At 45.9% G+C, this 487,587-nt stretch overlaps 1 protein-coding gene across 5 annotated transcripts; it reads right to left on the bottom strand.

Annotated features, from left to right (window-relative positions):
• Positions 1–418: 418 nt before the first annotated feature.
• Positions 419–465,480, bottom strand: PPL (periplakin). Of its 5 annotated transcripts, XM_078662907.1 has the most exons (24): positions 465,246–465,480; positions 434,958–435,016; positions 311,186–311,286; positions 135,672–135,771; positions 132,901–133,055; positions 131,428–131,551; positions 114,899–115,030; positions 109,642–109,683; positions 108,955–109,116; positions 105,953–106,060; positions 93,285–93,380; positions 59,136–59,258; positions 57,672–57,818; positions 56,267–56,418; positions 52,618–52,715; positions 34,239–34,399; positions 29,723–29,901; positions 29,491–29,629; positions 22,967–23,160; positions 21,504–21,654; positions 14,182–14,265; positions 7,438–7,554; positions 6,824–6,916; positions 419–6,457 (listed from the first exon to the last, which is right to left on the bottom strand). In XM_078662907.1, the coding sequence occupies exons 4-24, from the start codon at positions 135,768–135,770 to the stop codon at positions 3,791–3,793; spliced, it is 5,223 nt and encodes a 1,740-aa protein (XP_078519033.1). In that variant the 5' UTR covers position 135,771; positions 311,186–311,286; positions 434,958–435,016; positions 465,246–465,480; the 3' UTR covers positions 419–3,790. The 5 variants fall into 5 exon arrangements, with proteins under 5 accessions (XP_078519033.1, XP_078519035.1, XP_078519031.1 ...); XM_078662909.1 differs by lacking the exon at positions 434,958–435,016 and having other exon boundaries at positions 465,246–465,435; XM_078662905.1 differs by lacking the exons at positions 311,186–311,286; positions 434,958–435,016; positions 465,246–465,480 and adding an exon at positions 270,571–270,896.
• Positions 465,481–487,587: the final 22,107 nt, after the last annotated feature.

Here is a 487,587-nt window from a genome sequence, read left to right as displayed (position 1 = left end):
GTCCTGGCTTGCATAATTAAGGTACATTTGGTTATATACTTATGCTAAACCTAAAGAGTTACATCGCAGGATGCTGGTTAGAGCTGTTGCCCTTCCTTGCATTCTAGAACGTGAATCCATTGGTAAAGCTGGGGTGTTTCCCAGGCCTGGATACCAGCTACTTCCTACTTGCCTACTAACACGCACAGAGCAGAGATGTGGTGAAGGAGAGAGGTGTGCACGGCCGAGAATGATACTCTGAGTTCTCAATGAGGTCGACTAGGCACTTGTCGAGTGGTAAACCTACAATTGATTATTAGTAGGATCTCTGTTTACTCTGAGGAACACAGTCAACGGAACCCTTTCGGCGAACACCTCCACAGTCATTCTTTCAAACAGGACGTAAACTGACAAGACGAAAAACACACAGAGGCTTAGATGAGTGAACCCACTGCACATTTATTTGTATATTATAAATATAATATATTTTCAATATATTTCCCATGTTCCCCATGCCATAGATCATTAAAAGTTATACAAAACAGAACCAGACCAGAAGAAAATAATGTATAAAGAACCCAGTGTTAGACTTCTGCCATCTTGAACCATGAGATAAGGCAATAGAAGGTGAACAGTGCTGTAGCAAGAGTATAGGAGCATCACGGTTTTATTAATTATCAAACAAGTTTCTGGAATAAAAAGACAAGGAGTGTGCTTCTCTTTCCTCAGCAGCATAGACTCTTTTGATAGGCTTAGCACTGCTAAAATTGCAGACTGCTACTTCGGGGAGCCTGTGTTGCATACCCTGTCCTCTTAAGGCATTTTGAGTTATGAAATGCCTATTATGCATAATATGTCTGTTAAAAGGGCTTTATTTTACATACCAATGTGTTATTTTCTAATTAAGGTAAGCACAAATGTATGTTTCTTTAACCTAGCACTAGGACAATTTCTTTTGGAAGCTCACTAGCGTTTAGTTGGGGTACCGCTCCTCTAGCACCCCACGTCTGCTTCCAAGTGCATACTGAAGGGGGATAAAGTCGGACCTCACAGAAGGTAGTGCGAGGGGCAACTGACTGAGACCTCATTCATTGCCACTGTGTTCACGCACAAGGGGTCCGTTCTACCCAGTACTCCTAATGGAGGCAGGGAGTGAGCATATAATGCTCATGCCAGATCAAAGGCCGCGATCAGTTTGAAATAAATTGCGCTTCAGGAGTCTGATCTTGTCTCCACCCTTACAACTTAGTCGTAGAGGAGGCCGTGCTTTCTCTCATTTGGCCTCTAAGATGTGGAATTGCTTAACTTCCTCTTTGAGAAGCACCCTACACGGTTACTTTAAGGAGAATTATTTTTTAAAACACTGCTCTTTCAAACCATCCAAGACCGGCCCAATGTGTTTAGTGCCAGCAACTATGCAAGGACCTGCATGCTAATCAGAGGCACATTGGTGACGTGGTCCTCTCGCTTCATGCTGGGATGTTGCATCTTGTGTGGGTTTGTACTCCCTGGACTTTAGTTAAGTCTTGGTTATTGATCCCTTACATCGCATTACAAGTCAGGATGAAGAATCAAAGGATGGATAGTTTTGTCCAGTCACAAGCAAGCCTGACTGATACACATGGAACCACTCTGGGAAACAGAAAGTTTCTTTCTAATCCCTAACTTGTGACTTCTATGACAGGCATGACCGCTTGTTGTGGCTTACTACGGACATCTCCCTTGTGCAATCACTGCCCACTGTTGACGCGTCCTGGACTGAACGCATTGCAGCCCACATGTCCAATAGTAGATCGTGTCACAGAGGGAAGGGGTTGGTGGGTTTTATTACAAATCGTTTTCAAAGACTGACTTAAGAGATTAGGAAATCGGCACAGTTAGTAAGATGTTTCTCAAGTCTGTGGCAGGTAAAAAGAAGAGCTTAACAGTGTGGAGGCTGGAGTTTGAATACAGGTACTGAATAATTCCCTCCAAACTACACACAAGACAGTAAAAAGCGGCTTGCACTATCATTACCTCACATCACTCATGCTGGTTGTACAGCCATTTATTGCCTTTTGGGAGGGCGTTATTCTATAAACACACTGGTCAGTCGAAAATTTAGATTTCCCAAGGTTAGTGACTCTTCATGCAAGTAGAGCATGAAATCTCCCAATTTTACAACAGACCAGCACTTCCTCTACCTAGTATTACCTTGTGTGGAAGAGGTGTGGGGCAGCGGCCAGGGGAGCTGACTCCGGAACACCAGGGCTCACGGTTCGATCCCCTGGGCCGGTGGCAGGTTAGCCCAGCACTATGTGACTCTAGGCATTAGCTTGTTTAATCTTCCCGATGGCCCCCGGCACCTTGACACTCTTAGGGGTAATTGTTCGCACTTATCAAATACTGGTATTTCATTTTAGTATGATGTATAGCACAACTTTACTGGCTATAGGCTATCAAATACAGTTTAATTTTTAACAGATGGCCACAAGAGAAAATCAGCCATCGGATTTTGACCAGAATCTTCCTCCGTTATCACACCTCTTTAGTAACCCTTATAAAGTTGTAGTGTGTGATCAAAGCACCAGCAGAGTATGTAAACAAAATGCCAAGCTAGTGGATGTAATTTTGCCACCTGGCAAATACAACCACCTTCTTATATTCTGGATGCTATTACTGCTACAAGGTATTAGACAACATTATTCTATAGAAGAATCATAGTACAGCACCACAGATCACACTATGTCCAAGGTAAGTCAGAAACACACTTTTGGATCACCTCCCTCCTAAAGTGTCACAATGTGGTATCCCTGTTGTGTTGATTGCTTTCGGTTTTTGTTTTTTAATTAAAATGCAGTGCATAGAATTCTGAACTCGCCATTTTTTCTGGAGTTGTTCACTGATTGTCTAAGCATGTCTCATACAAGAGCAGCTACACCAAGCTCCCAGCAGCCTTCCCGTGAAGCGGTGACAATAGGTTCGGCATGTTTTCCTGTGCAGGTATTTTCTTGCAAAGATAGCTTGCGGAATGGCTCGACATTTCTGAAACATTCCGGGATCTGCTGTAGATGTCGTTCCAAGATGGATTTCTGCAGTTTTGATGGCCATCAACTACTTGGTGTATGCCAGTTGGTGCAGTTCGAAAACTGACAATTGTGTCCTGGTTTGTTGCATTAAGCACAGTGCTGAAATTGTTTTCCACATTTGAGAGCTAGAGGACGCTGAGAGCGGAATGTGCTGATATTAGCCGTTTGTGTGTTCCTAGCCACCTTTGACGTTAAATGAATAGCACATGCCGCTTTTGCATTTTTTTCCAATGAATGCAAGCGAGAGACATCAACTACTTTACTCTTTGACAAGAAAGCTGCTGCAAAACTTTGAAAAAAACTCCTCCTGGTTTGCTGCTACTTGAATCATCTTGGAAACCTTTCAGAACAAGTTTTGTTTTTGTAAGGCAGAAGATAGGTAATGTTAAACCTATAGCTGAAAAGCACCTTTGTTTACCCAGGACTGCACTCCAGCATAGCACACACAGATTTCCAAAAGGGGATGCCCGTTGACATTTTTATTTATTTTTGGACCACTGACTTCTCCAGTGTGCTAGGTATTCCTCCAGTGGGTGGCAGATTATCTGAGTTTAAGGTATTATAGCAGTGTGGTACAAACACATATGTATTGGACGAACTGTGCGAGCTTTCATACCAGCCAAAATAGGCATTCATTGATAGCTTTGTCTAACTGGAACATTTGGCTGCTTTGAGTCAGTAGTCTTATTTTTGTATCTCTATGAGGCCTTTTGAATTTTCTGTCACCTGAAAAAGTCTTTTACCTATTTCTTTCCAGACACCAAGAGAGCAAACTCTTGGATGCTCATCTCCTTGTTGAGGTAACTGTCATATTGCTGCCTAGAGATTCTTCCTCTTTTCAGGGCATCATCAATGTTGAACTGCTTGCCTGATTTCCTGTCATGGATCACAGATGACTCCCCACTTGGCCCTTTAATTGTGATTTCCTCCCAGTCGCACTCCTGATTTTGCAAATTGACAAACATTTTCCAGTCAATAAGGCCAAGCTTGTGGGCTTCTTCGGGGGACATTTCTCTGCCAGTGTCTGGGTCAATGACCACAATAGAGCGGCGAAGGTGGTTCTCTCGCTGTTCCCTCTTTATTGCTAAAGTTTCCAGACGTTTCTGCAGTGCCTCTATTTCAACGTCTTTGTCCCGGGATATTTTCTTAAGGTCTTCCAGTTCTTTCGCCAACGACTGGAATCTGGAGTCAAGATCAACTCCTCTGTCCACTTGAGTCATGTTTCTCAGATCTCGAGCCTCAATCACACTGATGTCGATCTCTGATTGCAGGTGTCTAATCTCCAACTGTAGGCTTTGCTTCTCCATCTGTAGTTTGTGGGTTTCTTCCCGTAGATGATCCAGTTCCTTATTAATTTTGGAGTTGTTGAATTCCAGTTCAGAGAGCTGTGCTTTCAGCTTGTCCACATTTGCATCCAGTTCCCTCTTACGCTTGCTTTCATCCTCCAGACTTGTTTTCAACCTCTGAATTTCATGTTCTGTCTCAGCGTCCCTTTCAACTTCTACTTTTTCTGTGAAGACCAATCTCTCTTTAACCTCTGTTTTCTCCAGGGATATGAGCTTCTTACGTAAAGCTTCTACATCAGTTTCCAGCATTTGCCTTTGATGCTTCTCTTCTTCTAGCTGGAGCTTAAGGAGGTTGTGCTCCTTCTCCTGCTGTGGGTCCTGCTGGAGAACCACCTTCTGCTTTAAGGTCACTTTTTCCTTTGTGTCCAGCTCCCTCTGTTCCAATTCATTGAGTCTGAGTCTGAGTCTTTGAATTTCCAGTTCTGCTTCTCGACGAGCCTGCCTCTCCCTCTCCAGTTCTTCCAGTTGTCGCTCCAGTTCAGATTTACGCCGCTGCAGCTTGCGTAGTTCATCTTGCAATAAATCTACTTGTTTCAGCTCATTCTCAATACTCTGGGAGTAGGAATTGACTTCTGCTTTCAGTGCTGGATCCTCCTCCAGCTTCACTACTTCTTGCTGAATCACTTTCTCTTTCACCTGAGAAAGCTCCCTCTCTTTCTGTCTGATCTTCTCTTCCTGGGACATCCTTTCCTTCTCCAGGTCTAGGCGTTTCTTTTGTTCCACAGACAGTTGAGCCTTCAAGGATTCCACCTCATCTTTGGTCTTTGGATCTTCACGGTACTGCAACACCTCCTGCACAACCTCCTTCACCTGGACTTGGGGTTTGGTTTCTTTCCAAGTTTGAATTTCCTGCTTCAGTTGGGCTACTTCTAGATCTGAACGTTCAATCACGCGGGTTTTGTCCACAATTTCCTCCCTAAGTTTCTCCAGCTCCTTCTGCACTTCTGGGTCTGTTTTATGTGTAATGACTTCCTTTATGATTTCTTTGACCTCCACTTGAGTCCCCCTATTTTTCAATGTCGTTAGCTCAACCTTAAGTGTATTTACATGATCCTCAGAACTGCGATACTTTCGCTCTTGTTCTAGCAGTTCCAGGCGCAGGTTAGCCACTTCACTTTCTGCTTTTGGGTCTGGGCGAACAATCTCTCGCACCTTTTCCTGGATAACTACCTTGGAATTCTCTTCCTCCAGTATTTGGATCTTTCGGATGAGTTCATTTTTCTCTCTCAGGGTGATGCGCACATTTGAATTCAACTCCTCATATTGCCGTCGGAGATCAGCCACTTCCCTCTCGGACGCCTGGTCTCTTTCAACTTTCAGAACTTCCTTGACAGTTATTTTTCCCTCAGCCATGGCCCGTTCCTTCTCTAGGCGCTTAAGCTTCTCCTGCAGCAGACTGAGTTCCTCCTCTTGCTTCTGCCTGAGATCACTTTCCATCTTCATGCTTTCCTGTAGCATCTTGAACTCTGTGGCCAGCTGTGGGTCATTCTGAAGCTTCACCACCTCCTTCTCGGTGATCTTCTCCTGTTCCCTATTCTTCTCGTTGGACATCACAGTAATACGTTGTCTCAGCAGCACCAGCTCATTCTCCCTGGCTGCCTTCTGCCTCTTGAGCTCCTCCAGCTCCTCTCGCAGCTTTAGGTATTCCTCCTGCTGGTTCTTGTCCTTCTCTATTCGTGTAACTTCCTTAACCACATACTCTTGGCCACCTTCCTTCTGCTCATGCTCCAGAGACCGGATTTTCACTTTGAGGGCTTCTAACTCACTTTGTAGAGACATATTTCTTCTCTGCTCCTCAGCTACCTTCTCCTGAATTTTGTAGTATTCATCCTCCAGCTGAGGATCTGGGACTTTTTTCACCAGCTCTTTCTTCACAACAGTTTCCTGAGGCTTCTGGTTTTGCAGTAGGAGAATTTCATTCTGGGTGGTCTTGATCTCATTCTCCAGCTGGTTTCGGCGCTGGACTTCATCCTCCAGCATCTTCTCGATTTTCCATGTTTCTTCTGCAGGTCTTTCTGACCGGATGGTTTGAGCGGAAGACAACATAATTTCTTCTTCAGGTTGCTGTAATATAAAACAAAAGTGAAATACATTTTTAGAAAATTATATGTCACTGTAAGGTGCCACCTACCATATTTTAACGATGGAAGTAATTTTCTCAAACGGAGTAGGGGACAGACTCTCCTTGAAACAATTATGTTGCTTTGCTGAAGTGTAATAGGGGAATTTTGGCTATGTTTCGCTCTTCCCTTCACGTCAACCCACCCTTAAAGGGAAACTCTGATCCCAACATGCAGTGTATCTGCTGTAAGTATTTGTTTTCATAGAGTGTTGTAGAATGCAGTTTCTAAATTCTAAGCTTTAGATTTAAAGCAGATGCTTTCATTGAATTATGAAACCACTGTTGTTGCAGCAATCTAGATTACTCACCTGCCGGAGAAGAGACTGTGCAAACTCTAGATTTTGCATCCTCTGCTTATTCACTGCATTCACCTCGGTGAACCTTCCAGCCAAGGCGATCTCCTGTAACATAGAAGATAGAGAGGTATGGGTTAAGGTACAGAAAGATCTTCCTATAATGTTAGACATAAGCTCAGAAACGGTTCCAAGCAGCACAGCCCTGCTGTTTAGTGGGATGGGATGTTCTGTATATTAAAGACAGCCGAGATCAGTAATGAGCGTAGATCATGACAAAGCACAAGACGAGCTGAGTGACATCCCAGATCTGTTCCTAGGAGTCTCAAGGCTGTGTTTCAAAGTTTTGAAGAACTGCTCTTTCTTGTATTGCTAGAAACTCCAGGAGAGGACTGGCCTTTCTTTCTTATCTAATTTTTCAAAGCTGCATAGACATTACGCTCTATCTGAATACTGTCTTTATTACTTACTTAATGAGGTCCTGGACATAAACAAGGATCACCTTAGGAAAAGTACTTGGTCTCATTAGTAGTGCTCAAGTCATAGCTACAAGCACTGGTAGACACTGTTCTCAAAAGTGTTTGAACTCGGAGATAGAATTCAGGAACATTTAACTTTAATTCAATCACCTCTTCTTTCACTTTGGCAGCAGGGGACTGAATCTTGGGTCTCTTCGGGCTGAGGCCATTCCGTCGGTTTTCCAGATCCATTATGGAACGTAGCTTATCAGCTTCAAATTCATAGTCCTGAAAGAAAGAAGGCACTGGTTGTGAACACACCAGTAAGGAAAACCATGTTGCCCATTGATTCAGTAATGAGAAGTTTCGGATTGAAGGAAAGTACCTCACATGGCTCTTTCAGTGCATGCCAGTTTTGACAAGTAGCTACAGCTTATTCTATTGGTGGCACCCGCACATTCGGCCAAAGCACCTCAAACCAGACTTCCGGGATCCAGTATCAGGCTCCCCCACACATAGCTTCTGCACTGTGTCTTATTTATTGCAAACACAATTATGTCCTGCACAATGTTCAGCTATTTCAGTACTGAAATCTCTATATTGCTTAGTTGGTGCACCCAATCGTGCACCCCAGTTTTTACTCCTAGCACTGTCTGCCATTTCAGTTTTGAGATTTACTCTGCTTTGCACCGGCACCTGAATCCTTACCTACAGACCCCTTACTATTTATTCTACTGGTAACTACATATATAAATGGTGACAGCATAACTCAATCCTGGGTTGCAGAACATGCTGCTATTCCAATACTAAGACCCACTCCGAGTGCTGAGAATGCACCTCATGCTTGACCTGAAGCTCCTTAGTTTCGCTACACGGGCCCTCAAAGAGCTTCATCCATGTTACTCAAACATAATCATTTAACACTGTGGTTTCTTTACAAAGTTCTGTCAAGGGATTAGTTAGGTGACCTGTTGCCTCTCCAATTTTGGTGCATAGGTCTTTCAATGCACCTGAAGGCAGACCATGAGTATTTTAAGAATTTTAAGTTCTAGAGCCATTTCAAGTCTTGAATAAGGAAAATGCTACTTACCCAGTAGGCATCTGTTCTTGGCATGTAAAGCTGTAGAGTCACATGCTGTGCATGGATCGCCATCTAGTGTTGGGTCCAGATATTTGCACTTTGCTTTTCTTCGAAGAAATCTTTCCAGTCACGAGGTAGGTGACTCCTCCTTTCGGTGATAGTACGCATGGGCATAAACTCCATAGTTAGATTGTTTACGAGGTAGGTGACTCCTCCTTTCGGTGATAGTATGCATGGGCATCAACTCCATAGTTAGATTGTTTTCCCGCAGAGGGTGATAATGGAGTTAGTAAGAGTAGTAAAAAGAGATGTCCATGAATGCATGTATCTAAGTAAGTTGTCACTGCAACAGGTATAGGTACCCGGGGAGGCGGGTGGGTGCATGTGACTCTACAGCTCTACATGCCAAGAACAGATGCCTGCTGGGCAAGTAGAATTTTCCGTTCGAGGCATGTGAGCTGTAGATCACATGCTGTACATAGACTAAAAAGCAGTTATCTCCCAAAGCGGTGGCTAACCTGTAGCTGTTGCAGTGGTTTGAAATCGTGTATGTAAAACTGCTTGGCCCACACCAGAATGCTTTCTTGCTAACACATCTACTCCATAGTGTTTTGTGAATGTTTGAGGTGTAGACCATGTTGCAGCTTTGCAAATATCATCTATGGGTATGTTTCCTAGAAATGCCATAGAAGCCCCTAGTTTGCAAGTGGAGTGTGCTCTAGGGGGAATTGTTAAAGTTATTTTTGCTTTTGCATTGCATATTTGAATGCATTTGAATTTCCACCTTGCAATTCCTGACTTTGAGATTGGATTGCCTTTATGTGGCGGAGCAAAAGTGACAAATAATTGTTTTTCGGCATGGTTTTGTACTTTCTATATAGTAAAGAATAGCTCTTTTAACATTTAAGGTGTGTAAAGCACGTCCTGCCACAGAATCTGGTTGAGGGAAGAACACAGGCAATTCAACAGATTGGTTGATATGAAAGGCAGAAATGACTTTTGGTAGAAATGTAGGGTTGGTCCGCAGAACCACTTTGTTTTGATGTATTTGTAAGAATGGTTATTCTATAGTTAGTGCCTGAAGCTCGCCCCACTCTTCTCAGAGATGTGATAGCTATGAGGAAAGCTACCTTCCAAGTGAGAAGTTGTATTTCACATCTATGCAATGGCTCAAAGGGTGAACCCATTAGCCTGGTGAGGACAATGTTGAGATTCCACACTGGAACAGGTGGAAGTCTTAGAGGAATGATTCTTTTAAGTCCCTCTATAAATGCTTTGATGACAGTCACTCTGAGACAGATGTTGTCGTTCTGTAGTATGCAGCTAGTGCAGCAAGAGGTAAGCGTATGGAAGAGTATGCTAAATTGGAACGCGGCTGATGTAGTAAATAGCAAATTATGTTTTGAACTGAAGTCTCCAGTGGATCTACTTGATTGTTATTGCAGTATATCACAAATCGCTTCCACGTTGCTGCATAGCATGCCCTTGTGGTAGGACGTCTAGCCTCTTTGATAATATTCAAGCAGTCTGACGGAGGATTAAGGTAGCCAAACTCTAAGATTTCAGGTGCCAGATCGCAAGGGTGAGATGGCTGGGATCTAGATGTCTTATCTCTCCATGGCTCTGAGTGAGAAAATTGAGAGTGAGGTGTAGTTTTTGGTGAGGAACTACTGAGAGCTCTAACAGGGTTGTGAACCAAGGTTGTCGGACCCATGTGGGAGCAACTAGGATTAATGTCAGGGACGCCTGTCTGAGTCTCCGAACCACTAGTGGAATGAGTGGGAGAGGCGGAAACGCGTGGGTAAATATCCCTGACCAATTCATTCATAGTGCATTGCCCTTGGACAATGAGTGTGAATGTCTGGATGGGAAGCTTGGCCATTTTGCGTTTAGGTTTGCGGCGAACAGATCTATGTCTGGAAAATCCCACAGTTGGAAGAATGGGAGAAGAACTTGAGGGTGGAGTTCCCATTTGTGGATCTGTTGTCTTTGACGATTGAACAGATCTGCAATCTGATGGTTTACTCCTGGAAGGTGTTCTGCAAGGAGAAACATTTTGTGACATATGGCCCATCTCCAGATGGTCTGTTCTAGTTGTGACAGCTGGAGAGGGTGCGTGTCCCCCTGTTTTTTGTATGTAGTACATTGCTGTCATGTTGTCTGTACGGATCAGGACAGCATTGCCTACTAGATGAACTTGAAACGCTTTGAGTGCTAGAAAAATCGCGAGCAGCTCTAGATGATTTATGTGAAGGGGCTTTTGCAGGCTGCTCCACATGCTCTGAATTGTAAACTTCTGGAGATGAGCTCCCCAACCAGTGAGCGATGCATCTGCTCTTAGTACTGTCTGTGGAACCGGGTCTATGTAGGGCTGCCTGTTTTGAAAGGTTTTGTGTATTCCAGCACTACAGAGAACGATGGGTGTCGCCGTCCAGAAACATTAGATCTGATAACAGACTCTGAGCTTGGTTCCACTGACGTGCTAAGCACTCCTGATGAGGATGCATGTGAAGTCTTGCATAATGAACTATTAGTATGCAAGACGCCATCATCCCTAGTACCTGCATGAACACTCGAGCTGGCAATGAGTGTTGAGGCTGAAACCGGCAGAGTAGAGTCTGCATGTTGTGGATTCTGATCGGATTGGGGTAGGCCAAAGCTTTTTGTGTATCTATTGTGGCTTCCAGATATGCATGTGTGTTGGATGGCTGTATATGGGACTTGGACAGGTTTACTGTGAATCCAAGATCGTTGAGCAACTGCACTGTTTTGTGAGTGTGACGGAGACAGCTTTCTTGCGAGCTGGCTTTTATGAGCCAGTCGTCCAGATATGGGAAGACGTAAATGTGTTGTCTTCGAAGGTGAGCTGCGACTACTGCCAAGCACTTGGTGAAAACTCTGGGTGCATCCTTTAAGTCCAGAGTGGACAGAAAGTCGCCTTGTTGAAGGTGTGGGAGCAATTGCTGGAGAGTCACCATGTGAAAGTGGTCTGACTGAGTGTATAGATTTAGTTCTCTGAGATCTAGTATAGGCCTGAGAAAACCGTCCTTTTTGGGAATCAAGAAGTACGGGCAGTATACCCTGGTCCCTTGATGTTTTAATGGGACTGGTTCTATCGCTTTCTCCAACAGAGAGACAACTTCTTTTTTTAGAAGGGTAAGATGTTGCTGTGACATTGCGTGTGATCTTGGAAGAATGTTTGGGGGAGTGTCTGTAAGTTCCAGGCAGTAACCATATTGAATAACTTGTAAAACCCATTTGTCTGAGGTGATAGTGTTCCAGACAGGGAGAAATTGAGCGAGACGTTCCCCTACAGGAGAGGAATGATCGGGGTAGCGGAAGGAAGTCACTGTTTGTTATTTGCGGGGGAAGTGCATGTGGAGTTGCCTCTGCCCTTACCTTTGTTTCCTCTAAAACCTCCTCTAAAATATCCTCTTGAGGAGGGCGACTGGTTGTTTCCCTTGTAAGAGGAGGAGGGATTTTCTGTGGTAATATTTTTGGAGCCACCCCTGTAAAAGGAGCGCCGAAAGGAACCCCTACTTGCAGGTAACTGTAAAGCCCCCATGGACTTTGCGACCTCAGTGTCTTTCCTCATTTTTTTCAGCAAGATGTCAACTGCTGGACCAAAGAGGTGTTCCTCATCAAAAGGCTGATTGAGAATGGAGGCCTGAACCTCAGGTTTGAAACCTGAAATGCTCAACCATACGTGTCAACATACCAGTACGCTGGTGTTTGCTGCACGCGCTGCTGTGTCTGCTGCATCTAATGCACACTTGATGGAGGTATTGGTGATAAGTTTGCCTTCCTGGATGAGATCATTTGCCTTAGATGTGTGCTCATCAGGCAGAAATTGCATACGTTTTTCTAGCTCATCGTAATGTGCCCTATTATATCTGGCTAGGAAAGCCTGAGCATTAGCAACGCACCAGTGATTAGCTACCTGTGAGGCTACCCTTTTGTCAGAGGCATCAATTAACTTAGACTCCTTATTAGGAGGAGAGGCCTCACCTGTGGTCTGTGTGTTAGCTGTCTTATTAGCATTAGAAACCACAAGAGTCTAAGGGTAGCTGACCCTTGATGTAGGCACTGTCAGTAGTTGCTGGCTTATATTTCTTCTCAACTCTGGGCGTGATGATTCTTGCCCTTCCAACCTTATTTGTATGCTTAAGCATCCCCTTAAGCATTGGTAGTGTATGTGTAGTTTTCTGAGTGGAGCTTAAGGTCTCAAACAAGACGTCCTCCTCTAAAGCCTCCTTAGGTAGTTCCACCCCATGGCAATCAGCAGCCCTATTAAGAAGCTCAATGTAGCCTATATTGTCATCAGTTGGTAATGGCCTGGACGGGTATAAGTCAGGGTCAGTATTTGTGTGTGGATCAGTATCATCATCCTCCCATGGGGCAACATGTTGTGGCCTAGCCTCATCTCCATCCCCATCATCCTGTGGGTCAGGTGATGGTGGTGATGGTGAATTAGTGGGTGTGATGAGTAATTGAGGATTAGTAGGTAAAGGAGGTGGCACATAAGATGGTGACGGGTTTGTACCCACATTCCTTTTATTCAGAGGCATGTTGTGCTCATCCTGTTGGTCCAATTTCCTTTTTTCAGGCAATTTGGCATGATGGGTTAATAACCAGTTCTTTTTGTTTTGGATCCGAAAATGGAACATCGGACCGAGGCTCTTTTGTGGGAATCTTTTTATCTGTACTCGCAGTTTTTGGCGTCGAAGGTTTCGTCTCTGAACTCTTCGGTAACGAAGATTTAGGCTTCGACAAAGATGGAACATGGACCAGGATGTGCTTGCATTTTGGCGCCAAGGATTTTGACTCGCGCCGGCACGGGTTGACTCGAGCCCGAGCCAAAAGGCTTTTTTTGGGTTTTGGCGCCGGGCCCACGGGCGAGGTGCTTGAAACTTTTTCTCAGTGCCGACCTTAGCCCTTAGCAGAGGAACGACCGGAGCCTTTTTTGTCTTTGGTTGTTGGGGCAAGGGGGTTTCTGTACTCGCGGTACGCTGACCCGGTGTAACTTGCTCCTCTTCTTCCATGTCGAAGTCGGCTTCGGACACTGAGACATGCTCTTCTTCCTCGGCTCCTTGAGCGTGTTCTTGGTCTCCGAAGATGTCCGGTACGGAGCCACCATGTTGTTGTATTTCATGACGTCGAGCCCGACGGTCATGGAGTGTCTTCTTCGATCGAAACGATCGGCACGCGTCACAGTTGTGCAAGTCGGTGCAAGGAAACGTGGTGCGACACCCGGGACAGAGCTTGAATGGAGTCCCTCCATCGACTGCTAGCGAGCCCGGCACGGGTACGCCCAACGGTCCTCCACGAGTTTTCCGATCGAAGATTCTTGGTTCGAAACAATACGCAGAGAATAGGAAACGCAATCGAAAAGTGGTAGTGGATTGCGCGTCGAAGGGAACCTGAGAAACGGTGCAGCACCGGAGCACAGCAATTCACATCCGAACCCAATGGCGGAAAAAAACTATCTAACTATGGAGTCGATGCCCATGCGCACTATCACCGAAAGGAGGAGTCACCTACCTCATGACTGGAAAGAAGAAAACAAAGTGCAAACATCCGGACCCAACACTAGATGATGATCTATGCACAACATGTAATCTACAGATCACATGCCTCGAACAAAGGGTTTTCGTGACAGTGTGTAGGTGTCAATACGTGGATCAAAGACAAAATTCAAATACCACTGTGTTTAGTATTTGGAACAAAGGCTAGCATTTCTGACCAGTCATATTAACCACCGGCCTCAAGTGATGGCTGTTAGCCATGCTCTGAAGAAAGCCTTGTGTCCCATAGTGCCTGATGTATATGCTCACCTTCACCGCCTGCTGGTACTGCTGGGCATTGTTGGACACTTTTTTAAGGTCTTGTTCTCGAGCTGAAATTTCACTCAGCAGCAGCTGCAGAAAACACAGAACAGCATGACTTTTCTAGGGAGAAACACTTGCAGCAACATTTTCATAGGTAGTATTGTAGTTACGCACTAACAGGTAGATTCATCAAGCATTTTTGCGAGCGCAAAAGGTGTGAATCCCAAAATTCGGCCGTTTGCGCCCGCAAAAATGGCATTTGAGATTCATCAATGGTTCATGAACTCGCAATTTGAAAAATCGCAAATAATTGCGATTTATCAAATTGCGATCGCATTTAAGGAATCTCAATATGAGATTCCTTAAATGCTATTCATGAACCTTTTAAAAATGGCGAAACCGCTATTTTTGGCCGCTATTTACCGCGAAGTCTGACTTTGTGGTAAATAGCGACAACTTAGAAAAATGCACTTTAGTGCATTTTTCTAAGTTGTATGTTACACACACACATGTCCTTTGGACATGTGTGTGCGCAACATCAGCCTACATTTACATTTCAGGGGTGCTACAGGGTGTCCTTTGGACACCCCTGGCACCCTTGCCATTGCATCCTTATTTGCGATTAGCAAATTGCTAATCGGAAATAATTAATGACTCCCCATTCATTCCTATGGGCCTTTAGGCCTTTAGGCCCATAGGAATGAATGGGGAGTCATTCCTTATTTGCGATTAGCAATTTGCTAATCGCAAATAAGGAAGCTGTAGAAATCGCAAATAAAATTGCGATTTCTACATGAATCCCGTTTTGCGAGTCTTTAATAGCGATTCCTTAATAATCGCTATTAAGGACTCGCAAAACGGGACAATGATGAATCTGGGGGTAAGTCCGTGAGTCTGAAAATGGTGTCTTTTATTTTAATCAGTGTTATTTTATGGGGTTGTCTATCATAGGCATGACTCAATAGGTTTCGATTCAAAGCTCCACATTTCATACCAGATGTCAAAATGTTTATTCTATGCCACTGGGTTAAAAAAAAAAGAAGTGTAACATGAAATAAAACACACATCCGGTAGCCCAAACAGAAAGCAAAGAATACTCATGCCCACATCACACTACACACGAAGCATACATTTCTGTCACCTAGTTCCACATTTGTACGCATGGTGGCAGCCAGCCTCCATTCTCATATATATCTCATAGTGGCTGAGTCAAAATTTCTCGAACAATGTCTTGGACAAACATTTTTTATTTGAAAATAGCAGAAGAAAGGACATTAAATGCATATCGGGGCTAGGTTCCTCTACGACCGCAAAGTTTGACAACCCCCTGAAACAAGCATTTACAATGCAATGGTTTCGCCTTTGGAAAAATTAGAGCTATTGGCATTGTAAATGACAACATTTGTATTTATGTGTTGGTTTTGAAAACAGATAAATAAATGGCATTGTCATTTACATTGCCAATAGCTTAATCTCTGCAGTCACTCTGCAGTCCCTAGCACTCCATAGCACTCCCTAGTCACTCTGCACTCCCTAGCACTCCCTAGTCAGTCTGCACTCCCTAGCACTCCCTAGTCACTCTGCACTCCCTAGCACTTCCTAGTCACTCTGCACTCCCTAGCACTCCCTAGTCACTCTGCACTCCCTATTCACTCTGCACTCCCTCGCACTCCCTTGCACTCTGCACTCCCTTGCACTCCCTAGCAGTCCCTAGTCACTCTGCACTCCCTAGTCACTCTGCACTCCCTAGTCACTCTGCACTCCCTAGCACTCCCTAGCACTCTGTAGTCATTGACATTGATCCGGCAAATGATCAAAACATGGCGTCGAAAACAAAAAAAATAACATCCGCCCACAGTCGCATGACGTGCGTTCCGGGCGGGCACACAGACAGCGGGAGGGGCCGGTGCGCAACCCCACGTAAAGCGCTAGGATTCAAAGAAAGGATTTGTCACCCGCTACAGAAGAGCTGGTGAGTGACTCCTCAACTACCTTACAACATCTGTCTGTGCACCCTTGTCTCCCAACTTTACTCAATCAAAGCTCATTGAAATCCGTAGGGCCTCGTTTCTGATTATACTCGACTGCATTTAGTGTTTCCTCACACAGCACTTTAAGAACCACTAGACTGCTTCTAGGCGCTTGCTGACCAAAAAAGCACTGTGGAGCTCATTGGGATTGTTCTAGCCAGAGAAATTCTATAAGGAGCTGCTCGAGGACCGCGGCTAAATTTGGCACGTGGATATCACGAAATAAGTGAAATTTAGATTTGCATTTCAGCCAATTTTAGCTGCCCAGTTTAGAACTGTGGCCGTGCTGCTATGACAGTATTCTTATGGGAGACTCGTCTTCCCCATACCGACCACTTCTGCATGTATATTTTGCGTGTACTTTAAACAGCACCACCTTTTTTATGCGTGTACGTTGTGAGTTTTATGTAGCGCCGCGTGAACTGCGCTCCCAAAGCGCACGTGAATATTCCAGCAGGGCACAGGCACTGTGAACGCATGCCAGGTACATTTAATTGTAAGTTGTTCACTTAGTGCAAGGCAAGGCAAGTAAGAGCGGCGCTACTCAAGGTTGGAAGTATAGGCACTGATAAGGTGGGCTGGGCTTGTCTTTGCTGTTCCAGAGAGATCCAGCCCTGGCCCAATAACCCTGCCGGCTCTCTAACTGGGGATGGCGCGTGGCAGCAGAGGCTGTGTGGGATACTGCTGTGCTTTTACCAGAGATATACTGCCAGTTTCACGTGCACATACAAACTTCGCCAACCTAGAAATTAACACAAATGGTCGCATGTTGGAAGAGTGAGCGGCGGAAGTTTTCTTGGTTTAATTTAATTTTGGCCGGACCCCTGCCTATCAGCATATATTTTTTGTTAATATATATATACACCTCTAGACCTCGGATAGCCGCTCTTGCATCTGCAGTGCACGTAACCCTGGTGCCTCATTGCAGGTTTTAGAGCCCAGATGTACATGTATATTGGTCCTCTCAGCTCTGTGCCCGCACTGTGAGACTAGCTGCGTCTGTGTACCTGCAGCGCCAACAGATGCACCGTTGTGAGGCGCTATGTGCTCTGCGCCAGTCTGTCCCCAGAAGCAGGGCAGGGCAGAAGCAGTCAGTCATGCTGCCGATGCCCGTGTACCCCCGGGGAAGACACTAATTTGGGTGGGAGCACCGAACCCCTCTCATTACATATCTAGCACTTGTGGGATGTCGGTTCTGCAGAGAAAGTTCCCCTGCCCGTGAGTAAGGAAGGTAAGTGGCCGGGGGTGTTATGTTCATTAAGGTGAGGGGGATCTGGAGGGGGCGCATTTTGTCTAATGTGCATAGATCCAGGGCCAGGTGAGAACGAGCGTGTTGGGCTCATCCCCAGGACTGAGACGCACAGAGAGTGAGGTTTGGCCCGCCTGTGTCCCGCGTGAAGGGCGGGAGTACTGCGAGCAGGACTCACCCTGATCATACTCCAAATTCTCCTGCTCTGGAATGCGCCTCCCTCCCTCTGGCTGCCCCGCTCCTTGCGCTGCTCTCCAAGGCACAGGAAAAGAAGAAGAGAGAGCGAAAAAGTTTTCAACAACCGCGGACCGGGGCAGGCTGGGGAAGAGAGGCCTTCTCTGGGCACGGGGCAGCTTGGAGCCTGGAGGTAACGAGCATCCCGGGACCCCGGCTGTACAGGATCAGAAGGGAGCAATGGTAAGCAGCCGGAGGGGGGCTGGCAGGGAGGCACACTCCCCTGGCCCGCTCGCCCGATCTCACCCTGTTTCTCCTTTACAGGCTGCCTGAACGCGCTGCTGCTGCTGTCTTTACAAGAGGAATAATCTATTCGGCCTCCCTGGCCGTCCGCATAGCGCCCAGAGGCTGCGGGGAGGCATGAGGGGATAATCGGTGGGTTGTAGAGTTTCAATCCCCACTGGCCTGAACATGGTGGGGGCTTTCCTTGGGTTGGTGGGGCGGGCTGGCACACGGACAGCGGGAGGGGGGCGGGCGGGCACACAGACAGCGGGAGGGGGGGTGGGCAGGCACACGGACAGCGGGAGGGGGGGCGGGCAGGCACACGGACAGCGGGAGGGGGGCGGGAACGGGCAAACGGACAGCGGGAGGGGGGCGCACTCACCTGGACATTGATCCGGCAAATGATCAAAACATGGCGTCGAAAAAAAAAAAAATAACATCTGCCCACCGCCGCAATGACGCACGAAAATGGGCGGGATGAGTAAAAATCTCGGGAACGCCCACGAATTTGCTCGGGGAATGAGTGACGCATCTCTGTTCCAATGGCTAGCCTCCATTTATGGAGCTAGCCAATGGGACAGAGGCGGAACGAAGCCCCATACTTGTAAACAAAAGTTTTTCGCCTTCGCGAAAGTCTGCTTGCGCAGCCTTTCGGCGAGGCGAAACCTAAAAAGGAAGAGGAATACTAATTGCAATAGACAGTGGTTCAGCCAGCTATTTTCTTTAAACTACCTGATGATTGTGCACTTCTCTGGACTCTAGGTAGTCAAAAGAATGATAGTGAAATACCTGCTACCAAGAAGATGCCAGATCTACAGCAGATTGTTTATAAAGCGCGGTATGAGAACTCAAACGTATTTAGGCTGCAACACAGAGGGGAAATAACTTGACTTAATCAACTGAGTTAAGGAAGATTCACTGGAAACGAGGCTCCATATCATGGGGAACGGTTGTACAGTAGAGCAGACCACATGGAAGGATAGGGAAGGGACGAAAGGAAAGGAAAAAAGGAGAGGAGGGAGATATAGAAGACAATATTGGTGATAAGAGAGGTGAGGGGCAGAAGTAAAACCAGAGGAAGGAGCGAAACAAAACACTATAAAACGGGTGTGACTGTAAAGATGAAAAGAAAGAAGGGGATCAGGACAGTGAACGAGAGACAAGGATGACAGCAAGAGAAAGTGACAGAAAAAGAGCAAGTATAAGAAGAAATTGATTTAGGGATCCATTCTTGCAAATTTGCTAATGACTACAATAGGCTTTGGGGGCAGCCGACCGTAGCGAGGTGTGCCCTCCGGGGATATTGGGAGAATAGATCAACCCAGGGTACTTATGGGCTATAATTTTCAAATTTGAAGCCCAATATTTAAACAGTCATTTTAAGGTAACAGCCACCATTTTGGGAAGGTGACACGGTGGCCGGAGCGTAGAGAGTAACATTTCGACTTGAGGTGAATTACATATTAGTTAGGTTACATCACAGACATGAAAGATGCACGTGTGAGAGAAGCCATGCGACTGCTAGCAGCGGCAGGTTGCATTGATCTCTGAGTACCCAACATGTGAGTGTGTCGCAGCCTGACCGGCGCGTCTGGTAGCAAGCGAAGTGGCTTCAGTGGTCCTCGCATGTTCGCCACCGTACAGTTTCCAGGGTGGAGGCGATGAGGGCAAAGGTAGGCACCCAGGGCTACTCAAGAGGCAGGAGTATGGCGCCTGTGTCTGCGCAAGGTGTGCACAAAATGCCCAGTAGAATTGCCTATGATCTTGAGCCCGACCAGCGAGGATTAGCTTCAGCATTCACGTAGATGTCCTGATAAAAGTGGCAAATTTCACATGTCCATGAGGTCAGCCATGCTGTCTAATTGTCCCATGCTTAGGGTGTCTCTCCTCTGGTAGGTCAATCTGATATCTTTAATTACAGATAACGTTTTTATAACATACCTCCATAAGGAACTGGCCTAAGTAAACGGCTCTTCACTCAGAGCTAGTAATGAACACCTACATACACAGCTCTGTGCACATAACATGGGTATTTTACATCACACTTATGTGCATATTTTATGTGCAGGAAGGGTCACCTTCCTGCACATAAACAATCTTCCCCTACAATGCAGTCACCCTTGCACTGTGGTGCAAGGGTGCCTGTGTTGGCACTAGGCAGCTAAAATTAGCGCCAGCACGGGCGACACTCAGGGCAGCACCGGATCCTTGTAAATACAGTGCAGCCCTGCGTTTGGAAGTGGTGGAGCGCAGCATTAAGCCAAGGTGGCTAACGTCCCGCTCCACCACTTTCTCATAAATAAACCCCAAGGTGAGCATGAAGGAGTTAGTCGTTTTCCATTTTGAAAACCAGACGAGTCAATTGGATAATGCAATACGAATTGTAGTGGCCAACCCTGCAAAGCACACATTACTACCTACTTACACTATGTACAATTTGCAACAGTAGTACTATTGTCCACCCAGCACGACACTCATTTTATCAACCTCAGAAGGAAGAAAGCACAAGCCAAATGTATAGTTTGCAAAAAACACCACAAATCTCAGCGGCAGGTGCATGTGGAAGAGGTGTGGCGCAGCGGCCAGGGTGCCTGACCAAGGACCACGGGGTTCACTGTTCGATCCCCGATGCTGGTGGCAGGTTAGCCCAGCACCATGTGACTCTGGGCAATAGCTCGCTTAATCTTGCCGAGGGCCCTCAGCGCCGGGACACCTCTCCGGAGGTAGCTGTGCGCTTTACAAATGCTGGTATTTCATTTCATTTCATTAAACCATTGAGTTAACTTGCACGCCTTAAAAAAGTAAAACTACATTTTCCCTTCAACCTTAACTTTTGAGTGAAATAAATAACTCCTGAACATCCTGTTGGTGGAATCCAATGTCCTTACTGAGATGTGGAGAAACACACCTCTCAACGTTTTTTTCCCAAATCTGTACATGTGATCGCTCTGTTGCTTTCTCTATGAGTAACATTACGATGTCAGAGAAACTGACTGCAACAGAGATGGTTATGCATGTTGTAAGTATGACAAATATGAGGTATTTGTGTCAAATGATGAGCCTGCAGTCATGGCTAACGAATGAATAGTAATCTGTAAGGCCTTTCCTTTGTGAGAGGTGCTACGTCATGAATTGATAGTTAACAGAGCTGGGGGCATAGAGCGGCTTGTGAAGGGATGTATGACATTACAACGCATGCTTTTACATCGCATGCTTTTACATCGCCGTTTTTACAACGCATGCTGTTACAACGCATAGCGCTTTGGGGTGCTGGATAGTGAATAGTTTAATTTACTATTCCAACTCCAGTCCCCGTGGATAGTAGGGAAGGTGTTGGATAGTAAATTAAATCTGTTTCCTATCCTAGAGCGCCCCCTGCGCAATGCGTTGTAATGTTTGCGTAGTAAAAGTTGCGATGTAAAAGCACTGCGTGGTAAAAGTTGCGTTGTAAAGGATGTTTCCCCTTGTGAAGCCATGGTAAGCGATCCCCAGCTTAGCACGCGGACTCTTAGATACCAATCCACAGACCTATGATTCCACAATGCTTTTCATCTGAATGATAGCTGTTGGCGCTGATGAGGCAGCCGACTTACCCGTTGCTGCTTCAGTTTGGTCTCCACCTGCCTGACGCTGTCGGTCTCGCGCGGCTCGTGGTTAGGGATGACTGAAAGCCAGTGGTCGAGGTCATCGTAGCCACCTCGGTAGCTTGAGTAGGAGGTTTTCGCTTTCTGCAGGCTCTGCGACCTACCAGAGGGACAGCAAAAGGCCATCAATTTCATGTTTGGGGCTGAGCAAATACTACACATCACTGCTGCTCAATTCAGGGACTTTTTAAGATACCGTAATAATATATTATATATACATTAGTGGGATGCAGAAAGGGTACAGTGGGGGCTGATCAAATACAAGGTAGATTTTAGTTGGGGGCGGGGTGGAGTCAATGTAGGTTTCTATGGAACGTATTATTTATGAGGTGTACATTTGATAGAATACTTTGGGATCAAATCGATGGTTAGGCTGTTAATCAAACGGTTAACACCATTAATGAGGTTCAAAGTTGTACAGCTGTTATTACAAACGTTATTGGTATAAGTATGTTTTATATGGGATTGTCAATTCAAGTGCCTTCCACCAATTACGTGAATGTTAGTTAAACATTTGAAAAATAGTATTCTTCAAAACATGGTGTTGTCATTTTTAAAAAAATACATGTTTTTGTGTAAAACGACACATTATGTTATTGGAATGTTAAGAGATCCATTGAGCACAGTTGAATTATGGACTACCAATAATGGCCTGTAGCTCCAATATTTCAATATTTGTCTTTCTGTTTGTCTTTCTATTTAATTTAGAACATTCTGCTCACAGTAGGCAGAATGTTCCAAAAGCAGTAAAAAGCTTCTGCCTCATGCTTTTGGGTTGTCAAAGGCCCTCACCCTCGATAAAGGCCTGAGCCGCAATAAATCTGATAAAGGACCTTTACCATATGGAATAGCCCTCATCCGTATGTTATATGGCTATACAAGGTCAATAATCGCTCAAGTAGCTTAATCTAACTACATATGAGGTGAAAAACAGGCACATAACCTCACTTTCCGCCAAATGGTGAAAAGTGTAAGGGAAATGTTCCTCTATTTTTGTTACTGACAAGGAGAAAAATAAATTCAAATTGTCTAAATATCTGATCAGTTTCATGCAACTTTGGGATTGCTGAGCTGGGGCTGGTACCATTTGTGCTTAGTACAGAGGCTGTGCAAATAAGGAATGAGGCAAAACATATACTGAGACAACCAAGTGTACAAGACATTCTTACTGGTTAGAAAGGGTAAAAATGTCTGATGCTGAATAGTTTTGAATAGACCCCCCCCCCTTGATGCAGATTACCCTGTTTGCTCAGCTGGTTGCTCGGTTTGCGTGGACGCTTATAAAAAGACATTCGATGATGTAATGTGTATGTCTCTAATTGTAAACTTTAAGGGTACCTTTGACTATTATATAAGCTTTCTTTAGGAAGTGGTTGTGCTTGGTAACTGGTGTGTGTACTGAGGGTTCTGACCTGTTCTGGATCTGCTGGTTGAGGTTGTCATAGCGTTGACCAAGTTTCTTGACCTCAGATTCCTCGCGGTCAATGTCAGGGCAGTGCTCTTGGAAGCGGCTGGCCAGATCACTGCAGGTTTTCTTGCTTTTCTGGAAGTTTTGTTCAGCCTGTGTGAGAATGCCCTTTTTGGACTGGAGCTCAGAGGCGATAGTCTTTGAGCAGGTCAATGGAAAGAAAGGAGGGAGATAAAAAGATGGAGGGGAGTGAGAGAATTAGAAGAGGTGCTACAAATCGGTCTACTCAGAGCAAGTTTCAAACTTACAATAACTTGGTAACTGTTTCCTCTGAAAAATAGGAACTGTGCCTTAAAGTTCGGGTAATGAAGTCAGGAATTGGTATCTGGAGCAGAGCAGGAGACTCCAAGCAAGTGGTAAGCCACCATGGTTAGTATGCAGTGTCTGCAAATCACCTCTCGTTTTGTCAAGATAGTCATCATCATAAGGAAATTGTTACTTACCCTGTAAGCGTCTGTTCGTGGCATGTAGTACTGTAGACTCGCATGCAGTACATACTCCTGCCATCTAGTGTTGGGCCCAGAAGTGTGCAAGATATTTTTCTTCGAAGAAGTCTTCTTGACTCACAATGTGGTGTGACTCTACCTCTTGCTGGTAGTGCGCATGGGCATCGGCTCCATTGTTAGATTGTTTTTCACACGACGGCTGAAGATGGAGATGGACCAAAGGGATACAGGAGTGACAGGGATGGCCATGCAGGAAAAGTATTAATGATCACTGCAACAGCCCGAGGCTTCCACAAAAGAGGGTGGGCGCATTTAAATCTACAGCACTACATGCCACGAATAGATGCTTAGAAGGTAAGTAACATTTTCAGTGTGGCTGCAGATATACAAGCTGTGCTTAGAATGTAAAGCAGTCCTCTCATACATGAGCCTGTGAGTATTGCACTACACTGAAAAAGCACAGCCTGGCCAACATTGGCTAATTGGTGTGCTAGAAGATCCACATAATAGTTTTTGGTTCAAGTATGTGGGCAAGACCAGGTAGCAGCTTTGCAGATGCCAGATATGGGAATGGTCCACAGAACGGCCATAGAGGCCCCCTATTTGTGTGTTGAAGTGGTTCTTGGAGGAATAGGCAAAGCCCTCTTGGAATGCCACATTTAGATACATTAGGCTATGCCTGATTTTGAGAGAGCACACTCTTTATGGGGTTTAGAAAAGGCAACGAAAAGCAGCCGTTTTTTTTAAAGGGTTTTATTCTATCTATATAGTACATTAAGGCTCGCTTAAATTCTAATGAATGTGGAGCCCGTTCTGCAATGGAGTCAGGTTGGGGAAAGAAAACCGGGAGTTGTATAGACTGGTTTAAGTTGGTGGGTGAGACCATCTTAGGGAAAAATTTAGGGTTAGTGCGAAAGACCATCCTATCCCCGTGAACCTCAAAGAAAGGTTCTTGCTACGTTAAAGCCTGGAACTCACCCACACGTCTGAGTGAGGTGAACACAACAAGAAAAGCCATCTTCCAGGAGAGGAATTGAAATGGGTAGGAATGGAGGGGCTTCAAGGGAGGAACCAAAGTCTTGTGAGCACAATATTGAGATTCCACACTGGGTCTGGGGGGATCTGTGAAGGAATAAGCCCTTGGAGAACCTCCATAAAAGCTTTGATCACTGGAATCCTGAAGAGGGATATGTGTTGTCCATTTTAAAGATAGGCAGCCACTGCAGCAAAGTGGAGTTGGATGGAGGTGAACGCTAGTCCACAGGCCAGTAGCTATAGGAGGTAGCAGACACTGTCCTGGATGCTAGCTTCCAAGGAATGAATGTGTTTCGATAGGCAGTAGTCAACAAACAGTTTCCATTTAGCAGCGTAGCAGGCGCGAGTAGTAGCCCTGTGTGCTTCATTCAGAATATTCATGCATTCCAGAAGTAGGTTGAGATAACTTACTTTAAGACTTCAGGAGCCAGATCACAAGATTGAGCCTCCTGGGGTCATGGTGTCTGAATTCTCCATGGTTCTACATGAGAAGATACGCCTGCTGGGGATCCTCTCATGCGGAACTGTGGAAAGCTCGTTGAGTGTGGTGAATCAAGACTGTCTGCCCCAGGTGTGAGCCACTAGGATGAGGGTGAGAGAGGTTTGCCAAAGCCTCGGAACCACAAAAGGAAGGAGAAGGAGAGGTGGAAAAGCATAGGCAAATATCCCTGATCAGTTCATCCATGGTGCATTGTCCATGGACTGTGGGTTTTGAAATCTGGAGGCGAAGTTCGGGCATTTTGAATTTTTTGCCATGGTGAAGTGGTCCATGTCTCGAAATCCCCATCGCTGGATGTACAAGAGGAGGAATCATGGGTGGAGTTCCAACTCATGGACTTGTTGCTGTGTCCAGCTAAGGAGGTGTGGAAAGTCATTGTCCACTCCTGGAAGGTACTTCACAACAGATGGATCCAGTTGCAGAAAGCCCAGCGCCAAATAGTCTGGGCTAGTTGTGAGAGCTGGGGAGATAAAGTACATCCCTGTTTCTGTAGGTACAACATAGTTGTCATGTTGTATGTCCGGATCAGGAATACCTTGCCCACAATGTGACAAAGGAAGGCCTTCATCGCTAGATGGATGGTTAGGAACTCTAGATAGTTGATGTGGAGACCCCAGTGTCTGGGTTTCTAATGGCCTTGAACAATTAGGTCCTATAAATGCGTATCCCACCGCGTGACGGATGTGTTTGTTGTAATGGTATTCTGCTGACCTAGGTTGAGAAAAGGCCGACCCTGCAACAAATTGTTGGTTTTCCACGACTGCAGAAAGCGATAGGTGCGGTAGTCAATGCTAGATCGTCCCAATGGTCCCCCGCGTGAGTCCATTGATGCGTTAAGCATTCTTCTGGCGGCCGTATGTGTAATCTGGCATGGGGGATTATGTCAATGCAGGAGGCCATCATTCTGAGGAGGAGCAAGACTGTCTGTACTGTGAGCTGTTAGCCTGGCTGAAAAATAGGGAGCAATGCATGGAAGGACTGCACCCTTGCAGGGCTGGGATAGGCCATGCACAATTCTGAATTGAGGACTGCCCCCAGATAGAGTTGAATCTGAAGGGGTTGAAAGTGTGACTTGGAGGCATTGATGGTAAACTCCAGATCGTATAAGAGATTTATTTGTGCCTGGAGGTGTACACGGCACAGTTACTGTATTGCGCTCTTTGTTAGACAATCGTCCAGGTAAGGGAATACATGGATGACCTGTTGACACAGGTGCATGGCTACCGCTGCAAGATATTTTGTAAACACTTGAGGTGCGGTGGTGACCCCGAATGGCAGCACCTTAAACTGACAGTGTTTGCCACAAACTGGAGGTAGCAACAATGCACTGGATGAATCGGGATGTGGAAGTAGGCGTCTTTGAGATCAAGTGCTACCAAAGAGGTCGCCTTGCTGTAGCAGTGGAATGACATCTTGAACAGTGACCATGTAGAACTGATCTGACAGGATGCATTCATTGAGGGGCAGGAGTGTGGCATTTAATAAAGTAATGACTTGCCCATGGGGCAGATTGCTTTATAAATCTATTTGTCCTGTAACAAAATCTACTTGCCCTTTTCGTGCCATGTAGTACAGCGACAAAGTATGACAGCAATCTCATTAAATAGGAGCTCTGATGTTGCCTTTCTGAGTATGCGAGGGTTCATACTAAAGTAGTTTGAATTCTAGCAATTCCCTTATTTTGCAACCCTTCCGCACATCTACATACTGAGGCTGAAGGTAGCGGTAAGCAATGATTCCAGGGTTGGAATGCCCTTTCGAGTCTGTGCAAACCTGCTAACTTGCATGTTTTAAGAGTTTTCACCAGATCTTCTCTAATCTGTTCCCATACTGAGAAAGGCTGGAAATTTACTTCTGACAATGGAAGATATATAACATCTTCCAAAGTTGGGAAAAAAGTAGTTGGAGGGAAAGTGAACTTGTTAACGCTATATAGATTTTCACAAGAGCAAATCTACACATGCATATTTACTCGTGCTAAAATGCAGTTCGCAAATATTGTCTAGTAGTACAATTTCTTGGCCTACTTCTGTATATTCTTGTGAATTCATGACATTCATAAATCTGCACTAATGCAACATCATATACCATGGAAGCACTTTTTAGACTTTCTTTAATAATTGGGCCCTTAATTAGGTCTAGCGTTAACCAAGACCGTTTGTGTTTATTAAAATTCAGTCTTGCTCTCTATAGGCTGGCTTCATTGAGAGTGACAGAATTCTGCTCTTTCACAAGGAGCAAATAGGCACACAAAATAGTTTTGTTCAGTGCCAGGAACTACTGTGGTAATGTGTGCTTTTTGAGACCCAAAAATATTTTTGCTTTTTGTCTATATTTTTTATAATGGTGAAGGCCTGGCAGCTCCAACAACAAAGACATTTTATAAAAACCATGCCAATACAAGATACGCATTGAAAAAATCAAAAGGCTGATCACCAAGGACCTCATGGTAGGAGGTAGTGTCATCTGGCAGGGAGGGAAGGGCATAATAGAGATCAGGGTACGCATCTCCTGGAGGGTCCCCATCATAAGAATCATACTGTGGGGGCATTTAAAATGGGTCCCCTGTCCTGTGATTTCCATTGTCAGTGTGGTGACTCCTGTGGCGTGGGAGGAAGGGGGTCAGCAAGGAGAGAAGGTGGGTAAGGTGAGGGCTGAGGCCGAGAGAGGAAGGATAGGTGACTGAGGCTGTGGAAGAGGACTGGTAGTCTTCATGTGCCACTTCTGCTGCTTAGGTGGTGGGGAAGCTCAAGAGCCTCCTTGAAGCTGGGATGCCTCTTAGATGTCTGTGTGGAGGATGCTGGTGGCTGGGCAAGGATCTGTCCAATGTGAAGATGTATTATAATGTGCAGCTGGCAGTTATTGAGTTCATCCTGCAGCTTCGTGAGGCTAGGTTCCACAGAGCTGACAGAGGATGCCGGATTCGCCACTGAGAATTTCAGTGCTGTTGCATGGGTCATTGGTGCTGAGTGAGTCTTTGATGCTGAAGGCTTTCGTTCCAAAGGGCGTTCCGGTTCCAAGGAGGAGGCAGTTAGAGCCGAGTGCATCTGCTTCAAAATCTTCTTCGACACTGAGCCATAGCTAGGCATGGTGTCCGAAGCGGATGTTCGATTGCTGACCATGTCCAGAAGGCAGTGGTGGCCTGGAAGCCTGTTTCTGAGCTTTGAGAGCAGCTGTCTGGCCCTAGAGGAGGGGAAGGGGGGGGGGGGGTAAGCTACTCAGATTGAGTGCGGTTTTGAGGGTGTTGAGGAAGACAGACCATATTCACGACCAGTTGAGGGGGAGGAAGGTCTTCAATCTTCAGGTCAGGTGAGGTGGCATCCTCCTCTGCTTCTGACGGCTCTGGTAGTTGATCGTCCTCAAGGTCCTCGATGCCAAAGAGGTCTGGTGTGTCAGCTCCGCTTCTGTGCCTCATTTCCAAGTGATGAGCCCGGCTGTCTTGGAGAGTCTTTTTGGAATGGAAGGAGCAGCAGGCATTACAGGAGGCCTCAAAGAGCTCATGCAAGAGGCAGAGGTTACAGACCTGTTAGAAATCGTCCCAGAGGTATTTAGCACGACAACAAGACAGTAGCGAAAAGGTGTCTGTTATGTCATAGGCAAGGCATGGCGATCACAGAGCAAACAGACGAGGGAGGCCCAGAAGGGCGAGACCACTCCAGGGGGGGTTCGAAGTTGGTCTGATTCCCGCACCGAACGAAGCTGCGCGCAATGAGGCAATGCTAGAAAAAGAGGGCGCAATAGCACACAATACCAATGGAAGGGAGAGGAACTGAAGAGAACATTGAGAATGGATCAATCCAGAGCTCGGTAACACATGTCCAAACCCAACAGCGGAATGAAAATAATCTAACTATGGAGTTGATGCCTACATGCATTTCTAGCAAGAGGTGGAGTCACACTACTACCTTATGACTCGAGAAGACTTCTTTGAAGAAAAACAACATGCACACATGCAGACCCAACACTAGATGGCAGAAGTATGCACAGCATGTGTATCTACAGCCAAACATGCTTCATACCAATATTTTATTGAATTAGTTTATTCACTGCATATTGAGTGGTCTGAGGCATAACTTACACAGTTAGCAATGTGACTGGGTGAGTGCGAGAGGAGGGGAAAAGTGGGCTTACTCCTTTTTTCCATGCATTCATAGTAAGTGCTCTATTGCACATCAAGTTATTGGTTTTGGAGGTGGCTGTTTCATTTTTGATCCAAATATCTCAGCCCATGCCACCAATATCAGTTAACGTACGGAGACCACAGACACAAGGTAATGCCTAAATAAATGACATCCACCCTGGACAATCTATTCCCCTTTCCATGGTTAGGTTTGGATCTATTAAAGAACTGACCCAAGCTTGCCTTGTCTTGTCAGTGGTTGGGATACGTTTTGTTGAAACAGTTGCTTGAGCTCACAGTAAGTGCTCCATGCTATATGAAACAAACTATACATTTATACAACCCAATATAACCCAATGGTCACTTACCACCAGCTCTTGCTGTTTTTTCTCCACAGAGCGCAGATCTTCTGGGACTGTGTCCTCCTGAGCCAAGCGGTTCTCATATGAGGACAGCAGATCCTTGCCTTCTTTCAGGCTGCTCTCCAGGCGGTTTGCCCCTTCCACCCTGTAAGTACAAAAAGAGTTAGGAAATTCTGCGATATCCAAATTACAAAGAGGCATTCCCTACTTACGGATTCAGAGAAGCAGGCCGACTTACTTCTCCTGGGCAGAACTCAGCAGTTGGTTGACTCGTTCATGCTTTTTCCTGGTGTCCCCCAACTTGCTGTGTAACATTGGGGCACTACTGCTGTTCGGTACATCTACCAGGTAATCCTCGCTCGCTTTAACCTGACGGTTCATCTCAGGTTCTATCCGCCGAACCTCATTGGTGATGTTCTGCATGAGGAGGGAGAACCAGCGTTATTTTTTTCAATTGCGCATGAAACTGTGACTCCAGTCTACAATGTGACCAATCACCATGAGGTCAGAAGGCTAAAAGTAAGAGATGGCCTGCAGACAGAACACTTGGGGGCTTATAGCACAGATCTGCCATGTCGTAGAAGGGGGCAATTCATTCCATGCTTTCACCTCTCAAAACAATCATGTTTTATAAGGGAGATGCCACAGGGCAGCAAGGTTTTGATCAATAGCTCCAGAGTATGGTGTGCAACCTTAATTTTTATACCACATAGACAGCACACATGCCTGTCTTTAGGGCTGTTTTTGCCATTCACTTTTAAAAGGTACTCTTCGTTTAATCGCAACAGCAAGCAACTGTATAACTGATTTGTATGCTAGTATGTTCACAGTGATTATATAGCTTTAAATCAGCTAGAGACAATGGAGCACAGTATAGGGTCAAAGGTAAAGAATACAATTAGAGAGAGCTTCCTGGGAGGAGCAGAAGGGGCTTGCTGTGTCCGGAGAATTGAAGTGTATATCGGGGGTCTGTAGCTCATTCCTGAATTCGAGGAGGATTGAGGGGGTTCTGATTGAAATAGGAATGTCTTTCCAAATCCTGAGTGCATAGAATGGTAAGACCTCTTTTTTTGCATGTCTTCATCTATGTCTTCTTGCTGCAGGAGTGTCAAGTACCTCTAGAGATGGTGACATTATCAGCTAGATAAACGAAGATTCTGGTCATGATAATATTTTAGATAACGCAGAGCTGGTAAGGGGAGCCAGAAGAGTACCCTCAACATGGGGTTGGTGTGTTTGAAATTCTGCAGGCCCTTTATGACTCATGCTGCAGTGTGTAGGATGCCTATCTGGTAAGCCACTGTGGTGCCTGAGAGGCTGCCAAGCAGGTATTTACCACCATCCAGATGTGAGAGCTTGGACAGTAATTCTGATGTTGCTTTTTGGGAGGATTTTTTTCACTTTCCTAGTAGAGAGACCTAGTATCAGACTGTCTTGGTCTTCTTGGTGATGTGTTTCTTTAGGAAGAGGTCAGTGTCAATGGTGAATCGGGATACCTTGGTGCTGGCTGATAATTGTGGCTTGAATACATCCAGTTTGAAGTCAATGGATCAAGTATGGTCTACGAGTTGGCTGATATTCTTGGCAAACAGGAGGAATTTGTTCTTGATGGGGTTAAGTTTCAAATAGGTGGTGGATATTTAGGACAGGATAAGGTGCGTGTAGAATATGAGATGTTGGAATTTTTACAGAGGAGATTTTCATGTAAAGTTGTGTATTTTCAGTTTTTTTTGCGAAATTCGGCACTGTTTTCTGAGTGGAGTTCCAAGTGGGACCTTGTAGAGGTTGAAGGTGATGGGGGACAGGAAGAATCCCAGGTGACTGATCAGGTGACATGAAACTTCTACAATCTAACAATGCCCATGTGGATGAACTGTAATTGCTTGCATTGGTAGGAGGAGGAGAAACCATTGGGGACACTGCCAGTGACTCCAATTCGGGACGTCATTGAGGGGTTGATTTTTGGGATGATAGGAGTGATCTGTGGCCAGGAGGGTGTTATCTATGATTTGTAAGGTTGCTATTTCACTTCGGCAGTGTTACCTGAAGCCACATTGGTAGTCATACAGGAGATGGTTAGCACTAAAGTGATCTTGTAGTTGTGTATAGATTACTTTTTTGAACATTTTGCAGATGAATGGTGGATGGGTGATTGGCTGGTAGTTGGTGAAGTTGTCCGGTTCCAGGGTAGGTTTCTTCAGGAGAAGTGGAAGGACATTGACTAACTTAAGGCCTTTCAAGAAGATTACTCAAGTGAGAGAGACACTAATACTGGGGATTAGTTGGGAGAAAGCTTCTCTACAGAGAGCTTTCATAACGGAGTAAAACATAGCCACTGGCTTTGAGGGACTAGAGAATGTCAGCAAGGTCTGTGGGAGGCAGGAGGTTGAAGAATGACCAGTGCAGGGTGCTGTGTGGAGGGATGTAGGCTTGGTCCAGTCAATGTACTGTAGCATCTTCTGTATTTTCACACGGAAAAAGGGTTTGTTGGGATTGAGCTTGTCTATGGTATGTGTGATTGGGTGGTCAGGGAGGTAGCTGCTGCAGTGCTTGATTATCCTAAAGGGTGTTTAGCTTCAATTGGCTTTTTCAATGGTGGTGTAATATTTGGCTCATGTGATGAGATGACTTGTCTACATGTTGTGTGAAAGAACTTTCAAAGTGTGAAGTTGTTGGGCATCTGATTTTCTTTCATTTTCTTTTCTGTGAATGGTCAGTTAGTTGTTGCTAGTGTCAGTACAGTACTAAAGTGCTAATTAATAGTTTAGGCTTAGATATGCATGTTTTTCTTGATGTGTGGATGTTTATGTAATTTTCCACAAATTATTTGAATTGTTGTAGAGGACACTGATGTCATATATTGGATGGGTTGGGATGGATTGATAGTGATGGGGGGGAGATAAGTTTACTGTAAACTAATGATGAAGAAGCGTTTGAAGGATCTGAAGGTTGTTTTTTCTCTTTTGGGTTGACATTGATGTGTTGGTTGGACATGAAGCAGTGAGACTGGGATGGTGAAACGGTCTGTCAGGTCCAGGGGTAGTTAGCATTGGATGGTTGATGATGTTGAGAGGACTAGATCAAGGATGTGGACTTTGGAGTGGGAGGCTTGTGTGACATTCTGTACCACTTTTCGAGTGTCAATGAGGTTGAGGATAGTATTCCTACTACTTTTAATGCCTGAGTTGTCTATGACGTTGCATTCGCCATGGAGGATGCACAGGCATATTTAATTCATGTGGTGGATGCGGAGGTTCGGCGGTTCATGTATGAATTCCTTTTTCTGTCTAGCAGGTCTGTAGACGAGGTGGAGAGTTTTGAATAGGGGTATAGAACGTTGTAAGTGGCATGTGAGGAGCTACATGAAGTTGAGTGTTGCTTGATTTCCAAGGGTACAGGACCAGGAAGACTTGCAGATGATGGTAAGATATTCCCATATGGTGTGCACAATCTGCATGCAGATGTAGCCTGACTAGGACATTGTTGAGGATGTGGGTGCAAGCAATGTTTCTGTGATAGAAATGACATCAAGGCTGTGATATATGATGAAATTTGCGATGTCTGGAATATGTAGTACTACAGAATATGCACTAATGAGAATGGACTGGAATGTGTTTGCCAATCTGTGGGTGTTTGGTGGTTAGATGTGGTGCAGGATTTGTTTCGTATGAGTCTGGGTGTGATTGTAGGGCTCAATCAATCAATAAGGATTTATAAAGCGTGGCAAATCACCTGTGAGGGTCTCAAGGCGCTCGAGTTGCTGGCTGCTTCATGGTGACTAGGACTAGGTAGTGTAGGCTGTCATCTCCCACACAGTACTCCCTCTCAACATTAAAAATGCACACTGTATTTCTCCCAAGATACAAATTCTTCAAAACATTTAACTGCAATATCTATGGGTGTAATATTACGTGACTATCTTTACTTTTTATATATACTTTTTTAACAACCCTTATTGCTGGATTAATGTTCTGCTAATTACACTTCAACTTTGCCCATGTATTATACTAAATATTGATATTTAGTTATACATTTGTATCCATTTTAATTTTGAAATCATAGAACTGGTTTCACAGCGATGACAAAATCATCTTCTTATATCACAATCCTGACCAACATCTTAAAATGTTATGGTTGCGGGTCCTCTCCTGGCAGACACATTTATACTTTTCAGAATGCTATGCTTCTAAATACTCATACCTACCAGTCTGTCGGGTTCTCTGATGTGCAGAGAGATTATGTAGGAGCCTCGAAGAGTAAATAATGCACCCTATTTATACATTCAATCCATACATTCTCTTTCGATTCTCTTCATGACATTCTCTTCTAATTTCTCTTGTTACATTCTTACTTAACAGTCTCCTACCTTCTTGAAAATGTTAGAAATTCTCTCCTTACATTCTCCTCTTAGGTTCTTGACCTAGGTTCAGATGTATGTCATTTCCTCTTTACATCCTCTTTGTAACTGCATTTGCTTGCCATTTTATCTCTGCAATCTCTATTTAATTTAAGAAGCAAGTCATTCCTTTGTCACATTAACATTGTAATTTCAGCTGTTAGTCGTTTTTTTTACATTATAAACCTTATTTTCTTACCTTCAGAGGTTAAAGACATTTTCTTCCTTTAGACTATTTGTCTACCCTATTGTTGTTGTAACTTTCCTTCTATATATGTGCTTCTTAACTTTAGATGATATCCATATTTTTCCTTAGCTTTCCGTCTAACCCCAGATGTTATAGTCATAGTCTTCATACCTTTAGAGCTTTCAACCTTTCGGCACTGTCTTCTACTGGACGACTCTGCTCCAGTGGAGGCCTGAGCTGGGAGGTGATTGCTTTCTCCTGCTTGTCTAGGTCACTGCAGATTTTATCCAGTCCAGAAAGGAACTGCCGTCCCTGGGCATCCTTAGCATCCGCTGGTTGTGAAGAGACAATATTGGGAAAAAAGGATTTTGTTGTTACTGAGCACTTTCCAAAGAGTCCTCCCGTTAACAACATAAATTCCCTTAGCACAGGGAGAGATTAAATAGTCCCCGAACCTTAAATAGTCCCCAAACCTTGTACTCAGGTACCCGAGGCTTGTAGCATGCCCCCTTCAGGAAAGTTAGAATACATACTCAGTTGACCCAGATCAAAGCCAGACATCTTGAGCTCAGGTGAAGGTAAAAACAGGGTTATAATAAAATCAAGTATAGGAAATCAATTGGGACAGCCCATAAAATCATTTTCGAGGCTAAACTGAACTTTTATGGGAAAAAGATCAATGATGCCACTGTTTTCAGATTATAAGCAACCTAATATCCCCACAACATTTGGAAAACAGGCCCATATGCATCTTTTAAACATCAGCAAACACAATATCTCCTAAAGTATCCTTGTGGTTGGTTTAGCTTAGAGTTTAGTCTTAGGATCACAACCCATCCATAATATCGTCCACTGTGTTAGCAGTACCTCACGGTACAATAATTATTAGGTGTGGAATTAGTGCCCCATTATACATTTTCAAACTTGGAATGGGGAATAACCAATGGAATTTGTGTTTTCACACCCATTTCTGCAGAGTTTTCTGCCACTGTGAGAATTTTTCCCTAGATAAATTCTGCATGCTTTGACATGCAAAACTTGGCTGGGGAAACCCCCAATTATTCTGGTTTTACCTCACATCTCATAATCCGGATCTGGATTGAACTCCTGCTCTGCCAGAACTGGGATTTATGGAAAACTTATGATGAGGGCCTTGGTGGGGCAGCAATTAAAAATAAACTTAAAAAAATAAAGAACTTAGGGTCAAAAAGAGGTCAATGTGAACAGTAAAACAAATCCAGACTTATTATCAATTTATATTGCTTATAGTTCAGGAAAAACAAAATAGATACAATTTGAGAAAAATATGATGAATAATTTTCAAAATACGCCACTGAGACTGACTGCTGACATGAAGGAATGATAAGTCTATTGAAAACGGTGGAGAAGTCAAGAAAAACTATGGGTCCTTTTAAGCATGACTGGGTGAAGCGTCAGGCCTTGTGAGATTACCTTGATGTTGTTGGGATTGTGTCCCATGGAAAAGATTACTTTCTAATTCATGAGAATGTTTAGATACCAGTCGCTGTCAAAAGCCTAATTCTGAATACTATATCTTGCACATGTTTGGTAACAGGGTGCAGAGGTTGTGCTTGTGCTAAAGTAGGCTGAATCTCAGGACGTAGAAAAGGTACCTTAGCAGCCGAGGCGCATTGATAGCTCATCCGATGCCTAGCTTCTGTCATTCTTGTTCCTGTCACCGTAGCTGTTTTACACGCTAAGAAACAGGAGACTCTGGCTCGCTTCTTAGATGGGAGTTGGGTTTAGATACCCAGCGGGTGCCGGTGATTACATCACTAGCATGAGACTCGTATGAAATTTGGACAAGTACAGGTGTGCCTTATATAGGAAGTTCGTCCTGACTTGTGTGATACTTGGGAACTATTTTTACAACATTGGACGTCCATACCCCTATTGGTTTTGTTATTTGGATAATAACATTTGGATCATTTAAATGTATTTTGTTGCCCTTTGTCCTGATGAGGCCTAAGACTAATTGAAAGGCCGAAACGCGTCGACAGTTATTATTAATTTCGGCACCTGTTTTTGATTTGGAAACTGAATGGATATATTTCCCAGGAGCATCATTGGGTGTTGAAGCCAAAAAATCAATTGGGCTTCATTTGCTTCTTGTTATTCTGGTGTCCGAAAAAGGAAATAAGGCCAAGAAAAGACAATGCCAATTTTTCCTTGTAAATAAACCATCGGGCTTCTTACACAAACCTTGGATTAAGGGTCCACAACTATAAGACATTTGGACCACCTGGATTTAGATTACAAATTTTGTTTTTTGGAATTTCACATGTCATTCCTTACAAGATTAAATATTGTTTGGTCGACTGATTTATATTTGGAATGTATAAAATGAAAAAAGGATCTTTAAAACAATTCACAAACTGTATTACTGTTTTGTTGTGTGGTTTTATCTTTATTTATTTGTACTTGTAATTTGATAATAACCATCGGATGAACGTCTTAACAGATGAGAGATATATATCATACAGCTTAGGTTGTGAAGAGACAAATAATTGACAGTTTTTGTTCTCAGAATTAACTTTTTTTGTAGTAAATACCTTGGCATCACCTTTTTTGTAATTCACCGGTTTTACAGGGCCTGAATTTCTTCATCTAGCGACGGACACAAGGCTGAGGCCAAACAAGGTTCTGTGGTGTGGACTCGGGCTTACAGATGAGCTCAGTGAGCAGGTTTTGCAGCAAAGGCAAAGCTTTGAAAGGGATCAGGGCCCCACACAGTTTGATAATATTTGATGCAAGGCAGCGCAGCAACCAAAGGTGATGCGCTTGCCTTGCGTCAACGGGAGAGAAAAAACTCATCATCTCTAATAAGATACAGCACATTTTTCTCTCCCCTAGCATGGGCGTACTTTTGGCTGCCATGCACCAACACACATACACCCTTGCGCCCTAGTGCAAGGGCGTGTATGTTCTTTAAATATAAGCGCATAGATTTATTAACATTTTGCGCCGTGGTTGTACCACTTTTCTGACGTCGCCACAACGCAAAATGTTTGACCAGATTTACAAAGCCACGCTAGTCAGATTAGTGTGACTTTACATGGGATTTTTCCCCAAAATGTAAAGTTAGCGTTGGAGTGGTGTTCAATGGGTAGGGTGTGGGCATTCCATGCATCCACCCATGGATTATGATGCAATCCCTGATTTAATAATGTACGTAAACCTTGGATTGCACCTAAATGCTATGCCTCCCTGTACTGGTCATAACAAGGAGAAATATCTTTATTTTTCCTTGTTACTTCCTCTTTCTATGTGTGCTGCATTCCACAGCACACATAGAAAGAGGGAATGCTTCTAAGGTTTGTTTTTGTGCAGGAAGGTATCCTTGGTATTCCCCAAATGTATTGGCATTGACGCTAGGCATCATTCAGTGCGCCAGTGCTAGGAAACACCAGTAATGCAACATATCATAGTAAATATGGTGCATCTCTGCTCTCTCCCATTTGCAATGCAGTGCCGCGACTTTCCTTACTGCCCTGTATTGCAAGAAACATTAGCATATAAGGGGGACCGGGGGCGCTTATAGGTACAGCATACATGCCCCTAAAGTATATGTATTACAACAAAGGTATGCAGTTCAGGAAAGGTTGAAGGGAAAAGTAGATGACTGGTCAGTATAGATTAATGTCCAAAAGGGGAAGAGGGTGTCTGCGACTTTAGGAACTGGGGCCCTCACACACCTGGCTCGGTGTCATGCTTCGTCATTGGGCATGCTCCTCATCAGGCCGGCGCTGCAATGCCTGAAGGCCACCCTATTAGGGGCTCTTTGTCGGAGATCTTTTATTCCCAAAGCTGTTGGGTGGGGTGTGAGTATAGGGACTTGTGGTGTAGATGAGTGTCAAGGGTTTAGGTGAAAAGTGAAGGGGATTATAAAATGGGACCCAGTGGTACTTACAATTAATTTTAATCAGCGAGTCCACTTGTCCCAGTTAAAACAAGAATGGCGAACTACTGATGTAATGTTCAGCGGTGGCTACAGTATAGAGGTCAACATGTTTCTTGCCTAGGTTGTCACAAGATCAATTGGCAATTCTTCAGGACCGGAAAAATAATATAACTATCTACACAGTAGTTGATTTCCTAATTAGTATCCAGGGTAAACCAAATACACAACCAACCTAACAGTGAGGTACGAATAGTTTCTTACCTGTCGGTGTAGTTTTGCATATTGAAGAATTTTCTGGATTCACATGCTGTGCATTATTCTGCCATCTAGTGGTTGGGTCCGGAACTGTAGAATTTCTTTCCTTTTTTTTTGTTGTTGGTGGGTGTCGACATACCACCTTTTGGTGTCCTCTGGTGACGTCAACAAGCTCTGGAAGCTCCCACCTTTGGTCGCCATCTTTGGGTTTTTTTTTCCTTCTCCTCCTATTCTCATCCTTGCTGGCGGAGGAGAGTGGGTTCGCTAGTGAACCCAGAAAATTCTTCAAGCTGCAAAACTACACCGACAGATAAGAAACTATTCGTTTTGCAGCGTGAATCTTTCCTGGATTCACATGCTATGCATAGACTTTGTAGCGGTTTGCTAGTCTTGTGGCAGCTGGGTGGAAGATGAGCTTTGGCTTGTGAATAGATGTTGTAAGACCTTTTGTCCTAAGTGTGCTTCTTTACTCATTTGAATGTCCACACAGTAATGTCTTGTGAATGTGTGCACTGAAGACCTTGTTGCAGCCATGCAGATGTCCTGAATTGTAGTATTAGCTAGAAAGTCAATAGTTGCTCCTTTCTTTCTTGTTGAGTGTGCCTGCAGGGTACCTTGTAAGGTCTGTCCAGCTTGCCTGTGGCATAACTGTATGGCTGGCGCTATCCATCTTGCAATGGTGTTCTTGGTTGCTGGTCTTCCTAGAAAACTGTTTGCAAAGGATACTAAGAACTGTTTTGTTTTCCTGTATTCCTTGGTTCTTTCAATGTAGTACATGACCGCTCTTCTTGTTTCAAGTGTGTGTAAAGCTCTTTCTGCTTTTGTCTTTGGGGTTTGAAAGAAACTTGGTATTTGTATACTCTGATTTATGTGGAATCTTGATACCAATTTTGGTATGAATTGAGGATCTGTCCTCATGACAATCCTGTAACTATGTATTTGGAAGTACGGTTCCTGTAGTGTTAGTGCCTGTAATTCACTAACTCTACGTAAGGATTTTATTGCCACTAAAAATGTAGTTGTTAGTGTGAGCATGTTGCGTTGCTTTGTGCATTGGTTCAAATGGTGCTTTCATCATTTGTTCAGGTTCCATGTGGGTTCTGGCACCATTTTTGGAAGTGCAGTTCTTTTTGCTCCTTCTAAGAACCTTTTGACCACATGTGAAGTGAATAAACTTTTCCTTGTTTTTCCTCAGGTATAAGCTACAATTGCTGCTCAGTGCACTTTCAATGATGTATAGCATCATTTACTTTCTAGTAAATGTGTCAAGTACTTTAGTACTGTTCTCTCCTTTGAAGGACGTCTTATAAGACACCATTGTGTATAGCTCTTCCACTTCGCTGTATAACATTTTCTTGTTGTTGGTTTCCTAGCTTCTCTTAGAACAGCCATTGTGACTTCTGGTAGATTGAGATGTGCGAATTCTAAGTCCTCAGGAGCCATGCCGCTAGGCCTAAGCTTTCTCGTTCTGGGTGAAGTACTTTTCCATTTTGCATTGTTAGCAAGTCTTTCTCTTTTGGCAGAGTGTGCATTGTTCCTTGGGACATCTGCATTATTTCTGAGAACCAAGTTTGCCTGGCCCACTGTGGTACGATGAGAATCATTGTCAGTTGGCTGATTTTGCATTTGCTGATCACCTTATTCATCAATGGTATTGGGGGAAAAGCGTACGTAAATATAAATGACCAGTCTATCCATACCGCATTCCCTAGGGACTGACTGCAAGGTCGCCTGGATGCGAAGTTTTGGATTTTTGCATTGTGGGGTGTGGCAAATAGGTCTATTTGAGGTGTCCCCCACTTCCTGAATTTTGGGGGGAGTTATGCTTGATTTAGTTCCCACTCATGGGATGATGTTGTTTGTCTGTTCAGTCCGACTGCTTCTACATTGTCCTTCCCTGGTAGGTGTACTGCTATCATGTTTATTCCCCTTGGAATTGCCTATCTCCAAATATCTTGAGCTAGTGTTGAGAGTGCTACCGACTGAGTTCCTCCTTGTTTTTTTTATGTAAAACATTGTTGTTGTGTTGTCAGTTGTATCAACACCCTTTTCCTGTATAGCTCTTTCTGAAAGGATTTTAAGGCTAAGAATTCTGTTTCCAACTCCAAGATATTGATGTGTTTTACTGCATCCTGCTGTGTCCACAATCCCGTCACCTTGAGGTTGTTCATGTGTGCTCCCGATCCCATTAGGGACGCCTATGTTGTTATGGTTACTGTCGGGGATGGTGTTGTGAAAAGTCTGCCCTGTGCTATGTTTGTTTTGTTCCACCATGCCATCTCTTGATCTGTCTGCGTGATAACCACTAGATCTTCCCAACTCCCTGTTGCCTGTGACAATGGCTGCTGAAGCCATTCCTGGAACGGTCACATGTGTAGGCGAATGCTGGGGACTAAATGAATGCATGAAGCCATCATTCCCAGCCATTTCCTCACTGTCATAGCTTGCCACCTGTGGTTTAGATGTGTCTCTTTCAGTAGTGCTAATTTTTTCCTCTCGCTTGGGAACACCTTTTCTAATATTGTGTTGATTTGTGCTCCTAAGAACACCTTCTGGTTCTGTTGATGATTTGTCCCAGTGTATTGAAAAAACTAGTTGAATTAGTGTTTCAATGACTTGCTGTATATGCTGTTTGCATGCATTGTACTAACCATTTGTGTATGTACGGGTAAACATGAATTCCTTGTCTTAGGTGAGCGGCTACCACAGCTAGGCCTTTTGTGAAGACTCTTGGTGCTGATTTTAGCCCGAAAGCTAGCACCTTGAACTGGTCTTGTTCACCACAAATCTTAATAGACTCTTGTCTCTTTTGTTCATGGAAATGTGCAAGTACGCATCCTTTAAGTCTATGGTTTCCATGTAGTCTCCTGTTTGCAGCTGAGGTATTCCCTCTTACAGTGTTGTCAGCTTGAATCTTTGAGTCTTTATGAATTTGTTGAGGAACCTTAGGTCTAGTATTGGTCAAAAAGTTCCATCCATCTTTGGGCTAAGTAAGTATGTGGAGTAAATGCCCTTGTTCCTTTCCTTGCGTGGTACTTGCTCTATTGCATGTTTATTCAGAGGTTCTTGTACCTCTTGCAGTAATTGAGATAATTCCCTTTTGGAATGTTTTGTCTTGCTTGGTCGTTTTCTTTGGCGGTTTCTTTGCAAGCGCTATGCAATAACCGTACTGTATTATGTTTAATATCCATTTGTCTGAAGTTATCTTTTTCCACTCTTTGAGGAAGTATGTTAACCTGCCTCCTACTGGTGTAATATGTTGCAGGAACTGTTTGCTTTACTGTTTTTTGGTTTGCCTTGCTTTTCTTTTGTGTAGCACACTCTGTGATGTCTTTGGAGCGTACACAAGTCTTTGAGCGCAGTCACTTGGTGATTGTTTGTGGTCCCCCTCTTTGTGGCTGGCCTCTTCACCGAGGGCGCCCTCGAAAGGATTGCCTCCGCTGTTGGTATTGCCAATTCTGCTGCTGTCCTTGTTGTTGTCCCTGGCTTACTCCTTAGTAAGTCTGTTGAAAAGCTTGGTGCGAGGTTGTAAGTCGGTGGTTACCTCTGCCCATTGGTCTCCATAAGGATGTGCCTCTAAGCATGCCTCCGAACTGCAGTGCACCTATAGACCTTGCTGTTTCATTGTCTTTCTTTAATTGGTTTAGTTTTTCATCCACCACACTTCCAAATATCTGGTTTCCATTGAAAGGTGGGTTTACAATGTTATTTTGCACTTCTGGCTGGAAACCAGAGAGTTGCAGCCATGCATGCCTCCTTTCGGTGATGCTGATTACCATTTGTCTGCTGGCTTTTTCAGCAGTGTCTAGGGCTTATTTTAACCATGTTAAGTGTTTTGCCCTCCTTTGGAATTTCTCTGGTAGTTGTTTTAACAGCTCTCTAATTTCTTCCCAAAGTTGATATGCATGCTTGTTGATCAAAGCATTAGAATTAGCTATGCGCCATTGAATAGCCGCATTTCTCTCAACCTTTCTTCCCATGAGATCCATCCTTTTGCTCTCTTTGTCAGGTGGAGGGCCCACATTAGTAGGTACATTAGCTCTCTTTCGAGCCGTAAAAGCTATAATTGAGTCTGCTGTCACTGAACCCTTGATATACACAGGATCCTTAGAGGAATGCTTGTATTTTTTCTCTCCTCTTGGTGTGACTGCCTTGCATGTGGCTGTTTTTTTAAAAGTTTCCTTACCTTGATTCTAAAACACTTGGCAACAAGGGAAGGAATTGACTCCTTGTTTGGGTAGGTAGTAAGGTTTCCAACAGAAAACACAACTGGGGTTTGTTCTTCCAATTGCACTCCATAGGTGTCTGTTGCTTTCTTTATGACTTGGTTGTACAGTCCAGTGTCATCTGGTGGTGAAGGCCTCGATGGATATGTCTCCACTGCTTCTTCGGGTGATTCGGCGTCGAGATCTTGCCATTGCAGGTCTTGAGCCTCCGAAGTCGCCGAACCCAGATAGGTTAGCTCCTCTTCCTCTACCCTGTCTTCGAAGAATTCTTCTTCTTCTTCGTCTTGTGGTTCGGGAGTTGTTGGCGGCTGTAATTCGTCGACATGTTTTTCGACATCAATTGACATTTTCTGTGGTATCTTGAAAAGTTTCTTTTTGTCAAAATCTTTCTTGAGTTGCAAGATACTTGCCATTTCTGCTTCGAGTCTCTTTTTCTTTTTCTCCATCTCTGACACATGAATTTCGGCGTCAAGACTTTCCACCTTTCTTTTTGAGCTTGACGGCGCCGATGCAGCTGTCGAGGCCTGTCTGGACCTCCCTTTTTTGGACGTCTGAGCGTCCTTTTCGTGACTGTCTTTCGACGTCTTTGAACTGTCAAGGGTATTTCTTGCTGTCTCAGGCTCCTTGTCTAAGGAATCCACTGATTGTTTTGCCTTGGATGCGCTTGCGGACGTTGAGTGTTTCGACGCCGAGGCTCCTTTTGAGGGCTCAGAGTCAGTTTTCCTGGACTCGCTTATCTTTTTCGAGGTCGACAGTTCCCTTACCTCCTTTGGAGTTTTCTTCTCGACCTCAACGACTGTAATGTCTGTTTCCCCTTCAACAACGTTGTCCTCGTCTTCGCTGGAGAAGCCCAGGTTTCGAAGCAATGTTGGTCAGTCTTGACCCTGCATGTTATAATTGGCTCTTCTATGCCACTTTCTTGCTCTCAACGTCTTTGGGGTGAAAGCTAAACATGCGTTACAATCGTCGCTTCGGTGATCCAGTGGCAGGCAAAGGTTGCAGACTGGATGCTGGTCTTTTTGTGCGTATTTGTGGTGACAATTGTCACAGAATTTGAAAGGTGTTTTGTCCATTACTGCGCACAAGGAAGCCCCTACATGCACATTCTTCGTGTTGTTGAAGTTTTGCTTCTCCCTCTTCGTCACACTCCGGCTTGTAGGAATGAAGTCCGGTATGTGGAAGACTCTTTCCTCCTGTTCTTTGGATAATTTTCATTATTTTTTTCGCCAACTCTTCTCTCCAACCTTCTGGAGCTCCTCCGTCTTGATCCAGACCCAACAGCGGAAAAAGAGAATCTGAAGATGGCGACCAAAGGTGGGAGCTTCTGGAGGAAGCCAATGGACATCACAGGAGGACACCAAATGGTGCTGTCGACAACCACCAACAACAACAAAACAAAAAAAAAGGAAAGAAATACTACAATTCCAGACCCAACCACTAGATGGCAGAATAACGCACAGCGTGTGAATCCAGAAAAGCTTCATGCTGCAAAACCTTGTTTTTAGACCAACCCATCTGGGGTGGTTCAACAGCTGCATCGATTGCTGGTAGAGGGAAAAATAAGGATTTCCTAACGTCGGTTGAGCAGCAGCTCAGTAGCCCTTTGACTTACCCTGCTCCACCTACTCAGCAGGTCTAAAAACAAAGTACCTCACTGTTAGGTTCTGGCGCAATCTGAATCTGTAAATTGGGTGCTGTGATCTTGTTCCAATTCATTTTGTTCAGTTCATCAGAGGGCTAGAAACTCAGAGGCAGATTTACAAAGGGCTTACGTTGCCCTTGTGTAATGTAAGTCATCGCAAGGCAACGCAATACCTTTAATGGGATTACTAAACCACGCAAAGCCACCTTGCATGTCTCTCCATGGTTTACTAAATCTAAAGTGATGCAAGGCAACACATATCAATGCCTTGTGTTACCTTGCAGCAGTGAGGCATTCCATGGGTTGAGTAGGAGTATTCCCACACACCCACCCATGGATTTTGTCACATTCCCGGTTTACAAAGAGTTGTAAACCTGGGAATGCATCAAAAAGGTACGCCTCCCAAACCCAGATGTTATGAGTAGAAATAGGTTTATTTCTTCACGTTACTTCCTTTTTCTGTGTGCTGCATTCCGCATCACACATAGAAAAAAAGAAAACATCTTTAAGGATTGTTTTTGTGCGTGAGGTGTCCCTTCCTGCACAAAAACAATTCCGCCTGTAACACAGGCACCATGGTGCAATGGTGCCTGCGTTTGCGCTAGGCAGCCTCAGGTGTGCCAGCGCAAGAAGGGAGCAGAAATGGCCCATTTCTGATGTCTCCCGTTTACGCAACGCAGCAAGGCAACTTTCCTTGTTGTGCTGTGTTATGTGAAATGTTAGTACATCTTTCCTCAGCCTTGTAATAATGCCCTGTATATTAAAGATAAATGTCTGCAACCCTAAGTGAGCTCGGCAACTGTTTTCATTATGGCTGATTCTAGTGATGCCCTGCAAATCCCTCCAATTTCGTCTCCCCTCAGCAGTCATCTTAGCAAGCATCAGAAACTGGCCCAGGCCTACAGAGAATATGTCCCATGTTCACCTACGACATTTAAAGGTTGCCTTTGCCCCTTGCTACCTCGGGCACTGCTCTTGCAACCCCTGGCCTTAGTGGTCGCAAAAGCCTCAACAGATACAAATTAGCTGGACTCTTTAATAGCAGAAAATAAATAACTTGTGTAAACTTCATTTATTTCTCGTTTATGTAAAAAACATAAGGAGGTGCTCCAGGCTGGTGCTGGCTGGTGACAGGAAACATGCTACTGTTTCAGTTTGTCAATAAGCAACTAGCCCTTCAAGGCCTTGCAGTCCCCAAGCTCCTCTAAGGGCGGTGTATGTTTACCCTGCAGTGCAAACTAGGAATTTTGATGTTTTTCCCCCACTTGTCTTTAGAAATTAGAAGGACGTGTTTCTTCAGTAGGCTTTCCTGTTTTTTCAGTTCTGGACCCTAGATGTCATTGTGGGCCTGTGATTTGTATTGCCAAAAGTTTAAGAATGCATCATTTTTAAAAAACTGCAAAATGTTCCAGCATTGAAGACATTCACAGTTAGGGCTTTCATTTTACTTTTTCCATTTTCTCTAGTGTTCATTTATGTTGGCTCCTTCAGCACTACGTGGATGCCAAGCCTTCATGTTGCTTATTTGTGTTGCTTCCTTACTTTCAGTTTGCTTATGTGTGAGATTTTAATGTCTTCTATGCGAGGTCATTGACATTATGAGTCAATGGAAAATCAAACTATGCAAGGTGGTTGACTAAATAATTTTTCGATCTGTTCTCAACAACGTAATTTCCAGAGCCACTGTGTCAATTTTAGTTTCCAATGCTTGGCATGAATCAGTGATTCATTTGCCGTACATGGCTGAAGAACGCCTAGCGATCCTCCATGGTCCCTGGCAGCAACACCATCTGCACAGCTGTCACTATGGATACTGCACTATTTTATGCGCTTACATTCTTTTTCTAGCTTTACCCTTTACCATGGCAGAGCCCTCAGCAGAAGCCACCTTCCAGAAACTATGGGGATATTTACAAGCCCCTTGAGACGCAGGTGCATCACATTTAACATGGGAAAAAGTGACATACCGGTGGCGCAAGGGGCTTGTAACTAAGCCCCTTTGTATGGGGGCACTTTCTCATCAGTGTCTATCTGTGGGAATGAATAAGAAATAATGCCACTGGGCCGGACAGTGCCCGTGCATGTGAATGGATGACGCTTCATGTAGAGGTAAATTTCCTCCCCGCCCCCCATCCCGCAATGTCCTCACATGGCTGGCACCCTCCCACCACAGCAACAACATTTTTTTTGCCCCTCTCTTCTAGATTCCACTCTTTTTCAGGGGTGCCCAAAGCATTCCACAACAGTTATTCAGACGAGGGGCAGCCCCCATAAAGTCAACACAAGACCAAACCCCCTGCTGCGCGGATACCTGCGTTAGTTGCGCAGCCCAGGGCCCCGACGACAGGCAGTCACATGAATTTTGATGACTTCATTGACTATTCTCCTGCCACAGGTACTCATCCAGAGGCAAAGGAGAGATTTCACCCATCCTCATTCCTGGATGGCGGTGGTTGGACAGGACTTTAGCATGATTTTTGTCTGTGCTAACCAGAAGTGTCTCGAATTACACTATTTTACCATTTTGCTGGCCACGCCCCTAAGGTGGGTTGTATTTAAAGTGGTGGTCATTGTTCATTGAGCCATTTACAAAGGTTTCCATGGTTTTATTGTATCCAAGTTCAGATGGGGTACATCTTTTCTATCATCAAGATCAAATCGCCAGTCTCTTGTTATGCCCAGCCATAGAACTGTCACTGTTGGGGTCCGCTTTTATTATTGCTAGTTCTAAAACATGGATTTCTCCTGCTTTGGAGCTGCAAGTGGACTCCTTCCTAAATCATTTCAGGAAACTCTTTAAAAATCACTTGATAGAGGTCAGGACTTTGTCTTAGTGTCTGGTTATTTAGCACCATGACACTATAGTGTATATGCCCGTTACAAATGGCATTAACATACTATAGCCCCCTACTCTGAGCTACTGTCCCTATTAAATGGGCATACTAAAACACTTGCAATCATATGCTCTTTGGCTTGTCTATGTGGTTTCAGATTTGCCCTTCCTTCGTGAACTCATTTGCAGTAATCTCATGCCATGCCCCTGCCATCAGTCATAAATGTAGTAAACGTTTTCAGACGGAGTTCAGTGTCCCCTTCTCTGGTCTAGAATCCAGTGATCCCACCACGTCCCTCTCTCAACAGGTAAGTAGCCCTTCTTGTGGGTCCTGTGGCAGGCAGTCGTTACACGGTAGTATCCTGTGTGGGAAAAGTTATTTACCACTTGTGTCCTACAGCCACCAGAACTATTGTGCCCTAATTGGTTAACCAAGTTCCTCCCTTTGGACACTTAACTGTCAAGGGACAGTGAATTACAGCAGTCAATGCTTACTGTAAGAATGAAAACGTGTATAGCCCGAGATATATCACACACTAAATAATAAATCAATGAACACACTGTCCAGTTAGTTGTAGGAAGCTGGCTCTGTATATACTATACCAAAGTAAGGTATAGTGTGAACAGAGTCCAGTAGAACCCCAAAGGTAGGCAGAGGTAAAAGTAGATAACACCGTACTCTCTATTTGTGGTAGTGTGGGCGAGCAGTAAGGCTTTATCAGAGAGTGGTGTTGAGCATTTATTGTACAGACTCAGGCAAGAAATGATGTCACACATTCAAAGACTGAACTCAGCCAATTTGTTTGTCTAAAATATTATTTAGTTATTTTATTTCTAGAACCAAGCCAGGCCTGGTGCATGTAAGTTAACTAATACTTTGCAATATTTATGCAGAACATTACAGTTGAATGCAGGTTCAAATGCAGTTGGTTGATTTACAGGTAAGTCAATAATCAGAATTACTTTTCAGTTACTTTTTAGATTACAGTACATGTTACTTCTTGCATTACTTTTTTAGTTACTTTTGCTAATCAGTGTGAAATGCCTAGATATCACATTGAGACATTTCCTATACAAAAGGTAAGTAATTCACTTTTTACACATATGCAGTTTTTCAAGGTTTCATACAAAGCAATTCAATACTTTAAAGAATTTTCAAAGAAAAGCAGTCAATGCAATCCTATGGGAGGAAATGAAGTTATCGGTTAACAGGTAAGTACTTATTTGTGGTAATTGGGTTTCTGGGGTTAGAACCAGTGTTCCCCCAGGGTCAAGGATGCACTCTCAAAGCACCCTCAGCGGCCCTTGGGTGGCCGGGTGCAGAGTGCTGATGCCCAATGTTATCCAATGGGGGATAGGGACCTCCGGTTGGTGGCTGCTCACGAGCAGGCCACAAGGTTGTGCAAAGCTCCTAGGGTTTAGTTTAGGGCAAAGGGGGATCCGAGTTGGCACACACGGTGCACCCACAGCGGCACAGGGGAGGCTGGATGCAGAGTGCTGATTTGGAGTCAGGTACCCTGTTGTTTTCAATGGGAGTTGCTGGTTTTGGATTTTGGCTGCATGCTCGGTCCAGGAAGACTTCTGGGAGGAACCAACAGCTGGGCAGGTAACTTGGAGGGCTCAAGAACAGGGTTCCCTTCTGCAGAGCGCAGGGCGGCTGGATGCAGGGGTGTCTTTTGAGGTTGGATATCACCTTACCAGGCCATTTACAGTTGGGGGGTCTCTGTGCAGAGGCTGCAGGTGATGTCGGGGAGTCCTGGAGGGGTCAACCCACAGTGGACACGGACTCTAGCGCTGGGATATCTCGCTAAGACCAGTGGGCCACTCGGATTCGGGCCGTAGGCGTCAGTGCAGTGGTGGTTCCAGGTGTCAGTTTTCTTTGTCCTCAGCAGGCTCAGAGTCTGTCTTGGCAGTATCTTTTTAACAGAGCTGCTGTTCACAGGAGATCCGGTCTTTTTTTTTAAAGCAATCAGTCCTCCCAGGGGTTTTGGAGGTTGCCGGCTGCAGGACAGAGGACTTTTGGCGCAGGATTTCTGGAAAATGCAGATGGGCCGGTAGGGCTGGGGCCAAATCAGTTCTTCTCTGCAGTCCCCTCTGCTGGGCGACTTCTTTCGTCCTTCTTCTAAGGTTGCGGGAATCTGGCTTCTTGGTTCAGGGCTGACCCCTAAATACTATAATTACGGGCTGTTTTAGGGGTATTGAGGTCAGTAGCCAATGGGCTGCTGACCTTAGGGTGACTACACCCTTGGTGTGCTCACCCCACGTGGGGGAGTGGGCACAGTCCCTAATCCTGATTGGAGAGTGCCTGCCATCTGCAAGATGGCAGGCACTGAAGAGTGGGCTTCACCTCGTCTCCCCCACCTGAGGGGTGGGGTTGGCAGAGGTGGGCACACATTCTGGCCGGTTCTACTTTTTCCCCGCCTGTCCTCCCGCCGAAAAGGAGGAGAGACAGCAAGGGAGTCTGCTCCTGATAGCAGGAGGCTGGGGGTCGCATTACAAAGGCGGCAAGGCCTTTAAAGCTCCCCTGCCACAGATGGCTCTTGCTGACACCACCAGGAAAGGCTTAGTTCTGGGCTCCCACCCTAGGGGTCCCAAAACATGTCTTGTGGTGGCAGGCCGGTGTTTACCAGTCGGGGAACCCAGCAGAGGTTGGTAGTTTTTCAGGGGACATCCCTAAGATGCCCTCTGAGTGCATTGTATAATAATTCTCACACTGGCATCAGTGTGGGTTTATTATGCTGAGAAGTGTGCTACCAAACTTCCCAGAATTCAGTAAAGCCATTATGGTGCTGTGGAGTTCGTAATGACAAACTCCCAGACCATATACTCTTTATGACTTTACTGCACTTACAAAGTCTAATAATGGACGTAGACACTGTAGGGGTACAGTGCTCATGCAACTGTACCTTTACCAGTGGTATAGCACACCCAGCTAGAGGGGTGTCTTACCTATACCATAACCACTGGGTTGCAGGCATGGCACACAGGAATGTGTGCCATGTCGACTCTTCACTTCTCTCAGCACCAAAATATGCAGCCTGCAATTGTTGCGTGTGTGTTAAGGTACAGGACCTCTAAGGGTGGCACAATATGCGCTGCAGCCCTTAGAGGCCTTCCCTGGTCACAATGCCCTTGGTATCCATGGTGCCTTTTGCAAGGGACTTGCATGCAGCCAGAGAGGTGCTAATTGGAGTAAAAAGGTACAGTTTTGTGACAGAACACAGGCCCTGGGAACCTGATTGGCAGGGATCCAGGGGACATCAAGTCAAAGTGCATCAGAAATCTGGCAAAAAGTGTTAGGGGGTGTGGGGTGGGGGGGTTACTGCAAAAGAAACCCAGCTTCCTACAGTAGTGCTACATCTTAATAGAAAAATTGGATGTTTATGTACTGTCCTGTAAAATATGAAGACAGCAATAGGATACATATTGTAATCCACAATGTGCTAGCACATGTTAGAATTTCTTTCACTGTCCCAAAGGCCATTGTAATTATATGAAGACATACAAAGTCTAAGTCAATGGGACCGAGGCGCAGGCAAAAAATGATGCAATGTAGTAATTGTGCTATGATATGTCTCTTCCTCTGTAGAGTCTAGCTCGAGGTTCAACACAGGGCACATTATTGGGCTGAAGCACAGTTTATGAGGTTCCAGTCACAAATATAAAAAGGTCCTTGTACCCAAAAACCCAACACACAAACAACAAGGGTCCCACCCAAGAACAAAGTTCTGTTTTTTTTCAAATTCAGACCTGCTTGAATTAGTCTGTGTTATGAGAGTCCTAACCAGGCAGGGCCCGGAACTGGCCACCACTGCGGGGAATCGTCAGCAAACATGCATAGTGGTGGTCAGTGAATTTCACTCTAGGTGAAATCTACAAGAAATGGAGAGGAAGCACCATCCAACCCGAGAGGATGTTTGACAAATATATGATTTGGGAAAAAAAGTATAACAATTTGAATTCAATTTTATGGGTTTCATAACAACATCTGTACACTTTCCAAATTGTGTAAAGATAAGAACCACCACAAAGAAGATAATGAAATACAGTTTAAATTAGATATTAAGTTTAAGTCACATACTGACTGTGTGCGAGAGGGCATCAATTCCAACACAAAAAGGTCATGGAAAATTTGAACATTTCACTCCCCGCCTTCGTTAAGAACTGCACATGCCTCAAACTGCTTCCGATCACAGAGAACATTTCAGGGGTACACTTCTGATAAACATGCTCCCCAGCTATGTACCACCATGCATGGCTAAGGCAAGGCCTCACTCATATTATAAACGACCGAGGGCCAGATGTAGGACACCAAATACCAGTCGGTAACGGCCGATTTCGGCCGTTACCGACCGGTATTTGGTGTTTGAGATGTAGGGGGCCCAAATTTTAACGATTCTGTAAATTTACCGATTCGGTAAATTTACTGATTTGGTAAAATACCGAATCAGTAAATTTACTGAATCGGTAAACCTGGATGTAGGTGACACTGAAAACAGTGCCACAGACCCTTAAGAATTCGTTATTTACCATCAATTACTATTTGATGGTAAATAACAAATTCCTGCGTACATGCACATCTGTGCATGTTCACCTGTGCCATGTGGCACACATACATGCCCTAAGGGCATGTATGTGTGTCACATGGCACACAAGCCTGAATCAGGGGTGCAATTCGGTAATTTTACCGAATCGGTATTTTACCGATTCGGTAATTGCCATTGGTTCCTACGGGCCTCAAGGCGAACCAACTGTTTGAAGCTCAACTCCGACAACACAGAAGTACTGTTCTTCATCAACAAGACCTCCATATGAGTTTCTTCATGGTTGCCATTGGAGTTAGGACCAATACCCACACCCACAGACCATGCAAGAAATCTAAGGATCCTCCTAGATGTCAAGCTCACATGACAGCTCAAGACAACACAGTGTGCATCTCCTGCTTCCACACCCTATCCATTCTGCAAAAGATTTTCAAATGGTTACCTCAGAGCACCAGACGGACCATCACACAAGCACTCATCACCAGCAGGATGGACTACACTCTTGATGTCAGAAGCTCCAAACAACTCCTACACAGACTCTAGACCATCCAGAACGCAGCCGCAAGACTCATACATGACCTCCCATGCTGCACCCACATCACACCACAACTCAGGAAGCTTCACTGGCTCCCCATTCAGAGTGCAGCCAATTTAAACTTATCACACACACATACAAAGCACTACACAATATAGGACCAGAATACCTGAACAGCTGTATACACTTTCACCAACACACCAGACACCTATGCTGTACCTTACTCTCACACACACACACACACTCACCCTGAATCCATAAAAGCAAAACTGGAGGTCCCTCATTCTCCCACATCGAACCTAAGACATGGAATGACCTCCCTCAACACATCAGAGCCTCCTCCTCACTTATTGTGTTCCGCAAGAAGCTGGAGACCTGGCTCTTCATGTAAGTTCCTTGGGACTACACATCTACACACCTTGCCCAAACACATGGATACCCTCTCGGGTGATTAGGGCACCTTACAAACCAATACTGCATGTTGCGCACAAAGAAACGGATTCTTCTTCTGATGGAATGAGTTTGTTGCAACAACATTCCTTACGAGAGCACATCTGCAAGGATATCTCGCTCTCCCATTGATTAGGACTTACCTCCACTCTGATCCTTCTTCAGATCTTCGTATCTGCGGACCAGAGCATTTTTACCTCCAGCAGTCTTCTGCTTCACAGCACGGTGCTGGCTCGCAACACTGCAGCAAAAGACAAAAGTAGCTATTTTACGTAGATATTTCAATTATATCATCTGCCAACAAGCATACAGCATGGCAACCATCAACCAGGGAACCTCTTCCTATCATCTGCTGAACAGTAGACTTCTGTCAAAAATCACTATTGTGGGCACAGTATGCCACACAAAGTGGTAGCTTTATGGGATGATCACAAGCAGCAGATATTCTCTATCATTTGGAAGCTTGTTATTGTTTTGATGTTTCCTAGATTTTTATGAGTTTAAGCTGCTAAGCTAGATCAGAACAGGTAATGCACCACTTCTGAAATCTGACTTTCACCTCAAAGCCACAGGATGGAAACTTAGTGGATAATATAACCATCAAAAGGTAAATCTGCCGTATTATGCGCAATATCAATAGTAAATACTATATTATTATTTGCTGACAGCACCCTTACAAAAGAGCAATTGAGCTCACCTATTCTGACCTATAGGTGAACTCACCTATTCTCTCAGCAGAAAAAAGTCCAAGAATCAGAGGAGATGGTTCCAGGGACAACACCTGCTCTTGCGCCTAAAGTACTGCACTTCAGAAGCCTGTGTGCCAAGTTTGATCAATGCAGCTAGATTCCTGTAGATGTCCCTTATAGTCACTGCATATTCATGTCATTAGGTGATGTGAGCTATGCCTATTAAAACAAAATGTGTGGCTTTTATCCCTCTGTACTGCTTGAGGTGAGAAGCAGTGTCTTTGTAATGGATCTCTATCCTCAGGATACCCAAGCATGGTAAAATGTGCATCTTTTTCAAGGCTGTAAAATATTTGGAAAAGGCTGTGGAGCATTGATATTCTACAATTTAATTTTTGAACTTATTTTTATTGCAGCGTTGCACAGAATCACATCGCATATTTTGCCATATATACACGTTACACTTTATCTTGAGCAGTCTAATGTTAACACAGTATATTCTGGCAATCTGTTAACGTTTTCATATGTCCCACTCAACAGTTTCATTAACTGGGCATATCTATGGCTATTACAGGACTTGAACACTTTCCCACACCGGAGTAATGTGTGCAACAACATTTGTCTGAACTGTGAAAAAGGAAAAAAAGAAAGAAAAAAGAAACAATTTAAATAATAATACAAAAGGAAAAAAGGGAAAAACCTTGGTGGCAACTGGTGGCAAAAAGTATAAATCTTCTAGGGCTGGCTATGTGGAATCTGAAATTGTGTTGCCGGAAGGTCGGGGGAATGCCTATTTCTGCCCTCCATTGGATATTCTACAAGTTACATAGAAAACCAATCACTAGGGATCTGGGTTGTCCTCATTTTACTCCAAAAAAAGAAAGTAGAAAGCAAATGAAAGAATATGTTAGAGTATACCAATGGTTCTGCATTCTGTTATGGGTCATACTTTTCCATGTTTATCATACTCCTGTGCTGTAGTTCAACACTGAATAGTTTTAACACACCTTCTTGGCATAAGATAGAGTTTCCTTAACAAGGCACTGCTGTTTAGACAGTAATCCTAGCATCTGTCTGACTCACTTGCATATATATTTTTGTTGAGCCAGTGTGATCTCAAAGGAAGTTTGGGTAGACCTATTTGAATCATTAACAGATGAGAACCTGCAAACTAGTGTAACCGATCAATGACAATTTTTTCAACATCAATCTTCTATTGCTTAGAGTAGCTGAAAGAAAGTTGGATTGGTATTTAAAAGATTGTTTGCCTTAATCTATACCTAAGTGCTACATGCTTACTTGAGATGCTGGGGTAGTGATTTTAAAAGGTATGTACAGAGAGCCATGTCTCTGTCTTACTAGGCTCCACTGAGGTTATGATGCTCAATAGCATTACAGTAGCTTAGTAGCTTGTTGTCCATAGTACCTTTTGATGTACTTGTAGCTTGTTGTTGACTGTTGACTAATCAGCAGCAGAATCTTAATGAAATGGTGAAACAACCCCTAGTAATCTGGGAGTCCAACTGGTGAATGAAGCACATCTCAGTCCTAATCTAGCAGTGCCCCCCTCAATTACTTCTAATGTGGTTAATATGCACAAACTTAGCAGATGTTGGTGTTTACAGAGATTTTGAATGCAATGTCTATCTATTGAATGCAAAAAGAACAATTGATGGACAGAGTATCAAACAATTTCAAACATTCACCCCAGTCCAGACATCTTGACCTAAATCCATAATGTATTTGCTCCCAATGCCATATGCAAATCAGTCTTGTTTTTAAATAATATATTTATTTTTAAAACTGAACACAGACAGCGCAATACAAGTTTGCATGAGATCTCCACAAAATCATAGTCACGAAGCAATACGTATATTTTCCCACCAGCACCAGGTTGTCTCTCCCTCCTTTCCTGGGATTCATGTAATGCAAATCAGTCTTGACTCTGCTCCCATGGGAACAGTCCAGCCCGAACTAACAGGCAGGTTCTCCCTGAACTGCAAACAAGCATCCTAGGACTGGTTTCGGAGTATCACCCCTGATCAGCCATGTTAGCTTGACTCCAGTGGCATACCCCTTCTACTCAGGGTGACAAATGCTAAAAGACACATTGAGGAGCAGGGTATAGAAGGATTTGCATATGGCTGGGTCGAAACTGGGGTGGCATGGTGAGCAAAAGAACGATGGATTGACCCTAGATCTTTGTTACTAGGAGTGAATGTTTTCATTTTTCAGAATACTGTCCATCATTTGTTTTTTTTGCTTTTGTCGCTCTAAGTGGGAAGGGTATGTCCAGACCTGGGTCCCCTGCACACTGTGCACCTGGATTCAAGCTAGCCTGGCTGATATGGGGTGATACCCTAAAAACGGTACCAAGATGCTCGTTTCTGGTACAGGGATGACCAGGCTTGGCAGTTCTGGCAAGAATGTTCCCATTAGGAGCAGGTTCAAGACTGATTTGCATATGGCTGGGTGCAAACTGGGGTGTCGTGGTGAGCAAAAGAACGGTGGATTAAACCCAGATCTTTGAGACTGGGGGCGAATGTTTGCATTGTTCAGCATTCTGTCCATCATTTGTTTCTTTCACTTATGTCTATCTAATGAAACACATTTAATATTACTCCTGTTAAAGGCAGGAGTAAGTACTTTCCAAGTATGAAAAGACAGGAATTCATCCTATATTCAACAATGTGTAGAACTACTTTTTCACCAGAGAAAGCGATCTCCTCTCTGGAGATAAAAGTAACCAAGTTACATATGCAAAAGATCATTTGGTCATCATTCATGCATACAGATTTGCACCTAATGGAAAAACCAAATAAGCACATCTTGCGCATCTGGAGTACTCCAGGACATGTGCTGTAGATTTTCAAGAAGAAAGCTGTAACTCAAAAAACTATTTAGTTTTTAAGAGTAAACTGACATGAGTAGATGCCTGACGGTCCATAGTTTGACTTTGATAAGCATGTCAATTGTTTCATGGTTGGTCCATGATGCACCAGTTCTACAGTGGCCTCTCAAAGCAGTATGATTTTCACTTGGATTCTGCGAATTGGAAGACCTTGGCAACACACACCCCAAAACGAGCTTTAGACGAACCTACCTGTCGGCCAAGGCAATGGATTCGGGGTCCGTGGGAGGGATGTTGAAGCATACACCAGGTGCATTGAATTTCTTCCCAGACCCATCAGTCACTTCCCACTTCTCTCCCTTGTTGGCCTTCAGCGTGTAGCGTTGTCCACGAGAAATCTGTCCCTGGAGAAAACATAGAATAAGACGAGCAAATCCATAAGTTGCTTCCATCTCGTTTGGAATTAATGGAAAGTGGTCTTTCCTTCACTTGTTTTTAACGAGCTCCCAGTTTCCTAACAAAAAGGTAATCAGCTACAGCTTCTAACACCACCAAAACATGTACACCAGTGCGAAACTGTATATTGAAAAATACTACAGGCTAAAACCATCATTTCAAAATAGTGCATTCCTGGAGAGGTGAATAATGAAGCAAAAAGTACTACTAATATGTCAATGTGTCTGCATTTCCCCTTTTGCAACACCACTCTTACTAATACTCAAGATACTATGGAAAAAGCAATGCTAGACAACTCACTGGGGTATACCAGCAGGCGGATCTCAAATAGAACCAGAAAATAGTCACAGTTGCCAGGGGCACAGTACAAAAATGGAACTCCATCTATAGTGCCAAAACTCTCTGCAACAGATCTAATACTAAGCCCTACCCTACCACTACCATTGGTATTAACACTAATCATGTTACTGCTATAATTACTATCCTAGTACCACCACTGATGCTATCGTTATGCATGGCTTCCAAAGGTAACCTTAATGAGAACAGCCCAGTTATTCCCCAATCTGATGTCGTAATCCTGTGATCTCTCCTTGGCGGTGATCTTCTCCCTCCTGAAAGGGGCAGAGAAAGGTAAGTGACTCTACTACACTACCAACCGCAGGCTCCTCCTCCCGATGGAGCTGCTGTAGATCCACATTGATGGGGAAATGGAGGCCGTGCTGACGAGCGCTCTTCTAGAGTAACTTTCAATAATGCACCACCCTCTACGTTCTCAACGTGGAAGCTGAGAAGGCGGCTTCAGGTTGTGGATTACAGATCTCAAAATAAGCAAGGTCAAAAAAGTAGGATCTGCGATGGCAAGTGCTAAAACTACTTATATTTGGGTTGGTACTACCACTACAAGGAACTACTACTGGCACGAATTCTAGGATCTCTTACGGTCATCGCGACTGAATATTCATGACCACCACTCCATCCAGCCAACTCCTGCACTACTCTTCAACATATAACACTCTTTTGTGTACTATGGTGAGTTAAGCTTGCACGCCTGGGACTCCGTGGAAAGAGACAAATCTACTGCTTTTCTACTCCTTGCAGGTGCCCCTGCTCGCACATTTCAATGTGGCTTTCCCTCTATACCTGCACCTTGCTCGTGTCTTGCTGTTCTTTCTCCACCGCATTTGCGTCTTCCAAAGCTTACCTCATCACAATCGAAGTCGCAGAGAGCCTCCACGGGGATGGGCTTCAGTGGCGTCTCCCTCCGATACTTCAGGGGAACCACCTGCTGACTACGCTTCTGCAGGGACTTCACCACCTCATCATACTTATCCAGGGCCTTCTCCTGCTCCTAAAAGCCGAGCAGCAAACATGTGGACGGGGAAACAGTGAGGCAAAAAGGAAGAGAGAGAGAATGAGGAACAATTAGCAAAAGCAAAAGAATAAAGTAGATTCCTGATTGAGCAGTGGTAAGATACTAATCACAATAGGTCTTCACAATAGAAAGCTAAAAGGTGCCTGTAGACGATATCTAAAAGTTTAAGGGAAGTGAGTGGGTGAGAGGATGGTAACATAGATTAAACAATCATTGACAAACCCAATAAGTCTCATCTTTGATACCTGTTGGCTTGGCCAATGTCTTGTAGCCATGCTGTACAGCATCAACAAGACCCTTTACAGCAAAGCGAAAAGGTATAATTAAAATAAAGTGGGAAGATATAGGGCTGCGGCTGTGTCATTTTGTATGTGCACATGCTCTAGTACCCATGTGTACCTAGAAAATGACATGGGCGGCATTCGTTTTATTTACTGATGCGCAATGGATAGTAAATAAATAAAAAAAGGAAAGAAGTAGCGCAGTCTATCCTCTGGCCCCAAAAATCTGAATCCTTGTAAAAAAAAAAAATGGAAGGAGACAACAACTGTGAGCTGGGGCAGCAAAATGGAGCAGGATGATGGGCGGGTGAAACAGTACTTGAGGGGGAAGAGGGATAGGTGGTAGGGGGAAGCAGCACCCAAGAGAGAAGCACACAAGAAAGCATTTTGGGTGGTCGGGAGAAGCACATGATGGCTAGTGCACCACTAATTAGGGCGGGGACAAAAACACCCAAAAGACAGCTGGAAAACTCATGCAGTCTTGTGCAGTGCTTAACCAAAAGAAATATGTAGTGTCTGAAAAGTAAGCAGTGGATAGACATAAGTAATAAATCTATGCTCCAGGGGCGGGAAAAACAAAAGAAGAGGAAGAAAAGCCCACATAAGCTAAGGAATAAAAAGCAAGTAAATGAGAGTGAAAATAACGCCACCCAATGGTAAGCAGTGGGCATGCTCTAAACCCACGGTAAGCTGACAACAGGTCTTTTTGGAAACAAATAGCGTGCGCTGTCTAGTAGGCAAGACCTAAAATAGGCATTGTAAAAAGTAATTACAGCTGACGTGAATGCAAAATTAGTGCACCCCATGTTCACTGCTTAAGTCACCAGAAATGAATCCTGTTTTTATGCTTTCCCCTTGGCCCCTTTCATTGATCCCGGAGACTTCGATTTCCGGTCTATTCAATTACCCCCCCCTTTCCTGATCCCACCACTCACTGTCTACTAACACTCCCCACTGTCTCTGAACATGCTGCCTGCTCTCTCAAAGCAGGTCAGCTTCTCAATGGACTCACATCCAATTCCCGCTGAAGAGATTCAATCTGATACTTGTCCTTGAAGTCAGGGTTGTATTTTTGATCAAGGTCCATGTCCACCTTCTTCAACAGGTCCTGGGCATCCTTTGCATCTTTGTGGAACTGCAGCAGAACAAAACAACAGTTGCATGTTAGATCGAACGTACTGCAATAACCTTGATGGTAAGCCCATGGACTAGGTGGAGAGCAGAACCCCTGCTTGCACTGAAACAAATAAACTTTTTTTATAAAACCATTGTCCACCTCAACATTTTTCCCACGTGGCTCTGCTACAAAGAAATGTACTATTTTATCATTTATAAATAGTGTGAGAGTCACATCAAGCTATTGCTTTAGTTTAGAGCTGATATTAATTGGAATCCACTAAAATTGCCACTTTAGTTGCAGTGAGGTGCAGAAAATATGTTTAACTTCTGCATGTGTTCAAAAGTATCATATATTAAGTTTGTGGCTTTTGGGCATACTTTAGAATGCTTACACCAACCTGGCCTTTGCATCTGGGTCATTATACCAAAAAGCCACTACAATTTCCCATGTGCAGTGACCCGACACAGAGTACCATTTCCTTCTGGCATGAAGTCCATGAAGAAACGATCCTTTACCTATCGGCCTAGGACCTCCTACCAGACTCCACTGACTTTGTCACAACGTGAAAGGTAGTAGCCCATCCAAGAATCGTGCATCCTGCCCCATTCACAATGGCCGAAGAGGTAGAGTTCCTCGTGACCTAGAACCATCCACCAAGTTCAGTGAGGAGAGAACCAACAGGAAAGGTGTACCTCTGACACAGAGCCAGTCACCAGGCAAAGAAAGATACTCACTTCCCTGCGTGCCAGGCCCAATCAATGTAAGGGATAATGTGTGAAGACTTTCCTTCCCAATCCCTTGCACACAAGGGCATTACTTCTGGAAGCAGAGGGAATGCTTCTCCTTGAAACTCTGAGGTATGAAAGTAACCTGCGATACTTCCAGCTGCGTACTGTGCACATCATGGGCTAAGCGTACCCGCGCCGAAAGCCCAGGGTGACATCAGGTTAGGAAAAGTGTGTTCACAGCTGGTATGATAGCTACATTGGATGAGCACCCACCAAGATGCTTGTAGGTCATGCGTTTCAGTCCTGGCAGAGCTGGCTCAGCAGGTGACTGTGTTATGTGCCACTGGCGTCCGAGTTGGTATTTTTCCTCTGGGCCTCGTTTCCTATTAACAATCAAGCCTATGCCATTGACTTAGTTTGCAGGTTACTGCTCTCTTGTTGGCTGAATGCAGACTTCTCTCTTATGCAATGCACACCATGGACAAATGATACATTATTGATATACTCCACCACCATTCATCCCTTGCACTGTTATTGCATACCTCGGTGTAGGCGAAGTAGTATAGTTTAGTCTTTTATGGCACTTTTGGGAGTGCCATTAGAACAAGGTTTTATTTTAGAAACAAAAGGTGCACAGCTCTCAGCCCCTGCTTCTTCATACGACCAGAGATGCAAATTGGAAAAAGTTACTCAGGAAACTCACGAATTGTGGCAGGTTTCCTAAGGCTAGAAAAAACAGGCAGGGCCACAAGGAGCGAATTTAATGACAGCCAGCCTATGAATTATTTTTGGGGAGATTAAACCACCTTAGAAATTGACAACAGCTGACCACAAACATACACCATGTTGTGATAGCCTAGGAGGGTAAGGCACATGCTGCAAAAACAATACTAATGTGAATTCTCACACAGCTCAGAGAGCTTTGTGTTTACTGCAGAGTACTGCATGTAATGTGTAGGCCAGGGGGTCCTATACGATGTACAACAGAAGAACCGGTCAGGCTTTTGTTGGAATGCCCCTTGTTTCATATGCAGGGCAGGGGATGGTTAGGAGTCCTCCGTATCCTGTCGGTTCATGCTTGCACCGGATACATCATGTCATAACGCCAAAAAGGAGTGTTCGGCTGAAAATGGGGCATGGCCTGTATTTTGGTGCTTATTGCAACACAAGCAACACGGCCTTTTTCACCTGGTAAATATGTGCACGTGTCACACTCATAATGATGACACCTGTGCAAACAGAGGTTTGCGCAGGTGATTGGCTTTAACCAGCCACTCGTAATGAAGGCCTTATTAATATGTATCAAATAAGCAGTTTGTCTTATGTGCTGAATACATTATTAGTGTAAGAATACATGGTTCCACACACGGCACAAAAACACCCGACAATCCATTTTTTCACTATGTGTTTCTTATGATTGTTCAAACACGGTGTAGTAAAGAGAACGCCACTACTAAAGAAGCAGGGCACACGCAGTAAACGTGAGGGTAAGTCGATGCGGGTCGAACAAAGATGAGTTCAGTGCACCATGAGGCGGTATCACCTTCCATCAGTAAGGCGTGTTAAGTGAACACCAGACAGGCAGCAGCAATGACTCGGACACCCTTACTTTCCGGGAAACTAAGAAACAGAATCAAGCAACGAAACAATATGACCTGCGAGATTTGGGAGCCTGGGGGTGCAGTTTTCGCAGCTATGGGGAGGGGGCCAGTGAGGTAATGGTGCCAGCAGAGAGAGCTGCGAGAATCACATTCAGAGCAAAGTCATCGTAGATGTGCGTACAGCCTCCCACACTTCCACAGATGAGGCGAGGGCCGCGCCCCACCGATCGAGGTACCCCCTTCCCGGCCTGGCAGCCAGGTGACATTATGAAGCTGTTTATTGGGAGAAAACGCATTTCTTGCGGGCGTGTGTTCTCTCTGGTTCCTGGAAGGACGCAAGCAGCGTGTCCCACCCCTGTGCGAGGGCATGCTCTCTCAGACCCGTGCCCTCTTCCTGCAGCTGCACTCCATGCTCTGCCCCAGCCCCGACATCTGGTAGACGCTAGGCAGTAGCCTGGGGTTGCAACCGACGCGCTTCGCTATTATGAAGGCAGGGTCTCCGAGACAGGTTCTAATACTGTCTTTGGGATCGGCGGATGAGCCCCAACGCGCAGACTAACCCTGGGCGTAGGACTACGCAACGCTCGCGGAGCATGTGTAGTTTGCGCCACGATGCGCTAAGCGAATTGCACGTAGCACAGTGCAAAAACGCGTAGCGGACATTTTTTGCTTGCTCGCGGTCCTCAACATCAAGTTGGAGACCGCGAGCGAGCAAAATCAACATCCTGGTGAGACTTTTTCCTCGTTAGCCATCAGCAACATCAAGTTGCCGATCGCGAGCGTGGAAAATAAACCTCCCGGCAGGATTCTCAACGCGTGGAGGTCAGGTGTCTCATTGCAAGTGGTCGCGTATGCTCGCGACTGCTCGTGATGAGAAACTACAAGTCCGCGTCGAGAAAGCTGCCGCTCTTGTACAAATGTACTCGAGCGGCAGAAAACGACCGCTTGCACTGTGCAAGATGCCGTTTGCAATGATTGCACAGTGCGGACAAGCATCCGGCACTGTGCAATCAGTGCGAACAGCATTTTCCCTACCGCACTACGCAGTTTGCGTAGCTACGCGTAGTGCAAAGTGCACTTCGCGTAGCTACGCGTAGCACTACTATGCAAACTACGCCCAGGGTTAGCGCAGACCTCCAGCTACAGAGTGCAGGCAGCACTGCCCGTGAGGCTGCCAAGCTGAGATGTGACAGCATGCCAGGGAGGGACGGGGCCCTAACATGGAGAATATGGGCCAGTGTGCTGTGCAACAAGGGCAGCAGGAATATATTCATTCAGTTTAGCGGGGGTAAGGTGGGCAGGGCCCTATGGAGGACAAACAATCATGAGCGTTTCTGGTGAGCTTCTCAGGGTATGCCAAAATTCTGAGCTATTTCTCCTCCAAGAGTGCTCTGCTGAAATCTGCTTCCCCATTAGCCTTCATGTCAGAAAGGGGCACCCAGGTGTGTTTAGCAAGGCCTCTAGCTAACCCTCACATTAGATGTCTAACCTGTCCCAACACATGTCGGTACTGAAGGACCGCGTGTTGTGGTGGTTCCTCCGCATCAATAGCCCAGTCCCAGCAGAGCACCCGTGCCAGAGTATTGTACACAAGGAGGTGACCTGTGGCTATGTCATAGTGATCTGTGATCTCAGCATATGGAAGGAGAATTCAACTGTCGAAAAGGTCCCTGAGGGAACCAGCCCCCCCATCGTCCGGTGGCACAGAAGGGGCGCTGCCAACACAGTGCTGGGTGCGCTGTGCGCTGGACCGAGAAAGGTGACAGCCGGAGCATATGGGGAGGTCAAAGCTTCAAGCCACAATCCTCTCCTGAGCAATGCATGTGCCATCCTAGGCAAGAGGGGTCGAGGCGGCCTGGCTTCCTTTGGGGTGAGAAGAGGAGCTGAAGCGTTTCTAGATGTGGAGGGGCTGTCATGTGGCCGTGTACACCAAGTGGAGTTCAGCAAGCCAGCGGCAAACTATTTGTAGCTGGAAAGCTGAGTAATAATGTTTGAAGTTGGGAGCCGTTAGACCCCTCTGCTCGGTCATCATGACCATTTTCGAAAGCAGGATCCAGCCAATACCTTTAGTGTCTAGGTCTCCTCCCTCCTGCATACCTTCGATGCACTCCGACTGCCTAGGAAGACAAGCTTAACCAGGAACAGGACCAGGACTTCAAAAATGGAAACCACAGGCCTCCATCACTCTGCTTCGCTTGTAAGTACAATGCATATACTACAATAGCCACACACACACACACACACACAAACGCACAACATACAACTGGGTAGGATTAGGTGACAAAACAGGGTATAAATCTGACCTTGGCAAGACACACACAGCCAATGCCAAACAATGACGACATAGCATACTGGGAGGGGATCACGCGTAGACTGGAAGCAAGCGCTCCCAACGAACTGATAATTATGGCAGATGACTTCAACCTCGCATTAGATTACACCCTAGACAGGCAATCACGGGCACGCCCCCTGCCGCCACCATCACACACTGTCCTAAAGAACATCTTTAACAGATTCAACCTGAAAGATCCATGGAGACTCCATCATCCCACCACCAGAGATTATACTTTCTCCTCAGCACCACATAACTCATACAGTAGAATAGACTAAATTCTCATCTCAGGCTCGCACGCACACCTAATTAAGCACACGGATAGAGTGGCTAGAACAGTATCAGACCACTCATTCATCAGCCTACAGCTAGAGGGGCGTCACAATGAGAATCCCACCCACAGATGGCGATACAACAATGTAGTCACGGCATGACAAGAAGACAAACACAACATTGAGCAAGCCATCAAGGACTACATTACAGATAACGACATACCAGACACAGACCCAGAAATCCTATGGGACGCACTCAAAGTGCCAATTAGAGGGAAACTTATAGAGATCAAGGGGAGGCGAGACAGAGAAGCAAGAGCAATGATAGAGCAACTAGAAGTAGACATCAAACGCCTTGAAGCGACACACATTAATGACACCAAGAACATCAGTACACTAAATGAGCTCACAAGCAAAAAGTATGAGTACAACAAAATCCTGAGCGAAAGGGCAGGTCTGTGGATAAAAAAATACAAGCAGATCAACCTGTGCGAGGCAAACAAGGCGGGGGAAATTCTAGCTTCATATCTTAAACACAAATAGAGGCAACACTCCATATCCTCCATTACAGACTCAAACAACAAAACACACACGCAACACAAGGACATTCTACACACATTCAAGGAATTCTATCAAGACCTCTATAAAAGGGACGAGACCTTAGACTAGGAAGGTTGCGAAGCCTATCTAAGAGAGCTAAAACTACCCAGGATCTCAAGCGAGGAGGAGCATAGACTTGGTCAAGAAATAAGCATGAACGAGATAGAAATGGCGGTCAAGTCCCTTAAGGACAACAAAGCCCCAGGACCAGACTGTTACACAGAAACCTTCTATAAAACCTTCCGAACCCACCTACTCCCAACAATGAAAAAGGTCTTTAACCACTGCGAGAAAGAAGGCACAATCACAAAATCTATGATGGAAGCAAATATAATAGTCATTCCGAAAGAAGGCAAAGACACACAGCGCTCCCAAACTACAGACCAATCAACACTGATTGCAAGAGTTATGCCAAAATCCTAGCCACAAGACTGAACACCGTTCTACCACAGCTGATCAACAATACACAAGTAGGCTTCCTGAAAGCACGTATGTCCCATGACAACACTAGACTACTCTGCCATGTACAAGAGCGTTCCTCCAAATCTAACAACCCAACAGTAGCAATCACGCTTGATGCAGAGAAAGCCTTTGATAGGGTGTCCTGGAATTTCCTAGAACAGGCCATGCAAGCTTATAACCTAGGGGAAAATTACATTAGGAAGGTAATGGCAATGTATAAGGCACCCAAAGCACAGTTATCTATCAATGGTACGACCTCACAGCAATTCAATCTCCAACGAGGGACAAGGCAGGGATGCCCGCTATCCCCTGCACTGTTCCTCCTGGCACTTGAGCCCCTGATTAAAGATGTAATAACAGACAGGAAGATAGCAGGAATCACAATCAATAATGTGACAGCGAAAATTGCAGCGTATGCACATGACATACTCATAATTACAGAAGAAACAGAAATCTCTATTAGGGCCCTAATGGACACCATAGCGCGGTACTCGGCGCTCTCAGGATACAAACGGAATAGGGACAAGTCGGAGTGTATGCCACTCAATGTACACACACATAAAGAGGTATTGGAGATTTAGGACTAGCCTGGCAACCCGGGTTCGTCAAATACCTGGGGATCCATTTCGGGAAAAGCCTAAAGGCCACTCTCGAACACAACGAGAAACTAACCCTAGCGAAGATCAAAGTACTACTAGAAAACTGGTCTCCCAAATATATCACATGGTGGGGGAGAATAGAGACCGTAAAAATGATGGTCACCCCGGTGGTCAACTACCTGGCCAGCATGTTACCACTTACCCCGTCGGACGTGTTCCACCGCAAGATAGAACAAATGATAAACATCTTCCTATGGCAGGGCAAAAAACCAAGAATAAGCCTACAAAAACTAAAATTGGAGAAGAAAATAGGGGGGCTAAACATAGCGGACTTTAGGACATTCCAGACAGCCTTTATAGCCAGACAGGGTATGTACTGGATACTTAACAACCAGGCGTACACGCCGACATGGCTCAAACTCGAGAGGGCCATGCTAAATAATACGGACCCAATAACTCTCCTCACCGCAAGCATTCAGACACAACCGAACAACCCCATACTCAAAAACACTAGAATAGCGCCACTCAAGGCAGACCGGAAACTCGAGCACAGTATTAAAAACTCAAATTGGGAATCATTATGGTGTAACCCCAAGATAAAATATAGAGGTAAGCCCCTGGACATAGAACACTGTGAAAGACTGGGACTCGTTCCCAGCCCAACTGGAAGACGGGGACAACCCCACACCTTCAATACTCTAAAAGCAAAACATAACCTTCTGGACATAGAGCTTTATAACTTTCTCAAAATTAAAACAGCCCTAACAAAATCTAAGATAACAAGACACAAACCCTTGATTATCCAATACAGGGAGAACTTAAACAACGTGGGCCACATGGTCTCCCACCTCTACATACTCTTACGACCCAAATCCTCAAAACTGAACCACAAAGCTTGCATGTACTGGGAATCACAACTTCCCTCCACACTCACTGAGCAGGAAAGGCACACAGTCTGGACCTCACCATTGAAAAATATGATATCCCCGACCCTAGCGCAGACAAAATTCTGGCTATTGCACAAGATATATTGAACTCCAGCACGATTAGCAAAGATGGGGCTGAGAGAGAATGACCGCTGTTGGAACTGTGGTATAGAGAAAGGGGACATGGCACATCTTATCTTCCAGTGTACTAAAGTTAAAAAAAATTGGAAAAGAGTACTAGCTTTAATTAATAAGACACTAGGATGCACACTCAAGGAGGAGTTCGCCACAATCGCTACGGCTCTTATAACTGCAAATGTAAAATCAAAACAAGACAGCTACCTCATTGATTTCCTACTAACAGTAGCAACAAAAATGATACTCTCAAACTGAAAAGACACAGCCAAAGCCACATTCAAGGGTTGGCTGAACTGGGTGACCTACCTTAAAGGGGCTGACATGCAAGCGCTAAGAAACACGCCCTGGAAGAACCCCATCAGAGAGATGTGGACAAACCTAGATAGATCCCTAGATCACTACGAACCCCCATGAACCAAGGATAAAAAAATAGGAGCAACTAAAAAGAAGCAGGGTAGTGGAAAGAAAGAGGGTGGGGTTGGGACCAATCCCGACCAACCAGAACATGATGTACATCACCTCTAGAACTTATACCAGCAAGCATTAGAGGGTACCTGACGCATTTCCTAATCCTATTATGACCACCACACTCCATTTGTTTAGTGTTATATGTTGCAACAGATATTAGCAAGGAAGCGAAGCAAATGTAATGTATAACTGTGTACTGATCCTCCAGCAGCCACCTACCGGAGGCTGGGGGCCTTGTATCAAAAAACCTGCGAAATGTATATGTTTTGTGTATATGTGTATATGTGTAAAAAAAAACAATACAAATATTTAAAAAAAATAAATAAATAAAAGGGCTGCCCTAGGCTTGGCACTTAAAAGGCTAGGGCTCTTATGGGCGCATTTATCAAACAAGCATTAGGAATGCATTAGGGCTCGGGTTTGTTTTAAGTTAGAGATAATGGCATTGTAAATGGCAATGTGTTTTAGGCACTCTGCACTACCACTCTGCACTCTGCACTACCCATCTGCACTCTGCACTCTCAATCTGCACTCTGCACTCTCAATCTGCACTCTGCACTCTCAATCTGCACTCTGCACTAACAATCTGCACTCTGCACTACCACTCTGCACTACCACTCTGCACTACCACTCTGCACTACCACTCTGCACTACCACTCTGCACTACCACTCTGCACTACCACTCTGCACTCTGCACTACCACTCTGCACTACCACTATGCACTCTGCACTACCACTCTGCACTCTGCACTACCACTCTGCACTCTGCACTACCACTCGCACTCTCAATCTGCACTCTCACTCTGCACTACTACTCTGCACTCTCACTCTGCACTACCACTCTGCACTACCACTCTGCACTCTGCACTACCACTCTGCACTCTCACTCTGCACCACCACTCTGCACTCTCACTCTGCACTCTGCACTACCACTATGCACTCTGCACTACCACTCTGCACTCTGCACTACCACTCTGCACTCTGCACTACCACTCGCACTCTCAATCTGCACTCTCACTCTGCACTACCACTCTGCACTCCGCACTCTGCACTACCACTCTGCACTACCACTCTGCACTACCACTCTGCACTATCACTCTGCACTACCACTCTGCACTCTGCACTCTGCACTACCACTCTGCACTACCACTATGCACTCTGCACTACCACTCTGCACTACCACTCTGCACTCTGCACTACCACTCGCACTCTCAATCTGCACTCTCACTCTGCACTCTGCACTACCACTCTGCACTCTCACTCTGCACTACCACTCTGCACTCTCACTCTGCACTCTGCACTACCACTCTGCACTCTCACTCTGCACTACCACTCTGCACTCCCACTCTGCATTCTGCACTACCACTCTGCACTACCACTCTGCACTCTGCACTACCACTCTGCACTACCACTCTGCCCTCTGCACTACCACTCTGCACTGCCACTCTGCACTACCACTCTGCACTCTGCACTACCACTCTGCACTCTGCACTACCACTCTGCACTACCACTCTGCACTACCACTCTGCACTCTGCACTACCACTCTGCACTACCACTCTGCACTCTGCACTACCACTCTGCGCTACCACTCTGCACTCTGCACTACCACTCTGCACTACCACTCTGCACTCTGCACTACCACTCTGCACTCTGCACTCTCAAACTGCACTCTGCACTACCACTCTGCACTACCACTCTGCACTACCACTCTGCACTCTGCACTACCACTCTGCACTACCACTCTGCACTACCACTCTGCACTCTGCAATACCACTCTGCACTCTGCACTACCAAACTGCACTCTGCACTCTCACTCTGCACTACCACTCTGCACTACCACTCTGCACTACCACTCTGCACTACCACTCTGCACTACCACTCTGCACTACCACTCTGCACTACCACTCTGCACTACCACTCTGCACTCTGCACTACCACTCTGCACTCTGCACTACCACTCTGCACTCTGCACTACCACTCTGCACTCTCAATCTGCACTACCACTCGCACTCTCAAACTGCACTCTCACTCTGCACTACCACTCTGCACTCTGCACTACCACTCTGCACTACCACTCTGTACTCTGCACTACCACTCTGCACCCTGCACTACCACTCTGCACTACCACTCTGCACTCTGCACTACCACTCTGCACTCTGCACTACCACTCTGCACTACCACTCTGCACTCTGCACTACCACTCTGCACTCTGCACTACCACTCTGCACTCTGCACTACCACTCTGCACTCTGCACTACCAATCTGCACTACCACTCTGCACTACCACTCTGCACTACCACTCTGCACTACCGCTCTGCACTGTGCACTACCACTCTGCACTCTGCACTACCAAACTGCACTACCACTCTGCACTACCACTCTGCACTCTGCACTACCACTCTGCACTACCAATCTGCACTCGCCAACAGACACGGCGGACTCGTGGAAAATTAATGAAGTGACCTAGAGGGTGAGGATGGGATACTCCGCTACCATCGAGTTCGTAGAAGAACAAGATTACATACGAAAAACAAGCAGCACAGAAAGCATCACTTTCGCGATCGCAATTGTTTAAACAAGCAGCACAGAAAGCATCACTTTTGCGATCGCAATTGTTTAAACAAGCAGCACATAAAGAGATCACTTTCGCGATCGCAATTGTTTAAAAAAAACCAGATCTGATGCATGTGATTCTCTACATTGCTGGCCGGCTGTTCATGCGCGCACACAGCTGAAGGGAAAAAAAACACAGCAGTGCACACGCTCCCAGCACCATCTGCCTTCAATTACCGGCACCTCGGACAGCTGGTAATTGAGGATTTATGTATTCTTCTGCGCGTGTCCGAACACTTTATGCAGGAAGTGGACATTGACAAATTCCTAAGTCCTATGGCGTGCTGCCTTACTTAAACACAGCCTTGCCTGGACCAATTACCATGCACATGGCAAAATACCACACGCAAAAAACGCGCGCTTTCTGGAATGTGGCAGCCCGGACCCCTTTCAGAATTCTTTTTTTTTCTAATACATAAGAGCTCGGAAACTCCGCCCCCACTTCGTGGTGACGTAGGCCCAAGCCCTAAAAAGCACCCAGCGTAGACCAGCAAGCCACCTTACTGCGCTGCGTTATAGGGAAAGGACAGGTATGCACCTTATTTAACATTATACAGCACATTCCTGTGTTTTCCTTGCGTTGGCACACAATGTGCTGTCTAGTGCCAACGAAGGCACCCTTGCACCATGGTGAACACATGACTAGCAATTATCAAAAATGTGCAGCCCACTCTGGTGAAAGGCATTTGAGTTGGTTGTGAAAATTATGGATTTGCCACATAATCCATCCTCTGCTGCATAATCTAGTTTTAAACTTTTTTTTGTTCTTGTGTCTAGCTCAAATAGATCAAAAGTTAATAAAATTGCATCAACATGTGTTTCCACGCAGTGGAAGGCCCTATGCAGAGGTTGACTGTTCTCCTCTTCATTGCTTACTACTTTATTTGAATGGTTAACTATTATTAATCAGGTGAAACCTTTGCCCAGACAGTTTTAACATGTAAAAATGACAACATTATGTAGTAATACGATCATAAAATGTGCCACATTCCCTTGATGCATAATTTAATCAATCCTACCATATAATTTGGTACTTCCCTGCCACATATTTACAGTGACGCTGAGTTTAGCCCACATGATATAGATCTTTTATCTGATTTAGGCTTCTTTGGCTTTGCTGGAGAGAGTTTCACTTTATCAACCAATCAGCCACACAGTGGTACACACGAATGAACTGTTCCATTAAATTATGTGCACACACCACTGTTAGACATTTTATAAATGTTCTTGGCACTGCATTTATCTCACAAGGTAACACTTTTAGCTGTTAATGGATCCTTCCCATCATGGACCTGGGTTATTTGCGGTACCTTGATGCTTGGAAATACGGAATATGACAGTTTCAAGTCTGTTGCTGCCAAGATGTCTTTCTCTTCCAACAATATGATCACTTCCTGCAATTCTGTCAACTGAAAATTTTGCATTTTTACAAACTTGCTAAGAAATTTTGGGGCATATTTAAAAGCCACATACACCACTGGAGCATCACTTTTTCTGAAGCTCCAGTGGTGTTGTGCCACTCCCCATATTTACAAGGTGGCGCTAAGCCAATTAACGTGGCTTAATGCCACCTTGTAAATATGCCCCTTTCTGCCGCAGTCTGCTGCAGCAAAGGGGAGAAGAATGGGTGTTGCCATGGGCGTTCCACCGCAACACCTATTGCTTTTTGACACTACCCCGGTTGACAAGGCTAGGGCAGTGCCAAAAACTAAGGCCAGGTAATACCTTGTCTTAGAATGGTGATAGGAGGAGAAAGTATTAATTTCTCCTCATTTTTTTGCTCAATGTTTTGTAAATATCCCGATTTAAGTCAAGGATTGGGTCTAAGGTTAGGTCCTGCTTTAGTATGAGAAAGTGCACTTAGTAAATGCCTTCGTTTCTGACCTTTTATGGGTAATCTTTTAATTGATTATTTGAACAGAGTTCTTGCATCTCTTAATGTAGCAGAAGTAGATGGTCATTTTTGTAACCTTGGTGTTTTGGTTTGATTGCCTGTAGTTTCTTCACCAGGTGTATACAGCTACAAATCTTTATTAAATTTAACGTCTACTTGTCTGAAGGTATGCACTGCAATGTCCTTTCATAGTGCTCGTTTGCCCTCACGAGTGCTCTGGGACAGGATGATAAAGTCATGTTTGTTGTGGCAGAACCTCTTGAAGTCTGACCCCTCCCACTTCCTCTTGCACAAAAGGACTGTTTGGTGTATTTAATGTTGCCTATTGCCATAATGCTTGGAACTCGCTGAGATGCATTCTGTCCTTGGAAATGGGGCGGTCTACCTAATCCTAGTAAGAATTCCCACCTCTAAAACTGCCTCTACTTTGTAGAGCTCTCACTGCATTGGCAGATGTGCTTGCCTTGTTCATACTTTCAAGAAAATTGTCTACTGTTGTGTCAAACAGGTGTTCTCCTGGGAAGGGTGTGCCAATGACTTTAGACTGAAGGTCTGGATTAGATCCACAAATGTGTAGTCACGCATGCCTGTTGAGTCTGATGATGACATCAAATAAGTGTTAGAAATGGTTTTCCATTCTTCAATCATGGCCTTTGCTATGTTTAACACGAGTAAGGAACATGTTGACGACCATTGTGGCGTAACTGTGCATTGGAATTAGCAATACACCATAGCGTAGGAGCATCTCTTCCCATCCTCCACCACACTACATTAGACTTTTGCTTTCCTTATGCAGGTGGAAGTGTAGGTTTCGGGTGACACCAGATTGTTTGACCTCTTTCTTATAGTATCGAGGAGCAACGTTTTACATGGGCGATTTTTATTACGTTATTTCCTGACGTGACTTTCTCATCAAGTCATAGCTTTAATAAAGGCCAAAGAACTAATAGGAGGCTTGTATTTTACTTAGATATTGCAGTATTATCAATGTAGTACATTGGGTTGTAAAGCACCCTCAGGTAAAGTTCATATTATCACTTAAACAGTGCAATGCCACTATCAGGGCTGAGCCACTTTCAGCCTGCTGGGAGGTTATTCTGGGGGTACTATATGCACTGTTTCCCTTTGCAGGAAGTGGGAATATTATGGACCATCAGTAACTACTCTTCGGCCAAACCCGAGAACTGAAACAAGGTGAGGAAGTAAATATTGGAAGGGGCCACAGTGTTAGACCATGGAGAAAAGGCAAAGGAATGCATTTTAGAGAAGAAAGGGCCAGATGTACTAAGATTTCACGCAAGGCAACTCGCTGCACTTTGTTGCGTGGAGTGGAGAATGCAGAAATGTGTCATATTTATAAAGATATGGCCCATTTCTGCTGCCTCCTAGCGCTGACGCACTCTGTGCTGCATAGCGCCAATGCAGGCAATCCTGCGCCATGCTGCAAGGGTGCATTCTTTATAGGCAGGATTGTTTTGCGCAGGAATGGATACCTTCCTACACAAAACTATTTTAAGATAAATTTTCCTCCATCTATGTGTGCTGAATTCTGCAGCACACATAGAAAGGATAGGATAGGATAGTATTTGTAAAGCGCACTTATACCTGAAAGTGTCAAGGCGCTGACCGGACGAAGGCAAAGAGAGATGCGCTATCAACCGATTAAGAAGAAACTAGCCATGTTTTCAGAAGTTTTCTGAAGATCGAGAAAGAGTCCTCATTGGAAATGAAGGGGGGAAAGGAATTTCAAAGCTTGGTGGCAGCTACAGAGAAGGAGTAGCCACCCCATATGGACCTGCGAAATCTGGGCGAGACCAGTGTTTTCTGTGTGGATGAGCTCAAGGTCCTCCCAGGAATGTACCATTGAAACATGGTTTTTAAATGAGGCGAACCTTTAATATGCATTGCCTTGTATACCGTGCTCAGGACCTTGAAGGAAATGCGCTTCCTGATTGGGAGCTAGAGCAAGGTTCGAATCCCCTCCCTGGCGGACTGATGCTTAGGAATGTTAAGGATCAGCCTGGCCACTGCTTTCTGTATCACCTGGAGCTTATTCAGGGATACTGCATTGATGTTAAGGTACAGACCATTGCAGTCATCAAGACGGGAGGTGATCAGTGCAATGATGGTGGACTGATGCAGTTCAGATGGAATGTACGGTAGCACCTTTCTGAGATTTCTTAAAATATAGAAACAGGTGCTGACTGTATGGCTGACTTGGGTATCAAAGGTCAAACCCTCGCCAAAAAATGACCCCCAGATTTTTCGCTGTCCTAACCGGGACAGGAAAGGGACCTTAGTCTGCAGGCCACCAAACATTAGTCTAGGTGGAATTCTTTTAACCGAATACTAGCACCTCCGTCTTGCCTGCATTGATCTTTAATGAGTTGCCCTTCATCCAGCAAATAATGCTTGACATACACTGATTAGACTTCTCTGCGACTGATCACAAATCATTCGAGATGGAGACAATGATTTGTGTCGTCTGCATAGGAGAGCACCTGGAATCTGAATTATCTCACAAGCTCGGCAAGAGGGGTCATATAGAGGTTAAAAAGAGTAGGGCTTAGTGAGGATCCCTGAGGGACTCCACATGGAAGGCCAAAAGCCTTAATTCTGAAGCCTCCGCAGCTGACAATATGCATTCTACCTGTCATATAAGAGTGGAGAAGTTGCAGGGCCTTTCCCATAATCCCCACTTCCCACAGGCGTGGAACCATGTGCACTGGGGGGACGGTGTTGACTACTGCCCCACTTCCCACAGGCGCTGAACCATGTGCACTGGGGGGGACGGTGTTGACTACTGCCGACAGGTCGAGCATAATCAACACCGCCGAAACACCATCAACCTGCAAGCGAATACAATCAGTAGCAGCGATAAGAGCAGACTCAGTGCTGTGACTGGCACGGAACCCGTTCTGGGAGTGATCTAGGATTTCCTGGGATTCAGCATATTTCATCAGTTCAGTATTGACGAATTTCTCCAAGATTTTAGCAGGAGCGGGAAGAAAGGAGATAGGTTGAAGTTTTTCAGCTCAGAGGGGTCGGCATTCGATTTCTTGAGGAGCGGTGAAACAATGGCTTCCTTCCAGGTAGCCGGGTAGCTACCGGATAAGAGTATTTTTATTGAATACCTTGCACAGAAAGTTAGCTACTAGATCAGGCACCAGTCTAAGTGTGAAGGGCTTACAGGGGTCTGAAGGAGCGCCGGATTTTAGGCCAAGTAAAAGTTATTTAGTTTGTTGAACCGTGATTTGTGGAAAAGAGGAAAATACATTCTTCCCAGAAGCCTGGAAGAGTTCACCAGCAACCAGTTTAACACCATCCTCCGCTGCTTCCTCACTAACTGATTCATGATCTTCAGTAGGTGTAAACTCGTGGAAGATCTTAAGGACTTTGCCCTGAAAGTAGATTGCTACTCTGTCACAGAAATCTTGGGAGGAGTTCAACAGCTGTGTCCCTGGTGGCTCAGAAATCTCCTTTATTACACAAAAAAACATGCTGGAGGAATTGTCTGCAGACAAGATCTTTTCAGTTAAGAAGCGGGATTTAGCTTGTAAGATGGCATGTTTATATTTCCGCAGAAGCGGTATCTGCTTGGCTTTTTCCATGGGGCAAGGGTCACCACACCATTTAAGTTCTTGTCTGCGGCATTCACGCCTCAAGGACATGACCTCTTCCGAGAACCATGGGGCTGAAAGTTTTGTTCTTTTCATGGTACAATTTTTGAAAGGGGTACCTATGTCTAGGCCTTGTTGATCCAGTTGCAAAAGCCCTCTGCCGCTGGAGGGTGAGTAATGTGCCTCCCATCAGAAACCGAAGCCAAGGCGGCCTCCCAATTTGCAACTGTGATTTTATTCAGTCTTCTGCAGCGTAGATGCCTAGGGGAGGGGCCCTCATTCACCTTGATAGGGAGTGGGAAAGAGACATAAACTCAACTATCCAGTGTCAACGCAGCTGAGGGGTTGAAATGCCTCAATCACTACGTAATTGTGGTTAGTGAAAACGCCATACAAGGTGTGACCGGCAGTATGGGTTGGAGAGCGAACCAATTGCTCGAACCCCAGAATAGATAAGATCTATAATATGAGCTGAGTCATTATGCTATTTTCAAGGTGAAAATTGAAATCCCCTAGGATGGTGTAATGAGAAGAAATGAGATGGTGTAATGAGAACAAATGGTTCAAGGGTTTTACACCATATCTTTGCTACTTGGCTCTTTGCCCTGGCGGACAATATACCAGAAGGCCTGAGAAGTTATAGTTCTCAGGCCCTATCCCCTAAATCCTATCCCCTAAATGCCCTAGGATGGTGTAATGAGAAGAAAAGAAATAGTGTAATGAGAACAAATGGTTCAAGGGTTTTACACCAGATCTTTGCTACTTGGCTCTTTGCCCTGGCGGACGATATACCAGAAGGCCTGAGAAGTTATAGTTCTCAGATAATTTAATGCTGAATGAAGCTGCTTCCAGTATAGAACCAGGAACACCTTCCACAGCGTTACGGAAACATCTGAGGGAGTCCCTAACCACCAAGGCTAGGTCACCTCCTCTTCTTTCAAGGCGGTTGTATCTAAGTATAGAGTAGCCCAGGGGGACAGCGTCAGCCAAGTTGGGACCCGAGCAATCCCTGTCCCACGTCTCTGTGATAAAAAGACAGTCCAGGTTAAGTGTTTGAATAGTCAGGGCAATTTCGGTTTTGTGTTTGTGCATGGAGCAGGCATTTATCAATGCCCCCCGGTATGAGTTGGACCAGAGCTCCGCCTTGCTCTTGGTCCTTATCTTCTTCTCTACTCCCTGGGGCAACCAGAGGGAAGCAGGGAAGGAGGCCAGACCGTTAATGGGGCTGAATTTACAATGCTGTGAGTGTAATGCCTCCCCTTTAATAAGGTCAAGCTTATGCATGCATCCCACATGCGCTGCAGTTGTGTCTTACGAGTAGGTTCTTGCCAGGGCACCCTTGTTCCCTGAAAAGAAAAGGGCAGCATGCCTGGCCACTGGCGCCGTCCAGGAGAGGGCAGGCGTAGATGGGCTTGGCTTTGGCACGCCCGCTGCATGCGCTGAGCAATTGGGGTTGCATGTTCTTTAATGCCCCCGGACCCGTAAGTACAAAACAAGCTTGACCGCCAACCTCAAAATGGCAGCCGGCTCGAGGTCAAGGCTCAAATGAAGAGGGACTCTCTCGCAATCAGAAAAACCTGTGGCGGACCGGAGAGCCCAGGAGATATGACGCAACAGTCCCCAGGAGCAGGGGAGAGGGAGCACAACTACGGCAGAGTGACAGTAAAAAAAGACAGAAATACAGAAATAGACGGTGCTGCAGAGCAAAAATTAAAACATCATAAACCATAGTTGAAACTGAGTAAAAACAGGTAAAAAACCTGCGCTCACAGGGTAAGATTAACAATTAAAAGCAGAGGCGTGCTTTACTAGTGCATGCGAGCGAGGAAGTAATGTGGAGAAACAAAGATATTGTTATGCCTGTGTTAGGGAGGCAGAGCATTTTGGCTCAATCCCAGGTTAAGTGACCTTACTACATCTGAGATTGCATCAAAATTCATGGGTGGATGCAAGTGGAGCAGCGTAATTTACTCTCCACCCTTGCACGTCACGGAACTGCAATTATATACGTTCACCTGACATTATATTCTCTATGTGGCTTAATTTCATTAACGTGAGTGAAGCATTTAAACACATTACTGAAATGTATTAACTGTAGAAATTATATTTATATATGTGTATACATAATGTTAAGTTTAAACTTGATGTATTCCTTATTACATTTGCACTTACATTTCAAATTATATTGCATATGTAAATGTATTCTTTTTCTCATGTTTTTCAGTCCATTCAAAGTTATATGTGTGTATGTATAACCATGTAGTCAAAGTGCACATTGAATGCTCATTTAAGTTAACCTGACTACTGGCCTTAGTTGAAATGCTTTTTGCTTCACTAGAAAGTTTTCCTTTTTTCCCTTGCAGGTTCATTATGATTTACGTTAGCTATGAAAAGTTTACTGTCTATATTAGACGGCTGAAAGAGAGGCCTGGGAGACTTGCCAGTGAACGTGGAGGTACAATGGTCGAAAAGAAGCATTCTGTTCCCCGTGTACCAGAATGGCAAGGTTGTTCAAGGCTGAGCCTTTGTTGATGCGTTGGGAACTTAGAGTAATGTCGCAAAAGCATATGAACAGCGTTCTGATTGGATGCTGCTAGTGTGAACCGAGGTAACGTACATTTCAATTTCATGTTTCTTTTATATGGGTGTTCTCATAGCTTTGAGTTAGTTCTGGTGTAGTTAGGCTTTAGGGAAGATTCCTTTTAGACCTTGAGAGGTACAGACCGCTCTGCTTGCCCTATTTTTGCAAGTGTGTAGCTTTACGTTAAACACTTATTTCCTTTTCTTTCAGACTTCTACTGAAGTCTGATCATGCTGACACCTACCTATTGTAGTGCTCCCGAATTAGAAACCCTCAATAGATGATTCTATACATAACTCATGTAAAAGTAGAGAAGGGAAGTTTCTTTATGGAACACCTGTTCACTTTTATTTGCTATTACATGTGTGTGTCTGTTACAATTCTATATCTTGTGTTATTGCTTCTCAAACGAGATATTTTACTTTGCCCGTTATACTAATGTACGTATCGAATCTGTGAATGGCTTGCATATTGACTGGATTGATTGGTAATCCAAAGAAAACCCTTTTAATCATATTCATTGATTCCTGGTCCTCATTGTAGAGTCACATGGGCGTCGAAGGTTAGATTGTACTGTTGATGTTTTCTCCCTTTCAATGCTTCATGTCAGCTATAAAGGTTCATTGAATCTATTGAGTACAATCTTTGATGACGTAGTTGAGAGACCACTTTTGTAAAGCCCAAAACACTCCAGCACAATGGGAACGTCCATGCTCCACCCATGGAACGCGAACCCCAAGAAAATATACCGCAATGCAGTGCAAGCAGCTGTGCTGCGTTATATTTCATTACAAAGCCAAGCAAAACAATGCAAATTGGCCCTTGCATGGTTTTGTAAATCACAGTTAAGGACTTGAGTTGCCTTGCATTGACTTGTGTCACGCCCGGACAAAGCCAAGTCCTTAGTAAATCTGGGCCACAGTGTCTAAATAATCCTCGTTATCAACAAAAGGAGCTACTCATCAAGGACACAAATGGCATAAGCCCATTGGACTAGATTCTCCTACTGCATGACTTGGCTCAAGCCATGCTAACCAGAAGGAGGCTTCTTCGACCGGTAAAGGAAGAACTCACAAACTTTCAATGGACTTTCCCATGTGGGATCCAGTTTATGCTAAATTGAGAATATTCTCATAATGCATTATTGAAAGAAGGAATGGGCATTTAACAGATACAGTGCCCCAGTGAGGCGAAATGACATTGAGCCAAGAGCAATCCAAAGCTGAAGTGAAGGACACATGGCAGAAACGGAGAGGGCTGTCAAAAAAGTGGAGGTAAGTGGAACATGTTAAAGGTTTACCAAACTGGAAAGTCCATCTGACTAGATTATACCTATTGCTGAATGTTGGGGCACTTAAACATGATGCTCCCTACACCGGCAGCTATGAGTGAGGGAATTATTCACAACCCTTTAGTGCTTTGTGTATGTGTATTGGCCTGGCCATGGTGTCTCGGAACAAGAGATAACCACAGGAAATTCTTATGGAACTCCGTTTTCAAAAAAATGCTTAACTGTCTCTAATGTGTTTCTTTATTTATCCTGTTATTGGTTTAAGTGTGGTGAGTTGGAAGAAAGTTCTTTATGAGAGTGGGGAGCATTACACGTGGAGTTGCTGATATGATGCTTCACACTCAAAGCGATATATTACTGAAATACATTTCTTACATTTAACATCAAGGAATTGAACTCTCCTGTCTAGCTGAACTTGAAAAGCTGATTTACTGCTTTTTTACAAAAAAAAATCTAAAGAAGGGAGAGTCAAAACACTGTAGCATTCAGTTACATGCAATAGCAGCCACCAAAACGTGGGGTGGTGATATTAATTTAACACATGATGGGGGCGCTGATATTGGAATTCTCAGTGGACAAGGATGGTAGCTATACGATGGTTCAGTCCGGGTTTATCTAAAATAGGCAGACATTTGATAATATATGGAGAACAGCTCGTCTTGTCGAAAAAATCCACCAAATCAAAGTTACAGATGGCTCTTTCAGTGCTAGGCATGGAGGAAATAGCTTTCAATGGGCGAGACAGACGTTTTGAGAAAAGTAACACCAGTCTTCCGCCAAGAAGCTTGGAATACCAAGGGGTACTTGCCATGGTGCTCAATGCCCCCCATCTTGTATGTTGTGACCACTGAATCTCTTGAGATGGCAATAAAACAGTCAGAGCCCAAAGGAAACATTCGCAAAATATAACTGATGCCACCCGAGAGCTGTCTTGCTTTGAGAAGTTAGTGCCGACAATGGAAGGCATCAAAGGGGTCGTTTTGTTTGTTGCGTTCAACAGCTCCAGGGACAAGTGGATATGTGCAGAAGTGGGAGTTGATGCTAGACAGGATTATATTGAAGGCCACTGGAATTATACGATTCTGCGGCCCCAGCATTTTATTGCATCAAGATTGATTTGCCGCATATGCTACACAATCCATCATCTGCAGCATAAATTGCAGATTTTACTCCCAAAAATGTTTGTTTCTAGCTCAAACAGTTCAAAAGTTAGTGAAAATAAGGTGACACGTGTTCCTGTGCAGAGGAAGTCACTTCGCCAAGATTTACTTTTTACTTTTCTGTTGTACATTGCTGTATTTGGGTGTTACATTAACATTAACGAGGTTTCAGCTTTATCCAGACAATGTTAAAATGTGTAATAAAAAATGTGACATAATAATGAACTGATGTTATCACATATTGGCTGCGTTATACTGCATCATTTAAAAAAGGTTGCTGCATAATTTAGTAAACCATGTCGCATGATTTGGTCTTTCCTTGCCACTTAATTCCAGTAGCCGGATTATATTAGACAACTCTTGTAGAATCTTTGGAAGGACATAATGTTCATTACAGGCCTACATAGGCAATCATCATATTAGATAATGAGGCACTGGTAACTGGTGCTGGACACATTAAATGGCACATTCCCAGGCACCGCGGGTCGATGCTGAAAGTCATTTGGGGGAGTGTACGCCGCTTCATAATCGATGGGGCTGCCCCAAACGTTTGGTTTTCAGGGGGGAAAGTGCTAACAAGCATTTGGGAGGTAGCGCATTCCTTATTTCTGGAAGTCCACAGTTGACGGTGCTGGCTTCAGAGTGGACACACAGGAACATTGACTGGACAAGGAATGGTCGCTGATCCACCAACCTTTGGTGGCTGCACCAGCACCGATAGCACGACATTGGAACCGGGCCAGCTCCCCATCCCTGGCATATTAAAATCTGGGACACGATGGCAATAAAAAGACCAGTGGGGCACCTACGTTTTGTCGGTGTGCCTACCCAGTATTGCCTCGTATGGGGAAGGAGTGCAGAGAGTACACCGGTTCCCACGATTAAGGCCTCTGCACTTGTTGATTAAATCTTTAGAGCTACCAACGGGAAGTGAAACTTACACAAGGGAGCGGGGAGAAGCAAAGCGAGGCCGCGTGCAAACTAGAGGGCATCGAAGGAGGCTGGTATGGTGGGGTGGGCGGCTGTTGTGAAAGTGATGCCAAGGTGGAGCGGCTTCCGACTAGGGTGAAGTATCTGAAAAAAGGTGACGTTGCTCTTGGCGTGTTAATCGATTAAACAATAATAGGAAAGTGAGATTGCATCCTGCAGAAGGCCTCTGTGGTAGCTCGGCTCCCGGTGCTCTCTCATGCGCCCGTTCCCCTCATTAACGGCCGGAAAGGGGCTCTGCTCCTCGTCTTGACTGGCATCGACCTCGGAGTCCCGGAGCCTGCCCTGCGTCCAGGCTTACTTGCTGGTCTTGTATGTTTTACGCGACCTGATTCTTCGCTGCTCTTCTACGCTTCGAAAAGGCCCCAACCTGCCCGGCCTCGGCGCAGGGGGAGGAGAAGGGGGCTGGGACCAACTCCGCCTGTGTGTCCCTTCGACAGGACCCTGCAGCTGCCAGCAGGCGCCAAGGACAAGTACTAACCTGAATATCCTGCCTGAATACAGGAGTGTGCAGCATTACATGCCGCACTCCGACGCTGGCTCCCGCGCACAGCCCGAAGCTTGTATCAAGGACCGAGCTGCCCTGATGCCAAGATCAGGGAGGACGACTCTACTCGGAGAATGCGGGAGGCCCGCGGTCCCTGCAGGGGACCCCATAGGAGGGCAAACCCCGTAGTAGTGCGCAGGAAACCGCAGGCCCGCCAGGGGGAGGGAGGGGGGGCGGGGTCGGACATGGGTAGGCCACCCCCCTTTCCCTTGGACTGATATGGGGTGCACTTCCTCCCCGGCGCCCTCTTTGCTGCTGCCCCCTTCCACTGTCGGTCGCTCCAGGCTGTCCTCGCCAGCCTCAGACATAGGCCCCGAGCCCCCTCCTTCCCCCTCACTTCCCCCCACGACGCCGGACACGAGGCCCGCAATTTCACTCCCCTCCCTACCGCTCACCCGCTGAAAGGGGGGAAGTGGGGAGGGGGGAATATTAATGATGTTTTTGTTTTCCAGGTTGCAGGAGGAGTTACAAGGCGACCCCCATGCAGGACAGGCGCAGGAACAGGACCTGAAGCCACAGTGCGAGAGGCACAATACTGAGTCATACATAAGCCAAGGGGCCCTTCTTGGGGACTTGGTTCAACGGCACCCCGTTAGTCCTCAGGGCGGTTGTAAGCCTGAGCAACCGGGGGTTTGCTAATAACGCCCCTCCTGGCTGGGCAAGGTGTGAGTTGACTCTCCCTGGTTCAGAGGTGGGGGGGGCAGGTGCTTGATGCAACGAGCTCCAGCGGCCGGACGGGTAGAATGTAGATAGTGGGGCAAAGAATATAGTTGCATATTCTCGTCAGGGCAGCAGCATCGATAGCGTGCTTGACCGGACAACAATGGAAGGTCCCATGCACCACAGAGACACATTAGCGGGAAGGGGTGTTTTATGCAGTCACGGGTGCCAAGCCCCCCCCCGCGCCGTGTACGTGTGCCGCTTTTAGGCGCCAGCGCTTGAGGTTTGTAGGCACACAAGGGGAGGGGTATTGCCCCGTCCGTGCAAATGTGCCGCTTTTAGGCGCCATCACCCCCCTCACCCCGGCCGTGTAAATACGCCGCTGTTAGGCGCCATCACCCCCCTAGGGCCCGGCCGTGTAATGCGCCGCTTTCAGCCACCATCACCCCCCCAGTCTGTGCAAATGTGCCGCTTTTAGGCGCCATCATCACCCCCCTCGCCCCGGCCGTGTAAATACGCCGCTGTTAGGCGCAATCACCCCTCTAGCCCCGGCCGTGTAAATGCGCCGCTTTCAGGCGCCATCACCCCCTCGCCCGACCCGGCCGTGTAAATGCGCCGCTTTTGGGCACCATCGCCTACCGTTTGTGGCGCTCTAGGGGAGGGGCATGGAAAGGGCGGCGAATGGCCGGTTTGGCCTGAGGAAATCGCGACCCGGGCACAGAGTAACGCTACATGAGTTTCACTAGTAGGCCCCCCCCTACCTAGAGCGTCAAGTGGCAGCCATGTCTGGAACCTTGTTACACCCTTGCATTGCAGTGCCCCCCCCCCCCCTTGTGAACTCATGAAGGTCACTGCTCCTGCGCGTGCACTAGCAATTGTCACGGTGCACGGTAGTAATAGTATGGATGAGTTAGTGGAAGGCGCTCTTCATGTCGAGCCAATACATCCAATATGTGTGAGTCAGGGGAACGAATGTAATGACCTAAATTGTATATTCCTGTGGCAGAAGGTGCACGCCAAAGTTAATTACATCCAATATGTGTGCTTAAGGGGAAGGAATGTCATGAATAAATTGTATATTCCTGCTGCATGTTATAACTGCGTGTTCCCCCAATTCCAGGCAACTAAAGATTGCGACATACCGCGACGGGAGTACAGTGCACCCCCCCCCCCCCCTTCAAGCGGAAGGTAAGAGCCACAAGGGGGGTTGGCCATTGAAGGGGTAGGGATATGCATCCTAGGGGGCCGGTGTTCATGGTCCGGTCCTCCTGGTTTTTGTGTGACGGTGGTCGCGGCCGGGACCGGTGCTTTGGCCTGGTTCTACAGGCCCCCATCTCCGAACAAAGGTTAGGGCTAATGAGAATGGTGTTTATATCAATATTTACAGGGCCGGGACACCCAACAGGCATTGCATCGCTACGTCGTATTCGAGGAACAGCGTGGCCCCCCTCTTTGTTTTAACAGTTCAAACTCAAGTAAGTATTGGAAGATGATGAGAGTGTTAATTTCGAAAGGTCGAGGATACATATTAGGATAGGTCCAGTAGTCACGACGTTTTTCTTTGCAGGAAGCGGCACGATGTCAGAAATAAGACCAGCTGTTGCAGGAGCAGGGACGGCCGTTACAGAAGCGCAAGCGGCACACGCGGCGATCTTCCTGCAGTTAGTCGAGACGAACGGTGTGGCGTGGGCCACCAATTTACTGAAGGGCAACACGGCGAATTCATGTGTGAACAATGACATTATTGCAGTCGAAGACGAGGATAACAATAGTACAGGACACGTTAGAGCGTCCAAAAGAGCTAAGGTGCCCACGAATAAAGACTTCCCGCCACCTCCTAAAAAGAAGGGCACTGTTAACACCGCAGTCGCTGTAGTGCATGACGTACCGGGCACTTCGCACTTGTCGACTAGGGCCCAGGAGTTCCCTGGCCCATCAAGCTTGCCTGCTAACAGTCCCCCGGCAGTGGAATATGCTACCAGAAGCGATCTGGGTAAGATGATGTCCACACTGGAAATATTCATGAAAGAGATGAGGGAAAGTGTGAGGCCTGGGCCCAGCGGGGGGGGGGGTCTACCATCCAATGTGTGGGGAGCCGGTGTTGTTGACCATAATACATCGGGAGATACTGGGAGAGGGCAAGAGGGCACCGGCATATCCAGCATTTCACCCGCACCTCCGGGGGCAGGTTCGGCATATTCTGTTGACCCCCCGGGACCGCACGTTACGCCAGCGACCCCGGCAGTGCCCGCGCCCCCGGCACCACAGCCACCAAACTCGATAGCTCCGCCAGCGCCCCCTTCTAACACAGCGACACCCGCTTCCACGCCACCACCCCCCTCCCCAGCGTTGCCAGGCGAGGATGATGTGCAATTCGACGCCCCCTTACTATCAGGTCGCTCTTGCTTATCTTGGGAAGTCCCACAGGCAGCAAAGGAATTAATATGGAGGCGAGAATTTTTAGATATCTTCTCTTTACTGATGCTGGGTCAGCAGGGGGCAGATGCACGCAAGGCAGGTGTGAAAGAAGACGAAAAGAAAGTGAGATTCCAGCCTTGGCCAGAAAAGAGTATTGATAATTGGTTGGAGGCCTTTGCTATACTGTCCTCGGTCATTATGGAGAAGTTTAGCGACCAAGGACCAGCGTTGGTACAGTATGGGAGGCTCATGCATAACGAAGCAAAAAAGTGGGGAGGTGTAGGCTGGTTAGAATATGATAGGGAGTTCAGAAAAAAGATGTCTAGATCTCCTAACATGCGTTGGGATCATAAAGAGGTGCAGTTGTGGATGGACCATATGGGGTCCAGGGCGCTCCAAGGGGTGACGACCAACAGTAAGGTACAGGAAAGCCAAGCGTTGCCTATTGACAAAAACAGCTCTACAGCCCAGCAGGAACATAAGATGCCGCCCTTTCGAGGGGGCCACAGGGGGAGAGGTCAAAAGAGGGGAAGTGGGAAGCCTTCAACAGGGTCATCTCCAGGGTCATGTAGACTATTCAACGGTGGACATTGCCATTGGGGGAGTTCCTGCAGATTCACGCACAAGTGTAGCAATTGAGGAGGGCAGCACCAGGTGGGAGCATGTAGGTCTAACAAAGGACAAAGACAAGGTAGCTATCACGGGGGTAGGGGTGGGCAACACAAGTAACTCACCCGCATCCATAGCGCGCCCATGCACCCCTCCCTGCCCATCCCCCTTCCCCCCCGGCATTCTGCGGCTTAACAGAACACCCACTGCCTGCGCTTCCCTAGGATTGCCGCCAGATTCGCCAGAGTTAGGCGCTGCGAAAGGGCCCTCACCGATTAAACTGGAGCGAATGGTGCCATTGCTGAACAAATACCCCAACAAAATTGATGGGAGATTGCTCCTGGGGGGTTTTGCTGAGGGTTTCATTATTCCATACGTAGGAGCCCCTGCCGCCAGAGATGTAGACAATTTGAAGTCGGCTAGGGACAACCCTGAGGTAGTAAGAGCCAAAGTTAGCAAGGAACTAGAGCTTGGGAGGGTTGCTGGCCCTTTCCCGCTACCTCCACTAGACAACTTCGTGGTATCACCGCTGGGGATAGTACCAAAGAAAGAGCCTGGATCATTCAGGCTGATCCACCACCTGTCATACCCGGAGGGAGAGTCAATTAATCACAACCTAGAGGAAGGGGTATGCTCTGTCTCATATTGTTCATTCGATGTGGCCATGGACCTCGTGCGTAGAGCCGGAAAAGGGGCCTGGTTAGCAAAGGCGGATATTGAGTCTGCTTTCCGGCTCCTGCCAGTGCACCCCAGCAGCCAGAACTTACTGGGCTTTAGGCTGGGCAATGAGTACTATTACGACAGATGTATGCCCATGGGTTGCTCCATTTCCTGCGCTTTCTTTGAAGCCTTCAGCACATTCTTACAATGGGTACTGCAAGGCGTGGAAGGTGTACGAGGCGTCACCCATTACCTGGATGACTTCCTGTTTGTAGGCGAAGCAGAGTCAGAGGAGTGTGCAGAGGCATTGGCGAAATTTCAAAGAATGACTAAGTATCTTGGAGTGCCTCTGGCTCCTGGGAAGACCGTGGGTCCAGCGCAGGCCTTAGTTTTCTTAGGGATAGAAATTGACACGTTAGCAGGTGAGGCCAGGCTCCCAGCAGATAAGGTCACAGAGCTAGCGGCTCAAATTAAACAGGTGCTAGGGCAGGACAAGGTATCATTAGACGACATCCAGAGCCTGCACGGGAGATTAAGCTTCGCTACAAAAGTGATACCAGCGGGCAGGGCTTTCGCGCGCAGGTTGGCCAGGACAGCAGCAAAGATCAAGCGCAGGCACCACCAAGTGAGGTTGAGTTTTGGGGTCAAAGAAGACCTTAAGGTGTGGGGGGACTTCCTCGAACATTTCAACGGATCAGTGATATGGAGGGAACCCTGGACTAGCAGCCAGGAACTGACGTTGTTTACTGACGCGTCAGGAAGGGATGGCTTTGGGGCAATTCTGGACAAAGATTGGTGCGCGGCGGGGTGGCCCAATGCTTGGAGGAAGAAAAAGATTACCTCCAACATAACAGTTTTAGAACTATTCCCGATTGTGGTGGCTTTCCACCTCTGGCCGGCCCTACTGTCTGCGAAAAGAGTGGTTTTATGGTCAGATAATATGGCGGTAGTCCAAGCCATCAATACCCAGTCAGCGTCTTGTGCACTTGTGTTATGTTTATTAAGGGAACTGGTCAAAGTGTGTTTATACAACAATGTGGAATGCAAAGCTAAGCACATCCCGGGAGCCTTAAACACGGCTGCTGACGCACTTTCACGTTTCCATTGGCAGCGGTTCCGAGAGGCGTGGCCCAGGGCGAGGGAAGAGATGACGCCTTTCCCGGCTCGGCTATGGCACCTGCTGCGGTGGCGCAGCGCATCAGAGAACTAGGCGAGATGTCAGTAGCACCTAGTACGATGAGGAGATACCAAACTTGTGTGAGGACATTCTGCGAGGTCATGGGCCCTTGGGAGCGGGAGGACTCTAGGCAGTTTGAAAAAGTGCAGGCATTCATGGTCTGGGCGAGGGATGAAGGGAAGAGCCACTCTTGGATGGCGGGGCATTTGTCCGCCATTGGGCACCATGCTCGATTGTCAGGTCAGAAGGACCCCACGACAGAGTTCACAACAAGGGCGGCACTCAAAGGTTGGGCGAGAGTGATGCCCAGATTGGCAGATCAGAGGGCCCCCATTGATTATGACACCCTGAAGAGCATGATAGATGCCTTGCCGACAGTTACACACTCCGCTTATGAGGCAGCCCTCTTTGCAGTAATGTTTAGCTTAGCATTCTTCGGAGCATTTAGGATCAGCGAACTAGTGGCACGGTCCAAAAAAGAGTCCAACTCCAGGGCCATCTCGTTCAGGGACATCCGCACAACGGCAGAGTCAGTTGAGATCTTCCTACACTCCTCCAAGACAGACCAGTCAGGCAAGGGTAGGACCATCACATTACAGCGCTTGGGGAATGACAGTTACTGCCCAGTGGCTCTGCTGGCCGCTTTCCTGCCTCGCCGCCCTCAGTCAGACGGCCTGCTACTTATCCACTCTGATTGTTCCCCGGTCACTAAGTATCAGGTGGACCATGTGATGCAGGGGTGCTTATTCCTGGCGGGATACAAAATAGAAGGGGCAAAGTTTAGCACGCATTCCTTTAGGATAGGCGCAGCCACCACGGCTTTCAGGGCAGGCCTCCCTGACGAAACAATAAAAAAAGTGGGTCGTTGGGATTCCAACTGCTATAGGAGGTACGTCAGACCTCTAAGCGTGATACTCCCGGTGAGCAGACAGGTGGTCAATGATGTGTAAATAATGTATATAATAATAGTCATGACATAAGTAAACATGGTGGTTCACATTTCGGTAGCCACGTGGTGTGTGTTTGTCATTGCAGTGCCTTTTAAGTGTGTCAATAAAATACATTTTACAACACACTGTGTTTTATTACAGGGAAAGAGGTATGGGTGTTGGGGCACTCCTATGTCACGAGACTGGCGAGATGGGTGAATGCCAACACATGGAAGCACGGGTTTAACAACACCAAGATATCATGGTTCGGCTTCCCGGGGATGCACTGGGTTGCACTGTTAGGGACGCTGCGTAGATTATTGAGGGAACACAAGCAGAAGCCAAGCATACTAGTGGTGCACCTGGGGGGGAACGACCTGGTGGCATTAGGCAAAAGGCGTTTGTTAGATACAATGAGGAAAGACTTGAGCATCCTGAGCGGCGAGTTAGGACAGTGCAACATTTACTGGTCAGAAATTTCCCCCAGACCAATTTGGCATGGTGCAATATCACGGGAAGCATTAGAAGTCACCCGCAGGCGCGTCAACGCGGCAATGCGCAAATTTAGCGAACAGAGAGGCATAGGTTTTATCAGGCATGGCTTGCTGCATGCCAAGTCTATTGGTTGCTGGGAATCCGACGGGGTGCAATTTGTCCAAAGTTGGGATGGCGATTTTCCTCTTAGACTTGGGGGAAGCGCTAGAAAGAGCCGGATGTAGATAAAGAAGAGAACTAAAGGCTAGGTAGTGGGGGCTCTGGGCGCAGCGGGTGCCACGCCCAGGGCTGTGGAAAAGTACAAGGCGACCCCCATGCAGGACAGGCGCAGGAACAGGACCTGAAGCCACAGTGCGAGAGGCACAATACTGAGTCATACATAAGCCAAGGGGCCCTTCTTGGGGACTTGGTTCAACGGCACCCCGTTAGTCCTTAGGGCGGTTGTAAGCCTGAGCAACCGGGGGTTTGCTAATAACGCCCCTCCTGGCTGGGCAAGGTGTGAGTTGACTCTCCCTGGTTCAGAGGTGGGGGGGGCAGGTGGACGATAGGTCCATCGGGGGGAGGCTTGCCTCCCAGGTCGACACGTGGCCAGGGCCACTAGTGTCTGCTTCATTGGCTCTACTTCAGGCGCCCTGCAACAAGGGGTTGCGGGGTTGCGGGGTCGCCTGTCAGTTAACCCGCTCTGTTATTTGTATCACAAATAAACCTGCAACTTTCTATTCCCAACATACTTGTCTGTGTATCATTTGGGTGGAGGGTTGTGGGACAAGGGTACCGATGCAACTACTATGCGGGAGGCCCGCGGTCCCTGCAGGGGACCCCATAGGAGGGCAAACCCCGTAGTAGTGCGCAGGAAACCGCAGGCCCGCCAGGGGGAGGGAATGGGGGCGGGGTCGGACATGGGTAGGCCACCCCCCTTTCCCTTGGACTGATATGGGGTGCACTTCCTCCCCGGCGCCCTCTTTGCTGCTGCCCCCTTCCACTGTCGGACGCTCCAGGCTGTCCTCGCCAGCCTCAGACATAGGCCCCGAGCCCCCTCCTTCCCCCTCACTTCCCCCACGACGCCGGACGCGAGGCCCGCAATTTCACTCCCCTCCCTACCGCTCACCCGCTGAAAGGGGGGAAGTGGGGAGGGGGGAATATTAATGATGTTTTTGTTTTCCAGGTTGCAGGAGGAGTTACAAGGCGACCCCCATGCAGGACAGGCGCAGGAACAGGACCTGAAGCCACAGTGCGAGAGGCACAATACTGAGTCATACATAAGCCAAGGGGCCCTTCTTGGGGACTCGGTTCAACGGCACCCCGTTAGTCCTTAGGGCGGTTGTAAGCCTGAGCAACCGGGGGTTTGCTAATAACGCCCCTCCTGGCTGGGCAAGGTGTGAGTTGACTCTCCCTGGTTCAGAGGTGGGGGGGGCAGGTGGACGATAGGTCCATCGGGGGGAGGCTTGCCTCCCAGGTCGACACGTGGCCAGGGCCACTAGTGTCTGCTTCATTGGCTCTACTTCAGGCGCCCTGCAACAAGGGGTTGCGGGTGGAGGGGTCGCCTGTCAGTTAACCCGCTCTGTTATTTGTATCACAAATAAACCTGCAACTTTCTATTCCCAACATACTTGTCTGTGTATCATTTGGGTGGAGGGTTGTGGGACAAGGGTACCGATGCAACTACTAGGCCCCAGAGTTGGATGTGGGTGGATCGTTTATTGTGCACAGGAAGGGCCCACTGGAGCAACACAGTGGCAGCAGGAGGATGAAGTAGGGAGGAGTAGGGTGCAGATTATTTCTCACTCCCTTTGTGGGACTGAAAACAAACAACGAAGGCTCACGGTGCTCCAGCTAGACGCCAGGCCAAGCAGACAACCACTGCGATACCTGCTGCCCAACGGCAAGGCTGCAGGCAGAGCTCCAGCATCTGGTTAGTGTGAAAAACCACGCAGCTCGCCATTAGCCCTGCCTTGGAAGGAAGCAATGAAGTCTGACACCAAAGGCCAAGAACTCCTCACAAGGTCGACCTGGGCACTCCCGCTACAGGTATGGCAGATTCCGAGGGTCAGAGGGGGTGCTCATCTGGAGCCTGTCCGCGGGGGCGCGGGGGCACGGCGGCGGCGCTGGGTGCCCTCTCCCTCTACAACATGAGCACCGGCAGCGCCGATCGCCTGATCCGGGGCAAGTCTGCGCGCTGCGGGCTGACCCTGTCCGTAGGCCGCTACTACCGCTGGATGGTGGACAGCCGGGTGGCTCTGCGCATCCAGGAGCAAGCCGCCATCTACCTGACCGCCTGATGGAGAGCCTCTTCAGGGAGCTGCACCGCCGGCTGCTGCAGGCTGGGCCGCGGCCCCCCGACTAGGAGGACGGGTAGACCCCCATGTTTACAGCCGAGGCCGTGGAACAGACCATCAACAACGACTCCGAGTTCTGGGGGCTGCTGCAGCCGCACCAGCACCTCATATGCTGCAAGAATGCCGCAGTTACCCTTCTGTGCACGAGCAGTGAAGTTTGTTTTAAAGTATAGCGCGTCTTTCTCCCCGACCCCCTCTCTGCCATTTTGATACCAAACACATTCAGAGCTGCTTCTGGACTGGAAACACGTGTGCACCCCGCCATTTTGGGACCGTCTCCTGTTGTCGCTCCTTGGTCCACCATCTTGCGAAACAGCAGACATTCTACTGCCCTCCCTTAATGCTGTGACTGCGTCCCCCCTACGACCTCACTTAATGGAACTCAGCTCTCCTGTTTTTTTTTTTTTGGGTCTTGACCTGAGAAAATCTACTATGTGTATATATATATATATATAGAGATAACTCTAATCACTAGTATATGCAGTAGACCTTTGTACTCTCTACCATTCCTATGTGACTCTTAGTTTATCCATTTGTAACTCTTCCTTGAGTGACTTTACAACTTGTACATTTGCATTTTTTTTCTGTTTCTATCTCTTCCTTTTGTGTCTTTACAACTTGTACATTTGCAATTTTTTTCTGTTTGTATCTTTTATGTAACTCATGTAATTCTAAATCCTTATGTATCGCAACTGGTTCTTATGTAAAGCGCGGGTAATGTGCGCGCTATATAAAATCGCATTAAATAAATAAATAAACATCATGTCTGTTGCACCACATGGCGACACGGCCTCTGCTAGTAGAACAAAAAGGTCATACAACCAAGGCTTTCTCTGGAAACCCCCTCACAGACAGAGGCAAGAAACCCTCTTCTACAAGGAGAACTCTTCACTGCCCACCACACCGGGGGCAGGCACGGTGACTTTCATTGGATGACCATGCTAATAGTCATGGGCACTTATTTCGACATGTGTGAACTCTTCCTTCACAACCTATTCACAGCTTGCGTTCACCCATGTAGGGTTCCTAAGAGGAGAACACGTTTGTATCCCACGACACACACCCCTCCATGTGTTATCTCTCCGCTCATGTTCACCCATGTAGGGTACCTGAGAAGAGAACACATTTGTATCCCAGGGCACAGACCCCTCCATGTGTGAACTCTCCAATCACAGCTCACGTACACACATTTAGGGTACCTCAGAGGAGAACACATTTGTATCCAACAGCATTGACCCCTCCATGTGTGAACTCTCCATTCACAGCTCACATTCCCCCATGTAGGGTACCGGAGAGGAGAACATGTTTGTATCCCACGGCACAGACCCCTCCGTGTGTGAACTCTCCACTCACAGCTCATGTTCATACATTTAGGGTACCGGAGAGGAGAACATGTTTGTATCCCACGGCACAGACCCCTCCGTGTGTGAACTCTCCACTCACAGCTCATGTTCATACATTTAGGGTACCGGAGAGGAGAACATGTTTGTATCCCACGGCACAGACCCCTCCATGTGTGAACTCTCCATTCCCAGCTCACATTCACCCATGTAGGGTACCTGAGAGGAGAACACATTTGTATCCCACTGCATTGACCCCTCCACGTGTGAACTCTCAATTCACAACCCATTCACAGCTCACATTCATCCAGGAATGGGACCTCATTTGATAACACACTTGTAGTTCATGGCATATACTGCACCACGTGTGATCTCTCATACACAGCTTATTCATAGCTGGCATTCACCCATATGTGGTACCTTAATGAAGAACACGTTTATAGCTCCCAGTGTATGTTCCTACATATATGATCTCTCGATTGCCAACCTATTTACAGTTCACATTCATCCATGTGTGGCACCACAAAGGGCAACACACTTCCAGAACATGGCATCAATTCCTCCGTGTTTAGTGATCCCATTAAACCTTCCGCCATACCTGGTGGTAATCCTCCATGTATTTCAGATGACTTTCCTCACAAATCAGCAGGTTGAGGTATTCTTTCCAGTCGGCGTGCACTGCTTCCATGTGAGCCTGCATTCAAAGGAAAGGAGAATCGGTGTGAATTGGGGTTTTGGGGCAGTGAGTTCAATAGTGAGTGATGTGGTGGACTGTCAGGGTTAAACTGGGAAAGAGATATACTGTGACCCAAATTCCCTACTTTTATGGGTTATATTTAAAGAATCTGTATGCAGTGCACCTTATTAAATATGGTATATTAACCGTGTTCAATATAGCGCATCCTTTACTATTACAAACAGCCCTATTTAGAGTTTTGTGGACATGTTAAAAGGTGGGGTTCTGCCTTATTTTCTGTGCCACTGAATAACATGCCAGACGGAACTCCCATCAATTTTTTGACATAGTACCCACACTGCCAAATCCTAAAGTCTCCACGCACTATATTTTTAGTAGGCTTTAGACTGCAAATGTGGCTTGTTCAAAGAAAGATCTCCATGTGGAGGGAGGCGTTCAACGATGCACTGTTGCATGCAAGTGTAGATGGTTTGGTTAGGAGGGTAGTCCCCACAGTAATGTCCGGATGGATCATCCCATCAGAAACAAGACTTATATACTTGTGTGACATCTATTTTGACATGTGTTGGAGTGTATGTGCAGTATTCCAAGAATATGTTTCTTGCTGGAGGCGTTTCATTCCTGACCTCTGACCAGATGTGCCTAGCCCATGCTGGTTGCTAATTCCCTTTTCTTTATGCATGATACATTTTCTCTTCACCGGTCTTATTTTTAGGGTGTCTTTAACGGTTGATGCATGGCTCTTGTGTATGAGCATGCCTTACCCCATCTTCCCAGTCCGTCTTTTTTTTATTTGGGTGGCAGAACCTAACCTTGAATTAAATATTTAATTGATTTAAATACATTGAATTGAACTAAAATTGCTTTTTAAAGACTTACTTTTTAAAAAACCCACCTAAAGTAACATGTTTGCATTTGCTAATTATGGGTTCAAGAATACAAGTTACATATAAAATTCATTTAAATAAAAAAAAAAGTAAATTTATTTCTTTTGTTATGCATATAGCATTAAATTACATATATATATATATATATATATATATTTTTAATTTAACGCTACATGCATAACAAAATAAATACGTTATGATATAATATTTTAATAACATTTTCAATTAAAAATAAATGTAACTTTAATTAAAAAAAAATAATTCATATATATATATAAAGCAGTCCCAGATAACGTGCTGTGAATGCACCACAAGGACACAGACTCAGAAGATATGTGCTTTTTCAGATGGTATTTATTGCATTGACATGGCGGTTACACACACACACACACATACACACACATATATATATATATATATATTTTTTTTTTAAGTTGAAATAAATGAATTTATTTTAACAGCATTTGCTACTTCGTTCTATATTAAGTCCATGGCTACATTAATTTCAGTGGGGAGGTGTTGCAGTACCAAGTGGTTGAACATGTTTCGAGCTGGACTTACTCCAGGTCTGATCAACTAATGTTTTGTGTCCTTTTTGGTTGTACTAACTTTAGACTCATAAATGTGACTCCACCCCCTCTTTCAGGGGCTGAAGCCATGTCTGTCTACTCGTCGGAGAAAATTTACACTTGAAATGGTAAACAGTCAAAAGCAGAACATTTACTACAAAGTCTATGTGTGAATTTACACCAATAGATTTACTTGTGCTTAAATTTATCTTTGTGAGCAATCCTCAAAGCCATTTTTGTGTATATAAAGTAGTGCGCCTGTAGTAGTCTTTTACGTACTCTTACTTGCCTTAGTGAATTAGCCTCAAAGCATCTAAAACGGGAATAAACTGGATTCAGGGAATATTGATATAAAAATTAATACAAATAGAGAAGACCATGCCCTCTTTGCACTTTTATTAAAAAGGAGTTGGGCGTTTTAGGACCAATCCACAAAGAAATGTATGAGTACGAATACAAGTACTCCTGTAGTACTAACCCATCTTCACAAATACTTCTACGAATTGGTCTGGGAGGCTCTAGTCTAGTCCCATACGTTTTAGTTTTTTCTTCTTTCTCCGACTGTTCTTTTGGAATATATGACGTTACAACAATAAGCATTATTTACTTCACATGGTTTTGGCCATAGAGCCGCCCAAAAAATGGGCACTACAGTTCTAACACCATCCGCAAACAATTATTTCATTTTTAGTCGTGTCCTCAGATGCTTTTGAGCATCTGGCCTGTGACATGTCAGAAGTTTTTCCAGCCAGTGTTAGGTGCTGGGTGGTTTTGTGGTGGCCTGCCCTCTCGTTGATGAATTCCTCTCTCATGATGATTCACAATTATAAGTGGGGGTCACCTCAACGTGCATTGTCAGGACGCTGTTTGCAGGATGGGTAGCGAACACTTACATTATCCACCTTTACTGGGTTTGAAGACTAGGGGGCAGGGGATCTGCATCCTTCTGCCCCCTCAAGCGCTCATGAGGCAAACACGGTGTCAGTAGGGGCAATAAAGAAGAGTCCAACTCCAGGCCACCACATGAAATCAAACTGAAGTTCGTTCGGCCAAGAGGAGGTCATTAATGGGGATGCTTGACCATAATCTGATCAGAAGTAGGAGGTAGGGATGGTCACCCCTCAAAGCCCTCCATACAGAGGTTTTCACTTCTGAGCCTTGTAGTCTTTTGTTGGTGTGAGATCTCTCAAAGAATGTGCTGCAACCAACGCAGACCTATGATAAAATATCCCCCCTTACAAAGGAGAAATGTATTATCTACTACTTGACAATATACAGCTGTGGCCAAGGGGTTATGTTTTGAGGCCGCTCAGACACCAGCCGTCATCTCCATGTAAGCGCTACTCTCACCAGCTGCATCACGCCCTTCTCTCACTCCAGCTATCAGAAGAGGTGTTTCTGCTCCTGACATCCTCAAGCCGACCATTGGTTACTCACAGAAGTTGTCATACATGAGGTGTTAAATTGTATCTGAATGAGTTACTGAAATGGTAGCAATAGGGAGCTACTCAGACTAGATTTGCCTAAGTCCCAACTGTGGACATGGGTAAACATAGTGTAGGAAGGTGGCTACCTGACTATGGTTACCCCAGATTTTTTGCCTGTGTTTAGCTGGTTTTTTGACTTAGTTGACCTGGTTCCCTGCTAATCAGGGCCCCAGGCCATCTGCTCTCTCTGTAAAATGGATTCCATGTACCCTAGGTACATACCACAATTGGAAATGGACTCCTTTCAGCCCCTGTATAATGCACTATAGGTGCCCAGGGCATAGGGGCCACCAAGGCCTACCAGGGGCTGCAGCATATCTTTTGCCACCCCTGGCTGGTTCTTAAATTGACACAACTGGCTGATCACTCAGCTGGGGTAAGGTGGTGTAATCACCCCTTGCTTAGATATAGTATACCTATATCTAAACCTATATCTGGACACATATTAACCTGTGAGCCACTCCTATGGAAGGCCTCACCAATCCTGGAGGCAGAGTGCGTGGTTTCATGTGAGATGGAGCTCTAGCATGAGCTGAGCCTGTCTGCAGCTGTCGGGAACAACCCCCTAAGCTGTTTCAGGATAATGCCATACCATATACTCTTAAGTGCCTTATAATCCTCGCGGTTAAATAGCAACTTTGGTTTGGCTTTATCAAAACATGTCGTGTAAGGTGTCATACGATTTGGAATACCATCCCCTCGCCAGTTCTGGCGACGGGGATGGCATTCCACCCCTCTAGAGGGGTAAGACATGTTCCTTTACTAAATGCGGTTAATTTCTCCAAAGACCTTAAGATCCACAAAATGGATGCCTCTGCCACAGACATATGTCTGGACCCCTGCAGTTGACCGAAACTCAGCAGATGGGGCCTGGACAAAGGGTTTCCTGTCACAGGAGGGTGTCACCACCCTCCAGACAGGAGATAGTGGATTGTAGCAGGGAGGTTTGAAAGAAACCAGACACTGCCTGGGGCGCACAAGGCTGCCCCTTGCATAATCCGGCCAAACCGGTTCTGGGGCACTCCAGCCCTCGTGCCAGGGCGGCCTGGATCAAAGGAAAGGGGTGTATCCACCCCCTTCCTGGGTCCCACCCATAGGGAGGGACCTAGCAGGTAATCACGCCCCCCAGATTGGAATAAGAGTGGGAGCAGTGCCAATGCACATCAGATTTCCTGGAAGAAACATTAGAAACGAAACTCTGGACCCTTGGACCTCCATCTCAACGTGGAAGCCCGAAGAATCTCCCTTGTGGTCAAGAAGTGACCACCCTGCAGCAGCAGGCACCATCCAGCCCTCGACGTCTACTTAGTTGCAGTTCCCGCCGGAACTCGAGCGACTGAGATCGACGAGATCAAGCTTGCCTGCCTTCCAACAGCCCGATCCACAGTCCCTGCAGAGCTGGGACCCGTGGAGGCGACCGGAAGCGTGGGGCACGCCATCTTGAATTGACCACGAGACGCTGACCGTGCAGCCCACGAGTGACCCTCGAAGCTGTGCACCGGGGTTTGAGAAGCCCCCACCCTGAGCTGCTCCTGAGCCGAAGTTCAGCCCTCCACACTCGACGAGTGCTGCGTGGGGCCCTTTGGCTCTATTTGGCTCAACGCGTTGGCCCGATCACTTGCCAGCTGGCTAGTGGTCCCTGTGCCGACGAACTACCTAAGAAGACTCGTGAATCTGGTTGCTCCAGATCCACACCAGCTCCCCTGAAAAGGAGCCCCGACTCTGACCTTCCTGGTCCAAGTGAGAAGCAATCTTCCGATCCCGCGTGGATTGCTCTTGCCAAGGCTTGTTTGCTCCAAACTTGAAGCCGACTGCACCGACGGTGAGAGCCTGCGTGGGACAGATCGTGACCTGCTCCTGGACGTCGCAGATGCCCCAGAGCCCACGTGACAGCGGAGAGAAGCTCCTCGACGACCACCTGATTGCGCCCGACATTGCCTGGTTCCGTCCTGGTTCCACCCTGGTCACTGCTGAGTGACCCAGACTCTGTCCCCTCTGCTTTCAGGTACTCTACAACTTGAGTCCACCCTTGGACTCCACCGGACACTTCATCTTTAACCCGCCTGCAGCCCTTTCAGCTTCAAGCACCAAGAGCCTGCGTGTCAAAACCCGACGCCACTTCGACCCTGTGCACCCACTTCCTGTGGGTGAGGTAACTTTGCTCCGCCGGTGTTCCCACACTGGTGCACACCTCTAGGGTCTGTGTGTTAAGTTTTGTTCCTCTAGGTTCAGCGGAAGTGTCCTTAAACTTTAACTCTATGACTTTTACGCACCATTGGTTAACATTGGTGCATGCGTGCGCTTTCCGCACATCTCCCGAATCCCGAGGGCCATTCCCGACTTCAGCATTGCTTGTCCTGACTGCTCCCAGCGATTCCCTAGGCCCTAGGCCTAACCACTGTTCGAGTGGCCTTTCTTATACCACTTGTTTAGTATATGGTTTGAGTGGCCACCCGCCCTCATCCATAATTGTGCAACTTGTATGTTTAAACAGTGCTTTTGATTTAACGCTTGTGCCCCTTTATTCATAAAGAATACTGGGGATTGTTTTTAGTAATAAACACATATATTTTTATAATATATACTTGTGTGGTGTCCTTTCATTTGGTATTACAGGATTGTATGTGGTAAAACAGCTCGCTTAACACGACCTCTTAAGTTAAGCCTTTAGGCTGCTTAGTCCATGCTACCCCTAGGATAGCTTGTCTAATAAGGTTGACTTACAACCAGACACCATAAGGGATTGTTTGGTCAGGTAGTAGGTGGTTCCAGAATTGGAAACATCCCCTACCAGGCCAACTTCTCACATTGGTGAGCAGCGGTGCGGATTTGAGCTTGCTGTTGTTTTACCATTGCAATCTTTATATCAAATTGAAAGATCACATCAAGTACCTCTAGGTACATATAAATCAAAAGCTTAGCATATTAAGTTCTACTGAACTTAGTAGTTGTAGATAAAAGGGATTAGCACACCCTGACTACAACTCACTAGCAAGGTACAGTAGGAAAACACTTAGTGTAGGTAAGTGCACCACTTACACCTCACTAGTAACCATGTCTGACACAGGAAAAGCCTCAGGGTCTAATCCTGTGACAGTTGACCCTACCCAGGCAACTTTTGGATATGACAAGTTAACCCGTAGAGACTTGATTGCCTTGTGCAAAGCAAGAGGGTTAAAAAGGGGCAGAAGCCCCACCTGCCAAATCCTGGTAGAAATCCTAGAACAGGATGACTTAGAGAAGGCAAAGGCAGCTTCCCTAGACACAGGAAATGGAGGGAACCCCCCTGAAACTGATCCCCCTCAGGAGGAGGAGGATGATGATGACTTAGATGAGGACTCAGATGTTGAGGACTTAGAAGTTCAGGATCAGGGTAGCCAGGTTCCAGTTGCCAGGCTTAGCCAGGCCAACTTGGACCTACTGGGGAATGGAGAGGGCCAGCACCTCCCCAGAACCCAACATGTTATTCTCCCAGGCAACAGAAGAGTGAGATCTCCCTCAGGGGACTCTCATGTTTCTAGTGCCTCCAGAGAATCACAGAGAGGCATGAGTGCTTCTCAAAAGCTAGAGCATAGGGCCAAAATGAGGGCTGTCAAACTCCAGATAGAGAGGGAGGAGGTAGCCTTGGCTCAAGCTAGACTTGCCTTGGCAAGAGAGCAGAAATTAAGTGGCTTAGATGTCACTAGTGGCAGCAATATTCCTAAAGAGAAACCCAGGTCCTATGATAGTAGAAACCTGACAAAGATTGTGCCCCCCTACAAGGAAGGGGATGACATCCACAAGTGGATAACTGCTCTTGAGAGAGCCTGCATGGTACAGCAGGTTCCTGAGGAACAGTGGGCAGCAATCTTATGGTACTCCTTTTCAGAGAAAGGGAGAGATAAGCTCCTCACTGTCAGACATGAGGATGCAAACAATTACAAAGTCCTGAAGAGTGTTCTGATAGATGGGTTTGGCTTAACCACTGAACAGTACAGGTTGAAGTTCAGAGACACCCAGAAGACACAGACTCAGGACTGGACTGATTTTGTTGATTGTGCAACTAAGGCTCTGGAGGGTTGGCTACATGGCAGCAAAGTACATGACTTTACAGGATTGTATAATTTGATTATGAGGGAGCAGATCCTAAGTAATTGTCAGAACCAGCTCTTACACCAGCACCTGGTGGACTCTGATCTGACCTCTCCCCAAGAATTGGGAAAGAAGGCAGACAAATGGGTCAGAACCAGGATTAGGCCTAAGAATCAGGACAGTAACCAGAAGAAGGAGTCTACCAAGCCTCAAGATAAGGGTGGGGATAAAAATAAAGAAAAGACTTCCCTAGGGCCCCAAAACTCCAAGGATGGGGGTGGGTCCCAAGACACTTCTTCAACTGAGAAAAAGCCTTATTGTTATGCCTGTAAACAGGTGGGGCATTACAAAACAGACAACTGTTGTCCCAAGAATAACAATAAAGAAAATATACCTCCAAAGCCAGCTTCAACACCTCCTGTTACTGTCAGCAGTAATCCCCCAGGAAGTGGAAGCACACCCAGGAATCTGGGTGGGTTTACTGTTGGAGCTCAGGTGGACCCTGGCCTATCCAGGTCCCCATCACCCAATGATCTTGTTTATGAGACTGGCATGGGGTTTGCCAACTTCTCTGCTTGCCCAAATACTTTGAGCAAGTATAGACAAGAACCCATCATCAATGGTTTGAAAGTTGAAGCTTTTAGAGACACAGGGGCTAGCATCACCATGGTGGCTGATGGCATAGTCCCCTCTAAGCAACTTTTACCTGGTGCCACATACCAGGTTACAAACATTGATGGAATCCAAACAAATCATCCCATGGCAGTAGTAAGTCTCAGCTGGGGAGGTGTCATTGGCCCAAAGAGAGTGGCAGTGTCACCAAACTTGCCTGTAGACTGCCTACTTGGTAATGATTTGGAGATCTCAGCCTGGGCTGAGGTTGAACAGGAAACCCATTCTAGAATGGTAAATTCCAATGGAAAGGTTAGTGGGGCTGTAATGGCTACAGCCCCAATGCAAGATGTCCTTCCTGAAAAGGTTGGTAGGGCTGAGAAACTCCCTGCCCCATCTTTAGCAAAAGCTCTTCCTGAACAGAATAGCAAAGCTGTTATGGTAACAGCAGAAACCCAAACTGAGTCTCCTCCTGAAAAGGTTGGTGGGGCTGTGATGGCCACAGCCCAAACTCAAACTGATATGTGTGTTGTGAAACCTGAAATGATGGATAACTCCACACAAACTGAGAGCATGGAGGAGGAAGAGAAATCTCCACCTCACCAGACTTTAGGACAGGATCAGCCTCCTCAGGGAACTGATCTTACCCCTGATGAAGGAACTGCCCCAGAGGTTGTTAGGCCTGGCCTGACAGAGCCTCTGATGGCGGGGGACCCTTCTCAGGTGGAACCCAGTCTGGAGCAGGTAACCTGCCCCTCTCTCCCTTGCCTTAGCCAGCCCAGGGCTGCAGAGGACAAGAAGGACAGTGAGACCCAGAGGGACCCCTGTCAAATAAAGCACCCCCATCAACAGATTAGGTGCACCAAAACTAGTAGCCCTAGTGAGGTGAAAACTTTAAAAACTCCTGAGGGAGCCCCCTTAAAAACAGTTAGGGACCTCCCACAGATGGATTCTGTTGGGCACAGCCAAACCTGGGACCCAAAGGGCCCAAACCTGAACTGTCCCACCAGCAAGCCAAACAGAGGGACCCAGCCTCCAGCTTTAGGTAGCCAGAGGTTGACCCTGAGAGCACAGTGCAACTCAGTTAAAGAAAGAAAGGCACACATGGTGGAAGATAATTGGAGGAAGCCAAGCCCTAAATTAGTAGAGCCTCACTTCAATACTCCATATCCAAACCAGCCTTTAACTTTGCATAAACACACCCAAGGTAGTGATTCCCTATGGTGGAGACCCTCTAATACCCAAAGGGTGAGGGACTGCTTAGTGGACCATGAGACAGGGGGTACCCATGCTAGTGCAGGTACTTCCTTATATGGCCACTCAGGCAATATAGGCTTACCTGGCCAAGGATAGCCTTATCTCCTTTCGTTTGGGGGGGGGTTATGTAGGAAGGTGGCTACCTGACTATGGTTACCCCAGATTTTTTGCCTGTGTTTAGCTGGTTTTTTGACTTAGTTGACCTGGTTCCCTGCTAATCAGGGCCCCAGGTCATCTGCTCTCTCTGTAAAATGGATTCCATGTACCCTAGGTACATACCACAATTGGAAATGGACTCCTTGTCAGCCCCTGTATAATGCACTATAGGTGCCCAGGGCATAGGGGCCACCAAGGCCTACCAGGGGCTGCAGCATATCTTTTGCCACCCCTGGCTGGTTCTTAAATTGACACAACTGGCTGATCACTCAGCTGGGGTAAGGTGGTGTAATCACCCCTTGCTTAGATATAGTATACCTATATCTAAACCTATATCTGGACACATATTAACCTGTGAGCCACTCCTATGGAAGGCCTCACCAATCCTGGAGGCAGAGTGCGTGGTTTCATGTGAGATGGAGCTCTAGCATGAGCTGAGCCTGTCTGCAGCTGTCGGGAACAACCCCCTAAGCTGTTTCAGGATAATGCCATACCATATACTCTTAAGTACCTTATAATCCTCGCGGTTAAATAGCAACTTTGGTTTGGCTTTATCAAAACATGTCGTGTAAGGTGTCATACGATTTGGAATACCATCCCCTCGCCAGTTCTGGCGACGGGGATGGCATTCCACCCCTCTAGAGGGGTAAGACATGTTCCTTTACTAAATGCGGTTAATTTCTCCAAAGACCTTAAGATCCACAAAATGGATGCCTCTGCCACAGACATATGTCTGGACCCCTGCAGTTGACCGAAACTCAGCAGATGGGGCCTGGACAAAGGGTTTCCTGTCACAGGAGGGTGTCACCACCCTCCAGACAGGAGATAGTGGATTGTAGCAGGGAGGTTTGAAAGAAACCAGACACTGCCTGGGGCGCACAAGGCTGCCCCTTGCATAATCCGGCCAAACCGGTTCTGGGGCACTCCAGCCCTCGTGCCAGGGCGGCCTGGATCAAAGGAAAGGGGTGTATCCACCCCCTTCCTGGGTCCCACCCATAGGGAGGGACCTAGCAGGTAATCACGCCCCCCAGATTGGAATAAGAGTGGGAGCAGTGCCAATGCACATCAGATTTCCTGGAAGAAACATTAGAAACGAAACTCTGGACCCTTGGACCTCCATCTCAACGTGGAAGCCCGAAGAATCTCCCTTGTGGTGAAGGAGTGACCACCCTGCAGCAGCAGGCACCATCCAGCCCTCGACGTCTACTTAGTTGCAGTTCCCGCCGGAACTCGAGCGACTGAGATCGACGAGATCAAGCTTGCCTGCCTTCCAACAGCCCGATCCACAGTCCCTGCAGAGCTCGGACCCGTGGAGGCGACCGGAAGCGTGGGGCACGCCATCTTGAATTGACCACGAGACGCTGACCGTGCAGCCCACGAGTGACCCTCGAAGCTGTGCACCGGGGTTTGAGAAGCCCCCACCCTGAGCTGCTCCTGAGCCGAAGTTCAGCCCTCCACACTCGACGAGTGCTGCGTGGGGCCCTTTGGCTCTATTTGGCTCAACGCGTTGGCCCGATCACTTGCCAGCTGGCTAGTGGTCCCTGTGCCGACGAACTACCTAAGAAGACTCGTGAATCTGGTTGCTCCAGATCCACACCAGCTCCCCTGAAAAGGAGCCCCGACTCTGACCTTCCTGGTCCGAGTGAGAAGCAATCTTCCGATCCCGCGTGGATTGCTCTTGCCAAGGCTTGTTTGCTCCAAACTTGAAGCCGACTGCACCGACGGTGAGAGCCTGCGTGGGACAGATCGTGACCTGCTCCTGGACGTCGCAGATGCCCCAGAGCCCACGTGACAGCGGAGAGAAGCTCCTCGACGACCACCTGATTGCGCCCGACATTGCCTGGTTCCGTCCTGGTTCCACCCTGGTCACTGCTGAGTGACCCAGACTCTGTCCCCTCTGCTTTCAGGTACTCTACAACTTGAGTCCACCCTTGGACTCCACCGGACACTTCATCTTTAACCCGCCTGCAGCCCTTTCAGCTTCAAGCACCAAGAGCCTGCGTGTCAAAACCCGACGCCACTTCGACCCTGTGCACCCACTTCCTGTGGGTGAGGTAACTTTGCTCCGCCGGTGTTCCCACACTGGTGCACACCTCTAGGGTCTGTGTGTTAAGTTTTGTTCCTCTAGGTTCAGCGGAAGTGTCCTTAAACTTTAACTCTATGACTTTTACGCACCATTGGTTAACATTGGTGCATGCGTGCGCTTTCCGCACATCTCCCGAATCCCGAGGGCCATTCCCGACTTCAGCATTGCTTGTCCTGACTGCTCCCAGCGATTCCCTAGGCCCTAGGCCTAACCACTGTTCGAGTGGCCTTTCTTATACCACTTGTTTAGTATATGGTTTGAGTGGCCACCCGCCCTCATCCATAATTGTGCAACTTGTATGTTTAAACAGTGCTTTTGATTTAACGCTTGTGCCCCTTTATTCATAAAGAATACTGGGGATTGTTTTTAGTAATAAACACATATATTTTTATAATATATACTTGTGTGGTGTCCTTTCATTTGGTATTACAGGATTGTATGTGGTAAAACAGCTCGCTTAACACGACCTCTTAAGTTAAGCCTTTAGGCTGCTTAGTCCATGCTACCCCTAGGATAGCTTGTCTAATAAGGTTGACTTACAACCAGACACCATAAGGGATTGTTTGGTCAGGTAGTAGGTGGTTCCAGAATTGGAAACATCCCCTACCAGGCCAACTTCTCACACATAGCATCAGTCTTGACTCAAAGGCTGCATGAGTCCAGGGCTAAGTGTTGCACGAGTAATGACTTGAAGGTTACAGAGTCATGGGTGAAAGGGTTCATGGGCATGCGTCAAATAGTGTTTAGGTATCTAGCTTAGGTCTTGAATGAAAAGGTGTGTAAGCCACGGGGCAAAGGCTCCATGGACACTGAGTGAAATGATACAGCATAACCTACTTGTTCAAATAGTTCAATACATTCCGTCCTACTGAAATCTGTGTAATTGCTGGTTCATTAGGCTGAAATGTTGACACTGTTTTTAACGTATACCTTGCAAAAGTAGATGATTACATAATCAGAGGACAGAAAGAGAATCAAGTTAAGCCTGCTCCTTGGTCGCGGGGTCCTGTGCGATGCTGTCTGGTTTACATATAGTCCGGGTTTTGAATGTGTGCTCTGCAGAGAGGCCAGCGACTGGATGTGAATGCAGTATACACACCCTGGCACTGTGAGAACCCCCCACTGCCTTCAGTCTCAGTTTAGAGCTCTCGGTCAATCACTGTCGCCAGTATCCCCCCAAGGCCTGGACTCGGTACAAAGTATGCTCTATACAAGAGTCAAATGATACATGAAAATATGGCATAAATACAACATTTTGAAAGAAGCAAACGGGAATGAAGCTTTTGATAAGTAAAAAGGGATCGTAACATTGGCAGTAAATGCATAAATGCTGTAACAGTCACTGTTGAGCATTTGAGCCTCCCTTTTATAAATCTTGGGTTGGAGGAAATATGAGATACAAGTTTCCAAGGGATCGCAGTGCATAGCTCAGTTGATCTGTTACCTCAATTGCATTGTTGCCAGGGTGACCAGATGCCACCAGTTTTTCTCCTTCGACGTGCAGTTGGTTCACACTTTCTTCTTTGGCTTCTAAACTTCGGTTGATGAAATTCTAAAAATAAGACGGAATGAAGACATCTGTTTAGCTAAAAGTGAATTCAACATGATCTTTCGCTCTGAACATAAAACATAACTCAGAAGATTTTCGTCCAAAAAAGAAAAAGTGGATCGGTATGAGAGAGATATAGACGTGGGAGAGATGGAAAGGAGAATCTGATATATTTTCCAAAGTCACTGGCACAGATGAGGAACAATGCCCTCACAGACCCTGTGCACATAGGGTTTCATACAGTCAGGCAGGCAATGCTATAGACTGTCTGACCTGTGTTAGTGGCAGAGGAGAGAAAGGGAGACGGAGAGACATGACTAACTCTCTACAGGGCAGGGTGAATAGGTGCAGGTGTCCAGTCTAAGCAGAAGAGCATGAGGGTGATCTGACCGGGGAGCCGAGGCCCTTAGAAAGAGAGTAGGCAGCCATTTGCCACACCCGGCCTAGGTTTATGAGTAGCAGCTTAGCAGGCCTAATGACCACATACCCTCCAGTCATGACAAGGGTAGAGGCGGGAAAGAGCATTCTGAAAAAACATTCATCCGAGTTCTCGAGCTCTGTGGAACTAGTTGTGGGTGGCAACCTGAGCAGAGGATGTTGGGTGAGCCAACGTTGACCTGCTAACTCCTGAAACCGGTCCCAAAAAGATGCTTGTTTCTGGTCCAGGGAAGACCTAGGTTTGCAGTTCAGGCTGGACTGTTCCCATATGGAACAGGGTCAAGACTGATTTGCATATGGTTGGGTCTGAGCTGGGGTGGCGCAGTGAGCTAAAGAACGATGATGGATTCAATCCAGATCTGTGACTGGGGGTGAGTGGCTGAGAAGTTTCAGTGCTCCGTCCATCATCTCCTTGTCTTTGCTTTGCTCACTCCAGTTTATGAGCAGGCATCTCGATTGGAATGTTCCAGCTCAGTCCACGTGTGACCACGGAAAAAGAGGTGGAAACATGTTCATGTACTTACTGGAAAAAGGACGGGGCCCCTGTAATGAAGCATAATACCCTAACAAGGAAAAAGCTACTATGGAAAAATAATCGCACTGGGCAGAAGTGCTACTGATACATGTGTACAGTCAGCTATAACACAGATATGCGAACAAGGGAAAAATTAATCTAGACACACATGGTGTACAAAAAATATATATCTTGTTTATTATTTTTATAAAAGATTTTTTGTTTACTTTTATGTTTCACTGGTTGGTCATTACTTTCAAAAAAATATTTTTAAACTACATTACACACAATAAATCATTGATAAAGTTAATCAGAGACAAAGCATTGCTTAAATCTCCCTATGATTTGATGTGACAGTTTGTATAATGAGGTATGACCACAAAACAAATGGGAAAATCAAACAGAGAAAAGAACAATAATATGATGACAATGACAACAGAGTATCAGCAGATCCTGGGATGTGAAATTGGAGATAGATGCTGATATCCAAAATTCATATAGAGAAAACACCGGTTGAAAGACATAGATGTCACCAACGCGTTTCAGTCATGGACCTTCCTCAGGGTGAATTTACCAGTGGCATACTAGACTTCTCTGTGTAGAACACTATCATATGATGGGTTCTGTAATTACTGGTACTGTTATCCACTTTCAGAATAATGCTCCCAATCGAAGATATTGTGCCTTCGTGTTTTGGTGTTTTTTGGGCAGGATTGAAGAGCAACAGAATCACGTCTTTTTAAAAAAAATGCATACAAGCATGGAAATGAAAACCTCTCAGTTTAATGAGTGAGATCACCTGGGGATAACCGGCGAGCTCAATAAGCCAGGGTGTCTGGACAAAACGGAGTTTAGGTGGTAATCAAGGATTTGGTACAGGTCAGGATAATGCCTGATTTAAAGGCAACGAAAACGTTGTCTCAGAGACCCGGGGCAATGATATCCCAAATGGCTCACTGCCAAATGAGATATCATTGCCCCGGGTCTCTGAGACAACGTTTTCGTTGCTTTTAAATCAGGCATTATCCTGACCTGTACCAAATCCTTGATTACCACCTAAACTCCGTTTTGTCCAGAGACCCTGGCTTATTGAGCTCGCCGGTTATCCCCCGGTGATCTCACTCATTAAACTGAGAGGTTTTCATTTCCATGCTTGTATGCATTTTTTTTTTAAAAGACGTGATTCTGTTGCTCTTTAATCCTGCCCAAAAACACCAAAACACGAAGGCATAATATCTTCGATTGGGAGCATTATTCTGAAAGTGGATAACAGTACCAGTAATCACAGAACCCATCATATGATAGTGTTCTACACAGAGAAGTCTAGTATGCCACTGGTAGATTCACCCTGAGGAAGGTCCATGACTGAAACGCGTTGGTGACATCTATGTCTTTCAACCGGTGTTTTCTCTATATGAATTTTGGATATCAGCATCTATCTCCAATTTCACATCCCAGGATCTGCTGATACTCTGTTGTCATTGTCATCATATTATTGTTCTTTTCTCTGTTTGATTTTCCCATTTGTTTTGTGGTCATACCTCATTATACAAACTGTCACATCAAATCATAGGGAGATTTAAGCAATGCTTTGTCTCTGATTAACTTTATCAATGATTTATTGTGTGTAATGTAGTTTTTAATTTTTTTTTTGAAAGTAATGACAAACCAGTGAAACATAAAAGTAAACAAAAAATCTTTTATAAAAATAATAAACAAGATATCTATTTTTTGTACACCATGTGTGTTTAGATTAATTTTTCCCTTGTTCGCATATCTGTGTTATAGCTGATTGTACACATGTATCAGTAGCACTTCTGCCCAGTGCGATTCTTTTTCCATAGTAACATGTTCATGTGCAACAGCCTGTTTCTGTACATAAATGTAAGTATCCTAATATGTCTGCCTCTTTGAACTGGGATGATCACAGGCAGTGGCCCCATACCTCATACTGCCGCCTCCGGCTGGGGTAGTCCAGGTTGCGGTCGCTCCAGTCGTACTGCATGCGGTCCTTCTCCTGCTGGTCCAGCCAGTAGAGCTCATTGGTGCAGCGCTGCATGTAATCTTGCAGGGAGTTGAGGTCCTTCTGCCGCTGCTGGGAGCCTGTCTGCATGGTGAGGAAGAGAGCACATGTCAGCACTACCCTTCTGTACAGCCAAAGTACAGTCGTTCCATCTTTATTCAAGAGCCTCAGAGGGACTTTACCGCTCTGAGGGAGATACCCATATGCTTCCTCTGTACTAAAAACGTTAAATATCACATAGCCTACCCTTCTCCCTCCCTCGCTCGCTCTCTCTCACACACACAAACAAAATCAATGACACTCACTCACTCTCTCTCACCTTCCACTATGGATGCTAAACACGTATGGTTTTCTCAGACTGGCATATATTTATTTCTGAGTGACTATTTAGCATCACTCACGTTCTGCTTGCACTCTGCCTTACGAGGGGGCTTTTCAATATATCATTGAGAAACATGCGTTCCCTGTGTGTGTGGGTCCATCTAGCCCACAGTGGCTCCCTTTTGACCAGAACCCCTTCAACATGTTGCGTCACTTCTGTCTCTGCCCCAGCCCACACGTCTGCAAAGGCATCGGAAAAGTAGAGTAATGAAAACAAGCAGGCCTTACCAGTAGTTTGTTGTATTTCACCTGCAGGCCACTGATGTAATCCTAATAAAAACAAAACACCAACATTATTGTTGTTGATTATTTACTTTCATTCTGCTCCATGACTACAAAAGCTGGCAATCACCTCAATCCTACAGGCATTTCTCCACACATTTTCTTCTCAACATTCGTATAAGGAGGTCGCTTTTGCTTGGGGAAGTTATTACTACATTATGTCATATATATTCTATTCAGTAGTTGACGTCCCCTTAGCATAAACATATATATATTGTTTGAGATTTCCGTTGTGTGCTTGGTACTACCTTGGATATTTTCCTTACCATGGGACATTCAGGTACATGTTTTGCCTCTTTTACCTTTTCAATTCCTAGTACTTTCTTACCGACTTTCCTGTATTCTCGCATGCACACCAAGTAACTTCTAAACGGTGGTTCTCTCTCACAGAGAGTAATGGACGTGACACTCCGGTCACTATTCTACCACTTTTACTACTGCTACTCGGTTGGTCCCTTACAAGAGGTTACTATCGCTTGACTTATACCAACAACTTGACTCACTTCTTTTACTTTTTCATAGATGACACGTTCCAATACATTATTATACAATTTTAACTAGTGTTTTAGATTATCTCTCCTGACCTTATCACTATTATATGGGTTTTGTTACCCATTAACACCATCTCCAAATTCTTTATGATAGGTTGTCATACACTGATATGTATGCATATGTGCTGCAGACTTGAAAAAGTCCAACGGACGAAACACGTGTCGGCTGCTTCTGATTGTACATACCAGCTATCGTGGGAATCAACAAATGGAATAAATAATTCACAAAAAAAGAAGAAAGATCTTGATGGACTTTGTATTTTTGACTACTTTTTTACAAAAACCTTTATTGAACTGACATCTTGTGTGTGCTTCGGTACTTATCATTGCTCATAATCACCTCAATCTAGTCTGTGTCCTCGCTCCCACAAGCTTTCATTTGCAGGTTTCTCATGTGCATTAAGAGTTTGATATGTTTAATTCATTCCTCCCACTTGTATATGTCCCTGATGGGCTCCTTGGTGTATCTTGATGATCTGGCTGTATGTGACCGTACACCGCTGGGACCACGGAGGAGATTCGCTTTAGGAAGGACAACATTATAAATGACGAATGCTTCATTCTAACGAATACCCAAATTATGTTTGTTGACAGATAAAAGACAACACATGCCTGGTTTATGTAGACAAAGTGGCCACTGAAGGTGTAAAGGCCTACCAATATTTGGGGCTGTGCTTTACCTCCACTCTTAATGGGGATGCACATCATACCCGAAAGTTTCATTGACTAGGTCCTTCTACAGATTAAAACAGGATCTGTTTCAGATATACCTTCCGTGGGTAATGTAAGAAATCACCCAACACCTCTAGATTTGATTGCTAAAAATGTAACACTTGATGCTTCCTTTCCATATAAGTCTGGTCAGGACTAGCCTGTTTCTGTTATAACGATGATCACAAACGTGATTAAAAAGGCAGGTACAGGATCATTGCATGATATGCTACGATCAGCTTTACGTCAAAATGGTAACCGGAATTAATGGTATATTTTTAATATGTAATTTGTGGCATCATAGGAATGGTAAGCGTTTCAAAATCCAATCTTAAAAACCAGTTATTAACTGTTTTAGGATTAGCCGGCTACCAAGGTCTGCATTAAGGGCAGCACTAGCATAATCATAATGATGAAACCGCAGCTGTTAGCCAGCCACAGGAAACGTTCTTTTTAACAAAGGCTTTGTTACCAAAGCCTTTAAAACTAAAGCGCCTTCACAACGGAGTCATTACGTCGAACCGTTGACTAGCACGAAGGGGTGGGTTTAGGGCTAAGGGAAGGGGCTGTTTTAGGTTACGGGAAGGGGCAGTCTTAGGTTAAGGGGAGGGTTGGAGTTAGGTTAAGGGGAGGGGTACTTTTAGTTTAAGGGGAGGGGTGGATTTAGGTTAAGAGGAGGGAAGGCTTTAGGGTAAAGGGAGGGGTAGTTTTAGGTTGAGGAAAAGGGTGGGTTTGGGTTAAGGGAAGGGGGAGTTTAGGTTAAGGGAAGGCACGTTTTTAGGTAAAGAGAAGGGTCGGTTTTAGGTTAAGAGAAGGGGCGGGTTTAGGCTAAGGGAAGGGGCGGTTTTAGGTTAAGGAGAGGGGTGGTTTTAGGGCTAAGGGAAGGAGGGTTTTAGGGCTAAGGGAAGGGGGCAGTTGTTGGGGTTAAGGGTGTGGAGGGGTTTAGGGGTAAGGGGATCAAAGGGTAAAGGTTTGGCACCACTGCCCAAAACACTAGGCGACATCCCTGAGGAACAGTGGCACCGATGAGGCAGGAGCGACAACCACCTTCCATGACTCAGATGGCGGCTGAGGCATGGACCACGGCCTGTCCTGGAGTCTGGCCTGCAAACCAGACTGCCCGTAACACCTGCAGACACCGGTGAGATCAGGGCATTCATTGATATTCTATGTATGATGAACAGATGAACTTAGTTTGAGAAACTGGTGTGATAATGCCAGCTTCGAAATAAGGCTTTAGTAAATAAAGTCTTCAGCCTAATGACTGTCGTACTACCTATCTCTAAAGCAGGAATTGCAAGATGGATAGGAAAATGTATATAAACTTGCTACCACAAAGCTAAGCAATTGCTACCTGCAACTCCAAGAGCTCACTCTACAGGTACAAATGGAGCCTCTTTAGCTTTCCTAGGAAATTTTCCACTAGCAGATATCTGTAAAGCAGCTACACGGAATAAACCACACACAAAACACTACCGTGTTGATGCCTTAACTAACCAACAAACTAGAACGGGTCAAGCTGTATTAAGAACGCTTTTTCAAACATCTACATCAACTATTACATAGCTACAGCTTTTTGGGAGCACTGCTTTACATTTGATGTAAAGCATTTGAATCTTGGCCAACACATTGCACAAATGGAATATGTTACTTACCCTGTAAGCATTTATTCATCACATGTAGTGACGTAGATTCATATGCACGTACTCTCCTCCATGGACGCTGACAGCGTCCGTACACACCTCTATACTGAAACACTCAGACTTTTCTAAACTTTACTTGCATGTCCATCCTTGGTGTCACTCTGCCGCTCCTATCCAAAGCTCACGCAATGACCCAAAAAATAGTCTAACAAAGGAGCCGATGACGAACCGCAATACAGACCATACTTGTGATTTGAAAGACTTCTTAAAGGAAATCAAGTTGCAAACGTCTGCGCCGAACATTAGATTACAGGAGACAATAGATGTCAGGAGTATGCTAAGCATATGAATCTATAACACTACATGCTACGAACAGATGCTTACAGGGTACGTAACATATTCCCTCTATCACATTTTCCCATATGTTCCAATTTTAGGATTTCTTTTTCTGCTACCATTCAAAATCCATTTGTCAATTGTCTGTTTGACTATTTATTTTCTTACAGTTCTCTGGAGTTTATTTATTTTCAGTAAGCAGTCCCACAAGTGTTGGACAAAGGTCCACTTCCGTGCTTCATGTAGCATTATGGGTGGGAATATACGTTTCTCAATCTAAATGGTAGGAATGTAGCAGCTTCCTAATTTAGAGCCTTTATGACATGATACCATTCTCTGACTTTATGATGGAATAGGTTAGCCACCTTAAACCGTTGCTTTTTGTTACCTGATTATTGATATTTCTTTTAAGAAATCTGGTTAGGGTTTCTTCTCCCTATGAGGTTCAGGGCATTTACCATTTTTACCTTGATTCTTCTTACATATCATCTTCATACCCTTGAATATGTTGTTTCTATTATTTTCATGTTTTATTTTCACTGCTATGTGTCTGTCACTCAATTTATTCGAAAGCCTTGATTTTTTCAGTGTTTTACTATCCAAATCTTTTATTTATTTCTAATGCCTGGAGGCAAGTACAGATAGTAGACACTTAGAAGCATAACACACAAGAACTGTAAGAAAATAACAAAACAGACAATCGACAAATGGATTCTGAATGATAATTAAAAAATGAAAAGAGGAACATATAGGAAAACTCAGTTGAGAAATGTCTTCACAAAAATATAAATGCATTATCTTTCAGAATATGAATAATAAGCATCCAAACATTTATGGACTTTTTGGCTCAACTTTTTAATGTACGTTCTCCGCATCAAGTACGAGCACTTTTGAATAACACGGAAGGGACTACAATTCCCAGAATCTGAGGGACATGCGGTGTATGAGGCATTCACAATGTGGCACATAAGAACTGCACACTTTGATGTCAACATCCCATGAACAAAGCTACATTACACCAAAACGTGACAAGCTTTTTGTTTTCCTATTGTGTGAATACATATCTGAATTCACCTTCAAACAAGTGCAGAAGACTTATCTGTTTTTTTCGAAAAAATATTGATATTGGAAGATATAATATATATATATATATATATATATATATACACATACACACACACATACATATATGCACATATATGTATTGATTAGATACATATATATTTTTAAAAGCTTGAACAAATTCATTTTAGCATTATTTCCTATTAGGATAAGTTTGAAGTCTCTGCCTTCTTTGTGTGGATGCTGCAGTACCAGTAACTGGTCATGTGTGGTGCTGAACTTACTACAGGTCTGAGCTGCAGTACGTTTGCTACTGTTTTGGGTCCATTTCAGCTGGAGTAACTTTAGAAATGTAGCTTGTGAATGGAAATTGTCTTACTCTTTTCTGTGTGCGTGTCTGTCCCTCCCTAAACCCCTCATTTAACCTGGCTAAAGCCCTCCTTATACCGCCCTAAACCCACCACGGTCCTGCCAACATTCATTACTAGGTAGGGAGCTTACGTATGTGAGGCTCTCCCAAAGAAAAGATAAGACAGATATAGGTAGAGAACTACACTTGTAGATTTGAAATTGTATCTTGTAGTAAGTAAGTAGTATTACCATAATACTACTTGGTGTACTGCAAAATGCAGCTTGTAAATTGGGTTGGCTGTGCTATCCACCATTATAAGACGTGAAACTCATAAAGCAGAGGTATTGCCCAACCAAGTAAATTCTACAAACAATTTCTGTATTACTAGGAAGGGTATTAGCTTCCTGAAAAATTGGGATATTAGAATGAGGCTTTGGCATAGAGACACAGGGAAAAAGCGGGCGGATCCAATATCAGGATAGAGAGCAGGGTTTAAGTTGAGAAGCGCAGTATAAAATGCTGAGAAAAGAAAAGTAGAGGGAACATACTGGGTCGCTTTCTCTTTCTTTGTTGATGTGATCTCCGATGGTCTCCACCTCTTTCTGGAAAAGATTATGTTCTTCAACTTGTCTGTCGACTGAGGGGAGATCATTGGAAAAGCCCTTGCTGCTGAGTGCCATCTGCAATGGAGAACAAAGCGTAGGATAGTTAAGGAACTGAAGTCATTACCCAATTTTTTAAAAACAGAAATGTGGTTCAGCCTACCATATATACATACATTAATAGTGAGCTTCATCAAAAGTTTTTTCAGTAAATTCAACACACATTTATCTCACTTTTTGCACCTCACTGCCCCATCCCGGTCTATCACTCCCATGAATTATAAAATCAGAAATTAGATCACCATTATCCAGTCGCTAAAGAAGACAGTCATAATGAACCAGAACTTATAATTCAGCCCAACATTCGTAGTCAAAAAGGGAAACTGCAGCATAAGTTCATCCCTCAATACCACCAGTGCTGTGCACTGAAATCTGCATAAGAACAGAAGCTTGCGCACTGTCAGTAAATGTTATGACTAACTCAAGCCACAACAACAATACACCACACGGCTACTTCACCAGAAGACCATACATTTGTACCCAAACCAAATCACTAGAGAACCACCCTCACCAACAACAGATGCATTATCATTAGACAATACATACTAAAATCAATTACATCACAAGAATTGCCCTCCTTAAAACATCAGCTGCAGACCTCCCAACGGAATGCCAGTCACATACTTGGTAGACTACCAAGTTCAAGAGCACAATATTCATGAAAGTGCAAGACGATCATCGGTCACACAACTAGAACATCACACCCTTGATGAGCAATGCCACACAACGACTGCCACAGGGAATTATATGTTGGGTCCTCAGACACCAAGGGCCATATGTATCAAACTCTGATTTTGCGAATCTCGAATTGGGATTTTTTGCGAATCGCTATTTCAGAATTGCAAAACACTATCAGCCTGATTCATCATTCTCCCGTTTTGCGAGCCCCTAATAGCGATTCATAAGGAATCGCTATTAAGGACTTGCAAAACGGGATTCATGTAGAAATTGCATAAAGAAATGCGATTCCTACACATTCCTTATTTGCGATTAGCAAATTGCTAATCGCAAATAAGGAATAACTCCCCATTCATTCCTATGGGCCTAAAGGCTCATAGGAATGAATGGGGAGTTATTCCTTATTTGCGAATAGCAATTTGCTAATCGCAAATAAGATAGCGATTTCAAGGGTGCCAGGGGTGTCCAAAGGACACCCTGTAGCACCCCTGAAATGTAATCTACATTGGTGTTGCGCACACACATGTCCAAAGGACATGTGTGTGTGTAACATGCAACTTAGAAAAATGCATTTAAATGCATTTTTCTAAGTTTTCGCTATTTACCACGAGGTTTGACCAAAATAGCGATTTCGGTATTTTAAAATGGTTCATGAATTGCATTTAAGGAATCTCAAATAGAGATTCCTTAAATGCAATTCCTCGCAAATATGCGAATTCTTTAATAGCGAATTTTGCATTTGGGATGTTGAATCCCAAATGCTAAAATTGCACTCGCAAAGGGCCAGATTCTCAGAATCTGGCCCTTTGCTAGCGCAATTAAGCTTGATGAATCAGGCTGTTAGTATTTAGGATTTGCAAATAATTTTTGCGAATCCTACATACAATTGTGAATTGCAATTGCGATCCGCAATTAAGGAATACCTCCCCATACCTCCCCATTTATTCCTATGGGCCTAGAGGCCCATAGGAATGAATGGGAAGACATTCTCAATTTGCCATTCTCAATTTGAGAATCGCAAATTGAGAATGCAATTTCAAAGGTGCAAGGGTGTCAAAAGGATACTCTGTTGCACCCCTGAAATGTGCATGTGTGCACATGTGGCGCATATACATGCCCTAAGGGTATGTATGTGCACCACATGGCACTTTGAAAAATACAAAAAAAGTGCATTTTTCAGAGAAATCGCAAATTTGCGATTCCTTAAGGCCAAATTGCACTTTTTCTGTGTTTCTTACATTGCATTTAAGGAATAGCAATTTGCAATTCCTTAAATGCAATCGCAAAATAGGGAATCGCAAATTTTGCGATTCCTTATTTTGCGAGGCAGTTTTTCTTTCATACATACCACTGAGCCCAATTGCAATCGCAAACGCCAAAATTCTGCGAAATTCGGCTTTTGCAATTGGAATTTGGAATGATACATATAGCACCAAATCTGGAAGGCAATGATAAAGGCAATCACTAGATTGTGGCCAAATAACACAGTATAGGTGAATTATTCCAACGTGTGCTATTCTTCCAATCAACTACTCAAATTCTTAAACAGTTACTCTATCAACGATCATCTCCACTGGTAGCTCTTGTATGAAATTTCAAGGAAAATCCTTACTATCCCTTACAGTCTGTTTTAACTTTATTATGCCGGGTACACTCACAGATTGTATTATCATTATACGTATCAGCCTGCTATCTATTCTGAACTAAAAATTCTGACTAATTTGCATCAGTTGTAGTACATGAGTCTTTTTCAATGCTTGGTAACAAAAACCAGTATACGATAAAGAAGGTAGATGATGAAAGAGTACACAATAAAATGCATTGCGGTCCTATTAGTCCTCACAGTGATGATGACATGCTTTGTCCAAGTAACAGTGGTTGTAGTGCACAGAGGTAATAAGCAACTGGGGAAGATGTCTGGCTGGTTTTAAAGGAAGGGTTAAATCTTAGGGTGAGAGTTTGAGTGGAGGGTACTTGGGGGGAGGGAATCATCTAAATCACTAGGCAGTGTGAGATGACGAGTGTGTTGGGTTTGCCGGGTACGTTTAGCTGTATTTATTAATCACAATTCAGTCAGCTAAAGCTCATTGAATTGTGGTCCATAAATACTGCTGAAGAGATTGCCTGAATAAAGCTGAAAACCTTACTCGTGACTCATTGAACATTCTATCAAGAGGTTGACTGCTGAGCTGAGGGAGTATTCTGTGAAAGTTGCTCACAGTAGCAGATATCGGATTTCAAAATGATGAGGAGTGAATGGGGCAACTCACAGAGCTGCGCAAGAGGTAAAATGAACATAATCATACCGCTACACACCATTTTGCAATGGGTGGATGTTCTCTAAGGTGTTCTACCTCAAGTTAAGGGTAAGGTTTTACTCCGACAGGGAGCCGGCAGATAATCTGCAAATAGGAAGTGAACGCCTGTAATTGCTAAGGGCTTGAGTTATGTGCAGGGAGTTGGGCGTGGAGATTTATGGAGTGAGGAATCGTGCCTGACAATCATTAAGAAAAAACTATTTATTTTCAGCAATCAATCATCATTGAAGCATCAGAAGGAAGCACATATATTGAGACATGGAACCTTAGCAATAGGAAAACCCCATTCGTTGTTGTTGATGGTAGGAAATGAGGATGCAGAGGAGCTTGGGTTGTACTCTTTCCAAGTCAAGCCAATGGCAAAAGGCTAACATCACTCTGCAGACAATAGGGTCAGTATGACATTTTTACACTAATACCAGCTGTGGCATGATAATCAATTCCTTTGTCATCCTGAGGGACCTCACCCGCCAAATTTAGAGTTTTCAGCTGACCCTGCAGACAACTCTCTACATTGACAGGAAGCGCCTTTATGGCAGTTCCTGTCAATGTAGGAAAAATGTGATGGACGGTCGGTCATCCAAGATGGTCGGCTGTCAAAGTTTTCCAAAACAAATTTCTTCTAAAAAATAAACTCCTAAAGCAGGAGATTGCGTTTTAAAAACAAAAAACGAATGGCCCAGACACCCTGGGAGTTTTCCCCTCGGGTGTGAGAATCATTATTGTTCTGTTTTTTCTTGTCCCTTACCTCCCGATTTTTCCTGGTGCTGATGGACAGGAACAAAATACTTCACACCGTCCATACTAAATAGAGTAAATGATGTAAAGTCCTTCTACTAGGGCCCCTACTCTGTCGGGCTATCAGAGGAAATAGGCCCATTATTGGCCTAAACTAAAATTGTGGTGTCTGAGATCATAACTAATACAACACTGTCTATTTATTTTTACGTCTGGAAAGACAAACATTGTGCACATTTATTATTCTGGCTGTGACAACTGCAAAGTGTGCCAAAGCTTTTCAAAATGTGGATGTCTACCAGAACTCCCAAGTACACAAGGAAGAAAAATAATTGGTTTTCGCAATGAAATAATTTAGGATTATAATACTGACTGTTACTATACAGACAGGACACACAGGCACTGTTTCGTTCTCATTCGATTACATGGAAGGGAAAATAAATGCTATGACAATAGCTTCTGCATATACCTGTTCTGCTGTAGAGCAGTCTCTTGGCGCTAAGGCACATATGAAAAGAGTAGAGATAAAGTGACTGTGATCAGTAGAGCTCCAATTAAGAGTGCGGAAATAGATGTTTTTAAAGTTTGCGGCTGAAATGATTGGGCTCTAATACTTCTTTCAGGGGCAGAGGAAGTCCATTCCACAGTTTTACCACACTAATAAGACAATGCATAACCACCCCGTGTAGACGGTGTAAAGACAGCGGGCATTAATAGACAATGCATGACCACCCCGTGTAGACGGTGTAAAGACAGCGGGCATTAATAGACAATGCAGGACCACCCCATGTAAACTGTAAATGTAGAGGTCTGGAGCCGAAGCTGATTTGTTAAGCACAGAATTCGGGGTAGTTTGCATCTTTTGAAGCGTTGCTAAATGAAGATTTCCACAAAAAAAGTATTGTGTACTAAACAGAGCAAATTAAATTGGACGTGCTCTTTCACAGGGAGCCAATTATAAGACGGTTATCAAGCTGCGCCGACATAACCATACCAGTTAAGGTGCAAAGCAAGTGCACCCTTGCATTCTGGAATTGTCATATTCTGAGCAGCAAATAGAGACAACCTCCTAGACTGGCACGGTTTGTAGTCCTAGACCACTTCTAAACGCGACGTGTTGAATAAAGAGAACTAAATATTTGTCTCTTCAATTAAATGGTATACATCCTTTACAACCCAACTTTTACCACGCAGTGCCTTTACAACACAACTTTTACAACGCAAACCATTACAACGCATTGCGCTGGGGGGCGCTCTAGGATAGGGAATATGTTTAATGTACTATCCAACACCTTCCCTACTATCCACGGGGACTGGAGTTGGAATAGTAAATTAAACAATTCACTCTCCAGCGCCTAAAAGCACTCTGCGTTGTAATGGTATGCGTTGTAAAAACCGCGTTGTAAAAGCATGCGAAGTAAAAGCATGCGTTGCAATGTGTATACATCCCAATTAAATGCTTCACCAAGGTTTTCCAGAGGCAGAGTTAGGTTTGTTGATGGAGTTTAGACAAAAATACCGTAAGTGGCTGGATTTTGGCGCAGGTGCATGGGCACCTTTTATGTTGGGTGACGCCGTTCTATATTCTACAGCCAAAACTAAGAGGGTGGACGTATCGACTTATCAGATTTTCTGAAACCAAGTCCGGTTTCTTTTATTCTTGAGAACGTGAATGCTAATTACCTCCTCGTCCCTCCCTCGTTTCCATTCCTTATGCATTGAGGCATCCCTGCCTCACCAGACACCCATACCACGTGATTTATCATGCGGGGACTATAAGTAGCCCCCACCCCCCCTCAAACCTCCTGTTTTTCTCTTGTCTCACCTGTTGAGGCGCGCGAACCACGCGCTGGCCGTTTGCGGTGCTGCGGTCTTCTTCTTAAGTTCTTCGTTTGTATTCTTTGTGGGAGGTCCTCTCCCTCGTTGTTCTCTGCCTGCGGGGCCTGGTGGTGCTGGCCTGTGCAGCGCTATGCCCTCCCTCGCCGTGTCTGGAGTAGCGGTGGAGCGGGCTGGGTCCGGCTGACGGAGTCGACGATCCTGTGTGGCTGGGGCTGTCTTTCCGAGTTGGAGGCCGGAAGGGAAAGCGGCAGTGGTGGGGACGGCAGGATTCCTCGGCTGGCTGTTTCTGTCCCTGATTACAGTAAAGGCCTCTTGTGAGGCAGTTTTTTTATCCTTTATTGTGGGTTTTCTGCTTGGGTTGTGTTTTTTAAACAACTTTGCCTCATTTCTGTACCTCCCGGTTGTTCGGCTCCCTGTTTGATCCGGGACTCGATCTACGTTGGCGGAGCACCTGGGATTGGCAACTGGACTCTGCTCAGTCTGTCTCCACAGTCGCCCATGGGTTCAACCCCCGCCCCACGCCTCCCAACTCAAGGACTCGAGACACGAGGAGGGGGGCACCTTCCGAAGTAACATCACCCGGAGCCTGCTCACATTTCCATCATGTGGTCAGGAGGCGCAGCCACTGTCGGACAGCTGTATTAATGAGGTTCTCTCTGCTGTGCTTCTAGTGTTTGTTTCGTTCTGGCAAAGCGTCCTTCCGGACGCAGTCTTCTGAGGTACTAAATGGACATGTTTGAGGTTACTGTGGCTCGCGCTCTGGGAGCCAAGGTCCCTGCTAAGCGCTGGTCTTCTCATTCTGGGGTAGGTCCGGTTGACTCGCCCTCTGAGGGCTCTTCTTCTTCGGGAGCTGCCAGGCCTTCTACCTCTTCCGGGCTGTTTTTTCTTCGGGAAGAGGTTCCTGCAATCCTTCGACCCTTTAGGGAATGCTTGGGGTTTACGCCTTTCTCAGCTCCTGAGGGGTCGATGACGTATTTCCGCTGTGTGTTAGGCCCCGCGTGCTCGCTGTGCCCTTTCATGGACGCATGCTCAGGGGGGTTCCGGCAGTGACTGTACTACCGAGTGGGGGGGGGGGGGGGTCTCTCTTCCTCACTCTGTCATGGCTGGCTTCATTTGTCTTCTGCGGCGCAGTCATTGGTGTCTGTCTTTGGGTGGCTCACCATGGCTATTCATGGGGTGACGGACTGCTCAGGCTTGCTTGTCCATATGGTGCAGCAGGCCATTCTCCTGGCTGCCGTCTCTTCGGTTGTGCTTGGGTCCCTGTGGATGCGTGACTGGAGGGCAGATTCTTCGGAGGAGTCTTCTCTCCTTGAGTTCCCCTTTGTTGGCTTGATGATTTTTGATGTGCATTTCTGGATTCTGCTCTTTTCTCAGATTCTTCTTCCGGTCTTCCCAGTCAAGTCAAGTCAAGTCATAAAATTTGTATAGCGCACTACATACCCAGAGGGTTTCAAGGCGCTTAGGAAGAGGAGGAGGATTATTTGTCAAATATCCACGTTTTAAGCTGCTTTCTGAACGCTAGGTGGTTCTGGGTGAGGCGGAGGTAAGCGGGGAGTGAGTTCCATGTTTTAGCAGCCAGGTATGAAAAGGATCTGCCTCCCATGGTGGTCTTGTTGATGCGAGGTACAGTGGCGAGGGCTTGGTCGGAAGAGCGTAGTTGGCGGGAGGGGGTGTAGAAGGACAGTCGAGAGATGAGGCAGTCTGGTCCGATGTCGTAAAGTGATTTGTGTGCGTGGGTGAGCAGTCGGAAAGTGATCCTCTTATTGACGGGTAGCCAGTGGAGGTCTTTAAGGTGACCAGAGATGTGTTCATTGCGTGGGATGTCTAGTATGAGCCTGGCTGAGGCGTTTTGGATTCGTTGGAGTTTCTTCTGGAGTTTAGCGGTGGTACCTGCGTAGAGGGTGTTTCCGTAGTCCAGTCGGCTCGTGACCAGGGCGTGGGTGACTGTTTTCCTAGTTTCGGGGGGGATCCAGCGAAATGTTTTTCTGAGCATGCGAAGAATGTTGAAGCAGGAAGAGGATACTGCGCTGACTTGTTTGTTCATTGAGAGTGAAGAGTCCAGAATGACGCCAAGGTTCCGTGCGTGGTCTGTCGGGATGGGTGCTTTTCCGAGGGCTTCCGGCCACCAGGAGTCGTCCCAAGCAGAGGGGGATGTGCCTAGGATGAGGACTTCTGTTTTGTCTGAGTTCAGTTTCAGACGGCTTTGTTTCATCCATTCGGCGACTTCTTTCATTCCTTCGTGCAGGTTAGCTTTGGCGGCGCCGGGGTCATTGGTGAGAGAAAGGATCAGTTGAGTGTCGTCCGCGTAAGAGATGATGTTGAGGTTGTGTTGGCGTGCGATGGCCGCGAGGGGGCTCATGTATACGTTGAAAAGGGTGGGACTGAGTGAGGATCCTTGAGGTACGCCGCAGATGACTTCAGAGGCCTCGGACTTGAATGGAGGAAGGCGGACTCTCTGGGTTCTACCGGTGAGGAACGAGGTGATCCATTCCAGTGCTTTTCCTTGGATTCCGATGTTATTGAGGCGTTGTAGAAGGGTGCTGTGGCAGACTGTATCGAATGCTGCAGAGAGGTCGAGGAGGATGAGGGCGACTGTGTCTCCATTGTCCAGTAGAGTTCGAATGTCATCTGTTGCTGCGATGAGGGCGGTCTCGGTACTATGTTTTGCTCGGAAGCCAGATTGTGAGGGGTCGAGGGATTTGTTGGCTTCGAGGAAGGCGGCGAGTTGGCAGTTGACGGCTTTCTCGATGACTTTGGCCGGGAATGGAAGAAGCGAGATGGGGCGGTAATTTTTGAGTTCGGTGGGGTCTGCTGTTGGTTTTTTCAGAAGGGCGGAGAGTTCAGCGTGTTTCCAGTCTTCAGGGAAGGTAGCGGAGTTGAAGGAGCAGTTGATGACGTCTCGGAGGTGCGGCGCTATTACGGAGTCTGCTTTGTTGAAGATGTGGTGAGGACATGGGTCTGTGGGGGATCCTGAGTGGATGGAGTTCATCAGGCGGATGGTGTCCTCAGTGGAGATTGGCTTCCAGTCGTTAAGGGTGTTCACGGGGGGAGGATGGACAGCAGACGGCATGGTGGGTTGGTTTCCGGGTTGGTTGTCAAAGCTGTTGTGGATGTCTGCAATCTTGTTGTGGAAAAAAGAGGCTAGGGAGTCGCAGAGGGTTTGAGAGGGGGTGATGTCGTTGGAGTTGGCCGAGGGATTGGAAAATTCCTTGACGATGTTGAAAAGTTCCTTGCTGTTGTGAGCGTTGTTGTCGAGTCGATCCTTGAATGCTGCTTTCTTGGCTTTTCGGATTAGTTGGTGGTGAGTGCGGGTGGCGTTTTTGAAGGCGTCCTTGGTGCTGGTGGTTGGGTCTTTTTTCCAGGCCTTTTCAAGGGAGCGGCAGAGTTTCTTGGACTTCTTGAGATCATCGTTGAACCATGAGGCCTTCTTGCTGCCAGGTTTGTTTTGACGTTTTTTCAGAGGTGCTAAGGTGTCAGCGGTGTTGGATAACCATAGGGTGAGATTAGCGGCGGCTTCGTTAGCGTTGGAGGAGGGGGCTGGGGTGTGTTGAAGGAGCGATGCGGAGATTTGGTCCGTGGTGATTTTGTTCCAGTTCCTTTTCAAGGTAGGTTGGAGGTGGATGCTGGGTTTTGGTTTGTTGTAGGTGAAGTGAACGCATCTGTGGTCAGTCCAGATGAGGTCCGTAGTGTGGCTGAAAGAGACATGGTTGCTGGAGGTGAAGATGGGGTCGAGTGTGTGACCTGCGATGTGGGTGGGGGAAGTGACCAGTTGTTTAAGTCCGAGGTTGGTGAGGTTGTCCACGAGGGTGGCGGTGTTGCGGTCGTTGATCTTATCGAGGTGAAAGTTGAGGTCTCCCAGAAGGATGTAGTCTTTGGAGGGGAGCGCGTGTGGAGTGATGAAGTCCGTGATGTCTTCACTGAATTTTGCGCGGGGTCCTGGTGGCCTGTAAAGGAGGGTGCCTCTGAGTGTGGTCTTGGGGTCGATGTGGATCTGGAAGTGAAGGTGTTCGGAATTGGCGAGGTTGGCGTCAGAGCTGGTTGAGATGCGGATAGATTTCTTATGGACTATAGCGATTCCTCCTCCTGTGTGGCTGGTGCGGTCCTTGCGTGTGATCTTATATTCATCAGGGATGGCAATGGTGATGTCTGGTGCTGAGGAAGCATTCATCCATGTTTCCGTAAGGAAGGCGATGTCCGGAGAGATGGTGTCTAGTAGGTTCCATAGGTCGATGGCGTGCCTGTGGACTGATCGGGTGTTGAGAAGGATACAATGTAGGTGGTTGGGGTCGGGTATCTGTGGTGAGGTTGTAGCGGAGATGTTGTCGGTGCCGATGAATTTGCAGGAGTAGCAGGAGAAAGGTCCATGGGTGCGACCAGGAGCGGCTTGGACGCAGTTGGGAGCGCGACCGGGGTTAAGGGCTAGGAGGGTGGCGGCATCGTAGGTAATGCGGGAGGGCTGGGTAGCGCGAGGGGCAGGGGGTCTGGCGCTGGGCGCGGTCCAGGCGCGGACGGGCGTAGACGGGCTTACCTTTGGCGCACCTTCGGCGCGGATTGGGCGCGGTCGCTGCGCGTGGACGCTGCGCGCGGGAGCAACTGTCATAAGAGGTTGTGGAGGGGGAGGGGCGAGGGAGGATAAGATGGGAGGCGGTTGCGTGGTGGAGGGGGCGGTCTCAGGGCAGAACAACAACAACAGAAGCAAATGGCGGCTATAGCGCGATTTTGACCCGGTTTGAGGAAGGTTTGACCCGGTTTGAGGAAGGAGCAGAGGTAAGGGCTGAAAAACGCTGATAAATGGTCAGCAAATGCAGGTTACAGCAAAGGTAGTTCTAAAAAAAAATCAAATAATGCAGGCACAGTTATCACAAGCAGGCAGGCACGTTCTAGCGCTAAGCGAGGGCAGCAGCGCTATGCAGGCAACAAAGCAAGTTAACAGAGGCGTCCAGGAAGCTTAGCAGCGCGATGTAAACAATACCAGGCAGCTCAGGGCAGGGGTCAGCGAGGGCAGGAGGGAGCGACCGTGCTCAACCAGGGTCGAGGTGGTCACAGCGCTATGGAGGACAGGGGTGAGCTTACAAGCAAAGTGGGAGGGAGGATAAGATGGGAGGCGGTTGCGTGGTGGAGGGGGCGGTCTCAGGGCAGAACAACAACAACAGAAGCAAATGGCGGCTATAGCGCGATTTTGACCCGGTTTGAGGAAGGTTTGACCCGGTTTGAGGAAGGAGCAGAGGTAAGGGCTGAAAAACGCTGATAAATGGTCAGCAAATGCAGGTTACAGCAAAGGTAGTTCTAAAAAAAATCAAATAATGCAGGCACAGTTATCACAAGCAGGCAGGCACGTTCTAGCGCTAAGCGAGGGCAGCAGCGCTATGCAGGCAACAAAGCAAGTTAACAGAGGCGTCCAGGAAGCTTAGCAGCGCGATGTAAACAATACCAGGCAGCTCAGGGCAGGGGTCAGCGAGGGCAGGAGGGAGCGACCGTGCTCAACCAGGGTCGAGGTGGTCCTCTGATCCTTTTCAGGACCGCTGCTGTATGTTCCTGACCATAACGGCGTCTGCCGTGGTGGGTGCCAGGGTCTGTCGGTTGCCTTCACGCGGATGTCCTGGCGGCTGCGGCGAGGCGGCCTCTTGGCCTGTGGGCGTGAGGCTGTTGTCTTTCCTAGATGCTTGGTGGCTGGATGTGTAGGTTCGCTGAGCATTGGATATTGTCGGGAGTGGTTGTCCTTTCGACTTTGTCACTGTTCCACCTGGTTGGGACTCCGTCCGTGCACCTGTTCCTTGATCCCCGGCGCCGTGGCCGGCTCTTCTGGAGGGGGTTCAGGATCTTCTGGCACAGGAGGCGTCCGTACCGGTCCCCCTTGCGGAGCGGGGTCTGGGTTGTTTTACCATTTTGTTTCTGGTCCAGCCGTTGTCGGGGGTTCCAGCCGGTTCTGGTCCTCAAGTGGGTGAATGGTTGGGTTCGGACCGTTCACTTTGAGATGGTGACTTTTCAGTCCTTCCTTACATTGGTGGGGATCCTGGACCTCGTGGCGTCTGACGATCTGCGGGACACCTTTCTTCCTGTTCCAGTGCCTCGTGTGCATCAGGAGTTTTTGCATTTTGCGATTGGTGAATCCCTCTTCTGCTTTGTGGTTTTGGCATTCGGACTGCTGTCAGCTCCACGTGTCTTCACCATGCTTCTGGCTCCGTTGGTGGCCTTGGTCCACGCCCAGGGGTTCTTCCTCCATCCTTGCCTGGATGGTTGGTTGGTTCATGCTCCCTCTTTCCATTTGGCTCTCAGTCACACAGGAGTGATTCTGGCCATTTTGAGGGGCATGGCTTTCTTATCTATGTGGAGCTGTCGTTCCTTGTTCCGTCCCAAGATTGTCTCTTCGTTGGGGCTTGGTTTCGGAGAGGTTTGGGGTTGGTCACTCTGCCCACGGCTCAGGTGGACAAGTTTCATTCTCGCATCCTGTCTCTTCTGTCCGGTCCGGTTCTGGTGACGCCTCATTGGCTCCGGATGCAGGGGGGGCTTGGCGGCCACGGTCTTTCTGGTTCCATGGACCCGGTTTCATTTGCGCACACTGATGGCTCATGTTCTGGCGCATTGGTCTCCCCGTTACCCCCCCCCTCTCTTCTCTGTTTCCGGTGTCCCCTCCATTCTGGACGGCTCTGTGTTGGTGGATGGTTCGGGATCATCTACTGTGAGGGGCCTCTACCCCGGCTCCTGTGGTGGTCACCGCGGTTGCCAGCCTCTCGGGGTGGGGAGCCTGGCCGGGGGGTAGAGTGGTTGCTGCCTCTGTTTCCGTCACCTTTGGTGTTCCCGGTGTTGCTGCGGGATGTTCTGGCCAGGATGCGCTTGGCGGCCTAGTGGTTGGATGCTTGGGTCTGCTACGTAAAGGGGTTCCGGCTGGCTTGACCTCTACTCTACTGGCGGCGGGCGCCCGTCGCCCGATGAGTTTTACCTGAGGCTCTGGCGTTCTTTCGGTTGGTGGTGTCGTGACATGGGTTTGGGCCCTGCTTCCTCTTCTTTGTTTGAGGTGATGCTGTTTTTCCAGGAGGGTGCTGCCTTGGGCTTGCTGGTTTCTTCCCTTCGCTTGCTGTGGACTGCGATTCGGGCGTTTCGGCGCTCTTGGGGCACCCTCTCAGATCCTAATGGTTTGGTTGGTCGCCTTTTTGAGGGTTTGGGTTGTTTTCTTCCTGCCCCTCTGTGGCTTTTTCCCTCCTGGGATCTGTCTCTGGTCTTGGACGCTTTTGCTGTCCCCTCCCTTTTAGCCCTTGCTTTATGTGGCCCTGCGCCTTTTGTCCTTCATGGCCTTCTTTTTGGTGGCCATTTGCTCTGCTCGCCACCTGAGTGCTCTCTCTTCCTAACCCCCTTTTTCTCTGGTTTTTGAGGACGTGTTCGTTTTGAGTCTGGTGCTTTCCTTTCGTCCTGAGGTGGTTTCTCGGTCCCGCATGGGTCAGGGATTGGTCCTTCCTCCCTTTTTGTTCTGCTTCCCCATCATCGGAGTCTGGGGTGCAGCTACACTCTTTGAATGTTCGGAGGGCTCTCCTGGTCTATTTGGAGCGGGTCGCTCATTTCCGTCTATCTGATTCGCATTTTGTTGAGTTTGGGCCTAGGTGTCGGGGTTTGCGTCCTGCTGCTCCTTCTTTGAGTCGTTGGGTCGGTCTCTGATTACTTTGGCATGCAAGGTGGGGGGCACCTTCCTCCTTTGGGGGTTCTGGGTTGTTCCACTCGGTCCATGGCCGCGTCATGTGCGGAGGTCATAGCGGCTTCCATTTCTGTGCTTTGCCAGGCTGTCGCCTGGGCTTCGCCGGTGTCGTTTGCCTCTCATTCCTGAATTGGGCGGGAGCTTGATCATGCTGAGGGTTTTGGGTACAAGGTTCTTTCCGCTATGGTTCCTGTGTAGTGGTTTTCCTTGTTGTCTGTGTTTTTTGATTAGCCTGTTTTTGCATACCTTCTTTGGTTGTCCTGTTTGGCTTTGTACATCTCAATGCGTAAGGAATGGAAGCGAGGGAGGGACGAGGAGGTAATGTCTCAATTACTTACCGGTAATTGCATTACTCTGAGTCCTACTCCCTCGCTTCCATTACTTACATCCCTCCCTCCCTCCCTCCCTGGTAGTCCAGGCCAACCTTTTGGTATGGTTTCGGTCTCTGTGGTATTACAGGAGGTTTGAGGGGGGTGGGGGCTACTTATAGTCCCTGCGTGTTAAATCAAGTGGTATGGGTGTCTGGTGAGGCAGTGATGCCTCAATGCGTAAGTAATGGAAGCGAGGGGAGTAGGACTCAAGAGTAAGCAATTACGGTAAGTAATTGAGACATTAGTTCTCTTGCCTATTTAAATAGGAGAGTTTGTGTGCTCTGTTTCAGTCACATCCGATACTCTGATTGCTACTGGAGTACTCTCCGCAACTCAGTAAGACATTTGAGATTAGCCTTTTATTCAGCTAAGCTATCCTTAGATACTGTAATCGTCGCTATGTTCGTCATTGCCTCAATATACTTATAGCCTTTTCCTTATGATACTGTTTTTAACTAAATTCTCATGACTTTTGGAGCTACGCAAATACAAATATGGCATTGTGGGTACTTGTGCTTGAATGCCTAAACAAACGGGAGTTTTCACGTGTCTTGTTTACCCTTATGAACCAGCGTTTCATGCTGCTTAATATAAATAACACGCCCGCGAGTGGCGCGCGCCACATGTGCTTTCAATTATCGCGCCCGTGTCTGGCCACGATAATTGAAACCACATGAGCTTTGGTGTGCGTAACAGACACCAATAGGCCGTAGGCGGAGCAATGCGCCCGCCTATGGCCCATTGCATGCTCTGTTGAAATAAAACACGCACTCAAAGTCCAATTACAGCCCAAAAAACACACGCACAAGCGTGTACAATTCCAAGGTCCATTTCTGAACCCCTGACACATGAACACGCTGCGCGAGCACTGCTGCGCTGTGCAACGCAGGGCGCAAGCCCTATAAAAGGGACACTGGATAGCTTTATGGAAACGTTATAGGGCCTTGAAAAGGCACTTTTTATCAGGAGCCTATGAAATAACTTCGAATGAGAAGAGATATCAAATCTTTTTGTCAATCCCAAGATAAAGCAGGAAGTTGTATTTTGAATGCACTGTAGTTAGGAATTAAGGAGAGAAGAAAGCTCAAGTTAAAGAGAATTACAGCAGTTCGTGCTTGTACTACCTGCCCACTGAGTTATCAAGCTATGTCGGTAGTAAGAGCCTCGCAGCTCTTTACTTTTAGAGACACCGACCTGCCCTCACTCATGGCAGCACTCAGCCCAGAGCAGAGAAATCACATTTTCTGGGTAACATTTTTTCTTTTACAATTGTATATACGCGACAAAAAGGTATTCAAGGGCTTTACTTGAGCACCAGTTACATTATACTGGTACATATTCACATTTATTTTCCAACATTAAATTGAAAAGTAACCTTGGTGGCAAACCCAGTGCAAGGTTGCAAAACTACCCGATCAGAGAATAAAAATAAGTGCACAACCAAGCACAGACCTTAAATTCCCTAATATATTGCTCACGTTGGTAGACCCCTTTAGGAACTTATCCGTTTTCTACAAAGCACAAAGTTTTATAGATGCATTGCTCGTGGGATCTGGCACCCGACCTACCAGTTCTGAGTGATCTTATACTCAAAGCTGCGTACCAGCATCTAATGTTCTAATGACTCACTCTATATTATTTCTTTTTTTACATCTAATATTTCAGTCTGGTGGCTTGTTTAAAAACTAATTTTTGACAATTTTAGACAACTCAAAAACACTATTGATGTATCTGTAGCTGTGAGTTTATATTTCAAAAGAAATATTAATTCTGGAAGGTGTTCGCCATTTTTTACCTGCACGGGTCTAAACACTGGTGCAATATTGGTAGGGCCTTAAACCTAATATTGCCTGAGTGATGTATGTCTTTCTCAGTAACCACTGCAAGGTTTCTCTAGCATACCATAGTCGCCACAGATTAGGGGTCTGATCAGTTCTCCCCAAAAGTGATCAGGCAGCAGTCATCACAAGGTGTCAATGGTCTTTCTAGAAATCACTATAGTAAGACCACTTTAGAAATGTAAATCAATTAGTGCCCCTCCATTTCAGGAGTTTCCAGCAGTTTCCAGGGCTTCTACAAGGCCTCTCACTGCTCAGAAGGTGGTATTTCCAATATGTATCTCTTTAAATGAACATTATTCCTCAGTTTCACTTGTGAGAAAGTGTCACTTAAAGTGTCACACATTTGGCACTACAATGTCCCTCATAAGCGCACTTAATTCTTGGAAATGTCGCACTTGAGCAATCTGAAAATTAGCAGCTATGCACTAGGGTTAGTGTCCTTCCATTTCTGGTGCTCTGCAGCAGTTTCAAGAAGTTCTTGGAGTTTCTCGTTGCGCAAATGGCTGTCATTTCTGATATTTATATCTTTCCCTCATCTCCATTGCATGATCTTTGCTCGCGAGAAATGATCACTCATAGTCGTTAAAATGTCACTAATAATTTCACTGAAATTATAAAAATGTCACACATTGGCAATCTGAAACCTTGGCAGCTATGGGGATAAACTAGTGGACCCTAATGCATGATAAGTCCTGTCAAGGAAAGTCAGCTGATCCACAGAGTGTGAAATGATAATTGGGCCTTGGTTAAGGTGGACCTTAAGTGTAGGTAGTGGGGGGAAAGGACAGAACTTCAAGCGTTCTTTCACCTGTTTGTCTATTATCAAGGTACCCCTTCTCACACCAACTGTTGATCTTCAAAGCCTGCACAACAGCGTCTGGGGTCAGAGTAGGATAGAGGGTGAGGAAAAGCAGCAGAAGTAGAAAAGAGGCAGTCCTTTTACCTGTTTTTCCTCCAGGAGTTTACTCCAGTTGATCTGTGGAGCGGGCATGGTTGGCGCAGTCAAGCTGTAGATCTGGTTGTGCTTTACGCGGAGATTCCCAAGGCGTTCCTTGAGCTGCCGGATGCTGTAGGCAGAGGGAAAACATAACAAATCTATTAGCGTTGACAAGCACCTAACCAACTTTCATCTGTGTGTGAAATCCAAGGCACCGCTTGCTACCTGCTTCTTGTTCATATTCTGGTTATGCCAGATTTGAACGGATTACATGGAGTTGGGCAGCTTCCTCTATCTCAGGGGGACATACTGTTGAATGCAGTGTCATCTGCTCTCAAATAAGGTCTGGTTCAAGCAGATTCCGTACTGTTTCCATACACTCGCCAACTCACTGATCTGATCATTCTGTCTGCTGCCCAGCCCACACAACCAGCTGGCTTCCCCTGACAGATAGAGGAGCTTGCACCCTTTGGTTAAAGACAGCATAGCTATGCTTTGTTGCGCTCATCTACCTAGACAAGTTCATAAATATGGCTGCCCGATTATCAATTAACCTGTCAGCTCAGTCTGTTGACCTATCTGTATACATCAATCCCCCCACCTGTAATGTATCTCCTATAGGCGAGTAAAGCTGCAGTTCACACAGATTTGGAGGAGGGCCGCAAGATCCAAGCCCCCCTTGCAGAGATGTCACCATAGAAATCCATACCATAAATCTGACTCATTTGGGTTTGGTTGGAAGGTCCTTCCTAACCACACCACCCACACTTATCAGAGCCAGGAAAAAGGTTAATTCGTCCTCTTAGCCCCTCAACCCAGCATGGAGAACCACCAATGAGTAAATACTCAATTGCAGCTATGACTCAGCTCACAAGAACTTAATGTGCAAAGTAACAGGTGAATGCACTGGTATACCAATCCCTGAGCAGCTTAGGAAATCCAGATGGTCTTAAGAAGGTAGACCTGGTGACACATAGACTGGAAGACAAGGGTACATGACGTGAAAAAAATTACCATGGCGGTGTTTTCTAAGGAAATCACAATTAAAGAGAAACTTACACATCTTGACCGACCTACACAACAAATTAAAATCTTTACTGCATTATTACACAGATCACCAACTCAACTGCCTGTCAATCAAATTACCTTAAACATTCCCATTTCTGAACACAATCGAACACCCACCACAACACCACTCTCACTGAAATAGGCATGGTATATTCATGGACAGTGCTACAGCCTACTCTCTGCGGAACATCTACAAAGCAGACACATCAGTAAGTGGTCAAATAATTGGATAACATGCGTTATATGAAAACTGGGTAGAAAAACAATATAAATCAAGGGAGTAGTGACAGGGGATATCTGCAGGGCAGTGGGGCTTATGCCCAGATTAAGACAGAAGGATTATGTGGACCAGACAGAAGCTTTGCCTGGAGAGGCGGTGAAGAGTGGGGATCAGGCAGACATGCAACTTACTCTTCCACGATCATGTCCGCTTGAGGGTGGGTCATCCGCTGTGCACCCTGAGCGTCGCTCTGCAGCAAATTGATGAGCTTCTCGGTCTCTGAGATCTTGCTCAGTGTATACTCTCGGTACTGGATGCCCTGTGATTGCTTAATGTTCTCCAGATCCTGCCAATGAAAGCAAAGAGCTTATGTGAAAGGGTCAAGTCATACCCGCTGCTCTTCCAATGAACATGCCAAGCATAGATAAGAGAATTCAGGCAACATTAACCTTTGACCCTTTACAGCCTGTCGCACCCTAGCTCAATACACATGTAACTGGTAATCTTTCATATCAGCCACAGTACAGCCTACTAAGAAACTCGCTAAGATGTGGAATCTGCCTAGCAAAATTGAACCATTTCAGGCCGAAGACTGGTGTTAGCCTGGCTTCCGTTGGAAGTGCACTGTGCCTTGGGATCTATACAACACGTCTAGGGTATGAAGCTCCGGCCATCGTCCATTAGAATGGATTGGATATTTCAGATGGGCCTCAGCCCATAATCCCGGTCAGCTCTCACCCACAAGAACAGTTGCTGTGTATTTGGCATCTGTTGATCATATACAGCAGAAACTTTCAAAAAGCTGAAATGAGATTGTACTCCCAGGACACACTGCACATCAGCACGTACTCAACAATGCTGAAGCCCTTCTAGATCAGCCTCTGGATGCGGTTTACAGGGGTTCTCCCCCAAGGAAACTTGGGAGAAAAACTGTGCATTACACAACACATTGTTCATGATATATTCAATTGTATTTGTTTTTAAAGCATGTGAATGATGACCTTAGTGCACCATGATACGGCAATCTTTATTGGGGCTCTTCAACGATTCCCTCACTATCACCCTCCATCAGTACCTCTCATCTCTCCAAAGCCTCTCACATGTATTTAATTTGTTTTATAGCGTCTCTCACACCAGTGTAGGGTGGTGGAGCATTTTACATCACACACACAAACAGAGACAATGAATCATATGTGTGTGTAAATCAGTGAATAGAAAATGTTACATGAGACAAAGGGGACTACAGGGTGTTGCCATTCATACTGGTCGGCATTTTTTAAGCGTGCTTGGGCTGGGGAAGCACAAACGCACAATTCAGAACATAGCACAGTTGTTAGAGCTGACTTTATTAATAAGAATTTATTTCTACCCAAAAAAAACCTTTTTAGCAACATTAGAATAATGAAAGACTAGGAAAACAATATAACTTTCTAATCTCAATTACGTTTTAACGTATGAACTGCACAGTAAGAAAAGGATCTCAGTGACAAAAGCAGTAACCCACTGAGTTATGCATATAAAATACTGTTCTGTGATCTTCATAGTACACTCTTTGCACCAGGCATATTAACCCTTTGTGCTATGTTAGATTAATCAAAACTGTCACTAGTCAAAACTCTGATCTCTCTCCAGCAAGGAACATTAGGCGCCAGAGTGATCTTGACACTTTCATTGTTGCCGGAGAACTGTTGGATATACAAAGAACTCTGCTGCGCTTTTAACACTGCTGCACTGCTACCAAACCGGCCCCCAGTAACAAATGCGGTCTACCACCCTTCCAGCCTCCTAGGGAAATGTCCGGTACGGCCATTCCGGCCTTGGGCAGGTCTTACCAATCGGATGCTTTCTGGGGTGGAGACCCAGGATATAAAGGCAAAGTAGAGCAACGGTAAGTCATGAGCTTCAATAAGCATGGCTGTGGTGCTAACTACTAGCGTTTCTTTGCACTTTCGTACACCAGGCATTTCCCCTGCTACCTTTGGTCCAAGGGACATAAGAACAGGGCTCTATGAAAGCCATCTTTAGTTTATTTTAATTTCCAGTGTTTTCTTTATATTAGACCCTCCCCGGCAAGTGGGACTCTTGAGGTGTGCATGGTGGGATCAGGTGTAATATCCTTTAAATAAAAAAGTGTGTGATTTCACTTACAATACCCCTACTATTCTGGTGAATTCATGACATTGCGAGAAGTGCTCACTTGGTTGGCACAAAGAAATATGTAATAGGAAAGAAAAGTGAGAGGGGGCATACAGGTGATGTGCCTGAAGGGTACAGGGCAGGTGATAGAGGTGCATAGCAGGAAGAAATAGTGAGGCACATGCCTAGGTAGATGGATCAACAATAAGGAAAGATACTCACCCTCGCCTTAAATAATAGTAACAATAACATCTCTAAAGCAGCCTTTAACAGAGGACATCTTCGTTGTTTTAAGAGAAGACAATGTAGGTGTATTGCATGATGACACGCCTTAATATTTAATTGGAAAGAGTAGGGCACGTGGGCCAAAAAGATGATGTGCATGACGGTACTGTGGGATGTGATCAAATATGGTCATTTTATAGGCCAGAGGGAGGGTATGTAGATGAGAAGTGGTGGGCTTATTGGACAATGTTTTAAAGCTGCTTATGGCGATAGACCTGCAAGATGTGGAAAAGAGAGGAGTTCCCAAGAACGTCTGATTAATGTGCATGCTGGAACAAACGGTCAGACACTTGAATATGTGTTCCACATAGCTCACAACGTTTACAGGTGAATTAAATGCATGCTGGTTAAAGTGGGGCACTTACAAGGTAATATAAATGAGAGTGGAACGTAAATGTGAAGTGCATGAAGAGATATACTGATAGGAATAGGGAGAAGTTTGGGTTCGGGTGGCACACACTGTGAGATGGTTGTGTACATTTTGAGAAGTCGAATTGGGTGCTGGGTGGTAAGATGCATCTGAAAGGTAGCCAGTATGTACCTTCTGCAACTTGTTGTCGGTGTCCACAATGTTGTTCTCCACCGTGTCTGCATTTTTCTGCAGTCTTTCGATGAGGTCAGACAATTCCTTGTTGCTCATGCTGCAGAGAAGAGACAAAAGTAGTTATTATTTATTTATTTGAGTTTTATATAGCGCTGCTAGACCCGGAGGTATCAGAGCGCTTTACATAAGGTTCCACAAAGTTACAAAATTATATCCGTTACCAATTACATCAGTTACTAGAAAAACATTTCAAGAGTGTAAATACGAAATAGAAAGGAGCTAAGAAGGGAGAGGGGGTAGGGTAAAGAGATAGAAGGGAAATAGGATAGAGAGACGAGTGTGAGTCTGCCCAAAGTCCGTCTGGGTAGGTGACGGCCGAGGGGGAAGTCCATAGCCCATCTCCTCTATAGCTATCAGGTAGCTCCACCGGGCATCGGCCAAATAGCTAGGTCTCAACTTAATAACATTAGGAAGGGGACAAGAAAATGGAGCATAGAGGGGGAAAGAGGATAAGGTAAAGGGGTGGGAGGGAGAATGCGAAGTCAAGACGAGGGAGAGTCTGCCCAAAGTCCGGCTGGGTAGGCTAGACGCATAGGTGTCAGAGCGCTTTGCATTGGGTTACATAATGTTACAGAAACATAATGAAAAATCACACATTACATCAAAATATACAACACCGTAAAAGAAAAAAGAAAGGTGAAACAAATAGAGCAGGATGGGGAAGGTGCAGGTGTAAAGGAAAAAGATGAGGGAAAAGACTGTAGGAGAGACGAAGAGAAGTCTGCCCAATGACCGACTGGGTAGGTGACTGCCGAGGAGGGAATCCACAGGCCGTCTCCCCTATAGCTATCAGAGTAGCTCCATCGGGTATCGGTCAGATAGCTAGGTCTCTACAGACGAGGGAAAGTTCACAGAGAGGACAAGAGCTGGAAAGAAGAGAAGAGTAGAGCGGATAGGGGTAGGGTGCAGGGGGAGGAGAGAGATAAAATCAGGCGAGACAAAGGAGAGTTTGCCCAAAGTCCGGCTGGGTAGGTGACGGCCGAGGAGGGAATCCATGGCCCATCTCCCCTATAGCTAGCGGGGTAGCTCCACCTGGCATCAGTCAAAATAGCTAGGTCTCAATTGTTCAAGAGTTCATCGAATAAAAGTCCTGGTGTGAGGTTAGGAACAGGGTATAGGCTAGACCCGAAGGAAACAGAGCGCTTTACATGAGGACGGAGCATCAAAACATTTTTACATTGTTACATCAATTAGAATTACAATTAACAATAAATGCTAGGGAAAGAAAGATGTGATCTTGACACAATAATATAAGGTATTAGAGCGTAACTTAACCAAGACGCACGTTACAGGAAAGGTGGAGGATAGAGGGGACAGATAGTCCGGATAGAGGCAGGTGGATAAGGAAAGGGGGGGGTGTGAAGGGGAAGGTACTCAGTGTGAATATAGCAGTCGAGTAGTTGCAGAGAAGAGATAGAGGAGCCATGAAGAACAGTGAAAAGCAGTGTCTGAAATCCGGCTGGGTAGGTGACGGCCAAGGGGGTGAGTCAGAGCCAGACTCCGCTATAGCTGCATGGGACAGCTCCATCGGTCAGAGTGTCAGTCTCCACGGTAAAAAAGACACAGTTTAAAGAAGAGAGCAGAATTACAGAAATTCGAAGCAGGGGATAAGGGAGAGACAGGGAGAAGGGATGATCGTGTGGACCAACCACGTAGTGACCACCTACAACCACCCCATTTCCACTTCTTCCCCCAAATCTTAATAGTCATCTTCGTGTAATCTGTATGCCCCCAGTGTTTTCTACTGCAATGGAAGCTAAATCACAAGCCGCGCAGTTAAATCACAAGCCGCGCAGTCTAAGGAAGTTATAGTGGTTCACAACAAACTTCAACTATGTTGTGCACCATCGACCTGTAGCAGCACAGCTGTGAATCACAACACTAATCTGGGACTGTGAAACAACGCCTGGGGTTAGCAGGTGGGACCACCAATTGAGTCACCACAACTGCCAATTCACAACATTGGATGAGGATGACATTAAATCATTTCTGTTTTTGAGGTTGCTGGAAGCTGTAGATCCATAGTCACGTGGAAAAGTACAAGTGCCAACATGCCTATTGCTGTTGGCTTTAAAATGAGGCCTGGAAGAAAGTTCCCAAAGAGCAAATTAATAGCTATGCATTCCAGCCCACCAGGTGAAGGAAATGTGCCAAAGGCCCTTGTGCTACCCAGCTACTTTATAGCGTGCACACAACTTCACGTCAAACCCCATCCCTCCAAAACATCTGCAGTCATAGAGCAACCTAAAACAGATCGGCGAAGCTCAGGGCAACAGGGCCGAATGCTACTGGAGAGCGGCCATGCCAGCAGAATTCATAACAGAGGCCTGCACTGAGGGAGGCGGAGCGAGCACCTCCGTGACGTCACTTCACCGCCCCGAGCCAGCGGGAGAGCTGAGGGGGGCGAGGAGAGGCGAGGACGCCGACGCAGCGCAGCGCGCGCGCGGAGCGAGGGGGCGCGGCAGTCCGCGCGGCGCATGACTCATGCCTGCCCTTTGTGTACGTTTCTAAAGTATGTGCCGCGTGTGCCAAGGGGAGTGTGGGCAAGGGCGGGGTGGAGAGCAGGGGATTAGTTCATTGTGCTGGTGTGAGCGAGCCTGCCGAGGTCTTTTCAAGTTGCAAATGCCGTCAGGTCTTAGTGTTCTGAGCACAGGAGGGGCCTGGCACAGCTTATCCTCGGTATATTGATATATCTGCTCTCCCATATCCGTGCCAATACTGTCAAATAAAAGCAACCTAGGCAAATATATATTTAAAGAAGCCACACGTTGACCTATGCGAGCAAGCGGAGGGATGGCAAAAAAACCCTTTCCAGGAGAATTCTATGGTGCAGTGCGGGGTAGAGCGGGCCGGGACAGGGTTTCACAATGACCATTTTGCAATCATTTTATCAGCCGTTCCCTTTCAAAGCACACTATTTAAAGTACACTGGGTAGGGTGACCAGACGTCCCGGTTTTCCTCGGACAGTCCTGGTTTTCGGGGAACAGTCCCTCTGCCCCGACGCATTTCTTTATTTTGAATAAATGTCCCGGTATTTGGGACAACGGTCAGATAACTTGCGCATGAAAGGAGAATTGGAAAGTAAAAATAAAAATGCTCTCCTTACACGCTTCAGAAGGATGAAAAAAGTAATTTATTCTGTTTTCGCAGTTCGGCTGCATGCTCCCAGCACGATCAGAGGGGAGAAAGGGTGGTGGGAAAAACGGGCAGCCATGCGCTCTACAAATCTGTAATAAAATAAAATAAATAAAAAGGTCAGGGGAATAGGGTGGAGCCTCCACCGTGGAGATCCTGCCATTGATAATGTTAAGTAAATGTTGCCTTGTAAATGTATGTGGGTGCATGTACATACGTTTAAAAGCCTACTATATCTCTCTGTGGACATATTTAAATAAATTAAATTAAATTAAATTACTATACTCTCTGTGGACATATTTATGAGGTTACGCAAAAACCGGAGCTAGGCCAGACATAGAAGTAAGACTAAAGGCTATAGTCCTGCTTTTATTTTTGGCAAGTCCTGGTTTTTGGTTCTCAAAATCATCTGGTCACCCTAACACTGGGTTAAGAAAAACAATAAGTAGTACATTAAGCTCTATAGGGGAACTAATAAAATATTCAGTGTGTATGGCACACAGAAGTACCATCCCGCAATGGCTGCAAATCATGTATGTGCCTGTTTGAAAATTGTGTGCTAAATTGAAACCACTGGATGCACAGCAGGCCTATGTTTGTGGCACAGACACAACGCTGCCTATGTGAGGCAGTAATGCCATGACAGAAGAAAGGACGTTGATTTTAAAAGCAGTGCCACGATCTGATGCTTATTCCTTCCCTGAGCCAGTTAACAAACCATCAACATTTCTGGGCCACATAATAAAATGCCATCAGAAGTGATACCATTTTTTGCCAGGGTGTACCCACTGTATGCCCGAGGGAGTAGTCGAAGTGGAATGGCGTGCCAGCAGGCACCCGCTTTTAGCGCCCCCCGGAGCGCTTTGGTATTGCAGAAGGAGCCACAGACACTTGCGCGATCCCCCCGTAATACAGATTATGCTAACGCCACATGTGCACTAACACGATCTCAAAGGCTTTGTTGTTCAATGCAAGTTAGGAAATAATTTGTTTCTGCATCTGCGCCGAATTGCTGATGCAGGCGCAAGACAAAGGAGCTGTTGGGGTCCCTAAGACTATGCAACGCATTGAGGTGGCCCACACTCAGTACACCCCTGATGGCGCCCCCGAAAGTGGATGCCCGGAACGCCCATTTTACATTCCCCTGGTATATAAAGTCCAAATTTGCAATGTTAGGCCCCATATTTCCGTGATATGAAGATCATACATTACTATGAAAATTATGTATTGCCATGTCTTTATCCAGATTGCCTCTAGTTTGTAAAGCAGTTTCGTCTTGTCAGTATCCACATTGCCTCGCAGTATAAACACAATTGCAAGCCAGTACACCAATTATGTCTCCAATTTGAAAAGCACCAATCCTTTGCCAATATCCATATTTTTCCTCCAATAATAAGCACAGTTGCCATGGTTGTATCCATATTGCTCACCAGTGTTTAAAGCATCATTACCTAGTTGGCGTTCACATGATGCATGGCTCATAAAAAAAAATAACTCCCCTTATCAGTGGGATGTGGTAGCAGGATAGGCTAGCTTCGAGATAAATCCAGAGCAAAGTGTGATGAAAAACAAGCATCGGCAACACCAATAGGTCTGGTCTTTCTAAGAGTACTTTTTTTACAGTCATAAGTAATAGGTAACAAAATTGGCAAAAAGATTAAAAAGACACAATAATAGCCCAGCTGCACCAGCATTAGCACTGATGTATACTGCTTTTGAAGTGGCTGCGCACATACGACCAGACAATATGCTTTCACTCACAGTACAAGATAAGCAATGAATAAAGTGGCCTGGCTCATTGCCCATTGTATAGGCTGTGGAGGGTGAAAGCAAAAACGTTAATGTCACTTGAACAGATCAATGACTGAAAAGGGCTGTCCAAAAACCCACAAAAAGCACGTATTTCATTCATTTGTTTGGGAAAAAATGAGGCTGGCAAGACAGATGGAGCTTTCTCCAGGAGACCTAATCAAGCATTTACAATGCAATAGGTCTTGCATTTACGAGAGTTTGAGTTATTGCCATTGTAAATGACAAGGCCTTTTATTTATGTGTTGTTTTTAAAACAGATAAATAAAAGACAATGTAATTTACAATGCCAGTGGCTTATTCTCTCGTAAATGCAAGTCCTATTGCAAATGTGTTCATGCAATACACTTTTTAAAAAAAAACATTAGGAAAGAAATAGTGCTTGGAGGCTGTAATTAAAGCCTACTGAGTAACAACACACGTAACAGGAGGTGTCGCCATGGGAGGTTACAAAATAAGACAAGGCAGTACTAAGGAGGGACTACTAAGCCTATTGACCACTGAACAGCCACTGTTTACAGTGGACAATGACACAAGCCAATGAAAAATATGGGCGGAGAGTGGGCGGAGCTTCAAGTCCCTACCTGAATACAGCATGCCTCACAGAGCAGCACATGCGCTGCCCAGGCTCGACCTAAAAATAGGATAAAGTGAAGCTGCTGGTTCATCTACCATGCATTCGCAGACAAGCAGTGTAGAAGCTTCTGCGTTTCAAGGATGTTACTTAAACTAATGGGGACCTGGACTAAAGAACTGCCTGAAATGCTGCAGCTTCTTCTACAGCACCTGTCGGCACGTATGCAACAGATTCAACAGCCAAAGGTATCCTTTGCTTGGATACAGGAAAGAAGTACCCTTGCTCGGCCCAGACGGCCTCTTCCACACCATTCCCTTCCGGGGCAAGAGTGAAAGTTAGCGAGAAGTGTTATAGGGGGAGCTGCCCAGGCCAGTCAGCATACGTGTTGTGTGCACACAGAAGAACCGGGCTCAGCAGATGGTACACTGCACTGCTACTCCTTTGACAGCATAAAGCAATGTGATAAAATGTACATAAGTGGAGTACGTCGAAGGGTGCACACAGATAACCCTATCAATCTCCCATCTTGTACACAAACATACAAAGTCCCATTCTACATCTCAGTTTCATAAAGACCAATCAGGCATATTTTTAAGGTAATAAGCGACCACACATTAAAGCGGTGCACACCTGTTGATACTGAATGTTTTCTAGATCTGCAGATGGGTCCCCACACTGGTTCTCACGTGTCCATCTTGTCATGTCGGGGGCTGTTTTTCCACAGCATTTACATTGCATTCCAAATTTTGGTCCATCATATTGAAAATGACGGCGGGGAGGGATCTGGAGACCTCTACTTCTGGGTTACAGTTTGTCTATTGCCTAAAGTAACTGGAATATGGACATGCTCACTTTGAAAGACAAGGGAGAAATGTTTTTACTCCCTGTGTCCACCACCAGTACTACAAGAGGATACCAGCGGACATACAAACGTGTGATATCTGCTTCTACATTTGCAACATAACCCCAAAAGAGCCACATCCCTGACAGCAGGAATCCAGCCCTCCGAAGACCTTATTGTAATCGGGAACAGATTGTCGATATTGCTGCTCTCGATTTCAAGTTCAGGTTCGGGCATTTATATAGCGCACTACTCACCCAGAGGGTCTCAAGGCGCTAGAGGGAGGGGTTCACTGTTTGTCGAATAGCCAGGTTTTCAGTTCTTTTCTGAAGGAGGTGTGGTTCTGAGTAAGGCAGAGGTGGGTGGGGAGTGAGTTCCAGGTCTTGGCAGCCAGGAAGGAGAAGGATCTGCCACCCATGGTGGTTTTTCGGATGCGCGGGACTGCGGCGAGGGCTTGATTGGATGATCTTAGTTGGCGGGTGGGATTGTAGAAGGACAGTCGGGTGTTGAGGCATTCGGGTCCTAGATTATAAAGGGCCTTGTGTGCGTGGGTAAGGAGGCGGAAAGTAATTCTTTTGTTGACGGGAAGCCAGTGGAGGTTTTTTAGGTGTCCGGTGATGTGCTCTTGGCGCGGGATGTCTAATATGAGTCTCGCTGACGCGTTTTGGATGCGCTGGAGCTTTTTCTGCAATTTTGTTGTGATTCCAGCGTAGAGTGTGTTGCCATAGTCCAGTCGACTCGTGACCAGTGCATGGGTGACGGTCTTTCTTGTCTCGAGGGGGATCCAGCGGAAGATCTTTTTGAGAATGCGAAGGACGTTGAAGCAGGAGGACGATACGGCGTTGACTTGTCTGGACATTGAGAGAGAGGAGTCTAGAATGAAGCCAAGGTTACGTGCATGGTCTGTGGGTGTGGGTGCTGATCCCAAAGCGGAAGGCCACCAAGAGTCGTCCCAAGCTGAGGGGGAGGATCCTAGGATGAGCACCTCCGTTTTGTCTGAGTTGAGTTTTAGGCGGCTCTGTTTCATCCATTCGGCTACTTCTTTCATACCTTCGTGAAGATTGGTTTTGGCGGTGTTGGGGTCTTTGGTGAGGGAAAGGATTAGCTGGGTGTCGTCGGCGTAGGAGATGATGTTGAGGTTGTGTTGACGTGCGATGGAGGCGAGAGGACTCATGTAGACGTTGAAGAGGGTGGGACTGAGTGAGGAACCTTGAGGTACGCCGCAGATGACTTCGGTGGGCTCTGAGTAGAATGGGGGGAGTCGGACTCTCTGGGTTCTCCCAGCTAGGAACGAGATGATCCAGTCCAAGGCTTTTTCTTGTATGCCGATGTTGTTGAGGCGTTGTATGAGGGTGCTGTGACAGACAGTGTCGAAGGCGGCGGAGAGGTCGAGTAGAATGAGGGCCACTGTTTCTCCGTTGTCCAGGAGTGCTCGGATGTCGTCGGTCGCCGCAATGAGGGCCGTTTCGGTGCTGTGTTTGGCTCGAAAGCCGTTCTGTGATGGATCCAGGGAGTTGTTGGATTCAAGGAAGGCGGCGAGTTGGCTGTTGACGGCTTTCTCGATGACTTTGGCCGGGAAAGGGAGGAGGGATATGGGTCGGTAATTTTTCAGTTCTGAGGGGTCTGCTGTGGGTTTTTTCTGAAGGGCGCTGAGTTCGGCGTGTTTCCAGATTTCTGGAAAGGTGGCAGAGTTGAAAGAGCAGTTGATGACATCGCGGAGTTGGGGAGCGATGATGGAGTCAGCTTTGTTGAAGATGTAGTGGGGACAGGGGTCAGAAGGCGAGCCAGAGTGGATTGAGTTCATGAGGCGAATGGTGTCTTCAATGGTGATTGGGTTCCAGGAGCTGAGGTTGTTAGTTGGAGGGGTGGGATCTGAAGGGGGTGGGGCGGGTTGGTCACTGGGAGTATTCTTGAAGCTGTTGTGGATGTCGGCAATTTTGTTGTAGAAGAAGGAGGATAGCGCATCGCAGAGGTCTTGGGAGTTAGTGATGTCGTTGGATGCTGCGGAAGGGTTGGTGAATTCTTTGACGATATTGAAGAGTTCCTTGCTGTTATGAGAATTGTTGTCGAGACGGTCCTTGAATGCTGATTTCTTGGCGGATCGAATCAGTTGGTGGTGTTTGCGGGTGGCTGTCTTGAGGGAGGCCATGTTGTCTGAGGTTGGTTCTTTTCTCCAATTCTTCTCCAGAGTGCGGCATGTCTTCTTGGATTTTTTAAGGTCATCATTGAACCAGGGAGCCTTTTTGCTGGATGAATTCAACTGGTGTTTTTTCAGGGGTGCTAGTTCGTCCGCACTGTGGGTAATCCATTGCCTGAGGTTGGTGGCCGCTTGGTCTGGGTCCATTGCTAGGGTGGGAGGGTTTTGGTTACAAATGGATCCACGGATCTCTGAGACACTTCAATGTCCATGCAAAGTTCCCAGGTCACATGTTAATGGTTCAAAGGGGACGGAACTTTTCCCAGTGCTTTATAAAATCTTGATACGCTCTGGGCTACCGACTCTTGGTGATGTAGTATTCATAGTGTGGTGAAGCCCCTGCTCCCTCCCTTTTTTCCTAGTCCTGTTTTACTCAGTAGGCAAGCTGTGCAAGCTTGTACGTTTTAGTAATCCTACTGTGGAATGCTTTGATAGAATGAATGAATAAGGGTATTTTCTATAGCGTACGGCTACTCGTAGAAGTGTTCCGGCGCTTTTAGGCCTACCATTGAGGATTCATGACAGAGTTCGGCTGCCCGTTCACCACTAAAGTCTAAATAAAAATGTTTTAAATTCCTTTTTGAATTTGACTTCCTCAGGTAGAAGCACCAATCGTTCTCATGATCCCATCTGTGCATAAGTTGGCTAACCTTATGGAGCTGTTTTGAGTCCATGTATTGTGCCCCTTATGACAGAGGCTTTGTGGGAAATCAGGATTGTCAATGATCAGGGTGAGTGGAGAAGAAAAGGAGGTTATCGCATTGGTCTGGACAGGGGGTATCTGACCAATAGGGTAGAGTAATTTCTTGGTAGAGTAATTTCTGGGTAGTGCAATTTCTGCGGGCTGGGGTGGAAGTCTCATGTGCCTGTGATATTTTGAGGAGATTTTATGCTGCTTTGCTCAGTCGCCAAACAAAGCTTCCTGTCAGATGACCAAGACCGTTAGAGAGAAGGTCTAGATTTGGTTGATGATATGCATTTTGTCTAGATTAGGAGATCCCAGTCCCGTCCCTCTCATATACTGGCTTGTATGTTGCAGAGCAGACATCTTCTAGAATTTATGGAACCAAATAAAGGCGAAAAATGTGTGTATTACTGTCTTGAGGATATCCACAGGATAGATTACAGGCAAGGCTTGCGCTATCTAAAGAAGCCGTGACAGTCCACCCATCCAAAACCCTTAGCTTACTCCACCTATCCTGGTCTTCGTACAAAGTTGTCAACAGTCACTGGATATTTTAGTCATATAAATCTTTCCTGTGTGAATGGAGCATAATCCCTATTTAACCTACAGTATCTACACAATGTTTCTTATTTTGTGGTTGGGGTGTGCATTTCCCTAATGCTACATAAAGTCCTCCTCCCCCTGGGCCCCTGCATCCCAGCATTTCCACAAGTAGAGTAGAGTGGTGGTTTGAGAAGCTTGGGGCTCACCGAAAGGAGGTGTGAGGAGGTCTGGTGGATCAGTGGACCAATGAATCGACTCCAGGGATTTCTATTTGATGCCTTGATCACAGGTTAAATCCGAATTGGTTGAATCAGCCTTTCATCCTTTCAGGGTCAATAAAATGAGTGTTTTCTAGTTGGGTAAGAATAACCACCCATTATCTGTCAAAGGTGCAAAGAATTCTGTTCACGGGTGAACGTGCCTTCTGCAAATATGCATGATAGGTTATGAGGGGGCTGTGGCATGTAGACAAGTATGGTAAAGGCCTTTGGTGTATGGCCACAAAGTCTGAGCGCTTTGTGAAGACAGGTAGGCAGTGAGATGCGCTTGAAGCAGTTTTGGCAGTCGGGCATGAGACTAATTCCAATAATCAACAATAATAGCCAGTAATCACTAGATTAACCACTGCCTATGGGTTACGGAGTAGAGCGCTACCTCTGTACAGCGTTTCAACGCCTCATCCGGGGTAGTAAGCGCTATATAAATGCAATTACAGTACATACCATACAACGTGAGGTTGATAAAACACAGAAGAAGGTGATGGAGCGCAATGGTGCTCTTTCATTTGTAGGGGTGCATCATAATCACGAGTAGTCTGCACCTATGTTTACTTCTTTGTCATGTTAACATTTGGTTATTAGGATGTCCTTGGTAATAACATGTGAAAATGCAATGATAGAATTATTATGTGCCATGTAAAGAAACAAACGTGGCAGTTGTGTTTTGAATGTTCCTTAAAGTTGTTAGTTTGACTAAATGAGTTATTTCTCTCCTCTACACTTCTCAGCAGGTAATAAAGGTCCATTGAAGAAGGGTTCCAGAGTAAATTGGTAGAGAGGAACCCCGTATTATTTATTTATTTATTTATGCATTTTTATATAGCGCGGACTTTACCCGAAGGCGTCAGAGTGCTTCACAATAGGAACAGAAATGAAACATAATGAGAAACATTACACATTAACAAATTACAAAAGCATACGTTACGTTACATAAGGTAATAGTGACAATTGTGAGCAAACAAAATACATGAGGTAGTAAAAATTGTGAGCAACCAAAAATACATGAGGTAGTAAAAAGTGCACAAGAGGAAAAAGTGACAAGTGTGCGGTTACAAGAGAAAACAAGTATCATTTGAGGTATAATACTGCAAAAGGTGCTAGACACTCATGCACAAAAAGCGTCACGTAGGCAAAGGTGGCATTTGTGCAGGTAACAAAGGTAGAACATGTGAGAGGTAGCAAACCGTGTGTTACCAGGGCAAAGTGGTGTGTGCATGTTACAAAAGGGCACCAAACACAAGTACATGGAGAACACTACAAACAGGCAGACACACCAACCACAAGAATACACTGGGAAGGCACTTCCATGGTCATGTGAGGTAGAAATTTTCAGTAGTGGGAAGTCTTCCTCCAAATAACATGAGGACGTGAATTACTTTTGGAGGTGTCTCTGGAGGATTAGAACTTTGAGGTCCCTTTTAAAGGCCTGGGAGGAGGCGGTGGTCCGGAGCTGAGGCGGAAAAGAGTTCCAGATTCTCACTGCGTTGCCTGAAAAGGATTGGGCCATTGTTCTCTCCTTCTTGAAAGTGGGAGGTTCAAGCAGAAGATTTTCCGCATTGCGTGAGGGTCGAGAGCCTCCAGAGAGTTTCAGTTTCTTCGCCAGGTAGCGAGGAGAGGAGGAGTGCAAGGCTTTGTGGGTGATACAAGCGGTCTTGTAGATAGCTCTAGCCTCGAAGGGAAGCCAGCGGAGGGTAGATAACAACGGTGTGATGTGATCGCTTCTTTTGGCCCCATAAATGAAACGAGCTGCTGAATGGAAAACAGACTTAAGTGGGGACAGGTGAGATTTGGAGAGGCCAGTAAGAAGAGAATTGCAGTAGTCTAGTCTGGAGAGGACCAGTGATTGCACCAGGGTTATAAGGTCCTGCTCCGGGAAGAAGCGTCGTATTCCCCAAAGAAGGCGCAGTTGGTAACGCGCAGATTTTGCAGTAGAATTGATGTGGTGAGTTAGAATGAGTTTTTTGTCGAGAATGACACCAAGGGATTTTGCGCTGTCGACAATGATGGGTTTATTGTTTAGTAGATTCATCTCATCCATCCATGATTGAACCGGGGGAGGAGAGAGTGAGGAGGAGAAGAGGAGGAATTCAGTTTTGGAGGGATTCAGAATCAATTGATGAGTTGACATCCAGTTTTGGATGGAGTCGAGAGTGGAGCTTAGGATGGAGAGATCTTGAGTGGAGGTAACCTTGAGGTAGAGTTGGGTGTCGTCTGCATAGAGATGATAGTGAATCCCGGATTTGCTTAGGAGGTTTCCCAGTGGTTCTAAGTAGAGATTGAACAATGTGGGTGCAAGTATAGAGCCTTGGGGAACACCTTGACCCACCGCCACAGGAGAAGAGAGACTATTCGCTATTTTGATCATTTAAGATCTGTCAGAGAGGAAGGATGCAAACCATTTAAGCACAGTGCCCTCCATGCCCATTCTCTGTTGAAGGATATTGAGGAGGGTGTTGTGATTGACAGTGTCAAAGGCTGCAGAAAGGTCAAGGAGAATTAGCAGACAGGACCCCCCTGAGTCGAGTATCCTCAGCGCATCATCAACCACTTGCAGTAGGGCTGTTTCAGTGCTGCAGTTTTGGATGAAGCCGGACTGACAATTGTCAAGAAGATCATTGTCCTTGATATGACGAGAGAGTTGTTTTGCTACACATCTTTCTGTGATCTTCGAAAGAAAGGGAAGGTTAGTGATGGGGCGGAAGTTGTTGAGGTCCTTCGCATCAGCAGTGGGCTTTTTAAGCAGAGGGGTGACCTGCCCAGTTTTGAAGGCGACAGGAAGGGAGCCTTGCCATAGGGAGAGGTTGATCAGAGTGGTCCAATAGGAAAGGGAATGGGTATAGAAGTCAACGGCAATGGCCCTGGGGATAGGGTCAAGAGAATGGTTGGAGGGCTTTGTTTCGCGTATGCACTTCAGAAGGGCATCTTCAGATATGGGGTCAAAGCTCTGCCAAATGGCTAAGGATTTGCGCTCCTCTGGAGGTGTAGGATGAGTGACCTGATCCACAAGTGATTTCACTTTTTCATCGAAGAAAGTAGCGAAATCCGCTGCTCTCTTAGTAGAATCCTTCACCTCGGAGGATGTGGGAGAGCAGCTCGGAATCTTGATGAGATCGAATAGTTTTTTGGGTCTATTTTTGGCGGAGTCAAGGAGGGCTTTGAAATGCGCCGCTTTCTCAAGGAAGATATGCTTGTGGTACTTTGATCTTGCTGTGCGAAGCATGGCTAAATTGTCTGTGGAGGGCACTTGCCTCCATTGCTTCTCCAGGAATCTTAGCTGCTTCCTTTCCTCATAAAGGGATTTGTTGAACCAAGGTGCTGAGGGAGTGGGCCTGATCCTTTTGCTTTTGAGTGGAGCGACGTTATTGATTTCAGCTGCAAGAACTGTGAGGCATTTCAGCTGCAAGAACTGTGAGGCATTGGGAGGTAAAGTAAAGAGCTTGAGCTTAAGGACAGTGTGGGGCACATGCTGCATATGTACAGATGTGTAGTTAACTTTGGGCCAACAAAGAGCTCATTAAAGGTGGTTGAGACGGTCAGCCGGTCGTATAAGCCTAGGGCCAATGGACATTCAGTGGGAGGGTTTTCGAGCATAGTTGCAAAGAATATAGCCCTTTAGATCGCATGCATTTACAACGCATGCGATTACAATACAGTTATTTGTTTTAGGAGTTAGGCTTGGGGAGGATAGGATACTTTTATGCAAAGAATGCTGATAATTGGGAGACGGTGTTCTTTCTCACAGAAGGAGGTCTGGGAACCAAGGTCATTCAGCCAGGAACTGGGAGTATCGAAACTAAATGAAAAATCACCTATGAGAAGTGCCCAGCATGATGAGGTGATCCAGATACAAGCAGTGGGCGTGTTCTGTGTATTTGTGTGGCAATCGATTAAAGAAGTTGCTCATGTATAATGTAATGCATAGATTTAAACGTGCACCATATAAAAGTTGCCTAAGGATGTGTTAATTGAGCTCTAAAATGTCAGATTTCGTAGACTGCTCATAATGATTTGTGTATTGATATGGTTTTATAACATGATGATTTAGAAATGCTTAAGTAAAATGTTCACTTATTTGCATGTTCGTAAGGCCTATGTGCTTATTTCTTATGTTGGCCGATTTCTGTAGGCCTGAAATGTATTCTCCCTGACAGCTCTGTAGAGGAGTAAGAAAGCTGAATTTCATGTGCATGTTAAATTTGTACTGTTCTCACGTTTCTGTTTCAGGTGGAGAAAGTAGTCTTTGTTAGTTAAAACGACGCCTTTTGTTTTAGGAGTTCGGCTTGGGGAGGATAGGATACTTTTATGCAAAGAATGCTGATAATTGGGAGACGGTGTTCTTTCTCACAGAAGGAGGTCTGGGAACCAAGGTCATTCAGCCAGGAACTGGGAGTATCGAAACTAAATGAAAAATCACCTATGAGAAGTGCCCAGCAGGATGAGGTAATCCAGATACAAGCAGTGGGCGTGGTCTGTGTATTTGTGTTTTGAATTAGGGACAGTGCCCAGGGGGTTGAGTCAGGAGAGGAGGTGAGGAGATCGATTGAGAGGGAAGGAGCATCTTAAAACGAGCTCTGTAGCTTTGGCTACTTGACCCATACAAAGTGAGTGCACTTCTTAGGAAGTCTTCAGGTGCTGAAATCTTTTCCTGATCTTGCCTGGGGAACGCTAAGTAGGGATGTCACGGTAGAAGTAGTGTAGGGGCAGACTAATACTTTTCACTTATCAACCCCAAAGGAAGACGGATCTTGACGTGGGCGCAATCATTGCCTGCGTTCTGGTTTTAGAATTTGTCATTCTTTTCATGCTCCTGCAGTTAAATCTTGCCCTTAGGTCTGGATTTGTGTTAGTTCCCATGTATTTCTACAACCTCGTCTTGAGGTGTCTGTATGTCCAGTTATTTTTGACTTTGTAATAAACCCACTAACTTAGAATTCGGAGTCGGTGATTCTTCAGAGTCATGTTCCTTAAAGTTGTTAGTTTGCCTAAATGAGTTATTTCTCTCCTCTACACTTCTCAGCAGGTAATAAAGGTCCATTGAAGAAGGGTTCCAGTGTAAATTGGTAGAGAGGAACCCCGTATTATCAAAGGCAAAGTAAAGAGCTTGAGCTTAAGGATAGTGTGGGGCACATGCTGCATATGTACAGATGTGTAGTTAACTTTGGGCCAACGGAGAGCTCATTAAAGGTGGTTGAGAAGGTCAGTCGGCCGTATAAGCCTTGGGCCAATGGACATTCAGTGGGAGGGTCTTCGAGCATAGTTGCAAAGAATATAGCCCTTTAGATCGCATGCGTTTACAGCACATGCGATTACAATGCGGTTATTACAATGACCACGTTGTTACATCACAGTACCATTACAACGCAAGTCGTTACAACGAATTGCTCTAGGGGGCACCCTGGACTTAGGATTAGTATCATTTACTATTCCAACTCCAGTGTGTGCAACAGTAGGGGAGGTGTTGAAATATTGAATTATACTATTCTTTAGTTTAGAGCCCCCCCTAGAGCAAGTCGTTGTAACGACCTGCATTGTAATGGTACTGCGATGTAACAATGCGGTCGCTGTAACAACCGCGTTGTAATTGCATGCGTTGTAACACATGCGATGTGATGGCTATTTCCCAGTTGCAAACAGTGTAAGGAGCTTGCTATGACAAGCAGGAAGTTAATCATAGGTAGCCAAATGTCTTACTTATCACCATGAGCATTAAAGCGCAAAAAAGGAGCAGGCTTTACAGTTTGCGACAAATGAAAATGACAGTGTTACTTGTGTTTGATAAATGCTATCAAGTGGAGTGACACCACTTGTTGGTAATTGCACTATATGAAATAAAAGGATCAATGTTTGATCTGTTGCAGGTCAGAGCACTTTCCGACCACACCCTAACAAAGGAATTAGGTCTGTTTCCATCCGTGCATGTGGGCCAAAAGGGTGCAACAAGTTGGAGACACTACCACGGGGTCAGCTGCAGAATCAGAATAGAGAAACCTTTAACAGAAACTGTGATTCATCCCAGTGTGTAGAGAAGCAAAGTGGGACAGCCTCCGCTAAGAGTCATGGTATAGCAAATGAGGTTACCGCCCAGATCCAGGTCAACCCAAACAGGTTAGTCCAGTCCTGCTCCTCTGCTCTCAAGGCAAGGGGTTGTGTAATCCTGTCTGTTTAGTGTGTGACAGAAGTAGAGACAGAGTGAGCAGTGCTTGGTGCGAGTGAGAGAATACCCAAAGCATTTAAGGGACTCAACTGAGTAGACATTAGGAATTTAGGTGGCAAACATCATGTAGCAGATTGTGAAGCAGGACAGACAGACACTGCAAAAAGGCACTAAGATCAGGCATGATTGTGTGTGTTTTTGGCCTGAATACTGTACAACTTTCCTCCTCTCAGATTGATACGTTTTACCTTGCAAGCAGTTACTAACCACAGCTCGCCTGAATGGACAGCAGGAGAGTAGGGCGGTAGTGATAAATGCTCAGGAGATGATAAATGCTTTATTTGTTGATTAATTAAAATCATTACAAAAACAAAAATACAGAACAAGCACAAAGTCTGATTGAACGAGGGCGGTAGTGGCAAGCTATGAACCCCGTTTCCATCTACAAGCCTGGACGTAGAGGGTCCAGTCCAACAGTTCACACTCCAGACCATGTTTGGACACTACAATGCCCATCGAGTAGGCATAAAACAAGGAGTAAAATATTAACTTGTTGTAAAGGAGGTCCAGGTATATGCAGCCTATAGCATACACCCCCGAAGAGCTTTCTAAGATCGCTCCATTACACGGGGTGTGCAATGTTGCCACTGCAATCGTACATGACTTCATCTCCTTCACCAATATGGCTGCCACTGTATTGCTGATGAAGGCAACCTTCGCGTATAACAGTCTCAGCACATCTTGCATAGAGCAAAGGCCAATCTGGAGCACTGTTATGGCAAAGAAAAGATGTGTGGTGGATGTATGTACTTCCTTTCATAAAGTTCAGCTCTTTAACTATATCACTCGAGTAGTTTTCCCCTTGTGTCAACAAAGGGTCACTATGCCAAATTCTGAAGAAAAAAAGAGTGGTTTACACACAATGTACACGTTGGCTCTTTCCAAGCAACATCTATTCCCATATGTCTACTGCAACTCAACAAGGCCTGGCGTTGATGTTAGCGCACATTCCAGCTCACTTGTACCCAACTCCTTGAAGCACAGGTTGTGGCCACACTACCTCAAAAGATCAGAACGGTCCTCTGCAATATCAATAATTAAAGTTAGTGCTACCGCAGCAAGTGCTGTCTTAGGTCTATGGGCTGCGATATAGTCAACAGTTTTCTATTTTAAGGGGCTCTGATGATTGTGAGCTTAAATAGCTCGTTGTAAGTTAAAGGTGTGTGTGTGAGGGGGTGGGGGAGAGGTGGACAACATTGAAAGACACCACCTTGAGCAATGGAATAGGCTTTTGGGAAAAGGTTTGACGGAATCGGTTGTGATATCTTGTGGCTGGGACATAGTGAAATGAGACAGATGACTCCTGCTGATGCTTAAGCTCCTGTATAACTACCACTGGCATTTGACTCGCTCTAGGTGACAAGGAAGCAGGGAAGTCTTACTCAGCGAGGCCACAGGGTTAGATTCTTCGATACAGTAGGACACTATAAACAACACTCAATAGCTTTCATGTCCAGTCAATGTTGCACTTACGAAAAGCAGTAGGATGTTTGCCTACAGGTGCGTAAAAACAAAATTTAAAACTAGGATATACAAATAAAATAAGGTGTTAGCCTCTTCAGGGGTTGTGGATAATCCCAAATGTCTTTTATAGGTGCTACATGCACAATGTTCTATAACATTGGCCTTCAGGTCTATATTGTACTATAGGGCTGTGCTTGGGGTGATTCTGGACACTTTCGGTACGTGCTGGGTCTCTGGATCTTGGAAGATCTTCTCTCTGCAAGAGATTCACTCTTATACAAGGAATACTGATGCAGGTCCTTTGACCCAAGCCTCTGCCCTCGTCAAAACCTGTACCAGGGTGGACAACACTTTGAGCAGAAGCCTCAGCAGCAGAGTATCCAGCACCAAAATAAAACGTCCATACAAAGGTTCCACCCTCAATCAGGTCACTCATAGCTTACAGGGTCTAACGGGATCCTGTATTGCAGTCAATGTAGTTATGAGAACCAGTCATTAGAGCGAGGTCCAGGCACTTTTAAGTTTACAGGAGTCCAAGAACCAGTTTAGGACCCAGCTGCCTTTTTGTCATGTTCAATTGGAATAAACTGGTATAGTACTGAGCCAGTCCACACTACACCGTCCTTGACGGAACCAAGATTTTGGGCCTGGATCTTGGAATCTACTGCTCACAGTTGCGATTTTACGTAGCTGGGTGTTTACTGAACACAAAAGTTTTACTAGTTTCAACTGGTAACTGGACTTTAGGGTAAAGACTTGACCATGAATTTAAATGTAGACATCTTTAGAACTTTAGCGGATATAGTGATGGTTTGCATGGTCCAGGATTCAAGACACCATTCCCAAACCCACGTATGGTAAGTGCTTGAAGGAGGATTGCGACCCTGGCCATTCTGGAACTGGATAGGGCGATGGGGACACCTTACAAGTATGGGATGGGTTGGGGATGGTGCAGGTTCATCATCTCATCCAAGATAGAGCACGAGGCAGCTCCACTACCCAGCTGCTGATCATGACTTTACGCATTTCCCCTCGTGGCCAGTTGTGCTGACCGGATCTCATATCTTATGCCTACGACAGCTCTTCCTGGGATTGGGTGGTACTCCTACCTGAAGGCTACGTTTGGGTGTCAGTCGCGGATGGGGCCAAGGTTCTCACCTGTTGTGATATCAAGGCAGAGCCCTAAAGGTTGTTTTCTGTTCAAAATATTGTATTAGTTTGAGCAAAACAGTTGTACAAACTGGTGAATAAAATAGGCAATACAGGCTAAAGGGGAAACGTTGTTTACCCCACATTTTGCGTTGTAACGACTTGCGTTGTAAAGCCCTGCGTTGTAAAAGATTTTGCGGAGTAAAAATGCAGTGTAAAAGCATGTGGGGTAACGTCACATAACCAGGCTAAAGATCAGTATGTGTGTGGCATATATGTGGTACATTGTTAGGCTGTGACATATATCAAATGACAAAAAATGGGGATAAAATAGGGCGGCAATAGTGGGGTAGTATTAAGCATTGAGACCTCCAGCACAACTATTGGGTGTACGGCGTCTCTTATTGGTATGGAGCAGCACCTGGAACCTAGTAATTAGCCATAGTTGAAGAAGTAGAGTCTTGGTGAACAGAAACAGTGTCGTGATGAAAGAATAAGTGTCAGTGTGTGGGGCAACACCTGTTCATCTGTTCATTCACATGCATTAGCTTACTTACGTTCAATGTGTACAATTGATGAAAGTACATGTCCTGCAATCATAATAGAGCTTACCGTCCCTCACACACCACATAAGAACTGATAAATAATTCAGCATCCAAATAGCTCACGTGACATCTGTGGAGCTACAATAGTAAAAAGGGTTAGACTGTTCTCCGAGTCCAAATGCACTGTGGTGTCTGCCGATGACTCCTCAGCAGACGGCCTTCTGTATCGCTATCCATCTGTACCTGCTCCTGGGACAGGGTCTTTTCTGGGAATGTATCCTCGAGCAGTGCCCAGGCTGCCTCAGGGTTTCAAAGAAAAGACTCTGTTGATCATAAAGGATCAACAGAGGTGGAAGAGGTGTGGTGTAGCAGCCAGGGTGCCTGCCTCCAGACCACAGGGTTTACGGTTCAATCCCCGGCTCCGGCAGCAGGTTATCCTTGCACCATGTGACTCTGGGCAATAGCTTGCTTAATCTTCCCGAGTGCCCCCCGCGCCGGGACACCTCCATCGGAGGAAGCTGTGCGCCTTACAAATGGTGGCATCTTTAGCCGGGCTGGGCACAGCAAAGCGTACTTGAGGTTTAGAGATCTAAGGTGCTTTTTCACTTGTTGTTAAAAGGCCCTTTGACGTTGAACCAACAATGTTTAGTCTGGGAACAAAGAAATGCGTGCATTATCATAGAGTAGGGGTGCTTTCTCTTATTGCATATCTGGCTCTTGCACTGTATTCATCATTTCCTTGGATCTTTTAAAATTTAATTTCAATTACAATGAAATGCTCTAGCAAGTATTAAAACATTTTAAGATGCACCGATTAGCCACACTAAAGATTTTCAAGATATCGTCAGTTGACTCAGAGAGTGTCTCACGGCTTCTAAGGGCTGGACAGACAAAAATTGCCTTAAATTCAGTTCCCAAATAGCGATGATTTCGCTATTCACTCTCAGGTGTGTTCGCTTTAGGTCCAGTGACGTCTTAATTACATTACTGTTTATGGGAGTGTCACTTGAATTGCTTAATCCTTATTATACATCTCTGCCGTTCCACCCAGTTTCAGTGCCACCTTCCAAGAAAGGTCTGGTGACACACCTTAAGTGAAGACTTTATAACCACAGTCCAAACCCTACTGTCATCTAGAGTGCCGGGTGGTTCTGGCGGAACTTCTCTTACCCCACTGAACCTGTATGGGGTTTGATTGGCGCACTTAAGTTTGTGACGTCATGTCCATTTTCAGTTCATTGCTTTGGGTGCCCTTAGAAGCACGGTCTCTATTTATTTTAAGATCACCCTTCAGGGCAGTAAGCCATCAACTTTAACCACCTCTGAACGTCCTCAGGTTTTGTCTGCTGATCCCATGTAGAACTGAACGTGCAGAGAAGCAGTTTAACTGTGATCCTTTACGAGAATAGGATGTATGGTTTTCTTCTCAGTTTAAAAATACATTCGGATTCCCTTGGGCCTCCAGTTACCTACACACCAGTATTTAGAAACGACGGTCACCAAGCAGGTCTTGCAAAAAGATACTTGGGCCGTGAAAGCATGCTTTCACTTTTGCGCCCACGTCCAAGGCACCGTCTTGAACAAAGAGCAAGATTTCTAAAGCCCATATAACTGAAATAAGATGCTTTTAAGAGCAGCAGCACAGTGAGATGTAAAAGTCATCCACGCCACTAAATTAGTACATTTGACAAAACACTGACAATTAGTGACACTGCGTTCACATGTAGGGTGAAAAATGCTGGAGACGGTTGGTTCGGTGCACTGGCCAAGGTACCATATTTTGTTTATGCCCAGGCAAACATGGATTCCTTAGCAACACTGCATGAAAGCATTGTCGTGTTGCCATAGGAAACATCAACCTCCTGCCCAGAAACCCCGCAGTTCAGCTCATTTGTGAGGGATACTTTCAGAGGAGATGGAATGTTTTCTTGCGAATTACATCTTTTATGATTAAATAGATTTTTATTTCAGCTTTAAATCACCAAGACGACAAACACTTGAATAGAATCCCGCCCCAGCTTCCCTCTCCTCCCCTCAGTATTTCCACAGCGCAAAGTTCCTTCCAAGAAAAGCAACATTTAGTAAAACAGACTCTTCTAACCACTGCCCTCGAGTTACTTCCGGGCAGAGTCTCTGGAACTGTCCATCTTCTTCGATTCATTTTTAATTGAGGAATGATCTGAAGTGAGTTCTTAGGCAAGTGAACAGACAAGCATCACTCGCAAAGAAATCCAACATAGGTACCATTTTTAAGTCTGGCCTAGAGACAGCTTTAGCTGTCCTAAAACTTAATGTTTTCCAAGCAAAAATCGCACAGAAAATGCATAGAAATATAGGGGCTCTCAATCACCACTCTTTCACCATTGGTCTGCTGAGATGCCACTCAAATTATACTACCTCCGACTTCCAGAAAAGGTGTAGATCAGTAGACCAGCCCACTCCAGCCATTGGATTCTTTCACTTTGAGTAACTGCATTTTTCCCTTGCACATGTACATATACACCTAAAAATTAGTTCCCCAAAACTAGAAATTGTTAGACACCTGCACTTCTTAATGACTGATAGTCCCTATGTGTAGTAGGTAATCTGTATATTTATCATACTGCAATTAGCCCAAGTCATTAGAGTAGCTAGAGTGTATAAGCAGATATTTAAGTTGGACCCCACCTCCCCAGGCATACATGGCTGCAGTCTTAGTGGAAGCTTCACAAGGCTGTAGTAACACCATTCTCCCCTAGAGGGAGCTTCAAAAGGCTGCAGTAAGGAAGCTTTACAAATCTGCAGTAAATGCCATTTATCTCTAGAAGGAGTGCCAATAAGGCGTTATTAGCACCATTCACACCTAGAGGAAGTTTAACGAGGTTGCAGTAACATTGCTTGCTCTTAGAGAGAGAGAGAGAGAGAGAGAGAGTACAAAACTAATTGCAAACTCCCACGTGGAGTAGGTACAATGTTCCTGTCACCAAAACCTAAAAAACTAAACTAAACTATTACCAGTGAATAAGAGTTCCTATCAATAGTAGGATGTGATCACAAGTATATATATATATATATATATATATATATATATATATATATATATATTAAAATCAACAAACTTATTGAGGTCTGTAACTTGGACTCATTATGGTCCAGCTTTAGAAAATACTTAATCATATGGAAAACAAGCACAACTGGCTAAAATAGCAAAGGTTTGCATGCACATTTATATACCGAAGACACAGACCCTCAGCTTGGTGCAGGTCATTTGAAACAGTTGTTGCTGACTTGAGCTGGACCTCTATTAACAACAAGTGGATCTGCAGCTTAGGAAATATTTCAATGCTTTTGCATTTGACTGGGGGGACACCTACATACGACTTGTGGAACTGCATAAGTCATGAAAGGATTTCAATGCATTTCCATTCTACTTTTGAGGGACGCTTAGTGACGATTAGTGGAACTGTTGGTTGATGTAAGGCTTTCAATGCTTTTGCATTTGACTTGTGAGGGATATCTAGTAAGAATATGTGGAACTGCCCCTTCATAAAAGAATATCAATGCACTTTCATTTGACTTGAGTGACACCTAGTGAAGAATAGTGGAACTGCAGCTTCAAGTAAGAATTTCAAAGCTTTTGCATTTGACTTTTAGAGGGACAACTAGTAAAGACTTGTGGAACTTCAGCTTAATTAAAGAATGTCAATGTTTTTGCATTTGACTTGTGAGGGACACCTTGCAATTATCTGAGGGACATCTCATAAGCACTAGTGGAACTGCAGCTTCATTTAAGAATGTTGATGTTTTTGCATCTGACTTGAAAGGGACACCTAGTAATGACTAGTGGAACTGCAGCTTCATACAAGAAGTTCAATACTTTTGCATTTGATTTGCGAGGGACACATAGTAACGGCTTGTGGAACTGCACCTTTATAAAATATATAAATGCTTTTGCATTTGACTTGTGGGGGACACTTGTGAAATAGCGCATCCATGAAAGGATATCAAAGCATTATTAGTAGCATAGTGGATATGTACATTTTTAAGTTGAAGCAACAACCATTCACCTTTGTGAAGGAAATTTTAAGCAGGTGCATCTTAGTCAAGAGAGACATTTAGTTACAACGTGAGTTACTACAGCATTGTGACAGACTTGTTATACAGTTGCGTCTGACTTGAGAGGTCCAGCCAGTAAATTTCTGAGGGGTTGCAGTCTTGTTAAAGATTTCACACAGTTTTTTTCTGACTCAGAAAAGGCAGCTAGTAATGAATTGAGGTAACTGTAGCTATGTGAAAGACCAGACCGATTGGCTTTGCCAATGCTTGTTTTACTATTTTCCATTGCCATTCCCTAGGATATTATAGGAGATCCTCTACATTCCCAATATACACCATAACCTGTGGTACTATTCCAATCTGATTAGTGGATCTTTATTTCCCCATTCCCACAGTCATGTCTGTTTAACTAGGAAGAACATAATTAATACCAGTTTCCGTGTCTTTTGCGGCCCCTCATTTTCCGGTGCCTCTTGCTACAAACTGATAATTCTGGGGCATTGTCAATAACAGGAGTACTTTCCTTACTCTCAAAACGCCGTTCACCAAAATAAACCTGCCTTACCTACCTGTAAAGGAGGTGGATTTCCAAAATCAGATTTGTGTCGCAACAAGTATGGCTACTGTCACTGATTTGCTTTTGGTAAAGATGAAGAATTGCATAGAGAAGGAGTGGGTTTCTGAAACAAAGAAATACCCCCCACCTGGTTTGCTAGGTAGACTAACTTCATTTGCTGAGGCTTTAAGGCTCTGAACATTGAAGGAAATTACAGCCAGGGCACTAGCTATCTGTCTACCATTGGGTCTCTCTTTCAACACTTTAAACCTATCAATACCCCCCCACCCCCAAACAGATAAATGTACACTGGGACAAACTAAACTTCCTCACATCATTCACCATTAAGAGGACTCAAGACTCATCTCCCACAAACAGATGTTCACCAACTAGAAAAATATAGAACTATTAGGTGACCATTTGAACATCAGGGAGAACTTCCCTCTCCCCCGCCCACCCCAGACACTATGGACCTATCAAACCCAAACCTTATGTTCTTCTCAAAATTATGGTCTACCACAGATAAGTACATGGCCTTTCTAATCTCTTAGTGGGAAAACCACACCAACTTAGCTAGCTATATGGCCGTTTCCGTCTCCAGGCCTTTATATGTGTTGAAAGCCTGACCTCTTCATTCTTCTTTGTTACTCTTTTCAAGCAACTCTATCTTCAGTGATGTGACCCCCTACTCTGTGTTAGTAGGGTGTCCTCTTGGATACCTAATATCTCTTTGTTTGATGTCAAGTATTTGGGTTGATACAGCAGTTTTACCAGCATAAAATTGATCCATAAAGGATGTTCCTATTTGTATGCAATATTGTTAGCTCTCAGAAAGCTGGTGACCAGGTAGAATGATCTGTGTTTTTTAAGCATCAGAACTAAGAGGTGCAGATTTAGTGTGACCCGGAGCCCTCAAATTGAAAGTTTCTTGTTACCTGGCCACTTCCATAATTCTCACTTGGAGTTGGAAGTGTTGAATTCCAGTCAGATTATCTGGCACCTGTTAATCCAATGGTGGCCATTCTGTGAGTTCTGTCCAGCTCTATTTGCTGTAAATTATCTGCCCTGTGTAGCTTTCTCAACATTCTTTGAGCATAGGTCTCAATATCAGGGTCCTTGACATCTCAGGGAACCCCTGGATGTGGACATTATTATGCCATGAGCAGTTCTCAAATCTTCAAATTCTATTTGGAGGATTACATTTTTTTAATTTATTTCTGCTTGCTTCATAGACTCCTGCTCCCAGTCATTGTCATTGATTTTCAAAGTGTGATACTCTTTCCCCTAGTTCATGGACATCTTTCTTTAACTCTTGAAGATCTTTACCCATATCTGCCTGTAATGGACCAATATTGGTCCTTTAGGCCTTGGAACAATTACACCATAACATCTTTTGTGACCATGAATGGATTTCCCTGTGCTAATCCCCTGCCCACTTGAGCAGAGACATCCCCTGGAGTAGGAGTTACCCAGGATTTTTTTATGCTGGTTATTTTCAAATAGCTAATTAGCAAGAGAACATTTGTTCAACGTACGACTTTTTCCCCTCCTTTAGGTGTCACCATCACTTGAAGCTTGATGCGCAAGGATGGTAGTACCAGGTGTTGGCAATTCCTACAGCTTCTCAGATGTGGGCCTGAAGTAAGTCCAGAGACCACTTAAGCACCACCACCTGGCCACACTCGTCCCTCCTCCTTCGCACCATCCCGGATGACGTTTACAATGTACTTAGCCTGTTTAAGCATGATAAGATATCACAGAAATACCTGAAGAGAGTTCAAGCCTTCCATTGCACACGGAAAGGGATCCCCTACAATCAGGAATATCTAGTATTGCCTAGTTGCAAGCTTGAGGCGTACATGTTCACAATATGACCCCTCCTTCTTTGTAGATTTACATGGGTCAGTTCCGCCAAATGTGCTAGTCCTTGGAGCTCACAGGGCCACCCTGTGGCTGTGGGTTACTGTGTATTCAGGTTTTGCCTGGAAAGGGGTTATCACCAGGTTTCATCTACATCTTTGGTCTCCTTTTTTGGCTTTTTCTATTTCTATGGCCTCCTGCGTCAGCCCAGGCCCCTAACCCACATCCACAGACCCAATTACTAGCTTGGCTCCAAGGTAGGGCTGGGGATCTCTCCTTATGGTGGCGCCAGTTCCAACCTGATCTCAGCTCTGGAACTCTGGACACCTGTCCATGGTAGATGCTGAGGAAATATTCAGTTCCTCTAACACAGGCCTCCCAGCAGCGCCTCGTTTCACCAATCTCTGCTTCCCAGTCATGATGAGAGCACCGAGTGACCCAGCCTTCCTAACCCAGTGCCCTCCATGTTCGGTCCTGAGGCCAAACCAGAAATTCCTCACCTCCGCTGACCCAGCTCCTAGCACCTCTCAGATGCCAGTCATCTTCCTGAATGTCCTTCCGAAGGCTGCACTCCTGGTTCATCAGCCACACCTCTGCAGCTTCTGGGCCAGTTGTAATCGGACACCGTGTTGCTGCAGTCACCCCCACTCATATGTCACTTCACTTGGCCGGGAGTGTAAATCGAGCCAGAGCGGGCACAAAACCAGCAGGCCAAGGGGAGAGGAAACACGCCACACATCCTGCTCCATGCTCTTCCAGGCTGAGCAAATATTCAAATCCTAAAGTGAACTTTCAACCCCAGCACTATCTGAGTGATAGCCAGGTTAGGTGCAAGTAAACTGTTCACTGTACCATATTAAGACATGTATGCAATGGAGCCTCACCACTTCCCTTATTGAGACCATGGAACTGTTAACTAATACTGCACTTGGCTATTCTTTTCCATACAGTCTACCTACTGTTGAGGATATACTGAACTGCATGCCTCATGCTTTGCTTTTGTTGTGTGTTGTCTATGCTTTTGGCAATTGGAAATTTTGGTTCATCATGTTGCAAAACCTTGTGCATTTTTCCTTATGCAAATATTGTCTTTTTAGTGTTTCTTTTTTTGACTGATTATACTAAATGAGTCACTACTGCTACTGAAATTAAATAAATACTTATGTCTATGCTGTGGATATAGTAAAATACTGCAGCCCTGTGTGTGCTGGGAATCTTACTGTGGTTCAAAGGCAGCCAATGGATGGAGGAGGTTTGATTGTTTAACCTCTTCCATGCTGCCATCGGCCATTGGCCGACGGCAGCACTACCTGCCCAGTGCTGCCGTCAGCCAATGGCCGACACGGCCCCACCCGTTTTGCGGAAGTGCCTCACTTCCGCAAAATCCCGGGCGCATGAAACGGGTTAAGGTCCTGAAGGTGGCTGCCAGTGCATATGTGCCGGGTCTGGTGGCTCAGTGGACTAATGCATTCACTACAGGGGCCGGTGTTCGACCTCATGGTCACAGGTTCAAATCCAGGAGGGTCCACTCAGCTTTCATCCATCTGAGGTCAATAAAATGAGTACCATGGAGTTGGGTAACAATAAACATCTGTTATTCAGAGCCAAGATGCCTACGAGTGAATGTGCGCTTTACAAATTATGTTACTATGTGACCAGTGGAGTCTGAGCACCCTGTGAATGGAGCTTCTCAAACCCAACCAAGATGCAAGGATAGGATTGTGAGCCTGAGGCCAAGGTAAGTGGAGGCTCTGCAGACTGAACATCTATAGGCGAAAGGGGTTGGACCGGAGCATGCGACAGACCCACATGCACTGCACCACACTTGATGGTGATTTGTGCATAGCTGAAACAAATACTGATCAGCCCTTGAAAAACATGGATACGGGGCAGTAGATCACTGTTGCTTGAAGAGTCAATGTCGTTGTGTTTAGATGTATACTGACACTCGGTGATACAAAAAAACATAGAAAACAACTTGAATATACATTAAAACAACTTTACTTTAACACTGTAAAAGATCGAGAGACTTCTCTATTTCCTAGCAAACAGTATGTGTATAGCTCATCGTATATGAAGTTCATCATTGTCTCTTCTCAGTTGCAATATTCTAAAAGTGGTAAATAAAGCATGCCCATACTGAATCAGAGTATCACAACATAGTAAGATGTGTACCACCATTTGCACTAGTTGTTTCTCTGCTGGACAAAAGTCCTTTTCCATCATCGGATTAGCCCAAGCACTAGGACGTTTCATAACTGGTAACTTCCCAAATCCTACATACAAAACCCATCTCTTGGTTTGGCTACAACAAACGCCATTAAGAAAAGGTAGTGGATAGTTAAAATAAACATGCAAGTCAATATACGGATACTAAGGAGCTTTTTCGCATTTCCCTATCGGCAATAAAACTTAAGGCTTCATTTAGAGTTTGGCCGATGTGATACTCTGTCACAAGAGTACAAATATCTTGTCCGTACAGATATCTTGTCCGGCGTATTACAAGTGTCATAAGATATTACACATTTGCAGAACTTTGGATGGGATATTTATGTTTGTAATGGAGTTTCCAATCCTCCAAACTCTAACTCAAAATCAGGACCTCATAATCACAATTCTATCATTCTCTTCAATGCAGATCGTCACCATAATGCAATGTTTCTACGTCCGGTAGCTGTATGTATTAACTTAAAGCTCAATTAAAAAGATACAGAAGATTCTTCTTTTTAGCATTTACCCAATGATACCTTCTTTGGATCCCTGAACTAAATGCCACTCAAAGAGCACCCATAAATCATATGCATTGAAAATAACAAACAATTCGAACTCTTAACAAACATCGGCGTCATTGCTTTGCAGTAGTCGTGACTTCCACATGTATATTTTACCCATTTCTAGCTTTGGACTAGACTCGATGGCAGTAATTACAGCTATGAAAATCCAAGGGTGCTGTCTTTAATTCAGATGTATTGCTTTGATGACTTAACTAAATGTAGTACATTTTGTATGTCACCTTTGGTTGAGGTATAGTAAAGTGTAGGTGGGCGTTATGTGAAAAATGATTAACAAAATGATTCCCTAGGAAAAGATAGTGAGTTAGCACCTTCAAAGAAAAAATATTTATTCAACGCTTATACTTTTGATGAACTCGTCTAACCCTAAAGACAACACCTTTGGTTTTCTTTTATTGCTTTTCAAATTCATTTGCGGACAAAATATATTGACATTTTGTACGAAAATCTGTAGAAAGGCTGGAGCCTGATCAACCAAGATGGTCTTGTCAGTATCGAATACATTTTGTACCTACTTCACAGGTAATACAGGCGGGAATGCCAACACTTGCGTAATAGTTTTAGAGGCATCTGACATATAGAAAGCAAGTAAGAGTGGCTGAAATATACGCTCCTTCAAACCAGTGAGTCTATGTTTCTTTGCTAAAGTACTACGATCTCTAATATGGACCTTGGTCTGAGTAATATTGTGAAGTTTCATAATTAAATTATTAGAAGAAGAATCCTCAGAAGCTTCTGTACCGCTGTTTACAGGATATTTAAACCAAGCAGCAGCCACCTACACTGAGTGGCTGCATAATGCAGTCTCTAATCAGGTGCCAGTAAAAAATGTGAAAACCTATAGAAATAACCCAAGTAAACCATGTTTTTCTTGTACATTGTGGGAAAAGAAACAAAATTGTCAAAGGCAAGAAACATTGTGGGGAAACAATTATGAGGAACGTGAAAAAGTGAGGTATAAAAATTTAATTCATGCTTACAAAGAGCCTATTATCGTGGAAGAAAGTAAATATCACACTGAAAAAATCAATCATGCAGCAAATTAATCTAAAGAGCTATTTAGAACTGTCCAACTTCTTACAAATTCTACTCCCTCAATCGACCGTCCCCACCAAGCCAGCTTTTTTTCTGATAAATTGACTACTTTTTTAAAAGACAAAGTTGAGGCTGTATATTGGGAATTTTATTCTACCAGTCCCTCACAGGAGGAGATTAATAAATCCTCTTTGACAATAAAGGGGAACTTTGCATCTTTCCCACATTGTCTGATGAACAACTGGCTGCGCTTCTGAGACAAAGTCAGGAGCTCCGTCAGATCCTTGCCCACCTATGCTAGTGCATGAAGTAGTGCATAAGATTGCCCCTGTTCTTTATTCAATGCTATTATTAAGGAAGGCTGTTTCTCTTTAGAATGGAAAAAGGTCTTGGTCTTACCTCTTTTGAAGAGGCCGGTTTTGGGCCAGCTGAATGAGAATAACTATAGACGTGTATCGAGGCTACCCTTCTCGGCCAGAATTATTGAAAAACATCTTAACAAAATCTTGTCAGAACTCCGAGAGAAATATTAAATCCTGAATGAGGCCCAGTTTGGCTTCAGGTCAGGCCACAGTACTGAGACTACTCTAGTTGCAGTTTTAGAGGAGGCTATATCCATCCAGGACAATGGTGGGAAACCTGGGGCCATATTACGTATAGGCATTGTTTGCGCCCAGCGCACCTCTGAAAAGGTGCGCTGGATGCAAACAATGCCAAAGCGCCCCATTATGGTGAATGCGCTGTCCTGGGGGCAGCCGCGAACTTGCGCTGCCCTAGGGGAAGTGCATTCATGTGAAAACACGGAGCAGCTACTCCGTGTTTTCACAGTGCAGGGGGCAACCATCTGCACTGTCAAAGGGGATTAGAGGTCCCCTTGCAGGCGGGTGCAGCCAATGACTGCACCCACCTGCAAGGGATGTCTGGGGGTCCATGGGAGCCCCTTTACCCTCGGCAGAGGGATGCTCTCAGGGGGTGCACTGACAGTGCACCACCACTTAAATGGCGCTCTGTCAGTGCGCCTTCTGAGGGGTTCTTTGACTTTGAGTAATATGGCGTGAGCGCAGAGTCAAATAATCTCCCTAATTTGCATAGGGCATGCCCCTATGCAAATGAGGGAACACCCTCTGTTGATAGTGCTGGCGCTTTAAGTGCGCCAGCGCTATCAGTATTATAGAATGGGACACACAAGCATCTGCTCCCCCTTCTATAGTACCAAAGTGTCCCAGGGATGCGCAAAGCGGGCGCAAACGCCTGGGCACCTTATGTAAGACGGCCCCTGGGGTGGTCCTTTTAGACCTTTCTGCGGTCTTCTATATGGTTAGCCAAGTGGTCCTCTTAGAGTGGCTCTCTGATACTAGGATTACCGGCTCAGTCTTGGATCTCCTGTCGTCATTTTTAGATGATTGAGAATAATGGTTTCCCTTGGGGCGCTTAACTCTAAATCTTTTCCCTGCCATGCGGGGTTCCACAGTGATCATCCCTCAGTCCTACGCTGTTTAATATTTATGTGGCCCCTTTGGCCAAGTTAAGCCATTCTTTTGGTTTTGCCACAGCAGCATATGCTGATGATACCTAGATCGTGGTGTTGATCATGGGTAATGTGGAGGAGGCTGCCGCTCAGTTCAATGGAACCATGACAGCCATCGTTGATTGCATGCACATTAATTGCCTAATGCAGAATTCTAAAAAACGAGGTTCTCCTTTTGGCAACGATGTCTGTTGCTGGAACAAATCCTAGTGGCCTCAGTTGCTTCCTCCTCCTCCCTTACCAGAAGCGTCGCTTCCCCTGCCAGCAGCCAAAAATAAATCAAATAAAACGATGATGAACCTTTGTTTATTATCATTTTATTTTGGCTCCTGGAGGTGAGGCTTGGGGCGGGGCAGGGGAATGACAGGCAATAGGTGTGGGTTTTGCGCTGTTATCGTGTGCATGATGGTTTGGCCGGCCGTCTTAGCACGGTCAAACTGTCATGCACACTGAAGCTCTCTCCAACCCGAGCTGCGTTGCCGGATAGGAAAGAGCAAGCACAGGCTTCCAGTCTAACTTGAGCGTGCTCAGGCTAATCCTGGTGCTGCTTTCATGCTGCAGAAAGCAACAGCAGGATTGGCCGCAGTGGAATATGGGAGCATGTGGCTGCAGTGGAGAGGAGTGCAATGCAGCAGGTAAATGTTTTTTGTAAAAAATCTTTGTCTCGTCATCTACCCCCCCGCCCTGCCACTTTATCAAGACACCTGCCACTACTGTCTACAAGTTGACTTCACCTTATTTCTTTAGTATACAAATGTTGAGAAGGTTACTTCCCTTTATTGCACCTGACTTACAAAAATTGATTGTTATTTGCCTGGTGTTCTCCAGGCTTGATTATTGCAACACCCTCTATTTGGAAATTAAACAAAAACCTTTAAACTGGCTTCAAATGTTGTAAAATACAGCTTGTCGTTTACTGTGAAAACTACCAAATTTAAGTCTGCATCTAATGCTTTGGCAGAGCTTCATTGGTTCTCAATTAGGCAGAGGATTGTTTTCAAGGCCTTGTGCTTGGCCCATAAAGCGCTGTATGGAGTAGGACCAAAGTACCTTAAAAGTAAATTCAGCTGGTACTCCCCAAAAGGTTATTACGATCAGCTTCATCATGCTTGGTGATTACTCTTAGAATTAGGAGAACTACTTGGGGAGTCCGGAGCTTTGTTTACTCCACTTGTAAGCTCTGGAATAGACTGCCCAGTCAATTGGCAGGACAATTTTCTCCATTTCCGAAAACAGTTGAAAACTTGGCTGTTTTCAGCTTTTTTATAATCACTTTGTGCTCCCGCTTTAATGGTCTGGTGGATTCAGGATCATGCTAGCGCCAAGACGCATTCGGACAATCGCGCACATTATACATTTTTAAATCAATTCAAAGTTAGAAAGATATGGTACTTTCCATAACGTGTTTTTATCCTATAGGATATTCCTCCAAACCAATATGAGGTTAATTTATAAAGTGATAGAGGTTTGAAGGCATCCAGTCACTGACAAGATCAAAAGCTGTCATCAAGTCTAAGAAATCTGATATGTGACAATATTTTCTCTTCGATTATAGAATATGTTTCAACATGGTGAAGTAATGTTAAGAATCCATCCAATGTTGCATGATATTTCATAATCCCTACCTTTTTTCAGCAATATTTGTTTTTTGCTTTTCAATCTTCCACCTTATTCAAAGTGTACTGGACAAATATTTCCTCATTCATATTAATTAAAGTGTAACTAATCTACCTCCTTTCATATTAATCCAAATAATTATTCTGGTTTCCACAACCACAGTACACTTGGACGTCTACGAGCTGTACTTGTCACAGGTCTCAAGAGCGTTGCCTAAAATACTGGTTTGTCTTGAGAAGCTGAATCTGAAATCCCATTGATCTTTGGGCAATTGACGGCTTCACTTAAAATTAATAATTATGTTGTGCATTACTTGGAAGTGATTTGTCTTTGTTTGTAGCACAGTGCATCAACTCTTTGTGAACTGGTTGCTGAATATTAGGTTATATTATATTATTGCAGCTTCTTCTTGAAATACTAAGAGGATAGTTACCTTTGATTTATATAAATTGTAAAGAAAATCTATTGGAAGGGACTCAGTTACAGAATCTGATTTATTAATGCTTGTGTCCCTAATGCTTTCCCTATCAGATCCCAAAGTTCATTGATCTTTTTGTGTGGTGCGGCTACATATATCTAAGTTCAAAGTGTTTCCGTATCCTCTATTTTTCTTCATCCTCATTTTGACTGAAGTTATTTACAGTGCAGCTTAATTACTTAATCATAAAATATTATATTCTGTTTAAAAGCCATTTGAATAGATGTAATATTTTACAAGCCACCAGCACAATATAAATCAGATTTAGCACTACATTCTTTATTCGTATTGGGTACCCCAAATCTGTGCTTAGAAATTGTATAAAGGCCTTTGTTGCAAATAATGGATTGAGAAGTCCAACACAAAATTGGCGTAGTTTAATTAGGCTAATCGTTAGACTACTGCTGTTCTTATCCATTTTAGTCAGATAGATTTATGAATATCCTTAGTAAAAGTTCAAAATGAATGTTGGTCAAAGACAATTTTAATAGGAGTATGACTGGCCTATGATCAGTCTGGTATATGTCACCTACCTTTAAGTTGTTCATGCAGATACATCCTAGAAATCAATAATCATGTAATCTAATAATTATGCTACTCTATCTCTAAAAATGTATTGTGTTTCAGGCTGATCAGCTCTGACATGTTCCGCCTTCCAAACATTTATGAATTCAACTACTGTAGCAAGTTATTTACAAAGATTTTACATGGATCTACTTGATCCTCTGGTAGAATTTTGGTATTCCAAGATAAGTCGCAAAGTTGTCAATGAATTAATTCAAGATTTCTCTCTGAACCTTTGTATTGAAACCCACTAGAGTACATATGGTTAGGTTAAAATGATTAAAATAATCTGCATATATATTATGTGTTAATAGGTCCATCAAGAACTTCCAATATGAAAACCTCTTTCTTCCTAAACAGATTATATGCATATAATGCTATCAAATCCCAGTTAATGTGAGACCAAACTTTCACAGTACGTTTGTCCTGGATATAAGTGCAGCTTAAAGAAACCTTCTTCACTCTGTTCTTATTAGACTGAGGTTGATCTTTACAGCGGTAAAATAAAAGCCTTTAAAATCCCATTCTGGCTCCCTTTAGTGCCTTTCATTGCTTTTCTGATCACATTCTATATAATCATTGAATTCGCCATTTTCCTCAACAATCCCTAAAAATGTAATTTCTTTCGAATCATGTTAAATGTCTCTCAAATCTTGCAGCATTCCAGCTTGTTTCATATTGGAAATGTTAACAAAAAATATGTGGAATAACAGAAGCTATCAGTGCTATTGCAGCAACAACCCTATTCCAATTATTCTGTTCCAAATGTTGGCTAGTTTGACCATTGTATTGTATAATCCTAATGGACCTTGTGTTATTAGACTACCATAGGTTTTTTTGAGGGTGAGTGGGCTATTTGTCCTCTGTATCGTATATTTATATTCTGCAGGATAAGGATTTTTGGGTTCTGCAGTTTTGGATTGGTGTTGTCTTGCAGGATGATGGGGCCAGGATTCTGCAGGGTTGAAGAGTGGAATATATTATGTGGGATGATGCTGAAAGGGTAAGGTTCTTGGATCCCTTGGGATGTAACTATGTATAATTTGGGAGTAGGGACACAATTTTGATTCTTGGTCCACTGAGAAAGATTTTTCAATGAGAATATTTTATTTGAAACATTTTCATGGAAAAGGGGTATTAAAAAATGGTTTAGGAAAAATTGAAACCTAAGCTACTCTTAACCCTAAACCCTGCCAAATTTAGATCCTTGTCTAAATCCTAACAGCAATATAATCCTTACCTCGCCATATCTTGTTCCTAACCCTTACCTTGCCAACCTCAAACTTAATCTTACCCAATTTGTATTTAAAATTAAAAGAATAAAACCGAGCTTTAGTTCTTTTTCCTTACCTCTACCTCTTATATAACTAGAACCTGCTTGCCACTACGCCTTTACTCAAACCCTGCCTAATTCTTACCCCACCCCTCTCATAAAGCTGACCCTTACTATATTGTTAACTTTACTAAATCCTAACTTTTGAAACCTACCTTAAACATGATGTTAAAATTATCATTATCCTCTTCCTATCCAGGACCTAGGTCTAACTTTGATGTTTACCTGGACCAAACACTAATGTGACCCTGCCACAAACCCTAACCTTTAATCTAAAACACCAACTCTAACAGTATCCCTAACTTTGTGGTTAATCAATCAATCAATCAGTACATTTATAGAGCGCAACACTTACCCGTGCGGGCCTCAAGGCGCTGATGGGAAAGGGGGGGGGGAGGTGCTGCTACTGCTAGGCTAGAATCGCCAGGTCTTGATGTGTTTCCTGAAGGTGAGGTGGTCCTGGGTCAGTCGTAGGTGGGCGGGGAGGGAGTTCCACGTCTTGGCAGCCAGGTAGGAGAATGATCTTCCTCCGGTGGTGGCTCTGCAAATCCGTGGGACGGTGGCGAGGGCGAGGCTAGCGGAGCAAAGCTCGCGGGTTGGTGTGTAGAACGTGAGGCGGTTGTTGCGGTATTCGGGCCCATGTTGTGGAGAGCTTTGTGTGCGTGGGTGAGGAGCCTGAACGTGATCCTCTTGTTGACGGGGAGTCAGTGTAGGTCTCTCAGGTGGGCGGAGATGTGGCTGTGGCGGGGGATGTCGAGGATGAGTCGGGCAGATGCGTTCTGTATGCGCTGGAGTCTTTTCTGCAGTTTGGAAGTGGTTCCAGCATAGAGGGCGTTCCCATAGTCCAGTCGGCTGGTGATGAGGGCCTGGGTGACCGCCTTTCTGGTTCCAGTGGGGACCCACCGGAAGATCTTTAGGAGCATGCGCAGGGTGTTGAAGCATGTGGATGAGATGGCGTTGACCTGCTTGGTCATTGTGAGGGAGGAGTCCAGGATGAATCCTAGGTTGCGTGCGTGGTCCGTGGGTGTCGGTGCGGAGCCCAGCTCTGTGGGCCACCAGGAGTCGTCCCAGGCGATGGGGATGGTCCCAGGATGAGGACTTCTGTTTTGTCTGAGTTCAGTTTCACCCAAACCTAACAGCAGTCAGTGTCGTAAGCCTATCCTTGCATCTAGACTCTCTCTAAATTCCATGCATGAACATGACCCTATTTCTGATGTTTAATTGTGACCCCATCCTGAGCTTTGTTATCCTTATTTAGTTGAAATATATTTAATTGATTTTAAATTTCAAATCATTTTTTTCAATTAAATTGGAACAGATATTTTGCCTGAAAAATACTGGGGTGAAATGATAGGATGTCCACCACAGCCTTCTCTAGCACAGTTTTTTGTAGAATGTAAAGTCTCCGGCACATCTATTCAAGTGGACACCAGAAAGATTTAAATTCTTTATCTAGACAATCAAGTATAATAAAGTGCCAAAAACATGATTTCAGAAAGTATACAACAAGACATAAAAGTATAGTAAAAGAACCTCAATATGCGTGCCCATATAAAATGCAAGTGGTATTTTCCGTGGATATGAATATAATAAATCAACTTCAGCATAAGCATTTTAAACAATGCAACTATTTTAGCCTGAAATATCTGAGGGTAAATTATAGGATTTGGTTAAATCTGAAAGAGTTTCCAGAACAGAAAAATCAGGCTGGAGTGCTGGATCTAGTGTAGACCTAATATGATATATAGGGATCATTTAGGCCACTGAATAGCGCAGGGACACACTGGCTAGTGTAACCAGGCGCTCTATAAACTCAGTATAAATATATATAAATATATGATAAGAGGTAGAGTGCTATGTACTACAAGGATAATACTGAACCTGGTACAAACTTTACAATAGAAGCGTATTTCACAAATGTTTTAATTTTTTTACAACTCGTTTTACTAAAGTGATAAAGTACAGTACAGCAGTGTCAGCAGCCATCAGTACACAAAGCATTATGACAGCTTTCATGACAGTCATTTCACAATTTGTTAATTCCCACATGGCGAGTGGGCTGTTAAATGTCAGAATTGGCTCTAGGGTCATCCAATTTGTGAAAGCTTGATTGTTAGAATTAAACAAAATAGGTACAATAGGAAATACTGTAGCCGATAGAGTTGGTCAAAATGATTAAAATGATAACTTCTCAAGGCTCGTGGATCAATGTCCCTACTGTAAAGTTGAGTCCTGCTTTATGTGAGTAATAAGAGGTGGCAACCAGGGCCGGACTGGGAACCGAAACTGTCCCTGGCAAACTGAACTTAGCTGATGGTGGGCCATGCTTCCTTGGGTTGGGGCTCAGCTGTTACAGCACATGTATATGCTTGCAGCCTTCCTGGCAGCTGTCAAGGGTGCTGTCATTTACTGAGTATTGCTGTTCTCCATGCATAAATGCAGCAGTCATGCTCAAACGCAGGCACCCTTGCAGCATAGTGCAAGGGTGTCTGCTTTGTGGTCAGTATAGTTTTTGTGCAGGAAGTGGTCGTTTCCGGCACAAAACCTAAGCTTTAAGACAATCTTTGTATGTGTGGTGCAGAATGAGGAAACCATAAGGAAAAATAAAACTATTTGGCTTCCTCACGCTGCCTCAGGGAGGCGTAGGACTTTGGCACAAATCCATGTCTACAATTCTTGCAGATATGCGAGTCAAAATCTATAGGTGGGAGCTCGGAAACGCCCATGCACCACACATGTAACGCCCCCTTGACACAAATTAATGAAAGACTGCATATTGCGCTGCCTCGGGTTCTTTTTGGCTACAAACTATTGCAAATCGCCATTTGCGTGAGTTTCTAAATCCCAACCTGGATTTCATATCTGATCTGCATTAAAAAAGTACCGCAAACCTAAAGCAAAACCTTCGTAAATCCCAGCCTTGGTCCTTACAGTCTCCTTAGGCCTTCTCTGACACTTCTATAATTACATGTCTACAAGACTGAGAGTGAGGCAAACCAGGAGAATGCACTTACTTCATGCTAGAGGGGGAAAACACAGCAGCCCCGTACAAGAAAAAACTCCTCAGTAAAGGCCGCAGGCGCAAGGGATGCTGATGGAAACACACACCTCTTGAAGGGCTAGACTGACCCTCACTCTCTTTAGGAAAAGTTCAAATGAACCTTCTATGGAAACTCAGTGAATGCCGCCTGGCCAGATGGGGAACATCCATTACGACGCAGTGTTTACACCGCACTACCATTACAACGTTACCACGACTTGCGCTGGAGGGCGCTCTAGGCTAAGGAATAGTAGATTTACTATTCCAACACCTTCCCTACTGTACGTAGGCTGGTGTTGGAATAGTAAATTTTACTATTCCTAAGTTCAGCACCCTACAGCGCAAGTCGTGGTAACAACTTGCATTGTAAAACCAGCGTTGTAATGGTAGTGCGGTGTAAACACCGCGTTGTGTTGACATACAACCGGCCAGATGGCGAAGACGTGCCGGGGCATGGCCATGAAAACATCTCTCTGAGCCACACACGTCAAACCATCCCCCGTCCATGGTTACCACGCCCATGACCATCACAATTTCACAGCTTGCCTCTTCTTCCTAAAATGGCTGGACCATGCAAGGAGATGCTGCTGCCACCTAACTTTTGATACAAAAATACGTTTCCCTCGTGACAAAACGTATCAAAGTTAGATATTGATTTCTAATTAGAAATGGCGAAATAGCAGAAAAATTTTGCTTTTCAGATGTTTAGACGTACATTGAGTATTGATTGTTTTCTGGAACGAAGATACCGAGACCACAGACATGCAGTTATTCCCACAGAGAGCCAGGTACAATTAGTTACCCTCAACATAAATAAGAAAACCTGAAGCTGAGACCCAGAGAAGGTCACAAAGACTGGCTGCAGCTCATATTAAATAAAATATTAACATTTATAGATCTGAAACAACGGTGATTGCTATAATACCAAAAAATAGAAACCATAAATTAATTAAAAACAAATACAAAAATAATGAGGCAGAGGCAATGCTAAACACGAGCCTTTCTTGTGTCTAAGGTATTTTCGTTTTAACTACATGTGAAGAGTGGGAAATATGAATGCTCCCACCTTTGTGATCTTAGAGCTGTGACAGTCCTGGAGGAAGATTCTCCAGAAGATGTCTTTGTAGCCTCCTCAAAGGATAGTCTGACCATTGCCCGCGCCCCGCTGCTCCAGCAAGACTTTCAGTCACCCTGTTTGTCCCAGAAGCCAAGCCATTTTCCGCAGGTACACACAGTATGAAAGCTTCCTACGTTTGCAGTTATTGGTGTTATTTTTTCTCTCTTTAAGTAGACTCTTTCGACCGCTCGATTTAGAGGTAAAGTTGTTCAACAATATTGTTTTTCAACAGATGCAGACCAGCCTACAGTGATTGCTGAAGGTTTCCAGACAAGCCATTGTCTTTGAAAGTCCAACAGGGACTGACTGACCCTGCACTGAAGTTTCGGGGCTCCACCCTGTTGGAAATCTTCGAATGTCCTCAGAGGTCAGCCTGCCTCGGATCTTCATTTCCACCTGGAAATAAATGTATGGGCTATACTCTTCTCAGAGTCTGGCACTTTGTGACGACGACCGGGGAGAGGATGTGGTCCGTCGGCTAGACTGCCGACTTTGGTGCTGGAAACCAGGGTTCGAGCCTCGGGGTCGCGTCCACATCCTGTGATTCTGGGCAAATCACTTAATCTCCCCGTGCCTGAATTTGTAACGTAACAGGTGCTCATGTAAAGCGCTCCAATACCTTTGGGTCGAGTTCGCACTACATAAAATCTGCACAAAAAAAATACCATCTTAACTTCTTCTCCCGAACACAAACGGAGTAGGATACACGTGTTAAAGGACTGATGAAAGAGTTCAGCCTGCTGTTAGAAGGGGGTTCTGACACTATGGGCCGCCCGGATTGTTTGCTTTTTGAGCACATAACTGTTGAGCTTTTACTATGAGGAAGCCTCATAAATTGGGGCTCACCCACAGTGAACTCATAATGAAGGAGACTGCATGGGGATTTTACTGGTGTTCCCCTGGCTTGACCAGGCCACTGCGCAGCAGCTGGAGTAAGGGACACCGGGCTGGTTACATGCAGACACGGGTGTACATGCATGTGCACACGTGTAGGGGCTGCGCAGGGGAGATTCCTAGTGTGTGCATTCCAGGAGCAGCTACAGAGTGGATGGTGTGGCAGGACTTATGCAGAATTGGGTGATGACATGGAATAGGCTTTATACACTGGAAAGAAACATGCCAGGGAAAGTCAGTGTATTTTACTGTGTTTTTCACTTCATTATTCCCTTATGGGGATGTGGAGCCAATGGGCTAAAGTAACTTCCATAAGGCCTACCGATTCCAGACACGCACTAAAGTCCACTGTAGTGGATGTGAAAAGAAGTATTCTGCAGAGTCCAAAGTCATATTTGTACTGCTTTTGGGTCATCCAGAAATGTCATATTTCTCTGAGTCACTGGCTGGGGTCTGGCACTGGCAGGTTAGATTAATTACGTTTCTTCCCAGAGTGAAGATCTTCCCTCCAAGGGGAGAAGATAGGTGGAGCTACAGGCTAATCCATCAGCAGCTGTCGCAGGGTGCCAGGCACCAAGCTGAACCAAGGTGAAGGCAGCACTGGGGGAAAGGGACCATGTGGCCAGAGGCACTGGACAACGCCATTTTGAACAAACCCAGAGGCTGTACAAGAAAGAGGGATCAGGGGCAGGGAAGTGATGTGCCGCTGTGTGATAGGGCAAACAGAGACTTCCTGCCAGCCCCCTCCCCAAATTCTTAAAAAGAACTTGCACAAGAAGAGAAGCTCTCTCTGGGGTGTGGTCTGCTGAGGCGGAAGGTACTGGAGCTTGGCAATGGGCAATTGAAAGGAGGACCCCCCTGACTGCCCCCCAGGCCCCTCACAGCGCCAGAAGAAGAGCCCAGGACCAGTGCGCAGAAGCAGGGGCCTTTGCGCAGGGAGAAGAGAGGCCCTGGAAGAGACCCAGGCGAAAGGCTGGCGCAGGGAGCCAGAGAAGACTGCTCCCTGCTGAATCCACCCCTCTCAGAGACCAGGAGGGCGAAGGAGAGTGTTCCCAGTGGCTGGGGCTGGCCAAGAGGAGCGAGAGGACATGAAAAGAACACAAATTGGACTCCAGGGGGCCGAGATATGCCCCCCAGAAAGTAGGTGACATTTGACCCGTCTTGGACCGATGACGAAGCGCGTGGGGCTCCGCCATCGGTCACAATCATGCCCCTGTGGTGGGTCAAGTCCCGGGGACTGCACCCCAGAAGAAGGGAAGTCAGGGAGAGCTGTTGTGCTCCCCGTGGAATTCCCCTGCAGGGTGCCAGAAGCCCACCCTGGCCCCCACTGAAGATGGAGGCGGGGGAGCGCAGTCGCGCCCCCCCCATGAAGATTTAAGTCGCCATTACGCTCCCCGTGAAGGTGCCCCGTGGGGGTTCAAGGAGCCCACCCTGGCCCCGTCGATGCCGAAGTCGGGGAGCGATGTCGCGCTCCCTGTGAAGCCGAGGGAGGGGCCCGGGACCCCATCTCAGGGTCCCGTGCGGCGAACAGGCAGTGGGAAGCGCCAACGGGCCCCCCAGGAAGAAGACTCCAGGGCCCAGGGCCCAGGGCCCCATTTCCGGGCCCCGCGGTGATGGCTGACGTGTGGGGGGAGTGCCGTCACACTCCCCCGAAGCCCGGCGAAGACTGGCCCGTCTGCCCGCGAGCAGACCAGAACTGAGTTGCCGGCTCCCGGGGCAGCACTTGTGGGTGCTGGCTGGGCAGGGAGCCAGCGGGGTCAGCCGGGGGTGGGCTCCCCGGGCTGCCCTCCAACCAATGGCTATGCGGAGGTCCCGGGTGGGACCGGGGCCCCCCGGAAAACCACAAGCGGTGCGAGGGACCCCGGTGGGACCGGGCCCCGGAAAAGAGGAGGAGCGGCCGGGGGTGGGCCGGGCCCGCCACCGAGGCCTGAAGATGCGGCCAAGCCACCATCAGTTCAGCACGGCTCTCCCCGGCACATCGGGAGAGCCGCACATAAAACGGAGCCTGAAGTGCCACATAATGCCTTGGAAGGCATTGGGAAAGGATCGTTTTGGTGCCTGGTGGCCCCCAGAGGAGGGGGGTCACCCTCAATTGAGAAAAGGTGCTGGGAGGAGCTCCTGGAGAAGCGCAGTCTCCCCCCACCGCTCTTCCCCCCCCCCCCGCAGAAGAGAAGAGTCCCACCATAGTTGTCCTGGGGACTTAAAAGAAACAACCCCTCAAGGGCTCAGCCAAGATTGCATCACCTCCTAGGCTGGAACTTTTGTTCTACAGCTGGGGGTGCAGTGAAAAGTGCATCGTGGAGTGAAGGGCTGTGTTGGGGATGTCTGGAGAAGGGCATCCCCTGGAGGTGAAGAGGTGTAATTGCACTGAAAGGCATGTTCTAATGTTATTTCTTTTAGAGGGACTGAAGGTCACATGGGTAATGTGAAGTACTGGAGTAAGGTGATGTCATATGCAAAGTGGGGTTATGTTGTCAGACATTCCTGCTAGGGTGTGTAGCTGTGTATGCGTAATCCTGTGTTTTCATCTGTGATGCCTTTAGGGGCTGTAATTGCAATGCATTCTAATGATCCACAAATGCGCTGACTACTGTCATTCGAAAGGGTGCTTAAACATGTATTCTTTCTGCTGCACTTAGGTGAAGACCCCAGACTGCTAGCCCTTAAGATATAGAGGCGCATACTTTATGGTCAGTAGGAGATGCTCAGTCAGGGTCATGTGTCACCAAGGCAGGTGTACCCATTTTTAATGCTTGTTGAGGTAATGGGGTGGGTCACCACTAGGATGGTGCCAGCGTGCAGTGCCCACGGCCCAGGTTATGTTCAACTAATTGCATTGGGGGCAAGATGATGTGCATACATGGCAGTGGTGGTACTAGACCCCATCCCCCACGGGAGGGGTGGAGATGTTATGCAATGTCACAAAGTAATTCCAACAGCTTATGTATATTTGTAAGTTGGTGCATAGTATTGAGTAGTGTGTGTGTTTAATAAATGTACTCTTACTTTTATAAAACAAAGTACAGATTGGTCAATATATTAGTGAGGGTCATTTTTGCGCACCTACAAATGGCGATTACAAGCCCACACCACCTCCCTTGAGTAAGCCTCAGACTGCTCTGCAACGCTATCCTCTGAGAGTCAGGCGCTACAATTGGGTGTTTGGTTCCCAGTGAAGGACAAATGTAGTCAGGTTATTTGTGCAGGCCTCACAGATGCTGCCTCATTTCCCAACACCTGCCCACTAAAATATTGGCGTGCAAAAGACCAAGATGGGGCACTGAGCCCTGTGCCATCTTTTCTCACGTAAAATGGAATCCCAAATTATGGATGGACTAGCAACCCCTTAACTGCCAGAATGCATCTGTGTTATACTTCAATTGTAGTCGCCTCATTTGCACTGGTGACAAAATCCCCTCTTCAGCGTGGGTAGAAACCAGCTGTGCTGCGGCCAAGTTAGTGTTTGTTTTGAAAAGCTTGTAGTTTCATGGCCTGTATCCGATTAACAGCTAGATGTAGTCTCCTGTAGCCCAAAGCAATGGCAGCAAATCCCACAGTGCGGGCTCAGAGCCAGGGTAACAATACACAAACAAAGGGACCAAATCCAGCCCTTGCGCCTCCAGCCAGGGCAACAATAGACGCATTGTAAGAAAGACGTGATGTGGAAACGCAGACTGCCCTGTACATGTCGAGTCAGAAACAAAGGATGGAGCGTGAGCTGGGATGGCTGTGCGTGCCCAGGATTAGAGGGGTCAACAGCTGGCCTCTGCGGGACACAACTAGGTGGCACCCACAACAGGTGACGTTAAATATGATCAGGGGAAAGCCTAAACCCTACTTCAGGGATCTAGGAGGGCTGGGTCCGCACCAGAAAAACGATATGGGTCATATATATATATATAAATATATCAGTGGTGGCTGGCGCAGGTAAGCGCAGTGTGGGGGGGGAGTACACAGAATAGGGAAAATAAAACTAATAAATAAATCCTATTCCATTGTCTGTAGACACTCTGGCCCACCGCTGTTACCTGGGCTGTCATTTGAGATGTCATCAGTGATGTCATCAGTGATGTCACTGACCATGTCATGAATGATGTAATATGTGACATCATCAGCAGTGGATTGCGGGTGCGCGATATATAGTTAGTGCAACTAACTATATATGGAATTTCAATGGTTTTGTGTGAGTAAAATAAGGTTTTTTAAATGCTAATTCCTAACGATATATGGTCTATAACCTATGGTTTTTTCAGTGAATTTTCAAGGTTTTGTAAATGCTAATTCCTAACTATATATGGTCTATAACCTATGGTTTTTTCAGTGAATTTTCAAGGTTTTGTAAATGCTAATTCCTAACTATATATGGTCTATAACCTATGGTTTTTTCAGTGGATTTCAATGGTTTTTTAATAGCAAATATCATAAGCTGTCGAATGTCAAATACGTGGTAAGTAAAAACATTTTCGTGTTTATGCACACTGATCTGCTTTGAATGCTGCCCCCCCCCCCTCATTTCTATTAGGAGTACTCTCTCTTTGCAGATAGTGAAGGGTAGTTAACGCAGGCCTTTGCCCCCGTTCTAATCCATCGTGCCTGCTTCTCTCTCCATTTGATTGATTGTTCTCTTTGGTTCATTCTCTATTTACAAACAAGCACAGAGTCGCAATACTCTGTTTAGTCTTTGCAGATACCGAAAAATCGTGTAAAAAAACAAAAGGAATCGAGCAAAATCAGTAGGCCACTAATGGGATCTCTTTTTGACCTCGCTAAAATAGAAACATTAGGAACAACCTGTTGAAAATAGCAATGTGTATGTACATAAGCGGCGTTCATTTGTGTTCACAGTACCCCTTGTTGATTGTTTGAATCGAGCATTGAATTGTTCGAAGTTGGTTCTCTTAAGGATCTTCTCTGCCTGCAAACGAGGAAGAATAGGAATATTCTCTCTCCCTTTGCAGATAGTGAAGGGTAGGTAACGCAAACCTTTAACACGTCGTGCCTATTTCGTTCCTCATTGATTGATTGTTTGCCCGAACATTGACTGTTTGGGAATTGGTTCTTTTTGGAGGTATTCCCTGTTTGCAAATAAACGTAGGAAAATCTTTGCAAGTAGTGAAAGGGTACGTAATGCGGACCTTTCTCCCCCGTTGTAATCTGTCATGCCTATCTACTCCCTACTGATTGATGCACCTGTTTCAACCGGACCATTTACTAGAGATAGGTCATCTGGCCCGACCAGAGAGCACCCCTAGTGAAAAGGACGTATGCAATAATAACGAAGTGATCACTGTATCCTGTTAACAGAAACTTTAGCATGAAACAACCTGGAAAGAAAAGAATAGGAAAACGAAAATCAGTAGGCCACTGATGAACTTTTTATTAAATAACAAACAAAGAAACGATAACAATACGTAATGATAAAACCTATTATTGTCCTAGAAACAAGAAACGTTAGAAGTAAGCCCGTAATAAGAAACCTGAAAACATCGCCCCTCACTGCCCCAAAACGTGTCTGTCCCACTGCCTGCCACGGCCAAATAACGGCAAACTGGGAAAGATACAAGTCAGCAGACATCCGCCCCATTCTAGAAACTTCCAAAGTGCAACAGGTTTTCGGCTACGCCCAGCCGGAAGCAACACATATAAGGCGGGTCCTGCTGCCAACCGTCGGCCAGGAGATCATCACGTAGGGTGTAGCCGGAGGAGAGGCCGAGGCCAGCGGGACCCGGCCAGGGGGATTGACAACACTGGAGAGTTTTAGGGGGGGGGAATGTCCGTGTCCTCGACCCTCCCCTCTCTCTCCCAGTCCGGCCACGGTGGCCCTTGAGAGTTGCAGGTTGTCCTCCCACAATCTCTCCCGGTCCGGCCACCAACGGCCGGGGGCTGGGGCCGACGGGATCCGGCTGCAGCCGATGAGCCAAGGAACCCATTCATGGGGCCAGAGCAAAGGGCGCCCGGCCGCCAACCGCCGGAAGCCCGGCCCGAAGACGGACGGGACATTTCTTCTTTCTTGAATAATTGCTGCAACAACCCTGGGGGGGGGATGTCTTGCACATGCCTCCGACCCCCCCCCCTCTCGTCCTCATCGCCTGGTCCGGCCATAACAAATCTGAAGCGAGATGCCGTGGGGTGCACTGGGAGGGAGAGACGGTGCGAACAGGCCTCTCCCGCCTCCCCAGGTGGAGGCTTCCCAGCTGCACCCTCAGCGCTCCAGGCGCCCGGAAAAGGGTTCTTCCACTGTGGCGATGCTGCAACGTCTCGCCCGGCAGGGTGGAGCCCGTCCGCTCATTTGACCCCGCGATCGCCAGTAGCTACCGAACTCTCAAAATGGCGGTCGACCTGGCAAGAGCGGGCCCAGCATAAAGAAATGGCCCGGTCACTGGTTGACTCCACCACCGTAGTCCTCCACGACCTTGAAGATTCTAGAGGAGCCGCGGGAGTCCCCGACCCCCGCAGACACCCCCGATGGGGAATGACTGCCATGATCGCCCGTGGAGTGACGAAACTGTAGCCGCGGGACGTCGGCGCTCCCATGCTGGCGCCAGCCTCAGTTTGAATGACTAGAATCCTGCAGACCTCAGTTCCGGTGAAAGCACAGTGTGACCCGGTAGGAAAAATTGTTGCACCCCCTCCCCTTTTTGACTGATGGTTCAAACCACCGATCCTTTCCTTTGCCCTTTTAACGGAACTTTGGACTGCCTCCCCCCCCCCCCCCCGCGGCGCCCCACGCCGTTATTTGCTGGGCGGCAACTTACTAGACATCACCTTCGTGACATCCAGATTTCAGCGCGTTCTGCTGCCTTGGAACTATTCGCACAACAGACCGCTACTGACAACCCACCCCCCGGGACGCCCCACGCCGGATACCCAAATCAGTGCGGCACCCAGGCAACATCTTCTGAATTTTCATAATTTGAAAGAACTAGTAACATGTCCTCATCAGGAATTTCCTCTTCAATCATCTCATCAGGAATTTCCTCATGAAAAGTCTGCAATGATGATTCTTGTAACTCTATGGTCTCCAAACATTCGATAAATTCGCCATCAAGACATTGATCAAAAAAATCATTCAAGTCATCTCCTCCTTGTGAGAATATTTCATTATTGGTGCTGTCAATTTCAATAAATGTAGTGGATAATTCAAAAGAAATTGCCACGGTCTCTTCGTTGTTTAAATGTTTTTACTGTTTTTGTTTTGTTGTATATATTTATAAGTTATTAAAGTTTTATATTCCTACTACTTTGTTGGAGTGCTATATATTTTTAATGTGACACATAATTGTAAAAACTTTGATGTACAAAGAGTCATCCCTGGAATCTTCCGCTTCAGGCTCGGTCCCCTCCCCAATCACAATACAGGATGGTTTTCAGATAGTAGAAACGCGTGTGGTGTGACGGATCTCATCGGGTGTGGGCCTTGATCTACTATAACTCCTTTGAAGAGGGGTGATTCTTTACAGCTGGGGCCATAAACTACATCTGCAGGGCAAGCTGATAGCCTAGGACCGGCCTGGACAATCGGACACAGAGGAAGAGGAGTGTCAGAGGGTGCGGTAGTGAATAGGGCGAAAGGGAGGTGTCGGGCGGGCACAGAGTGTGATTCTCAGGGAAGAGCAGCGCAGATGGGGGGAGGTTTATTGCCCATGCATAAGACAGAGAGCGGGGGTGACCAGCGCCTGGGGAAGATGCTTGCGAGGGTGGGGAGCCATGCTACGAATCGACAGCGTGCAGAGAGTGGGTCTGGTCAAGGCATCTAAAATGGCTGCCGTGCACGACAAAAGTGTGGCATTTCAAAAAAGGCAAGATGGCGCAGACAATGTTTTTCAACACTTCCTCATTTCCTTCGAATCGAACGTTAACAGACGTTGGTGCATATTACCAAAGTTAAGCGATATTTATCGCTAACGATGCTTAGCAACAAATTTTTTACCGCTAACCATCGTCAGAAATTATCGAAGATAAACCTTGCTATTATCAAGGTTTATCGCAAATGCGATAAAAAACGGCCGCAATGCATGAATATCGCTAAAAAGTCAGCGATATTCATGCATTACCGAGCTAATGCTCTTAGCCATGTTATCCACCTCCCATTGGATAACATGGCTAAGAACTGCTCAGGGCAGGTGTTAGTTTTTGGAGATATTCGCGCTTAGCGCGAATATCTCCAAAAGTTGGTAATAGGAGATAGATATCTTGCATGTTGTAATGCAAGTTATTGTGGTATATGGAACTCATACCATAATCTCTCAGGAAAGCAGAAACTGATCCTTTTGGGACCGCCTGAGAAGTCCTAGGGGGTGAGGGGTACTCTACTTTGCCCCCTTTTCACGTTCCGAACTATTTTATTTTACTCTCTTCTGTAATTACACAAAATGGCAGCGATAAAATGCATCAGAGACAGACAGTGAGAGAAAGGAGGCCGGAGATGAAGAAGAGATGTCAAATACACATTGGAGATAATATAGTGGGAGAAGGGAAGTAAATATGAGTAAACTTACCATGTAACATAAAAATGTTGCACTCTATACTATAAGTCTCATTTTATACTACAATCACTTCGCTACAACCTCATAAATTAAAAATAAAAATGAATAATGTCTCAAACAATTTTTGATTTCTAAATATAAATTTATTCTTCTGAATTTTCAAAATTTGAAAGAACTAGTAACATGTCCTCATCAGGAATTTCCTCTTCAATCATCTCATGTGGAATCTCCTCATGAAAAGTCTGCAATGATGATTCTTGTAACTCTATGGTCTCCAAACATTCGATAAATTCGCCATCAAGAGATTGATCAAAAAAATCATTCAAGTCATCTCCTCCTTGTGAGAATATTTCATTATTGGTGCTGTCAATTTCAATAAATGTAGTGGATAATTCAAAAGAAATTGCCACGGTCTCTTCATTGTGAGCCATTTTATTTTGAAATTGCTTGCTGTAAATTGCAGAAAAAAATAATCACTTTCATTTATCGTTTTTAGTAATACATAATATAAAACTAACTTTATCAAGTATTTAGTATAACAGAAGGACTGTAAATAAATAACAGAAAACATTTTTCAAATTATCTTCAAGTGTACAACATAGTTCCCCTTACAAATTAACAACTCACCTTTTTAAAAGTAGGAGAAGTGTTAGTACTGTGTAAATCAAACACCAGAAATTGACCACCAAAAATTCCTCACAAATGTACCTCAGACTGTAGTATCACAAAATGGCTGTGGTTTCCTCTCATTTTAGATATATACATAACCAATTAACTTTCATCACACAGAAATACAAAACCAAAGTAACATTTTAATTGGTTCTAAATTTCAACACTTTCAAATGTGTTTTCCCCATGCAATTTTCCATAGGACATTTAGATATGTCTACAGCCTGAATGGCTGAACGGAATTACACCAAACTTGGCAAAATGGTACATCAAGCCTAAGAGGTCAGGGAGGATCTACTATGCCCCCTTATGGTCATTTGCCCCTTCGCTTTGGCCTCCTCTTGTCTCTCGATCCTACCGAGAGACAAGATGGCGGCCGCTACGGACTGTTTGGAATGTTTACAGACGCCGGAGAACCAATCAGCTTCGCAAAGCTCCGTAACGCGAAAAGTACGCGAAGCGGAGCGCTGTTACAGATATATATATTTTTTGAACGTTAATTTCTCAAAATCCACTGGAGCACATATATTGAGACCTAGCAAAGGCACATCGGGCTACCAGTCCCTACAATTTTGCCAAGTTTCGTGCAAATCCATTCAGCCGTTCGATTATTATTATTTTTATTTTTTTTTGCCCCGCGGGGCCCTTTTAAAACCTCCACATCAAACCTAGGGGGTCAGGGAGGATCTACTATGCCCCCTTATGGTCATTTGCCCCTTCGCTTTGGCCTCCTCTTGTCTCTCGATCCTACCGAGAGACAAGATGGCAGCCGCTACGGACTGTTTGGAATGTTTACAGACGCCGGAGAACCAATCAGCTTCGCTTCACAAAGCTCCGTAACGCGAAAAGTACGCGTAGCGGAGCGCTGCCCGGTCCGCTGTTACAGATATATATCTTTTTTTGAACGTTAATTTCTCAAAATCCACTGGAGCACATATATTGAGACCTAGCAAAGGCACATCGGGCTACCAGTCCCTACAATTTTGCCAAGTTTCGTGCAAATCCATTCAGCCGTTCGGGCTAAAAGTGAGGCCAACCGCCCTATGGAAAACTCAATGTTAAAAACACGTTTTGGGACCCCCCTTTTTTCTCGGCCCCCCTTTGACGAACCCCCCCCAAATTTTCAGGGGCTGCTCAGAAACAAAATGTTCCATTTTCCTGAAAATTTCAGCCAATTCCGTCCACAAACGCCAAAGTTATTAGACATAGAATTTTCAAAAATCCCATAGGGAAAAAATCCTAACTATATATACCTACTGGCGACCGCCAGTAGGTAATATATATATATATATATATGTATATGTATGTATGTATGTATGTATGTATGTATGTATATATATATATATATATATATATATATATATTTTGAACAAAGGAGGCGGCACAGTCAGAGATCGATTTAAGCCTTATTTATTACAAGACTTCACCCCACCAACGCGTTTCGGCCAAACACGGCCTTGCTCACGGTTGGTTAGTCCCTCTACAGTGTTTATATTTATACTGACCCATTTGTAGCCATTTATGAGGCATTATGGGTGATGTAGTTTTAGTGCAAATAATTAAAAAAGAAAAGAAAGACTTTGCATCTTTTTTGCACTTGAATAATGATTATTGTTCAAAATCAAGGGTTTAGTACCCATTGTCTTTATTGGATGTTCCATTTAGGAGTTGTTCTGGGTATATATATATCCCAAAATCTGGTGCCATAGCACCGAATAAAAGGGAACGCACTCCCGGTCAAGTTTTTTTAACTTTTTTTTTTCTGCTGTGGGTCCAACCTCCCAAGGCATTTTGGTCTGCTCCCAGACCCGTGATCAAAGTCTGGGAGCAGATCGCAATGCGTTGGGTGGTTGTACTCACAACAGAATAAACAAGAAGTATAAAAGAACTTGACCGGGAGTATGTACCCTTTTATCCGGTGCTGAGGCACCACATTTTTGTAAAATATTGCCAACATGGTCCTGCCCGGGGAGTCAACGCGAGAGAAAGAGAGAGACAGAGAGAAAGATGTCCTTAACTGTACAGGTAAAAATACTGATCGATTATTTGAACATTGACTTCCAAATCCATTAAGGTATTCCAAGGCAGTGACAGAGTCCTTGTTTACATTTCACGTTTTAGTTGATCTTGCATTCCTAAAGAGTGTGTGTTTTTTTCCTGTAGTTATTTTTCTGTGCAGCATATTACTTTTGAATAGAGCGTACTGTAATCTGAGTCGATTCTATTAGCTTGTGTGAGTTCATGTTGAGGGTGTTCATAATGTTTTACGATTGAAAGCTCTGGAGTTGAGGCTGAAGAAAGGGTCAGTTTCACAAAGTGCCTCTCTGTAAGTTATAAATGTGTTCAGAATACCTGCTCATTATATCTTTGGCCTCTCTGCAGATCACACAGAGCAATGGTCAAGGCTACCAATTTTAATTGTGACTGTGGAAAAGTGTTTTAAGGAGGTACTCAGCTGTTGAAATATTGATCTGTAGAAGCTAAAAGAAATTGCTAACCTTTGAGTGGGTGCAGTGTGTTTGAAGGCTGACGTTGAAGTCAAGGTGGCGCCAGGAAGTATATGCAAGAGAGAGTCAAAAGAGGGTGCTGATGAGGAAAGAGTTGAGGTGTGAGATATGTATATGGAGGATTTCAGAAATATGTGGGGTGAATGGCTTCTGGCTGGAAGTGGGGCCAGAGTAGAAGGCACTGTTTCCCCTCCTCAGATTACCAAGTTTGTCGAATTAGCCCTGCGGCCTTATGTGACGTGTAATTTCCGTCTGGGGAAGAGTGCATCTGGGGGGGGCAGGGTAAGGGGTTTAAAAACCCTCACCGCCCCCTGGGAAACCCTCTGTCCTCTCTTCCTCCATAGCAGTGGTTAAATATTGCAGTGGCGGCTGGCACCGACGGAGGGGGTGGCAGGAGCGCACATGCAAAATATTATAAAAAACTAAAACTTACCTAAGGCAATATCCTTGCTCCGGAACTCTTCTTGCCGGAATTGAAACCGGATTCTGGCACTCCCATGTCCAATAACGGCTCTGCTAACATACAGCATGTGAGCAGCGCCCTGATTGGAGGGAGCAGCCTCACTCAGTGCTCCACAGCGCAATGGAGGCCTCCACTTACTCGCAACCCAGCTGTCGTAAAACAGCTGGTTTGAAAGGTTTAAAGTGTGCATGTGTGGCTGGCCAAAAAAACATGTGCACTTTAAAAAGTGCTTAAAAACAGCCCACACTCCTCCCTGCTGCTGTCAGTCAGCAGCGGCCCTGCTCCAGTCCTGACACTCAGCTCGGGACATGGGTTGAGAAATAAATGGTAATGAACTACCATTTTATTTTTCATCTCTGTGGCTTTGGGAGTGGGTTTAAGTGGGGCGACGCTCCTCCGCTTCAACGGAGGAGCCGCCCCTGAAATATTGTACATGTGTGATATAATATTTCAATATTATGTTTGTTATTATTATTCAGTATCTGCGTATGCAAACAATTGGTACTGCTTGTAACAAGCAACTGTATGATATGTTTGGAAGTAAACCTAAGCTACGCCCTATCTACCACAAAGCTTGTCAAGTGTTCTTTTTGTTTCATAATTGGTGGTGTGAAGGGTGGGAGCCTCCACAACACTGACCACGTGCGCACACTGAAAGGGTGTGTCTAACAGAGAGTCTGCAGAGGAAAGTGGTGTTCAGGAAAGAACGGGAGTGGTTGAGACATTCTGAAGACTACTACCCCTCCACAGAGTTTAGTAATGGTTATTTCATAGTTTCATATTTTCAGAACTGAAACATTTTAAATTATAATTAGTCACAAAAAAATCATACTTGTTATTCATTTATCTGATACTGCTAACACGCATTGGCAAAGCCGATAGGTCTGGCTTGTTTTAGATGCATATCGATGACTGCGCAATATTGTTACATGCTATAGCGTAAAGCTCACAGAGGCACCAAAATACTGACCAGGTGGAACAATATGTGAAGTAAATGATTTTAGGATGCATGTTTCACGCCACACCCTTAATTGCATAGGCCGCACCTCTTGGAAAAATTCCTGGTTATGCTTATTAGGCTACACCCTTTTTAGAGCCCCCCCCCCACCTTTTTCATCCCACTTAAAACCACTTGGATGCTAATGACAAGGGTAACTCGTCATGGAGTGCCCATTCATTTCAATGGAAATTACATTGAAGTGCCAGAAGATGCTTAGCATCCAAGTAAGGCATGGGTACCTTTGAAAACCACAAGCTACGGGTGCTACTTCTAAGTGATATCAGGGGGACTGTGGGTGATATCTTTGTAAATTACTGTAAAACAGAGTAAGGAGGTAGCTTGGTTCACAACCACTACAAACTCCAAAGAAAAAACCCTGAGCCCGACTATGAGATACTCCTAACTGCTAATTCATCTACAAGCTAGACACACTGTAAAATAAAACTAAAGGGTCCAACACTCTGAAGTGACAACTTCACACAGACCTCAGCCACTGTCAGTAGCGGCTGGCAGGGAATGAACATCAAGAGGCGGGGGAGACAAAAAAAACAAATACCACTTACCTCTTCTGCTGGCAGCGTCTCTCCTCTGTTTCTCCGGTGAGTCCCGGAACCAAAAAGTACTCAGGTTCAACGTTATGATTGGCCCCCCTAGAGCAAATCACAACAATGCAATGTAGCATTGTGATTGGTCTGAGCGCCATGGATTGGTGCTCAGATGGGGACTGTGGGTCTGGGCATGTTTGGCCGGGCCAAGATGGCTGGCTAAGCAGTCATGCGCACTTGGAGTGTGCCAACCACTCCTGTCCCTATGCCTCCAGCCCCGCTCTGCCCTAACCCAGCCCCAAACCTGTGAAAAATAAAATGATAATAACTGCGTTATTATCATTTTATTTTTCCTGCTCAAAGTGCAGGGGGGCGACGCTCCTCCGCCTTAGTGGCGGAGCCGCCCCGTCCACTGTTTAGTAACTGGCATGATCACCCAATATGCTTTATTTAAAAGGAATATGTTTAAGTTCGACTCACACACATTCTGAAGTAATAACTTCAAACATGAGTATGATGAGTGCTCAAGTGGTAGCTTGAAATACGATCGGGGGGGTCCTTAATCACCAGTGCTGCCAAGTGCTGGCTACAAACACTGCAGACACACTCACTGCACGCCTTAGATTGACGCTTTGAATAGCGTAGTCGCAAGGGCCATCCACTGATGCAAGAGATGCTCTTTGAACATTTGTCTAGGCCCCAAATACTGTTGAACGGAGGGACACCATATCTGCCTGGGAGGGAACTACACAATACAACAAAGAAAGAAATCAAGCCTCCCCGGGGCCTTGCTGGGTTCCCAGTGGCTCATCACATGGGCCCTTTAGCTCCCTAAATGAGAGACAGGTCAGGGTCCCGAGCACTCAGCACTCCTGATGCTCAGACTGCAACTGAACATGAAGGTCACTTGAAGTATCCAGTGAATGCTGTCACAATACATCCTCAAACCCTCACAATCACATCAAACAAAGCAAACCAGATCTCGGTGAGGAGAATAGTTTTTTTTATCTCTGTAGATGCCGCCATTAAGCAGTCTTGACTCTCTTGGTAGACGCTGGCGAATGGTCCAAGGCTAAGCCTAATTGAGGGGTGTGGGGCGATCCTGGAGACAGTGCAACATGGCTGGAGCGTTACAATAAAGTGCGACGGTCAGGCCAAGGTGTGTGTGTACAGCACTTTTAATTTTGACTCCTCTATCTTAAGTATACCTGAAGAATAAACAAGTTAGATCGATGGAAAGCACACAACACAATGCCAAATATCACATAATATAGTCAAATATGCAAGATATACACTAGGAAAATGGTAATCTCATGTGAGGTAACTGGACACAATAAAAAAGATTTTAAAAAGATTTTAAAAAACACAGTAGAGTTAAAACCAGGGCCAAGGGCTAGACACGCTAATATGTTCACAACCCTACTTAATGTTTGCAAAGCTCGAAATGTACTTACAGCAAAAAGATAAGGCACCGATTTAGGGCAGTACAAATACAGATTTACAGGGTTCAGAAACTCTCAGTTATTGTTTGAGAACCGTCACACGACTATCTGTATTTTTGTCTTTAGACGAGCAATTATATCATCAGTCATTTGATTATAAATCGCCCAATTCAAATATTCATAGATCTTCAATGTGTACAAAAACATATCCCAACGTTGTTAGTATTGTATACCACGGAAGACACACAGTTACGTTACATACATTATGGGGCAGATTTTACAGAGATGCGTCTGTTTCCTTGCGCCGTGCCAAAAAACCTTTGTGCCACCATGGATGCATCGCATTTACAATGCAGCATGCAAGGACTGACAGATGCGTCACGCATCTGTTGGCGCAAAGGTCACGCATTGCTGGAGTCGTGTTGCAAGTACAACACAACTCCAGCAATGCTTTGGGAGGCCTATACTCATTGTGCTGGGTCACTCCTTACACCTGCTTCAAGCAGGCGTAAGGTTTTGAGGGCAGTGGCGTCATAGAAGTGGAGCAGTGAAATCTTGTAGATTTCAGTTCAGTTCATAAACTTTATTTTGATTGATAAAATCCCAAAAGTTGTCACAAAAACAGACATAGAGACCAAATTGGACAATACATCTTGTCATTATAACAAGATACTTGAAGTTGGAGTGGACATATAATATTCATCGCTAAAACAATAAATAATTTAAAATAACTCTAAAACGTCTATAATCGTCGGCCCGGAACTAACATAATATAATTTTCCTTGAAAAGAGCATCAAATCTGTACAATAAAGTGCATAAAACAGTAATTTGGAAGTAGGGTAATGGAGAAACGAGGGACATTACCTATGCCTCCCTTCAATCCAACGAATCACCCACACCCAGCCCAAGAACTTTGCTGTAGCGATCACAATGGGGTCTTCTGCTGTTGTTTTTAAAATTCGGAATGCCTCACTGCATGACCTAGTGCCCAATGCAGTACAAATGGGTTTCAACCAGTATCACCTCGGTTTACTAAAAGCTGGGCAAACAAAAAAGATGTGAACCAATGATTCCACCCTATCCGGACAGAAAGGACTATTGCTATTGTTTGCATCAGTATAAGACCACTTTGAGATAAAAGCATTGGTGGGTAATGTTCCTACCCTAAACTGATGAAATAACTTTCTATCCCGTATTGATGTGATTAGGTCCCAATACTGCTCAAGGTTTGGTTCATGTTTAAGTTCAAGAGAAGTGCTGGACAGGGTAAAACTGGTGGAAACCGTGAACCGTCTTAAATTTATCATAAGTCAATAGGCTGCCTTTAACCCCTTGCATGCTGATGACGGCCCCCAGCCGTCATGCACTACGGCGCTCGTGTGCTGATGACGGCTGGGGGCCGTCATAAACCCGCCCACTTGCGATTTTGCCGCACAGGCGCAGAATCGCGGCCGCATGCAAGGGGTTAACTCTGTTTTGCTTGGGAATATACTTCCGGCTGGGGTAGTCCACAACCGACTCAACCCCAGCTCACAGAGAATATTTTTAACACAGCTAAACCACACAATTTTCTTTTTTAAATCTAACTCCCTGACTTCTAACAGAGCCAGTGCATAATGGGCTAGCTTGGGGGTCACCCAGAGTCTCCTCCAATATGCCACTAACCTATAATGTGCTACATCTCTGATGGAATGGCATCCCAAATCCAAAAAAAGAGGGACCAGTGGGGTGGTTTGGGGGAGGCCAATTAATGATCTTAAAAATTAGTTTTGGACCACCACTAAAGAGTCCAGATTTACATGTCCCCACAACTCTGCACCATAGAGGATTGAAGCACCAATTTTAGTATTATAGATCTGCAGTACAGGAGCTATGGGTTTAGTATAAGAGCATCTATGCTCCTTAAGCAACACACCCTAAAGTTGGGCATGTCTCACCGTAAGGCAGTCTATTTGTGGCTTCCAACTTTGTTTTTATCTATAATAACGCCTAAATATGAAAAAGTCACAGTTTGTTCCAGAACACCTTCCTTCATTCTGACTTCGCCGATGACTTTGTTAGAGTTCTGGAGGACCATGAGCTTCGTATTGTCAACATTGACAATGAGGTCATGATCCACACATAACTCCTCAAATCTTAAGAGGGCACGTTGGAGGCCCTGTCTTGTTTTGGAAAGAATGAGGGTGTCATCGGTGAACATTAAGAGTGGAATCTTTGACCCAGCTAGACTTAGGGCATCCGTGGGGCAGTCTTCAAAATATTTCAATACCCCATTTATATATATTGAAAAAAAGGTGGGCGCCAACACGCACCCCTGCATCACACCCTTCTCAACCGGGAACTTTTCTGTGGTACTGCCTGCCATATCCCATCTAACCTGGGCATAGTTATCCATATGCAATTTGGCAACAAAAGCCAAAATGTACAATGGCATACCCAACTTTAAAAGACTGTGCCACAACTTAGGATGCGGGACCAAGTCAAAAGCTGACCTGAGGTCCACAAAGGATATGGCATTCCTCCAACCAAGCTTGCATTCTGCCTAACACCACCCTGGCCGATACCTTTTGAATGCAATCAATCAGGCTTATGGGCCTATAGTTTCCTGGTAGGGAACGGTCCCCTTTTTAGGTCTCGCCTGTCAATGCGCATGCGCATTGAGCAGAGCGAGACTATGGGGGCTTAAACAAAGCTTACCTACACTGGCGATTCACTGGCGATTTGATGAAGTGCATGTGCACTTTTAACTCAATGCGCAAGCGCAATTAGTTAAAATGTGCGTGCACAGCATCAAATCGTCAGCTTAGTGCCGCCAGCAGCTCTTCCCGCTCCGCCCCCTCCTGCATCAAAGGCTTGGCGCTCTGCCTCAGCCCAGCCATTCTCCTCCCCTAATTACCCCCTGCTGCATCAAAGGCTTTTTCACGGCCGGCCGGCCGTGCTTTCAGTTTCACGGCTGGCCGGCCGTGTCTCCTTTTCTTTTTTTTTTTTTAAATCCGATGTTGATAATAACGATATCTGCTTGCTTTGCTTTATATTTACAACAAGGGGTGGTGAGGGACAGAGTCTCTGAATTAAGCAGAATACTCTCACCCAGTCAAGAGATCAGGGCTAGATCCAACACCGTTTTTTAGCTCATTGCACCATCCCAGTTTCAGAACCTGGCTTGTTTCCTTCCCAGTGTAAGAATTGGCTTTTGTAGTCTGGTCTGCCCTGTTCCCATGATGCACAGGGCCAGGGACAGACTAATTTGCATACAGCCAGGTTCTGAAACTGGGATGGTGCAATGAGCTAAAAAACGGTGTTGGATCTAGCCCTGATCTCTTGACTGGGTGAGAGTACTCTGATTAATTCAGAGACTCTGTCCATCACCACCCCTTGTTGTAAATTATTTTGTCCACCCTAAGCGTGGAAGGGTATACTCAGATGTGAGTCCCTTGCTCATTGCACCATCAGGATTCAAGCAAGCCGGGCCGAAGACGCCTGAAATGGCAGAAACCGGTCCCCGGAAGCTTGTTTCCTTCCCAGTGTAAGAATTGGCTTTTGTAGTCTGGTCTGCCCTGTTCCCATGATGCACTGGGCCAGGGACAGACTAATTTGCATACAGCCAGGTTCTGAAACTGGGATGGTGCAATGAGCTAAAAAACGGTGTTGGATCTAGCCCTGATCTCTTGACTGGGTGAGAGTACTCTGCTTAATTCAGAGACTCTGTCCATCACCACCCCTTGTTGTAAATTATTTTGTCCACCCTAAGCGTGGAAGGGTATACTCAGATGTGAGTCCCTTGCTCATTGCACCATCAGGATTCAAGCAAGCCGGGCCGAAGACGCCTGAAATGGCAGAAACCGGTCCCCGGAAGCTTGTTTCCTTCCCAGTGTAAGAATTGGCTTTTGTAGTCTGGTCTGCCCTGTTCCCATGATGCACAGGGCCAGGGACAGACTAATTTGCATACAGCCAGGTTCTGAAACTGGGATGGTGCAATGAGCTAAAAAACGGTGTTGGATCTAGCCCTGATCTCTTGACTGGGTGAGAGTACTCTGCTTAATTCAGAGACTCTGTCCATCACCACCCCTTGTTGTAAATTAATTGCTTTGCTTTATAACACTAATTTTATTTTAGCTCATCGCAGTGTGTTCACACTTCTATCGATGTTTCACAAAGTGTGATTTTGCAACTAAATGTAATTTTTGCACCTCTATGTGCTGGGGATGTCATACGAATACACATTTTTCACAACTCATTCATCATCAAACTAAATTTTCTCTCTATGCAGAGTGATTTTACACCTATAAGAAATGCCACACACTTGGTTACTTTGCTGCATTAGAGACTGTTCACCTAAGTTAGATTTTTGATTTTTGCTCCTACATGTGTTTTTGGAACGAAAAGTGATTCATGTTGATTTCGCACTAGGGATTGGACTAAATCTGACATGCCACACTAAGAAAAGGATTTCATGCAATGCAATTCACTGTCCACATGCGCTTAATTAAACATATGCTTGCTATCATAGTTTTGCCGTTTCTAAGTTCTATCAATCACAGGCTTTATAACCGCATCCACCACCACATCCACCGCCACATCCACCACCGCCACATCCACCACCACCACATCCACCACCACCACATCCACCCACATCCACAACCACCACATCCACCACCACCACATCCACCACCACATCCACCACCACATCCACCACCACATCCACCACATCCACCACCACCACCACCACATCCACCACCACTACATCCACCACCACTACATCCACCACCACTACATCCACCACCACCACATCCACCACCACATCATCCGCCACCACATCCACCGCCACCACATCCACCACCACATCCACCACCACATCCACCGGCACATCCACCACCACATCCACCACCACATCCACCACCACATCCACCACCACCACCACCACCACATCCACCACCACCACATCCACCACCACCACATCCACCACCACTACATCCACCACTACTACATCCACCACCACTACATCCACCACCACTACATCCACCACCACTACATCCACCACCACCACATCCACCGCCACATCCACCACATCCACCGCCACATCCACCACCACATCCACCACCACATCCACCACCACATCCACCACCACATCCACCACCACATCCACCACCACCACATCCACCACCACTACATCCACCACCACTACATCCACCACCACCACATCCACCGCCACCACATCCACCGCCACCACATCCACCGCCACATCCACCACATCCACCACCACTACATCCACCACCGCATCCACCACCACTACATCCACCACCGCATCCACCACCACCGCATCCACCACCACCACATCCACCGCATCCACCATCACATCCACCATGACATCCACCGCCACATCCACCGCATCCACCATCACATCCACCATGACATCCACCGCATCCACCATCACATCCACCATCACATCCACCGCCACATCCACCACCATCGCATCCACCACCACATCCACCACCATCGCATCCACCACCATCGCATTCACCACCACATCCACCACCACATCCACCTGACAAAGGTATTAATTTTGCTATTTTCAAAACCAACACATAAATAAAAAAAATAAAACTTTCCTAATGCGAGACCTATTGCATTTTCAATGCTTGTTTAAAAATGGGAAGGATTACAGCACCTGCCCAGGAACTGGGAATCGCTGCTCCCTTGTCGATTGCATTCATAAGCAGTTGGATATACGTTGCCCAAGAGTCCAGATCTTGGAGGAAAAGGTCTGCAGGAATGCAGTCAAGACCAGGAGCCCTACCTTTGGGGACCTGGAGAAGAGCATTTTCTACTTCTTTTTTGGCAATGCAAAGGGGAGGGGGAAGAAGACGGCATAACAAAGATGTATTGAGCATCTGAGTCACAGGAGAACTGACCTTTATAGTGCCGGACCCACTGGTCCGGTTCCACATGATTCGTAGGAACATTTCTAGGGTCCCCGCTCCCCCATTTCACCAGATGTCAAAATCTCATCATATCTCACCCTGAACATGCAATAAGTAATTCTGCCCAGTGGGCTTCATCCCAGTCCCTTTTGGCTTGGGATTGCACTACCTTATATGCCTGCCTCTTCTCTTTTATAATGTCCCATTCTTTGCTCCTGATTGCAGCTGCCTAAGTTCTATAGGCCAAGCGACAGGAGGAGTTATACCAAACTGCAGCCTTATGGTGAGATGATTCTGCCCCTTTATTATTTTCCATGATAAAAAAACTTTTAAGTTGATTAAAAAGATGCTCATGTGCCTGGCCAACTCTATCCAAATAAACCCCAAGCGCAGCATCTGCCTGGAGGATAACTATGGTGTTTATTACTAAGTTGCTCATATCTTTCACCTTCTCAGGATTGAGTGCAAGCTTGGCCCAATTAAAACGTCTTATGTCGTTTGACAGGTGTCCTTCTACGAAATCTGCTCATGGTGGCGGCCCATCTGCATGATTTAAATCCAGAAACCGCAGAGAAAGTAAAAGGGGATTATGGTCACTTTCTGGTCGGGCTTCTACCACCATATCTAACAGTGGCCAAAACTCCTTATTTATAATAAAATAGTCTATACGACTAGAACGATGCCCACTACTATATGTTGGCATCCCTATTTTATCTGATTTCGTACGACCATTAGCTGCTCTCAACCCATGTTCCAGGCAAAATACTTTTAATTGGAGTGCTGCACTAGTCCACCTTTTTATTGGAGGAAGTTCCAGAGGTGGAATAAACCACTGGTCATCTTCCTCCACACTAAAATTCATGTCCTCACAGTCCAGGGGTTCGTAAGTACAATTAAAGTCTCCAGCTATTAATATATTGCTATGACCTCTGTGATTCATTAAAAAAAAAACATCAAGAAGGGCTACAATGTTTGAGGCCTTCCCACCTTGCAAGCCCCTAGAATAAACAATAAGTAAAACATCCGGGGAAATTGCCAGTGATAACTTGACAATGAGAATGTCCCTGGTGTCAATGACAATCTCCTCTAGCTTATATTGGTGGAGCTGCCTGACCCAAATTGTCAGTCCCCCTTTTGGTCTACCCCGGTCACCCCGTTCAGCAGTTTTAGAAAAGTTTATATAACCATGGCGAAAGACCTAATCCACTGCCCAAGTTTCTTGAAAGAATATGATATCAAACTCCTCAATAAATGAGGACCATTCACTGGAAGCTGTTTTGTTTACAAGCCCCACAATATTCCATGAAGCTATTTTTAAAGCAGTGCTAGCCCCGGTAGGGTCTCAGATTCTTGTTTGGGAACCCGGTCCGTGATTTATCATGTGAGATTCTGGAACCTTGACAGTAGAATTACATATATGAACCCTAGCATGATCACCGGCCCTGCTAATTCCAGATAAGCCCAAATTTATAGACGGTGTTAGCCACTGTGTTCCATTGGAAGCTACCTCGCCACTTTTAGTGAAGCCAGGTTCTCAATAGCCCCCATCTTGGTCAACCATAGAAAATAAAGTATTTTCGAATAGAGTTGCGGGACCCAGTCAGTCTATATCCTCCAAATTTGTGAATGAATCAAATCTGTTATAAGTCAGTACAGAGTACTCGTACATTCTCTGGGCATGTATTATGGTGTTGCGGTCAGTCCTACCCTGTTATCGGTGGTGGTATATTTTGGTAGAAAAACCCAAGAGGTAAGATGTTGATACCTTCTCCACTCAAGGGCCTTGATCCAGCTCTATCAAGAATTGTTTTTACTATATGGGGAGGACCCAAATTTCAGCACCACACAGTCACCTCTACTTATTTTTCTTGATTTCCCTATCCAAGCGATCCTGTGTGTCATTTTAAATTCCTTGAATACATGACCACCCAACCCTGTTTTAATGTTTACAAGGTGAAGGGCCTTGTTCCTGAGTGAAACCCAGTTTTCCTCCATGCCAGGTTGTAAAGGAGGTACATTCGAGAGTACAATAGTATAGGGCGTAGCCTCAGGGGGTAAATTAAGACATTCATTACCATTGAGGCTAACCAACCCTCCCTGTAACAACTCTATACTACTACTCCCAGGTGGTTTCCTCCTATGTGTGGCTATTGTGTCAGAGACTGACATACTGCCCATAGTTCCAGGGGGATCCTGTGAAACAACAGTTGGAACCGCACCTGTATCAGTGGGGGGTGGGTTTGATACGGAGACTGACACTCTATTAGAAGTAGTGGGGCCACTAGACATACCATCAGATAGAATACATTTTGAGAGGGATAGCTGGTGCTCGATATTACTCAGTCTTAGTTCAATATCTACAAGTTTTATAGCTATTTGTTCCAGCATTACCAATAGTTTTTCTTCAAGTTTAATTAAAAAACGATCTTCCAAATCACATGACGTCAGCTTAGAGCTGGCCTGTGAGTTAATAACTATTGGGCTAGATAGATTTGAGGGTATAGCCTCTTGGACGCTGCCTTTCTTTCCACGGACAGCCCCTCTAGTTTTTGCCACTTTGCTAATCTGGTGTGAGGTAAGCGGCAAGCCACCCGCCTTCCTTTTCTTGGTTGGGGCTGTGGCGACACCCTCCCCCTTCTTTGCCTTAGTTTGCCGCTGCTGGCGGGTGAGAATCTTATCTGGAGATAGAATAATGGGGGGAAGAATCTCTAACTGGGGTAGTAAGAACATTAGACAAAGTTGTAGGTGACCCTGGGGCTAATTGTGGCGTCGGTTCAACAGATGGGTCCAAATTTAACTGCGATCATGTTAGAGAAGCTCCGGTGGACGCTCTACGAGGGTCTAGAGACAGTCTCCATTCAGCCCTCATGAGAGAGGTATCAAGTGTTCCCACAACCCCTGAACCCCCTGGCCCCCTATGTTTGTTCTTGCTCATAGTTAGCAATTATCAACCGAAACAATTTACCAAAGGAAATGGTATCAGCAAGCAATGGTTGAATAAAGTTCAAAGTCACTAACCAAGTCCTTGGAGACACAGATATGCCGATGGAAAGGGGGGTGGCCCAGCCCTGCCTCCTCCTGGCTATGACAGGCGCGGACGGGCCCGCCCTTGGCCCGCGCGCGTCCCGCACAGCGGGAGACTTGGCGTGCTTTTAAGCGCCTCCTGGCGCTTTGGGTTGATTCCAATCAGCTGCAGCCCACAGGAGCGCCGGGAATGCTGGGACCTATAGTCCCTTGACATTCCGCGTCGCCACCAGCGGAGCGGTCTCGCCAGAGAGTGTTGCAGGGCGGCGTGCAGGGCTTCTGAAGGCAATGCCCGGTAAGAAAATTAACTGGAGCCAAGTTAGCCAGAAAGTTGAACACTTTTACGAGGCGTTCCTGTGTGGGAACGCCTACCCTGCATACATTATATCCGACGCAGGTATAATGTGGCGTAGGGCTTTACAACGTGACGCATCTCCCTAGATGCGTCACATTATAAATTTGCCGCAATGTGGCGCATTGTTTACGCTGCATCACAGAAGGATTGTAACTGCGGCTCAAAAGTGTTTAAGAGGCTTATAAATCTGCCCCCTACTTTTTTCATGTAGCTCCAGTAGCGGCTCCTGGAGTGAGCGCTGCGGGGGGGGGGGGTTGGGGGGGGGCGGCAGGGTGGGGGATAGTAAACTCTGGCTCATGGTCGACCGGAGTAATGTCATTAAATAAATAAAAGAAATTTCACTGCACGTTGAAACGCCAAATGGCGATGCAGAATGTGTAAGGAAATTCGTTTTATTTATTTATTCACATTACTCCGGTCGGCCGTGAGCCGGAGTTTACTACCCCCCACCCTGCCCCGCCCCGCAGCACTCCCTCCAGTAGCTCGTTTGGACAGGGTGATGCCACTAGGCTAGGGGATACCCTCCCAATACCGAGGAACCTCAGGAGCAGGGGTTTCTAGCGCTCCAAGTAAGTCTTGGGAGCAATGGTCTGCAGAAGCCAGCCGCCTCCCACCGCTCGGGACACGGAACGAGTTACAACACTTGGACCAAATGACGGCGGCAAAATATCCCCTTCTTCCTACGAACAGTCATGTGGAAAAGAAAGTGGAGACGACGAAGTTGCCAAAAAGAACATCTCCCGCCTGAGTGTGATACTCGTGGACACCCACGGAGTTCGCTGGCCTCTCTCCGAGGCGGCCTCACACAGATTGGGCGGTGTCACTGCTCCGCGTCACACCGGCACGTCACTGACAAATGTGCAACCTCACTTCCCGCCTTCAAAACGTGGAATGCACAAGCACGCATCATCACTACTTTATCTACACAGGTGTCCACGGGAAATGGAGTTGAAAACGTCCTAGTTACGGAAATGTTTAATTTGGCACACACTGTGGCAGGCACATACCTTGGGAAGTATTTGCCAAGAAATGTGCAAAGCACACACAAGGACTACTTGTAAACCTGTCCGATCAGATTCTAGGCATGCACCTGCCAGGGTGTTTCTCCAGGTCCAGTTGGCTGAGGGGAGAACACTTCATTTCAAAGGTGACACGGCGTGGCACCGCGTAGGGAAGACAGTCGGCAGCTGGCTGCCACCTCTGTTCCATCCAGCACTCTTCCGGTCTTTATCCCTACAGTAACATATTCGATAACGCTTGAATTTAGTCACAGGAACCAAACAAATTCCATTCGCAGTGCTCCCCGTCATATTTCTAGGCTGTTGTTGGGAGAAGGGATTTTTAAATCGCCAACCGGTTTCACCTCAAGGGAGCACTTTCTCAACCCCGACCCGCGGGACTAATTGTTGGGGTGATTTATTTTTTATTTTTTAGGCTTGCGCCTTCTTCCTGCACTCCAGAGGCAAGATCTGCTGACTCTGCTATGTAAAACCTCTGCTTCCCATCTTGAGTATGCAGTGGGAGGCGTGTGCTCTTCAGATGGGGTTGTGTTCTTACAAAGTGCATGGGCTGCGCCCATAGGCTTCTATAGGGTCCCACTCCTTCCCTCCCTATTTCTGTGTTGGCTGTGGTGAAGTAGCAACACCACCCACCCCAAAGGTGACTGAAGAGGTCAGTGACCATGCCTGCCACAGAAAGGAAAGGGGTGGGTGGGTGGTTGGATATCTGGCATGTACACCCTGCTCAGTTCAAACACGTTTCTCAGCTCCGCCAAGGAGATTTGGTTCTCTCCTCTGACAGGCTGGCTGCCAGCATTTTGACACTGCTCCTGCCCCTCACCCTTATCTTCCAAATGCAGTACTCAGGACACGGCCCTCCTTGGATTCCTAAAGGGTATCCTGTCTCCAATCTCCATCACTTCAGTGTGTGGCTCTCCACCCGCCAGCTACAGGAATGCAGGCAATATACTTCCACTCTTTTGACAAACTGTCATCATGCTCCATCTTGTGTCATGCTATTATCAGGGTCATCCAAAATGGACCCCACTGGCACTAGTACTCAGGCTCACACAACACACAGAGGCCTTCTAGCATACATGTGCTACAAACTCACTGCACATACAAGACCTCACCATGCACACAGTATGTCAGGGCAAGGTTCTGGGATTCGCGTACCAGTGGAAGTTTACATGATAGGGCTCAGTAGACAGTGCTCTCTCCCACACACAAAAGAAGCTCCGGCCACACTAAAGATTCACAAAGTATGGTATCTCTGCTACCACAGATGTATGTGGTACTCCAAAGGAAGGGACAGTTTTCCACTGCTAGAATAGTGTGGTGCCAGGGCCAAAATAAAAGTCAGGACACCAGTTTCACATGGAGTCAGCCACTCGGCCGAGGTGCTCATATCTGCAATGCAGGGCCATTCGTAAATTGAACAGCGGTTCTTTGGATTAATGCTGTGGCTCATGTATCTGGTCCTCTGCCATGAATCTAATCTAACAGTGGCCAAAGATGATTTCCTTCCTAATTTATTCATTTGTTCAGGTTCTACAGGTTAGCCAAGGCTTCAGGAGGGTTGAAAAAACTCAAGGTCCCCTTTGTGAATGTGGTTAGGTCACCTATCACAGTTATTGTATTTTGTTCTGGAGTTTGTGAATCTAGGGTTTGTATCATAAATCCAGTAACTCTCAAGAACCAAAGAATACATGAATGTCTCGATGAGCTTTTCAAACTTGGCATTTCACAACTAAGAATCCTTAGGAAGAGTGTGTGAACCAAGGAGGTTCTCCTGTCTCTCCCAGTGTGTGTGGCACGTAGACGATGCGACCGGCCTGTTGAGCGAGATGGACCCGACACAAAGAAAACACTGCATCAAAGTCATCTTTCAGGCCCTCTATTTTCAATCTCTCTTCCACAGGCAGGTCATTTGAGACCACAAGGCAACTACCTCTGAAGTAAGCCGCAGGGAGGCAACTAGAAACCCAAATTCATAGGTCGCAGGGATGGCAAGCACACCAGTGAATACCCTCAAGGCTCAACACTCGGGTAGAAGCGCACCCGCTGATACCGACTACATCGACCATCATGCTCCGGGGTCACACGCTGATGGGACGAGCAGTGTGCGACCTCATTCGGACATCCAAATTCATAGGTTGTCAAACAAGAGGTGGAGCCAGAATCCCATCTTTTGAGCCTGAGATTGCCCCCTCCCCTGAGAATTGGAATGGTACTACATGTAGAAAACAGGCCTCGCCCAAATGGCATTTATACCTGCTACGTAAATGTGCCATTATACAAAATAACATGCGGCGACACGTGGCGTCCTTCTGAACAGTTATTCGATAGTGCAGAAAGTCACAATGCTATTGGGAAACAAACAGCCCAAAGTGTATGTACTATTTTGCAGTTTCAAGATGCTGTTAGCGTCTAAATAAGCCATATTTTGTAAAGGAAAGATTTCAGAGGCTTAGTTAACGTCCAGGGTCGGACTGGAACAAAAATCAGGCTTGGGCACCAAAATAAAGAATGGACCTTATTAGTGCATTAGAAAGATTAAAAAAACGTTGACCCTGTATGCAAAGTGGAACAGTTTTGAACTTGTAAAGGCAAGCTGTATAAGTATTTTGAAGATCATGGAATCCTGCATGGATTTAAGATTGCTTCAGGCAATTTTGTTTTGATATCAGAAAAAACAATAGTACAACCTGCCCAGCAGACCATCAAAGTGGTCCAAACAGCCAAACAATGGCCTTGGCGCTGACTTGTCAGACTAGCAAATCGGGAACTGTTTAATTTCCTTATAGGCCAGTCCTAATCTGCCAACATTCTATTTCACTAAAGGCCATTGTACCGATATCTTTAATCCATACATGGCAGAAAGGCCCAAAAGCCATCTTCCCCGCCCCATGTTATTTGCACTCAGTCAGATCTTATGGATTTTGGGGGCAGTGGGCAAGACATCCAGCAGAGGCCCATGTTCAGAAAACTTTGAATTTCATTACCAGATTCCTGCTAATTCAAGTCCACATGGTGCCAACAATATTAAATTAAATGTTAAACTTTGCTGGAATAAGTCTTCCCTGGACGCCAAAAATCCTTAAGAGGACACTGGGTAGAGAGACGCTGTCAGCCGTAAAGGCAGGGCTTTAAGTGACCCGGGTCTTGCCGGTGCCAGGGAGAGCAAAAAACAGATACTGAGACGGGTCCCTATGGGGTTCTTCACTTTTGCCCTCACCGTGGCCGTGAAAAAAAGTTCTTCTCTTGTGGGCACTACCAGCCTTTGATGTCCCCTTGGAGGAACTCCTTTGTGGTGCATGCAGCCTCGAAGGAGCTGATCAGAAGATACCGCCACCTGCTGGTGACCTGAAAGTGCGGGCCGAGGGGCTCCGCAGCCGGGCAGGAGGGGTGCCGGGCAGGGCGCAGGCTCTAAATGTAACTGGCCAGCAGTGATAAAGCAACTGAATGGGCAGCGGCTACCAAGTATTACCAGTTTAAAGACTTTTTTTCAAGTGTCAATAAATACAAGTATTTTACAAAGAATTTGATATAACGTTTCTAATGGAGTGGTATAGTTATTTCAGTTTCATAATTACAGAACTGAAGCACGTTCACTATAAATTACCACAAAGTCAATGTTGTTACTCAGTCATCTTCTGCAGCTAACAACCACTGACAAAGCCAACAGTCTGGGCTTGTTTTTAAATGTGCAGGCCGGTGCACGCCTGTTCTATTAAACATCTGGATGCACTTAAAGAGACACTGTGACATTTTGGCATGATAAGGTATATTTCGGGTATAGTGCTTTCCAATGTTAGCACGCACCGCGTGCTTATTAAAACATACGTGACTAGGGCGGCATTCTCTGCTGCTTTAACTGTTCTGTTTAAAATGAAGTATATCATACATGCACGTAACGTTTATTAAATATTTTACGACCGGCGCGCGGCACGTACGTTACGTTACGGTACGTACAGCAAGGCTCAAACGTCTCTTGCACATAGCGTCAGCAACACCATAGGTCAGCAGACTGACACGCTTCAGGTATTAAATGTCCGGTTTTCTATGTGCTAATTGATTCAAATGTTTTCATGCTGCAATATCGGCGCATGTTTGTAATGATTTTAAGGATTTATACAATAAAGAGAGTTATACAGAAAGAGGCAGCAACATTCTTGTCAGGCAGAGGGAGATTTTTATTTTACATGTTTAAGCCGCGCACTTTATTACAAGGTTAACACACCCCTTTGAGAGACCCCCCCCCCTCCCCCCCCCAGTTTTTTCAACCCACTAAGAGCTCTGAGTATAGGTAGGCAGAGCTCCCCTCCCCCAGGTGAGTGTGAAGAGGGCTCATTACTTGTCCTGTTCCCCGCGCAGAAGACGCGCTTCCACCTGCCCAGGCGCTGCACCTTTCATGTCGCTGCCTCTGTCACAAGGAGGGAAGGCGGGCTGAGGGAAGCAGGCCACCTGCGCAGCTGCAACCACCACCCCCACCCTCCCTCTGGCGGTTAGACAGGCAGCCTGTGTGAGACACCGGGAGGGCTTGCATGCCACACCCTCGCAGTCAGGGCTGGCGCTGCGCATGGACAGCTGCCCAGGGCCCCACGCCTGCTCGCAGCCATGGGGCCTCACACCTTTAAAGACATCAGAAGTTCTAGGCCCAGGGGGCCTCCTCAGAGTTTATATGTTTTCCTTTTTATATCAATCTCCCCTGCTGGCCCATCTCTGTGGGCCTTGTGGCTGTATCTGCATGTTGATGACAGCATTCAGACAGGTAATTTGAGTGCCCTTGGCTGTGAAGTGCCCTGCCCCTGTATGAATAAAAGACAGAATATCCTGCTGGGGCACAGCAAAGGATATAGTCCTGATGGCGGAGCATCACAATGGAAACTGCTCACCAAGGACAAGTGGAAAGGGAGCAGAGAGGCGAATAAAAGGGGCAAAACAAATGGAATACAGTGGGGGGGGGGAGCAGCTAGGTGTGTGCGCGGCATTGAGACAAGAGGTGCATGCAGAGGAGCAGAATCCGCATGCAAAAGTGGATGGAGCAGGGTTTAAAGTCTCGTGGTCACTTAAGTCTTAGACACGGTAGTAAATTAAAATGGACATTGAAAATGGGCCCTATATTCATGTCCTTAACTTTGCCTGCAAAAAAACATTGATGCTGTGTCTGCACAATGAATGAAAGTTCTGAAAAGCAGGTGATGAGACGGGCCCGCTCCACATTTTTGCCCTCACCCTCAGAGGGAAAAAACAAATCTTAACTCTGCAGCAGTGCCACCCTTCACTACCTTTAATGCAACTTCCGTGAGACTCGTTCTAGTTTTTTCACAGACTCATCACGTCAGAAGTGGAGCATTTTCAATATTATGTACAAGGAAGCTGTAGATGTTGCTTATTCATCTTATGCAAATAACCACTGACAAAGCCGATAGTACTGGCTTGTTCTAGGTGTAATTTTACTTGTAATATTTATCGGGAGGCAATGACAGGCTTTTTCATCGTAGTTAAAGCCCTGCTGTAAGGTCAGTATGTAGGCTGTTTTTTTGGCTAGTTGTTGACCTGCTTTATGGTCAGGTGAGCCGTTTTTTTACTGTTGATTTTTATGATAATAAAGCAAACATTGCCTGCAGCAAACTCAAATCAGTGCAGTCCTTACACATCCTGCAAACAACTTAACCAGCATGTGTTAACAAGTTGAAAACTGTGCTAGTTTGCAAACATGGGACACCTTTCTAGCTAACTAACTCCCTAATGGGGGCCCCTTTTATTTTGGTACAGAGGCCTATTGTCTGTCCCAGTCTGATGCTGCATATTAGGCAGGGCCACTGGAATTATGCCATTGTGCGGCGGCGGCGATTTCTGCATAATTATGCATTTGACGCATTTGCCACATAATCCATCAGCTGCTGCATAATCTACAGATTTTAACAACAAAATTGCTTTCTATCTCAAACGGTTCAAAAGTTATTAAAAATGCAGTGACACGTCTTGCCACATGTGGGAAGGCCATTTGAAAAGCTGGAATAGTCAATTTTCTGTTTCCCACTGCTAAATGTGGGTGTTAAATTGGTACTAATGGGATGCAACCAGTGCCCAAACAGTGTTACCAAGTTTAAAACTGGGAAAAAATGAAGTAATACTATTTAAAAATGTGCCGGATTATGATGCATAATTGGCCTTTTCTTGCCACATAATTTACTCACCCTGCCACATAATTTAACCCTCTCCTGCCACATAATTCCTGTGGTCCTGTGGTTAGGGCAGAGTTCTTCAATCTGTGGGGCGTGACACCCTCTCAGGGAGGGCGCGCACTCCACACGAAGATCTTCCCTTTCAGTCTTTTACTGTCCCAAGGTGTCACAAGTTCAAATGGGAATTCTCCCATAACTGAGGGCTGGAGGAGGGAGGGAGGGGAAATAGATAAGGCAGGACGTGTGCTTTTGTCACGTGAAGAGCTAACAGTTAACCTTCCCAGGAGGGGGTTAATTGTTAGAACTTTGATGCTTCAGCTGCAGTGGGAGGCAGGATCTCCCCTGCTAAAAAACGAACAGACAGTCTTGTTCCTTTGTGTTTGATTTCAAAGCAGAGGAGACTCCTTGCCTCCCACTGCAGCTGAAAGGATGGTCTTTCCTTGCTTACAGTTTTAGCAAAGTAGACATCCTGCCTCCCAAAGCAGCTGAAGCATTTCAGCTTTACCAGTTTAACCCCGTCCTGGGAGGAAGCTCTTAGTAGAAAGAAGACAAAGTTTCTTTTACATTTACACAGGCAGGCGCTGCAACACCCACAGAGCTTCAAGTTACCTACAGAAAAACGAGCCATGTGTTTCTTAAAGAGCCTGCTTGTATTGACACCAAATATGCTTATAAATAAACATTTGTAAGGTGATGTTTCTGACTTTGTTCCATAATATTATCAGTCATGGACCATTCAGGCAGCAGCGTTTTATTGAATTGTTTGGCTGCAGCTGTGCTGGTAGGTTCTTAGTGCAATTGCCCTCATAGTCTTTTAGGAGCTTAAAGGTATTCATCAACCAGATGAACATGGTGCAGTTTAGGTCAGTGTCTTGGTCCATTTGTGACAGTGCTTTGCCTTTTGTTGATTTTGTGCCCAACATGTGGATCGATTGGCTACAATTGGTCAATGCTTCTGCATTATAAATTGGAGGCAGTAATCATACTTGATTAACACTGGAATGCCAAATGTACCACATGCCCTGGGAGTCCCTTCTGCAAGTTCACTAAAACATTCAAACATCTTTTTATCAATATCACCTTCCTACCAATGCCACCCTCTTAATTGTGTTCTATATATTGGGAACATTTTACATTCTCCACCACAAGGTGGCTTCTGCAAATACGCTGCACGCTGAACCGCCAAATCAACGCAGTATCTTCATCTTGCTTTCACACGCTCCACCTGCTTTGAAAGGCATTCAGATGGATCACCACAGAATCCAGAAAGACAGTCACCCATGCACTCATCACCAGCAGACTTGACTACGGCAACGCACTCTATGCCGGCGTCACCCAGAAACATCTCAGGAAACTACAGAACATCCAAAACGCCGCAGCCAGACTAGTCAGCGACATCCCCGCTGCAGCCACATAAGACAACACCTCAGACAACTCCATTGGCTCTCAATCAACAAGAGAATCACCTTCAAGCTCCTCACACATGCCTACAAAGCTCTCCATGGTGCTGGACCAGCATATCTGAACCACTGCCTCGCATTCCACGTATTCGCCAGACAATTTTGCTCCACTCAACTTTCCCTGGCCTCCACCCCACAGATCCACAAGACCAGACTTCTACCTCGCCACCAAGACCTGGAAAACCCAGACCCTCTACCTTAGGCAATCCCCTTCGATGAGCCTATTCAGGAAGGACCTCAAGACGTTTAAAAAAAGAAATCAGCCAGGTCTTTATCGATGGCAGTCACACATAATTTCTTTTATTGAACGTGGCTTGCCTAATTCAACACTTGTGGCGTTCTTTTCACGAACAGGCAGCCGCTGATGCAGGGTAGGTGCGACTGACCCTGCACCCAACGCAACCATACTAGGGGGCGAGCCATCAGCTAGGACATGCCAAGGAATATTATTCCCCCGCATTTAGGGTACTTTTTATTTCTTTAAAGACAATCTACAATTCGAGATTTTAACCACCATAGCTCTAATGTCAGCCATGTGGTTGATCCTTCAGTACCTATAACCCTAGTGGGTTACCACCTCTTTGGGAACCCCACCCACAACGTGCACTATCTCACTTCACTCTAGGTCATGAAGAAACGCCACTGATCCAGCAGTGGACATACAAGGCGTGAAACATGTCGACCTTTTAGCAGTTACTTGGGCACATTAAGCCCCATAGTAACCCACCAACCCGTGTGTTTTTTTTAACTTACCAAGGTTACCACGCTATTAAAGTCTCTCAGTGGACACCTTTATGTATTTACATTTTTTTACATATTTTCACAGCCCGTACTTCACTCCCTCTACTCCAGGTCCTAGCCCGCATACCCGCACTCACCTGTCGGCTTTTCTCTTAAAAGATCTCAGTGAAAGCGACCCTTTCAATAGGTGTCCCGTCGGGCATTGCAGCGCCGGCCCGACGCGGAGCATAAGCTCAGTGATGAAACATGACTCCCTTCGGGAAGTGTGAGGGCTTACAAAAGAGGCAAGACCTTACCCTCCCCTTCGGGACTAGTTCCTTGAGACTGGGAATGCACATCTGCCTCTCTCTTTCTCTCCTTTTCTCCCTTTATCTACAACCTTTCTTCTTACTCCTTCTTTCCCCTTTCTGATGAGTGGGTGATAATATACACCCTACTCTTGGAACAGTGTCCCGCCTTGTTATACTATCTGAACCACCGCCTCGCATTCCATGTATTCGCCAGACAATTTTGCTCCACCCAACTTTCCCTGGCCTCCATCCCACAGATCCACAAGACCAGACTTCTCCTACCTCGCCACCAAGACCTAGAACACCCAGACCCTCTACCTTAGGCAACCCCCTTCGATGAGCCTATTCAGGAAGGACCTCAAGACGTTTAAAAAAATAAATCAGCCAGGTCTTTATCAATGCTAGTCACACATAATTTCTTTTATTGCACGTGGCTCGCCTAATTCAACACTTGTGGCGTTCTTTTCAGCGGAGCATGCCGTGCTTGTTCAGAGAAGCCTACGTAGAGACAGCGTAATCTTTCTCAATGGAGGCTGCGCATCTTTTCCTTTATTGCACGCAGCTTGCCTATCTCAATGCTCTTGACTGTATTTACAGGCTTTTTCAGAGAAGCCTTCGGAGAGACGTCTTTCTTCAATGACTTTGAGGGGAGGTGGGGCTCAGAATTTGGTGTCCATATTTTATGTTTGTTACTACGACCGGTTTAATCCTGGGTTCTGCATAAACATGCTCTTCTGATGCATGCCAAGAAATGTAGTTTAGAAAACATATTTGCAATTATATATGAAAGGTGCTTTTAGCACTAATGACTACACTTCCCAGAAACCTACTTGATGACAACTGGTAGGGCTTACTTGCAAGCGCAGTTGCCATGTTTGAGCAGTATCGCACTGATAGGTGCATCAATTTAATATATGTAGTAATCGGAGAGTTCAATACTTATCTGTAAATTATTTGGTTGGCAGTTACTTTAAGTAAATTGTCACAACAGTTAGTACCGTTTTCACTAACCCTACCCGCTATTCCGCTTTCCTCACCAGCTACTTTGATGTCTGCAGTGACATAGGTGACAGATGGGGTGCAGGGCCAACTATGCTGCTGCTCTGTACCTCTACAACAGATCTTGATTTATTTCAATCTGATTTATTTTTAGTAGCTGTATCAGGACTTCAACTACTCGCATAGGAGCGTCGATCCTTGGCAGCTACTTGTCACGATGATGGACGGGTGAGTTTTCGGCCTCGACCACTTTGCTCCATTCATATTTTTTGCAGTTTTATATATAGCGCTAACTCTGTCTCGGCATTAAAACGTTTTACATGAATACCAGGGTATAAGTTGCACATGGTCAGATACATTTTTTAGGCACGGAGAAATGACGTGATTTGCCCAGAACCACACGCTGTTGAACCAACGTCGGATTAAAACATGGTTCCACAGTTCCAAAGGGAGCAGCTTCGTTTTTTAGGTCAAACCTTATATAAAGAATATCTAAACGATTGAGGCTCCTCTCTAGCCCCCTTCCCCATCTACATCACTGGGACATCCTTTTGCTTCCAACCACATGCATACTTCAAGAAGGGTGTGCTCAATCCATATATTTAGTGTTGCAATTTAGGTCCTTAACATTAAAGTGCTGGATCAGCTTGAACTTCCCATTAGCATTGCTGCAAAACAGTCCCATGTCTTGGAATACTCCCTTCTAGGTCAGCAGTAGCACGCTGTATTCTTCGACATGTAAGCAGATCGATCTGAAAGCCTTATTGCATTTGATTTAAAAAAGTGTATGCATTCATCTTGAAAATACTTTAGTTAGATACATGATACAGTGTTGATCAAAAACACATATATACGTTTGGACCTAAAATACAGAAACTGTAATCATGATTAAATTATTAGTTAGCTAGCGATTAGTTAGTGATATCAAATCCTCAGACTTCATCTAGACAGTTATTACTTCTGATCTACTTTATGTAAGAACAAGTCTAGAAATGTTGTGATCCTTGCACACTAAGGGTTTATGTTGCCTTTGAAACCATGTAAAATAAGCAGGCATCAATTCAGCAATATTATGTTTAAAATGTGTCCTTTGGTAGATCACTCTGAGCCCAAATAGGGTTGGGCATGTACATAAGAGGTGGATCCCTGTTTGCTTTTTCATCCGCTAACTGCAGTTCCAAGGAGAGGGATGTAAACGGTTCATTGTTCTCAACATAGTGACTGAGGCATTTCCTTTTGACATTAGGATTCATACTATCAGTTAGATATCATGGTGGCTTCAAGTCTGTAAAAGACATAGTAGTACTGACCTAACTGTGGACCGAAATGTTTGTTTTTCATGTTGTGTTGGGCACTTTACCTGTGGCATGGGCGTGTGGAGTGCTTCCCGCAGTTTGGCAGAGTAGTGACGCGTGTGCAAATCGCTTTATTCCTTCAAAAATAGGCACCCCGAAGAAGGCGAGTGATGAATGCATTGTTTCTGCTTCAAACTGGCCTGATTCCAAAGCGCACACACCCTACTTTTTTAACTAATCAGCATTTAAGATGGCTGGCATTCCTTTGAAACGCACAATTATGCATTTTAAAACTGCGCCAGCCACCTTTTTTGCTTTGGGGCATGTCAACTAAATGCTCGTGTTCATGCTGCACGTCCCTTCATTCTAAGGGAGGTGAGATGCTCAGCTCACTAAATGTGCCACCACGATGAAAAGGTGATTTGCAGATCCCTGCTAAAATCTGCAAACTTAGTATTGTTTGCTGGAAGATTCCAACCACTCGCCAAAACCTTACCTCTGGTCATGCATGCACACCCACACTGGCTCTCACACCACCACTGCAACATACACCCACTCACACCACCACATACACTTCTTACAACAAATAACACATTCACTAAAAAATAACTTTGCACCCACTTGTTTCGCTTGCTTCCAGTATTCTTTGGGAGCGCATGTATTCTTTGGTCTTTCCTTCCCATCTGCTGCTTGCCCATTCACATCCCTGCCACCCCCTCCCACCCCGTTTTCTCTGTGTTGCTCTTTCGACCAAATGCTTTTTTTCCATTTGTTTTCCTCCCAACACCCAGTTCCTCCATTGCTACTCCTTCTGAACGTCCTCTCACTTATTAACAAAAAAATAAGTAAAAAGCTTTGTTATTTGCAACACCAATAGCTCTAACTCTCACAAATGCAAGACGAATTGCATTGCAAATGCTTGTTATGAAATGCCCCTGGGACCTGGCCCACCCGAGGGCCCTTTTGAAAAGTAAGCACGGGAGCCCATGCTTATTTTTTTGTGTGTTTATTTTCCGCGCATTGAGGAATTTTGCTAAATTGTTGATTTTCTTATTTTTATTTAATAAAAAGCTTTTTGCCCAGCCAGGGTCCCTCTGGGACTCTAAAACCAAAGGTTTGGGAGTTAGGGTATTCTTACCCCGCCCGCTTTTCTTTTTTTCATGGGTTGTAAGCCGAGCCTCAAAGATGGCTGCCAACACATCCTGGTTGAAGTGTTGGCAGCCAATCAGAGCTCTGCATTTCCCTGCACAACCTTGTTATTATTTGTGTAGTCGTCATAGCCACACATGTACAAATTTGGATTTTTTTGATTTCTCAAAAACTACTGAACGGATTTACACCAAATAGCTGAGAGCACGCTCTTGATCAGCAAATCTACCTTTCTGCCAAATCTGGTGTAATTCCAACCAGTGGTTCGGGCGGTAGTCGGTGATCAAAACTCTAATGGGAATTAATGTGGGAAGGACACTTTTTACCCCACCCCTTTTTTCTCAGCCCCTGCTTGACAGATCACCCCAAAACTGTCCATGCACAACGAAAATCACCAGCACACTTGTTGGGGCAAATTTTGTGAAGATTACTCAAACAGCTCCAAAGATATAGGCAAGTCAATCAACGCTTTTTCTATTGAAACATGGTCCTAACTATAACTACCTACTGGTGGTCGGCTTAAGTGATTTTCTCAGAATCACAAGAAGTTGATCCAGGGTTGGGACTGGAACATGGTTCCTGAGGCCCAAAGCAGCTCTTGCCTTAAGGCCACCAAAAATTAAACACACCTTGGGGAATATAAAAAGTGCTGCTACATATCTCCCTCCAAACCTGGGGGAGAGTGTCATGTCATTTTGTATTTTAGAAAATGGTTTTACAGTCTCAAGTCGAAGCAACAATGCTTTCCATCTGCATCAGCAAATGTAGTAACTTCTGCATAGGCAGTGTAGAACCATGGTCGAGACTGCCGACAGGGTTATTTGCCGGTTTGAAACTCCTATCACACTTCTAGTTAGTTTCTGAAAAAAGCTTTCTCCTGGATACACTGAGAGATGTATTTGAAACTCAAATCCAAAACTGGTATTTCATGACTAATATTTCAGTGTAGTATACTGTTATTAAGGTGTTGCTGCATGTGGTCTATGCAGCATTTTCAGAGTCTGTGTAGTATTTTTCATAGCCAGGTTGTTATGGATCTTCTTTGTAACATTTGCAGTTTTGGAGCTTTGTGCTGTAGGTTTGCCTGTCCCATCTTGCCTGTGAGGTAGGTACGTGATTTGTATGTTTTTAAAAAAAAATTCTCAACACATCTGTTCATTCTTTTTGCATTTTGATAAATAACATTGAGTATATGACCAAGGCACAAGATCCAGGCAACACCAATGACAGTATAACCTTGTTTTGTCACTCAATCCAAATCAAGCAGGCACCTTCGGACCCACCGCTTTCTTACAATCCCTCGGCCACAGTAACTCCTCAGACTGCACTTTGTCCCCAGATCTGACTTTGCTGCCACAATATATATCATTTTAATGTCCATAAATGTTCACATCGACCTACAGAGCTAGTGTTATGAATCTGCGGACTTCCATATGATGCAGCTACAGCCCAAACTTTCTTTTGATACCCTTTGGACCAACTTAGGTTTTATAGAGCATCCCAAAAGAAGTCCTTAATCAGGATGGTTAGACTGTTGGACCCTAGATGTGACTGGTCTATTGGCGGGACCCTCTGTTATATAACCCACGTATAATGTAAACTACCCAGATTTTCATGGAAATAGACTCAGAGGAACCGCCGCACCGCGACTCACAGAGCATTCTAGAAGCATTTACTACACATTATTCTGCATTGTATACGTCCCAAAGGCGGGGTATCGTAGATCTGGAGGAATTCCTGGGAGAGGTGGAGCTTGGTTGGCTTGGGCACACCCAGCCGGAGTTTCTAAGCATCCCATTTGAACTTGATGAAATCAGGGAAGCTATTATGCAGCTCCAGAATGGGAAGGCGCCTGGGTCAGAAGGCCTTCCGGCTGAATTCTATAAGGCCTATATTGACATCATGGCTACGGTGTTCAAGGAGGTGTATGAGGAGTCATTGGAGGTGGGTACGGTTCCGCCCTCAATGAGAGAGGCAATAGTCACATCATTGCTGAAACCTGGAAAGCCACCCGAGTCTTGTGATTCGTACAGGCCGCTGTCCCCAATGAATTGTGATGCGAAAATCTTGGTGAAAGTCTTGGCCAATCGACTGTCTCTGTTGCTTGATAAGCTTGTATTGCCTGACCAGTTGGGCTTTGTGCCTGGTAGGGCCACGTCACACAACCTTAGGATCCTCTTCTCACTTATCCAGAATGTAGCGCCTGATTTCCCGCTTGCAGCGGTCTTCTTAGATGCCACCAAGGCGTTTGACTCGGTAGAGAGGGACTATTTGTTTGGAGTGATGAGGCGAATGGGCTTTCCTGAGATGTATATGTCCTGGATTGAGCTACTGTATTTTCTCCCCACGGCCAAGGTGTTAATAAATGGCTACCTGTCCCGACCTCTTGTGATGTCTAGGGGTACCCGACAGGGATGCCCGCTGTCCCCACGTCTATTTGCCCTCTCAGTGGAGCCTTTGGCTTGTCGACTGAGGCAACTGCATCAGGATAAGGCGTTTCGCTGTTGTTTGCGGCCAATATTGGTATCGCTGTACGGCGACGATATCACGCTTTATGTCAGAGATCCACAACAAAATATCAATCCCATTTTGCGCGACTTTGTGACATTTGGTTATCTGTCGGGTATAGGCATCAATTGGGGGAAATCCCAGGTCTTCCCGCTTACATCAGTAGCATCCAAATTCCCACTGGACTTCCCAATAGAGTGGTGTGAGACAGAGTTGCGGTATCTAGGAATACAAATCACTAAAGATAGAGAGGAAACTCTACGTGCCAACTACGGGACAGCCATCACGCGTTTAACTGCGAATGTAACACGCTGGAGATCGCTGCCTCTTTCGCTAGCGGGTAGGGCCTCTCTGATAATAATGGTTGTTCTCCCTCAGTTCCTCTACTTGTTCCTCAATATATCTTATGCCCCGGGGAGGTTTTTTGTAAAAAACTTTGCGTACTGAGTTATGGGGAGGGAGACAGGCGAGGCTTAAGTGGTCGATATTGACGAGGCCATACGAACAGGGAGGCTTTGATGTTTCTGATTTTGAGTTATATTATTCGAGTGCACAGGCACACTACGCATATTATTGGGTAAAACCCCCTCACTATATGCCGCAAATAGCCGTGGCAGATGGTTGGCTGAACCGATACCACTGACTGGTGTGATACATGGCCCCGTTAGTACGCGAGCGACCTCTCCTACCACTGTCTCGTGTACAGTTCGCTGCATGGCACCAGGTTAGGGAGGTGCTGGATTTACCTATCCTCTACTCGTCGCGGCTTCTGCTTTCATATCACCCAGATCTCTCAATTCTACAGGAGACGAGATTTCAGGGACTTTGTAAGCGCGCTAAGGTCACTACCTGGGGAGATCTTTTTCATGATGGACTGTTCCAGTCTCTGGAGCATCTTCTTCAGGGACTGCCAACAACGCCTCTAGATGTCTTTCTATACGTGCATCTTAGACAAGTGATGCGGGCCATACTCCCTGACTTCCCCCGCGAACCGACAATCCTACTCCCACTCCACCAGATGCTGGGGTCAGTTGAAGGGAAGCATCTGGTGTCAGGATTATATAAAAGTATCCGAGAGAATAGAGCAGGACTGCACGGTGGATCCCGTATGCACAGGGGTGAAGAATTGGGGTGCGAGATTACTGACGTACAGTCGCAGTATTGTTGTGGGCAAACAGCACAGATCTCGGCTAGCAGTCACTTGCGTATTATACACTACAAGTATCTACATAGATATAAAGAACAGAGACCTAACAGTGGAGCCTTCTTTGCGAACCTCACCTAACAAAAAATAACCCTGTATGATAGGTAGTACCCCTATATTTTACATGGGGGGTCGTGTGCACACTGGATAGCACCCACTGTAACCGTGCTTGTTCCCTAAGGAACTAAATCAATTGATTATAATAGCAAAGGTGCACCACAACATTTGGCATATGAATTCCAATTTCAATCAGTCACAAAAACATGAAGTTCCTCAGATTGGTTTCCTTTATTTAAAAAAAACAGGTGAAGCACCATACAGCCGACGCGTTTCGTCCCAACTAGGGACTTCTTCAGGGCTTCTGCTAGTAGTGAAAGCTTCTGGTAAGCATGGAAGACGAAGTTCTAAAGGATCAACATCGCGAAAGTCGAATAAAACTTGTCTCAGCAAATATGGGACAAGAATTCCAGATGTATATGGAAGATAAATCCGCTATTTTCCAAATATATTATATATTTTCTATAGGTCCGACGAGTAAGCCAAAACTGTATATAGCTGTGAGTTTAACAAGTATCCATGATAGCCATATAATCCAAATTACAGCGTAGTCTAAGAGAAGAGTGATAAAGGTTAGACGTCCCAGTCAGTTTGTAATAGAACCGCTGGCAAACACCAAATAATATCCCCGTCACGACAGCGATGCGTCTTGGGCCATACTCCCTGACTTCCCCCGCGAACCGACAAACCAAATCCCACTCCACCAGATGCTGGGGTCTGCTGAAGGGAAGCATCTGGTGTCAGGATTATATAAAAGTATCCGAGAGAATAGAGCAGACCTGCACGGGGGATCCCGTATGCACAGGGGTGAAGAATTGGGGCGCGAGATTACTGACGTACAGTGGCAGTATTGTTGTGGGCAAACAGCACAGATCTTGGCTAGCAGGCTCTTGCGTATTATACACTACAAGTATCTAATAGATTATATTATACGCCAGCGAAGAAACTCAGGTTTAGGATGACTGACACAGACAGGTGTGATCGATGTAGGCAACCGGGGGCGGGGTTTCTTCACCTGGCATGGGAGTGCCCAGCCATACGGGATTTCTGGGAGCAGGTACTGTTAGCACTGGATGACATGACAGGCACTAGTCTGGAGAGGGATCCGTTTCTCATCCTGCTGAGCTACACGGCGCAGATCGCTGCTTCACACAGGAAGTTTGTTGCTCTATCGCTGCTCCTCGCTAAGCGGAGAGTGACATGCAGATGGGGAAGGGGCAGAGCTCCTAAATTCAAGGAGTGGATGGCTGACCTACTCTACTGCCAGGAACAATATACCATGTATGCTCAGTTACTACCATTAGCCTCTAAGCCCAAAGATATTTGGGGACGCCTTCAGGAATATGTCCTATCGCACGGGGACGCAGGGCCGGACAATGAGTCTTTAACTAACCTGTAAAAAGGGCCTGTTGTTGCAGCTAAACAGAATATGTACTTTAGACAATGTGTGCCAATTCATTTACCAATGTCTTGAATGTATTGCTGTACTCCTGTGGTGATTACTCTGAGAGTTGTGTAGTGCCCTGACAAGAACTGATTCCTGCATGATATCAAGTTTTGTGACCATAGGGCGGACGGTTTAATGAGATAACGTGCTGATTCACTGTGGCAATGTTTGATTGTTATTCACTGTGAGATGTACTCTGGAAAATACAAAAATAAAGTTTGAAAAAAAATAGACTCAGAGGAATCCCTTATGTTCCAAAATATTGCTGCCATCAACATTAACCTTGCACCTTGCACTCACCTTCAAGGTACTCTGCTCTTTAACAGGTCTTTAAGATTTGGATGTGTCTGCGAACAGGATGAGTGTATGTGACTGCGAGGGCATGGTAATGAGGATTCCATAAAACCAAAGTCTCTTGGAATGGAAAGTTGTTTGTGTAATTCTTGGATATATCACAAGATTAGAATTTGGGAAGGAACACTTGGCTGTGTGCATTAAATAACGAGGCAAGTAAATACCCAGTCTCATCTAAAATGTGAAACAATGGAGCATGTGATACAATCTAACCACGAGAAACTGTCCAGAGAACATGCTACTTTGACTCCAAAACAGGCAGGCTAACCAGCTACAAAAATCAACATGTTGGTAACATTTTAACAAGTTAATATTTTTTTACATGCCTATTTGTTTGTAGAGCGCTAAAAACCTCACATATATCCTAGCACCGCCAACCTTAACAATACCAACTTACACATCCTGTAGTTTGAAGCTTTATTTAAAAAGTCTAGCCACCCTTGCTAAAATATCAGTTGACGCGTTATGAATGGTTTTACTTATTTCTGCATGCACTTTTATGGCTACTTTTGTATCTGAATAGAGAACTGAATTGACTGAATGGTTTTATTGGAATAGATTTTGGCGTATGTATTTATCGACAGTCACGTGGCAAGATGTAGCATGGCATTGTTTTATCTCACAGGTATCACATTTAAACATCTTGTTGTTAACTATTCTGTGCTGCTTTTTCCTCTTCGTCTTGCAACTTGAAGCCTTAATGTAATTTACAGTGCAAATGGTTGGTTGGCCAGAGACGTTTCTGCGAACTCTATTTCTACAATCAATAGTTTGAAGATTATATATATATATATATATATATATATATATATATATATATAACGCTCGACTCTCCCAAAGTCCAAAAGAAAGAGGCAGCACTCGCGGATCAAAGTCAAAGCCAGGGTTTAATCAGAGGGAAAAAGAAAAGCACAGACGCGTTTCGGCGTGAGCCTTCGTCAGTGTGTCATTCGTCCACATCTAACAGTCCATGTTATAAACATACACACAAACCATAAGCATTGTCATGGACATAGGACTACACCCCTTACGCCACTGTGGGCGCCATCTTGGAATGGTGTTCTCTCCAAGGGTCTATACTAATTTTAACATGAAGTGATCATGGTTAAAAATAAAGCCGTGGATCGGCAAGTGTCCTATGACATGTATCTACAATGCTAATATGGTCACATTAGTGCAAAGAAAACATACAAGGAGTCATATAAATTCTCGAGCACATGAAAGCAAAAAGCAAAAAACGAGAGGAATCAAAAGGAATCAAAAAGAAATTAGTACCTGTCCTATAACAGTCAACGAACCAAACATTCTGTAACAGTATATATATATACAAAGAAATTCACGGAGTTCAAAAGGGGGGTGCTTAAACAAGTAAGGGGAGACGCCACACCCTGCTATCAAAGCTCAAGATGATTTTCAATTAGTAGGACAGTTCTTGCAAGCACAGCAAAGTATAATCCGACCGATCTAGTCTTTTCATCAACCCAACTGATCTAGCCAACTTGTGTCCTGTCAGCTGTTGTAGTGCCTTGATTCGCAGGGCTTTTACTCTCTCAAACGCTAGAAGTCATTGTGATGCAGTGTCTTCGGTATCTGATTACTCCTTCCCCTCCCCTCCTTCGAATTACTGAAACATTGTCTATGTGTACTGTACTTTACTATGCTCTTTTAACTGATGTAACCTGTAATGCAACGATTCTAAATGTAAAGCGCCCTGATACCCTTTTGGGTCAAGTTCGCGCTATACAAAACTTTATAAAGAAATAAATAAGTGGAAGCTCTCATAGTTCTGGTTGTAACCATACAAGAGCACAGTTAGTGGCTGCGTTCGGGGAAACTATCACCGCTGCGAGCATTTAAAGCCTGGTGTAAATGTAAGTCAATGAAATCATAGTATGGGTGTTATTTTATTATTTATTTATTTTCAGGGTTTTGTATAGCGCGAACATGATCCTTACAGATAGTGTTAGTAGCTGTTGGCTTAGCGATGATTTCAATTCATCGGCCTCAAGTATTGATTATGTGTGAGCCAGTTTTGGTGTCAAGTACTACGAGTGAGTGTTTTGCAAATGTATAATTTCTACTTAATTCCGTCCAAAAACAGCACTCTACCCCTAGAATTAAATCCACTGGAGTGAATTACACTGAAAGGTTGAAACTATGTACTTTGTCTTCGAGGATGTTCATGCTCAACGATTTTTAATTCTAGAAGCTATGAAGCGGCAGAGAAGACGGAGAGTCTCAAAATTCAGCTATGGAAAGGAGACACAGGAAGATACACGTCCTACATTATTTGTTCATTAAATATATTTTTTTTAAACTTTATTTACCGGTTTGACATTCAAAAAACAAACCAATATCCAAAGGTACATCTTCATGTTGTGACAAAATTACAAAAAGAAATACAGCAAAACACACAACTTACATTTAATGGCGTTGCATCATAATTGCATCCTCTCCGTCTCTGACTCTCCCCCCCTGCTTGTGACTAGAAACTGAACATTATACCTTATGTATTTAAATTGTATTTCAGGTGTCGGTGGGTAACTCACCCCACCCCTGTAGGGGCTATCCCAGTCGGAGAAAGGGGGTTAGGACTGTTCCAAGTCTAACAGGTAGGTTTTCAGGGGACCCCCAAACGTCTCTAGGTCTGGAGGTAACCGGCAGTGTGGAGGAATATAGGTCACTATTTGACTATTTAACCAGGCTTTAACAGTAGGGGTACGCTTGCTCCCCAGACCACTGCTATCTCCCTCTTGGCTAACAGCAATGCAATAGATGTCTATCAAAGAAGTGGCTTAGGAATATTGTGAACATACCCCAGGAATTCTATCTGTGGGGTGGGCTGGAGATCCAAGCCCGTCATCCGACACAGTTCCACATAGACTGCCCTCCAATAATTAGCCACTTTCATGCAATTCCAAGTTGTGTGTGCAAGATCTGCATATTGCGTCCCACATTTGGGACACACGTGATCTTGTATGGTCAAATGAGTGTAACTTCAAAGACGACCTATACGCCCGCCACAAGAACTTAAAATGTAGCAGTTTGTGTCTGCTGTTCAGTGAGACCTCCTTAATTTGTGAACATCAAAAGGGCCATTGCGGGTCGTCTATAGGGTGCCCCTAATCACCCTACCACTTAGTGCGTATTTTTCGCATCTTTAACTTTTATCAGCGGCAATGAGGTTTTGTATAATTTTTAAACTAAATGGTCTCCTTGTGTGCTTGAGATTAGGGTTGTCACGGGCAGATATTATTCTGGTTCTAAAGGGTACTTAGGCAACAGTGTTCGTAGGGCGCAGCGAAGCCTATTCAATATAAATGTATCCATAAATGGCGCTTCGCTAAATCGAGCATCTTCAGACAAATAAAATACCTGCTGACCTGGAAAAAGATCTCCACATGTAACCAGCGAGTATGTAATGAGTGTCTTTTGGACTATTTTTTAGCCATAATGGGTATCCATGTATTGTTTACAATTGGAATGGCTGAGGAGTATAGCTTGCGTCCTCTCGTAACTGTCACCAGCTTCTGCCATGCCCAGCTAGTTGTCAAGATGGGTTGAATATCAACTGGATCTCTGGGAAAACCCTTTGGTAATATTGTATTTAATGGGGTAGGGCTCACTAGATCAGCCTCCAACTTAGTGTAAGGTATGCGAGCATCTGATGGTACCATGAATACACAAAAATACATTGTGCCTGTTCATTAAATATTTTGTGCTGATTTCAGTTATCTACTCACAAAAGAAGGTAATATGCACAGATTAATGAGGCACAAACCTTTAGTTCTGGAGGATACACCTTCCGTAAAACTTCCCAAGTTAAGCTTTTTGGGCAACGACCAGCAGCCTCCTTCTAAGATCTCAAATACTTTTAATTTCACCGAAGGCACTGTCTTTTGGCCACCGGAAGATGTCTGTGCTTGTTCGTTGCTTTATGCATTGTAATGGCGTCCTCCACACAGATGAAGGTTGGGAATTCCCTCTGGGTCTGTGTCAGACGTCATCTCAGGGGCACCAGGGAGGTGCGTGTGACAGCTGTCTGTCAGCATCTCTCATATCAGAAGACATCCGCCCTGAACGCAGGACGCGACAGGCAACTTCACTGGAGCCCTTTACACTGCTTCGTTCACAAAACAGGGGTTCTGCTTCATGAGGCCACATTTATTGTGGCTGGAATAGGCCTTGGTGTAAGTCCAGTGGATACTTGCTCTCAGTGCTTTGGTTTCATAGACTTGTGAGTCTAGTCCATGGCTCTCTTTACACACCTTCGGCATGAACCTGGTTGATAGAGCAGCCCTTTAACTCCCAGGGTGGGTCAATGCCTGCTCTGATTCTGAATGATTGCTTTCAGGCAGATTTGTTACCATCGTGGATTAATAATCGCTCTAATGCCTGTCACTCTAATAGCCCACTGCCATGCAGCTCCAGTCGTTTTGTGTTTAAATTGGGAGGTGGAGTGGTGTGGCTCACTGGTTAGAGGCGGCAGACCTGTAAGCAGAGAACGGCCCGGGACCAGGGTTCAATTCCCGACGCGGCAGGATCTTGGACCAGGGTCAACGGACTCGATAATTCTCGCCTCAGTGCCTAACCAGGGAACACACTCGGCAACTCTGGGCATTAAGCTTGCCTCATCTCTACAACGGCCCCCCACAGACGCCGGGGATGCCTGGTTTCACCCTGGAGATACCCAGAAAGGGACCATCTCACAGGGAAAACCAGGCCGGGTTCCCCAGCGGTCTACAGCGCCAGGACACTCGGGTAGAGTAACAGTGCGCTTTACAAGAATCCCACATTTACATTCACATTTAGGTAAGCCCATTATTATTTTGTTTTATAGAGCGCTGGCTAGACCGGAAGGGATCAGAGCGCTTTACAGGTTATGCGAGGACCAAACGAAAAACATACCATACAGCACAGAGGTGGTCAACAGTCAAGTAAAAAGAGTGAATAACAATAGCGTGCAGAGGCATTCATCATGCTCTTAAAGGGAGCTATTAGCTGAAAGTGTCAGTTACAACATAAACACTTTGAATGCAAAACGCCAATAAAGATCCTAATACTGCACTGATCTTACCAATGATAGCATAGAAGAAGTCATGAGTGATGTAACATGTGGGGTAATTAGCAGTGCATGGATAGGTACCTTAGGGCACGAGTCATAGTATCTCGAAATAACTCCAAATCCAACTGCTGAATTTCCATGGCTCTGTGTGTGAACCCCTGCTACCTACCTCCCTTATGTGGTGCAAAACGTTGTCAAAACTAACCTCCCCCTGCAATTATCATCTTTAATAAAAACACAGTTACAGGGAGCACCCCAGATCACGATATCGCAAACATGTACACACAAGGAATTTCAGTACTTTTAAGCAGCACCGTGGGCCGAGGCCGCACCGGTAAAACCAATGTCAAACGGAGTATACTTTTGGCAAGGAACAAACGTGTAAGTAACACCGCTGTGTGGTGTAATAAATCACAGATGATCCGCAGGCAGTCACTCCTCCCTCCCGCAGACACACCCAAACACTCAGCACCGATACGCAGTGCAATTGATATATCAAGCAAGTTTGTATGGAATGCATATAATGGCTCCTTTTGTTCGTGGCTCGCCTTGTAGCCATTGCATTACGGGGATATGTTTCTCTTGTGGAGCTCAGAGAAGTGCGTTAGTTATAACTTTGTGTGTGTTCAACACACTTGTGTAACCCACTCCACCCTTTGTCTCACCTACAATTGTGGATAAATAACCAAATCTTACAGTACTCAGTGCAATTTCAGAGTGAATTCGAATGTAAGTTTCACTTAAGTGAATAAGCATTTTGTGATTTGGACTCCTAGTTCTTATCTCTGTGGTCCAGTCACGTGATGTATAGTACACCAGTCTGGCCAAATGAGATCTTTTACCGCTGATGGCGAAGCCTACCACAACAGCGAAATACAAAACATAAGCATACAGGTTTATGAGAGTGGGGCTAGAGTACTGGTCATACGGGCAAACACTATCATTGTAGTATCCGACTGGGATTTGTAGTAACCACATACTTGGTAATCAGCAGGTTTGCGCTTCATGAGCAAAATTCAGGTACACGCATGGGCTTTAACGTTCTCAGGTGGCTTCTTGCCGATTCCTTCCTCACGAGGGATCCGGCTCTTGCACTAACAGGCAGTGGCAGAATCCAGGACCATTCTCATATTAACGAGGCGTGTTCTTTACACTGTATTAGAGGAGAACAGGTCCAGAAATTGCTACAGTCGTGACGGCACTCAATAAGGCCGGGTATGTCTTACTAGGCAGGTGTCATCCAGGACAGCTAATAACCTTAGTGGTGGTGCAAGTTCAGTCTAGCACTGGTCAAGAATTTATCAAGCTTGGGAATAGGAGAGTGGTCCTGGAATCAGTGGTCTTGGGACAGGATTGGGTTTCTATTATTTGGAACTTTGCAGCACCGTGGCAGTTGAAGGGGAAGATGGGCCATTTGGCGCCACCAAGGTGCGACATGTGCAATAAACTGAAGACTGTAGCCATTCTCTCTCTTTCTCAATGCATGCAAACGAAAGGTTGTAGTTTGATCACACAGTGGTTGATTAGCTACATGGCATCTGGCCAGCAAGAAAAGATTAGGCTTAACATCTAAGCCACTGGTTACTTATACGTGTATTCTTCTCCGAGCTCCCTCAACAGCTTTACACGATGTTGAACACTTACCCTGTTATGCCTTACTAAGGCTAATCAGGAACTGCTATCACTTTGGGCGGATTGCCCCTTCCCCAGTTCACTTAAAAATATTAACACGGTGGGGATCATTTAGGTGCTGTCTGATCAGTGCGAGACTGGCAATCGCCTATACCCAACATTTCTGAGATTGGTGTAAAACGTGTATCTGCATATACTTTGCATTATGGGAGCATGGTTCTCTGGCCCAAATAACCAAGTTCTAGACATTCTCCTCCCTACAGGCTATACCATTTTAAGAGAAGATATGACCAACAAAAGGGGGTACCTTGGCTATTACCTTCATGGACAGGATGTGAATCAACATGAATGGCAATGTTGAATGTCGGATGGAATTTGAGTCACTCTCTGCTGCAAGGAGTTTTCCTCCACATCTTCTATCCTGGTATCTCTTGTTTTGTTGTTCCACGGAGCACAATGGTAAATTCATGGCAAAAGTTATTGACTCTCTCCCTTGCTTTCCTTGTAAACACTAATTTCTATGGAACAAGGAGATGTTTAAAATCACATGCAGTCAGAGTAGGTTGCGGAAGAACACTTACAGGTACTCTAGCAATATTGGGCATCAAATATATCATGGATTCTTCTACATTTATCAAAGCGTATAAAAAGGATGTAATTTTTCGGTCTCGCATACTAGGCAGCCCATGCTCTGTCTGTTGTGAGGCATCCTGTGCCCACTTTTCAAGCCCTACTTCATTATTTTTGCTTATGCACTCCACAAGAGTGTGTTTGTTTTCCAGTTGATTCCCTTGTGAAGTTCTCTTCCCCTTTTTGAGGTGCTGCTCCATGTTCTTCTTTCGCCCGCTTGCTCCCCACCTGTGTCTGCCATGTTACCACGGCCCCCAGGTTGCTTCCTCTCCCCATTGCTTTCGCCAACCATTGCTTCCCTTCACCTGCTTAAGAAACACTTTCATGGATCAGTAACTAAAATAGGCAACTAAAAAAAATAAAGCGGCCACGCGAAACTGTGTGTGTTTTTTTTAACCCCTTGCATGCTGATGACGGCCTCCGTCCTTCATGCACCGCGGTGCTCCTGTGCTGATGACGGCTGGGGGCCGTCATGTACACGCCCACTTGCGATTTTGCCGCACAGGCGCAGAATCGCGGCCGCATGCAAGGGGTTAATCCTTTAGCCATGCTGAACAGCATTGGGAATGCTGTGCAGCATGCCGAAAGACCATAGGCAGAGGTGTCAGATTGCTGATATAAATGTAGTAGAACAAACATCTAAAGAGATGTCTTTACTGTGATGGTGTTATTATGTGGACTTACCCAAGCAGCAAAAGTTATATCTGTGATTTCCAAAAAGCCGGTGTTCAAGTAGCACGAGCTCGAAAAAGAGGCAATGTCTCCCAGGCGAGGAAGCTCTTACACTGGCTTCTTGTGGAAGGCAAAATCCTTTGCCCTATCTTCACATTCAGTAAAGATCCGCTGCGGTGTATTTGAGCACTTAAACCGCTCCCTAGCTTTGTACCAGGACATTTACACACTAGCAGTATTAAATCCATCCAAACCGTCCTCTTTTGTGGGATTGGTTGCTGAGGAACCAGATTATGGAATTAGCTTCCGTTAGATATCCGAAAGGAGGAAACGATTAACGTGTTTAGAACAAAATGAGAAACATTTCTTTTCCAAAGCTGAAGATAATACTTTCCTGGGGAATGGTCTTTCACTTTCACTGCAGGTGACTTCTCTCATGACCAACACCTAGACAGTGTCTCCGCAGTGCATGCTTTGTAAATGCCCTCATCCCTTTTCAGCCAGAGGAACAGGCGATGCAGCAGAGCAAATCAACAGTGATTGCAACAACTTGCAGCAAAATACAAGTCTGGCAAGAGGATCTGCGTTCCTCCCTCTTTCTAGTCAAGCACTGACTGATTAGTGCTTTATACAGAGAGTCATCAGTCCGCAGAGAAAGGAAGTAAGGGCCCACGTCATACAATGTTTAACAGGTAAGTGGTTGCTTTGTAGGGGGTTCTACTGAAACCTTTCTCCTTCTCCTGTCCCTCTTCCCTCCCTGTGGGCCGCATACCATCTCCCTCCTTCTATTTGTTTTCTTTCCGGACCTTCTAGGTGCTGGGTGTTCTCCACCGCCACCCCTGTTCCGCCGCGCTAGGCTTCAGTGCACCCTCCTCATGGGGGGGTTTCATTTGTGTCACATGCTGATGGGTGCGACCCACTGCTGTCCCCTGGCCAGCGAATCCCCTCTCGACCAAGCAGCTGGATGGTTCTTTCCTCAGGACTGATTGCCTGGTGCCATGAACACCTTGGATGCAAAGAGATCTGGGGCTGGATATTCACAACATGTCAGCATCCGACACCCCTTTCTCCAAAGCTGTAAGGCAGGCCAAAGTACTGGCTCCAGTACTGGCTCCCACACCAACAACTGACAGTACAGCTGGCCTCCCATGGCCGGTTGCGCAGTGGGACAGGTATGGTGTCCAGCCAAGAATAAGGGGACCCCCTCTGTAATAATTCTAGGTCAGGGAAAAGAGGGGAGAACATGCATACAACAATATATATTGTTGAGGTGTGGTGTCCAGGCCTGGCTGGACTCTCGCTGAGTTGAGGCTAGGCCTCTGACGTTATTACGCAGCGGCCAATGAAGGACACCCACACCGTGGGTTAAGTGTGGCCCAAAGACCCCGAGTGGTCTTGCACTCATTTATTCGAGTCTTCGGGGGAGCCCGCCCTCTGGGTGTGGGCAGGTATGAGATACAGTGTATAGTGCGGGCCGGGTGGCACCGTCACTACAACAGGGAGGGTGAATCCAGTCTCCAGTAACACCCTTCTAGTGCCTTAATAGGGATGTTTTTAAGACTCGAAGTCTCAGATAAGTCTCACATGTTGGTGTTTTTGCGTCACAGCTCAGCATTCATGTTATCTTTACATTGTTGAATGTACTGATATGTGGTGTGACATCGTGGCTAAGATTAAATCTCTGCAAGCCCAACTCGGCCCTTCATCTTTCCAAGACAGGATTCATTAAAGAGTACTGTTAAAATGGGTATCACCGACAACTGATATTTTCAGTATTCAAACAGTGCGAAATGGTTAATATCAAAAGAGCTTATTCACATGTAATCCGCAAGTAACCCTTTCAATAACCTGAACTCGATTTTTGTCCATGCCGAAGCACTATTTATGAGACTTTATTCCCACACCTGAGGGCAACCACTGTTCGTAAACCATGAATCCCGCCGTTTCCACTGCTATGAGCCCCGGGTGCAGGCCGCTTCGGTTCTTGTTTCCTTGGCACAGAAGAGTCCATCCTGTGCTCTGGCGAGCATCAGCGTGTCTTCCCGTGGAGCCTCCTCACCTGTTGCAGGGTGTAACGCCGCAGCCAATCTCAGCACAAGACCATGGGCAAATGGATCAAAACTCAACCTTAGGTTAGAAATCGATGATTGGACCAGAGATTTAACCACACAAACGACTTTAGAGAGGATTTTCAGGCATGAAACCTCGTTCCGTGCTATTCTCACCCTGCAAAATACGAAACCTTTTCTCAAAACCGAAATGTTAATTTAGACCACCAGACCAAGATGTTGAGCACTCATAGGTGTCCCTCTAATGTGCATGCTTCATAGCTTACTGTCTTTTCATGTTTTCCGAAAAGGCCCTTCAATAAGGTAAAAAAACAACTGCGCGGGTACATTCAAATTGTTCAGGCTTTTCCACAAAATCAGCAAAGTAATTTCTTTACAAATAATGGTCTAGTTATTAATTTGGAGACTACCTTGTTTGCTGTTGGGCTTCAATATTTTTCTTTCAATCTAAGGGGTTCAAACACTCATGAATTCCTGCTTTCCTATTCGTATCCTAAGTGACAATTCTGGCCGAGGTCCAGCTTGTACAAAGGCTTTTCTTGCAGGAACCCGGGCTGGCTCAGGTGTTCCGACAGATCACAGCCGCTGGAGGGCGGGTCCCAGAAACCTCTTGCAAGTGGTTCGGGCGGATTCTTTCTCACACCCTGGAACGTGGTTCATGGAGGGGAGGCCAAACACGGTCACCCGCACGCCGCACCCACCCAGCGCAGGGCAAGGCAGCCTGTGCAACACTCAGCTTAGCAAACACCGCGGCCGACCCTGAGCCAATGTTTGCAGACATTGTGAGGTCTCTGTAACCCCCCCCCCCCCCCCCCTGGAATCATCAAAGAGGCCCCTGCAGCAGCAGCGCCTTCCCTTGCAGGTCCCCACCGCGTGATAAATAACTCCTACAAGGTTACTACGTGTATTAGTACCCTAAGGGCCCACTGGGGCTGAACCACACGCCTTGTTTCAACCTACAAATACAATAGGTTTACAACCCGCATCGTCAATTACCTTATGTACAATGTACACATTGCTATGCACCGCAATGTTTGTCGAAACGCTACAGTGGCTCACAGTAAATACATACATTTAAAAATAAAAGTAAAGATGGGGAGGCGGGTTGAGCTATCAAAGAAATATCCCGATTTTCTGACACGCATGTGCCTCTGGGAGTCCCCTAGGGTTCAGATGTGATCCAGCCCCAGCCCTGCCAACCTTTCCATGGAATCAACAGTTTGGGGAATCGAAGCATGCTTTGCTCTGGTTCAGCCAGAGGACTTTCCACTTGCTGCTGCTTGAAGCCATGGAAGAGGCAGCCTTCAGAAGTGCAGTAGTGCTAGGGGTCTGGACACCAGCCAGCAGTGCTTTCAGTGGGTGAACGGGTGGGTGTGTCTGGGAGGGGCAGAGGTGAGGACACAGAGGCAGAAGGGGACGCCTTTCCACGGGGCATGGTCTGTGCGACTATGGTTGTGGCTTAAAACGTGCACTAACATTCTGAGCGTCTAGAGAACCCCCTAACCGGTGTGTGGGGGCCTCTCATTGAGTTCTTTTATCGCATCCACCAGCCACGTCAATCAATAATGAATATAGGCCGACCTGTTGGCTGTGCCAATGCAGGTCAGCAGTAACGAGTACAACGGTAACAGTGATTTTGCTGTGAAACATTAGAATGGAAAAAGTTTCAATTCTTGTAAATAACACTGTGACGTGGATATTCCTAGGCTCTGGGCAAGGAGTACTGGTCCCAATACTTTCCTCTGCAGTCTCTTACCGTTAACTAGTCCTTTTCTCGCCCAAAATCTTCCTGAAATCCAGCATCTACACATTTCACTCATTCCCTTCCTCGTCATCTCTGTGTTTTCCTCTGTCCTTCTGCACTTACTTCTTTGGGTCGTCCCCTTCACCAAACACTCTCAAATAAACACACACACGCACTCTCCCTCGCCTCGCCTCACCTGTAAACACACCTGCTTCCCCTTTGGCACTGTCAAAATGCCAACAGCTGTTTGTACCTCCTTCATACGCTTCCCTAAATAGTCCTAATTCAAACGGGTAACCATGCTCGTCGAAGGCGAAGAACTGGCTGAGCAGGTAGAGTGGACACCTTTCTGACCCGCTGACCACCACCGCGAGAAACCTGCACTGCCTTCAGCCTCCACTCCAGAACTCTCAAGCGTGTCCGGTCATGAACACGCGTCCACACCCTACACACGGCCAGACACCTACACGTGACTCCTTTCGATGCGCTATATATATACAAATACTACATCTGAAACAAATACTTCTAGGAACTACAAGGGCAAGTAAAATGTGAAATGTCAACAGAGACTGCATCACTGACATGAATTAGCTTCTAAGGGTTTACAGTCACTATTGAGATGTGTTTTTAATGTAAAGTTAAGGACATGAATACAGAATCCGTTTAAAAGTCCGTTTTAGTTACTACCAGATCTTAGACCAGAAGGGGTATGTGAAGACACAGTTTGCCTGCAGTCAGTCTCGCAGTTCAGGCGCTGGGCGACTGCAGCCGAAGAAGGGTCGAGGGTCAAGCAGCCGAAGAAGGGTCGAGGGTCAAGCAGGCCACACTCGGGGGAAGCCTCGCTCAAACGCGTGGTGCCTGGTATCATTTAATATGCAGCCTGGCGCTATTGCTGCAGCTTACCAGCAGCCATTAACAATGCCCGGGGCTTTGTAAATTGCTCAGTTTGATTCCAGCGCGTGGGCCACGTGTAATAAATGCAGGTCCGGGTAGGGCTTGTATCAAAAATTAGATACAGAGTTATTCACATAGTATATAAACGTTAGACGAAGCCACAACCAGGTCACCATATAAAAAAGCGGAAAAGACAGGTTACCTTGAGCCCTGGGACACCTCTGGGTTACAGGTAGTTGAGGCGAGGCTCTTAGCTCAGCTTGCAGGGGGTAGGAAACAGCCTTGGGAGTCCAGACGAAAGCCTGGGCTGTAGTGGGCAGCTAGGGTGCGTTGATGATGTCCGCCTTATCTTTGCCTAGTACAGCGCCCAGCGGGGAGGTGCGCTCTGCACTAACTGTCAAAGGGCCCAATCAGAGGCTCCCCTCTGAGCTTTCTTACACCCACTTTTCCTGTCACTCCAGTTGGAAGACCCAACCTATCTTTACCTTTGCCAAATTCCACGCATTCCAGAAAAACGAGTTCAGTGGGACCCAGCCGGCCAGCATCAACTTAGCTGTTTAAAGGCCACCACACCCGACACGCTGTCAGCACAGGGCACCAGAAAGAGGAGTGACCACCTCCACTTGAAACAGCTCACGCTGTTTCAAGTGGAGGTGGTCATTTGTAAATAGGGTGGTCATGATAACCTTGGCCCACAGCTCAAGGACACGAGGGGAAAAAAGGAGGCGGAGAGAAAATGGTTGTAGGACTTCACATTTTTCAGGGGGCTTCCGCTGACAGGTCAATGAAAACCCATACGGCACCGCCACACGTGGAGTCGCAGTGACTCCCCTCAAACACGAACCTTTAAACACACACCTCAGAGAACGGGCGCAGCAAACACCTCTGTTTATTACACAAGTACGCATGCAGGACTAACACTCTTTCACACAGGCACACCCCTAACACACGGGTCCACCCGCCCCTCTCCAACATGCATATCTGTACATTTTCTATTTTTAAAGTAACTCGCCGAGGAGAGCCCGACCATAGATACTTTTAAAGGGCTCGCAAAACACTTAGTGAGTGAACCTCCCCTCCCTGGGATCAGGTATTTCTGGAATGTGGTTCCAGGCACGCCCTGCGCTGCCGTCCTGCAGGGCTCCTCCGGCAGACTGCGACAGGTGTTCAACCTCTTCAAGTGTGAACGCCTGCCCGTGGCCCGCTGCGACTTGCAAGCGTCTTCTGGAGAAACGTGTCCTCTATGGGGGGACCGCATAATCTGGGCCCGTGCACGAGCCGAGCCCTGACAATGCTTGCCATGTAAATCATACTAACGAACATTAAAGTATAACAAATGCTCTTTAAAATAAAAATAAAGTGTATTTCTCTTACATGCGGGAGTTTTGATATTAATGTATCATATTATAGCACTGCCCTGGGGTAAAAGTGATCGTTTTAAAACAGGACCCATTAGTGAACCAAGAAGGCAAGTGAGCTGACATGTAAACATAACGCAACATTATTGTCTATTCAATGAAATACAATAGGATGTCTACACTGGCAGTAGCCGGCGGGTGGTGGTCGCCTGCTTGACACGTTGACGCTGACGCGACGTACAGCGCGAGGCCCGAGTGAACGCGGATTGCTGAACGCGGCTCCTGCACCTACCCTGAATCTTCTCCTTAGCACTTTGACCGCTGCATGCTTCTCGCCCTTGTGGCCCCTAGCTTAACCCTTTGACCTCCTGACCCCCGTGGCACCAAGGCCTTCTGGCCTCGAGGCCCTTTAGCCTGTGATATGGGGAGGGGAGCCGTCACACGCTGCTGGGGAAGGAGCAGGGGTCGCTGACTATCTTCAGTTACGGAAACTGCAACCGAAGCGACAATTGAAGCCGATACTGCAGAGTACTACAGCTCTCGGCGTGGGTGACCAGGCGTCCCGGATTTGCCAGGACAGTCCCGGGGTTACACCAACTGTCCCGGCAGATTTCGGTAATTTTGGCTCATTTCAAGGTTATTGGAAGCCAAGGGGTCGACTGAAACCTGTGAGAGGCACTTATTGGGTGTTCTAAAGTTGTGTTAGTTAGCATCTGTTGTAAGTAAGCAATTTAATGAACTAAAGTTGTGTTATATAGCATCTGTTATAAGTAAGCAATTTAATTAACAGGTATGATGCTGATTTTAGAAATTACAATTTATTTATTTTCCTAGTGCGTCGTGTATTCCTATGTTGATGAGAGTTGTCATTCTGCGCAGCACTATTTTTTTTTATTTTATTATTATTATTTTTTTTTTCTTGTCCTCATATTCGCCCTTGGTGACCATATGATGACGAAGGAGTGTTGAAGATGACTGAGGCACTGGCCCAGATAAACTGGGGGGGATTGAAATGGTACCTAGGAGCGTATCCCACAATGCCACGCCTCCAACTTTATCCTCATCCAATGGTACCGACAGGGTTAGTAAACTGCTATGTACAACCCACTTTATAGCTGGAGTCGCATATATAGGGTATGTAAAGCAAAAAGACGAAAAAGGGATCAGGAAAACAAATGATCCATCCAAGCAGCATAATCATAGGACTTGAGGGGAAAAAAAACAAAAAACCCCTCAATGTTCTAGCCTGTTACCAGTTCAGAAGTAGCCAAAATCTCCTTTTATGTTGGTTGCCTCCTCTGGCCAGATCTAGTTTAGACATCTGTAACATCGCTGCTCGCCAATCTGTATAGAGAGGAGGAATCTTGTCTTTCCAGCGTTTACAAATTTCTCTTCTAGCTAATAGACAACTGTAGAAGACCAGCTTTTTACTTATACCTTCGATCCCGGGTATAGTACCAAAGAAAACTAACGTGGGGCAGGGACTATTGATGTAAAAGTGTAGTCCTTCTCTTATTTTTGCAAAATGTCCCGGTTTTTGGTTCTCAAGATCTGGTCACCCTACCTCGGCAGTTCCTGGCAGGCTGCAGACTACTGACCAATGTGCAGGCCAGGTGCTGTGCTTTTTTCACTTGTGCCGGGGAGGTTGAGCCCAGAGGCTGTAGTCAGCCACCACTGAGGGAGGGCCCGGGCCTCTCACAAGTGGCCTTGCTAGGTCTGGGTGCAGCCAGCTCAGTCTCCACCCCCTTTTCTTTTTTTTTCTCACAGAAGTTTTCCACAACTAAGGCCTGGGAGTAAGACTTCAAAAGCTGAGGCTCCTGTTCATTGGCGTGGTGTACTGACCCTCAGGTCTGTGCCATCAAGAGCCCCCAGGAAGTTCCATAAGAGTCTCCCACAGATCCCAACAGAGGAAGTTTACAATGGGTGGACATGCCCATAATGAAATCACAGTAAGCGCCCCAGACATTTATAACTCTGTACTGACCCAGGTCGATGAGGTAAGGGTTTACCCCATTATTATCTACTACCAGACATACAGGTGGCAGTAGGCCCCTCTGTGGAGGTGGTTGCAGTAAGGTCTGTGTGGAACGGTTCTTGGTAGCCTGGAGTATTATCCATATCATGGAAGCTGCAGTGATCCGCGCCCAGTGGCTAGTGAGTGAGTAACTACGGTTACAATAATAGAAACTAATTCTCACTTGGAGGTGTTGGGAGGTGGAATCAACCTACCTTGGTGTGAGTTCTAACTTTTTTTACAGTTAGCCTGGATATAATGACATTAAGGAAATTACGTTGTAGCTGATTAATTGCTGCAAATAATCTATCTAATCCTCTGAAATTAAAAAAATCTATTTTCCGGAAAAAGTCTCAGCAGCTTCCCCTGAAGTCTTATCCTTCCATCATACTTTTTTTCTATGAACAGTAACTATAGAGGTGAATGAAGAAAAGGATACGGCTATCGAGATGGATTTAGATTTTAAGGCATGTAAATATCTTTCGTCCCCGTCTGTGTGTGCCAAGGGGCCCAAATAAGGTCAGAACCTCCATCTCTTGTCGGAGTCAAGAATGCTGATCAGGTCATCTGGCAAAAGCCTTATTGAACAGTGCAAGGAGGTTCAGGAGCCATACCAGCAGCCGTGAGGGGAACGGCTTTACAGGCAGACTTTGGGGCAAAACTCGCGCAGCGCCAGTGACATCGCCGCCGGGACTACACTTCCCAGGTGCCCCGGCGGTCGCGGCGCGAGGGACGCTGGCAGAGCGCCCGGAGGCGCCATAAATCAGAGGAACGCCTCTCGCCCCCGCGAGTCGCCCGCGGGAGAAGCCCGGGACAAGGGCGGGCCCGTTTAAGCCCTGAGAGGCCGGGTCGGGCCACCCCCCTTCCATCCACTACCAAGTTTTTCTGTTAAAATATTTATGTGCATTTAACTGGGAGATTTGCTATGCCACCTAAAGAGGCAAAGGGGAGAGCTGGTGTTGCAACATTTACTGGAGCAATGGACCAATTCATAACATCTGGCAAAAAAGAGGCAGGGGTTGGTACCAGGGAGGTCGCACCAGTCACGTTTTTTTAAATCAGGAAGGTAATGATTCTGAGATGATACTCAAGGGCAGGTCTTAAGTCCCACTTGGAAAAACCCTGAGAACTTTCACCTTGGCCTGGAGGGTGCAATCCCAGCCCCAAATGACATGATTCCCATGGTAAACTTTGTTGAGTCTGCTGACGAGGTAGAAGTTATGTTGTAGGATTTTACTTTGCCGGATATAGACTCATCTGTTAAGAACTTGCTGAGGGAGATTTGTGTGAAATCATCTGCAAAAAAAAACAGTTGATTGGACAGAATGCTGAACAGTGTCAAACATTCACCCCAGTACAGATATCTAGGGCTAAATCGATCGTCTTTTGCTCCCCACACCATTCCAATTGAAACACAGCCATATGCAAATCAGTCTTGATCCTGCTCCCCCTGCAAAAAGTCCAGCACAACCTGCCAGGGCCGGTGCTCCCTGGACGAGAAACAAGCATCCTGGGAATGGTTTCGGAGTATCACCACTCATCAGCCAGGCTAGCTTTACTCCAGTGGCATGGAGAGCACAAAACCCACATCTGGGCATACCTGTCCCACTCGGAGTGACAAATGCAAAACAAGCATTTATAATGCAATTAGTCGTGCATTTGCGAGAGTTTAAGCTATTGGCATTGTAAATGACAATGACTTTTATTTATCTGTTTTGAAAACCAACACATACATAAAAGGCATTGCCATTTACAATGCCAATAGCTCAAACTCTTGCAAATGCAAAGGCTATTGCATTGAAAATGCTTGTTCTTTTATGCAGCTGAGTGATTAAATTTGCACAGCACTATTGCCATTTATATTGGCAAGCTGCCAAAAAAAAGAATGTTACTGTGTGTAACGAAACCAGTGTTTATGTAAAGCGGTGGCATTCCCTTTGTATAAAGGTAAAAAAAACGTGGGACATCAATATACAACCGGAAGAGGTCTTGACCTCAGAGGGGTGGTGGGGACAGGCAAGTAGCAATAGCGGTCCGTGGTGGGAGTGCTGTAGGGCGGTGACGTGGGGTGGGGGAGGGGCAGGGTGGGGGGTAGTAAACTACGGAATACGGCCAAATACAGGTAAGTAAACATAAATAAATAAAACAAATTTTGTTGCACGCACTGCATCGCATTTGGCGATGCAGTGCGCGCAATGAAATTCATTTTATTTATTTATATGTTTACTTACCTGTATTCAGCCATATTCTGTAGTTTACTATCCCCGAACCTGCCCCTGCCCCACCCCACGTCACCGCCCGGCAGCACTCCCACCACCGACCGCTACTGGCAAGTAGGAGGGGTGAGATGGTGTTGGGCACATCATGGGAGATTGGGGAGATGAGTCATGGGCAAGCTGACAAAAAAAGAATGTTACCTTGTGCAATTAAACCGGTACTTATGTAAAGCGGTCAATGAAAGTGCTCAATGATTTCCCTGTATAGTACAGAGTACTAGCCAAAGGTGGTCACACACCTTTATGTGCAAAAGGTGTGCCTCCCCACTCCAGGTGTGTGGCCGCCATAGGCTAATACTCCAATAAAAAGAAAAGATGGCGGCCACTACAGTTAAATCGGAACGCTGTGGCAAAGTAAATAAAGAAAGGAGCGTGGCCGCTATAGTTAAGAGCGGACCGAGCTGGCAACGTAACTAAAGAAAGAAGCGTTGCCATTATAGATAAAGCGGACTGCACAGGCAAAGTAAATAAAGAAAGGAGCGCAGCTGCTATAGTTAAAGCGGACTCCGCTGGCAAAGTAAATAAAGAAAGGAGCGTGGCCGCTATAGTTAAAGCGGACCATACTGCCAAAAAGTAAAATGTTGATGAAAAGGTGCAAGTTGGTTTTGTAAATATGACACTGCCGCCATTACTAAAAAAATATATATAAAAGCAGGCGCTGTGATGCATTGCAGGAAAGCATGTTGTGGGTGGAATAGGAGAAATCATCCAAGAAAATAGTGCTCACAGACTAAATAAAACATACTGAGTAACAACACAAGTAAAAGTGGCAGTACTTATGGAAGGTTACAAATGTGGAAAAGGTGGTACTAAGGAGGGACTACTAAGCCTATTCAATAATCAAAATGCAACCATTTGGAAAGGACAGTAACAGGAGCCAATTGAAAAGATGGATGGAAAATGGGTGGAGCTTCAAGTCCATACCTGAATACAGCATGCCTCGCCGAGCAGCGCATGCGTTGCCCAGGCTCGAACTAAAGAACAACTGATGGACAGAATGCTGAATAATGTCAAACATTCACCCCAGTACAGAGATATGAGCCTAAATCCATCGTGTTTTGCTTCCCAAGCCATTCCAGTGTAAACCCTGAGATATGTATATCAGTCTTGACCCTGCTCCCCATGAGAACAGTCCAGCCCGAAATGCCAGGGCAGGTCCTCCCTGGACCGAAAACAAGCATCCTGGGACCGGTTTCTGGGTATCACCCCTCATCAGCCAAGCTAGCTTGACTAGTGGAATGGAGAGCACAGGACTAACGTCTAGTGCAATAAGTCATGGTGTTGGTAATTTATGATGTGGAAGGCATCCATGATAGTAAAGATGTGGTGAACCCCGAAGGTGGTTCTAAAATGGGGTTTGGGAGCAATAGAGATTACAGGGGCTTATTCCCTGGGTGTCCCTTGGCGGGGTTGGGTTTATAAATCCTATCAATGGTACCTCCTCTTGAAAAGTTACCCTTAAGGCACAAACAAAGCCCTAATAGATACCTCAATGCAGATGCATATCATTTTCTCCCTCTACACAGAAGTGTGACAACAGAAATGAGATTAAGCTAAATAATCTGAGAGGGAGCCAGAAGGGTTAAGTGACCCAACCTCAAATATGTTGGACTTTGTCTTTTTGTTCAATCAGGAATTTGGTCCTCCAAATAAACATTTCATTCTATACTCTTTATTTGACATTGAGTCCTCACGACTGGTGACTAGCAGGGTTATCGAAAATGTTTAATAATTTTGCCGTGCTGCCCAGTTCTAAACTAACATTCAGCTCTAAGATTATTGTAATGCTAATCTTGAAGAACGTTGATTACTTATTGAAAAGGAGAATTCAAGTATTTTGAGAGAGTCCGGGGAAGAGTTTAACTGTGATAGTCCTGAGTTGAATATCCAGGAAAGTTCCAGGAATTGGATTTGATGGGGTCTGTTAATCCTAAAGCTATCATTGCCTCAGTAGTCAGATGCAAAGGGAAGAAAGTTATAAATGTTACGTAGTCAGTGGAATAGGGCTCCCAAGTGCCTGAGCAAGGGGATGATTTAACCAAAAAGAATTGAGTAGCAAGAACAATAAATGGTGCAAGTAACATTACAAAGTATCCTGTGTTGTGGAGGTAACCCCTGGGGAAATCTTGTATCTTGGAACATGGCAGGCCTCGGACAAGATGATTCAAAGTTGAACTCTGTAATGAATCCTAATCTCTTAATCTTATGTTTGCAGGAAAAGTGGACCTGCTCCGATTTTGTGTATTAGAATTTTGTTTTTTCCTGTGGAGCGGAACCGTCCACCAAAGGTCAAGCTTGTGGTGGTATTGTCATCTTGCTCAAAAGCAATGTCAATTGAAAACAAAAAATATTTGTCTATCCTTCAAACCTACGTCTTTTTTTAAAGATGGCTATTTTCAAAGAGAAAGGAGGGCTGTCATCTTTTTTCTTAGTTAATCTGTATATTCCCCTGCGCAAGTCGCAAGACTTCCTCATCAAATCAATTTTTGCATTTGTACGTAATATCAGTCAAATAGAGGAATGTCCCCTGGTATTTATCGTAGGAGACTTCAATGCCAACGTATCTAATTCAGCATGTATGACCTTAAATAATGCAGAAATTAATGAAGCTTGGTCTATTCCTGCAGAGGTACTCCCAAAAAAAGATCTGAACAGAGAGGCGGTGCCTATTATTCCTAGATAACATGAGATTACATGATTTAATTTTCCTGAATGGGAGATTTCCCATAGATTCTCTTGCTTCTTATACTTTTCATTTTGCCTGTGGTAAATCTCTAATTGATTATATGGTGGTGTCACTTCAAATGCTTATGTTCTGTTCGCATTTGAAGATTTTTGGGACGGATTTAAGTGACCATAGTATCCTCTCTGTCTTAGATGATTTTGAGTAAAATGTTCTTGATTCTCGGAACACCAAGAGGGATAAAATGACCTTCAATAAATCGAAAGAGCGTTCCTTCTGGTCCTGTAATAAGATAAAGGTCTTGGGCCAGCGCCTCAAGGTAGCGACTTCGGGAACATTGGACATACTCAAGCACAAACCTAAATCATGGGATGAAAGGCAGTTGATTGCCCTCTGTTCCTGTGGGAGTAAAGGCAAAGAACCTAAACCACCTAAAAGGACCACCTGGGCCTTAAGAACTGTAAATGAGAAAATAAACCTCCTAGTCAGGAAGCTATTTATTTCCTTTACAATTCCAAGACAGGGTGAAATTTACTGCCTCAAGCATAAGAGAGCTAGATTGAAAGTGATGGAACATAGAAAGGAAGAGCTCAGGAAGTGGATCAGCCGAGAACTCAAGAAAATACTGAACTGTAATTGCTCAATATTGTGACTCTAGAGTTACCTTTCAAGCAATTGGAATATCGGATGACTATTAGACCAAGTGTATTTCTGAGTTATACACATGTAATCCAGGCAGCAGTAACCTGCCTGTTTTATAGGTTGATGCAGATTCCTTACCTTGATATTGCCCACCTTCTGGTAAGGAGATCATGGGATTCATTAAAGGTGCAAGACCATCTGGTACCATAGGATCTGATGAAATCCTGATATCAATCATCAAGAAGGAGGTTCTCCTATGGGCTACCTTCTTATGTCCGCTATTTAATCTTTTTTTGCCTTTAGGGTGATATTCCCTCTCCTGGAAAGAAAGCAATATTGTCCTCCTGCATTAAAAAAGCCTTGAAAACTTCTCCTGCCAATTATAGGCAAAGTACCCTTCTGGATGCGAACGGCAAATTATTTGCCAAAAGAATTTTACTCCATCACAAAGAGGGGGCATTTGAAAATATCATAATTCCTGTAGAGCCGGTTGGCTTTTGAAAGAACTGCGGTACCCTTGATGACATCACATGTTTACAAACAGACATATAAAGTACACCCAGCTGAGGAGCATGCCAGTGTACTCTACATCCATTGATATCTCCACAGCATTCAATAGGGTAGACTGAGGGAAGCTGTGGAGAAAATTGTTTCTGCTAGGAATTCCTTATCTTTTGAGGCTCATTATAGCTCTTCACTCCTCCAAGTGGACTCAAGTTTTGATGGGTGGAATCTAGGATTATCAAAGAGGGTGGTGACAAAGAACGATCTGAAGTGGGCGTTCCTGTTGGCTCTGCTGCTCTTTTCGCTCTACATATTTTCAGAGTGCCCATCAGAGTAGGTAAGGCAAAGGGTACCACCCCTAAAATCAGTTCTATGGATGTATGCTGTCTTTTATATGCGGACAATATAGTTCTGTTGGATTTAACACCAAGATGGCTCCAAAGGTGTCACAGCGTCTTCAAAGACAATGCAGTGGAGCTTTTGGTAAAAAAAAACACCTCCAAGAGCAAAGATTTGTGTTTTAGAAAGAATGGTCTATCACAAAGGAGGGACTCTAGGTTTTTTGGACAGGTCCAGCATACGTGCCCAAACTAAGTAAAGATATAGAAAGTATGCTGTTCCTAATTACAAGACAAGGGAAAACTAGGGTAACCGGTTTTGCGTGGTCATGAGATGTAGGAGGACGGGATTCCTCCTCTTGGAATTTGGGGCCCTCACACACCCGGCTGGGTGTCATGCTTCATAATAGGGCTGCTCCTCGTCAGGTTGGCGCTGCAATACCTGATGGGCTCCCTACGAGGGGCTCTTTTGCGGGGATCTTTTATATCAGTTGCGATGAATTGTATATTTTAATCATGCCATTATACATCCCATTTGCACTTTACACATTGCAACTTTTTAGATTTCTGTATTGTTGTCACAGTAATGCCTGCGTAAATGCTATATTTGATGCACTTTTGTAGTGGTCCTCAGTCGAGTATATTAGCATCTTTGCACGCTATTATTGAGTTGCAATGAACTATGAATTCTTATTATGCAGTTATATGTCCCATTTTCATTTTATAGATTGTGTTTTTTAGATTATTTTATTGTTGTCATAATAAGGACTGTGTATATGTTTATAATGGATGTATTTTGTTATTTCTTATGTGGAACTCAGTTGAGTTCTAAAACATAAATAAAACATTGATTGATTGATTGTACAACTGGTAGTATGTTGGAATAAAAATGTGTTAGCTGAGTTACCCATGCATTCTAAGTCTTAAGTTAGGATTTGCGGCACCATTTTATTTACAGCCGCCATTTTGAGTCATGATTGAAATTAACTTTGGTCTCCCTCATGTTCTGCTCCAGCTAAAACCAACTGCAATAGATTTAATTTCTCCAAGGTTGAGCTTCGCTGTACTAATGAATACACTGTCTTTGTCTGTACATTCCTTTCCCTCACTAGATAGGCCTGCTCCCACCCTTAGAGCGGAGGGTGCCGGCAGGAGTGACCTTGATGCTGAGATAGCATGTACCCGGTCTCAGGATCGAAACCCATCCTTCTGTATCTCCTTTGTTCACTAGCTACCAACTGGAAATTTCCAGTCAGGGCATGTTTTTAATGGTTTTGAACTATACTTATTGTATCATCATGCTTGCTGAAGTCAGCCCCTCTGCAGCAATCCAAGGAGGCTGGTCAGACCAGACTCCACTCGAGTGTATCCTGAATAAAGCTTACCTAGTTTGTATTCTCTACTGTCTGACCGACTCTTCATTTGGATGGAAGGCTGAGAGTTGGTCATGAGTGACCCGGGTGACCCTAATCGGGTCACTTCCTTCAGTTGGAGCCCGAACAGGGACCCCATCGGGTAACCCATCCTCGCCACGGATGGGTGAGGTGGTCAAAACCATAGTCGGGTCGGACGGGCGGACCGGGGATCCCTGCACGAGAGAGTCTTGACCTGTCTAACCGGTCGGTGCTTCGCCCAGTGGTCATTCCAGCTGGGGTCCTGAACGGCGAAACTCTTGGATCTGACCGTTTGGTTCGAAGAGTCAGAGGTGGAGAATGAATTGGTTTGACCTGTGTGCAACAGGTGAGTTTGTTTTGGTTCTTTGTGAATATGGTACCATTTTGGATTGGATTTGGTGCGGTTTGAGGATCGCCTTTGGATTTGGTGCGGTTTGAGGACCGCCTTTGGATTTGGTGTGGTTTTTGAGGACAGCTTTTGGCACAAAGTGTCCATAAATACTTTGCAGGGCAACATAACGAAGTTGGTATATTTTTGAAAATGCCCAGGTGTAGCAAATTTTGAGTTTTCTGTTGTCGCTGTAATTCTGCTGATGCTCAACTAGAAGAAAGTTAGCCTATGCCTCCGGAAGGCACTCCGAATTTTGAAATGTATGTAAAACATGGCACTGGCCCTATTATGTTTAGTACATTAAGGCACAAATATACGAGGGACAATGGTAAGTTGCAGTGGCCTTTGACAGGCACTTTTGATGAACAAAAAAATAATTTTTACAGGAAACGTTCACGAAAAGGAGTAGGCAGTCGATGTTTCATTCCCTAACATGGCAAAAAGTGGCTAAACAGAGGCGAATGAAAGCAGAGAAAGAGGCCCGGATGGGGAGGACGCAAACATTGACTCAGAAAGCTGCAGCGTATGATAGAGAGATGCAGGAGATAGGCATTAACAGTGCAGATAGGTGGTTTCAACTGAATACTGATAAATCATATGTCGTAAGGGAAGAAAATTATGCTTTTGTAGAGGAACTGCTAGATGCTCGACCCCCACCTCCATATGCCCCGCAGAGGATAGATCCCGCCCTTCCCCAACAGGCCCAGCTACACGGTTCTTCTATCTCTGCGGTTTCTGCTTCTTCTATCTCTGCGGTTTCTGCTTCCGTAACTGTTGATCAGAATGCCTTGGCCATCGCACCTCCTGTTCTTTCTTTGTCTTCGCCGTCTGTTGCAACTGTGACTGTTATTACTCCTGCAACGCCTACTGCGTCGGCGTCTCTCTCTCTGGCCCTTACACCCACAACAAAACAGACAATGACGTTGGTGCCTGCTCCCTCTGTTGTTACCCCCACTGTGTTCCTCCAGTCCCCGCATTACTGAGTAGTGAGACACCGATGCGCGGCCCTGATGATAGAGTGGATGAAATTTAAAGAGCGCATGGGGCGGACATTGGTCTGATCTGATATAGGGGATGCAGAGAAAAAGGTGGTGGCTAATCAGGCAGCACAGTGGGCTCGTAACCCCATTCACAATGTGGAAGATGTGTGGAGTGTGATGAAGGATTATGAGCCCTTTCTACAGCAACATGACCTTAAGCACATGTCGGCTACTCTGATCGGTTTTTGGGAGCAGCCCTTTAAGGGTGAAGCACCGCTGATTAAATACTATATTAGGGATCATGTGTATGTTACTGATATGGAGCCCGCTCATGTCTTTGGCAACGTTGCAACATTGATTACTTATCGGGCAAGACTACTGGAGAAGAGCCCCACCCGGTGTCTCAGTACCCGATGACAGAAGTGCTTCCCATATATCACCCTGAAATACCAGAGCAACGGGTTCAGCATGATGTCATTATTAAGCCAGGGGTAGCGACCCGTTTCCAAGAACAGTGGGTTTATACCCCATGGAAAAGGAGTGACATCTTGTTCCTTAAGACTCAGTTACCTGACTCTAGGAAAAATCCTACTGCATATTATAAAGAATTGACTGAGGCCGCTTAATCAACGGTGAGGACACTTGCGGATATCGAAATGTTCTTTGGTTTGTTGGTGCCTGTTGATATTTGGAGGCAGGTACATACACAGGATCATATTGCTGAATTGGGTGGCACCTGGGATCAAATTAAGGTATGGGACCAGGAAAGGAAGCCTGGTGAGAAGCCTAAGGAAGAGATACTTGCTCTGCCTGGCCGTATTATCTCTTATATGCATTTCCTTATCCCACCCCGAAAGAATAATTAGGACAAGCTATCGGCCCGTCGTCAGAAGAAAGAAGAGTGTGTCTGATTCTTTTTGCAACTCGATTACAGGCTTCTGAAAGCAGCAGGAGTGACCTTGATGCTGAGATAGCATGTGCCCAGTCTCAGGATCGAAACCCATCCTTCTGTATCTCCTTTGTTCACTAGCTACCAATTGGAAATTTCCAATCAGGCCAGGTTTTTATTGGTTTTGAACTATACTTATTGTATCACCATGCTTGCTGAAGTCAGTCCCTCTGCAGTAATCCAAGGAAGCTGGTCAGACCGGACTCCACTAAAGTGTATCCTGAAAAAAGCTTACTTAGTTTATATTGTCTACTGTCTGACTGACTCTTCATTTGTATTGAAGGCTGAGAGGTGGTCATGAGTGACCCGGGTGACCCTAATCAGGTCACTACCTTCAAGTATGAACTCACTAAATTGAAAGTGCTTTCATACACGATAATGAAGAAAAAGGAGTTTTGTGAAAATAAAATATTTGCCCAAAGTCAGACAATTTAAGCGAGGAAGTCGCAATTTATCCAGGTTTTCTGGTTTCACTTTCTACAAATCAGCTACTAAACGGGTACCTGTATATCCCATATTTATGCTAACACTTTGTTTTTACCTCTTTGTGTATTTTGCGGTACTTTTTATGTAGCATGAACTCAACCTAATTGTATTGGAGCACTTTACAGGAGCACTAGTTACATTAGCAGCTCAGCTCAGCACCATGTGACTCTGGGCAATAGCTCACTTAATTTCCACGACAGCCCCCGGCGCTTGAGACCTGTAAGGGTGAGTAGTTCATGCTTTACTAATACTGATGTAGTTCGTGCTTTACAAATACTGATTTTTTTTTTTTTTTTAGATAGGTTTCTACATCTGTAACATTCCATTTTGGCTCCTGCTCTCTTCTGTTTGTGTATATGGCTTTTGTTGCCAAATTTCCTTTCTTTCATGAAGCATACTTCTACTTCCTTCTTCAGATCTTTGGCTTCATTAACCTTCTTCACCCAGAATATTGGATTGCTCGTTGGCTTTCGCCGATTTCACCACCTCTTCTAGGGATGGGTTACCCATGACCCACAGATGTTTCTTGAATTTTCCTTATATTGGTATTCTGCCTCAGTTGATCCCTGATCAGTTCATCGGTCATCATACCGAAATTGCAGGTGGTGAAAAGGCTTCTCAAAGCTGTTAAGGATTCATCAAAACATTAATTTACCCTTTGTCTCCTGGTATAAAAGTGGTATCTTTCCAGGGTGGTACTAATAGTAGGTTTGGACCTTATTTCTAATTGCAACATTGCCTTCTCAAATTCATCTAGATCCGCTTCCACATTGGGCGATTGTACTCTGCGAAGCGATCTGAAAATTTCTTGACCATCTGAACCTAGTGGGTGGAGTAAGATGCCTTTTCCCCTTTCAACAGGCATCTTGTCGGCATCCATGGCTGTTAGATAGGTAGTAAACTCTTCTTTCCACCTTTTCCAGACAGCTGGTGGATCTCCTTTAGTCTGTAAAAATTTGTGATGCAGATCAAATTGCATCATGACGTTATATTGATGAAATAAGTAATGAGTCTCACAATGGTAACTGTACTTGAGGTAACTCGCTTTGTTAACCAATAATGAATAAGGATTCACCATTTGCTCTTTACCTATGATAATGAATGTAACTAGGGATGCAGCAGAAAATTGCAAAAGAAACCTGTAGCGCTCTTAAGTTGACAGATAAAAGTACCTTGCTCTTCACATGTGATAAAGAATGTAACTAGAGATGCATCAGAAAACTGTAGCGCACAACAGTTGACAGGTAAAAGTACTTTGCTCAATTGAAGTTTAGTTTTGCACAAGTAATATTAAAGCATATCTCCTCTGCTAAAGGTGTGAAGCGAGTATGGCAACTTACGGTATAAATGTCTGAAGTGAGTATGGAAACTTACGGTATAAACTGACAACAATTCAGTTTGATCCAGTGTATATTAGCAATGGCATTGTTTCCTCTCAATGTCTTTATCTACGAGCCTACTGGAACGAGGCAAGTCCGTAAGCAACAGTCTTGAGCACATTTGGCCTTTTAAAGTAAATTAAATAGTTAAAAATGGCTATGATGCGGCTGGATGGCATAGATCAAAGACCAAGCAATTGAAATAACATGTCAGCCTCCATCTGAAAAAGAGGTTCGAGCAGCTGTACGGTTTGTGGAGCATCTGAAAAATCAGTAAATGGAGGCAGGCCTAGTCAAAATCCTTCTCCGAAAAAACCTTCCTCTCACTCTTTTACTATAAGAACCTCTTTCTAATTTGGTTCTTCCAGGTCTCCTTAGCCACCCTTCCACTAGCCTCTCAGGCTTGTTCAAAAGTTGGGTTTATTATTCACAAACACTCTGTAGATTTTGGTCATTATTCCCAAAGTTCCTCAGTGAGGATTCTAGTTTCGATACACAAGCATCAGGAACAGTATTCCAACCAGGAAGGTAATATGTCAGTGTCTGTGACCAATCAAATCCTGATTAGCTCTGCCCTATTAACCAAGGGTGGTTTAATGTTAAGTGTTGGTACTGGCCATTAACAACAAACAGCAGTCCTGCTCAGAAGTGACAGTAATATGGCATTGAAATATAGCATTCCTACTGAGAAGTGACAGTACTAATATGGTTTTGACATGAAAGGTTTGTGAAGTGCATTTCTCCATGCCATCTACAAGCATCAAACAAAAGAAGCTCTTTGAGCATATGAGTAAGAGAATTGTAAAAGATACGATCATTTTCAAATCCGTAACAAAAGTCAGAATTGGAAATATCCAGGTTGTTTTTCAATCCACTGATGCTTTCATTCACCTTTTAGCCTCAACGATGCTTTAATGACACTAATTCCTGAAGGTAAAGAGCACATATGGGTGGCAACAATAGCGCACTTAGACACAACCATGTGTACATTTAACATAACATTATCTCATTTTTGTGTTTTAATAGGATAAACCAGGTCCAAGTCCTGAAGAAACCCCAGAAAGTTTACAGGTAGAAACATGTCAACACTACTACAGGGGTCCGAGCAATAGATGAAAGATCCATTGGTGCAGACTCAACTTTTAAATATACCTGTCGCTGTTCCTAATGAGTTTCCTCGCTTTAGCTACTACCGGGACACATCAATTCCACTGGAACAATCAACCCACAAAAATTAGCTATTTTCCAATCTTATATGAACTCTTTTTGGAACTTAAATCCAAAAAAGAGTAAATTACTTCTAGTAACATTATTTATTTAGGATATATAATTGATTCATTGATATCCACATGCACTACGTGACAGAGTGTTCACGACCTGGTCATTGCCTAAGTCTGCCTTCACCCTACATGGTTCAACACAAATTGATGATTTATGTTTTAGAGAAGTCTGTTAACGCCTTACTGAAATAGTGTTTGCAAAATCATACTAATGAACAAAAAAAAGAAATTGTATGATTAATGTGACTATCCAGGAACGCTTTGATTCATACAGCTGTTCCATAAAAATATGGCATGGCAATTAGGGAGGTATTTCTCTTGTTCATGTACTCATTAGTCTGTCGGTTGGAAGCTCCACCACCTATTAGCCAATCCCTGCAATGCCTATAGAACTCTTTACATTTCCACACACCCAAGTTGCAGAAAAATTATTTTCTAATTTCTGCCTTAACAATATAATTACCAAGCAATGGCAAAGTCAATAGGTATGGCATTGGCTGTCAGCCTTTTGGTATTGTCAGTTTGTTTTGTGATGTTTTTTGCAAAACTTTATTGCAGAGGAAGCTGCAATCCCTTCATCAATCTAAAACAAAAAGATTTGCGAAATGTAAAAATATTATATTTCCGTCTCCATAGCATACATTTCCATAGTTGTCCCTGGCACTGAATGGAACAACTTACTATAAGTTTATTATGAATATCATTTTAATAAAATAAAAGCTTTTCAGTAACGCCAGACCTAACAAGCACTGGCAAAGCCAATATGTCCCAGCAATGCCCGCGCTTTTGGCCTCGTCAATGTGAATGTGAAAGTCACTGAAAGCCTAAAATCACAGGATATTGAGCCAACGCTGAGTCTTTTCGCCCCCCTCCCCATGTTGAGTTTATTGCCCTGCCACTCTTACTACTCTTATGACCTGGCCTGCGCAGGCTGCATCATAGCGCTTTTTTCAGTGACTTTCAGCCATGCTGAACAGCAGATGTGCTGCTAGACAACATGGTTAAAAGGCATTCACCCTGACAATGCCAATAGCTCGGGGATTGACAAGATCTATTGACTTTGCTAATGTTTGGTTGGTTTTGCCAGGATTGTTGATGAACAAATGTGGAAGTCATAGTGAGAAACTAAGTATAGTGAAGCAAGAATACCAGACAAGGCCTGGGCTAACTACTAAGAAGAGAAGCAAGAAATCCAGTTAATATTCTGAAAGCCCATCTGTACCTTCGAACTGTTAAGAGGTTTCCATCTGGAGGTATACGAATAAACACACAATGTGGTTGAGGCCCTTCCGATTGTTACATGAATACAAGATTCACCAGATCAAGTGATTTGGGTTCCTGTAGATCTGGGTAATCCACTGTAGGTCCATGAAGTACAAATTCATGCCAGACGTAATGACGTATTTCTCTTTCTGTCATCAAAGTTTAATGCTTTGTCTTCAATTCTTGGAGAACAAGATTAGAGCGTAGGTGACCAGCAGAATCCCATTACTGTAATTACTCAATTAGCTCCTACACCGTTTTCCGTTCTTCGTCAGTTACCATAGGCTGTACATACAGTCCCCAGTCAGCGAAAGTGAAAGGGCCATAGGAAATAGTCCAAGGTTCCAAGTTTACAAACGTATTTGCTCTTTATACATTCACAAGGGTCTGTGACATTCCTAGCAATCAGACCCGACAAAGTGTCAGTCTACCTACAGCCTATATATATTCACTGAAAAAAACACAGGTTTTAGGGGTGTCATGTCATGAATGATGTAATATGTGACATCATCATCAGTGGATTGCGGGCGCGCGAGTTATAGTTAGTACAACTAACTATAACTGGGGAATTTCAATGGTTTTGTGCAACTGAAATGTCCAACTAACTATAACAGCTCTAAAACCTGTGTTTTTTCCAGTGAATATATATATATAATATATTTATATCCTCCGTACTACTTTCTTCCAACGGTTCACTGCTCAGAACTAAAAAAGGAAAAGGCATGAACTCCACTTGGTAAGTGCAATCTTTAGTTTATTTTTCTGTGCATAGCCGCCATGACGCGTTTCGAACCACCAGGGTCCTTAATCATATATATATATACGGCGATGGGAACCTGCTTCGACCCTAGCTACGCGAACTTATTAGTCGGCTGGTGGGAGAAGCAGGTGGCCTGGGCCGATGACCAACAACAATGGGTCCAATCAATTATCGGTTGGCATCGATAGATCGATGATCTTTTTATTTTCTGGAAGGGTACTAAGGCTCAGGCAGAATTGTACATCAAACACCTAAATAACAACAATTTGAATTTACACTTCAGTGGACAAATCAGTGACACTGAGGTTGACTTTCTGGATTTGAAAGTTACAATCAGGGAAGGGAAGATCTGTACTTCTTTATTTCGTAAAACTACAGCTGGTAACTCAATTTTGGAGGCCACCAGCTGTCATCCTAAACCTCTTAAGAACAGCGTTCCCTATGGGGAATTGCTGCGCTTGAAAAGAAATTGTTCCACAGAACAGGATTTTGAGACAGCAGCATCTGATTCTCTAGCAAGATTTAAAATAAGGGGTTAAAACCAGGTCTTAGTGAAAGCTTTGCAGAAAGTCAAGAAAATTCCTCGAATATGTCTCTTAAAAGACAGAAAGAAACAAGAAACAGTTACGAAAAGCACTATATATATATATATATATATATATATATATATATATATATATATATATATATATATATATCCAACAAGAAGTGCCTGCTGTTGGAAGAACCTCTCGACAGGTATGTATTTGCCACAATTCTTTATTGCAGGGTACAGCAACGGTGAAGCCTCACAACCATCAGCAATGTTCATGTTTCCTGACGCGTTTCGTGGAAAACCACTTCTTCAGAGGTACATGATTCAAAGGAGCAGAGGCGTGGCAGTATTTGAGCACAGAAGTTCCGCCTCAGTGGGCGTTGCCACTCCCGTGGCATGCTGGTATTTGAAGTATCAAACATTCTTTGCTTCCGTGTTCTGTCTTACGCAAGTGAGTCGGTCTGCCTCTGCTTGCAAATGTTCAACAATAAGCCCAAGTGGGTCGTGGTGAAAGGGCCCCACTATCGCTGCCACATGGTGTCTGCAAGAAATCAGCGCCTGTCTTCTTAAACAGCGGCGTCGTTTGGCGTCGCTGAAGAAATGCTGTGAACAGCACCGGGGTTGCTTCCGCGGCTCAGGCGGGGCTGCTCAAAAATCCAACAAGAAGTGCCTGCTGTTGGAAGAACCTCTCGACAGGTATGTATTTGCCACAATTCTTTATTGCAGGGTACAGCAACGGTGAAGCCTCACAACCATCAGCAATGTTCATGTTTCCTGACGCGTTTCGTGGAAAACCACTTCTTCAGAGGTACATGATTCAAAGGAGCAGAGGCGTGGCAGTATTTGAACACAGAAGTTCCGCCTCAGTGGGCGTTGCCACTCCCGTGGCATGCTGGTATTTGAAGTATCAAACATTCTTTGCTTCCGTGTTCTGTCTTACTCAAGTGAGTCGGTCTGCCTCTGCTTGCAAATGTTCAACAATAAGCCCAAGTGGGTCGTGGTGAAAGGGCCCCACTATCGCTGCCACATGGTGTCTGCAAGAAATCAGCGCCTGTCTTCTTAAACAGCGGCGTTGTTTGGCGTCGCTGAAGAAATGCTGTGAACAGCACCGGGGTTGCTTCCGCGGCTCAGGCGGGGCCGCTCAAAAATCCAACAAGAACTGCCTGCTGTTGGAAGAACCTCTCGACAGGTATGTATTTGCCACAATTCTTTATTGCAGGGTACAGCAACGGTGAAGCCTCACAACCATCAGCAATGTTCATGTTTCCTGACGCGTTTCGTGGAAAACCACTTCTTCAGAGGTACATGATTCAAAGGAGCAGAGGCGTGGCAGTATTTGAGCACAGAAGTTCCGCCTCAGTGGGCGTTGCCACTCCCGTGGCATGCTGGTATTTGAAGTATCAAACATTCTTTGCTTCCGTGTTCTGTCTTACTCAAGTGAGTCGGTCTGCCTCTGCTTGCAAATGTTCAACAATAAGCCCAAGTGGGTCGTGGTGAAAGGGCCCCACTATCGCTGCCACATGGTGTCTGCAAGAAATCAGCGCCTGTCTTCTTAAACAGCGGCGTCGTTTGGCGTCGCTGAAGAAATGCTGTGAACAGCACCGGGGTTGCTTCCGCGGCTCAGGCGGGGCCGCTCAAAAATCCAACAAGAAGTGCCTGCTGTTGGAAGAACCTCTCGACAGGTATGTATTTGCCACAATTCTTTATTGCAGGGTACAGCAACGGTGAAGCCTCACAACCATCAGCAATGTTCATGTTTCCTGACGCGTTTCGTGGAAAACCACTTCTTCAGAGGTACATGATTCAAAGGAGCAGAGGCGTGGCAGTATTTGAGCACAGAAGTTCGCCTCAGTGGGCGTTGCCACTCCCGTGGCATGCTGGTATTTGAAGTATCAAACATTCTTTGCTTCCGTGTTCTGTCTTACTCAAGTGAGTCGGTCTGCCTCTGCCTCTGATATATATATATATATCCAAACACTTTGACGAAATCAGCCCGCGCCACTTGTAATGGCGGGCCTCAGCGGGGTTTCGTCTCACCCCAATAAATCCACAGAAAGATCGTCCTGATATCTTCCCCAAAGACAACAAGCTAAGGCCCAAATGCATTCATGGTGAATATTTATTTAGCGATCACACCCAACGCGTTTCGCAGCCGCAGCCGCTCGTGGACTCGTGAACAAGCGGCTGCGGCTGCGAAACGCTGTGGGTGTGATCGCTAAATAAATATTCACAGTGAATGCATTTGGGCCTCAGCTTGTTGTCTTTGGGGAAGATATCAGGACGACCTTTCTGTGGATATATATATATATAATATATATATAGAGATATTTGAGTAACCCTGCAGAGTTCTCGTTCGACTGGTACCCCTTTTTGCCGCCCCTCAACTCTAGCCTGTTGAGGGAGACATCTGGGGGCCACTACTCACATGAGCACAGAACTCCAATCATGTGAAAAACTAGTATCTATAAATGTGATTGATTACTAAATGACAGAATAAATAAGATGTATTCAACTGAATATTGTCATAATCTGATGATTCAAGAGTTTTACTGTAGAAATATGTAAGCAAATTAAAGTTTCACCTGATGTACTTTCAGTGCCCCCTCCATTATTTCTTACATAGTTAACGTGCTATTTGCTTGTTCAGTCCAATTCCAAGGTCCGTAAACCAGAATGGGGCACCAGTTGTGCATGTTGGAAATACTAAACCCTGGGCACTCGGCATTCCCTGCGCACAAAATGTTGCCTAGGTGAGCAAACACTGTAGTTCTTTTTTAACAGGGGCCTTTGTATTCCGTATGCTTCAGAGGACACAGCATAGCTATCGCCACACCCTCCTCAGGATCACATCACACATGCACAACCAAACAAGCATTGGCAAACCAATAAATGAATCTAGTATTGGATGTCAGGTGACTGGCTTTGCCAAAATGTCAATGTTTTTGCAAACCTGACAACATTCAAAAATGGCTGCGCATGCATACTTGCAGATGTACAAGTGGACGTCTTTGAAAGATTTTGTAATAACGTTTTACAAAAACATTTAAAGATGGACTCGATTGCATGCATTTGTTTGAGCATATGTATGGTCATTTAGGAATGAGTTGGAACACCATTCAAAACATGGCACATGTAAGCAGTGTGTGCATGGAACACGAACTTCAAGCAAAGGAGGACTGATGGTAGTGCTGGGCCCTCGCACAGCTTAAGTTTGTAAAAAAACTTTAAACAAAAATGAAATAAAAAAGGAGTATACACCACCCCACAAGTCCCTGCCCTGGTATTCAAATGGACTGCTTTCTCCCTGGGTAATAACACTGTGCTTTGGATGAATTTCATCACTCATAGAGAATGGACCCACTTGCTCAAATGGGCCAACCAGGCACCCATGTTGTAAGCTGTGGCGGACAGAAGTAAAATGTGAATGGCTGTTGAACAGACTTAAGGATGAAGGGAGCTGCCAGAAAGTTCAATGTGTAACTATAAGGTAATTATGTAATCTTATATTAAAAAATAAAAGGTCTTGGCTAATACCACAATGAAAACACTCGTCATCTACACTATTGCATTATAAAAACAGCTGAAGAGCAGTGTTTATCACAGCCTTCAAACTCTCACCAAACCCTGATGGATGACTCTCCCGGTAACCAACCCTCTTTAGTCACCTCACAACTCCACAAACAACGACACCAGTAGCAGCAAGTGAACAGACAAGTTCATGGTGTATCCATTAATTCTAATGATACTCTGTGTTCATTTCTGAAAAATAGATGCTAATGATACTCTGAGTTCACTTCTGAAAATTGTAAAGCATTATTATGGTATTCGATTATAAATTAAAAACAAAACTTTAAAAACACAGTCTGAAAACTTGATTTTGAAAATAAAAACACATGAAAATGCAGTATCATGTCTCCTTGACATACATTAATTACAAGTTCAGAAATATGGGCAAAAACTAAACCCATAAGTAAGATTTAGTTAAAAACTGTAGACTAGCCCTCACACTGATCCCAACAATATCCCAGAAGCTGATGTACAAAGCCCTTTTTAGGTCACAACCCTTACAATTCGCAAAATCATAGGGTTTGCGATCACAAAAAAGCTTTTTTCTTTTCTTTTTTTTTTACAAATTGCTAAGGGTCTCTTGTACATAGGTGTTTTGTAGGTACAAAGCCCAATACAGGATTTGCAACCGAAAAACGCCATTTTACAACATGCAAAAGCCTTTTACAAGTCAGAAAAGTCTTTGTGATTCGCCAAACGGGTTTTATAATTCACTCCAAATCAGAGCTGGGAGTGAGAGTGAAAGGGAAGTCCCCTCCTAAATACGATGTTCACATTGACATGTGTATGATCTGCAAGCTCAATTGCAGTTGCAAACCGTTGATCAGATACGGACACCCGATCTGGAGTGGCACCTGATTTAAAAAGTTGAAGTTTCCCAGTGTCATCTTGCCCTTTGTGTATCCTTTCGCTCGGTGGAAGCAGGTTGTGGTCCACATGACTCCTTCATGGTTCCCAGCGCCTTCCAAAATGAAAAACATTTTGTCAAAGCAGCACCTGTTCCTTTAAAAATGTTTCTTCTTTGGTAATGCGAACACAGGGATGGAGGTCTGCTGTCCCTTGTTGGGCACCGTCCCTGAGTCTTTAGTAAATCGCAAGGAGTCCCTAATAACGAACCGTTCTCCTAATATTTATCAGTGAAGTCATTTTGTGATCACTGCAAATGGACGTTTTGTGACGTGACCTACTAGTACATTGATGCATCATCATCATCATTTCACCTTTATTTCGACAATATTGTCATAAAAGAAGTCACATATTTGAGCAATTAAAAATTGATACAATACATGTAAATGGAGCAATAAATAAGAAGAAAGTACAAGTGCCCATACAACTTATCGTTACATAGCAGTCAGTAAAAAAAGGGGGGAAAAAAAGGTCCGTATATTCCTCCTTTACATCTAAAGTTTGAGTGCAAGCACCAAAGAATCTATACAACTGTGGAAGCTGGATCCAAATTCAGACAGTATTTACATACATCCTTCTTTTGTTCCACATAGCTGCCAAAAATTTTGTTACAGCAAATACAATCACAGTTGAAAGATCCGTTTTAAGTATTCTATAGGCTTGCATACAGTGCGTGATCCCCAGATTTTTACATAGAGGAATTGATGCATCACACTGCCTGAAGCCAGTGTGCACTCAGTACTTACGACCTGCCTGTCCGTACCTCAGACCCCTGATTCTTAGCCTAATCCTAAATCGATATTTAGGCAAAACCCATCCCTGACCTCAGGGCTAAGGATAACTCCTCTAATCCTGACTCTAATCTAGGCCTGGGCGGAAAATTCTGTTACGCTCGTAGAATTTGGGTAATTTCGCGTTCCGCGGAGAATCCGAAATTGCCCAAAATTCTGCATTCAGCGACTTTGCGAAATTTTTTGCTTGTTCGCGTTCTCAAATGCGTGTTCCCCCGAGCACGCAAACAGCGATTGCGAACAGTAAAAAAGCATCGTGAAAAATCAATTCCGCGTGTTTGCGGAATTTCTGCGTGTTCGCAGAGATTTTTTACAGTTTCGCGGAGATTTGCGGAACGCGATTACGCAAATTCCACCCACCCCTACTATAATCCCCCCAAAACCAGGCCTGTACTGGACTGCAGCACTAACCTGTAGCCCAATCCTGTACCTTACTCACAACATCAGTGTCCAGGCGTTTCCAATGGTTTTTAGGTCTCGCCTGAGCCAGCCGCATGCGCTACACTGCGAGACTTTTAGTAAGGCTTTTCCACGCTAAACACACGTTCGTAAGTGTGCTTTTTTTTTAGCACCCGCGATTGGCCTTTCTATGCGTCTTTCTAAGAAAGACAGCACGCAATTGGCCCAAGGCGGATGCATGTCCCACCTTCTCTGTTCTGTGGCCTATTGTGCTCGGGAGCGAGCATGAGAGCCATCTGTTTCCAATTATCGTGCCTGTCAATTGGAATCAGATGGCGGTCTTCTCCTACAGATGGCGGGCACAAGCGTGCTCATGTGCGCACCACTTCCGGTCCTGTTTTCTTTCTGTGGGGGGGTTGTTTAAGGTACTGCACCCCAACGCTGTTTCAAAACGAGTGTTACTTTAATGAGGATGGATGAAAGCGATAGACTTTAATGTCACTATACAGTAGTAGTTACGAAAATCTCAAGTGATATTTTCAGACAATCAAAAGTAAAATCTGTTTCTTGAAATCGGCGGTAGCAGAACCAGTGTTTCTCTATGCAGACTTATTCCGCTTGCCCTGAAAGACCCTGCAACTATGAGCGTCCAGCTGTCACCTGTCTGAGACTAACTCCAGACAATGGACCTGCATTAAAAGACGCACCCCAGAGCTGACATGGCTTTGGCCCACACCCGGCATACTGGCACTTTTTCAGCCAAGGCAATTCCTAACTTCCCCATGACTCAGGATTTCTTTCTCTGTGCCGGGCGGCACAGCAGCAGACTTAGGACGTCACTTCTGCACACCAGTGCACAGGATACGACGGGAATTGTGGTCCTTTATTAGCCACAACAGAAACGCTGTCTGTCACCATATACTTGCAGACATTTCCCATCAGACGCCGCCCAGCTTTGAAATAGACATAGGTCTCTGCCCTCTGAGATAACTCCTCTCCACTAACTCATGGCTAGCTACAGACAGTTTGTTAATTACATAACAGCTTCCGCTGCACCTTCTTCAAGTCCCTAATTTTACAATCATGCAGATGCAAAGCCCCCCGCCCAGCTTCGTCACAAGCACCCCACCCCGCTACATCACAACACCCTACTCCACCACAAGCACCCACCACCCTGCTCCATCACAAGCGCCCCTCCCTCCCTGCTCCATCACAAGGGTCCCTCCCGCCCTGCTCCGTCACAAGCGTCCCTCCCGCCCTGCTCCATCACAAGCATCCCTCCCACCCTGCTCCGTCACAAGAGCCCCCCCACCCTGCTCCATCACAAGCATTCCCCTGCCCTGCACCGTAACAGGCATCCCCAGCCCTGCTCCGTCACAAGCGCCACCCTGCCCTGCTCCATCACAAGAGCCGCCCTGCTCCATCACAAGCGCTGTCACAACACCAAGCTCCACCACAAGCACCCACCATCCTGCTCCGTCACAAGCGTCCCCCGCACTGCTCGGTCACAAGTGCCCCACGCCCCCACTCTATCACAACACCATGCTCCACCACAAGCACCTACCACCCTGCTCGTCACAGGGATCCACCGCTCAAAAGTACCCCACGCTACATTGCTTGCATTTGTGGACTTGTAATATTGAGGCGGAGAGTCCTCTGTGGTTACCACACTAGAAGCATGTGGGTGTGGTGGTGTCCAGGTCCTGTGAGGCATCTTAAGAAGAAGGGTACACATGTTGAAAGGGAGCTATCTCTGAAAGGCTAGTTAGTCATTTCAGAGATTGAAAGCCTAGTTCACATGTACCGTACATCAGCCGCGGGCCGTGGAGGGAGTTACGGTGGGGCAGGGAGGCGGGGAGGGGCGGGGTGGAGGGTGCGAAAAACAGGCATATGGATCATTGCAGGTAAGTACACAATTTAATTAATAAAACGAAATTCGTAGCGCACACTGCATGGCAAAAAGCAATGCTGTGCTCGCTACGAATTTCGTTTTATTAATTAAATTGGGTACTTACCTGCAATGATCCATATGCCTGTTTTTCGCACCCTCCACCCCGCCCCTCCCCCTCCCCGCCTCCCTGCCCCACCGTAACTCCCTCCACGGCCCGCGGCTGCCGTACATCTAGCTCATTTCCTTTGTTTAGAACAGTGTTAAATGTAAATGTAGTATTTGTAAAGCGCGAACAACTGCCCGAGGGCATCAAGGTGCTGGGGGCCGTCAGGAAGATCAAGCAAGCTATTGCCTAGAGTAACATGGTGCTGAGCTGACCTGCCGCCAGAGCTGGGGATGGAACCGTGAACCCCCTGGTCAGGAGTCAGGCGCTCTGGCCACTGCACCCCACCTCTTCCACTTGTTCTTGTCAAAGAAGCATATCAAGGTAAACTGTGAGTTTCAAACGTTAAATTTACCAGCGTTTGCAGCACTGGCGTAACGAAAAGCTAGGGGCCCCCCGCACCGCGTGGGCTGCGGGGGCCTGTGTTACGCCCCTGGTTTGCAGTCATAAGTGAAGTTACATTTATTTTCATTGGGAAAAGAAGTAGATCTGAAATATCAGCATTGATTATTTCTGGACTGTCACACGGCAGGTGAATGTATTTGCGCCTATTTTAATAGTTCAGAAGGAAGATGTTGAGGCTGAAGGGGGCAGCATGGTAATTGAGACGTATTATTGATTATATAGTACCGGAGACGTCACTGTCAAGGCTCAAAAGATCAAGGGTGCACTCTCACAATACACAAAGGTTGCAACCTAGTAGGAAGCTTGTAAATCAGAGTGGAGGCATGAGAACACAATCACAGTGCAGGGCGAATTTGGGTATAGCCAAGAAAAGAAAAGAAAATCCAAATGTGCAAAAAAAATGACACCTACTCAATTCAACATCAATACACACCACATAATACCACACGCTGCCTCATAAATCAATGCTACATAATTAGACTGCACTCAATGCAACATACACTCCACACAATACCACTCAGTGCCACATAATGATATACAACATAATGACACTACACTCAATGCAACATACACTGCAAACAATACCACTCCGTGCCACATAATTATATGCTACATAAATACACTGCATTCAATGCAACATACACTACAAATAATACCACTAAGTGCCACATAATTACACGACACATGCAACAAAAAAATAAACATTTTTTAATTTAAACCTTTTTTTAATAAGGTTTTTCAGTTATATATAATGTCATTTTCATTTCTATAAAGGTAACAATTTTGCTTAACACTTTTTATTATAACTTTTTAACATAATGTACAGCAGCCATAACATAATGCTCTATGACATAGCCAAAAATTCCGCCTAAACACATAAGGTCCCAAAGGCGAGACCTATTGGCTTTGCCAATGCGTGTTAAAATATTATCTTTCAGATGTAACTCTTTTTAGTTTTTAAGGTAAATTTTTTTATCAGACACCGACTGTGAGGGCTTCAATGGAGTAACACTGCCATATAGAAATCCAAATTAAATTACTGTCAGCCTGTTTCCTGCAGCTTCTCCCAACGCCCGCCCCCTCTTCCGCTTTCTCAGAAAGACAGGTTTGGGTGTCAGCCAGGAATAGTGGCAGCCGGCGAGCGGCAGGGATCTTTGTAATACGGAAAGTGGCCCTTAATATAGCACCAGAAAGTCAAGGTCACAGCCCGGCGCTGGCGGGCTCCTTCCAGTGCAGGACACACCACCCGCTATCGTGCACACTGCCCCCACTCTCACATAACCCTCACAGTGAACGTGCCCCTTGCCGTGCACATTCGAAACAAGACAAAAACACACTTTCCTGGCATGGCAAGTCATGCTAGTATTAAAAAACATAAGTGCGTAATGAATACATTTAGTACGTAATTCCCGGTCGGTTTCCAGTGAAATACTCCTTAGCCCCGTGTCATCTCCTCTGGTGATATGCAGGGACCGGCATTCTCCCCCGAACTTCTCTGGGAATGAGGGAGGGCGTTGCTCGTGTTTTGAGGAGCTCTGCATACCCCTTGTAACCCGGTAAATATTCACAGGAATGCGCATGTTCTCCTCACACTGCCCATGAGAATCAGAGCGCCTGCCTCAAAACCAGGCTCGCAGCCTGACCTTGTAATGGCAGAAACACAGCTTCCGCACCTTACACACCTTCTCACTGAGTACACACTGCTTCGCCCTGTACATATACCGTACTCTGTGTACTTCCCACAATACAGTATTGAATAATCCTTAATCAATCAATCAGGATTTATGAAGCGCTGCTAATCCCCCTGTAGAGTATGCAGGCGCTTACACACCGTCCCACCGTGTACACACTGCTTCACCCTGTACATATACTGTACTCTGTGTACTTCCCACAATGCAGTATTGAATAATCCTTTATCAATCAATAAGGATATATAAAGCGCTGCTAATCACCCTGTAGGGTATGCAGGCGCTTCCATACCTTCTCACCGTGTATACACTGCTTCACCCTGTACATATACCGCACTCTGTGTACTTCCCACAATGCAGTATTGAATAATCCTTTATCAATCAATAAGGATATATAAAGCGCTGCTAATCACCCTGTAGGGTATGCAGGCGCTTCCATACCTTCTCACCGTGTACACACTGCTTCACCCTGTACATATACCGCACTCCGTGTACTTCCCACAATGCAGTATTGAATAATCATTTATCAATCAATCAATCAGGATTCATAAAGCGCTGCTAATCACCCTGTAGGGTATGCAGGCGCTTACACACCGTCCCACCGTGTACACACTGCTTCACCCTGTACATATACCGTACTCTGTGTACTTCCCACAATGCAGTATTGAATAATCCTTTATCAATCAATCAATAAGGATATATAAAGCGCTGCTAATCACCCTGTAGGGTATGCAGGCGCTTCCATACCTTCTCACCGTGTACACACTGCTTCACCCTGTACATATACCGCACTCTGTGTACTTCCCACAATGCAGTATTGAATAATCCTTTATCAATCAATCAATCAGGATTCATAAAGCGCTGCTAATCACCCTGTAGGGTATGCAGGCGCTTACACACTGTCCCACCGTGTACACACTGCTTCACCCTGTACATATACCGTACTCTGTGTACTTCCCACAATGCAGTATTGAATAATCCTTTATGAATCAATCAATAAGGATATATAAAGCGCTGCTAATCACCCTGTAGGGTAGGCAGGCGCTTCCATACCTTCTCACCGTGTACACACTGCTTCACCCTGTACATATAACGCACTCTGTGTACTTCCCACAATGCAGTATTTAATAATCCTTAATCAATCAATCAGGATTTATAAAGCGCTGCTAATCACCATGTAGGGTATGCAGGCGCTTACACACCGTCTCACCGTGTACACACTGCTTCACCCTCTACATATACCGTACTCTGTGTACTTCCCACAATGCAGTAAGGAATAATTATTTATCTATCAATCAATCAATCAATCAGGATTTATAAAGCGCTGCTAATCACCCTGTAGGGTATGCAGGCGCTTACACACCGTCTCACCGTGTACACACTGCTTCACCCTGTACATATACCGTACTCTGTGTACTTCCCACAATGCAGTATTGAATAATCCTTTATGAATGAATCAATCAGGATTTATAAAGCGCTGCTAATCATCTTGTAGGGTCTGCAGGCGCTTACACACCGTCTCACCGTGTACACACTGCTTCACCCTGTACATATACCGTACTCTGTGTACTTCCCACAATGCAGTATTGAATAATCCTTTATGAATTAATCACTCAGGATTTATAAAGCGCTGCTAATCACCCTGTAGGGTCTGCAGGTGCTTACACACCGTCTCACCGTGTACACACTGCTTCGCCCTGTACATATACCGTAGTCTGCGTACTTCCCACAATGCAGTATTGAATAATTATTTATCTATCAATCAACCAGGATTCATAAAGCGCTGCTAATCACCCTGGAGGGTATGCAGGCGCTTACACACCTTCTCACCGTGTACACACTGCTTCGCCCTGTACATATGCCGTAGTCTGTGTACTTCCCACAATGCAGTATTGAATAATCCTTTATCTATCAATAAATCAATCAGGATTTATAAAGCGCTGCTAATCCCCATGTAGGGTATGCAGGCGCTTACACACCGTCTCACCGTGTACACACTGCTTCACCCTGTACATATACCGTAGTCTGTGTACTTTCCACAATGCAGTATTGAATAATCCTTAATCAATCAATCAATCAGGTTTTATAAAGCGCTGCTAATCACCCTGTAGGGTATGCAGGCGCTTACACACTGTCTCACTGTGTACACACTACTTCACCCTGTGCATATACCGTAGTCTGTGTACTTCCCACAATGCAGTATTGAATAATTCTTTATCTATCAATCAATCAGGATTTATAAAGCGCTCCTAATCACCCTGTAGGGTATGCAGGCGCTTACACACCGTCTCACCGTGTACACACTGCTTCGCCCTGTACATATTCCCTATTCTGTGTACTTCCCACAATGCAGTATTGAATAATCCTTTATCAATCAATCAATCAATCAATCAATCATGATTCATAAAGCGCTGATAATCACCCTGTAGGGTATGCAGGCGCTTACACACCGTCTCACCGTGTACACACTGCTTCACCCTGTACATATACCGTAGTCTGTGTACTTCCCACAATGCAGTATTGAATAATCCTTTATCAATCAATCAATCAGGATTCATAAAGCGCTGCTAATCACCCTGTAGGGTATGCAGGCGCTTACACACCGTCCCACCGTGTACACACTGCTTCACCCTGTACATATACCGTACTCTGTGTACTTCCCACAATGCAGTATTGAATAATCCTTTATGAATCAATCAATAAGGATATATAAAGCGCTGCTAATCACCCTGTAGGGTATGCAGGCGCTTCCATACCTTCTCACCGTGTACACACTGCTTCACCCTGTACATATACCGCACTCTGTGTACTTCCCACAATGCAGTATTTAATAATCCTTAATCAATCAATCAGGATTTATAAAGCGCTGCTAATCACCATGTAGGGTATGCAGGCGCTTACACACCGTCTCACCGTGTACACACTGCTTCACCCTCTACATATACCGTACTCTGTGTACTTCCCACAATGCAGTAAGGAATAATTATTTATCTATCAATCAATCAATCAATCAGGATTTATAAAGCGCTGCTAATCATCTTGTAGGGTCTGCAGGCGCTTACACACCGTCTCACCGTGTACACACTGCTTCGCCCTGTACATATACCGTAGTCTGCGTACTTCCCACAATGCAGTATTGAATAATTATTTATCTATCAATCAACCAGGATTCATAAAGCGCTGCTAATCACCCTGGAGGGTATGCAGGCGCTTACACACCTTCTCACCGTGTACACACTGCTTCGCCCTGTACATATGCCGTAGTCTGTGTACTTCCCACAATGCAGTATTGAATAATCCTTTATCAATAAATCAATCAGGATTTATAAAGCGCTGCTAATCCCCATGTAGGGTATGCAGGCGCTTACACACCGTCTCACCGTGTACACACTACTTCACCCTGTGCATATACCGTAGTCTGTGTACTTCCCACAATGCAGTATTGAATAATTCTGTATCTATCAATCAGGATTTATAAAGCGCTCCTAATCACCCTGTAGGGTATGCAGGCGCTTACACACCATCTCACCATGTACACACTGCTTCACCCTGTACATATACCGTAGTCTGTGTACTTCCCACAATGCAGTATTGAATAATCCTTTATCAATCAACCAATCAGGATTTATAAAGCGCTGCTAATCACCCTGTAGGGTATGCAGGCGCTTACACACCGTCTTACCGTGTACACACTGCTTCACCCTGTACATATTCCGTACTCTGTGTCCCTCCCACAATACAGTATTGAATAATCCTTAATCAATCAGGATTTATAAAGCGCTGCTAATCCCCCTGCAGGGTATGCAGGCGCTTACACACTGTCTCACCGTGTACACACTGCTTCACCCTGTACATATACCGTAGTCTGCGTACTTCCCACAATACAGTATTGAATAATCCTTTATCAATCAATCAATCAAGATTTATAAAGCGCTGCTAATCCCCCTGTAGGGTATGCAGGCGCTTACACACCGTCTCACCGTGTACACACTGCTTCGCCCTGTACATATTCCCTATTCTGTGTACTTCCCACAATGCAGTATTGAATAATCCTTTATCAATCAATCAATCAATCAATCATGATTCATAAAGCGCTGATAATCACCCTGTAGGGTATGCAGGCGCTTACACACTGTCTCACCGTGTACACACTGCTTCACCCTGTACATATACCGTAGTCTGTGTACTTCCCACAATGCAGTATTGAATAATCCTTTATCAATCAATCAATCAGGATTTATAAAGCGCTGCTAATCCCCCTGTAGGGTATGCAGGCGCTTACACACCGTCTCACCGTGTACACACTGCTTCACCCTGTACATATACCCTACTCTGTGTACTTCCCACAATGCAGTATTGAATAATCCTTTATCAATCAATCAATCAATCAGGATTCATAAAGCGCTGCTAATCACCCTGGAGGGTATGCAGGGACTTACACACCTTCTCACCGTGTACACACTGCTTCACCCTGTACATATACCGTTGTCTGTGTACTACTCACAATGTAGCATTAGTTCATCCTTTATGAACCCACTCATGCTGTACAGACCCTCTAATTGCACATACTTTGATACCCATTAGTGTGCCCACCCTCACTCCACATGCTGCAATAATCTATCACCTGACAGGTATCCCTCTTCGGCCCTTAGCTCTGCACTTGAACCCTCCCCCCCACCCCATCGTTCCCTCAGAGAGGCGCGGCCCTCTGCTCTGAGCAGGAACTCAGTGCAGCTACCCTGTCTTCTTTGTATGTCATGCCTTGAGAAAAAAAAACTTCCTATAATAACCAAGGGCTGGCAATAGTCTCTTCGATGTTTTTGCACACCTTAGCTTTGCCGACATGTAATACCAGGAGCTGCCAGACGGGGGCTCCTATGCATATGCGCCCTCAGCAGAGTATGGCAGTGAGGGATGGATAGGTTTCTGCACAACGCTTTCCAAACTCCACATGTGGGCCTTAGGAGGACAACACATTTGTTTCACCTATCTTTATTCGGAGCATCAAATGAGGACAAAGTTTTCAGAAAAATCAACACATTTGGCAAAATGTATTAGTAAAACAACCAATGCCTCATTCTTTGTACAAGTGGAGTCAACCGTGACTACACAGTCCCTGGCTACGACTCTGCAAAATAGGACTAAACGTGCAGACAACTTTTCAAACATATTAGAAACTCTGATGGCACAAAGCTGGACACTGTGGTTAGTAACACAAGGACGAAGAAAAACCAAAGGTGGTGATGGACGGAGCGTTGACAATACAAACACTCATCCCAGGTCAACTGATCTGGGTTTAATCCATCACCGTTCTTTAGCTCACTCCGCCACCCCAGTTCAGACATGACCATATGCAAATCAGTCTGACCCTGTGCCTCATGGGAACAGTCCAGCCCGAACTGCCAAGCCATGTCTTTCCTGGACCGGAATCAAGCTTCCCAGGAACGGTTTCTGGCATTCCAGCCGTCTTCAGCCCGGCTTGCTTGACTCCAGTGGCAAAGTGAGCAAGGGACTCACGTCTGAGCATACCCTGCCAACTTAGGGCGAACAAAGTAAAACCAAAGGTGGTGATGGACGGAGCGTTGACAATACAAACACTCAGCCCCAGTCAACTGATCTGGGTTTAATCCATCACCGTTCTTTAGCTCACTCCGCCACCCCAGTTCAGTAACACAAGGACAACAGTCACTACCGTACATTCTGTACATCCAACCTTGCGTACAGCAGTTTATCATGTACAAGTTAAGAGGACACCAGATAGAGCGAGTTTATAGGGGTATGAACATGGCTTATACAATGGGTTCGTATAAAATGTAGATATGTAAAGAAAATAAGTGGCGAGATGCTCGTTTATAAAGTTGATGACAATACATCTTAAAACAAAAATAGTGGAAATTGTACTTAATCAATACAACTATAGAGTGAAGCACGAGTATCTCCGGGGTTGATAGAGGGAGCTGGTAAATTAGACATTTGGAATATTATGTTTCAATCAGTGAAATGGGCATTGAATGAATGACAAACAGTCTCAACCGTGAACAATAGGCGGTTTCCATTCAGTAACGTGAGTGCATGTTCAAGGAGACGTTTGGTGTCGTCGAGAACAGCGGCCTGTTTAGAGGCAAGAGGCAGAGCGTGGGGTCAGGGCTTGGGCAAGAGAGCCTTCCTCTGTCACACAAAGCGCCTCGACTGAGGAGGCAGGGAAGAGAGCTAAGGAGGAGGAAGGCAGATACAGATAGAAACATGCCAGATAGAAACATGCCAGAGCGTGAGGACAAGGTGTTTTAACCAAAGAACACATTTCTTTTTTTTCTTTCTTTTAAGTGGGGATAGAAGAGGCATTTCTGAGGAGAAAGGGGCATTGTGGGACCTCGATGCATTACACAAAAAAAGGATCTCACAGGGCGATCTTTTTGTGCCAAGGATACGCTTTTTTTTTAGCCTTTAAGAAGTCCAAATGTCAAAACCTGAGCCAAATTGTATCATTTTGGGCTAGTTTGTGGTTCTTAAACCGGGATACCCAGTTTATGTACTTCAATGTGGGAAAATCTGTCCGTTTTCTTCTACTCTTTCAACTTCAGTTCAATCAAAACACAACGGCATCGAGGTGGGCAGACCTGTGCCCTCACGGCTCCGTGGAGCGCGTTGTGGGCGCTGCCGAAAGTGGCGGTGGAATCGGAGCAGATGTGTGCATGTGAGGCAGGGCCATTGCTCAGTATGACACTGTTTGTTTTCAGTGATATGCAGTACCTAAGCAGATGCATAGAGTGCACAATGCCACTTAATACCAGCGTTGAGAAAGGGCAGGGGGCATAACTCCTTCCATATGAAGCCTCTCCACTCCCCAACAGTGATAAGAGGCGGCATACTACAGGCTCTGTGCATAGATGCGGCTCTGCCAGGCACTCCAGCAGCAAGAGAGCATAATCGTATAGCATGGGCCCAGAGCGTCAGCAGCTGAGACTACGAGCACCTGGGCCCAGAGGACCCACACCCGACTCCCCTACTAAGGTACTAATATGGAGTATCCCCTAACACTGTAGTTACAAATGACTCCATCCACGGGATCTGCATGCATTACTGCACTTACTCCAAATAACAGGTTTTATTGGTGTGTCTTCATTTTCGCTGGTATAGCATCTCTCACTCTGCCTACCTATGCATATAGAGCGGTATGAGAGGCATTCCCTCTCGCGCACACACTGTTGTGATGCGGATTTAATCACCTGCGGAATCTTTGGTTCTGGTGTAAATGCGGGCTGGAGTCTGACTGAAGGGGGCAAAGGTAAGTCGGTGGCTATGGGGTAGGTATGCTGAGCCCATGAGCGCCACCGAGCACTAGAATGACGACCTTGTCATACATCTCTGTTGCATAAAGATCCGGTCTGCCTGGCTGTACGCCACACAAAAGGGGGTGGTGATGGACGGGGCATCTGAACCAATCAAACACTCACACCCAGTCAAAAGATCTGGGTTTGATCCATCACCGTTCTTTAGCCCACTCTGCCACCCCAGTTCAGACATGGCTATATGCAAATCAGTCTGACCCTGTGCCTCATGGGAACAGTCCAGCCCGAACTGCCAAGCCATGTCTTCCCTGGACCGGAAACAAGCTTCTGAGGACCGGTTTCTGGCATTACAGCCGTCTTCAGCCCGGCTTGCTTGAATCCAGTGGCAAAGTGAGCAAGGGACTCACGTCTGAGCATACCCTGCCACACTTGTGGTGACCAAAGCGGTACAAAAGGGGGTGGTGATGGACAGTGCATCTGAACCAATCAAACACTCACACCCAGTCAAAAGATCTGCTTTGTTCGCCCTAAGTGTGGCAGGGTATGCTCAGACGTGAGTCCCTTGCTCACTTGGCCACTGGATTCAAGATAGCCTGGCTGATGAGGATTATGAATCCGAAACTGGTCCCAGGATGCTTGTTTCCGGTCCAGGGAAGACATGGCTTGGCAGTTCGGGCTGGACTGTTCCCATGAGGCACAGGGTCAGACTGATTTGCATATGGCCATGTCTGAACTGGGGTGGCTGAGTGGGCTAAAGAATGGTGATAGATTAAACCCAGATCAGTTGACTGGGGGTGAGTGTTTGATTTGCTCAAACGCTCCGTCCATTATCCCCTTTTGTATCGCTTTGGCTGTACGCCATGGCAGTGGACAGGAAATCAAAAAAACTCCCAATTTGAACCATGACCCTAAAAGCAATAAGCAAATGAAGCAAGCAGGATGGACTGTCCTTAGAAGGGGCTGCTCCAACGTTCTGTATTACTATCCATCCTTTCACCCATCCATTCGCCCATAAATCTTACATCCCATCACCCGTCTATCCATACATCTCATCACCCACCTTTTCTCACTTCCATACATCTTTTTCACTCTTCCGCCTTTCTTTCACTGTACCTTCCTCCCTTTACTTTTACTTCCTTTGCTTACTGTTTCCGACCTTGATTTCATCCTTTCCTACACACCTTTCCTTCTCCCTTCTCCATGTACATAATGTCTTCCTCATCATTGTCTATCTTACTCACTTCTGATTTTTTCCCCTTTTGTTTTGTTTCTGCCCATTTTTACATGTTTGTAAGCCTCTATCACACCTTACTCTCACGCGGTGTTACGTGTGCGCTGTCGGCTGCAGGCCGAGGGTGACAGCAAAGAACCACTGACGTTTCAGTGATTCAGTGGCGGCCTCGGCTGTTCTGTTGGGGTGGGGTGGGGTTCCTGACGCCCCTGCTGTGCGCTTCGACGGGTGAACACTGAGGGTGCAGCAAATATTGAGATTTTATTTTTAAAGAATGTATGTTATGCAACCTATCCTTAAGTGGGTGTGGCCCTAGTGCATAAAAACTCTATAGTCTCGCTCCCACGTTTGGACAATGGTGGCCGCACCCAACAGAGAGCAGTGATAGATTGTCAACAAGGAGGGGCTGGTCCTCCTGTCTCCTCCACCCTCCCCCCCCCCCCTGATCTTTGAGACATGAGCACAGGTATGTTTCAGAATTTGGCTTTCAATGTGGTTCGGTGAGTTAAGGCATCTAAAGCACGGGCTGTTTCCGCCTTTCATCCTTCAGAGGCCTATAACATCAGGACCAACGAGTTGTGTATTAGTTACAGGTTTCCACCCATGCTGATACCTGCCTGGTTTACACGTAACCCTGACCGTGCAAACTACTAAATAGTGAGCACAGCTAAATACCCACGACCGCCACTTGTGCGGGGACACAAGTACACACAGACTTTCAATACAAGTATGCAATCCCACCACAATAGCGCACAGGCATCACTTGTGTGCAGAGACCATCAGGTGTGTGTGCACACTGTCGCCACAACTGTGCCAAAACCTAAACTGCAAGAAATGTGCGGGCAGCTGGAGTTAGCAGACCATGGTCACAAGAAGAGCACACGGGCAATCATCACAGTTTTGGAGACTGCCCTTAAACCCCGATCACAGGCCAAGTCCTGGGGTGCAAGGCGTCAGCAGCAGTACACAAAGCCTCTACGAATGTGTTTACAAAAGAAAGTAAAAGAGAAGAGGCCGGCGTAGTAAAGACGGAGACTAGGAAGGATGCGAAGATGCAGCGCGCCGAGCCCGGGCTGCTGCCGGCTCCTGCTTCTAGCCCCTATGTACGTGGGGTCCGAACGTCACACGATTCCAGGCCCCTCCCCTCCCGCCAGGCACACACGGGTACTCACGTCTTGGACTGGACGGTGGGGCTGTACTTGCCCGTGGTCCGCTTCTTGAAGAGGGAGGTCATGGTGACGGCGCCGGTGCTGGGGGCGGGGGGCTGGCGAGGCTCCGAGGGGAAGCGGGTACCGGCAGAGTTCAGGAACAATCCCCGGTGCAGGTGATCCCTGGGGCGGCAGGTGTCGACAGACAGACAGCCTCTGCTCCGGACGGTGTGCAGGTACCGACTCTGGACAGTGCACTGCGCTCTGCCCTGCCGGAGATGGGCTGGGTCGGGCTCTCCCACTCTGGGAGGTCGGCTTGGGCTGCCCTACCTACCACAGGGCCCCTGAGAGCGGGCGGAGCCAGCCCAGCAGCCCGGCCCTCCCTGGGTTCGGTTACCGAGCGAGGAGCCAAAGCAAAGGGGAGGACGCGTGGGAGAGAGAAAGCGAGAGACGAAACCTCCGTTTGTGTCAGCGAAGGATACCTGTGTGTCAGAGAGAGGGGTGGGGCAGAGAGGGTAGGTCTCGGAAAATAATCTGCACGTCTCTGTGAGTGGAGGGGTCTGCACGGCACGTCTGTGGACTGTATGCATTTGTAGGTGGCTGCGGGTATGCGTACCTGTTCGTGCAGCTGTTAATCTGCGCAGTTTCCGAGTAGAGAGTGTGTGTGTGAAAATTATTTATATATATATATATATATATATATATATATATATATATATATATCTCCACTCCACTTTCCAAGTGCTTCCTAGCACAAACAGGATCACGGACACAAGTATAACTGTTGCCAGATTTTATGTGCTGTGATGGAAAACGTGCATGCCTCAGACGCATTTATATATATATGGTACGTCTATTCTGTGAACCAAGTGAAAATGCAGCGCGCTTCTATTATAGTCCCCCGCTTTGCTGCGGTGGGTCACAGGGCTCGCGAAGTCAACATGGAATCTGATGAGGGCGTTGCTAGAGTTCGAATAACATAATTTCAATGGGCTATTATTCAGATGGAACAAAATATGATCTTAAATCGACAGCCTTCAGGAGTTTTTTTCTTGCCTACACGTTCTTCTTTAAAAATATAAAAGTTAAAAAAAAAGCAAGGTTAAATAATCCGAGGGAAGAGTACAGTGTTATCTTTTGACAGCTAAATTGGTTAATCTGATCACTAGATCAAATCAAATCAAAAATCACTAAATTTGTGTTTCTAATGAAAGACATAAAAGTACAGATAAAAATACATTTCATAGACAGTAAATAGGAGAGTGCGTTTTACTTTACAGCCTAATTGTCTTTCTTAATCTGATCATACATTTTAAAAAATTCACTATACATCCCATCGTCAATTCATCTTCCTTACATTGCATCTTTAAAAATGCGGCTCTGCATTGTCTTAAACCGTACTGTTTTAAGATCGGTAATAAAAACAACCTCTTTGGCATCATATAAAATCCGCAAAATAAAGTTGCATGCAGTGTCGATTGTGTCGAACTACTATCGCACGGGCATAGTGCTAGAGTACGTGACCAATCATTTGTCACTGGGAATGTAATAATTCTATGCACAATACCTAATCGGTAGCGTGTCAATAGCATTCAATCAAAGGGGCATGTGACGTACGACAGATATGGCTGAATTCCAGTACATACTAACATTGTCGTAATTTGGCAGCACCTGAGTTAGCGTTTAGCTCAGCTACACGACCTTTTTATTAACTTGACTTAAGTACGGGGGCCATTTTGTATTTTGTGGCTTCCATTTTGTACGAACATGCGGCCTCGTGGTAGAGTGTCCTTTTGTCCTTCCTTCATGCCAATGAACCTTCACTTTGCCCAGCAACAGGCTATTTTTAGCGATGGTCAGTTTCACGCATGCGCACACACGATCTCCGGACTAAGAGAGTGGTCACTCTTTAGGAATGTTCCCCTAACTGACCAGTGGTATTAAGCTCCTCCCACATGCTGGCTTTGCGCCAAAAATGTCCTTATATGTACCTAAAACTGTTCAAATGTGTACCGCCTATCTTTTTATTACCTTTAAACTGTATAAAAGAGGTCGCGCACCGATGTTCGGTGTGATACTTCTTGCATTACCTAAGGGTGCTGTAGGAGTGTACCACCACCCCATGGGGTCCTAATAAACTTGTCTCTTTGCATTTTCAGTTTCCGTGCCAATTTCCGTCTATGGTGTTTGAGTGTTTTTGCAGAGTATGTAGGCCTGACAGAACCCGATACCTCAATTGGCGACCACGAAGGGACTCATCGGCGACTCGGATGCCCGAAGGAGAGGTCACGACGAAGGATCGGAAACTCGCTATGGACGCGTACGCTGCCACTGAGTGACCCGAGTCTCGGCACCCACGGTGTTTTCCCCTTCCTTCTGATCTGACCTTCCAGGTGGCGCCGGTCTTCGACTGAGATCCTGATCGGTTGGTTTGTCGTGTAGTGCCCGTTTTGGCTGATTCGGCTACAGAACTTGGCAGTTGGAAATCTGGACACTTTTGAAGATATTTGGTAAGCTTATGTTTGGTAAGGTAGTCTACTGACACTTACTGTGGCTTTTCGAATTTGAATTTGAATTTGAATTTGTATGAGTTAGCTAACGTTTGGACCTATGATTTGAATTATATGTGGAGTGCACCTCACATAGGCAGGCATGTAGGGATATTTCTCAGATTTTGAATTTGTTTGAACGGCACATCGTGAATAAGTACCTTTTAAGTGCCATTTGTTGTAATATCACGTTTCTGTGATATTTTGAACATGCCTGTTCTCAGCACACTCCGAGGAATGTGCTGTTTTGGAAATGGTACCAGTTATCGATTAAATGAATCTCAGCCGGCTCCCCCAGAGGGGACTCCTAACCCTGAAATGTACATTAAATTTGGCCTTCCTCCCATAATGTATAGCACGTTATGGCACAAATATACAAAATCTGATCGTGAATTGCAGTGGCCACTACATGGGTCATTCGATTTGCGAAAAGTTCAGTACGTGGAGCAGTGTTTGTTCCAGCGCAGGTCTAGACAGGACATGTTTGATTGTGTGCGTATGTGGGAGAAAGCGGTGCGTGAACGAATGAAGCGTGAAGAAGCCTTGGCGGACAAAGAGCAGCGCAAGGCTGCTCGGGATAAAGCTTTGCAGCTGCAGGAGAAGGAATTGCAGGAACAGAAAGAAAAAGAGAGTCGAGAGCGTAATTTACAAGTTAATGGTCAGTTTCCTCTTCGGCGACCTCTCTATCCTGTCCTTACTAATGAATTAGATGATTTTTCATTGTTAGATCGTTGCCCGCCTCCGTATGTTCAGCCTACGGCTCCGGATATGGAATCGGACGAGGATAATCAGGACAAACAACGTACCAGGTTACATGCTGAGCGTATGATGGAATTGCGTTCGGTTGCCCGTAAACTTAATGTAAATTCTATAACTGTTTCAGAGGTTGATGATTTTATGAGTAAGTGGTCCGACAAGGAACGATTGTATTTTTTAGATCATTTTGCAGGCGAAGTTGTTGAGCGGTTTAGAAAACAATCTCCTGAGTTTGAACCTAAGGATATATCAGTTGGCCGTGAGAATTTTCGTAAAGGTGTTTTTGCTCTTTCAGATGCAGAGGAATTTTTCCGACGGTTGATTTGGTTACTGGATGAGGCGACACGATTGCGAGCGGTGAAAAAGGCATCGAATCCACCAGCATCTGAATCGACGGAAACTTCTCGAGTGTGCCCTATCTAAGAATCAGATAAGAGTGTTGCGATTAATGTTTTGCCTATGCGGGAAGCCGCACCTTTGTATGTCCCTCCCAAAGGGGACGGTACGGATGATGATAAGACGTCTAAAGATTCATAGGGCTATTTTGTGTATAATTGGGTTTATACGCCATGGAATAGAGCAGATGTTATGGCACTTAAGAACTGAGGTAACGGGTTTTTGGGAACCCGTTGGTGCCAGGGGATAACACCCGAAGACCTCTGAGTTCTCCCTTGTTCCGGACCACAGAAACACGGAGTCTTCTAGTCACAGTCAGAGATCAAGTTTTATTGGCAGCTACCAAGTAACATGTGTCCTAGAAGCACGACAAACGCGGATCGTGTGTTCTCAGGAGACTGTTCGTTTTTACAGAACCAGCCTTATATACAGAAATAATGGCTGCGAGCAAGAATTCTTGAGTTTATGATATGGCTATACACATATTTCTACAATAATACAAAGAGCGAAGTCATGTAAGCAAGCCCACATTTTAGATGTCCAGTTCGTGATAGATTACCCGGTTAGGCCCGGAACTCCCATCAGATATCGATGAAACACCAATAAAGAAAGGCATCTCCTAGTCATAAAACTGGCCATAAAACAGGGAACGTGGACAGGTGCATGTTTGTAGAAAGCATGGTCTGTATGTAGTGAATAGGTTGTGGAATGTTATGCATTGATGTTATCGTTTTGGGCCACTGGGCGAGGAGCTGCCCAAACAGGTTTGGCTAAAGGCAATGGAGTCAGTTGGGACAGGTCAGGGGGAAGTCAGGGAAGGTGGACGTGTCCTTTTAGATCAAGCTCGACCTTTAATTGACTTATCATGAGGGCAAGACGTAAGATGGATGTCGTTTACAAAATGGAGTCTAAAGGGTCGGGACGGAAACTACGATTTAGGGGTGTTAGCAATCTTCAATTATGATGCAAATGCATAGGAATGATGTCCTAAGCATTATCGGTTCATCGACACCAAATTCGTCATGGTACGTTGATATTTTGTGACACGGGTATTGGACCTCGATATCGGGAAAACAACAGGGTCCAGATTTTCAGAACCACAGACCCTCCTTTTGCCCTTATGTAAGGCAATAACTCATGTTAATCTGAGTCTAAATCTGTATGAAGGAATTCGTGGAGATGATGCTGTAGCATCATTCTGTTGCTCAGTCCGTCCTTTAACACAGGCTTCCGTACACATGAAGTAGCACAGAGGCCACAGAGTGCAGGAGCGCACTGTACACACAGGCAGAACATAAACAGAAGCGCTAAGATCATCCCAATGAAGATCAGTGTTTTCCATCCCCAGGCAGTGATCAGGCCCCAGAACCACCCTAGCAAGGACCAATCTCCTTTTTCCACGTGAAGGGAACCAGATATTTCGTGTAGTTTAGAGATGGCCTGGTACACTGTCGGTGCGTTATCAGGGATGAAAATGCAACAACTGGATTGGATCACTCTACACACACCACCACGATCGGCGAGTATGATATCTAGGGCAACTCGGTTCTGAAGGGTCATAAGTCGATCCGACTGAAGCTCGGTTGTCAAATTGCCAAGGGCTCCGGCCGTTTCAATCACGGCGGATTCAACTATCCTTGCTAATTGACAAATATTCCTGCTGTTCACCATAGGCCCCCAAAATGGCAGAAAACCCTTTGCAAAGTCAGCGAATCCCTGACTTGCGGTGTCGTCTTTACTCACGACACCCCTAGCTGTCCTTGTCCGATGGTAATCTGCTCTGGCCGTGTAGGTGGGAGGCAGCAGAAATGAGATAAAACATGTACCTGAGAAGTCAGGGGGCAACCATGTGTAGGCTTGGTCGTGGCAGACGAAATACGTGCCTTTGGCTGCTAGGAGGATAGGGGAGGTTCGGGAAGCGAACACATATGTTTCCATGCATATGCTCTTTCCTAATTGTGCTTTGGGATCCCTACCGATACCTTGTAAACATTAGTGACCTCGGTGGGGTACTATCCAAACTGGGCGGGATTTCTTCGCTGTCTGGCTCTTACTCAGGTAAACCCCATATTTAGTTACGTTCCAACGGGCGTACGGAGTGAGTTCATCTTTGGGAATCGTTAGATAGGTGTCGATATCCCTACTCATATTTCTTATCCCTGCTATTAGTGCCTTGTTACTGGAATCGCTCTCAGTGGAACGGGTCGGGTATCTAAGGCGAATAAGAACGTGGTCTGGAAAGCCCACAGAGAACCATGATAACTGAATGGCAGGACGAAGTATGGGATACCCTTATTAGTCGAGTGTGGCATGAGTCCGCATATCCAACAGTTTGATGTGTTCATTATGGATTGGTGTTGGTGTAGGAGTTGAATGAATGAGTTGTTTACGAATTCGAGTCTTCTGGCAGACTCGTGTTCGGGTAGAGGGTGAAAGGAGTGCGGGGAGAGAGTGGGAGGAGGCGTTGGTCGAGTGTCATTCGAGAACAAGGAAACTTGAAATACGAATAGGGCATAACCAGTCAAGAACATCACTATGCTACACAGCATTAAAACACATATTATTAAAAATCTTCTTCTGGACAGTATTGTACACAATTGTTTTTCAAAGTTCGTAAGTTTGGCAGGTCTCTCTACCCTTGGAAACTCCATCCTCTACTTGCTGCCCGCGGTGGTAGGTTGATTCTGCCAGGGAGTGCGCTCCGTTCAGTCCAGGGTAACTCCCTCGGACCAACCAGAACCGTTGACCTAAAACTTCCCCAGTTGCACTCCCCAGACTTCAACCGCGACCCTAGCAGCGGAACCGGATGGCGGTTCGAAAATCAAAAATGAGCAAGTTTCCTGAGAGTGAGAGAGCTGAAAAATCAAAAATAGTTCTTAGGGGAAAAGTAATCACATTAGTTTGCTTTTTTTTTTATTAGTCTCTTGGGCTAGATCTTAGGTTGTACCGTCGTTTCCCAGGTACGGTGTGGTCTTCAAACAATGTCTCAGGTTCGGTAGTGTCCAACTGCATAGACGGTGGCACAAGTCCTTGCAAAATATGATCACTCTCCTTTTCGGAACCAGTCTCTTTCAAACGTGCATCGCTGAAAGGGATGAAGCGAGGTACGGATTCTGTCTCTGAGTCGGCAAGTCCTTCATTGACCCACCGGTCGTATGGAAGGGGCAGAGGGACCCGTTTACAATGGGTCCCATGTACCCAGTTCTTTTTGCCTTCCACCCGAACGGCTGATCTCGTGGAAAGAAGTACCAGGTGCGGTCCGGTCCACCTCGGTTGTTCGTTGTTGGTGCGCTGGAAGTTCCGCACCAAAACCCACGTGCCGGGTACGATGGTGTGACCTGGATCGTCAGAGGCTGGCGGAGAGGAACTGTGAACCTGTTGGTGTAAAACACGCAATTTAGTTGTCAATTCGCACAAGTAGTCAAGCAGTACGGGGTGTTCTATTTCACTGAGTTTCTTTGGTCTTGGCATGCCCCAGACGTTGGCTGGGCGGCCAAACACTATCTCGTGGGGGCTAAATCCTAATCTGGAATGGACAGTCATTCTGGTCGACAGGAGTGCTAGAGGCAGGGCGTCAGGCCATTTAAGACCTGTACTGGCTTGGATCTTGGCTAATTTCAGCTTTAATGTGCCATTGTAGCACTCTACTAATCCAGCTGGTTGGGGGTGATTTGCAGCGTGGAACTTCTGGTATATGCCTAGACACTCACACACTCTCTTCATCACGCGTCCTACAAATTCACTTCCATTATCACTCCAGACAATTCTAGGCATACCAAACCTCGGGAAGAACTCTTTGACAAGGGCTTTGGCAGTTGACAAGGCGGTATTGTCCTTAAGGGGGTACGCTTCCACCCACCTTGAAAAGGCGCAAACAACAACGAGCACATATTTCAGATTGTTGCACCTCTCCATGTGGATGAAATCGAGCTGCAAAACCTCGAACGGATACGTTGGAGGCGCAAAATGACCAGCTGGAGTTGGGGTTCCCCTACCGGGATTGTACTTTAAACATACCATACAGTTTCTGACCACATTCTCTGCATATTTTGGGATATTACTATTCTGCCATACTGGGGCCAATAGTTTACATATTCCTCTCGAACTGATGTGTGCAATTCCATGAGCCATTGTTACTACTGCAAGTACATATGCGTTAGATAATAGCCATCGCTGGTGTTCCGACAATTCGACCCAACAACCATTCGTATCTAATCTACCTGTACTTTCTCTCCATTCATTCACCTCTTTCTCAGTCGCCTCGGCTTGTATAGATTTCACGCTTTCAATGGTGTCCTCACACATTCCCACATCAGTAATCCATCTAGCGGGACCTACAACATACATCCGACTCATCGTGTTCCTTGCAGTCTCTTTCGCAACCTCGTCTGCAAATGCATTCCCGCGACCAACATCATCCTGAATCTTTTTGTGTGCACTGCATTTCATGATGGCAACTTGTAGTGGCAAGGTCAGTGACTCAAGGAGTTTATTAACTAGCTGACCATGTTGTATCTTTGCACCATGTGACGTAAGGAACCCACGTTCACGCCACAATCTCCCAAAACTGTGAGCCACACCAAAGGCGTATTGGCTGTCAGTGTACACATTCACTCGCTTTCCTTTCGCCAACACACATGCTCTAGTAAGCGCAATCAGCTCTGCAGCTTGTGCAGAATTGTGGGAAATACGCGCGGTCTCTATAATAGTGTGTAATGTCGTTACGGCATATGCTGTAGTCGTATCACCATTCGGCAATTTGAAACATGAACCATCAACCCATAAAGTATCATTGCATTCGGGAAGGGGAGTGTCCTGTAAGTCTACTCTCCCTTTTGTCTCTTCTTCTGTCCTAAAGCAGCAGTCATGTTTATCAATCTCGTCTGTTTCTGTCGGGATGGGTAGTAGCGTAGCGGGGTTGAGTGTATCACACCTCTTTATGTGGATGTGACTTGCTAACAGTGTAAGTTCGTAACTGGATAGTCGAGCGCTAGTAAGATGTTGTATCTTTGTCCTGTTTAGCAAAATGTCTACTGCATGCGGAACCATAACGATCAGAGTATTATTCATGACTAATCCAGCAGACTGTCGAATGCAGACAGCTGCTGCGGCGGTAGCCCTCAGACAACTTGGTAGGGCTTTAGCCACAGGGTCTAGAGTTGCCGAAAAATACGCGCATGGGCGCTGTTTGTCCCCAAAGTGTTGTGTTAGGACTGATAATGCACAACCTTCCTTCTCATGGACGTATAATGTGAAAGGCTTACTGTAGTTGGGGTTTCCCAACACAGGAGCCGAACACAATGCATCACGCAACTCGTGGAAACTCGTCTGACAATCTTCAGACCAGGGCATAGGATTGGGTGTGTCTTTGCAGAGTAGTGCCAGCAAGGGTTTAGCTAGTAGTGAGAAATTCGGTATCCATTGTCTACAGTACGATGTAATGCCCAAGAAGGCTCGAACCTCTCTCTGTGTCCTTGGGGCACTCAGATCTGCAATTGCCTGTATTCTTTCTGGTGTCAGTCTCCTTCCCTCCTTCGACAAGATGTGACCTAAGTAGGTTACTTCTTGTCGGCAAAATTGTAGCTTGGAAAGAGAGACTTTGTGCTTCATGTCACATAAGTGACGCAATAATGACAATGTGGCATGTTTGCAAATTTCTTCAGTGTCTTCAGCGATCAGCAGATCGTCTACATACTGAATCAGAGTTGACCCATCTGGCAGAACAATAGTGTCCAGTTGTGTTTTCAGGGCCTGGCTGAATATTGATGGGCTTTCGCAGTAGCCTTGAGGAGCGCACTTGAAGCGGAAGCTTCGTCCTCCTAAATTGAATCCAAAAATATCCCTACTCTCCTCAGCAATCGGGATGCTGAAGTAAGCGTTCTTCAGGTCAATCACCGAGAACCAAGCTGCTGAAGCTGGAACCATGGTCAATAATGCAGTAATGTCGGGGACAACTGGAAACTGTGGGATAACTACCTTATTCACTTCTCTGAGGTCAATCACGAACCTGTATACAGGCGGTTGTGAAGGATCAGTGCGTTTTAAGACGGGCAAAACTGGACTGTTACAAACATTTCCTGTTGTTTCCTCGATAACATCTTTATCGATCAGATCATAAATGATCGTCAACAACGCCTTTTCGCATTCGCTAGATATTTTGTATTGGGGAATACGTGGCAACCTAACGTTGGCTTTCAAAGTTATGACATACGGTGCTATCTCCAAACGACCGACATCATTAGAACCATTAGCCCAAAGTATATCAGGGAGTGATGACAATTCAGTTGGAATATTTTCCTTTGACAAATACATTGGAGAAATGACTTTCTTACCTAAAGTAAGTTGTACTCCCAAGGGGGAACAGTATAAAGTCGCATACAACCTCTTTAGTAAATCCAAACCTAACAAATTTTCACCGCAACCTGTTGTCAAAATGAGGGGTGCTTCTAATTCGCATGGGCCAACAGAAAGTGATATAGGACTAGAGATCGGGTTTCTAACAGGGGCGCCAGAGAAACCTACTGAGACATTCATTTCGCCAGACAAAGGTGCGCCAGGAAGTTTCGAGTGCATAATAGAACTTTTTGTAGCACCAGTATCCAGCAGAAATGGCTCTGACACTCCTGAGGCAATTACCTCGACATAAGGTCCATTCTGATCTACTGGAACTGAAACGACTCCCTCTCTTTGTCCATGGCTGTCCTAGCAATCGTTACCCTCAGTATCGTGTTCGGTGTAATAGTCGTCAGCATAGTACTGAGCTGACCTAGACAATGCATTATTCTGTTGGTCAAAGCTGTTCATGGAATTCTGAAGCGGAAAAGAAACTGTGTTCTGGGAGAAATTTCCACGACCCCTACCTCTAGGGGCATGTTGAACACCTCTTCCCCTTACCCCCGAAACGCCGTTTAACCGTCGCGCAAGAGCCGGACAATTACTTTTGAAGTGACCCTCTTCCTTGCAATACGCACATTGATTCGGGCCATACGGAAGACCTTGATGGGAAAACTCGTTTCCTTGCGTGTTTCTCGAATACTGCTGTTGTTGCTGATAATTGGGCTGACTAGCCACACGAGGCAGATAGGCCTGCTGGAGAAGAACTTTAGTTTTTAAATCTTTCGTCTTTTTGTCTGCCTTATCTAGCTCGTCTTTGCGCCTATTTTCATAGTACTGGGCTGTGGCTAAAATCTGCGCGGACGTAGAGACAGCCCAAGCACTCCCTGAATCTTTTAGTTTACTACATAGTTCAGGAAGTAAGTTATGTACGAATTTGTCTACAAACAATCTTTGACCACCCTCGGTAGCCATATCTTGACCACTATGATTGGTGAAAGTCTCCTCAAATCTCGTGAAAAAGTCAGACACATTCTCATCTTTCTTCTGCTTACACGCAGATAGCTTATCCCAGTTTACGCGTACTTCAGGCATTATTGTTTTCATGTACGCGATAATCCTACCGGGAAGTTCAGCTATTAACGGCTCAGGTTTAAAACCACCAATTTGTCTAGCATCTGTAGCGGTAATGTTTGCCCATGAGTCACCTAGTTCCTGGTCATGGTTCGTATGACGAATTTTACTCCATAAAGGATGTGGAACAACGTTCCCAAACAGCATGTCTATATCCGCTAAATTCATTATACATGAGCTTGCAGTTTGCGATAACTCCTTATAATACCCAGTCGGGTTTTTACGAGGATCAGGTAGTGTCTGCTTGAGTGCTAAAACTTCTCATCTTTTCCAGGGGACATGTACCCATACACGCTGGAAATGAGGCAGAATTGGTGGATTTGCATTCGCATCACCTTCCCTCCAAACCGGGGGAACCTCTCTCATGGGGTACTGTCTCGCTCTTTTCCTACTAGATGTACCACATTCAGATGATGACCCAGAATTACCACCCGTACTTCGATATGATAATAATATCTCAACTGCTTTTTCGACATCGGGACCTATGATCATACCTTCCCCAAATTTAAATCGTACATTACACAATTCTCGAGTGTTGCTTTCTTGACCATTATCTTCCAAATCCTCACACAGAAAAACACACATTTGTTCAAAAACGTATCTTTGCGTTCGTTCATCCCATTGACGGAAGACGTTCATGACAGACTCTACATCATATCTCACTGTATCCATAGCCCAATTCCGTGCTAACTTATTCAATGATTCCCTCTCCTGATAATCAGGCATTTGGCTTCGTAATTGTCTTTGTCCCGTATTAGGGGTCGTTTTAGGCGACCGAAACAGTGGTGAAGGAATGTTAGTAACAATGCTGGCCATTTTATGCCAGACAGAAGGTGAAAGTGGAGGAATAACTGGTGGCAGAACAGAGTCACGCAAAGCAGAAACAGAAGCATTCGTAGAACGAGTATCAGAGGAAATAGAAGGTGCGCTAGGCAAAGTTGTAGGAGGAACAGGAGGACAAGTAGATGTGATCGGTGAGCCTTGAGGAGGCTGCACCAGAGAAATAGAAGCCAGCTGAAGAGCGGCTGGTGAGTGTTGTAAAGGAGCCGGCATAACAGCTACCAGAGGTGCAACTAAAGGTTGCGGAGGTGCTGTGGCATTTTGCGCATAGGGTGGTGGCGAACTTAGCAAATGCGCCATTAATGGATCTTTTTCGCGCTCATTTACTGTCTCTTGCTGAAGAGATGGTAAAACAGGATAGCATTTATCTATTGCCATTTTACGTTGCCTGTGCAACTGCTCACTCATTTGATCTTCTTCGTTGTCTTTAAATTTTATCGCGGCTTGCATTACCGAAATACCTCTTTCTCTCTTATTTTTCTTTTCTAATTTAATTTCCTTTTGTTTGGCCTCTTTACGCCATAAACGGAAAGAGTCAAACATCGCCGGCCGGGCTTTCTTCTTGAACAATTTGACCTCTAAATTATCTAAAATTTCTGAGTCAAAACTACCATATTGGGGCCATTTTAAAACACCATCCTTGCGGGTGTATTTTATCCATACTTCATTATATGTGATAGGACCTACGCCATGCTTCACATAGAGCTCATACGTTGGAGTTCCAATTGGAGGAACCGGACAAGAATCCTCTAATCGGGAGTCCTTACTACAACCAAGACAAAACAAGTTTCCAAGTCTGCTAAAACCAGGCATCTTCGCTCACTAGTCTAGCTTCAAACTTCAAAGGATTATCTGTTACGATATTTTCTCGTGAAAACACGAGTCCTTCGGCTTTGGGGCTTGCAAGTACCAAATCAAAGCGTATCTCAAGGATACCAAAAACTAAGGACAAACTAAGGACTGGGAGACGCTCCACTCATACTTAACTGAAGTATTTGAAGATCTGTGACGTCGCTAGAAGACTCGTCTATCGTTTCGCTCTACCAAGGCTCACTGGGTCCAAAACAAGGCGATAGTCAGGGCAGCAGTCCTTCGTAGCCGTCGGGACACGGGGAACCTCGCAGCAAAGACCTTCGGAACCACATCGACATACAGGGGTCGCTGAAGTGGCTGGCCGTCCTCCGGAATTTTCACACAAAGCTCCTCACGAACATCTGGCTTGGACCGTCGCCGCTTGATACCGCCCCGAGTTGGGCGCCAACTGAGGTAACGGGTTTTTGGGAACCCGTTGGTGCCAGGGGATAACACCCGAAGACCTCTGAGTTCTCCCTTGTTCCGGACCACAGAAACACGGAGTCTTCTAGTCACAGTCAGAGATCAAGTTTTATTGGCAGCTACCAAGTAACATGTGTCCTAGAAGCACGACAAACGCGGATCGTGTGTTCTCAGGAGACTGTTCGTTTTTACAGAACCAGCCTTCTCCTTATATACAGAAATAATGGCTGCGAGCAAGAATTCTTGAGTTTATGATATGGCTATACACATATTTCTACAATAATACAAAGAGCGAAGTCATGTAAGCAAGCCAACATTTTAGATGTCCAGTTCGTGATAGATTTCCCGGTTAGGCCCGGAACTCCCATCAGATATCGATGAAACACCAATAAAGAAAGGCACCTCCTAGTCATAAAACTGGCCATAAAACAGGGAACGTGGACAGGTGCATGTTTGTAGAAAGCATGGTCTGTATGTAGTGAATAGGTTGTGGAATGTTATGCATTGATGTTATCGTTTTGGGCCACTGGGCGAGGAGCTGCCCAAACAGGTTTGGCTAAAGGCAATGGAGTCAGTTGGGACAGGTCAGGGGGAAGTCAGGGAAGGTGGACGTGTCCTTTTAGATCAAGCTCGACCTTTAATTGACTTATCATGAGGGCAAGACGTAAGATGGATGTCGTTTTCAAAATGGAGTCTAAAGGGTCGGGACGGAAACTACGATTTAGGGGTGTTAGCAATCTTCAATTATGATGCAAATGCATAGGAATGATGTCCTAAGCATTATCGGTTCGTCAACACCAAATTCGTCATGGTACGTTGATATTTTGTGACACGGGTATTGGACAACAGGGTCCAGATTTTCAGAACCACAGAACGCTCTGCCTGACCCCCGTAAAAATGCAGCAGCTTTCTATGAAGGTGTGGAGGGCGCTATTTCTTCATGTATTATGACGTTAGTCGATATTGATCTTTTCTTTGGGTTGATATTGCCTCCTGATATGTGGAGAGCGATTCGTAAGTTTGACGATCGTACGATATTAGGTGCAGATTGGAAGGAGATAGTGAGGGCTGACCTAGATAGGGAACCTGCCTGTAAACGTGCCAGTTAATTTTAGAATTACCGACGGCTATCTTGACTAAATTAAAAACGCTTGTCCCCCCTAAGAAGATAGATTGGACAGTATTGGCATCTTGTAAACAGAAGCTAGATGAATCAGTTTCTGACTTCTTTTCACGTTTTGAGGAAGCATTCCATGATTACAGTGATCAATCATTAACAGAGGACACGGGCAGGCATTTGTTTGTAGACAAGTATGTGGCTAATCTCCTACCGGAGATTGCAAAACGATTAAAGGCTAGTGAAAGTTCATGGACTACTGCAACGCCCGCTTCTTTATTAACCATGGCTCAGTATTATGAACGACAGGAATTAGAGGCAAAAGAAAGTAGTGATAAGAAAGTGAAAGACTTAAAGACGAAGGTAATGTTGGCACAAGTTCATGATACGCAATCGAGAGGGAATGATAGGGGTAGACGAGGATCGTACGTTACGTCTCCCCCTCGTTCCGACATTTCTGAGGATCAGTGTGCATACTGTAAACAGTTTGGACATTGGATTGCAGATTGTCCGGTACTTCGTGAACAGCGTAGTCAGAGGGGTTGAGGAAGTGGAAGGTCACGGAATAGTTATTCAGGACCGAGAGGTGGAGCGAATGACCGTGGTAGGTTTGAAGAGAGGGGTCGTGGTCAGGTTGAGCATAATACTTTTGATCGACGGAATCAATATCAGGTAGCTGAAGGAGAACATATTGAGTCACAGGATAATAGACATGCATAGGATTGCGTAGGATGGGGTGTGGAATCGGTTGAGGTACCAGTCGATCAGAGGGGTCCATATATATCAACACATGTTTTGGGTTCTACTGATCAGTTTCTGGTTGACACAGGAGCTACTCGTAGCGCTCTGTCCAAACACTTGGTTCCAAGGGCTCCCCTGTCTGGCGAAATAATTACAGCAATAGGGTTCGATGGAACACCTTCTCTAAGCCCACTGTCTCAACCTCTTACCTTTCATGTTGACAAATTCACTGCCCCATGTCCTTTTCTATTATCCCCAAATACACCAGATAATATTATGGGACTTGATATGCTAAAGCATTTTCGTGCAACAATACGCTGTGCCCCTGAAGGGGTGCGGGTTATTTTGAATGAAAACTACCCAGAATTTGAGAGATTGTGCCTCATGCAAGAGTCCGATGCATTAGCTTCCCTTCCAAGCACGTTATGGGCCACTTCTGATACTGATGTGGGTAAAATAATTATTCCACCTGTGCACATTACTGTGAAGGAGGGAGCGATATTACCTCGTGTTCCTCAGTACAAGATCGCTAGAGAAGGCGAACTGGCTTTGACACATATTGTGAATGATTTGATAACGGCAGGGGTGGTGGAGGAAGTTCCCTACAATGTTTGCAACAGTCCAATTTTGCCGATTCTAAAGAAAGATACAGACTTCAAGGTTTATCGTTTCATTATTGATTTGAGAGAAATTAATAAGATAGTTGTACCCCAGTACCCAGTAGTGTCAGATATCACCACGTTACTTACTCTGGTTCCACCCACAGCTACTACATTTACGGTGATCGATTTGAAAAACGCTTTCTTTTCGATTCCCATTCATCCTGATAGCCGATATTTGTTCGGTTTTACATTAAATAATAAATCTTATAGATTTTGTCGAGTTCCTCAAGGTTACACAGAAAGTCCCAGCATTTACAGCCAGGCTTTGAAAAGACAGCTTGATTCTTTTGATTTGCAGTCTGGGGTGGCGCTTATACAATATGTTGATGACATCTTGCTTGCAGCAGATACACAGGAGCAATGCGAGGAGAGTACGCTCTCCCTGCTTTCTTTTCTTGCTGAACATAATCACAAGGTTTCACGGAAGAAGCTGCAATACTGTAGACCAAAGGTGACATATATTGGTCATCTTTTGTCTAAGGAGGGACGTGCATTAACATCAGACCGAATTCAAGCAATCTTAGATACACCAGTCCCTTGCACACAGAAGGATGTTCGTGCTTTCATAGGTTTGACGTCCTTTTGCAGGCAATGGATATTAGGATTTTCATACATTGTAAAACCTTTGTTAGCATTGCTGTCCAAAACTGCACCAACCTCCCTTGAATGGACGGATGAATGTCAGAATGCTTTTGAACAATTGAGACAAGCTCTTTGCTCTGCACCAGTGTTAGGTACACCAGATTATACAAAGCTCTTTACACTGTATGTGCATGAGAAGGATGGATGCGCATTGTCAGTCTTAGTACAGTTACACGGAGACAAACAGAGACCCTGTGCACATTTTTCAGCGGTACTCGACCCTGTGGCTCGAGGACTGCCTGGATGCCTTTGAGCAGTTGCAGCAACAGCAGTAGCTATACGGCAGAGTGAGGGAATAGTTTTATCGCACAAATTGTTGGTGTTAGTTCCCCATGCAGTAGATGCGCTATTGAACCAAACGAAAACGCAGCATCTAACCAGTGCCCGTTTAACAGGATACGAGTTAACACTGCTGGCGCCACACATTACATTGAAGAGGTGCGCCACTTTGAACCCCGCCACTTTATTGCCATATCCTGTTACTGAGACCCAGGAAGAAGAACAACATGATTGTGTTTTTCTGACTGATGTACAAACAAAGGGTCATGTCGATTTACAGGATACGCCACTTCCAGATTGAGGTTCCGTGGGAATCGTTACGGTGTTCTAGGCATGAACGAATATGGGCAAGTTTGGTATCTATGAACCGTAAATGACGAGCTTAGTAAGTGTACGTGTTTTCGCTACACTACTTGGCGGGGTTCGCCTTATTTACGTGTTTCTACATCTGAACCCTCGGGTTCCATTTTAGATACGGCATCCATTTTGTTTCTTGCCCTCACGTAGTCAGCGAGCAGGCAACTGTCCGCCTTGTGACCCTTTAGTTCCCAAGCCTTACGGAAGATGCATATTCCTTTCATGCGTCTTTTATGACTGGGGGAATGACACTGCATAGGCAGAAGGCTCCGCTTGAGGGTAATCTTGCCGTGCCGGTCTACTGTTTCAGCCGTGCATGTGCTAGGATCGAATCCTTTGATCCAGTGATCATGCTTCCGATATTACCCTCAAACTCTTTTCTTTACTGTTGTCTGACTTCCTTGCAGCTGTTCTTGTCTCTACTCTCATCCTTTTACAACTAGATTGGAATGTGCCTAGCAGCAGGATAATGTGCTTTTACAGTTGGGAACCGGCAATGTTACTATAATTATGTTCCGGGTTTCAGAAAGCCCTTTTTAAGTTTATTGTGGGAACTAAGTTGTAACCTTTTGTCCGTATGTTGTCCAATGTCGAATACGTGTATAAAAGAAGCGACCCACATATGCAATGAGAGGCAGACTCTCAGAACCTACACTCTGTTGTACTTCTTGTGACTTTTGCCTCCCTGCAGTAATAAACGCTGATCTTTGACGCCGAAGGAAGTCTCCCGTGTCTCTGTCTTTAGTGCGCCAGAACAGGTATCCCACGAAGGTTTTAAGGTGTTGTCCCCTGGCACCGCTGGGCCTTAAATAGTCCAGTCCTTCAGTTGGCGCCCAACGTGGGGCGACATCAGCGGTACCGGTCCAAAGCCTGACGATTGTGAGGAACTTCGTGTGAAATCTCCGAGGAAAAGGTGCACCCCGCTTCATCGATCCTGTTGTCGAAATAAGTGGTCCGAAGATTTTTCCTGCGAAGCTTCCCACCTCCTGACGGCTGCGACGGACCGATGCCCTGACTGTCGACCTGTTTTCGGCGCCTGGCGTAGACCTTTCGTACAGCGAGACGATAGACGGGCCTTCCTGGTGACGCCATTGTGCTCTCAGTTAAGTATTTGTGGGTCGCTCCCAGTCCTTAGTTGTTGTTGCAGCTTGTTGAAGCTTTGTTGTTTGCATGGTTCCATTGCATTTGTGGTTCTTAGTTGTTGGTTCTTAGTTGTTATTTGACAGTTGCAATTGCCAAAAACCGAGGGTTTTGTCTTTCACGAAGATTTAGCACTTCGGTAACCCTTGAAGTTTGATACTAGGTTAGTGTGCACGATGCCTAGCCATAGTGGTTTTCTTGGTTTCTTTAAATGTTGCAACAAGGATTCCCGGTTGGAGGACTCGTGTCCGATACCTCCAGTTGGAACTCCGATATATGAGCTCTATAGTCGACATGGTGTGGGCCCTATTATTTATAATGAATATTGGGTCCGTTACACGAAAAAAGATGGTGTCCTTAGTTGGCCACCGCATGGAAGTTTTGACCTTATGATTTTAGATAATCTTGAAGCTAAATTGTTTAAAAAGAAAGCTAGACCCGCTATGTTTGATTCCTTTCGGTTGTGGCGTAAAGAGGCCAAGCAGAAAGAAATCAAACAGCTTAAAAAGAATTGAAGAGAAGGTATCGTCCCGATAATGCAAGTTGTACAACAATGTCAGCGAGATAAAGAAGAAAAAGAAATAGAAGTTTCTACTAGACTACATCACATGAGGATAGATAAATGTTATCCGGTTTTACCAACTAGTCTAGATAAGAAAGAAGAGGATTCAAAGGAGGATCCCCTGTTAGCGTATTTGATGAAATCGCCACCTCCGTATGCACAGGGTGCTACGGCCCCTGTAGTTCCTCCTGTAGTTCCTCCTGTTGTCCCTCCTGTTGTTCCGACGGCTGCTGGTCAGCCTGTTGTTGGTCCTGTACTTGTCCCTCCAACTGCTCCCTTGCCTGTACCTCCTCAGCCTCTTGTCCCTGCTACCCCGACTATCTTGCCTGCGTCTGCTGTGTCTACCTTCACGTCTAATATTGTTGCTCCTGTTCTTCTTTCTTCTTCTCCTTCTGTTCGTAATCGTATCCCTAACGCTGTTGCTACCCTTTATTCACCACTTTCCGGTCAGTTATTTCCATCCGATGTTTCTGAAACTCCCCAAAGACGGAGTCAGATCCCTAGTGGAAGGGAAAAAGAGACGGTAGTGACTATGGCGCATAGGTGGATAAGACACCCTGCTAACTACACTCCAAGCATGGTTTTCGACACATTTTCCCAGTTTAATGAGCCTACGCAGAGATTCGTGTTCGAAGAAATGTGTAACTTTTTGAGGGAAGAATGGTATAATGATGATTTAGATAATGTACCGCCCGATATGACTGAACTTCAGAGTCAATTTTCGAGCGGTATGATTGTAGGTGGAGATGTACGACGTGCGCTAGAGCGATTGGTATCCTTTAGATCCACAGTGCCTTCTCGTGTGTCGTTTGATAATGACACTGACAATACGAAAGCGAACTCTGGTCAGTATCCTATGAGAGAGGTCCCGCCAGTATGGATGCCAGGTGCTCCTGCTGCTAATCCTCCGATTCTTCCACATTTCCAAAGAGTTTGGATACACCTCCCATGGAAGCGATCAGAAGTCTTGCAGGTGAAACAATCTTTGCCTGATCCACGTAAGAATCCAGCAGGTTATTATAAGGAGTTGTCCCAATTGGTAGATGCTACTATTATGAACCTTGCCGACATCGACATGCTGTTCGGTAATGTTGTACCACAACCGGTTTGGGCGAAAATTCGCCAGGAAAATCATGCGAATGAGTTAGGTGGTGACTGGGCTGCACTAATAGCAGCTGATGGCCGACAAGTTGGTGGGGCTAAGCCTGAGCAGTTAATTACGGATCTACCTCAGAAAATAATTACACTTATGAAAACTCTCATGCCAGCGATGAGGGTGAACTGGGATAAATTATCAGCTTGTAAGCAAAAGAAAGACAAGAGTGTCTCGGACTTCTTTACTAGGTTCGAGGAAGCATTTGTCGATCATAGTGGTCAGGATATGAGCACTGAGGGAGGTCAGCGGTTATTTGTTGATAAGTTTGTGTTAAATTTGTTAACTGAACTATGCAACAAATTGAAGAATTCAGAAAGTGCATGGGCTGTTTCAACCACTGCACAGATATTAGCGACGGCTCAATATTATGAGAATAGGGAAAAGGAAGAAAGTGATCGTGCAGATAAGAAAACAAAGGAGCTCAAAACGAAGGTTTTGTTGCAGCAAGCGTATCCTCCACGTTCAAATCAAAATGATTCGCAACAGCAATATAGACCACAACCGCAATCCTCCAGAATGCAGTCACGTTCTGACTCCTCTGACTATAGGTCTATGCTTGGGTATAATCAATGTGCATATTGTAGAAGAGAGGGACACATAAAATATGATTGTCCGGCTTTACGTGATCGCCTTAATGGTGTATCGGCACGAGGGGGTCGTGGTGGTCCTTAACAAGCATCTCGAGGTAGAGGCCGCGGTACCTTTCAAAATCAGACTGAGCGCCCTAATACGTCCTCGGACGCGAATAATTGTTTTGACCAGCGAAATGTGAGGTCCGATAAATCAGCACAGTATTATGCGGACGACTATTACGTTGAACATGAGACTGTTGCAAACGACCGTTACTAGGACAGCCACCGACAGAGAGAGGGAGTAGTATCAGTTCCGGTTGATCAGAGTGGGCCTTACGTCGCAGTTGCTACATCTGGCGTAGTTGAGCCTTTTCTGTTAGACACTGGTGCGACGAAAAGTTCCATCATGCATACGAAACTCCCTGGCGCACCTTTGTCCGGCTTAACAAATGTTTCCGTTGGATTCTCTGGCGCCCCTGTTAGCAATCCTGTCTCTAGCCCTTTGCCCCTTACAATTGGCCCTCGTGAGCTGGAGGCTCCATTGATTCTATCTACTGGTTGTGGTGAGAATCTTCTGGGCTTGGATTTGTTAAAACGGTTATATGCGACTTTGTATTGCTCTCCTGAAGGAGTGGAGCTTACATTAGGTCGGAGAGTAATCTCTCCTATGTACTTGTCGATCGATAAATTCCCGCCGGAATTGAGCTCCCTTCCTGCGTCTCTATGGGCCATAGGTCCCAATGATGTGGGTCTTTTGGACATCCCACCTTATGTGATCAAGCTGAAACCAAATGTGCGATTGCCACGTATACCACAGTATCGTATCTCCATTGAGGGTGAACGGGCGCTGTTAGCGATCGTTCACGACCTGATCAAAAAGGATGTCATTGAAGAAACTCGAGGAAATGTGTGTAATAGTCCTGTGCTACCAATTTTAAAACGAACTGACCCATCTAAACCTCCTGTGTACCGTTTCATAATCGATTTGAGAGAAGTGAATAAAATCGTGATCCCACAGTTTCCCGTGGTCCCTGATATCACGGCTTTGTTGACCCTGATTCCAGCTTCTGCCTCCTGGTTCACGGTGATCGATCTAAAGAATGCTTTCTTTAGTATTCCGATCGCTGAGGAAAGCAGAGATTTATTCGGATTTACATTAGGTGGTCGCAGTTTTAGACTGAAACGCGCACCACAGGGCTATTGTGAGAGTGCGTCGATCTACAGTCAAGCCCTTAAAAGTCAACTTGATTCATTTGTATTACCGGCAGGCGCAGCTTTGATTCAGTACGTTGACGACCTGTTGGTAGCTGCTGATACCGAAGATATTTGTAGAACTGCTACAGTATCGTTGTTGCGGCATTTATGTGACTTGCATCACAAGGTGTCACCTTCCAAGCTGCAATATTGTTGTCAAGAAGTAACCTACTTAGGTCACTTATTGTCAAAAGAAGGGAGAAGGTTGACCCCAGAGAGAATTGCAGCGATTACCCGAATGACTGTGCCAAAAACTCAGAGAGATGTACGTGCCTTTCTAGGTATTACGTCATACTGCAGACAATGGATTCCGAATTTTTCATTATTGGCAAAACCATTGATAGCCCTTACATGCAAGGACGTTTCATCTCCTTTGCCATGGACTGAAGAGTGTCAGAAAAGTTTCTCTGAATTACGTGATGCGTTGTGTTCGGCTCCTGTGTTAGGTACTCCTGACTACAGTAAACCGTTTACACTATACGTTCACGAGAGGGATGGTTGTGCGTTGAGTGTTCTGGCACAACAATTTGGCGACAAACAAGCGTCCATGCGCATATTTTTCTTCGACCTTAGACCCAGTAGCTAGAGCCTTGCCGAGTTGTTTAAGAGCAACAGCGGCAGCTGCGGCGTCCATTCGACAGTCCGCAGGTCTGGTCATGGATAATATGCTTACGGTAATGGTTCCGCATGCAGTCGACACTCTCTTGAACCGGACAAAAACTCAACATTTGACGAGCGCAAGGTTGTCTGGGTATGAGTTGACGTTACTGGCAAGTCACATACGGATAAAACGGTGTAATGTGTTAAATCCAGCAACATTGTTGCCGATCAACACGGAGTCAAGTGATGTAGCACCACATGACTGCTATCTGAGAACCGAGGAAGAGACGAAGGGTCGAATTGACCTAAAAGATACTCCATTGGTAGATCCCGATGGTACTTTGTATGTTGATGGTTCCTGTTTTAAGCTACCGAATGGTGATGGGACGACTGCGTATGCTGTAGTGACATTGAGAACGGTTGTGGAATCTACGAGATTAAGTCAGAATTCGGCCCAGGCAGCTGAGTTGATCGCCTTGACGAGAGCGTGTGTGTTGTCCAGAGGAAAACGGGTGAATGTGTTTACAGACAGCCAGTATGCTTTTGGTGTGGCACATAGTTTTGGGCGATTGTGGAGAGAAAGAGGATTCTTGACGTCGCATGGCACAAAGATTCAGCATGGACAGCTTGTGAATGACCTTTTAGATGCACTTACATTGCCTAAGCAGGTGGCCATAATTAAATGTAGTGCGCATCGGAAAGTGACAGGTGATGTTGGTCGTGGTAATGCGTTTGCAGATGAGACTGCTAAGGAGACAGCTAAAGATCTAACAAACCGAATGTATGTTGCGAGTTCAGTGAGATGGCCTGCAGAGACTAGTATGTGTGAAGACACAGTTAAGAGTGTGAAGGAAATACAGAACGAGGCCACTGATATGGAAAAGACTAAGTGGAAAGAAAGTACGGGAAAGTTAGACGAGGATGGATGTTGGGTTGATTTGTCAGAAAAACAGAGATGGATGTTACCGGATGCATATGTGCTTGCTGTTGTTACAATGGCCCATGGCACAGCACATATTAGCTCGAAGGGCATATGCAAGTTGTTGTCTCCTATATGGAAGAATGATGGGATTACTAAGTGTGCGGAAAGAGTGGTTAAGAATTGTATGGTGTGTTTGATGTACAATCCTGGTAAGGGCACCCCCACTCCACCTGGTCATTTTGCCCCTCCTACATGTCCTTTCGAAGTTATCCAATTGGACTTCATCCACATGGAGAGATGCAATAATTTAAAGTATATTTTGGTGGTCGTTTGTGCGTTCTCCAGATGGATTGAGGCCTACCCTCTTAAAGATAATACTGCCCTATCCACAGCTAAAATTTTGCTCAAAGAGTATTTCCCCAGGTACGGCATGCCTCGGATTGTATGGTCAGACAACGGAAGTGAGTTTGTGGGAAGTGTGATGAAGAGTGTGTGTCGTGGCCTAGGCATAGTCCAAAAATTTCATAGCGCTAATCATCCTCAGTCAGCGGGTTTGGTGGAAGGATACAATGGCACCCTGAAACTGAAACTTGCTAAAATTCAGGCAACAACTGGTTTATCATGGCCTGACGCTTTGCCTCTAACTCTCTTATCGACCAGGGCGACTGTACACTCTTGAGTAGGGCTTAGCCCATATGAGATTGTGTTCGGCCGTCCTGCGAACATTTGGGGAGTTCCGAGGCCTAAAGAATTTGACAGAATTGAATATCCAATGTTGATCGACTATCTTTATGATCTGACTGCTAAATTGAGTTTGATTCATCAACAGGTCTTTGAGGCTCTACCGTCACAAACAGAGGGTCCTGGTCATCGGCTCCAACCAGGAGACTGGGTCCTTACCCGCAATTTTGGACGAAAACGGAATCTTGAGCCGAGGTTCGTGGGACCCTTCCAGGTGTTGCTAGCAACGAGGACGGCGGTTCGGCTGGAAGGAAGGAAACATTGGGTGCATGCCACCCACACCAAGAAGGTTCCGCTTCCTTTGCCAGCAGATACATGGATGAGGAAAGGAATTGCCTCGTCAGAAACCGACGCCCCTCAGCGTTTTGCACTGTTTAGCGAAGCTCAGCCCATAGGGAACACTTCAGCTTTTTCCGACACACCTGTTGAATCCTCTCAAACAATATCATTACCATCAACATTGGAGAATTCAAGTTCTGAACGATTGCCTGAACAATCGAACACTCTTTTGCCATCCAATCCACTGTTTGAAGAGCAGACTCGCCCTGGAAGAAGCAGATACTTTCTTCGTCCACGCACTAAAGCCTAATAAATTATTTTTATTATTTTTGATTTCACATTACCCCCCACATTTGCCTTGAATATTGTGGACATTTTATTATGTATGCATCTTTTTCCAGTACAGCTAGGAGACGTACATGAAATTGGTTGTTCAACTGAGTAAAACCTATCATCTGGGTTGGCCGTAGGGCCGCGCGGGTACTTCCTTCTGTTTAGCAGTTATTGACACTAGGTCGATTTCTTTTGTCAATTTCTGGGAACTCCTGGGAATTGATAATCGCTACTCAGAACGAAGTGCGTCAAGAACGTTGCGGACGGTCGTTAGAGGATGGAATTCTCTAAACTGTCGAAAATGGAGAAAAAGGCGGTGCAAAGATCTAAATTATACAAAACTTTTCGAACAAAATGTTTTATGTTACAGGTTCTCATGCTGTTCCTAACTGTGTCTATGCTGCTGGTGGGTGGAGTGTATTTAGGTTTTCAATCATTGTTGCCTTCTACTTCACCTACTCCTCCTTCTCACGATCTAAATTTCGTCACTACTGCTTCTCCACATTCTTTTCATCTACTGCCCCAACATGAACAAGTTAGACGTGCAGAATTCAGAAACAATTCTTTCGTTCAACTTCTGCATCAGCATCAGTTGGTGGCAAATACTACCAATTGTTGGGTGTGCGGGTTAATGCCGCATACCATGGATAGGGGTATTCCATATTTGGTTCTTCCGTACAGCCCCCAAGGGTCAGCTCGAGCATTCCAAACCATGTTCCGTAGTGCACTAGATTCCTACCCCCATCGAGAGCCACGCTCAGCAAGCTTTGGTCCTGGCCCGTACCACAAGTCTCTGGCGATAGCTATTGCTGATTTAGATAGAGATATATTTGATGCATCGCTTATCCCAGAGGAGGAAGTACAAGCCTATAAATACCTTAGTGAAGCTGAGTATAGTGCATCAGTGGGTGATAGGCAGCTCAAAAGCTCGTCTCCAATCTGGATTGTACCTCACCTAGGCCACTTTTGTCTGCAAGGTCGTGGCCGAAATCCGAGAGCTCAGCTTGGGAGGAGTGCTTGTGTTGATACTTACGTTCTACCAATGCTCTCTTCCCCTGTCTTCCTGACTGCCAAGGGTACCTATTTTGTTTGTTATGATCGAGCATATACGTGGTTACCTCATGACTTCTCGGGTACCTGCTATATCGCGAATCTCTTGCCTCCGACTTTCACTGTTGCCTCAGACTATCACAAAACCAGGGTTGTGAGAGGTGTCATTAGTAAAGAAGATACTGCCGGTCAAGAAGCAGGAGACTTCTTTAAGGGTTTCCTACCGTTTTGGGGCCCTATGGTCAATAGCAGGAATCTGAGGCAGTTAACTCGCGTAGTAGAGTCGACTGCTAACATAACTGCAAGTGCCCTTGGTAACCTGACAGCAGAGCTGCAAGCGGATAGGCTTATGACGCTACAGAACCGTATGGTTCTAGACATTGTACTAGCAGATAGAGGTGGTGTGTGTAAGGTCATCCATTCGAGCTGCTGTATTTTCATACCTGATAACGCTCGGTTTATCAAGCCATCTCCAAGTTGCATAAAATCTCAGAGTCCATACACGTGGACGAGGGAGATTGGACGCTTCTAGGATGGTTTTGGGGTCTGATATCGACTTGGGGTTGGAAGATTCTGATGATTATAGGGGTTGTTGTGACGTTTCTATTCACATGTTGTCTTTGTGTGCAGTGTGGTCCTGCCTTATGTGGCCTGTGTGCTACAACGTGTATAAGAAGGCCATCTATTACCAAAGAGACATTAATGGATAGAATAATGTTCCAGCAACATCTGAATGATCTGATGAATATCGAGATCGACTCTGACTTCGACTAGTTCTTGCCTACATGAGGGCAAAAGGAGCGTCTGAGGTTCCGTGGGAATCGTTACGGTGTTCTAGGCATGAACGAATATGGGCAAGTTTGGTATCTATGAACCGTAAATGACGAGCTTAGTAAGTGTACGCGTTTTCGCTACACTACTTGTCGGGGTTCGCCTTATTTACGTGTTTCTACATCTGAACCCTCGGGTTCCATTTTAGATACGGCATCCATTTTGTTTCTTGCCCTCACGTAGTCAGCGAGCAGGCAACTGTCCGCCTTGTGACCCTTTAGTTCCCAAGCCTTACGGAAGATGCATATTCCTTTCATGCGTCTTTTATGACCGGGGGAATGACACTGCATAGGCAGATGGCTCCGCTTGAGGGTAATCTTGCCGTGCCGGTCTACTGTTTCAGCCGTGCATGTGCTAGGATCGAATCCTTTGATCCAGTGATCATGCTTCCGATATTACCCTCAAACTCTTTTCTTTACTGTTGTCTGACTTCCTTGCAGCTGTTCTTGTCTCTACTCTCGTCCTTTTACAACTAGATTGGAATGTGCCTAGCAGCAGGATAATGTGCTTTTACAGTTGGGAACCGGCAATGTTACTATAATTATGTTCCGGGTTTCAGAAAGCCCTTTTTAAGTTTATTGTGGGAACTAAGTTGTAACCTTTTGTCCGTATGTTGTCCAATGTCGAATACGTGTATAAAAGAAGCGACCCACATATGCAATGAGAGGCAGACTCTCAGAACCTACACTCTGTTGTACTTCTTGTGACTTTTGCCTCCCTGCAGTAATAAACGCTGATCTTTGACGCCGAAGGAAGTCTCCCGTGTCTCTGTCTTTAGTGCGCCAGAACAGGTATCCCACGAAGGTTTTAAGGTGTTGTCCCCTGGCACCGCTGGGCCTTAAATAGTCCAGTCCTTCAAGATGTAGATGGGGAACTGTGGGTTGATGGATCATGTGTGAGATTGCCAGATGGCACAGCTTCTGCGGCCTATGCGATCACGACACTTAAGACGGTGGTAGAAACAGCACGGATACCGCAGAAATCGGCTCAAGCAGCTGAATTGATAGCCTTAACGAAAGCATGTGAGCTAAGTGCTGGATTATGTGTGAATATCTATACCGATAGTCGTTACGCCTTTGGAGTAGCGCACGATTTTGGCCTACTCTGGAGGGAACGAGGGTTTATGACTTCACATGGAACACACATTATGTAAGGAGAGTTGGTATGTGATCTCCTGAATGCACTATTATGCCCGAGGAAGGTGGCGATAATAAAATGTAGTGCACATAAAAAGGTGACAGACAAAATAGGGCAAGGAAACGCTTTTGCAGACCGCATAGCGAGAGAAACTGCCATGTTGCAAAATGACTCCCCTATGTATGTGGTGAGATCGCAAGCCGAGCGATGGCATGATGCTAGAGAGGAAGTTTTAGACATACAGAAATCAGCGTCTGAAGCGGAGCTTGCAGCATGGGCAATAGAGGGAGTGTTGGATGAGGAGGGTTGCTGGAGAAGCAAAGACATGAAGAGATGGAAATTACCTGCTGCTTACTTGCAAGCAATGGTTCAGATGGCACATGGGCTGGCACATATTGGAGCTCTTGCAATTACTAAATTGCTTACACGAGTTTGGGAGCATCCTGAGATTACCAGCACGGCTAGGAGAATAGTACAGACCTGTCTGATATGCCTACAGTACAATCCTGCTAAAGGGACCTCTACTCCTAAAGGAGGGTTCGTTCCACCTACTGCACCATTCGAAGTACTGCAAATGGATTACATCCAGCTGGAGCGCTGTAATAACCTCAAGTATGTCCTAGTGGTGGTGTGTGCTTTCAGTAAATGGGTTGAAGCCTACCCCACGAAGGATAATACAGCATTAACAACAGCTAAGGTGTTACTGAAAGAGTACTTCCCACGTTATGGTGTTTGTAAATTTTTGTGGAATGATAATGGTCCTCATTTCGTTGGGAAAATAGTGGAGCATGTCCTGAAAGGATTGGGAATACGACAAAAGTTCCACGCTGTATTCCACCCGCAGTCAGCAGGTCTAGTAGAAAGGTATAATGCGACTCTGAAGCTGAAGCTAGCAAAGATCGTGGCATCCACGTCTTTGAAATGGCCGGACGCTTTGCCATTGGCATTATTGTCTATTAGATCAGTGCCACACTCTCGAACTGGCCTCACACCCTATGAGGTGGTGTTTGGAAGGCCGATGAATATTTGGGGAGTTCCAAAGCCTCGTTTGATACATGATGTGCCTTGTATAATGATGAACGATTATTTGGCACGATTAACAAATGATTTATCTTCTATTCATCAACAGGTTCGAGAAGCGCTCCCCGACAATTCCATTGGAGAGGCTCACAATCTTCATCCTGGTGACTTTGTGATGATCAAGGTGTTTGAGAGATCCAGCAGCTTGGAGCCGAGGTGGCGTGGCCCTGAGCAAGTGCTGCTGGCAACGCGGACGGCTGTGCGTGTCACGAATAAGAAGCGGTGGATACATTCAACGCACTGCCGACGTGTCTCTCCGGATCTGGTGAACCCTACTGTGCTGTCCGACTACAGAGACATCTTGGATGCGGTGAAAAGTCCAGCTGTTACGCCTCACGAGTCGGAGGGAGCCTTCCCGGACCACACTGTTTCTGGTGGAGTGAAGTACAATCTGCGGCCAAGGAAATAATCTTTTTTGTATTTTTCATGACTGGTTGGTAACCGTTCCGAGGTTTGTGAAACGGAAGCCGGGAATATCAAGGGGGGGGGGGATCAGTTCTGTCCAGTGTAGCGACACCCGTCTTGAATCTCGGAGAAAAACTCAACGGCAGCCTCGGTTCTCAGCACCATATTTTTATTTTTTTTAGTTTGCTTTCTTGAGACTTCTGTTCATTGTACCATGGCACCTATGACACTGAGAAACAGAAGACTTTTGGGTGCGGTTCTTTTTGTTGCGACAATAGTGGTGATAGCAGTAATAGCTTGGACTACAGAAAGACTATTTCCTGCACGGGACTATTTACTGCCTACCACTCCAATTCCATCTGAACATTTTCATTTTACTTTGCCCTATCACTAAGAAAGACATAGACAGACTTATTTGAATAATAGTTTCATTCAGATATTGCATCACACGCACAATATGACCAACACGTCCGACTGTTGGGTATGTGGGATGTTACCCGGGCATCAGAAGAAGGGAGGAACCCCACTTATTCCTCTTCCTTTCTCTCATAATGGGTCATGCAATGCTTGGTATACTCTTCTCTTTACTTTGAGATGGCCAACAAAAGGTAGACTACTTTTTCGACTGAACAAGGTCTGCTATAATGATCGAGATGGCTATCCACAAGCAGAAGGAACTAAGTTCGAGTGGGAAGAATATCGACCGGACAATGTATCTGCACCTCGCATCTTCACTAATCAGAGACTAACAAATATGTCCAGTTTACATGTAATTACTGTCATTGACACGAAAGCAGATCTCTGTATTAGGAATAAGGGAACCATTCCGGTGGGGAGAAGTGAATGCATTATTACTCTTGCTTTTGATACTCCCAATGGTATTTCATTTGTGGCCTCACGAAACACTTATTTTATCTGTGGTAATAAAGGTTATCATTGTCTTCCTCTTGGATGGTTAGGCACATGTTACATATCCTTTGTATTACCCCCTGTGTTTATTGCCCCACCTATGTATCATAATGATTTTGTATTATATCATGATTTTATTTTGAATAGAGTTAAGAGGACATTGGACATTGATGGGGTTGATCAAACCAACACCTCCCTACAACAATATGTGGATTTTAATTTAGGGTTATTTTCTTTTGTGGGCGCTGCTCTAAACAGCAGGAAAATTAGGCGGCTAACACGTGTTGTGGAGGCAGTTGCTAATGAAACTGTTTCTGCTTTAGGGAATATAACTGAAGAGCTCCAGATTACTAGAATTGTTACGCTTCAGAACCGAATGGTTCTGGATGTAGTATTAGCTGATCGTGGGGGGGCATGTCGTATCATCGGAAGTAGTTGTTGCGTCTATGTCCCTGACAATTCGCCTTCTGTGTATGATGCCATTTCCAAATTGCACAAAATTGCCTCTGAAATTCACACTGATAATGGTACCTGGACTTTTTCAGGTTGGTTTTGGACTATGCTCAGTACATGGGGCTGGAAACTGCTAACGATTCTATGTGCAATTATTGGAATATTCTTCTTTTGCTGTTTATGTATTCAATGTGGTCCTGCTCTATGTTCTGTATATATTACGGCCTGTATCCCATCCGAACGAGCTATTGCTAAAAATGTACAAATGAGTAATGTCGAAGTGAGGCGGATCATGATGATCGATGTCGAGGGTGAACATCCGGATTATTTCCATTATGAGGTAGCTTCAGCTAAACGCTAAAAGGGCCGTCTGTCGTAATTTGGCAGCACCTGAGTTAGCGTTTAGCTCAGCTACACGACCTTTTTATTAACTTGACTTAAGTACGGGGGCCATTTTGTATTTTGTGGCTTCCATTTTGTACGAACATGCGGCCTCGTGGTAGAGTGTCCTTTTGTCCTTCCTTCATGCCAATGAACCTTCACTTTGCCCAGCAACAGGCTATTTTTAGCGATGGTCAGTTTCACGCATGCGCACACACGATCTCTGGACTAAGAGAGTGGTCACTCTTTAGGAATGTTCCCCTAACTGACCAGTGGTATTAAGCTCCTCCCACATGCTGGCTGTGCGCCAAAAATTTCCTTATATGTACCTAAAACTGTTCAAATGTGTACCGCCTATCTTTTTATTACCTTTAAACTGTATAAAAGAGGTCGCGCACCGATGTTCGGTGTGATACTTCTTGCATTACCGAAGGGTGCTGTAGGAGTGTACCACCACCCCATGGGGTCCTAATAAACTTGTCTCTTTGCATTTTCAGTTTCCGTGCCAATTTCCGTCTATGGTGTTTGAGTGTTTTTGCAGAGTATGTAGGCCTGACAGAACCCGATACCTCAACATGATGTGATTTTTCATAACAGAATGTTTTTCTTTCTCCGCAGACCAGCGCTTATCTTCCAAATAAGACAGATATTCCTTTTTGAGTAGCTTCCTGGAGGTAATCTCCATGCAATCTGGGCTTGAGAACATCTCTGGGTGTCCAAATTCAACTGTCGTTTCCTTGATATGTCTCAACCATGGGATACAGTGTGCATTATCTAGTTTTAAGCAATCCGTAATAACATCCTGATTAAAGATCGCTTCTGGGGAGTTCCATATCTTGTGCCATAGTAATAAAGGACCAGATTGTATGATATCTACAATGTTACGCAGACCGACCTCAGAGTGACAGATATGTATGGCAGTTGATTTAGGTACGGCCAATAGATATCACAAGAAATTATTTTCACAAGCCTGTAGGGAATTTACATTTGTAATCACTAAAAATCTGTTTGTGTAACCGTACAGTCATAGAACTGAATCTTAGTAGGTGCACTGGGAAATAGTGACAGGTGTATTTATAGTGCTACGATGACCCATGCTGCCACTGAAAACACGTGAATATGCAAACCATTATTTTAAACTAGTATTAAACGCAGTATAAAACAGACTGCCGCAAAGCATGCAAAGAGGGGAAGTGTTTAAGCTAAAACAGGTGCTTTAGAAATATATATATTTAATAATACGCAACCAGACTGTACTTAGCGCACACCTTTCCAGTTCCCATTAGAAGGCCCAAAGTCCAGATGTCAAGCGATAGCCACCCTTGCATTACCTCTCAAAAAGAAAACGTCTTTGGTGCCACAAAGCCTTAAATGACTCCATCAATTAAAGACATATTCTAGCTCCCAAGCACCCTTTAGATTTGCTGATTAACACACTGCACACATTTATGTTTCTTTGAGGTAGAAGGCACCCTGGCGACAGTGCTTAATTTGTGTGAAAAATATAAGTACCTGGGCCCAAGGCTTTCCAGTTCAGCTGACACCGCCCACAGCTAATGCCACTGCTGCCCAATGGCAGTGCCAGCATAACACACTATCACATTTAATCAAGTATGACAGTTATGACAAAAAAAGCTGTAGGGATGACATCAAAGTATACGTTTTAGAACTTTTTTATTCATTGAATTTCTAAACACTTGTGCTGTGCTCAAACAGGGTATGCTCAGACGTGAGTCCCTTGCTCACTTTGCCACTGGATTCAAGCAAGCCAGCTGAAGACGGCTGTAATGCCAGAAACCGGTCCTCGGAAGCTTGTTTCCGGTCCAGGGAAGGCATGGCTTGGCAGTTTGGGCTGGACTGTTCCCATGAGGCACATGGTCAGACTGATTTGCATTTAGCCATGTCTGAACTGGGGTGGCAGAGTGGGCTAAAGAACGGTGATGGATTAAACCCAGATCTTTTGACTGGGTGTGAGTGTTTGATTGGTTCAGATGCTCCGTCCATCACCACCCCCTTTTGTAGTGCTCAAACAATAGACAAGAGTGCTACTATGTGGTGTACTCATATAAACAAGTGCAGGTGTTTCCAAATAAGTGCCAGTGCGGAGCTCCTGCAAAAATGAAACACTGCGCTGGTAAAAAGGCTTGTATGTTGTTAGTCTCTAGCTTGGCCTTAAAGAATAGGAGACACCTTCCCTTGCTTTTCAGCCAGAGACATCTGAAGGTTGACATTATGAGCTGTGGTAGAGAATGCCATACACAATAGATTCTGCGTACTTCAGCCAATGAGGTCACCCAAAAGCCACGTGAGGCCTTTTTTCACTTTTTTTCTTGTGCCTCATGATGTCACGCCACCTCTGCCTAATCACAGTTGCGGCCGACACAATGAAGAGGTGGTGGGGCAGGTCGAGGGGGTTTAAAAATTTCAAAAATAAAACCTTACCTGTCGCTGCAGCCAACTCCCACCTCATGCCTCCGCGTTCTTCTACTGGCCCAGGCTCCCAGCATTCACTGGGTCAGACTCCCTGGGCAATCACCACGCTGCTCGCAGGGATTGGTCTGACCGCGATGAAAAGACGCTCCACTCAGACCAGTGAGTCTGTGGGGTTTCTCCAGCCCGGCTGTTTAAGGCGGGCGGGCAGGGGAAACCTAAGTGCGCAAGTGGGTTCGGCCGGCTTGAGATGGCCGGCCAAACACATATGCACACTTAGAGAGTGCATATGTGTTTGGCCGGCACTTAGAGAGTGCACATAGCACCTCCCATGCCTCTGGCCTTCCACACTCTGAATGAGCTAGCAAATGAAAAATAAAACGATGTACGTAATCGTTTCAGGCTCAGAGCCAGTGGGGAGATGGGCCTCTGCCACTGCGGAGGAGCCGCACCGTCTAATCAACCCTCTTGCAAGGTAGCCATAAAAGACGTGGACATGGATCAGGGAAATCGATGCGGTCGGCACGAGACCGGGTTGACATCAGGGACTTCATCTACCTTGCACCTGGAGGTGCCGACACTGCTGTGCCCGCCCCCACCTAGCGCTTACTAGCACCTCACTCCTACCGTTTTTGCCCGTCGCAGGCCAGATGAGGTTGAGCTGGGCCACCCCTCTTGGTCTTGTGTGGGAAGAAAGAACTCATTGAGTTTTTCCCGGATTTGGCTCTGTTGGCAGTACTTTAGGTTGAGTTATCTTTCTCTCATGCTGTGGGGTTGTAGCAGTATGGGAAAGCAGGAGGGAGAGTAGCCCAGTACAACGGAGAGAGGCCAAGGAAACAGAACACAATCTTGACATTTCTTAATAACGCGGTAGGGTCCCTGTCTGGGGAAAATATTCAGGTGGAAGGCCAGTTGGCCACTTTTGCCTGGACTGTTTTAGGTATCAGATGAAAGCAAGAGAGGCCCTCTAATGACTCAATCTGCACCATGGCCATGTCTGAACTGGGGTGGTGTGGAGTGCAAAAAAACGATGGATTTAGGCCCAGATCTCTGTACTGGGGTGAATGTATGACATTGTTCTGCATTCTGTCCATCAACTGTTGTTTTGCCTCCAACCTGCACAACCACAGCCCGCAGGAGAGGGAGACATGGTTCGAGTTGAATCCTGTGTTGAGGGACCCATCGCTGTGGTCTTTCCCCATGTTGATGCGGAGGTGATGGACGAGCCGAAGTGTTTGCTGGAATCCAAGACTGACAAACGAGGGTCTTCTAATCGAACTTCTGGGGTAAAACCCACAAGGAGAAAGCAGAAGAAGCTAGTACCATGGGGGGCTGTAGGGGCAGTAGAGGAGGTCAAGTGTGGGTTACCTAAGGATTTCACGCACATAGAGACGGCGGCCCCAGCCTCTTTGTCCTGTCTAGTCTGGAACAAATGTTGGAGAAATTGGGTTGACTGAAGGTATTAAGTTATTTAAGAGCAGATTTTACAAGTTGAAGAGGGTTTGGCTCAGATAATGAACGTAAAGGAGAAGCTCAATGTTGGGTAGGGGTTTCAGGTAGCCCCTACAGGGAATGTGCCAGGTAGAGGGATACACAATGAAAATGCCAGGGTGATAGAGCCCTCAACCCTTAACAAGCAACACTATAATAACCTCTGATGAGTTATCGACTGTTGACTTAAGGGATAGAAGCTGAGGGCCCTGTAATATTCTATATAAGTATAAATCCTGTTGCTTTCAACCATGTGCGGGTCTGTCCAAACGGCTTCTACTTAGCTTTGCCTCGGTGTTATCACGAGTAAGACCCTGTGCCCCTCTACAGAGGAGATGTAGTAGTAGTGGTAATAGTTTATTCTTGATATCACAGATGAAAATGTAAGATTCGGTATAAGATCCAAAATACTTCAAAACAATACCAACGATCACATTAAAACAATAAACGAGTAGGTAACAGTTGTTTGTCATCTAGCGCCCTTCCAAAAAGCGATCAATATAATTTACAACAACGTCACTAACCAGATGTAAATTCAGATGCTGATGAGAAAGTCAAAACTTGATCTGCAATCCTAACATAGGAGCTGAATTAAAACGTTTATTTGTGCATGTGAGACCTTCATTCCTATTTTATCATTTAGATTTGGGCTAAAATGGGAATTTCCAACCGAATCTTAATAACATGTTATGTGGAAACACCACACCCGGGGGACTGTTTTCCGTGCACTTTTTGGAGGCAAAAGCATGGGGTACGCCATATGGAATGAACACTAAATCTGCGAAAATCATTGCAGAAACACCAATTCCGAAGGTAATTCAGCGCACCTCAGGAGGTCTTGTAACCATACAGCAACTGTGCATCCTGGAATCGCTAAACTCTGTGGCATCGCTCGTCCAGGTGTGGAATAATGTTCCAGATGTATTCAGAATGGAACCCTATGGCCAACTTGCATACTGAAATGGCTCAATTCACAGGAGCAATGTATTCACAAGAGATAATCTTGCACACGTAAATGATTTTACGTTTGCACAATATTACTCCTAGACGCTGTAATAGCGTGGAAAGGTAAACGCCATTCCGGTGGCAGGGAGTGGGCATTCAAGGACCGGGAGGTCCTGGAAAGTTTGGAAACACCCATAAACTCAAGAGCTTGTGTGTGTTCTGAAACTTTACTGTGAACCAATCTCACTCAAGAAGAAAACTGAAATGTATCCTGACAAGAGCTGATGTCTGGCAATCATTAAGGAGCCCTGATGTACTTCTGGAAACTTCTGTGAATTTCCAAAAGTCAAACATCTGCACCCATGCACGATGTAAGCCTATGGATGCAGAGTTACAACTGGATTCCCTGTATCGAGGACACTGGGTTTATTAAACTACGTCTCAATAGATGCTTTCGTAGAAGAGAAAACGAACTGACTTGGGTTCTCTTGGTTTTCAATGAGCCTTTATGGTCTGGTCTTTGAGTGGGCCGGGTCCTGCCGGTACTGGCGGCAGCTGAGACGGGTCCCTATCGGGCTATCTATTTTTGTACTCACCCTCGGAGTGAAAAAAAATCTCAGCTCTGCAGCAGTCACCCTTCACTGCCTTTGATGCAACTTCAATGAGACTAGTTGTAGTTATTGCACAGTCTCAAGCACTTTCAGAATTCTATACATCAAAGCCATAGTTGTTGCTTATTTATCTTACGCAACTAACAACCACAGACAAAGCCAAGTCCTGGCTTGTTGTAGGTGTAATGTTATTTGTTGTATTATATACCTTTGTGCAATGACAGAAACAGCGAAATAGCAGTCGGCTGCTCACTATACTAAGCACAGATTTTAAGTTTAGGCGTTTTAAGCCATTCCCTTAATTACATTGGCCACGCTCCTTTTATAGACCCCCCCCCCCCCCCAGTTTGTTCATTCCACTTAAACCCCTGTTTGTGATATTTAGAGAGCACACCGGCAGCTGCAGGTCTCATGGACTGTGCACTGGGGCATTTATTTCCACACAAAGATTGAGAGTCAGGATTGAATCTGTAGCCCCCTAACGCACGAGAGTTGCTATATTTTAGATTTTCCAAATAGACTTTGAGTTGCAGTACCATGTGACAACGCTATTAAATGCATTTATTCTCCCTGGATTCCAGTCGAATCCAGCTTCACCACCCATGTGTCACTCCTGCAGGAGAGTTATTTATGTCTTACACATTCCGCGCTCAATGTTTTGAAATGATATTCGACGGGCAAGTTTAGACGGCAGTCCTATACTCACGCAGAAGGATGTGCGATGTGCATCTGAAGACCTTCGGCACTATATTTAAAAACAAGCATTGAAAATTCAATAGGTCTCGCCTTTGATTAAGTTAAAGCCATTTGCTTTGCTAATGGTAATGTATAGCAAAGCAAATGGCATTAACTTAATAAAAGGCGAGACCTTTTGCATTTTCAATGCTTGTTATTTTCGCAATGTTGGTCCTCTTTCCCTCGTGAGTGCCTGAGGGCTAGCTCCGAGTTGGACCATTTTGGTCCTGGGCAGGTCAGAAAAATGAAGGCGGTAGTGCAACAATGACAGATCGGTAACAGTACTCCTTTGGCTCCACTGGCTATTCCTGCAGATTTAGGACAGCAGCGCACCGTGCTTTTATCGCAGTAACGGCGAATGCTCCTATGACTGAAACTGGAAGGAGAGGGACCTCAATGCCACTCGTGAAATGCGGTACAGACTGAGACTATCAGGTAGATGCATCAAGCATTTTTGTTAGCACAAACGGTGCGAATCGCAAAATTCGGCCGTTTGCGCCCGCAAAAATGGCATTTGAGATGCATCGAGGGTTCATGCACTCGCAATTTAAGAATTTGCAAATAATTGCGAATTCTCAAATTGCGATTGCATTTAAGGAATCGCAATTTGCGATTCCATAAATGCAATGCATGAACCATTCCTAGATTGCGAATTCGCAATCTGGGGCCGCTATTTACCGCGAAGTCAAACTACGTGGTAAATAGCAAAAACTTAGAAATATGCACTTTAGTGCATTTTTCTAAGTTGTATGTTACACACACACAAGTCCTTGGGACATGTGTGTGCGCAACACCAGTGAACATGACCATTTCAGGGGTGCAACAGGGTGTTCTTTGGACACCCTGGCACCCTTAAAATTGCGGCACATTTGCGATTTGCTAATTGCTAATCGCAAATAAGGAATGACTCCCCATTCATTCCTATGGGCCTTTAGGCCCATAGGAATGAATGGGAAAGCCATTCCTTATTTGCGATTAGCAATTAGCTAATCGCAAATTAGGAATCAGTGGGAATCGCAAATAATATTGCGATTCCTACATGCATCCCTTTTTGCAAGTCTTTAATAGCGAATCCTTAAAATTCGCTATTAAGGAATCGCAAAACATAACTTTGATGCATCTGGGGGTATGTGCTCAGCCTCATTGCTGTTTGTCTCAGGGGATGGGTGGAGGGGCGGAATTGCCGCAACCAGCTGAGAGCATCTTTTTCCCGCTCAGCCGGCGGCAGCCGCACTCGTCAGTCTCAGTTTGAGCTCCGCTCCCTGTCTGCTGCTGCAGTATTGGCTAAAGCCCAGCCAGCCTTTGTGTGACTCGTGGGATTGGGAGCCCCTGCGGAGTCAGCGGGCCTCCCCAGAGAGAGCCTCGGGCCCGCACTCGCATCGGTGGTGCACTATGTGATTTCCCTCACCGTTTGTTAAACGGTGTGCTGCCATTGGAAATAAGAATTCTGGGGTGCTTCCTTTTCGCTTTTTTGGCCGGCCCACCCGGACTGACTCGCCTGCATTACGGCTGTCGTGACGAACTTTCTTATCAGAAGCTTCGTCACACTGCCTTGCACGCGCCAGTCCGGCTCTCTGATTGGGCCAGACAAAAAAGGAGACATGGCGCCGTGTGTTTATTTTTGCATCTCGCTTTCACTTTTGAAAGCGCGATGCAAAAATAAACAGCGGATGTCTGCGTGTCTGGCGAGCGATTGTTCTTTCTTCCTCGTGTGCTTCTCCCTTGCCCCAGTGATGGCCTCCCCCATTTGCTGCTTTCCCCCTCTAATGCCAGCTCTGTTCCCCCACCTGCTAATAGGGCTCGCAAATTACCATGAAGTTGAACTTCATGGTAATTTGCAAAAACTTTGAAAAATGCACTAAAGTGCATTTTTCAAAGTTTCATGTTGCGCACACACATGCCCTAAGGGCATGTGTGTGTGCAACATATGTGCACAGATCAATTTCAGGGGTGCAACAGGGTGTCCATTGTACACCCCTGCACCCTTGACGTCACATTCTCAATTTGCGATTCGCTAATTGCGATTCGCAAATTTAGAATGTCTTCCCATTCATTCCTATGGGCCTCTAGGCCAGGAGGAATGAATGGGGAGGTATTCCTTAATTGCGACTCGCAATTTGCGAGTCGCAATTAAGGAATTTTAAGAAATCGCTATTTTTTTTGTGATTTCTTCATGCATTGCATTTTTCTATTCCTTAATAGCGAATCGTTATTTTTCGCTATTAAGGAATAGCAAAATGGGTTCTTGATGCATCTGGGGGTTGGTCATTTACAACGCCAATAGGCCCAACTCTTGCAAATGCGAGACCTATTGCCTTGTAAATGATTGACTAGTCTGAGTATTAGCTTCACTCCAGAGAGTCAAGCTATCCAGTACCACCACTTAATGGTGTTGTGAGTTTAGCTATACAGTGCCTGGATACCCCCCAGGGTGATGTGTGCTATACAAATACTGATTGATTTAGTCACTGGATTAGGAAAGTTAGAAGACAATCAAAGTTCGACATAAAAGGGAAAGAGCAAAAGAGGTGCCAAATAAAACCCCCATGTCTCACCCCACTAACAAAGGAAAATTATCATAGATGACGTATTGCTGTTGACAAATTGCTAGTATACCTTTTCAGTTTCCTCTTTAATGAGCCTTGAGGTACAATGAACAGAGAAAGTTTACTTCACAATGGAATCCTAAACACCATGTACAATGTTTTAAAACTGTCCAAGAAAAGATATATGGAGATACCAACCTCTAACCACAGCATACTATTCATACATTGTTGTCAACACCATAAAGGCTGTGTAGTGCTAAGACAGCCTTTAATGCCAGCTTGACTAGCAGGTTGGACGTTGTTAACACCTGCTACAGAAGCCATTCGGCGTAACGATCCCTCATCCAGCAGAGAGGATAGCCTAAAACTACTGGGTTCCTTAACAATGTGTGTTGCGCAACACAGAGAAACACTGGGCCATACCATCAATTCTTGTATAATAGCTATTATCACTTCACACAATTGTGATCCAGTCCCGTCACTATTCCGGTTCTGGTTCTCTGGGGCAGCTGGGATACCTTCGATGGTGCCTGCTAGATCACCCCCAAAAAGGAGGTTACTATTCCAGAGCTTCCTTCTGGGCTGTACAGTAGGGCCCAATGGTTCACTCCTGACTGAAGTGTCCCTTCCAGGAGCTGTCTCCTGGGTAATTCATCATTGCCTGTGCATCAGATCACCCCCCTCCTCAGGAGTGTCTCTTACTTTCTGTCTCAAAGGGAATTTCACAATAGCTCGTCTAACATCATATACCAGGAATCATCACACATTCATATTCATCACAGTAAACGAAAAAGAAACACATTCATATTTATTAGAACAAAAAAAAAAACTCATGCTTGCATTTCTCCGTTTCTGTGCTATGACTGCCAAAGAATCGTGTAATATAAAATGTCAAGGTACGAAGTTTGACACCCCCTCTTTGTGTAATAAATGTGGGATCTTACCTGCTCATTACTGTACAGACAGACTTAGCGTAATGCTTGGTAGTTTCTTACCTGTGATTGCTTAGCCTCTATTTTATCCACGACAGGCAGCTCTCCCACAGAGACAGCCTGGGGAATGCGAGGCGAACACCTGGCTGGTTTACCACAATGTTCTCGGAATAAAAAAAAAGAAAACACAACTTTAATTGGCAGCAAAGCACAGCATTTATTCACTCAATCGAGAGGAAGTGCAGACAACTCTGATAAACTGTGAACTGAACTTCCACTTGTACAGAAACGGACAGCGAAATATATATATACCTTGTCAAAGGTGAAAGCGTTGCATGCTTAATTATTGATAGAAACGTCTAACAGGTATCATGGTCAACAAAAGACAATAGCACTCTACAAAATGATTCTGGAATTCTGCACCTGTGGTTTGATACATTTCTACGCTAGCTTGGTGTCCTTGGCTTGTTTGGTTCTGAAGCTTAAGGCGATACTCTTAAGGGTCTGCTGTTCTGTGAAGCCTAACATCTTGTCTGCCTTGCACGTATATTCTACTGTTATCAACATAGTTTATTAAACACACGTTCCCTTCAAAGAAAGCCTGTGGCCTTCACTACTACGGTGGTTGCCTAAATACAGTTCTCTACTCTGCGAATCTGCCTCTTTGCCACCGCAAAAAACAATGATGCATGTGCCCCTTAGACTATACTCCCTACCAGTATTGATGAAATGTCACTCCTACACCTTGTAGTCCTCTGGCCTATGTAACATTTTCTATACGCTGATTTACAAACAGCTAGTTTTGATTGTTTCTGTGTAATGTGTGTGTGATGCATATTTCTCTGACACCTTACACCGGTATGAGTGGCAGTATATAACTAAATGCGTCTGAAAGAGAGTGGTGATGGAGACTTGAGGCGCACGGTTAAAGGGTATCCGTGGTGGAAGCGGTCACTACCTCCACCATGGATGGGGGGGCACCAACAAACATTGTCACACGGGGCGCCTCCAGCGCTAAAGCCGGCCTTGGCAAGTGGAATGGCTTTTTGAATGAAAGCAGCACAGAGGTGTGTTTTAACATTAACTCCTGCTATCAGTGGATCACTGCACCTCTAGATACATCGTCTGTAGTATTTGCCTTATAAATATTCATAACCGACTCAAAAGAAAGAACCTTATGGGTGTAGTCATTGATTCACTCATGCCAGAGACCTGGCTACTAGTGGTCTGGCAAGTGCTAAGCCTAGGAGGCCAGAGGTGACAGCGTCCCCTCCTTTCCATGCCTTTGAGCACCGTGGGACTGCTGCAGCTTGGTCTGGCTCCATGGCAGCCTGAGGACTGCATCCTGTAGGAGCTACCGTCAGAGGGTAAAAGGCACAACATGCATAAACAGCACGGACTGCAGACACACAGTTACACACACCTGCATACACGCAAGTATGCACACACCCTCTCTCTCTCTTTCTCTGGGGGCGGGCCCATGTTCCTAATATGCATGAGCGTCCCAGTGTCCATACACACGGAACATCAGAGCCTATTCAATAGCTTCCTGTCCGCTACAGGCCTGACTTCCAGGTCTGTATCTTTGGAACTGTGTGATGACCTGACGGCTCTAGAGTTTGTTTTTAGATTCAACTCAGATCTGTGACTGGGGGCTAGTGTCTGAAAAGTTTCAGCACTCAGCCCCTCATCTCCTTGTGTTGGCCTTGTTCACCTTAAGTTGGTAGGAAATACCCAGGCAAGGGCCTCTTGCTCACTTGGCAGTTCGGGCTGGACTGTTCCCATGAGGTACAGGGTCAAGACTGATTTGCATATAGCTGGATCTGAACTGAGGTGGTAAAGTGAGCTAAAGATTCAACCCAGATCTGTGACTGGGGGTGAGTTTCTGAAAAGTTTCAGCGCTCCGTCCATTATCTCCTTGTGTTTTGCTTTGTTTTTAGCAGCCCCAACATGAGAAAGATTCTGGACACCAGCTCCAAGATCGCCCTTCAATCCTGACCCAGCGACAGTACTGTGAGGACCACCAGAAGTCACAGTGGAAGAGCAAATCCACTGAACTAAGATGAAGCTCTCAAAGTGCAGGTGAACAGCCCGGAGAAGAGGCTATACGCCTGCTTAGCTTTCTCTCCTACACCAGAAAGACACTTTCCATTATCCTTGAAATTTGTTCCACAGCACACATCTTCTACTTTAACAGTGCCAAAGGTTGGGATGGTGACCCTTCCCTACTGTGTCATGAGAGAGCCTGAGCGACAAAGAAGTCCAGCATCAGTTGTTCAGTATCAGATCTAAATGATCAATTTAACTTCCCATTACCACTATAGCCCCAACCTCTTCCAGGACAGTAGGAACCTGCTAAAGAGAAGACATTCCTACCGCAACTAGAATATCTTGAGATTACTTACTCTAAAGTTCCATGGCAGTGTTTGCTTAAGTATTTGGCATTTGGGACCTTAACAATACTATCACCTTGATATGTAACAATCTTGACTGCAAGCAGACGATTAGAGATGATGGATGAGTAAACTAGGCCCATATCTCCAGCCCTGACAGCAAAATACACTAGGGACACCAGAGAAACTGGACCATGACTGGATAGTTTTGAGATTTTGGATACTTTGATTACTCAGTATCCTAAATGAGAAAATGCTGGCTGAGGACAGATCTGGTGCACTGACAGATATCAAAAAGCCTGTAGCAACAAAGTCTCAAAAGTCTCCAGTACCAATCTATTTTTAAGATTCTTTTAATGGGCCTTTGTCCTAAAACATCACAACAGCAGCAAAACTCATTAAACTGCTTCGATTTCCTACCAAGCAGCAACAAACTTGTGCTAGACCTTGCTGGCACTCAGAGATGCACTGCATATTTTCCTTGACTATCTAGTTGCTCATAAGCAAAAGAGTGATCCCCTATGCATGAAACTTTACAAAGACACCACATGCAAGGGAATCAAGATCGTCGCCGAATCAACAGCGGAGATGCCAAGTCGCACACACCAAAAAGAATTGCCAAGTCCATGGGAATAGACATGGTCAAAACCGCAGCAATGCTTCCCAAGAACGAAGCCCAATGCTGTTGCAACAGCCGTCTAACTCCCTAGTCGCAGAGAAGAGAGACAGGGAAGAAATCTGTAGAAAAGTGGTTATTTCATCAGCAGGGACGAAGACTCAGCAAAGATGGAACAAAGTTGTTTCTTGAAAGAAGTACACAGGACGACCCCAGCCACAGCTGTGAATGCGTACACCGCTCTCGTCAATACTCCGCGCAGGGAGCTCAACTTCGAACGTTGGCCACTGTGACATTCTAATCACTGTCACAGTGGCATAAACCAACAGAACACCAGGAGAGCGGGTGGGTGGCTAGGAACAGGATCCCCCGTGGCGGAGGATACCACACATCCCCCTCCTTACACATTTGAAGTACAGTGTAGGTAAAGTAAGAACAAATTTACAGACTATTTGTCAACATAATGTTCTAAGAACTTCGGGCGGCAAATCTTCCTGCCACTTGCCCTGAAAAAAAGAGTTAACCAATCTGAACACCCCTGCTTAGGCCCCTCGTCTCTGCTCATGGTACTGCTCTCGTTCATAGAGGCGTTATTGGTGTCTACAATGGGGGCAGTGTACTTAACTACCCTCCCCAAGTTCCATATTTTCCCTTCTTGTGTCTTAACAGCATTATTAAACAATTTCACACATTTGGTGGCTTCAGTGTACCCGGACCAGTGTGCTCTGCCCGTGGGTGCTTTAATTTTGACTAGATCTCCCACCCTCTTTGACCGCATGCTGTTTGTCGAATCTAGTTTTCCTCTCTAGCATAGCCTTGCGTTCGATGTCCTGCCACTACAATTCCTTATTAAGACCTGTTCACCCTTTATACCACTTCATCCACCCTTGAACTAATCTTGAGTTAGGTTTCCTTGCTTTAAGCAACTCGAAAGGTGTCATATTAGTGGTTTTGTGTGGTGTTAGTCTGTAGGCTTCAAGACGCTTCAAAACCTCCTCTTTCCAACAAAACCTCCTGGCCTTCGCTAGTTTGATGCCCTCCTTAATAGTCTTATGGAAAAGTTTGACCATCCCATTAGTCTCTGGGTAGTAGAGTGCGCACCGTTTGTGTACAATTCCATTGCACTCTAGGAATTCTCTAATTCCCTTCGAGCAGAGCTGCACCCCATTATCTGTCAACAAACTGCTTGGCAATCCTTCCCTGATCAACACTTCTAGCAAGAAATCTATGACGACCCTGGTAGTGATTTCTGCCACAAATTCTGGCCACTTGGAGTAGAGGTCTATCAGTACCAAAAGGAGTTCAAAGACACTAAGAGGGTGTTAGCTGAAGCACCCAACCTCAGATCCTTTGTTTCGGGCAGGAAAACCGTGCTCACCACCGCTGCCAGTTCCAAAGGCCTTGGGGCAGTCCTGATGCAAATAGCGGAAAGTGGGGAAGAGACAATAGCGTTTGCATCGCGCTCCCTACGAAACGCTGAGTCGAACTACTCAGTGATCGAGAAGGAAGCTTTAGCGTCATATTGGGCGATAAATAAATTCAGAGACTTTGTATGGGGTATGAAAGTTTTTAGCAAGAAGGGGCTCGACGCAATATCAAGCAGGATCAGGCGATGGGTTGTAGGTCTGCAAGAATACACGTTCGATGTGAAATATGTACCTGGAATGAAGAATTTTGCTGCTGATTGCCTCTCTCGCCTGGTGAGTGAAGATCACGACGGAGCTGTCGAAGTAGAGGTTGACGATGAGTCAGACAAAAAGATGCAGGTGGAAAACGTGTGCACCATCACCCAGGGTGCCATAGATTAGGAACAGTGGAAGGTAGCTATGAATGCTGATGCGCTCCTGCAGAGAGTTTGTGAAAAGACCAAGAACAGCTGGGCAGACCAAGACAAGAAGGAAGAGACTCTAAGGCCGTACTGGATGGTCAGGGACAAACTATCCATCGCTGGTAGTTGTTTGTTCAGGGGCACAAGGCTAGTTCCCCCAGAGATGTTGAGAGAGAGCCTGGTCAACCTAGCCCACGAGAGACATTTGGGTGTCACCAAAACCAAACAAAGGCTGCAGCTGGACTACTGGTGGCCAGGGATGGACTTGGAAATCGAGAGAAAAGTAAGAGACTGTGTGCCATGATCCACCAGTGACAAAGTCCTAAAGCAACACTCACCCCCTATGCACTGTAGGCCTCTACCTGTGGGTCCGTGGGTATATGTGGCTTTAGACATCGTAGGTCCTCTGACAGGTGACCATTGCACACCCTACATATTGGTGCTGATAGACCTTGTGAGAAGTTGGCCTGGCATATGATGTCCACTATTCTAGTGGGCACCTTGAACCAGTCCAAACAACCCTTATTGATGGTAGGTTATGAAGTCAACCTTATAGAAAGCTATCCTAGTGGTAGCTGTGGAGAACAGCCTTCAGGCTAAGACTTAGAGGCGAGTAAAGCAACTTGTTTTACCAGATATAATCCCTTGAATGATCAAATGAAAGCACACCACAAAAGGTATATATCAAATATATATGTATTTATTCTAAACACAACCCCTCTGGACTCTTTATGAGGTCAGAGGTAAAAGTACAATACAAGGAACTTAATTAGAATACGATAAGTTGCACAGTATATGTTATGCCCTAGGGGCCTAACAAACCATATACTAAAATAGTGGTATAAGAACCATGTGAGGGTTAGAAAGCCGGCCAAGGGCCTGTAGAACCGCTGGGGCTACCTGGAACCACCCAAGGTTAGGATGCAGGAGGCCCATGGGGGACGCGTGCAGTGTCTAAACACAGCCGTGGATCACCATTGACTTTCTATGGAGAACGAATACGTTTGATTTTTAAAGATTAAGGGCACAAGGAGGTGAACTATGATGGAGCCCTTTTAGACTAGGACACTTGGAGAGTCAATGCCCACGGGAGCACCGGAGTACTCGTGTTACCTCACCCAGGGAAGCCGGGTGCATAGGTGTCTTTTCGTGTCGGGTTTCGTCGTCGATTCCAATGGAGAGCTGCGAAGAAATGCTGCAGGCGACCAGAGGAAAAGTGTCTGGGAGGATCCAAGGGTGGATCGGAGATGTGAAGAACCTGAAAGCAGAGGGGACGGAGTCTGGGTCATTTACCAGTGACCAGGAGGGCGAGGAGAAGATGCCAGCCGATGTCGGGTGATTTCAGGTGAAGGAGGTGAAGCTTGACTCTTCAGCCACGAGGACCAGGAGGCGTCGACGACAACCAGGAGCTGAATTCGAGCTGTCCCACAAAGAATGTCGAGTGCTGCAGTGTCGGAATCCGGATTGGACTCAACAGGCCTTGGCAACAGCAACCCACGCAAGATGTCGAGATTGGCTTCATTGCAGACCAGCAAGGTCTGAGGGACTCCTCCTTTGGAGAGGAGTGGGAACACGTCTGGAGAAACCAGAAAAGCTAAAGAAATTAAAGATGGCCCTTCATGGGGGCTCGCTAGCCAACGGACTAGGAATTGCGAAGGGGCCTCGAGCGGAAATGCACAAAGTGGGCCCACAGGACACTCGTGGAGTTTAGGCCTCTGAGCTTCGGTGCAAAAGGTGCTCGGGGTAGGGGCTTCGAATACCCCAATGCACAACTTCGGGAAACTTCGGGAAGAAGGTGTAGTTGCAAAGATGCAGGATGTCCAGGAGTTCCGGTCCCACGTCTCTCGTGCCCGCCACAGGTCTCAGCTTTGCTGGGAGCACAGGGCAGCGTCAGAGTTGTCTGGAAGTCCGTGTCCTGTGTCGCAGAATCTTCGGGATCCGGCGGGAGCCTTGACAATGCAGACCTGTTTGAACAGGGTGGTCACTCCTTGACCACAAGGGAGATTTCTTCCATCTTCCAGTCGATATGGAATGTCGAAGGGCCAAGATTTATGTATCAGAGTTTCATCCAGGGTAATCTAAAGTCCTAGGGACTGGGATCCTATTCTTATAGCAAGTTTAGGGGTTGGACTAACTCTAGGGTTCCACCTATGGGAGGACCTGGGGAGGGGGTGGTTACACCCCTTCCCCTTTGTCCAGTTTCGTGCCAGAGCTGGGGCTGAGTGCCCCAGCAACCGGTTTGAACTGGGAAATGCATGGAGCACCTTGTGTGCCCCAGGCAGTGTCTGAAAAGCATTTAATGAATGCAACCCTCCCTGCCCCAATACACTAAAGCCTGTCTGAGAAGGTGCTGGCACCTCTCTGGACAGGAAACGTATTGTCTAAGCCTCCCCTGCAGCAGTTTCGTCCAGCAGCAGGAGGGCAGACTCATGTCTGTGGCAGCAGCATCAATATGGTGATGCTGGGGCTCTGTTTAATTTTAACCGGGTTTACCAGTAACTACATGTCTTCTCCCTCTAGAAGGGTTGAATGCTACCCCCGCCACCAGGACTGGCTGGGGGGGGGGGGGTAGTATTCGAAAGTGTTTGACACCTTACACGACATGTTTTGATAAAGCCAAACCAAAGTTAGCATTAACCGCGAGGATTATAATGCACTTAAGAGTATATGGTATGGCTATATCATAGAACAGCTATAAGGAGATGGTTCCGAAAGCTGCAGAGGGGCTCAGCTCATGCTAGGGCACCCTCTCACAAAAAAACAAGCACTCTGCCTCCAGGATTGTCAAGGCCTGCCATAGGAGTGACATATAGGTTACTATGTGTCTATATGTAAAGGTAGATATAGTATACTATATCTTAGTAAGAGGTGCTTACACCACCTTACCCAGGCTGAAGGGCAGACCTGTGGTGTCAGTTTGGAAGGCTAACCAGGGGTGGCACAATACATGCTGCAGCCCCTGGTAGACCTCTGGGGTACCTATGCCCTGGGTACCTAAGGTACCATATACAGGGGCTCACAAGGGTGACCCAGTAACCAATCTGGTATGTACCCTAAAGTACATGGTATCAATTTAGAGAGAGAACAGCAGGGCCACAGCCAGACTAAAGTCGAAAAACCAGTGAAACACAGCAAAAAGTGGGGGTACCCATAGGAAGCAGACCCTACTCTCCTACACAACCCCCCCTCCAATGCAGGGATATTAACCCCTTGGCCGCGGTGGTAATTCTGCCGCGGCGCTAGGGGGGAGGGGGGCCGCACGGCGCCACCATGCTTGTGACGGAACCACTCAGTCACGAGCCGCGGTGGCGCTGTGCTTGTGACGGAATGGTGCTGTCACGGCCCCGCCCGCTCAATAGAATTCGCCGCGCAGGCGCGAAATCAGCGCCGCGCAGGCGCGAAATCAGTGCCACGCAGGCGCAGCGGCCGGGCCGTGACGGAACCATTCCGTCACCAGCACAGCCCCACCGTGGCTCGTGACGGAATGGTTCCGTCACGAGCACGCAAGGGGTTAAACTAACCTTGACCAGTTGAGTCTTCATGTTCTAAGTGGAAATATCTGGAGAGTCCATCTGCATTGGCATGGTTACTCCCAGGTCTATGTTCCACTGTATAGTCCATCCCATGTAGGGAAATGGACCACCTGAGCAGTTTGGGATTTTCATCCTTCATCTGTTTTAGCTATAATAGGGGTTTATGGTCTGTCTGAGCTATGAAGTGAGTACCAAACAAGTACGGCCTCAACTTCTTCAGAGCCCAAACCACAGCAAAGGCCTCCCTCTCAATAGCTGACCATCGTTTCTCTCTAGGGGTCAGCCTTCTGCTAATAAAAGCTACTGGCTGGTCTTGACCTTCATTATTCAATTGTGATAGCACAGCCCATACCCCCAACTCAGAAACTCTGTTTGTACAATTAATTCTATGCAGTAGTCCGGACTTTGCAGAATTGGAGCAGTGCATATGGGCTGCTTGAGGTCATCAAATGCCTTTTGACAGCTGACTGTCCATTGAACTTTTTTGGGAATTCCTTTAGAAGTTAAGTCATTCAGGTGTGTCACTATGGAACCATACCCTTTGACAAAACTCCTATAGTACCCAGTCAGGCTCAATAAATCTCTGACCTGAGTCTGGGTGGTTGGAGCAACCCAGTCTATTATGGTCTGGATTTTGCTCTGTAATGGTTGAACCTGGCCTCCACCTACAAGGTGGCCCAGGTACACAACCTGACTCTGCCCTATCTGGCACTTAGTAGCCTTGATAGTTAGGCCTGCCTTGTGCAGGACCTCCAAATTCTTTTTCAGGTGGATCAGGTGATCCTCCCAGATGGAGCTAAAGACAGCAGTATCATGAAGATACGCTGCACAGTAGTCTTCCAGGCCTGTTAGGACTTTATTCCCCAACCTTTGAAATGTGGCAGGTGCATTTTTCAGACCAAAGGGCATTACCACAAACTGATAATGTTCACTAGGGGTTGGAAATGCTGTCTTTGGCTTTGCATCATCAGCTAGTCTGATCTGCCAGTAGCCAGCTGTTATATCCAATGTGCTCAGATATTTGGCAGATGCCAACTTATCTATGAGCTCATCTGCTCTGGGTATTGGATGGGCATCAGTCCTAGTGACTGAATTGTGACCTCTGTAGTCTACACAAAACCACTTCTCTCTCTTACCACACTGGGTGTGAGGTGTGGGTACTAGGACTACTGGACTAGCCCAAGGGCTATCTGAAGGTTTAATCACTCCCAGCTTCAACATTTTTTGGACTTCATTCCTGATACAGTCCCTGACATGATTAGGCTGCCTGTAAATCTTATTTTGAACAGGCAGACTTCCAGTGTCCACTTCATGAGAGCACCAGGTAGTCTGACTTGGAGTCAGTGAAAACATATTTCTGTACTGCTGGAGAACTTGTCTGCAAGTAGTTTGCTGCTGATCAGTGAGGCTGCCTGCCAAGGCCACTAAATCAACCCAGATCTTTTGACTGGGTGTGAGTGTTTGATTGGTTCAGATGCTCCGTCCATCACCACCCCCTTTTGTACCGCTTTGGCCGCCATAAGTGTGGCAGGGTATGCTCAGACGTGAGTCCCTTGCTCACTTTGCCACTGGATTCAAGCAAGCCGGGCTGAAGACGGCTGGAATGCCAGAAACCGGTCCTCGGAAGCTTGTTTCCGGTCCAGGGAAGGCATGGCTTGGCAGTTCGGGCTGGACTGTTCCCGTGAGGAACAGGGTCAGACTGATTTGCATATAGCCATGTCTGAACTGGGGTGGCAGAGTGGGCTAAAAAACGGTGATGGATTAAACCCAGATCTTTTGACTGGGTGTGAGTGTTTGATTGGTTCAGATGCTCCGTCCATCACCACCCCCTTTTGTACTGCGTTGGCCGCCATAAGTGTGGCAGGGTATGCTCAGACGTGAGTCCCTTGCTCACTTTGCCACTGGATTCAAGCAAGCCGGGCTGTAGACGGCTGGAATGCCAGAAACCGGTCCTCGGAAGCTTGTTTCCGGTCCAGGGAAGGCATGGCTTGGCAGTTCGGGCTGGACTGTTCCCGTGAGGAACAGGGTCAGACTGATTTGCATATAGCCATGTCTGAACTGGGGTGGCAGAGTGGGCTACAAAACGGTGATGGATTAAACCCAGATCTTTTGACTGGGTGTGAGTGTTTGTTTGGTTCAGATGCTCCGTCCATCACCACCCCCTTTTGTACCGCTTTGGCCGCCATAAGTGTGGCAGGGTATGCTCAGACGTGAGTCCCTTGCTCACTTTGCCACTGGATTCAAGCAAGCCGGGCTGAAGACGGCTGGAATGCCAGAAACCGGTCCTCGGAAGCTTGTTTCCGGTCCAGGGAAGGCATGGCTTGGCAGTTCGGGCTGGACTGTTCCCGTGAGGCACAGGGTCAGACTGATTTCCATATAGCCATGTCTGAACTGGGGTGGCAGAGTGGGCTAAAAATCGTGATGGATTCAACCCAGATCTTTTGACTGGGTGTGAGTGTTTGATTGGTTCAGATGCTCCGTCCATCACCACCCCCTTTTGTACCGCTTTGGCCGCCATAAGTGTGGCAGGGTATGCTCAGACGCGAGTCCCTTGCTCACTTTGCCACTGGATTCAAGCAAGCCGGGCTGAAGACGACTGGAATGCCAGAAACCGGTCCTCGGAAGCTTGTTTCTGGTCCAGGGAAGGCATGGCTTGGCAGTTCGGGCTGGACTGTTCCCATGAGGCACAGGGTCAGACTGATTTGCATATAGCCATGTCTGAACTGGGGTGGCAGAGTGGGCTAAAAAACGGTGATGGATTAAACCCATATCTTTTGACTGGGTGTGAGTGTTTGATTGGTTCAGATGCTCCGTCCATCACCGCCCCCTTTTGTACCACTCCATCAACTGACCCATCATCAGGGTTCTGAAAGAGCAGGTCTGGGAGAGGGTCACTCTCTTCCTCCTGTCCTTCATCAGTAGCCATGAGCAAGCCCATGTCTGCCCTGTCAACATATGGTTTCAGCCTGTTGACATGAAGCACCCTATGGGAGCTCCTGGGAGTTCCAAGATCTACCAAATAGGTAACCTCTCCCTTCTGTTCAAAAATACTGTGGGGTCCACTCCACTTGTCTTGGAGAGCTGCTGGGGCCACAGGCTCCAACACCCACACTTTCTGTCCTGGCTGGTAAACAGTCAGAATAGCCTTTTGGTCATGCCAGGCTTTCTGTAATTCCTGACTGGCCTCCAGGTTATTAGTTGCCTTTTTCATGTACTCAGCCATCCTGGAGCGGAGACCAAGTACATAGTCCACAATATCCTGTTTCGGGGGTTTGAGAGGTAACTCCCATCCCTCCTTCACTAGACAAAGTGGTCCTCTGACAGGGTGCCCAAACAGAAGTTCAAATGGGCTGTAGCCAACCCCCTTCTGTGGAACCTCCCTGTATGCAAACACAAGGCAGGGTAGCAGGATATCCCATCTCCGCCTGAGCTTTTCTGGGAGACCCTTAATCATACCCTTTAAGGTCTTGTTAAATCTTTCAACCAGACCATTGCACTGTGGATGATAGGGTGTGGTGAACTTGTAGTTCACTCCACACTCCTTCCACATTGCAGTTAAGTAACTAGACATAAAGTGTCCACCTCTGTCTAATACAACCTCCTTAGGGAAGCCCACTCTTGAAAAGACTCCCAAGAGGGCTCTTGCCACAACAGGTGCTGTAGTGGTCCTAAGGGGTACCTGGTGGCATGATCCACTACCACCAGGATAAACCTGTGCCCAGATGCTGTCTGAGGATCCATTGGTCCAACAATATCAATCCCTACTCTTTGAAAGGGAACCCCCACCACAGGTAGTGGTATAAGGGGGGCCTTTGTAGTGCCACCTGCTTAACCACTGGCTTGGCAGGTGACACAGGAGCAACAAAACTCCTTTGTGTCTTCAGACATGTGGGGCCAGTGAAAGTGAGGGACAATCCTGTCCCAAGTCTTGTTCGGGCCAAGATGTCCTGCTAAGGGAATATCATGGGCTAGTGTCAAAAGGAAGCCCCTGAATGCCAAAGGTATGACCAACCTCCTGGAAGCACCAGGCTTGGAGTCTCTACTCTCTGAATACAGTAGCCCTTCATCCCAATATACTTTATGGGTGCCACTAGCATTCCCAGCAGCCTCAGCAGCAGCTTGCTGTCTGAGGGGTTCAAGAGAAGGGCAGTCCAACTGCGCCTGACTCAGATCTGCCCTGGAAGGGCCCCCTGTCCCAAGAAACTCAACCTGATCAGGTTCAAGCTCTTCTGGGACAGTTACTTCTTCAGGCTCACAATCAGCTTCCTCGGAAGGCTGATCCTCACTCTGAGTCGGGGGAAGGCACTGCCTTAACCCTACTGCTCCTTTTCCTGGTAGGCAACTGGTCCATTATTCCAGAATCCAGTGCCTGTTCCGTGTTCGACTTTTTGACCTGTGACCTAGTCACTGCAAGGACATGTGCTGAGATTCCTAACATTTTTGCATGATGCCTAAACTCCACTTCAGACCAGGCTGAAGTCTCTAGGTCATTGACAAGCAAACATTCTACAGGGATGTCTGAACCAACAACAACCTTCTTAAGGCCAGTTACCCCTCCCCAGGAGAAATTAACAACTGCCATACTATGAGCGGTAGTGACATTGCTAGCATTGGTCACTTGGTAGGTTTCACCAAGTATTACTTGTCCAGGATCCACAGTCTGGTATCACCATTGTGACACTGCCACCTGTGTCCCTGTAGGCCTGAGCCTTTTTCTCATTGATTAAAAGGAGTTTGTCTGTACTTGCCCAGATTACTGGGACTCACAGTAGAGGTCATATCCATGCCTCCATCACAGACCAAAACAGCTTGAGTTTGCACTCTGACTAGGCCAGAGTCCATCTCAGTTCCCAGGGTCAACCCTACTACACCCTTCTGTTGAGAACCACCACTTGTAGCTGTACTAGGGGAAACAGTTGCCTTAGGGGCAATTGTGGGTGGAGCTGTCTCCTTCTTGGTGCACTCACTAGTCCAGTCCAGTGAGTATTATTCTTACAAACTTTGCACCATGGTTTTCTTCGTCCTTTTCTCTTTTTAGATTGGGGACCCCCACCAGTAGAAGCTTTTTGTGGACCTTCTGAAGACTTCTGGTCTTTAGATTTCTCCCCACCCTTTTGGTCTTGCTTCTTTTGGTCACCACCTTGGTTCTGTACCTTCTGCTTCACCATTGTTCTGACCCATTTGTCTGCCTTCTTACCCAATTCTTGGGGAGAGGTCAGATCAGAGTCAACCAAGTGCTGATGCAACATCTGGTTCTGACTGTTATTAAGAATCTGTTCTCTCCTGATTAGATTATACAATCCTGTATATTCACACACTTTACTGCCCAGTAACCAGCCCTCCAGAGCCAATCTACAAAGTCAGTCCAGTCCTGAGTGTTGGAAATGGGATCCCCGGCTGGCCAGGGCTTTCGCCAAAGTCAGTCAGAGACCACCACACCCAAGTCAGGGCAAGGGAGTTACACGCCAAGATAACCCCTACTCACCCTCTAGGTAACGTGGCGCGAGCAGCAAGGCTAAACTTGGAGGCGATGTAGGCTAAGTATTTGCGCACGCACCCCAGCAACAACAACCAAAGGCCCACCACAAAGGAAACTCCACACAAGGTTATATAAAAATAGCCTTTGTATTACACCAAAACACATTAGATAAAACACACACTTTACAATGTGCCAGAGGCACGGGCAGAATTTACAAGGGGATATTTACAAGACAGGGCCACCTGGACCACTGTCAGGAATCAGAAATAGCACTTTCAGAAATAGCACTTAGTACATAGAATATAGCACAAAATAGCACACAACCAGTAATTACTGGTAACCAGGACACTCACCGGGCTCGCGCTGTCTCCTCCGCCCGGCGGCTCTTCACAGGAGCTCCCGCTCCTCGGGGGCTCCCTTCCCACACTTCTCTTCTTCTTGGGCGGCGGGGCTCTCCTCTCCGCAACGGGGCCCCGCCTGCACCTTTCCGCCGCCTCTCCTCGCTGCTGGGCTGTCCTCTCCCGGCGGCGAGGCGGGACTTCCGGTTGCTTCTCCCGGGGCCGCGCACGGATTGGCCGGCCGGCCCTTCACTTCCGGGTCGTCGCGGGCAGCGCGGCGGCCCGTTTTAGGCAGGCAGGCGGGCTCCCAGATGATCCGAGGAGTGGGCTCCCTCGTAGATCAATAAATCGAACAAATATGCGGCGTGGGCAGCCGCTCGAGCCGCGAAGTGCAGGGTGGGCACCTGCCTTACAGAAGCGCTCCCAGGCGCTGCTGGTCAAAATCAAGCGCTCTCAAGCGCTAGGGGGGCACAAACCACAGCGCTCCCAGCGCTAGGACGAAATAAAGCGCTCCCAGGCGCTAGGAGGAATCTGCAAGCGCTTCCAAGCGCTACGAGGCAATTCCAGCGCTCCCAGCGCTAGAGGACAGCCCAAAGTCCAGCAAAAGTCCTTTCAAGGGGCAGGGGGCTAGGCTGGGCCCAGAGCCAGCACACTGGGTCTCCAGGCAGGGAGACACCCCAAGTGGCGGTCCTCTGGCCCAGCAGCAGCAGCAGCAGCCCCCTCAGGATCCTGGAAGAGAACAACTTCAGTGGGGACACAGCCCCATTTTTATACAGTGCATTCCTTTGTTCAAGGGTGTAGAGTGGGGGCGGAACCAGTCGCAGCTGGTTCTTGAGTACTCTGTTTACCTCAACCACCCTCTCTATTCACTGGCAGGGCTTGGGTCATTAGACACACCACAGGGGGGCGGAGCCAGCATTGTGTGGGGAAAACCCAGCCCATCCAGGACACAGGTACACTCCTCCCACACATCACTCATGCTAATCTCCCACTCACCACCGGGCAGACCCATCCAGACTTCCTGGAGCCTGGCATGCCAGCCAGCTCCAGCCAATCACACGCCAGCACCCTCACAGCACACGTACAGCCATGTCTAGAAATGGCGCTTCGCTACTAGACACATACATGCTGCATACACCGTTGCGCAGCATTCACTCACACGAGTTCACACATACCAGACTCAAGCCTGTACACCCCACGCATCAGGAACTACCAGGGACACATACATTCCCCATGCATTCCTATGGGCGGGCAGGCCTAGCTCAGCACATGCACTCAGAGTGCGCACGCACGCACTTTCCACTGGGACACAGTGAAAGTGCGCAGAATCCTAAAATCACCATCTCCAGGTCACCATTTCAAGCAAAAAGTCTAGGGGTGAACCTGCCCTAAGGGCCAAAGTCCAACATAACCCCCTTCCAGCCAAAACGCAGGGTAGACCGATCACCACCGTGATGGACTTCCCTGCTTGGGGCGATAGAACACGGACGCGGGCCCGCAACTACAGGGACACCCTCCTGTTCTACGCCACGGTGAACCCATGGGATTCCTTCTAAACACACTGTCTGGACCAACTGGGCTACCCCACTGGTACTCCCAAGTTGTCCGCGGCCAGGACCAGGCCCTGGGCCACCCAGGTGCCACTGGTCCATGCCAATTCGCAGAGCGGGGGGTAGTAACCCCTGGCACATAGGAGCCATTCTCCACTCTTCCTGTCTGCAAGATAGGACTAGACTGCCACTGGTACTCCAGCCTAGGGCCTACAACCTCAGGCGGACCAGGAGTCTCGGGGAAGGCTCTCCTCCCCCTACCTCTTCTCCTAGGGTTCCTCCTCCCTCTGCGAGGGGTACCCCTAGAACGCCATTCCAACCCAGGACTTATCCACTCAGGTTGCACCGGGGTCAGAGGTGGGCTCTCCCACCCTCTGCACCCCCTTCCAGAGGTCTGCCCTCTCCCACCTGGAGAAGTTCCTCTGGAAGAAGAACCGGTCAGGACACTGGTTACAGTCGTCCTACCCTTCAGGTCAGGCTGATCCTGAACCTGGCCTCCCAACCTCTGGTCTAGAACCTTCGGTGGAACAATTGCCTGGCACTCCAGGACTTCTGGGGATTCACTCGCAATCCCCCTGAGGCTAACAAATGTCACATCTGTTGCGTGACTGTCTGTCTGGCGCAGATCTCCCGCCCTCTGTCCACCTGACAGTGCGTGACGATCCCCCAGACCAGAAGTGTTGTTACCATGGTCACTACACGGGAACCTAGCCCAACTGGGTAGTCCCTGACCCACTGGTCCTTCCACTGGGGAACTCCCCCAATCACTCCTCACTCTGGACTCCTGTACCCTCCCTACCGGAGCGGTACCGCCAGACTCTAGAACCACAGGAGCTCTGGTTACAGACGCTCCAGGTCCTCTACTCACTAGGAGATCTTCCTCAAATGGGCTAACAGGACAGCCTAGGTCCCCAACCTGGTGTTCCCTCAAGAAACCATCCAAGTCCTGAGGCAGGGCTTCGGGCGTCTGGGGAACCTCGGTCTCCCCCTCACTCCTGCTCCACTGAGCCAGGCAGTGAGCCCCTACACCCTCCTCACTATACTGGGACCTAGCTGGGCTACACTGAGCCTCTTCCACCACGCTGGGCTGGAAGATCCCTGAACCACTACTTTTGGAGTCACTCACCAATGACCCTAGAGAACCTCTGGCCCTTTCCCAGCGGTCGGCTTCCCTTGCCAGTAACTCTGTATCAGTAAATCCAACTTGCAACAGGTGTTGGCGCAACTCTGGCGAACAACCACTGAGCACCTGCTCTTTGACTATAAGATCAAACAAGACTTCAAAATCAGAGTCAGTGTGAACCTCTACCCAAGCCCACAGTGTTCCACAACAGTCATCCTCAAAGTCTACCCAAGACTGGTGAGACGGTTTCCTAAGGTTCCTAAACCTCAACCTATTCTCCTCCTCTGGGGAAACAGGAACCATACTCTGGGAACTGGGAATTTCTACACTGTGATTTAAATAGCTGCCACCACTGGACCCAACCCTCCCTGGGGGATCCAGACACTCAACACTGCGCGCAGGGGATAGTCTACCCTCCAGAGCTACTTTGCCTCTGGTGGCGGCCCTCTCAGCCTCCTCTATCCTGTCCTGCGCTAAGACCCTCTCGGTCTCCAGCTGTTGCTTCTTAACCTCCAGCTGTTGCTTTCTACTGCCCAGCTGTGCCATAGCCTGGGCATGCTCCAACCTGAGCTTCTCTAAAGCCAGCTGGTGCTCCCTTTCTCTCCTCCTATCTTCCAGCTCCTCTGGGGACAGGGAAAGGGATGAGGCGCTGCCTCCTAAACTGGACCCAGCAAGGGACTCCCTATCTATGGGGTCCTCACTCTCTGCTGGCGTCCCTGTGCTATCATCTTCTTCCTCCTCAGACTCTTCAGGGCTCCCCTCTGACCCACCACCCTCATGGTGTGAGACCCGGGCCCTCTCCGCACTGTGCTCACGCTCCCAGTCATCCTTCTGCCATTGGATCAGGTTACCTCTAAGTTGGGACTGGGTGTCTGACTCATTCACTGCAATGTCTCTCTCTTCGCAAAACTCTCTCAGTTCATGCAAAAACAGACCCCAGACATTAAAAGCAGACTCCATCTTGGCAAGATGCTCACAGACACGTGCAACACAGGGGACTGAACAATCTGAAGTAAGAGGACACAATTCCAAAACTTCAACACTCTCCTTATCAAAGAGAACTCATACTCATGCGTCCAGGAAAACACACCATTCATCCACACACACCCTCCCCTCGGATCGGTAAGGCAGTTTCTACCACCCCTGACTTCTCAACCTGACCAAAAGCGACACAGGTACCAAACTCTGGAAGCAGGGCGGGGGACAAATGTACTGAACACAATCAAATGACACTCTTCAGGAGAAGAAACAATGGAATTTCAAAAACACAATCCCCTTAAAATGTTGTCATCTAAAAATGCAGAGTTTTGTGGTGCAGCCAGCTGCTACTAAGGTACAACGCAAACACAAATCCTTATCCCGCCGCTTGCCGCCAATGTTGGAAATGGGATCCCCGGCTGGCCAGGGCCTTCGCCAAAGTCAGTCAGAGACCACCACACCCAAGTCAGGGCAAGGGAGTTACACGCCAAGATAACCCCTACTCACCCTCTAGGTAACGTGGCGCGAGCAGCAAGGCTAAACTTGGAGGCGATGTAGGTTAAGTATTTGCGCACGCACCCCAGCAACAACAACCAAAGGCCCACCACAAAGGAAACTCCACACAAGGTTATATAAAAATAGCCTTTGTATTACACCAAAACACATTAGATAAAACACACACTTTACAATGTGCCAGAGGCACGGGCAGAATTTACAAGGGGATATTTACAAGACAGGGCCACCTGGACCACTGTCAGGAATCAGAAATAGCACTTTCAGAAATAGCACTTAGTACATAGAATATAGCACAAAATAGCACACAACCAGTAATTACTGGTAACCAGGACACTCACCGGGCTCGCGCTGTCTCCTCCGCCCGGCGGCTCTTCACAGGAGCTCCCGCTCCTCGGGGGCTCCCTTCCCACACTTCTCTTCTTCTTGGGCGGCGGGGCTCTCCTCTCCGCAACGGGGCCCCGCCTGCACCTTTCCGCCGCCTCTCCTCGCTGCTGGGCTGTCCTCTCCCGGCGGCGAGGCGGGACTTCCGGTTGCTTCTCCCGGGGCCGCGCACGGATTGGCCGGCCGGCCCTTCACTTCCGGGTCGTCGCGGGCAGCGCGGCGGCCCGTTTTAGGCAGGCAGGCGGGCTCCCAGATGATCCGAGGAGTGGGCTCCCTCGTAGATCAATAAATCGAACAAATATGCGGCGTGGGCAGCCGCTCGAGCCGCGAAGTGCAGGGTGGGCACCTGCCTTACAGAAGCGCTCCCAGGCGCTGCTGGTCAAAATCAAGCGCTCTCAAGCGCTAGGGGGGCACAAACCACAGCGCTCCCAGCGCTAGGACGAAATAAAGCGCTCCCAGGCGCTAGGAGGAATCTGCAAGCGCTTCCAAGCGCTACGAGGCAATTCCAGCGCTCCCAGCGCTAGAGGACAGCCCAAAGTCCAGCAAAAGTCCTTTCAAGGGGCAGGGGGCTAGGCTGGGCCCAGAGCCAGCACACTGGGTCTCCAGGCAGGGAGACACCCCAAGTGGCGGTCCTCTGGCCCAGCAGCAGCAGCAGCAGCCCCCTCAGGATCCTGGAAGAGAACAACTTCAGTGGGGACACAGCCCCATTTTTATACAGTGCATTCCTTTGTTCAAGGGTGTAGAGTGGGGGCGGAACCAGTCGCAGCTGGTTCTTGAGTACTCTGTTTACCTCAACCACCCTCTCTATTCACTGGCAGGGCTTGGGTCATTAGACACACCACAGGGGGGCGGAGCCAGCATTGTGTGGGGAAAACCCAGCCCATCCAGGACACAGGTACACTCCTCCCACACATCACTCATGCTAATCTCCCACTCACCACCGGGCAGACCCATCCAGACTTCCTGGAGCCTGGCATGCCAGCCAGCTCCAGCCAATCACACGCCAGCACCCTCACAGCACACGTACAGCCATGTCTAGAAATGGCGCTTCGCTACTAGACACATACATGCTGCATACACCGTTGCGCAGCATTCACTCACACGAGTTCACACATACCAGACTCAAGCCTGTACACCCCACGCATCAGGAACTACCAGGGACACATACATTCCCCATGCATTCCTATGGGCGGGCAGGCCTAGCTCAGCACATGCACTCAGAGTGCGCACGCACGCACTTTCCACTGGGACACAGTGAAAGTGCGCAGAATCCTAAAATCACCATCTCCAGGTCACCATTTCAAGCAAAAAGTCTAGGGGTGAACCTGCCCTAAGGGCCAAAGTCCAACACTGAGTCTGTGTCTTCTGGGTGTCTCTGAACTGCAACCTATACTGTTCAGAGGTTAGGCCAAACCCATCTGTCAGAGCACTCTTCAGGACAGTGTAATTGTCAGTATCCTCTTCTCTTACAGTGAGGAGCTTATCTCTACCTTTGTCTGCAAAGGAGAGCCACAAGATTGCTGCCCACTGCCTCTGGGGTACCTGCTGTACTTTGCAGGCCCTCTCCAGTGCAGTAATCAATTTGTGGATGTCATCCCCAACCTGATAGGGAGGGACAATCTTGCTTAGGTTTCTATGGTCATAAGACCTATCCCTATCACTAGGGATATTGCTGCCACCATGGGACTCTAGTCCCATCTTTTTTCTCTCTCTCTCAAGAGCCAGGGTCTCTTTTTCTAAGGCAATTTCTTGCCTCCTTATCCTAAGCTTGGCTTCTTTCATCCTAGCTTCATGTTCCCTCTTCTCAGGAGTTCTTGTCTTATGAGCAGAGGCAGAGGACCCTATTGATGTACCAGAATGATCAGATTCCACTGAAAATGATCTGTTCCTTCTAGGTACACCACCAGGCCTACGTGGAGGGAGCCCTTTCTGGCCCACCTCATCTCCTGGTAGTTCTGTGTCTCCCAAGTTGGGTCCATTGAATCAACCTGGTTTGCATCCTCATCCTCTTCAGAGTCCTGATGGGTTACTCCACTGGGATCCTCCTCAGATGATGGGTGCACCCCATCCCCATTACCTAGTCTATCTAGATCTGGTGCTTTTTCCAAGTCATCTGCCACTAAGATATCTATCAGGTGTTGGGTGGTGGTACTTTGTCCTTGCTTTAATTTCCTTATGGCACACAAACCCCTTAACTCCTGGAAGGAGAATGTGTCATATTTAGAGGGCAGCACTAGGCTGTCATCTAGCAGAGGCACACTAGGCCCTGCTTTTAAAGCCATGACTAGTGAGGTGTGGTGTGTGCACCTACCTACACTATTTGGTTTCCTACTAGAACCTCTCTAGGAGTTATAGTCAGGGTGTGCTAAGCCCTTAACACCTACAACTTCTAAGTTCATTAGAACTTATGTATTTTAAGCTTGATTTATATGTACCTACTGGTACCTTAAGTGATTTTTCAAATGATATTCTCAAGATTATCTGGTAAAGCAATGCAAGTTGCAATCCCACATGCTGCACACCAATGTGCAAAGTTGGCCTGGCATATGATGCCCACTATTCTAGTGGGCACCTTGCACCAATCCAAACGACCCTTATTGATGGTCCTTTCTTATGTAAACATTCTATTTTATTATATGAACTTGTATCGGAGAAGAACTATTGCACCGGCAGCATAGTGATTACACACTTGAGGGAGGGCGGGGTATATGATTTTGTTACTGAGGGTGGTTTAATTACGGAAGTTGCGAGTGGAGGGGAACAGGCGCAGTTTGCTCAAAGGTAATAAGATGGGCGTGGTTAAGGAGTTGAAAAACCACAGGTTTGAGCGGGAGAACGACTGCATAACATTTTGAAAGTGGAGTTGGGAGAAACATGTTCGAGGTTGAACAGTTAAGAAAGGTATGTCCATATACTGGGACCCGATGAGAATAACCATAGTCACCGTGTGGGTTGATAGTATAGACTGTTATTTAGAGCGCAACTATTAGGAACAGCACAACTTACTCAACTGATTCAGTAGCTAAGTTTGATGGCGTTTAAAAATGCTTGTAGAGGGAATATGCTGTTTATTAGAAGATCAGTGTGGTTTATAAGGGGGCATTGTTATAATGGCTCAGCGATGCATTTTGAAATGTGGGGACAAATACATGGCATTAATTGCAATACATTTGGTTTTAATTTTACAGATACGAACCCCTGACGAAGAGCCGCAAAGGCTTGAAATGCATTGGGTTAATTATTCGTATTTTTGAAACAAGGGATTTTAACATGCTGTATTAAAGGCGATTGGGCATTATACATGCACTTGAAAATTAGAATCAACTTGTTTTGAACAAACCAACCAACATATCAATAAACATTGAAAACACGAACTGAAATATGTGGATTAATGGATTAAATTTGGTTAACGTTGAGGATTACCTTTATCCTACAAAACGTGATGCATCCTGGGACTGGTAGTACTATGTACATCAGCGTTCTTTCTAATTTACATGACCGACGCAGCAAAGATGAAGCGTCTACCAGGATCGCTCCGCGAGAGAATGAATTTTGAGAAACTAGCAAAAGAGCGGTGTGCGAGGCAACTAATTCTTTTCATAGGTTATGAAGTTAACCTTATAGAAAGCTATCCTAGTGGTAGCTGTGGACAGCAGCCTTCAGGCTAAGACTTAGAGGCGAGTAAAGCAACTTGTTTTACCAGATATAGGCATATATGCATCAAGCGAATCTGCAATCGCAATGGCTGCGAAACAGCGATTGCGATCGCAAATTCCACTTCCGCAATGCATCAAGTGGAAAAGCAACAATTTGCGAATTTGCAAAACAAAGAATCGCTAAACCTAGAAACCCCCACTGCGATTCCTTAACCGCATGCGCGCTGCGGCTATTTTCGCGCTGCGCAGCTTTTTTCAAAAAGCCGCGTTACATGACGAGCTCAGCTCGTCATCAGTGTGCGAGCGGCACAACTGATGACGAGCTGAGCTCGTCATCAGCGCCGAAGTGGTTAAAAGCGATTCTCCACATATTTTGCGAATTTATTAGCGAATTCGCAGTCAAATAGCGAATTAGCAAACAAATCGCTATCCACATGAATCAGCAATCGCAAGTAGCGAAAACACCATAATTCGCAAAATACGAGCCCCAATTTAAGGAGAAGCAAAACCAGGTGGTAACCATGAAGTCAAAGTGTCCCAAAAAATAATTGGGAAATGACAAACAGGTGTTGGCTAAATCAAACACACTTAAGGAGACTCATTAGGAGCATGAGGAAAGTCACAATGGCAGGTCTATACATCGTGGCAAGGCGGCTGAGGCTCCAGGTACAGGCTCAATGGGGCAGTGATCCTGAAGCTCATCAGAGACCTTGAGCTCCTGATGCAGCACCCAACACGGAGGACCAATGCCGTGCCCACCCATGTCCAGGTCCTGTGCTGCCTGCACCTCCTGGCCTCCGGCAGCTTCCAGGGGATAGTCGCAGTTGCAGGGGGTGTATCCCAGAGTACACTTTCACGCTGCCTACAGAGTTTCCTGGACGCCATGCTGAGCCGGATCCATCACCACATTACCTTCCCAACAACCCAACAGGACTTAATGCAAACTAAACAGGACTTCTATCAAACTGCCCATTTCCCCCATGTAATTGGCTGCATTGACTGCACCCACATACACATATGTCCACCCGCATAGACCGAATATATGTACCGGAACCGCAAGTCATATCACTCCCTTCAGGTGGTCTGCAATGCGAAGACCATCATTACAGATATTGTGGCACAATACACGCATGATTCATTTATCTTCCGGCACAGCGGCATACACACCCGCTTGGTCAGGGGTGAATTTGGCGAGGGACATCTCCTAGGTAAGTACACGTACCCACATACAGTATGTTAAGACCATGTTACCGCCCATAACAGGCACTGACCCTCTGCTCCTCCCTTCAGGTGACAGCGCCTACGCCCTCCGTGAATACCTCCTCACCCCATACCTCAACCCAGCAACACCACAGGAACGGAGGTACAATGGTGTGCATATACACACCAGAAATGTGATTGAGCGAACATTTGGCATGTTAAAGAGTAGATTTTGCATCCTCCACAGACTGGCGGGGCCCTCAAATACCGGCCCGAGATCTGCTGCCGCATCGTGGCCGTGTGCGCCATGCTGCACAATATTGCCACCAAGCAGAGGATACCTGTTGAGGTGTCTGGTAGTGAGTCGGAGGGGGACGACCTGCCACCTGCACATGTGCATCATGCAGAGGGGGAGAATCCTGCTGAAGGTCACAGGCGTCGCGCGCACATCACACAGAACTATTTCTAGTGCATCCATACCCTCACACAACACTGCACTCATGCAAGCCACATCAATGATTGACATGAGGAAGATTTGTTGTCACAATAAAGCTTTTGTTTATTTCACAAGGTCTCAATGTGCTTCCATCAGCAACAAATAAGGGTACGGCTTTTAAACATCCTAGTTCATGTAACCTGAGCTGGCGTCCATGGTTGCCTCACCACAGCACAGCCTGAAATGTAATGCAACTAACGCCTCCTGCTGCACGCACCCTGTCGCCTCTCACCCTCCACGTTAGGCTGGTTTTGTCGGGATGCAGTGTTGGGCCGGGCACTGCGCCTCCTGTCTGTTTGCACCAGCACAGACAGGCTGCTGAGGCTAGATGCCCCTTCGCTGACATCACCCCCCCTTGCATTGCTATGGTCTGCCGCCTGTTGGTGCTCCACAGCGTTGGTTACCTGCTCCAGGCCCTTTGCTCCGTCAGCACAGCATTGGACCATCTGGATTTGAATGGCCAGTGATCTTCGCGAGAGCTGGGATGTGGCGTTCCCAATCAGGTGATTGGAACGGGTGTAGGCTGACAGCCGTGTGAGCAGCTGCCTGTGGCGTTTGCGGGTGACGTCCTGCTGCGCTACCATCAGCTGGTTGCTCTCCTTCACCACCGTGGTCAGTTCCTGCACACTCTCTGTGAGGAGACTAATGTTGCGTGCTGTTTTGTATAGCTGCAGCTGCATTGCTGCCATGTGCTGCGTCTGTTTGCGGTGCACATGCAGCATCGTCATCGTCGTTCCCCCCGCTTTCATGTGAAACCTCACTTGAGCTGCTTTCCCGTCTAAAATCAGGATCCCCCTTGGATGCATGCCCGGCTAAATGCCTGAGAAATGTGGCTTCAGCTGTAAACTGCCTGCTGAACCCCTTGCTTAACATGTCTCTGAGTTCTGGAGTGGTCCCTAGAGAGTGGAAGCATGCTCTCATTCTCCCGTTGATCAAAAAACCTCTGCTTGACCCGTTGCAGCTGGCCAACTATAGACCAATCTCCCTCCTCCCTGCTCTGGCGAAGGTGGCGGAGAAGCATGTTCAGCATACTCTTACCACCTTTATTGAGAATAACAAACTGCTGCATGACTCCCAATCTGGTTTCCGTGCTAATTATAGCACGGAGACAGCTCTTGTGGAGGTGACCGACGCCATCAGGGAGACGCTTGATCATGGGGGAAAGGCTATGTTGGTCCTGCTGGACCTGTCGGCGGCATTCGACACCGTCCCACACGCGGGTCTCCTTTTAAGACTCAGGGAGATAGGACTGCGGGGGACGGTGTTGGATTGGTTCCAATCCTTCTTAGCCGACCGTCGACAGGTGATCTGGGCTCCACCGTTCTCTGCGGAAATGCCTTCGCTAGAGGTGGGGGTGCCTCAAGGGTCCATTCTGAGCCCCACCATCTTTAACATTTATATGGCCCCTTTGGCGAAGGTCGCAGAGGCATTTGGAGCCCGGGTCATCTCATACGCTGATGACACCCAGCTCCTGTTCACTTGCAGGAAGGGAGAGGTTTTTGATGGCGGCAGAATCAAAGACTGTTTGAGTGCAGTCTTTGCATGGTTTCAGCACCAGAGCCTGAAATGCAACTCGGATAAGTCCGAGTTGCTCTTTTTTGGCTGTGCCCCTGACCCTGGCTGGAGGACATGGTGGCCCCCGGACTTGTTTCCCCCGGAGAAACCATCCTCCCAAGTAAAAAATCTGGGAGTGGTGTTTGACGACGATCTCTCCTTCCGTCCTCACATCACGGGTCTAGCGGGGAAATGCTTCGGCATTCTCAAAATGGTGAGGAAATTTCTCCCATTGCTCTCCCTACAATACCGCAAGAATATTGTTCAAGCGCTTGTGGGATCGCGTTTAGATTATGCTAACGCACTTTTTGCCGGACTACCTAAATATCTGGTGTCCAGATTACAAACTGTCCAAAATTCAGCGGCCAGAGCAATTTTCGGCCTTCCGCGGAGAGTCAGTGCCTCTCTGCTGCGTGGTAGGTTGCATTGGCTATCAATGCCTTGCAGAATTAGGTTCAAAATCCTCACGCTGGCATTTAAAGCCCTCCACTCTACGGGCCCTGCTTACCTCAGGAAGCGTATTGCTTTTTACGTTCCCCGGAGGAAATTGAGATCTGCTGATTTGGCGAAAGTGGAGGTGCCAGTGATCAAACGAGTGCGGATGGGAGGCCGGTCTTTTCAGTTCATGGCAGCCCGCTGCTGGAATGAGCTCCCTCTTTCACTTCGCAAGGCTAATAACCTTCTGGCCTTCAGGAAGGAGCTGAAGACCGTCCTTTTTTCTGCTTAACCTGTGCGCCTTTAGTGTATCCGCCTCTGGGTTTTCTTGGTTCTGTTCAGGCCTCTTTGCTAAAGCGCCGGGACACCCTTTCCGGGTAGCCGTGCGCTCAAAAAGTTTGGTTTTAACATCTGAGCCTCAATGCCCAGGCCCACGTTGTATGCGTGTTGCTCCATGGCTGCTGTGGTGGCCACGGAGCGCTGTTGCCTTGACCTGCTGCTGGCGTGGGCCCGCACACTTGCTGTGATTCGTGTCTGCCTCCAGGGTGGGGGTGGGGTCTGCTCCACTGCCATATGTGCCGAGACGTGATGTTGTGCTCCACCTGTAGCTGCAGGGGTGGCCCTGGTTCTCGGTGCAGGTGCAGGCTGCCTCAACCCCCTCCGTCTCTTCAGGTGTATCCGCGATGTGGAGGATGTCACTGTCGGACGTGTCAGTATCCCCAGCACCTGTGATGTGGATGAGTGCATAATTACTGATATGATTCAGGCACCTGGGATGTTGCAACATGCATGCAGGTTCGCTATTGGTTAATGTCTGCATTCCCTGGCTGGCTTTAGGGGTCTGTGTATCTTGACTATTCTGGCTGTGTGTGGCTATCAAGGCATATTTACACACTACAGGTTCCACAATATCATTTGGGCGTTTGGGAGGAGCAGGGACTGAAATACTGTGGTCACAAATATGGATTGCACTGGGGGCATGGGCATTGTTAGGGTACGGGGTCGAAATAGCATGTCTCTTACCTTGAGTTTGGTGTGTGGTGCGGGAGGTGTCCAGTTGGGTAACGCCCACGCAGGCTTCAGGGTGTATGGTGTCCTCCACTAGGTCCTCCATGGGGGTGTTTTCAGGGACTGTGGAGTGTCCCCCTCCCGTACCCCTTGTCTCCTCAGTCTCTCAGCTATTTGCTCCTTGGCACGGCCTCTGAGGTCGTAACACCTTTTTTTAAGTCATCGATGGTCCGGTGGGTGACTCCCACCGCGTTCACCTTTGCATTGATGCGCACCCAGATGCGCCTCTTGGTTGCCTCGGGCACCTTCCGGGACAGCTTCCCGAACAGTTGATCGTGGTCCCTGCTCACTCCTTCAATCAGGTACTCAAGTTCTTTTTCACTGAACTTGATTTTGCGCTGGCAGGGTTTTTCACTTGGTCCTGCAGCTTCCTGGGACATTGTGGTTTGATTTCCACTCCTGTATGGGCACTGCAGGGTGTGGCTTCTGGTGCTCAGTACTCTGCCTCCACCTGTATCCAGCTTTGTGGTTCGAATGAAGCATGGAGCAGGCTACTTCCTGGTAGTGATGTCATCATTGGGCTCCAAATGCGACTTCACGTTTTTGCGATCTCGCAATTTGCGAGATCGCTATTTGCGAAATCGGTAATTGCGGATTCGCAATTAGAGAGTTGGAAACAGCCGACAGCGATTTTGTAGGGATTTTTGCGGAGTCGCATTTGTCGATCGCGGGCGGGTGCGAATCACAGATATTTTGCGATTTGGATGATGCATCCCATTCTGTGATTTCTAAATAGCGATTCGTTATTTTTCGCTATTTAGGATTTGCAGAATGGATGCTTGATGCATCTATAGGATAATCCCTTGAATGATCAAATGAAAGCACACCACAAAAGGTATATATCAAATATATATGTATCTATTCTAAACACAACCCCTCTGGACTCTTTATGAGGTCAGAGGTAAAAGTACAATACAAGGAACTTAATTAGCGTACGATAAGTTGCACAGTATACGTTATGCCCTAGGGGCCTCACAAACCATATACTAAAATAGTGGTATAAGAACCACGTGAGGGTTAGAAAGCAGGACTAGGGCCTGTAGAACCGCTGGGGCTACCTGGAACCACCCAAGTTTAGGATGCAGGTGGCCCACGGGGGACGCGTGCTGTGTCTAAACACAGCCGCGGATCACCATTGACTTTCTATGGAGAACTAACAAGTTCGATTTTTAAAGATTAAGGGCGCAAGGAGGTGAACAACGATGGAGCCCTTTTAGATTAGGACACTTGGAGAGTCAATACCCACGGGAGCACCGGAGTACCCGTGTTACCTTACCCAGCGAATCCGGGTGCATAGGTGTCTTTTGTGTGTCGGGTTTTGTCGTCGATTTCAATGGAGAGCTGCGAAGAAATGCTGCACGCGACCAGAGGGAAAGTGTCCGGGTGGATCCAAGGGTGGATCAGAGATGTGAAGAACCTGAAAGCAGAGGGGACAGAGTCTGGGTCACTTGCCAGTGACCACGATGGCGAGGAGAAGATGCCAGCCGATGTCGGGTGATTTCAGGTGAAAGAGTAGATGATGACTCCTCAGCCACGAGGACCAGGAGGCGTAGACGATAACCAGGAGCTGGATTCGAGCTGTCCCACAAAGGATGTCGAGTGCTGCAGCGTCGGAATCCGGATATGACCCAACAAGCCTTGGCAACAGCAACCCATGTAAGGTGTCGAGATTGGCTTCGTTGCACACCAGCAAGGTCTGAGGGACTCCTCCTTTGGAGAGAAGTGGGAGCACGTCTAGAGCAACCAGGAAAGCTCAAGAAATCAAAGATGGCCCTTTGTGGGGGCTCGCTAGCCAACGGACTAGGAACCGCAAAGGGGCCTCAAGCGGAAATGCACAAAGCGGGCCCATGGGACACTCATGGAGTGTAGGCCTCTGAACTTTGGTGCAAAAGGTGCTCGGGATAGGGGCTTCAACTACCCTAATGCACAACTTCGGGAAACTTCGGGAAGTAGATGCAGTTGCAAAGATGCAGGATGTCCAGGAGTTCTGGTCCCTCGTCTCTCGTGCCCGCACAGGTCTCAGCTTTGCTGGGAACGCAGGTCAGCATCAGAGATGTCTGGAAGTCCATGTCCTGTGTCAAAGAGTCTTCGGGATCCGGCGGGAGCCTCGACAATGCAGATCGGCAAAGATGCTTTTGTTGCCTGTTTGAACAGGGTGATCACTCCTTGACAACAAGGAAGATTTCTTCCATCTTCCAGTCGATATGGAATGTAGAAGGTCCAAGATTTATGTATCAGAGTTTCGTCCAGGGTAATCTAAAGTCCTAGGGACTGGGATCCTATTCTTATAGCAAGTTTAGGCTTTGGACTAACTCTAGGGTCCCACCTATGGGAGGACCTGAGGAGGGGGTGCTTAAACCCCTTCCCCTTTCTCCAGTTTCATACCAGAGCTTGGGCTGAGTGCCACAGCAACCAGTTTGAACTTGGAAATGCATAGAGCACCTTGTGTACCCCAGGCAGTGTGAAAAGCATTCACTGAATGCAACCCACCCTGCCCCAATACACTAAAGCCTGTCTGGGGAGGTGCTGGCACCCCCCTGGACAGGAAACCTATTGTCCAAGCCTCCCCTGCCGGAGTTTCGTCCAGCAGCAGGAGGGCAGGCTCATGTCTGTGGCAGCAGCATCCATTTTGTGATGCTGGGGCTCTGTTTAACTTTAACCGGGTTTACCAGTAACTACATGTCTTCTCCCTCTAGAAGGGTGGAATGCTACCCCCGGCCCCAGACCTGGAGGGGGGATAGATTTCCAAAGTGTTTGACACCTTACACAACATGTTTTGATAAAGCCAAACCAAAGTTAGCATTAACAGCGAAGATTATAATGCACTTAAGAGTATATGGTATGGCTATATCATAGAACAGCTATAAGGAGATGGTTCTGAAACTTGCAGAGGGGATCAGCCCATGCTAGGGCACCCTCTCACACAAAACCAAGCACTCTGCCTCCAGGATTGTCAAGGCTTGCCATAGGAGTGACTTATAGGTTACTGTGTGTATATATGTAAAGGTAGATATAGGTATACTAAATCTAAGTAAGAGGTGCTTACACCACCTTACCCAGGCTGCAAGGGCAGACCTGTGGTGTCAGTTTGGAAGGCTAACCAGGGGTGGCACAATATATGCTGCAGCCCCTGGTAGGCCTCTGGGGTACCTATGTCCTGGATACCTAAGGTACCATATACAGGGGCTCACAAAGGTGACCCAGTAACCAGTGTGGTATGTACCTAAAGTACATGGTATCAATTTAGAGAGAGAACAGCTAGGCTGTTGTCCTGATTAGCAGGGCCACAGCCAGACTAAAGTAAAAAAAAAACAGTGAAACACAGCAAAAAGTGGGGGTAACCATAGGAAGCAGACCCTACTCTCCTACTGACCTCTATTCCAGGATGCAAGAAGTGAAATGTATGGCGGAAATCACTACCAGGGTCGTCATAGAGTTCCTGATAGATGTGTTTATCAGGGAAAAATTGCCAAGAAGTATGTTGACAGATAATGGGGTGCAGCTCTGCTTGAAGGAAATTAGAGAATTCCTAGAGTGCAATGAAATTGTACACAAACGGTGCGCACTGTACCACCCAGAGACTAATGGGATGGTCGAAAGTTTCAGTAAGACTATTAAGGAGGACATCCAACTAGCGAAGGCCAGCAGGTTGTGTTGGAAAGAGGAGGTTTGGAAGCGTCTTGAAGCCTACAGACTAACAACGCACCAAACCACTAATATGACACCTTTCGAGTTGCTTAAAGCAAGGAAACCTAACTCAAGATTAGTTCAAGGGTGGATGAAGTGGTATAAAGAGTGAATAGGTCTTAATAAGGAATTGCAGTGGCAGGACAGAGAACGCAAGGCTATGCTAGAGAGGAAAACTAGATTCGACAAACTGCATGTGGTCAAAGAGGTGGAGTTCCGGGTGGGAGATCTAGTCAAAATGAATGCACCCACGGGCAGAGCACACTGGTCCGAGTACACTGAACCCCACCAAAATTGTGAAATTGTTTAATAATGCTGTTAAGACACAAAAAGGGAAAATATGAAACTTGGGATCCATTGTGCTATGCACGCGTGGGTTCGGATCCCATCCTCGTCGCCAGTGTAGAAAAGTGGGTATTTCATCAGCAGCGACAAAGACTCAGCAAAGATGGAACAAAGTTGTTTATTGAAAAAAGTACACAGGACGACCCCAGCCACAGCTGTGATCGCGAACACCGCTCTCGTCAATACTCCGCGCAGGGAGTTCAACTTTGAACGTTGGCCACTGTGACATTCTAATCACTGTCACAGTGGAGTAAACCAACAGAACACCCAGAGAGAGGGTGGGTGGCTAGGAACAGGATCCCCCGTGGTGGAGGATACCACAAAATCCTTACCGGAACCATATGTTTAAGGCTGTCTGGGTTTCATCATCATATAAACTTTATTCGACAGTAAAGTCATAAAAGCACAAGCATTAAAAAACATCCATCAAAATTCAGTACAATCTAAAAACATACATTTTAAAACCTTTTGAATAAATAATTAAGATACAATTAAGTTCCTACGACAAATATCGAATACTTTGTTAAATTTTTTTTAAAGATAAAACTATTTACGAGTTTAAAAAACAATACTACCACAATTCAATAATTCATTATGTAAGATAGAGTGTAATTCAAAAACTAGGAATATACCGCTGCCAGGAAAAAATCATACACCCTTACAAATACATGGGTCTACTATCACAGATGTGCATCATGGTGCTAAAAGATAACACAAAGGGCCAACTATTGACTAACCAAAAGCAACATTTTCGAACGGATTGACCATGCCCAATTCAAGAACTTCGCCACAGCAATAGCTATTGGCGGGGTAGGGTCTGAACATAAAATTTGCAAGGCCTCAGCATATCTTCTGATGCCTATTAATTTACAGATTGACTTTATCCACTTACTACGTGGTGCGGCATATAATGGACAGAAGAACAATATATGGCTTACTGATTCCTGCTGGTCCAGACACGTAAAACATCTGTCATTAATAGCTCCCACCCATTTACCAGTGAATAACCTTGTTGGGAGGGTACCCACCCTGAATTGGAAATACAGTTTGCGATTATAGGGCTTTTCAATAAAATCCCAGTACTTCTCTAGCACGGGCCAGGACTTGAATTTGAGAAATCGTCCGGTGAGATGGGTAGAGAGACCTTTAGAACATACTGATGAGAAAACCATTTCCCAATATCTACCCTTTAAGATTTTTTGGGAAGGAAAGTCTGCATTTAAAGGATCATCCCATAATTCAGTCATGCCCAATCTCACTAGCAAAGATCTAATCTCCTTCAACCATTTGGTTTTATGGAAGGAGTCGATTTTAATAATATCCATAAGGCCCTGGGCCTAGTGTGAAAGTTCCTCTGTGCACCATACTCTACGCCAGAATAGTAAAGGGCTAAGCTTGGCCAGATCTTCCACTGATTTCCTGCCTAGATCCAATAAGAATGGTCTCAATGGAGTACTTTGTGGGACACTAGTGACTTTGCGTAGAAACGCGTTCTCCACCAAGGTCAGGCGCTTTAGGTTTTCAAACCCCCACAATTCGACTCCATATAGGCCCGAACTCAGTACCTTCATAACATAAATGTCTAGTGCAGGACTAATCGGTTTGGTTAAAGAGGTTTTGAATTTATTTAGAAGAATCCCTGATTGCTGTTGGTGCTTTAAAACATCCAGGTCAAGTTGGCTATTCCAACGCATGTCCTTCTGCAGGGTGACACCCAGATAAGTAAAAGCATCAACCTGCTCCAGGGGAAGTTTATTCATATACACGCTACCTCTAAAGGATTTATGTTCATTAAAAGACATGAATTTAGTTTTGGCAGTGTTTATTTCTAAACTGCGCAGAAGGCAAAATTCTTCGAACCGTTGCAGGGCCCTCTGGAGGCCGCTCGGTGTTTTGGAGATGATCAAAGTATCGTCCGCAAACATGAGGATTGGGACACGAGTACCTGCCAGCACCGGGGCATCCGTGGGGGCCAGGGAAAGGTAATCTGCCACTCCGTTGACGAAGAGCGAGTACAGGGTAGGCACCATAACACAATCCTGCCGCACTCCTCTATCAACGGAGAAGGTTTCTGTCACCTCCCCGTATGACCCCCATCGGACCCGGGCAAAATTATCCTCATGCAAGCGGACGATCAGTGTCAGCAACTCCGGGGCCATCCCCATTTCTCCCTAGACTCGCCAAAATTTACTACGGGGTACTAAATCAAAAGCTGCCCTCAAATCAACGAACACAGCGTACAGAGCCCCTTTTCCCAAAACCACTGTCCTCCAATAGAGAGTGATAAAGCGAAATACTTGATCAATCGTGCCTGTTAGGGGGCGGAACCCAGCCTGCAGTGGACTCAAACTATTGTTTTCTTCCATCCAGGTCTGTACCTCACACAAAACTAATCTACCCATAATCTTCTGCATCGAGTCGATTAGGCTAATTGGCCTATAATTGCCTGCAACAGACTTGTCTCCTTTTTTGTACACCGGGATAACTACCGCCCCCTTCCATGAAGGAGGGACAGCGGCTCCATGAGCTATTGCATTTGCCAAATGAGCAATATATAATCGCCAGGTTTGTTTGTCATTTAAAAAAACATCGGCAGGAATACAATCTATACCCGGTGCTCTTCCCTCAATTACTGCATCTAGCGCCTTATCAACATCTTCTGGGGTAAAAGCCACCCCTTCATAATATGTGCATGAAAATATTCCACAGCTCTCTTCACTACTGCTACTGGCATACTGTGGCTTGAAATAATCAACCCACTGATGCTGGGCTACATTATTATGAGGGCGGGCCAGACACCCTCCCCTGTCCCATTTATATGTATCCCAAAACGATTTTGAGTTCTTGGCCACACATGCTTCTTTGAGTTCCTGCCACTTGCACTCATTCCATAGCTTTTTTGCCTCCAACTGGGTTTTCCTATAACAACCCCGTGCCGCTCTTACATTACATGGGTCCCTCGTTCTTAGAGCTAAGCCCAGCTTGGCCCGTGCTTGTCGACAAGCCTCATTATACCAACCTTCAGGTTTCTTACTCATTTTACTTCTGCCTGGGCCCGACTTATAAAATTAAGTTTTTAGTCGAGCGAAGAGTTTGATGTGGGCATCAATCATAAAAGAGTGAAAATCCTCATTGGTGGCGCTAGACCCCAGTTCTACTAATACATTATTTACATCATTTTTTATAGCGACCAGGGTTTCGGGGTGTTCGATAACTTTGCTCCATTTAAGATGGAGCATATCATTGGCTAGAATAAGATCTGGCACTATTGCATCATGTGTGATTGGTACAACTTCATCTGTATACAAATTAAATGAACAGGTAAGGGGGTTGTGATCACTTTCTATACGACCCATCACTGCCATGTCCTTAAGACAGTGCCACAATTTTATATTGACAAGCAAATAGTCTATACAACTAGACCTGTGGCCATTATCGTATGTCCTAGCGCCCTGCCTATCAGATGGCGTTCGGCCATTGGCAGCCCTCAATTGTTTCCCCATACATAACCCCTTCAATTGGATAGCCACCTCAGTCCATTTTTTTATGGGTGCCAACTCGAGATAGGGGATACCCCTCCTGGAGTCTTCCGCCTCCGTAAGGCTCTGATCTTCATGCCCTAACAGCTCAAACGTCGTATTAAAATCCCCCGCTACAAGTGGCAGAGTATTGCTAGGCATGGACTCTATCAGATCTTCTAAGGCTGATACTACCTCTGACTTCCCCCCCCCCGGATGGCCTCTTGCATAGATATTAAAAATATTGATGCTTTTTCCTGAGGCAAAGCTAAGTCTCACTGCGAGAATATCATTATTCGATACAGGTAGTTGTTGTATATTACAGCTTAAAACCTGCCTAGCCCAGATCACTAGACCTCCTATCGGGCGTCCTTTATCCTTCTTTACCGCAGGGACATGAAAATTAAGATAACCCAGCCGAAAAACAGGGTCCACCGACCATGTCTCCTGGAAGAGGCAGATGTCGAATTTTTCGATGAAGTCGGACCTGTAGGGCGAGGCTAGTTTGGATCCCAAACCGCTATATTCCAAGATACCATCGATAAAGGACAGTTTTTGCTGGGCGAGCCACTAACGTTATCCGCCTAACCAGTTAAATGATATCGCCTATTTTCTATGCTTGGCCCAGGAGCTAATGTTAAGTTAAATTCTCCCTGTGATTGGTTTAATAGTAACTCGCAACCCAAATGTTCCAAAACTATACTCTCTACATTTGTTTGGATTCCGTTAGGCTGGGTAGCTAATGCCTCGGCCTGGAGGCTAACCTTACCAACAGATGAATTTGTTCTCCTTACTAGTTTGCCATCCTTAGGCACTACTGAATTTGCCCTCTGCCTGTGTTCGGGTGATCGTCAATCGCAATCTTCCAAACCGGACGTGTCATATCTATTGGTCATCCATATTCCCCCTATGTTACTCTGGTTCTGTAACCCCCCCATCTAATGACATATTTCTGGGGGCAATATATGTTGACGGATAGAAATAGGTTAGGGGTAGGGATTGTATTAGCGTGGCTGAGCGTGGCTGAGCGTACCTGAGCCCATTTACAGATGTGTTCAGCAGCCCTTCTATCCCTAAAGTTAATAATTACACAGTCTCCCTCAATAGACATTTTACATGGCCCAACCCAATCAACACGTCTAGTGAACAAAATTTCTGTAGAAACCATGGTGGAAAGTGGCCGGTTGAGATTAAGCCAATGGATACATTTATTCTTGAGCTCCATATACACCTCCCTTTTATCCTGGCACAAAGAAGGGACCCCCGCAAGGACCACCACATACGGGATAGATTCAGGGGGAAGATCTATACACGGTAAACTTTTTGTTGGTGGAGCACAAGGGATATTGTTATTCGCTTGGGGTTGTTGGGTTACTATCCTGCCACCTTTCCCTATCTCTGCCTTTCCACTCAGCACAGTATGATTAGAGACTGCTAGATTACTGGAAGAAAATGGAGGGGAAATATACGATGTCACAGAAGGAACAGTGATATCAACTATTTTGTTCGCGGTCAGCGGGACAGTGGGGTGAACAACTTTATTAGTATGCCCTGTCAAGCTCAATTGTTTATCAGTTGCCCCTTTGACCCGGTTTCCATCCCGTCCCTGAGCCGAAGCGAACGATAGTTCGAGGCACGCAAGTCTGTTTTCTATAATGTGAGTCTGTCATAAATGGGGAGACATGTCTTTTTAAAGATGAGTTCCAGCTTGGTCCAGAAGTCCGATCCCAGTTCAGGAGGTAACACATCGCCAGGACTCGATGACAATGTAATCGCTTCACTAGTAGGTTGACATATAAAAGGACTATGGGAAATAGTCAGTGTCACACTCTCATCTGTTATATTAGCTTTCTGGATTTTTGCTTTTCTTCCTTTCGCGTGGGCACCCCCACGCTTCCTTTTTGAAGTTGAGCCTGCCGGCGATTGAGATAATCCCGATTTAGAACTATAGGCGGATCGTGTCTTGACATTTAATGTCGACGATCCAGAATGCATGTTGTGAGGGTTAGGAGTATTTCTAGTGCCCAGTGAGGCATCTTCGCTTGCGGGGAGACAAGGCAAGCATCCAACGGTTTGCAATAATTGATTCCCCTCACCCTCACCAATGCTGCCTGGCATGATAGAGTCAATGACTTGTTGGGGGATTGGCGACCGTACCTGGGCCAGACTTCCCATGGATGATCGTTTATCGAATGCAATGTCCAACGATAGTCTCTTTTCTGTCAGCTCAATTTCGTGGGCTAAAACAGAAGACGCTCTTGTAAGAAAGTGGTCCAAAGTATCTACTATTGACCCACCTGTGATGGATTTCCTGCCTATCCCGCCCTTAGAGGTGGTCATTATGTAAATGAAGAAAACACTTACTCCTTAGAATGGCTAATGATTAGAATTCAATATCAACAGACAAGATGGTTAAACGTGCACTGACCTTTAGCTGTAAATATTAGCGGGGGGCCCGTCCCGTCCTCGGCCATACTCGAACAAGCTCAAACGGGCCTGCCCTTGGCCCTGGCTTAGCCCGGCGTCCGCGCGCGTTCCGCGCAGCGGGAATGACAAGGAATTTAAATAGCCAATGGATGATACAGGGCAGTGCGGTGAGTCCCGTCGCCCCCTGGGACCGGGAGTCCTTCCTCCGGTGTGGCTGACTCAGAGCAGGCAAAAGCACAACAGCTCAGCGGCTCCCGCAAAGCGGGAGCGGCAAGCTGTTAAGAGGCTGCTGGTGCTAGGGATGATGCAGGGCAGGTGCGGTGAGTCCCGTCGCCCCCTGGGGCCTGGAGTCCCTCCTCCAGTGTGGCTGTCTCAGAGCAGGCAAAAGCACAACAGCACAGCGGCTCCCGCGAAGTGGGAGCGGCAAGCTGTTAAGAGGCTGCTGGTGCTAGGGATGATGCAGGGCAGGTGCGGTGAGTCCCGTCGCCCCCTAGGACCTGGAGTCCTTCCTCCGGTGTGGCTGTCTCAGAGCAGGCAAAAGCACAACAGCGCAGCGGCTCCCTCTGGGTTTCACTCTGCTTCTTTTTACCTTGTGTAACTGTATATTAATGAAAACTATTTTCATAAAATATTCCTCACATAATGCCGACCTTTATTGAGTTTGATAAAGCATATTGTGGCTGAACCTAACCCTATTAGCATCTCCTCAGAGTAAGAATTGACTTCTCTACTACAGCAACCACTGTAGAGTCAGGGAAACCAAGAGTGTCTTAGCCAACCATTAGGAACAGTGGGAAGTAGCCTGACCAAGGAAGGTGGTGGACACAAAATGGAAAGGCTCCCGCCCCGCTGCCTGGATATTACTAAACATCCAGCACCTCCTGCAAATCAATGGCACACCTTGTCAAAGGACATGGGATGCAGTGGCTGAGGAGTGCCCTGGACTCCCCCAAAGATCCCGGTGGATGGCAGAAGTCGGTGGACAACAGTCACCGCCTGGCTGGTAGCAGTTTCAAGATTGAAGAGAGACCCTGAGCCACCACCTGTGGGTTGGTACAAAAGGGGGTGGTGATGGACGGAGCTTCTGAATCAATCAAACACTCACACCCAGTCAAAAGATCTGGGTTTAATCCATCACCGTTCTTTAGCCCACTCTGCCACCCCAGTTCAGACATGGCTATATGCAAATCAGTCTGACCCTGTGCCTCATGGGAACAGTCCAGCCCGAACTGCCAAGCCATGCCTTCCCTGGACCGGAAACAAGCTTCCGAGGACCGGCTTCTGGCATTCCAGCCGTCTTCAGCCCGGCTTGCTTGAATCCAGTGGCAAAGTGAGCAAGGGACTCACGTCTGAGCATACCCTGCCACACTTATGGCGGCCAAAAACGCTACAAAAGGGGGTGGTGATGGACGGAGCTTCTGAATCAATCAAACACTCACACCCAGTCAAAAGATCTGGGTTGAATCCATCACCGTTCTTTAGCCCACTCTGCCACCCCAGTTCAGACATGGCTATATGCAAATCAGTCTGACCCTGTGCCTCATGGGAACAGTCCAGCCCGAACTGCCAAGCCATGCCTTCCCTGGACCGGAAACAAGCTTCCGAGGACCGGCTTCTGGCATTCCAGCCGTCTTCAGCCCGGCTTGCTTGAATCCAGTGGCAAAGTGAGCAAGGGACTCACGTCTGAGCATACCCTGCCACACTTATGGCGGCCAAAAGCGGTACAAAAGGGGGTGGTGATGGACGGAGCTTCTGAATCAATCAAACACTCACACCCAGTCAAAAGATCTGGGTTTAATCCATCACCGTTCTTTAGCCCACTCTGCCACCCCAGTTCAGACATGGCTATATGCAAATCAGTCTGACCCTGTGCCTCACCTGTGGGTTAGCGCAAATGATGTCAAGATGCAGCATTGGTCAGGGCTAGTGCAGAAGTGACTCTCTCTCCTCCACTGAACCAGTCAGGAGCTCTCAGGCCAGGGGCTCCAAAGTGTGCACAGGGGAGCTCGTTACACCACTGAATCCCATGTACAATACACAATCGCAGAAATCATTAACTCCTTCACAGGTCTCTTTGTTGCAATCCGTGGTGGACTGGTTGCCAAGCCACAGGACATTGATGCAGGAGTCATCTGGTCCCAAATGTTATGGCCAAGGGCTAAAGAAACAATCATGAGGAACGCATGGTGATAGCGTTCATTATTTTACAATGGGGATTCAGATCTTCCAGGATCTATCAGTGGTACCCCTAATCTGACCGAAGGGTTTCTGTCCTGTCACATATTTCTTGAGCATGGAAGATCGTCTACAGATAGAGCTACTCTTTCAAATTGATATTTATGTGGGAGGGAAACCAGCAAATTCTAGCATTCCTTTGGTGTGTGCATAATCTATTAGGATTGAAAGGGAATAATAAAGAGAGAGCATCACATTCAGGTGGAGACTCAACACCATCAGTATGCCCTAAATAGCAAACTGTGAGGCCCAGAAGAACTTTTTGACCTCAACAAAGCAGAAATTGTAGCTGAGAGAGACAAGGTCATTCAACACCTCAGACACTGTGTCAGTGACTCAAGCTTGTTAATTCAAGTCTGAAAGCCACCTGGCAAGACCTGAGGGGTCTGGAATAACGACATAGGGTGTCTAACTATAGAATCATACATAATGTCAAAGCAGTCAAAAATTGAAGGACAAAGGAGGGGCAGGGCAGGAACAAGGAAGATGGGCAAGACAAAACAGAACAATAAGACCCCACATTATAGCAAATTTCAGTATTCAGCTGCCACAACTCAAGCCGTTGTTTAGCGGTCAAGGTGGGGATTTGATAAAATGTTTTAGTTTTTGGTTTAGGCTTGGAAGTGGAGGTGGGTACATGGAGGGTACATAGGTCTTTAAGCAGGGAGGTGGGGCAATAGCGTCACAGTTGGAGATGTAATTGGAGTAGGGGATGGTGCAGACTGGGACACATCAATAAACTTTAGTTGTGAGTTTAATCTTGAGGGGCTTAAATGTTACCACTAAGAGGCTTGCAGTCCTCAACAACCTGAAAGTGCTGAAGGGAAACATACATCCTACAGGAATCCCACTTAGGGAGACAGAACTATCAAAGAATGAGATCCAAGGTTTTCCAATGCAGGACTTCACATCTGGTAACAGAAAAAAACAACAATAGTGGTGATCCTATGTGCTGCAAATGTGCATTGTAATATTAAGAAGGAAGGGAGGGACACACAAGAGGTCGCTCTGTCTAATAATGAAGGTGGAGGTACATGACCTAACGGTAGCATCATTGTACGCACACAACGACAAACAAGAATCTGTCTCAAAAGAGCCCTCATGAATATACTTGATACGGCTGACTGGGATATAATAGTTGGAGGGGATTTCAATGCAGTGATGGAGACAGGCATGGACAGACATAGTGGTTAAATTGGTGGGGGTATGGCATTTTCGCACTCCGTCAAAAACTGGTTCAATCAAACGGGATTAATTGACTCACTGAGACAAACACTTCCTACCGACATCAACTACTTATACTATTCGACAGCACCCTACATATATGTGAGGTTAGACTATATCCTGATGGGGATGAGATTGAGTGGACACATTAGAAAGGCTAAGTTTGGACAGAAGAACATCTCAGACTATGCCATGACAAGGCCAGTAAAATATCTCTGAGCCTATCAATTTAGGTTCATACCGGGATGGCAGTGTGAGGACAACAATGAGAAAATCTGACAAATTTTGTAAAATGCAGAAGTGAGAAGAAGGTGATTCAAGTTCCTTTAGAAGTCGAAAAGGTGCTTGATCACATCAATTAGATCAACCTTGAAGCGTTTTTAGAAGCAACAGGGCTGGGACCTCATTCTTGAGGTAGATGATGGCTAGTTATAGACGCCCAGTAGCAAAATTTAATTGTGAAAACGATGATCCTCACCAAATTGCTCTACCTTTTCTCAAACCATACCCATTCCCATCATACTAGGCTTAATAAAGCAATTCCAATCTCTGTTAAACGATTTCAAATGGGCAGGGAGGGAAGCTAGAAAAAACACTCGCCACAATGTATTGCCAATAAAGAAAGGAGAACTAGCAGTTCTGCACTTAATATATATCACTATTATGCATCGCTGACGAGCAGACGTAAGGAATTCGAACACCGACTGATCCTTGCCACCACTCTTACCACCACATTGGTTCCTTCCCATTTGCTTAGAACCATGGACTATTTTATCCTGGAATGACTATATAAAGAACTATCTCAATTGACAGACAATGCGCTGACTATATGCAAAATATAACCAGTTTGAAGTGTTCTAGTAAGCAGACAATCTGGCACCAATTTAATTGATTGGTTGGACCACTTTTCTTCACTCATCCTATGTGAGGAGTTCTCGGTCTGCTCTATAAAATAGACAAGCTGACGGGAGTATACCATATCCTCTGGTTACTCTCATTTCTTGGATCGTTCATCGTCTTGCATAACATACAGACTTACTGTGCCCTGAAGAAGTCCTTTTGTAGGGACGAACCGCGTCGCCTGTTTTTGATCGTCCTGATCATGTTTTAATCCTATATGAAAATTAAAGAAGATTTTTGAAGAATATAATTGTGGACGCGGATTTAAAAATTCTTTGTCTTGGTCTTTGGTGATGCACCTTTGCTTTTGTTTAAACTGTGATATTCCTGTATTGGAATTGCATTGTGACAGGGGGTGTTTTACAGGGTGCATACAAACTTCTGGGTAGTTCCAGAGTATACACACAGCAGTTAGGTATAGAGAGTTAGGTGCTGTGGCCTATAGGGTTCCACTGTCTAGCTTTATTTCTTCTCAACACACTCTTTTATGGATATGGCGGACAGCCATTGTGAGAACGATGATCCTCACCAAATTGCTCTACCTTTTTCAAACTGTACCCATTCCCATCACACTAGCCTTAATAAAGCAATTCCAATCTCTGTTAAACGATTTCAAATAGGCAGGGAGGAAAGCTAGAAAAAACACTTGCCTCAATGTATTGCCAACAAAAAAAGGAAAACTAGCAGTTCTGCACTTAATATATATATCACTATTATGCAGCTCAGGTCACTATTTTGTTGAGTGTGAAAGTAACAGAAAAACACTGGTGTTGTGTAGACTATTTGATGGTGTAACAGGCCGTAGTATACCCCCAGGCCGTAGTATACCCGGGGTTAAAACGGCCTACGCTAGATTATACCTGTGTATATTATGGCCTGGGCCAAGCCTGGTGGGGTTTGGTCTGGCCCAGTCTATTTTAAACCCTGGGTATAGTTTAGCCTAGAACACTTTATCTCCCTGGGTATACTCTGGCCTGGGCCAAACTATACCCAGGTTTAATCTGGGCAAGGGTACTTTTGGCCTGCTACACCTGTAACTCCATATGGAGTATCCAATGGTTGGAGAAAAGGACAAAAGCAGGATGTTAAAGTCCTCGCCAATATAACTGAATGATTTTGGTTAGTCAGAAATGATTGGAGTAGAGCCTAGGCTTTGTCGGCAATGCCCAATTTACTGAGACGGTTGACAAGAGTGACATGGTCAATCGTATCAAAGGCTGCCGACAGATCCAAAAGGATGAGTGCTGCGGAGCCCCCCTTATCCAGGATAGTTCTTAACTCATCCGTTGTTTTTAATAGCACCGTCTCGTTACTATGTTCAGCCCTAAAGCCAAACTGAGAAGGATCCAACAGATGATTATCCTGAATAAACTTTGACAGTGTGTTTATCAGTTTTTCCACAAGTTTGGCCTGAAAAGGTAACCTGGAGATGAGACAGTAATTGGATGGGTTATCCGGGTCTAAGTTTGATTTCTTTAAGAGTGGTAGGATAGAAGCCCTTTTCCAAAGAACAGGAAAGAAACCTGTGCTGAACATCCCATTAAAGATGTCTGCTAAAGGTGTTGCGATTGGAAATGGAATTTATTTTGATGCAGAAGGACGGCATGGGTCAAATTGTGATCCTGACATAGTGGAAATAATTAACTTTGAAACTACATCCGAAGTGGTGACTGTGAATTGTTTAAGATTGGCAAAAAAAACTAGTATTATCTACATCAAGGGCATTTGTGGAACCTTTGCTAATTGGAAGGTCACTGGAGATAGAAAATTTATTTTTATATTAGTTCCACTTTGTGACAAAAATGTGAGGCAATTTCTTCACAAAAAGATTGACTGATGTTATTACTTTTCGTCTCAGGAAGTTTAGTCAATTTGTTTATGACCCAAAAAAGTTCTTTAGCCGAGTTTTTTAATGTTTCTATTTGCTGAGTGAAAAAAAGAGTACTTGTTTCGGATGATAGCTGCTTTGTAGTTGGCCAGGCATTTTTTATTTTATTTTATCAGCGGGACTGTAGTTTAGTCTCCAAGTCCTTTCCAGTTTCCTGCAACTTTGTTTTTGGAGCCGGAGAGCATCAGAGTACCAAGGTGCAGACATTTTGGGTTTATTTTTAATGGTACCTTTTTTTGGAACCAATTTTGAAATGGCCAATTTAAGCCAATTAGTGTACTTCATTTGGGTCGGGCCACAGAGTGAACGTGGCTTTTCCAAGATGGGGTTCTAAGGTGTCCAAATTGGTTTTAGACCATTGATAGGAAAGTAGAGGACTAGTGTCTCGTTCTCTGTTTTGAAAGGGAGAGGGGACTGCCAGGTGAAATAATACTACTTTATGGTCAGACCATGTGAGAGGAAGGATATCTTTAACCGAAATATAATTATTGTTCGAAAAAATCGCATCCAACGTGCGTCCTCTATTATGAGTGGGCTGATGAACAAGTTGAGGGAGATTAAAAGAATTTGTGATATCCAAAATAGCTTCTGTATCTTTATCCTCATTACAGTCTAAGTGGAAATTAAAATCTCCAAGTACTGTATAGTCGTATTTACACGCTCCCCCCTCTACTAGTGAATGAACAGATTGGAGAAAATTATGTCTAGTACCTGGAGGGCGGTAGATAAGCAGGCCATTCAGGGAGTACTTTTTAATTATGTCAATCTTAAAAGATAACAGTTCACAATCTGCGTTTGGTAAGAGATCAATTTTAATTTTGAACTGGTATAAATTATCCCCAAACCACTAGGTGATGGTTGCAACCGTGACACGCAATTTCTCTCCTCCATATACAAAAACCTGGTTAATAGACAACCTGTAGTGAAATCAGATGCACAGAAACAATGGGAGAAGGAAGTGGGTAGACCATGCACAGACAAGGATTGGGAACACATCTACAGGTGATCACAGGAACCTATGTGATATGGCTATGCCAAAGGAAGGGAAATGTTTTGTAAGCTTGTGTTATATCGATACCTTACCCTGGGCACGTGGCATGAATAGGATGATCCGAAAGGACAGATTTGATAGTGTGGCTGCACCGAAGCTGGGGCCCTACCCCATTTCATGTGGAGCTGTAGTATATCTGTGAACTATAGGAGACAGTGTAGATGAAATCTATAAAGTGGAAATCCCAGGGACTTAACAGTAGCTATATAGGGGTATCATACAAAGGGGAAAAATCGCTGGGGACACTCAAAGGAAAACAATTAGGTATGTCAATAGCTATGGCAATAGGCGCAGCACTCATTATGGCCTTGGCGAGTTAGAGTTCCAATAGTGTGCCAACCTGGAAAGACTAGATCATCAGGATTTGGGAACTTCTGGCATGTGGAAGAGTTGTCACTTGGGACAGAAGATCATGAAAAGTCAAACAAGGTAGATTGGGGTCATCTGCTGGCTTATTTATCTAAGGAATACAGACCGCTGACGTGTTGCTGAAATCGATCCACGGGGTTGCTCTACCTGACCCCAAAAGAACTCTTGCAGGTGTGAGAACAGAAACAGGAGAGTGGACTGGTGTGCACTGAGGGTTCCAACCGAACACCTGAGGTAACACAAAATAGCCCGAAAGGAGCCTTATGAGGCCTAAGGGAAGGGAGCCAATCTGGAGTGGGAGGGGGAATATTATGTTGCATTTTATTGGACTCTTTTTTATCTTATACCAAATCTGAAAGATAGTTGTTGAAGTGACCCTCACCGACCTTGGGATGTAGGTCAGACTGTGTTTAAGCATGATGTACCATACTATCAAAATAATGAGCACAAAAAAGAAAACAAAAGCATGAATAAAATAGTTAGCATAGAAAAAGCACAAAATTAGGAAAACCGTTTTTTTGCCCTTACTTGACCTGTAGGAAACGAATGACATTGCTTAAATGGTGCACGTTGGCACACAGGCGTCTTGTTGAAGGTTTCAGGATTAACTCTTGCAGAGCCTGGCATGGGACAGTGGGCCGTCCCTTCAACTGGATAGTGCCCATCATGTCACTGTCTGCCTTGGGCTTGGATTTTTTCACAGTACTGGCAGGTTTTGGTCGATATTGAAGTAGCTCCTGTAATCTTGGGGAGGCATGGGTTAAGAAGAAGGTACAGATTTGTTGGGCTATTTAACCATAGGTGCAAGTTTTTAATTTGCCGTTTTTTTAATGTTCTTGTAGGAGTCCCACTCACCAAATATCACCTTTCAGAACCTAGTCTTCATATCTCTGTTGGTCTGGTGGCACTACTTTAAAAGCATATTTAAAAGGTCCCGCAGCTGCCCCGAAGTCACCATCAGCCTGGGGCACTGCCTCGTCAGCCTTGCCTGCTAATATGGCAAGAAGTAGAACAGCCTTTTCTCCTTTTGAGACCTTGCCCTGTAGATTGCCCTTTCCAACCTCTCAAGGTTTAATCAGTGCTCTCCTTTATCATGGGTTCAATTAATCTCTTCCCATGCAGAACCTCGTGTGCTCTTCTTCAATCCTTCCATTTCATTTGCATCTCCAGTTTCATATTCCTGAGGTACAAGCTCAGCTAACAGAAGTCTCTGCTTTAAGTTCAAGGTTGCTTACTCCTCTTGTAGATGGGGCCTCTCATTACCGAAAGGCCATAGAGGGACATAAGGAGGATGTGCCCAGATCGAACAATACCAATGTGAAACGATAAGCAATGTCCCCTTTAAAATCATATCTGGCCATTCGGTTAACCATGGCATTTGGCCCATATATAACATGAGGGTATGGGTCAACGTGGAAGCAAACTACCAAATCATTATTTACAGTGCCCTCCTACACCAGTAATTTCTACACCTGCCTCATTTACCCAGTGTTAATGAGAGGCACTACTCAAGGTGGGTACAGTGTGTTTAGATACAAGCCATCGATGTTTAAGATTCCAACACCATTAAAGAGGGCAAACCGCGGGAGGATTGTGCGTCATACAGACCTATTTCTCTCCTGAACACCGAGGTGAAACTCCTTGCGACGGTCCTGGCAATGCGACTGCGGTCGGTGATACCTGACCTGATACACTTAGATCAGACCGGCTTTCTACCCGACAGGGCCACTAAATTCAACCTTAGACGCACGCACAATTGGCTGCAAGAGGTGAAAGACAGAGAATCTCCACACTGGTTTCTCTCCCTCGATGCAGAGAAGGCCTTTGATGCGGTTCATTTGCCATTTTTGGAGGGGGTACTGGAAAAATTTGGCTTTGGCCCTAAATTTCAGACATGGGTTCGGCTCCTCTACACTGCGCCACGAGCCAGAGTACGGGTTAATGGCAGCCTGTCTCGGGAATTCCAGATCCAGAGGGGGACTCGTCAGGGATGCCCTCTGTCACCCCTCTTATTCACACTCACCATCGAAATCCTGGCATCACGTATTCGACGGAACCCCACAATTAGCGGATTCAGAATAACAAACACGGATCTGGCCCAGGAGAAGTTGTCCCTCTACGCGGACGATGTACTCCTCTACATCACTGACCCGGTGACGACCATCCCGGAACTCTTTCTTGAACTGGAAACATATGGCCAACACTCTGGATACACAATTAATTGGAATAAATCAATTCTATATGATTCTGGGGGCAGTAACCACTGGACAACGTTGCCACGACAATGAATCACTACTACAGAAGGGTTTCAATACTTAGGGATTTATATCACCCTTGATAAGACACTCTCGCTTCAGAAAAATATAGAAAGGGTCTCGCTAAACACTGCCGCAGACATGGAGAGATGGAAACGCCTGCCACTTACACTTTTAGGTCGAGCGGCCATGTATAAAATGATTGTTCTTCCCAAATACTTATACGCCCTACAAAATTAATATTATCCCCTCCCGGAGACGCTACTGCGTAAAATCCACTCAGACCTTCCGACCTTTCTCTGGTTAGGAAAACAACCTAGAATAGCATTGACTACGCTCCAAAGACACCAGTATAGCGGCGGAATCTCGCTCCCGAACCTAGAAGCCTACTATTGGGCAGAACACATGATCCCAATTAATGAATGGTTACACACATCGGCGGACCATCCCACGTATACGTTAGAACGGCATAAACTGTCCTCCCACAACTCATTGCACTATCTATATGGAGGCCCTACAAACCGATCACTTCTTCCGGCGACTCTGATCACATTACATGCCTGGAATAAGGCCATGAAATGCACAGGCTGGGCTAGGACTCCCACCCGACAGACACCACTGTGGCACTGTGTATGGCTACATGAACTACACAAACGAAGGGGTTTCAAACGATGGGATGACATCGGAATCTCCACTTTCGGCGATGTGATATCCAAGGGGGATCTGAAATCCTTCCAAGCCATGAGAGCCGAATTTGGACTCCAACACTCACAGCTTTTCAAGTATACCCAGTTCGGCCATGCTTGGAAGGCACAAAATATACACCTGTCGGGATTATCAGAATATGCACCATTGGAGGGGAGACTCTTACAGGAACAGATTCAGGGGAAAGCTGTCCCACTCACCTACAAAACATTAACCAACAACATGCTGGGGGACCTAGCGAAGCTTAGAAGTACTTGGGAGAGTGAGGTTGGGGCACTTGAGGACTTAGATTGGGAAATGGTGTTAATGCATCCCCGAGATGTGGCGATTAAATCCAGACTCCGCCTCATACAATACAATGTGCTGCACAGAACCTATTACGACAGGGTGCGTCTCTATAAGATGGGGAAAATAGAGAATGATAGATGTCTTAGATGTCACAGGGCAGGCGGAGATTTTTATCATGTATTATGGTCATGTGGGGTAATTCAAACTTATTGGACCCGCATTTTCTCAGAACTACAGGAGATATTAGAAATTCCACTTACACAGGAGCCCTACTGGGGATGTCTAATAACGTGGATCTGCTGCGCCCCCTCATGATCTTTCTGGTTTTAGCCTTGGTGGTGGCAAAAAGGGACATAGCGAAACAGTGGGGGTCCCCGATAACCCCAGACTTGAAGGACTGGAGAACTGGGCTAGACCAGTACATGGCGGCAGAGAGGGTGACCTACAAATCCAGAGGATGCCCTAAGAAGTTCCGAAAGATTTGGTCCAGATGGAGACATTAGCATGGGCTCGATGGAGGGTTGGGAGATGGCTGAACCTATTCTTAATTTACTGGCTTCCGTGGGTGCCGACGGGAGGGACGGGGATGTGAATTTGAGAGAAGCTTATCCTTTGATCAGAATTATTTTTCAACTGTATATGATGACGCATATCAACTGCTCACGATTGTGGGGAGGCGGGCCTGGGAATAGAGGGATGAATGCTGCCAAATGTATGACTGTACTGTTGAGCTTTACTCAAAATGCAAATAAAAATGTTAAAAAAAAAAAAAGATTCCAACACCATGCTATGATGCCTTCTCCTTGTGGGCCCCGATGTCATCAGTCAAACTGCTTGGTCTGGGAGGTGTCATCAACACACTGTTTTTGAGGTGGCGGAGGTACAGCTTATTGTTTGACTCTTGTCACAACAGCTTCCAGGGATGGACTCTTGGAGTCATGCTGGCTGTTCTCTGGCACTTCACGAAGTCTCTCATGTAGTCCTACAAACATTCTGCCTCTTCTGTTCTGTCCTCTGGTAGTGCTGCTTCATCCTCAGGGCACTACTGCTGAGGGCTCATCTTCAGTGGTCACACAATCTGCACTTCTTGTGCAATGTAATCCATCAGAAGGCCCAGGCTCCAGTGTACTCCAAAGACTAAAAGTTTACCCTGTGCTTTGCACAGCAGCTTATAATCATTCAGGCTCTTACCGATAAGATATGATAGATTCCCTCCTGATCCCTCTCAAAATGACCATCTCAAACTGAAAATGATTTTTAATGTTTTGCTTTGTCTCATGATTTAGAGCCAAGCCATCTTCAAACTGCAGTTTCTGTCAGCAGTTGTTATGCAGAGACTGCTAACATCTTCTGACTACGATTCAAGGACCTGCAGAGTGATTTTATATAATATGATTTTGAGTCCTTGATTGACTCAACATAGACTAAAAAACAGAGAGAGTTATTTTTTTATTTTTACTGATGCTCCTCAGGACTTGGAACTTTATATGGCCATGTCTCTGTCCAGCTGAGGCCATGTAGGAATGACGTTCTGTCCAGCACAGTGCTTGGTTACCTTATGAAGAGGCACCTGGATTCATAGAAACTTCCAGAGCAAAAGGAATCGGCCCAATACAGCTTGCCTACTCATGCTCATCCATGAGTGCTGCCGGACAACAATCTACAAAGTGCAGGCAAGCAGCCCTGGAGTCATCAGCTACAAATCTAGTATCTTAGGGCATGGTATCACATAGACACACACTTTCACCGTCCCTACATAGTAGACAAGGATCTCCTGGTCCTGATGAAATGCCAAGATCATTTAGACTACGAAAGGCATGAAACATGTTGACCCCTCTCCCTTCACACACATTTACTAGAGCCTGAGAGGTCCATATGCACCTGCTCTCGCCTTGACTTTTCAGTCTTTTAACTATAACATACAACCTGGCTAATAAAGAACCTTTTGGGATTCCTGTAGTTATTTTTATCTCACACACACTTTTCCTTCACTTCTACTCATACTTCCTTCAACCACATGCACCTCCACCCGATCCATCTCACATCGGCAAAAAGAAAAGACCCCTGGCAAAGAGCCCCCCTGCTGGGCCCGTCGTGCATTGCAGCGCTGGCCCAACGAGGAGCTGCGTGATGATGAAGCAGGACACCCCTTGGGTGTGTGAGGGCCCTTGCTCCTAAGGCAGACACCCCCTCTCCTCCTATTTTTGACACGTGGACCCTCCTCCCTCCCATTAGGAACTGCATGCCCTTGTTTTTTCAATCACGTAGTTCACCGCATCCTTCTGTGGAGACTCGGATGTTCCTTCCCACTCTTCTCTAACTAGGATGAGTGGATCCTGCATTAGGTGTCTATACAGAAGTTCAAAGGAACTGAACCCTATTTACTTCTCCACAATCTCTGTAGGCAAATAAGAGAAAAGACAGGAGAAGATCCCACTTCCTCTCGCAGAGTTTTTATCACGCTCGTAAGTGTTTTGTTAAACTGCTCAACGAAACCACTGGTTTGTGGTTGGAATGTTGTGGATAAGTAGTATGTCACACCAGCTTGCTCCCACATCCCTCTCATTTAAGAAGAGATGAAGTTAGTTCCTGAGTCAGAAATTACTGACCTTGGAAATCTGACCCTATATAAGATCCCCAAGAGTGCTCTCGCTAACACCTTTGCAGGCACGCTCCTCCGATGTACAACTTAAGGGCACCCCAATGGCATGATCCTCCACAACCAATGTTATACTTGTTACCGGATATGTCTATTCCCACCCGCTCAAATGGAACATCTACAACTGGAAGAGGCACTAATAGTGCCTGAGTTTTCCCTCCTGTCTTACCACTCATATGGAAAGAGCGACAGGTACTACAGAACCTTTTTGTGTCTCTGTACATCATTGGCCAGCAGAAGAGAGGGTCTAACGTTTCCTGGGTTTTTCTAATACATAAGTGTCCTGCTAAGAACACTTCTTGGGCCAGTGACAACAGACGCACTAATGGCACCAATAGCCTCTTTTTTTTGTAAATATTTTTTTTATTGCAGCAGGATCAGACAAACATACAGCATGTTCCAACATCTCTCCTTGGTTCACAGGTGGTGCGTCGCCCCTCACCCCAGTATTACACAGCCATTCAGCTCACAACCCAGAGGTTGAGCGGCAATAACACGTTGGGAAGAAAAATTTCACTGGAGCGTTCAGTTCATGCCCCTAGTCACCAAGCGGAGGAGGAATAACATGGCTGCTTTTGGTCCTAACATACTCTTCTCCCTGTCCCAAGGCCAAGTGACCCAGGAGTCTCTTTTCACCCAACCTGAACAAACCCCCCCCTTCCCCGCAACACCCTCAACCCCAACTACCCCTCCACCCTTGCCCAGGACCACCCCTAATAGCCCTCCCCCCCCCGGCCAGACCCCCCTCCCCCCCAGGCGTGCCAGAGTATTGCCCAATCAGATTCTTAATCCCATCCACAGAACAAGATCCGGACCCTAGCACCAGGATTTATCAGCTATCATTCGTAAGTCCTCACAGTGGAACTCAAAGGTAGGGAAGCAGCAAATCAGGTCTAGACTGTCCCCCCGTCTGACGGGCGCTCCGCCGGAGCCGGACTATGTCCCGGGGAGTCCTCCTCCTCCATGTCCACGAGAGTGAGTCCCAGGACCATCCCCTCCCACGCCCTGGCTCTCTCCAGTGCTGTGTCGTTGCCTGCCCTGAGCGCGGCCCGCAGGCGAACCTCACCCTCACATCTAGCCCATTTATGCAGTTCAGACCTCCAGCGCCCTATCACAGGGCCCCGGGACGCCTTCCACTGGGACGTGATGGCTCGCTTCGCCAGGATGAGCCCCAAGTCCAGAAACTTGCTAGTGACTTTGTTTTTTGAAGTGTGTGGGAACCAGTGTAGTATGCAATGCGCCATGGTGAGTTGCAGGTCCCTTTCCGTCACTTCCCCTAGAACCTCCACTACTTCCTCCCAAAAGGGCCCCAGCTCGGGACATGACCAGAACATGTGTTTGAAGTCGGCGGGATCTGCCGGGCAACGTGGGCAGGATGCCGGGTGGGCCGGGAAGTATGTATGCAATTTATCAGGGGTCAGGTAGGCCCTATGCAGGACATAAAAGTGCACCAGCTGGAACCTTGCGTTGCGTGTGCTATTTCGGGCCCCCTCCAGTATTCCCTTCCATGCCTCCTCGGGGATCACCGTCGTCAAGTCAGCCTCCCATTTCGCCTTCAAGGCCAGCAGTGGAGCGACGGATTCCGAGACCATGCGCCGAGACAGGCACGTGACAGCCTTGACCGTCCCCGTCATCATCACGATGTACTGGCAGCCCAGAGACAATGGTGGCTCCGACATGCCCGTTCCCCAGTGTCTGCGGATCGCCGCCGTTAGGGCCGCATGAAGGAGGAAGTCCCCGCCCGCCAACCCAAAGCGGTCCTGGAGGAGATCAAAGGGTAACATCGCCCCGTCTTCGTACAGGTCACCCATGGATGACAGCCCCTGCTGATCCCAACCCTCTAGCCCACGCCACGAGCCCCCGTGCGGAAGTGCCCCGCAGAGTCCAAGAGGGATCTCAGGTGCGTACGGAATCGCAATACCGCATCTCTGGCGATATCTGTTCCAGCATTTTCGGGCCGTCGCAAACTCCTGAGTGAGGTGGAAATCCCCCATCGGTAGCCCCAGGACGATCCGCGACAGCACCTGGACCGGACCCGCCGGTTCTCCCGATCCGTCTGTCCCTTTCCTGGCTCGTGCTACCCATTGCGTCAGCCACTGCAGCTGCGCCGCCAAGTAGTAGAGCTCGTAGTCCGGCACTGCCAGTCCACCATCCGCTCTAGGGCGGAGAAGTGTGGCGTGGGCCACCCTGCGCCTGCCTGCCCCCCACAAAAAGCCGATGACCATCGATCGCAGCCGCCGAAAGTAGCTCGCCGGGATCCAGATCGGGAGGGTCCCGAAGAAGTAAAGCAATCGCGGTAAGGTCACCATCTTGAGCAGCGCCACCCTCCCCAATGGCACCAATAGCCTCTTGCTAGTTCCGGGGTCAACACTTACCAGTTCACTATAAAGTAAACCATCCTCCCAACCAACATAGTGTTTTCCGACCATTCCTTTTCTGACCTTGTGATGTATTCCTATAGGTTCTGTATCGATCCCCCTATTCCTGACCCTGTTCTGGTTAACAAGTTAACTAGCAGCCATCCCATGAGGCAGAAAACCCCCATGATGCAGGAACCGTTATCTGATTAAGCCACACTACGGCACAGGAACGTGTTATCTGATTAGGTCATAACGCTTGCCATCTAATTAGACAAGCGATATTCCTCCAGCCCCTGATAAGGCATACGGAGTTCTCAAAACAAATCAAACCTATGACAACCTGGGAAAAACCCTGCGGCCATTGTTTTGATTTCACCGAGAACTTCAGCAAAAGAATGTGCTAACGACCAGGTCGTATGACATCCTTATTGACGTATCTATGTCCATCCTTACGTCAATCTCGGCACCTTAAAGGTATAAATATTACCGATATTGCCCTATGCAAACACACGCGGTGGTGACGAGATCGGAGCAGCCAGACTTGCCGAAGCCCAGAGCAGAGCAGACCCCGCTGGCGCAGCCCCGCCTTCCTGACGCGCTGAGAACGAGACGCTGCTTTCTCCTGCCGAGAAATCCAGCTCCCGCGCTTCCGGGTAGCCCTCGCAGGCAGCCTGGAATATCGAGACCAGAGACGAGAGATACCATCCCTCATTCATCCTAGACTCCAGGTACAGAACTGAATAACCCCTTGCAGAGAATTCTTGAGTCAGTCACTTGGCAAAACAAACTTAACTTAAACTGCTACTTTCTATTCCCGCCCACGTATTAGGCTTAGGTCAGGTACATCTGGGGTAGGCGTAGTTAGAAACACCAGTTGAGTACGATTAGTCAAATGTATATGTGTATGTATCTATTTTATCCATTTTAACCCATCATATGGCTTAGAAACCATATCAATGTTTTTACAGTATTATTTTATACTTCTGCTTTTAATGTATGCAGTTTACTTAACTATAAGTATGCAATAATATCGATCCATTTCTCTTGTATGAGAAAAGAGACTGATCAATAAATACCATCTTTTATTGAACACGCCCGTCTCTTCCTTTTCTCTACAATCTGGTGAGACTAAGAATGCACGTACTGACTGAGTAAAATAAGTCGTCTTTTGTTTTCACACGACTCTAGAGATACACTCTTGATTAGGGGAGAGCAAAGTTGTCATGTTCTATGGTTGTCAGAAACTAAATCCCTTCTTGTCTATCCAGGGAGGTTCAACTCCTCCTTGCCTATTCGAGAAAGTTTCTAGTGAACTCTGAGCTAGCTGGCAAACCCAAAACTTTAAGTCTAATATCGACAATAGAAGACCTAGTTAACGTCTGGTCTAGGCCTATACTATTGAAGGTATTATTCCAATGCGCAGAGCCTATTGGGATAATAGGAACTACACTACATGGCGCCCAACGCGTTTGGATAGGCGATAAAACTAACGTAAGACATTTAGAGTAACTCAGTCGTGCTTTTTCACTCAGACCCCTTTTTTCCCATAATACTCCAAAGACGTCTGGAGTGGGTGAAAGGTAATATCCGCCAGACCTCGCAGGAGGAAACTCCTATGTATGGTCCTTGGTTTAGTCAACGTTGAAGGATACACTGTTCCAAAATATTGTGCATCTAATCTTTGTTTCCATAAGAACCTGATCTGCAAAACAAACTAAATAACCTTCTGGACAGTACAATGTCAGACACTGAAGGAGAAAGAGAGGCAGTTAGAATAATAACTGAACTCGCAGCAGCTGATAATGCACTGCAAGACGCTGACCCGGATATAATACTCATCGCGGTCAACATAAGAAAATCTATAACTTTAAAACTTATAGAAAATGGACTGACACCTAGAGGTGGCACAGTCATATTCGTAATTGAGGCACACGAATATCGGCAGACAGAGGTATTCTATTCATGGATACACTTTCCAGCAGCAAATGCTGTAACAAAGGTCTTCCACTATTACAAAACAGAGGAACCTCCTAATGAGTACACTCCTTTCGAGGAGGTGGAAGTACCACTTAAATTTCAAGAGCATCTGCTCTTATTTAATGGCGCCCTAAAACATAATAATCACATCACCAGGCTCGGTCCATTAGGTAGACCAGGAGCAACGTGGCCGGTCCTAGCCGGATACACACCACATCCAGACATCGATGGGATGTCTGCAGCAGAGCTTTTAACACAGCTAAAACAATTAATAAAATTACATAGACAATTAGTCCAATATGTGATGCAGACTTCAACAATTCAACCAGCAATTAAAATTCCACAGCTGACCCCTCATCAGGGGAACACAAATAAAATTACACCACAGAACATACAATCCTGCCTAGGTAAAGTACCAGCTAAACGGGAACAAATACCATTCTGGTTAGCACAAAAAATCACCCAAATAGAGGCGGTGTTTCCAGACACCACCCCGTTAGAAAAACACAGGATTCTGACTATCTCTCTTCCAATGGGAATCGCACCACACGTGGAGGACTGTGACACTTGGGGTACAGTCTTTGCTTCCATCTACACAAAAACACACGGTGTTCCATCCATTTCGGTAATACCAGATGTGCTAAAACAAATTCAAGACGAATACGGTCCAGAACCCGCTTTAACTCTTGGTATGAAATTACTAAAAGACTTCAAGCAGGTCTCGGCTATATTATTAGCCAACATAAAGGGAGAAGCAGCAAACGTGGCGATCCGCCAGAGGTTAAAGGAGACAGATATAGCAGACCAACCAGCTGAAATTGCCAGAATTATAGAAAAATCCTATGAGGAACTAGGTAGAGATAGTTTAGGTGGAATACCAGTAAAACCACAACTGATTGAAAGTCCTGGAAAAATATTTTTAATAATAATTCAACATCACACAAAAAAGAGCTGGGATGGAAACAAACAATCCAATCCTAAAGAGAAGAAATTCCAGTCCAGAGGAAGGTCTCCTCGGCGGAGAGAAAAATCTCCGAACCAAAGACACAGGTCACCCCAAAGTGACCCCTCTGGGAAAAAATATAACCTTAGAAATAGGGATAATATAAAGAAGCCTGATAGATATCAAGACATTGATACACGTCCCTCTCAATCTTTTCAGACTTCCTCGCAGAAATCGGAAAGAAGAGGACGATCAGAACAAAGAGAAGAGCACGCCAAGTCCAAAGACAAGGAATCTGCTCATCTAAAAAAGAAACTACAATTTCCAAAAAAGAAGGTAGCCAGTATCAAGGTAGTTAACAATGCAGAGAATACTGAGGACACAACCGAAAAACGGAGAATGGGCTCAGACAATGCTAGACAGCGCAGTAGAAGTGAGCATAGCTCGCAAAGTCCTTATGAATCTTCTGGAGACAGTGGACACAAATGAATATCTTCAAGTGGAAACTGCAGACACCAGAGTTAGCAAACCTCACAAAATATATGAAATTACTTTACGTATAGTAGGGGATAAGACTAGAAAAATAAGGGGACTATTTTGGGATAATCTCTCCAAGGGCTATGACATCCTTCTAGCTGAAAAAGACTGGCCACCAGAGTTTGTCAGGGAGTGCCCTCATGGCGAAGAAATAATTATGCCTGCCTTCTCAAATCATATCCCAATTCATAAAAAATACACACTTGCCAGAAAGTGGGCAGTAGCTCAAGCTCCTGCTTTATATAAAAATCATGTAGGATGGGATGAGGACTCTCCTCCTCACAAAATCCAGTTAAAATCACAACCTACTGCACAAAGACAGTACCCAATTAAGCAAGAAGCTAAAAAACAGGTAAAAGAAATCCTAGATCAACTAGAATACCAGGGGGTGATTGAAACTTGCACCTCACAAATGAACAACCCTTTGTTTCCGGTCTCCAAACCAGACAATTCGTATCGTCTAGTTTTGGATTACCGACACCTTAACTCATGTTGCAAAACTTTTGCAGTACAAAATTCGCATAGTGCGGCACTAATGAATAACATAGTGCGCAAAAAATACAAAACAACATTAGACATCTCTAATGGATTCTTTTGTCAAAACATAGCACCAGAGAGCAGATATTTGTCTGCGTTCTCAATAAATGGCACTCAAAAACAATTCTGTCGGTTAGCCCAGGGGTACAAGAATAGCCCAGGGGTATTCTCAGCGAGAGTAACAGAATTACTACAAACATATGATGACGAGGCATTATCTTATGTCGACGACATATACCTAACAGATGATGACTTGGATACTCACTTGAAGAGAGTGAACACCATAATACTTGGGTTCGCAGCAGAGGGTTACAAATTCAACTTAAAAAAATCTAGAATTGCCCATCTAACAGTCCTGTTCTTAGGATACGAATTATCAAGTGAAGGCAAAAGCCTGGCTGACAATTTCCTAGAGAAATGTGCCGTACTCCAAGCACCTAGAACACTAAAAAACCTACAGTCAATTCTAGGCTTCCTAAATTTCGGAAGAACATACATTGCAAATTACGCAGAAAGGGTCAAACCCCTTTATGATCTAATAAAACCAGATTTTAAAAGAACCAATTGGACTCAAATACACACAGAAGAAATTTTGAGATCCTTACAAACAGACATGTTAATTAAAACAAAATTAGAAACACGTGATAACACACGCAATCTAGTGATTCGAGTCATCCCAGGAAGATGCGGATTCACATACCTGACCTCTAATGAGGGAGAAAAGGTACCAATTGCATTCAAATCACACTTGTACACAGAAGCTGAAAAGAAATTCAGCATTAAAGAAAACATTGTTCATGCAGTTCAAACCGCAATAGCTAGAGAAAAAGATCAAGAGGACGGTAGACATATCACAGTCAGAACAGCAGAATCAGCCTTTGAGGCATTAACAACACCGTGTAATTTACCAACAACAACATTGAATCCGGAATGGATACAATGGGTGAATTCAATTACAACGGACAAAGTATACTACTACTTTGATCCAGAACTAAAGGAATTGAAAAATCTAGAATTTAAAAGAACATTCCCTCTGCCTATCGACATTCTGCCCTTACGACAATACGATTGTGTAATCTATACAGACGGACATGCTCAACCCTCCGTTTGGGGAGAACAAGCATACAACCCCACATGTGAGATTACAAAAGAAATGTGGCGCGGAGGTAATCTAAGACCTCTATTAACAAAAACACACTCAGTAGAAACTAATTCAGAACAACAGACTGAAATAATAGCATTGAAAATGGCGCTAGATAATGCGGATCGCGAATTCCCGACACTTATAGTGTCCGATTCATATTACTGCGTCAAATCATATAACAACGATTTGCAGACATGGATTCAAAACGGTTACAAAGATGACACAGGTGCAACAATAAAGCAAAAACTGCTTTGGGAACAAATAGTTCTTTTAAAGAAAGAACTACCAAAGACTCACGTGACACACTCACTGAGTCATCAGCGTGATGGCGTTCACGTTGCAGGGAATTCATTGGCTGAAACAGCCACAGCGGTAGCAACTAAATCGGCTTCCGTAGCTCGAAAAAAGCATACAGTGAAGTATATTGACGGTGAAACAGTGCTGGCGGTGAAAACGTCATCAAAAGGCGACTGCTCAGCGCTACCGATCAACTATCCACTCAATTATACATACATAATCGATGCAAACTCCGTCCCTTTTGCTCGAATCCCTGGAGTGGGGGATAGAGTGATTCCAAACATGGACAGGAGAACCTTGTTAATAGCAGACGCACATATGGGCGAGGGTCTCAGACACCTCAAACTAAAAGATTCTCTGGAAGAATTACAATCAAGGTAGTGGTGGCCAGGCATGAGCCTGCATCATACCATGTTTGTAAAGAACTGCCCAAACTGTAACAGAAATCGCAGTGGTGAGAGAAACGGTGTAATACCGTGTCGTTTCACTCCAGAAAAGATCAACAGTAAAAAGCAAAGCGTCCGATTAACATATACAGGCTAGTTTCCACTTATAATGTAGATCACCAGCACTCGGCTGACGTCTGGACTGTTATACAAAGATTAGCGAGTCTAAATGGCATATACGCTAGAAGCATGCTACGTTTGACCATTGTTTTCACTCTAGCCCTCCAGCCTGAGGGGAAACATGGCCAAATGAGCATAGCACAGCGGGACTCTTCTCACTTCCTTCCTGAGGGATACGGGATGGTGTAAAGAAAAAACCAAGGCATAAAGCTATCTATAACAGAAAGGATATTAGGTTCGGGAGCTGGGTGGGTCAAACATCTAATAAGTGTCCAACGTAGTCTAAATAACCTGCCAAGAAATTCTCTGAAGGGATTCAGTCCGTACGAATTATTGTTTGGAACTAGGATGTTAGTCTTAGACCTCGACAGTCAGACTTCAGTGGTGAAGGAAAAAAGCTTTGATATCAAAGATCGTTTGGCTATTTTGCAGGACTTAAACGAAACAAGAAAAGACCTGAGCAACATAAAGTTGAAACAGCAGCCAACAACCACTGAAGAACCACCACCTGTCCCAGCAAGACCTGTCTGGATTCCAAAAGTCGGGGATCTAGTCAGAGAAAAGATCGCGGTAAAGAAGGAGTTTGGGCCTTCTTACAGAAAAGCAGTTCCTGTCTTGTCCATCAACGGGACAAGATCAGTTGTACTACCGCCGCTTGCTGGTAAAAAGGAGAACCGAGTTGTATCCATCGACCTGGTAAAACCACAATCATGTGGCCGATAACAAATAGTAGGCCAAGTGGACTCCCGATAAGTAGTAGAACACCAAGATTTGCTACAAACACAGAGGTTCAATCTAAGAGGCTAATCACATTCGAAACGCCTACAGAACTACAACAAGGACTATGCAACAATGCAATGGAACTTAGACCTCTGAAAACCCAAATAAAAACATTTAGCAGAGACACACCAATCTATAATGAAGTAACAAACGACTATGCAAGAAACAGTAATCCTGAAGCAATTGGAACAATTGACAGAACTGCATCCGGCTACTTCATAAACTTCGATGATTCCTCTGAAGGCTTCACTGAATCAAAAACACAGCCATCAACAAAAACCTTTAAAGATAAAGTTAAAGTACTTTTGAAACAACTGAAAGAAACATATCTGATTTCTCCATGGATTGAATTTTGGGTGGGTTTTGGTGCATTTATCCTCATACTTTGGCTCATCATGGTACTAACTTTGGGACGCTTCATTGAGGGAAAATATGCTAAAATGGACACAGCAAGTCAGAAAATCAACTTGATCCTCAAACCACACACATCTTCACACGTCGAGAAAAGAGAACTTTCTTCAGTCAACTTCACAGCCAATCCTATACCGGGCGGGGTAGCATGGGACAACACTGACTACGAAATTTATGGTCCGGTTGAAATCCTGAAATATCCACACCAAATTAAGATCTCGTTGAGTGACTTTGTAAAACCAAGCTCATTTGCTGATGATTGGGACTTTGAAAGTATAAGTAATATGATGTCTGACTTAGTGATGTTTGCTAAATTTACCAAACATGATTATTTGCAGGGTTCGACAAATTATGATAGTATGTACTGTTATAACCACTATGGTAACCATTTTCTACATAGATCTGCACAACCTAGAAATGTTTTAAATTATAATCAATGGGAACATTGTGCAACCCCTCCAAAAGGAAGCTCAAGAACCGTTTATGACAAATATTCATACTTTTCAGGTTTTAACACAAGTAATGCTGAAACATTTTATTTCAAATTGTCAAATAAGACAGGGACAAAGACCATGATAACAAACACGAAATTGATATATTCAGACTCATTCTTTGAACAAATGAATACTTTTGGTTTTGATTATTGGGACAAAAATGTTGAAGTAAAGAGTGTTTGGGGTACAAAAGAATGGCAAGTACAGGGTATAGAATCTTTGTTTAGAGCCTGCATGATCCCAGAACAAATTATATTTTTAAATGACACTGTTCAACAAACTACCTGTCTTGGCCTAGCCAAAATCAAAGACTTAAATAAACCGTCTATTCCAAAACCAACAATGAACAGCAATAGCTCTACAGATGAAGAGATAGACGTAAATTATGTATTAAACCAAAACAGAACACATCCTGATTGGAAAAAGTGGTTGATCTGGCCCACAGATACTAATAACTGTCAAGACAGATTCCTGAACAAAACACAGGGGTTCAAAATGACCAGGCCAGACCCTAGATATTCCCAAAGACAACACCCAGGGATAATAACCACCTACAGTGTGGGCAAATTATGCCTTCAGTGGCTACAAACGTCCACACTGGCAGAAATTAAGCAACACCTAACTTTACTTACTGATGGTGCTGACTTGCGTGATTTCATTATGGGACCGCGCAAACAGCGTCAGAAACGTTTCATAGCAGCCTCTGTATATGCAGCATACAACGAGGCCTGGAAGGTGACTCAAATTGAGACAGCAGAAAGTATACGGGAAATTGACCGTATTCATTTGGAAAAATCACTTTCTGTAGTGGACAATGGGTTAATGACTCTGTCCTCCAGAATTTTTTCTCTGGACAGCATTGTGTCTTCAGCAATCGACATATTATCGCAAGACTTACTGTTGTTACAACACGGTCAGTCCCAATTGCGTTCTATTGTACAGCTTGGCTGGACGTTACAAAATCTGCGTTCAGGCTATGTGCCTTGGCGTTTAATCAACACAACGTCTCTATTCAATATCTTTAACCTCACTGATAAACAAATCAGTATGGCACAAAAGGGTGCTGATTATACAATCCTGAGCATTGAGAAACTCGAGAGATTACCAGTGACAATGTCAGAACGACCTGTCAGTGAATGGATAATACATGGGATAATTAATATTCCAATATCAACCTTCAGGTTTCAATACTGCCAAAAATATATACAGGCTGGCATGTACGAAAAATTGGGAAAAGGGTACATTAAAACAACATGGAACTTGCCCTATTCACATGCATGTGTCAGTAATAAAGGACAGAAAGTGTTTCTTAGTGGCAATAATTGTGCGATGTCACTGAGCGGTACACTTCTGTGTAATGGAATTAGTTTGCATGGAGCCTGTGAAGGGAACTCAAATAACCTTTCATGTCACCAGCTAGGCGCACCTGCAACAGAGATAGAACCATTCTTTCAAAGACTCTATAATGGGAGTTACGTTCTAATTGTGGACCGCAGATGTTGTAGTCTTATGCCCGGGACTCCTTATCTCGTAACTACGACTGCGAAGGTCATGTGCTGGGAACGCTTATTGTTCCCCAGCTCCCTTCCAGACAGGGAGGCAAGGGCATGGCCCAACTTGAAAATTACTTCTATTCGAATAGATACTTTAAGCAGAATGAAAACAGTGCTTCTTCAGACGCCGACCAGGCTCACGTCATCAAAAGAAACGTATGATCTCCTAGTCGCAAGGACGACTGCAGAGATTCACTCATTGTTATCGACTAATTCCCCCATACATTTCGCAGAAATCCTGAATGAAATCTTAAATATTTCTGATACCAGTGGAGTCTCAAAAGTATTTAAAACAGTATTTTCGATGGCATTAACACCATTCAAAGCCATACTGGGTATTTTTCCAGATTTCGTCCATTCGATTTTTGGCGGACTTCCCCTCGTTTTGGGACTAATTGCAGGAATACTATTCTTAGTCCTTATATTTCGTTATGGCAAACCATGTCACAGACAAAACACCTGCGACAAGGGAAGAAACAATCCTAGCCATTGGATACCGGGACCGGATATCAAAAATCCTGGGACTATCCCGGCTTAGAGATCTGAACATGACTTGGTTTCTTTCATTTCGACCAATGTGGCAACGATGTGTTTTACCTGTATTAAGGTGCTTGCTATGCGGAGAAGAATGCGTGTTAGACACCTGTCTGACGCTACAATCAGATGCGCCAATGGATGCAGAAACATTGTTGAGTCCAATAAAGGCTCATGCTTTGTGCTGCCCTCAACGGCTACCAATCCTGATGACGGCATTCGTGGAAGCTTCACCACTACGATTGAGGGGTAGTGAAGTTCAAGATGAAAGCATGCATTGATCAGGTACGACCTTCTGTCAGCAATACTAATCAAAACGTCAATGGAGACAATCATGCGCACGAATGCATGGTTACATCCTTTTCTGAGTTAGTGGAACTCTCCCAGGAAGCTGTTGACAGCTTTTTCGACAGTCTAAATGATATGATGTTCTCACCAGAGCAGAAATAGAGACTTTTGAGCAAGCTCGCACACGGCGTTCCCTGAATTTGGCCTTCAACTAGAATAGCAAAATACCATGAACAATTTTCCTTCCAGTTCACGGACAGCGATTTTTTCAGCAGCCCCAAAATATTTTTACATATTTTTCGGGACACTTATCTTCTGCTTAAAGTAAGAACTATTCTTAGAGAACTAAAACTTCTAACTTTAGAAAGTTTATAGACATTAGCTGCCCGCTGGTATGTTCGTAATTATTTTATTCTGTGATGGAATGGTCTCGAAACTTTTTTTCTGTATTAAGAGCCATTTCATGTGTAAATTCTCATATACAAATTAGTGATAATGTATAGATATGCGTGATTACTTTAGCATTGTTCTACAGCTTGAGTGCATATATTACATGTGACTGTTTTTTCCGTATATTTGATAATTTCAAAATGCATTTATGTATTTTGGGGTGGTAAGGTATACACGATACTCTACAGTATGTTTTCCTATGCATAGATTAGTAAATATGTCCATAGTTAGCGTGGAGTGGGTGTGATGTATTCCTATTGGTTCTGTATCGATCCCCCTATTCCTGACCCTGTTCTGGTTAACAAGTTAACTAGCAGCCATCCCATGAGGCAGAAAACCCCCATGATGCAGGAACCGTTATCTGATTAAGCCACACTACGGCACAGGAACGTGTTATCTGATTAGGTCATAACGCTTGCCATCTAATTAGACAAGCAATATTCCTCCAGCCCCTGATAAGGCATACGGAGTTCTCAAAACAAATCAAACCTATGACAACCTGGGAAAAACCCTGCGGCCATTGTTTTGATTTCACCGAGAACTTCAGCAAAAGAATGTGCTAACGACCAGGTCGTATGACATCCTTATTGACGTATCTATGTCCATCCTTACGTCAATCTCGGCACCTTAAAGGTATAAATATTACCGATATTGCCCTATGCAAACACACGCGGTGGTGACGAGATCGGAGCAGCCAGACTTGCCGAAGCCCAGAGCAGAGCAGACCCCGCTGGCGCAGCCCCGCCTTCCTGACGCGCTGAGAACGAGACGCTGCTTTCTCCTGCCGAAAAATCCAGCTCCGGCGCTTCCGGGTAGCCCTCGCAGGCAGCCTGGAATATCGAGACCAGAGACGAGAGATACCATCCCTCATTCATCCTAGACTCCAGGTACAGAACTGAATAACCCCTTGCAGAGAATTCTTGAGTCAGTCACTTGGCAAAACAAACTTAACTTAAACTGCTACTTTCTATTCCCGCCCACGTATTAGGCTTAGGTCAGGTACATCTGGGGTAGGCGTAGTTAGAAACACCAGTTGAGTACGATTAGTCAAATGTATATGTGTATGTATCTATTTTATCCATTTTAACCCATCATATGGCTTAGAAACCATATCAATGTTTTTACAGTATTATTTTATACTTCTGCTTTTAATGTATGCACTTTACTTAACCATAAGTATTGCAATAATATCGATCCATTTCTCTTGTATGAGAAAAGAGACTGATCAATAAATACCATCTTTTATTGAACACGCCCGTCTCTTCCTTTTCTCTACAATCTGGTGAGACTAAGAATGCACGTACTGACTGAGTAAAATAAGTCGTCTTTTGTTTTCACACGACTCTAGAGATACACTCTTGATTAGGGGAGAGCAAAGTTGTCATGTTCTATGGTTGTCAGAAACTAAATCCCTTCTTGTCTATCCAGGGAGGTTCAACTCCTCCTTGCCTATTCAAGAAAGTTTCTAGTGAACTCTGAGCTAGCTGGCAAACCCAAAACTTTAAGTCTAATATCGACAATAGAAGACCTAGTTAACGTCTGGTCTAGGCCTATACTATTGAAGGTATTATTCCAATGCGCAGAGCCTATTGGGATAATAGGAACTACACTACAACCTGTTAATGGGCTTCTTTCCGAAGTCATGCAAGCATAGGGCACTCCTCCAGTCTCTTGCAGAAATCTTCTCAGGTAGGCCCCTTCAGCAGCTAACAAACCCCTCAGCTCTAGAAGCCACCCAGACTTCAGCAACGGGTCTGCTTTAGGAGCCTCATGCTCCCCTTCATCCACAGTAGAAGCCATGACCTCACCGGCCATTGCAATCCCGGAGTCTTCCCTTTACAGCAAAGTACCTTGTCCTGGTTTCTGAAAATCAGAGATGATTGCAATCCCACTCGGAGACTGATGTGCAGCCTGTGCCCTCCTTACCACAGCTGACATTGTCCAAGCCATAACAGCTTCTGGTCCTTGCACCAAGCCAGGGGCAATCAAATTAGTGCCCAAGAGACATCCAGCTCCTTGCTTTTCCAATACCCCAACATCAAACATGACTGCCTTGACAATGAGTTTAATCTCAACCCTGCAAGTGGTACTCCATGCCCTCTCCACTGGCTACCAATCCTGTGTTCTTGTTTCCAGAGAGTATCTCCTCAAGCTTAAGGTACTTCCTCTCAACCATAGTATGGAAGGCTCCAGTCAAGTCAAGTCAAATGATCTTTATTCGGACATATAAAACATCCATAAAAGTACAGGGTAACACACAATCCAATAATAAATGGTTAAAACAGTATAGGACAATTAAAATAATAATTGATTGTGAAAGTGCAAAGTGCAAGAAGTATTAAAATACATGTGCGAGCCACTGACAAATCATCACAGGGAAAAAAAGAATCAAATTTCAAGGCATGTTCATAGTTGTGCGGGAACGAGTAGCTGCTAACAGAAAGCAACTTGTTCTGAAAATAATTTCATCACAATTTAAAAGTAAAATTTCCTTAAATGCTAGATTAAAGTCCGTTATTGCATGTTTTTTTAAATAAGGGATTAAATAGAATTTTTAATATCTAGCATCGAAACACAAAAGAACAGGAAATGCAACAAAGATTGCTTACTACCATGGCTGCAGGGGCATTGCATAGACTCTAGATTTGTATTAAAGCCCAGGGGAAAAGATAAGAAAAATCTGATGCTACCATCCCTAAGACGGAAAAGCAAACGCCTGTTCCATCTCCCCAAGTTCTTTGTCAGGTATCTCTGCGGCAAGTTGTTAGGCCTGCTATCCTGAACCAGGAGGGGAATATATCTTATGATGGTAGGTTTGTTTAATTCAGATATTTCTCGCTCTTTCCGGTATAGATTAAACAGCGCCCCTCTTACCAGTTTATGTTGCATTTTTTCACTGGCCTCACAGGAAGTGAATAGGTGCCCCATACCCACACTTAATAAACTGTTTTTTACCGCCCTGAGCCAGGGTATGTCGTGTGCCCTATCACACTGTAGGCAATCTAGGATTATTTCTTGGGTCAAAGAGGCGGCCTGGTTCCGCCATATTTTTAACCAGAATAATGCTGGTCTCGACCTGATGAAGTCCTCCACATAAAAAAGATTCAGCTCCCTATGACATATATAAGTTGGTGCTGAGATAGAAGCCCCCAGGATCTTCCGGCAAAATCTATTTTCTTCAGTCTGAATATTGGCGCTATTGGAGTATCCCCATACCTCTGCGCCATAAGTTGCCGTTGGGAGGCATTGGGTTCTATAGATTTGCAATAAGGGGCTTACTACCTCAGCACGTTTGGGTTGCTGGAGGCTGATTATGGAGTTGATTGCCTTAGCTAATTTGTTCCTCCCGTAAACCACACGAGGCTGCCAGGAGCATGTGTTGGAAAACATTAACCCTAAGTAAGGAAAAGTGCAAGTGCTTTTTAGGGCATCATTCCCTGTGACGATGCGCTGGATGTTATATCTCTTAGGCCCACACGACATTATATAGGATTTGTTAAAATTAGTGCAGAGCCCGAGGTCCGGCATGTGGGAAACAAAACCAGTTATTAAGGTGCGCAGTGCTTTTGGGGTGCGGCCCATAAGAACCGCATCGTCTGCGTATAGGAGGCAAGGAAGTAAAGTGCCATTAATACTGGGTACATCGCTGGTTTACTTGGACAGAGAACTACTTAATCCATTTATGTACAAAATAAAAAGCAGGGGGGCCAGGACACAACCTTGTCTGACCCCCCTACCAATTAAAATGTTCTCAGAAATCTCTCCATCACTGTTTACTCTCACTCGGGCTTTTAAATCGCTGTGCAAATGAGCAAGAAAATGTACAAAAGCTTTATCCAGCCCGTAATTCAACAAGGGCCACCCATAATTTGGAGCGATTAACAAAATCGAATGCTGAACTTAAATCCATAAAGCCCAGATACAGAGGGGCTTTTTTGGCTATGATGTATTTGCCCATGATGAGATTTAAGTTCAGACATTGCTCCACAGTCCCCACATTGCTTCTGAAGCCTAGCTGACAAGGGTGTAAAATCATGTTCTCCTCACCCCAGACCCTTATCTTGTTAAAGATGACTCTGCCCAGAATCTTTAAGGTATTGTCAATTAAAGATATCGGACGATAGCAACTAGGGTTAAGTCTGTCACCCTTCTTAAAGATGGGGACGATGATGCTATTAGACCAGGTTTCCGGGGTGGGGGAGTCAGACAGGTTATTAAACACATTACACAATAGTGGAGACCAGAATTCGGGCTCTGATTTGATTTGATCAATAGATAACCCATCAGGACCGGGGGCCTTGTTGCCAGCAGTCTGATTTATCGCATCTTCCACCTCCATTATTGAAAAATTAAGACCCATAACTGGATAAATATCGACTGGTGTACAAGGTGCTGCGTAGATACTAGAGAAGTGATCTTCCCACGTTTTGCTCGATATGTTGCAATTAATGGGGGTGATATTTGATCCTATAGACCTCAAAGATTTAACCTCACCCCAAAAACCAGCAACATCTTTTAAAGTTGCTGTTCGGGCAAGAGAATCCCACTTATCCTTCAGAATTTCTTCTGTCTGAGTTTTAGTGGCTTGTTTGTAACATGCTCTTAATGATCTTATTAGGGGCTGATTTCTAGGTTTTGCTAAAAGTGCCTCCCTTAATCCCCGATTTGCTTTCGAGCAAGTGCTGTCAAACCACCGAGGTTCTTTAGCGGAGCGTCTGACTGGTTTGGAGATCTCCTCTTTGAAAGCTACGCACAAGCAAGTAAAAGCCACTATAATTTCGGGGCCAGGAACATCAATAGACAGACAAGTGTCGATCAATTGGGGGTATTTATTCAAAATACATGCTAAAAGCCCCTTGTTATCAATTCCCTTCCAAACAACTCTAAGTTTGTCAGTTGATACCATTAGATTTGTTGCCCCTATTTTTTGTCGCTTGTCCAGTTTTTTAACAGAATTAAAAGTAGTCAAAATTGGATTGTGATCGCTATATATGGTACTGAGAATGTCTGTACTAGCTAAACAATCCACAAGTAGAGAGGAAACGAAAACATAATCTATGGTAGAAGAGCTCCCACGACCTATATATGTTGGCAAGGGCCGTTCAACCATAGTACTGCAAGCTGTCTCCGTGACATTAACTAAGTCACGGGTAGCTATATGATTAAGCAATTCCTCCCCTCTTTTACAAGATGGCACCCGTCTAAAAGGGTCAACTGAATTAGGGTTGCACTTGTGGATGTGAGCGTTGAAGTCGCCACCCAGTAAGATCCCATCAATTTTGCCATAAATTTGTCCTTCCACAATTTTGTCAATAAAATCAAAATACCTTATAAAATTATTATTGGGTTGGGATAAAAAATCATTATTATAAAAATTAATTAAACATAGCTTAATTCGGCCTAGATAGATGATAGCCTGGAAATTTTCATCATGAGTATCCACAATCTTGGTGTGTCCACCTGCGGTGATTTTTACCCATAAAGATAAGCCTCCACTGGGACAGCCCACCGCCGGGCAAGGTATAATTTGATTATGGCAAGTGTACCCATCAAAAAGAAGACTACTAGTACACCAAGTTTCCTGAAACATTAAAATGTCAAAAGTTTTTATCCATTCAGACCAATCAGAAGATGCCATCTTTGTTTTTAACCCAGCAATATTCCAACTTAGTACAGTAAAACCAGCGTCTAGGATGACGGGAGAGGGAATAGGTTCATCTGTACTTAGACTCCCAGGTGGTGTAACCTCCATGTGAAGCTTCGGTATGATGGGTGTGGTACTAGCGTTAGTAATAGGCTGGGGAACACTAACTAGGGCCATAGGGCTTCCAGTTGCAAGTGGGTCATCTGTTAATGGTCAACCCTGGTACAGCAAATTCGATAGAGCGCTGAATCTATTAAATAAGGGAAAGATTGGTGTAGGTGGTCTTAATGGGGGTCTATAAAAGTGTCTCAAGGGTAGAGGGGACACAGCAGTAGATGAGCTGAAGTGGATGTTGTTGCTATTTAACAGATGGTTAACTGTAGCTTGGTGTCTAAAGTTCAGGACAATACAGGGGAGGGAGGCAGGCAAGGGGTGTGAACACAGGCTCACAGCTCAAAATACATTCAGTAGAAGTAATAAATGACAGTCAAATACTTGCTTTTATGAAAAAATTGACTATTTATAATCTAACACAAAGTGAAGTATGGCATTCACAAATAATACACACAGTCCCCTGAGGTCAGGAATTTAGTGTTTTAAAAGGCAGGTTCCTGAGCCCCACTCACCTCTCAATTGGATTAGGTGGTTATTCCCCAATTACTATAGGTGACATTCAGGTTAAGCCTCACTGGCAGTCATTCTTAGAAGTCCCATTCCGGCTCTGATTAAAAAATGTTCCAGCTCCAAAGCGCTATATGGAACTGGGAACTGCCTGGCCTATAAATCAGTGTAACGTGCACCAGTATGAAGTGCATGACCAGAGTCTCCGAGCACGCCCCTTCGCAGGGGGCCCACTTCACTGATGCTGCAGTGGTTGTCTCGGTGAGTTCTTCATACATGGTCCTGGAGGAGCAGCAGTCAGATGTCCTCGAGTTCCGCACACATGGTCCTGAGGATGCAGCAGGGTCAGGGGTCTTTGACACTCCTCCGATATGGGCACATTTTCTGGGATCCTCCCCGCAGGTTTGTGTCGGGTTATTTGATGCTCCTGCATGGGTCACTGTCTCAACCATGCTCCTTGCCTTTTACTGGTAGCCCTCCCCAGCAGATGGGGTCACCGTCCTCACTTTGCACACAAGCTATGGACTACTCGACAGAGCAGCAATCTTCATAATGGCCCGACCTGGCATATGAGGTCACCAACTTCAAACCTACACACGGGAAACAACCAGATCGGTGCAGCAATGTTCATGACTCACTTTAGGGCAGCCCTCCTCTGGCATATGGCGGTCGCCGACTTTAAGCTGCACAATGTCAACATCCTGATCAGTGTAGCAGCCATTCTCCACACCACTCTACAGGGATCCACTCACAAGGTGCCCCAGTGATGTATTCCTATAGGTTCTGTATCGATTCCCCTATTCCCGGCCCTGTTCTGGTTAATACTTAACTAGCAGCCGACCCACGGTGCAAAACCGTTATCTGATTAAGCCACACCACGGCACAGAAACGTGTTATCTGATTAGGTAATAACGCATGCCATCTAATTAGACAAGCACTATTCCTCCAGCCCCTGATAAGGCATACGGAGTTCTCAAAACAAAGCAAACCTATGACAACCTGGGAAAATCCCTGCGGCCATTGTTTTGATTTCACCGAGAACTTCAGCAAAAGAATGTGCGAACAAGCCCGTTCGTATGACATCCTTATTGACGTATCCATGTCCATCCTTACGTCAATCTCGACACCTTACAGGTATAAATATTACCGACATTGCCTTAAGCAAACACACGCGGTGGTGACGAGATCGGAGCAGCGAGACGCGCTGAGGAGCCCAGCAGAGAGCGAAGCCCACACGCGCTGCCCCGCCTTCCTGACGCGCTGAGAACGAGACGCTGCTTTTCTCCTGCCGAGAAATCTAGCTCCGGCGCTTTCAAGCAGCCCTCGCAGGCAGCTGGAATATCAAGACCAGAGACGAGAGATACCAGCCCTCAACCATTCTAGATCTCAGGTACAGAACTGAACAACCCCTTGCAGAGAATTCTTGAGTCAGTCACTTGGCAAAACAAACTTAACTTAAACTGCTACTTATCTACTCCCGCCCACGTATTAGGCTTAGGTCAGGTACACTGGGGTAGGCGTGGTTAGAAGCACCGGTTGAGTACGGTTAGTCAAATGTATATATGTATGTATCTATTTTATCAATTTTAACTATCATATGGCTTAGAAACCATATCAATGCTTCTGCAGTATTATTTTATACTTCTGCTTTTATTGTATGCACTTTACTTAACCATAAATATCGCAATAATATCGATTCATTTCTCTTGTACGAGAAAAGAGACTGATCAATAAATAACATCTTTTATTGAACACGCCCGTCTCTTCCTTTTCTCTACAAACTGGTGAAACTAAGAATGCACGTATTGACTGAGTAAAATAATTTGTCTTTTGTTTTCACACGACTCTAGAGATACACTCTTGATTGGGGGAGAGCAAAGTTGTCATGTTCTATGGTTGTCAGAAACTAAATCCCTTCTTGTCTATCCAGGGAAGTTAAACTCCTCCTTGTCTATTCGAGAAAGTTTCTAGTGAACTCTGAGCTAGCTGGCAAAACCAAAAACTTTAAGTCTAATATCGTCAGTAGAAGACCTAGTTAACCTCTGCCCTAGATCTATACTATTGAAGATATTATTCCAATGCGCAGAGCCTATTGGGATAATAGGAACTACACTACATGGCGCCCAACGTTTGGATAGGCGATAAAACTAACGCAAGACATTAGAGTAACTCAGTCGTGCTTTTTCACACAGAACCCCTTTTTTCCCATAATACTCCAAAGACGTCTGGAGTGGGTAAAAGGTCATATCCGCCAAACCTCGCAGGAGGAGACTCCTATGTATGGTTCTTGGTTTATTCAACGTTGAAGGATACACTGTTCCAAAATATTGTGCATCTAATCTTTGTTTCCATAGAAACCTGATCTGCGAACCAACAGAATAACCTTCCTGTCGGTAAAATGATAGACAGTGATGAAGAAAGGGAGACAGTTAGAATAGCAGCTGAACTCCTAGTAGCAGACAATACTCTGCTGCAAAATGACCCGGAGGCAAAACTCATCCCGGTCAACATAAGAAAATCTATAACTTTAAAACTTATAGAAAATGGACTGACATCGAGAGGTGGTACAGTCATATTCGTAATTGAGGCACACGAATATCGGCAGACAGAGGTATTCTATTCATGGATAATTCATGGATATATTACCTACTGGCGGTCGCCAGTAGGTATACATAGTTAGGACCTAGTTTCCATAGGGAATCCTCAACATTCTATTGGGAATAACTTTGGCACTGGTTGTTGAATCATCGCGAATTTCTCAAAGAAGATGGCCCGTTCCGCTCCGCTTCTTCCCTGAAAGTCTCGGTTAGATTCGTCAAGCGGGGGCCGAGAAAAAAGGGGGGTCCCAAAACGTGTTTTCCCCCACGTTAACTTCCATAGGACCTTTAGACACGGCTACAGCCCGAACCGCTGAACGGAATTATACCAAATTTGGCAAAACGGTAGAGTCTGATTCCCAGATCGCCCTTTTGCTTAAATTGTGTAAATCCCTCCAGTAGTTGTTGAGAAAATCGAATTTGAAAAAATGTATATATCTATAAGCGCGCACCATGCGAGCACCGTGCAAGCACCCCGCGATTTAAAAATAAACAAATGTTTTTTTGAGCCTTGGGGGTCCTTGTGGGACCCCCTGAGCAGGCCTAGAGGGTCAGGGTGCTTCTAGTCTGCCCCTTTTTGAGTTCTACACGTTTGTTTTTCTGCTTTCCTGTGCCTCAGTCTACCGAGGCACAAGATGGCTGCCAACAATTTCTGTTTTGGAGTGTTGACAGACAGTGGCAGCCAATCAGCATGCCTTCCCGAGAAAGCAGCAAGCTCATTGGCTGTCAACACTTCAAACATGGAAGTGTTGGCATCCATCTTGTGCTCGGTAGACCGAGGCACAAGAAAGCAGAAAAACAAACGTGTAGAACACAAAAAGGGGGAGGGTAGACACACCCTGACCCCCTAGGCCTGCCCAGGTGGTCCCACAAGGACCCCTAAGGCCCAAATTTTTTTTTTTTTTTAAACCCAGTCTGTTTTTTTTCAAATTACCCCCTGGGGGGACTAAATTGTGGGGGCATAGTGATAAAGAAGTGTGGGGGGTCTCCAATCCCCCCCACACTGCCCCGGGGACCGCCGCCCCCCGGGGCAAAGCAACGCAGCCCCCTGGCGCATACTAGAGGCTCCTGGTGGGTTAGTTGGCCCCCAGGGACCCCCAGTATGCAAGGGGAATTAGTTCCCCCTCTGCAAACGCGCCATGGGGCTGCGTTGCAGAGAGGTATGAAAACATTTTTTTTTAAATTTATATTAAAGATATGCAATGTAATTTAAAAAACAAAATATCTAAAAATAAATTATTTAAAATAATGTAGTAAATCAGTATAAAAAATATAACAATTAATACATTTAAAGATTATCATTTACAAAACCATTGAAATTCACTGAAAAAACCATAGGTTTCAGCCACATTATAGTTAGGAATTACCATTTAAAAAACCTTTGAAATTCACTGAAACAACCATAGGTTTCAGCCACGTTATAGTTAGGAATTAGCATTTAAAAAACCTTGCAAATTCACTGAAAAAACCATAGGTTTCACACACGTTATAGTTAGGAATTAGCATTTTAAAAACCTTTGAAATTCACTGAAAAAACCATAGGTTTCACACCAGTTATAGTTAGCTGGTCATTTTACTCATACAAAACCTTTGAAATTCCCCCGTTATAGTTAGTTCAGCTAACTATAACTCTCGCGCCCGCAATGCACTGCTGATGACGTCATAATTACATCACTCATGACATGGTCAGTGACATCACTCATGACATCACTGATGACATCTCAAATGACATCACTGATGACATCATCCTTGTGAAAGAGTGGCAGACCTCCTCTCACTCTAATACACACATTCAAAAATAGAAACATAAATTTTCAAGAAAATGGAGATACCAATACCAGTTACAACAACCTATTCCAACATCTACTTCCACATCCACTCATTCACCAACAGTTCTATATAGTCACTCATACATGTACTCAATCATCATATGTACTCATACACCTATACATCCTGTTACACACCGATACTCATCCATAGACTTACTTACACACATACTAACACATGCAAATAAACTATCAAACATCCATGTACTTGCATATACAGCTATACACACAAACATACACATAATGACTCTCTTAAACGATCACTTATAGAAACACATACTTAGTTATACATGAACTCCTCAAATCTCTAACTCTCATATATACTCACTTATATACACCTATACTCACATATAGTAGTTTAACACATATGTACTTAGTCATAAAGATAGTATTGAGACAGTCATTCATTCACTAACACACCTATACACACACTCATCCACCCACACAGTCCTGCACACATTCTGTCTTCAAAACACATATAAACAGTGAGTCACTCATTAACGCATCTATGTCCTAAGTAATATCCCCCACCAAACCATATAAACACTCAGACACTCATACTGATACTCAAAAAACCAACTAATAGCCTATATAGACACTCATGTAGTTACTCACCAACCCATGCAGCCACTTATTCAAAAAATGTGTGAGACTGATACAGATATTTACATATTTAAACATTACTCACTAACCCATGTATTCACTAAGATACAATTAATCAGTCAGTTATACAATCAATTTGTCAAAAAAGTCATCCATTTAGACACCTACTTACCCCTTTATTCTTCCATCGACCTTTAGATATACATATATAAAAAATATTTATTTTTCTGAAAGACACACATCCAAAAATGTATATATCTATAAGCGCGCACCCCAAGGCCAATTTTTTTTTCAAATTACCCCCCGGGGGGTCAAAATCGCGGGGGCATAGTGATAAAGAAGTGTGGGGGGGGGCAATCCCCCCCTACACTGCCCCGGGGACCGCCGCCCCCCAGGGAAAAGCAACGCAGCCCCCTGGCGCATAATGGAGGCTCATGGTGGGCCAGTTGGCCTTCAGGGACCCCCTGTATGCAAGGGAACTTAATCCCCCAATTTAGAACATTCTACAGGGCGCGTTTGCACAGTTTAAGTTGGGGAATTAATTCCTGTTCAATCCAGAAGTCCCCTAGAGGGAACTAGTCCAACAGGTATCTCCAGTAAGCGCCATGGAGCTGCGCTGTAGAGTGTTGTAAAAAGGGGGCGTGCCCTCTGAACACCTGCCTGCAAAAATGTAGTAAATCAGTATAAAAACAAATAACAATTAATACATTTAAAAATTGTCATTCAAAAAACATTCGAAATTCAATGAAAAAACCATAGGTTTCAGGCCTGATATAGTTAGGAGTTAGCATTTAAAAAACCATTGAAATTCACTGAAAAAACATAGGTTTCAGGCCTTATATAATTAGGAATTAGCATTTAAAAAACCTTTAAAATTCACAGAAAAAAACATAGGTTTCAGGCCTTATGTAGTTAGGAATTAGCATTTAAAAAACCTTTGAAATTCACTGAAAAAACCATAGGTTTCAGGTCTTATATAGTTAGGAATTAGCATTTAAAAAACCTTTGAAATTCAATAAGTTTTAGGGGTGTTATAGTTAGCTGGACATTTCACCCATACAAAACCATTGAAATTGCTCCTATATAGTTAGTTGTACTAACTATATTTTGCGCACCCGCAATCCACTGCTGATGATGTCACATATTTCATCATTCATGACATGGTCAGTGATATCACTGATGACATCTCAAATGACATCACTGATGACATCACTGATGACATCATCCACGTGACAATCACATACACCTTTTCATACACTAGTAAAATCTTTCATCACTCTTTGTAAAATACAGAGTATCATATTTGAATCCATTGACACAGCAATACAAGTATCTAAAAACCCAGTCAGTGATTCCTAGATGTATACACACATCTAATCACTTACCTGTAGATTCACTCATACATGCTGTCAATGAACAATAGAACACTATCAAAAATACTTATACACCTATATCGACATTAGACACCAGCACACAACCTATTCACATATGAAGTTATCCTACTCACTTATGCAAACAATGGATCATACTTACATACTTACTTAGCTACACACTTATACAAACACCACTTCGTCTATTCATTTAGATAGTAGGTCATACTTATTGTATTATAAAATCATTATTACAAGTATACAGTTATCCATATAGTCACTCACACAATCATGGAGTCTATGTATACTTATTTATATACAACAACTAACACATACACTGCCTTTTATTTTTCTAGTTTGTTGGACATGTACCATTGAGAAATATATTTGCTCATCACCAGACCCATAAAGATATTCACTCACCCAAACAACTGTTAGAACATGTAGTTTTAACTTCATATATTTACTGAATCAACTATTCACACATCTTTGGGCAGTCACACACCCCCCACCGAACCACACAAACATTCACTCTCGCATACAAATACTCAGCTAACTAATCAATAACTAATATAGACTTTCACATAGCTAGTAACCAACTGTAGAACCAGTTTACACAACAACTGACAAAGTGATACAGATATTCACACAGTTTAGTCACTATCCACTATATTTAGTGAGACACTATAAATTGTTAAAGTAAACAGTCAATTACACTGCTACTAAATCCTCCATCAAAATATGTATTTTTATATATCCACTCAGTCTTCAATGCAAATTGCTATATATATAATGCATATTTAAATAACGAAGCAAACCACATTCACTGGATGATGTCTTCAGTGATGTCATCAGTGATGTCATTTGAGATGTCATCAGTGATGTCACTGACCATGTCATGAATGATGTAATATGTGACATCATCAGCAGTGGATTGCGGGTGCGCGAAATATAGTTAGTACAACTAACTATATAGGAGCAATTTCAATGGTTCTGTATGAGTGAAATGTCCAGCTAACTATAACACCCCTAAAACTTATAGTTTTTTGAGTGAATTTCAAAGGTTTTTTAAATGCTAATTCCTAACTATATAAGGCCTGAAACCTATGTTTTTTTCAGTGAATATATATATATATATATATATATATATATATATATATATATATATATATATATATATACACACATATATACATGAAGGAGAGTTTCTGTGGCTACCTCCACTCACATTGCGCCGCCATCATGGAAGATCACAGAAAGCAAGCACTTGAAACAGCGTCTCACAACAGGTAGCTGGTTGCAAAAGTCCTTTTTATTTTATCATTTTCTTTGATGCCAAGTGCAAACAGTGGAAAATCAGAGACAAAAAAACAACCTACACGTTTCGCCCAGCAGCCTTCGTCTGGGTCCCAGGTAGTCTGAGTAGAGAAAACGTAGAACTAAGTCCTGAGAACACATAAAGCGGTCTAAGCAGATGTAATGATTGTGTGGGGTCATGAAATGAGAGTTAAGAGGTAGGTGTAAGTTATGGGTTCTCCACGCATCGCAAAGGGACCACTGTTGAGCCCATCCAGAGAACTGCTTAGAGTGTTGGTGAGCTGCGTCATGAAGGAGCAGCGGCGTGAGAACATTCAAGAGAGCATTCCAGTACTTTGTTATAATCGCCACTTAGTATCCATGGGCTACCTACCCCCTGGGCTAGGACTTAGTACTATGTTTTCTCTACTCAGACTACCTGGGACACAGACAAAGGCGTCTGGCTGAAACGCGTAGGTCGTTTTTTTGTGTGATATCAGACCATGCCACACGTATAGTAACCACAAAAAGAACTGATGGACAGAATGCTGAACAATGTCAAACATGCACCCCAGTACAGAAATTTAGGTCTAATTCATTGTTGTATTTGCTTAACATACCATTCCAATTTAAACCCAGCCATATGCAAATCAGTCTTGGCCCTGCTCACCATGGTAACAGACCAGCCCGAACTGCAAGGTCTGGTCCTCCATGGACCGGAAACAAGCAAACTGGGGTGGCATAGTGAGCAAAAGAACAATGGATTTAACCCAGATCTCTTGACTGGGGGGGAATATTTGATTTATTCGGCATTCCTTTCATCATTTGTTGCCACAGCACTTTTTTCCCTAAGTGGGATGGGTGTGCCTAGACGTTGATCCCTTACTCACTGTGCTACTGGATTCAAGCTAACCTGGCTGATGAGGGGTGATCTACCTCGAAAGTGGTCCCAGGATGCTGGTTTCTTGTCCAGGGAGGACCCGGCTTGGCAGTTCGGGCTGGACTGTTTCCATGTGGAGCAAGGTCAAGACTGATTTCCATATGGCTGGGTCCAAACTAGGGTGGCGTAGTGAGCAAAAGGATGATGGATTTAACCTAGATCTCTTGACTGGGGGAGAATGTTTGATTTAGTCAGCATTCCATCCATCATTTGTTGCCACAGCAGATATAGCAGACATTGAGTGGTCACTCCTCACCCACCGGTTCCTACCTGGAGGTTATCCAAAGATATACTAAATAACCTGGTATTTTGTGATAGCCATTTAACCCACGTAGCCCAGTACTTTGTGGAAAATCATGGCACAGCCACTAGCCATGCTGTTGAATGTGATTCCTTTAAAGTGGTAGATAGGGGCTTCCGCATTCAAAAAATAGCTGGGTTTGCATGGAATTGACCAAGGCCCTCTGAGACGCGATGATAAGTGACCGCATTAGATAACCTCCCCCTTCTTGATGACACAATGCACCATGCTTGGATAGACTCCAAGAAACAACAAGATACCCGTTATAATTTCACAGAATACACAGCCAGAATACAAGCTGTAGGGGACAAACCAGATCACCCACTGGCATGGTTGGTCCAACATGGAACAAATACTTTCTCAATCATGGAAATCCCCCCCTGCCATGGGCTCAATTTTGAGATCCCAATCAGCTCTACAACATAGATATAGCTAATACTATGCCGAGCTGTACAGGTAGCCTCCCACCTCACCCCCCTGGCACAATCAGATGTTTCCATCTCTACCCCTGACTTCCATCGACGCTTTGCTACGAGAGGAGTTAGATGAACTCATTACTGTGGCTGAGGTAAAGAAAGCTAGACATGATCCAGCTCACAATAAGACCCGAGGGTTAGATGGATTTACAACTGAATACTATGATTGGTTCTCCGTCAGACTGGACTCACTTTCAGTGAAGGTGTACAATGAAGCTATTACCACCGGTGTGCTTCCAGCTTCCCTTCAGGAGTCTCTTCTTGTATCGCTGCTGAAGCCTGTTAGAGAGTCCACTCACCTCTCCTCCTATTGCCCGGTGGCCATATTGGGTGCAGACTATAAAATACCTAGTGGATCAGTGCTTGAGAGTACTTATTGTCCTCCTTCACCCGATCAAAATGGATTTACACCAGGAAGCAACACGTCTAATAATATTTGACAACTCTTCCATTTTTATGGATGAGTCCTTGGTGCGATACCTGCAGGCAGCATGCCTCATACTGGACCTGGAGAAGGCCTTTAATTCTTTATCTTGAGGAGTACCTCTTCGAGGTTCTACAGGCAGCAGGCCTGGGCCAACGCCTGCTAACCCATACAAAGCTGTTGCACACAAACCCGTCATTTAGGGTGCGTATTGTTTGCTTGATTTAATCACCCTTTCTAATAGGTTGCAGCACATGTTAGGGCAGCCTCCTCTCCCCTATCCTATTTACAATTGCCGTGGAACCGCTGGATCATCGCCTTCGCTTGGAGGGCCAGCATTGGGGATCCCCTAGAGAGAACCGGGAGCGCAATACCCCCGTCGTACCACGGGAGCGTCAATTTCGCAAGAGCAATACGAGGACAGCCCCCCCATACCAATTGTCTCTGTAGACCCTCAATCTCCCGGAAGTAGCGGGCGGGCACAATATCAAGTGTGTTTTGCAACGCATAAAGGAACCGAGGGAGCGACATCATTTTAAATAACGCCGCCCGTCCCAGAGGAGAGAGAGGGAGCCTGCCCCACACAGCCACATCGGCACGGAGGCGCTGGAGAGGGGGCAATAAATTGCGTTCATAACGAAGCACTGGGTCCAAGGTGATAAAAATCCCCAAGTACTTGAATCCCTCCTGCACCACCAAAATAGGACATCCACGAGGCGGGAGAGGGGCCTCGCCACATAGAACATAGATGCAAGACTTCGACCAGTTGATGACCAGACCGGAGTTTTTACGGAAAGAAGTCAAAACGTCAAAAAGGACGATCAACGATTTCCGAGGCGACGTAAGATACAGGAGTATATCGTCTGCATATAAGGATATTCGGTCTTCAAACTCCGGAGTCCATCTAATGCCCTTCAAGGACGGGTCCCATCTCAGCCATGCCGCCAATGGCTCCAAAGCAAGGGCAAACAAGAGAGGGGACAAAGGACAGCCCTGGCGCGTTCCCCTACCAAGAGCAAAGGAGGCCGAGACACGACCGTTTACCACCACTTGGGCTAAGGGGTCGGTGTAGAGCAATTTCACCCAGTCAATGAAGGTGGGGCCAAAGCCAAATTTAGAGAGAACCGCCCATAAATATGGCCACTCCAGCATATCGAACGCCATGTTGGCGTCCAGAGACGCCAAGATGGCCGGTTCACGCAGAGTCGCCGCTCGCGCGAGGACTCCATGCAGGCGTCGGAGATTAAGTGCCGTGTTACGATGGGGTATGAATCCGGATTGGTCCGGGTGAACCAGATCGCCTATGACAGTGATCAAACGGTTGGCAAGCACTTTGGCCAGAATCTTCGGTTCGGCGTTAATCAACAATATGGGCCTAAAGGAGGCGCAGCGGTCATGTGGCTTGCCATCCTTGTGGATCACCACAATGGAAGCCAATCTTTGGTCGGGAGGGAGGGAGCCTGCCTCCAGTGATTCCAAAAACATCGACCGCAGATACGGTGCTATCACATCCGGACGGAGCTTGTAAAGCTCCACAGGGAGCCCATTAGGACCCGAGGCCTTCCCCGAGCGAACCGAGCGGATAGCCGTAACAACCTCATCAACCGTAGGCGGAGCCTCTAGAAGATCCCTTTCAGGGTCGGACAAACGTGGCAGCGAGATATCTCGCAGGAGCAAGTGGGAGTCATGTTCAGGTCTATCAGAGACGGGGGAATACACTTCCCGGAAATAGTCAGCGAAACATTCAACAATATCAGCAGGGTCGGTGATACTCACGTCATTCACATCAACAATCACAGGGACAACCCGACTCACACGTTCCCTCTTATCTAGCCAAGCAAGCAATTTCCCCGCCTTATCCCCCGCATCATATAGTCGTCCCTGTTGCTCCCTGCTCATCTCCTTCGCCACATCAGTCACCAGCGCTCTATACTCAAGTTGTTTTAGACCCAAAAGGTGCAGCCTCTCCGGGGTGACCTCGGGTTCCAACTCCCCCTCAAGAACAGTGATGTAATTTTCAACACAGACAACCTCCTCCCGTCTACGTCTCTTGACATTGCCAATCAAGGAGAGGGCCTGGCCCCGAATAACAGTTTTGTACGCTTCCCACAACGTGACAGAGGAGGACACAGAACCCACATTTTCAGCAAAGTAATGGTCAATCGTTTTAATTAGTTCCGCCCTAACCTTGGGGTCGCGGAGGTACCAGGAGTGTAACGGGGCCACCCTACCCTCCGACCCCAAGTGAGCGTCCACTACCAACCACAGTGGGGAATAATCCGAGATACCCCAAGCTAGATGTTTCACCTCCCTTATGGAGGAGGCCTGGGAGGAGGGCATCAGCACATAATCCAGTCTCGAAAGACTGCCATGGGCACCAGAATGGAAAGTATACTGTAATTGCCCAGGATGGAGCAGGCGCCAGCAGTCAGTGAGCCCTAAAGCCTCCAGGAAATCCCCCAACCAGGATTGTGACTTTGCAATGTCTCGGGGAGGGTAGCGATCACACATCCCCCACACCACAGAGTTGAAATCCCCACCCACTACAAGCAGACCCTCAGGGAATCCCAAAACCACTCTACCCAGATCCGCATATGTGGTAGTCTGGAGACCCGGCGGCACGTAAACGGAGAGCAGGGTGACAACCCTACCCTCCCAGCGCCCCACAAGGGCAGCGTAGCGTCCCCTGTCATCAAGGATAATGTCGTCAACAGCAAGAGGGAGGGAGTTCCGAACCAGAATGCCCACCCCCCTGGAGCCAGATGTGAAACCTGAGTGCGCGACTAGACGATAGCCACGCCTATTCACTGCATGGCACGTATTGCCAAGCAAATGCGTCTCCTGAAGCAAGACCACATCAGGGGACAACCGTCGCAAGAGATGCAACACCACGCCCCGTTTGATCATATCCCCCAACCCGTTCACATTCCAACACAGTACCTTAATTCCCCATCCCCCATCCCAGAGATCAACCCCATCCCCACCCCACACCGGGTGCGACACTGTACAACAGGAGATCATCAATAATATGCCTTGAAGAAAACAATGAAACGAAAACTGTAACCCCCCACCCCCCCAAACAACCCCGTACATCATACCCCCCACCCCGCACCCCTGCGTAAGACTCAAAAGCCACCCCAACTTGCAGTGTGCCTGTCGCCCTAACATACAACTATTCTATGAAAAGAACCCCAGAGGAGGAAGACTCACCCACCCCCCCGCCCACACCCCAATAAGACAGCATGATAGCAAGCAATAGGGGCATAGCACCAAACCACAGCCGAAAAGTCAATACAATGGACCGGGAGCTGATTCCGCCCCCTATTCCTGCTCCACCGGGCCTCCCTCCGCACCACCGGAGTTCCCAGAGTGTTCAGAACAATCCGGTCCCGGGGGCAGCGTGTCCAGCCAGTCACTTGCCGCCCCTGGATGATCAAAGAAAAATGTTCGTTCGTTGTAGACCACACGTAACCGGGCCGGGAAAAGCATGGCATATTTCATGTCTCTAGTCCTCAGTCTCTTCTTCACCCCCTGGAATCCAAGCCGCTGTTTCTGAACCTGCTGGGTAAAGTCCGGGTAGAAGCTGACCGCAGTGTTCTCATAAGCCGTTGGACCAGACAGATGTGACGCTTGCAGGATCGCATCCCTGTCCCGAAAGTTAAAGATCCGAGCAATGATGGGACGTGGAGAGGCTCCCAGCTTAGGCGGACCACCCGGGATCCTATGTGCACGTTCAACAGCAAAAAACTTGCTGAGGCCCTTGGGTGCTAGATGATTCAGGACCAGATCCTCCACCAGCAGGTCCACCGAGGATGCTTCCGAAGTTTCCATGACACCAACCAGACGGACGTTGTTTCGTCGTGCCCGGCCCTCAAAGTCGTCCAGGCGTCGAGTGAGATAGTCACGGGCGGCTCGCAAGTTATCGACCTCTGCCTGTAAATCGGAGACGTCAGTAACAAGACTAGATGTCTTTAAATCGAGGGATTTGACCTTTTCATTGGTCTTCGCATGGTCAGCCCTGATCAAGGTAACATCGATAGCGACCGTATCCAACTTGTGGGCCAGGGCCTCATATTGTTGACCCAGCGAGGCCTTCATCCCGGCAATGGCGCCCATGACGTCCCTCAACGACAGTTCTTCATCCATCGGGGAGTCTTCTCCCACAGTGGCCGGGGATTTTGTAGTGTAGTTCCTATTATCCCAATAGGCTCTGCGCATTGGAATAATATCTTCAATAGTATAGACCTAGGGCAGAGGTTAACTAGGTCTTCTACCGACGATATTAGACTTAAAGTTTTGTGTTTGCCAGCTAGCTCAGAGTTCACTAGAAACTTTCTCGAATAGGCAAGGAGGATTTTAACCTCCCTGGATAGACAAGAAGGGATTTAGTTTCTGACAACCATAGAACATGACAACTTTGCTCTCCCCTAATCAAGAGTGTATCTCTAGAGTCGTGTGAAAACAAAAGACAACTTATTTTACTCAGTCAGTTCAGTGCATTCTTAGTTTCACCAGATTGTAGAGAAAAGGAAGAGACGGGCGTGTTCAATAAAAAGATGTTATTTATTGATCAGTCTCTTTTCTCGTACAAGAGAAATGAATCGCTATTATTGTAATACTTATAGTTAAGTAAAGTGCATACAGTAAAGACAGAATTATAAAATAATACTGTAAAAGCATTGATATGGTTTCTGAGCCATATGATACTTTAAAATGGATAAAATAGATACATACATATATACATTTGACTAATCGTACTCAACTGGTGCTTCTAACCACACCTACCCCAGTGTACCTGACCTAAGCCTAATACGTGGGCGGGAGTAGATAAGTAGCAGTTTAAGTTAAGTTTGTTTTGCCAAGGGACTGATTCGAGAATTCTCTGCAAGGGGTTATTCAGTTCTGTACCTGAGATCTAGAATGGTGGAGGGTTGGTATCTCTTATCCCAGGTCTTGATATTCCAGCTGCCTGCGAGGGCTGCTTGGAAGCGCCGGAGCTGGATTTCTCAGCAGGAGAAAGGCAGCGTCTCGTTCTCAGCGCGTCAGGAAGGAGGGGCAGCGCCTGTGGGCTTCGCTCTCTGCTGGGCTCCTCGGCACGTCTCGCTGCTCCAATCTCGTCACCACCGCATGTGTTTGCTTAAGGCAATGTCGGTAATATTTATACCTGAAAGGTGCCGAGATTGACGTAGGGATGGACATATATACGTCAATAAGGATGTCATATGAACGGGTTCGTTCGCACATTCTTTACTGAAGTTCTCGGTGAAATCAAAACAATGGCTATGGGAATTTCCCAGGTCGCTGTAGGTTTGATTTGTTTTGAGAACTCCGTATGCCTTATCAGGGGCTGGAGGAATATCGCTTGTCTAATTAGACGGCATGCGTTATGACCTAATCAGATAACGCGCTTCTGTGCCGTGGTGTGGCTTAATCAGATAACGATTTCTGCACCGTTGGATGGCTGCTAGTTAATTATTAACCAAACCAGGGTCAGGAATAGGGGAATCGATACAGTACCTATAGGAATACATTACACCCACTCCACGTAGACTATGTCCATATTTACAAATCTAGGCATAGTGAAACCAGTAGCGTTTGTGTATACCGTACCACCCCAAAATACAATCATATGTATTCTGAAAATTGGAATTATGAAATATACGAAACACAATCACATGTACTATCACGTGTACTATATGCACAAGCAGTCTAATAATGCTAAACATATAACGCATATTTTAAATTCAGCATGAATAAATGCGAAAACCACACATGAAATGGCTCTTAATACAGAAAAAAAGTGCGAGACCATTTCATCACAATCATAAAGTTTTGTATAAGAGTGCTAGAGGATAGCTAATGTCTCGTGACTACCTAAAATAGAAATTCAGTTCTCTAAGAATAATGTCTACTTTAAGCAGAAGATAAGTGTCCCAAAAAATCAAAAATATTTTGGAATTGGGGAAAAAGGTTCTCGCAGTCTGAAAAAATGATGAGAAAAATTTTTCATATCGCTTTTTAAAAGTTGAAGGCCAAATTCAGGATGTAGGGAACTCCGAGTGCTAGTCTGCTCAAAGTTATTCCTGCTGCTCTGGTGAAAACATCATATCATTTAGACTGTTGAAAAAACTGTCAACAGCTTCTTGCGTAAGTTCCACTAACTCGGAAAAGGTTGTTACCATACATTCATGAGCCTGAGCATGATTGCCTCCATTGATGTTTTGATCAGCATAGCTGACTGAAGGTCGTACCTGATCGATGCTGCTTTCATCTTGTACTTCACTACCCCTCAATCGTAGTGGTGAAGTCTCCACGAATGCCGTCATCAGGATTGGTAGCCGCTGGGGACAGCACAATGCATGAGCCGTTACCGGACCCAACAAGGTATCTGCGTCCATTGGCACATCCGATTGTAGTGCCAGACAGGTGTCCAACACGCATTCTTCGCCGCATAGCAAGCACCTTAATACAGGCATAACACAACTTTGCCACATTGGTCTAAATGAAAGAAACCAAGTCATGTTCAGGTCCCGAAGCCGCGCTAGTCCAAGGACTTTAGTTATGCGGTCCCGATAGCCAATGGCTAGGATCATTTCTTCCCTTGTCGCAGGTGTTTTGTCTGTGACATGGTTTGCCATAGCGAAATAACAGGATCAAAAATAGGAAGCCTGCCACTAGTCCCAAAAGGAGAGGAAGTCCGCCAAAAATTGAATGGACAAAGTCTGGAAAAATACCCAGGATGGCTTTGAATGGTGTTAAAGCTCCTGAAAACACTGTCTTAAATACATATAAGACACCACTGGTATCAGAAATATTTAAGATTTCGTTCAGTATTTCTGCGAAATGTATGGGGGAATTAGTTGATAACAATGAATGAATCTCTGCAGTTGTCTTTGCAACTTGGAGATCATACGTTTCTTTTGATGACGTTAGCCTGGTCGGCGTCTGTAGGAGCACAGTCTTCATTCTGCTTAAAGTATCTATTCGAATAGAAGCAATTTTCAAATCGGGCCATAACCTTGCCTCCCTGTCTGGAGAATCGTTAGGGAACAATACTCGTTCACAGCACATGACCTTCCTAGTCACGGTTATGAGATAAGGTTTTCCGGGCAGCAAACTACAACATCTGCGATCTACTATTAGAATGTAACTCCCGTTCGAGAGTCTCCTAAAGAATGGTTCTATTCGTGTTGCAGGTGTGCCAAGCTGGTAACATGAAAGGTTATTTGAAGTCCCTTCACAGGCTCCATGCAAGCTAATACCCTGACACAGAAGTGTACCGCTCAGTGATCTTGCACAATTATTGCCACTGAGAAACACTTTCTGGCCTTTATTACTGACACATTCGTGTGTATAGGGCAGGTTCCATATTGACTTAATGTATCCTTTACCCAACCTTTCATACTGGCCTGCCTGTATATATTTTTGGCAGAATTGAAACTGGAAAGTAGTTATCGGAATATTTATTATTCCATGTATTATCCATTAAATGACAGGTCGTTCTTACATTGTCAATGGTAATCTCTCAAGTCTTTCAATGCTCAGAATTGTATAGTAGGCACCCTTCTGCGCCAAACTGATTTGTTTATCAGTAAGGTTAAAGATATTAAATAATGACGTTGTGTTGATTAAACGCCAAGACACATAGCCAGAACGCAGATTTTGTAACGTCCAGCCAAGCTGTACAATAGAACGCAATTGGGACTGACCGTGTTGTAACATCAGTAAGTCTTGCGATATTATATCGATTGCTGAAGACACAATGCTGTCCAGAGAATATATTCTGGAGGACAGAGTCATTAACCCATTGTCCACCACAGAAAGTGATTTTTCCAAATTAATACGGTCAATCTCCCGTATTTTTTCTGCTGTCTCAATTTGAGTTACTTTCCAGACTTCGTTATAAGCTGCATATATAGAGGCCGCTATGAAACGTTTTTGACGCTGTTTGCGTGGTCCCATAATGAAATCACGCAAGTCAGCACCTTCTGTAAGTAAAGTTAGGTGTTGCTTAATTTCAGCCAGTGTGGACGTCTGTAGCCATTGAAGGCAGAGCTTGCCCACGCTGTAGGTGGTTACTATCCCTGGATGTTGTCTTTGGGAATATCTAGGGTCTGGCCTAGTCAATGTGAACCCCTGTATTTTGTTCAGGAATCTGTCTTGACAGTTATTTGTATCTGTGGGCCAGATAAACCATTTTTTCCATTCAGGATGTGTTCTGTTTTGGTTTAATATATGGTTTACGTCTATCTCAACATCTATAGAGCTATTACTGTTCACTGTTGGCTTTGGAATAGACGGTTTGTTTAAATCTTTGATTTTGGCTAAGCCAAGACAGGTAGTTTGTTGAATAGTGTCGTTCAAAAATATAATTTGTTCTGGGATCATGCAGGCTCTAAACAATGATTCTATACCTTGTACTTGCCAATCTCTTGTACCCCAAACAGTTTTTGCTTCAATATTATTGTTCCAGAAATCAAACCCAAATGTATTCATTTGCTCAAAAAATGAATCGGAATATATCAATTTTGTGTTTGTAAGCATGGTCTTCATACCTGTCTTATTTGATAATTTGAAATAAAATGTTTCTGCATTACTTGTGTTAAATCCCGAGAAGTATGAATATTTATCATAAAACGTTTTCGAGCTATCTTTTGGAGGAGTAGCACAATGTTCCCATTGGTTATAATTTAAAACATTTCTAGGTTGTGCAGATTTATGTAGATAATGGTTACCATAGTGGTTGTAGCAGAACATCTGATCATAATTAGACGAACCCTGCAAATAATCATGTTCTGTGAATTTAGCAGACATCACAAGATCAGACATCATATCATTAATACTTTCAAAGTCCCAATCATCAGCAAATGTGCTTGGTTTTACAAAGTCACTCAATGCGATCTTGAATTGGTGTGGATACTTCAGGATTTCAACCGGACCATAGATTTCATAATCAGTTTTGTCCCATGCTACACTGCCTGGTATAGGATTGGCTGTGAAGTTCACTGAAGAAAGTTCTCTTTTCTCGATGTGTGAAGATGTGTGTGGTTTAAGGACCAAGTTGATTTTCTGGCTTGCTGTGTCCATTTTAGCATATTTTCCTTCAATGAAATGTCCCAAGCATAGTACCATGATGAGCCAAAGAATGAGGATAAATGCACCTAAGGCCACCCAAAATTCAATCCATGGAGAAATCAGATAGGTTTCTTTCAGCTGTTGAAAAAGTTCCTTAGCTCTATCTTTAAAAGTTTTTGTTGATGGCTGTTTCTTAAGTTCACTCAGATCTTCAGATGAATCATCGAAGTTGATGAAGTAGCCGGATGCTGTTCTGTCAATTGTTCCAATTGCTTTTGGATTTTGCTTTGTTTCATTAGCAAAGTCTGTAGTTACATCATCATAGGTTGTTGTTTCTTGATGAAAAGCTTTGATTTGGGTTTTAAGAGGTTCAAGTTCCATTGCTTCGTTGCATAGTCCTTGTTGTTTCACTGTAGATTTTCCAAATGTGATCAGTCTTTCAGTTTGAACCTCTGTATTCGTAGCAAACATTGGTGTTCTGCTACTTCTTGGGAGTCCACTTGGCCTACTGTTTGTTATCGGCCACATGATTGTGGTTTTACCAGGTCGATGGATATGACTCGGGTCTCCTTTTTACCAGCAAGGGGCGGTAGTACTACTGATCTTGTCCCGTTGATAGACAAGACAGGAACTGCTTTTCTGTAAGAAGGCCCAAATTCCTTCTTTACCGCGATCTTCTCTCTGACTAGATCCCTGACTTTTGGAATCCAGACAGGCCTTGCTGGGACAGGTGGTTTCTCTTCAGTGGTTGTTGGCTGTTGTTTCAACTTTATGTTGCTCAGGTCTTTTCTTGTTTCATTTAAGTCCTGCAAAATAGCCAAACGATCTTTGATATCAAAGCTTTTGTCTTTAACCACTGAAGTCTGACTATCAAGATCTTGGATCATCATTCTAGTCCCGATCAATAGTTCGTACGGACTGAACCCTTTCAGAGAATTCCTTGGCAGGTTATTTAGACTACGTTGGACACTTATTAAATGTTTGACTCACCCAGCTCCCGAACCTAATACCTTTTCCGTTATAGATTGCTTTATGTCTTGGTTTTTTCTTTACACCATCCCGTATCCCTCAGGAAGGAAGTGAGAAGAGTCCCGCTATGCAATGCTCATTTGGCCATGCTTCCCCACAAGCTTGAGGGCTAAAGGAATACATTAGTCAAAACGTAGCATGCTCCTAGCGTATATGCCATTATAGACTCGCAAATCTTTTTATAACAGTCCAGACGTCAGCCGAGCGCTGGGGTCTACATTATAAGTGAAAATGAGTCTTTTTATGTTAATATGACGCTTTTTTCATGATGGGTACTTTCTTATTGTTGTTGTTTATCTGGAGCGAAATGCCATGGCAATAGTCCTACTCGCTCGCCACTGCGATCTCTGTTACAGTCTGGGCAGTTTTTTACAAAAATGTGATGATGCAGGCTCATGCCTGGCCACCAGTACACTGATTGTAATTCTTCCAGAGAATCTTTTAGCTTAAGGTGTATGAGACCCTCACCCATATGTGCGTCTGCTATTAACAAGCCTCTCCTGTCCGTGTTTGGAATTACTCTATCCCCCACTCCAGGGATTCGAGCAAAAGGGACTGAGTTTGCATCGATTATGTATGTATAATTGAGTGGATAATTGATCGGTAGCGCTGAGCAGTCGCCTTTTGATGACGTTTTCACCGCCAGCACAGTTTCAACGTCAATGTATTTTACTGCACGCTTTTTTGTAGCTACGGAAGCCGATTTACTTGCTACCGCTGTGGCTGTCTCAGCCAATGAATTCCCTGCAACGTGAACGCCATCACGCTGATGACTCAGTGAATGTATCACGTGAGTCTTTGGTAGTTCTTTCTGCAAAAGAACTACTTGTTCCCAAAGCGCTTTCTGCTTTATTGTGGCACCTGTGTCATCTTTGTAACCGTTTTGAATCCATTTCTGTAAATCGTTATTGTATGATTTGACGCAGTAATACGAATCGCACACTATAAGTTTTGGGAATTCGCGATCGGCATTATCTAGCGCCATTTTTAACGCTATTATTTCAGTTTGTTGTTCTGAATTTTTTTCCACTGAGTGTGTTTTTGTAAGTAGAGGTCTTAATTTACCTCCGCGCCACACTTCTTTTACAATTTCGCATGTGGCGTTGTAAGCCAGCTCTCCCCAAACTGAGGGTTGAGCATGACCGTCTGTATATATTACACAGGCGTACTGTCGTAAAGGCAGAATGTCGATTGGCAGAGGGTATTCTCTCTCATATTCTAGATGTTTTAATTCTTTCATTTCCGGGTCAAAATAGTATTTTACTTTGTCTGTAGCAACAGAATTTACCCATTGTATCCATTCTGGATTCAGTGCAGTTGTCGGTAAATTACATGGTGTTGTTAATGCCTCAAAAGCTGATTCTGCTGTTCTGACTGTAACCTGTCTACCGTCGGCTTGGTATTTTTCTTTTGCTACAGCTGTTTGAACCGCATGAACAATGCTTTCCTTAATGCTGAACCTTTTTTCAGCTTCTGTGTACAAATGTGATTTGTATGCTATTGGTACCTTCTCTCCCTCATTAGAGGTCAGGTATGTGAATCCGCATCTTCCTGGGATGACTCGAATCACAAGGTTGCGTGTGTTGTCACGTGTTTGTTTTAACTAACATATCTGTTTGTAAAGATCTCAAAATTTCTGTGTGTTTTGGAGTCCAATTGATTCTTTTAAAATCTGGTTTTATTAGATCATAGAGAGGTTTAATTCTCTCTGCATAATTTATAATGTAAGTTCTTCCGAAATTTAGGAAGCCTAGAATTGATTGTAAGTTTTTCAGTGTTCTAGGTGCTTGGATTACAACACATTTCTCTAGGAAATTGTCAGCCAGGCTTTTGCCTTCACTTGATAGTTCATATCCTAAAAACAGGACTGTTAGATGGGCAATTCTTGACTTTTTAAAGTTGAATTTGTAACCCTCTGCTGCGAACCCAAGTATTATGGTGTTCACTCTTTTCAAGTGAGTATCCAAGTCATCATCTGTTAGATAGATGTCGTCGACATAAGATAATGCCTCGTCATCATATGTTTGTAGTAATTCTGTTACTCTCGCTGAGAATAATCCTGGGCTGTTCTTGAACCCCTGGAGCAAACGACAGAATTTTTTTTGCGTGCCATTTATTGAGAACGCCGTCAAATATCTGCTCTCTGGTGCTATATTTTGACAAAAGAATCCATTAGAAATGTCTAATGTGGTTTTGTATTTTTTGCGCACTATGTTATTCATTAGTGCAGCACTATGCGAGTTTTGTACTGCAAATGTTTTGCAACATGAGTTAAGGTGTCTGTAGTCCAAAACAAGACGATATGAATTGTCTAGCTTGGAGACAGGAAACAAAGGGTTGTTCATTTGTGAGGTGCAAGTTTCAATCACCCCCTGGTATTCAAGTTGATCTAGGATCTCTTTTACCTGTTTTTTAGCTTCTTGCTTAATCGGGTACTGCCTCTGTGCAGTAGGTTGTGATTTTAACTGGATTTTGTGAGGAGGAGAGTCCTCATCCCATCCCACATGATTTTTATATAAGGCAGGGGCTTGAGCTACTGCCCACTTTCTTGCAAGTGTATATTTTTTATGAATTGGAATATGGTTTGAGAAGGCAGGCATAATTATTTCTTCGCCATGTGGGCACTCCCTGACAAACTCTGGAGGCCAGTCTCGTTCAGCTAGAAGGATGTCATAGCCCTTGGAGAGATTATCCCAAAATAGGCCCCTTATTTTTCTAGTCTTATCCCCCTCTATACGCAATGTTATTTCATATATTTTATGAGGTTTGCTAACTCTGGTATCTGCAGTTTCCACCTGAATGTATTCATTCGTGTCCACTGTCTCCAGATGATTCATAAGGACTTTGCGAGCTATGCTCACTTCTGCTGCGCTGTCTAGCATTGTCTGAGCCCATTCTCCGTTTTTCAGCTGTGTCCTCAGTATTCTCGGCATTGTTGATTACTTTAATACTGGCTACCTTCTTTTTTGGAAATTGTAATTTTTTATTCAGATGAGCAGGTTCTTTGTCTTTAGACTTGACGTGCTCTTCCCTGTGTTCTGATCGTCCTCTTCTTTCCGATTTCTGCGAGGAAGTCTGAAAAGATTGAGAGGGACGTGTATCAATATCTTGATATCTATCAGGTTTTTTTATATTATCCCTATTTCTAAGGTTGTGTTTTTTCACAGAGGGCTCCCTTTGGGGAGACTTGCATCCTTGATCAGGAGATCTTTCTCTCCGCCGTGGAGACCTTCCTCTGGACTGGAATCTTTTTTCTTTAGGATTGGATTGTTTATTTCCATCCCAGCTCTTTTTTTGAGTGTTTAAATTATTTTTAATAAATACCTTTTCAGGACTTTCAACTAGTTGGGGTTTCACTGGTATTCCACCCAAACTATCTCTTCCTAGTTCTTCATAGGATTTTTCTATGATTCTGGCAATTTCAGATGGTTGGTCTGCTATATTTGTCTCTTTTAACCTCTGGCGAATCGCCACATTTGCTGCTTCTCCCTTTATGTTGGCTAATAATATTGCCGAGACCTGCTTGAAATCTTTCAGTAATTTCATACCGAGAGTTAAAGCGGGTTCTGGACCGTATTCATCTTGAATCTGTTTTAGCACATCTGGTATTACTGACATGGATGGTACACCATGTGTTTTTGTGTAAATGGAAGCAAAGACTGTTCCCCAAGTGTCACAGTCCTCCACATGTGGTGCGATTCCCATTGGAAGACAGATAGTCAGAATCCTATGTTTCTCAACAGGGGTGGTATCTGGAAACACCGCCTCTATTTGAGTGGTTTTTTGTGTTAGCCAGAAAGGAATTTGTTCCCGTTTTGCGGGTACTTTACCTAGACAGGACTGTATGTTCTGAGGTGTAATTTTATTTGTGTTCCCCTGATGAGTGGTCAGCTGTGGAATTTTAATTGCTGGTTGGACTGTTGAAGTCCGCATTACATATTGGACTAATTGTCTATGTATTTTTATTAATTGTTTTAGCTGTGCTAAAAGATCTGGTGCAGGCATTTCTTCAATGTCTGGATGTGGTGTGTATCCGGCTAGGACCGGCCACGTTGCTCCTGGTCTACCTAGTGGACCGAGCCTGGTGATGTGATTATTATGTTTTAGGGCGCCATTAAACAAGAGCAGGTGCTCTTGGAATTTGAGTGGTATTTCCACCTCCTCGAAAGGAGTGTACTCATTAGGAGGTTCCTCTATTTTGTAATAGTGGAAGTCCTTTGTTACAGCGTTTGCTGCTGGAAAGTTTATCCATGAATAGAATACCTCTGTCTGCCGATATTCGTGTGCTTCAATTACGAATATGACTGTACCACCTCTTGGTGTCAGTCCATTTTCTATAAGTTTTAAGGTTATAGATTTTCTTATGTTGACCGGGATGAGTATTATATCCGGGTCATTTTGCAGCAGAGTATTGTCAGCTGCTATGAGTTCAGCTGCTATTCTAGCTGTCTCCCTTTCTTCTTCAGATTCTGACATACTATTATCAAGAAGATTATTTTATTTATTTGCAGATCAGGTTTGTATGGAAACAAAGATTAGATGCACAATATTTTGGAACAGTGTATCCTTCAACGTTGAGTAAACCAAGAACCATACATAGGAGTCTCCTCCTGCGAGGTTGGGCGGATATGACCTTTCACCCACTCCAGACGTCTTTGGAGTATTATGGGAAAAAAGGGGCTCTGTGTGAAAAAGCACGACTGAGTTACTCTAATGTCTTGCGTTAGTTTTATCGCCTATCCAAACGGTTGGGCGCCATGTAGTGTAGTTCCTATTATCCCAATAGGCTCTACGCATTGGAATAATATCTTCAATAGTATAGACCTAGGGCAGAGGTTAACTAGGTCTTCTACCGACGATATTAGACTTAAAGTTTTGTGTTTGCCAGCTAGCTCAGAGTTCACTAGAAACTTTCTCGAATAGGCAAGGAGGATTTTAACCTCCCTGGATAGACAAGAAGGGATTTAGTTTCTGACAACCATAGAACATGACAACTTTGCTCTCCCCTAATCAAGAGTGTATCTCTAGAGTCGTGTGAAAACAAAAGACAACTTATTTTACTCAGTCAGTTCAGTGCATTCTTAGTTTCACCAGATTGTAGAGAAAAGGAAGAGACGGGCGTGTTCAATAAAAAGATGTTATTTATTGATCAGTCTCTTTTCTCGTACAAGAGAAATGAATCGCTATTATTGTAATACTTATAGTTAAGTAAAGTGCATACAGTAAAGACAGAATTATAAAATAATACTGTAAAAGCATTGATATGGTTTCTGAGCCATATGATACTTTAAAATGGATAAAATAGATACATACATATATACATTTGACTAATCGTATTCAACTGGTGCTTCTAACCACGCCTACCCCAGTGTACCTGACCTAAGCCTAATACGTGGGCGGGAGTAGATAAGTAGCAGTTTAAGTTAAGTTTGTTTTGCCAAGGGACTGATTCGAGAATTCTCTGCAAGGGGTTATTCAGTTCTGTACCTGAGATCTAGAATGGTGGAGGGCTGGTATCTCTTATCCCAGGTCTTGATATTCCAGCTGCCTGCGAGGGCTGCTTGGAAGCGCCGGAGCTGGATTTCTCAGCAGGAGAAAGGCAGCGTCTCGTTCTCAGCGCGTCAGGAAGGAGGGGCAGCGCCTGTGGGCTTCGCTCTCTGCTGGGCTCCTCGGCACGTCTCGCTGCTCCAATCTCGTCACCACCGCATGTGATTGCTTAAGGCAATGTCGGTAATATTTATACCTGAAAGGTGCCGAGATTGACGTAAGGATGGACATATATACGTCAATAAGGATGTCATATGAACGGGTTCGTTCGCACATTCTTTACTGAAGTTCTCGGTGAAATCAAAACAATGGCTATGGGAATTTCCCAGGTCGCTGTAGGTTTGATTTGTTTTGAGAACTCCGTATGCCTTATCAGGGGCTGGAGGAATATCGCTTGTCTAATTAGACGGCATGCGTTATGACCTAATCAGATAACGCGCTTCTGTGCCGTGGTGTGGCTTAATCAGATAACGGTTTCTGCACCGTTGGATGGCTGCTAGTTAATTATTAACCAAACCAGGGTCAGAAATAGGGGAATCGATACAGTACCTATAGGAATACATCACAATTTAGTCGATCCACCCGGAGAGCCCTTGACGAGGGTGTATCTGTCCATGACATTTTGATTGCACGGAGCCCCCTCGCGTTGCCGGTCTGGTCTTGCGTTTCTCTCCCTCAGGCTTGGCGGCCATCTTAGTTCGTGCGCCCCGAAGGGTAGTCTGAGACCTAGTAAAAATGGCTAAAGTCGATGCGCCCGCAACAGTATAGAAATGAAGATGCAAACCAACCACCAAGTGATAAATGGCAGAGGGCCAAGGCACCAGTCGGTGAATAGCGGTGAGGTTGAAAGCAGCAAGCCAGGGCGATCGAAACAAAGTCAAGCAGGTCTAAGCGCGAAAAACGAAACTGAAAGTAGACAACCGGGCAAAGGAGGCTCGCATGATCCGTTGTTGTTCATTTACTGTCCGGCTGGCAAAGAGACCGAGCCCGGGGGCAGTACCACGGAGCAGGCCGAAAAAGTTCAAAAGTCCATATCTTCAGCTCCCGATGTTCAAATCGAAGTCCGAAAACGGATAAACGATCAGCAGGGCCGTGCCATTAACAACCCGTCGTTCAAATCAGGATAGGGTTCAGGATAGTCGGTGGAGGTGGCGAGGGTCCGGGAGCCCTAAGCTCACGCGACCATCTTGGGTGCGCGCTAAGCTCCTCCTCCCGATATGGAGCATTTTCGATCATGCCATGAAACACGCTGCTTAAAAGAAACTGAATTCGGAACACCTTACGATATGGAGCATTTTTGATCATGCCATGAAACACGCTGCTTAAAAGAAACTGAAAGTTACACGTTTAACCGCACTCTAAACGCGCATTGCCGCACTCTAAACGCGCATTGCAAGAAACTTGCAACAAAGTCAATTGAGCGCTCGTACTTGTGCGCGTGCCAGTTTCAAATCGCCTCCAAGGAGATGCACGCGGCCAGGATTGTCTCCTGGAAAGCAGACACGTCGACAAAAGGTCTCTGGCGAGAACGCGCTTCCGCGCACTTAGCCGAGACCTAAAAATCGCAAATTGAGAAATCTTTAAATTGCGATTATTTGCATTTAAGGAATCTAAAATTGAGATTCCTTAAATGCAATCCATGAAAGTTTTAAAAATAGCGAATTCGCTTATAGGGCACGCAAATTACCATGAAGTACAACTTCATGGTAATTTGCAAAAACTTTGAAAAATGCACTAAAGTGCATTTTTCAAAGTTTCATGTTGCGCACACACATGCCCTAAGGGCATGTGTGTGCGCAATATATGTGCACAGATCAATTTCAGGGGTGCAACAGGGTGTCCTTTGGACACCCCTGCACCCTTGAAATCGCATTCTCAATTTGCGATTCGCTAATTGCGATTCGCAAATTGAGATTGTCTTCCCATTCATTCCAATGGGCCTCTAGGCCCATAGGAATGAATGGGGAGGTATTCCTTATTTGCGACTCACAATTTGGGAGTCGCAATTAAGGAATTCTAAGAAATCGCTATTTTTTTAGTGATTTCTTGATGCATTCCATTTTGCTATTCCTTAATAGCGAATCGGTATTTTTCGCTATTAAGGAATCGCAAAAAGGTTTGTTGATGCATCTGGGGGGTTAGATCCCAAATCTGCTTCTGACAGCGGCTCCCCCTTGCACTCACAGGCAGGATAGCACTTTCTAAAGTGAGTGTCCTCCCCTGCCACCTATATTATTTTGTAAATGTTCTGGTGTGTCCCCAATATCGCTTTTTACAGGATTTGGATCAATTGTTAGGAAACCCATTGTGGCACAATGGGACGTGACGTGTGGCTCTTGAAAAACTTCAGCTGCCAATGGGTCAAGGTGGGTTTGGAGCACCATCCTTCGAAATGTATTACCTAAAGGCACAGCTCCAATTGGTATCCCGATGACTGGCAGGACATCTCATCACATGGCTGCACAAAGCTATTAGGGAACCTGGGGACATCCCTCTGGTTCACCTTCAACGCCTCTGGAAGGAGGACTTAACAAGAACTCTTCATGACACCAAGTGGTCTAGAGTCGTGGAGTCCCTTAAGACTGTTTTGAGAAATGCTTGTTTTAGAACATCCAATATATGATCCTTCACTGGGCTTATAGCCTCTCGACTAAATTTTATGTTCCCCACAGCTAATCTCACTTGTCCTAGATGTCTCACCCAGGTTGCCGACCCTCAGCATGTGTGCTCTGGTCCATCTCCAGCATAGAAAGTTTAGGCACGCAGTACATGCTTCAGTAACCATGGTCACAAAACTCACCATGTTAAACTCATGGAGGATATCACCTTAGGTATTTTCTAAAGACAAAAAAAGTCACAGCGTATGGGCGAGCTTTGCCAATCTCGCCCTCCTGTTAGCTAAGGGTCTACTAACCATGCACTGGAGGGCCGAACACGCATGGCTTTCTACCAATGGCGCGAGGCACTACCTAGATGGGGAGAGGCAGAAAGATCTGCACTGGGTGGAGGCCTGTCGTGTACGCTGGTGCCCTATAGCCGCTTCCTGGGATACTTTGCTTATACAGTACAAGGAACTGGCTGAAGAGGCCTCCCTCCCTCACCGTAACAAATTTAAATGCCTATGGTCCCTGGCTCCCCTCCCCTCCATCATATTACGCCAGAATTCACACCCGCTCCGTGAACCCTCCAAATTTTGTTTTGCTGAATTATACCATTATAACTCATGCTTCCCCCGATTTCTTTTTGCAAGTTCTGCAACCCATACCCATTATTCATTGGGTCCCCCATATCGTTGTAGGACAAATAGGGAGACAATTTTCTATGGCAGCATGTAGCTGAAGGATTTTAACTTTTGACATCATTATGAGCCAGTGCGATTCACTCCTAAGCTATTGTTTGTGCAGACACTGAACCTTGGTTTCTTTGACTCCTTGAACGCGGTGCCAATTCTGCCACGGTGCTGGTGAAATAATGAGTTGGTGGGGTTCGCATAGCCCCCGGCCGCCCTAACCCCGTCCCCCGGCCGGTTTTATGGTCTGCTGGGAGTGATTTTCACTGTTGATTTCCCGGATATTAAAACATATATTGCCTGTCCCAAGCTAACATCCGTAAATTCTTCCATAGTTTTGCAAAACACTTATAAGGCATTTCTTTACAAGTTCTAAACTGCCACAATTTGCAAATATGGGACACGTTTTTAGTTTTCTAATTAGTTAATGGGGGACACTTTTATTTCAGTATCAATCAATCAATCAATCAATCAACTACTTGTATAGCGCGCTACTCACCCGGAAGGGTCTCAAGGCGCTTGGGGGAGGGGGGTCGCTACTGCTCGAACAGCCAGGTCTTGAGTTGTCTCCTGAAGGCGAGGTGGTCCTGGGTCAGCCGAAGGTGGATGGGGAGGGAGTTCCATGTCTTGGCCGCCAGGTAGGAGAAGGATCTGCCTCCGGCGGTGGCTCTTCGGATGCGTGGTACGGCGGCGAGGGCGAGGCTAGCGGAGCGTAGCTGGCGGGTGGGCGTGTGGAAGGTCAGGCGGTCGTTGAGGTACTTGGGGCCCAGGTTGTGGAGAGACTTGTGTGCGTGGGTGAGGAGCCTGAACGTGATCCTCTTGTTGACGGGGAGCCAGTGCAGGTTCCTCAGGTGGCCGGAGATGTGGCTGCGTCGAGGGATGTCTAGGATGAGTCGGGCGGAGGCGTTCTGGATGCGTTGTAGTCTTTTCTGTAGCTTGGCTGTGGTTCCGGCGTAGAGGGTGTTTCCGTAGTCCAGCCGGCTGGTGACGAGGGCCTGGGGGACCGTCTTCCTGGTTTCGATCGGGATCCATCGGAAGATCTTGCGGAGCATGCGGAGGGTGTGAAAGCATGAAGAGGAGACGGTGTTGACTTGTCTGGTCATCGAGAGGGAGGAGTCCAGGATGAAGCCCAGTTTGCGTGCGTGGTCTGTCGGCTTGGGGGCGGTGCCCAGGGCTGGGGGCCACCAGGAGTTATCCCAGGTGGTGGGTGATGGCCCAAGGATGAGGACTTCCGTCTTGTGTGAGTTCAGTTTCAAGCGGCTGTTCTTCATCCACTCGGCGACGTCTTTCATCCCTTCGTGGATGCTGGTTTTGGCGGTGTCGGGGTCTCTGGTGATGGAGAGGATCAGCTGGGTGTCGTCGGCGTAGGAGATGATGTTGAGGTTGTGTTGGCGTGCGATGGCTGCGAGAAGTCTCATGTAGACGTTGAAGAGGGTGGGGCTGAGTGATGATCCTTGCGGGACGCCGCAGATGACTTCGGTGGCCTTGGAACGAAACGGAGGGAGGCGGACCCTCTGTGTTCTTCCAGCGAGGAACGAGATGATCCACTTCAGTGCCTTCTCTTGGATGCCGGTGTTGCTGAGGCGTTGGACTAGGGTGCGGTGGCAGACAGTGTCGAACGCGGCGGAGAGGTCCAGGAGGATGAGTGCCGCTGTTTCCCCGTTGTCGAGAAGGGCTCAGATGTCGTCGGTGGCTGCGATGAGGGCGGTCTCGGTGCTGTGGTTGGCTCTGAAACCGGACTGCGAGGGGTCGAGGGATCCATTCGTCTCGAGGAAGGCGGCAAGCTGTTTGTTGGCGATCTTCTCGATGACTTTGGCAGGAAAAGGGAGGAGCGAGATGGGGCGGAAGTTCTTGAGGTCGGTGGGGTCCGCTGTTGGTTTCTTCTGTAGGGCGCTGAGCTCGGCATGCTTCCAGCTCTCCGGGAAGGTGGTGGTGCCGAAGGAGGTGTTGATGACGTCTCGGAGTTGGGGTGCGATGGTGGAGTCGGCCTTGTTGAAGACGTGGTGGGGGCAGGGGTCAGTCGGAGATCCGGAGTGGATGGTGTTCATCGTGCGGGCTGTGTCTTCGGTGGTCACTGCGTTCCAGGTGCGGAGGGTGGCGGTGGGGTGCGTTGGTTCGACGGTTGGGTGCGAGGATGGTGTGCCGAAGCTGTTGTGGATGTCGGCAATCTTGCGGTGGAAGAACTAGGCGAGGGAGTCGCAGAGATCTTGTGAGGGGGTGATGTCGTTGTTGCCGGTGCTGGGGTTGGAGAACTCCTTGACGATGCTGAAGAGTTCCTTGCTGTCGTGGGCGTTGTTGTCCAGTCGGTCCTTCAGTGATTTCTTCTTGGCGGTCATGTTGTCAGTGGTCCGGTCGAGGAGCCAGGCTTTCTCGAGGGTGCGGCAGGTCTTCTTGGAGTCCTTGAGTTCGTCGGTGAACCAGGGGGCCTTCTTGCTTCTGGGTTTGCTGGGAGGGTTCTTCAGAGGTGCGAGGTCGTCGGCGCAGGTGGTCAGCCACTGCGTGAAGTTGCGGGCTGCTTCGTTGGGGTCCGGTGTGCTGGCAGGTGGGTTCTGGCTGAGGGAGGCGGTGAGCTGGTCGGCGGTGATCTTGCTCCAGCTTCTGTGAGGAACCTGTTGCGGGTGGTGGTTTTTCTGAAGCTGAAGTGGACGCAGCTGTGGTCGGTCCAGTGGAGTCCGGTGGAGTGGCTGAAGGCGATGTGCTTGCTGGATGAGAAGACGGGGTCAAGTATCTATTTTCTGTCCCATTTCAACCTTGATTCACTCACCTATAACTGACGTATTTCAGTGTTTTTTAAAGTTAGCTCTTGTTGTCACATTCCAACTCATAACTTTTCAGTTTTTTTAGTGAAAAAAATAAATAAAGTGTGTGTTAAAGATATTTGGATTAATCATTTATTAATGATTGTCAGTGGTTTAAAATATCACATTTCACCGACAAGAGAACTGACTGTAAAATATTTCCCATAATTCACAGTGCTGAATTCATTTGCAGGATATTTAGCTTCCAAAAATAAATAAAAATGTTATGGGCAGCATTTCGAATTTATTTCAGTGCTAGTTAAAAACCTTTCAAAATGACTGTGCTGATCTTACAACAGTAATCAGCACACATGACATACTCACCCAGCAGATGTATGGAGATCGATGCAAACTGATTTGCCCTCCTTGCAAACCTTACTGGATGAAACAGACTGGAGACTCACATCGATAGAAGTTGATATGAAATTGATGTCCAGGGAACCAGATCAGAGTCAAGAATTATGAAACTTGAGAAAGAAAAAAACTGACCTGGAAAATCAGAGCCGCAAAGAGCAATGTTTCTTGTGAACCAAAAGGCATCAGAGCTGATCACCTGTGTGGATTCTCGGCATAATTTCCTTCAGAACTCACCCAGCAGGGTTTTCCAACCCCTGCTAGAAGTTCATAGGGCAAACATCATTCACTCAAGGCGCACTGCAAATTCCAAAACCATCACTGCATGGGGCGCGCCTAACCGCCTATCATGGCTGACGTAGCATCGAATAGCTCTGGAGCCTGAGCACGCAGATCCTGACAACATCGCCATATTCCAAGCCCATTGTGCTCCACTCGCAAAACGGAAGCTGTGCCGCGATCAACTGCTGCCACCCAGGCACTATGAGGCTGCCCTGGGTGCCGGGTCCGGCAATTGCCATGCAGAGGCCTGCATGATGGCAACCCGCGGCAAAACAAAGATGGCGTGGCGCTGCGTGGTGTAGGGGTGTACTACTGTAACCAGCGCCGCGATCCCCCAATTGTCAGCTGCAGAGGGTGTCTACCTTCACCAGACATCCTGCTGTTCCCCAGACCTGCGGACAGAGGAGCCGGAGACACGGACATTGTCCCGGAGCCCTGAGGATCCCTCTCTCTCACGGAGATGATTGGCTGCGCTCTCGTGAGCGGCCCCAGGCACTGGGTTGCGAGCAGAGGGGCTTACTCTCTCTCTCCCCGGTGGGCCGCTGCAACTCAGCCCTAACCGAAGTTGGAGGACGACACTGGTGACGACGACCATCGGCCTGATCGAGGCAGCGCTGCTCGCGGCCCTGCTGGTCGGCCCCGGGGTGCACGTGCTCGTGCTAGAAGGCAGAGTGGAACCGGTCCTGCTGAGGTGCACGCTGGATGAGAAATCGGCTGCACAGATAAGTGGTTTGGGGCCCCCTGTAACCCTATACACCTCGCCTGTCCCAAATCCCCAGTTTTCCCTGCTGAGAGAGCATATAGCAGTCTCTGTGTGGATGCACCAGCCATAGAGGTGGGGCAGGCAGAACTGGAGAGGCTAGCTTGACATTTGATACCTAGAGAGGTGATATATTGGCCTCTATTGCATTCCCGGGCCCTGAACACGTCTGTGCAGAACACCCGAAGTACAAGCGCTCATACAACAGGATTTGTCACTAGATGAGAGCCACAGAACCGTGCCGCATTAAGCCGAAACTACAGGGTGTGGTCCGTGGGACGTAGGCTGACTAAACAGTGGCTGCGCCACTGATATGACCATGAAGAGCGGAGATGAGGCCCAACGGTGAAAACATAGCTGAACTCACCGCGGTGTGGACATATAACTTGATGGGAGTAAAGACCCCGGGCGGACACAAGGCCTAACCAACAGTGAAGGATCCCATTGTAGTCTTTGACGTCTTTGAAGACTTAGAAGTACTGCCAACAGACAGTGGTATAACGGGGACCACACTCAGGCTGGACTACGTAACTCGCAGGTCAAGACAGACTCCTCATATAGCTCCATCATATAGACAGAGCACACGGCACAGCCACACTAGCGAACTGTGAGTCCCCTACACGAGTTGTGGCTCGAATATCTGCACAGCCTACCCTAACAACTACACTATAGTGTCTACTAAGACTTGTCTGTAGCTGGGCCGCAACTGCTCTCGGTGAGCACAAACCATTCACCATGGGACTCCCAAAAAGCAAATTGCAGGAGGCGGCTACCTCTAATTTGCAAACTACAGAAGATCAGGAGGTTAATACAAATACACCGTCGCTTAGCTGTGTACCACCTACGAACTGCATGGAAGCACCAGATAAACTAGACCTAATATTACGTGAGATCAGGGAATCCAGAAAGGCAATAGAACAGCAAATTGGCACGCTCATACCGGCTTCACTCTCCTTAAGGCGGATCATACCAAACTGGCGGCCAAAGTGAAGGATAACAGCCTGGCTCTGGAAGAAGTCCTTCCTCAACATAAAGTACACACATCACAAATTCAGGCACTACAGAGACAAGTTACAGGCCTCCTGGACAGAGTTGAGGATGCAGAGGGCAGGGCTAAATGGAACAATGTGTGGGTTATCGGACTCCTGGAAGGCAGCGAAGGTCAGGACGCTGCCACTTTTATGGAACATTGGTTCCGGGAGCATGTAGCTCAAATGGTCTATCGGATTTTTTCTGTATCAAAAGAGCTCATAGAATCCCAACTGGAAAACCAAAAGTGGGTGCACCGCCTAGGCCACTGATAGTTAGGACCCTAAACTACAGAGACCGAGATATCCTACTGCAGAAGGCAAGGGAGCGATCCCAGATCCACTTTGAAAATTGTCAGATATCGCTTTATCCGGATTATACCCTAATGGCCCAACGTCGCAGATCCTCCTTTCCGGCTGTTAAAATGAATCTACGGGACCTGGACTTAAAATACGTACTCTTATACCCAGCATGCCTGAAAATAATATATGATCAAAAAACATACTCCTTTGAAAGCCCGAAAGATGCGGAGGAGTGGATTGAAGTCATGGACCCAACCACGTTATCTGGTTCGGCTCTTAGGGGACTACCAAACAGCCCAAAACCACTGCAAGGCAGATGGTCGCGTTGTAACACAAGGACTGCCAGTGCATCACTGGTGTTGGGCCCTACTCAGGATCAGATACAACGAAGCAAGGACACAGCTCTTGGGGTGGCTACCAAGTTTTGAGAAAATGCTGCACACATGGATTTTGAATCCTCGGAGGGTAGCACCGTGAGGTCCGACTCAGAGAGCAGCCTAGCATTCCCCACATTTACCCCACAAACTGCAGATGATGTACTGGGTTAATGTACTACGGAAGTGGCTGTCCTGCTCCTTCCTGTGGCAGCTAGGCGCACTGGCACTGGTGTGGTGGTCAATGGACACATATATCCTTTTTCTTGTGTGTATACATTGACATCATAATGTAACTTGTATTTGCCCGGGCTCGAATGAGCTACTTGGCATGGATAACAACGCCTGGTCAGCGTGAGAGACACCCCCCTAATTGCGAATGCAACAGTTCAATGCAGCAATGTTTAATATGTTGTATTTTTTGTTTGGCTCAGCTTAGTTCCCACAGGGCCTTGTATTAGTGTTATATGGGGAGTTTAGGGTATGGTGACCAGGTGTCCCCGTTTTGCCAGGACCTTCCCAGTTTTTAACCAGCTGTCCCAGCAAATTTCAAGAAATGTAGCTCATGTCCCGGTTTTTAAAGAGGGTCGACTGAAAACGGGGGGAGTTGCTTTTTATGTTTTAGAAAGCAGGGATAGTTAGCATTTGTTTCAAGAAAGCAATTTAATTAACAAGCAAGCTACTGGGTTTAAAAATGGCATTTTATATATGTTCTTACTGCCTGCTCTGTAATTCTCTGCTGAGGAGCTGTCATCGCTTGAAGTAAAATTGTAGTCCTTCTTCTCATTTTCATTTCAAAAATCTTTATTTCGATCACAGATCATAAAAGATACATAGCATTTCTACGACTTAAAAACTAATTAAACACGGTGTGATCCAATATTTAAGACATTTAAAACAGGGGGAGAGATAAAACAGTGAATATCTTTCGAACGGTTTTTTATACAAGTCTTTTCATTAATCGGCTTCGAATAAACCACATAGAGGTCAGAAATTTCGATAGGGCAAAAACTACAGTGGGAGAGAGGTCTGTCTTTAAAACTCTATAGGCAGATTGAAAGGATCTAAAACCCAAGTTCCTGAGTAGCGGGACTAACCAGTATCTCCTACTCCTCTCATAGCCCTTGCAGAAGAAGACAGCATGAACATCGTCCTCCTTCGGGTGAGCACACATTGGACAGGTTGCTACGGTGGAGCGAGATTGCCATGACGCTGTAAATGAAGCAAGGGGGAGGCATCCATATCTCCATTGTAAAAATAGTTTTCTCGTTAGTACAGGAGAAATAGCGTCTAAAGTGCTTTCAAGACAATAAGAGTCTTTCACTTTTAGGAATAAGTGTGTCAAGGATCCTTCTCGAGTGGCATCAATAGCTCTTGTGAGCATCAGTTCATAATATGCTCTCGTTAGTACCTTTTTTGGAGTCTTTACACAAGAGTTTGTAGGATCCGTCCATAGTTCCGGGTATCCCATCTCCTCTAGCATTCCCTTGACGTAGATCATCCAGGGGATCCTCTTGGCATTCCGTAGCTCCATGAATTCCTGTAGTTCCTCTCTGTAGTTGGTAAGGTCTGGGCTACACCACATACCCCTCCAGAAAGTTAGGGGTTTAAGTCCAAGCTCCTCTGTTATTGGTCGAATTCCCAGGTCTAATCTGAGGGGGAATAGGGGAGTGCTCTGGGGAAGGGCAGCGACCTGCCTCAGAAATTTATTTTCGATTGACTGTAGTTTGGGGAGTTGAGAGTGACCCCACAGCTCGCCCCCATATGTGACACCCGCCCGGGCTTGAATTTTGTAAATGTGCATGATTGGGGTTAGTGGACGATAAAAGGATTTGTTCGCCAGACGCATGGTGCCACCCGCCAACTGAGCCAGTTTGATGGTCACTTTAGTCTGGTGAGACGTCCACGTTAGATGTTCGTTTAAAGTGATCCCCAAGTATTCGATATTGCGCACGCGTTCAAGTTGAACTGTGCCTATCCGGGGTGGGGCTCGATTTTGGGGGTTGGGATTTAAAATCATAAATTTAGTTTTTTGTGGGTTGATTTCTAAACCACGTTCAGAGCAAAACTCTAAAAAGCCGTCCAGGATGCGTTGGATCCCCATGGGGGATTTAGACAGCAGCAGGGTGTCGTCTGCAAACATAATTGCAGGCACCCTGCTGCCTGTCAGCTTTGGGGCATCAGTATTGGCAATCCTGTTTAGGTGGGCAACAACTCCGTTCACAAAGAGGCAGAACAGGGTCGGAGCGAGCACGCAACCCTGTCTTACCCCTCTGCGAACGGGGAACCTTTCGGTTAGCTTGCCACCTTTGCCACACCTTACGCGGGCATAGTTGTTATGATGAAGTCTCATCAGGATTGCCAAAATGTCACCTGGGACGTTTAGCTCTTCCATCACTCTCCACAGCCTCGATCTAGGTACCAAATCGAAGGCGGCACGTAGGTCTACAAAAATAGTGTATAAAGTCCCGCCCTCGATTACGGCTGTTCTCCAATAAAGGAGATTTAGTCTGAAAATTTGATCTACAGTCGATACACCCTGCCTGAATCCTGCCTGATAGGGAGATAGAATGTTCATCTCTTCTGTCCATGCCTGGAGTCTATTCAGAATCAGTCTACCGAAAAGTTTTTGTGATATGTCAATGAGACTGATGGGGCGATAGTTGCCAGGAAGCAGGGGGGATCCCTTTTTGTAAATTGGGACCACCTCTGCTCCCCTCGAAGTATCGGGCACCTCCATTCCCCCCAGAATAGCATTGAACATCAGTGTAAGGTATGGTGTCCATATCCTCGGTTCCTGTTTAAACAAGTCCCCAGGCACTCCATCGAGACCCGGGGCTTTTCCCGCTGCTAGGTTTTTGATGGCCTCCCTCACCTCTTTTTCAGTAAAAGGAACCCCTATAGAACTGGGTGTGTTTATGATACCGTCGCTGTTTTGCTCCCCCTCCCCTTCCGCATACAGTGCCTCGAAATGGGTCTGCCATGCCGATGAGGCTATGTTGGGCTCTATAGCGGAGGACAAATCCTCCGTGCCATTCGCGACTATGCGCCAAAATTTGCGTGAGTCTCTGATTGTTAGTGTTTTGGTGAGATTCTCCCAATAATCTTGGTCCCATTCCACCCGCGCATTAGCAAGGAGGATTTTATACGATCTTCTCCTAACACGGATTTCATCTCGGTTGAGGCGTCCCTTTATAGCAAGTAGCAGAAGGGCCTTAGCTTCCCTACAAGCGGCATTGTACCACGACGTCTTGGGCGTAGGGCCTTTCCTGTTCCCTAAGGATGAGAACAGATCTTGCTCTAAGGTATTAATGGTGTCTGCGTATATTTGTGCAAGTCTACCTCTGCTGGTATCGTCCAAGACCTCATTTCCTAGCTGAAAGGCTTTCTCCAAAAATGGAATAATCCTTTCATATAGCCGGGGTATTCTGTCTGGGCTGTTAACTAATTTCTCCCACTTAACTTTCCTCCGATTGTTTTCCAGTAGGAGGCCCGCCCTATCTTTGTCCGATCCATGGGAAGAAACCTCCCCCCCAGGCAGGGAATAAGTCAATTCTAAAGCATTGTGGTCACTGTCCGTTCTTTCAGTGACTTTAAAGTCAACTATTGCTGACCACATAAACAGTTTGACCATGATGTAGTCCAATCTAGATTCACTACCTGTTTTGTTGTAGGTGTGACTACTGGGTATATCTGATTTACTACGGCCATTGCACGCCTTATACCTAGGTTGAGAGTGAGGGCAGTTATCTGCAAGGCCAGAGGAGTCCAGGCCCTTGGGGGCGGTGCCGCCGTCTCCGGGATGAACCAGCATAAATCTTCCTCGTGGGAGGGACCATCACGTAGTCCAGGCAATGGTTCGTAGTGACAATTAAAGTCACCTCCCACCAGGCATGGTAGTTAGGTGGGAATGCCTTCTAATAGCACTGATAACTCATCTATAGTCCCAGATTCTTTCTGCATTGGGACCGGCCTTGAATAAATGTTGATGACTAGCAACTTCGTGGAGTCTGGCCACTCAAGTAGGACAGCCAATAGGTCATCGGAGGCGGTCTCTAAATAAGAGGCTTGACAGCCCAGATCCGTGGCTATCCATGTCGTAAGTCCCCCTGACGGCCTACCCCTTCCCCCCCATTTAGCGGCTTTGAAAAAGGAAGCAAAGCCCGGAAAAAATATTTCCTCACGTGCCCAGGTCTCTTGAAAAAGAAGTATATTTTTGGAGCTGATGTAAGAACCCCACTCTGTACAAACTAATTTGCTGGCAAGGCATGCCACGTTCCAGGAAATCACAGTAATATGTGACAATTGGGTAGTGGATGGGCCTGAAGCAACAGAGTTGCTGTGTGTAAGCTCGGTGGGCACCGGTTGGCTTATGAGGGGGTAATTCATGCCCCTAGGTTTATTGGCACGGGGTAGAATAGGATACGTCCTGCTTGGGACTTGACTGGGTTCGACTACACCGGGTGCCTTGGGATATATATCTGGGGCTGAGGGTGTGTTAATCTCAATCGTGGGAGATGCCTGTAGGACACTCCCCTCTTCAGCCACCTGTCAATCTACCATTTCTAGACTACTGTATCTATTATAGGTAGATGGATAGGCAGGGTAGTGTGTTCTGTGAGGCCCGGGGATTCCTCTCCTGTAGCTGCCATCCCCCCCCCTCCTTCTTGTAACAGTTTCCCAACTAGCCTCGTCCCCGTATAAAGGGAACTGCTCTGTTGGTCTGCCCCTGTGTTGTGGGTGGGCAATTCTCTCCCTGTAGTAGTTTTCCCAACCCTCCAACAGCTCTTGGTGATGACCCCATCTATAATCCTCTGAGTTATAAAAATTTGAGGGGTAGAAAAATGAAAGAGGAAGTGGTTGGATGATACTACCAAAATCCTCATCAGAAGCCCAGGTGCAGATGTACGCAGCTGTATTTGGGTCTCTGAAAGTGACCAAAATGCAGTCTCCCCTGATGGATTTCCTAGTATGGCCCACCCACGTTGCCCTCCTAGCCATGGAAATATCACTGGTTGTTCCTCTCGGGAGTGGTCTATTTACAGAGAGCCAGTTAATAACTTTGTTCTTCAGTGAGGTAGTGGATTCACATGTGGGAGAGTTTAATTCCGGAACCTCCGCCAGTACTAGGGTGTAGGGTGCAGCTTCTGGGGGGAGATTTATAGGCTTTGGTCTACGATTAGTATTTGATTTCTCTCCAGTGGGTGGTGGATCACCCTTGATGTTGGACGAGGGCAAAACGTTATCTTTTGGTGGGGGGATTATGTTTAAAGTAGCAGTTACTGTTTGCTGTTTTGGGATGGGAGCCTTGTTAACCTCTGGTGGTTGAGGGGTATTATTTGGCATGAATTGTGGGGGTTTGGGGGGGTTTGCGGGTGGGAGCTTATTACTTGTTACTGTAGATGGTCCCCTGCCCTTGGTGGGAATTGGGCCCAATCCATCTTTTGCTGTTTTTGTCCCACTGTTATCAATTGGACAGTTGCCTTTTCGATGTTAACTAGTCTAGCTTCGATCTTGATCAGTCTAGCCTCAAGGGGACTCAATAGGGACCTAAGAAGTGTACCTATGTCCTCCAGTGTGATGTCATCAGATGTGATATCTGCTGGCGCATTAATAGCGGGCTCTGGTGGTGTGGTTGGGTTGGCAATTCTTGGGGTGATTAAACTTTCCGTCCTCTCCAGCCTCGGGGCAGGGGTAGCTCCCTTCCCCCCTTTACGTCTGGAATGTATGAGTTTGGGAGATTTAATCCTGTTGTCTTCTTTGTTTTGTTGGCCCTGCTTCTTTTTTTGTATAGCCCCTTCTCTAGCACCCCTATTGCAGTCATTGTTAGTTTCTATGACTTTGGCTGCCTCAGTGTTCTCTATTGGTATCGATTCAGGGATTTGGGTAATGGGTAAGGCCATAAGGCTTATATCCTCAAAGTCACTCGGGACCTCAATAGTAAACTCTGGGTTAGTGAATGAGGTATCTGGAAGTGGGCCTGTTGCCTGATCAGTGCTACAGCTAGTTAGTAAACCGGGTCTATCTTCTGGGGTTCTAGCTTGCGCCACTGGACCTAGTGAAGATCTCCTTACCCAGTCTATTTCTTGGGAGATTCTTCGCTCCAGTACCTGGATTTCCTCAATCAGGAGAGATCCCGCCTTGGCAAAGTAGGTGTCGATAGGGCCTTTGACAGCTCCGGCCGCGGCTAGGGAGGATGTTTTACTCCTGGTTTCCCTAGTACTCATTTTGGGAAGGTTTCAGTGTCCTCGCTGTAGCAGGCAAAGAGACAGGGCCCGGACCGGACTCTCACGTGCTCGAACGGCCTCAAACGGCCCGCTCTTTGCCCGGTCTTCGCCCCGAGCTGCGTCCCGCGCAGCGGGAGAGTTATGGTATGATATAGGGGCGTGGAGGGCGGGGGGCGGGCCAGCAGGGAGAGCGGACCGGAAGCTGGAGATCGGTCTCGCAGGGACTCCTGGTTCCTGGAGTCCCTGCACGCTCGCAGCCCCGCTAGCGCCACTCACCCGGAACCGCCCTACAGCTGTGGCTCTTCTGAGATTTCCCCCTGCGCCTCACGAGGCGATGCGGCACCCGCGGAGCGGGTGCGGCGAGATGTGGGCGTGCTGGAAAGGGTCCGCCGAAGTTCAGGTCAGTGCAAAGTGCCTCCGTGCAAAGTAAATCGAGTCCTTCTTCTATTTTTGTGAAATGTCCCGGTTTTTGGCCTTAAAATTCTGGTCACCCTAGTTTAGGGGTTTTGGCAAACGACAGCTAACAAGTCCTATATTGTGTTTATTATCCCTTGTCCTTTTCACAAATCATCATGGTTGTTGCGCCCTGCACAAGCTCGACACATAACTTGATTACATGGAATGTTCGGGGTTTAGGCTCAGTACAGAAGCGGCATAGGGTACATGCACAATTGGTCAGGCGCAAGGCGCAGATAGTCTTCCTATAGGAATCTCACTTGACGGAATCGGAAGCTGCGGAAATGTGGAAGAAATGGAAGGGTGAAATATTCTCTACTAATTACTTAGCATTTGCTAGGGGTGTAACAATATGCATCCACTATGGTGTCCCATTTAAAGGTATTAGATAAGAGGGTAGATGCACAGGGTTGGTACATCTTTTTACATGGAAAGCTATATGGTATACATGTTGTTTGTGGGAACCTATATGCTCCAAATTTTGATCAGAATAAATATTTTATAGGCCTAAACACCATACTGGTGGGTTGGGATGCATATCCGTGGCTTATGGGGGGAGATTGCAATGTGGTAATGGATGTAGGTCTTTATCGCTCGCACCCGCCCCTACGCGGTACAGGAGCAGCCAAACAGGCAGAGGCACTGCACAACTGGGCAGATGGTTGGTCACTATGTGGGTAAAAAACCATTAAACAAAGAATACTCTTTTTACTCCCTGGTACACCAATTACACACCAGGATAGATAGAATCATGTGCTCCCTTCCTTAGCTGACCAAGTGACACACACTACGTACTTAGCAAAAACTTTCTCGGACCACAATTCCTTAGAGATCTCCCTTACCTGGGGTAGAATACTCACCCCGGTACCTACATGGGAGCTTTGGCCCCAGTTATTAGAAGACAATGTATTTTGAGCCACATTGTCCACCACACTCGCACTCTATTTCTCTGAAAACAGCAACACAGCGTCTTCAATACTAGTAGAATGGGACGCATTAAAGGCACTGATGCAAGGAACTGCGATAGGTGCCACGGTGGGTGCAAGACAGAAGATGCATAAGAACTTCAACCAAATAGTGGATAGTATGACAGGGCTGGAGCAAGAAGCGGCAAACGACCCCACTAAGCAGGCAGCACTGCAAGAGGCACATATTCAACATGCAGAAGTATTAGAAATCCTTAGAATAACTGATTATAGGGCTTTTACCCAGGTGAAACACACTGAGGCAGATGAGTCAGGGACCCAATTAGCAAAGATACTGCGAGAGGACCCGCCCACTACCGTCATCAGCCAAATTACAATGCTGGGGGTGGGGGGGTGGGGGGGAGTATGGCGTATACGCAACATAATAATAATGAGGTTGCCGCTGCAATAGACACATTCCTAGCAGATTTACCCTATCCACAGACCCCAGAAGACCTGCAGGACACTTTGGCAGGCCCCATCACTAGAGAGGAGGTAAAAGCCGCTATTAATGGGCTCCTGCGTAATAAAACACAGGGCTTGGACGGCTTACCGGTGGAATTTTATAGTACTTACTCAGAGGCTTTACTTCCTCAATTGGTGGAGCTGTACAACAAGTCGCTCGACCTGGGCCACCTCTCTTGCACTACTGCGGAGTCATTGGTAGTATCACTTCCAAAGCCAGGGAGGGATGCAAGTGACATGTCGAGATATCGTCTGTTGTCGTTACTTGCAATGGAATACAAAATATTGAACAAAATATTGGCAAACCGACTGCATCCCTACTTAAACAGGCTCATACACATAGACCAATGTGGGTTTATACCGATGCGCAGCACGTCATTGAATATCAGTAGGTTACACCTTGTAATGGCAACCAAACTAAACAATACAAAAATGCTGGATGTATTGCACTTGACCTACGACAGGCATTCGACACGCTGTCATGGGAATACATGTTCAGAGCTATTGAAAAATATGGGTTGCCTCCTGAATACCTACGATGAATATGTCTATTATATGACGCCTCAGCGGCGAGAGACAGGTCCGGTAAACACATCTCACAAGAATACCAGGTGCATAGGGGCACACGACAGGGCTGCCCCCTGTCCCCATTATTGTTTGTATTAGCATTAGAACCACTGGCGCTCCGACTAAGGCAAGTGGCTGCCCACAGTGGGATACCAATAGGCACACACACGCATTTGACACAATCATCTACGCACAGGATCTATTGAGAGGGCTAGACCCAATCCCGGGAATATTTGCAAGTTTCCGGGAAATATCCAACTTAGCCATAAATGAAACAAAGTCAAACGCCTTCTTCTGTCAAGACAGTCCTTCTCAGAGAGGATCTTGTTTGTGCTACTCTACCTGCCAGTAGTGCAACATACGTTTAAATACCTAGGCATTAACATATACCGATCCCACACGGATATGCTAGAAAGTAACCTCAATAGAGCCATCAGGGGAGTACGCTCAAAGGTCGCTTTCTGGATTACGCTGCCCCTTTCGGCAATGGGCCGGGTGGCAGTGTCCAAGATGGTGGTGCCCCCGACTTTTCTATTACTTCACTAATTTACTGATTACAATACCCCAGATTATCTTTAACACACTAGACACTGTATTGTCGGAACTAATTTGGGGGGCTGGCCACCGAAGAATAAGTCTTAGGAAGTTACAAATAGACACAAGTAGAGGAGGTCTTGGGTTACCGGATTTCCGAGCTTACTATTATGCGAGCCAATTGCAATGGCTGTGCTATTGGACTGCAGGTCACAACCTACAGGAGATTGGATACATCAAGCAAAATATTGACCAGGGACTGCTACACCCATTATTAGTGCCGGAGTGCAAAATTCTCCTAAATGTGCAGCCTTTATTACACACAGCACTGACATGCTGGAGGAAAGCATTGCAATATATAGCTGGCTGTACCCCCTATGCAGGCAATATACAACTGATAAGAATTTCTCTGTTGAGTGGCAGACTCATGAAACACAAAATTGGGGCATGGTTAGATGCAGGTTTGGAAACAGTGGGGATGCTATTCAATGGAACGACCACGAGAACTTTCTACGTGAAACCGGGGCACCAAATCACTTATAAATGTTACATGCTGCACTGCTGCAATATGTCAAACGACACTGGTCCCCTCAACAGAAGGAACCCTGAATGCATGAACTAGTCAAATCCCTACACTATATGGGGCAGGGACGTCACCTTATCAAATGGCTATATCTGAGCATCCGGGCACATGCTACAAGATTCCTTGACGCTCTCCAAGCTCACTGGGTGGCAGATGCGGGCGGGAGTTATCGGACAGGGAATGGGCTGACATTCTGGAATATCCAAAGAAGGTATCACGTAATGCGAAGTTTAAGTTTATACAGTGCATGGTCCTTCACAGAGCTTACCTCACCCCACGTCGCCTACAGCGGATGTTTCCAAACACACACCTTCACTGTCCTAGGTGCCAGTTAGAAGAGGCTGATTTACTTTATATGTTATGGTCATGTCGCGCCTGACAGAATTCTGGGGGAACGTCAGACGAATACTAGTGGAGACAACGCACCTCCAAATAGACGACTCAGTGTTGGGTTGCCTGCAGAGCCTTCGTAAGCGTAAGCCGCTGCAGAAGGTCAAGCTTCGATTCATGGATTTGGCACTTATAATTGCCAAGAGATCCACTACCTTGAGATGAAAATCAGGCAAACTACCTGCACTATACACATGGCTCAGAGAAACCATAAGATGAGGAGAGGCTGACAGTGCTGCCATATGTAAAGAGGACACCTGTGGACTTTGGAAAATTCCAATATCTGTGACATGGGATGTAATGTTGGAAGCCTTTAAAAACACCAACCCTGATAATTTACCCAATACCCCGAACACGCAGTAGATTGTGAGCTAATGGTGGTGTATACGGCCTTGGAGCGGTGGACAGAGTTAAGGGAAACACTCATGATTGTTTAAGGACATAGGTAAACAGTAATGAGATGGAACATAAATCATGCTGTGGAAAAATGACTGAGTATGGTGGGTCGGCGGACGAATAGTTGTTATCAGTTAAAATGTAAGCAATATTGATATTTGCATAGGCATGTACAAGTATGCAAGTATTTACGGTACAAATAGTTATGATTATGAGCCATAATTGGATAAGATACTATCTGTGACTAAGTTATATGCAGTAACAAGCGGATTGATAATAATGTATGGCTACTGAACTTTGCCTGAATGCAACCAGCATAAATGAAAATCAATGAGGTTTGTTTTAAAACAAAACATCACTGCATACTTTCTGGGCGATCAACAAGCCAACTTCTACAGCCAGAAAACACAATGGTTCGCTTTTGCATTAGAATGATAAAATATATGTTTCTGCTGATTTTTTCCCAAGAAACTAACAAAGAGGAAAAGGTTCCTCGCCCTATGTACAAGGAACATAAGGAATGGATTACTGGAACCAGTCACAATGCTTACCACTTATGATTAACAAAACAAAGAATTCCACAATCCAGCAGGTTTAGAGGAGGCCTCTCTGGAATCACTAGTCTACCACTAGGAACATCTCGCTGTCTTTGTCATAGGAAAAGGACATGGCCATACAACCCTGCTATGACATAGGAAGGTCCACCACTCCAGCAGACTCCTCCCCGGCAGAAAGAAAAAAACATTAAATAGTGATGAGGAAATGGGCGAAATAGACAGAACCAGAGAGAATGACTGAGTGGAGATAAAGACTCAGATTTCTACTTAAACTAAGGCAATGGGGGAAATAACTGCCCTCTGATGCATCTTATTGCTTTCCTTCTCCTTTCAATAGTTGTTGCACTTTACCTCGGACACCTGGTGCCTGATGGTGCCCAGGACTAAAGCGAATACTAGCTCTTGATATGACGAGAGCATGCACATGGTTTTGGGAGGAGCCTGTTCACAGGGCAGGATCGAGGCAGCCATGAGGGGGATGTGCAGCGAGGAAGGGGCTGTAAGGAAATTTCCTTGGAGTGCTGGAGAGTCTGGACCTTGAGACCCCCTATGTCCTTGGAGTCCCTGAATTTCCTGGTGGGGGGGGGGGGTCATTTTGGAGTCCTCTGGCATGTCTGCTGCCTTTGACCTGGACCACTTCAAAGGTAGTCCAAAGCTGCCATGGCGGTGCCCTTCATCGTGGTGGGCTGCTCCAGCACTCGTACCATCCTGCTGGTTATGCCCGATGCCTGTGTATGCCCACTGAGCCTATCTGGTGATTGTTAGTGGCTCTTGGAGGGAGCTGAGAGTTTGGCGGTTTTGCATTTTGCATTATCCAGCGGATGAGTACTAGGTGCAGGCAGTCTCCTACAGTGAACAGAGGCAGCTGGTGTTAGGCCAGTGCAGCTTGTTCCAGTAGTATAGCTTGCTGACTCTCGGTAACTGGAGAAGAGAGGGAGTAGCACAGACAAAGGTTTGTGTGAATAAGGCCACTTTATGGAATCAGGTGCACATAACAAACCAACCTGGGCCTTTGCCTTACAAAACTATAGCTTCACTATACAACTTACCTACGATAAGCTAAGTCCCTCCCCTAAAATCTCCCTCCCCACAACAACTTAATATTGTAATAGTGTACTCACTCCAGACCTGCTGAACTGTAACTGTATCCTTCAAACTACCCAACCCCTTTACGACAACTATTATCCCCTACTCAACTAGACTTCCTACAGAACCTTTAACTTTCCAGCACATCCAGGTGTGAACTTATCTACCAGTTCCCCGTCCGCCTCAATTGCCGCTGTCAACAAGAATAAACTTCGATAAACGATGCCAACTTCCCTGCCAACCACCTATGCACCTGCATCAGAGCGACAACCCTAATTACATGAAGAACCCGCTACACACCTGTTTGAACGAAGCCAAACGGAAACAGTAGCCCCAAGGGGAAAAACACCCTCGAACCCTAGGATCCAGGGATAGATGGGAGGGGCAAAACCATCATTAGCCAGGTACCAGATATCACTTCACCAAGACAAAAAAGTGTCTGGTACGACTAAATGCCCAGTTCAATTCAATTCAACTTTATTCAGTTAAAAACACAACCATAAAAGCAATCTAAAAAATCACATGCAGGGCAAATAAAACAGTTTTGCAAAGTCTTTGGAAGGCGACAATCAAAGCTAAAATCAATAAAATACAGGAAATAACATAAGAAGGTGAAGAGAAATACAAATACTTATAGTAGAAACATGTAGTATTTGTAAATTAATCCAGTAATAGGCGTAAGAGCAGCTAAATGTAAATCATATAAGTATGTACCATATTTCAGCTTCATCTGATAAAACCATGGGATATAATTTATCTTCCTTGTTTTGTCATTTGATTTTACAGAAGAAACCGAAGCATTATTTATATCTCAATTCCCAGACCTCATAATATTACAAGCAACTTAAGATGAATAAAGTACTCTGCCACCAACTAGACAATAAAGAGCATAAAAAATAACAGCTTAATGGTAATATAGCTGCTATATTAAAGTAAACGATAAGGTGCATATGAAATAACAGCATGTGGTAACATCGATCCTCAAATGGTAATAAACATTCAGTATTTCGAACGTCCATTATATGTGTATGACCTATGTAATTTCATAATGTAGGGCCTGTTTTCAGTTCCTTTTTTGCTATAATATAAGAATTGAACGGGGTCATTGATATCAAGTTCCTTGTCAACCTCTTTTAGAAGTGTGTTAATATATGCCAGCCACAGGATTTTGTTACAATATTTGAGACCCAGGCAATCAATTAGGGTATCCTGGGTAAATCTGGTTCCGGTTTTTCTCCATATCCCATGCCAGGCAATTAATGGGGCTATGGTGATATAATCATCTATTTAGGGAACTGCAAGGTCCTTGTGTGCTATATAAGAGGGAGAGGAATTAGGGAGTGTCAGTGTTCTCCTTAAAAATATATTTTCCTGGGTTTGAAGTGGGGCACAATTAACCATTCCCATAGGGCAGCACCATAACAAGCCCCTGAAATACATTTACTCGTGTAAAGGGTCAATATCTCTCTTACTGGTTTGTTCCCATCTTAGAAAAGAATCTAAAAAAAGCCTCTTGATTATAACAATTTCAATTTACTTAATTCAATCTGTGGCCACCAGTGGCCCTTATATGTAAATAGCATGCCACGATACAGGAAGGCGCGAGTTTCGGCTATTGGTATCCCTTTTACATGATGTGTTCTCGTTTTAAACTTCCCCTTCCCACATACCATTGTAAAGGTCTTTTTAAGATTGAGTTTTAGGTCCTTTTCTTCCATGTATTCAGCAAAATGTTCAATTGGACAATGCAGCCCGTTTGCAGTTCCCGATAGCAAGACTGTGTCATGCACGTACAGTAAAGCAGAGGTTATACGTTCACCTACTTTAGGGGCATCAGCTTTCAGTTTTTGTAAGATTGGTTGATGCCATTAATGTAAAGAGAGAACAATAATGGGTCATGGATGCAGCCTTGTCTAATCCCGTGTGTTACCTTGAAGCGAGAAGTACACTTGCCGTTTGGCCCATATCATACTCTGGCGGATACATAACTATACAGTTGAGATAAGTAAATAATAATTTCCTGAGAGGCACCCATTTTAGCCAATGTCTGCCACAATTTCCTATGATTAACCAGGTCAAATACACTTGATAGGTCTACAAAACATAAGTGCAGATGGCCTTTTTTAGAGAGTGTGTATTTGCTAATAATTAAGTGCAGGTTAACACATTTCTCTATTGTCTATTGTGAAGGCAGGACACAGCCTATTCAAGTGTAGGTGGGGTTGTATCTAACTACACCCTCCCATCCTGCCAGTGATGGCACATCCAGGTATACCTAAGCTATCTATTGTGTGTGGCTGCTTAGGAGGAATACACAAAGACCAACTGCCAAATACACCCAGTCACATGACCCAGAGACAGGCTGCAAGCACCAAATAGATGGAGCAGAATAATGCTAACTTTCTATAACTAGCATTTGTAAAATTGCAATTCAAAATCTAACTTTAGCATAAAAAGAGTATATTTCATTACAATTCCAAAGACACCAAACATGAACTGTTTACCTGCTCCCATTTGGAAGTTACAGCTTTTTAAATGTAAGGAGGTAACTCCAATGTTACTCTATGGGGGAAGCAGGCCTTGCAATAGTGAAAAACACATTTCACAACCAGGACATGTAACACTTAAAAGTACTCATCCTACTTTTTAAATACATGGCACCCTGCCCTGTGGGCTGTTTAGGGCATACTATAGGGTTGGCATGAATATTAAAAAGGCAGGTTCAAGCCTGGCAAATGTTTTATTTTGCCAGGTTGAAATGGCAGTTTAAAACAGCACACATAGGCTGAAATGGAAAGCCTGAGACGGGTTTGCAAAGCTACTAAAGTGGGTGGCAGAACAAGTGCTGCAAGCAGCATTTAATTTACAGGCACTGTGTACATGTAGTACTACTTTGCTAGGGACATATAAGTCAAATGAATGTGTCAATTGTGGACAAGCTAATGCTACTATGCTTTAAGGCGTGAGCACACACACTTTAGTACCGGATAGCAGTGGTAAAGTGCACAGTCCTAAGGCCAACAAAAACGAGATCAGAAAAATATGGAAGAGTAAGACAAAACATTTGGGGGGAGTCCACCCTAAGACTGACTGGTCAAACAGGTAACGTTCAAGAAAAATGACAGATGGGTCCTCAACTTAGGTCTGTGGGCTTAAAGAAAATAATTATCTGGTAGCTCTTTTGTCCCCAATAGGACCCTACCAGTAGGTACCCATTTTGCTTGGGTGTTTAGTGTTTAAACTGTAGGTGCTCTTTTGACAGGCTTACTTACACATAAAAAACAAAATTGTTAAGGAAGATCCATCCTCCAATTCTTCCAAGATAAGAGAACTCAGTGTACCTGCCAACAAGGACCAGACTACTAATGCATTCAACTTACTATTTCCTAGCTCATGCAGTAACTGATGAATCCACTGTCTTTTAGGAAGTGGTGCTTAAGGAACTGAAGAGGATTGACCAATAAGGAAGCCAAATGAATGATGTCCACTATTAATACTGCAATCATCAAAAGAGCTAATAAAGGTATGGACACTTATCCTGGAAAGAGGGCCTACAAACAGAAGGCTCTTGACTTTTAAACAAAACGAGGAGTTAAAAAGAAAAAACACTTATTTTTACAGCCGGACTGCTGAAATTCAGGTCCATCTACAGGAAATGGCATATAATATATTAACTACAGGATGGCTGAGGAAATAAGAACAATACTTTATAGAGGAGGATAATGCATAGGTGTCTCTCCGTATTATACTACCATATTAAAAAGTTTAGAAAATGAAAATTAATTGTAGATATAAATTGTTGGAGGAGGTAGCAGGGCATACATTACCGGTGCTACATAGAGTACACCTATTTCCTGCTGTGCAGGAAGCATAAACTCCCAGTGGGCGATGTTTGGACTATACAACCTATGCTGCACTCTGGCTCTGATAGGGTGGATGGTGGGGCAGACATCAGAGGTGCTTCATAGAGCGAGTCTTTTTTTCCGCTGCATTGGATGCGTGCAGGGCATGCACCAACGCTCCCTGGCCCAAAAAAGCCCCATCTGCGCCCTTCAGCAGCTGGAAGAGGCCTCTCCCATCCTCAAGTTGGTAACAACTGGTAAGCGCAAGATTGGAGGCAACCAGCCTAATGAAGCCAGGAATTTGACAATTGAGTAGTTTCTCGAACGTGCTGTAGACATTGTTTCAAGAGAACTTGAGCTTACTGAAAGACGGCTTTCCTATTCAGCCGAGTTCCCTGTTTTGATTTAAGTTTTAACCCCACCGCTGTCACCTCACCCCACCCTGACCTGGGGCCAGCGGCAAAACTTCAAAAAAATTATCTAAAATTAGAAATATACCAGAGCAGGAAAACAATGCTCCCCGGAAGATGTCCCAAAACTTCATACCTTGATTAATTTGAACGATTTTACAGAATAAATGTGTGTCAAATTGAATTGTCTCCAGGAAAAAGTCTTCATCCAATGTATCACCTATTAAGGATTATGGATGATAATCGGGCAAAATTTGGGATAGGTCGCTGGTGCTATTGATCTCCCTCATACCAAAAACTGTATTATACCTACTTCTGTGCCGTTATAGGATGCATCCCAAAACAAGGTAGTGCATTCAGACAATATGGTTGCTTTGAACATTGAGAGTGAACTTTATGATTATCGCTCTAATGTTTAGACATCACAAATATCAAGTGGAAGGCTGGGTGTTTCTGTGTATACAGACCATGGAGCTTTGCAGCACAGCGTTGAGGTGCCTTCTGGTATACATTTGCCTCCCACAGCATACCCATAAGTAATTGCTTTTGCGAATGTACCTTGGTTAGCTCCCCAAACAGTAAAACTGAAGGACCAACTCCAAGAGAGGTGTGTGTTAGGGTTGTATATTGGCCCCTTTCTTATTTAACCTATATATCAATAACCTGGAGAAGGTTTTAGTGAAGTTGAAGGTGGACAATCCCCAGGTGGGATAATGCGGCCTGCCCGTACTACTGCACGCAGATGATGCCGTCCTCATGGCCTGGATGGCGAGGGGGCTGCAAATACTGCTCAACTCCTTTGTCCAATTTATGGAAGATCAGGACCTGCTGGTTAATAATTCTAAATCCTACTTGATGCAGGTGGGATCTCGTTTGAGCAAGTCCTACTCTTTTAAAGTTGGGTCCACGCCAGTCCCCAAGACTAGTGTTTTTTCTTATCTCGTGGTGCTGCTGGATGCCAAGATGAATTGGGGGCCTTCTAAAATGCATAAGAAAGGGAATTTTACATGGGCAAATGCAGCTATCTTTAATTTTGCATCCAGATTGGGGAAAAGACTGATCCTGCAGATATTTGGGACAGAGAGCATTGCCAAGGTGTTGTATGGCAGCGAAATATGGGGTTATATCGATCATCAAGTTCTATAAATAGATGAAAATATCTTTCTGAGACAGCTCTTGGGTGTACACCGGGGTACTTCTACCTTGGTAGCCCATGAAGGTATGGCTTACCTTTCTGATCTGTTGGCCTTTCGCCTCCTCTCATTATGGATACAAATCTGGCTCAGCAAAGGGACTGTTTTAAACAAACAGATTTTAAAGGACTGCATGGCCCTTGATCATGTTTCCTATATCCCGTGGCTCAAATACAAGAAGTGTTTTACGAGACTGAGAAGGGCAGATCTTTTTTTTTATCCAGAATTGAGCAGCAAGAAGGATTTTGGTCAGATAAAGGAGGCACCTTTTAGACAGCGATCTTTAGTCAGGGAAGACTAGGAGATAAGAAAGCCCAGTGTATGTAGATTTATCATGTTAAAACCCCCCCAATTCACAGAACCTTATTTACTAGAACTTGCAAGCTCCTATGATCGCGGGCTATTGACAAGGTTCTGTTTTGACCTTTCTCATCTTCTTATTGCCCATCCAAGGGGGCAGAGCAAGGGCCAGAGTTTGCTGCCCTGTGGCTGCAACAGTAAGTCTCCTCACAGGACAAGCTCAATTTTTTTATGTTTTTTGCAGTTTTGATGAATTACCTAGAAAGTCTTATATTATTCCCACTTTAAAAAAGGCTACTTTTAAGGAAGTGTGTCCCATTTTAACCTTTTTATTAATGCTCTAGGTAGCACAGGATTTTATGTTCTTAGCTTTTTAAAGTTCGCTGTTAGGTTCAGATCTAGTTGTGATTAACAAGTGGAGTGTGCATAAAGGCAGGACATGAGCTAGGTATTTCCCTTTTCAAGTTTATGCATTTGTATCTCTTTAAACAATAAATTAATCATATAAGTAAAGTTACAAAATGTATTTAAGCAGAACCTGTGATAGCAATGGTCGTCTATAGTCTTGATCTTCTGTATATTTTCTGGCGCAGCTGACTTTTATGTTTTTTTGCAAAAGCTGAATAAAGTTGTTGTTGTTGATATAGACTGACCAGTTAAAAAACAAGGTCAATCATTGGTTAGCCAGTAACACAAAGACCAATAATCAGATTTATAATGATATTTTGATTTGTGTAGGGGTTTGTCAATAATGCCCTTGGTAAAGGGATTTCATGGTGAATGCGTAATCATATTTTTTACATATACACAAATAGGTATGCTCACCCAAAGTCTTTTGGTGGGCATACATAGTTAACGACTGTCTGCTCAAGAAATAGAATAATTTATTTTGTAGGACCCTCACCTACTCTAGTAGTAGCACGTTTCATAATCGGGTCTCATTCAGATCCATAAAAACAAGGGTGGGCTCGACAGTATTCCAGGGAGCACTTTGAACAATTGATAGCAACCAGGGTCTTGGAGAATAAAAATACCGTAAGCAACTCAGATTTCCCCTTTATTAGTGGTTGCTCAGGCATGGTTAAAAACTACAAAATGGGTAAAAATAAGGGATAATGGCCCTATTTACTTGTCAACATGTTTCAGCCTTAGAGAGTTGCCACTAAGGGTCCTTGGGCTTTCATCAGGACAAATTCCTGCCCCGGATCTTTTGCAATTCTGCCTGAGTCACTTTTAGATGGACAGCCAAACTTAAATCAAATAAGAATGCGAAAAACATGCTTACTAACCTGGTGTATGGGGATAATCTACACTCTGTTCTTGTGGGAAGAACATAATGGTCAATGTATTGTCATACTCACTGTTTTCCAGCTTCACAAAAGTCGCAGAGCAGACATGATTTCGGACACTTGTCTGGGACCTATAAACTCAAGCAATGGAAGAATATCTCAGTGCACATAGCCGTAACTGCTTTGGCAAACAAAAACACACACTGACATGGATGGTGATTATAATGAACCAATCGTGGAATGCAGGAGCGAAATATTTATGAAAGTTCACTCCAAATGGTGTTTTGAATACTTAGTAACTCTTACTCACAAATAACTCTTTAGGCTACATGGTAGGAGAAATGGGGCATGTCCCTGTAGCCACACACAATATTGAGGGTTTAGAGATCACAACAAGCTAGTCAAAATTCAGCAAAAATAATGCACTCAATGAAAAAAAACAGTTTTCTGTATAAGCACTTACTTCGTCAAGGGCGTCACACTGACTGATTACCTACACTAGCCTCACTCCTGCTGAATCCGTCCTAACGCTGTCTCATATGGTCCGAATCTGAAAAAAACGATTTTTCAACATGATGTGATGACGTAACCACGCGATCACACAGTGCAAAGAAATATGGCTAATGTGGTCCCAGGATGACGCATAGCATGGTAAGCTGTGTTCTTAGATGGAGGTCAATTGTAGTGGACTTCTTTCTAAAAGGAAACACTGCACATTGACTTCAGGGATGGTGGCTCATGACTCTGAGGAGACTCCATAAAGTATTCTGGGAGGTAGTAGTATTTTTCAGTGGTGTGGTGTATTCTAGTAAGTTCCTTAGGCAACTACTTTTCTTAAAAGAGAACACAGATTTCTCAAAACTAAGTTCATTGGATGTTAGGATAGGTCAATGTTTTGAAATTATTCTCTTGACTTAGTTGGAAACATTACTGTGTACGGTTACACAGATAATTTCCATTAGATCTTCCTTGTTTCTATCCGGTAAGAGTGATTCTCTGTGGTTGTTCGGAGTTCTTTTGTTCGCTCTCTGGATCACTCATTCCAGATAGTGTCTGTCTGAGATTTTTGCAAGCATAACAGCCTCTTGTTTGTAGTCCGCAGTCTCAGAACAATTTCTCCTAACGCAGAACAATTGTCCTACCTGTAAGTGCTTTTTTAAGTGCCCGTGGGTGTGTGCTCTCAAAGTGGTGGAGGCTGTTTTTATCTGTTATTTTGTGTAAAGTTTTGTAATTAGTTTGCCCTGTACAGCCTTGATAGGGACATTGAGGAATAGTATCTCATCCTTGCTGATAGTCATGGAAAATCTCAGCAATTGATTCCGGCTGCTAAGCTAATCCAAGAAGAGAGATGTATCAAGGATACCGTGCTAGACGATGAAGACATCATCTATGTATCTGCCACCAAAGGCACTGTTCAAAGGGATTGTTGCTCTATTTGTTCTGTTATTCAAACCAGTGTACATATAAACAGGCGATGCTACGTGAAAAACTGAATCCAATTGAAGTTCTGTGTTTCTGTAAATAAATGGTATCTTCAAATTGGATGAAATGTCTTGTTACGGCCAGAGGGGCTAGTTGCATGATCCACTTAACTGATGCTTCAAAAGGCCACTCTCTCTGTGTAAGAATGTCTTCAATAGCTGGAAGTCTTTCTTCTTGAGGCATGCTTGTATATAATGCTTCCACATCTATATCCATCAGAAGTTCAGAGGTCCCGGCAAACTCTAGATCTGAGAAGATATTTAACAAGGGTACGTATCTTTAATGTAGGATCTCATTTTTGTGTCAGGCTGTTGTAGAAACCAATCCATAAATTGGTAATGTGGTTCGAGAACTGAGCCAATGGCATAAACAATAGGGAGGCCCGGTGATGGAGTTCTCTGTAGGTGTATTTTTGGTAGAGTATAAAAATAGGGTGTTTTAGGTTTTCCTGTAATCAAAAATTCTGCTTCCTTTTTAGTGACCCATTCCTCATTCTTGACCTCTTTCACCAAAACAGCAATTTCTTTCTTTATACTTTCATTATTACTTTAGACAACCTCAATTGGAGAGAGGCCTTGTGCATTAATCATATTGAGGGCCAATACTTTGAAGTCCAATACAGCTTTTGCTTCCAGGTTATTTCTATAGCTATCTGAAGCCTGCTATGCAGAAGCCCATCTAGACACACATTCTATTCTCCTCTTGAAATTAGTGTCCCAAACCCCTACTTTCAATAATTTTTTTGTGCTCTCAGATCTATCTCAAAATGAATGACAACCAGGATCTTAGCCTTGCTCCACAATTAACACATTAAAGTCCCTGAAGCGTTATGGCTTCTGATATGAAAGTAATAATTCGGAACATTGCAGCTGTTTCATCTAAATTAAATTTGGAGACTTTAGAATACATCAACCTTTTTGATACAGTTTAAGATTGTATTAGTTCTTTGAACGATTAATTAAAATAATTGCAAACATACATTCGTTATACAGTACAGACAAGAAAAACAAAAGGACTCTACAGAGAAATTCAGATGGGTTAAAATAGAATACAACAGTTAAGAGTCAAAGACCTCAACTAAAAACTTTTCCGGGGGGAACCATAATTAAAAAACAAGTGCTCACTTGACCACAAATACAATCTATGTGCACATATGTGAGGAACCCAAAGACAGCCTGTGAGTCATAGTGCCAGGGACTCAATAATAAATACCATATGAATTAATGGCTTTATTAGATAATTCCATCAAACTCATATTAAAAGTTAACAAGTTTGGAGCATGCACCACAGACCAATTGTATAAGACCTATTGCTTTGTGTGCAAAACGTTGCGGTGCAAATTGTCTGCATGGGAAGAAAAGAATATCAGACAGGATCTAAAGTGCTCAAGTAATTCTGTGCAATTCACATAAAAAAAGATGCAGGCAATAATCTGGCCCAAAGGCTGCTGTGCAAATTAACTGCAAGGAGGAGATCTTCCACAATATCTAAAGTGCCATTGCAATTCAGTGCAATTCCCATCACGATCAAAGGAGTAGTAAATGATTTACAGTGCTAAAGATGAAACAGTGAGAACAACATGACTAAAGGGTAAAACAAAATTGTTCAATATTGTCAGTTAGAGCTCCGCCCAGTCAATAATAAGAAAGAAGAAAATGCAAAAGGAGCACCCCACTAGCTCTGTGGTGCTGCGATGTTCAACATCATCATGACCGCCTTCATACATTTTAGAAATATTGCTGTGAATGGGCTAGATTCCCCTTTCAAGCATTCATCAACTGCAACTTTGCAGGCTCTGATGTTCTATTGTCTGAAGATAGGTAGGAGCCAGTAGCGTATAAGGGAAGACTAGAAGGAAGATAAGCAGAGGATGTGTAAAAGAGTTTCCTTCATAAAATGAAACCCCTGCATAAAACATCCTGATCATCTGTTAATTGCCCGTACATGTATGTTTTGAGTGGTAGCAAGCCAAGCCGCCAACGCAGTAGTTGTGACTTGATGTTGAATTTGGATGGCTGCGATAGGTACGCCGGGAAAGTTAGTGGTTGATATGAACACGCTGTTAAATGTGTATTCATGGTTTAGCGGATAGCTTGGAAATCATCTTGAGCGGACAATAGCCTGGCTTGTTTCAGCAATATTTTTGATAGATTTTTCACTGGTAAAGCGGCTTGCATAAGCTCTTTAGCGGATGCCCCATAAGGCTGCTTTAAGGACCCCAGCTATACAGCTGAAAATTTAGCACAAAGAGAAAGAAAACTTGCATTGAGCACCTAATCTTGACGAGCCAGAATAAACTCCAGGCGGATCTGTGCCTGCACTCTGCAAGTTGATAGCCTGAATAGTCACCTGTAGCACTGGCATTGTGATCGGTCCAACGAGCTTGATAGGCAATTTTTATAAAAAAAGAGCCATATGTGAGTAGGTATCCACTTACAATCAATATCTTTGCAAATTGCAGAAAGATCCTGTCCTGAGAGGTTATGTTATAATGTTATGTTATAATGAATTTATACCGCGCACTAATACTCCAGAATGTCCTGGCGCGATATATAACAGTGACCCGATGGAATGAAGCCGGTTAACATAACTGCTTGAAGAGGAAGGTTTTCAGTTGCTTTTTAAAAAGTACAAGGCTTTGGATATGTCGCAGTGACAAAGGCAAAGAATTCCAGAAGGTAGCTGCTTTGACAGACAAAGACTGGCCCCCCAACTGCATTCTGCGGAAACGTGGGATCGCCATCCGTCTCAGGGAGGCAGAGCGCAGCGGTCTGTTAGGAATATAGAAGGAAAAACGCTTCCTAATGTACAATTGTCCAAGATCGTGCAAAGCTCTATGAGCCAGAGTGAGAACCTTAAATTGCACTCTCTGGGCCACCAGCAGCCAATGCAGCTCACATAGGTGCTGTTTACACTAGACCTTCCAGAGATGTTGAACAGGTGTCTAGCCGCGGCATTCTGTATGATTTGAAGCTTATTTTTAAGTACCCAGGGATACCCACATACAGAGCATTGGCGTAGTCGATGCGGGGGAGAATCAGAGCCAGCAGGACCATCTCCTTGTCCGACTTTGGAAGCACAGGAAAGAACCTTCTCAGTGCTTTAAGGGTGCTAAAGCAAACTCCAGTGAGTTTCTTAATTTGCACCCCAAACCGAAGATCCTTCTCAAACCAGACCCCAAGATTTTTTGCTGGGGCGCCCACAGTGTTAGGGCGGGGATAATCAGAGGGCCATAGAGACTCCCTGAAGGTGGGCGGGAACTGGCCAAATAGAAGGATCTCGGACTTGTCCTCATTGCATTTAAGTTGGGCCTGCGGCAACCATCTAAATACAGCAGAGAGACAATTTCGAGCGAGGTCCGTAGGCAGGTCAGAGTCCTCCCATGTAAATAAAAGCTGGTTATCGTCTGCGTATGCAATTATTTTTGCACCCAATTCCTCCGCCAGAGCAATCAAAGGGGTCAGGTAGATATTGAAGAGCAAAGGCTCAAAGTAGAGTTCTGAGGGACCCCCGTGAGCATTTTCTTGGCAGTAGAGAAGAAGGAAGGCATCCATACCTGTTGGGCATGATCTTCCAGAAAAGATTTAACCCAGTCCCAGGCACCGCCGACAATGCCTATGTTTGAAAGGCGAGCAAGGAGTAGTTGGTGGGGCACCGTATCGAAAGTGGCAGAGAGGTAAAGTAAAATCAAAGACGCTCTGCCGCCTGCATCCAGGCACTCCCTGATAGCCTCAGCCACCTCCACTAGCGCAGTCTCAGTACTATAGGTTGCCCGAAAGCCTGACTGCGCCGGATGGAGAAGGCCAGAAGTCTCCACATAGGCATTCAGTTGACGAAAGATCACCTCCTCACAGACCTTTGCCAGAGCGGGCAAAAGAGATATGGGGCAGTAACTGACAAGTTTGGACGGGTAGAGAGAAGGTTTCTTCAGAAGAGGTAGAAGCTTAGCCTGCTTCCAGCTCCCAGGAACCACAACAGTCTGTATAGATAGATTAATGATCTTATTGACCTCTGGATATACCACTTCCGCGACCCCAGCCAGCACTCTGGCAGGGCATGGGTCAGTCGGAGACCCTGATTTGAGGGATTTAGGGATGGCTAGAATATCAGGTCCAGCTATAGGCTCAAAGTTCCTAAGCAAAGGAACCAATGGTAAGGGTGCAGGGAGGAAAGGAGGTAGATAAACCCTCAATGCCACATCCCCCGGCCTTGAATGGTCTGTACCTTCTCAACAAAAAAAGTAGACAACTCCTCACACCATTGAGCGGAGACAGGAAGGGCTGTTTGTTGTGCAACTGATGCCAAGAAGCTTCTCACAATAGAAAAAATCTCCTTGCTATTGTTATTGGCTTTTGATATCCATTCGGCATAAAAAACCATTTTTGCCTCCCTAATAGCTGCAATCAATCAATCAATCAATACACTTGTAGAGCGCATTACTCACCCGTGAGGGTCTCAAGGCGCTGGGGGGGGGGGGGAGTGCCGCTACTGCTCGAAAAGCCAGGTCTTGAGGTGTTTTCTGAATGTGAGGTGGTCCTGGGTCCTGGGTCAGACGTAGGTGGGCGGGGAGGGAGTTTCATGTCTTGGCCACCAGGTAGGAGAATGACCTTCCTCCGGCGGTGGTTCTGCGGATCCGTGGGACGGTGGCGCGGGCGAGGCTGGTGGGGCGGAGTTTGCGTGTTGGAGTGTAGAACGTGAGGCGGCTGTTGAGGTATTCAGGGCCTATGTCGTGGAGCGCTTTGTGTGCATGGGTGAGGAGCCTGAACGTGATCCTTTTGCTGACGGGGAGCCAGTGCAGGTGTCTCAGGTGGGCTGATATGTGACTGTGGTGGGGGATGTCGAGAATGAGTCGTGCGGATGCGTTCTGTATGCGTTGGAGTCTTTTCTGAAGTTTGATTGTGGTTCCTGCGCATAGGGCGTTCCCGTAGTCAAGTCGGCTGGTGACGAGGGCCTGGGTGACCGTCTTTCTAGTTCCGGTAGGGATCCAGCGGAAGATCTTACGGAGCATGCGCAGGGTGTTGAAGCATGAAGATGAGATGGCGTTGACTTGCTTGGTCATCGTGAGAGAGGAATCCAGGATGAATCCCAGGTTGCGTGTGTGGTCAGTGCGTGTCGGTGCGGTGCCTAGTTCTGTGGGCCATCAGGAGTCGTCCCAGGCGGATGGGGATGGTCCGAGGATGAGGACCTCCGTCTTGTCTGAGTTCAGTTTCAGACAGCTGAGTTTTATCCATTCCGCGATGTTTTTCATTCCTTCCTGGAGGTTGAGTTTGGCTGTGGCTGGGTCTTTGGTGAGGGAGAGTATCAGCTGGGTGTCGTCGGCGTATGAGATGATGTTGAGGTTGTGTTTGCGTGCGATGGTGGCGAGGGGGCTCATGTAGATATTGAAGAGGGTTGGGCTGAGTGATGAGCCTTGGGGTAGGCCGCAGATGATCTCAGTGGCCGTGGAGCGGAAGGGAGGGAGGCGGACTCACTGGGTTCTGTTGGAGAGGAAAGAGGTGATCCAGTCCAGTGCTTTGCCTTGGATCCCGGCGTGTGGAGGCGGGTTGTTAGGGTGCGATGGCAGACTGTATCAAAGGCGGCTGAGAGGTCTAGAGAATGAGGGCGGTGGTTTCCCCGTTATCGAGTAGGGTCCTGATGTCGTCGGTGGCTGCGATGAGGGCAGTCTCGGTGAAGTAGTTGGCTCGAAATCCAGACTGGGATGGGTCGAGGGACCCATTGGCTTTGAGGAATGCGGTCAGCTGCTTATTGACGATCTTCTCGATCACTTTCGCCGGGAAGGGAAGAAGAGAGATGGGGCGGAAGTTTTTGAGGTCTTTAGGGTCCGCTGTGGGTTTATTCAGTAGGGCGTTGATCTCTGAATGCTTCCAGCTCTCTGGGAAGGTGGCGGACACGAGGGAGTTGTTTATGATGTTCTGTAGGTGGGGAGCAAGGATGGTGTCGGCTTTGTTAAAGATGTGGTGAGGGCATGGGTCGGAAGGAGAGCCGGAGTGGATGGTTGTAGGAGGATGGATATCTGACTATGGTTACCCCTGATTCTTTGCCTTGTGTTTAGCTGGTTTTCGACTTAGTTGGCCTGGGACCCTGCTAATCAGGGCCCCAGACTATCTGCTCTCTCTGTAAAATGGACTCCATGTACCTGAGGTACATAACTAATGGGATATTGAGTCACCTTATCAGCCCCTGTACAGTGTACTATGAGTACCCAGGGCATAGGTGCACCCAAGGCCTACCAGGGGCTGCAGCATATCTTTTGCCACCCCTGGCTGGCCATCCAAACTGACTGATCACTCAGCTGGGGCAAGGTCGTGTAATCACCCCTTGCTTAGATATAGTATACCTATGTTTAAACCCATATCTGGACACGTATACACCTATAAGTCACTCCTATGGCAGGCCTTAACAATCCTGGAATAATTTAAACAAGGGGTGGTGATGGACAGAGTCTCTGAATTAAGCAGAATACTCTCACCCAGTCAAGAGATCAGGGCTAGATCCAACACCAGATGCCAGAAACCGGTCCCCGGAAGCTTGTTTCCTTCCCAGTGTAAGAATTGGCTTTTGTAGTCTGGTCTGCCCTGTTCCCATGATGCACTGGGCCAGGGACAGACTAATTTGCATACAGCCAGGTTCTGAAACTGGGATGGTGCAATGAGCTAAAAAACGGTGTTGGATCTAGCCCTGATCTCTTGACTGGGTGAGAGTATTCTGCTTAATTCAGAGACTCTGTCCATCACCACCCCTTGTTGTAAATTATTTTGTCCACCCTAAGCGTGGAAGGGTATACTCAGATGTGAGTCCCTTGCTCATTGCACCATCAGGATTCAAGCAAGCCGGGCCGAAGACGGCTGAAATGCCAGAAACCGGTCCCCGGAAGCTTGTTTCCTTCCCAGTGTAAGAATTGGCTTTTGTAGTCTGGTCTGCCCTGTTCCCATGATGCACTGGGCCAGGGACAGACTAATTTGCATACAGCCAGGTTCTGAAACTGGGATGGTGCAATGAGCTAAAAAACGGTGTTGGATCTAGCCCTGATCTCTTGACTGGGTGAGAGTATTCTGCTTAATTCAGAGACTCTGTCCATCACCACCCCTTGTTGTAAATTATTTTGTCCACCCTAAGCGTGGAAGGGTATACTCAGATGTGAGTCCCTTGCTCATTGCACCATCAGGATTCAAGCAAGCCGGGCCGAAGACGGCTGAAATGCCAGAAACCGGTCCCCGGAAGCTTGTTTCCTTCCCAGTGTAAGAATTGGCTTTTGTAGTCTGGTCTGCCCTGTTCCCATGATGCACTGGGCCAGGGACAGACTAATTTGCATACAGCCAGGTTCTGAAACTGGGATGGTGCAATGAGCTAAAAAACGGTGTTGGATCTAGCCCTGATCTGTTGACTGGGTAGGAGTGTTCTGATTAACTCAGATACTCTGTCCATCACCACCCCCTTTTTGTAATTATTTTGGCCACCATGAGTGTGGAAGGGTATGCTCAGACATGAGTCCCTTGCTCATTGCACCATCAGGATTCAAGCAAGCCGGGCCGAAGACGGCTGTAATGCCAGAAACCGGTCCCCGGAAGCTTGTTTCCTTTCCAGTGAAGAATTGGCTTGGTAGTTTGGTCTGCCCTGTTCCCATGATGCACTGGGCCAGGGACAGACTAATTTGCATATAGCCAGGTTCTGAACTGGGATGGTGCAGTGAGCTAAAAAACAGTGATGGATCAAGCCCTGATCTGTTGACTGGGTAGGAGTGTTCTGATTAACTCAGATACTCTGTCCATCACCACCCCCTTTTTGTAATTATTTTGGCCACCATGAGTGTGGAAGGGTATGCTCAGACATGAGTCCCTTGCTCATTGCACCATCAGGATTCAAGCAAGCCGGGCCGAAGACGGCTGTAATGCCAGAAACCGGTCCCCGGAAGCTTGTTTCCTTTCCAGTGAAGAATTGGCTTGGTAGTTTGGTCTGCCCTGTTCCCATGATGCACTGGGCCAGGGACAGACTAATTTGCATATAGCCAGGTTCTGAACTGGGATGGTGCAGTGAGCTAAAAAACGGTGATGGATCAAGCCCTGATCTGTTGACTGGGTAGGAGTGTTCTGATTAACTCAGATACTCTGTCCATCACCACCCCCTTTTTGTAATTATTTTGGCCACCATGAGTGTGGAAGGGTATGCTCAGACATGAGTCCCTTGCTCATTGCACCATCAGGATTCAAGCAAGCCGGGCCGAAGACGGCTGTAATGCCAGAAACCGGTCCCCGGAAGATTGTTTCCTTTCCAGTGAAGAATTGGCTTGGTAGTTTGGTCTGCCCTGTTCCCATGATGCACTGGGCCAGGGACAGACTAATTTGCATATAGCCAGGTTCTGAACTGGGATGGTGCAGTGAGCTAAAAAACGGTGATGGATCAAGCCCTGATCTGTTGACTGGGTAGGAGTGTTCTGATTAACTCAGATACTCTGTCCATCACCACCCCCCTTTTTGTAATTATTTTGGCCACCATGAGTGTGGAAGGGTATGCTCAGACATGAGTCCCTTGCTCATTGCACCATCAGGATTCAAGCAAGCCGGGCCGAAGACGGCTGTAATGCCAGAAACCGGTCCCCGGAAGCTTGTTTCCTTTCCAGTGAAGAATTGGCTTGGTAGTTTGGTCTGCCCTGTTCCCATGATGCACTGGGCCAGGGACAGACTAATTTGCATATAGCCAGGTTCTGAACTGGGATGGTGCAGTGAGCTAAAAAACGGTGATGGATCAAGCCCTGATCTGTTGACTGGGTAGGAGTGTTCTGATTAACTCAGATACTCTGTCCATCACCACCCCCTTTTTGTAATTATTTTGGCCACCATGAGTGTGGAAGGGTATGCTCAGACATGAGTCCCTTGCTCATTGCACCATCAGGATTCAAGCAAGCCGGGCCGAAGACGGCTGTAATGCCAGAAACCGGTCCCCGGAAGCTTGTTTCCTTTCCAGTGGAGAATTGGCTTGGTAGTTTGGTCTGCCCTGTTCCCATGATGCACTGGGCCAGGGACAGACTAATTTGCATATAGCCAGGTTCTGAACTGGGATGGTGCAGTGAGCTAAAAAACGGTGATGGATCAAGCCCTGATCTGTTGACTGGGTAGGAGTGTTCTGATTAACTCAGATACTCTGTCCATCACCACCCCCTTTTTGTAATTATTTTGGCCACCATGAGTGTGGAAGGGTATGCTCAGACATGAGTCCCTTGCTCATTGCACCATCAGGATTCAAGCAAGCCGGGCCGAAGACGGCTGTAATGCCAGAAACCGGTCCCCGGAAGCTTGTTTCCTTTCCAGTGAAGAATTGGCTTGGTAGTTTGGTCTGCCCTGTTCCCATGATGCACTGGGCCAGGGACAGACTAATTTGCATATAGCCAGGTTCTGAACTGGGATGGTGCAGTGAGCTAAAAAACGGTGATGGATCAAGCCCTGATCTGTTGACTGGGTAGGAGTGTTCTGATTAACTCAGATACTCTGTCCATCACCACCCCCTTTTTGTAATTATTTTGGCCACCATGAGTGTGGAAGGGTATGCTCAGACATGAGTCCCTTGCTCATTGCACCATCAGGATTCAAGCAAGCCGGGCCGAAGACGGCTGTAATGCCAGAAACCGGTCCCCGGAAGCTTGTTTCCTTTCCAGTGAAGAATTGGCTTGGTAGTTTGGTCTGCCCTGTTCCCATGATGCACTGGGCCAGGGACAGACTAATTTGCATATAGCCAGGTTCTGAACTGGGATGGTGCAGTGAGCTAAAAAACGGTGATGGATCAAGCCCTGATCTGTTGACTGGGTAGGAGTGTTCTGATTAACTCAGATACTCTGTCCATCACCACCCCCTTTTTGTAATTAACAATCCTGGAGGCAGAGTGCTTGGTTTTATGTGAGATGGTGCTCTCGCATGAGCTGAGCCTGTCTGCAGCTTTCGGAACCATGTCCTTATAGCTGTTCCAGGGTATTGCCATACCATATACTCTTAAGTGCATTATAATCCTCGCGGTTATTGCTAACTTTGGTTTGGCTTTATCAAAACATGTCGCGTAAGGTGTCATACACTTTGGAATACTACCCCCTCGCCATTTCTGGCGACGGGGGTAGCATTCCACCCTTCTAGAGGGAGAAGACATGTTACTTTACTTAAACGCGGTTAAAACTAACCAGAGCCTCAGCATCACAAAATGTATGCTGCTGCCACAGACACAAGTCTGGCCTCCTGCTGCTGACCGAAACTCGGCAGGGGAGGCCTGGACAAAAGGTTTCCTGTCACAGGGAGGTGTTACACCACCCCAGACAGGAGATAGTGGATTGAGGCAGGCAGGGCGAGTGAAACTAGACACTGCCTGGGCCGCACAAGGCACCCCATGCATAGCCCAGTTCATACCGGTGCTGGGGCACTCCAGCCCCAGCTCTGGTGCGAAACTGGACAAAGGGAAAGGGGTGTAACCACCCCCTTCCTGGGTCATCCCACCCATAGGAGGGACCTAGCAGGTAATCCAACCCCTTGATTTGGAATAAAGGTAGGAGCTGTGTCCATAGACTTTAGATAATCCTGACTGAAACATTGAAACGAAACTCTTGACCCTTCGACATCCCACTCGACGTGGAAGACTGAAGAATCTCCCTTGTGGTCAAGGAGTGACCACCCTGTGCAAACAGACACCATCAAGCGCCCAACGGTTTGCTTTGTTGCAGCTCCCGCCGGAGCTCGAGTGACAGAGATCAACAAGAACCGGATTCCCAGACATCCAACAGCCCGATCCACAGCCACAGCAAAGCTGAGATCCGTGGAGGCGACGTGAGACGTGGGACCGGCCATCTTGGAAAGCCTGCGAAGTGCTTCCCGTGCAGCTCCCGAGGCATCCTCGAAGCTGTGCATTGGGGACTGAGAAGCCCCAGCCCCGAGCAGCTTTTTCACCAAAGATCACCTCTCCACACTCACCGTGTGCTGCGTGGGGCCCTTTTGCATTTTCCTGCTCGACGCGTCTGTCCGGTCACTTGCCCGTTGGCTAGTGGCCTCTACGACGACGAACCTTTGAATTTACTCTGCTGGTCTGGTTGCTCCAGACTGGCCCTCGCTCCCCCGAAAAGGAAAAGCCTCTCTGACCATGCTGGTCCGAGTAAGAAGCGATCTTCAAATCCTGCGTGGGTTGCATTTGTCAAGGCCTGTTGACTCCGATCCGGAAGCCGACACCGCCGACAGCGAGAGCCTTTGTGGGACAGTCAGTGATCCACTCCTGGTCATCGTCGATGCCCCCGAGTCCACGTGGCAGCAGAGACAAGCTTCTCGACAACCACCTGATTGCGCCCGACATCGCCTGGTTCCTTCCTGGTTCCATCCTGGTCACTGGCTAGTGACCCAGACTCTGTCCCCTCTACTTTTAAGTACTCTACATCTTCGATCCACCCCTGGATCCAACCGGACTCTTCTCTCCTGGCCGCCTGCAGCATCTTCATCCCCAGGCTCCATAGAACTCCACGACGAAACCCGACTGACTTTGACACCTATGCACCCGCTTCCTGTGGGTGAGGTAACGAGAGTACTCCGGTGCTCCTGTAGTGGTTTACACCTCTAGTGTCCTAGTTTTAAGTGGCTAAGTTCTAGTCCAGTCGGAAGACTTCTAAAACAGTAACTTTGCAACTTTTACGCACCATTGACTTTGCATTGGTGCATGCGTGTGCTTTAGCCACTGCACCTGAATCCCACGGGGCTCTCCCGTCCTAACTGCTGTGAGTCCAGTGTAGCCCCAGCGATTCCCAAGGCCCTAGGCCTTACCATTGTTCGAGACGTGGGTCTTATACCACTATTTTAATATATGGTTTAAGTGGCCACCGGGCCTATCCATAACTGCAACTTTTGTATGTTTAACTGTGCTTGTGTTTAAACGCTTGTGCCTCTGTCCTCATAAAGAGTACAGAGGATTATTCTAGTAATAAATACATATATTTTTATAATATATAACTTGTGTGGTGTCCTTTCATTTGGTATTAAAAGGATTGCATATGGTAAAACAGCTGGCTTCACATGCCCTCTTGAGTTAAGCCTAAGACTGCTTAGGCCTATGCTACCCCTAGGATAGGTTGTCTATAAGGTTGACTTACAACCACTCACCATAAGGGTTGTTTGGACTGATACAAGGTGCTCACTAGAATAGTGAACATCATACATCAGGCCAACTTCTCACAACGGTGTTCATAGAGTGAGCGGTGTCTTCGGTGCTGATGGGAGTCCAAGCGCTGAGGGTGGTTGTAGGGGGCGTTGGTTCGTGGCTGGGGGCGGAGTCTGGGCGCCAAAGCTGTTGTGTATATCGGCGATCTTGCGGTGGAAGAACGTGGCGAGTTAGTTGCAGAGGTCTTGTGACGGTGTGATGTCATTGCTGTTGGCGTTGGGATTGGAGAGCTCTTTTACGTTGCTGAAGAGTTCCTTGCTGTTGTGTGTGTTATTGTCCAGCCGCTCTTTGAAAGATGTCTTTTTGGTGGTGCGGATCAACTGGTGGTGTTTGCGGGTGGCGTTCCTGAGGGCTGTCATGTTTTCTGTCGTCTGTTCGTGGCGCCAGGTTTTCTCGAGGGATCTGCAGGATTTCTTTGATTCTTTGAGGTCGTCGGTGAACCATGTTGTTTTCCTGTTGCCGGGCTTGCCTGGAGGGTTCTTCAGTGGTGCAAGGGCGTCGGCGCAGTTGACTATCCACTGTGTGAGGTTGCGGGCTGCGTCGTCGGTGTTCGTGGTGGTGATGGGGGGTTTCTGGCTCAGTGATGTGGTAAGCTGGTCTGCGGTGATTTTGCTCCAGCATCTATGGGGGATTTGTTGCGGGCGGTGGTGGGATGTGGTCTTCTTAAAGGTGAAGTGGAGGCAGCTGTGGTCGGTCCAGTGTAGTCCGGTGGAGTGGCTGAAGCCAACGTGGCAGAGAAGACGGGGTCGAGCGTGTGGCCGGCGTAGTGGGTGGGGGTGTTCACCAATTGCTTGAGTCCGAGGTTGGCGAGGTTGGCGAGCAGGGTGGTGGTGTTGTTGTCATTGTTCTCCAGGTGGAAGTTCAGGTCCCCTAGGAGGATGTAGTCTGATTAGGCGAGGGCGTGTGGGCTGATAAAGTCGGTGATGGCTTCACTGAATTGTGTGCGTGGGCCCAGGGGTCTGTAAACGAGGATTCCTCTGAGGGTGGTCTTGGGGTCGGTGTGGATCTGGAAGTGTAGGTGTTCGGCGGTGGTAAGGGCATCTTCGGAGTTGGTCGTGACGTCAATGGTGTTCCTGTAGATGATGGGGATTCCTCCTCCGGTTTGGTTGACGCTGTCCTTTCGGGTGATCTTGTAGCCGTCCGGGATGGCTATGGCGATGTCGGGGGCTGAGGAGGCATTCATCCAGGTTTCTGTGAGGAAGGTGATGTCTGGTGCTGTTGTGTCGAGGAGGTCCCAGAATTCGACGGCGTGCTTGTGGACGGAGCGGGTGTTGAGCAGGATGCACTTGAGGTGGTTGTTTTTGTTGCCTAGTCTGGGTGGTGGGACGTGGGTTCGGATGCAGGTGAATTTGCAGGTTTGGCAGGAGAAGGGTCCGTGGGTGCGCTTCGTAGTGGCTTGGTCAGCAGGCGGCTGGTCGGCCGGTGTTAAGTGCGTGGAGGGTCGTGGTGTCGTATCTCAGTCGGGTTACTTGGTTTCGGCGAGGGCCAGGGGTTCTGGCGCTAGGCGCGGTACACTCGCGGAACGGGCGCAGACGGGCTTGCCTTTGGCGCTGTCCTTTCGGGTGATCTTGCAGCCGTCCGGGATGGCTATGGCGATGTCGGGGGCTGAGGAGGCGTTCATCCAGGTTTCTGTGAGGAAGGTGATGTCTGGTGCTGCTGTGTCGAGGAGGTCCCAGAATTCGAGGGCGTGCTTGTGGACGGAGCGGGTGTTGAGCAGGATGCACTTGAGGTGGTTGTTTTTGTTGCCTGGTCTGGGTGGTGGGACGTGGGTTCGGACGCAGGTGAATTTGCAGGTTTGGCAGGAGAAGGGTCCGTGGGTGCGCTTCGGAGTGGCTTGGTAGCAGGCGGCTGGTCGGCCGGTGTTAAGTGGTTGGAGGGTCGTGGTGTCGTATCTCAGTCGGGTTACTTGGTTTCGGCGAGGGCCGGGGGTTCTGGCGCTGGGCGCAGTCCACTCGCGGACGGGTGCAGACGGGCTTGCCTTTGGCGCGCCCACTGCTCGCGACAGTGCGCGGCCTCCATAAGAAGGGCTAAGGGAGGGAGGAGCAGCTGGGAGGAGGGAGGGGGTGGCGAATAGGGTACCGGTGGTGGGGCCGCAGGGTGGCAGCGGCGGGAAGTGCAAGGGAGGGGAGCGGGTGGAGGGCAATGGGGGTCAGTCACGGGCAATAGGGGCGACGGGGACAAGAAGAGGAGAAAACTACAGGAAAAAACAAAGACGGCAGTAAAGGCACAGAAATTAAACTGAGACCAGACTGGGCAATCACAGGTGACACAGCGGGCAGCGGCGGCAGAGGGGGACCGTGTGGCGGCTGAGGGAGCGACCTACCTGGTGACAGGGTCAAAGTATAGTATTCTCTCTGCGCTAAGCGGAGAGCATTTTTTGCCAACGGGCAATAATGCTGCCGCCAGCAACGTTCCAAGGATTTGCAAGCCAATTTAAGGTCTCTAAGGGTGCCTGTATAGCATGGTTTGGAAGGCGTTGGTCTTGGTCTCCTAGAGGAAGGGGGTTTTAGCACCTTACCGACTCCTTGATTGATCCAAGAGGAGAAGCTATCCACTGCTTCCTCAAGATCAGAGGTATGCGCCGGACAGGACTCCGCAAGGACCCTGGAGAGAGCCCGAATGTCGATCTTCCGACCTGGATTGTTATGAGCCGGAATTAAGGAGGAAGGCTGCTTCCCTATTGGCCAGGAAAACTGTACCAAATGGTGATCTGACCAAGTCACCTGAAGGGGGCATCTACTGACAAGGCAAAGTTAGAACACACCAGGTCAGTTGTGTGTCCCCCTTGATGGGAAGGTAACTTTACCCACTGAGTATGGTGGGCCAAATCAAACACATCCATTAGCTCCCTTGTGTCCATGGACTCAGGGCAGTCTAAATGGATATTGAAGTCACCCAAAAAAGGAATTTTGAAAAACGAAGGGTATAAGGAATGATGACATTATCCAAAGCCCTCAGAAAAGCGCCAGGCGGGCCGGGGGGCCGGTAGAGCAGTGTCCCGCCTAGTGTAAAATGGAACGAAATGACGATGGAGAAATCCAGAGCCTCCCCCTCCACTAAGCCCGCAGTGGTCTCACACGAGAAGGCTCACGTCTCCCTATACACCACAGCAATCCCCCCTCCTCTCCCCGACATACGACCTAGTCTTGCAATTTTAAATCCCACAGGAATAGCAAGCTCAACCACCGAGGCACAGGATTCCTGAAGCCAGGTTTCAGTGATAAATACCAGATATAGGTGATCATCTGAGAGGAGTTCACATATATATCTGAGGCATGTTTGACCATGGAGCGGGCGTTAATAAGGGCCGCCCTAACTCTGTTCTCCTTCTCACTGCATAGGGTGGTAGCAGGCACCCTGGTATGAAAGCGAAACTGACATATGGGACCGGTCTGGTGTAGGCATTGGAGGACTCCCCATTTCTCCCCACCACCGCACCTTGCCTTATCCAAAGCCAACAGTTCCCTTCTACTGAAAGACCTCCTAACTCCAATCTCCTCTGACGGTAAACCAGCAGCGTGGCTGGCGCTGGTCGCTTCCGGGCGTGGACAGGCGCAGACGGGCTTGCCTTTGGCTGCACGGACACAGCGTCCGGTTTAAAATAAGAAGTGAAGGATGGGGGAGGAGCAACAGCTAGAGCGCTGACCTTCCCGCGGGCCCGCTCTGACAGACGGACACCGCGGAGGAAAAATGAAAAATAGCAGGTCGCGGCAGCTAGCGTGACAAAATTAAAAGCAGTAGTGCAATTTCAGTAAAACACTCAATTTTAAAATAAACGTCCCGAGAGCCCCCCGCACACAGCTTTGGATTTATATAAATATTTGCAAGCACCAAGGAACTAAAAGCACTATAATGTCCAGCCGACAAATTTATGCAGTCAGGGAGCTCTGCATGTGGAAAACGCAGAGAGATGACCGACGGGTTGGATGCCGCAGCTGGGAAAATCCAAGGGGCCTCACAGGTAATGGTGGCAATCTTCGAAACTGTCAAATCCTTGGCTTGGAGGATAACATAGGAGTGTGGGCCTGGATGCAAAACCTAAGAAATGCAATAGACATTATTACAGAAGCCAAGGGGTGCATGTCCAACTAGAAGACACAATCAGCTCATTACAAGAAAACAGTCACAAGCCTATCAGCGACTGCCAAGATGTTGAAAGATCCCACTGAAAAAATGGAAGGGTGGCGTCGAAGGAACAATCTACACTTTGTTTGTTTTCCAGAGACCATTGACAGGAATCAGAATGAACAATTTTTATAGCAATGGTTTCACAAAATATTCCTTTAAAGAAAAGTTACTATCCTGATTCATCATTGAGCATGCATAAAGGGCACTCACCCAGAAATCACTGCCCTAACCTATGATAGCTTGTTTTCTTAACTACAAAGTCCGAGATGAAACCCTCAAAGCAGCCCCATAAAAAGATGCAGTATAACATGAGCTGTACCACGTAATGTTTTTTTCTGACTATACCAGGGGCCGCATTACACATGTGGCACATTTTCCTTCATTGCGCGGGTGCACCTTTAAAAAGGTGCGCCCAGTGCAATGAAGGAAAATGCGCCGCATTATGGTGAATACGCTGCCACCAGGGCAGCCACAAACTTGTGCTGCCCTGGGCCAGCACATTCACGTGAAATACGGAGTGGCTGCTTGGAAGCCACTCCATGTTTAACTATGTAGGTGGCAACCCGCAAGGACTTTTAAAGGGGAATGGCGATCCCCTTGCAGGCATGTGCGGTCAGAGGCTGCACCCACCTGCAGGTGGATGTCTGGGGGCTCCATGAGACCCCGGTTACCCCCTACTATCAGGAGGCATTCTGACAGTGTGCCACCTTTGAGGTGGTGCACTGTTAGTGCGCCTCCTGAGGGCTAATTTGCCTCTGCGCCAGCATCTGTAACACGATAGGGGCGAAGAGACAAAGGGATTCCCTCATTTGCATGGGGCATGCCCCCATTCAAATGAGGGAATACCCCTTGGAAGACAGCGCTAGCGCTTTATGTGCACCTGCGCTATTAGTATTAAAGTAGGGCCCGCACAAGTATCTGCAGCCCCTTCTGTAATACCAAAGTGCCCCGGGGGTGCACAAAGTGGGCACAAATGCCCGTTGTGCCCTTTATGAAATACAGCCCCAGATAGCTAGAGTGCCAAGAAAGTCCATAGAAAAAGCGTGCAATGAACATACAATATATGCTTTTTATCCAGCCAAATTTAAAATAATCTTTCAATCATGCACCTTCTTCTTTGAGGTGGTGGCGGTGAAATGGAAATTTGTGGAAGAAAGACAGAAAATAAGATCAAGGACACCTTGGCACCAGTCATTGATCATCCTCTGAAAGAACAACGTCTAAATAGTAGAAATAGAAACCACTTGAAACCAGTCAATGAAGCAAAATTAGGACTCATCGCAAGGCAGTCTTCCCTCACAACCCTCAATCTTGACACTGGAGTGCAACATGCAAGTAGAACGGGTGAGTGTGGAAAGAATGCTTAGTGAGATTGTGAGATGTTCTCTACGTAAGAGGCACATGTAACTGTGAGACCGTAGCCTATCAGCTTACTGTGGGCACTCCTCTGGTTGGGTGGGGGGAATTTGGGGAGTGGAGGTAAGGAACTTGTGACCTCTCATTTGAAATGAAAAACCCATATGACAGATATATCTAACTGGCACAGGGTGTGAATCACTTATCCCCCTCTGCACCAATCCCCTTTTTCTCTCTTGTCTTCAGTTATAGGTGTTATGCTAAGGAGTCTGAGGAAACACAACCATGATTTGACGTTCTTCTAGAAGATTGACCCTCTGTCTAAATTAATTCATAAGATACTTCAACAGTAGACATATGGAGTGTGGGAAGGGCAGGGAAAGTTTACAAGTTAGTTAATCAGTTTTCAACGCATGACAATCCATCACCATTATGAACACCCTATCCAGCAACAATTAATGATTATTAACCCTGATAATAGCCACAACGCCTTTAAAGGGTCAATAAAGTCAAGAAAGGTGTTATTTTTAAAACAAATGTTCACATGTTACAGGAAGCTTCTCCTGGGCAATGAATACAGTGGCCTCCAGTAAGAGGGCTACTCAATGGCTACCATGCAGGTTTTACTAGACTGTCGAAGAGAGTTGCAATATTACTCAATCAATGTCTTCCTTAAGAGTGAGTCGTACATGGACAGATAAATGAACTCACTATATCAGGAATGCTCTATGACACCCAAATTACACGGCTGACAAAATATGCACCCCTTTTGCGCTACTTTCTCAACCCCTGATGTGCTGGAGTGGGAGTAGAACAGTAGGTGGAGGTTTGAATATGAAGTTGGGAAGACCCATCTGGGAGGCAGCAGAGACGATTCGAGCACGCCATTGGCTGGCAGCTGCTGGAGCCTCTTTCCAGGGGGACTGTTGCCAGGATGAGGGAGTGTGGAAGGAAATCACAGTGTGGTCTAGCCTGTCCGAGGTGCCTCATGGAGCGGACTGCTGATTGTTGGGCCCTTTTCTCTACTACATTGAAGATTAGGGGCAGAGATCAGGGCATGAGACAGGGGTAGAAGCAGGTACACAGCATACACCCACTATTTTCACAGGTTGGATACCGTTCCCCCTGCCAATGAGTTAGGCCCCACAGAAATATGTTGAACTTGTCCAAGTGTAAGACGCCGGGTCACGTTCAGCGATGCCTGTGCGTTGTCTGCTTTCCATTCCCAGCAGCAAGGTGCAGGTAGCGAGTGAGCCTTTTTTCACCTCCAGCTGGGTCGAAGTTAAGGGCTATCTGGCCTCCTTGTTTTTGTATATGCTGACTGGGGGACCGCCTGAACTTCACACCTAACCCCTTCGCTGCTTCTGACGGGCAACGGCCGTCGCGCACACTACCTTCGTAGTGCTGCGCACGTCCATTGGCAGTCACGGCCCCGCCCACTTGGAGGAATTGCCACTACAGTTGAGCGGTTAAATATAAATGCCACAGACGGAAACAAAGGCACACAGCTTGCCTTCTCTTCACAGATACTTAAGAGAGGCATGCTTTTGCCCTTGTTCTGTCCATGTATATAAATGCAGACACTTTAAGATTGCCATATGAGTTAGTCTGTCCCAGTATTTACACAAATAATTTAAATAGCACTATTTTATTTCTTTTATATCGCTACGTCGTGACGTCATGATGTCTTTTGCATACGGTCTTACTTGGTCAGTCCACCCACTTCTTTTTATAGGACTTGTGCCCTGGCGGAGATGGTCCCCTTGTTTCCTAGAAGCGGCCATTTTGTGACGTGCTTAGCTCCAATATCTGCTGGACTGTCCACAGACTGTTTTCTTTTCCTCTTCATTTAGGTAAAATCATGGCAACCATGTTAATAGGATAAAGGGCGCCCGTTTGTTTTTCTTTTCTTCTGTGCCTGTTATATGTTTGTTGTCACCAGATATCCTCAATTTCTAAAGTCTAATTTCCTGCTGGAATTTATGTATGTGGGTGATAGTTGTTTTAAACTTATGAAAGTCAGTGTGGCAGGGTGACAGAATGGTGATATCTATACCGTGAGATAGGGGGATAAGCTTTCTTTTCTGGAGATCAAAGACCTTTTTCTGATCTAGACTATTTTTTGTCCTTATGACAGACCTACCTTACTTGGATAGCTACAATATACCTATGTGCCTGACCAAGTTCCTTCATAAACTCAGGTTTAGGGGCAAGCTGGACAATCACACTCAGTCCACATACTAAGCCCTTGGAACACAAACTAAACCCGACTTTAGAGATAAACTAGAAGAAACAGTGCAATACTACTAAATAAACAACAATGCTGTGGATTCGGCTGTCGTTTTTGATAGGCATACAACATGGTGATAAGTAGCAGTTATTACCATAGTTTCACGTCTAAAATGTGACTGAATTCATAAAACTAAGGAACTAGATAGGGAATACAGGACTCTCATAAACAAACTAAGAGAAAGCAACATGGAAGGAAACGTACAACAGATAATACTTGTAAAACAGAAATACCAACAAATCCTAATGGAGGATGCCAAGACAACATTGATGGATTCCTAAAGTTTACTCCATGACCAAGGAAATAAGACCAGTGCACTGTTATACAGACTTAGCTGCAGAGAAGAGGCCAGACACATTACTAACATACTAACAGAAATTTGAAACTCCTAACCCTCCGAAATGAAAGCACTAATCAGTTTGCTTTTGTTTATTGTAATCTATATGAACATACCAACCCATATCGCACATCAATCTAACTGCTTATCTACTCACAGTAACTCTAGCCCATTTTTCCATGGAAAAGAAGCTGGTACCAGACAAATAATTTAATGCACATACCCATATATATATATATATATATGTGTATATATATATATATATATATATATATATATATATATATATATATATATATATATATATATATATATATATATAAATATGTATCCACATAGACCTTTGGGTCAGCTATGCTCTGCCATTGGTCTGTCTATCTTTACAACTTCTCCCATACAGAACAACGTTCTGCATGGGGTAATGGTTCAGTCCTTTGGTCTTCTGCACTCTGAATGATGGCATTTCCTGATCACATGTGTACATCCACCAGGAAAGGAGTATGCTTCAGTGTCAGGGTTACTGAGCCAGTTCTTTAGTTTCCAATGTTCTACTTTTATAGTTCATCTTTCATTTATTTGCTTCTCCTCTTTTTTATTTGAATGTTTCTTAAGAGGAAACTGCAGCTCTCCTGGCAGTACTATTGGGTGGCTTTCTTGCCCACCATTTTACCTGCAGTGTGCCACATTCCACTTGGCAGCTTCCTCTCATCCAGTAGACCATTATAGAATGCTGTAGTTTATAGAGTATCATTGTTTTACCATACTAAGATGGTCAACACCTAGGGTCCAGATGTGGTAACAATGCTGGAACTGTAAAACAATGATAGACTATTTACAATACCTTTGCAAGATGGACATCCTCTGCTATATTCAGTTTTGCTAATGCAAGCTTATGCCCGCCGTGTTTAGATGCAACAGGTGTTCTTTTTCTACTTTTATTTGGTTCGTTTATCTGCCATATGTTGTTGGGTTTGGGTGTATTTTAGTGTGGTTGTGTGAGAGGTAGAATGTAGGAGCGAGTCAGTGGATAGATGCATGAGTTCCACAATGAATGACATGCAATATAGTGACTTATTGAGTGCCTAAACCCATCAATTACACAAAGGCACTTTAATTTATAAGCCAGGCCTATAGGCATTATTAGCAATGTTTGTTTTTCTTGGATGCCTACCCAGTTTTTTGTCTTCTGTTTTCTATCATTCTTTGTTGTCTAGTTTTGATCATAACTAAATGTGTGACACTTGGCATATTTTTTATTTTGAGTTTGATTTGTGTAAATAGCTCAGTATATGACTATATAAAGAGAAGGACTTCAGGAAGTGACACAGAAATGCATTAGGGTACAAAATTTGTGTTGACCAACGTTTGATACATTTTACTTTAATGACTGATACTGGATATGCATGCCTTAATACAATAAAATTCATTGATTAGTAAACTCTGTATATTGAGGCAATATCTTCAATTCATGAACTCTCTGGTTTTATTGTCAGCCCAAAATATACTCCAGATTCATTTCGTCCCAAGAGTACTCTACATTCATTCATTGTTTGTATTACCTCCACGTCCCTCCATCGATATAATTTAGAATGAATGAGGCCCTCCAGCAGCGACCAGTTACCAATCACAAGCCCCAAGATCCAATAAAAAAAACCTCCTCCACAACCTCCTCTTGTCTGTTTTTTGTCTCTATTCAGGTACCTTAAGTCCTTCTTGGCGGAGCCAGAGGGACCAACGTTGTCGTTTTGCGTTTTTTGTCTCTTGAAGAGTCCTTTTTTGGATTCTGGATGCTGCTGCGTGCTTCCTGTTCGTTGCCGAATGGCAGTCGATTGGAAGCCAGCAGAGTACACTGTGATGCAGTCTAGAGGTCCTCAGTGACTTAAGCAGTGCTTTCGGGTAGGTTTCACGAGGACAGCCTTCATGTCCTGCACCTCCTAAGGGGTGAGTGATAGTGTTTGGACATGCTTTATTATTTCTCACAGCCTCTTCTTACTCGTTTGTGATTGGGCATTGTTGGGATTGGTGAGGTGGCATGTAAGGTGATTTGGTTGGCCTGTTTTAAGCCATGTCCGTTTTATTTAAGTAAGGAGGCAAATCAGGTTCTTTTCCCATTGTTATGATGGAGGGTAATAGAGCTGTTAAGCAGAAACATGCTTTGTCTACCCCTTCTTCCTTGGATATGGAAGGTTCAATTCCAGCAAAAATGCCTGGCAGGGATAGAGGTTCTTCTTAAAGGATCCCACCTCTCATGTCCAAAGATGAGATTCAGGGGATGATTGAGGCTTTTGTTTCCAAAGCTCTGGGTCACAGTCTTCTCAAGGCACAAGAAGTAAAAATGCCTTCCACTGTGGAGAATAATGATTAATCTTTAACATCAGATTTGGATGCTCCTTCTGGCAAATATGTGAGAAGAGAGGAGATGTAGAAGATCCTCTCACATGTTAGGGAAAATAGGCCTGAGGGAGACAGTAGAGCTTTTTTTCCGCAATATGTTAAACCATCCATGTTGACAATGCCTTTTCATGGACGGATAAAAAACGAGGTTTTGGGGGAATGGAAAGACACTGAAAAGGTGCAGGTTCCTCGTTGCTCAAAAACGCTGTATTTACTGGAGTGAGAGGATGTTTTGCCTCATTCTGTGAAGCTGACTACAATTCTGGCCACTTTGATTGGAAACACTACAATTAATCCGGAGGCTTGCACTCCAACTGATTCTACAGATAAGAATGTGGATTCGACCCTCTGAAAAGCTTTTTCTATAAAACATCTGTCCATGAAGACGAGTGTTTATGTTGAATATTCAGTCTCGTCTCTGATTCAAGACCATGATAAATTAGTTGCTCCTGTCCTGTCCAAGAGGGACTGGAAAGTTTGGACTTGTTGGCTGGGATGGAGCAGCAAGCCACATCCTTGTCTGGCATCACTTCAGATATTATCTGGGCCTTGGCTAAGTCACTGGCGGTGTTGAATGCAGACAAAAGACACCTCTGGATGAGGCAATGGAGTCTGAGCCTTCAGAAACGTTGTCCCTTCGTAAAATCCAGTATAGGTCATGGCCATGGCAGAGACAGCTGTTGTTGAATGGGTGCTGTCTTCGCTGCTGTGGGACCCAGCAAAAGACAAGCTCAAACTCCAAAGATGGCTTCAATGGTCTAGATCAGCTCAGCCTTGCAGTCCTGAGACCTCTAGTGGGCTGCGGAGCCAACATCCCTGCAATCAGGAAGGACAGAGAAGAGAGCCGGACAACCATGGCGACAGTGAAATCAGGCACTGACTCGGAGGCTGGGGATGCTAGCGATCGCCACGGACGTTTGGGGACCCCTTTGCTCGTCCTCCGAAGCTGGCTTCTACTGGCTTTCTCTTCGCCAAAAATGTCAGGGGTTTCATCTCCGCTTCTGAGAGACATTTTCAATCACCACACTCTTCAATCCCAGAGGGTTTTCTTGGACTGAAATGATTTACACATGTACCCCCAGTCGGCTTCACGATAGTCCGGCAAAAGACAAGTTGCAGATGAGGTGTTGATCGGTGTGCGGATACTTTGCATTGCAACATGGGCAAAATCTGAAGGGGGTGCGTTCCATCAGAAGAGCATCTTCGACAGAAATAAGTGCATGCTGGAGTAGATCCAAAACGGGCAGCGCCCCTTAGAGCAGTCAGTCGAAGCCCGAACCAACGAAATTCGAAAGCAGCGCAGAAGTGAAAAGTGAGTCAAAAGCAATACTGTTGAAGACAGTAAAATAACTTAAGAACCGTACTGAACAGAGTTGAAACACGGAGCAGAGGCACACACGTCCAAACCAGACGGCAGAGAGAAAACAATCTAACAAAGGAATCGATGCCCGTGCGCAATATCACTGAGAAGAGGAGTCACTCGTTCTCCTGACTCGGAAGGCTTCTTTGAAGAAAACCAACTTGTACAACTTCAGACCCAATACTAGATGGCAAGAGTATACAGAGCATATGTATCTACAGCTACACATAACATCTAACACATTTTTATATACATCATTCAATTTTCTCTAGAAAGTTCGAGTAATGGTGGTTTTGACCACCAACACCAGGAGCTCGTCTCACAAAATCTACAAAACCTTTTATCAAAGACCATTGCTCGAACTTGTTAGAGACAATTGATTGAATACTCTAGGAGCTAGTCCTCTTGCTCTCTTTCATTCTAGTCAACCTAACCTGGAGACTGCACTTATATTCCAAATAACAGATTTGACTGTCTTTTCTTATACTTCTTATACACTGTATATTTAGCAAGGATTACTCTTTATAGATTGTATAAAACTATGTAATTACAAATTGTTTTTGATTGCACATTTTTTCTTTATGTACCATATTTCTGTACCTCTCAGAATAAAGTCGTCAAAAGTAATCCATATTTTGGGTTTGCATCTAGGATACTTGCTTCACTCTACACAGCAAAGGTGCCCTTGTTAATACATTAAAATATCAATGTACGAAAAAATGTTTAAGTAACAAGTTGAAAAAAACATTACGTTGATAACCATTAGTAAATTATTGTATTACAGCTTTGCTAGATTTTTCCTTCTGGAGCTTCCCCCTCATATAGATCATTGTAATACAGCCTAGGCACTAAGGGGTTATACAGGCTTAACCCTTGAGGTTCACCATTCTTACTTACACATCAGCAGTCCAGATATGACAAGCCTTGGACTGGAAGTACAACCCAGATAACAAACCATGGGTGGAAGAAGAACAGACCTTTTCCAAAGAATAGGCCAAGTATTCACACATGCTTTTACAATGCATGGCTTTACAATGCATGCCTTTACAACAAGGGCAATACAACGAACGACTCGTTACCACGTGTTCCATTACAACTCAAGTTGTTACAACGACTTGCTTTAGGAAAGTGCTGGAGTTAATGACTTGAGTTGTAATGGAACACATTGTAACGGCGCCAGGGGTGGAAGTGGGCAGGATCGGAAGGGCACTGTGTGCCCCTACTTTTAAAAATTATTTCAGTCCATTCCCCTACTTCTCTGTTTTAAAAAAGCGTCCTGGGACGGCAAGAATAGTCCTACTTAAGCATTATAACTTTTTCATTCAGCCTGTGTGGTGCACATCGAGGAAGGTCTCTGCAGTGCCCACAAACTCCTCCCCCTTCCCCTCGGTATCGGTGCAGGGCATTGAGCCATACCTTTTGGCCTTATCCAGTGTTCATGATAGATTATTCATCACACGCTTCAGATTCAATCAGCTCCATCATCTTTTAGCATCCCCGGCGGGGTTTTTTCTCCCGTTAAAACAACGTGGTCCCTGTGGCTGCAATCTTCGATCTCTTCAGAACACGTTACATTTTATATTATTGTGCACATTTTTCTCATTGCCTAGACAACGATTCCTTCGGCCATTGTTAAAAAGTTTGACGTTTAGGCACCTAAAGTGGCACTTTTTCACTTACAGTTGTTACTGAATCCCTTCACTCTCTGTGCAGTGATAAGTTTTTTGCGGCCCACCTACAGATCTAGGTCATCTAGAATTGACTGAACCTGTGCGGTCTGCTTTGGTTAAGACCTTAAAGCATGTGGGTGTGTATACCTTTGGCCACTAGAGTTTATCATTTTGTACTACTTTAATCTATTTATGATGTCTTAGCTGTTTTAACTGATTTTACTTACTATGTGATGTACCCTTTTTATTTTTGGTATGAATGTTTGATTGTATCTTTTATGGATGTGTTGCACCCGAATAAAGAAATATATTATATATATATATATATATATATATATATATATATATACTCAAAAGGTGGCTCCATGTGTTGTTGCGCAGGGGAAGGCCCTTTCCAAAGTTCTACTAGTCCCTTTTCTTTTGCTTATTGCTGTACTTCAGTGTTAAAGTGGTATTAACAACGGAAAACCTTTGCCCACACAGTGTTAACCGGGGTAAAAAAATAAAATTTTTAAAAAGGAAGGAATACATATGTGCCATATACTGTGGCATAATTTGCCATTTCTTGGCGCATTATTTTGGCTAACCCTGCTGCGTAATTCCAGTGACCCTGATTACAGTCCCATGATGTCTTTAAGCAGGCCTGGTGGCAAGATAAAACTAGCATTTTCAATGTAATAGGTCCCGCATTTGCAAGAGTTTAAGCTATTGGCATTGTTAAATGGCAATGGCTTTTATTTATGCATGTTTAAACCCAACACATATATAAAAAGCATTGTTATATATAATGCCAAAAGCTCAAACTCTCACAAATGAGAGACCACATTAATGGGGGCCGTGCCCCTTTCTTTAGACGCAGCTCGCTCGTTTTAGGTTACACTGAGTAGCACCTAAAGAAAGGGGCGTGGTCAACATTAAAGTAAAAAAACACAAAAATGATTTAAAATAAAGGTTCTGTACGGTTACCACGAAAGCTAAAGCGGACCGCGTTGGAAAATTAAATAAATAAAAAAGCGCTGCCGCTATAGTTAACCCCTTGGGTGCTCATGACGGCTCCTCGCCGTCATGAGTCACAGTAGGCGTGTGCTCATGGCGGCCTGGAGGCGTCATGCGGCTCCACCCACGCGGCACTAATTCCCCGCCTGTGCGGGCGAATTAAAGAGTGGGCGGGGTCATGAAGCCGCCCGTGACTCATGACGGCGTGGAGCTGTCATGAGCACCGAAGCGCCACGCCCACCCCTAGCCCTCCCCGCCGTGGCGGAATTCGCGGAGCAGGGAAGGGGTTAAAGCGAACTTCGCTGCAAATTACAAAAATAAGTGCGGCAGCTATAGTTATAGTGGACCTCCAACTATTACTATTAAAAATTTTAAAGCGGACCGCGTGCTGCCTTGTAGGAAAGCAAGTCCTGGGTGAAATACTGGAAGATCATTAACGAAAATAGTGCCACAGAGTCGATAACGCAGACCATGTAACAGCACATGTAAAAAGTCCAGTACTTATTGGGGGATTACAAATGCAGGCAAGGTGGTACCAAGGAGGGACTACTAAACCTATTTATCAATCAAAAGCAACGATTTCGAAAGGACAGTAACAAAAGCCAAATGAAAAGATGGGGGGGGCTTCTATTCCATACTTCAAAACAGCATTCCTCCCAAAGCAGCGCATGCTCTGCCTAGGCTCGACCTAAAAACTACAAGGGTGAACTGCAAAAGTTTCTGAAATGTCACCAAGAACCCACAATGCATCATTGGAGCAATGTCCACCACCATGCCATCCATTTGTATATATATTTAACTTTTTTCTCAGACAGATATTTATGGTCACCGAACTGCAGCATTTAGAAGTATATTGTACTAAATTCAAGGACCCCCATAGGGCGAAATCCATACCTCACGAGGATGATGTCATTTGTCAAAATTTTGGGAAATAATCAGTTTTCCCGAAAATTGGTTAGTTAAGATATTACTGCGTGTGTTGTGTTATGTTATGTTAGTCTGAATTTGTAGAGCGCACGTTCACCGCATGGTTTCTTGGCGCTGTGTGCCGCTGGTGAACCCGTCCTGGCTTTCCCTGAGAGATGGTCCCTGTTGGGCATCCCCAAGGTGAAGCCAGGCATCCCCAGCAGCGAGGGGGCCGTTGTGGAGATTAAGCAAGCTATTGCCCAGAGTTGCAGCGTGGGACCCATGGGTAGAGAGGCACCGAGGCGAGATTTATCGAGCCCCCTGATATTGGTTCCGTACCCTGCCGCGTCGGGAATTGAACCCTGGTCCCGGGCCGACTTCTGCTTCTGGGTCTGCCGCCTCTAACCGGTGAGCCACACTTCTCCACAATGTGTGCAATAACAATATTCAAGCATGATGTAACACATCAATATAGTAGAGGTTACGTTTAACAATGTCGACCCCCAAAATATTGGCCTACAGATAAATCGTAACCATAACAGTGATCGTTTGGTCGTAATATCCTGGCACAACACCATATCTAATCACCTTACTTCTCCACAATGTGTGCAATAACAATATTCAAGCATGACGTAACACATCAATATAGTAGAGGTTACGTTTAACAATGTCGACCCCCAAAATATTGGCCTACAGATAAATCGTAACCATAACAGTGATCGTTTGGTCGTAATATCCTGGCACAACACCATATCTAATCACATCATACAGAGAGTATACCGTATATTTTTTCCGACCTCTTGACAATGCACATAAATACAACGCTCCTTCGACTGAATAAACCATGCTGCTTTGCAGAGGCTCCAAGGTAGTTATCCTGCAGTTTGACAGGCATGTCTCGAATCTATCTCATACATGAAAACAGCCTAGAGGGGCCTCAGTGACCGTTCACAGAATCACCGAATGCGAGCGGCGGTGAGTGAGGGCTCCAATGCCCCGCCTTACACTCGTGCGTTCTTCTGGTTTCCAGCTAAATGTTGTTTGCTGCAATTGTTCCACCGAGTCTGTCTCCAGACTTCAAATTGTCAACTCTGTCTCCAGCACTTCTGCCTGCTCTGGAGTTAGCCTCTCTTCTTGCCACATGAATTTTGTATTTACCTCTGCGTGGCCCCTCACGCTGCTCTTGCTGGTGCGCCAGCGATGCACCGTGACCTATGACCTCGCCCTCCCCCCACCGACATATAATTGTGCGCAGCGCAGCGCAGCTCACCTTAGTACGTGGTGTAGGTAGTTGCAGGCTGACTGATGCGAATCAAAGCAGGAACTCGGAGAAAGCACGGCGAGTCCAGAAACAGGAACACTTCGATGGTAGGTATTTTGGGGTTCTGCCTCGTATAACCACCGCATCGGACGCTGGTGCCTGGAGTGACGGCCAGCACCGACCGTCGGGACGTCGGGACATATATTTCTCAGCTTCCATTTTGTTATTTGCTCAGGGAGCGGCCTAGAGCGTGGTTCGCGGGGAAAACTCAAAATTGGCTAGAAACTGAAACTAAAACCGTAGAGTTTATTTGGTCAAAGTCTACTGCTGTACGAGCCACCGGCCCTAATCATATCAGTGTTATTTATAGCCAGACTAGCCGCCAACTGAATGCCATGCTCTGCCGGGAGCACGAGCCTCTTTTTGGCCCATAATGCCATTACCTTTTTAATTTTTATTTTCTTAAGTGTTTTGCTTTTCCTGCATTTGGGGCATATAAAGCGGCGCTCTTTTAAATTTAATTTAATTTTTATCTGCTGCCCCACTTTAAGTGTGCTTTTTGGGTTTCGCCTGCCGAAGGCTGCGCTCTGCGCAGCTCTTCAGCGCAGGTGAAATCCTATGTCGACACTAAGCACTTCGGGAACGTCCCCCGGCTCTCATTGGCTAGCTCCATAAATGGAGGCTAGCCATTGAGTGCCGGATCTGTCCGTCAAGGCCGGACCAGATTCAGGGGCGTTCCCGAGATTTTTTCCCAGGGCGGAGTTACGTTTTTTCCCCGTTCCCTCCCCTTTCCCGCCGTCCGTGTCCTCTCCCGCCCCCCTCCCGTCGTCCGTGTTCTCTCCCGCCCCCCTCCCGTCGTCCGTGTCCTCTCCCGCCCCCCTCCCGTCGTCCGTGTTCTCTCCCGCCCCCGAATCTGGTCCGGCATTGAGCCGGCACCCGCCTTCCTGCTCCGGCCGTCTTCTGCGTCTCTCCTCCCCCTTTCCCGCCCCCTCCCGCTTGACATTTTTAGTTATGTCGGACCGCAATGAAGCGCAGCCTGTGGGACAGGCAGCCGTGAGCGCTCGGCTGCAGTGTACTTGGTAACGCATTTGCATTTGCTTATGACCTAAAGCGCTAACCTTCTGCAGAGCAGCTCTCTGTGGCCGTGGCTGTGCTTAAATTACTGCCGTCATTATAGACTCTGTTGGTGGTACATGCGACATCGGATGGATCCTGTGTTTATCGTTCCTGCTGCTCTTTCGGGTATAAAACGAGCACTGGTCTGGCTTTACCGTGCGAACGTCGGTTTGGACAGATGTACACAGACTATTGTGGAGTCTCTGTTTGCAACTTACTTCGTTCTGTGCCTCGTACCTCTGTGCTCTTTGTTTTAAGCATTTCCCAAGTTTGCAGTGCTGCGTTCTCTCCCGCCCCCCTCCCGTCGTCCGTGTCCTCTCCCGCCGATCCGCTCTCCCCGCCTCCCTCTCCCCTCCCACTGCAGATCCCCGCCTCCCGAGCCGCAGCCGGTCCCGATGCCGTTGTAACACGGCCTCCGCTCTCCCCCTCCCCTCCTACAGCAGATCCCCGCCTCCCTCTCCAGGTGAGTGCTGTTTTATTTTTCTTGCGCCGTTCCCGCTCCCGCTCCCGCTGTCCGTTTGCGCCCCCCCCCTCTCAAAAGAACTCTGAAATCATGGCACATTAAAGTACATATTCCGTAGATGCATCGTATATAAAAATCGGTTAGTTCGTTTTTTCCTGTGCATCAGGCGCTCTTAATGTCGATCCGCTCTCCCCGCCTCCCTCTCCCCTCCCACTGCAGATCCCCGCCTCCCGAGCCGCAGCTGATCCCGATCCGCTCTCCCCGCCTCCCTCTCCCCTCCCACTGCAGATCCCCGCCTCCCTCTCCCCTCCCACAGCAGATCCCCGCCTCCCGAGCCGCAGCCGGTCCCGATGCCGTTGTAACACGGCCTCCGCTCTCCCCCTCCCCTCCTACAGCAGATCCCCGCCTCCCTCTCCAGGTGAGTGTCTACTTTATTTGGGAAACACCACAGTGAGTGCTGTTTTATTTTTCTTGCGCCGTTCCCGCTCCCGCTGTCCGTTTGCGACCCCCCCCCCATCCGTCCGTGTACCGCCAGCGCTATGCTGCAACTTCCCACTTCCCACTTCGTACGTGTTCCACGAGGCGTTTTGTCTTGGAAGTAGCAGCTGCTTTTTTCTTTTCAGATAAAAAGTGTGCAAGGTGACAGGCACATCAGAGGCTGCACAAGGGATAAGTGAAACGTGTACACGAAGGATTTGGAAAATGAACACTGTTTCTGGGCAGAAAAAGAGAAACTTTGTATTACAGCCCTTTGATGTCCGAAAAAGAAGAAATGATTTGACTTTAGACGTTAGGGAGGCTGCCTGAGGTACAGGGCGGCTGAGTGGCAGATGGCATTTCACCGAAATTACCTTTTGTCCTTGCCACGTGCCAGGAGGCGCCTCACTTTATTTGTGTGAACACGTGCACACTTGGACTGCTATAGACACGTCGTTTTTCAATCAGATTTTTATTTTATTTTAAAAGGAACATGACCATTTATTTTTGCTATGTTCCATCCTGGTGGGGTCCTAATGTCATACTTTTCATCCCATCTACGCTAATAGCATGAATATGACGTTTGGGAAATTGCAGAGTGTAGTTTATAGTTTTAGATTAAAATAGCTTCCCCTGTGTCCAGAACATGCACTGTGCGCTGTTGTACCAAAACTCCGAAAATGGGATATTCTATTAAAAGATCTCCAGTGTATGTTTGTTGTTGCCCTTTGTTTTGGTTTTCGCTTGATAAATGCGGAACTACATGTGGCAAAAAACAAACGGATAGCTAAGATGAGGTCGGTTAATAGGCAAGAAGACTGAGGGATGTAAGCGTTCAGCACTGACGTGTGGTGGTATAGTATTCAGCCTGCTATGGAATGATTGCATTGCAGCGCATGAAGGAATATTTTATATCTCAAAAGAACTCTGAAATCATGGCACATTAAAGTACATATTCCGTAGATGCATCGTATATAAAAATCGGTTAGTTCGTTTTTTCCTGTGCATCAGGCGCTCTTAATGTTTTAGCCGGCACTCAAAATGCAAACCAAACATTCTGGCTTTGCCAAGGCTTCTTTTGTCTTTGTCAACATGTGCGCCGCCCTCTTGCTCGGCACGCGCGGGGATAGTTTGTGACCGCTCGGGGGTCCTCTCCCTGTGAATCCGTCACTGCTGTCAGCGCCCAGGCGTGGGGTGATGCTGTTGCCAGGATACCTTTAAATCCAGGGCTGGTAAATCTGTGCAGCCTTCTCGACAGTGGTATTGATTAGAGGGTTTGAACTGTGACCTTTCTCCTCATTGACTGCACCATGACCACCTCTGCACAAGTCATTCAGCAGGAACTTGAGGCGCAAAAATGAGCATAGTTAAACCTGAATATGGGATAAATGTCATTATGGGTGCATGGTGTACAATTAAAAATATGGAATATGGTCTCTTTTTTAAAACCGCTCATTTGTGGTATGATAACTGAGGTGAAATAGTCTTGCAAAACAGGGTTCCCTTGATGCTTTGTTGAGATGCTTGATAAACGTACGTTGTCGTCTTAGACACACCGGGGCTCTAGGGTGTGTGTGTATGTGACTGCTCCAGAGTGTGTGTGTATGTGACTGCTCCAGAGTGTGTGTGTATGTGACTGCTCCAGTGTGTGTGTGTGTGTGTATGTGACTGCTCCAGTGTGTGTGTGTGTGTGTGTGTGTGACTGCTCCAGTATGTGTATGTCACTGCTCCAGTGTGTGTGTGCGTGTGTGACTGCTCCAGGGTGTGTGTGTGTGTGTGACTGCTCCAGGGTGTGTGTGTGTGTGTGTGTGACTGCCCCAGGGTGTGTGTGTATGTGACTGCCTCAGAGTGTGTGTGTATGTGACTGCCCCAGAGTGTGTGTGTGTATGTGACTGCTCCAGTGTGTGTGTGTGACTGCTCCAGTGTGTGTGTGTGACTGCTCCAGAGTGTGTGTGTGTGTGACTGCTCCAGAGTGTGTGTGTGACTGCTCCAGAGTGTGTGTGTGTGTGTGACTGCTCCAGAGTGTGTGTGTGTGTGTGACTGCTCCAGAGTGTGTGTGTGTGACTGCTCCAGAGTGTGTGTGTGTGTGTGACTGCTCCAGTGTGTGTGTGTGTGTGACTGCTCCAGAGTGTGTGTGTATGTGACTGCTCTGGGTGTGTGTGTGTGTGGGGGGGGGGGCTCTCTTCTGCCCTCACTCTCCCCTATGCCCCAGCCGTCCCCTCTCGCGTTTCCCCTCTATTTCCTCGTTGGTTCCTCGCTCTGCCTTTCCCTCTCGTTCTTCTCCTCGCACCCTGACCAGCTCAACCTCCTCCATTCGCCGTCCCTCCTGCCCGCTCACCGTTGTCCTCACACACCCCTCTCCACTTAGTATGCCCCCTCCTTTCCTTTCTCCCTCCCATCCTCTCACATCCTCCATTGATACATTGTACTCGCCCTATCTTTCTTTTGCTTTCCTCTTCCAAATCTACCGCTTGTTTTTAAAATTTATATTGCCTGTCCACCTCCTGCCCCTTTCCTGTACCCCCCAAACTATCGCCTTCTCTCCCTTTCGTTTCACCCTTCCAGACTCTTCCCCATTTCTCTCTCTGTCCCCCATTTCTCTCTCTGTCCCCCATTTCTCTCTCTGTCCCCCATTTCTCTCTCTGTCACCCATTTCTCTCTCTGTCCCCCATTTCTCTCTCTGTCCCCCATTTCTCTCTCTGTCCCCATTTCTCTCTCTGTCACCCATTTCTCTCTCTGTCACCCATTTCTCTCTCTGTCACCCATTTCTCTCTCTGTCACCCATTTCTCTCTCTGTCCCCCATTTCTCTCTCTGTCCCCCATTTCTCTCTCTGTCCCCCATTTCTCTCTCTGTCACCCATTTCTCTCTCCTATTTCCCATTTCTCTCTCTCTCTCCCCCCTTCTCTCTCTCTCTCCCCCTTCTCTCTCTCTCTCCCCCCTTCTCTCTCTCTCATCCCCCCTTCTCTCTCTCATCCCCCCTTCTCTCTCCCCCCCCTCTCTCTCTCCTCCCCTTCTCTCTATCTCCTCCCCTTCTCTCTATCTCATGTTCCTGTGACCCATGGCGTTGGCTGCAGGTGGGTTGGCACAACTCCTGTCAGAGAAGTGTCTCAATCCTGCTGTGGATTAGGGGCACGTGCCCCTGCTTGGTCCATGGTGAGGTGCTTTTTACACAGAAAAAGGTGTCTCTGTTAAACCGTAGTTTGAGAGTATTTTTAGTTATTGTGTTTTCTTATTGTACAAAACGAATCATGGTGGAACCGGGAATCTTATGCCAGAGCATCCCGGAAAACCCAAAAAGTGAAAGTGAAAAAAACATTTTGGAGAAAAATCACGTGATGTCACAGAAATCGCTTCATCTCTTAGTGGTGTTTAATGTAGGTGCATTTACAAACCCCAGCCCTCACATAAGGTGTCAGAAATGACTCAGACCTGGCAGATTCTCTTGATGCCCATGAGCAACAGTAAAGAGCATGTTCACAGCTGAAGAGTGACCACTTCACCATTCATCCCTTTGTGCCTGCAGACAGAGCTGAATACTTCACCTTTCACCACTTTGCATCTGCAAACAGAGCTGACCACTTCACCAGCTGAGCATCATTTGCATAAGCGTCATTGACACCCCATACTACCGATTTTTTTATTACATATGGTTTCCACAATTACTTAAAGTACGTATGTTGTGATCGGTAGTCTGTCACCTGCTATACATTCCACCATACAGTTTAAGATTCTTTTTGGTATTTGTATTCATCCATTTACACCCTTTTACGTTAAAATAGCTATAGCTTTACTGTATAGTTGCTATAAAAGCTTATAATATGGTATAGTGGGCACTTAAAAAAAATATCACTCCACTGCTAACAAAGCATGAATAAAAAACATTGCCATTTACAATGCCAGTAGCTCCAACTCCAACAAATGTGAGACCTATTGCAATGTAAACAACAATGCCATTTATTTAGAAGTAAAAAAAAAAAAAGAAATGTCATGAGCAATGCCAATAGCTCTAACTTTTCCAAAGGCGAAACCATTGCATTGTAAATGCTTGTTTTTTTACTTGTACATATATTTATTGCAGTTTTATATACGTAGCGCCAACTCCACCCAAAGGTATTGGAGCGCCATGAGTACCCAATTACTCTACACAAGGACACTTTCATTTTTGGTATGCATGGGGAGATTAAATGATTTCCCAAGAATCACAGAATGTTGAGCCGACGCCCGGGCTCTAGCCTGTTTCCAAAGCACAAAGGTCGGCGGCTCTGGTCGTTCTGCCACATCCTGTCCCCAAGCCAAGCGTTTTGGGCGGGTTTTGTCTACTCAATAAAAATGTTCTATTAAATTAACCACCAACTAACTGTCAACAGATTGCACCAATGAAATCTTTGGTAACAATGGTAAACGTATATTTTTTTCTTAAAATGTCACTGATGAACAAAGTCAAACTTAACTCACTATTTATTTTCATCTTCCCTGAAGGTTTAGAGCGCAAGGTGACTGATAAATGTTGAGTCTCTGTCCCAGTTTTGCACATTTCTCCTCACCCCATCTTGTGAGTACTGATATCGAAGTCTGTGCACTGCTCTTTCGCATCCCTCAGCATTAACCCAGGTTAACACTGGTGTAAAGTGCACTGACGTAGAGTGTTGCAGACTATAGTGGCATTGAGTGCTTTTGCATTGAATTCAGTGGTGTACAGTGCAGCGTCGTGGAATGCAGTGGCATAGATTAAAGTTGTGCATAGTAGAGTGCAGTGGTGCAGAGTAGAGTGGCATAGAGTGCAGTGACATAGAGGGTCATAAACTGGAGTGGCATAGAGTGGACTGGTGTAGAGTGTTGCATGTATAGTGGCATGGAGTGCTGTGGCATTGAATTCAGTGGCGTACAGTGGCGCAGATTAGAGTGGTGCATAGTAGAGTGCAGTGGCGCAGAGTAGAGTGGTGCAGAGTGAGTGACATTGAGTGATATAGAGGGCAGTGGCGAAGAGCTGAGTGACAGAGTGCAGTGGGGTAGAGTGGTGTAGAGTATTTTGTTTAGTGTACAGTGGCATAGTGTGGAGTAGCAAAGAGTGGAGTAGTGCAGAGTAGAGTGGCACAGAGTGCAGTGGCGTAGAGGGGTGTAGAGTATTGTGTTGTAGTGTACAGTGGCGTGGTGTAATGCAGAGTATAGTGGCACAGAGTTCAGTGGCAGAGAGTGCAGTGTTATAGAATGTCAGAGTGCACTGGTGTAGAATGGTGTAGAGTAAAGTGATGCAGAGTAGAGTGAAGTAACAAAGAGTGCAGTTGTGTGGAGTGCAGTGGTTAAAAGTAATAGTTTAAGAGTAGAGTGGATTGGTGCAGGGTAGAGTGCATTTGCATAGAGTGGCAAAGAGTGTAATGGCGTAAAGTGGTGTAGAGTGCAGTGGATCAGAGTAGATTAGAGTGGCGTATAGTGGAATGGCATAGAGTGCAGGGTCATAAAGTTCAGTGTTACAAAGTAAAGTGCATTGGCATAGAGTGCAATGTTGCAGAGTGGAATTGAGCAGAGTAGATTGGAGTGGCTGAGACTTGAGTTGTGTAGGGTGCAGTGGCACAGAATAGAGTGACGAAGAGTGAACTGGCATATAGTAGAGTGATACATGGTAGAGTGCAGTGGCGTGGAGTGGTGCAGAGTACAGTGGCGTGGAGCGGTGTAAAGTATAGTGGTGCAGAGTAGAGTGCAGTCGTGTGGAACGACATAGAGTAGAGTTTTCATTGTACGGTTGCACATTGCCATTACAGACAGTACATTTTCAATTGAAATGACCATTACATTTGCACAGACATACATTTTACTAATAAAACTATACAGTGCACAGACAGAATTGTGTGAGAATTGCATCACCTAGTGCAATGATTTTTGGGGATCATTTTAAAGTATGTTTCCAACACACTTCAGAAATAACAAAAATAGCGCTTCATTTGTGTTCCCAAATCGGATATATTCTAACATACTTACGCAGTTCATTTAAATGTTGTAGTGTACTAGAAAAACAATCCATTTTGTAGTGTAGTTCCTATATCCCTGATAGGCTCTGCGCATTGGAATAACATACACTATAGTTTTGACATAGGACTGAGGTCAGTATGTCTCTATCGAGTACATTAAACTTAATTACTTGTGTGTGCCAGCTAACTCAGAGGTCACTAGAAACTTCTCGAATGAACAAGAAGGGATTAGTTTCTGACAACTGCATAAACATGACAACTTTGTTTCCCTTAGAATCGGAACAATCTCTTCAGAGTCGTGGAAACAATAGATAACCGTTTCACTCAGTCAATCGTGCATGCTTTGTTTCTACAGAGTTGCACAGAAATAGATAGACGGGCGTATCAATGAAAAGGGTTTATTGAAAAGTCTTATTTCTCATGCAAGAGATATGAACTGCTACAATCGTAAGACAGAATGCGAAGTATAATACGTACAGCATTAGCAGTAGTATTAAATAATACTGCAATAGCATGGTCTGTAGCTATGACATATATTCATAAAAATACATACATAAATAACGCAGGCTAAAATACTCATCTGGTGCTTCTAAATAATCCTACCCCAGTGTACCCAACCTAAGTCTAGTATGAGGGAAGAAGTAGGTGCTGTTTAGCTATAGTCTAGTTTAGCTATAGTTGCCAAGAGTCTCTTTATGTTCTAGTCTGCTCCATACCTTAGAATTAGAGAGTTGGTATCTCTTTCTAAAGTCTCGATCTCTAACACCCCACAAGGGGAGTCAGAAACACTGGAGCTGGATTCTCGGCAAGGAGGATGGCAGCGTCTGGTCATTGTGTCAGTTGGGGACTGGACTTCCTTCCGAACTTGCCGTGGCGAACCGCGTCGTGCAAGTAGGCAGTCGAACCGTGGACCGAACCATGATTTGCCATGGCTAGTGAAGGCATATTTATACCTTGAAGGTGTTTAGGAATGCCAGTATTGACGTAAAAGTCGGGCATAACGTCATGAATGAACCCCTAAGGAATAGATGTTCATGCATAATAAATGAGTTCTTGGAGAAATCAATATCCAAGCAAGGGGAAGTCCTAAGGGTTCAAGAGTCTGGTTTTCCAAGAACTCGTTGTGGCGTAGATGAACGGATGTAAGTAGCCATGCCTGTATTTGTTTAGCATGAGCAATGCCTAAATAAGGGCTGGATTTCTATGCCTATATAAGGGCAATGTGAATTATACCTATATAAGGTAATGAATCGGGAAATTCATACGGAATCTAAATTGACACACAACACCCACTCCACTTTCGTATGTACGACGTTACTAAATCCTTAACATGTTAAACATATCTAAAACATAGCTACGTATGGATGGCTAAGAACATGTCTAAAAATACATTGTAAAAAATGCATTGAAAACTGTTGCGATACATAAAATGCAATGGTGCTGTACATATTAAAGCAATGTTTCATTCTAAGCATAGGTTGGCAATGAATGCTAATTGAATGAATATACTTATATATACACATTTATGAAATGGCTCGTAAATACAGAAGAAAAAGGGCCAAAACCATTTCATTTCAGATTACATAATCATGTTGGTGTGGACAAGGTCAGATATTGTCTCTGGAAGTATTCAAAGAATTCTTGTTCTCTATGAATAGTTCTAATATAAGCAGATTACTTGTGCCAAAAAATGAAAAATACAAATTTGGAGAAAAAAAATTAATCATAGGAAAAAGTTCCAAAGTTAGTCCCTTGTTTTTTAAAAAAAATCATGGATGTGGAATTCCTATAGCCCGACGCCCAGGACATATTGTTTGGGGTCAAGGGCAACAAGTTTTAATGTGTATTTTGTCCTTGGGACAAGTAGGCCCAACCCCCTGCAGCACAAACCCTTTGGCTGCCAGCTTGCAGTACCACATTAAAGGTCAGGGAAGGGCACTGCCTGCAGTTAAGTTAATATTTGTATGCATATGTTAATGCTGTTCAAATTTGTATTCATGGTTCATTCATTTAAAGCCTTTATTATTAGAGTGAACGCTCTAAATAAATGTAAATTCTGACTGCACTACTTACAGTGGTTCCAGTATAAAAATGTATACACACGGTTTCAAAGTTTAGCAATATGAGGCTATGCATAATGCTCCCAGAATACTCTATGATTAGATGCAAATATTTGCAGAAGCTTGAAAGCAAGATTAATGATTCTTAGCTTTCAATATATAATGCTCCTAAATGAAAGTAGGGAAAAAAATATTTTGCTAAACTACTGTAAAATTTCAGGTACCATTTCTTTGCAGCATCATTTAGTAAAATGTGTTGATGCATGCTAGTATTTCCCAAAGATATTCATATTGGAAAATCAGAGTAACCCGTATCAATAAGATTATGGAAAACATAAAAATAAACAAGCATTGGCAAAGCCAGTGTGTCTGAAATTGTTGGTCAGTGTTTTAGTTTTAGAAATACGTGACTTGTTTTAGCATTGTTTTTGTAAAACCTTATTGATGTGAGAGCTGCCGGGCCCTCACAAATACAACAAACATTGCCAAAAGCAAAAATTGTTTTTGGTCTCAAAAAGCACACACTGCCAAATTAGTTATTGGCACTGAACAAAACTATGTTGTGTGCCGATATGCTCCTTTTGAAAGAGCAGAATGCTGTCACTCACAGTGAAGCCAGCCAATACAGAGAGAGAGAGAGAATTTTAATAAACCCAAAAGGTCATGGTTAAGGCCAGACAAAATATGGGGCCCAATTATTAAAGAAAGTCTCTAAAGTGCACCCTTGGTATATGTACTTGCATTAAGTTTAGCTATATGGTTTTCGTGAATTCACAAGAATTTACAGAAGTAGGACAAGAAATTGTAGTCCTCGAAAATATTTGTGAACTGCATTTTAGCATGAGCAATATGTGCATGTGTAGATTTGCTCATGCGAAAACCTGAGTGTTTGCAAGATCATTTTCCCTCCAACCACTTTTTTCCTAACTCTGGAAGAAGGTTTGTGTCTTCCATTATCAGGAGTACATTTCCAAAATTTCTCAGTATGGGACAAGATTAGAGAAGAGTTGTTGAAAACCCTTAAACATGCAGGTTAGTAGGTTTGCACAGACTCAAAAGGGCATTCCAACCCTGAAACTATTGCTTACCACTACCTTCAGTCCCAGTATGTAGATCTGCCAAAACATGGCAACATAAAGGGATTGCTAGTATTCAAACACTACCATGGTATGAACCCTGGCATTATCAGAGAGGCTATATAAGAGCTCTTATATAATGAGATTTCTGCCATAATTTGTCGGCGCACTACATGGCACCAAAGGGACAAGTGGATTTTGTTACAGGACAAGTAGATTTATTAAGCAACCTGCCCCATGGACAAGTAGATATTTTAATAACTTCCACACCCCTGAAAAATGAAGGTCAAATTCAAAGTTTCTCAGAACACTGTGTGCCAAAATCAAAAGTCAGTGTTAGGGCTTGGAGAAAACATGAAATCTTCTATGTCTGTAGACAAAAAGTCGTCTACCATTGTAGGTGAAAGTTGGATTACCTCCTTTAGAGGACTAACCGCACATAGATTAGAAGCATCGCCTTCAGCATTGGTCGCATCAGCAATGTTCTTATCGGATGTTACCTGCGTGCCTGTTGTTTCCTCTCGTACCTAAGCAGTAGTAATTTGCGTCTGTGAGATCTCAATAGATGCGGTCATCAGGATCGGTAGCCGCTGGGGACAACACAGAGCATGGCCGTTACCGGGTGCAGCAGAGCATCGATATCCATAGGCATGCCTGATGGGAGTGTTATATAGTAAACATATGATATCCCAACTTGTATAATTTCAAGGCAAATACAATTGACATGTAGAAAACATTATCAGAGAGGAAAAAGGAGACTCATACATAGTTATGAATGTGCACAAGGCATCATGTTTGTCCCAAAAAAATACAAGCAAATTAACATTTGTAGCAGCACTGTAAGTAAAAAAATAATAAAATAAAGACAGCCCAAATTGTACTTGGTGCTTATAGGGTGTAAGTGAGGTACACGGTGGCGACGCAAGTGACAATGTGCAGAGCACGGACGGCGCAAGGTGACTGGTGTGAGAATATATACAGTGAATAAAGGCAACAATATGGTTTCAATTGAGTTGTGGTCTAATTTGTTCTAGATGAACCATATTGTATCATCACGCCTTTGTTTGTGCTGCGTGGTCGACGGCGTTTCGATCCTCTTAACTTTGGATCATCATCAGGACTGGGTTGGTAGAAACAGTGCTGTACAAGGGGGTAAGGGAAGGTGGTTAGAGGGATAGAGTGATTATAAAGGCATCACAGGCGAACTACATTCGAAGGGTACAGGGTAGCGGGCGCGGAGGATGGGGGGTATATGAATGGATCACCCACAAACCGGGATTGGTAGTCATGGCCCATGAGAAGGGGTAGGACCTGGAAGTCGCGGGTAAAGCGCTGAAGCGGAATGATCGCCCTGGGGGTGCAAAATCAAGGAAGGTGGCGTAGGGTAATAGCTAGGGAGCAGCGCAATGATCAATGAGGTGTGGGGTATGTCGGGAGAGCAGCAGGGCGCTGCGCGAGGGAGGACTAACGTGGGTGGGGGAATGGAGCGCATGTCATGGCAGGAGTCAGGCTGCGCGGGAGCGTGCTAGGTGGCCAGCGAGGATCGGGCTGGTCAACAGGTGTGGTTACGCAGAAGAAGGCAAATTGGGTACTTGTCTTTTCCGTGAACCTACAGAACGGAACATGCTCTTACAGTACACCAGTTACCACCCACGAGTACTACGAGACGGACTCCCTTACGGACAATTTCTCCGGATTAGGAGAAATTGCAAATGGCGCAAGGACTACTTCCGGAAATCTGATATCCTTACCAAAAAACTGGTCACCCGAGAATACCCCAAACGCATTGTATCGAGAGCGCGGAACAGAGCGTAGTATTGCCACAGAGAGCACCTCCTCACCACCCAACCCAAGAAAACCATGAAGAGAATTCCCTTTGTGTCAAGATTCAGCCCCAGCAGTAACCAGGTGGCTAAAATCATCAAAAGGAATTGGTCCATATTGCGCCCCTTTGAAGCCTTCAAAGACGAACCAATCTTCTCCTACCAAAGAGGCGATAACTTAGCGTCACACCTTGTCCACGCCATCACATGGCCTGAGAAAATGCCAGAAAAACATACCATTACTGCAGCGTAGGGGCTCCCACCTGTCGTCGGCCATTTCAAATGTCAGATTTGCTCCATTTGTGACCTCACACTAAACACCAAAGTATTCCTCCACAAGGCCAAGACATACAAACTTAAACACCACACGAACTGTAGATCACAAAACGTGGTGTATTGTATTCAAAGCCCCTGCAAACTTCTTTATGTTGGACAAACTACTCAAACTATAAAGAACAGAATTATCCAACACAAAAGTCGAATCAACTGCAAAGTAACCACGGCACCTCTCGTCTCTCACTACCTAGAGAAGAACCACCAAGACACCGACATCACATGGTAGGTGATTGAACAAGTCACCCTACCACCCAGAGGCGGTGACATTAAAATACTCCTAAACAGGTGTGAATGTAAATGGATGACAATATGTGACTCTGTCAATAGAGGACTAAATACCATTGATGAATGGAATAGCACCATTGCCATCTAAATCTTGCCTGTCCCTCTCTGTGCTTCATTATATGGCTCTACAGCTTTGACCCCTAGTGACTGCATCTATGGATCAGATTTTGGAGGCCCACCTCGTTCAACCCAATCCATCCCATCTTGTTACAAGCAGCAGCTATCTTTCCCTGGTCAGATTCATGCACCCCCCTCTCTTCTTCTCCCCCCACTCCATACTAGCTGGCTGCTATGAGACCGGAACTATACTATTTACTTCACCTTGTTTGAGGCCTGATCCCCTGCTAAGGATCACTGAACACCCATGTGCTCCCGCATATACACAAATTATACACATGATTATTGCTGTAATTATATGTAATTGTTATGCAATTCCCTGCTAAATACAAGAATATTGCTGTAACTGTATGTAATTGTTGTATAATCATGCCGGTTTTTATTTGTATGGTTTAGCTACATGTCAATACCTCATGCAGGAGCCACGGGCTAACCTGCACATCTGCACTCTTTTAGCCTGTTCTTGTGCCTAATGTTTCTATATGCACTTGGATTGCTGCCTCCTCTCCTGTAACACGCCCAGCCCATACAGCTAGCTCAGGTTCCCCTGTTCCGGCCCCACCACACGTCACGGCCTTTTCCCGCCCAACCCTGTCCCAGCCACTCCCCCCCGGAAGTACTTTTAACCTCCCACTGTTGCCGGCATTTCTTTGGCAACTTGGATTCACTCCACAACAGACCCCGCTTAAGGTACGTGTCCCGTCTCTGCTCCCGATCACGAGATCGCTCCATGAAACGATTATGTGTTCGCTAACTATCCCCCTTTCCGCCTCCAGAATTACTCTTGATCCCCGGCCGAGCACTCACGGATCTACGCCTTTACCATGCCAGATAGGATTCCCTTGCAATTACGAACCTGTCCAATGGAACCGGAGCCTCGGCCTCCGCCAATACTGATTTTTCCCTTGACTCCTCCCAGGTGAGCCTTTCCCTTCCCTTGCCCCATCATGCCTCAAGGTCCGGTCGCGGAGCACATCTGTGCCCCGTGCCGTTTTTCTCCTGCCCAGATTCATTTACACCCTGCCGATCCATGCTGGATAACTGCGCAGACTCGCATCCAACGCATCCCCCCTGGATCGGACCACTCTGTCCATTAGATTCTTTCCTTTCTCCCGCCCCCCGACTCCGAACGACCAGGTGAGCCTAACTCGACTGGGTACCCACACCTGTTGACCAGCCCGATCCTCGCTGGCCACCTAGCACGCTCCCCACGCAGCCCAACTCCTGCCATGACATGCTCTCCATTCCCCCACCCACGTCAGTCCTCCCTTGCGCAGCCCCCCGCTGCTCTCCCGACATACCCCACACCTCATTGATCATTGCGCTGCTCCCTAGCTATTACCCCTACGCCACCTTCCTTGATTTCACACCCCCAGCGCGATCATTCTGCTTCAGCGCTTTACCCGCGACTTCCAGGTCCTACCCCTTCCCATGGGCCATGACTACCAATCCCGGTTTGTGGGTGATCCATTCATATACCCCCATCCTCCGCGCCCGCTACCCTGTCCCCTTCGAATCTAGTTCGCCTGCGATGCCTTTATAATCACTCTATCCCTCTAACCGCCCTCCCTTACCCCCTTGTACAGCACTGTTTCTACCAACCCAGTCCTGATGATGATCCAAAGTTAAGAGGATCAAAACGCCGTCGACCACGCAGCGCAAACAAAGGCGCGATGATACATATGGTTCATCTAGAACAAATTAGACCACAACTCAATTGAAACCATATTGTTGCCTTTATTCACTGTATATATTCTCACACCAGTCACCTTGAGCCGTACATGCTCTGCACATTGTAACTTGCGTCGCCACCGTGTACCTCCCTTACACCCTATAAGCACCAAGTACAATTTGGGTTGTCTTTATTTATTTTATTATTTTTTTACTTACAGTGCTGCTACAACTGTTAAATTTTTTTTTTTTTGGATAATATGATGTCTTGTGCACATTCATAACTATGTATGAGTCTCCTTTTTCCTCTCTGATAATGTTTTCTACATGTCAATTGTATTTGCCTTGAAATTATACCAGTTGGGATATCATACGTTTACTATATACTACTTACCCCAATCCCAACGCAGTTGATGGGTTTTTGCTCCTGTAGTTTTTACAGTGATGGGAGTGTTAGACAGATGTCTAGTACGCATTCTTCACCGCAAAGCAGGCATCGTAGAACAGGTAAGATGCAATCTTGCCAGATTGGTCTGAATGACAAAAACCATGTGGTATTTAATTTGCGTAGACAAGGTAAACCTAGAATTTGGACGATGCGCTCACAACACTTCATCTCCAATAGAGCTCGCTCTATGGTGCTTGGAGTGGCGTTGGTGATTTGGCTTGCCATATCGTAGCAGTAGGAGCAAAAATAGGATCCCTGCAACGAGTCCAAAAAGTAGTGGCAGTCCGCCAAACACAGAGTGCTCAAAGTTGGGAAGTATTCCCAGGACTGCTTGAAAAGGTGCTAACAGTCCTGAAAACACGTTCTTAAATAGATGTACAATACCGCTCGTATCAGACATGTTTAAGATACGTGCCAACATTTCTGCGAAATGTATAGGGCAGTTTGTATTCAAAAGGGCATGTATCTCGGCAGAAGTCCTTGCGACTTGTAGATCATAGGGTTCTTTGGCCGAGGTCAGTGGCACAGTGTTTTGTAAAAGAATGGCTTTCATTCTGCTTAGAGTATCAATTCGAGACGTTCAGTGAAGGCCATAAAGGCGACTCCCTGACTGTCTTGGTTTGTGGAAACAATACTTGCATACAGCAAGTGACCCTGAATGAAACAGTCACTAGATATGAAATACCTGGCAACATGCCACAACAGCTGTGATCATTCAACATGAGGTAACTCCCATTAGAAAGTAGTCCAAAAATTGGATTAATCACTGCAGCTGGTGAACCTTGCAGGTGACAGGATACATTTGTAGTGGATCCATCGCAAGCCCCATGTAAATTAATACCCTGACAAAGGAAAGAACCGCTTAGTGCATTTTCACAGTTGGAACCGCTAATAAACACTTCACACCCCCCACTCCAACATCTGTGTGTGTATGGTATATCCCAGGAAGTCTTGATGTATTCTTTACCCATCCTTTCATATTCGCCTGCTGGTATATTTTTTAGGCAATATTGAAAATGGAAAATTGTAACAGGCAGAGTAATTTTACCATGTATGATCCACTCAGTAGCTGGGGGCGTGGCTGAGCACGCAATGGTGGACGACGTGCCTGGGTAGAGCTCCGTAAGAGGCTCCCCTACCACAGGCCATTTCTCCGTGAAAATTCCCCGCTTTGCTTGGCAATTGACAGCGAGTCTGTATTAAACACCCTTCTACCCCCTGACGGAGTTTGGGACTGCTGACCCCAGCGGAACTGCTCCAGCGTAGGTGACTGCTGCCTGCCCTACCTACGGACGGTCCCGCCTGGCGTGGTGCGACACTCGAGGCCGGGGATCCAACTGACCGCCTAGGCCTAGTGCGGAGGAGCGACGCCGCTCAACGGCTCCATCCACGGAACTTGTGACTGTGAGTGAGCGGAGGACCTCCGGCGGCGAGACGGGGTCACCCCCATCCATTGTGCTGCTGTGAGGGGGAGCTGAGGCCACGGGGCCCCCTGCCGCTATGACGGATTTGAGCTACAAACTGCCGCGGAGGGCCCGGCGGTGTGCCTCACTTGTTTACCGGGGCCACGTTTGCTCATTTGATGCACCCTACAGCCCAGTAACTTTGACGCGGGCCCCCCGGCTGCGAACATTTCCGCCCGACACTTGTGGCCGCTCGGGCCTGGGAGACGGGCCCTACCTCCTTGCCGATGCAGTGACGGGGGACACCGACAGGCGCGGGAGACTGTGGCGCCTTGGCGGCGATCCTGCCGAGGACCGCGTTCACCAATCAGCTGCAACCCGGAGTCACCTGGTGCCTGGCCGAGGGGCGGCGGGGAGCGCGGTGAGTTACGTCTGGCGCCCCCCCTCCCTCCCCCCGCTACGGCTCGAGAGCGGCTCCCCCTGGGTGCTGGCGCGGTGGTGGACGTCATTGAGGGGCTACCACGAGGACACTGATCACTGCCTCACTCCACGACAGCCCAGATCGTTGCTGCGGGCCTGCTTTGCTCGCGGGGCCCTCCGCCCGCTTCACACTGGCTCGAGGAACCGGCGTCGCACCCTGGAACTGTCCTGCTACCCGCCCACTCACGTTGTGCTCCCTACTGAGACGCTGATGGCGTTGCACTGTGCGAGGGTGAGTCGCTGGGGCGCCTAGGGAGACTGATGAGCACCCAGTGACACGGGGAGGATTGCGGGGGCTTGCAACCTGGTTTATGGCTGCTACCACCTTGGAGAACAGCCGGATGGACACTTGACAGATATAGTCCCCTCCTCACATCCGCGTACCTTCATCTCAACTTGCGGCTGGATTGTGGCGCGCTTACCTAGGATTTGTGCCGCTTCTCGACGGACCCTGCTCCTTCCGTGGTCCTGTTGGCGGTGCGAGCACAGGTGACTCCTTCTCCTTGCGGCCATACGGCGTTGCCCTCCTGCAGAGGGCTGATCCCAGTCACATATACACATATACTTGCTCCGCTTGCTTAGCTCTACGGAGCGACACCTTCCATGTCTACAGGACCCAAAATGAGAGCCGTGGCCAGTGGCGTACAGGTGAGAGGCAAGACGATGAAGCCGTCTGAACAGGATCACACGGCCTCCAAGCTGGACACCATGTTGGCGGCAATGGAACGGTTGGAGGAGTCGCTGCAATTGACCCGCACCTCACTAGAAACTAAAATTGACAGTGTGGCCATAGATTTGACCCACCTCCGCGCTGACCACAAGAGGCTTACTGAGCGCACGACCACCCTGGAATCCACGGTGACAGAACTGACTCCCAAGGTCACCCAACTGGATACACATGTCTGTGACATTCTTAACAGGGTGGAATTTTTGGAGGACCGTGCAGAGGACGCGGAAGGACAGCCCCGAAGGAACAATATTCGCATAGTGGGTCTTCCGGAGCGATGGGAACCTAGAGCGACACCTGAACACATGGAGCGTTGGCTGAGAACCATTCTCCCGGAAGGTACCCTCTCGCAGCACTTTGTCGTGGAACGAGCCCATCGCGTGCCATCCCAACCTCCCCCTGAAGGCTCCAACCTGAGACCACTGCTGATTCGTGTGCTGAACTATCGTGATCGTGACGCTATCCTCCGTGAAGTGAGGAAGCTCACTGAAATCAGAGTTGAGAACGCGAAAATCATGTTCTTCCCAGATTACACGATACAAGTACAGCGTCAACGACACTCATTCCTGGGAGTGAACCAGCGCCTCCGCCGCCTGGCTCTCAAATACTCCTTACTGTTCCCTGCTCGCCTGCGAGTCGTGGTTTAGGACAAGACACATTTTTTCAATACCCCTGAGGAGGTTGAGTCTTGGCTCGACTCGGGTGTTGATACCGAACCTGGTGGGATGCCCCCGAGGATGCGTCGCGACAGAGGTGCCGACGGCGCCGACGCAGGAGACCATCGGTGGCGGCCTCGACACAGAAGTGGGCCCTACCCCTGAACATCAACAGACTGAACAACAGGAGGCTCTCCGCATGGTTGCGGAAATCAGCAGATCGCTTTCGGGAGACCCTGCCCCGGGAGCCCGCTCCGAACGTCAGCCAAGTGATGATGAATATCTTTACGGGCTGTCAGACTCCCAGGTGTCGGGAGACCTTCCCGACGTCACACCGCAAACTGCTGATTTGCTACACTGACGATCTTTTCCCACCGGTCGACCTCCACAGAAAAGGTGATATCGTTTCTCCCGGGGCTGGCCCACACGATACTGGCCATGCTGATGTACCCCCTGGGGATGGTGTCCGGTCTGGAGCTGCCTCCTGGGCACCAGTGCGAGGTAACATGCACTGCTGAAACTTCTTGTCAGCCCCGAACAGTGGAGTATCCTGGATATACATGGCGAGGTGGGCATACCTCCCCAGAGGTGAGTGCCTGTGTGCGCCCCGCCAACTCCCATTGTTACTTCCCCGATGCCTGGCCCATTTGGACTTCCTCCACCATGTACTGGTGACTTTCACTGATTGTGGGCATTGAAACAATAACTGCCTGTGTTGGGGAGCCTACACCCTCACCCTGTTTGCATGAATCCTTAGTACACTTAATACTACAACCTCAGTGCCCTGCCCCCTGAAGACACGAACTGTTAGTGCTCACTAGAGCGTTTGGACGGCGACATGTTCGGCTGTTGTCCTTTTGGAATTCTGTTTATGTTTTTCATGTTTCTGAAATTGGTGCTTTTTCCCTTCCCCATTGCTGTGTGCGGGCGGGGCGGCGCGGGTGCTGTGGGAGCTATGGTGCGACACATTGGCCTTTTGTGCTGTTGGGTGGGATGTTGGGGGTGGGTGGTGGGGACGGGGGGGAGGGAATGTCAAAGTCAATGTAATGTCTCCTGTTAAATTTTGCACCTGGAACGTGCGTGGCATGCATACCCCCTCGCGCCGTTACCAGGTATATTCATATCTTAAGCGACATCAGGTGCAGATAGCACTACTGCAGGAGACACACTTGACTGACCATGAGACACGCACGTTGCGTCGCAGGTGGAGGGGGCAACTGCACGCCACAGATTACTCAGCCTATGCGCGTGGAACTTTGGTATGGGTTCGTCCGGGGGTCCCCTTTGCTCTCACTCATAGCACACTGGACCCTGAGGGCAGATATGTAATATTACAGGGTAGGCTGGACGGTCAGCAGATAATCATAGCTTCTGTATACGCCCCCAACACTGAACAGGGACGCTTTCTGACGCAGTTATCAGCAGCGCTGGCGACATGGCCGGGCGTTCCCCTCTTACTCGGGGGCGACTATAATTGCGTACTGGATGTCCACCTCGACCGCTCATTCCCCCCACTGGCGAGTGCACCGGTAACCGGTACTTCGCGCACATTTGCTGACTGGGCGGTTCAGTGGGATCTCCATGATGCCTGGTGTACTCGCAATCCCACCATACGACTGTACTCATATTATTCGGGTGCGCACACACTACATGTCAGACTGGACAGATTTATGCTGTCTAGAGACCTATTACCTCATGTCACTGACACCTGCTATTTAGGCCGCACTCACTCCGACCACAACCTCACACGCTTCACTTTGCCTGGGAACGCCCACACCCACCGATCCCCACATGGAGACTGCAGCCGGACGTCTTACTGGATGCCCCATTCCGAGAAACACTCTCGTCTCACATTCTTCAATTTTTTGATGCTAATACAGACACTGCGTCCTCCCCGCAGGTCGAGTGGGACGCATTCAAAGTACTCGCGCGAGGTTGTTGTCTGGGCACGCAGGCAGGACTGAGGCGCCAGGTGGATAGAGATCTGACGAGGGTGGAGTCTACCCTGTTGGATTGCGAACAGGAAGCTGTGCAGGGTGACGACACAAGACTCATAACCACTCGTGCGCAACATACCCAACTCTTGGACAGACTCAAAAATCTAAATTATGCCGCACACTCGGCGCGCACTCACCATGCTAGCGACAAGCCAGGCAAAATTTTGACCTGGCTGATTAGGCAGGACACTCAAACACTGCCGATAATGTCGATCCGCACTGCACAAGGGACAGTGGTGTACACGCAGGGAGCCATACACGACGCTTTTACTACTCACTATTCAGATCTGTACCGCTCCCGACTGCGGGCCACCAGGGACGACATCGCGGAGTACCTGTCGGACCTGCCGCTGCCGGCGGCCACTGCTGCCCAGCGCGACGAGCTGGGCGCGCCCCTCTCGGCGGAAGAACTCCGGACAGTTATATTCTCCTTATCGAACGGTAAAACCCCAGTCCCAGACGGCTTGCCTGCGGAGTTTTACAAGGCCTACTCAACAATCCTCATTCCCGAGCTCCTACGAATGTATCGAGCGGCGGTGACCGATGCCATTCTCCCACCCACCCTTAACGAGGCGAGTGTGATCTCCCTTCTGAAGCCTGGTAGGGACGGGCTTAATATGGGCTCTTATAGGCCACTAGCCCTCCTCAACACGGACTATAAGATTTTGGCGTCCGCCCTGGCTCAGAGACTAGCGCCTCTGGTCCCCACATTGGTGCACGCGGACCAAAACGGCTTTGTGCCCACCCGCAGCACGTCCTATAACATCAGGCGACTATTCCGCGTGCAGAGCCTGGCTGTGTCCCGCTGGCCACGTTCGGGTTGTGTCATACTGGATCTTGAGAAGGCGTTCGATTCAGTGGAGTGGCCCTTCCTTGTACAAGCTCTGGAAAAATTTGGCCTTGGTGCCGAATACACCCGGATAGTGGAACTCCTTTACTCTTGCCCAGTGGCACGAGTGCGCACTGGCAGACTCTTTTCGGATCCAATCCGAGTACGTAGAGGCACCAGACAGGGATGCCCCCTCTCCCCTCTGATTTTCGAGCTAATGATGGAACCCTTGGCTGCGCAGTTACGTGCTTCTGGCGCAGATTGGGGTATCTCCCTGGCTGACGGGTTACAGTCTGTGTCCTTGTATGCGGACGATCTGTTGATCTATGTCAGAGATCTGACCTGTTTTCCGCGCGCACTCACTGCCCTTTTTAACACCTCTGGTGATGTTTCGGGGCTGCGAGTCAACTGGGCGAAGTC

This window comes from Lissotriton helveticus, chromosome 10 (genome assembly GCF_964261635.1).
Source record: "Lissotriton helveticus chromosome 10, aLisHel1.1, whole genome shotgun sequence".
In the NCBI taxonomy this organism is placed as follows: Eukaryota; Metazoa; Chordata; class Amphibia; order Caudata; family Salamandridae; genus Lissotriton; species Lissotriton helveticus.
Note: the sequence above shows the minus strand (reverse complement) of the source record. Positions and strands in the feature narration are given on the sequence as shown.

What these genes read in the sequence shown, in the direction of transcription:
- PPL (XM_078662905.1), bottom strand. Translation starts at nt 270,632, where the DNA reads ATGACCTCCCTCTTCAAGAAGCGGACCACGGGCAAGTACAGCCCCACC. An exon ending in AAAGGTTGAAAGCTCTAAAG is followed by an intron (nt 29,902 to 34,238) that starts GTATGAAGACTA and finishes CTCCTCATGCAG; the next exon opens with AACATCACCAATGAGGTTCG. An exon ending in CCAAACTGAAGCAGCAACGG is followed by an intron (nt 14,266 to 21,503) that starts GTAAGTCGGCTG and finishes TGTTTTCTGCAG; the next exon opens with CTGCTGCTGAGTGAAATTTC.